We start from the raw sequence: 576,716 nt of genomic DNA on the forward strand, positions 1-576,716 counted from the left end.
TGGAAATGGGAACTAACCCGTGCTTGGGTCACCATCTCTCTAGAACATGCTGTGGTTTCTTTAAAACAAAGAAAAACAGATGGGGCACCTGGGTGGCTCAGTCAGTCGAGCGTCTGACTCTTGATTTCAGCTCGGGTCATGATCTCAGTTTGTGAGTTCGAACCCCACATCGGGCTTGTGCCGACAGTACGGAGCCTGCTTAGGATTCTCCTTCTCTCCCCTTTCTCTGTCTTTCCCCGACTCATTCTCTCTCTCTCTCTCTCTCTCTCTCTCACACACACACACACACACACACACACACACACACACACACAGGGGCAGTGGCAGTGGCAGTGGGAAGAGCTAGGAGAGTGAAGTTCCAGAAGGTTCAAGCCAGAGGATCAGACAAATGTCTGTAATAACTTCAAGTGGAGGCACTGGGGGACGTGAGGAAGCCAGAACTCACTGGAATTCTGAGAAGTCACCAGGAAGGTGACCAGGAAGTGAAATCTCACAGAGACAGCTGTAAAGCCATGCTGTCTATCACAGCCTCTTGAGAACAGTGACTTCTTTTTTTTTTTAAATGTGTATTTATTTGGGGGGGGGGGGATGGGCAGAAAGAGGGAGACAGAGAATCTGAAGCAGGATCTGCACTGTCAGCTCAGAGCCCGGCGCGGGGCTCGAACTCCTGAACCGTGAGATCAAGACCCGAGCTGAAGTCGGACGCTCAACCACCGGAGCCACCCGGGCGCCCCAAGAACAGCGACTTCTGCTTTATTCCCACCTTCCCAGTCTCCAGCAAGTTTGCCTCAGCCGCACACGCTAACCTAGAGGCACACAGGGAAGGGGCCTCTGGGAAACCTGGCTCCGGCCTCAGTCGGGAGTGGCAGTGGTAGCTGAGCCGAAAACCACCAGTGTAGCCCAGTGCCCCCAGAGGAAGCCCAAAGAATAACAGTGTGGGGTTGTGGATGTGCCTGGAGACTTCTCTCCCCTTGGCCTCAGTGCCGTAGCTCTCGCGACCGGTATGCTTTGTCACAGCTCTCACAGATGTCCCGTCCGCTAACACCAAAGCTAGAGCGTTACTCACGCACTAGGCACGGAGTCTTCCAGAATCCTGTGGCCCGTGCCAACCAGTGGCAAGACAGGGACCCGAGCCTTCTTGACTTCGTCAGCATCCGGCAGTGCAAGGTGCATAGACTTTTGCACCCGAGAGGCCTGGGTTCAAATCCTGCTAGCGCGAATCACTAGCCATGGGAACCAGAACAGGTGAATTGCTCTTTCTCGGTTCTTTTCCTTATTTGTAAATGAAGGGTGGCCATAGCTGGCTTTGGGGACAGTTGCGGGGATGAAATGACAGTTTCTGTAAAGTGCCGTCTGTGAATTTCCTCCTCTGTTTTTGGTCATTCGTCTCGCTGCGATGCCACTGCTTCCGGTGCCTGCCCGCCAAGAAGAGAAATGATGCGGCTCCCTCTTTCCTTCCACAGTGTGCGGGGACCCTCAGAGGGGCTCCTCTTGATGGCCTGGCAGCCGTGGAGCAAATCTCCCATCACGGATCTGAGATACTCTCTCCATAAGCCCACAGGAGAAAATCCCTGTGGGCTGGGTGATGTAAGGAGGAGGGGGGCTCTGTGTCACAAAGTGGGGTAAATATGGGGGGAAAGGCATAGGGAACAGTCGTGCTAGACCCTGGCGGTGGGAGAGGGCACGGGACGTTGTCCCGGCAGAAGTGGGAGACTGAGGAGGGCGGTCCGTCAGAGAAGACAGTTAGTTGCAGCGTGGCAGGTACAGTCACATGCACCGTCACAGGCACAGTCCCTCCAACCACGTGCCAGGCACATGTCCATTCTGTGCCGGGTCACGTCACACCAACTGGGTCACAAATCGTTTCCAGGGAAGGAAAGGGCAGGTGCAAGTGTCTCCTCATTAGAAACCCAGCTTGGCATTTGTTAACCGTCTGCAGGTTGCTCTCCTTTCCCTGAAGTGTTCACAGTTATTTACAGTCCCAGCTGGGGACCAGTGCTCTGCGGGGAGGTAGAAATCCAAGCCCCAAACCCTGGAGCTCCAAAGAAGGCTCCAGGCCACGTCCCAAGAAGATAGGGAAGTGGGAGGCAAAGGATCACTTAAACTGGCAGAGGAAGGGGAAGATGCTCAGAATCTCTCTGTCAAAAGCCTGGACGAAAAAAGACAGGGTTGGAGGGAAAAAGAGACCAGTCCCAGGCTGCCATCTCTGAAGCAGGTGACGTTTGTGACGGAAAATATTCATTAGGGGTCAGTGGCCGTGCAAGGAAGGCAGGAGGAGGCAGGGTTGGGCAGAGGGTAAAGATGAACCACAAAGCAGGCCCAGCAAAGCTTCGGCGGAGGAACTGGGTGGCTGGCACACGTCTGTCCCCGTCTACCACACAGACGGCAGGTGTTGACAGGAGATGAATGAAAGCCCAGTAGGGCCCCGAGATCTCTGCTCTTGCCGTCATGCTTGGCTTTCTCTTTGGGGAAATTTTAGAGGCACTAATTATTCCAGAGCATTTACAAAATACGCAGGGTCCTATGGTGGAAAGATGGGGGCTTTGGAAGCGGAAGGTGCTCCTCGCGTCTCAATCCTGCGTGTCCCTTTTCCCTGCAACCTTCACCTCTCTGAGCCGGTGTCCTCACCTGGAAAACGGAGATAATAACAGTCACTAACTCAGGGTCGCCTTGAGTATAGCGTGGCATCATGGGGATAAACGTTACCACAAAACAAGAAACCCAGTATTTAAAACCATGAGGCTATTTGAAAATCTTCTGGAAACTGACATGACCCGAAGTCTTTGGTGCGTTATTTGCTGGGAGGGATGATGGCTAGGTCTTCCGTTTCTGATGTAGAGATTTCTGATGTAGAGAACATCAAGGGCACCTGCCTCTCCTGACCCGGCAGATTCCACGTGCTATGGAATGCTAGAGATCCTGGGTGGAAAACCGATGCTGCCTGGTGATGTTCCTTCTTGGGGAGCCAGAGTGAATCCTTGAACAAGCAGTAGCTCATTGTTTCCTCCTTCGCTGGACGGGAAAGTGATAAAACATTTAAAGATGTTCATTCTTTTTTTTTTTTTTTTAAGTTTATTTACTTTTTTTTTGTTTAGTAATCTCTACATCTACCGTGGGGCTCAAACTCGAAACCTTGAGATCAAGAGTCGTGTGTTCTTCTGACTGAGCCAGCCGGGTGTCCCTTAAAGATGTTCATTCTTGAGTGGCATCCCAGTATTGCATCATAACGGTCCAAATGTTCGATTTCAAGAGAGGCAGAAAACCACATTTATGTAGATTGGAAAGGTCTTAGTATTAAGCTGTTTTTGGATAAATCATTGACCTCCCTCTGTCTTATAACTTTTACCCACTCTAAAAACCCATTCCAGTCTGTAAGAAAAACCAAGGAACGGAGACATGTTGGTCCCAAAATGGTTCTAGGATTTGCATGTCAGTGATCTATTTCTGTATGTAACGATTCACCCCAAAACTGAGTGGCTTAAAACAACCATTTTGCACGTAAATCTGTGGGTCAGGAATTTGGACAGGGTGCGGCAAGATGGCTCTTCGCTCCATGAAGTCTAGGGCCTCGTGGCTCAGAAGGCTGGAAGCTGGCTGGACTGGCTTGACTGGGGCCATATGTCTGGAGTTCTGTTCTCGCCATCGGCCAGGTTCCTCACGTCCCGTGACGTCTCCATATCACCCCCTTGGGCTTCCTCACATCAGAGGTCTCAGGGTATCTGCCTTCTTATGGTGCCTGGCTTCCCCCAGGGAAAAAGGAGAACCTGCCAGATCTTTGGCAGGCGAGGCCTTGAACTGGCACGGCATCACTTGGGCCACATTCTATGGGTAAAAACAAGTCACGAGGCCAGCCTGGATTCAAGGGGACTTCACCTCTAGAGGGTGGCGTGGCATAGGCCTACGGGATCAGGAGAAATTGTTGCTCGCTGTTTCTGTATAGCTTAATATCCTAAAACTTAGCAGCCAAGAACATCCATTTAATTTTGCTCAGAACTTTACGGGCTAGGAATTTGAGAAGGGCTCCACTGAAGAGTTCTCCGCCGAGGGGGTCTCTCACCAGGTTGCAATCAGATGTCGGCTGGGGCTGCAGTCACGTGGTGGTTTGGGCTGGACACCCAGGGTGGTTCTCTTGCTTGGCTGGTGATCAACGCTGGCTGTCAGCTAGCGGGGTCAACCGGTGAGCCCAGAGTAGGCAGATTTCATGCACGGTGGCTGGCTGGCTTTCCGCAGAACAGACGTCCCAAGAGGGCCCGGCAGAAACTGCATGGCCTTTGGTAATGTAGCCTAAGAGTAAGCACATCACGTCTGCCATACTCTATAGATCGAAGCAGCTACAAGCCTACCCAGGATCAAGGGGAGAGGTCATAGTGTCCAGTGACCGTGTTTTAAAACTGCCACAGTGACCGTCTTTGGAGATTCTTACCTAAGTCTTTCATCACAGAAATTCGAAACAAGATTCCGATTGGAAGCAATCTTTTTTTTTTTTTTAAGTTTGTTTGTTTGTTTGTTTGTTTGTTTTGAGTGAGAGAGAGAGCATAGGAGGGGCAGAGGGAGAGGGAGAGAGAGAATCCCAAGCAGGCTCCACTCTTTCAGCGCAGAGCCCGATGCTGGGCTTGAAATCACCAACTGTGAGATCATGACCTGAGCCAACGTCAAGAGTCTGATGCCCAACTGACTGAGCCACCCAGGCGCGCCCCCCCCCCCCCGATCAAAAGCAATCTTGAATGGTGATATAGATGAACACTGTAGGGTTTGAATCAGAAATGATATGCCTTTCAGAGCTCTAGTGAGCAAACCTGGAATCCAGAGGCCGGTGTCTTGAGGCATTTGGGGACTGGCACGAACCAGACACCAGAACGATGATAGGGCCAAAAGAATGAGACTCCCAGGACCTTTTCCACCTCCCTTCCAAAGACTCAAGCCTCTGCCCCTTACTCTGGAAAACACCCAGCCCTCTATAGAGGTGTAGCCACGTGGCATTTTGCTTTAGCGTATTGCTTTCATTCCAGGCCCAAGTTACTCAACTGCACCAGATAACCCCCGTGCGCCATGTTTTATCAGATCTATGGAGCTCTCTCTCATAGGATGGGCGGAAACAAGATGGACAGGACCACGCGACCATAGTGATAAGGCAGTGAGAAGGGATCAGGTCCTGCCAATTGCTAGGCTGAGAAGTGAAGGTACTTCTACCGTGGCGGGAAGGGGCAGAAGGATCTGGGTGGGGAAGAGAAAGTGTTAGCGACTAAGCCAGGGATTTGTTGAGATGCGTCAAGACCACTCCACGTGGTTGTGGGGAACAGACGACACCCTAAACACCCTCACACAGGTGGCAGATCGTCTTCCAGCTGACCAGCCCAGGTTACCAAGTAGCTTGGGGGCTGGCACTGGAGCGTGCCTTTCTGAGCCAATACCCACAACATTCTGTTAATATGAAACATCTCACAGGACTTTGAAAAGGGGAAAGCCCCCATGGCTTCTGCAAAAGAGCCTGGCTGTGACCTCCCTAGTAGGGTCTTTAGCTTTGTTTAGATGAGATTGCTTATCCTGGCACTTCGTAATCCTTGCTCTCTGGCATGAATGCATGCATTTACAATGTCCCTGATTTGCCCCCATATGGGCACACGTCACTATATGGTTCTTGCATGAGGTGTCTGTTTTCTTCTGATTATTTCTTTTGCAGGGTGGTTTATGGTGAAGAGACACTTTATTTTACCCGTTTGCGTCCGTGGGTAGACAGATTCCACCAACACTCTGAAACAGACATCTCTTCGACTCATCCGAGTCATATTAACTAACCTAGGTTTACTTATATGTTAACTCTTCGTGTCCTTCGAGGAACAGGGTGATATATCTGACTTTCAGGAACGTTACCTTTGCTGGAGGTGCCATTGGTGGATAGGGTTTGGAGGGGAAAGGGGAGGCCTTATCTGTGCAAAGACCTTTCCTGGAAATGTTAATATTGCAGGAAAGCTGAGATGCTCGGGATGGACATAAGTATCATGCTTAATATCTCCTAAGACAGAGACTGACCTTTCTCCCTAGAGAAGGTCTTGTTGCTTACTGGGGATATGTGGACAAAGAAAATGTTATGTGTACACAATAGGGGTGTGTGGGTGTGGGTGTGTGTGTGTGGGTGCGCGCGTTAAGAGAGTTTGAAGAGACTCGTCTGTTTCCTGTCTTGGCTCTTTGGTTTTGTTTTGTATTTTTTTTTTTTTTGGTCCAGACTTCATCACTTACCAGCTGTGTGACCTCCAGGCAAGTTTACTTAACCTGTCTGAGCCTCAGTGTTCTCATTTGTAAAATGGAAATAACAGTACCAACACTTCCTAGGGCTGTTGTGAAGACGAAGATAATGATGTAAAGCTTTTAGCCTGCAGCTTGGCCGCAAGATAGGCACTAAATCCATGGTAATGGACAGTTGGGTGTCCACGGTCTAAGGACTCTACCCGCATCCCCTGGACCTTTCCTCTGAACTCCCCCAAGTCTCCGCCCCCTTTGATTTCCGGTCATTTGAAGAGAAATTCCTCCTTTCCCCAAGTACTGGTATTAATTAATGGTCCAAGCTTGGGGTGGATAATCACATTGTGTCATCAGCCTCCAGATTATTAGATATAATTTACAGGAAAAACAGACCTGGAGTTCCTCCCAGCCCCAGGACTGAGGGCTGCAAATTGAGTTTCGAAGGTTGTCGACCTTTAGACCCAGGCAGGCTTGGGCCGCAGCCCACTCTCTTGGTCTTGAAAGCCACAGCAGGCTCTTGTAATTGAGTTACCGCTTGGGATTCAGTGGGACTAATCCATCTATATAATTTCTCTGCCTGGTTTAATGCCATTAACGAAACCGAATTAAGGATCGGGTGGAGTTGGGTGGGACCAGGGGAAACGGATTCTCTGCGTGGGAGTCGCTGCCGAGTCTCCTCCGCCAGGCTGGAGCCTCTGGTCTGATTAATGGACGGCTCTGAGGACCGGGTCGTGTTAGCTGGGCCACCCACCCCAGCCCCCGAACCTCAGGGTATCCGCGCGCCCGGACAGGGGCCATGAGTGGGGGAGGGGGCGGAAAGGGTTTCCCAGCTCGCCCTAGGGCTCGTTCCAGACTCCCGCCGTCTCTCCATCCCTTTCCTTGGGTCTTCCTCCCACCCCAATCGCCGCCTCTGGTGCAATTTCCGGGCAGTTTTCCCTTCTAGTTCAAATCTCCGGGGACCTTCCCCGCGTTTTGTCACCGGCGTGCCCCAGGCGACGTGCCACCCCACTCCTCCCTCTCCAGCACTCGCTCCCAGTTGCCACCTCACTCCGTTTGGTTGGGGCTGGCTCTCCTGCACGGTGGGCGCTCTTTTGCGCCCAGTTTGCCAACCAGAGCGCTCAGCCCTAGGAGGAGGGGCCTGCGTGTGGGGGTGGAGGTGGGGGTGGGAGGTGGCAGCCGCCGCGGTCAGTTTCACTCTCTGCCCCAGTGACACCCAGATCCCAGCGCGCCCTTCTCCCTGCCGGGGAGAGCCCGGCTGCCTCAACTTGGGCGGCCGGCCGGAGGCGAGGAGTCGCCGACTTCCCTCCCGGACTGAGATTCCACCGCTCGGTGCGGGCACTTGCCGACAGCCGGAGTCCCCAAAGTGTAGGTGGCGACTAGCGCGGGCCCGGGGAGCAGAGGGGCTAACCGGGGCGGCGGGTGGGGCGGGGGGCGCCGGGCTTCGATCTCCGCGGCCCCGGAGCGCGAGCCCGCTCCGGCGGCGCCCGCAGGCCCTGCCCGCCCGGGGCGGGGGGCCCGGGGACGCCCGGCCGCCACGCTCGCCCGCTCTCCGCCGGGCTCGCCGGGGTTTTGCCAACCGGCGGCTGACGTCGGCGCGCCCCTGCCGAGCTCTCCTTTTACTACAGCCGGCAGGCGGCTCCGTGCGGGCCCCGCCCTCGCCGGCCCCCGCCCCCCCGCGTGCCCACACCTTGCCGTTTATATAGAAGGCGCCGCGGGCTGAATTCGCGGCTCTCTGGGACCGGAGAGTTCTGGGGAAGGAGAGCGCGAGCGAGGGAGCGGGCGAGCTCCGAGGGGGTGTGGGTGGAGGGAGAGAGCAGGTAAGGGCCATCGGTTCCCGCTCCTCCGCCCGCGAGCCGCTCGGGTCCCCCCTGGGGGCAAAAGAATAGCAACCTGCAGACGGACGGAACAGAAAGAAAGGGGCGACCCTCCCCTCTCGGTTCCCCGCGGGCGACGAGCTGCGCGGCTCTGCGGTGTAACAGGCTCACACGTTGCTCATCACATGTTCAAACATTTCCCTTTCGGGGAGGCTCGTTATTTTTAAGTGAATATTTTCGTCTTCGTTTTGATTGTTTTCAGCCTTCCTCGGGTCTTTATTTTGATGGAGTTGGCGGCCCGCAGCGGATCGGGAGGTGGGGGGGAGGGGGCGGGGGAGAGCAGCCCGCCGGCGCGCGGGCAGCCCACCCGGGCGATTCCCCGCGCGGCCCGCGCCGGCCCGGCGAGCGGCCCGCGCGGAGCCCGGGGAGGCCGGCGGCGGAGCCGGGAGTCCCGGCCGCACCTCCCGGCGGCCCCGGGGGTTGCGAGCGCGGCCCTGGGCGGGCGCGGCGGGCGCGGGGCGCGGAGGGAGCGCCGCGCCGCTTTGTCTCTTCACTTCTGGAGCCAGGCGAGCGGCTCCTCCCGCGGCCGGCCGATCGGGCTCGCGGCGGCGGCGGCGGCGGCGGCGGCGGCGACGGCGGCTCCTCCTTCACCCCTCTCCTTTCCTCCCCACTCTCTCGTAGGCAGCGGCGGCGGCGGCGGCGGCGGCGGCGGCGGCAGCAGCGGTGGGGGAAAAGCGGATCCCGCCCCGAGCCACACCGAGGGGAGGCTGCGGTCGCGACTTGCCGCCCTAAGCACTCTCCGAAGTCCGGCCCGCTCGGCGAGGACTTCCGTCTCCTGGGCGACCCTTGTCAAGCAAGCTGGGATCTATGAGTGGAAAGGTGACCAAGCCCAAAGAGGAGAAAGATGCTTCTAAGGGTAAGCCAGCCCGCCCGCCGGCTTCCCTTCCCTTGGTTTCCCTCGCCCCTTCGCGTGCGCGCCGCCCTTCGGCGGCTCGCTGCCTCCCTGCCTCCGTGCCGGAGCCTAAGCTGCCCGTGACCTCTGCGACCCCGGGCGAGAAAGGGGGGCCGGGCCGCTGGGGGAGGGGGGCTGGGGTCGCACCACTTTCCCTCCTTCCTCGTGGAATTGTCGCCCCGCGAGTGCCTCCAGCCTCTTCCACTCCCCCTCTGGACGCACCGTGGTGGCGCTGCGGGCGGCCGGAGCTGCTGCAGCCCGGAGCGCCGGGAACAGCGCTGCCTGCTGCCGGCCGGCCGCCTATCCGTGCGAGTGCCTGTGTGTGTGTGTGCGTGTGCGCGAGTGTGCATTATGTGTGCTGCGCGGGTGCAACATGGTGACATACTCAGGAATCTGCCCCACTCTCACAGACCCAAGCTCCAATCCACCTCCAACCCCCTCTCCCCGCCCCCAATGCAAACAAAGAGCCTGGCCGAGACGCGAGACCCCTCCCCCCACGCTCCTTTCCCCCTCACACCCCCTACTCCCCAAGTCTCTACCCCCTCCCCAGAAGGCGGGAGCTTGCAACCTTCGACACGCCGCGTGCAAAAGTGAGCAATCCGGGTGCCCCGGCGCCGCCCGCGCTGCGCCTCGGCAGCGCAGCCTCGCCAAGCCCCGGGAGAACAAAGGCTGTTGTCCCCTCGCCACTAGTGCCCAGCGGGAGCGGGCCTCCGCGGGAGGGGGGAGTCCCCTCCCTCCGCTGTCTGGGGTTCAGCCACCTGGCCCGGGGCTCCCGGCCGCCGGTCCCCCGGAGTGTGCGTCTTGGCCTGGGGCCTCCCACCGGCGGGTTGGGGAGGCGCAGCAGAGAAGGGCTCACACTGGGGAGAACCCAGAAGGAAGGGGGGGGGTGGTCTCCCCCGCCCGCCCCGACCCCCGCCCCGACCCCCGCCAGCGTTAGCTGTTGCCTTGCTAAGGACCCGGCTTAGCTCAGGGACGTAAACTGGAGGTAGCATCCTTGGAGACCCGCGTGCAGGGAGAGGCGCAGAGAGGGGTGTGGTAAGAGCAGTTGGGAAAAGGCAGGTGCCTTGGACTCAAGTGTCCGGAATGGCTATAGAGGAGACACTGGAGCGGGTCGGACCGGCTCGGAGGGCCCCAGGCACGCTGAACCGCAGCGACCCACACCGAGTCCAGGGTCCACGCTGCGGAAGTGGGGCTGCAGCGAGGGAGCCCCACCTTTCGTTCACGGGGCCCTAATCCCTCCCTGCACCCTGGGGCCCCCTTCCCTCCCACTCCTGTCCCTATTCCTTTTTCTCATCTCCTCCTTCTCGCCTCTCCCCATCTCAGAGCTTGCTTTCCCGGGAGATTCTAGGGCAGCACCAGCCCTCCCCCGCTGAAAGTTGTCAAAGTCTTCAGCTCAGGGCCTTTATCCTTGTTTCTAAATGGAGTCGATCTCTTCCCACTAGGCGAAGCGTTGAAGAAAGGCCCGGAAGTTTGTAGGGAGTATAGATCCGTTGTCCTAAGGGTCTGTGTTGCCACTGGCCTGGCTCAAGGCTAGAGTTCAGCCCCTTCGGACCCGCTCATAGCTGCTGGCTGTTGGAGGTGCGCAGATGAATTGAAACAGTCACTTAGAAAGTGGAACTCTTGAGTGTGCATTTCCAGAGCTTTCCTAATTGTGGTTTGTCTTAAACAGGCATTTGTACCTTTAAGAGAAAATGACTTCAGAGTTGTTAAAAGGTTTTGTTTTGCGATGAGGACCCAGAGAGGTAACCAGGACCCAGAGAGGTAACCACAATGGAAGAAGATTGTAGCACCACATTGATCTAGGGAAGTGATTTCCTTTCTGAAGCTGGGAGTATTTCAGGTTTGTTTCTGGAACTTTGGTTCCTGATTTCCAGCAGGTGGTTACCTAAGGTTTATTTCAGGTGACCTTTGGGAGGACCCTGAATCCAAATTCACTCGTGGAAAGTGAGTTGGTGGTTTAGGAATGTAATTTCCAACCGTCCAGAATGGAGTAACAGGTCTGGAAACATTAGGACAGGTTTTTGTAACTCCATGGTGAAAATTTTTACTAGGCGTATGTCATAACATTTTCTCATGTTGACTCAACCACATTTGAAACCGAATACCTCTCTGCAGGAATTATGTAATTAGCATTTGGAATTATGGTTGTAATTAGAAGAAATTAAAGTAATTTGATAAGGCAACTTTTAAGAAGGGAGTTACCTTTCCCTAGGAGATGGGAATCTTATGGCTGCTGAGAGCCGAAGTCCCATTTTTGCCTCCGTTGGTTGTTGAATTTAGAGCATTTTGAAAATAGCCAGTGCGTAATACTCGTTAGTATTTTCTCCTTTCAAGTATGTTAAAAGCCTTACCCTACCAGATTTTGAAGACTACTTTTTCTGTTAGAGACGAAAGATACCAGCTCTATTTCTATTTTTAACCGAGAAAGTTTTCTGACCATCTTCATAAAGAGGTTTGGTTATTTACAAATTTCCTACGTATGGGCCATTTTTGATTTTTTTTAAGTTTAGGAAACTCACGTGCACACCCTTTGCAACATGGCGAGATGTAGGATTGAACATTTAACAGATACTTTGAATATACACACATTTGATTTCGAACAACAGTGTGACAGATGATGGAATCAAGTCAGTCATTTGAATGAATTTCATAATCTGTTTTCAGAGCCTACTGTTCATTTAAATTCAGCCTCCCACCCCATCATTTGGGGTTCATGCCCACAGCCTATCGTAACTACATAGAAGATTATAGTAGATTATAGTGTTTCCAGAGTTTTGAAAGCACAGATAGTAGGTAATCAGTAAGTTATTTTGTGCTGCTGAATGAAATAGGGCTTTCAGAGCACATAAATTGCCAATTGTCTTTAAATGATGTTTTTTTCAACTCGTTGGGGTTAAGACCAGTCTCAGCGATGGGCCATGATCTTTTCCATAATCTTTTCGGTAACGTAGCCAGACAAGATAGCCTGTCCTCTTTTGTGGGTGGTGGGGAGGGGGGGAATCTCGATTCTGTTCGAAACTGTTAAAATGGCCTCTTGTGTAGCATATCACCTCTCCTGCATTTATTTCGGCTTTGCATGAAGTTTTACGTTGGCAGATGTGTATATAGCTAGTAGCACTCAGCTTCTGAACAGGAGGACCTGTTTCCATTTCAGGGAAGAAGAAAGCATAACATTTGTTTGTGGAAGTGGATATTCACTTAGCTTTGACTCACCCTTCTCTACCCTGTCACATAAAATCTTTTCGGCAGTTCTCTGTTGGAAAAGCACTCGGTTGAGGCTGTGTCTGGTTTATTGCAACTGTGTTCTGTGGCATTCAGAAAACATGTAGCCTGCTACAGATAACACCAAATCATCCCTGGACTGAGTAAAAGTGCTAGCCAACTCTTGATTTCCAAAGTGCCATTTGGCTTGCAATTACCTGCCGGGAGTTGGGTGTGTTTTTTGAACCACCTTTCCCCCCTTGTGCTTATGGAGAGCCATCTCAGCCAGGCGAGTTTCAAGGCCACGGGACGTGGGCTGTGGATTCTCTTGGTGAGATGGTCTGGCGTCAGGCTGGTGATGGAGGACAATTCCACACATAGTCCAAGAAGCCACTTGCACAGCTGTTGCTATAATGGATTGTGGTGCCAGCGTGCATTTACAGGCACGGCTTATTTTCTCCTCCCTTCCTGGCCCTTTCCAATAGCGTCTCTAACCATTCCTAAGGACAGGGCATTGTGGTCAGGCAGCCAGCATGTCAAGTATTGAACCCCGAATGCCATTCCAAAAGATCATCTTGGTCTTGGTGGATTACTGTAATCACTTCTGTCAAGTGTCCTTCTCGGATGTGGGCCCAGCGAAGCAGGTGTTTAGAGGTATCTTACCCACAAGAAATCATGACGTTGGTGACCTCTTATTGAAAAACGAACAACCATAATCTACCTCTTGCTTGTGTAGGGACCTGTTTTTTCACCTTGTGAATAAATCATCACGGACCAGTGGTTTTATGGAGTGTCATAAACGCCATGTTTTCTTCTATGCCGAAAGTGATCACCGCCTCGGTGAGGGTGTGTGGCCAGGGAGATCTCGAATCAGGAACGTTCGTCTCTTCTTGGGGATAGGTGCAGAAGACACGTCACACTCCCCAGTGCTCTTCCTTAGCAGCTTCAAGTTGGGACATGGTCTCTTTGCAGCTGTGCTGCTTCATGTTCAAATCAACTCCTCATTCTGGGAATTACAATCAACACGGAATGACCGGAATGTGTTGGAGCTCCTCAAATATATCCAATAAAAAGGCTTTCTAGTGTCTGCTTCGTTATGGCTTATATTTTTGGAGTTGAGAAATTTGAAAGGAATAGAAAATAATTGCCACGATTAAACAATTCAGGGAGAGAAAAAAAAAAAAAAACCCATGAGTTAAAAATACTTCGGGTGGAGGGCATCCCCCACATCTCTTACCTTGCCAAAGCTAACACGCTCTTTGAAATGTAAAGATTCGGCACATACTGTGGTTTTAGTATTTAGTAGAGGAGACAGACGTCTGCATAAATCATTGTCGACAGTCACCAATTTCTGTTTGCCTCTCCAGAAGACACATTAGCCCCAGGATTTCTCAGCACAGGCTGAGGAGTGGATTTCACGTTTGTTGTACTGAGTAACGTGATTCACCTTAGTCCGCGCCAACTTCTCATGTAGCTTATCTGTTTGCGATATACTGGTTCTACAAACGCGCTTGAATCGGATTTCTGACATCTTTTTAATGCGGCATTCTTGTCACTTTGGTGAATGCCATATCTTGATGAAACATTCATCAGGGATGTGGATTTCTGGGTAAATGCGTTAATTTCCTGCAGAAGGTGAAATAGTATATAGCAATCATTATGACCGCCTCTCCGGCCTGCGGGTCTAATTTCGCCTTGAGTTGGCAGGTTGTTTATTTTTTCTCTAAAGCAGTGTTTTCCAGGGTATTAACTCTGAACATGGGAGTTTCCTCTTAGACAGGAGAGAAGTTCTTGATTCTCGGGGTATGATGGAAATGGGGACTATTCTATTAAGGACCTGGGTTTGTAACAGACATGAAGCACCAATTACGATGACCCCGTATGTTGGGATTACTGGAGGTAAAGGCAGTCCCCAGGCCCTACTCTGCCTCTGCCCTTCGAAATTGCTTTTAGTATTGATTTTCAAATGGAAATGGTATTCGTGCCACTGGCTAATGACCTCCATAGGCAAAGGGCAGAGGGTAGTAGGTGTCCCTGATTCTTTTAAACTCTGGCAGCACCCCCGGCTTCTGTTGGTGGAAGGTTTGGGTTGATATCCTAGGAGGTGCAGTTGGGCTGGAATGAGTCCGGTTGCTTGCCTGGCCCGCCTGCCCTCACCCTTCCGCACAGACCTCAGATTTGGTTTGCACAGTCCCTCTTTGGCCTAAAGGAATTCTCAGCATGTGTGTTCTTTCTGGATCCTGTCAGGAGGGCCGAGGAAGAAAGGAAAAAAAAAAAAAAATCTTCCGATGAAAGGCAGGCCTGGTCAGAGGCCAAACTGGAAAAGAGTTAATTTAAAAAAAAAAAAAAATTATGAACTCAATTTCCTTTTGTGTAATTGAAGATTATACACAGTACCATACACAGATCTTAAGTGTGCGTCTTGATTAACTTTGACAAATGTTTACACCCATGTAATGAGCATCAAAATCAAAATCTAGAAGGTTTTCAGCACCCCAGAGGGTTCTCGCGTGTTCTTTTCTCGTCATTGCCTCTTCAGAGGCAACTTCTCTTTTGATTTCGGTCACCCTGTTTTAGTTTTGCCTGTTATCGAATTTCATATAAATGGAATCAAGCAGTATGCAGTCTTTGTTTCTGCCACCTAGTCACCTCTCCTTTCAGGACCCACTTAACACCCTTTCTCTGGTTTCTTGGGAGCCCTCCTCCCCCCACCAGGGCACTCAACAGGGTCTTGGACTTGGCAGGCCCATGAGGAGTACTTGTGGAATGATTTTGGCCAGATGAGGATCTCCTTTAAGCAGGGGTAGGTTTGATTCAGCATTTAATAGCAGCGCCAGTACTGATCACAGTTGTGATTATAGTAGCTTCTAAATTATTGAGTGCTTATTTAGCAGCCATGTATTATTTTTACGTATGTCCCATTTAATCCTCACGACAGCCAAACAAAGTAGTGATTAGTGTTTGCGGACTCAGAGATGAGAAAGTGAAGCTTACAGATCGAACATAGCGTGACGAGGTCACATAGGTCGTGGGTGGGACCTAACACAGTGACTGGCGTTGTAGTGATTAGTGAATGAGGGTGCAATGTAGGTACCAAAACTCCTTGGTACTGTGCTATGTTCATTTCCAGTTTATTGTCAGATCAGAAAGCTGTGTGTCAGAGAAAGGCTCTGTCTCTGTCTCCCTGTGGCTTAATCCGATAGATGCCTGGGGATACTTACATCTTCATTAAGGATTGCCAGAGGCAGAGCTTAAGGAATTACCGTCTCTGGTTGACTTTCAGACACCTTGGTTGGTTGGAGACATAATTTTGGTTAGGGTCTTAACAGTTTTTCTAAGCACGAAGGGATTTGACGCGAAATCTCCTGCATTCTTCCTAACAGTCTATCCAGGATAAATATATGCCCTATAATCACTCCCATTTGACAGAAGAGAAAACTGAGCCTCAGAGACCGAGGCCCGCCTGAGGTCACTTAGCTAGCAAGACGGTAGAGGGTTTGAGCCAGGTCTGACCGACTTCAAATCCACCTCTTAAACCCTGCGTCATAGCGCTCCCTAGGCATCACAGGTGATTCTTTTCTAATCACAGGTTTGCACAGAGACAAAATGACTTCCTGTTGGCCAGTGTGGACATGATTAGGAAGAGTGTGCCTATACATGCACGCATGATTGCTCCAGGGCTGCGGTTTTTGTGCAGCTGCATGAATCTCTGAACATCTGCTGAGTGACTTTTCCCTACCAGGCACTGTGCTGGGCCCTGGGTGCACAGAGATGAGAGAAACCCCGCCCTGCCTTGCGGTTGCCCTTCATTCTCTTTGGCCTTGGACATCCTGCCTTTTTACTTTTCATTGTGTGTCTTCCTTCAGTTGGTCCTGACTGCGAGTTTTAAGACTTAAGCAGCCGTCAGTTTGAAAATAATGGTGCTTTGCTCCAGAGCTGCGTCTGGGAACTTGCTTCACCTATGTTCTAAAGATTACACTTCCTCTGAATTCGCTGCTGGGTAAAACTCGCAATTGTTTATTTTTTTCCCCCTGTTACATGGCATACGCTTTCAGTCTGTCTCTTGTCAGAATCCTGTCTCAGTTCCTTCTCTTTCTCACCCCTACCCTATTCCCTCTCCCTCCCTCCCTCTCCTCTTTTCTTCCCCCTCCTTTTCTTGTCAACAGATGTCAGTGGTTTCATTAACTGAATGAGGTTCCTTAGGGGATGCTGGGCGCATTGGAGGATTCTCATTTCTGGATTTTCTCCCTTGATAGCTATATTGACTTGAGTGAAGAAATCCACCCCTTAAAAGGGTAGCTCCGTGGAAGAGGCTTTTCACTACTTATTATGTAACTCATTTTAAACGGAAAAAATACAAAAAAAGTGTGAGCTTTACTTTTTATACTATTTATGCTGCCTTCAGTTAGATAATATTTCCAAAAATATATCTCGTTAATGGAGACACACGCCTTGAACGAGCATATTAATTATAGTTCTCAAAGTTCGGAAGCATGTAGTTGCTGTTCTGCGGAACCCGTGTTTAACAGCCGTAATTAACGGCGAGGGGTGTACTGCGTGGTTATAGGTAAGTTGAATAACAAACGTGAAACCCGCTTCTCAAAAATCCCTCCGAATTGTGGAGGTAGCATTTCTACTGCTCTTGAACCAGGGTGGGGGGGGGGGTGAGTAAACAGATCGAGTTCCTAAAATATTTAGCTTGCTGTTAAAAGTAGAAGTAAACAACCCAAAGAAGGCAGGCTGAGCGCAGTTCTTGAATATGCCTATAGATATTTTCAGAATCTCCTTTCAAGCATGACTTTGAAAGTATTGTGAATTGACCTGCTTATTTTGCCTTTGCCTTTGATTCTCTGTGCGTGTGCCTGCCTGTCCCCTGGCGGGGTGGGGGTGGGGGTGGGGTTGAACATTAAGACTTCCAAGAGCTCTGGGATTTGCGCGTGGTTTCCCGAGCGCAGGGAACGATGTGAGAGCCGTTCTGCTGGAAGCAGGGCCGGACGCTCCTCGATGCGGTCGGTCCGGGGAGTATTTGTTTTGCGACTAGCTGGGGGGGGGGCGGGGGGGGGAGCCCGGACCGTAGCCCTGACCGTTCTGGTTACCCGCGTCCCTCGGTCGCCGCGGACCTGGCCGGTGGCTTTATTACAGACCTCAGTGTGCTCATTAGCCTCGTGATGTGGCGGCTGCCTAAAAAAGAAACACGGAAAAGTTGTGTCACCGAAGGTGAAACTTGGCGAGGCGCTGCTCGGGCGCCGGGCATGACGAAGCTCCTTCCAGGCGGCGGCGGCGGCCGGCCGTGCCCCCCGGCCCGGGTGCCCGCGGCCCGGCCGGCTGGCGTCGGGACGCCGCGGAGCGAGCCGCGGCCGGGGCAGGGCTCCGGCTCCCGGGGCCGCGGCGGCGCGGGCGGCTGCAGGCGGGGGAAGGGCTCGGCCTCGCGTCCCGGCGGCGGCGGCGGCGGCGGCGGCGGGCGCGCTGCAGCCGGTGGGAGGCGGCCTTAAGATGGTGGCGGCCGGGCGGGGCCCGGGGAAGCGGGGCCGCGGGTCCCCCTCCGGCCGTCAGGGCCGTCCTCGCCCTCGCCGCGCGCGACCCACCGGCCGGACGCCCCGCGGGCGGACGCGGAAGGCAGATCCCAATCAAAGCCTTGAAGTCGGGGGCTCGGCCAACGCGAGAGCTTTGCTTTCTCCCTCCGGCTGATGGTCAATGCTAATTCGGTTTTAGCTGCTCAGAAACCCAGGATGCGTCTTGAGCAGTACGTTCGGGGCCCGATTTGAATTCATTTGTGTGCTCTTGCCTTGCCTATGTTTCATCGCACCGATTTTTTTCCCCCCCTCCGGATTACAAGAGAATGCACGTTTGCGGGGGACAGTTTGGAAAATCTTAAGAGCATAGATCAGAAAATCTCATCCAAGGGTTCCTCCTCCTAGGTTAGGCTTCTGAGATTTTCCTTCCAGTCTTTTTTCTCTGAATTGTAGCATGCATGCATATACGTGGGTAATTATCCTTAAGGATGTGTGGGATCATGCAGTATATACTATATAACCTGCTCTTTTCTCTCAACGACATACTAGAATGTTTTTCTGTGTTGTTCAATAATCGTCCACACCGTCTCTTTTAGTGTGTGCACTCTGGGTGTGGACTTGGGGGTGATGAAGGAGAGAAGGTGATTTTGTGCCCTGTGCGAGTGAACAGTCATTCTGCACCACCCAGAGAGCCGTCTCCCTGGGCTCCGCAAACCTTACTGGTATTTCATAAATGTGCATATATGAATGTGCATGTGTCAAGATACACATATGCATGTGTACATCTGTAAATATAAAATGAAATGCATGTACACCAATAGGCATATGTCTAAATAAATAGACACGCAGTATACTTAGAATAAATCCTGAAAGGATAGACACCAAAAGGAATCTCTGGGTGGTTGGCTTATAGAATATTTATAGTTTATTTTTATTTGTACTTTGTCTCTACAGTGAACATATGTGATGATACTAATCATATAATAAAAATAATATAAGCAACTTATTGCTCATATTCTTGTCTTCAAACTGCCTTTTCTGCCCCGGCTCCTACCGTTGCTTGCTCTAGAATGCTCTACCTATTATTTCTTCGTGTTACGATTCTTCACGTCCAAGCTTACGCCACAGCCTCCAGGAAGCCTCTCTTTCCCCCCCCCCCCCCCCCCCCCCCCGCAGGAACTGCTCACTCCCTACTCTGGGCTTCTGGCAGTGTTCTGTTCATGGGCTATTTTGGATAAATCTCATGATGAACTTTTCACCTGCTTGTGTTCTAGCTCCCCAACTAGATTGTAACCTCCTCAAGGGCCCTTTTCCCAAAACACTGGCTCAGTAAATGCGTTACTTAACCTCAGTGGGTCAGCATAGCTTCCTAGGTTTCTTTAAATGTTCCTTTACTTTGAAACTCCAAACCATACCAAAAGCCCTTAGAATGGCAGCATCATTCCATCTGGATTTAATATTGCTAGTTTAATTTGGGATATAATTTCTACTTTACAGCAGGCCATCTTCCATGTAAAAGTGGCTACACGGTTAAAAGCATGGATTTTAGGGATCTGGGTTCACATGTGAGTTCCTATACTTACTCATCGTGCGATCTTGGGCAAATAGTCTTTGTAAGCGTCTCGAAAACGGGAGACAGTTACATTTTTCTCACATGCCTATTTTATTTATTCTTTTGTTCAAAAATTTTTAACTTTATTTATTTATTTATTTATTTGTTGTGATAAGTGGGGTGGCGGGAGGGGCGGAGAGAGAATCCCAAGCAGGCTCTACACTGTCGGCACGGAGCCTTGATGTGGGGCTCGAACTCACGAACCATGAGATCATGACCGAGAGTAGGACGCTTGACTGACTGAGCCTGCCGGGCACTCCTCACATGCCTATTTTAAAGATGGAATGAGATGTGTGGAAGACATCAAAGACAGTGCCAGCTACATAGAGTTTGGTCGATGGGGATATTGATCCTACACGACTAAGATAGTAGCGATTTTCACATTGATTATTCGAGTTCAAGGGTTGTTATTAGCAGGCTTGTTGGCCGTAGAAACAAATCTATAGATTCACACATTTGACAGTCACACTCCAGTTTAATGGATTTTAGTTATACTAATTCATGTGTTAATATTTATTGGACTTCCTGTGTTATGCCATAGACACTGCGGATACAGTGGTGAGCAGAATAGATGACGGTCTGTGCCTTCGTGGAGCTGACATTTTGCAAGTTTGCTTTGAAGAAACCGAGCTATCCTTGTACCAGGTGCCCTGCTCCGTGTCGGTCCTATGTCAAACAGTGAAGGACCTGGTGCCTGTCGTGGCCACCGGGGCCCCGGGCAGGCCAGACTGCCAAGGGGGTAGCCTGCAGGGGGTCAGACACAGGTTACTCATCTTCAGTCCAGGGACCGCTAGACGAGAGCTTCCAGAACCTGCCTGGGCATCGGCCTCGCTTCCTGTCACATACGTCCCCCACCGTGAGAATTTGATTCAGGAGAAGCTTAGGAACCTACAGTTTTCAATAAATCTCCTCAGCTGAGTCTCAGGCACAGCCAGTTTAGGGGTTTACTGCTTCGGAGCACTGTTTCTCAAGCTTGCCTGAAGAATCACCTGTAGGGTTTGCTAGCAAAAAACAGGCTGCCTCCTTCCTCCTGATCTGCTAAATCAGAACCTTAGGAAGAGAGCTCGATAATCTAAATTGTAAACAAGTGTCTAGGACCCCTGGAAAGTCGGTGTAAATGCGCACTTGTTGGCCATTGGGGTCCATAGCTTTCAACTCCTTCTCAAAGGGCTCAGTATCTCCAGAACTTTCAAGTGAGTTGGAGCCCTAAGGTCTCGGCCCATCATTGTTCATGAACTGTGTGATGGGGTCGTCCGTTTCCTCCTGGGTTGAATTAAATAACCTCTCACTTCCCCACAGCCCTACTCACCTTGTGCATGCAAACGTTCTGTTTGAGAGCCTCCTTCTTTTTGTTCCGGGCTTCTCTGTCTTATTGGCGGTATCCATTCTTTTCCTCACTGCCTCCTTTGCAGGAGAAACTAAGGAAGGGAGAGAATTTCACAGCCCGGACCCTTCCAGAGAGGGCAGGGCTGGGAGGGAACTTTGGGGGTGCTATTAGAATGGCAGAAGTGAATACTCAAATATTTTGGCCGTTCTGGTGGCTTGAACCTCAGTGGATGTTCATGTGGTGGGCTAAAGGGGGTGAGAATAGGGTTTCTCAGATATCCTTTTGCCAGTCCAGAGCAGGGGGGCAAGAGAGCTCCCCTTCTTGGATGCCACTTTCCCGTCTATATCTGTCTGGCAAGAGGTGGGAGTGTGAGGGAGGAGTGTGAGGGTTGAGTCAGGGCTAGGTCCAAGCAGTGTCCCTGTGATTGGTTTATGACCAATCAAGTGCATTGACCTACCACTGTTGGCTACTTTGAGTTATAAATGGTTTTTATTTCCCCTGCTGGAATTGGGGGTTCGGGCTGTATAGAATGACCTGGTTTGTATCACAGGAGCCTTTGGGACTTTGACAGATTTCACCATTTCAGAAACACGCAGCTTTCTCCCTCCACCCCACTGGCCATAAAAGCAACCTTTGAATTTACAGAACAAAGAGCATGTCTTTAAAGGGCAGCATGCCCTAAAAGGGAGGAAAGGAAGTAAGAGAGCCCATCCTCTTTTCTGAGGCCATTGTCTCCAGACGAGCCACAAAACTGAATCCCTGGGAAAATCTTGTATTGATTCTCAGTGCACCGGAGATCTCCCTAGGATCTGAAATTCCTGACAGAAGATAATGAACTTGTTCCCCTGCTTGGAGCCCGAGGCTGAGTTGCTTCGTTTCCGTGGCTGGAGGAGATAAGAGTAGTTAGTCGCCTTACCAACCAAGAGTGAGATTTTCGCCAGGGCGCGGGGCTCCTGACCATACGGTATATAGGTGAATCTCCGTTCATGGAAGCTGTACATATGCAGATTGGACCCAGATGGCGAATGGGAGGTAGTTACAGTATTGAAGGAGCCCCTGTCTTATGAAAAGTTTTTCTTTTCATAGCACCATCTCCGGCGTATCTGAATGTTTCTTTGGGGACCAAGGATTACTTGATTCAAAATAAAGAAATAAAAGCTAAGCCTGGAGGCCTCTCGTTGAAGCATTTGGGTCTCCCACAGTTCTAAGTTATTGTCCAGAGTGGCCGTGTTTGTTTCCCCGGTTGTTTTTGACAAATTTTATTTCTCTTTATTTCTTTTTTACTGTGGTAGGAGAGCCAACATAAAATTTACCATTTTAATGATTTTTTATTTTTTATTTTTTTTTGGGGGGGGGAGTGCAAGTGAGCAAGGAGCAGAGAGAGAGGGGGGAGAGAGGGAATCCCACGCAGCCTCCACACTGACAGTGCTTGAGTTAACCCGAGGCGGGGCTCGGACTCACCAACCGTGAGATTATGACCAGAGCCAAAGTCAGATGCTTGAGGGACTGAGCCACCCAGGCGCCCCAGTGATCTTTAAGTGCAGTTCTAGCGCGGCGGTATGTTCTGCAGCCTTCAGTACCATTGCTTCACAGGTTCTTAATCAGGGATTATAGTGGCTGGAAGGCACCATAAAAGCCATGTGATCCAACTTTCCCATTGCAGAGAAGAGGGAATCAGGCTCACAGAGAGGCAGGGCCCAGGCCCAGGGTCATAGAGCAGGTTACTGGCAAGGTCGTAGCTTGGTGCATTTCCTCGTAACCACACCGATAGGCCCCGGGCAGGTGGCCTCCTTTACCCAACTGATAGCAGAATCAGGGATTGGCATACATAATTTAGGATGCTTGCTGACTTTTTTAAAATCAAGTAAGCAATCAATTGTTATGATTTAGAGCCAGAAGGCCCTTCAGACGCCCATCTAGTCCAGATTCCTAATTTAAAATATTGGCTCTATTTGCTATTTCTAAATCCAAATTGAACGACAAAAAAGATGCTAACATTCTAATTTTTAAAATCTGGGCAAATGCTCTCCTCTGAATTCTCTCTTCCAACGACTCCATGGCATCCATGGTTGAAACCAGGTCCTTTGTGGGTGGCTGTTATTAATAAGCTTTCCTTGGGATGTTTACAGTAACTACTGTGACCTAAATAAGATCGCTTGTATTGTTTTTCCCCCACGAAGGCAAGAACATTTTTAAAAAGCATGTTGATCTCCTCTCATTGGACTTACCGTGACCAAAAGAACTGAGGCATTGCATTTTTTTTTTTTTTTGTATTTATGCATTAAATGAAGAAACTTGCATTAGAAGGAATAGAGTATTTCTATACAAGTTAAACATTTGGGGCCTTTGTATACTGTAACCACTTTTTCTTAGAGTAGAGGTTCAGGACACTCTTCCAAGTATCATTATAGCGTGTTCCTTTTTTAGTATTTCATTTCCAGTTGTGAAATACACATAACGTAGAATTTACCATCTTGACAACCATTTTAAAGCCTAAGGTTCAGCTCTGTTAAGTATATTGACATTGTTGTGCAGCCTGTCTCTGGAACTTTCTCATCTCGCAAAACTGAAACTCTGTACTCATTAAACAACACCCCCCACCCCCAACCCTTCCCCCAGCCCCTGGCAGCTGGGGCTTTCTGGTTCTAAGAGTTTGACTAGATACCTCATATTAGCGGAGTCATACAGTGTTTGTCTTTTTGGGGCTGGCTTATTTCACTTGACATAATGTCCTCAAGGTTCGTCCATGTGGTAGTGTGTGTGCGTCAGAATTTCCTTCCTTTTAAAAGGCTGGATGTTTCAATGCATGTTGTATTAGGACTCTCCAGAGAAACCGAACCTACCTGTCTGCATCTATATATGTAGATAGATAGATAGATAAAGATATATATGAGTATTTTTTAAAATTTTTTTAACGTTTATTTATTGTTGAGAGATGGAGAGACACAGAGCATTAGCAGGGGAGGGGTAGAGAGAGGGGGAGACACAGAATCCGAAGCAGGCTCCAGGCTCTGAGCTGTCGGCACAGAGCCCGACGCGGGGCTCGAACTCACAAACTGCAAGATCGTGACCTGAGCCGCAGTCGGTTGCTCAACCAACTGAACCACCCAGGCGCCCCATATAAGAGAGTATTTATGACAGGAATTGGCTCACGTGGTTACTGAGGCTGAGAAGTCCCATGCTTTGCTGTCCGCAAGCTAGAGAACTGGGAAAGCCGGTGTCATAACTCAGTCCAAGTATGAAGGTGTGGGAACCAGGGGGAAGCCAATGGCGTAACTCCCAGTCTAAGGCCGAAGGCCCGAGGGAGGGGGCTGGCGGAAGTCCCAGAGTTGAAAGGCCTAAGAACTTGGAGCTCCAATATCTTGAGGGCAGGAGAGAGGTCAGGCATCCCAGCTCGAGAGGAGATAGGGAGAAATTGCCCTCCCCATACCTTTTTGTTCTAGCGGGAGCTCTCAACGTAGTGGATGATGCCTGCCCACGTTAGCGAGGGCCATCTTCTTTGCTTGGTCTATTGACTCAAATGGTAATATCCTCCAGAAAACACCATCACAGGCACACCCAGAAATAATGTTTTGCCAGCTCTCTGGGCATCCCTTAGCCCGGTCAGGATGATGCACAAAAGTAACCATCACATATGTGTATACCACGTTTTCTTTATCCAGTCAGCTATTAATGGGCATTGGGGTTGTTTCCAGCTTTTGGTTTTGTGAACAATGCTGCTGTGAACGTGAGGGTTGATTCTTTTATTTTTTTAGTTGATGGGTGAAGTTGTCTTGACATATTCAGTTTGGGGGGTGCCTGGGTGGCTCAGTCGGTTAAGCGTCCGACTTCAGCTCAGGTCATGATTTCATGATTTCATGGGTTCAAGCCCCGCGTCCGGCTCTGTGCCGACAGCTCAGAGCCTGGAGCCTGCTTCGGATCCTGTGTCTCCCTGTCTTTCTGCCCCTCCTCTGCTCACGTTATGTCTCTCTCTCTCTCTCTCTCTCTCTCAAGAATAAATCAACATTAAAAAAATTTTAAAAATTTAACATACTCAGTTTGTCTCTTCAGTCTTTAATCCTAGGTCATCAAGGTAACATGGGGAGTATAGAGAAGGAAGAGCCCAAACCCTCAGGGACCCAGAGAATTGAGGTCTTAATGCAATGATGTGCAGGTTTGAGAACAATGAGAAGAGTGAATAGGGCTTTTCTTGGTCCTCTTAGGTCTATTTATTGTTTATTGTGTTTTCTTGTACAGTGATTTTTTTTGTAGAAATAATTTAGTTCCTCTGTGATAGCCTCCAGACCCTTCACCCCTGCATTTGGAGTAGATCGTGTCTTCCTGCGCCCTTTGCAATTTGTTTCCATTTCCCTTTTGCTTTGTATGTCTCTCCCACTATACTGTAAACTTCCTGATGCTATCATTTGTCTCCGGATTCCCCGTCCCTGGGACAGAGCCTGGCCTGCAAAGCAAATGCAATAAATGCTGGTTTGAATAGAAATTTGACTCATTCTGTCATTTGGAAAAGTTTAACTTCCTAGTTGGTCTTGGAACAGTTTGACATTTTTATTTGTTTTCTCTGCTTCTTTTATGTGTGAGACGTGGCTTATGTTCAGGAGCACAAATTAGGTTTAAATATATGGCAATTAAGTTCTTTTCTCAATCCTTTTTGGGGAATGGGAGAAACACTTGCTGAGTACTTGGCATCAGATAGGGGAAATAGCCAAGCCCGGACTTCAGTTTTGATTTGTGTAGGCCCCTCTGATCACCATCGCTGTGCACTCTCCCTCCTCCCAGCCACCTCTGAAGACGGTGTGCGCAGGTGTGGTGTGAACCTTTGTGTTGTGCAGCTAGTGCTGTGAGCGCCGTATTTGTATCAGGGCACGGATTTCCCACGACACCTATTGGCTCCTCAGCCTTGGCTTTCATGCCCCCGCCCCCCACCTTCTGAACGCTTCCTAGCTTCCTAACATCTTTGTACGTTTCCAGAAATAGAAATCTCCCAAAGCGGACTCCGCTTTCTTACAAAGCCCCTAACGGTGTTTAATATGTTCTGTTTCCCGTCGGTGGGCAGAGAGTGTGCAGATGCGTTTACCTCAGGTGATAGGCAACGCTTTAGAAACACACGCCTGGGAACCTGGACACCGTTCATTCAAAGAGCACGAGCCATATGGCAGGCTCGGTGCCAGGCACCCGAGAAACCGATGAGGAAGAGAATCCCTGTTCGGCTCGCGCGGGGCTGATGGCAGGAGAAATAGACAAGGCAGTAGTACCCGGAGCGGGTCGATGGAGAGTTCGGGGAGCTCGCGGGAAAGGGAACTCGCCTCGTTCGGCTGGGAGTCGCCGTGGGAACGTTAACCCGGCACCCGAAGATGGGTAAGGGTTTGCCAGTTGATGAGAAGGTGGAAACGTGTCCCGGACGGCGGGAGCGGCACGCGCAGAGCACGCAGGTTACCTACGCACCCGAAGGAGGCTGAGTATTCGAGAGGAGCGAGCCACTGTGGTCCCAAGGGCAGCGCTTGCGTGTGCTGAATTGTGCCACTCTCACGTCAGCGGACTTTCCATTGATTCCAGTATTTAAGCAGGAATACCAAAAATACCAGTTCTCCATGCGGGTTCCCTCATTGGAAGCAATATGGGAAGAGACAAGCTACTCAGAATTGAAGCAGGTTCAGTGATAAGGTAGTAATGTACATGTGTTAAAAGTAGCTTTTTTTTAACGTTGATTTTTGAGAGAGAGAGACAGAGACAGAGCACAAGTGGGGGAGGGGCAGAGAGAGAGGGAGACACAGACTCCGAAGCAGGCTCCAGGCTCTGAGCTGTCAGCACAGAGCCCGACGCGGGGCTCAAACTCACGAACCGCGAGATCACGACCTGAGCCGAAGTCAGACACTTCACCGACCGAGCCACCCGGGCGCCCCAGTAATGTACATGTTTAAATGCCAGCTGGGAGCAAGAACCATGGGACACGATCTTCTTCAGTGAACAAAACTCATTAGATTTTAAGTGGAATCCTGCTTGTTGCTGATGTTCCTTTTTTTCACTGCTAGGACCAAAAAGACTCCTTAAGTCGAATTGATATTTTACAGATAATATCATTCTCGAGAGCTTGGGGTACAGTCAGGCAGGACACAACTCATTTCTGACTCCAGGTTACATCTGTCGGTTCTCATCTTTTTTTTTTTTAAAGTTTATTTATTTATTTGGAGAGAGACAGAGACAGTGGGAGTGGGAGAGGGGCAGAGAGAGCGAGGTAGAGAATCCCAGGCAGGCTCCACACTGTCAGCATGGAGTCTGATGCGGGGGCTCGAACTCACGAACCCGTGAGATCATGTCCCGAGCCAAAACCAAGAGCCCGATGCTTAACTGACTGAGCCACCCAGGTGCCCCTGTTGTCTCTCATCTTTGACTTTAGCAGTGGCATGGAAGTAAATGTGCTTTCACAAATGTTGCCCAGACGCTGCCACATAGAACTTTCAGGACGGTTCCATTCCTATCACTTGTTCGTGCACTGAACACGTCTTGGGCACCAGCTCCATGTCAGGCTTGATTCCAGCTGCCAGTGACACAGAGGCAAACAAACCATAGATGGTCCCCGCTCTCACGGGGCTCACAGTCTAGTGGGCAGGTCAGATCAGGAAATAGTCTGTTGGGATAAACACAGTGTGAGCCCTGCGGTAATAGAAGCTTAGGACCCTATGCGAGGCCACAGGAGGGCAGGGAACTCAGCTCTGAAGGGTCCGGGGAGGCTTCCGGAGGGAAGGGTATTTAACTGAGATCAGAAAAGTGAGTTCAGAGCTGGGCAAGCAAAGAGGAGGGGGAAGAGCATTTCTAGCATTTCCATAACACCACATTTGAAGACAAATGTGAGGAGTAGAAGGAAGAAGGAGCAAGGGAGAAGGAGAGAGATTGCAAATATAAGTCTAATTGTGGATAATTGAATCGCACTCGTTGTGATTGGAGACGCACGAGGCACGCCTCTGGTAGGCAGGGGCCGCCGCACCTGGGCATTGAGGGCTTTGTCAGGGTGAGGGGCTTGAATTTCATGTTACGTGCATTTGGGAAGCCTTTAGAGGGGGTTGTACGGTGGGGAGCCCCGTGCTCTGGTGTACATTTTACAAAGTCCTGTGTAGCAGGGATGAAGGTCGGCGTCTTCAGATTTGAGCGCACAGTTCAGGGGTTGGAGGATATTGAGTTCAATGCTAGTAATCACAGGAGTGGCGCGTTTATATCTCAATTAAGGGGGAGAGAAGAGCCGAGAATCATGACCGTCATGTTTCTGGAACTCCGTTCCACCTCTAGCACTTACACGCCGTGTGACCGGGCAGTACCTCCTCTCCTCTCCGCGTCTCCTTCTATGCATCTCCCAAGTCGCCCCGGTGTGATGGCAGACGGTTTCATTGCAGAAATGAGTATTAGGAGATATTAGGGTTATTATCATACCGGGGTGACTTAGGAGATTATCATTGGTGACTGATAATAACTCTGGTATCAGTCGCTTCTAAAGGATGCAACAGATCCTCAGTAAGTGTTGGTCAAACAAATGAAGTGACATGAGCCAGTCACCCCTCATATTTTACAGAAGTACCTTTCTTGGTTAGGTACATATAAGCATATGCAGCCTCCCTTATCCAGAGCTCACTGCTGGGGATATTATTTGTCAACGAGGGCTCAACCAGTCAAAAGTGGAAATCGAACCTTCGGTGAGTGCCTTACAACGGTCCTCATACTGGGGAACTCAGGTTTTGTGTCCCCCTTTGCTGTTATCTTGCCTTTATTTAGTGCAAGAGAAAATCACTTAAGAGGTTTACGTCGATATTCGTGTCTGCGAATATAGATGACCGTGCCGGATTCTGACTTGTGTTTTAAGGGGTGCTAGCGTTTATAATAGAGCGTTCTCCCAAGAACTTAAGGGTGGTTGTCACCGAGGGTGGGCTAAGGCAGAGAGTAGAAGCCCTGGGGCTCTTTTCCAGACAACAGACTGCCGTGGAGGAGTGGGCTGGATGCGCACAGCGGCTACTGCTGTCTGGGGGGAATCCCTCTGCTCGCTCCAGGGGAGAGGCCCGGCCGTGCACAGTCCTGTGCGGGGTGGGTCTTTTCTTGTTTCCGGAACACCAACTATAAAAGCCCACGGTACCACTGGGAAGAGCCCAATCCCAGTTAGGGGGAAATGTACAAGGATTGGTATTGCAATTAACGGAGGCTAGATTTTTAAGGGCAGCTTTGGAATCATTGCAGCCGGGGATTGGTGTCTTCTGAATGGTAGAAGAGGAAGCCGGCATTGCATAATGGGTTGCAAGAACTACTTTATTACGCACGAGCATGCATAGCAGCATGAACTTCTAGCTCGCAAAATTGTATAGATTTCAGGGATTTTGTGATGTTGCTGCAATGCGTAAATACATACCTTTAAAAGTTTTCTTATTGCTTTTAGAAAGTAGTCACTGCTAGGATGCTTGGCCAAATGTTGCAACGTGCTCAGAATATGCTCTCCTTGGAGGTCGCCCGAGGTTGGCCCCTGTGGGATTAGTGGATTCTGTTATCATTGAGTCTATTTTATTTTGTTTTTAATTTATTTTTTATCTTAGGGAGAGAGAGTGGGGAAGAGGGAGAGAGAGAGAGACAGAGAGAGACAGAGAGACAGAGAGAGAGAGAATCTTAAGTAGACTCCACACTCAGCGTGGAGCCCAGTGTGGGGCTCGATCCCACGACCCGGGGATCGTGACCTGAGCCAAAGTCAGGAGTCGGAAGCTCGACCCACCCGGCCACCCAGGCACCCCCCATTGGGTCTGTTTTAATGAGTTCCACTCTGATGCCAAACAAAGTTAATACAGGTAGTGCCTAGGGCTGGTTTCATCTGTGCGTGAGCTAGAACCAAATGGTTTGTATTTGAGGCTATAGGATAGTGGAAGTTGTCCTGATCAGGAATAGGCATTTGAGTGCTTTCTAACTGAAGAAGATAGTCATGTTAAGACAGAAGTGCATAACTAAATACAAACTGGAAAAGGTCGTTCATTCTGAAATTAGACAGAGTTCTTCTGGGAAAATTTGATTTCACTGTTGAATACAAGGCTTAAAAAATTGTCTTTAAAGTTTATTTATTTATTTTGAGAGAGGCAGAGAGAGCACGAGCAGGGGAGGGGCAGAGAGAGGGGGAGAGTTGAAAGTAGGCATCAGGCTATCAGCACAGAGCCCGACACAGGGCTCGAGTGCACGAAACCCTGAGCCGAAATCAAGAGTTGAGCACTCGACTGACTGAGCCACCCAGGCGCCCCAAGGATTTTTTCATATAACATTCCTTCAACTAATCTTTATTGAATATCTACTACGTGCCAGGCACTATTCTACATCTACTGATACAGCAATGAATAGCACTGAGATCCCCATCTTCCCGAGCTTACGTTTGTGTGTGTGTGTGTGTGTATGTGTGTATGTGGGCGGCATACGATGAAGCAAGATACATAGGTAAAAAGATACGTTATCTGCCTACAAGTGTTACAGAGAAAAATAGATCTAAGACAGTGTGGTAGCGGCGGTCATGGGCCGCGGTGTCGTGCATGTGGTCAGAGATGGACTCACCAAGATGGCATTTGAGCAAAAACCCGAGAGACAGCTGCGGGGATATCTGGGGAAGGCGCATTGCCAGCTTTTGCACGTTGCCTGGGGGAAAAAAAGCGTCCGAGAATTAAAAATGTATTACCCAGAAGTCAGGCAGTCAGAGCGTTTTTTTTTTTTTTTTAAAGCGAACAAGAGTGAAGTCGTCCTTTCTGCATTCCTGTATAAATTGTGCAAGGCAGAATTTCAAATGCAGTCTACAGTTATTTGAATCTTAAAAAATGCAGTTTTTTTTATTGCATTCCCTGAAATTTGTGTATATGCGTACACATAACATTTGCATGTACTAAATTGGTCTGTACCCATGTATGCACCTGCTTCGGTGTTGAAAACCGCTTGCCGATTTGCAAACGCAAGCATGCCAGATTTTCATTTATGCGAAAGAAAGCATGAACCATTCTGATATCTCGGAAGGATGAGCATCTCCCTGGTATGGGAGTTTCAGTTTGAGCTACTTTGGACCATTTGCCTTCTGAAACGAGGAGGGAGCATCGGTTTAGGTAGATGAGCTTGTCCTGAGGACGTGAAAGGTGCAGGTGAATGCAGTGTTGAGCAATGAGTGAGTCAAAGCCATGGGGAGGAGAGGTTCTTGTTCAGTATTTGTTGTGGATTAAGGCTAGAATTAGTAGATGCGGGTTCTTTTTCTCTGTCAACAGTGCTGTGCTTAACCCTTGCCGCTTGCACGTGGATAAGGTGGGAAGGCCCACTAGGTATGGAAATGCAGAGTTGATTGTATGCTGGGGAGACCACAGACCCAAAGTGAACAACGTGGCCTCCCTTGGACAGGATCTGGGCATGTGATGCTTTCTCTTTCTACAACCTGCCTGCTTCTTCAGTGCAAACAGCTGGAGTGTTGGAGTGGATGGGCCACATCCACAGATAGGTAGTTGGGTTGGAGCCACAGATAGACCTTCCCCTCTTGTCTTCACTTAAGTGCTCATTTGTTATATAAAGATTTGAATGAGCTGGGGGTGGGGAGGAGGGAATTGTGTGTATTTGTGGGAAGAGGACAGGAACAGGGTGCCCTTGGGTGAGCCTTTCTGTTTCAGTGGGTCTCAGTATCATGAACCTATATGATGAGAGAAATAAACATATATATGAAATATACGTATATTTCTTCTATAAGGTAGAAGAAATATACGTATATTTCTTCTATCTTATCTATATCTTATATCTTATTATATATATGTGTATATATATGTGTGTGTATATATACATAGATATGTATATCTCTGTATATATACACACACATATATGTGTATATGCACGTATATATACACATAGATATGTATATATACGTGTATATATACATACATATATATATATATATATATATATATATATATATATTTAGAGAGAGAGAGAGCACACATGCACGAGCAGGGGAGAGGGGCAGAGGGAGAGAGAGAGCATCTTAGGAGCTCTCTTAAGAGCTGATCAAGAGCAGGCTCCATGATCAGCACAGAGCCCGACATGGGGCTCGATCCCACGACCCTGTGATCATGTCCTGAGCCAAAATCAAGAGTCGGCCGCTAAACCGAGGGAGCCACCCAGCACCCCATGAGAGGAATATTTTTAAGCACTTACCGAGCTTGTTGGAGAATACAGTGAGATATGGCATGTGAAAGCACTTGGCATAGCATTATCCAGGTAAGGGGACTTTTACAAATGAATAGACGTGCTTTTCCAGAAGGCCCGTATTGGTGGAAAATTGTTACAAATGACACATGGCCTTTTATCAGGAAATTCCCCCAAATTCGCATTATTCACATTTGAATTTACATGTTGGTTCCTAAGATTTCATCACTTAGGTAATTTCCTTTTTCATACCTTCCCCACCCCACGCGAAGGGAACAAGTGGACAATTTACTATTGACAAATAAGGATAATGTACTGTGCAAGCGACAGGCCGAATCAGCAGGAGAACTTGCATTTCTGCTGCCTCGCTGTCATTCAGTGATGGAAATAGTGTAGAACGTTTAATACTCTATGTCCTAGAACAGTACACAATTTCGAAGAAGCAACCTTATGACCCTTCAATTGATTTAACATAAAAGACTGATGGTCCCATTGAAGTTCAAAGATTGGAAGGTTTTCAGTTTAAAAAATTTTCACTTTCAAATATTTAAAATATTTAGGATATGCCTTATGGTGTCCCCTTTTGGGCTTTACCCTTTGATATATTAAAAAAAAATTTAAGTGTTTGTTTCTTGGGGGGGGGCATGAGTGGGGGAGAGGTAGAGAGAGACAGGGGGACAGAGGATCCAAAGCAGGCTCTGTGCTGACAGCAGAGAACCTGATGTGGGCCTTGAACCCACTCGAGGTCATGACCTGAGCCAAAATCGGACGCTGAACCAACTGAGCCACCCGGGCGCCCCATGTACCCTTTGCTGTTTAAGCGAATGTACCCCTGAGCCTGCTCACTAATGTCGTTTTCGCTGTGTGGAGAGCTTCAGCATCTCGTTAACAAAGAGACAGCATGGTGTAGTGGTTAAGCACGCAGTTCGTGCCTTAGTTTTCCCATCTATAGAATGGGAATAACAACAGTGCCGACCTCAGTGGGTTGCCGTGTGGATTAAATCAGTTACCGTATATGATACTTAGAATAGGGTCAGACACACAGTGCGCATCGTATAAGCGTTTGCTCGTAGAGTTATCACTGAAGCCCTCATTGCCAAGATTATCGGCCCGGAGGATGTCTGTCTAAAGCCAAAGTCCGGGGTCTGTTAGAGAGGGAAAGGGGGCTGGTAAAGCAATTCTGTTCAGTGAATGACCAATAGTAGCTGCCACAAATGTTCTTCTCTACTTCCTCCACCTGGCAAAGCCCCTTCAAGTCTCTTCAAGGCCCGCTTCAAACATCCACCCTCCTTAACTTCCCCACCCTTGTCCCTAAACCTGGTGGATAATTCTTCCTGTAATCTCAACACTTTATCTGGATTACCTGGATTACCTCACTTAGCGCACAGCATTATATTCGGTGCTTGTGGGCCTGTCTCCCTCCCTAGACTGTGGGCTCCTTGTGGGCAGGGGCGGGTATAATTCGGGCACAGTGCTTTGGCACACAGTAGGTACTCAGTTGGTGCTTGTGGGATAGCAGAATAGCGCTGGGCAGGAGATTCCTCTTTCAGTGCCGACCTTCCTGGTGGTCACTGCCTTCCCCACAAGACTGGACTAGAGCCAGCCCCAGGGAGGCTCGATTCACCGCCTGGCCAGAGGCCTGCACCCTGCAGTGGGCAGCCGGGCAGCCGGAAGAGGTAGTCATCGCAGCCGAGGTGGGCGGTGGCGATTGCTCGGGCAGAAGGGAAAACAAGAGGCAGTTACAGGACAGTAAGGACATCTCTACCTTTCTGGGGTGGGGGGGCCGGGGGGTACTGCCCTCTCTGGACGTCACTCCAGCTAGACTGAGCGTCTCGAGGGCAGGGCCACTTCTACAGATCGGTAAGGCCTGGTCTTTGTCCCCAAAGAGTTGGCTTTGGTCTCAGAAGGGGTCATACCTGAAAGGGCAGCGAGCAACCTGGAAGGATATGAACGGTGACGCTGAGGTGTCTGCTTTGTGCCTGTGCCAGGTGTTCAGAGGGGGCATGCTGAGGACGGGTGAACCAGAGAGGACCGTGAAAAGGAGGGACTCTTTGGACGGCAGCAGTAAGGGGAGCGGAAAGTGCAGTCCAGGTGGCGGCAGTGGGGAGACAGGAATGTGCGTAAAACGATCATGGGTGTGAATGACGTGCCCGGCCTGGCAGCATCATTCACTCATTCATTCATTCATTCTTTAGGCGAAATTTACTTGATCAACGACGTTGAGCCATGTCCTGTGCTGGCTGCTTGGGAACAGAGATGCAGGGGACGTGGCTCCTGCTCTTGGTGCTGTGGGAACGCACAGGGGCTGTCTTTCTTCACTTATCACTCATTCTTGCCTTCATCATACACCAAATGTGTGTGTCATTTGAGTCTCAGTGCAGGATATTGGGCAGACGGGAATAAATCAGATCCATGCTCTAGGCAGATGCATCTACTGAAACCTGTGATCGGCCGTCGGCTATTTGCAAAATGCTTTTTCACGCACGAGGCAGGCCTGATCCTGTGGGGTTGTTCCCATTGTCATCCCCATCTGGCAGATTAGAAAACTAAGGCCCAGAGCAGTTAAGCGATTTGCCTGTGATCATGCCTCTAAGAAGCATCTGAGCCGGGACTCGAACCCAGTTCTTCCGTATGTCCTGGAATCATAAGACTACCCGACTCAGGAGCACATGAGCGGAAATAAAGCTTAAAATTGATCGTCTGTGGAAACAGATGCATCTCTGAAGGGGAAACTTTGCTGTCCACTCAGGGAAAGTTAAGGAAAGTTTGAAGACCTGTCACGGGAGGGTAACAGAAGTACAAAAAAGAAGAAGGGACCACATCTGGGTACATTGCTTCCCCATTCCGCGGTGAGATCCTCACCTTGGATTTGCCATGATCTGTGGTACATTCTGTGCTGTTCTTTTTGGGCTAGGAGCTCGGATGCAATTGTGGAATCCTTCCAGGCTGGCTCCTAAAGACTGAGGCAGTCTTAATATTTGGAGAGGACTTTGATTAAAAACTGAGCACTTACCAGACACGAGCCATTCCCATGTCAGAATTCTTCCCCTGCATACCACTCTTGGGGATGTTGTGATCTCTTCCTTTCCCGAGGAAGCAGTGGGAGGCAGCTGGCAGATGAATCGATTGGCATCATGGAATATTGACCGTAGAGTGAAATGTTCCGTAAAGTAAAACTATCGTTAAAAAGTCACTTGTGGTACCTCACCACCTGCAAGTGTCAGTTTTTGATCTTGGCTGGCTTGTAATTTATAAATGCATCTGTGTTTTAGAGAGTACGTGAGTGGGGAAGAGGGGAAGAGAGAGAGAGAGAGAGAGAGAGAGAATGAGAGAATCTTAAGCAGACTTCATGCTCAGCACATAGCCTGACACGGGGCTCGATCCCACGACCGTGGGCTGAATTAAGAGTTGGATGCTCACATGACTGAGCCACCCAGGCACCCCATAAATACAGTTTTTTAAAAGAAAGACTTTGTTAGGTAGGGTGATCTCTCTTTCTCTCCTTTTCTGGCTTTTCTCCCTCCGTTCCTTCCTTTCTCCTTTCTTTTGCTGAGTCCATAATTTTCAGATAAGGAAGGAGATCTAAAAAGGGTCTAGAACACTGATGTGCCGTTTAATCCCTTACTCTCTCTTGCAATCAGAAGGTAAAGTAGGGAGAAAAGAATGAAAGAAAGAAAGAACTTGACTGTGATGACAGACCTCACGCCAAAATTATGATTATAGACCTGACACCCGAATTGTACAGATTGGGGACCACCCGTTCTTTACAGCCCTTAGACATAGAGCTGACAGTTGAGAAATTCTGTCTCCGGCAATCACATTCCCGGCCTGCCCTGCCTCGAGAGCTTCATGGCGAGTGTCCAACTTTGCGGGAGTGCGACACTTCCTCATGTGACACGGTGTTGTGAAGTGTGAACTTGTGGCTTGAGGTTGGGACGGGATGGGATCGTTGCTGAAGGTGTTTTTAAAGTACGGCAACACACAGCTCCTGGAAATGCTTACTGTCACTTGATCTTTAGAACAATCGGATGAGCTAGGTGGGGCAGGTGGGTTTGTTCGTTGGTTCCATTGTATGGATGGGACAGTTGGGAGCCAGGGGAAGTTAAATTGCTGGTCCACGCTCCGAGAGATAGCCAGTGGCCGAGCCGGGACTAGCCCTTCTGATTTCTGGTAGGACACCGTAACGCGTCCGAACCCTTTTCTTGCCGAGCAGACGGTTCTTGAGTCGTGTTGAGTTCGTCAGAGCACCGCCTGTCATGTGTCTTGACACCATTATTCACTGGTGCTTGTAAACTGCCTTAGATTGTAATTAACTTTTTAAATTGGTTGATATTTTGTGTCTCTGTCTTAGTCCGTTCCAGCTGCCACGACACAATGCCGCAGACTGGGTGGCTTGTAAAACCAGATGTTTCCATGGCACGCTTTTGGAGGCTGGGACTCTAAGATCAGGGCACGGGCTTGGTTGTGGGAGGGTCCTCTTCTGGGGGCCCCGGGGGCTCTCCGTGACTGCTTACCTTCATGACCTGATCCCTTCCCAAAGGCCCCACCTAAAACCGGCCCCTGCAACATTCAGTTATCGACACGTGGGCTTTGGGGGGGGGGGGAGGACACAGGCATTCAGACCATCGCACTAACCATATTAGAAACTCTCTGAAGATTGGAGACAGGTGGGTTTTGCACAGTATTGGAATCCCCTGTGGTACCAGCCGCATAATATATGCTTGATGAATTCTTGTTGAATTCAACTGGGGGGATGGGCATATGTCTAACACAAATCTGAAAATTAAAGTGTCTTTTGGTTCTTGGCTCAGGGAAAAAAAAACAACAACAAACCACGGGTAATAGAATCTGCAAGTCTCTTAGCCTAATCAGGTGTTATGTAAAATTTGTATCTTGATTTGAGAAAATCTGTGTCTGCCAGCAGATTCTGACTGTTGGAACGTGAATATACAGATTAATTTGTGGTTGCAGAGTTCTGGCGTTGGGCTCGTGGAAGGAATACTGTCTAAATCATCCTCAGAGCTTTCTGGTATCTGCCAATAGATAAAACAAATTGATCTCGTTTCTCCTTTAAAGATGTCTGTGTTCAGAGCTTTGTGAGGAGACCTCGGAAACCTAAATGCCTGGTTTGTGCCAAGAGCCAAGAAAGAGGAAGGCAGGTTAGGCAAGGGCGGGGAACAGAGAGAGAGGAAGGAAGAAACGGAAAGTGTAAGTGATGTGAGCAGAGGTCTGGCTTAAGCCTACTCTGGCAGCAGGAAACCAGGCCCTTGGGGGACCTGCCTGGGTGACTGTCTTCTCCCCACATGACCGGCTGGCCAGCGTTTGTGTGTTCCTTCACCAAGGCTGGCCTTCGAGCCCTGCTGCAGAACTAGCCAAAAAACTATCCGATTAATCACATATAACTTTCTCTTCGAATTGGATTTGGGTCCTGATGTTAAGGAATAAAAAAATAACCACTTCAAATGTTTATGAAACTGTATGGGATTTTTACGGACCAGTGGGGAATGCACTACAAATAAAATAGAAACACAGAGTCACGTCTGAGTTTTTATGTTGGAATCTTGTCTTGACAAAGCTAATTTTAAACAACGATATTTATTGAGGACCCACTCGGGGCAAAACACAGTCCACGTATGCCTTTCGGTTTGCTTGTTTTTATTTTTTTCAGCAAGGAGACAGAACCAGTCGCACTGAAGTGACTTGAATGTTTATAAAGGAAAATAATAGAACAATGCATATTCTTTACTCTTGAAAAGTTTATGAATCAGCTGCATGTCAAAGCAATATCATAATCACAATGCAGAGAAGATAATCCATTGTTTTCTTGTATAAAGTCATTAACATTCTAACGTATTCGTTCATTTGGAAATCACACATTGAAAAGAAAACCATTAGCACGCCTGATAAGGCCTTCCTACTCAGGAAGCTGTTGACTAAAGGGCATGCTGATTTCTTATTAGTGCCTTGTGTATTTTAGAAAAAGCATCAGATTTAGATATGACCCTCAATGTTTTTCATTTTACAAAATACAAGTCAGTATGGGTGGCCAAAAGGAGACAAGCAGGGAGACAAACGAGGCAGTAAAGCAGGGCTCCGATTGGGGTGGAGGGTCTGTTCACTCCCCAGATCTGCAGAGAGGAGATTCTAGTCCACGAGCGTACGGTAAGGGGTTGGATTAGAACCTCAGATCAGAAGGTATTTATAGGCCTTCCCCACCCCCCTTACTCCCTTGCACTTGTTTCCTTAACAAGCTCTTTCAGTATTCTTTGGGTACTCTGTTGTCCAACCTACGAGAAATTAGGCATCTAATAATAGTTTTCTTAAGGAGGAAAAAGGAGCACAATCTAGAATTTGCATTTCACACGTTCCTAATAAGGATTCTTCTTTTAAAAATAGCCCCGAGAATGGATCCTTATTCTTTCACGAAGCTTGCATTGGGCACCCACTGTCCGCTCTGGGGACACAGAGATGAATGGGACACATGTCCTGCTTGCCGGGAGCCCACAGTCTAGTAGGTCCCAGGGGCTGAGACCCACATAAAGACGCCAGCAAGGGCGTCTGGGAATTCAGGGGAGGAAATTGGTTCCTGCTCCGGGGACTCACGGAAGAGGGCAATCAGAGCTGGTCCTTGACAGCTGGCTTAGATCCGGATCCACAAAGAGGGGGGAAGGCAGAGGGAGCAGTCGCCGGCTCGCGAGGGCATGTGACGTGGGGGCTAACGGCGAGAAGTATAGCGCTTGGGAGAGGGAGTGGATGGGGACTCGGGTTACTAACGTAAGTTGAAGCTCGGTTGGTAAGGACAGCCTCGAATGTCAGGCCAACAGCGTCTTTTGGACTTTATTTATAGGCAGTGCTAAGACTCATCCAGAGGATTAGCTAGACGGCATTACAGACAGATATTAACAGCATATTACGGCAAGAAGCGTGATACAAGCTGCCGAGGCGTGGAAGCTGTGGCACACTCAAGAAAGGCTTTACGTAAGGGACGATGCTCAGCTGGGTCTCGGAGGTGGGATGAGAAGTCTCCGGGGGATGAGGCGGGGAATAGCCTTCCAAGCAGAAGGAATAGTACCTGCAAAGGCCCAGAGGTCTGTGAGAGTTGTCAGGCAGGGGACCGGTGGTTACTTTGGTATAGACGGTGTAGGGATATAGGAAGAGGGCAGGGGCCAGATCACAGCAGGCCCGGCAGGCCTGGCTCAGCAGCTTGAACTTGAACTGGAAAGAGGCCCGATGAGACCTGTGCTTCAGGAACGGCGCTCCAGCTGAGGGAAGCAGGGCGTGTGAGCACAGATGAGAAAATTTCGGCTTGCTGGGTGGCTTAGAGTCTGGGGTAGATGGGGACGATGGACTGAAAGGATTTAAGGGAATGGTTTTTATACGATTTGTTAATACTATAGTTTAAGGGGCGCCGGGGTGGCTCAGTCGGTGAAGCGCCTGACTCTTGGTTTCAGCTCAGGTCATGATCTCATGGTTCGCGAGTTCCAGCCCCACGTGGGGCTCTGTGCTAGTAGGGCGGAGCCTGCTTGGGATTCGTTCTCTCTCCCTCTCTCTCTGCCCCTCCTCTGCTCTCTGTCTCAAAAAAGAAAATAAAATAAAACTTAAAAAAAATACTGTAGTTTTAGCAATAGGACCCTTTGTACAAAGGAAATCTTACATAAACTCTTTGGACGGTTTGGGCACCGAGAATGCCGGCTTATCTAGGGACAAATCAGCGTGGTCTCTTTTAGACACTCTCTGTCCCTGGTGGCTCCCCGGTGGGTTATCTGGGGTCTCCTTTGATCCCCAGGTCATCGTAGATGCCAAGGCACGCTGAACGATATTTGGTGCTCGGATCAGGCTGAATTTGTGCAGGGGTTTTTGGAGCCCTGGGTAGACAGCAGGGTGAAAGCCGTACCTCGGCCAGAGGTCAGCAAAGGGGACCAGATGGTAGGGTCACGGCACAAAGGCGCCTGGCTCTTGGGGTGAGTGGGGCTGAAATCCAGACAGCGCCTGGCAGCCTGGCAAGGGCTTGGGCTCTTCCAGAGAGGATGCCTTTTTCTAATTCCCCAGGACATGTTATGCTCGAGGCCTGGATATTTGGGAAGACAGTAGGAAGAGGTAGGAAAAGCAGGAGGGAATTTAGGAGTGAAGCTGGATCCAAATCTCCGCCCCACCGCTTACTAGCTGTGTGACCTTGTAGAACTTTCCTTACCTCTTAGGGCATCGACTTCGTTATCGAGCAAACACAAATAATACTAGTATCTCCTTCAGAGGGGCTTTATGAAGATAATTTGTAGAAAGTGCTTCACACAGGGCCTGCCACGTATTAAGTGTTGGATACATTTTGGCTATTGATATTCTTATATGTAATCAGAAGACTTTCCTCAATTACGCCAGTGGCTTCAGCCTTCATGCCTTGAGAAATTTCTCTTTACTAGGAAAGAACGCGTCTCAGCTCACCAATGTGAGCATCGTTTATTTTTAGTTATGTCCCATAAGGGGAATTCAAGGAATTAACACCAGCCCTGGTTTTTGAAAATTATTAGGAAGCGCTTCAGTTATAAAAACGGTATGAAGAATAATCTAGTGAACACAAATGTTACATCACGAAATATTACGGATACAGTTGAAGCCCCTTGTGTATCCCTCGCTGATCATATTGCCCTCCCTCCTGCCTGGAAGTTACCAAGATTCTGAGTTTGGCATACTTCCGTGCATGTTTTTATGTTGTGATTCCATTTGGAACTATCCAGAAAGAATATATCATTTGTTTTTCATTATTTTTTACTTTATGTAGAAGACTTCTTACTGCATTTATTCTTTCGCAGCTCACTTTTTTCCTCTTGACATTTATCCAGCAGAGATATTAATACAGTATGTATTTGTTGTAGGGACGCCTGGGTGGCTCAGTTGGTTAAGCGTCCGACTGTTGATTTCGGCTCCGGTCACGATCTCACAAATATATATATATTTGTAGTACATGGGGATGTTGCAAACATTCTGTCTGTAGCATGGGGGTTAGGGCTTACCTTTTTATTGTAAAAGAGGAAGGGTATTTGAAATTGGCTTTCTGCGTGTTCTAGGCAGCAAGAAACTCAGATTTTGGAATTTTAGCTGATATACCTGCAGGCCAATCATAAGTCCAGTGTGCCAACGCCTGCACCTTACGAAACCTTGATTAGATGGCTTTTTTGATGAAACTTCCGGAATTTTGTTTCTACGGTGCTCGCCTGGATTTAGAGACTTGCTGTTTTGACCGTTAAGAATAACACCTCCGTAAAAAATAATATGAAAAGCAGCTCGGTTCACAAGTGGTTATAACGAAATGCGATGCATCTGTAAACTGTGCTGTCACATTTCGTTATTTGAGCATGAAATAGTATCTTACTTTTCCGTTTGAATTCCAGCACCTTATATTTGTGAAGTATGATGCTTCCTCATTAAGCGTCGTCGTATAGTTTTCGAAGAGATCGCTATTTATAGTTTAAAGTCTGACAGCGCTGACATGCAGTATTTGCACTTTAGTGTTCGAGAGGCGATCTCTGCGCTGTTATTTAAAAAGCAGTAGATGGCACGGACAGTTTGACATTGATCCTCATTTTTGCTGCATGTTTACCTTCGGGACCAAACGTGTGGCTGAGGAATGCAGATGTTGCATATGTGTTCTGAGATTGCCAGCTGGGACTCCAGAGACACTGGCGATCAGAGTGTGCATTGCTATGTATAACACGTGGAAGGTCAGGGCCCCTGGAGGTTTTGACACCTGGCCGTGTGCTGTGGGATGGAACTCCTCTGGGAAACTGTTATTCCCCCGATCTTGAGTGAGGTGTCTTCCTTCTTGAGGTGTCACCACCATTCATATCTCAGATATTGGTAATAGAAAGTTGCCCAGCGTGAGTGGAGATGATTGACATTGACTGAGCTTCTAATTTGCTATAATTAATGCAGTGTTGATGTATTGGCTTGATGTCTGTGTGTATGCATGTGTGCACGCACGAATGTAATTGCTGAGTTGACTTTTGCTTGTCTTCATCTCTATAATTAGAATATATTTTGGCCCAATGTTTAGATTAGACCTGCCGTTTTCCCATAAACATTTTACTATATGCCAGCTACTATGCCAAGTGCAAGGTGTATAGAGATTATTTTACCCTCGACGAGCTCATAATCTAGGAAGGGTGTGCACTTCGGCAGGTTCTTCATTTGAGTTCTGTGCAGTGTGTTAGAGGAACACAAGAGGAAGGGGATGTTAATTTATAAAGGGTAATTGCCCAAGGGAGGCTTCTCAGGGGGGGTGATGTTTGGCATGAATCTGAGTGGAAGAATAGGAATTTGCCAAATTGAAACGCAAGGAGAATACTACTTGCAAAGGCGCGGAAGCACAAGAGGGTAATGAGTTTGGGAGGCATGTGTGGGGTAAGAGGGAGGCTGGAGATACAGGCACGGGACAGGTCCTAAACGACCCTTGTGTCATGCTAAGAGACTTGGACGTTGTCTCTTAGGTAGCTGGGCCTTGGGGGAGAGTTTTATGTGGGAAAGTGGCATGTTCACATTGGGTTTTAGGAAGAGCTCGCTGGTGGCAGCCGAGATCGCGGTGGTGGAAGGCAGGGCCCCCCGGTGATCTGGTCTGACGCCAAGAACCTGGGGCTAAGTCAGAACGACCTTGGTTTGAGTCTGCGCTCTCCCACTTACTAGCTGTGTGACCTTGGACAAACGATGTAACACATCAGCTTCAGTTGCCCATCAGTGAGGTGGTGAGGACAGTTCCTCCCTTGCAGGGCCGTCGTCAGGACTAAATGATACCAGGCGCGTACCACCTGTATCACATGCCTAGTATATGGTGGCTGCTCAGGAAATGCCACCTCCTTCCCTAGACGCTTCTGGTCTCTGCACTCCTACCCTTCAGATGATGCCCAGAGTAGTCAGTCTGTTTCGCTCTGATGCTTTCCCAGCAGTGTCTGTCTGGGTCTTGTTCTCCTCAAATGGCTTTGTGGTGTTAACTTTATTTCACTCGGCTTTTGACTCCTCACTTGCATTTGACGTAAATAGCAGCTTAAGGACCTGTTACTTTTTCGTCACCTTCATTTACTGTGGCCTGTGAAGCTCAAAGGCGTTGCCTTGCGGACTGAAGGGTATCTTGCCTTGCCTTCGATTTTAAGTATGTTCCTCATGGCGATGCCCAGTGATATTTGTAGTCTGGACATTTGTTTGACGGCACTGTTCTTCCTGTAAAGTGCTGAATTTACCTAGGGGTGGATGCCCCATTGGGTCCAAACCGTACTCCCCGGTTTCCAAAAGACATAATGATTTACATGCTGTAAATACCCTGTAAGTTTCACTTCCACATTCCTTTTATCGAGTGTGAGCAGAGATCCGACTCAGCATCATTCACCCGAGGGAAAACCACTGAAATTTTTGTTGAGTTTCTTTCCAGTGTTGAAGCGGGGATCGTGCGTGTTTCCCTCTATACTCCTTACATTTTTTCACCTGTCACGTTAACGTTTTCTGATGTGATTAAAACTTCCAAGGGTGTTTGTCATCACTGCGTACTGTCCAGTCATACGAGCGTATTACATTTTATCTGATCGTGCTTTTATTGTTGGGCGTTTTAGAAGTTTATAATTACGTACACGAGGGCTGTGACGAATGGCTTTATTAATCTTTGCGTTGTCAGTGAAGGTTTTCGAAGAAGGGCGTTGATATGATCCTGTTTCAGTTTAAGGACGATCATTCCGGAAAACCGAGATTCTTCTTGCCACCTGCTTACTGAATGGAGAAGAGGTGATGGGTGAGAAGGACTCCAGGCAGGAAAATGAACAGGAATTAGGATCCGTTGTTTGGCGAAGCATAGCATCAGAGTCTCTGTTTGGTAAAAGACGATTCAGAGTCTCGCGCCCTCTACTCCCCAACATCGCCGAGTAAGACCCCTGCGCATACTAAAGTTGGAGAGCCATTAGGCCTGTGGGTTGTCGGACTGAGGGCCTCAGTTTTCTGCTGGCTGCTGGCCGGAGACCACCTCAGTTCCTTGTCACACGGGCCTTCCCAACGTGGTTGCTTGCTTCCTCAAAGCCAGCAAGGGAGAGAGTCTCTTAGCAGGAGGGATGTCCACTCCAGTGCAGTGTGATCACGTACATGTAATCACGAACGTCCCGTCGCAAAGGCGGGGATCGTACGAGGGCAAGACACCAGGGGTCGGACCCCCACACGCCCCGTGAGAGGAGCGGGGCCGGTGGGGGGGGGGGATTCACACGTGACCTTGAAGGTACTTGTGGGCAAAGGTGGATTTATTGTGAATTTAAAGAAAGCCTCAGGGCCCTGTACTTGCTTGGCCCGTTACAAGGCCATAGGGCTAATTTGATAGCCATAATTTTGTATTCTTTCTTTTTTATTTTTTTATTTTTTTTTGAACGTGTATTTATTTTTGACACAGAGAGACAGAGCATGAACGGGGGAGGGGCAGAGAGCGAGGGAGACACAGAATCGGAAGCAGGCTCCAGGCTCTGAGCCATCAGCCCAGAGCCCGACGCGGGGCTCGAACTCACGGACCGCGAGATCGTGACCTGAGCTGAAGTCGGACGCTTAACCGACTGAGCCACCCAGGCACCCCTGTATTCTCTTTCTAAAAAGACTCTCAAATTGTGGAAGCTTTAGGCCTCACAAAACGTAGATGTGCCCCTGCCGGTGGGAGATATCAGGTAGGCAGTTACCTTCTTGGGTCTGCAGCTTAGCAGAAAGGTCAGTCAGCACCCACCCAGTGCACGGGTAGCCGATGGCAGTCATGGGAAAGCTGTCCCTTACCACCAAGCGTAGCACGTCGCTGGAGCCCAGCTCCGGGTGATTTCTTGGGTCTTGTCGGAGAGGTCTTGGCTGCCCAGAGCTCACTGTGACCAACAGCCCCTAGCTGTGGCTTGCGTCACCTTGGCCTAGCAGCTGTTCCGAGGAGGTGGTCATTAGCAGGGGGACGTCCCTCCATCATTATCCCCAGAAGGCTGTCCAGCATTCCTTGGGAGCTCACACTAAGCAGCGAAAAGAAAATCGAAGTCTCAGGCAAGCCTTTGCCACAGTTGTCTCTCCCTGCCCGTTAGGCACCATGTCTGCATCCCCAGGGCAAAGGTGCCTCTGGGCCCAGGTTCCTACGTGGTGGCCACAGAGCCTTTGAAGGTTTCGGCATGTCTTTCTGCATCCAGGGCCTCACCGGTTCCTACCCCGGGATGGTGAGTCAGTCTCCCGAACGTAAGTCAAGGAGGACAACCTTACGTGTCAAAGAAGTTGTGTCCCTGTACCTCCTGCCATCTGAGTGCCGGGGGATTTCTTTGCCTGAGGTGGGAGTTGAGGGGCTTTTCTTCTAGTTAGCTACTTGACCAGCACTGACCTGGCCGGGACCTCTGTGGAGACAGAGAGCTGGACCAGGCTTTCACGTATCTCCAGCAGAGTCCCAACCTGTGCGTCCCGGGCCCCGAGGATGGTGGGGGGGGGGGGGGTGACCTGAACGCTTCAGATGCTCTGCACAGCTAGGGTTAGCTCTAGACTAAACGATTAACATGCTCCATACGTGCGCCCCTGGTTTTCGCGTGTGCGTGCTTATGGCCGTGATGGCAGGTGAAGGAATCCGACCGCTTGGTTTGAGAGTCTCCACCTAGAACACACGCGCTGTGGGATGCGTGACAGTACTGGACAAATTGCTTAACTTCTCGGAGCCTCCGCGTTGCCGTCTGCAAAATGGGCCCAAGCGTAATATGTACCTCACAAGGTTGTCAGGCTTAAAGGGAGATATTCCAGAAAGGTGCTTAGAGCAGTGCCTGGTGCAAAGCATGTGCTGTATGTGCTAACCTTTGTTACCGCTGACATACACACGGAAAGAACTGCTCTAGTGCCTTCTGGCTATTCCTGGTTCATGCGTCCTCAATCAAAAGACGCGAAAAGTACGGCTGCTGTCATGTCCTTGAGTCAACACAGAGCTGGGGGTGGGATCCAGGGCTCCTGACGATAGTCACGACATCTTTTTTGCTGTGGCAGTCCCTACCTTTTGTCTCTTAGAGCCTTCGCTTAATGAAAAAAACAGAACTTTTTGTTGTTTTTGTTGTCGTTCAGGACCTCTTGCCATTTAGACTGCATTTTGATGCTGGGGACCTCTCTAACCGACAAGCAGCGATTGTCTGGGCGCTCTCCTCTCAGGTAGTAAGTGCAGGAGAGCCCCGGTTCATAACTGTTTCTTTCCGTGGTCGTGTTATATGTTCATCCAACCCGTTCCTGCCGATTTGGGGTTGGTCAATACATTGCTTTGTTGCTGCTCTTAAAATGGTGAGTGACTGCGTGCTTTGTGAGCAGCACAAAATGTTCTGAGTAGAAAACCTCATGGTAACTCTAAGTAGGGTGATGTTGAGCCCCCTCGTGCACGCCTGCACACATGCTTGCTTTCTGTATAGCCGGGACCCTGTTACTATCGGGACCCAAGGACCTGCCATCAGGACCCAAGGACGTGCCAGCCAGGGTTGGTCAAGGGGTATTAGGTCGTAGGTAAAACGAGAAGACCTTTCCTGGGTCTGTTTGTTTTTTTCCCCTCAAGATGGCACCCGTGTTAGTTCCCGAGGATTGATAGCAAAGTACCACAAATTTGGTAGCTGGAAACAACAGGAATTCATTCTCACAGTTCTGGAGGCTACACGTCGAGAATTCAAGGTGTCAGCGGGGCTGTGCTCCCTCCGAGGATTCTAAGGGGGACATCCTTCCTCACCTCTTCTAGCCTCTGGCATCGTTGGTCCAGTCTTGGCTCCCATCTTCCCAAGATGTGTGTGTGTGTGTGTGTGTGTGTGTGTGTCTCCTTTTCCTCTATGTCCAAATTTCTGTCTTCTTAGAAGGACGCCAGTCATTGGGTGTCCACCTTAATCCACCCCACGAATTCATCTTACCTTGTTTACATCTGCAAAGACTCTGTCCCCAAACAAGATCATGTTCACAGGTACTGAGATGTCTCAGATGGGGCTGCTCTGACAGAATACCATCTAGTGGGTGGCCTAAGTAACGTTTATTTCTCATAGTTCTGGAGGCTGGAAGTCTGAGATCAGGGCACCATCATGGTTAGGTTCTTGATAAGGGCCCTCTTTCTGGTTTATCGATGGCCGTCTTTTCACTGTATCCTCACATGGTGGAGAGGGAGTGAACTAGGGTCTCTCTAGGGTTCCCTAGAGGAACCTCCCTAGAGGTTCCCTTGTGAGGACACCACCACCATCACAGGGACTCCATTCCCATGAGCTCATCCCATCCAAATGACATCCAGATACCATCACATGGGGATTAAAGCTTCAACATATCAATTTGGGGATGTTGCAAACATTCTGTCTGTAGCATGGGGGTTAGGGCTTAAACACCTGTTTTTGGGGGGGACACAGTTTGACCCACAACAGTAGGCATCTATCTTTCTTTCTTTCTTTCTTTCTTTCTTTCTTTCTTTCTTTCTTTCTTCTCTGTCCCCTATTTCTTCTACTTAAAAAGAGGAAAGCTCCCCTCAACCCCAACTAGCTAATGGTACAGGAATAACTGGCTTTGTGAATTAGAATGAAAAGTCATAGACTGCTAGAGCAAGAGTAGAAACTACAAGATACGGTCCATTTCTTTTATTTTACCAACCGAGGCCTAGTGGGAGGAGAGTATTGGGTTAAGATCAGAAATCTGGTCAGGGGTAGAACCAGTCATCGAACTCCTCGGGTTTTCCAACTCCCAGGTCAGGTTTTTGTGTTTTGTGGTTTGTTTTTGTTTTTTTTTTTTGCATTACCTCTTGATAAAGATGTTCACAGTTGTGGTTGACAATCTTCACGTGGCAACGGTGCGCCGAGGCAAATTCCTGTAAAACCAGAAATAGCTGGGGAAGTGGAAGGCAAACTTGGTCCTGCCAGTAAGTTGGAGTTCTTGGCTGTCTGTTGGGGAGGGGGGAATTGACGGCCAAAAGCCCTGCCGGGCTCCCAGATCTCTCTCTTCTACCCATTTCAGCTCCACCCGTCGGTATTTTTATTGAGCTTTTCACCCGAACTGGGCCCTGGGGATTCACTGATAAGAAGAGTAGCTACTGTCCCTGCCCTCACACAACTCGCAGTCCAGTGAGGGCCGAAACGGTGCTAGACTCGACTGTCCACTCATGTATCTCAGGGGCTGTCAGACGAGAAGGACCTGACAGGGGCACCCGGGTCAACTGGGGGTGGGGGGAGCCGAGACCCAAAAGATGATTAGGAGTTATCGGGAAAAGGAAGAGTGGAGAAGGGTTGGAGGTGCGAGAGTGTTCCCGACGAAGGGAACGTGTGCTTGAGCGCTTGGAGGTGAGCAAAAAGAAGGCATGTTGGAAGAAGTGAATGGAATTCAGTTTGGGTGAAGCACAGGGTGTGTGTGTTGACGGGGGGGGGGGGGGGCATCACCAACAGCTTTGTAGACTTTATTTCAGACATTTGGTTTTTTTTCCCCTGAGGCAGTGGGAAGTCTTTTCAGGGGAGTCTGGGCGTGGAGGAAGCATTCCGGACGGGGACCCCAACCCCCAAATGAGGCCGAGCAGAGCTGTCTTCTGAATAAAGAAAGCATCGGGATAGCTCCCTTCTGGGTAGAGCCACCTTTCTGTGGTTCGGTTCTCTGTGTGTGGGCGTGTGTGTGTGTGTGTGTGTGTGTGTGTGTGTGTGTGTGCACCTTTCTGCTAGCCCACACTGGAACACTTAAAGCCTAGTACACATTGGCCTTGTTTTTTAGCTTAATTGCCTCGGTAATTGCCCCAGGGACTCTTTCGTCCTTTTGCAATAGTTCACTCTGAGCTTAGAGTTCCTCTGGATCTCCTCTTACCTTCCTGCACAGGAGTCGAGCTGTGGTTTCCTCTTTGCCTGTCGATCTGAGCCTATGTGCTTTCCATCTCCAGGGAATTCTTCAAATTCAAGTACGCGGAGCACCCCCGCGTCTCCCAACCATTCACGGGGTTGCAATTAGATCCTCTTGAGGCAACGGAGATGAGTTCACCGCCTTTGCAACCACTTATCGCTTCCCTAAAGTGCCCATGTAGCCACTTTTCCCCCTAAAGCCCCCTGTGAAATTTTAATATGGAGATACACTGTATTTCTCTTTATGTATTATGTGTATATCTGTGCTTCACACATAAAAAGCATAAGGCTTACTTACGTTTTTGTAACATGCAGGATTGAGTGACATTTTATTTTATTTATTTACTTTTTAAAGTTTATGTTTATTTCTTTTGAGAGAGCGAAAGCATGTGCGTTCGGGGAGGGAGGGGCAGAGAGAGAGGGAGAGAGAATCCCAAGCAGGCTCCTCACTGTCTGCGCAGAGCCCGGCATGGCGCTCGATCTCATGACGCGTGAGATCATCGCCTGAGTTGAAATCAAGAGTCAGATGCTTAACCCAGGCGCCCCCAAGAATGACATTTAAAAAAAATTTTTTTAATGTTTTATTTAGTTTTGAGACAGAGAGAGACAGAGCATGAGCAGGGGAGGGGCAGAGAGAGAGGGAGACACAGAATCCGAAGCAGGCTCCAGGCTCCGAGCTGTCAGCACAGAGCAGGAGGCGGGGCTCGAACTCAAACCGCGAGATCATGACCTGAGCTGAAGTCGGACGCTTAAACGACTGAGCCACCCAGGCGCCCCTAGAATGACATTTTAAAGATAAAAGTCAAGTTTAAGATAAAAAAGCTACTAACAATAAACATATTTGTTCATTTGTATTTGCAGAGTAACTTTTATTTACTTGAAAATTGCAATGGGTTAGATTGCATGTGCAGATTTCTAATTTATAGAAGTAGCAATGGGATCAATAATTATAATAGTAGCAATGGGATCAAATTGTAAAAATTCAAAACTGTTGTTTTTCTAGTGAAAGTGAATACATGGAAAAAACCAAATTAACTTCTTAAAAACACTTCTAGTGCACTGGTAACTATTGCTTGACCTGGGAAGATAACTTCTAGTTTAATTAGCTGCTAGATATTTATTCAGATCCTACCTACACTTTCTTTGCAGTTGATGTAATTAATGATGGTTGAATGATATTTTTAGAATAAAATAGTGTCATAAAATATAAATTGAGGACCAAATGTAAATAACATTCCCAAGGCAGCCAATGGCAGTTAATAGGCACACACGTGACCACTTGTCATATAATTTCTAGGATGAACACTCAATCCAAAGAAGTCTTCCAGTCAAGCTGTGTGTTGGTCATAGTTTTGTAGGACTGATCTTGGTCATTGTCAATGCTATTCATATGATGGCTAGAAGAACCCAACAGGAGAAACTAAATTCTAAGCACAAGATTTTGGTAGGTGGGGTGAGGTCTCGAGGACCACAAACCATTGTAATATGTAAGGTTTTCTTGCTTCCCTCCCCAGGAAACAATTTTCACCCTCTCAGAGCCTTTGTGGCCTCCAAGAGGCCGCACGGTGTATCTGACTGTATCCTCTTAGGAGTCTTTTTAAAAAAATATTAAATATAATTTATTGTCAAATTGGTTTCCCTACAACACCCAGTGCTCATCCCAACAGGTGCCCTCCTCCATGCCCATCACCCACTTTCCCCTCTCCCCCACCCCCCATCAACCCTCACGTTGTTCTCAGTATCCAAGAGTCTCTTGTGGTTTGCCTCCTTCCCTCTCTGTAACTTTTTTTTCCCCTTCCCCTCCCCCATGGTCTTCTGTTAAGTTTCTCAGGATCCACATAGGAGTGAAAACATATGTCTGTCTTTCTCTGCTTGACTTATTTCACTTAGAATAATACCCTCCAGTTCCATCCACATTGCTACAAATGGCCAGATTTCATTCTTTCTCATTGCCGAGTAGTATTCCATTGTGTATATAAACCACGTCTTCTCTATCCATTCGTCAGTTGGTGGACATTTAGGCTCTTTCTGCAATTTGGCTATTGTTGAAAGTGCTGCTCTAAACATTGGGGTACAAGTGCCCCTATGCATCAGCAAGGAGTCTTTTTTTAAAAACAATTTTAATGTTTATTTATTTTTGAGAGAGATAAACAGAGTGCAAGCAGGGGAGGAGCAGAGAGGGAGACACAGAATCTGAAGCAGGCTTCAGGCTCTGAGCTGTCAGCACGGAGCCCGATGTGGGGCTCAAACCCACCGACCACAAGATCATGACCTGAGCCCAAGTCACACACCCAACTGACTGAGCCATCCAGGTGCCCCAGGAGTCTTTTTTTTAAGTTTATTTATTTATTTTAAGAGAGAGAGATTGCACACGTGAGAGAGCGGGGAAAGGGCAAAGAGAGAGAGAGTCCCAAGTAGGCTCTGCACTGTCGGCAGAGAACCAGATACGAGGCTTGGTCTCACAAACCATGAGATCATGACCTGAGCCAGGATCACGAGCTAGACACTTAACCGACTGAGGCACCCAGGTACCCGTCCTCTTCGGAGTCTTAATTCCCTAACATTTAGGGCCCAGGAGAGCTGGATATTAAAAGGATATGGGGCAGAAGACGAGAAAAGATTCAGGGCAGGAACCATTGGTCTGGGAGGGCAGCGCAGGTAGGGTACTGAAACAGAGGGACTCCACCTCCTTCACGGGCAGATGAGGACGGGATCCAACAGGAACCCAGAGGACGCACCGTTGGCTAAGAATCCCAAGCCACCACCTCCAGACAAAGGCTTCTTTTCCACTTCACCTCATCTACCTGAGCCCAAGGGAGGAAGTGACTGGATAGCTGAGTTTGACTGTTTGCCCCTTACATACCCAAGTAGTTTTAAGGTGGAAAGCTTGAGTGGATACCTTTCTTTTTTTTTTTTTTTTTTAATTTTTTTTTTTTCAACGTTTATTTATTTTTGGGACAGAGAGAGACAGAGCATGAACGGGGGAGGGACAGAGAGAGAGGGAGACACAGAATCGGAAACAGGCTCCAGGCTCCGAGCCATCAGCCCAGATGCCTGACGCGGGGCTCGAACTCACGGACCGCGAGATCGTGACCTGGCTGAAGTCGGACGCTTAACCGACTGCGCCACCCAGGCGCCCCGAGTGGATACCTTTCTGAAATGTACTCAGTCACCACTTGAAGCAAATACTGCTGAATATAACTTAGCTTTTATTGGAGGCTTAAAATCTTCCCAAGAGGAATCAGTTCTTGAGGTACCAGGAGTTTTTGTTTGTGTCTCCTTCCCTGGCAGGCCAGTAGCTGTCACTTTGAGTTGTTGTGAGTGGCCTACTGGTAGCACTCTTTCTCCTCCCTGACATTTGATGGTTCTCAGATGTTCTCATGGCCGTCAGTCGCCAATCCTGTAAGAACTTTGTATAACGTAGGAGAAGGGAAGGTCTCAGTGAGGAGCTGTCCCGAGTTCTGGATCGGCAAAACGTGTAAGTTAGGGTTGTGCTGGATAAGCAAGCGATCGGTGTAATGTCTTCTCAGAAGAGCTTCTAGAAAGTGTACATATGAAGAAGTTTGTGTCAACGGGCCGTTCAAGACTACTTTTGAGAGAGTTCAGCCTTGAATCAGGGGCTGCAAGTTCCCAATTCCTAAAAAAGGTAACCCCTGGGAGAGCTAGGTTGTTCTGTATGTGGTCATATGTACCTGCTCAAGTCATCTAATCAAGTAGCACTATCCGATGGTGTTTTTAAGAAGTGCTAATTAACATTTGGTTGGGAAAATGTAATTACTTGAATGGGGATTTTTGATCCAGACACTCAGCTATTCTTAGGACATCTTAAACTTAAACACACTTTTCTTTCACTGAACACACTAAGACATAACGTTCGTAGCCCCTGTATGTGTGAGCACTTTAAATTTTCAGCATTTGTAAAGATCGAGTCCTTGTGTATTGACCTTGAGTCTGTTTAACAAAGTATTCTCAAGGTAACACAGTACGTGGTCCCTCTTGATGTCAATTCCATGGTTCTAGTTTAATTTTTAAACCTTTAATCTTATGTGTTACACCAGTATATATTACGTAGATAGGTCTTGAAATGGAAAACCTTTGAAATGGTGCAAAGTAATGATGCGTTAAGTATCACAGTTTGAAGACGGCAGTGAAAACATCCGGAAAGAATAGAGGAAGAGTAAAGAAAGGAAGACAGACAGAGAGAGAAAACGAATCCTCAAGGGGAGTAATAGGGTTTTGCAAATACATTGCCGCATCACCAAGACTGACAGCCGAAAAGGTCAAGGCCATTTGAACATTGCAGGAGATGAAGTCCAGGTTGCCTTTGAGAAGTAACGCCGTTCTTGAGTTACTCAAAATTGTTCTAAAGGGGGACAAAAGGGAATCGCAGCAGGACTTGCGGCCCGCTACCTCATGGTCTGACAGATTCTTGTGTTCTGGGCAAGGGGGTCAGCACCCTAGGGGAACTGTCCCCATGAATGTCAGAATACTTTCTAGGCATCCAAGCGTCTGGGGGCTGGCAAGCCCTGTTGTGAACTGATGGCCAAACTGCCATTAGGTACACGCTCGTTACTGCCAACAGTTCAATTACGGGTCCCCCAATGTGGGTGTGGTTGAACCTTCCTGGCCTTTCAGTGGTAAAGATGGACAAGCCATATTTATTTGTTTCTGTCTTTCAACAGATTTTTGTGGTGCTTTACTCTACTATTTCCTGCTTTGTTGTAACCAGTGGCCACTGACATTAGAGAGCCTGTTTGCATTGAAGCATTCTGGATTGGAGCTGATTTGGGAAGGCATGTTTAGGGTAATTGTATCCAGAGTCATTTTTCCCCCTTTTATTCATTCGAAAAAAGCTGGCCTTTAGGATTTATTGTGCAGCCTGCATACACGAGACCTATTCTCTCACTGGGAAATTCTATCCTTCTTGCTGAGAAATTTTGGCATGAAATTATGGTCCCTAAGTATGAGGAGGGGATTCCTGGATAGCATTTGAATAGGCAGGTGTGTACTCTGTATGGGACTGACCAGGGTGGGGTGGAATGGGGTGAGGGAATAAGGAAACAGGGAGCCAGAGCAGTTGTGGGAGGGAGGTAGGAGCCGAGAAGGAAAAACAGGCCACCGTTGTTTTCACTTCCACCAGCCTTTCACGTTTTGCAAGTAAGCGTGTCAGTAGAAAGCCTTCCGCAAGCCCAGGGCGTCCTCCTGTGACCGGAGGCACTTGGCTGCTTTTCTGCATTTGCAGAAGGACGGGAGGATGTTTACAAGAGCTGGGTACCTACCGTGTGCCAGGCGCTTCCACACGTGCTCTGTGTATTCTCCCTAGAATTTGCGTCTAATCAGAACCTCAGAAGGGGACTTTGTTTAGAAATAGAATCCTTGCAGATGTCCCCAAGTTAAGGTGAAGGTCATACAGCATTAGGGTGGGCCCTTTGTTCAGTGACAGGTGTCTTCAGAAGGGAAATGATTGGAGATCCACAGAGACCTACAGGGCCGTGTGAACATGGGCACAGAGACTGGAGTTCCGCAGCTACAGGGCAAGGAACCCTACAGATTGCTGGAAACCACCAGAAGCTGAAAGAAGCCTGAAGTGCCTTGGGAGGAAGCAAGGCCCTGCTGGCGCCTTGATCTCAGACTTCTGGCCTCCAGGAGAGAGAGAGAGAGAGAGAGAGAGAGAGAGAAAATTTCTCTTGTTATGTCAGCCCTAGGAAGCTAAGACACCCTGTAAATAAGGACTTCGGACAACCCGTGTGGGTAGATCCTCTCCGGTGCCTTTTGTAGACTGAGGAGCGGAGTCTGATTCGGGACGTTCTGCCTGGCTTGCAGCACAGATATTGCGTGAGCACCTATGACGGGCCGGGCACTTGGAGGGTTGCAGGTGGCCAAGTGTGGCCCTTGCCCCCAGGAAGCTCCCTGAGTGTGTATATGGAGTCATGACCACTTCTTCTGGGTTGGGGTGGGGGCCAGAAACGGAGATCAATATTCCTCAGAGACCTCGTGACCCTAGGCTGTTAGTCCTGGGCTGCCTTCGTTTGCCTCTAGGCTTCTGTGATGCCCCCCTTCCCCCCTTTTTGGGTGTCTCTTCTTGATTCAAAGAAGATGAATGGCAGATGAGCCAGTCTGAGGAAATCCTGATGGAGACGTGCCCCCTCTGCCCGCTGCTCTCACCTGATTCTTTCCTCACCCACAAGAATTGCGACGACAGCTTAATTTTCCTTGGAGAGGGTGTTGGGATCGAGGAACGTTTCTCAGGCTCGGGACGTCTGATGTGGATTTTGAGGACTGTCTCTAGTGGGAGAAGGGAGGGAGGCCCAGGATGCAGGCCTCGGTGGGGTAGGCATTTCAGGCCGAGGAAGGGGTGGGAAGAAAGGGGCCGGGCCGGCTGGGTGCCAGTACCGCGCCGCTGGCGTGTTGGTCGTGTGGCCTTGCGGGGTGGAGGGAGAGGAGGAAGAAAGGGAGGTTGACGCCGTGAGGAACCGTTATTTGTTTTTTTTTTCCTGTGTTTAACGGCCTTATGGAAATAAAGTATAATTGACGGGAAACAAACAGCATGTATTGTCACATGTGCGGTTTCGATGTGCGTGTGCACCTTGAAACCATCCCCACAGTCAAGATAGGGAGTCTGTGAAGTCCTGCGTTTTCTAATCACCTACCTGTGTAAGACGGACGTGTCTTGTCGTGGCGTCAGCTATAACAACCTGCCTCGACAAATCGCATGCAGAAGCAGGTAGGAAAATCCGGCTGTCCTCTATTAGACCAGACGTTCCAGAGATTTGCAAAATGACAGATCCTTGGTACTCTTGCCGCATTTCTGGTTGCTTTGGCAAATAGGGCTATTTTCGGTGAAGCGTGGTTGTTTTTCACACAGAGTGGCATTTATGTCGCCACGCAATTTTATTATTTACGTTAACGCATAGTTAGTCGGTTTATAATGGCTCACTTTAAACGCATCAGTACCTGAATAGTTTATAAACTTTCGGGTTTAATTTCTTTTTTAAGTGAAAAAAATGGTCAAGTTTGTTTGTTTGTTTGTTTGTTTATTTTGAGAGAGATGGAGACAGAGCGAGTGTGGGAGGAGCAGAGAGAGGGGCTCAAACCCACGAACTGGGAGATCGTGAGCTGAGTTGGAACCAAGAGTCGGGTGCTTGACCGACTGAGCCACCCAGGTGCCCCATAATTTCTTTCTTTCTTTCTTTCTTTTTTTTTTTTTTTCAGTTTTTAAGGTATCTATTCATTTAAGTCATCTCTACACCCAGCATGGGGCTGGAACTCACGAGCCTGAGATCAAGAGTCACACGCTCTTCTGTCTGAGCCCACCAGGTGCCCCTCAGTTTTAATTTCTACTACGATAAATATTGACAGATATAACCCACGTAAACAGAAACCCTCTGGGATCCTCAGTTATTTTTGGTTTCAAGAAATTGTCCTTTTTCCCCCTGCCCCCTCTCAGTTCTTGTTAAGGTTCTAAAATCAGAACTTTTGAGGATTGCTGGCTATAGAGGGCTTTGAATGGTGTGCTAAGGTTTGTGGGATTTTTACTTATTTTATTTTATTTTTTTACCTAAGTGGTGCAGACGTATTGAAGATCTTTCGAGCAGGGGAGTGACAGGCTCCACCTTGGTTTTAGAAGGATGCCTCGGGCAGCATAGAGAAGGGGGAAGACTGCGAGGATCCGGGCATAAAAGAAGGAGCACCTGCCAGAGGGGCGGGGCCGTGGGGGCTGGCCGGAAGTGCTCTGCCTTGAAGGGTCGTCAGGACAGAAGGTACAGTCCCGGGACGTTGTTCTCGGAGGACGCGGAAGTGAACTGGCCCCCCAGAGAGGGGAGGACCTCAGGTAGTCCTTCAGAGGAAAGCAGCTTCTTGTCTCCAAGGTTTCTGGCTGGACTGCGACAGCCTTTCTGAACTGGTAGGCCTGTTACTTGGACATGAGTAATGTGGCACCAGCAGCCAGACTAGCAAATACATATGCAAACATAAATGTGCTTAACGACCCCGGCTCCCTTATCAGAATCCTCATAGCACGGATCTCAGAGGCAAGAAGGCCCCCATCGGCCTTTTCATCTCCTGGCTCCCTTGTCTTGTTCGTCCGGCTTATCAAACTTAGGGGGAAGGTAGTGTTGGCATTGCTGCGTCCTACCTTTGGCAGTGTGTTGTTACCACATTTTTATGTCGACTGGCCTTCGATTGCTCTCCAAATGCTCATTCTTCTTTCCGCTGAAGGAAGCGTAACAGGACCTCTACTTGCCAATATCTCTTTAGCCGTTAGCCTTTAGTTCTGTGGGGATGATGGCAGCCCCCAGCACCATGATGAAAATAAGTAACGTTTTGATGAGCGCGCGTTCTGTTCTTTTCATAGATTACTGCATTTAATTCTCAGCAGACCCATGAAAATGAGGGAGGCATTATTTTGGTTCCTTGGTACATATGAAGAGGAAATCAGGCCTCACAGTGGTATCACCATGTGCCCGAAGCCCTGTGGCTTGCGAGTTGCCAAATCCTCTTTCTCACCCTCTGTCCTATACCTAAAAGCCAAAAATCACTTCTTTCCCCAAACTGCTAAGAATCAGTGGCAGATTTTGAAGATCCGTGCACTTCACGAAAGTTTTCTTGGAGAGAGGACTACGGTTATTCTCTGGAAGTTTACACCTTGTCTATTTTTATTGTGTGCCGTTCCATTTATGATGCTTTTATGTGGTGGTGTTTTTCTCTTCCCCTTTCTGTTAGCTGCCGGTTTTATCTAGAGAACCTACAGCTGATTATCTGCTCCAGTTTCGCAGATACGCGACAACTGAACTATCGACAGTAAACATCTCCGTCATCGCTTGCAGCTTCGACAAAAAAAAAAAAAAAAAAAAAAGGTGGTGAAGCACATTTATCATAACTGCGTTGTGGGTACTATCTGTCTTCATAGTCAGGTGACAGATACACTCGCGAAGAGCCGGTGTTTGCGGCACCGATTTCTATGTCACAGAAGGAATGCGGTGGTCTCGCTTAGCCTGTGCCCTCCTCAGCAGAGCCCGTACCTTGAGTGCTTGAGCCCTGCAAAGGCTCAGGTTGGCCTGCGCTCCCGGGACCTCGTGTTTGTGGCTCTCAGACTAATCACCGTGTCGGTCCCAGGGCGCACTAAACCCGGGACCTCGCATCTACAGAAGCGAACACGGTTGGCGTTGCATTATCAGGCACCTACTTTTCGCTGTCAGTTCACAGATAGTTACTGAGCACCTACTGTGTACGTATCAGGCACCAGCACACCGAATAAGATGGGGATGATCTCCATTTTCGTGGTTCATTAGGGGAAACAGAACACCAAGGAGCTAAAGAGAAATACGTAAGAGATGTGGGGAAAGGCTGCAGAGAAGACGCACAGGACTGGGAGAGCCGCCCCAGTCTAGGGAGTCTGAGAAGGCTTCCCCAAGAAAGTGACCTTGCAGCTGGCTTGGGAAGGCTGTGGTGGGGTTCATCTCTGATGAGAAGGGAGGAGAGCATTGCGGGGGGAGGGCTCAGCAGATGGGAAGGCCCGTCAGTGGAGGAAACAGCAGCGTGGTAGAGAGAGGAGGTCCAGCAGGGCTGGGGCAGGAGAGGGGAGGGAGGGTGGCCGGAGGTGATGCTGGCTTTGCACTTGTTTCCATGGCAGTGGGAAGTCATTAAAGGAGTGCCAGGCTGGGGTCACGTGGCCCGATTTGCATTTACCTGTGGAAAAGGCCAGTGCGGTTACTATTCGTTCCACAGATGATTAATGAGCATTTACTACATTCCAGGTTTTGTCCTGGGTTCTGGGCATAAGTCAGAGAAAAAAACAGAAGTAGTGAGTCCCTGCCCTTGTGGGATTTACGTGCGTGTGTTGGGGGTGGTGGTGGGGCTGGTAAAAAAAAAAAAAAGCAGCAAGTACATATAGAAGGGCAGTCGTGGTCCAGAAGTGCGGGGTGGCAGAAAGGGTGCCGATTTACATAGAGAGGTGATGGAAGACCTCAAGCAGAGGGCGGCGTTTCTGCAAAGGCCTGAAGGGAGGGACAGAAGGCATGAGGGAAAAGAGTGTTCTAGACGGACAAGAGCAAGGTAAACAGGTCCTAAGGAGGGAAGATAATGGGGGTGCTCAAGGCCCCGTGACAAGTCCAGTGTGGCTGGAATGGACTGAGCCAGGCAGGGTGGTGGGAGTCGAAATCCCCAAGGCAGTAGGGCCCCGGATGGTGGAAAGTCTTGCTGGCTGGCGTAAGGATTTCAGCTTTCCCGCTCGGTGAGAGGAAAGCCATCAGAGGAATGAGGAGAGGTGCGTGATCGCTTGACCAGGTCAGTCTGATTGCTGCCCTGGCCTCCCCGTCGTGGAAAGAAGGAGATGACCCCTTGGGCCAGGGATTTGGGTGGGTAGGAGGCTAGGTCAGAATGACTCAGTACGGAACTGATTTGTATAAGGGGAAGGAGGGAAGTGGGGAGACCCGGGAGCAGGGTGCCGCATGAGACTGGGAGAGAGCCAAGGTGTTCTGGCCCTGAATGGGGCCGCCGGGGATGGAGCGGGGCGGGCAGGTCTGAAAGAGAGTTAGAGTGCAGAGCTGACCTCAGGACTTGCTGCTGGGTGGGGAGTGGGGAGGGGTGAGACTCCCGGATTTCTCATTGCAGCCCCTGGATGATGTCATTTACTGGAAGCACTCACTAGACACAGAGCAGTGAGTGAGGTGGGGAATGATTCCAGTTTCGATTGGGGTTAAGTTGGAGATACCTGTGAAAACCTGAAAGGGGAGAAGAAGAGTAGCTCATTGGATGGGCAAGTCTGGATTTCAGATGCCTGACCCGCTCTGGAAACGTGGATTTGGAGGTTGACTGTGCAGAAGATACGAATGCGCCATTAAGCCATGGATTATGGATGAGCTTGTACAAGACTAGAGGGTCCGGAGGAAAGGGCATGACCCAAGTTGAGGAACACTATTTCTTTTAAAGTTTGGAGGAGTCAGGGGCGCCTGCGTGGCTCAGTCGGTTAAGCGTGCGACTCCTGATTTCGGCTCAGGTCACGATCTCGCGGTTCGTGAGTTCGAGCCCCGCATCGGGCCCTGCGCTGCCAGCGCAGAGCCTGCTTGGGATTCTCTCTCCCTCTCTCTCTGCCCCTGCCCTGCTCGTGGGCGCTCTCTCTCCCTCTCTCAAAATAAATAAAACTTAAAAAAAAAAAGTTGGAAGAGTAAAATCAGTAAGACAGATAGAAACGGAATGTCCGTGGGAGTGGAAGGAAAATCAGAGTGATGTTCTTCACGGAAGCCAGGTGTTTCAAGGAGGAGGGATTGGTCAACAGCCTCACTCCTGTTGTTCCAGTGCCTTTGTACATGCTGTTCCTAGTACCTTGACCCCCTCCCCCAGCCTGCTCTGCATATTTCTCCCACATTGTGCCCTATTTTACCTCTTGGGCCTAGGGACCGGTATAGTGCCTGGCATGTAGTCCCACTTAAGTGTTTGTTGAGAAAATGAATTGGTGAATCTGTAGAGGGCCCACGGCCATGACGGGTCTCACTGCATTTAGGTTGCCTCTTCCATTAAGGTGCACGCAGATCATTTTCAGAGGAGCAGAACGACCAATTTCTCCCCCTTCCAATCACCGTTGTACACTTCTGGAAGCCTGAACGTTCTTAGCACCTTTAATTGGCTACCCTCCTTTGTTTAGTCTACTTCTCAGGCCTGGAAGGGATTGGACAGTTTATTGAATACGCTCTTTAAAAACTATGCTAACATTTTGGGGTGATTTCAGCGATCTGACCATTCTCCACTGTCTCTGTATGCACACCCGGGCACATAGCTCATGCCCATTTTTGTGGATTCCTGGGTGTTTCTTACAGTTCTTTGTAGGCAGCGAGGCGCTCAGTAAATCTTTACCCACCTTGCGTGGTGGGATGGTGACGGCTCTATATTCATTAGTACCAAAGGCAATTTCATATGCACAAGCTCCAAATCTGGAACCAGAAGACCTAGGTCGGGGTCTGCTGTCTGCCTCCTAAGCAGCTCGATGTGGACCAGTCACTTGACATCCGTGAAACTCCGTGTCAGCTCTCTAATCAGCAGTGAGGGGATCAGGCCTCAGTCAGAAGGCTGCTGGGAGGCTCCAGGGAGGTCGTGCACGTGAAAGTGCTTTGGAACCTGGAAATCGGTCCCCTGTGGAAGGGGTGCTTATTATTGGAACCCCAGCCAGAGCATTCTGAGGCCTGAGGAGACAGGACCCTTACCGAGTGCACTTGGTCTGTATGAAGGGAGGTGTTCTTAGGAAAATGGATGGTGGGCCGCGGGTCACAGACCTTTTCTTTGGGCCCAGTGCGCACCTCCTGTGACCAGACCGTTTTATGCTTAGTGCAGAAAGAGCCCCTGGGTTGGGAGGGGCTGCTGTCCTTCTCCTTCAGCTGGCCTTCTCGACTTCCACACTGGCTCTTCTAAGGCAGCGAGCAATGTGGGTAGTGACTTGGGTTTTGTGGTCGAGTCGAAGCAGGTTTGAATCGCAGCTTTGCGACTTAGTGGGTGTTGGGGCTTGAGAAACCTACTTAACCCCTCTAAGCCTCAGTTTGCTCGTCTACAATGTGGGGCTGGCAGGACCCCCTACCTCACAGGGCTATTATGAGGAATAAAAGAAATGATGCATGTAATGTGCTCAGTAAGTGCTTAATAAATGCTGGTTGCCCCTGTCATTATTGTTGCTTTCGATTCCAGTGGGTCCTTTCAACTTTGCATCGACAAAGGACAGTCCCCAGAGTCAATCTTGGGAGAAGAGAGCAAGGACACTTCCACTTTTGAACCCTTATCTGTGACATAGTCTTCAAGGCCAGTGACTAGAACTCGTTCATCTCTGTATTCCCAAGGCCCAGGCTAGCGCTCTGGCCAGGGCAGGCGCTGAATACAAGGCAAAGAACTTGAACTAGAACCGGATGCGTACAGGTTGCTTCACAGTGGTTTTGAAAGGGTTTTCCTAAACACGCACACGCATCCCAGCTCGGTAGGTGAGTCATTGGATGGCGCTTGGCCTGCTGTTGTAGGCCTCAGAGCTGGCTCCGTCCGCGGATATGAGGGTTGTGTTTTTGTGAGGAGACTGGCAAAGCTGAATGCATGTTCCTGAAGTAGGGCCTGCTTTGGCTGCGGCCAGCTCCCCACCGCTGGGCCGGGTCCCAGGTGGACGCCTCTGGTGGGTTTCTGCCTGCTCAGCCTGACAGGCACTGCTCTCTTCCTGCCCTACTCCACTCGCTGCTGCTTGTATAATCCCCACCGCGTAGGCAGCTGTGGGGAAAGCACAAAAGGCATGAGGTCCGGACCAGGCAGCCAGAGGATCAGGTCCTAATCTTGGCATCTTCCCGGCCGTGTTGTTTAATCTCTCGGTCAGTTTCGGGTCGACAGTGAGAATCGTGACGCTTCCGTGGTGGAGCGATTGTGAAAAGTCAGGGGATTGCCGAGGGAAATTGACTACTTGTATGTCGGACATTTGTCCATTCTTCATACATGCCCTGAATGCCTCCTCCGGGCCAGGCTCACCGTGAGGTGTTCTAGATTATGCCAAGAAGAGGTAGCATAGCAAGCCTGACTGCTGTCCTTTGGAAGGCCTGCTTGCAAGGTTGGTTCCTGGCTAGCATCTGGTGATCTGAATTTCAGGAAGGTTGCCACCATTCCCTAAACGATAAGAGGGCTCACTGTGCCTAAACTGTTTGTACAAGCAGTGTTACTGATGCTGAATTTGGGGAGTCTGAATTGTTTTTAACTTTATTTTGAGAGAGACAGGGAGCACGAGTTGGGGAGGGGCAGAGAGAGAGGGGTGGGAAGGGAGAATCCCAAGCTGATGTGGGGCTTGATCTCATGACTGGGAGATCACGACTGAGCTACCCAGGTACCCCTAGAGAGTCTGAAATTTTGATAGGTGCTTGGCAGAGTGCCTATGTGAGCATCCCCGTAGAAAAACCTGGGACCTGGGGCGCCTGGGTGGCTTGGTCGGTTAAGCGTCCGACTTCGGCTCAGGTCATGATCTCACGGTCCGTGGGTTCGAGCACCGCATCGGGCTCTGTGCTGACAGCTCAGAGCCTGGAGCCTGTTTCAGATTCTGTGTCTCCCTCTCTCTGTGACCCTCCCCCGTTCATGCTCTGTCTCTGTCTCAAAAATAAATAAATGTTAAAAAAAAAAAATTAAAAAAAAAAAACAAAAAAACCTGGGACCTTTAGTCTAATGAGCGTCCCTGGTAGACAACCCTTCACCTGAGTGCCCACCACTCGCCGCTTGCGTGTGGTTTCCTCCGGACTTCGGCGCGTGTGCTTTTACCCTTTGCCGACTTTGCTTTGGATCCTTTTGTTGCAATACATGATAGCTGTGAGTGCAACAATTTGTTGAGACCTGCGAGTCCTTCGAGCCGGTCTTTGAACCTGAGGCGGGGGGGGGGGGGGCGGCGGTCTTGGGGACCTCTGACACATGGATGCAGATGTAAATGTTAGGCACACTCTTTGCCCTCGGAAGACTCACACTGTTAGATACAAAATGCATCACGTAAGTATTTAATGACAATATAGTGAGTGAGGTTAGTGCAGGGGACTGTGGTAGCCCTGAGGAGGGGCAGTGACTCTGGCCCCGGGGGCTAGAGAGCTTTCTGGAGGAGTTAACATGGGAGTTGAATCTTGAAGGGTGGTTAGAAGTTAGTTATGTGAAGCATGAGGAAAAGGCATTATACACCTTCAAAGTCCAACATGCTCTTCTAAATCACTTTAGATTTGATTCACCCCTTTCTTTAATAGTATCATTTAATGGCGCTATGCTCGCTCATTCATCAAACCTGGGGTGAGGACTGTCTTAGACTATGCTGTGCTGTGTACTAGCGGTCCAGGAATGAATAAGAATGGCTCCTGCTGTCACGGCAGGTCTGGCAATTTATGGGTCGAGATGGTTGAGTTTGGAGGAAATCTTGATGCAAGGTGATGCACGTGACGATGAGAACACGTAAGCTCGCCTGGGGGTAGGCAAAGCCTTCTGTGAGAGGCAGTGTCGAGATGGAAGGCTAGGGAAGCTTCAGCTAACACGGGAGAGGAAACAGCATGTGCAAAGTCCCAGTGGCAAGACAGACCATGATGTCTCCTGAGAACAATTAGTTGTTCAGTGTATCTGGGGAGAGGCAGATGAAAGGGTGGTAGGCGGGAGCTATATTAAAATTTTTTGTCATGTTTATTTTTGAGAGAGAGAGAGAGAGAGAGAGAGAGAAAGGGGGAGAGAGTGAGTGAGTCAGGGAGGGGCAGGGAGAGGGAGACACGGAATCCCAAGCAGGCTCCAGGCCCCGAGCTGTCAGCACAGAGCCCCGTGCGGGGCTCGGGCCCACAGTCTGTGAGATCGTGACCTGAGCTGAAGTCGGACGCTTAACCGACTGAGCCACCAAAGTGCCCCAGGCAGGAGCTATATTTTTACAGGTAGTAAGGTCAAGTGTAAGGAAATAGGTAGAAAGATGAAATGAGCTGTACTGAGGAATGGGAGAAAAACTGGAGCAGAACATCTAGAAAAGCTGTTGTCCAGGGTGAAGACTCAAGAAGGGTGGGACAGCATGAACATATGTTCTTGCCGTGCTGATCTGGAGTTAGGGCTTTGCCAGGTGGGAGAAATGGAAGGAAAAGGAGGTACAGAAGTTAAGGATGTTGGCAAAGAGTGATTGGAGTCAGGGACTCCCATACCTAAGATGGAACCAAGAGCGGCCTAATGGACTTCACGCAGGCTTCCTGGTCTTCTGACTTCTCTACTTTCTAGTGGCCAGAAGATCGGCTTAAGTTTGAACTTCAGATATAAGAGTTGAACTGTTCCGGGTGAGTACAAATTCTAGAGGTCAATATGGATAGACGGAAGTGACCTCTGGAGATGAGGAGAGCAAGACACCGAGAGGCCAGAGGTTGGCTGTGTTACCTCTATGCTCATTGAAGTCATTTGGGTGGGACTTAAGGGGGAGTGGGAGACCGGGAGCCCCCAGCCAATGCGAGGGAGTGCTCAGGAGGCCTGGGGTGACAGTGATGAGGAGTGGGAGAGGGCACTCTGACTGCATGGTTGGGAACCTCCAAGGAGAAGGGACCCGTTTCTCCTAGCACGAGGTTGCTCTTCCTCTGCTATCTAAAGCTCAGTTTGACTGGAGACAGTCTCTGCCTTGATCCTAAGGGACGGACACCCGTAGAACAGTCACCAATGCACTCTTTTCGCTACCTGCCCTCATATCCTCTGCATTTGTTTTGCCCCAGCTTCCTGGTGAGGAAATTTTCCTCCTAGTTCTGCCGAGAACTATCTATCCCCGGCTTGACCTCCCTGGGCCTCCTAGTGGGGCATTGGTGTTTGCCTGGGGAACTTGCTTCCCAAGGTCAGGCAAACCTCCCTTTGGAGAACTGCTTTTGTTACTCACCGATAATGTTTCCCAAAGTGTATTCCATGAAAAGACTAGTGCTTCAGACATGGTCGGCGATGACGGGTTTCATGGTCAAGTACTGGGGAACCTATATCCCTTTTTAAGAAATTTGTAATCTACATTAGTATATAAAGACCCTAAGAAATTTTGCAGTAAGGAAACCTCAGTGTAAACTAGCATTTCCCAAATGCGTTTGACCACTGAAGCCTTCTCCTCCACGAAGAGCCTGTGGATATACATTGGAAAGTTCCAGTCAACTGTCAGAAAAGAGTTATGTGGATTTCCCGCTCCCCCTCACTCCCCTCCCCCCCCCCCCAACCAACAGCTATTTATCTAGAAGAGGAGCACAGTTTCTACTAAAATGACATTTTACTGCGTTCCCAAGTTTAAATACCATGAATTACTACGTTTGGTTAGAATTAACACTTTAAAGTACTTTGTTTAGACTGTCATTCTTACGTTAAGTGGCAACATTAGGAAATGAACTAACAGCATTTCATTTTCCTTTGGAAGAATTCCCATAACTAAGATTAGAATCTACAGAAGAAAATGCACATTTTTCAGGGTCCTCTTGCTCTTACTTTAATTAAAAATGACAGCATAAATTTCAAACTAATCACATTATTTACTCTTAAGGGAGCGGTAACATTTCTTTGCAAATGCATGTGGATCATTCATAAAAACTAATGGTATGCCTAGATTTGGATGCATACTTTGAAAATATAAGAAGACAAAAGTACTAAAAAACACTTTATGAAGCCATAATGAAATGAGAAAAAAAAAATAAGGGAAATGAAGAACATAGTCTCTTAAATAACACCTCCTGGGGGAAGTGCAGAACCTAATAACCCAGACTTTTTAATAAGCAAAACAAACATAAATATGAATATATCAAAATACTGTGGGTTGTTGCCAAAGTGGTGCTTAGAGGAAGATACATTATTCTAGGTGTTTATGTTGCTAAGAAAGGAAAAGCAGAGCATAATGAATTAAGCTTGCATCCAGATGTTTTTGAATAAGAACAATGTCAGAAAGCCAGAAGGAGTGGGCAGAATTAATAAACTTAAAAGTAGAAATAAGCTGGAGAAAAAGCCGATAAACCCTGTAGCTGATTTTGGGAAAAAAAAATGAACAGTAGTTTCATCACAAATTTATTAAAAGAGAAATCACACATTCATTAAATTAGAAATGAGACAGGAGAGCTGACAACAAATGTAAAAGATTTAGAAATCTGCAGATAAAAAGTACTCTTTCCTGTCTGCTAATGAATCAGATCAATCAGACTGGGAATGAATGACGCCTCACAAAATTACAAAATATAAAAGCTCATGCAAGATGAACCAGAAAACATGACCAGACCAATTGCAGAGAAAGAAACAAGAAGTTATTAAAGTCTTACAATGAAACCCACACAAACCATGGGTATCTGGACCTACTACATACATAGGAAGATCCCAAAGGTTGAAAGCCATGGTACTTTTTGACCACCTGGACTAGATCATTTACACACACACACACACACACACACACACACACTTATAAGTTCTGACCCATACAATGATTATATATGGGAGCTATTGGTAACACCGATTTACAGCTCATATACTAGGCTCTGAAAAGTTCAATGACTTACCTGAGTGATACAGTATGTAACTGGTAGAGCTAGGATTCGAACTCAGATCTATCTGGCTAACAAGTTTATCATCTTTCCCCATATTGTCCTTTCTACAAGTGTAAAAAAATCCTGCCTCCCCTAAATTGTTTTTAAAGCCGAATTAATGCTGGTTTGCTCAATTCCCAAGTTACCTTTTGAGGAAATATGCTTGCAACCCCCAAGTTGGTAAAAAGAACAAAAAAGGAAAATTATAGGGCAACTTCTCTTATAGATAGCCATTATTTTCTCACAATTATAACATACTTTTTTTTTTAATGTTTTTATTTATTTTTGAGACAGAGAGAGACAGAACGTGAGCAGGGGAGGGGCAGAGAGAGAGGGAGACGCAGAATCGGAAGCAGGCTCCAGGCTCTGAGCTGTCAGCACAGAGCCCGACGCGGGGCTCGAACTCACGGAGTGTGAGATCATGACCCGAGCTGAAGTCGGACGCTTAACTGACTGAGCCACCCAAGCGCCCCATATTTTCTAACAATTATAAACAGGAAATAATTCCACTTAAAAATTTGTCTCTGACCAAGTGACATTTAATCCAGGAACACAGGATAGGCCGATAAAATTAATGTGACAGTTCTTCATATTAATATGAAAACACAGTTAAAGTAATATCTCAATAGGTGTTGAAAAGGCATCTAACAAATGGAGCAGTTATTCTTGGACAGTGGATTTAACAACGCAAAAAGGAGAGTTTTCATATATTTAAATATTATATCTAACTCATAGAGAAGAGAGTTCCATACAAATAGGAAAAATTACAGTTGATGAAGGTAGGACTCCTTTTTTTTTTTAAGTTTTTATTTATTTATTTAAGTAATCTCTATACTCCACGTGGGGCTTGACCTCACGAGCCCAGGTTCAAGAGTCGCATGCTCTTCTGACTGAGCCAGCCAGGTGCCCAAGGTAGGACTCTTACAGGTTTTTTCACACTGTGCTAGGAATATGAGCCATAGTCATTAGTAAGGAAAAAGGAATTAGATGAGCACCATCAGCAAAGAAAACCATACTTTTCTTCACTAGGCCTAGCAGTTATTGTATGCCAGGCATTGTGATAGGTACCAGGAGCATACCCCAGAAAAACTGCATTTCTAGAACATACAGGGTCATCACATACCAGTTGGTATAAATGAGGTTAACAACATCTTGAAATTCAAGGCCAATGAACACGAATAGTCATATTCCTGGTTGCAAAAACACTAAGGAGTATGATGAAGAAGAGAATTCATTTGCGATGGAGACAAAATACGCTAAATTCTTGGACGTTGATTGAGTTTGGGACATGAGATTTATTTAAATGAAATGATATCATCCTAAAGGGAGGAATGGAAGGCATTGGATAAATGAACGGAGAGATACCTTGCTCCAGTTGGAAAGACAAAACATGGGAACGATTACAGTATTCTCTGAGTTCATATGGCGTATCGGTACGTGTCAGTTAAAGACCTGGTGGGCTACTTCGTGAGATGGGACACATTGCTGGCAAAATTAGTTTAGAAAAACGAGCAGGAAGAAGTACTAAACAGTTTTCAAAATGATCATTGGATATCATACTTTCTGTGATGTATTTGTTCAATCTTGAGTTAGTCTCTCTTTCCATATCCATCCAGTTCCTAGCGCCGTGCCTGACTTATGAAAGGTCGTCCATAAACATTATTGGAAGAAGAGGGGGCAGGGTCCTTATTGTATACGGGCTTTGAAAATGAGTTAGAGACCAACTAGTGGCTTTCTCCAGGGTGTCAGAGAGCTGATGAGAAGGAACGTTAGTGACTTGGCCTCATCTTTAGGCAAGCAGGCAGGAGTGGTCCTAGTCAGAGAAGAGGAGAACGTGCCAGGATCTTGTAGCCTGCCCGCTGCCATTTTTCAAGCAGAAGAGGGATCTGCCTCCTAGCTCTCTGCCTGGGCTTTTCCTCGGCATGTGGAGTGTCCAGACTGTGCCACCGTGGCACTTGGGAGAGACCTCACTCATCAATCACCGTGTTCATAAAGAAACGTGAGAAGTTTGGACACGAGGACCAGTCTGCAGCTCATTGCTTCCTGCTGCTGCTGTGGGTCCGGTCCCTCCACTCTTCAGGTGTAAGAAATCCTCCTTCATTTTTTGAGGCCCGTCGCTGGTGTGAACCATCTTTCTCAGAAGCCCCCAACAAACATGCTCTATGCTTCTGCAATAGTTGACTTGGTCTGCGGAGAGCCTAAAGAGGGCCATGTTAACCCTCATCCCATCCAGGCATGCCTCCCCACCAGATTCCTTGAGGGTAGGATTTAGGCCCCCCTCTCTCTCTTTTCTCCATCACATCAATTCTGAAGTTGGGCTGGTTCTTAGAATCACCTGAGCCTTAACAGACACAGATATCCCTGATGTTGGCGATTCAGATTCAGTAGGTCTGGGGGTATAATAAATAGACGACGAATATATTGCATTATATTATATGTTCTGTTGCATTGCACATATACACGTATATACATACATATATGTAAAGTTCCCAGATTATTTTGCTTAAGAACCAGGTTTGGAAAGACTGATTCCATAGCCTCGGACAGAGTATCTCCACAGGGGAGGCCCCCCCCCCCCCACATTTATTGAATGAACGGAGTAAATTAGGTACAGTGTTCACGGTGGTTGTATTGTGTTGCTGTGCCCACATAGATGCTCCAGGTGCTGGAATGTACCTCAGGGGCTAGTCAGCACTGACCATGGGATGGCCTAACCAGCATTTTCCTTCCTATAGCTAACAATTACAGGGCATTTGCTAATTTCCTCTAGGATGTTAGCACTAGGTGGTCCCACTGTATCCCCCACTGGCTGACGAGCACAGTGTCTCACACATAGCGCTCAACTATTTAAGGAATGAAAGCAACTTTTTTTTTATATCAGTTCTCACAATGACCCTTTAAGGTGGTCATTCATAAATGAGGAAGTTGAAGTAGGCTGATGTGTTCAAGGCCATATGGCTGTGAGCAGTAGGGCTGCAGCTGTCACTCGTGTCTCTGCCATTCTGAAGCCCGAGCCCCTAGAAGTTATGCCACATGACAGGAGGAGCCTTTCCAGTCCGTGGACTAGGCAGGGGCCGGGCCAGGAAGCACAGGGACGCAGGTAGCAGTTACCCCAGGCGGGACCGCACGGGCACTGGGGAGAATAATTCGCAGCAAAGTGCTGGAGAAAATGTAGAGTATGGTACCTGGGGTGCCACCGTGGGGCTGGTGACTGGAAGTTGTGGCTGTAGGTAGTGATTGGGAGTCCCGGTCAGGACTGAGACTATTCATTCCAGGCCCTCAGAGATAGGGAAGGAACAAGACAGGAGCCCAGACCTGGAGGAGCTGGAGAACACCATCAGCCTTGAATGCAGTGGGACAAGACAAGAAACAGGTGACTGGATTTGGGGAACAAGGCAGGGTGTCACTCTCAGAAATAAGGCATCGCCCCAGCAGTGAGAACAGGAGCCGGGGCCCAGTCCTGAGGGTGGTGTTGGAGCTGAGCTTCTGACGTGCCTGCCCTGGGCGAATTGTGGTTCCCCAACTGAGAAGAGGCTGGGACCCCCGTGGAGGTAGAGAGGTGCCTGTAAGTCCAGGCTGAGGAGCTATCTAGAGGTAGAGAGAGAGGTGGACATGCCGTGACATGAAAAAGGTTGGGGAACATCACTGGAGCCCCCTTCTTTCTTGGCCTTCCCCTCGGCACCGACGGTCCTGTCCACTTCCGTCCGGCCACCACCAGAGACGTGGCATTCAGCCTTCTTCTGGCCCCGGGTCCTTGAGTCACGACCCCCTTGCAGGGGGCAAGGTGCTTCACCACAGCTCTGAATCTCAAGACAGGAAGGCCACGTTCTAGGTCCTCCCAGAGCTGGATATGGTTTGTGAGAGCCCCTCGGATGACTGAAAGGTCTTCCCGGGAGAGGGGCCATGTTCCTGTCCTTTGAGAATGATTAGTTCCTCCGATCTGGTAACATTATCGTCTCCAAATTACAGATAAGGAAGCTGAGGCCTGAGCTGCCCAGGGCTCTCACAGTTGGAAAGTGGGGGAACCAGTAGTAACACCTGGGTCTTCTGACTCCAAGTCCAGTGCTTTCCTTCTGTGGCACTGTGCCCCATCCCTGATATTAAGATGAGTTCCGAAGAAGAAAATGTCAAGGTCAAAAATCAGGCCCATGGACACGCCAGCATACCTCTCGAAGGCAGTACTCGAGACACGGTGGGTGTTGTGCCACCGGCGGGTGATTGGCCAAGGCAAGGTATGGCGAGCTGGAGTGAAGGAGGTAAGGCCTTTGGAGAGGCAAGCGGACCCAACAGCCTGGGATGTGCGTCGGCCCACAGGCCCCTGGGAAAGCTGTGCTCGGAGCCGAACATAGCTTTTGGGGCTGTGGGCCTGGTGGGCGAGCCTTCTCTGCCAGCAGCGGGGGCAGGTGGGACTCTCCTGGTGGTGTCTCTTCAGCCACACTTGGTTGTTGGAGAGTAGCGTCCTCCCGTGGTCGTTATTCTCACTGATGGGCTGTGACCTTGACTTCAACAAGTGCGATGGCAGTTGTTGAGCGGTGGGTGCTGTAGCTTCGTGTGACGTTACAAACCCAGCACGGCCGAGCCCGTTCATTCCATCAGGATTTATTCAGTACCACTCCTGGGTCAAGCCTCTGTGTCCTGGGTGTTCAGGGTCCACAGATGAATGAACCACAGTCCCTACCCCTGGGGAGGTCACTGTCTTGGGTTTCAGACAGAGAATTCTAACCAGTGTGATTAGCGCTTCAGAGGGGCATGAATTGAGTGCAGTTTGAAGGCTCAAATTGGAGTGCTGGTGGGGTGAAAGGTCTAGAAAGGTTTCTCGGAGAGGAGGACTCTTGAGTTGAAATTTAAAAGATGAATGGGATTTATTCAAGTAGGAGAAAGGGCAGGGCATTCTAGGGCAGGGATCTGCAAATTCTTCCTGTAAAGGGCCAGACAGTAAATATTTTGGGCTTTGTGGGCCATAAAGACTCTGTCTCAACTCTTCAGCTCTGCCCGGGAGTGCAAAAAGTGCCGTCGACAGTATGTAAGTGAACGGGCTCGGCCGCGTCGCAGCCATTGCCGACCGCCGAGTGCGTCCAGCCCTGTAAGGTATAGGTGCGCTTAGTGTCCCCGTTGCGAGTGTGGCGGAATGGAGGCTCCAAGGGGCGAAGTGACTTGCTCAAGGCCGACCGTCTGCCTGCGTGTTAAGCACCTCACGTGAGTGGAGGAGAGACCCCAGGCGCGGGTAGCAGGGGCCAGACGCTTACGTGAGATCCCAGGCGAATGAGCACGTGGACCTGTTGTGACTCTCTGCCCTTGTCCTTTCTCCCTACCGGACGACCCCTTTCCAAGGCCTTGGCTCTGTAGCAGCCGTGAGCCCGTCAGCCGCACAGCTTCATCCAAGCTCATCCAAGTTCGTCCCCAAACATAGGACCTGGCACTGAGCTGATACCCAGCCCGCATTTGGTTAATCGCTTTATTTAGGATTCGGTTAAGGGCTATGGGTTGTTCGAAGTGCTGTTTGGAATATGACTGGAACCAAACTCTCTGGCTCGTTTCATTTGTTTTAATTGATGCAGCTTACGGCTCATAAAAACGAAGACATTCAGCTCTGTGGAAGTCCGTCGTAAACATGGGATCTCTTCCAGATTATATTGGAGTTTCCCCAAAGGGGGAAAAAAATAGTTTTCATTCTTAACGAATTATTTTTTTTAAATGAATGGCAGGCGGAACACTACAAAATCCATAATTTTGCGAGCTGAAAATAGAACTGAACATCATTTTCTTGTCCCCCCAAAATTTACTGGTGTTAGTGACAACAAGTTTTTTTTTTTTTTCTGGATCAGATTGAAGACATTTATGAAATAATCAGTCCTAAATACGAATATTCCCACAGGGAGGCTGTTTCTAAGGAGACTTAAAAATACCCCTGAAGTCAGATGTGTGGCAATTTCTATTTCTGTGACTTCCCCCACCTCGCTCCCATAATGGATTTCAGTGGGTTGGGTCCTTGTTCCATGTCATGACCACCTTGGCTTCCCAATTTTGGAAAAAAAAACCAAAAAATGAAAAGGGTTTTTTGTTTTTTGTGTTTTTTTTTTCTGTCTCCTGGACCGAAGCATAAGACGTAATATTTGGTTTTTGGTCATTGAACTCTTCTTGTTTTGGAGCCTGAAGACGGTTCACTGTCCCGGCAGCCGGACTTAGCAGCAGCACCCTCTCCCCAGAGGGTTCGTTTGGAAGCCCAGGCCGGTTGTGTTCATCCTCAGCTCGCTCTCGCCCGACCTCCACCCCCAGCCTCTGCTCACTCCTGTGTGCCATTTGCCTCGTCGGGCTTGATGGTGCTCACGTTAGCAAAACAGCGAGCGTCTGATGAGTGCCCGTTGAGCCTCGCGAAAACCTGGTGAGGGTCCTGGTGTTGGTCCCATTTTCCAGATGAGCAAACCGAGACTCCGGGGGAGGAGGGGAACTGGCCAGGGCGAGTGCAAGCTGCAGAGTTCTGATCTGAGCCCAGACGTTTTGTCAACGTTGGAGCCCTGGTGTTCTCGTTTCAGTGGCCAGCCCGCGTGTGGCACCAAGCGCCTGTGCTGAGTTGTGGGCCCCGCGTCGCCGGGCAGAGCAGTGTGTGAGGGGGCACAGCCTCGAAGTCGAGGCCTGCGGGGGTGCTGCGGGCACCAAGCGGTGTTTATCCTGGGCAAGAGGGGACTCAGAGGCAAGCGATAGCTCGGGTCCCCTCTGATGGGCTTCGACACTGAAAAGATTTCTGTGTTCGTTTATATATTGTTTGAATTGTCTCCTAATTCACCCCACCGGTGAGGGAGAGGTTTGTGCCGTAGCGTGATGGGGGTGGCCCGGCACGTCATCTGCCACTGGGCACATGAGATGGACAACAGTTTATTAGTCACAGGTACCCACAGCCCAGGGCAGTAGGGTACTGCCCTCCGTGCGGTGGCACACAGGAGTTGCACCTGTGAGCAGAGCGAGCAGCCAGGGACTGTGGGACGCAGGCTGTGCAGCCTCAAGGGACTGGAGTGCTCAGGTTTTCTGGGAAGATGTGATTGCCTTGTTTGGATGACAACATAGGCTGGCAGGGAACTGAAACTCACTACGCACACATAACACAAGGCTCACTCGAACGGCGGGCGGTAATAAATGCCTCGAAGGGAAAGGGAAAGAAGGGGATGGTGACCAGGGTGCTGGGGAAAGCTGGGGAAAGGCCCCCCTCCCCCAGGAGGTGACATTTAAGCGGAGACCTACACGCAGTAAGTGAGGCCCCTGGCCAACCGCAGCAGAGCCTGTCTGCAGAGAGGAGAGTAGGTATAAAGGGTCTGTGCTCAGGAATCTACCTGTGTCTGAGAACCAGCAAGGGGGCCATGGTGTGGGAGAGAGTGGCAGGAGAGGTGGGCAAGGGCCAGGCCATGGAGGGCCTTATAAGCCATGATAAGGACATCAGCATTTAAAGAATGTTTTTTAAGTTGATTTATTTGTTTGGAGAGAGACAAAGCAGGAGTTGGAGAGAGAGAGAGAGAGAGAGAGAGAGAGAATCCCAAGCTGGCTCTACTCTGTCACTGCAGAGCCCGATTGCAGGGCTTGAACTCACGAACCGCAGGATCACGACCTAAGCTGAAGTAGGACACTTAATCAACTGAGCCACCCAGGAGTCCCAGGACATCGCCATTAAAAAAAAAAAAAATGTGAATGCCAGCCTTAAGGGGAAGGCAGGCGTGGGAACAGGGCTGTTGTCCTGTTCCAGGCGAAAGCTGACGGTGGCTCGGATTTAGGGCGAGGCGGTGAGAAGTGACTCCTTTAGGGCAGTGGTTCTCTCCTGGGGCAAGCTTGCCCCCCACAGGACCTTTGGAAATGTTTGGGAGACATCTTTGATTGTCACAATGCCAGTTTCCTACAGAAACAGAGAAGGTCCTACCAGCGGAGAACGATCTGCCTCGAAAGATCGGTAGTGTTCAGGTTGAGAAACCCCGCCCTGGAGATGCATTTTTGAAGACAGAACCGACGACATTTGCTGATGGGGTGGACAGGAGTGTGAGAGGAAGGGAAGAGTCCAGGGTTCGGGGCCGAGGGGCTGAGTGAATGGCGGTCCCTTTCACTAAGATGGGGAAGCCTGGGCGAGGAAAGTCATCAAGACGCTGGTGCGTGGGAGTCATCAGGAATTCAATTTGGAACGTGTTCATTGTGAGAAAAGGCCGTTATTTGTCTAAACGTTCTTTAGAGGAGCCTGAAGGGGGGCAGCCAGAGAGGAAGAGCAGGAGTCAAGAGAGTGCGGGTCACAGAAGCCGCGTGCGCAAGTGCGTCAAGTGTCACTGAGCGTGGCCTGTTGGATCCGGCTACGTGGAGATCGCTGGCGATCGTGACCAACGTGGTGCCCGTGGAGCGGCGGGGATGAACACGTGCCTGCAGCAGGTTCTGGAATCACAATCTGCCTTCCTGTGATTTCTGCGCAGCCGCTCCTCTTTTATGTGGCTTTGGAAGGCCACGGAGAAGCTTGAACTTACAGACAAGATAGCCACTCCTCATACCCACGCCACACAGCTGTTGCCGGCGCCCATTGTAGAGAAGGGACCTGAGGCCTTGTGTTAACCGTGCCTTCTATTTTCTGTATTCTGCTGCTTTGACATCTTGGGGCCTCGCTGACCCTGGAGGGGCTGCTCTTCCCAGGGTCACCGCTTGCTAGAAAGATAGCAAACGAACTGTCCCCCAGTGCGCCTTTCTTATGCAAACCCATCAGTCCAGAGCTCATCCCTCCCCCCCCCCCCCCCCCCCCCGCCAGCCACCTCCCTTATGGGACTGTCACATTCTGGGCAATTATGCACCTGCCCTAATTACTCCAGGGCCAGGTACCAGACAACTACAGGAGCCTTTCTGCTCCAGAGCCTGCCGAAATGATTCAAAGTAGCCGCTCCTAAACCTGCGTCCCCTGCGTGCCCCGTTCCTTCCCGAGAAGGAGACTCTGGCTCACATTTCCTTCTCATTCCATCTGCCTCCTGACTGGCCCGGTGCCTCCCCACGTGGGCCTGCCGGCCTGGCGCGTGTCCTGCTTCTAGATCTGCGCTCTTTATCTGACCTCCTAGAGGCGCTGGTTTCGCGAACAGCGCAGAAGTGTTCGTCCCAAGAAAACACCTTAAAACATTTCAGACCTGAAAACACCTTAAAACATTTCAAACCTGAAAACACCTTAAAACACTTAAAATCCGGTGCCATCTTTTGGCAGGGGATGAAAATTGGGAACTCCTTCTGGGACAGGCCGTATGGATGCGGAATAGAAGGAAACGCAATACGTTATAGTGACGTCAGAACGGTAACACTGGGAGCCCTGAGGGGCAGTAAAAACAACAATAAATGATTATACGCTTCTCCCCCTACCACTCGCTACTCTAAAATGGTGCTCTTGCCTACAGAGGCACCCTTGTCGGGAGCGCGCAACCTGAAATTATTAGTGAGTAAGGTTATAATTGTACGTTTGTGGTTTAAAAGGTGAGTAATGCGCTTGTCATTTTTCTCTGCCTCCTCTGCCTTCATTAGTCATCCGTGCTTCAATAGTGAACCTGGTTGTCAGCTTGGGCCTGACTTCAATCTGGGACTGGGAGGGCGGGCGGGGGGGGGGGGGGGGCGGTGGCGCTGGGGCGTAGGGCCTTCTGGGGTGGGAGGCCCAGGCTGTGCAGCTGCTCTTGGGGCTCACTCCGAAGGGAGGTCAGGGGCCTCGTAGACCTCCTGCTGGGAACCTCCTACAGCAATGTAGCTTGGAAAACCCTGACTACTTGTTCTCCGGCTAGAACCTGCTGTGTTTTGGGGTGGTTGAATAAAGTGATACAGCTGGAGAGACCCCAGACCGCTCATTAGGGCTCATCAGGGTTAGGGCTACAGAGTGGCGGTGGTTAAGAGCATGGACTGTGGAGCCGGACTGCTAGGATTCCGATCCCAGATCCTCTTGGTATTGGCTGTGTGACCTCGGGTGAGTTTCTTAACATCTCTGAAGCTCCATGTCCTCATCTATAAAAACAGGGATGATGGTCCCCGCCTCAGAGGGCTGCTTTGTAGATTAGAGGAGTTAGTATACAAGAGGTAAATACAGTGGTTAGGGAGACTATGTGGGACCTAAACTGCCTGAGTTCAAATCCTCACTTGACCACTTACTAGCCGCGTGGGGCCTTTGGCAAGCGTCTTCACCTCTTTGTGCCTTGTCTCATCTGTACGTCGGGGGCGCGGTGATAATAGGATTGAATGAGCTAACCTCTGTCAAGCGACTCAAAAGGGTTCCTGCCACACGGGAGGACTATTTCAATGTATTACCGGTGCTAATTTCTGTGCATCGTAGAGACAGCATGGACCACAAAAGCTGGAGACCCTGTATGCCTCAGAGTTCAGAGGAAGAAGGGAGCTCAGAGACTTGGGGCTCAAGGAAGGCATCCCAGAGCGGATCGGCCCTGGGGACCCCGCATAGGCTGGCAGAGAGCGGTCTGGCTGTGAGGACCCACCAGGACTAGCTTTGACTCCCTGCTCAGCCCCCTTGTTAGCGGAGCGACCTTGGGCAACCTACGTCACGTGTTTGGGTCTCAGTTTCTCCCGCCGCGAAATGGGGATGATGATGACCGTGCACCCCCAGACGGACTAAGTCAAGTGATACGTGTCGGGGCGCTGGCACGCGGTTAGCACTCAGTAAATGAAGATGCGGTTTACGAACTACTGCTCTTTCTGGTGCTTGCGGTGAGTGCGAGGAGTACCTCATGATTGCCAGGCCGAGGGCAAGCGGCCACTGTGGAGGGGAGGCAAGGACAGGGGTGCTCTGAGAGGGGGAGGTTTGGGTACTCGCAAAGGCTGGCGGGGGGGGGGGGAGGGAACGGGGGGGGAGGGGAAAGAGAGAAGCTCCCCGGGGAGCTCTGGTGGCGAGGAGCGGGCCACATGGGATCGCTCGGCAGCACCCTGTAGTGGGACACGTGGTGAAAACCAGGCAGTGAAGGACATCAGATGCCAAGGGAAGGAATTCGGCTTTTATTTTGCTGGCGGTAGAGGCTGTAAATCATTGAGTACGGAGTATGTTGGGGGTTCCCGGAAGATTCTTCTGTTTTGCCTCGATTTCAAAACTCTAAAACTAGAGTGGACGTCAGGCTCCGTTGCTGCCCGGCTCTTCCTCTGTGGCTTCTCCCGTTTCCCAGGACGTACGCTTCTGTCGAGAAACAGCTGCTTAACTCTGGCCACGCAGGATACCTCCTCCAGGAAGTCTTCTCTGATCCTCCCCGATGCCACACGTGCTCCTTTCCTCCTGTGGCCTCACAGCACTGTGTAGCCTCCAGAGACTCTTATCCTATCCCAGTTTACCGGGTAGAAAATGGTTCATTACCTTCCCCGTCCCCTGTGGACCTGGGGAGCCCCTAGAGGACCTGGACCGTGCCTTGTTTTTGCCTAGATTCCCTTGATCCCCTGCTCCCAGCTTAGCGTCTTGTCCCAAGGAGATGATCTGAAGAGGACTGGATGCACGAGAAAGCAGGAGAGGGGATGCTTCGTTGAGCGACCAAGTGGGCAGTGATTGAGGCAGGGCAGGGAGCTCACTGGGTCCTGGGCAGCGGGAAGATGTGACTTCAGGCATCCGTGGGATGCAGTGTGTGCGTTGGGGGCTGGGGGGGTGGCGCTCCCCCCTCTCATGGTTGTGCTGCTCATTTAAAAAAACGATCCTAAGAGGGCTTAACTCCGAGGATTGTATGTTTTTCTGGGTAGCAACGGGCTTCTTGGAAAAGGGGGACCACCCGCTTCAGTTTCTCTGAAAACACGTGGGGATGAGAGCAGTGGTTTTCACACTTTTCAGAGTCACAGGGCCCTCTAGTCACATGAAATTTTAAACTCTGGCCAATAGACAGAGGGATAGAAAGACAGGGACAGAGATCACAGATAAGAATGACTGTGGCCAAGACAGACTCCTTCTGGACCTTGATCTCCTCTGTACCATAAGGGGGTAGAGCTCAATTGGGATTTCTTCAACGTTGACTTTCTGGAGCGGATCATTCTTTGCTCTGTGGGACCATCCTGTGCGTCATCGGTTGGTCAGGGGCATCCCTGGCCTCTACCCCCTACACAGCAGTAGCATCCGCCCACCCCCTCCTCAGTTCTAACAACTAGAGATGTCTTCAGACCCTACCAGACGTCCCCAGGGGGCCCAAACTGTCCTCGGTTGAGAGCCACTGAGCTAAGTGGTCTCTGGTACCTCTTTTTTTTTTTTTTTATTAAAAAAAAAAAAAAAACATTGTAAGTGGTTATACCTATGAGGTTTTTAGCACAGCAGCCTCAGGCACATCTCCAGGCATCCATGAGTGGTCGCCTATTGTCACTGTTACGTGCGTGCTTCTCTTTCGTGGTCCTTATAGCTTGGCTATTCCTTGTCTCACTCGGTGGCTGATATTTTTAATGTCCAATCTGGTAGCGTAGCTCATCTTGGGGAGCAAAATCGTCTACTTTGCTCTCTCATTAGCGGTCCCCGGGGTGGCGTAGCCATCAGTAATCAGGAGGTTGCCATGGTGGAGGTGGAACGTGGTCACTCTGTACCAGTCTCCCTCCTGCTGGATGTTCTGCAGTTTGGCCTTTCCTGTCCTCCCTGACACGCCCCCTGGCGTTCTTTTCTCTCTTCCTGCTTAACTAGGCACAGTGCAAAGTGGAACTTCTCCCCCCTGCCCCCACCCGCCCCGTTCTCCTTTCTTTACCAACCAGACGTAAACAGGATCCAACCTCCAGAACAATTTCTAGTATTACTTTAGGTGGCTGCCACTGAGAGCTCGTTTCGGTCAGCTTTTGGGTTTGCAGTGAGCAGGGGCCTTGGCCATTTTTATATTAATATGCGTGTTGCGTTAAGATTCAGGAAAATGCCAAAGCAGTATTCACGGGAAGACTTCAACTACCAGAACAGGCAAATCCACAATGGAATTATTATAGTCTGTCATATATTAATTACCCACAACAAGTTGGTCTTTGGGGAGAAATGAGAAGTATTTGTTTCTGTGTTTTCTTGATCTAGGAGGAAAAGTACCAAATGGGAAAAAAATGCATGTTAGAAATGAGCGAAATAAATTAAGGGTATCAATCTTAATGCCATAACGTGAACAAGCAGCCCCCTGTTTTGGAACAGGTACATGTTTAATGAAAATTAGCAATAATCGCTCCTCACATATTCGTCGTTAAGGTTTCAGGGTCGCCCATGATCAGGGTCTGGCTGCTTTTGCTAACTTGCTATTGAGACAGAGAGTTTTGCGCAAAGTGCTGTGAAATGAGTGTTTGGGAACACTTCTCTTTGTCCTTGGCAAAGGGCCGGGTGCCTAGTAGGTGTGCAGTGAACTTTGGTTGAATGGTATTAACAGAAGTGATCCTGGCGATCTATACATTTACTCATTGAGTTAGAGGGCACCTCCTGAGTTTTCGAAATGGGAGTGACCTGGTGCCCCCACTGTATATCATTGCCATATTCGAGCTACTTGAATCGTTTATTTGAAAAACATTTATTGGGCTCCTTTTTATGTGTTAGGCATATGCTAGGAGATGGTAAAGCCAAACAGACGCCGTCTCTGTAGTCATCGAGCTGACATTCTAGTTCGGAAGACAGACAAGCGACAACAATGAAACCATAAAGAAGTTAAGAGTTTAATAAAAAAATGTTAAGAAATGTTGCGAAGGAAACAAAGCGACATTAGAGCTGAGACCTTCGCTCAGAAAAGTCATTCAACCCCAGATACCAGAAACCTCTCAAGATGATAGCTGACATAGGTTTCGCTCGCCCAGAAGAAATCTGGAGGTGAGCATTCCAGGGTAGATACAGTGGTTCCATGATGTCATGAGCTCACAGACACCTTCTAGCTTTGTGCTTTTAGAGGTCCTCTGGGCTTAGAATGGGGCTTCCATACTTAAGGTCATTTCTTAGTCCAAGAGGCTTGCTGGCCTTCCAGTCAGGAAGGAAGAGGAAAAGGATAGAGGCGGCACAAGGGTCTGCATGCTTCCTTCCTTCCTTCCTTCCTTCCTTCCTTTATTCCTTCCTTCCTTCCTTTATTCCTTCCTTCCTTTATTCCTTCCTTCCTTCCTTCCTTCCTTCCTTCCTCCCCTCCCTCCTTCCCTCCTTCCCTCCTTCCCTCCCTCCCGAACTATCTCGTGAGCACTTACTATAACTAAAACACTGTTCTAGGTACTGGTGATATATATTAGGAACACAACGAAGATCCCTGTCCTCATGTGGGGCATGCTAGTGGGGTGAGACAGACAAGAAATAACATAAAAACAAGCAGGTCGTGTAGGTCATGTTTTGCATAAGAGCGAGGAAACACCACGGGTACTGTCGCTATGGATTTTTATTGTCTTCAGTTTCTCTGCTGATTGCCTTGCTGACCCTCGCACATCGGTCATGTGAGGTAGACATCCTTGCCTCCATTGGACAGATGAGGAAACAGGCTCAGAGAGTTTGGGGAAGCAAGTTCCAGCTCTTGCTCAGGTGTCCCCTCCTCTAGGAAAGCTTCCTGTTTCAGTGTCTGTCTCACCCATGAGACAATGAGATCCTCACGGATAGGGACTGATTATCCTGAGTTTGATTGCCGGACTCCTGACCCAGGACCCGGCATTTACTCAGTGCCCAATAAACATCTGGTTGTTGAACAAACCTGGATCTGGCTCATGTGTCTCACATTTAATTGCCAGACCAGGGTTTGAATCGATCCAGGTCTGTTGGACTGCAAGCCCATTGTCTAGAGTGTGAGCAGTGGCCCCTGGTACATCTGTCTTGTACATCTAGATTTTGTTTTATATATTTATTTTTCCACACTGCCCTGGATTGGTTTTTAAAATTTCTTTTCAGTGTTTATTTTTCAGAGAGAGAGCGAGAGCGAGCGAGTGAGAGAGTGTAAACAGGGGGAGGGACAGAGAGAGAGGGAGACTCAGAATCAGAAGCAGGTTCCAGGCTCGGAGCTGTCAGCACAGAGCCCGACACGGGGCTTGAACCCATGAACCGTGAGATCGTGACCTGAGCTGAAGTCGGATGCCTAACTCCCCAAGCCACCCAGGCGCCCCTTCCCTGGATTGTTAGTAAAGTTTTACTGTACATCTAGATTTTAGATAATTGTGTTTTCTTTAAGCATTTTATTTTTAAGTAATCTCTACACTCAATGTGGGGCTCGAACTTACAATGCCAAGATCAAGAGTCACATGCTCCGCTGAATGAATTTTCCCTCATTCCCTTTAGTGAGCCAGCTTCCAGTGATCTGGGCCCTGAGGCCTTGGATGGAGACCTGAACTCTCTGCTCTTCTCTGAGGAGTTCATGATTAAGTCACTTGATGATTCTCCATTGAAGGCTGTAAAGACATTAATTATTTAAATTAAGTGGGTGTTAAGAGAATCTGAAGTCAGTTTTGCTTTGCCTGGAGACATCAGTGAGTTGGAGAATATTAGAGCCTGAAGGGCCCTTAGTCATCCCTGGTTCCATCCTCCTCATTTCCCGGGAACAGGAAATGGAGATTCAGAGCAGCAAAGGCACTAGGCCAAGATAAGCTCTTAGTGGCCTCCGCCATCTGACTCCCACACCAGCGCTCTTTCTACGCTGTCACACTGATGCTTGCGCAGCACATTAAAAGGGATTCTCACCAAGTGCAAGGAATTGTGAATGGACTCTTACTCGAGAGTAAAGAGGTGATTTGTTAAAATTTAACCATGTATTTCAAATAATAAGTCAAGTATAGTCAACCCCCAAGCTGGTTTGAAATAGCAACATCTACTATTAAATGTGTTTTTCTACAGTTGTGTTCCCTGCCACCATTGTAGAATGCACAAAAAAGGCAAGTACAGTAAAACCTCGGTTTGCGAGTATAATTTGTTCCGGAAACATGCTTTTATCCAAAGCACTTGTATATGAAAGCGAATTTCCCTGTAAGAATTAATGGAAACTCAGATGATTCATTCTACAACCCCAAAATATTCATATAAAATGATGATAATACTGTAATATAATACAAAATAATAAAAAACAAAATATAAAGGAAAATAAACAAATTCACCTGCACTTCCCTTTGAAAACTTTCGTGGCTGGTGTGAGGGAGACCAGAGAGAGGAGGGTTATCGTGTAGGACGACTTCCACTATCACGAATGGATGTTACCTACAGTAGAGTATTAATAAACTCTGGTCTTATACCGTATTTAATGTACGTGGCGATAAGGCAGCAGAGGAAAGGGTCTCTCTCTGCAGGCAGCCTGACCTCGAAAGAAGCAAAGCATCCTAAGCTTACTCTTGTCTGGAAAAGCAAAGGACTGTCCGTAGGTGCCTTGAAGGGACAAAAGATACACCAGGGCCAGCTGTGGGCACCTTCCAACGTTCTGAAAAATCATGGATCTCTGCCAAACACTGCACCTGAGACCAAGCATCTGAGCATGGGAGAAAATCACCCACAATCCCACAGAGAGACACACACACACAGACAGAGAGAGAAGAACCGTTGGCTCAGTTGTGATCATGTGACATCCAGTGTCATGCACTACTCGTTATTGTAAGACATCGCTCGTTTATCAAGTTGAAATTTATTAGAGATGTTTGCTCACCTCGGGGAACATTCACAGAGCAAGTTACTCGCAATCCAATGTTTTATTGTGTACTTTTCTTTTTTGATTCCTGAAAAAAACATGAATGATTCTAATAAGGAAGCAGTGTGAAGTAGCCAAAAGAGCATAGACTTTGGAGTCAGGAAGCCTGGCTTTGAATCATAGTTTCACAACCTACTAGCTTTGTGAGCCTTTGCTAAGAACCTTCTCGGAGCTGTTGGGGAATATGGCAGGTGTAGGTTCATACACTTGAACGATATGAGAAGGGCTTATCGGGAGGGAGATGACGACTTGTTCTGGATCTCTAGAATGTGAATTAATTCCACTTGGTCTCTGTGGCCGTATTCAGACAGTGATTATGATGATTTGGAACAGCATTGATAGACCACGGCTCTTGGAGAAATTTGCCTCTGGTTGGCATTGGATGTGAGCACATCCTTTTGCTTTCTTTCATACCATTTCTAATATTCAAGAAGCCAAGGGGTGCCTGGGTGGCTCGGTTGAGTGTCTGACTTTGGCTCAGATCATGATCTCACGGTTTGTGAGTTGGAGCCCCATGACAGGCTCTGTGCTGACAGCTCAGAGCCTAGAGCCTGCTTCAGATTCTGTGTCTCTTTCTCTCTCTGCCCCTCCCCCACCCATGCTCTGTCTCTGTCTAATATTTAATGAATAAATGTTAAAAAAATTTTAAAAAATTAGACTCTGGTGACAGTTGCCCAACTCTGTAAATTAATACAAAAAATTATTGCACACTTCAAATGTATATTATTATTGCAAAGCTATTATTATAAATAGGTTAAGTTGGGGGTTAATTCTAATTGAGAACTTACTATATGTTGTGCACTATGCTAAAAGTTTTATAAATATTATTTTGTTAAATTTCATAACTGCCCTGTGAAGTAGGTGTACCAAAATCCCCATTTTATGGATGAGGAAATCAAGGCTCAGATTGACTAAGACACTTGCCCAAGATCACACCCCTAATAAATATTGGAACCAGGACTCAACCCCATGATCATTTGACTCTAAAGCTTGTGCTTTGTGTCCCTAAAACAAAATAGAGCTTGGGCTTCTTTTTGGTATCAAAGAAATATGGCTTCAGTTTTTATTGGTCTTAGAATTTATAATCATTTCTACTACGAAAAGGTCATGGCATAAAACGTTGCAGTGTTTCTGTTCTGCCACATTACTACTCACATGTATTACTTGTTCATGTAGAAGAAGCTGGGAGATAGGGGCGCCTGGGTGGCTCAGCCGGCTAAGTGTCTGACTTCGGCTCAGGTCATGATCTCGCGGTCCGTGAGTTCGAGCCCCGCGTCGGGCTCTGTGCTGACAGCTCAGAGCCTGGAGCCTGCTTCCAATTCTGTGTCTCCCTCTCTCTCTTACACTCCCCTGTTCATGCTCTCTCTCTGTCTCAAAAATAAATAAACGTTAAAAAAGAAGAAGCAGCAGCAGCAGCTGGGAGGTGTGGGGTGTTGTTCATCCAGCAGTTTAGTGATTAAAGTCTAGTATGTTATGTATAAGCTGAAGATTGACAAATGCTCCATGTCTGAGGAATTTAGAGCGGGGGACATATACTAGCTATTTGTTGCGCTAACTTTTGGTAGTACTAAAGCATTTTATTTTCAATGTACTGCTCATTTTGGGGTGTTCTGTTTTGTTTCTCTTATGGAACCTTTCCCCATTTGTGACATGTAGCAGAATTTTTTTTCTAGAAATAGATAGCATTCATAAACTGAAACCGTTTCAGTTTTCTGTGGCACTGCGACAGAATCATCTTGGCAGAAATACTGGAATCCTATAAAATAGAGTTGATATTGATATACTTTGATCAAAAATTTCCGTTTAGAAGCAATAAAATTGCTCATTGTTAGGCGGCCTCAGTTGCATCCTTATCCTTCCTGGTACAAACATATTTAATCTTTGGAGTATGATGCCATAACTATAGATCTCCAGATAGTCCTAATAGAGCACTCTTTTTTTTAACTTTATTGAGGGATAGCTGAAATATAATCGTATATAATTAGAGTGAACAATGATTACCAAGATCAAGATAATTAGCACGTCTATTGCCTCACATAATTATATAGGTAACTGTGTGTGTGTGTGTGTGTGTGTGTGTGTGTGTGTGTGTGTGTGTGTGATGAAAATGTTCAAGATCTACTCTTAGCAACTTCTATGATAGGTATCACTAACTAGTCACCATGCTGTGCATTCAGGCTTCATAACTTCTTTTTTTAAAGCTTATTTATTTTGAGAGAGAGAGAGAGGCAGAGAGAGAAGAGAGAGAGAATCCCAAGCAGGTTCCACACTGTCAGTGCAGAGCCTGACATGGGGCTCGAACCCACGAACCGTGAGATCATGACCTGAGCCGAAGAGTCCGATGCTCACCCAACTGAGCCACCCAGGCATGCCACAACTCCTTCTTCTTATACCTGAAGAGTTGTATCCTTTGACCAGCATCATCCCGTGGTCCCAGCCCCTGGCAACCACCATCTGTTTCTACGAAATCTTTTTTTTTTTTTTTTAAAGAGGGTTCTTGAGGGTTGTGATGGCAGGAGAGTCACCCACCCTTGCCACGCAGTCGGGGTTGGGGGGGTTCATTTTGTTGCATCCCCAGAAAGCAAACCTTTGCCTTTGTCCGCTCTGGCGGAAGGCCCCCCCTCTCCCCCACGCTCACCAGACTGCATCCCGCACATTCCTGGCGCAGGCTGTTCCCACTGGCCGGGGTGGCGTTGACTTTCTCCACTCCATCTCTGCCTTTCCTTGAGATCTTACCCATTGTGGCAGTCAGCGCTGGCTCGTCGGAAGGCAACAAAAGGTACTCTTGCTGTTGTGGGCGGACGCGTATTTCGGTGCTATTAACTAGGTGCTTACAAAGTCACCGGGATGGGCGGCAGTGGGGGCTTCTAGGCTGGGTCTCCAGGAAGGGCACCCGGAACGCCACCCCTGAACTGGCCCACCAAAGGGAGCCACGACTGCTTTCGAATCCAGGGTGGTGGGGGATCAGGAAGCTTCCGCTGGAGCAGAAGCGCTTCCGGGCACATAGCTAGTGTTGTAGTTCAGGAGGACTGCCGCCGAAGCCAGTGCACTTGCCTCTCGACCACGTGGCAGGCACCTGCACCCTGAGCCGTTGCTGGAGTAGCCGTGTCTCCGCAACACCGCTTGCGGAGAATGAAAAAACGGGGCGCCTGGGTGGCTCCGTCGGTTAGGCGTCCGACTCTTGGTTTCAGCTCAGGTTATGATCTCACGGTTCGTGGGATCGAGCCCCGGGTTGGGCTCTGCCCTGACAGGGCGGAGCCTGCTTGGGATTCTCCCTCTGCCCCTCCCCCACGCGCACGCTTTCTTTCTCTCAAAAATAAATAAATAAACTTAAAAAAACCCCTCAGAACAACGGCAGATGTGGGGAGATGGCCTTTACCTCACTCTGGCCTTCCAAATATAATACATGCATACATACATACATACGTACATATATATGCACACGGATACATGTACACATATATTCCAAATTTAAAATATGCTAATACATTGAAAATAAATATATTTCGTACATTTCTATAAAAACGTATGTAGCTTATTGTGTTCCAGGCAGTGTTCTGAGCTTTTAGCTTTTTACATGCATTCACTCAGCCAACACTATGAAATAGGTACAGTTGTCGCCCCTGCCCTTTATAAGAGGAAACCGAGGCACAAAGGGATTAAGTAATCTACACAGATTGTAAGTGTTCTCACCTCTAAGACATATTCCATTACCCCCTTTACTACCCCCAGAATCGTGTTCTCTCACTGTCTTCTCCTCCTCTTCCCTTCCCGTGTATTCTTTCACCAGCTTTGCTTTTTATCGTCGTCATCCTCCAAAAACACTGCAGGTGCCCTGGTTTATATCTTAGGATTCTCCCCCTTTTTTTTTTTTTTTTTTTTTTTTTTTTTTAGTATCGGAGTGAAGAATACTTTGGTTGCTACTGAACATGTTTGACATGTGTTGACAGCTGGGCGCCTTTTCCTTGCTGGGTTGGTGGTTAATAAACACTAATGAGCTGGTCCCATCTCCCCGAGCGGGGACAGATACCACAGGACCTAGTGCTAACAGCTGTCAAGAGAATTAAAACCAGAAGACATTGTGGTTTCCGTACCATATTGTCCCATTTCTTCCTTGTGTTTATTACCTAATAGTCTTCTTCTTATGAAACCCATTTATTTTTGTAATAGAACGTCCTTACTTTACAGAAGACCCACCATGTGTCGTTGTAGCCTTAAAGATTCACGTTTATATGCGTGGAATAAGATCTGAAAATATATACTCAAAGGCCTTAGCCGTGGCTGTATGTAGGTGGTACAGCTAACGACGTTGTTTATTCTATTTTCTTACATCTATATTCTCATTTTTTTCTGTCATGAGTTTGTGTGACTTTTGTAAGAACAGAAGAATGACAAAAGCAGAATGTTGACTGTGGTCTGAATTGGCATGTTCTGAAAGCTGATCCCTCCCGTGTCTTTCCTCTGTGCCCTGTCTCTGCACCTGTCAGATATGACACTTTTCTATGGCAGCCGCCCAGGCAGAGCATGGGTTAGGCGACATCAGGGTCTCATCAGAAGCCCATCTAGGGCATTTACCAGACTCTCCATAGCTTAGAACTTCCAGTGTCCAGAACTCTGTGGGTCTGTGACTGTTGACCTGCGGAGTGTATTTTTAGGCATGGTTTTATCGCGCCTTATTTGATGTGGAAGCGAAACCGTACCTTTCTCAGATCCGTAGCTCACAAGGGACTTGAGAAGGTACGTTCTTTTCTGTCACAGTTAAACAGTGTTACCTGCTGGGAATAAAAATGGTAAAGGCGATAACTTAACATTTGTTCGGGACTTTAGAGTGTATATGGCCGATTCACTTCCGTCATCTCATTTCGTCTTCGCAGTCTTCTAGACGGTTAGGACAGGGATTGGTGGTTAATGTCACAGATAGGAAAACTGAGGCCTAGAGTGGCCAGCTGGGAAGTGGCAAAGCCAAAACTCGAATCCACGTTTCTTTACTCTTGCCACTTCGTTGCAGTGTTTTCGTTAAATGAGATAATACTACACGTTCAACACAATCATAGCTGTTGACGTGGCTGCCTCTGGTCCTCTTCCTTTTTATTACTGTCATCCTTATCTTCCTCTTCCTCCTTCCCTCCTCGCCTTCCTCCTCCTCCTCCTCCTCCTCCTCCCCCTCCTCCTCCCCCTCCTCCTCCTCCTCCCCCTCCCCCTCCTCCTCCTCCTTCTATTCAGTATCTTTATGGAGGTTTACATTTTATGTATTTTGAGATACCGAATATCTGCTCTTGAGTGAGCCCTCCTAATCCCCGTGGGCTAGAACGCCCAGAAGAAGAGAGATGTCATCAGAAGCACAAAATCATCCCTTTTGCGCCTCCTTCCTTCTCTTTCCTCCCTCCCCCTTCCTCTTTCCATCTTTCGTTTTTTAGTTCATTCTATAAATGTTTATTTTAAACTCTCCTTCCCCAGGATTCACTGGAGATTCAGACTTAGGCCTGGCAGATGGCCTGAGAGGCCAGCTTTCATAACCTGATCCTTCTCTTTTCCGCAGCGAAGGATAAATATTTCACAATCAGCATATTTTATCGACAGCCTAAGGCTTTCTGATTACTTTCCATCTGCGGGGCCTGGTTTATTTTGTTGCCTTGGCTTTTTACGAGGTTGCTTGTATGTGATGTATTCGTGACAATAACCAGTTGCTTTTATTTCAACGAAACTCCTCTTAGAGGAGCAAGTTACAATATGCTCTCCCCCCACAACCGTAATTTTATTTATTTATTTTTTAGTTTATTTATTTCTTTTGAGAGAGAGAGAGAGAGAGAGGGAAGGTGAGGAGGGGCAGAGAGAGAGACGGAGAGAGAGAAAAACCCAAACAGGCTCCACGCTGTCAGTGAGGAGCCTGACACGGGGCTCGATCTCATGAACCACAAGATCATGACCTGAGCCGAAATCGAGAGTCAAGAGCTGGATGCTTAACCGGCTGAGCCGCCCAGGTGCCCCCACAACTGTACTTTTAGATATTATAAAATACCATCTTTAAGCTCATAAGGAGCCCGGTGCCCCTTAGGTAATGCCTAGCCTGTGCCTCTGTAGACCATCCTGTGTTATACGTGTCAATATGCTCGTCCACACCCCTCCTCCTAGCTCTACCGTGTGCGCCTTAGGGGTGAGACTATGTCTTAATCACCTTCGTATCCCCAGGGTCTGATACATCATAAAAGTAAAATAACAATGAAAGAATAACATGGCCTCTGTACTACAGAGGATAATTTACAAGCCTCTGAAGCCTTCTGGAAATATCCCAGGGCTTGAGTTCTGCATCTGTTCAGCGGGTGCAGTAGTGATTTTACAGAGTAGCTCTCGGGGACTCTTGCTGTTCTCCCCTTGCTTCTTCTTAGTCTCTGCGGTCTCCTTCCTGTCCTTCAGGGCAGTGCCCGCGATAGCACATCCAGCCTCCTTCGTACTTGGCAGTGAAGAGTTTACAGTCTGTTTGTAAACTGAAGGCCCGTGTTAACTCTGTGTAGCAGCTTTCACATATTTTCACTGATAAATTGGGAGCCCTAACTGGATCTTAGAAGTTGGGTCTTTGTTCACATAGTCTGTGAGCCCAGCCCGAGAAAAGGATTCATTCAAATATGTAAATCAGCTTCCAGAAACAATAACGGGGGTCAGTACCCCGGAGGCCCAAATCGGTTATCTCATGCTTCCATTCCATCTGTGAAGGCTGGTTCTCCATCCGGCCCCTGAAAGTTTTTGTAAGTGCAAGGGCCATACGACCATAGCCAATAGGAAATTACAAAAGCCTGGGCTCCTATACACCAAGCCTCGCCTTTCCTTTAGGAGTTTATCGCACTGGGGGCACCTGGGTGGCTCAGTCTGTTAAGTGTCTGACTCCTGATTTCAGCTCAGGTCACGATCTCCCAGCATCGGGCTCCGCTGACAGTGTGGAACCTGCTTGGGATTCTGTCTCCCTCTCTTGCTGCCCCTCCCTCACTCAGGCAAGTGCCCATGCACTCACACGTTCTCTCTTCCTCTCTCTCTCTCTCTCTCTTTCTCTCTCTCTCTCTCTCTCTCTCAAGAATAACTAGATAAACCTAAAGAAAAAGAAGTTTATGGCACTGGGATTGAACAAATTCACGGCGAAGGGGTCTTGAGCCGTAGCACTGGAGTTTGAATACCACCTCTGTGGCGGACAGGCTGGGTGGCCATGGCTAAGTCCCTAAACTTCTCAGTAGAGTCACCTGACAAATGAAGGGTAATCAATCTTGAGTGCCTCTGTGGCGTCACCAGGACAGCTTTAGGGCGCCTCTGGGAGGCGCAGTCACACACCCGGGAGGGATTTGTCGTGAGATGGCTACTCGGCCACAGATCTTGCGTTAGGGGCATAGATTTGCTTTAGCTCCAGCTAACAAACATACAGGATTAGCATTTTGAAGAATTGAATGAAAGTCACGTGGTCGTACAGCAGCTCATGTTTACTTCAAGGACGTTGACGTCTTGCAGGAAACTTGCAGTGACACCTGATGGTGTGTAGAGGAAAAAGGCCTTTTGTAATGGAAGTGATCATCTTCTAATCTATCTTTTCTATAAATTTAGATTCTTTCACAAAATTTTTTCGCAGGCGTGCCAGCCTCTCATGTATTCTAAAGTATTCGCACGTAAAATCATGTGCTCTAATATATTCTAAAGAGTGGCGATGTGATTTAAATGTTTCGCTAATAAACAGCAAATATTTAGTTATTTCGATAGCGATTGCCCTTGGTTATTGAGTGCTTACTCTGGGCCCCACACTGTGCCAACTGCTTCACATGCTCAATCTTATCGGATGCTCACATTTTGACACACGTCCTGAAGGCGGACTGAGTAGTTGATACTGTATAGAGTTTGGAGCCTGAGTCATAGGGCTGGGAGGGACCGTAGGGTTCAGAGGAGGAGCCCGTGGTCCAAGAAAGGGAAAGCAGTTTTCCTTGGGTTACTCGGCAAGTCAGCGGCAAGGCCGGGATCAGATTGCAGGCTTCGCATGGTGACGGTCGCAGGTTAAAGAAAGAATGAATCACCAACACGTTTTAAAGTGTCTGTCTGGGGCGCCTGGGTGGCTCAGTCGGTTAAGCGTCCGGCTTCGGCTCAGGCCATGATCTCACGGTTCGTGGGTTCGAGCCCCGCGTCGGGCTCTGTGCTGACAGCTCGGAGCCTGGAGCCTGCTTCGGCTTCTGCGTCTCCCTCTCTTTCTGCGCCTCCCCTGCTCGCGCTCTGCCTCTCTCCAAAACAAATATTACAAAAAAATTAAAAAAGCCCCAGTGTTGATATTAATAATGGTCTTGGTGAATTGCAGTAAGGAATCTGAGACTTTAACCTAGAAAAAGTTGAAGGAAATAGAAAATCACACAGGACGCAGTAGCACACTCAATATAAGTGACCCCAGCGTTCGGCGAACTTTGCCCATAAAAGACCACATGGTGTATTTGAGGCTTTGTGGGCCGTATGGTCTGTGCTGCAGGTACTTAACTCTGCCGTTGTAGTATGAAGAAAGCCATAGGTCATACAGAAACACACGGCCATGTCTGTGTCACACTAAAACTTTATTTACAAAACAGGTGGCACGGCGGATTTGGTTTATGAGCTGTGAATTTGCCGACCTCTGAATGAAACGATCCTGGTCTCCTAACAAGGAATGTGCGTCGGTGTACTTGTGAGTGATTTGTAGTGTGTGTTCTCCTTTTGTAAGGCAGGCAGGAAATGGCCAAGCTCAGATTAGGGTTGACCAGCCCAGTGTTGCCCGATGTCCCTGGTTACCCTTGGGTGGGCCAAAGGCCACATGTCTCGGAGGGTATTCCTTACCGATAGATGGCCTATTAAGTTTCACTGTTCTTTTTGGAAACCCAGCTTAAGAGGTATTTTGAGCAGTGAAGTCACGGTGGCTAATATGTATCTCAAATGTAATGCCAAGAAGCTCTAGCCTTGGCCTCACCAAATACCAGGCCCTATAAACGGTTCCTCGGAACCTAACCCCCTCCTCCCCACATTGTTCTTCCTGTTGTTGTTGTTGTTCCTGTTTAGTCCGGTATTTCTGAATAATGGTAATGATGATTGATCATCGTGGTTGATATTTATCGATCTAGCCCTTGGCCAGGCTTTGAGTTGTGAAGTTTGTTCTTAGCTTCCTCCTTGGTAAACCCTGTACCCACTGGTGGCCATTGCCCACTTGACCTTCCATCTGGGTCCTGTGTCGGGCACATTCCTTCCCATCACAGACCTCAAGGAAGGTTCTCAGAAACTCCTGATATGAATGATATTTTCGTCGTTGGATTCTTATAACACTTGGAGGCAGATACTATTATTTCTTCCCTTTTTTTTTTTTTTGCTGAGAAAATTGAGGCTCAGAGAGGTTTGGTGACTTGCCCAAGGTTGAAGAGCAAGTAAGTGGGTGAAGCAGATGGCAAGCCTAGGCCGGTGATGATAACGTCTACACTCTTTACCAGTGTACCACACTTCCATCTCTGTGCCCGGTTCTCGAGGGCACAGTGGGCCTGCCTTTCAAAGTCGGCATAATCTTTATCTCCCCCTGAATGTGGGTCCGAGAATAGTTTCTCACTTCTTCCTGTCCCAAGTCCTTGACTCTTCCCACTTGGACTGTTGCAGTGGCTCCCAACTGGCCTCAGCTCCCCTGAGTTAGAATTCACATTCCGTGCAAGTTACCTATTGTCAATTTCAGAACATTTTTATCACCTTGAAAAGAAGCATCCAGCCCTCCAGCCATCATGCCTCTATCCCCCTGTCCCCCTTCCCTGCAGCCCTAAGCAATCACTAATCTTTCTGTCTCTATAGATTTCCCTGTTGTGGACTTTCATATAAATGGAATCACAGAGTATGTGGACTTTTTGTGATTGGCTTTTAGCATAATGATATCAAGGTTTCTGATGTCTTCAAGGTTCATTCCTGTTGGAGTATATACCAGTACATCATTGTTTTTATGGCTGGATAATATTCCACCGTACGGATAGACGGACCATATTTGTTTATCCCTTCATCCATTGATAGACATTTGGGTTATTTCCACCTTTCAGATAGCACGAACTAATGGGCCTGTTAAATGCATTCTGCACAGAACTCTCTGGTTGGTTTTCCTAAAGTGCAGCTCTGGTCATGTCACCTCTCTGATTCAAAGTCATCACTGATTTCCTGTACCCCCGTGCGCTTTGTTTAAACTCCGGAGTTTGGATTTTGTTGTGGGAAAGTGTGGCACAGAGCGGGTTCTTAGGCCAGCAGAAGGATGGCGAGGGACGTGTGCTTTCGTGGGCATGGGGCCTTCCCATGATGCAGCACGCACTGTGAGCTCTCCCTCCCTTTTCATCACCCAAGGCTGTCACCTGTGTGACTGCACATTTGGTCCCAGCGTGTGGGAGTACACATCGGGAGGGCGATGCTCCTCTCCGTATCTCATTTGCTTTTTGCTGGAGCGGGAAGCCCCGTGTCACTCCCACTTTGCAGATGAGGAAATTAAGGCTCAGACCAGTTAGGTGCCTTCTCTAGAGTTACATTCTTAGTAAAGGACGAAGCAGGGACTTTAAAATTAGAACCTCTGTCTCTAAGCACATTTCGGCTCTCCCCGACGGTACCATGGTATTAGCGTGCATTGGAGTCTCAGCGAGCTGTTTGATGATGATAATTATCATGTTATAAAACAGTGGGGAGGAGAAGATACGCATACGTAAACAAGTAGGACTGAAACGCTATAGAAATTTTAGACAAGTTATGAAGCTTTGGGGCTGAGGATGATAGACCTTGAGGGAGGCGCGAGTTTAGCGAGGCAGAGAGAGAGAAGAGAGAGAGTGGGGGCAGGGGGGAAGAGACTGACATCTGCCCGTGGGGCCGTGCTCCCAGGCCAGAACTCCACACTGACCCAAATTCTCTAACAGTCTGGGTGCCGGCCTTACCACCACTGGGACAGCTGTTAAGAAAGAAACAAATAGTTGCATAATATGGAGGTGGCCACGTGGCTCTGTAATACGCTTGTATTTCCCCGAGGGCAGGCCAAGGACATCGTACATTCGGAGGATGATCTGTCAGACTGACCTGAAGTTCTGTTTTAAATACGTTTGTGATGGCGAAGGTATCGACACCATTTTCGGCGGCTAGGACTTGTGGGGGAGTTTCACAAAGACAACCATCTCTGCCGCCGAGTGTGAGTCACGCGCAGATCCAGCCACGGCCGCGCTCGTGGCTATAACAAGTCGGCCCTGTCACTAAGGGCAGTGGCCCCAAGCCAAGGCCGTGGCCCGTGTGAGGTCCTCCTCTTGTGTCGGTTTTGTGTTGTGAAATACGACAGTGGGCAGCACAGGCCTGGACTGTGGAATCGATCCAGGCTCACAACAGGCCAGTGTGACAAGAAAGCGTAGATGGCCTCGTAGAGCGCTTTGGCTGCAGGCTGCCAAGAAGTCCCCCGGGAGACCCGAAGGAAGGAAAACAGCCCATGACGGACGCCTGGCCTCTAAGAGGGCGAGCCCGGGGCCGGGCTGGAAGCCTGCCATGGCTTTGGGCTTGCGTTTGCGTTTCTCTGAAAAGCCTTTGTCTGTCCACAGAACAATCCAGGTGTAAACTCTACTCGGTCTTGAAGACTTCGTCCTTTTCTAGTCTTTTGTGTCCGTGCTGAAGATTTTATACTTCCTCCCATCCTATTTTTTTATTCCTCAAGCATAATAGCGCTATCAGTTCTCTTGAAAGGCAGAGCAACACCCAATCCGCCGAATATTCTTTTTCACGATTGTAAACCTGTCCCTCACCTCAAAATATGATACCACGCCTGATGAAAAACCACACGTAATCGCACGTGTGCGAAACAAATGCTGTCGTTGGGCCGGCAGTGAAATAAATCGCTCCGGTCCGTGGGTATTTGCAGCAGACCATTCAACAGCTTTGGGCTTCAAGGATGAGTAAAAAGTACATTTATTGATCTCGAACCAAACTGCTATATTAATAATCTCTGGAGGCGTAGTGGACTATTGGCTTCTTGTCACAATGGCTTTGAGGAGAATATGGTTCCTCTCAGCAGAGGTCAGAGTTGGGTCTCTGGGTCCATTGCATTTCTGGTTTAGCGGCACATTCCCCCCCCGGTCTTGGTGGACTTGTTCGGTGCGAAGGGACCCGAGTCCCATTTGGGGACTGGGCAAAGTCCACGCCTCTCAGCTTTCCGAAAGATTGCTCCTCTTGTTCCGTCTTTGCTTTGTGTCTTCCTGACACGCAAAGTCACAGCAGCGACCTCTCCCAGCTCGTGGTATTGTGGGAAAAGAGCAGACGGTGACCGGTAGTACGTCTCTTCCCCGTGGCCCCGGGGAAGGCGGTCCCCACAGAAAGCTAGTGATGCCTCTTTCCCTTTCGGCACATGACAGATCACATCCCTGCACTGAGGCTTGGCCTCTGAGCTTTTACTTTTCAAGCAAGTGGGGATTAGGAAGCTTCCCGAAGGATCCTCAGCTTGGCTCTTGAGGTGCCAGGCTTCTAGGTGGTCTCGTGCCTTCCCAGTGTGTGTGTGTGTGTGTGTGTGTGTGTGTGTGTGTGTGTGTGTGTATTCACTTTCCCCAGTAAGGGACACGATGACCCACCTGGCTTTTGTATTCTGGGAATACGGATGGACCCAGCTCACACACGCGCCTCTCAGTTGCGGCCCGTTCTTTGGGTTAGGGTTCTGGGCTCGTTAGACCTACTCCTCTAGGAGTGAGCTGTTATTTTTCTGACCAGAAGTCTTCTAATATAGCGGTTTCCACGCATTTTTTTGTTTTTTGCTCTGTAGTCTTTTAACAGGATTTTTTTTTTTAACCCTCAGTGAAGTCTTATGCAAAGCCCAGTATGTTCAACAGGTCAAATTGGGGCACGTTCAACGTGTCTCGTCCTCCTCCGCCACCCCAGGGGCTCACCAGGGGATTCCGCAGAAGAGTGTTATGGGTCTTTGGGACAGTGTTTGATATGCTCCCGGGCTGGTCCCCTTTGCTTTCAATCCGTAGGCGAGATCCAGAGAGCAGAGCAGGGGAGAGGGCCTGGTATAGAAAGGCAGAAAGTTGTGTCGTGCCACTAGGAGCCCGGTCATTGGTCCTCAGTGAACCAAAACGGTAACCCTTGGTTCTCCATTTGTACCAGTATTCTGACAGCTGCGTGGCCAGGCTTGGGGCATAGGTTGTACAGTTACCGCCCTTCCTGAGGCAGAACAGATCCTGTCTGCCACCATCCCCCACAGCCAAGGCCCAGCACGGAACCAGCCATGGAGAGCAACTTGACCGGTTACCGTGCCTTTGGTAGAGATTAGTTAAGTGAGTAAGATTTCTTCCTATTTTATGACGGTGTTATTTCCTATTTTTATTCTAGGAAGACAGGCTGGGTCAGTGAGACCCAAGGAAATGCATAGTCACTGGATACATTTGGTTGTGTTCATCCAAGGCCAGGGCTAGGATGGGCTGTGCTCGTAGGGACAGAGTGGCTAGAGGTGGCAAGACAGGGAGCCGAGAGGAGACCACCAGTGGTGGCTGTAGGCGTCTCAGAGCTGCTCCACCGTCTAGCGGGTACAGACTGGGGCTGTCAGGAAAGGGGCTCTGGGGCAAGGGTTGCTCGGAGAGGGGTGGCCTCTTTTTTTTTAATATATGTATTTTTTAATTTATTTTTTAAAAATGTTTATTTCTTTATTTTTGAGAGGGGAGGGGTCGTAGAGAGAGGAAAAAATGAGCAAGCAGGGGAGGGGCAGAGAGAGAGAGGGAGACACAGAATCCGAAGCAGGCTCCAGGCTCTGAGCCGTCAGCACAGAGCCCGACACGGGGCTCGAACTCACGAGCCGTGAGATCATGACCTGAGCCGGAGTCAGACGCCCAACCGACCGAGCCACCCAGGCGCCCCAAGGGGTGGCCTCTTTGACAGGGAGGCGAGGGGTGGCCCTGTGGTCCGTTCAGACTCCTCTCTCGCTCCTTCCATCCGAGCTCTGCTGGCTGCGGTTGCAGTGGACTTCCTCAGCTGGCCGTCCCCACCGTCACAGCACTTTTTCAGGCCCTCCCGTCCCTCACCTAGACTACCAGGAGAGCACAGCACTCATCTTTCCCCCTCCGAACTTTTGCTTTGTTTCTTAATGCTTATAGTGAAATGTGTGTATAGAAGAGTGCTCTTACCACACGCGCGAAGAAACAAAACAATTATAATTAAAAAGGAAAATGAACCCCCACGTGTCTCCCATGTAGCCTGGGAAATAGAATAATGCTGCCCGTACGTTAGACGCCTGTATCTTGACAGCCTTGCTAAATTTGTTTAATAAAATTCTAATAAGTTATAAGGTTCGTTTGTTGTGTATAATCAAAGCATTTGCAAATAATGGCAGTTTTATTTCTTCCTCTCCAGGCCTTCGGCTGTCTTTTCCGTTGTTTTGCTGCACTGCACCAGTTAAGACCCGTAGTGCAACGTTGAATCAAAGCAGCGCCAGCCCAGGATTATATCTTGGACGTTCTTCTTTTGTTCCTGTTTTTAAAATGGAAAGCTTACAGTATTTTACCATTGAGTTACCATGCTTCCCAAATAGTTTGTACGGAGAGCTTGTATCAGGTTGGAGAGCTTACCACCTGGTTCCTTACGAGTTCCGTACTAGGAACCTAGCGCCTTGCTAGGTCCGCTTACCACCTGCAGTTGGCTAATAGATTTTATTGTGAACGGACGTTGATTTTTATCAAATAGGTTTTCCGTATCTTTGGGGATGTTCATTAGAGCATAGTTTCTTTCTGTTTGAGGCATTGCTAGATTTCATCTGCTGATATTTTGTTGAGCGTGTTTACAGGTCTTTTCACAAGTTGGGCTACTATGACTTTTTTCTTTCTCTATTATTCTTGTCTGGTTTTGGTGCCAAGGTGGAAATAGCCTCATAAAATGAGTTGAGAAATATTCCTTTATTCTGTTCTCTGGAAGTGTTTGGATACGATGGGAATGATCTGTTTCTTGAACATTTAGTAGACCTTGCTTGTAAATCCCCCCCCCCCCCTTTGGGTCTGGCATTTGTTTAAAATGATGCTTTAAGTTTTTTAAATGGTTGTAGGGCCATTCTTGAGTCAATTAAAAAATTTATCGTTTTCTAGTCACTTGGATATTTCATTGAGATTGCTAAATTTATCTTTTTTCCTCTGCTGCACCTACAGTTTATACCCCTTTTAATTCTTAGTATTGCTTATTTGCCCCTCTGCTTTCAGCACTACTCCTTTGTGTTTCAAAGTCCACATCGTCTAGCTCTCCCTTAAAAAATATTATTTTCGGGGCTCCTGGGTGGCATGGTCAATTCAGCTCTGGATCTCGGCTCAGGTCATGATCTCATGGTTCATGAGTTCAAGCCCCCCGTTGTTGGGTCTACACTGACAGCATGCAGCCTGCTTGGGATTCTCTTTCTCCCTCCCCTGCTAGCACTGCCTCTGTCTCTGTCTCTCTGTCTCTCTGTCTCTCTCTCAAAATAAATAAACATGACAAGACATTAAAAAAATTATTTTTGTTTTCATTACTTTGGGTTCCAGCCACACTGGACTACTGTATTTCTCCTGATGGATTCGTAATTTCCTTCAGCAGTACCTTCACGTATGGTCTCTCCCCCTCTTTGACCCCCCCCCATCTTCATCCTTTGGACTACTCGTATCTTGAGGCTCATCTCCAATTCCACCTGTTTTATGATGCTTTCTCCTCTTTTCCCTCAAACAGAATAGCTGTCTCCTCCTCCTGTGTTCTAGTCGCATATTCCCCTGACTTCTCCACAGCAAGTCGCACGGTCTGTTTTATATTTAATGAGTTGCTTCCATGTTTGCAAACTCTTGTAGGTTGTGAGCCTCTTGAAGGTGAGACCCTGTCATATGCCTGCCTGCGTTCCGAGAACCTAGCAGAGAGCAACTCTGAGTCTCTTAAGTTCAACCGGACTGAATTAAACGGAGAGGAATGGAGCAGACATCCATCCTTTGGCATAATGTAAAGTTAAAAAAGTGAATTCTAGGGGCGCGTGGGTGGCTCAGTTGGTTGAGTGCCCGACTCTGGATTTCGGCTCAGGTCATGATCTCATGGTTCGTGAGTTCGAACCCCGCATCAGTCAGGGAGACTGCTTGGGATCCAGTCTCCCCCTCTCTCTATCCCTCCCCTACTCGCTTGTGCTTGCTGTCTCTTTCTCTCGAAAAATAAATAAAAATAATCTTAAAAAGTGAATTCTAGGCCGCGTGATGCAATCCTGGCTAATGTGAAGATGCTCTTACCTCTGAAAACTCCCCTTTCCTCGACCGGCTGAGGTCTGCAAGGCCACCATTTGAGTTTCATTCCTTTGTCTTTATGTGTTTCCTGCTTGCTAAAAATGCTACCGGGTCTAAGGAAGCCCCGGAGGCCTTATCGGGCATCGATACCGCACCTCTCACAATTTTCCCTGCTTCCTTACAGGTGAGCGGATCTGCTAGATCCTTTCCTGAGAACAGATGTATTGAGGAGACGCGGACCGGGAAATCTCTTAGAGGGATTGAGGATGCAGAAAAGGATGGCTAGGCGTACTCCTAGTTGTTACGCTTTATTTAATGTCTCCTACGGTCCCAGCGTTGTGCCAGGCGGTACGCAACCTTTGTACCAACTCACCGAGGCAGGTACTGTTACCATCTCCAGTTTTAGCCACAAAGAGACTGAAGTTCAGAGGGATGAAGCAGTTTAGCCAAGGTCACTCAGCTAGTAAGTGGCAGAGCTGAGATTTGAAGCAAGGTCTGGCAGCCTCTGTTCTTCTGCTGCCCAGTCTGTCTGTTCTTTACGACCTCATCTCGACACCTCAGCAATGTTTCGATCACCTGTTACGTGAGTAGCCCCTGCCTGGCTCCCTCTATTCCAAGGCCAGTTTTTCAGGTATTTTAGTGGTCAAACGTGACCTTCCTTTTGCGGACTGATTTTGGAAGCTCCTGGAGTGAGGTTAGAATGTGTGCCACTGCTTGGGCTGTTCCTGTCCCAATAGCATCTCCCTCTACTCCCTGACATGGAGCTTCTGGGTTTCAGAAGGGTCTGGAACTTTCTTAGAAACAAACGTCTCTGCTTTCTCGTGCGATTTCTACCTCATCTACAGGCTGTTCCTGAAACCTTAGCATACACATCTGGATTTTGGAATCAGCAGCCTCCTTCACTGAAGGGGAGGGGGACAGCTGTTTCCAAGGAAGCTGGGAAATAGCTCAGAGGGCCAACCAGAGACCGTGAACGTTTGGGTACTATATATGTTTGCAAGTAATTTGTAGCTTAACTGTTTCCGAGGAGTTATCTGTTGGCTGGGAGGGCACTTTTTCCACTCCTTACCCCACCAATCCACAGAGCAAAGCCAGGGGCCTCCAGATCCAAACTCGTACAGGCCATCTGGTCCAAACCCATCACTGTGCAAATGAGGAGCGAGACGCAAAGAGAGGGCCAGTGTCTCACCCAGAGTCACGTAGAGTGGGAGTCAAGTCTGCGGTGAAGGCTTGGGGCTTTTGATGGAATGTCCCAGATTGGGAAACTTGATTGGCCCTCAGTGCAGACTAGCCTTTCTTATCAGTTATCTTTGCAAGGGAACATGCTGTCTATTTTCAGTCAGGCTGTAAGCGCCTTGAAGACACAAAGCACGTTTTCTGATTGATTTTGGGCCCCCTGCCATGACTCACACATAGTTGGCCCTCAGTGGGGGTTTGGTGGCTTGACTAGGTCAGCCTTCTCTTCTTCGGACCCTTATTCTGCAGGACCCCTGCTGTTTTTGGATGGCATTGCCCTCGGCAGGTGCAGTCCTCTGCCGTATGTGGATCCTCTCCCCCAGAGGCGGCCCCTTAGTACACCGAACCTCAATACTCCACATCCAGCCCCTCTGTTAGTCCTGGTTTCTTGAAGTCTATTCTAAATTTTGTTTCTAATTCGTGCAGATTCGTTTAAATGGTCCCGCCTTACATACATACGCTGTGTGATGTTTTTTTTTTTTTCAACTTTAGAGGTATATGGTGATTCTTCACAGAATTAAATACTTAATTATACTTTAAGTAATATGTATAATTATGTCCACCGTGTCCATAAGATGCAGAATAATTTGGGTGTGAATCCTGGTTTTCTGGGCCCTGCTACTTGAAGAAAGGAACCCTCCCTTGGGACATTATTCTTTTTTTAAAAAAAAAGTTTATGTATTTTGAGAGAGAGAGAGAGAGAGAGAGGGAGAAGGAGAGAGAGGATCCCAAGAAGGCTCCACGCTGTCAGCACAGAGCCCGACGCGGGGCTTGAACTCACAAACCGGGAGATCGTGGCCTGAGCCGAAGTCGTACGCTCAACGTACTGAGACACCCAGGCGCCCCGGGAGCTCGGGGTTTTCCGGAGGCAGTTCTGGCTGCCACTTGTTTCTCCAAGGTCCCCAGGCTCTCCTGGCCAGAGCAGGTGGTGCAAAGGATATGTGAGCATCTCCCACGGCAGCTGCCGAGGTGGAGCCGTCTGAAGGCTTGTGGGCATGCACAGGGCCATAAGTCGGAATCAGCAGGGGACAGCGTTGAAGGGAAGAAGTCCCGTGGATGTGCAAGCTGGGGGTCTGATTGTGACGACCGCGCTCCCTGGTCCGCCGGAGCCATCCCTCCTGCCCGGTGTGATGCAGAAGGCCGGTCGGCCCGTTAACGTCACATCTCCTTTCCCAGGGACGACTCTGCTTGCGGTAGGGCCTGGTAAATAGTCCTCCACAGGTGTCTGTGGAATGCTCCAGGGCTCACCTCTGGAAGACTTCATTATCTTTGTCCCTGCTGATCATTCCACGCCCCTTTGCTTGCTTGTGGATGGTCCGCTTTTAGCCTGGGTAAGAGTCGTGAGGCAGATTTTGTCGTGAGACGATTTTGTTACAGATTTCAGATGCGTTCCGCCGGGGCAGACGGGGCTCTATCGCGTGTTAGGGCCTGATCCGGAGATCAGGAACTCATCTGAGGGGAGAAAACCAAATCCAACTAGTTGATTTCCAGTGGATATCTTTGATGAACGTGGCCTGTGCCTCCCAGCCACTCTCGCCAGCTTTTAGGGGGTCAGTGCTGACTTTGGAATGGCCGCATTGGATTGCCAAGCGGCTTTTCCTGTTAGCGTTGATCCTGGGAGGCAGGTGCTTCTTGTCGAGGTTCGGCGCGGCCAGAAGCTCCGGCGAGAGCCAAGACCCCAGAAAGCGGTGGTCACAGACGATGGGGCGCGGTTGTCGATGTGAACACAGTGACAGGGCTGTTGTCTGGAGGTGGCCGGCTGCCGTGCTTCAGATCGCTCAAGTGCCACTCGGCAGTTAAGCGCAGAGCTGGCGGAAGGGAAGGAAAAGAATGCCTAGCAGCCCCGGCTCGTCTCCACTTCCCGGGCCGCTGCCTCACTTCAGGCAGGCTCTCGTTCCCCCCTTGTCTGCTGTTGCGACAGAAGGCCCCCTGACTGTCCTCCAACTTCCTGCGTCTCTTGTCTGGGGCCTCTTTCCCTCAGTTACCAGAAAGCGCTGTCACGTGCATCTTTCTGAGGCCGGTTGTAAGCGCCTTGGCCTTGCGCTCGGACTCCAGCAGCTAAGGAACAGTCCCCCGTCTTCAGCTTCCCGTCCAGGGGCTTCCCGACCAACCGAACAGCCCCACGTTCCTCGTGTCTCCCTTACCCGTACTCCTTTCCAGCCGAAGCGGATCCCTGCAGTGCTTCCTGAACGCGCCCGGAAGTCTTCTCCCTCTGCTGTTGCCTTTGCCCACACGTATTGCTCCTTGTAATTTTACCTGTCACTCGCTGCTATCACCGACTTCACGAAGCTGTCCTCGACGCCCTGCCCCCCGTTTATTAAACTGCCTAGCATGGCCATGGTGCTGGACACATCATAGCTCAAAAATGTAGTTCTTGTCACAGTGATCATGATTATGATGCACATGATAGTATAGTAGCTTGATAAATTCATCCAAAAGCCAATTTTAAGTGCCTACTCTATTCTGGGAGCTATGAAAAGCACCTGAATCGTAATAGTGACAAAGATGATCCTACTCTTACCCAGCACTAGTTAACTAGGCATTATTGAATGCTTTCTATGCTGTGAAAGAGAGATTGAAAGAGATCCCTGGATTGGAGACTCTGAGTGGGGCCATATCACTGACATTCCTTTTGAAGTCTGCTCCGCATCTACCCATGAATAGTGGTCAAGTTGAATGCTGGGAGTCCTTTGGCTCTTCGGGATTTTTCTTTCGAGTGATGATGAGTGAATCCAGCTGTCACTGGTTCTGTTGATTCTGCTTGGGAAAGCTCTGTAGCCTGTTCCCGTCGTGTCAAAAACCCCACCGTAAAATTGGTCCTGGTGCTCGATTGATGACGTGCGCAGATGGGGATATGTTAACCAGATAGGACTCCCTCCCCTCTCCTTCCTGCTCGAGTTACCACTTAACACATCATCATTGGCTCTCTGATAGACAGGAAACGAGTGGAGCTCCTTGGCCTCTTTCGGAAGTCGAGGGAGCGGAGTTGAATCAGTGTACAGGGCTGTTGAATCGGCATATAGGGCTGGGATCCAGATTCAGTTCAGATCGTCCCCTCCGGGTGTATCCAAGTTCCTCGGAATGATCAGAGCCGCCCAGATGTTTTCGGAAACCGCCATTTGCGGGAGCGGGCACCTTTCAGCTCAGACTCCAAATGGCTGAATGGAGGTGTCACAAAACCACAGATGGGTGACGCGCAAATTAACAACGGGGCCAGAAAATCTTTGCTGCCTCCGTCGTGCCAGTGCTCCCTGGATTCCAAATAGCAGATCGCTGGCAACTTTGCAGTCCAGCTGTGGAGAGGCACATTCAAGAGCCATTTGATCACAGGCCTTCTGAAAAATTAATCCGCACCAGGTACAAGTAAGGTATAATTTTCTTGGCTGTGGATGGAAAGCTTTTTTTGTCCCTCAGATAAACAATGCCGCTGGGTTATAGAGTTAGGGCAGTGTGAGAGGTGCAGATAGAGAAGCCGCTGCGTTAATGACAGTGTTTTTCAGACTCAGATGAAACCCAGATCTTTCACTTCCCCAGGGATAAAGTGGTAGGGCCAAGAAGGTGTGGAGCATTACTGAGTTAACCCACAACCATCACCTGCTTCTCACAACTGAAATAACTGTATTAAACGAGGATGAGTTTGCTGAATACAGCTATCAAAACACGTGGCCAATGTACAGCGTATCAGAGGACTTCGGGCGCACAAAGCAAATTCAGGAATAGGGAATGAGGCAGAGAATTGGACCAAACAATAGATATTTATTTAAGAGGCTCAGAAAATAAGTAAAATAAGAGACCAGCAGTGGACTATTGTGGAAAGAACGCAGCACCGAGACACCTGAATTCTAAATCCTGTCTTGTAGGTTATGTGTGCATTCAAGCTTTCTCTAGCCTCAGTTACTGATTCTGGAAAAGGAAGTGGCCCAACTCTCTTTCAGTTCTAACATCCTACAACTGTAGTGACATGATAAAAAACTACATATTCATTAGTAACATATATCCCCTTGAAGCAAAAGGAAAAGGCGTCTTTAAAAAGTTTTTTAAGTGTTTATTTATTTTTGAGAGAGAGAGAGAGAGAGAGAGTGAGTGGAGGAAGGCCAGAGAGAGAAGGAGACACAGAACCCGAAGCAGGCTCCAGGCTCTGAGCTGTCAGCCTGACGCGGGCTTGAACTTGGGAACAGCAAGATCGTGACCTGAGCCGAAGTTGGATGCTTGACCGACTGAGCCACCCAGGCGCCCCTGCTTCTTTTAAAATTTTAATCTAGGGGTGCCTGGGTGGCTCAGGCAGTTACACGTCCGACTCTCGATTTTGGCTCAGGTCATGATCTCATGGTTGGTGACTTCGGGGCCTGCATCGGGCTCTGTGCTGATAGCTCGGAGCCTGGAGCCTGCTTTGGATTCTGTGTCTCCCTCTCTCTCTGCCCCTCCCCCATTCACACTCAGTCTCTCTCTCTCAAAAATAAATAAAAATTGAAAAAAATACATATTTAAAAAAACAAACAATCCAGAAAGTTCAGCTCAGTCCAAAGAAGAAGCAAAATCACCTAAATCCCTAATATCCAGATTGTTACCATTTAGTGTAAAGTCTTTGAGAAAATTTCTATACATTTTAACATATATACTATATGTTTGCAAAAGTGAGATCATATGGCACACACTTTTTATTATTTTATTTCCTTTTAAATATGAAATGTATTGTCAAATTGGTTTCCCTACAACACCCAGTGCTCGTCCCAACAGGTGTCTCAATGCCCATCACCCACTTTCCCCTCCCTCCCAACCCCCATCAACCCTCAGTTTATCCTCAGTTTTTAAGAGTCTCTTATGGTTTGGCTCCCTCCCTCCCTAACTTTTGATTTCCTTCCCCTCCCCCATGGTCTTCTGTGAAGTTTCTCAGGATCCACATAAGAGTGAAAACATATGGCATCTGTCTTTCTCTGTATGACTTATTTCACTTAGCATAATACCCTCCAGTTCCATCCACATTGCTGCAAATGGCCAGATTTCATCCTTTCTCATTGCCACATAGTATTCCATTGTGTATATAAACCACAATTTCTTTATGCATTCATCAGTTGATGGACATTTAGGCTCTTTCCATCATTTGGCTGTTGTTGAGAGTGCTGCTATAAACATTGGGGTACAAGTGCCCCTCTGCATCAGCACTCTTGGATCCCTTGGGTAAATTCCTAGCAGTGCTGTTGCTGGATCATAGGGTCGGTCTATTTTTTAATTTTTTGAGGAACCTCCACACTGTTTTCCAGAGCGGCTGCCCCAGTTTGCATTTCCACCACCAGTGCAAGGGGGTTCCCGTTTCTCCACCTCCTCGCCAGCATCTAGAGTCTCCTGGTTTGTTCATTTTAGCCACTCTGACTGGCGTGAGGTGGTAGCTCGGTGTGGTTTTATTTCCAAGGTAAAATATGTTAAAATTCATACAAGACAGGTTTATAAATTATAAAATCGAACATCGGCGGTTCCTAACTTCCCCTTTTCCATTTGACAGTATATTTTGGACATATTTTCTTGTCAGTATACTTTGAGAGCATTGTTTTAATTGCTGCCCAGTAATCTATCGCGTGGATATGTTACAGTGCCCTCAACCTGGCTCCTTTTTTGGACATTTCGGTGGTTTCCGATTGTCCGCTGTCACAATGATGCTGCGGCCTGTGCCGAAATTTGTGCCCGTGTGTACGTCCTAGTTCCTTTGCGTACATGCGGATACATGCTTTTTGCTGCTGCTGAGGAGCCATGTCATGAAACCAAGGCAGAGATTTCGTCGCTCACATTCGAGTCAGCTATTTTGCACACGTACTTTGGGTGGCTCTGTTGATTTTACAAAGCGTGCCCATATCCACTATTTCATTTAATACTGCCAGTGGCTAATAGTTACACGTATGTGCTACACATTGTGCTACGTGCTGTAGACATAGGGATCTTACTCAGCCTTACTGCTTCTGCACTGTCGTCACCGCTGTCCGGGAGATGGGGAGAGTCAGGAGGCTAAGAGAGGCCGTGTAACTTGCCCAACTGGTGATAGCGGTAGAGCCCAAATATTTTGTCTTTTGGATTCTAGATCCAGTATTCTTTCCAGTATACCACAAAGCCTCTTTGAGTTACAAGGTATTCCAAGGCTACATTTGGGCAAGTGGGTTCAATTCCACACCAGTTAACTTGGAGAGATCTACGAATAAGGAAAGAACATGCGTTCATGGAGCGTGTCGCCTTCCTTCCCAGTCCTGGCTGGCTTCCTCAGGGGATGCCGTGAGGTCTGTAAGAACTGAAAGTGCGGTGCGTGCCATGCTGGATCTTTTCCCAAAGTAAGACTGGAGTGGCCGTGCCTGACGCAGTCAGGGATGATTTATGGACGTTTCTAAGGGGCCAGGCATAGACACTGGGGGAGGAGAGGCATCATTTACGTTAACAGTCATTGGGAATTAGGTTCTAGGGTCAAGGGCTCAAAGGAATTTATCATTAATGAGCCAGTAAACGGTATTGAAGGACAAATTGGCTGAATTCATTGGATTGTTTCATTCCATGCTGAGGAACGAATGCCAGTGTGTGCTGTGTATTTCTTCGGAAAAAAGCTGTAAAGTGAGACGTACATATCAGTAGTCCCCCAGGGACCGTGTCTTCCTGGAAAGAAAGTTGGGGTCCATGGGAAGGCAGCTAAGGCTCCATAGAGGAACCAAAATAATGTTGACACTGGGAGTCTCTGCCTGTGTTCAAGGACACCTGCTAAGGCTCCAAACTTGCTCTGGTTGGCCTTGGTGCCAGATCATGGAGGCCAAGCTGGTGACTATGAGGTTATGGATTTGCAGAGGCCAAAGCTGTGAGGGTCACTGTAGATCACGTTAAGGTACCGGCTTCCTGCATTGACTGGCGAAGAAACCAAGGGGCAGACGAGGAAAGGGGCTGGTGAAACGTGCCCAAAACGGTGATTTCCAGTGTCAGAGTTCAGCGGGCATGTTTGCGATCTTCAGTAAAAGTTGCGTTCACCAGTGACACGCAGAACTAAATCACCCTTCCTCCCTTGTTTTCCTCCTCCTCCTCCCCTCCCCCCTTGTCCATTTCTCCACCTCCCCCATCTCTTTCGTGTTCATTTTCTCCATCCTCCTATCCTGAACAACCTCTCTGGTGTGTCCTATGCACACTATCTAATGAACAAGCCACTTTTACATCGATTATGTCCTTTGATCCTTCATCCGTCTTGGCCACAGTGCTCAGACACGGAACGTTTTATGCATAGACAGAAAGTGCAAGCCCCCTCCCCATTCAGGCTAGCTGGCTTCCCGAGCCCAGTGCAGATGGTTTATACGAGCCACGGACTTCCTCCCTGGGATACTTTCTGTAGACATCTGAGGGTTGGACTTTCCCTGGCACAGCGTCAGGCTCGGTGACAAGGAAGGAAGGAAGGAAGTTAAGAAGCTTTCCTGTCATTGGATCCGGATCCTAAATAGACCTTTGCTTGGCAAGCATACTTCCCATATTCCCCGCTGGCCCGGTTCTGTGGGCCCGGCTCACTGGCACTCTTTAGCCAAGGACAAATTCCATGCAGACTTCATCACTCCCACGGATGCCCAGGATATGCCTCCCTGAAGAGCATCGCTTTTGAATAACCCAGACTCCTGGGACATTAGATTTCTATCCAAAAGATGAAGGGGTTGGGGAGGGAGGAAAGGGAATGGGCTGGGGCGGGGAGAGAGAGAGAGAGAGAGAGAGAGAGAGAGAGACCTATAAACATATTTTTCCTTCATTCATTTTTTTCATTCATTCCACAGATAATTGTTGAGTGCCTAATAAGGGCCCGAAACTACTTTTGGCTACAGAATACATTGTCCTCAAGGAGTTTATATTCTAATGGGGCAGGGAAGACAGGAAACAGATACACAAATAGACCTATACTATTTTATCAGGTCATTTCTATAATTCTGTAATACTGTGAAGAAAACGAAAGCAGGTGTAATCGTTTCTAAGTACGGGTGGAGGGTTGTCCTTAGGAAAAGGGACACTTCATCCGCAGTTAACAAAGAGCAGGCAGGGTTTATGGTACAGAGGCTAGTAGGTCGGTGGATATGGTAGCTGGAAGAGGTGGAATTTCTCCGAATTGCTTCTTTTTTCTCACAGAAACCAGAAGCCAAGTCATCAGCTGGAAGGGAGGAGGAAGAAAGAGAGGGGTGAGCAGAGAGGAGACGCTCTGAAATAGTCTCAAGATGAGCAATCGAATGAATGAGCTATGGGAACAGAGTAGGTTGGTAGGCAGCACTGAAGGGCCACACTTAACATCTAAGTTTAAGGTCTTAGCTTGAAGGACAACAGACAACGTGGTCGTGTGTTTTTCCAGCCACGTTAAGTTGCTCGGGAGCAGCCGTGGAATCGTTGTAAAGAGTTGGATTTGACCCGAGCTAGGGTTTCGTCAAGGGTGCACGAGAGAGGGGGCGAGGGGGAATTGAGGGCGTACGCCAGCCTCTTCTTGGGTTTGTCTCCCTCGGCCTCCTTAACGTTTCCTCATTACCTTTTTGTGTCCTCTTTCAATTTGTAACTTGGCGGGTAACTTTTCTGCGCGGGTCTTGAGATATGTCCTCCCAAGCTACGAACAGATATGGCGGAGCGAGTGAGAGAACGGCGGAGCTCCGGAAGAAGCACATGTACGAAAGGAAGAGAGGTTGGCACTGAGCTCGTAGAATGTGTGACGTTAAGGAACTTTCTAACAGGTCTTTTGGGAGAAAACTCCCTCTGATTCTGCTTTTGATGATCTTTTGAGGTTAGCGCCGCCTCTAGTTTGGTCAACGTAAAAGCCTCGTGGTCGTTTGTCGTCGTTGACATTTCTTGAGGACGTACCATGAGGAAGGCATTTCAGTAAGTGCTTTAGATGCCTTGACTCATTTAATCCTACGACGGCCATCGTAGGAGTTAAGTACTGTGACCCCCCCCCCCCCTTTTTAGAAGGGGTTAGTTAATTTATCCAACGACACAGCTAACAAATCTTCAGAGAAAGGTTTTGAACCGAGAACTTTATGATTACACAGCCCATATTCTCAATCACTCCTGCACTGCCCTTCAGCGCCCAACGTGTGGAAGTTGGTACACTCATCCATCTGTCTGTCCATCCAGTAGAGCTCTTCCTGTCCTATCTCTGGGCTAAGTCACTGTGTCAGTTGCCAGGTGGGGAGGGGGTGTGGGTGGGGCTCAGCCACCAATCCTTCATCCCTTCTGTGCTCACTTAGGGATTCTAAAAGAAGCCAGAGGGGGAGTTGCCTTTGTCCCGGGAAGCTCTTCGAGAAACATGAGTTTAAGGCTCTCGGTATATATTCTGATGACTCAGCCTGTGGGACCGTGCCTCTTTCGTCAACATAAAACCCCTAGAAGCAACGCATGCTGGGAACCGGACCTCCATATCAGAGCTGATCAGGATGGATCGGTGAATTCTGTAGATCGCATCTGTCCTAAGCAGCAAATTAGCTACGCTTGACTTCAGCTACCACATTTTGCCTGCTGAGAGCTTGCCCTACCCGGCTCTGAAATGTATTTTGTAACAGTGTGGGAGAAATACACGAGATTGATTAGAGCTGGCACACTTCTGCAGTTACTATTGTAGTTGCTGCTTTAAAAGACTCAAAAAATCCTTCAGCCAATTTTGTTCCTCTATAAAGTTTCATTTAAATTTTAGTGGGTATATTTATGTGTAAATCGGATCAACTTCCAATGGCAGCTCCTTATGGTGGCGTCTTGATGTTTTGTTTGCCTGAGCAGATTGATTTGCCATTATGGGAAAACGTTTGAACTAAAAAAGCCCTCTGAACTTTGTTCCACTAATCTTATCAAAGAAAATAGAAGCGGAACATGTAGACAGAAACCTGCAAATTAAATTGACTTTCCCAGCTGAAATGTATTTGATCTGCATTCATTATGGGGCCTGGGTGGTAGTTGCGTCTTGATTCTGCAAAAACATTGAGGTTCAGACTATTTTCCCAGGTCTTTAAAAATTCACCGGAGAGAAGAACAGGCACTGTGAACCGCTAATAACATCTTCTCTTTGGTATGAAGTTACGATGCCTCCTAGATGATGTCACTGTCCTTCCAGCCCCATCTGTCAAGCTTGGTGAACACCGTGCATTGGTGCTGTCTGTGGAAACAGCCGGGCCAGCCTTGCTATGTGGTGACAGATTGTTCAGGGCGAGCCAATAGCAGCAGAAGCATTAGAAGGCTTGCGAACGTGGTTCACAGCCACGCGAAGGTCCCGTTTCTTACACTTGGCTCACAGGGACGGGTTCGTCCGCGTAACTGTGTTCAGATTTGGAGCACCGTGCTAATGGCTTCAGCTGCTTGCTTCCTTCCTCTCTTGCATGTTTTCCATCATTCTCTAATTGACTCCTAACTAGGCATATGAATCAGAACCAGTGTGGGAACTGAAAAACAGAAAGAAAGAAATGTGCCAGCTTAAGCCCTAGCGATGTTGTTCAAGTAGGCTCAAGTCCAAGTAGCTCAAGTTGATGGAAGGTAGTAAGAAGGACGAGGTCACGCGGAATTCGGTCTGAATCCTGGTTCTTTCGCTTGGTAGTCACGTGCCCTTGGGCAAACCAAGTCTCGTTGTAAAATGTCAGCACTGCTTTCATATGGTTGTGGAGAGGGGTGGATGAGGGAACACACAGTGGGAAGTAAGTACACTGCACCGAAATACACTGTTTGGGTGCTTACTATTATTAGCTGAAAACACAAGTGCCTGCCTTAAGTCTGTGCTCGGGAGCTGGTTTACGTTCCCTGCTACGATGCCACTTTCTGTCTGTCTGTCTGTCTGTCTGTGTGTCTGTGGTGTTGATGCTGTGCCTGGCACTGTGCTAGGTACTGGGGACACAGAGACCATGAAATATGGCCCCTACCCTGAAGAACTGAGTCATCTAATACTATGCTCTGCTCTGTATGGAGTGGCATACACATTCCTTGTGACATCCCAGGGTGGGTTTTACTTCCAACACGCTGAAGCGTCTCCAAACCCAGTTGTCTTATGAACTGATCGGTAACCAACTTTCCGTTGGTAATCTTTATTTTAATTATCTTCCGGTGGCCTTTTTAACTGGAGGTACGTTTTTTTGGAGGCTCAGTCGGCATTTATCGAATACTGCTGTATGCCTGGCGTAATTTTTACTGATGTTCTCTCTTTCCATTGTCATGACAATCTGTGAAGTTGTCCTCATGACAACTTATGAGAAATAGAGGGCTCTGGGAAGTTTAGTGATTTGCTCAAGGTCACGTAGCTAGGAATCGGCAAGGTCAAGACTTGAATCTGGACCTGCCTGACCCCAGGTCACAGTTTCTGTCCATTCTTCTCCCATGCACAGAGGAGTTAAAGATGGGAGCTAAGTACTGAGCCAAGTTGAAGGGCCATCTTGGCTGATATATGCAAAGAAAGCTAGATAGATGAATGTGCTGAATGCATGGAAACGCTCAAGAAATATTAACTGTTGTGGTTAGAGATCCCTTTTAAGGCCAAGAACGGGCTGTGTGTTCTCTCTAGTTCTTTTTCCACTGGGTGGATCAAATTTTTTCACAGTTGGGCTTGATCTTTGGAATTACGAACCAAACGAATACTTTGTGGTTCTCGACTGTGTGGTCCTCAATACCACTGGTGTATATACATCTTTCAGCTAAACTAAGTCATCTCCATGACCCTCTACTTGAACTACATGTGTGAGTGTTCACGGAATTTACATGCAGCTGAATCGAATACTAAGAACAAAACAACACCGGTAGAACTATGTGTCTTATATTTTGGCCCTGAAATGTTCTATTAAGGTGCATATTAAAGTTTCAGAGATGCCTCCTGGTTTTTAAATGAGGACCGCCAATGGGTCTGGTGAGTAGGGAGCTGGAGCCCTAGTAGAGAACTGTGCCATCAGTGTTGAATCAGTGCCTGGAATCGAAGCTGTGTCCTCGCCGCCAGTCAGTGTCCACGCTACCCTGTCCTTTTGTGGACTAGCCAGTCGATCTCAGACACAAACCCCAAACTCTCCCTCCTCTGACAGTTCAAGGCAAACCTCAGAGGCGCACTTTGTTATGTGTGCCAAATGGCCTCACCACTTTCAAGGCACTGAATTCCCAGCGTTGCCCAAGGATCGGGGTGGTGGTGGGGGGGGGGGGGGCGGGGGGAGGGTTGGGCACTGAGAAACGAACGGCCCTTTTCCTTCTCCCTGGTTCCTGGGTAAGAATCCGATTCTTCCAGCCTCGATTAAGTGATTCTTTTCACCTTTGCAGTGTTCAGATTTCTGTGTGATCACATCTCATTAGAAACATTATGATCGCCTGGAGTTGCACTTTATTCATACTTACATTTAACGTTCTTATTTCACTGGACAAAGAGATGATGGCGAGAACACATGAAGTCATTCAAATAAAACAAATCGCTGCCCACTCGTGTTGATTGCTTTACAGCAAATTAATCTCTACGTGCAGAAGATGCTGTGGCTCCTCCCTTTCCTTTCTTTTTTACTTTTTAGGTTCTGGTGGACGTGAAAAACAGACACTGCTTCAAGTAAATCGTTAGCTGTCCAAATGAGTGCAAATTAGGCTTCCATACCAGTGCATTTATTCCAGTGATTGCCCTGATTGTATTTGACCATGTGATAATTAGGCCGCATTCAGATCACAGAGTCCCATTTTATACCTTTTGGGTTTCCTAATCCAGAATGCGCTAATGGCCTACAGAGTGCTTCGGTGTTAGGTGACCAGAGAAGCCATTTGTTATGATGTTCTTGCTAATGGGGAGGTCGAAATGTAGCGAAGGCTGTGTCCGCCCGCGGAGGCTCTAAATGGTCAGAGAAGTGCGCCGGTGTAATCATCGGAGAGCACTTTTTCTTCTGGGTAATGTTGTCTGATTGTTAGAGATTCAAACTCTATAAATGAAAGTAATTGCGGAAATACACGTACACACGCCATTCGCCGTTGGTTTAAAATCGGTAATTTAGTGCACAGGTTTAAATTAAATGACACATTAATGACATTAAATGACATTAAATGACACATTCCAAACTAATGGGAAAATAGGCCAGAATGCAAAGACAGATGTAGCCAGTGGCCAAAGTGAGAGCCTTTTCTTTCTCCCCCATTCCTTCTGCTTTCGGGGTTTTCTTCCGTTTAATTATTTGGGCAGCTCAGCCAACTCTGAACCGGGTGACGTGCATGGACTGAAACATGGAGACTGAGGGATGGATAAGGCAAGCGTTACCTTCCCCGCACTAGGCTGAGGGACAGTTTGAAAGAGAGCTACGTGGAGACAGCCATCCTTACTGGGGGAAAAAATAATATCCTGATAGTGGCACGTTAGGTATTAGCAGGTGAGTGCTGCTTCTCCCTGTCACAAAAGCTGTCCCTAGACAAGGAGCAGTTGCCAGTGAGTGTCTAGGTGGGACTGGGAACAGCCCCTTGAGCCACCAATGGAATTAGGCAATGCATGTTGTAAGGAGGCCACTGGGACAAAAGGTAGGGGGTGCTGGGGAACAGAGCTGTGGAGAAGGATGGAGTGGGAAGGTAGCATCTGGGGAATAGGAGGGAGTAGGGAGAGGTTGAGTCCCTGCGTCAAATCCTGGATCTACTACCTTTTTATCCATTTAAAAAAATGACACCAGCAATCCTCTTTTAAAAAATTTTTGAAATGTTTTAAATGTTTATTTATTTTGAGAGAGAGAGAGAAAGAGAGACAGAGAGTGAGCAGGGGAGGGGCGGGGGGGTGGGGTGGGGAGAAAGAACCCCAAGCAGACTCCGTGCCGTTAGCGCAGAGTCCGATGCAGGGCTTGAACTCACGAACCGTGAGATAGTGACCTGAGCCCACATCAAGAGTTGGATGCTTAACCCGACTGAACCGCCCGGGCGCCCCTGGCACTAGTGATCCTGTTAGGACTTGCTGTCTAGTCAAGAAGAGAGACCCCAATCAAATGATTCACGAATTCACCAAATTGGTAGTGAACTATGTTACAAACGTCGTAGGTGCTATGAAGAAACCTGGCCTTGTCTGGGGCGTCACGGAACTCCATGGCCCTAAGAAGTGAAACCTGAGGTGATAGGAAGAAGTGAAGAGTTGTTTAAGCAGTGGTGTGTAAAGGGAACATTCCTGAGCGAGGGAAGAACAGGCCTAAGAGAATGAGAATACAGTATGTCTGAATGCATTACCCGAAGGCCCGCCAATGAGGGAGAGAGTGGTAAGAGCTGAAGCTGAAGAGATAGCGAGCGGCCCGAGACTTCCAGGCCTACCTGTCCGTGGAAAAGTGAATTTTCCTGAGAACAGTGTGGAGGCGTCTGCAGGTTTTATGTAAGTTCATACTTCAGTTACACGACTCGGGCTGTAAGGACGTGGATGGTGGATTAAAGCAGGAGCCACGCAGGAGACAGGGAGACTGTTGTGGAGACTGTTAGAGTAGACTGAGCAAGGCACGGCGGTGGTCTCAACGGAGATGGAAGAGAAAAGTGGGTGGGTTGTGTGATCCTGGGTGAGTAGCTTCCCCTCTCCGAGGCTAATTAGGCTCATTTCTTTCAGGTTTGGACTGTCCTATCTAGTGACTGAGAGTGGGCTTTGCCTCTCAGATAATCTGCTACCGGTCACCTCCCTTTAGATGTCGAGTATTCAACAAAAACACCTGTGCACAATTGATAGGAAGGAAAAACAGAGCTAGCTTGGGAGTCTCTAGAATTGTGTTTATTGCAGTTCATTGGGGCTGGTGGTCTGTATGAGTTGTACATTTTTGTGATAAAAAATTGGCTTCGAAGTGAATGAAGGAACATTGACATAACACACACCTGTTATTCTTTTCACTCTAAAGTGCTAAGCAAAGTAGCCAACAGAAGTCTCAACCCCCCCCCCCCAACATTCTGCGGTAATTAAATACAACTACACTTATTTAGGAAACTGATAACAGTAAGTAGAAATTTAGTGCCAGCTCTCTGAGAAGAAACAGGCCAAGACTGCCATTTGTTCCCAGAGTTGCAAACAGTTCCAACCAAAATTAAGGGGGTACGTTTCTTGCCAGCTCATCATACTACGCTTCATAATAGGTTTGCTCAGTGTCCAGTAAGGAACAAATGACTCTGTGAGTGAAGATTTTGATTGTAGGTATTCAAACAACATTCCCAGGGAGGCTAGGCAGACACCGAATGGATGCCTAAGCCTTCCAAATGGTTTAGTTCCATTTGTTTGGTATCTGTTGTGGTGCAAGTGCTCTGGGCAATGCCCTGTGGGAGACATCTTCAGGGAAGGCAGTGGTGGGATTTTGGCAAGCAAACGAATATTGCTTAGAATATAGAAGAGTTGAATAACAAACCTGATCCATAGGATACGTATAGATGAGAGAATAGAATGATTGGAAGACAAAAATTATTTTCCAACAAATAGGGCATGTGTACAAAGATTGAACTTGTATTGAGCCTTTAAGGAAACCTCTCTAATCTGGTATCGTATAGACCAGGTTATCTGACAAAAATGCAATAGTGTGTGATATCCACAACTATGAGACAGATGAAAGGAAAAAAAAAAAAAGCCTTATTGTCCTCTCAGTAGGTACAGAAATCATTCAGGAGTCTCCAGCAAGCATGTATGATTAAGAACAAACAACAAAGCCACTTAACAAACGAGAAATAGACCCTTCATTGATGAAGGCTGTCTGCTAAAACTCTACAGCAAATATTATGTTTAATGGCAATGTATTAGATGTCCATATGTCTCTCGGAAGTCAGGAACAAGACTGACAAGAAACCCCTCAATCACCATTTTTATTCAGTATTATAAATGAAATCCTAACTAGCTCATTGGGAAAAGATAAAGATAAGGTTTCAAAGTATACTGTTATTTTCACAGATGACACGGTTGTCTGCCCAGATACTATAAGAGTACATGCAGACACTAATAGAACAAATACAGAGTTCAGCAAGTTTTCTGGATATGGGATCAATATATAAAAACGAGTCGTGCCCCTCTACAACAGTAAGAACCTAGGAGAACCTGTTATAAAAGACAAATGCTAAAAACCGACATGGCATCCCAAATTGTGCATTGGTATCTCTTTTCCCACCTCTTATTTTGTTTCAGGTCTTAAGTTGTTTTTCCAGAATTTTCCTTGCTTTCCCCCCCATTGAGCTTGGGCCATAAGGTTGGTTCTTCCTTTCAGCTGGGCCCTCAGAAAAGACATGAACCAATTTAAAACAAAGAACAAAGGGAGAGGGAACAGGGTCATTGGAAAGAACTTAGAGAATGGCCCCTTGCATTGGTTCCTCTCCCAAATTTGTAGTGATGTCGATGTAGCCACTGCTATGGAAATTGAAAACCCATTAGAGAATGTCTTCTCTCACTTGAGTGTATTCAAGCAAGAAGTTCACCAAAGTTACTTTCCTTTTCAACCAACCCCTTTGACTTTTAAAAGCTATTTTGGAAACGTTCAAGGAAAAGAAGTATTAAAAAAAAAAGAAGAAAAAGGAAGACCAAAAGTAAATGTAAACACTTAAAGACTTTCACAAATAAATAAACCATTTAAAGCCTCCAGTTCCTGTGATTAGAGTCATAGAATAGAGGGAAGGCATTCATCTGAAAAATGAACCTTTGAGAAATCATTGCAAGAGGAATCTTTGAAAGTTGTTGATGATTTAGTAAAAAGAGATCTTGACGATTATAGAAATGAATATTTAGATGGCCGTGGATCAATTTCACCTGGAGAATCCATTACAGAGGATACATGCTATCTTTAGTATGCAGATGAATGTGATATCAAGTTGGCGGAAGATAGTTCTTTCAGAATAAGTACTGAATTACTCAAAAGTATCAGCCTATCTCTAAAACGAGGAAATTGGTGAAGAAGCTGCTTTGTCTATCAAGCAGAGATCTTCAAAATGAAAGATGAAAAAAAATTAGTGACTCCTAATAAACCTTCCCTCTCAAAAAAAAAAAGATGAAAGAAGTAAGTAAGGGCAGAATGATTACAAGAGAACAGTTAGAAAGGAATATAGATACAGAACAAGGGAAACAGTATCAGGAAGAAACGCTTTATATATTGAAAAAAACAGATAAAGTGTGTTTGCATATGCAAGTGTGTGTGTATGTTTGTGTGCATACACATAGTATGTCCTCTAAACCCTTCTAAGGAGGAAAAAAAAAACATGACTTTGAACAAGTATCTACATGGAACAAAAAGAAAGGACCAACACAGATTCTGAAGAATAAGAAGAAAAACTTCGTATTTAGAACCATCACAATCGAAGGAGCCCTGTGTAGGAAAAGTAGAAGCTTTCATAGGAAAAAATCTTTTCTGAAGTATAGAAACAATGTCACGCTAACTCAAAAGCAGTCTGTGAACACAATGGGAACTGTTCTACTTTAATAAAAGGACAAAAAGTGACTCTAATTTGGTGAGCTCAGGATGTCAGCTACTTTCAAGCACATAAGCTCTATTTTCTTAGCTATTTATGTAATTCACGAATATATACTCGAATTAGAGTTTACTTGCAAGGCAAATCACTAAATTGGAAAGGAAAAAATTCCACAAATTAACTTGTAGATCAGTGCAGTTCCAATCAAACCCCACAGATACGTTTTATGGGACTCAACAAACTTATCCTAAAATTCTTACAGAAAGAGAAAAGGCAAAGACTGGCCAAGATTCTCTTAGAGAAGGAAAATGACACGAAGAGACTACCTCTGTCAGATATCAAGAATTGTTGTTAAGCCATATTAATAAAAAGTGTGACTCTGGAAAACAGTATGGAAGTTCCTCAAAAAATTAAAAATAGATCTACCCTAGGACCCAGCAATAGCACTGTTAGGAATTTACCCAAGGGATCCAAGAGTGCTGATGCATAGAGGCACTTGTACTCCAATGTTTATAGCAGTACTCTCAACAATAGCCAAATTATGGAAGGAGCCTAAATGTCCACCAACTGATGAATGGATAAAGAAATTGTGGTTTATATACACAATGGAATACTACGTGGCAATGAGAAAGAATGAAATATGGCCTTTTGTAGCAACATGGATGGAACTGGAGAGTGTTATGCTAAGTGAAATAAGTCATACAGAGAAAGACAGATACCATATGTTTTCACTCTTATGTGGATCCTGAGAAACTTAACAGAAGGTCATGGGGAAGGGGAAGGGAAAAAAAAGAGAGGGAGGGAGCCAAAGCATAAGAGACTCTTAAAAACTGAGAACAAACTGAGGGTTGATGGGGGGTGGGAGGGAGGGGAGGGTGGGTGATGGGCATGGAGGAGGGCACCTGTTGGGATGAGCACTGGGTGTTGTGTGGAAACCAATTTGACAATAAATTTCATATTCAAAAAAAATAAAATAAAATTATAAGTACAAAAAAATAAACTGAATGAAATTAATTTGCAAAAAAAGTGTGATATTGGTACAGGGATAGACAAATGTCGTAATAGAACAAAACTGAAATTCCAGAAGCAAACTCACATATATATATGAGAACTTGGTTTATTGACAGGGGACATTACAAATCAATAGAAAATTGACTACAACAAATCAATAGAAAATTGCTCAACAAATAGTACCGGGAGGGGTGCTTGGGTGGCTCAGTCGGTTAAGCATCTGACTCTTGATTTGGGCTCAGGTTGTGATCTCGTGGTTGCAGGACATTCAGCCTGCTTGAGATTTTCTCTCTCCCTCTGCCCCTCCTACACGTGTGCACACACACACACTCTCTCTCTCTCTTTCTCAAAAATAAATAAACAAACAAACAAATGAGTAAATAGTCCTGGGAGAGTTGGCTATTTAGATGGAAGAAAAGTAAAATTCTTTACCCCGTACCATACAGAAATGTAAATTCAAGGTGGATTAGAGACCTGAATGTTCAAAGCAAAAATTATTTGCTTCTGAAAGTTTTGGAGAATATCTTAATGGTCTCAAGGTGGGAAAAGATTTTTTTTTTAACCACAAAAGGGGAGCCTATAAAAAAATATTGATGAATTTGACTTCATTAAAAATAAAAACTGTAATGGGTGAAATATATACCACGAGGATGTTTAAAATAATGAGCCCCAGGCCGGTGAAATGTATTTTTAGCTCTTATAAACAAGGCAGGATTAATATCCAGAAGCTATAAAGTACTCTAACAATCATTGCGAAAAAGACCGTTCATTAGAAAAATGTACCAAGGATATGAGCTGCTGATTTACAGAAGGAAAAACCTGATTCACCTATAGACATATGAAGAAAGGCACTTAACCTTACTAGTAATGAAGGAAATATGAATTAACTTCAAAAGAAAGCAGCCCTCACAGCCATCAAATTGGCAAACATTCAAAAGCATGATAATGCCAAATGGGCGTTAGAAGGAAAGCTGGAAGCCCCTGGGCGCTCTGGGGGGAACATGAATGTATGCATCTGCTTTGGAGAACATTGTGGCAATGTCTGGCAAAGTGAAGATGTGCTTACCTTATTGTGATCCCGAAGTCTGTCCTTTATTTATTTTATTTTATTTTATTTTATTTTATTTTTTTTATTAATTCTTTTTTTCTTTCTTTTTTTTTATTATTTTTTTTTTATTTTTTAATATATGAAATTTACTGTCAAATTGGTTTCCATACAACACCCAGTGCTCATCCCAAAAGGTGCCCTCCTCAATACCCATCACCCACCCTGCCCTCCCTCCCACCCCCCATCAACCCTCAGTTTGTTCTCAGTTTTTAACAGTCTCTTATGCTTTGGCTCTCTCCCACTCTAACCTCTTTTTTTTTTTTTTTTCCTTCCCCTCCCCCATGGGTTTCTGTTATGTTTCTCAGGATCCACATAAGAGTGAAACCATATGGTATCTGTCTTTCTCTGTATGGCTTATTTCGCTTAGCATCACACTCTCCAGTTCCATCCATGTTGCTACAAAAGGCCATATTTCATTTTTTCTCATTGCCACGTAGTATTCCATTGTGTATATAAACCACAATTTCTTTATCCATTCATCAGTTGATGGACATTTAGGCTCTTTCCATAATTTGGCTATTGTTGAGAGTGCTGCTATCAACATTGGGGTACAAGTGCCCCTATGCATCAGTACTCCTGTATCCCTTGGATAAATTCCTAGCAGTGCTATTGCTGGGTCATAGGGTAGGTCTATTTTTAATTTTCTGAGGAACCTCCACACTGCTTTCCAGAGCGGCTGCACCAATTTGCATTCCCACCAACAGTGCAAGAGGGTTCCCGTTTCTCCACATCCTCTCCAGCATCTATAGTCTCCTGATTTGTTCATTTTGGCCACTCTGACTGGCGTGAGGTGGTATCTGAGTGTGGTTTTGATTTGTATTTCCCTGATAAGGAGCGACGTTGAACATCTTTTCCTGTGCCTGTTGGCCATCCGGATGTCTTCTTTAGAGAAGTGTCTATTCATGTTTTCTGCCCATTTCTTCACTGGGTTATTTGTTTTTCGGGTGTGGAGTTTGATGAGCTCTTTATAGATTTTGGATACTAGCCCTTTGTCCGATGTGTCATTTGCAAATATCTTTTCCCATTCCGTTGGTTGCCTTTTAGTTTTGTTGGTTGTTTCCTTTGCTGTGCAGAAGCTTTTTATCTTCATAAGGTCCCAGTAATTTTGCTTTTAATTCCCTTGCCTTTGGGGATGTGCCGAGTAAGAGATTGCTACGGCTGAGGTCAGAGAGGTCTTTTCCTGCTTTCTCCTCTAAGGTTTTGATGGTTTCCTGTCTCACATTCAGGTCCTTTATCCATTTTGAGTTTATTTTTGTGAATGGTGTGAGAAAGTGGTCTAGTTTCAACCTTCTGCATGTTGCTGTCCAGTTCTCCCAGCACCATTTGTTAAAGAGACTGTCTTTTTTCCATTGGATGTTCTTTCCTGCTTTGTCAAAGATGAGTTGGCCATACGTTTGTGGGTCTAGTTCTGGGGTTTCTATTCTATTCCATTGGTCTATGTGTCTGTTTTTATGCCAATACCATGCTGTCTTGATGATTGCAGCTTTGTAGTAGAGGCTAAAGTCTGGGATTGTGATGCCTCCTGCTTTGGTCTTCTTCTTCAAAATTACTTTGGCTATTCGGGGCCTTTTGTGGTTCCATATGAATTTTAGGATTGCTTGTTCTAGTTTTGAGAAGAATGCTGGTGCAATTTTGATTGGGATTGCATTGAATGTGTAGATAGCTTTGGGTAGTATTGACATTTTGACAATATTTATTCTTCCAATCCATGAGCAGGGAATGTCTTTCCATTTCTTTATATCTTCTTCAATTACCTGCATAAGCTTTCTATAGTTTTCAGCATACAGATCTTTTACATCTTTGGTTAGATTTCCTAGGTATTTTATGCTTCTTGGTGCAATTGTGAATGGGATCAGTTTCTTCATTTGTCTTTCTGTTGCTTCATTGTTAGTGTATAAGAATGCAACTGATTTCTGCACATTGATTTTGTATCCTGCAACTTTGCTGAATTCATGGATCAGTTCTAGCAGACTTTTCGTGGAGTCTATCGGATTTTCCATGTATAATATCATGTCATCTGCAAAAAGCGAAAGCTTGACTTCATCTTTGCCAATTTTGATGCCTTTGATTTCCTTTTGTTGTCTGATTGCTGATGCTAGAACTTCCAGCACTATATTAAACAACAGCGGTGACAGTGGGCATCCCTGTCGTGTTCCTGATCTCAGGGAAAAAGCTCTCAGTTTTTCCCCGTTGAGGATGATGTTAGCTGTGGGCTTTTCATAAATGGCCTTTATGATCTTTAAGTATGTTCCTTCTATCCCGACTTTCTCAAGGGTTTTTATTAAGAAAGGGTGCTGGATTTTGTCAAAGGCCTTTTCTGCATCGATTGACAGGATCATATGGTTCTTCTCTTTTTTTTTGTTAATGTGATGTATCACGTTGATCGATTTGCGAATGTTGAACCAGCCCTGCATCCCAGGAATGAATCCCACTTGATCATGGTGAATAATTCTTTTTATATGCTGTTGAATTCGATTTGCTAGTATCTTATTAAGAATTTTTGCATCCATATTCATCAGAGATATTGGCCTGTAGTTCTCTTTTTTTACTGGGTCTCTGTCTGGTTTAGGAATCAAAGTAATACTGGCTTCATAGAATGAGTCTGGAAGTTTTCCTTCCCTTTCTATTTCTTGGAATAGCTTGAGAAGGATAGGTATTATCTCTGCTTTAAACGTCTGGTAGAACTCCCCTGGGAAGCCATCTGGTCCTGGACTCTTATTTGTTGGGAGATTTTTGATAACCGATTCAATTTCTTCGCTGGTTATGGGTCTGTTCAAGCTTTCTATTTCCTCCTGATTGAGTTTTGGAAGAGTGTGGGTGTTTAGGAATTTGTCCATTTCTTCCAGGTTGTCCAATTTGTTGGCATATAATTTTTCATAGTATTCCCTGATAATTGTTTGTATCTCTGAGGGATTGGTTGTAATCATTCCATTTTCATTCATGATTTTATCTATTTGGGTCATCTCCCTTTTCTTTTTGAGAAGCCTGGCTAGAGGTTTGTCAATTTTGTTTATTTTTTCAAAAAACCAACTCTTGGTTTCGTTGATCTGCTCTACAGTTTTTTTAGATTCTATATTGTTTATTTCTGCTCTGATCTTTATTATTTCTCTTCTTCTGCTGGGTTTAGGCTGCCTTTGCTGTTCTGCTTCTATTTCCTTTAGGTGTGCTGTTAGATTTTGTATTTGGGATTTTTCTTGTTTCTTGAGATAGGCCTGGATTGCAATGTATTTTCCTCTCAGGACTGCCTTCGCTGCGTCCCAAAGCGTTTGGATTGTTGTATTTTCATTTTCATTTGTTTCCGTATATTTTTTAATTTCTTCTCTAATTGCCTGGTTGACCCACTCATTCGTTAGTAGGGTGTTCTTTAACCTCCATGCTTTTGGAGGTTTTCCAGACCGAAGTCTGTCCTTTAGATATTTACCGTGGAGTGACTCGGTCGGTTAAGCGTCTAACTCTTGATCTCAGCTCAGGTCATATCTCACGGTTCGTGGGTTTGAGTCCCACGCTGGCCTCCGTGCTGACCGCGCGGAGCCTGCATAGGATTCTCTCTCTCTCTCCCTCTATCTCTGCCCCTCCCCGTGCTTGTTGCTCTCTATCTCAAAATAAATAAATTTCAAAAATTAGAAAAACTTGGGGGCGCCTGGGTGGCTCAGTCAGTTGAGTGTCCGACTTCGGCTCAGGTCATGATCTCACGGTTTGTGGGTTCGAGCCCTGCGTCGGGCTCTGGGCTGATGGCTCGGAGCCCGGAGCCTGCTTCGGATTCTGTGTCTCCCTCTCTCTCTGCCTCTCCCCCGCTCATGCTCTGTCTCTCTCTGCCTCTCAAAAATAAAGAAACGTAATTAAAAAAAGTTAAAAAAAATAAAGAATTGGAAAAACGTTTGGATATTTACCATGGAGACATCCTCACACGTGTAAGAAGGCATAAACAAGAATGTTTACTGTCATATAAAAAATTCATGTCCAACAGTACTGGGAGTGGATTAATATTATAAATAGCAATGTGGAGAAGGATCGTATGGCACATTTGTGCAGAAGGACAGGAAAATAAAGAGTTGGTCATGCCCGGAGGGTCTCTCGGGGTCTTTGTGTAGCGAGCTATACAGACGCCATAAGGTTCCCTGAAGAGACATTTGGAAAAGTTTAGTCTTATCTCGTGGTGCCTGAGAAACCGGAAGCAGTGAAGCAGGGAGACCCTCCTGGACATTTTTACTTAAAGAATATTCTTCTCTTTACGCTTGACGAAAAGCCTGGTATAACACCCCCTGCTATTGTGGCGGTGACTCAGGGGAGTTGAGGGGTCAGATGACTCAAGATTCTAGATTACAAGGCTGAGTATACAAGCTGCAACAGAGGAACTTAAATTGTGGGGTTTTTCCCCTCCTTCTGCATCACTGAAAACGTTTCGGAAGATAAGGACCCAGTGGTTACTTTTTTAAAACTCATTTCACTTTTGCTTGGTTTTCAAAGATCAGAAAGTCCTTTCTCAGAAATTCAGCATTTTCAGGCTTTTGGCCTTCTTCATAATGAAAGTGATGCTCGAAGTTTTTCTTCTCTCCCTACATCTTTCTCCCTGTCTCCTTTTTTTTCAATCTCAGAACATGAAAGGTGAAGGCAGTTCTGAAAAGTACCTTTTTGGTTGATTAATCTCCTTGAACTCGGTGTAACTTTCCAAGAGAGAAGAAGGGAAGCCTAGCACAGATCAGAACCTCATCTCCTGCGGCTATCCAGGCTCCTGTCACCATATTTTTTTTTAGGTGGTAGGTTTCATGGGTCCTGGTGTTTCTGTCTGAAACCCTCTCTGCATACCTGAAAGAGCCTGGCTGAATTATGTATTCATTTGGAACTTTCTCCGTTCATGCTTGGGACCTGCAACTATTGTATACGTTTACTGATGGGCTGCTTTGTGCCAATTATAGAAACCATTGTGTTATCATTATTGATGTATGGACTTTCTGCAAATCTTATTGGTACATTTCTCACAGCATTATTTTGGGAATCGCTGTATAAGGACACTGTTTTACTATCACTGAATGAGTGGTCACAGCAGCAAGGAAGATAGGAAATTGGACCCCATCTACTCTCTGAGAAAAGACATTTTAGTCATCAAACGAGTAGACCTATGGCTGTGGAGGTTTAAAAGATTTTTGAGCTCAGATGCAATTTTAGAATTCTCCATCAGTCCTTTTGGTGACATTTTTTAGTAATCTCCATGAGGGCAGGGGCTTTGTCTGTCTTGCTCACTGTGGTGGGTCCTGGCACAGCGCCAGGCACATGGGAGGACCTCAGTATCTGTTCGGTGAATGGGGGTAGATGGACGGATGGACATATAGATGGGTGGATGGATGGATGGATGGTTGGAAGGAAGGGGAGGGAGGGAGGAAAGAGAGTCGGGAAAATTTGCTTTGAAAAGGGCTTTCATGAAGAGGGTACTCATTTTGCAGGAGCACTGCCTTTGATATTGAAAATGTCTGTCCTCTTACTTTGGATACCCAGGGTGCCAGCCACAGGATACTTGCTATTTATGATCTGGAAAATGCTCGAAGCCCATTCCAGGGAGTGAGGGAAGAAACGCTACACCGCTCCTTTTCTGCTTTTGAGTTCAAACATAGCATTCAAGATGATGCAGGTATTTGATTGTATAGAGTTGACATTCCCCGAGAAGATAGAAACAGCTGAATTATAAATAGCCTCTTGAAGTTTTTTAGAAAACTATTTTAGGAGAATGGCATTCGTACAACAGAGTGCACAAATCCTAAGTGTACAACTCATTACAGGTTTACAAATTGAACAAACCATTGTAACTAGCACCCAGATCAAGAAAGGTAACATTACCAGTACCCAAGAGACCCTTCTCCTGCCCGCTTCCAGAACTTACTCCTGACCACAAGGGTAATAAGTATAATTTCACACACTGATAGGTTAGATTCTTATTCGGGACATTTCTATAAATGGGATCATATCATATGTAGCTTTGTGAGTGGCTTTTTTTTTTTTCATTTAGCATCATAAAATCTTTAAGGTTCGTCCATAAAATCTTTAAGGTTGATCCATATCGTAGCATGTGTCGGCACCTATTCATTCTTGCCGCTGAATGATATTCTATTGTGTGGATAGACAGATGGAGGTTGTTGTTTTTTCTTCTTTAGCTATTGCGCATAATGTTGCCATGACCAATGATGGAGACGTTTTTGTGTGGACATACTATTTCAATTATTTTGGGTTTCTGTCTAGTGGAATTGCTGGGCCGTATGCTGACTCTGTGTTTGACTTTTCGATCAACAGCCACATTGTTTCCCAAAGTGGCCAGACCGCTTTCCATTACTATCAGTTGCTTGTAAGAGTCCTGGTTGCTCCACATCCTTGCCAACACTTGGTATGGTCTGTGTTTTACTTTTTTTAATGGCTTGAAAATATTTGTTTTTGAGAGTGTGCCTGTGGAGGAGGGACAGAGACAGGGGGACAGAGGATCCAAAGCACTGACAGCTGAGAGCCTGATGTGGGGCTCGAACTCATGAACTGCGAGGTCATGACCTGAGCCAAAGTCGGATGCTCAACTGACTGAGCCACCCAGGTGTCCCATTATGATCGGTATTTTAAATTTTAGCCATTCTGATGGGAAAAATGTTTTTTTCTCTATAGTGTTTTTTAAATGTCTTTTATTTACTCAGAAAATAACTCCAAAGCTGACTTCCATAAATTAGCTAATGTTAGGTCATTTCCAATCCAAGGCTCTAATTGGAGCAACCAGCATTTCCCTGCCTTTTCCAAAATATGTGGATGGGCCTCAAGTTTTAGCTCAGTTGCCACTCCTACTAGAAGACCTTCCTTGACTCATCTTTACCCGGGCTTCTCTCTGAAGACCCGTTTCTTTTCTGTGTCTTTTGGTGCATGCCTGATACAAAGTAGGTGTCCAAATGCACCTTTGCTGAGTGACCATATTTTACTGAAAGAATCTTTGCACCCAAGTTCTGGGAGGGCCCTCGAGGTTGCACACCCAATGCCATCATGTTACTGGCGAGAAGGTGGAAACTGAGAGAGAGAATGGGCCTCGCCAGACAACCTGGCCAGAGTGGGCAGGTATCCTGACTCCTCTCCTACCCACACAGTTTTCTCCACCCCTCATTGCTTCCCCTCTGCTGCTTATTTGCAGAAAATGAAATTAATCTTTAGCAGGGAAAAAAAAAACACACACACACACAGAAAAGGACAACCAGAACTGTACGTTCCCAGGGCTTAAATGCAAAGTCGAGAAGCAGCTCTCCTATCACGGAAAGTTCAGATGTTCCAGCACTGAGGACTCCCATCATTTAAACCAGGGAAAAGAAACGTAAAGTGACTTTTCAGCAAATACAGTTTTTTAATGATACACATATAATATCTTGTTCTGTTTTATACTCTGATCGTGATTAAGAATTTCAAAGAGCTCAGGAAGAATTAAGAAGATTTACACCCACATTATTACTCATAACCACTTAGAGCAGAGAAAGAAATCTTTTTAAAAGATGTTTATTGCTTTCATACCAAATGAGAATCTGAATTAAAATGATTCCCAGCAGTCTTTCGAGTTGAAAATACATTCAGCAGTTTTCAAAATCCCATGTAATAACAACAATGCTCTGTAATTTCATGGAGCTGATATTTCTTCCAAGGAGATTAGGGGAAATGCCGTAAACATGAACTTCGTAATCTGCCTCACGAAGTCACTACCCTGGTTCAATCTTGTTAACACCCGCTCCTCAGACGGAGGCGGTAGTGCTCTGACTGGCTGTCCAGGTTTCCAAGGTTTGACCCCTTGGTTCACTGTGAATTCACTTCACACAGAAGAACCTTAGTTCTTAAGTAATTATCTGACCCTTAATTCCTAGGCTGTAACATGGGATGATCTTATCCCCATTTCGAAGAAATAAGGTGCTTTGCACCCAGTACTTAGTAGATCTTCCTTGTATAGTAGCTACTGTTGGATTCTCTGCTGGAAAAGGCTATGGACTAGAAAAAAGATGGTTTTGCAGATTCTCCGAACCCCTCAAATATCTCAGGCTTGCCCATTTATGTATTGAGAATAGATTGCTTTCTAATCCTGTAAGCGTGGGGGGAGGGGGAGAGTGGCATGAAAACAGAGTTTCCATGTTCAAGCATGTCTCATTCTACTCTTTACTATTTTTAGCTTATGACTTTTATAAATAACCATTATTACCAGTCCCTAAGGTCTAGCCTACCGACACAGGGCCAACAGTGTTGCGAAGGATGATTCCATAGAAAATCGAATTTATCACATATCCTAGGCAGATGAGCTGAAGTAACTCCTCCCCTCTAAGTAAATGTTAGAAATAAAGCTGTAGAGACTTGTAATTTATACTGACTCCCGGATCTGGGATACCCCGTTGTTGGATTAATGGCCTAAGACAAGTGAAAAAAAAATGTAGCGTTTTTTTGGCCAGGCCAGTATGAACATGGCTGAAATCAGTCATACGCTTAACATGGAACTCTGAGAAACCGGTGCTAACTCCTATTTTCCAGAGCAAATACAGGGCAAGAGAAATTGCTAAAATTGCCAAAGAAGACTTCTAGGGTAGAAAATGTCCTTTGACCGGGTGTCGGGAGACTTGGCTTCTAGTGTCAGATCGGTCCCTGCTTTGTAATGTGACCCTGAGCACATCACTTTGATATTGTGGGCTTTAGTTTCCTAATCCAGCCAAAAGTCTTAATTATTAGCTCCATGCTGCAGATTCATAGGGTTCCACAGAGGCACCTCAGAGAGCACTGAAGGAGCCCTCGGAGACCTCAACCCCCAAACCCAACCCAAGTGGCAACAGGAAGTGTGTTGAATCAGACACTGAACAATTTGAATTTGGGGCAGCGTTTCTCGCACTTCTACAGAGGATGTCATGATGAAGAGCCAGAGAAGAGGCGTGTGTATTGAGTGTTGGTCGATTTTTATAGATATATAGTAAAGGCTGATTTATTTGAGGCATAGAGTTATTTCAGGCCATCTGAATGAACTCTGACTAGAAGTGGTTCTTCTGAGCTATTGCGTTTCCGAGCGACTAAAAAAAAAAAAAACAAAAAAACCCCCACACATGCACGAAAGGAGAAATACAGATTTTGTCAGGATACTACCAGCATCTCCAAGAAAATAAACGGGAGGCCTATTTGCACATTCTATTTTAAAACAGTGGTTTCCCTCTGAGTGACCGTGGTATCACGAATGTCGTGTTACATCAGGGAGAGAGTTTCGTGGCACCAGTGATATATCTGTGTGCATTTCTCCACGTGTTTTCAGCCTGTGTATCCATTTGCCTATTCACTCTTTCATTTTATTTATTTATTTATTTATTTATTTATTTATTTATTTGCTTTGCTTTCTTCCCCTATGCGTTCTAATGCTTTTGACGTTTGACTGCGTTCATGCACACATGCAATCCGGAACCCAGACGGGATAGTTGCTGATAAGCAGCAAGGTTCTGTGTTGGTGCTTCTCCTAGCACGTTCCTGCAGTTTGGAAGGTAGAGTTTTGAAGGGTGTCAGTCTGGTGAAGGCTCTTGTTCAAGACTAGTGAAAGCAAATCAATTATTATATCCAAAATGGAGGCCGAGGGGTAAGACTTGAAGGACGTGGCTTCTGTACATCCTTCTTTTATTACATCTTACCCTATTGTACAACATTAGTATGCTAACCTATGTCTCTTCTTTACGAGACTGCCTTGAGAGCAGGTTTTTAGACTCACGTGGGACACCGAGAGCCTAGCACACTGCTGGTAAGCTACACGCTTCGTATGCAATGAATGAGAAAAAGGGGCTGGGCTCTAACTTGGGAGGGAAGATGTGGTGAAGATATATTGCTGTGCATTGTTTGAAATTTTTATTGATATCAAGGATCGGGGACCTTTTAACCGCTTGGGCTTTGAACTATGGCGGGTAAACATTTAGGTCCCTCCCAAATGCCCATACCAGTCTTCTCCCAAAAGTAGTCCAAGTTGTTCTCCTGAATGCCCATTACACACATGCAGTGGTCCTAGAACTCAGAAGGAATGTCATGGGATCCCAAAACTTATTGCCATCTGTGCCGTGTGTGGCCGAACTCTGAAAAGCCACCCAGTCAGCAAGACAGAAATAACATCTGCATAAGCAGACGGCAAACTCGGACCACCTTCCCTCTGAAGCCCAGCCGACGTTGTGACTCATGGCAAGTTCCCAGCCTGAAAAAGCCAGCAACTGCCAAGCAGAGGCACCCTACCCAGAGCAGACACCAGAAAGGGCAGGAGCACTACGAAAGCCAGTTTTTTGGACACGCTTAACAAATAGGTTTCCATTAACTCATTCATTTCCATGGACTCGGGTTGGCAAGTGGGCAGATTAGAGGGCGAGGGAGAGGGGATCAGTGACAGAAATACGTTATCGAGTTGGGTTTATTCCAGGAATGCAAGGCTGGTTCAACAATTGGAAATCTATCAGGGTGATAGATATAAGGCAGCAAAGCCATATTATCAGGAGATATATAAAAAAATAAAATACAGAGTTTTTTTTTAAAAGGTGGTCAACTACACATAAAGTTTACCATTTTAACCATTTTGAAGTGCATAGTTCAGTGGCATTTAGCATGTTCATAATGTCATGCAGCTACCACTCCTAATTCCAGAACATTGTCATCACCCCAAAAGGAAATCCCCAAAGGAAATCTCACACCCACTAAGCAGTGTCCCCCATTACCTCCTCCTTCAACCCTGGCCACCCCCAATTTATTTTCTTTCTACGAATTTTTCTGTTCTGGCAAATTCATATGCACGGAATCCTACAACATGTAGCTTTCTGTGTCTTGCTTCTTTCACTTAGAATCATATTTCAAGGGTTCACCCATGTCGTAGTATGAATTGGTACTTCATTCCCTTCTATGGCTGAATAATATTTCCACTATATGAATATACCACATTTCATTTATCCATGTATTCGTTGATGGACATTTGGCTCGTTTCTACTTTTTGGCTGTTGTGAATAGTGCCGCTGTGACCCGTCATATTCAAGTATTTGAATACCTGCTTTCAATTCTCTTGGGTAGATATTTGGGAGTGGAATCTCTGGTAATATGGTAATTTTGCTTCACTGACTGAGAAACCATCAAAACTTTTTTTCCACACTTGTGGCCTTTTAAGATAGATTACCTCTCCCTGATTGAGATGCGTGACCCAGTGGATGTGCCTCACAGTTGGACAACTTACTCTTCCTTTTTGTCGTAGGGTAAGTCACAGGTGGATAACAAGCCAGGACTATTACTACAGCTGAAATCCATTCACATGCACATATAGGACAGGAAAATGGAGTAACCCCCCCAAAGGTGACGCACAGTTGGGACTGACATCCGTGTATTAAACATAAACTTACCGAGGACTTATAATATGCCAGGGAGTGTAACAAGCATTGTGGATACAGAAATAAGGAACATTTCTTGTTCTCCATAGGTTCACGTTCTGAAAGCTGAGCATCGATCTTTTAAAAAAAAGTGAAATAGGGGCGCCTGGGTGGCTCAGTCGGTTGAGCGTCCGACTTCGGCTCAGGTCACAATCTCGCGGTCTGTGAGTTCGAGCCCCGCGTCGGGCTCTGTGCTGACAGCTCAGAGCCTGGAGCCTGCTTCGGATTCTGCGTCTCCCTCTCTCTCTGTCCCTCCCCCACTCATGCTCTGTCTCACTCTGTCTCAGAAATAAATAAACATTAAAAAAAATTTTTTTAATGAAATAATGCAATAATAAGAATCCATGATACATTTAAAAATTCAATTCTTTCGATACAAATTTAACATTATATGGTGATGTCTTTCAATAATAAGTGACCTCACTTTCACGTTATGTCCATAAAATATTAATTATTAAAATATTAAAATATTTAAAGGACCGTGTCCAAAGAAATGACATATAATTCCGTTGAGATGAGCACTGCGCAAAATTGAATAAATTCCAGTGGCTCATCGGTCTTTTAAAAATAATATTTAAATTAAGAAACCAAACGGAATCATTAGTTGTACTTTATTATTAAAATCAAATATTTTTTACATAAGTGATGTTAATAGGCAGGCAATGTGCACTGTAGTAATTACTCTGTATTTGTCAGCTGAGAGGTTTTACCATAACCACGTAATCCGTGAATCTGTCTCTAAATTCCTAAGTGTGGGTACTACCTGTGAGCTGATTATATCTTCCTGTACTCAGCTAGACCATTGCCGGGCACTGCCCAGGATATTGTACTAGCACAGCAGCACTCCATGGTCCAAGTGATTCATTTCTTGGGGATCTGCCTCCACATACCCCAAACGCATGTTCTGCATGATTGGGTGCTACTTTAGCGTGGACCACAGAGAATACCCATCGCTTGCTAAAAATAAAAGCACTGTTCTATAGATAGAGCATAGCTTTGGCTTTTGAAATGGAAATAGACACCGGTAACAGTGCCTGCTTTACTGCTCTTTGTCAGTTTCATTTAAACTCTTAGGTAATGTAGACATACCCATTCTTCTACTTAATGGCTAAGTGCCCAGTTTGGGCAAGTACCATGATGCAGTATTCTGACAGGTCAGCAGTTTTGCTCATGTGATTGATTGTTCAGGCTATTTCCTCCCTAGGACAAACGACTACACACTGTAAATAACTTCTGAATGTTTTTGACGGAAGAATGAACATCAGTGTTGTTTGAGAGACAAAATCCTTTTGCAGTGTGGTATCTGAAACTGGGACAAATTCTCCTGGTGCATTTTCCCCATCGTTCTTCTACTCACCATCAGTAAGTGTTGTGATGTATTATTCAAATGCCTGCTTTTACAATTAAAATCCAAGTTGGTGTGGTTAACGTCATTCAAAAATACCCATTGGGGTTACCTGAGAAAAGTTAGGAACCATGATTGCAACGAGGGTACGGAATCAAAGTTATCCAAGCAGCTGAGTTCTACCTGGGTTTATGTGGAAAAGCGAACTAAGATGTAACCAAGCGCGGTGCTGAAGATACACTAAGGGCTTAGTCAATGCCAGTTAAATGGATGAACACATGTAATTAACCAAAAAGGAAAGTCATCCAGAATATAATTTTCGGTGTCGGTGGGAGAAGTCCATCCTGCGGAAGAGACTCAGATCGAAATTCGTGTTCCAACAAGCTCCCTGTATATGAGCCTTAGTGCTTTTGTATGCACGTTATAATCCTAGCTAATCCTCTCAAGAGTGCTATCCCATTCATTTAAATGTGTTATAATAGAAAATAGATCTGCTTATTCTATTCCCCATAATAGGAGATTTTTGGAAAACCTTTGTTGTGTCAGCAGACACATGGGTCTATGAAAGGCTGTCTGAGCTTGGGTTTTCTTCGGCAACTCTTGATCCCGCCCCCCCCCCCCCAACCCGTCCCCTCCAAGGACTTCGATTCTTAAATGTCCCTTGATGTTGCCAATGTAATCTGCATTCTATTCGTAGCTTCTGAGCATCTTTCTTGCCCTGCATCTCTAAGCTCCCGTCCCCTCACACAAGCAAGCCGTCAGTGAAACCACAGTCCTAATTTTGCCAGTCTTTTAGTTGACCTGTATGCCTGGCCAAGTGTCTCCAACTTCCTCGGCAGGTTTAGCTACTACAGGGGTGAGATGGGGCTACCAATGTGGCCAGGCGTTGGGCCAGGACAAGGTGCTCAACTTCCCTGTGTCTCACGTCCCTCCGCAGTGAAAAGAAAATAATGACGGTACTTACTTTATAGGGCTGCCACGAGGATGGAATGGGATAACACACTTGAAACACCCACGACAATCCCTGCATACGGTAAATGCTCAATTAGTGTCACTAAAGATGATGGGGAACACTCTGGTTCCTCATCGCAAAGTCCTCCCGAGCCACCCTGTTAAACAAACTGCTCTGAGGAAATAGCCTATTGATCTCATCTAATGTCTTTGAAAATGTAAAGATTCAACGTTTTTGAAAATTGTTTGCTCATCCCTAGTCCTCCGCCACACGTCACATTCTTCATCTTTCCTCATGTTACACAGGGTTACTGGGAAATCTAATCTTCAGATGCTGTCTTTGTTTGTAACATTATCTAAATGGGCAAGGGAATTGAGTAATTCATTCACAAAATAGTGAAGGGGTGTCTAGTATGGGACAGTTGCTGTTCTATGGATGCAGGGTGGCCAAAATAACATCCCTGCCTTCAAGAACCTTCTATCCCAGTCTCCTCACCAAGCTTTGCCCCATCCTGACCATCATTCTCTTATAAACTACCTTAGCTCTGCCTTTCCCGATTGTCAGCTCATTACGTTCGGTAGAGAATATAGAAGCAAAGTAGGAGTTGAAAATCTCTGCTTTCCATTTGCTTTGAGTACAGCATGCTGTTGTTCCCAAGAACAAGCCTAGCACTTTGTCTTTCTTCCTGTCTGGGAAATAATGGAATACGTCGTTTCTAGGTAAACCTTGCCTTATTCTTGGTGTCAGTGTTTCTGACTGTTCTCAGGGCTCTTAGACTCACTGATACAAAAGGACAGGGCTTTGGAGTCAGACACAACCGGACTCAAATCTTAATGCTTCCTAGACCCAACTGGATTCAAGTCTTTTTTTAATATATATAAACATTTCTTTAAAAAATTTTTTTAAACGTGTATTTATTTTTGAGAGAGAAACAGAGCATGAGTGGGGGAGGGGTAGAGACAGAGAGGGAGACACGGAATCCGAAGCAGGCTCCGGGCCCTGAGCTGTCAGTGCAGAGCCCAGCATGGGGCTCGAACTCATGAACCTCGAGATCATGACCTGAGCTGAAGTCAGACGCTGAACCAACTGAGCCACTCAGGCACCCCTGGATTCAAATCTTAATGCTTCCTGGCTGTGTGATCTCCGGCGAGTCATTTTGCCTCTCTGAGCCTTATTTTCCTCCTTGTTAATGAAGGATAACGATCACTGCTTTATAGGGTTTGTTGTGAGCATTAAAATGAGAAAATACCTATTAAGCACTTAGTACAGAACTGGCACACAGTAAGTGTGCAATAAACATTAGCTATTATTAGCAAGAGCTGCAGAGTGTAAAGGATCCCTGGTTTCAATCCTCTGTTCCAAGCTTAGTAGCTGATTAACATTTAGCAAATTACTTACTTTCACAGAGGATTGGTTTCCTTTTCTGGAAAATGAGATTTTGTATCTACTTCTCCACATGGTTGTTCTAAGGATTAAATGAGATAAAATTTTTATGACACTGCAGAACATGGTCTTTCGACTCCTACGTCTGTCTTCCACTCACAAATATTTGCTAAGGTCTTGTGCTTAGCCCTGGAGGTACAGTGGAGAGCAAGATAGACATGATCCCTTGCTCTCCTGGAGACAAATTAATTAATTAATTAAGCACAGATGGTGAAATGTTATGACGGAAACAAGCAGAGTTATGGAGAATTGTAGTTGTTGAAACCAAAGGATCAGGGAGGACTTCTTTTAAGAGACGATATCTAAACTGAGATCGATGTGATTAGAAAGAACTAGCAATGGGCAAAACAGTTCAGCTAGAGGGAACAGCATGTAGAAAGGTCCTGACATGGGAAGAGCTTGGCCTTTTCAAAGGGCTAAAAGAAGCCTGATGTCCTGGTTATTTTTAAAGAATGCACCTATCCTTTATTTAGAAAAGTAAGGAACAGCTGTTGACATCATCAAATATTCTAGAGCGGTCAAGAGGGTGAGGGCAGGTTAAAGAAGATTCTAAGAAGGTGGTCATGGTAAGCTTTCCAAAAGTAATTTTGGTATTTTTATCAGTTGCGTTCCCAGCAGAAAACAGATGGTGCTCCCAAGCATAATCAGAAGATAATTTAGTGAAGGGACTGTTTTCAAAGCTTTGGTCTGGGTTTAGAGCTAATGGTTAAAGGACACCAAGAAGGGAAGGCAAAGCGTTTTGGGGCAGGCAACAGCAGGGAGTTACTGTCGCCCCAGTTCTGGTGAAGCCGAGGGAGGGGTGGTTACAGGGTCTGAAGAGAGCAGCGGCTGTTTGGACAGAGCTGTGGCCCTTGGCTGAGGAACACATGTGTCACCAACCAGTAGCTCAGCACCAAGGAATGTGGTAGTGGGGACACATCCCCAACCCTTCATGCCCTCTCTCCACTGCCTCTTATTTGCTGAACCTAACTGGAAGCCAGAGGGGAACGGAGTTGATATAGACCAGAGAGGTCAGCCTTTCTGGAGCATCGACCGAGGGGAAGAGAGGTGGAATGGAGGTCTGGAGAGGCACGTGAAGGCTGTTGCACAGCACCTAATATATTACTTTGTGGGCTGAATAGTGCCTCCCTCCAGGCATGTCCACCGCCCAAGCCTGGGACGCATGAATATACTCCCTTACATGGCAAAAGGGACTTTGCAGATGTGATTCAGTAAAGGATTTGGAGATGGGAAGATTAGCCTGGATGATTTTCCAGGTGGGCCCAATGTCATCAGAATGGTGTTTATCAGGCAGTGAGGGGGGCAGAGGTCAGAGTGCCCTGCAGCCGTGAGTAGGCTGGACATTTTTTTTTTAACGTTTATTTATTTTTGAGACAGAGAGAGAGCATGAACAGGGGAGGGGCAGAGAGAGAGGGAGACACAGAATCGGAAGCAGGCTCCAGGCTCTGAGCCATCAGCCCAGAGCCCGACGCGGGGCTCGAACTCACGGACTCACAGACTCACAGACCGTGAGATCGTGACCTGAGCTGAAGTCGGACGCTTAACCGACTGAGCCACCCAGGCGCCCCGAGGCTGAACATTTTTAACGACGCTGTTCTCTAAGGGATGCTCCCTTAGAACTTTCAGAAGGAACACAGCCCTGCTGACACCTTCATTATAGCTCAGTGAGACCTATTTTGGAGCTAGAGGAGAATAAATTTGTGTTGTTTTAGACACTGAGTTTGTGGTCAGTCTTTGCAGCAACAGGAACCAAATATCATGATTTCTTACTTCTATAGCGCTCATCAGATCAACAAGCAGGTTCATGGACATCACCTCCTCTTAATGCTCACAGCAGCTCTTTAAGGAAGGAGCTCTTTCTTTTTCAGTGTCTAGAGAGGGGAAGTGAGGGCCAGAGATGTGAAAAGAGGCTTGCCCGGAGTCCGTAAAGGAGGCAGCTGGAGACAGAACCCAGCTGTTTGGATTTCAAGGCCAGTGTTCTTTCACTTGATACCATACCGACCACTGTAGAGAAGTGACCAAAAGATGCCAGGTTGCGGAGTTAAGGGACCAGTACATGGTGAGGAGGAGCTGTCTTCACTGGTGCTCACAGAGTCCGCCACTTGATCTGAGCCTACCTACCTTCAGCGTCATGGTGTCCGCCCTCATCCACACTTGTGCTTGTTGCACGGCGGTGCTTTTCAAGCTGAGCATCCCAGACACATAGGGCTTTTTACAAGAGGTGATGGGATGATGGGGTTCCTTCAACCAGAGAAGTTCTATGTTACCTGATTTTTTTAGAGAGAGAGCAAGTGGTAGAGAGGGACAGAGGGAAAGGGAGAGAGAGAATCTTAAGCAGGCTCCACGCTCAGCGTGGAGTCCAATGTGGGGCTCACTCCCACGACCCTGGGATCATGACCTGAGCCAAAATCAGGAGTCCGTTGCTCCACTGACTGAGCCACCCAGGCACCCCTGTGTATCTGTCTTTAAAATATTTGACTTCTAGGGGCACCTGGGTGGCTCAGTCAGTGGAGCATCTGACTCTGGATTTTGGCTCAGGTCACGATCACATGGTTCGTGAATTTGAGCCCCATGTAGGCTCTGTGCTGACAGCGCAGAGCCTGCTTGGGATTCTCTCTCTCCCTCTCTCTCTGCCCCTCCCCTGCACATGTGTGTGCTCTCTCTCTCTCTCTCTCTCTCTCTCTAAAATAAATATGCGTTAAAAAATATTTGACCTTGGGCCGCCTGGGTGGCTCAGTTGGTTGGGCGTCCGACTTCAGCTCAGGTCATGATCTCATGATTTGCGAGTTCTAGCCCTGCACCGGGCTCTATGCTGGCAGCTCAGAGCTTGGGGCCTGCTTTGAAATCTGTCTGTCTCTCTCTGCACCACCCCCGCTCATGCTCATGCTCATGCTCATGCTCATGCTCATGCTCATGCTCATGCTCTGTCTCTCTCTCTCAAAAATAAATAAACATTAAAAAAAATTAAAACAATATTTGACTTCTAGGTCAGATATAACTAAACAACAACAACAACAAGATACTGGGGCTAAATAAAGTTTGAAACTATTGGTGGACATTCTGCAAATGGTCACTATAGAAGATAAGCAGCAGCTTAGAAGCTCTGGGGTGACGGCTAATCAAACCCCATGGAGCTCAGAGAAAGGGAGGAAGAGCAGACTTTTTGGAGCCCCTCCCCCCTCCCCCTTCCCCAGAGGCCTGGCCTTCCAGCTTCCAAGCAGAGGACAGTATGAGAAGCAGCAGAATGTCATGCGTATGGCAGCATCTGGGCTGTTATTTGATTTTTAAAGTGGATTATAAAAGTTGGAGCTCCATCACCCACAAGACTTCAACACATTTGTGATGCCAGGGTGTTTCTGTTGCATTGGTAAAGGTCAAAATCAATAGAATTCTCAAATCTTCCCCTATTTTATAGGTCAGGTGTGCTATTATTCTGTAGATCACTAGTGAATTTCTCTGTGATCCTTAAGTATTTGCTTGACATAAAAATGACTTTTAAGGTTTACTTACTGGTCCCTTGGCAAATGAAGGACATTTCATATCTCTAATACCTTAAATATATCATCTGAAATGATTGCACATTGGGCTGTTGCTTTGCCTGGCTGCTGGTGGGTGAAGAAACTGTATTTTTCTGTCTGCTTTTCTAGAAATGCTCTTTCTCCGTGAAGTGAGCACACCAGAGAGCTATGTCCCAGAAATGCATCTCAGCCCTCCTAAGCCCATCTTCTCTGAATTGTACTTCAGCCCTAGACGCGGGACTTCCATAGAGTTCTCGAAGAGTGGTCTGTCAGAGACCTATCATTGTGTCAGTGGTAGGAACGGTGTTGGAAGCATTGTCCACTGTGTTCCGTTCTATACACCATAGAACAAACTATGGCAGGAGGCAGTTCTGTTTGTCCTCATCGCCAGGAAAGCCCTATTTCTCATGAGCGACTGATATGTTCTCTAAGATATGGGCATTTGGAATTTTGTTACTCAATGGTCAGACCCAGCGAGTAACAGAACCATAGCTCTATATTCGAAATATGAATGCATGGCCCCACTCTCAAGAATTTGGTTTTTCTAGAGTCAGGATCATTTTTAAAAGCCCTCCTCCCTCCCTCTAGTGATTCGAATGAGCAGTCAAGGTTGAGGGTCACTAGTGCTAAAACTGACTGGGTTTCTTTGCTTTGGCCACTGGAAAGCTCAAAATCAAGTTTGGGACGTTTTCTAACGCTCTGTAGGACTTCGTGGTCTGCAGTTCTGAGTGTGTTTCTGATCTGGAATCGATCTTATTGACCTATTTGGATTTACCCTTCGTCCTAATTTCTTTGCCTATTTTTTGTCACATTGTCATGTATTTTGGGGGCTTTTTTATTCTTATTTTATTGTAGAGAGAGAGTGTGAGTGCAAGCAGGGGAGACGGGTAGAGGGAGGGAGCGAGAATCTTAAGCAGGCTCCACACTCAGCCTGAAGCCCAATGCTGGGCTTGATCTCACAACCCTGGGATCATGACCTGAGCCAAGATCAAGAGTTGGACGCTCAACCAACTGAGCCACCCAGGCACCTCTACCGGGACTCTTTTGAATGATCTTTGACATGAGGCAGAAGATACGTTGGTGAGCGGAGTGAGGATAGATCAGTGCCATACAGTGTTTATAGTGGGTCTGTTCCCTGCCGTGGGATATTTTCACACATTGGATACTCCAGATGACATGTACTGGCCAGTCCCGCTGCAGAGAGAATAGAATACGTTGTCCTTTGTGACGCTATCATAAAAGCATTCCTATAGTTCTTTTACTTTTTAATTGAAAGGAGGAATATCAGCAGTCTTTTTAAAAATTGGAAAAAAAGGCAACTTAAAAAGTAACTCCTAATTCTCCCTCCCCCCATAATGAAAGCATTCGTTTTTTTCCGAACACCGATTTGTCATCAGAAGGCTTTAGTTTAAGCAAAATAAATAGGAGTAGGAAATTCGACAAAGCAAGCATGTAAGAAAAAGAGGGCCAGCATTCAAGACGCTCAAAATCTACATTTTCTACCTATGAATTGTGGAGACTGACACCATGGTATATAACCCCTCTTAAGATATAACCCCTTTAAGAATGGGCACCTGTTGGCTTGTTCAGCTCTCACACCACTCTCGACCAAACCCCCACCCTCACTTTAGTCATAATGTACTTCTTTCCATTTCTGGAACATGCTCTTTCTTGCCTCTGGGCCTTCACAGGTGCTGTTCCCTCTGTCAGGATCGTATTCTCTCCCTCCTCCCCATGTTCACCTAGCTAACTCCCCCTCATTATTTCCACATTTTAGCTTAGATGTCACTTCCTACTGGAGCTGCTTCTTGAGTTTCTAGACTTATTTCTCTGCCGTAGAGATGTTTCCTGTTGGGCTACTTCTCCCACTTGAATGGCGGCGACTGCCCGATTCATGTCTCCTAGGCTGTGGGCCTCTAGGACATTGGCTTTGTTTGTCACTGAATTTCCAGCAGTGGCCACAGTGGCCAATGCAGAGTTAAGTGCTCAATGAATGAAATTGGCTATTGTGATTAGCAAGTGTCTGTTTCCATGTTTGAAAGGCACTCGGGAAATGTTGATGATGCTGATAGAAGTCGTTTTTGGAGGAGGACAGCCATAATCGTTCATGAGAGAAGGCAGGAGGTCAAGGAGCATGTTCGACTCTGTAGCTAGACACTCCTTTTCCTGGCTTTTTAGACATTATGTTAGGGATAATAAGACATAGAGCAACGGAGAGGAATCAGCTCATTCCAAACTAATTTTCACTTTTAGTTAACACTTGCTTGCTCTGCAATGAAAGGTCATATTAGTTGGGAGCTTGAATGCTTCCAAGATGATTGCCTATTTCCACAACCCGAAGATGCTTCTGGAGCCTTGCCCTCAGCTTCAGTCATTTGTTCATGAAGTGGATGGCACCTGAAATATGACAGTTGGTGGTAGAAACACAGCGGTGAGTGTCATGAAATGTGTGCATTTACATGGCTTTTTTTTGGGGGGGGGGGCCAATAAGATTTTGTTTATTTCCCTGTAAGAACACAGCTCTGTATACTGGAAAGAGCTTTGAACCTGGAGTCAAACTGCTTACCTTTCTACTCCCTTAGCAACGTTACTTTGGGCAAGTTCATTATCACTGTGGGCCTTTATTTTTCTCATTTCGAAAATGGGGACAGTAATTTACCTCATGACCATCTGGGGAATATTTGTCATATACCCTGAGTAGGTGATTGATAAAGGCTTGCTGAATTCAGATGTCAGAAAAGATATACGCCACTGGGATGAGTAAGTGTGAACCTTCTGGTTTTTCTCTTTCTCAGAGCTAGTGGGTGAATTTAGACATTTTTATTGTTACTATTAACATTACTTATTTACATAGTGCCCTTCTGCAGAAAAAAAGATATAAAAATGTCATGTAACTTTACCTTTCCAAATAAAATGTATTTGTTTAAGAAAGCAGTAGCTGCCAGAAACTCTAATTTTGCTCTGCTTTGATACAATACAGATGCAAACTGGAAGTCTCCCTATAGAGCCGAGGGGATAAAGAAGGCCTCCAAATCTCTCCATATTAGCCCCTGAATGGCAACTGCATTCATTTTTGAGTATAATCAGATACGCTGCCCCTTGTCTTCTAATTATTGTGCCAGGCTGGAGAAGGAGAGCTGCCGAATGAGCCCGATTCTTCCTTGGCACCACAAAATTCAAAGAAGAACAGAAAGCCCATTGAAGTCCTCCTCTGCTCTTTTGAAATGCGTTCGCTCTGTCCCCGGAGATGGCAAGGTTGTACACTTGAAGCAGGGAGGTGGTAGGGAAACGAGTAAAGAAACATCCATCCATCTCAGTTGTTATGGCGCGTCTGTCCTTCAGATCCCACCAGAGCAGGAGGCAGTGAGCTGCGAAATGCCACCCCGGGCTCCCACGCGCTGCTCCTGATGGATCAAAGCTTCTTGGGTCCTCAGCACCTTGGCTGATGCCTTCCTTCCTCCCTGTGCTTCCCAGGGCCTAATCCAAGTCCTCTTTTTGTCTGTGGCTCTGAGGGCTCTGCTCTTTCCTTCTTGGGATGTCTTTCAGTCATTCACTCGCAGTCCCCAACAACTTCTTGGGTCACCTAGCTGGGAGTACATCCTGTGTACTGGGAGTACACTCGGGACTTTGGTACAATACAGACACTTAGAGCTGCTGGGAAGAGGGGAAGTGGGCTCTCGGGGAGTGTCCTAACAGCCGTACTTGGTGGTTTTCAAAGTCTCCTTCCAAGGTCCTATAGGTGTGCCCTGGAGGAGTATCAGGGCTTCAGAGAGAGGAAGTTGGTGGGGGAATGGGTGTCAAAGAAAGGCTGAATAGAAAAAGCTGTGGGCGACCTATCGTTGCTCTGACCACAGAACTTCTGTTTTTGTCTGCGTCTCACCTTTGACATCAGCATGAGATTTCATTTCAAGGAACGCTTCTCTAGCCAAAACAATTAGGGGAGCATCCGCTCAGTTCCGTTTCATGTCTATAGAAGCGTGGGGATCTGTTCGTTGTGAATTACATTATTTTGCACCTGGCGTGGTTGCATAGATGCGTTCTCTGTCTCACCAAATGGAATGTGAACCTGTGAAGGCCAAGGTCCCTATGTGCTATCTTTGCGAATAGACAACTAATCATCTCTCGTTGGGCACGGCTCGTAAGCTTTTCCGAGTCATCTTTTTCTGAGATTCGGATCAAAGTTGTCGATCAGCTTCTGTGACAAACACTTGTACATAGTATAATTTGCATATTCTTTCAAGGAATTTTGGTGCCATTGGAACCCAGCCACACACAGAGAGATTAAGAACTCCTGCAGGAAAGCCTTCTCGATTGACCACACAAACTAATGGGGTAAATGTACACTAAGGAAGCGTGTTGTTTTTTTTTATTTTTTTCCCGATCACTAGAACCACCTGGCGTTGGAATGGACTATTTCATGAGACAATGAATGCGTGATTACTTTACACGTACAGATGGCGGCCAGAGGGGCACTTATCTGAGCCTTAGTTTCCTTATCTGTAAAACGAGAATAATGACATTGCCTATTTTACGATGACCTCGGAGGGTGGTTGTGAGGGCTTAATGAGATAACGCATGCAAATCATTTATCACAGTATAGTGTACTTGGTCAAAATGTCAGTTCCCTAAAACTTATTATAGAAAGGGCACCTGCGTTATGTGGCAAATTGAAATAAAAACTTATTATAGAAAGGGCACCTGCATTGTGTGGCAAATTGAAACAGATACTCAGGTCCCTTGTGATTCTGAGAGCCCCTCTTGGTTTGTCTTTTCTGCCCTGTTTTGTTGAATAATCCAGAAACTGTTGCCTTGGATTTACTCTCAGGACAGGTTTGGTGACTAGAATCTTGGGCAATGATTGCTTTTCGCCTCAAAGGTCAGCTTTTAAAAAATGTCTTAAAAACATCCTCAGCTTCTTTGAGAGGTTCTGTGTCTTTATTTTAAAGTAGCCCTACGTGCCCCTTGGGACGGCAAGGAGGCTTTGACCAAAACTTTTCACATGTGGCACTCTGTAGCCAAATAGTATAGGGAAACACACATTTACGGGTAGATAGTGTCACTTTAGAGTTTGTGATCTGATTTGGCTTCGGGCTTGTAAATAATTCAACCCAGTAGGGTTCCAAACCCTTGATCTTCAGAATGGATACTTTTTGATGGGCCTGTGGTAGCTAGTATCCAAAGATGGCTTCCTTGTACTTGGGCCCTCCCTTTGAACCTGGACTGGCTTTTGGCCAATAGAATGCAGTGGAAGTGACACCACATGACACTCTAGGTGAGATCCTAAGATGCCTTGCAATTTCAGTCTGACTCTCTTGGAATATTCGTTCCGGGAGAAGCTAGACACCAGGTAGGAAGTCTGACTACCCTAGTTCCGCCGTGCTTGAGGAAGCTCAAATATTAAAGGGCCACATGGAGAGAGAGAGGTCTGACCAGCTCCCCACTGCTCTCGCCATCCCAACTGAGGTGCCAGATGTGGGTGAAAAGGCCATCTTGCGGAGCCAGCCCAGGTGAACTCTTACAGGACCCCCAGCTGCCATCTGACTGCAAGTGCAGGAGAGACCCAAGGGAAGAACTCTTAGCAGAGCCCAGTTCATCCACAGAGCTGGGAGATAATACAGTAAACTGTTGTTTGGAGCCACCAGTTTGGGGTGCTTTTTTGGCACAGGAATAGACCACTGAAAAGGATGCGTAAATCACACACGTACGGACAGACACCCACAGATGCAAACACTGGTGAACTGTGTGCAGTTGCCAGCAGAGTATCTGGTAGGATTGTTGGAGGGTCTGCAGCCTCCTGGGGAGAGGGGCTACGTCGGTTGCCATTGACTCCAGCTGCTTTGAGCCTTGACCCTCAAATCAAGAAAATCACTTGTAATTGGATTAAGACCACTGTGGCAAGAACACAGTTTATTTCTCTCCTACTAGACCACTTGGAATCCCAGTTCATACTACTTTCTTATTCTTAAGACGAGTTCTGTAGAAGGTTTTGTGGTACGGTTTCCCCAAATCACTTGCCAGGCTGACCTTACGAACTATTAAAACCAAAGTTGGCATAGTAGAGTCTGCGGGCAGACCACCTATTCTCTTGAATAAAGTTTCACTGGAACTTGCCCATTTGTTTAAATATGGTCTATCACTGCTTTTGCACTGCATTGGCAGACTTGAATAGTTGTGACAGATGGTTTGGTGTGCAAAGCCAAAAATACTTACTATTTGACCTTTACAGAAAAGTTTGTCAAGCCCTGGTTAAAAAAAAAAAAAAAACAAAACAAAAAAACCCAAACCATTGAGCTAACTGGTTGATGACATTTTAGACCGGGGACAGTGTTAGACTAGGTCTGAGAATCTGACTTCATGATGAAGTTCTTGTCATCTCATCTTTTCTTGGGATCACTAAGTAGGTAAATTCAGCTTCAGCCAATGTTTGTTAAAGATGTACTATGCACTTAGGTACCTCGTGTTTGGGTATGTGTTTTATGTTACTCATAACTGTGCGTAGTCACCCTGTGAAGCGAGTATTTTGTCTTTACTTTATAGATAAGGAAATTTGAGACTTTGAGAGAAAAAATGCTCTCATTGAAGTCATGTAGCTGCTAACATGATTGAGCTACGGTGTGAACCCAGTCCATTGCCTCCAAGTACTGGGTTCTTTCTCCTGCACCAGTGCTTCTCAGACGTCTGTGTTATTTTTTGCACGTACGTACGTGTACGTGCAGTTAAGTTTTTGGCAGCGAAACCTTTTTCTCAAAAAATGCTACCCACGAGGGGTGCCTGGGTGCCTCAGTGGGTTAAGCGTCTGCCTTCAGCTCAGGTCATGATCTTGAGGTTCATGAGTTCAGGCCCCTTGTCCACGCTGACATTGCAGAGCCTGTTTGGGATTCTCTCCCTCTCCTCTCTCACTGCCCTTCCCCCACTTGTGCTCGCACTCTCTTTCTGTCTCTCAAAATAAATAAATAAACTTAAAACAGTGCTACCCATGAGCCCCGTATGTAAAAAACAGGAGTAAACTTCTTTGGTCAAAGTACTCCATAATTATACCCCTCCTTATTGCAGTATGTGTGTGCGCGTGTGTGCGTGCACCCCCCCTCCCCCCCCCCCCCAAGCTTCAGCCTAAACCTAAACTTAGTGTGGATTTCTCAGGACCTATAACAAAAGATGGAATGACGTGAGGCTTGGGCCATCATTATTTGGTGAGAGCACAGATACCTGATTGCTCTTCTGCCTTAACGCTAGTGATGTTCAAGGCATTCCATAAAATTGCCACTCAAAAAAAGTCAAGGACTACTATTTCTGTTTGTGTGACTGCTTTAACCACTTCCGAGCTTCAAATTTCCTTATTCAGATCCAAAGCAATCTGAATAGTATTGTTCTGGGTTTTTTTTTTTTTAAATCTTATTTTTAATTTAGTACATCCGTATGATGGAGCTTTAGCGTATAAATATTAACAATTGTGTTTGTAATGATATTTAATAATGTGAGAAAATACAGTGTAATGCTGATAAAACCGGAAGAACTCTGTACACATGATGATCTCAGCTTTCACGATGGATTTGGGTGGGATGTGTATTAACTCACTCAGCCCTAGACAAATAAACTCGGAGAGCCCTGTGCCGAACTGTTGACAGTGACCTCCAGGTGGAGGGGTTCTGTGTGATTGTTGTTGTCTGCCTTAGACCTTTGTGTGTTGTCCATTCTTTTGGAAGCTGTAGAAACTGGTCAGTTTGCCAAATATATGTGTCTATATGTACTGCGTTGATACTTTCTGATGTTTCACACACTTGCGTAATGACTGGCCTGGAAGCGTAGAGGCGTGGCTTGTCTGTCTGCATTTGTATGCCTCCTTATTTACAGTGACATGAAAGAAAGGGTACAAAAGGCCCATGGCCTTTTATTTAGCACGTTTTAAAGATATATTGCTATTGATGGCCTATCGGTATTGAGTGAAAACTTGACTTGAAACGAACCCGTTTCTTAGACTGAAGAAGCATGGGTGTTAATTGGCGTTGCGTGTTTCAAATGTCACCATCGGTGTGTTCTTTGGGATGTAAACTGAATCCATGCTGTAACTGCAAACTATGAATGAGATTATACTTAGGCAGATGAATGGCTTGAGAAATTTAAAGACTTAAGGACCCATGGAAGATAGTACGTGACATGCTGTATTGCATTGGTTGGCAAGTTTCCTCCATCATAAAGTGTATTGACTATGGAGGTAGGTTTTGAAACATTAATATTTTTAGGAAAATGTTTTAAAAAAAGCTATATCCCGTTACGGAAAAGTGTTCTGTATTAATGCCACTCTTGAATTCAAAAAGATCGGTGTCACATTATGTAAACATCTCCGTATCGGTTAGATTGTAAGTGACAGTACGTTTTATAAGGTCTAAGGAAGCTTACATAAGAACAAATATTTTCCCAATACAATTAGATGCCACTTCGAATAAGGGCCACAGTAGAAGAGATGGAATGGATATGTGTAATGTGTGCTAAATTCGTGATTGCCTTGGGTGCTACTAAGGCCACACTGGGTAATTTCACTTGACAGCCAAAAAAGAGGAGCTAAAGAAATATGGCAGTTTCACCTCCTGTGTCTGTTCACAAACTCCCATGGTGACCTCATTAATCTTGGGGAGGAGAAGCATCAAAGACTGGCTGCAACATGCCAGAATGACTGCTTGCAAAAATCACAATCCAGTCCATCTGCCGATGGTTTTCTTTATGCTGGTGTTTGGCAACTTTCGAAAGGGGGTGTGCCAAGGTGTGCTGGGTCGCAGCTGGGGGAGGAGAATGTTGACTGAACACTGGTTGGAGTAGCAGCAAACGTTTCCCGTGCCCGCTGTGCCTGCCGACCATGGGAGCTCAGGTCCCGGCCCTCCGACCTCTTTGCTGCTCCTGGTTCTCGCCATATCGCCGGCAGGAATGGCAGAGAAAGGCATGGACGCCACCGTTGGGCATCCCACTGGAGACAGTGCACTGCCATGCCATCATCTGCATACTTTGGTACATATGCCAGGGGATGCTCACCTCTGGCCTTGGTCTTAGTACACCAGACAGTTTGTTGGACTGATAGGCTTTACTTGCCTTAACCAGCTTGGTGATATTTTCACCTGACCTATTGTTTAGTGGCCAGAGAGACTCAATGACTTTAGATTTGGATTCAGCAAACCTCTATCACGCAACGTGCTTTTCTGCCAGGCATTGTTCTGGTCACTCTGGCACCTGTGTCTTATTTAATCCTCGTAATATGTTTGCGGTGATGTTACTATTCCTATTTTTTTATTTGGAGTGAAGGGAGGAAGAGAGAGAATTTCTTTTTAAACTTTATTTTTGAGAAAGGGACAGAGTGCGAGCAGGGGAGGGGCAGAGAGAGAGGGAGACGCAGAACCCGAAGCAGGCTCCAGGCTCTGGGCTGTCAGCACAGAGCCCGACATGGGGCTCGAACTCACGAAACGTGAGTTCATGACCTGAGCTGAAGTCAGACGCTTAACCAACTGAGCCACCCAGGCGCCCCGAGAGAGAATCTGAAGCAGGCTGTACACTCAGCACAGAGCCCGATGCGGGGCTTGATCCTATGACCCTGGGCTCATGACCTGAGCCAAAATCAAGAGTGGGACGGTCCACCGACTGAGCCACCCAGGCACCTCTACTATTCCCATTTTTAAATGATTAAACCAGAGCCCTTTCTACTAACCCATGTTGTGGCTCTCCTTACTTTAGGGGGAATTAATATTAGGGGGAATATTAATAATTAATATTAATTACTAATTACTATTAACTTTAGGGAAGACATTAATATTTTCATTAAAAATTGCATAATGTGAGATAAAGATGATAAAGCCAGCATATTTTAAAAGACACATATATCGTTGCTGAAAATCTGAATTAGGCATCAAAAATTTTAACAAGGACATACTTCGCTGGTGAAGCAGCGTGAGCGTGCGAAGTTGGGACAGTGGGAATTGGAACATGATGAGTAATGCTGAGCTCACACATGTTGAGACCAGTCCTGAATCCTGTGGCAGACCTTACAAAGGGAGGCCACGAGAGGTGCCAAGTAGAGTGGGGAGCGTGCATTGTCACGGACACCAAAGAAGGGAAATTTCAAGATGGAAATGGTGTGGCTGGAAGAGAGGTCCAGAGTGATCAAGTCTGAAAAGAGCCACAGGATTTTGCATTTGGGAGGCCAATGCCAAGAACCCTTTCTGTGAAGTGAAAAGGGCAAGGAGCAGGTATCGTAGACTGAAGGGTGGGTAGGAAATGAAGGAACAGAAGGCTGGTAGTGAACAGTTTGGTACTCCCAGTTGTTTTGCTGGGGCGGGGAGGAGAGGAGTGTGATTTCTAGAGGGCACGTCCTTAAGGGAGGAACATTTTTAAAAATGTAAGGCAGTGAAGAGACTAGCATAACTATAGTTTGAAAGGAGAGGGCCTGTATGGAGGGAATGGTTTGAGATATAGGAAGGAACTTGGGAGCCAGTGTCCAAGAGGTGGCAGGAGGGGATGTGGGCCAGGGCACACAGGGGGAAGGATTGCCTTTGAACTGGGTGAGGGAACTCCCAGACTTCACGCTTGCGGGAAGAAAATGCGGAAAGATGTGATTTGTAAATGTTTATGTTGGAGATGTGGAAAATGAAGGAAATCATAGCCAAAGGCGCCAATTGTGTTAATGGTACAGGGGCGGAGGGCAAGCGAAATATTGAAATTGCGATAGGTAGGGTTGAGGAAGGGGCTTATGAATGAGGCAGTGAAGGCTTAACAAGGTCACCCGGGGAGAACCGAGTATGGACCGATGAAAAGTACAAAGAGGTGTTGCCGAGACTCCAGCTAAAGTTGGACATCAGTTAAGTTGTGATGATGCTAACCTGCCTGGTTTGAATGACTGTCTCTTACTGGGTAGGTTTGAAAGGTAGTCTGTAATATTTGACCAGGGTTTGGAATTTGGGATTGTGGCAGAGGGCCAGTGGTGGAAAGAAGATTAGGAGGCTGGAGGGCAAGTAGATTGGATTTGTAGCCATCGGATCCAGGCAGGGTAGGGAATGAAGACAGAAGTCTGGTTAGACTCCAGGGAAACGAAGGCATTGGTGGACTGCAGGACTCTTAGAGGACGATGTCAGGGCTCGGGGTAGAGAAGGAGGTGGTAATAATCATAAATCTAAATCTAATGTAAATAATCGAAAATCTTCCTATATAGATCGTAACTGTGGAAGAGTAACTAGAAGGCACGGAGAGGTACAGAGCTTGAAGACAAACATTTCAAGGGACCAGAGGTTTTTACATAAGGATTTCAGGAATAACGACCATGATGTTGGGTTAGTAGCCAACAGGGCCAGATCCCCAATATTCCAATATTGAGATATGAAGAGATATTAAAGAATAACCAGTCTCCACTTGAGCGCCTGCAGGGAGAGCAGTGCCATCAGAAGGTAGTTATGTTTCGGTAACGATAGGAGTTGGAGGAGTGTTCTGTCAGGTTTCGGGGAATAAGTGAATTCATCCAACACCATCTCTGAAGGAGCCAGAGCACAAACTGAGAAAGTTTAGGGACAAGGGCAGCAGTGGAAGCTTGAGGCAGAGAGAAGCAGCTCAGGGGGCTGAGAATGAGCCTATAGGTGAAGAAGGATAATGACCAAGGATGACAGGTGTGGAATATGGAAGAATCATTGAGATTTGCTGGCCTGAGGTTGGTGCATGAGGCCAGTGGGGAAGTTTGTGCAGTTTCTTTGCAACCTCGTGAGTTGTAGAGAAGTGCGTCATGGGTGAGAGCTCTTGGGGTCTGAAGCTTGAGTTTAGGAAAGGACCCTCAAACTTAAGGTAGTTGTGTCAATATTTCATACCTGGCTGACTGTGCTTGGATACAGCTGCTTTCTTTGACTAGTGATCTCCTGAGGACAGTATTTATTCAGTAATACACTATCTTCTGGTTGCTTTTGATATCTTTTATCTGTTTGTGCACCTGTCTTATTTTGGGGTATTGTGAGGTCCCTGGTGTGCAGCATTAATGGAATTGACTGGGAATGTATCATTAGTTAATTTGGGAAAGCTTTTGAGGGGGTTGAAACAGCCTTTTCCCCATCCAACGTTTGGATATTTTGTAGCCCGAAAAATATCCCCATAAGTTTATAGGGAGAGTGTAATATCCAAATTATTCACTTTGCAACAGTCTTTTCAGAATGTCTTCTAGTCGAAATGATGTTTAGGGAACTCTATGTGGGTTTCATGGATTACTGCTTTCATTGTAAATATTTAAACACAAAGAATATAGAGAAACAAAAAAGAAAAATCACTTTAAATCTTCCCAGCTAGAGATATCCATTGGGTGCTCCTGGTGGCCCAGTGAGGCTGAGTAGATTTCAGCTTCTGCTTGGGTTGGAGAAAGAGTGTATAAAGAAAGAAAAGAGGGACTTGATAGAGTAGAGGGAAGCAGCGAGAAGGGAAAATATTAGAGCGTGATGAGGTTGTTTTAAACTTTAACGGGATTTAGGCCAATCATTTAGAACATGGCCATGTATTATGTGCCCAAGAAAGAATACAGGAAAAAATATACAGAAAACATAGCCTTTTTAGCACATTACTAGAAATGACATCAGAACCCAAAGATTGCTGTGTAATCAAAGGTTGGTTATTGTTCTTTTTATATAACTGAAGGACTCCCTGTGCTTCTTCTCATGTCCAACATTTCATCTTGCCTCCCATCTTAGAATAAAACAGTCCCTCCTTTCTACCAAGACTAATCCATTGGTCCTGCCTCCCTTTTTCCTCTTGCTCCTGTCTGAACCGTGCCTGGTAAATCTCCCATCTTCCTCTTTAATTATCCCTTAATCTTCCAACATTCCTAGTGATATTTTCTGTAGGAATTTTGTCACTGGGTCCTCTTTGGTATTTGGAGGAACGCAGGGCAGGACGTTGAATATGGATGAAAGAGGCCAGTCACTGATGTCTCCTAACACAGTCAATTCTCAATCTTCCAGATCGATGGAATGCAAAGTTGATATGGCAGCTACTCTTTTTTTTAAGTATCCCCCTTTTAAGTATGTATCATGCTTACTCTATTCCAAATATTTAAAATCCCATTATAGTATTTTCTTTGATCTGTGAATCATTTACATTGCTATTTCAGTTTCCAAACACACAGCCTACTAAGTCTCTTTCTTTCCCTCCTTCCTTCTCTCCCTCCCTACTCCTTTGTTGCCAGTTGTCATTTGATGGGGATTTTGGAAAGAGCCTGTGTTCTTTTTGAAAGGATTTTCTTAGAATTTTTGAGAATGTCTCTCTGGCTAACATGTGATCGGATTTCCTTAATGTCCTATGTGTGCTTGAAAAGAATGTGGGTGCAGGGTTCTCTATGGTTCAGTGAGATCAAGCTTGTTAATTATGTAGTTCACATCTTCTATGACTATATTAATTTTTTGCCTGATTGATTTGTCACTTTGAGAGACGTTTGATAAAACTCTTCACTATGATTGTAGACTGATTTTTCCTTATAAGTATGCCATTTTTTGTGTCATTTATTTTTAGGTTATATTGGTATGTTTTATATATAATCATGATATAACAAATATCTTTATTTCTCATAAAACTAATAAAATCTTAAACAGGTACTTACCTTTTAGAAGTATTATGCTATTTAGGGGAAGGAGGCCTAATATTTACTTCCTGAAGTTTATTTTGTTTTATTTTTTAAGTGTTTATTTTTGAGAGTGGGGGAAGGGCAGAGAGAGGGAGACAGAGGATCCGAAGCGGCTTCACGCTGACGACAGAGAGCCCCGTGTGGGGCTCGAACTCACAAACCGAGAGACCTGAGCTGAAGTTGACTGCCCAACTGGCCGAGCCACCGAGGCAACCCCCCACCCAAAGTTTATTTTAATTTTTTAACTTATAAAAGCAGTCCCTGGTCATTGTGGGAATTAGAATTATTATTGATTTCGTTTATCTATATATGCATTTTAATTACAACCCCACCACCCAGTCATAATCACTGCCAAGATTTCACCATACAGTCTTCCACTCTTCTCTCTGCACACTTTTTTCTAGTTGAGATCAAATATAAAATGTAACATTGTATCTGGACTTGTTTGAACTTCACTTTACCATGTTATTACAACCTTTTTTTGGACACTGTATTTCCATATCCTTAACCACCAAGGGATTTAAGATGGGCTTTGGGGTACAATCAGATATGCCTACAATAGTGAACAGAACAGAGCCAAACTGTGAAGGACAGAAATTAAAGACTGTGACTTGAACATTTAGTACCACAGTTTGGAAAATTTGAATTGCAGAATTTGAATGATGGTTGAAGTCCTTGGGGGGAAAAGTTCATTGCAAAGGTGGAATTTAATAAGCTTCATGTTGCTCTCGTCCTCAGTGCTAAGTCACCCCCATTTAATGAAGGTGTTAGAGCAGGTATGGACCAGGCCCCAGATGGTCTGGATGATGGTGATCCACAGTGATGGAAGATAGAGAATGTAAACGGGTGATGGAAGATAGAGAATGTAAACGAAGACCCACGAACTGCAGTCTGGGGAGAAGAGGTGATATGGTTCACTAATCAGGACGGCACGAAATTCTAGAGGGCCTAGATGATCAAGACCTTTGCTCCTCTCTGGGCAAAAGACAGATGCTCGTAGCTGTGTCACTGCCACATTAAGAGGAAAGGAATTTTTATGGCTCCATTGGTCATGCTGTCTTAAGTACAAATCTCTACTGAAAAGGGGAGGACAGAGCAGACCACTTTAAGAAAGGAAAGTAAAAACCATTAAGCTGATTTTACCGGTGAATTTGTAATTCTGATGAAGTAAAAACCAGTACATTTTGTCCTTCTGACAAAGCTTTGAGAAAGTATTGTAATTATTCTGATATTGAAAGAGGAAATAGTCAAGGCGTAAGGAAGTTGAGTGATTTTTTTAGATGTCTATACCATTAGCCAGATCTCAGTGTGCCTAGTTTGATAGCTTTTCAATTACTCTGTACTGCTTCTCCAGGCTAACCACCATAGTTAAAAAAATTTTTTTGAATGTTTTATTTATTCTTTTTAAAAATTTTTTTTAAATGTTTATTTAATTTTGAGAGAGAGGGAGACAGAGCGCGAGCAGGGGAGGGGCAGAGAGAGAGAGGGAGACACAGAATCGGAAGTAGGCTCCAGGCTCCGAGCTGTCAGGACAGAGCCCGTTGCCGGGCTCAAACCCATGAACCGTGAGATCATGACCTGAGCCGAAGTTGGACGCTCGACTGACTAAGGCACCCAGGCACCCCTAACCAGCCTGCTATTTAGAACTGTTTTATAATTGACCTCTTTTTTCTAGACTGGATTCTTGGATTTTACACACACACACACACACACACACACACACACACACACACACACACCATATTTATCTAGGTGTGGGTCTCCTTTCACTGGTTTGCCTGGAATTTGAGGAACCCATTTTATCAGTGTGCTCAGTTGTTTTTCTTCAGCTCAAGAAAGTTATCCTCAGTTATATTTTAAACCATTGTCTGTCCTCCAGGTATTCTGGTTTCTTCCTTAAGAATGGCCTACGATGCAAAAAAAAAAAAAAAAAAAAGAAAGAAAGAAAGAATAAGTACAATGCATTTCTATTATCCTTTCTCTCTTCTTTGCCGTGTTTTAGTCTTTGTTACATTCCGGAGATCTTCAGAATGTGAATCTTTGCTTTTATTTTCTATGGCGTTAGTATGTCTCTTTACTTGGTGTGTGTCCCTCGGGACTTAACATTGCCCTCCAGTTGTACCCATTTCTGTGAGTGGGACTTTCATCCATCCAGTTGCTCAAGCGAGGGCCTCTCTGTCTCTGAATACCTACAGACAATTCATCACAGAGTCTTTTCTATCAACCGTCCAAAGTATGTGGTGAATTATTTCATTTCACAAAGCAAAACGGTGGCTAAGGCAAGGCTGGAATCCAGGTCTTCTGGAAGGTATAGGATGGAAAGATAAAAACAGCACTGGTTTTTCACCATGCTCCACCTGTGTGACCATGGGAAAATTATTTTTCTGAGCTCCCATTTACTTTTTTATAAGAAGTTAAAATAGCCACGTGTCAGAGTCAGATTTTGTTTTCAGTTGTATAATCCCATTCATTTGAAATGTCCAGAATCAGCAAATCTAGAGACAGAAAGTGTATTAGTGGTAGTTAACAACGGGAGGGTGTTGGTGGGGAAATGGGGAGTGGGTTAGCTCTTAAAGGGTCTGGGGTTTCTTCTTAGGATGATGAAAACTGTTCTAAAAGTGATTATGGTGATGGTTGGATAATTCTGTGAATATACTAATAAGAACCCCTGAAGTGCTCACTTAAAAGAATGGGTTACATGGTTTATGGATTCTATCTCCACCAAGCTGTTTAAAAAGTAAACAATATTAGTAAATAATATTAGTAATCGTTTCAAAATATTAGTCAATAATATTAGTAAATAAAGGAAAGGCAAGTACCGAGTACACGGTCTCGGGCCTGGATAAAGTCTCCTTGGCTGCATCATAGCGGCCACTGTGGAAGGGCTGCTTCCCTTTAGGAACTGCTGCTTGGAAATTTCTACCCCTTTATGGATTTTGGAAGTTGCTTTTTGCAGCTTCCTAAGGTAAGCGCGGTGCAAAAATAATTTGTCACCTGGGGCTTCATAGCAGATGGTGAACAAGTGGCCTCCCAAGGTCCCCATCTGAAAAAGAGTTGAGGGTATACCGTTAAAAAAATTTTTTTAATGTTTATTTTTGAGAGAAAGAGAGAGACAGGGCACGAGTGGGGGAGGGGCAGAGAGAGAGGAGGCAGAGAATCTGACGCAGGCTCCAGGCTCCCAGCTGTCAGCACAGAGCCCGACGTGGGGCTGGAACGCACGAACTGCAATATCATGACCTGAGCCGAAGTCGGAGGCTTAACTGACTGAGCCACCCAGGCGCCCTGAGGGTACACCTTTTAAGGAGTTTGATTTGCTTATCTCCACTGAGAAAGATCCTCCAAAGTGGAGCTACTTTGATGAAGTTTTACTAGAGACAGTTGATGTAATCTGAAAGCTTTAAGAGTTGGGGATACCACCTTGAGCCTTCATTTTGTAAGGGATCATATCGTCTGGTCTCCACAGGAAAACATGGTCAGGGAGGCTGAAAATCAGTGACACACCTTGGGCTTTGATTTTGTAAGGAGCGCAGTCTGCTTCTTTCTACTGGAAACCATCTCAAATTGTGTGTGTGTGTGTGTGTGTGTGTGTGTGTGTGTGTGTGTGTGTGTGTGTACATATATACATTGTAAATAATCTATCTTCTATTTTTTGTTATTTTATTTTTTTATTTTGAAAGAGAGAGAGAGAGAGAGAGAGAGAGAGAGCAAGTGGGTGAAAGGGGCAGAGGGTGAGGGGGAGAGACAGAGAGACAGAGACAGAGAGAGAGAGAGAGAATATCTTAAGCAGGCTCCATGCTCAGCCCCGAGCCCAGTGCGGGGCTCGACCCCAAGACCCTGGGATCATGACCTGAGTCGAAATCAAGAGTCGGACACTCAATTGACTGAGCCACCCAGGCGCCCCAGTCTATCTTCTAAAGTAAAATGAGTGGTTATTTCAGATTAAGTCACTTGAAAGAATACTGAGTTACTTACCCCAGAAGACAGTTTCGAGCATTTGCTACGAGAGAAGGAAACAAATATTTTGGAAAAACATGAAATAAAAGGTGACTCTGACTGAAAGAAATCAGTGCATTTGCATCTTTCTTAATAACACAGAAGGGAAAATTAAGAAATGAGCATATTTGTATGGTGTGGGAGAAAGCAACTGTCTCTTGAGTGGCCCATTTCTTTTTGGATCTCCATGCAAAAGGCAAGCTGGAGTCATGCTGGGACCAAGGAGGCTGGAGCAACCTAGATAGGACATCGGTAGGGAGGCCATGTGACTGGCCCTGAGGCACCTCACAGGTTGTCATCTCAAGTACTGTTGCAGAGCCAAATGCTGAAGCGAATAAAATATGTTCTAGTTATGCTTGGGAGACCTCCCAGGCCCAGCTGCCTTACTTTCCTCCTCCCTTTGCTTTCTTTTGCCAAGAAAATGCTAGAAGGGAAAGGCAAGAGGAGGGGAGAGGGCTGGGCTGACTCCATCGCTGAATTATATGCGTTACGCTTTTATTTGCGTTTGGACAAGCTTGGATTGCCTACCAGCTTAATGTTTACTTAGCAACTTCAGGATGCTAAGTCCCTACTAGGAAGATGCCAGAAGTCCTAATGTTTCACTGACCTTGGTCACATTGCTTTGACTCTGTCCATTAACTTTGTCATTTACAGAAACAGACAGATAATAATTATATTCCTACCTTTGCCAAGATTGCTTGTCTTCAGAATATAAAGCACCAAACTTACTTGTCATCACTTAGGTGATGTTTTAAAAACCGTTTCACAAGATCAAATAATTCACATTTAAAATGAGACTAGAGGCACCTGGGTGGCTCAGTAGGTCGATTTCGGCTCAGGTCATAATGTCACGGTTCCTGGGATAGAACCCCACGTCCAACTCTGCACTGACAGCGTGGAGCCTGCTTGGGATTCTCTCCCTCTCTCTCTCTCTCTCTCTCTCTCTCTCTCTCTCTCTCTCTCTGCCCCTCACCTGCTTGTGCACGCTTTCTCTCTCAAAAAAAAAATACAAAAAATTAAATAAAATTAATTAAAATGTTTAGCTCAACAAAAAGAAAAGTGAACGCAAGTGAAATCTTTTCTACATATTAAAAAAGCAGAGATTTTTTTTTTTTTCGGTTTGTTTTAAATATGACATATGTTGGTAAGGGTAGGGGGAAGTAGGATTTTCATAGCCTTCTAGAAGGTTGAAATAAATATGCCCTTTCTGAGGACAACTTGGCTCTGTGTATCAAAACTTGAAGAAGTTGTGAAGCGTTTGATTCAGTAACACCACCTCTTGGAGCGCATTTGAAATAAAGGATGAAAGATGTGCATAAAGTCATTTTTTTTTCGAGTTTGGTACAGGGTCACTTTTCACAGCAAAATGTTCGCTACAATTTCTCGTCCAATAACAGGCAGTTGGTTAAGTAAGTGGAACGCATGGTGAAATAGAATGCAGTTGTTAAAAAGCCTAACGTGAAGGAATGTTTATTGATATAGGGAAATGTTCCCAAAGGTATAGATCCTTGTCGATGCATCTTTCAGCACATTATAACATTGTTTATAAAAATGAGGATGAAGCCAACCAGGTAAATATGCCAGTAGGAGGGTGGTGAGGACTATAATACATGCTCTGATGAAACATTGAGCATGGTTAAAAACCTTAAGTTTTCTGGTCCCTAAATAAGTCTACAGGTATATTGATGCAAATGCTAAGTGCAAAAAATGTATGTAGAAGAAATGACGATATCTATATAGGGCACCTGGGTGGCTCAGTCAGTTGAGTGTCCGACTCTTGATTTCGGCTCAGGTCACGATCCTATTACTTATTTTTTTAATTAAATTTTAGTTAACATCCAGCGCAGGACTGGTTTCAAGAGTAGAAGTCGGTGATTCGTCGCTTACATACAACACCCGGTGCTCATCCCAACGGGTAATTTTTGTTCTCCTCAGCAAGCTTCGGGATATTCGTACGTACGTCATAGTGGCCAGAAAATGAAGTACAGAAATTCACTGGGACAGCAGCTACCATAGGAAAGGTGTCAGGAAACGTCTCAGAATGAGGCCGCTGATGTACAGTTTCCTCCTGTACCCCTTACTTAAGCCTCAAAACTCAGTTTATGCTAGTTCTAGCTCCTGCTGTTTGTAATTGTATTTTTATTTTATTTTTATTTTTTTAAGTTTATTTCTGTTTTTTTTTTTTTTTTTTTTTTGAGAGACAGAGAGAGAGAGAGAGAGAGCATGCATGAGCAGGGGAGAGGCAGAGAGAGGGGAAGAGAGAGAAATCCCAAGCAGGCTCCGAGCTGTTAGCACAGAGCCCAACACAGGGCTCGGACCCACGAACTGCGATATCCCGACCTGAGCCGAATCCAAGAGTCAGATGCTTAACCGACTGAGCCACCCAGGTGCCTTCGTGATTGTATTTTTAAACGATGCATCTGGATGGACTATCTGCCCCATTCACCTAAGTTTTGTTGTTTTTTTTTTAATTGTGGCGTGAACATGTAACATGAGATCTACCCCTTTAACACATTTTGAAGTGGACGATACCACGTCGTTAACCACAGGCACTATATTGTGCAGCAGATCTGTAGAACTCACTTTTCTTGCATAAACTGCAGCTGTTGGTTCCAGAAGTAGAGGGAGTTGGGGCTTCCTGTGCGATGTACATGATGTAGCAGCCGTATATACCAATGCTGCGTACTCCCTCAAGCATACGCCTTCTGCATGCTAATGACAGAGCAGAGCTGTTTGGAATGACAGTATTTACATTCAGAAACTGGAGCCTTTTAGAAAAATAGTAGCAGATCTTGGTACATTTCCAATCTGTGTGCTTCCCTACACATTTATGCAACAGGATTTGGAGATCCCAGCTGAGGAGGCTACGATAATAGCCCATCATTATATAATAGAGATCCATTCACTTATTCCTTCGTTCATTCAGCAAATATTTATGGGGGTCCTGGTACGTGCCTATTGAGCTGTGATGAGAATTATAAATCCGATTTGCTGACTTCATTGCCTTGTTAGTCTTACTACAGAAAATGAGGCCGTTCGAGGGTCGGTGGCAGATAGACAGTTGAAGCCAGAGAGCAGATGACATTCACGGCAGGAGAGAGAACCGAGGGAGAAGACAAAGGGGTTGATGAGGGAGGTTTTGGAACACCTAGATTTGAGAGAGGTGTGCAAGTAAAAAAGCCCACCAAAAGGACACACAGAATTAGGTGGAAGATGAGAACTAGGGAACTAGGGAGAATGAGTAGTGGCTGAGCTTTATAAATCAATTATTTTGATCTGTCACAATGAAACTGGATTCTTCTCGGGATGCCTGGGTGGCTCAGTCAGTTGAGTGTCTGACTTCGTCTCAGGTCACGATCTCACGGTTTGTGGGATCAAGCTCCCTGTCGGGCTCTGCGCTGACAGCTCGGAGCCTGCTTGGGATTCTCTCTCTCCCTTTCTCTCTGTGCCTCCCTCGCTTGCACACACACACACACACACACACACACACACTCTCTCTCTCTCTCTCTCAAAAATAAATAAACACTTTTTAAACACTGGCCTATTTTCATTACAATGAGAAGATTCTTTCCTATCCTTAAAGGTGTTATATGTTACTAACGAAATCACATAGATTATGTCTCTGGCCCCTCGTCAACATTGGAAGTGAACTCACAAATGAATAGCATAGGTTTGATATATACTTAGTTGATCACCAAAATGTTGTACATGTATTTTATAGCCAAAAATCTGAATAACAGCTATTACGAAAACAAATATGAACCTTACCCTCCACCCCTGAGAAATTTCCGATGTGGGTTCAAGATCTCATTTCCCCCTCCCACAACCCTGATGTATCTGAGTACAATGACCATCAGCTAATTTGCTGAGGTTAACATTTTTTTTGTTCACCCTTTGGACTGGCAGCATATCCACCATCCGAGCCAGGAAGAAGTCATTTTGGTCATTGCTGAGATTATTCAACTGTGTGAACACCAGCCAAATCTTTGCTCTAGCTGACGGTTGTCCAATTTTGAATTTCAAGATTGGATGAAATGAATTTAAGTCCTGAATTGCCTCTCTGGAGTCCCACATCCGGAGCTACCTGCGGGACTTGTGTCTTGCATTTTGCTGCTGCTGCTGGTTCCAGATGTCCTGGCCGGTATTCCCAAGAGCCCAGGGGGTTATTAGTAGATTAGGAACAGAGTCTAGGAGCGAACACTGTAGGGGAAGAAGAAGGATGGGGGGGGGGGGGCGCACACAGTGACCCTGGGCAGATCTGAATATGGGAAATAATGAGATCCTTAGAAAAACAGAGGTCACTTGCTTTCCCTCCTACTGAAAATGCTGCCTCCTTTGTGGCTGTATCACAACATTCCTGCTCTACCTTCCAGAAATCTTAATGAGCCCTTGTCTTTTGTAGGTTGCCTCCAGTCAGTTCCTTGGTATGTAGGGGTCAAATCTGCTGGCATGTGGCTGGGCCATTTAATTCAGTACATGCCTCCAGAAGGACACATGCATTTAAAAAGCTGTGTTTTCTCTTCTTTCCTTGGAAGGGTTTTGAGGTTTTGTTCATTTCCAATAGTTGTTGCACAAGCAACATTATAACGGTATTAAATATTTGGCTTGAAGAGATGGCAGGATAATGGGTGATTTAAAACAAATGTTCATTCTATTTCTGTTACTTTTCCACATTGCCTTCCTTAGACTCTTTATTTTGATATACTTTTCGTAGTATCATGTGGCAAGAAAATCGAAGGTGACATATTCCTATTTTTAAAATGGATTCGGTGGGAAAATTGGATGGCCTTACAGAAATTAACTCTAGAACGTATTTAGTCGGGATGCCAGCCTTCTCTTTAAAAATATTTCCATTACGTGGGAAAATGTGCCCTTCCCCCTTCCTATATGTAGCAGCCCATACTCCTGGTGACGTATTTACCTGGATTTGCTAACCCTGCATAGGGCACGTTCAGCTTCAAGTGCATGGTGTAGTGGAAGATAATCAGGCTGGGGTGATGTGGGGTCTTGACATGTCTGTGCCATTCACTTGTTTGATCTTGTACTTGGCTTGGGCCTCGATTTCCTTATGAGTAAAATTAGAGAAACTATGGTCGATGAGTTCAATGGGCTACTCTGGTTGTAATTACCATGCTGGCTCATGGGGCTGGGTTCTATTACTTGTATAGAGCAAAAACATAGAAAGGAATGATCCCACCATTGGTAAGTTTCCACTCACGCAGGCAGAAACACATAGTGGTCAGGGGCATGGACTCTGGAGCTCGTCTGTCTAGATTTGAATCGTATCTATCACTTATAAGCTGAGTCATCTTAGGTGGGTTCCTCAACCTCTCTATGCCTTAGTTTTCTCATCTGTCAAATGGGCATCATATAGTGCCTAGCTGTCTGGTTGTTTTAAGGAGAAAATCAGCTACTGTATGTAAAGCCTGCAGATTCAAGAGTCAGCTACAAACAAGGTGCTAATTTTTTTCAAGTAGTCAAGGTGTATGGTATCTATATAGATCACATAACGCAGCAGCCTTTTTATCTCTTAAGACACCTTGTAGGAAAAAAAATGCCATGTATAATTTTATAACCAGAGGGATTTTATTCATCAGCAGGATAATAGTTTCTCCTTATAAGATTATTCTAATGCTAATCATTTTATTGAGGAAATGGTATTCTAATTTACTACTGATTTATTTCCAAACCGAAATGATTGAGTAATAATTATTCCACTCTTTTAAGACCAGTGTTTGGTAAATTAGCAACAGCATTCAGTAATCACTCCTATTTGTAGACAGCTGTTTTCCCAGTGCTCAGGAAGAGTCAAGGTCCTTTTGATTGCTTTCTCTTCCTGTAGACTCTGAGCTGGAAGCCAGCGCCATGGGGGGTGGGGGGGGGGAGGCTGGGCGGCAAAGATCAGGTACAGGCTCCGCTCAGAGTCCCCACTTGTCCAGAGTGACCTTGGGCGAAGCCCGGTCGCACTTTCAAGCTCTTTTAACCTGTTTAGTCAGCGACACTTCTCATCTTCTAAGTTTTCTTTGAGAGGATAGTAGGGGATTTTGCTTAAGGGTCACTTTTATTTTTCATCTACATAGCAGACCAGAATGGCGGGGGGAGGTATTGTGGCAGTAAGCTCCGTCCTGTTTACCAGGTATGTTATATGGGAAAACCTTAGGCTGAGAGACAGCTGACATGAGTCGTGTTCCATCCCTGCCGCTATTCACTGTCCCCTCCCCTTTAGGTATCTTTGTAAAAGTCTGTGATTTTATGAGCCTTGTTAGCTTGGCTGGATAAACACACACACACACACACACACACACACACACACACACGCACACACAGCTGAAATAAAGTTACCTCACCACATGTTTGCTGGGATCTAGACTTGCCTTCAGTTTTCCCTTCCACGTAGTCCTAATGGACAATGCTAATGTTTTCCTTCCTTCCTTCCCAGTGGCATCGTGACAACAAGTGTGCTAAAAGTAGGGGTATGCCATTTGAGCTCTTTAGGAGGAAGCTACTGTGTGGCTAAAAGGCATTAGTATGAATACATGCGATGCCATTAATATTTCCCCAAGCTGCCTTGATCCTATTAGTGCTGTAGGTAATTTTTGTGGCTGGGGAACATCTCCAGTCGTGCTTTTATTCTAATGAGAACTGATAACAGTGTTACTTCATAGCTCTTAAAAGGAAAAAAAAAACGAAACAAAACAAAATAAAAAAAATCTACATGGTGAACTGACGCAGAAGCTTCGTACATTACCTTGCTTCTGGTTAAAAAAAAAAAAGGCCACAAGTAGATCAAATGCCGAGGCCCTTTCCAATGCTGGCCTTCATTGTCACCAGCTATTCAAAGCTCCTCATTTTATAGATGGAGAAGCTGGGGGTCCGAGAGAAATAGCTTTTTCCCGAAGACTGTCAGCTAGGCAGACCAGGGATGAGGACCGTAGTCTTCTGATTTCCGAGTCATGCTTTTCCCCACAGCAGTTTGTGCTGAGTTTTGCTCTGCCCCTGAAACCATGTATGTTACGGTTTCTCTTCTTCCAGTCTGGGAAGGCATGTATTTGATGATATTTGGCTAAAAGAATGATTTTTTCCCAACCTTTCTCGTACAGCTTCTTCGATGGCTTCTTTCCAGTTCCTTCCTGAGTTCCGTGCAGAAATCTGTTACTGAAATGCAGAATCCAGTACCCCCTACTTCCTTGTTGAAAAATATACATTCTGAGTTTGGGTTTTACCCTCTTTGGTTTTCCCTGGCATAGATGTGCTGTGACTACGTGGATGGGCTGGACAAGGATTGTGACATTCCGGAGTGGAAGGGCTAGAGATATTGGCAAAGCAGAGAGAACAAACTTGAAATAAGGGGAAGAAAAAAAAAAGGAAGGGTAATCATTCCATGCACAACTAACTCCCCTTACCTTAAGTACCCAACAGCTCAGATGGTTTCCCCCACACCTGTCCATACCGTATCTCTGGTCCCACCTGCACTCCTGACCTCAGGGACGTTCCCCCAACCCTGAATGAATCCTGCAGTCTGAAAGAGCTGCCTCCCCTGAGACCATTCTACCCCATTAGTCAAGTCCTTAGCTGTTGATTATACCTCCATCCTTGTGCTCCCCAAAGTGGCCACAGCCCAATATCACTGAACGTACTCATCCTGACTCTTCTTCTAAGACTTGCCAAACTACTCACCCTGATCACATGCCCAGTCTGAGCCCTGATCCTGACTGCCTACTACTGGTGGCTGATTCTGGAAGCCACTTCTAAAGTAGAGGTAGGAAGGAGCAAAGGAATTAACGGAATCAAGAGGCTGTGTGTGAGGGAAGGAGAAGGGGGGGGGGTGAGGAAAAGGGCGAGGCGTGCTGACCATGAGAGGAGCCTTAGGATGTGGTGCCTGAACCTAAAATTAATGCGCTGTGCTTTTGGATGGAGACTGAGGACGAGTTGAGTAAATGATGTAGACCGCTTCCCAATTTCTAACATCCTGGGTACTGTAGACCAAGTGGACTATTGGACATTATTAGCCGAACCCTAAAAGGCAGGAGTGATTGAAAACTGTGGGTGAACACTCAGGTTGAATTAGCGTAGATGGTAGATAGTGTAGATAATGTAGAATTGGTCTGTGGGCGCTTCATGGAATATGTCCTACTCACCTTCATGTCTCCCCCCCACCCTCACTCCTAGCATACTGGTGACACGCACACACACACACACACACACACACACACACACACACGAACACTTCCATTCCAACTGTGCTTTTCTGGGCCATATTCTTTTACATTCCCTTGCCTTTGCACCTGCACTTTCTCTGTCTAGAATTAGGCTTTCCCTGTCTGTTTCCTGAATGTGTTAATGTAAACCTTCCTACTTGTCTTGTCTGCTCTGTTTGACCCTTTTGTTCATCTCTTCTATAGTTTTTGTTTGTAAACTGAATACATAGATCATGAAGCTGCCAAAATTAATGGGCATTGACAAGCGAACCCTGTTCATTCTTATCATCTAGGAAACAAATGATACCTCTGTCTCTCCAAACGTGAATTTCTTCAATGCTTTCCCCCCATTCGGGCCAGAAAGTATGTCTGGAAGCATCTGTAGTGCTGACTATCATTACTATTCACTAGAGATTATTGGCATTTATCAACCAGCTGTTTCATGGGAAGAGCTTTAGCAATTGTTTTGCATTTTGTAGCTAATTGCAGGAACAAGGTGGCTACCGATGCAAAATTTGGTTTTTAAAAGAAAACATTCTCTCCCTAATCAAGTCCTCATGGTAAAGACAACCTGAAATTATTACTGATCAGCACTCATGAGCCAGGGAGAGATGAAGGGGTAAATTCTTTTTGATTTCTACTTAAGAAATTGAAAGGGAAGATGTCCTATGTTTCAAGGAAATTTGCGGAATCCAGTGATACAAATGCTGGAGACTTAAAATGAGGTAAGGTTTGGCTCGGGGATTAAAAGGAATGGGTAAGAAGTGCTTTTTGAACATTGCAGAAACCCATACTAACAGAGCTGGAAAAGCATTTCACATTTAGTCCGGTGATCTTTAATTGTTTTTTTTTTTTTTTTTTTTGCTCATATTCCCTCTAAGATGATAAAAGTATTTTGGAAAACTGCATAACTGTTCACGTCACTATTTTTTATGCATAAAAACCACAAGTTTAAATGGTCGCAAAGGACATAATTTTCAGCATATTGTGTATTTCTTACAGACTTTAAGTATATTTTTGGCCCAGCCTTGGAAATGGCTCAGTTAATTCGCTCTTTGTCAAACCAATCGGTCAAGTCAGATCGACATTCTATTCGAATCTGATTTTATTATTTTATCCTGTGACGGATGTCACGCTACCGAATTCTAACGTGAAGGTGGGTAGGTAAGGCATGGAGCCTTGCCATGGTTTGTCAACTGGTACTTCTTACCTGAACACTCTGTTTTGCTGTACCGGGATGCTCCTTTCAGAGCCTCTCTGCTCTTGAATCCTTCCTTTGTTGTTTGGTACCTGAGAAGATTTTACTCCCTCAGGCAATGCTCCATAATAAAATTCAGGAGGGTCGGGGGGTCTGTCTCTCTCTGGTCAAGTGGGAAAAGGGACACTGGCAGTGAGTATGGGGAAGGAGAATCTATAAATGATGGGCAGCTATCCCAGCCTCCTCACTTTCTAGAAAGTCACACGCCCAAATTTGAAAACTTCCGATCTTGTGTACTCTTTTCTCATTTTACCGATGGCTCAACTAAGACCTAGAAGGAAGCAAGACCGACTCAAAGTGGCAGTGCTTGATAATCAGTGGCAGAGCCATCCTGGGATATAGGTATTTTGATTTCCCAGCTGGTGCACGCTTCCTGCCCCGTGATGTCTCATTAATCTGTCCTACATTTCAGTGACTGTAGTCTCTTTAGGCAGTCACAGCAGAGTTTTCTCATAGAAGATAAGAGGTCTGACCTTGACATTTCTTCACAGGGAGGTGTGTGTACACAGCGACCTCAGGGATGGTAGTTATTTGTTTGTATCTGCTGTGACATTACTCGCAGGCTAAGCGGGTAGAGTTACCACATAGCAAGCCTTCGTTCAAATGCCTGTAACTTACCAAGCCTGTTCCATGTTAGTGGGAAAGGCACTTGAACATGGGACTAGAACCTTTTGGTGGTTATCAGTGTTTTGACTGGTTTACGATTTACCTCGTTTTGTTAGTCTTCCGGATTCAATTGTTAAGATTTCAAAAGTACGTAAACTCTGTCTTGTTTCTTTATTTCACAGTCCTCGGAAACACTCCATAACAAGGTGAGTAAATGTTTCTTGGGTCAGAGTGCCTAGGTTCAAATATTGGTCCTGCCGCCTGCCAGCAGTATGGCTTTGGACAAAATATTAACCTCTCGTTACCTCAGTTTCCCCTTCTGTAAAATGGGTAGTAAGGATTGCATATATGGTATAAATCAAGTGCTTGGAAGTATAATTATAATAAGTACTCAGTAAATGTTAGCTATTGTTATTATTGTTAAATGAAACCTTCAAGTAATCTAATCTTTTTTTCTTAAATTTTTTTTTAATGTGTATTTTTTTTTTTGAGAGAGAGAGAGAGGGAGGGAGGGGTAGAGAAAGAGGGAGACACAGAATCTGAAGCTGGCTCCAGGCTCTGAGCTGACAGCACAGAGCCCGATGTGGGGCTTGAACTCACGAACCGTGAGATCATGACCTGAGCTGAAGTCGGACGCTTAACCGACTGAGCCACCGAGGCACCCCTCAAGTAATCTAATCTTAAGAGAAGACTAAACAGGTCAGAAGGTACATGAAATTCACACCAGGGACTGAGCCACCGAGGCACCCCTCAAGTAATCTAATCTTAAGAGAAGACTAAACAGGTCAGAAGGTACATGAAATTCACACCAGGGCAAGCTCTGAGGGAGTGAGAGCAGGCCTGCAGAAAGGAAGGGGCTAGACAGTATTATGGAAGGTTCATCAAGCCACATAGGAAATCATGGTTTAAGACAATGCTGACCAATAGACCTTTTAAATACGATAGAAATGTTCTGTATGGTAACCACTAGTCACATGTGCCTGTCGGGCCCTTGAAGTGTGGCTAGTCCTCATGAGAAATTGAATTTTTCATCGTATTTAATATTAATTAATTTACAGTTATATTTGAATAACCACCTATGGCTCTTGACTACCATTTTGGCTAGTGCAAGTTTAGGACTTCAGCTTTGTTTTTGTCAGGTACCTTAAGTCTTTGAGTAGTGAGACAGCTTTAATAGAGCATGAGAACGGTGAAGGTAAACCTGACTCTAGGACAACAAGTACCATGTGGTTGGTAGCAGTCACCTGAAATTAGGGGCCAGTTCCAAGTGGTGTGCCATATGGCCCTCTTCCGGCTCTGTCTGTCCTTTTGTTACCTCCTTCCTCTCCCTCTAGACTGCCCCCTTTCTCGGCTTTGCTCTGTACTCCCCTCCATCCTTCTTCCTTATTTCCCTGTGGCCAGGCTTCTCCGCCAGATATTTTGCGACCTATGTCTTACCAGTTAAGTCCCAATTAATTAAGGTCAAGGAAGTATATTAAGATACCTGGGGTGCGATGGCCGACTTCTTAGGAATGGAAGCAGATTGCGAGGAAGTTGCAAAGGTGTGGCAAAAAGACACCTTTGCCCGCCCTGTTTTCATGTGAAGAAGTACCCTCTACCAATTTAGTATTAAGCGGTGGGTCCATTAAGTAGCTCACGGGCAAGATCATTTAAGATTTTGTGGACTGTCTGCAAAGGCTGCCGCTGTCGACCAGAGCGGCATACAGATGATATTTCAATGCCTTCCTCACCTCACAACGTATTATGTTTTGAAAGTTTAGTCCTTTAAGAGAAAGGAAAACGTTTGATTGAAGTCAGGAAAACGAATCGTCCTTACTGCACTTGAATGAGCTGAGAATCATGCGTACTGTCACCCGGGCAGTGTTTGGGGCTAGTGTTTGCCATGCGAACCAAGTTACAGACCTTCTGAAACCACGTCTTTGGGCATTTCTAATATCCAGGTTAAAATAGGTCATTGTTAGTATTTTGAATATCTTCAATGTGCACTGAGTCATAGTTAGTATCTTAAATGGCTTCAGCGTTTGCTATTGTAAAAGAAGCTATTTTGTAGAGCACCACAAAACCCCTTTTTATCTGTGGAACCTATCCATATTAAAATTATAACTTTAGCAGCTTTCTGCGAGGAAAATGGTGACTCTGACATTTTATTCCATTTGACCACGGAGAAGAGGACCATAATTTCAAGAATCAAATCCCCAAATGCATTATTGTGCCCATTTTCTTTATACAAAATGTCACTTCATCTGTCTGCTAATAACCCACCTTAATCCATTTTCAAGGGCCTCTTTTCTTTCTCCCTCCCCCCCCCCCGCCCCTCAGGTAATTCTGACAAGTACTTTTCATTTTCTTTAAAGTAGAGGTAACTGTTGTAACTTCTCACACATGTTCATGGAATAAATGTATTTATTAAGACTGTAATTCACTTGGGAAGTCATGAGAGAGTGGGCCTTTCTTTGGGGTGCCCCCCAGGGTCCAGGATCTCTTCTGAGTAATACAGTGGTTGGAAGCCAGTGTGACAGTGGCAGTTGCCAGCGAATGACCATCAGTGCAGGTCCAGATTTTTAAAAAAAAAAAGTTTTTTGTTTTCTCCAGTTGAGAGAGTGTGAGAAGTATCCAATGGACAGTGGCTCAAAAATCTAACACAGCAGGTCTCAGACAACTTTCTCAAATCCATTTTTCTATATAGGTCAAACTGCAGCATTTCTAGTATATTCTCTGTACTGCTGTGAGCTTAGGCTCCCTGAAGCATAGCATGGTGTTCTTGCCCTTTGCTATTCTCAAACCCGTGTACCACCTAAATGTCTTTTCCAGAGTGTAGATTCTTCACGATTGTGCTCTTACCCTCATTCTCAGCCTTTCTCACTGATCTGTTCCCCTGCAGCCCCAACGAACTGTTTTTGCTCCTCTTGTCATCTTGCGTCTTTTGCCATCCCCTCTTGCCCACAGCATTCTGCCTCCAGAGTACTTTTTCTCCTCTGGGTCTGTTAGCCAGAGAACTTTCCATTCTTCTAATCGTGGTTCATATGCTGCTCCCTCCAAGGAACCTTCCCAGAGTCCCCAAACATATGGAAGGGCTTTTGCTCTGTAGTTCTCTGTTACTTTCACATTATGGTATTGGGGAAGAGGTTGGAATCAGCAAGCCTGGGTTTGAATCCCAGCTCCAACATTTGGTAGGTGTATGATCTTGGGCAAGACATTGAACTTCACTTTCTGAGCCTTTGCCTTCATCTGGAGCATGGGGATGATAATTAATGCCTTCCCTGCTCATGTCCCAAGCTTGCCGTGAACCTCAAAGGAGATAGTGCGTGTGAAAGCTCTCGGTATTCAATGAAATGCCACAGACACGGGGCGTGTCTTTCCTTTTGTTATTGTTCTTCCGTTGAAAAACCAGCCAATGCTGCCATGAAACAGTCATTTCGAAAGGTTCAGAGAGAAGAAGAATATTTAGGGTTTGAAAATCAGACTGGCTGTAGGTCCAGCACTTGCTTGTACTCGTGAGTTCCATGAGAGTAGGGATTCCATCTGATTGAGCTCTGTGTCTTCTACACTGCCCAGCGCCGTGCTGATGCTGATACATACCATGTGCTTGTTCTCATAATCTCCCTTAGTGAGCTGTGATGAATGCCAGAAAGTTCTGATGGAATGCATATGGACGAAATCCTAGCTGTTAGATTCCAAAACCCATATTTTGTCAGTCCGTTGTACTGTTTGGCGTTTTTGTTTCCTTAGTTGTCTTACAGAGTTGGGAAGGAATGGGGTTTCCTTATCCTCATTCAATATTTAAGAGTTGAAGACTTCCAAGTAGAGAGGACGTGATGACTCAATGAAGAGGGAGTTGAGAGGTGAGGATGAGGCCCCAGAGTAGAGGCTTGGCAGAACTCTAGCTCAGTCCAATTTAGGTGTTCCGGCACTCAACTCCAGCATTGGCCCACGTGACAGGCTCTTTTGTCCCCCCACCGAGGCCAAGGCAGATGCTGTGAGGAAATTAGCATCCCCCTGGGTCTGGTGACCATTTAGGGGCTCTCTATCCTCAAGGCAATGAATGAGCTGCTCGCCTTATCCTCTCTCCCTTCAGTTGAAGTTCTGATCTCATGGGCCGTAGTAGGGTAGCTCTGGCCCACCATGCCAGCCTGAGACCAGGAATTACTTTCTGAACGAGCTTCATGGTAATAACCTCCATGCCTTAACTCTCTCAGAGTTTCTTCCAGTTTCGACATCAAACTTTTGTTCATTCAGTTACTCGCAGAATAAATATTAACTGACCATCTACCATTCAGGTGGCGTAATCCTGTGTGTCCCACGTATTTGTCTTATCTGTATAGCCAAAGTATAAGCTCTTTGAGGGAAGGCTCCTCTTTTCTTATTTTTAAATAACATGTGCCTATTTTTATTAAACAAAAAAAAGATGATTATATGTAAAGAGGTACCCAACTTTCACACAACCACACAACAGTGAAAATTGGGAAAGGAACCCCAAGGGACAGGGGAGTTCTGTGGTCAGCTTGAAGGAAGCAATCCTATGATTCTATTCAAAAACACCTAGCATTCATTCATCCTAACTGTACAGTGGGCTCTGTGTTAAGTGCTTTACATGGAACATTTTATTGAATTCTAAACACTCTCCCTAAGAGGTAGCACGGTTGTGAACATTTTACAGATGAGGAAGCTGAAGTCCTGAGAGGGTAAGTAACTGGCCAAAAGCTACACAGCGAATAGACACTAGAACCAGGAATTAAATGTATCTCTGTTTGACTTCAGGGCCCTTGGCAATACCCTGTCCTACCTTTCACCAGGGAACACTAGCCCAAATTTGCCTATACTGTGTTTCACGACTTTTCGAAGTAGTGTTCGATCTCCAGACTCGAGGACAATAAGTGCATGGTGAACCCACTGAAGGTTAATCGCTGAGGCCAGGGGTTTGAATTTTACTCTTCATCGGATTGCCAGTGAGTTTGCCAAAAGAGTAAAGGAATTAGTGGTAGTGTTATGTGGTCATCACTTGAGCATCTAAATGGAATATTGATGTGGAATGTCCAAGGGTATCTTTGTCCTTGCCATACTTGAAAGTAGGATTTGACTGCTGCAAAGGTATGGGTAGTGGGACGGAACTTAAAGGGCAAGGGTGAGTTTAGAAGTTATCTTCTGTCAGTCACCAAGTGGACTTGTGTGCTAGTCACTGGCAGATGTCGTAGGCCCATTTGGTGCATTGTAGGAACAGACGTTTCTCCTGAAGGTGCATTTGGTGTAAGTGGAAACACTCTTGAACTAGAAGGATCAAAGGCTTTCGGGGAAGGCTGTTGATGAGGTGTCTGAATTGGCACTGTTTCTGTAGCACACCTGTCTCTGGACAGAGGGACACATTGTTCTTCCTTTTTGTCCCCGACTCCATCTCGCTGCCCTCGTGACACCTAAAACGTAATGGATTGCACCTACCTTCCTGTCGTTCTTCTTCTTCTCTTCTCTTTATTTTTTGGCCTTGTAGTGTTAGGTGTACCAGACCTAGGCATGCACACGTGCACGGACACACATGCACTCAGTGCTCTGTGGCTTTCATTTATTTTAGCCCAAGACTGCTGCCATTCGCATGCATGGCCCTTCTGGCAAGTGAATCAGCCAGTCAAAAACAGGCTTGATTGATTTGCGTGAGTGATTTGCCCGCCAACAAAGTACGGATCTAGTCCTTGTGGTAGGTGGCTTTCGGGATTTTCACTGGTGTTAGGATTTCACATTTGGTTTCCTGCTGCTGGTTATACATGGGAGGCAATGACAAGCTATCAGCTCTCCAGTTTGTTGTAGTGATGTGCCAATTAAAAGGCATCCTTAATATGTTGCGTTGTGGGTTCAGAAGCCAGTGCTCTTATAAGAAAATGACACTGGTAATGAAGACTGCACCATGCTGTCCCATGACAAGTTTCACAAATATGACACCCCCTCCAACTCATTTGATTTTGCAGTCATTTTACAAGTTCCGTTGCTATATTGTGATTGCATGTGGCTAATGGGTCATCCTCTTCCACAAAGTGCTCTGCCCCGAACATTTCAAATCTCTGTGAGGGATGCTACCAAGTAAGTCAGAGACCTGGAAGTCAGCCTAGGTGTTTTGTTCTCTGCCCCCCACCCTCCCCGAATCTTTCCCTCCAGTCAGTCCTCCTCCTCCACCTTTCCCACCTGCGACCAGCCTTCCTTCAGAATATATTTTCTAACACCGCGTCCCTTTCCTGTTCCGCATCTTTCAATGGCTCCCTCTTGCCTGCACAGAATAAAGCCTGAACACCTTAGCGTGATGCACAAAACTCTGGCCCACTTTGCCAACTCTGTCCAGCTTCGGCCCTCATCATCCCTTCAGCCCATCACCATTCCCAGACATACCCAAATACTTCTGCTTCCAGGATGTGACGTCCATTCACTCAGCAGATATTTATGTCTGGACACTGAGTGTGTTGCCGTGAACAAAACAGACAAAAGTTCCTTTCCCTGTAGAGCTTACATTCTAGTGGGGAAACAAACAAACACATCATTTAGTTCTGCGACTTCTTTATCTTTCCATATACCCTTTCTGGTGGAAGAAAGTTTCCTGCCCTCTCTCTGTCTAGATGTTGCCTACTCCCCTTTCAGGAACCAGCTTCTAAGCCTTACATCTGAGGTAGGCTTGGGCCTGCTTTCTTCTTTTCTCTAGACTTTTGCACCCTTTCAGTAGAGCCTCTGCCGTGCTCTTGATTCTCATTGTTGACACGTCTTACCCAGCCCTCATGGCGTTCTCCATTTAATGGGACAATATCTGTTTTCACTTCGTTTTCACAATACCCAGAACTGTGCCAGCACCTGTAATCAGGACTCAGAGAAGGTGTTTCGGTGCATGAGAGAATGGAAGGAAGGAAGGAAGGAAGGAAGGAAGGAAGGAAGGAAGGAAGGAAGGAGGGGGGAAGGAAGAAAACAAATTGTTTCTCGTTTCTTCTTGCTTGGAAACGTTTTGGTTTTTTGTTTTTTTTTTTTTTTTTACGTTTATTTATTTATTTTTGAGAGAGAGAGAACACACAAGTGGGGTAGAGCCAGAGAGAGAGGGAGAACCCCAAGCAGGCTCTGCACTGTCAGTGTGGAGCCCCGCATGGCGCTCAAATGCATGAACCGTGAGATCAGTGACCTGAGCTGAAGTCAGACACTTAACCGACTGAGCCACCCAGGCACGCCTTGGCTTGGAAAAGTTTTAAGTAATTTTGAATTACGACCCAGTAGAATTGTATAGTCAAGAAAATGCCACTGGATTTTTAACCTGATCTTTCCTAAAAGTATGGAAGGCGGGGGGGCGCCTGGGTGGCTCAGTTGGTTGAACATCTGACTCTTGATTTGGGCTCAGGTCATGATCCCAGGGTCATGGGATCGAGCCCCCTATTGGGCTCCGCACTGAGCATGGAGCCTGCTTGAGAGTCTCTCTCCCCTGCTGCTACCCCTACCCCCACTTTGTGCGCTCTCTCTCTTTCTCAAAAAAAAAAAAAAAAAAAGGATGGAAGGAATGAGTATTCCCCCGTGATTTGGTTTATAAGACATCGTCTCAACAGCTTTATATGAAGCTCAGAAATTAAATGAACTCTTTCTCACACACAGGTAAATTGATCTTTGCCTTCACATCCTTTTTCTGCATAATAATTGTCAGAGTTTGCAAGAAGTTAGAAAACCAGAAATCACAAAGAAAATGATTGATACACTTGACCTATCAAAATAAAAAAAAAAAAAACCCTTCTTGCGTCATAATATCAAAAATAACAGCTCTTCTCCAACACTCCCTTTCATTGTCTGTAGACATTAAAAACACTTCCGGTCTTTAAGAGTATCTTCAGGACTGGCTTAATGGATGTGTGATCTGTGCTTGGTTTAATGCTCTTCTGTCACCGTCTTGAAATTCTTTTTGAACAAGGGACGCTCCACTGTTTCATTTTGTACTGGGCTCCACATATTGTGTACCCAGTGCCGAGTCTCTCGAATCATCCTCGAACGTCCCTACTCCCGGTGATCCTTCTTACATCAGGCCTGCACATGTGATGCTGGGCGAAAGCATGTAGGCAACCCTCCCGTTCAGTAAAGCTGGACTTAAAGGGGAGTCTGGAGGACCCCATACAGGTTCCGTAGCTTGGCAGTGGGCCACATTTCCTGGCATTCATTCGTTCGTGCCTTCGTTAGTTTAGCAAACGTTTTCCGATTCTACCCTTGGTGCCAAGGGCTGTATTACGCACTGTGGGAAAGCAGGAAGAGCGCTGTGAAGGAGGTGTACATACGAGTGAACAGAGGTTAAGTGCAGAGGACAGCCAGAGCACAGAGCCGAGGCCCCTAACACTGCTGGAAAGAGGATTTAAGGAAAGCTTCCAGAGGAAGACGCCATCCATGCTATGGCCTGAAGGAAGAAAAGAAGTAAAGTTGAGAAGCACAGCCTGGGAAGCGAGGTCAGGTCGAGGAAACAGCATTTTCCCACGTGGATGGAACAGCTGGCTGGCCTCTACTCGCGAGGTTTACCCCGCTCCCAGCTGTGTGCTGCTGTGCTTGCTTCCTTGGGTGGGTGGGACTGCATATGGTCTGATGTCTGGTAAAGTCAATGGCAGAAGAGACTGGAAATATCCACTGCCTCTCATACCTCTGAGGCACTTGATCACCCCTCTGAATATTTAGAGAGGCCCAGCCCTCGAAGAGCCAGACTCCATTCTTAACTTGCCAGACTCCATATGAATTTACAATGGGTGGTGGGCCAGATTCGGTCCACAGGCGATCACGGGCTGATTTCTGATCTGGAGTGAAGACTCCAGATCCTTTATTTGTATTTGCTTTTCCTTTGCCGAGGAGACTCTCCCTTCATCGCCCTTCTGTCATTGGTCTGTCCTCACTGTCGATGAAAGCTCCTTGCTCTCCAGAACAGGTTAGAACTCCGTGCACTATTGTATGTCTCTGCGGCATCCTTGCAACTTCTCTCTGAAGTCATACATCGTATTTCGAGGACACTATTTGTTTGACGTTTAACGCTCCTTATATCCTAGAAACTTACTGGAAACAGAGTCCGTAGCTGTCTTCTTTTTTTTCGCAGTTCACCCTATGCTCCAAAAGTATTTGTTGAGTGTATGTATGAACGAGTGGAGTACCACTGTCTCCCCATATTACAGATGATGAAACTGAGGCATAGCTAGTTGATCCTGACCGAAGTCAAAGAGCTGTTAGGTGGTGAAGTAGAAATAACTTTTCAGTTAGCTCCACTCCTTTTTAAAACATTTTAAGCATTCTGAGGGCATATTTGGAAGTGAGACAAAGAAAGCAAGTGAAATAGGGCTTTCTATAAGCACAGCATCGACTATGAAGATGTTATTTGATTTGTTTTCTCCTTGTTCCCATGGGGTATGCAGGGTATTAAGGGCGGGAGAGGGGTGCTAAGAGGTGCCCAGAAAGCTAGAGTAGGGATTTCATGGCTCACGAAAAAGGACTATAGGGCCTGAAAGGGTTTAATGTTCCTACGGTGAGTGATTTGGGAGAGTCTCTTAACCAGCGTTTGTTGAGTCAAATGGGGGTTCTATTTCTTGTGGCTGAACTTGTAGCTCCCTGGGTGGCCCTCACCCCTCCTCTCCCTCCAAGTGCTTCCTGAGGACGGTTCTGAGGAAACCCAGCCATCTAATCCAGTCCCTCCATTGCTGCACATGAGAGTATTGATCCAAAGAGAGCAGAAATGCCTAGCACAAGGTCATGCACCCCGTCAGTGGCAGAGCTGAGACTGGAGCCCGTGCCAGTGACCTCCAGGGCGGAGCCTCAGCCATCCCTCATTTCCCTTCGAATTGCAGACCTCCTACCACCCACACCACATCGGCTTCACAAAGAACCTGGACACAACACAGTTTAAGCCCACGATTATGTACAGCCACCACTATCTCAGCAGCAGGAGCTGGAGTTAAAGCTGACCTGTGTTGTTGCTCCATCAAGGCCTTCTTCATTCTGTCTTGTTTCTGCTGGTTCTCTTGTCTTGGTGACCTGCATCCATTTGACAGCATGGACTTTATTAGAATACCCATCACTATCACAAGCAACCCCTGTGTCCTCAACAAAGTGCCATCTCATTGGCTTTCCACAAACACTCCGCCATAATTCTTGAAGAAGCAGCAGCCGGCCGTGGTCCTGGCGTGGTGCCTGCTTGGCTGCAGGCCAGCCCAGCTAGACAACCCAAGCTATTATTGGGCTGGTCTTCACCCCCATCTTCCAACCTACTTTGTCACTGTCAAGAAACCTGACTGGGCCCCAGCTGTGGTCTCCAGACTCATTATGGACCATCGTCAATGGGCAAGCCAAGCCAAGTCCGTCTGGCTCTCCTTCGCCGTTTGTTAGGCCAAGGTGAGGACAACTGCTCTTGGGTTCCAGAGTGGAGAGAGAGAAACAAACAAACAAAATCAAGAAAGCAGGAAGGCAGATCACAGACACCTTTGTTGGGGTTTGGGGTGGGGGGTGAGCTGGTCTCTAGACTACCTGAGTTGAAGACCAATATTTCCCGGGGTAGAATTTCTTTGTGCCACTTCAGGAACAAAGATGGGTCATTTGCCAGACCAGGGATCCACTTACACATAGCTTCCGCCTATCCAGAGGTCTGAAAGCCTAGTGAAAGATGGTCAGGCCAGAGTTCCAAACCAGGATAGTGGCATGGTATACTACGTACACACTTTAGATCCAGTCAGATAGGAGTTTGAATCATGGCTCTGCCACTTACTACCTCTGTGTACTTGGCCAGGTTAACTTATCTTTGTTGGGCCTCCATGTTCCTTTATCTGCCAAAATGGAGAAAACAGTGTTCACAGTAAAAGAGTGTTTGGAGAAGTGAAGGAAAGACAGGACCAAACTTTTGTTCCCCTTGCTATCTTCATCAGAACCCCAAAATGGACCATATTCTGAGTGTTGTATTCACCACCCATCATCCATATCTCTGTTGCATTGAGACAACATGGGAACTGTGGCAGGGCGTGCGTATAAGAGCACTGGTTTAGCCACTAACCATTGCGTGAGCCATGATTTAGTTCCCTCTCCTCTGGCCTCAGTTTCCCCAATAGGAAAGGAGGGATTTGCACTGGAACAGTTGTTCTTTATGTGGATCCGGGACTTGAGAATTTCAAGATTATCTTAAGAGGTTTTTTTTTTTCCTTTTTCTAAGGACAGATGCGCACTGGACAGTCTGAGGGGATCTAGAGTGTGGTAATAGATCTCTAGATCTTTAAAGTCTTCAGATGATTCTGATGGGTGGTCAGGTGTGGGAACCCCTGATTTAGGAGAGTTCTCCAGATCCTCCCTTCCTTGACTTCCTTCAGCCTTAGAACTTCTTACTCTCAGGGCGCCTGGGTGGCTCGGTCAATTGAGCATCTGACTCTTGATTTTGGCTCAGGTCATGATCCCAGGGTCATGGGATGGAGCCTTGCACTTGGCTCTGTGCTGAATATGGAGTCTGCTTAAGATTCCCTCTCCCTCTCCCTCTCCTTCTCTCTCTCCCTCCCTTCTTCCTTCTCTCCCCCCTGCCAAAAAATATTTTTACTCTGACAAAATTCTCTCCCCGTTAATCAGGCCCACCCCTCAAACATGAACATATTTAACACAGAGAGTTTTTCCATTTCTTCTAGAGGACCTCAAAGATGAGATTCTTCCCCATGGAGAATTCCTTTTGTTCTTGCTTTAGTGGCTTGATATCAGATTTCAGGGGATATAATACTTAGAACAGGGTGAACTTGAACGGACCTGCTTCCTGTTGCCTTCCCTGGATGATCACGCACATCATTTTAAAACTGCATTTTCTCTATTTTATAACTGCCACTGAAGTAATGAAGTTTAACAATAAATGTAATGGAGTAGAAGTATCTCAGGGCAGATCATAATAATAGCTAATGAGCATCTTCTAAATGTCAGTTGCTAACTGTATTTCCTTAATCCTTACGATAATGCTTGAGATAGGCATTAATATTTTCCCAATTTTAAAACCAAGATAAAGCTCAGAGAGGTAAAGCGACTTATCTAAGGCCACAAAGCTGATAAGTGATCCTCACTTGCTGAGTGGGAGAGAATGATCTTTTGAAAACGAGAATCGGATCACTTTGCTCCCTCGGTCAATGTCTTCCAGTGAATTATTATTTACCCTTAGGAAAAGATCTGAACAACTTTGCGAGGACAGTGATTTTTGCCTGTTTTGTTCGCTGTTGTATTGCCAGCGATGAGAACAATGCTTGACATGTAACACAGGCTCAATAAATAACTACATGTGGAAGAAGTCTGACTGACTTCAAAGCTCACTTTTCAGTAATTCTTGTGCGTGTGCGCGTGCACACACACACACACACACACACACACCTTTGACTTAGGTGAAATTTACATGCAATAAAACGTACCAATATTTAATGTACAATTTTATGAACTTGGCAAATCCTTACACCTTTGTAACCTGCAACTCTATCAACATCTTGAACCTTTCGATCACCCTAGAAGGTTCCCCATCCCTTCCCAGTCAACTTCTCCACACACACAAGAGGCAAAAGCTTTCTGTTTTTATTTTCATCATATGTAAGTTTCATGTTTTCTAGAATTTTATATAAGTGGAATCATTTTGAAGCCCCTTGTATCTGTTATTTTTCACCCAGCATGCTCGTTTTAAGATCCGTCCACATCATTGGTGGATACGAGTAGTTCCTTTTTATTGGTAAGTAACATTCCAACGTATGAATATTCCACAGTTTATAGTTTTCCTGTTGACGAACATTTGGATTGTTTTCAGTTTGGGGCTATTACAGATAAAGTTGCCATGAACATTGGTGCTCAGGTCTTTTTGTAGACAGATATTTTCATTTCTCTTCAGTATTTCTCTAGATATGGATGTCCTTGGTGATAGGGAAAGAGTATTATTTCCAAACAGACTGCCATCGGTAACGTAAGAGATTTGTGGATGCCCCGCATCCTTGCCAGCGCTTTGATATTTGTAGTCTCTTTAATTTTAGCCCTTATAGTGGGTATGTTGTGGTATCATTATGGTTTTAATGTGTATTTCCCTGATGTGCCCCAGGTGAGCACCGTTCACGTCTTTGGCCATTCATATATCTTCCTTGTGAAATGTCTGTTTAAAAGTCTTTTGCCATTTTTTTATTAGCTTGTTTACATTCTGGGCATTAGTTCTCTATTAGGTCTTTGTTTTGTGAATATTTTCCCCCAAACTATGGTTTGCTTATTATTTTTCTGCTTGTTTGGTGTGCAGGACCTTTTCATCTTGATGATGCCTAATGTAACAGTTTTTTAATGGCTCATACTTTCTGTGTCCTAAGAAATATTTGCCAGCCCCCAAATCATGAAGATAGTGTCTTTTAAAGTATCCATTTGAACAACTATAACAAAGACCCTCTCTTTAGCCTTATCTTTTACAGTGGATACATTCATTCATCACATAATTTTTATCAGAATGAGCTGATGGGAGGCCGAATTCAACAGGATGGCTTTGAGGTTCGACAGACCTGACTTGACCATGGCACATTGATCTTTCTGTGCGTCAGTTCTTTCATTTGTAAAAAGGGATAATACCAACTGCTCAACTCACAGGGTAATTGCAAGTATTAAATGAACAGTTATACGATCACTTCTTAGCACAGGGCATAACACATAGTAAGCCCTCAACAAATGGCTCCTGCCGTAGATATAATAATTTTTATTCATATTCTACCATTCTTAACAAGAGCTCTTGCTAGAGGCAAATAAAGGAGGGTTGCCTTTTATGTCCTTCCCATACTTGAAACAGAATCATTGAACATAGAGATGACCCACCGTGAAGAGACAGGTTATAGTTCTGGACCTAGTTCTTTATATAAGAGATAGAATATAGTTCTGGACCTGGTTCTTTATATGTAAGGCTAAAATCACATCTTTAAACCTTTGCTTAATACTAATCACAGATTGTCCCCACACAGATATGACAGATATGATTACACCTCCCTGGTGTGGAGGATATTTTTTGAAAACTGAAATTATATGAAAAAACATATAACGTGTGAAGCTTTTGCAGAAATGTGATATGGTAGTTAAGTGTGGTTAAGTGCAGTTGTTGAGAAGGTTTTTACGTCCTTGCTATAGAGTGAAAAGAGCAGAGATTTGCAGATGAAGCAAACAAGGAGCTTGAATTCTTGGACATAGTACTTGATTTTTTGTGAGCCTCAGTTCTGTCTCTAAAATGGAGTGGAAGTAAGTACGGGTGAGTATTTTGTGAGTGTCCCATACAATATGAGTGCACAATCTGGTACATAGTAGGCCCTCAAAATGATACTTATTGGCCAGCCTCCTATTTTTAGTATCATTACTTTTATCCATAATAGCAAACAAAACTAAGATTGCATTTCAAATGAGTTATGTCCTAAGAGGAATATAGTATTGTTTTTGTACCAAACTTAAAACTTTATTAATCATTTTTTTTAATTTTATTTTTTATTTTTTAAAATTGACATCCAAATTAGTTAGCATCTAGTGCAACCATGATTTCAGGAGTAGATTCCTTAGTGCCCCTTCCCCATTCAGCCCATCCCCCCTCCCACAACCCTTCCCGTAACCCTCAGTTTGTTCTCCGTATTTATGAGTCTCTTCTGTGTTGTCCCCCTCCTTGTTTTCATATGATTTTTGTTTCCCTTCCCTTACGTTCATCTGTTTTGTCTCTTAAAGTCCTCATGAGTGACGTCCTATGATATTTGTCTTTCTCTGACTGACTAATTTTGCTTAGCATAACACCCTGTAGTTCCAGCCACGTAGTTGCAAATGGCAAGATTTCCTTCTTTTTGATTGCTGAGTAATACTCCCGTGTGTGTGTGTGTGTGTGTGTGTGTGTGTGTGTGTGTGTGTGTATCCATTCATCCATCGATGGACATTTGGGCTCTTTCCAGACTTTGGCTGTTGTCGATAGTGCTGCTATAAACATGGGGGTGCATGTGTCCCTTTGAAACAGCACACCTGTATCCCGTGGGTAAATACCTAGTAGGGCCATTGCTGGGTCATAGGGTAGTTCTAATTTTAGTGTTTTGAGGAACCTCCATCCTGTTTTCCAGAGTGGCTGCACCAGCTTGCGTTCCCAAGGAACATAGTATTTTTGATGGATTTCTTCTCTGCGTTTGGGAATATACTCACAAAATATATCTCTCTGTTTGATATGTGAAGCTGCTTGCAGATCACTCGTCGATTCAGTGCCTTCCTGAATCATAGGGGAGGCTCCTTGGCTCTTTGTCACATCTGAGTGTTGGAAACACATTCAAGTGGTTCTGTGTAATGGAGAAGAATGTGGTGTGGGCTCCATACATTTCCGCTTTTAACACCTTCCCTTTTAACATCTTCTTGTTGTGGTGGAGAGAGGAAAGGGAGGACAGTGCATGTAAATGGTGTTCTGCTGCTGCTACTGATTTCAGAATGAAGTGTGTACACACAGCCAGAGCATGGGATGCCCCTGGCTGAGCATTGTTTGTCTTTCGAAGGCAGCAAAGACTTTAAACCAGCCTTTAGAACTATATATGCTGATGTTCTCTCCGTGGGAATCACTCTGGGCCATTCATGCTCTGGTCTCAACCTATCTTCATAGCCTTACCTCTTTTCTTTTTCTTTTTTTTTTTGGCCAGAGGAAAGCCAATCACCAAATGATTCCCATGCTTTACTGTCTCTGAAGCCTTTCTTCTCATCATCAGTCTGCTGACAATACAGATGGCTGTGCTGAGTTGAATAGTGTTTCCCTGGGAGACACATCCACCCAGAACCTCAGAATGTGACCTGATTTGGAAATAGGTTCCTTGTTGGTGTCGTTAGTTACGATTAGGTCAGAGTCGATTAGGGTGGGCCCTAATCTAATGACGGGTGTCCTTGTAAGAAGTCATTGACAACACAGAGTCACAGACACACAGAGGAGAAGAGCATGTGATGACAGAGGTACATATTGGAGTGATGCAGTGGCAAGCCAAGGCATACCAAGGATTGTTGGCAACTGCCAGAGGCTAGGAAGGTTCTCCACTAGGGCCTTGAGAAGAAGAGTGACCCTCCCAACACTTTGATTTTGGATTTCTACCTTCCACAGCTGGGAAAGAATACATTTCTGTCGTTTCAAGCAACCCAGTTTGTGGCAATTTGTTATAGCTGCTACAGGAAACTAATACACCATGTTTCACGGTCAAGCTCAAATACAACAACTAGAAGCGTTTTCTCCAGTACTGCTAGCCCGGCTGCTGACCAGATTTCTTCATCTGTACAATGGGAGCAATAATGCCTACCTAATACTGTTGTTTTTTCATTGCACATGACTCTCCCTGTCCCTCTTAATTGATTCACCCACTCTGCCTCATGCTGCAACAGTTTTGTAATAAGAGCAGCAGTTCTGTTATTACTAGTTCAGGTGCTAGAGGGAGCATGGATGGGTGTGCAGTCAATTTTGGATGCTGTCAGACAGAATGAAGTACCTACCGGTGGTGGAGACAAGCAGTGTTCAAGGAGTCTACCTTTCCAAAATGGGGGTATCAAGACTCCAGGGTCTACACTGGGAGTTCCAGCCATAAGTTCATGAATGAAGTTCTAAAAGAAATGGGGAGATCCGCTTTTGGTCTTGGAGCTCCAGGGTTGTAAGATCTGGGGTGGATTTTGTCTCAGTTGCTAAATGTGGAGTGAGAACTTTGGGAATGTTAGAGCCCCGTACTGATCGCACAGCTCCAATGTATGGCGTCAGAACATCCTTACACTTGACGGCACGTGATAGGGTCAGTTCACCACCAGACGTTCTGGTCTGTCTTCCTCCAGAACACCCTCCTAAAGGCCTCATCCCTTAAGGATTTCTGGGTTTTTTTTCTTTTTTACTCTTGAACCTTCCTTGCCAGAGGTCTCTTTGACTCTCTGGACCCCTCAGTCCCCACCCTCACCAGTCTCTTCAAAAAAGGTCAAGAGCAGCATCATCCCTTTAAGACTTTTAGTCCATCATCTCCTTTTCCAGGGATATCATCACAATTATTTGAGAGCGTTTTTGTGGAATCACAATGAAGCACTGAAAAACATTGATCTGTACTCTGGGTAGCGTAGCAGAGTGGATAAGTACGGAACACCTGCCCCCTGTGTCTGAGTAAGCCCTTGTATCCATTTGCTAGGCTGCCATCACAGAATAGCACAGAGTGGGTGGCTCGAACAAGAGACATTTGTTTCTCACAGCTCAGGAGGCTGGGAAGTCCTAGATCAAGGCGCCAGAAGGCTTGGTCTCATTGTCAGGTCTCTTTGGCTGGTGGATGACGTCTTTTCCGTGAGTCTCCCCATGGTCCTTCTATTGTGCGAGTGCCTATCTGTGTCTAAATTCCCTCCTCTTATAAGGACACCAGTCATACTGGGTTAAGGCCTCACCCTAATGACCTCATTTTACCTTCATTACCTGTTTAAAGGCCTTATCTCCGAATGCAGTCACATTCTGCGGTACCGGGGTATAGGATTCCAACTTAAGAATTTTGAGAAGACACAATTCAGCCCGCACCAGGCCTGTAGGTTGTTTTATGATCAGGATCAAAAGGCTTTGAGATCACCTTGTGATGAATTTATTGTTTTGTCTTGTTTCTCCAGATATCACATCTTGTAAGGCCCGAGACCAGGCTCACGGCAGATGGGTAGAGACTACTCAAGCACAATAAGTGGGGTTTCCTCATTGGGAGAGGCAGACGAGTCACAGAAGTTAGCACTTGTTGAATACCTACCGTGTGCTGAGCACTGTAATGGGATTTTTTTTTTTATTTATTTATTCCTCACAGTCACTATATGAACAGTCACTCAGCCGGATAGATATTTATACCCTCATTTTTCGGATGTGGCGATTAAGATTCAGAGAGGCTAACGTGATTTGCTCAAAGGCACACAACTAGTAGGTACTGGAGTTGGGATTTGACTGTAAATCTGTCTGATTCTAAAGCTATGCCCTTTCCACACGCATCCCTTATCTGAAATTGAAAAACAAGGTGTTTTTTTTTTCTCATTTCAAGCTGTTGCATTAAAGTGGAAAAATGCTTTTATGAAAGTTTCTAGATATTTATAGCCATCATTTATTCATACTTCCATTTATCCTATACCCATACTTGACTGTGCGTTCTTTGTAGTATGGCCTCCCTTAGTGCCTCTGTTTTAGAGCTTGTCATGCAAATTGCACAACTGAAGAAGTAGGACGTGGTGACAGCAAAGTCGTTCATTTTAAATTGGAAAGAAAACGGGGGTGATAGTGCAATCCAGCTCTCGCTCACTTTGTCACAACACATGGCTTGCCGGACCAAAATGGTCTGTTTCTGTGCGTTGTTCCCTGTGCAGTGTTGTTCCCAAAGAGATTATTCAGTAACAGACAGGAGCATTCCAGCTCTCTGGACATTTTCTGTGATTGCAATCTATTTTGTGATAGTATTTCTACCCAGGGAATGATTCGGTTCCTAAGGATGGATTCTTTGTAGAGGAAGGAGCCATTGGCGATTCCGGTGGCAGATATAATAACATTTTAAGAGATTGGAGAGGCAGTTAAAAATGTACACTCTGCAGATGAAGGGGGAAGACAGGTCAGGGGGATGAAACTATCTATTCGTCAACAGCTTCCTTGTGTGGAATTCTTTACGGTCTACGTGGACCTTCTATGTCTCATTTGATTTTCACAAAAACATATTGAAGCGATCAGTTAGGGATTCTTATATCTACTTTCCAGATGTGGAAATTGAGGTTCAGAGAGGTTAAATGAAGGCCGCGCAGACTCCCAAGTCTTTTGATCGCCCCGCCTCTCTTGCTAAATTACTCTTTATAAGTCCAGCACACCAAGTTCATTCATTTTCAACCGTTGAGCATTTTGTCCTCTTGGAAAAATTTATAAGTGAATCGGGCTTACCGGTTTCAAATGCCCAGTGCGTGTCGATCAAGATACGGGGGCTCTTTTCTGCCTAGGCTGTGCGAAGCAGAACGTTTCGTGAATTCAGTCCATATACCATTCTTCCACCCAATGCTTTCCTCTCGCTGCTAATAATTCGTAACAAATAGCCACCATTTCTTTAACATTAGCCGTGTGTCAAGCGCTGTCTTCGCGTTATTTCTGATTCTCACAACAACCCTGAAAGAGAGGTATTGTAACCAAACGGATGTGAATTCACTCCTTAATTAGTTACGGGTAAAGACTATACCGGGTGAGGATGTCGCACAAAGGAAACTATTTGCGGCAAATAGGGAGATCACAGGGAATGACTTCCAGAGCCATGACTCCTCAAGCAACGGTGAATGGGTTCCTTTTATTTGGTGTTAGGATGATGATTTAGAAAGGAGAGCCTTGTCATGTATGTAGCGATGGACATAAGGTGGTGCATGGAACCTAAGGAAACATGCCCGTACATACATCGTAGGCTATGTAAGCACGGCTTGTGCTTCTCCTCGGGCAGAGATTTTAGTGTTATAATGAAGTAAGGTAACTGTTGGTCACTCCACGGTCCATCTGTGCAGGTGTGAGTTGGCGGTTGAGTTCAAGCTGGTCTGCGTGTTCTGGGCTGCCGGCACTCTTCGTCCAGGCAGTCGTTATTGCTTGAGGGGTAGTTTCAGTTCCCACCAGGGGATGCTGTGCCCCTCGAGTCTTTTGCCTGAGTCAGGAGGTAAGCTGGAAAGAAGGAAAAATGTGGGACAGAGGTCAGTGGGTAAAAGCAGATGAACAGTAGAGGTCAGGTCTTGGAATCTCGCTGGTGACATACCTACCTTACAAATGGGGAAACTGAAGCTTAGAGCTGTTAGTAACTTTCCCAAGGTCGCACAAAGAGTAAGTGGCAGAGCCAGAGCTTGAAATCATCCAATCTGCCTCCTGATCATTTCTCTTAATTACTCTGCCTCCTTGACTTAAAGGAGCCCATTCCAAAGAACAGATTGGCAAACATAAATAATAAGCTTGGAAAAGCGCACAGAATATGTACCTGGGAAAGAAAATTGTCAACTTAGCTACATCATCTAATTAGGTAATAGTCTTCTACAGTTGGGTTGAAAGCTTATGGTATAAGCCAAGCTTCTCTGGAAATAACCCACACTCACTGCGCGTGCACAGATGCCTTCGTTGCTTACTCCTGATGCAAAGCCATTTCTGACCTTCTATCGCTCCAACCCCCTGAATCTTTTTTCCATATACCTGTTACTTCTAGTTCACGTCTCCTCACTTAATTGAAACATGCTGACCCATTTAAGTCTCCGTTTCTGGATGCTTTCCTGGTGAAGGGTTAATCATTTTTGTAGGCAAGTGGTGTTAATATGCATCATAATAAAGGGCCCTGGGTAAGGAGAGCCTGGGCAGGTAGATCCTTTCCCCTAGGAATAGTCCCTTCTGTTCACACAGTAGGGCAGGAATAATGAACTAAACTCCTTCCTTCAGACTCCATTGCCTGAATGATCTGTAGACATCTGACTACCTCTTTGGTCGCTCTCTGTGACTTACCCTCATCATGCAGGACGGTGGAGGTCAGTATCTATGCTGGAGGAGCAGAGGAGCGATCCCTACCTAAATCACCTTGACGAGTTTCCATGCTCTTAAGACTTAGATTATTGCCTGGGAAGAGGACTGGTGCGTATCCATGAACTCTTCCTTACACGGCAGTGAAGAACACCATTTGGGGTATAAATAAATATGTAGGAAATGACAATCCAGCCCTCCATTACACAACAGGTCCGACATGGGACTGTGTTTCTAACTGCAGCAGCTACCTTTCCCTAGGCTGTTCCTTGCAGGTGCACTCTGACTTCTCCTCAGTGTAGGCCGCCTCTGTATACCTAACGCCTCACGCATCTCCCCACCACCAACGCAATCCTGAGAGCAATGGTGGCCGACGGCTTTTGTGGGAGGTCGCGTATGGGATAAATAGTAGCCATTTCAATACATTGGACCAGAAGGAGGGAAGGAAGGACAGAGGGTGATTTTCAAAATTAAAATGGCTTTATTAATCCTCTGGTGGTTGGGGGAGGGGTGGGAAGTCTTTATTCTTAAAATTTTAGATTACCTCCTTCCCGACTAGAATAATACTGGTGAGAAAATTGCCGCTGCTTTTCCGCTCCTAAAAAATTTAATATCTAAGCGTGTCTGAGGAACAGCAACACAGTAGACACAGTAGCTGCTTTTTAATCTTTCATCCTGAAATTAGCCTGCCTGGCTCTAAGATGTAGCCTATGATCTATTGGCTGCTCAGGAGTACTTTAGAGGATTTTCGAGCTGGAAGGGCCCTTGGAGATGATCCAGTCTAGTGGTTCCAAAAGTTTTCATCACCAAGGGCACCTTTAATTAATTTCCCCCTGCATTCCATGTTTTCAAATATCTGGCCTACTAAATAAATTACATTTCTCATATCATAATGCATTTTGCCATTGCTTGTTGCTCAGAGCCATTGATAACTGCCCATTAGGGCATCTGGTCAGCATGAAATAATCAATATGACCACAATAAGCTGATAGAATTCCTTCCCAAAGCAAAGGCACTCAATGGTTGAGTTAGCCTGGGGTCTACCAGACCTCAGGGATCCCTCCAATCCATCTCCCTTAGGCTTATCAAAAGGTTAAAAATAGCTCATAGAGCGCCCATCATGACCTTCTTATAATCCTCATGAAGAGCCATTTGTCTCCTCCCCCTATAAGGGCGGGCAGATGAGGAGACTAAGATTTCATAACCAAAGTGATTGGCCTGAGGTCACACAGCACCTCCGTGGCAAGGAGGAGCAGAACTCAGGTCTCCTGAGCCTCAGTCCACTTTCTCCACATCCTCAATTTTCACGTGCTGTAAGTCTAAGAGCTTAATTAGCATCGCCTTTTCCTCTTTGGTTGACAAGGGCTCTTTAATGAGTGGACGGGAACGGGAAAATGGCACATTGTATCTGGAGAACTTTGAGGATGATGTCAATGGAGTAGAGTTCCTGTAAAGCATCCAACGCATAGGAGATACAAAAACTAAAAATCCCTGGGGCGCCTCGGTGGCTCAGTCGGTTAAGCGTCCGACTCTTGATTTCAGCTCAGGTCATGATCTCACGGTTCGTGGGTTCAAAGCCCCAAGTCTGGCTCTGCACTGGCAGTGTGGAGACTGCTTAGGATTCTCTGTCTCCCTCTTTCTCTGCCCCCTCCCCCGCTCATGCTCTCTCTCTCTCTCTTACAAATGAATCAACTAAAAAAAGTTCACCATGAATTCATTAAATAACCTGTAAAATAATACTAACAGCCAACTCTGAGTCCTGAATTTGTACCCAGCCTCCTTTCTCTCTCCCTCTCTGTCCCTTTTTTCTTTTTTAAGTTTATTTATTTTGAGAAAGAGAAAGAGAGCAGGGGAGGAGCAGAGAGAGAGAGGGAGAGAGAAAGTCCCAAGCAGTCTCTGTGCTGCCAGCACAGAGCCTGGTGTGGGTGGGGCTCGAACTCAGGATCCGTGAGTGCTGTTGCTGTTGAAAAGATTCACTGGGGCAGTCAAATAGTGCCCACGTCATCGTCATCGTGTTAGAGTTTGTCCCCAGGGGCTGAAAAGGCACGGAGTTATTCTCAGCAGTCAAGTTTACTCTCTCTCCTCTTTTGCCTTCATCCCCTTGACCGCGATGACCTTTGCTAACATGATGAGAATTTGAATAAGAACACCTCAGGATGACTCACTCCGGGTCCTTGTAGGTGGAGTCCTAGTGAAGACCCACCTCACCTCCTGGGATTTCCTTCTCTCGGCCAGATGGCTCTGTTATTCTTCAGATGCCCTGTAGCACCCCGTATGGGACACATCCACTGGTCACTCTTAGTTAATGACATTTTTGACAGATACACCTGCTTCCTCATAGTTCAGGTAATAAAGTTTTAGCAGTGCGTACGTTATGTGATTTTCATTAGCGTTTATGTTGGGAGCCCCGGCAAGCTCATACTTTATTTCATGAGCAGAGTAGAGTCTTGGCTGGTCTAGTGCTTGCAGAAACTGTCAGGCTCGAATAAAATTTTTCAATCTTGTAAATGGCCTAGAGCAATCTGAAAGATGAGAAGTTATATGTTGAATGGCGAAAGAAACAAACAAAATACTTGAAGAGCGCAGTGTGCCAGTATAATGACAATTTCCCCAGTTTTGTTTTTCTTGCAGTATTGAGGGTTTGTTTTTTTCCCTTGTGAACTAAGGAGATGGAAAATACCTTGGAGTCTAGTTAAGAGTGGATTCTTAATTAGCTGTCCAGAGATTTGTTGTGTGAGGTGGGATTCTGAGCAGAGTTCTTTCGATGGACAGGAAGAAATTAGCTCTTTGGCAAAGAAACAAAGAGGTGCGCTTCTTCCCGGCTTTTCTGAGCAAGCCAGGGGAGGAGAGTAACACGAAGGAGAGAGCATTATCTCGTTGCTCAAGTGTACCTGGGCTCCGTAAAGGAGGCAGCTGGAGACAGAACCCAGCTGTTTGGATTTCAAGGCCAGTGTTCTTTCACGTGACACCATACTGACCACTGCTGTCCTAGGTCAAAGCTCGTAGGCCACCTTCACAAGGTCCCTTTCTTTGCCAAATTGTTAAGTAGAAGTATATGTGTATTAAAAATAGACTCTAGCTTTGGCTATTTGGGGGGCGTCCTTCGGGATGGAAATGGCACTGTGCTAATTGCCTCAGGCAGACGTTTTGTTCCAGAAGGGAGTGTGCGGGAGTGGGAGCATGGGCCCTGTGGTCTACGCTCTAATAGTTATTATATGTATTATATATATGGCTACCCTCTCTCAGCCTCAGTTTACTCACCTTACAAATGAGGAGAGGGGCACCTGGGTGGCTCAATCCGTTGAGCATCTGACCCTTGATTTCAGCTCAGGTCATGACCCAAGGGGCACGGGATCAAGCTCCAGGTTGGGCTCTGTGCTGAGCATGGAACCTGCTTAAGATTCTCTCTCTCTCTCTCTCTCTCTCTCTCTCTCTCTCTCTCTCTCCCCCCCCCCCCTTCCCTCCCTCCCTTCCTCTGCCCCTCCCCGGCTCATGCACACATGCTCTTTTTCTCTCTAAAATAAAAAAAAGAAATTGAAAAAATGAGGAGAATAATAATACCAATTGCCAACAGTTGTTTTATGGATCAAATGAGATGTTCCATGTAAAACTCCTTCTCTGCATTCCAGGCATAGAGTGAGTAGTTGCTTAATAAAAGGTAGATGGTAATGGCAGTGTTTTGCAGGATAAGGACTGTCTGGGCCTGTAGACTATTTATTTGAACATGACACTAATGAGAAGGCCTCATCCTTTGGGCCAGTAAGTCTCACTCAGGGAAGAATTCTGACACGCATCTACTGACTGACTGCACGTTTGAACTCTGGTGCTCTTTTAGATCGAGGACTTGGTGTCACGGGGCTCCAGGGGAAATTGAGTACACATGCAGTATACAGGGGACCTCAGACACCTGTAGATCAGCAGAAGTGCCACGTTTTCAGGAACAGGAACTGCCTACTTGAATGCTATTGTGTGATGTTTGAGGACTTTCTCGGTACCAGAAAGGACTTGTAATTTGTGAAAGCTGAAATGACGTCCATAGTTTTTCGTTCTTAGCGGAAGAATAAAGGGCAGATCGTTTGACTTAGGGCCTGTCCTGGACCACTTGACCTATGGCTTGGTTTTCAGAAATAAATTTTCACTAGCAGCATCGGCAGTGTCAACAGATACCAGGCTAGGCCCAGATTCATTATTTCCTGGCATTGCTTCAACCAAGCGTGAAAGTCTTTGGATAAATCAGATTTTTGTTTTGTTTTGTTTTGTTTTGTTTTGTTTTAGGAAATGACTTTAAATACCACTGTCCCTTCCACAAGCATTTGAAAAGCAGACTAAAATAAAATTGCACTTAAACCCAACCGAGGCAGGAAAACCTCAGCAAATGCCTCTCAAGGCTTAATGGGCAAGCTTCTCATCAGAGCTTTTCCGGCCCTCATGTTATTCTGCACCCCAGCCCCCGCAAAGAACTGGGTAGAAAAGACTGCATTGTGTTCTGCATGTACATCGAGCTCAGCCTCAAATCAGAACATCTCTTGGGGGAGAAATCTGTGTTTAGATGTTTCATTTAAAAATTCATCCTTGAATAACAAAGTATTTTGTTGCAACTCCTACTTGATGCATTCCAAATTCTCCCTAACTCTTTTTTGATTACAATGATGTCATTAATAATAGATGGCATGGGGAGGGTGAGAATGTGCCAGGGGCTAAGCAGCAAACGGAGGGCAGCACAGGCTGATAATTCATGGCTCTTTGGGGCTGCAGAATCCAGTGAATCTCAGGCCAAAAGCTTGCCACCCTGCCTCCCCTTTCTGGATGCCTGTTATTTGCATCCTAGAATTGCTCTAAGTTGGCCAGGATAGAAATGTCTTTTTAAGTAGTGGGCAGGAAATGAACTACTAAAAAGGTATTTGGCAAGCAGTTTAAATTTCCCCGAAGGTTGGAAGAAGGACTTACTTTTTGTGTCTGCACTGATAGCCTACTCTTCCTCTTCTCCCATTCCCTCATCCCATTCTAGCTATCCCTCCATTGTCAATGTCACCAGCGACCTCCTCTGTTACATAAGAGAATGGTCCTCTCTTGGGGTGCCTGAGTGGCTTGGTTGGTTGAGCGTCCAACTCTTGGTTTTATCTCAGGGTCGTGATCCAGGGTCGTGGGATCCTGGGGTCATGCTTGAGATTCTCTCTCTCTCTCTCTCTCTCTCTGCCCCCTCCCCCATGCTCTCTCTCTTCCTAAAAGCAAGCAAACAAATAGTCCTCTCTTTCCATATCTCATTTGATCTCTCAGTAGCACCCATCAGTTGACTGCTGTCTTTTTTTGCTTTATTTGGTTTCACGTTCTCTGAACGGTAGGGTTCCTGAGTGCTTGCCTTGGAGCTCTCTTCTCCCCTTCACGTGAACCCTGCCCCAGTAATCTCATCTACTCTCAGTGCTTTAATGTTTTACACAGTTGGCTTCCATATTTCCTTCTCCAGTCCTAATCCTTTCCCCCAATGTGTTGTGCCAAATACTTTCTCTCAAGCTGAAGACTGAACTTAAGAACGGTGAGGAATTCTAACTGTGAAGAACACTGATTGCTTAATGGCTTTCTCCTTTTTTCTCCATGGCCTTTCATTTCCCGTTTCTAGATCATTCTCCTACAGTTACTCTTTCAACAGATACTCACAGACAGTCTACGCTGGGTCAGACACAGGTCTAGCTGCTGCGGAGGTTGGGGGGGGTGGGGGATAGACAACAGCCATGTACTGGGATGTGGGACTTCATGGGATGGCAGAGAAGCTTATGTTTATTCATGCAGTCATCAATCCGAATACTCATTCAGCAAATCTTAACTGGGCAGCTACAGCGAGGGAGTCAGAAGGCAATTCATCTCTGTACACAAACCATCTCTGTGGAACACGTAGCATTGCCTTATGATTGTCGACTCCGTCCTCCAGCGTTGAGACCCATCCCCCACCCGTGGCCTCGCTCTTTGTTAGGATCGGTCCCTGGGGTCTTAGTACAGACGAGGGAAGGAGAGTGGTGGGCCGTTAGGGCGAGCTCCTCGTGGAGACCAGTGTCCGTGAGTATTCATGGAAGTTTTCCCACGGAAGGTGTGTTTTCGTAGGAATGAGCACATAAGAGGCGCTCAATTAGTATTTGTTAAATCAGTGACCGTATTACAGTGTGAGCGGGAGTTAGCCTGAATCTACCCTCGAGGAGCTCAGTTCACAGTTGCACGTAAGAGATTGAAATGTTAACAAGGAGATGCCACTTGGTGTTAGAATTATTATAGTAACTGCTAATTCTTACTGAGCCCTTACTACGACCAGGTAATGCTTCATATGATTATCTCTCTTAATCCTTACAATAACTCTCTGTGAGATGTTTTGTTAGTTCCCACTCTTCAGGCGAAGAATCGGTCACGATGAGTTTAATTTTTTTTTTTAACGTAACAAAGCCAGGATTCAAACCTGGCAGACGGGCTTCAAAACTTGGGCTCTTTTTTTTCTCTTCGTTTTTTAAGTGTTTTATTTATTTTTGAGAGAGAGACAGAGAGAGACAGAGCGTGAGCAGGGGAGGAGCAGTGAGAGAGGGAGACAGGTTCTGAAGCAGGCTCCAGGCTCTGAGCTGTCCGCACAGAGCCCGACGCGGGGCTTGAACTCACAGACCGGGAGATCATGACCTGAGCTGAAGTCGGACACTCAACCGACTGAGCCACCCAGGTGCCCCCAAAACCTGGGCTCTTAAGTGCTATTGACATTGCCAGTGGGTCTGGGGGAAAGCTTCAGGGAGTTTTGGCATGCCTACAGAGGACTTTTTTTTGTGCAAAGAGAGGCAACCCAGGGATGTAGTTTTAGGGAGAGGGAGCGGAACAGAGTCGACTTGGGGTCTGTGGCAGCACACCCTGCATAGACTGTGGGGCCTCCTCTCCAAAAGGTGACTGAGCCTTAGTGAGAGTTTTGAGATGATCCAGCTTTCCTCAGGTGCAGCTCTGGGGCCTTGGAATCGCCCAGTATGCCTGTCCCTGTCTGTGGCTGTCAGGGTGCATTTGGAGAAGGTCATCTTCACAAGTACTCCTTGAACCCTCAGCCCAGCAAGGCCACGCACTGAGTTCCTCCGTGCTTACACAAACAAAACCAGGGACACCTGGGTGGTGGCCGGTTGAGTGCCCGACTCTTGATTTGTGCTCAGGTCACGGTCCGAGGCTTGTGGGATCGAGCCCCGCACTGGGCTCTGCACTGAGCGTAGAGCCTGCTTGAGATTCTCTCTCTCACTCTGCCCACACGTGTGTGCACGCGCTCTCTCTCTCTCTTTCTCTCTCTCTCTCTCAAAACAAAATAAAACCTATAGTGATGTAGAACAGAGTGGTCAGGGCTGGAAGAAGGATAATAAGACAAAGATTGCCTAAACGTGGCACCTGATTCTTTGCAAGTCACGAGAAGCTAAATGATCCTTCCATGTGCCATCTCTGTCGTTAAGGTACTGAATGCCCTTATCTGCACATGGCCACGTGGGCGCCATGGGATGATGCGTCATGATACAAAACGCTCCAGGGACGTAGTATGAAGCCGAGTCAAAGGGCGCCTTGCCCAGGCTGCAGCCCACGATCCTCAAATGCTTGGCTTCCCAACTTTGCATCAGTATTTGTCATGATGTCAGCTGTCGTTTGTCCTTGCAGCACAGAGCAGGCGGACCTGGACTTACATGGACCCCGATCCATTGGAGGGGTCACCCACAATGTTTTCTGCAAAGACTAACGATTCTGGAAAAGTTGGTTCTGTTGGTCTAGGGCACAAGGACACGCATAACTATCCAGTTGTCCTTTCCCCCCTCTCCTTCTCGTTCCTCCTCCTGAAGTCTTGGGCATGCTAAAGTCCAGGACAGGAGGAGAAGAGAGGAAAAGAATCTTGGTCACAGTTATATTCCGCCTGGGCTGACTTTGGTAATATGCACAGTACTTCTTCAGACTTCTCCCCTTCCTTTGCCAAGGCACTTGAACCAGTGCCAAGGCACTGACCTTTGCCAAGGCACTTGAACTTCTTTGAGTCTTTCTTCATCTGGGACCTGTGGGTAGCCACACTTGCCTTGCTGAACTCAAGAAAGATCGTGAGGATCAAACGTCAAAGTGCTGGGCATATTTGTTTGATGATAAGGGTGAGTCCCATAGGATTTACGACGGACTAGTTTGGATACCTACCACTTCTTCCTGTGGGATCACGTGTTTTGATTTGCAGCCTCCTGAGCAACCAGATTCCAAGCGCATCTTTGCAACCTAGGGGACGTTACACCCAGTTTATGTTCAAAGCTGTGACCGGAGAGCCACGGTCCCCGAGAAAAAACACTTGCAAAAGAAAATACAAGTTCCCATCAAGGTAGTCTGACACGTTAGACAAGATGCCAAATTGTTGCCGCTCTGCAGAATAATTAGGCAAGATTGAAAAGCGGTTTTTATCCTGATGGCAATTCATTTGTGCTTGCCCACATTCAAACCAGGCGTCTTTGAGGTGTGGTCATGTGGGATGAGAACATTCCTGCTGCTTCGTCCACATCAGCTTTTTGAAGGGAAGGCATAGCCCCCTGCTTTTTGGCCGTGGGCCCACCCCCTCCTCTGAAATCCTATAACGTCGTGCTGGGACCACGCTTACAGCTGTTGCACCGTTTTGCCTTATGGCATCATTGTTCCTCTACTTGCCGCTTCCCCAATTAGTCTAGAAGCTCCTGCAGGGAAGCCAGGCCTCGCTCAGAGCACTATGAACAGTGTTTTGTGCATTGCTGATATTTGGGATTAAGCTCTTGAGTTGAAACTCAAAAGCAAAAGAGATTGCATTGAATTCTAAGAAAGCAGCCTATTTTTTTTTTCATTTAGAAAAAAAAAACCGGAATGTGTTGATTATAGAACCTTTTGAAATAGTGTTAGCAAGACCAAGAAAATTAAAATCATCTGTACTCTACGACTTAGGTAAAGAGGTTCATGACTTAATCCGGCTTAGTGTATATAGCTACCGTGGTTGATCAGTGGCCACAGTGACCTCAGACTGGAGGGGAAGGCAGATACGTGAACTTCGTCCTACGGGCAACTGAGAACCAGCACCAATTCTGAGCAGGACGCTGATAAGACAAAAATATTTAAGAAGTATTTGTCTGACAGCAGTTTGCAGGATTGTGTGAAGAAAATGAGGCCTGAAGCCTAGAGACCAGTGAGGAAGCCATTGCTAAGAGGCCACACATTTTACTATTTGGCCTTAAGATAAAGACAATATCATTCACCCATAGTGACCTCCTTCCGAAGTTACTCACCCTGGGGACTTTAGCGCTCGCTCTCTCTCTCCCCTCCTCCCCCCCCGCCGCCCCCCCCCCCCCCCCCCCCCCCCCGTCTGACTGAGCTCCCAGGCCACACTGCAGAACCTGAGTCCTAGGGGAAAGATCTTTAACCTGAGAGTCAGCCAGTGGGTGTCCATGTTAAGAAATGCCTTGGAGAATCTTCCCAGGTGTATCACCATTATCCTCAAAGAAAATTGGATTTTCTTAAAATCTGGATGCTTCTGGTCAGAAAGGCGTAGAACCAAAGACGTATTTTAAGATAGAAGAGACATCAAGATCTCTCATCTTATCGATGAAGGAAGGAGCCCTGGAGAGGTCATACTTGTCCAGGGTCTCCTGTAACGAGTAAGTGGCAGCGGCGAGCCTCAAATTTAGTTCCCAGCCTCTCCTACCACAGTCTGACCAGTAAGTGTAAGTTGCTTAGAGGCGGAAGGAAAAGGCTGAGCCTCTGCATACCAAGGCCAGTGGTGCTGGGGGACCAACAATGAAGCCCAGACTAAATGGATTCCTGTTGATTCTTGCAGACACAGACCAGCGATTTAAAAATGACCAAGAAGCAAACAAACCCAAACTTGAAACAGACAAAGACATTACACTCCTGGCGGACTTATTTCTTCCCCCTTCTATTTGTTGCTGGGATTATGTTTCAGTTCATTACAGGGAAGGGGTTTGGTCTGAATGGCTCAGTAAACTGTGATCTGGTAGGGAAGGATGGGATTAGTGGGCTGCTTTGTTGAAAAGGTCCTAAGCTCTTCTGACTCTACACTGGGTGCCTCTTATCTTCAGGTTTGAAAAAGACACACTGTTGGGAGGGACAAGTGCACCATTGGAACTAATCTCAGGGACAGTAAATGGCCATGAGCTCATTTCGAGAGGATACATCATTGGCTCAAGCCAGCCGTTCTGGAGGGGTGACCTACCCTAAACTGCATGGATGAATGGCCTTTATAATGTCGTGTGTGTTGGGGGGGGTGCTTAGATGGCAGCCGGCTTTTCATTCTGTGTGGCATGCACATGGGTAAACGCTACCTACAGGGTCACGGTACGTTCATTGGAAACTGAGCTGTGGTCGTTCCTTCCTATTTGATTGTTCTTATTTGAGCATGTCAACCTATTTTTGAATGCTGCAAGTCACCCTTTATTAGGCTCTTCTTACTAGACTCAGGCGTTCAGGGTCCAGCCGAGTAGAGTACGGGCAAGTTTTTGGAAGCAGCAAATTCTCCCATCTCTACGTCCTTGGCTAAAACTAGAAATACGCAGGCCTTCGTGTATCCGTTTACAGAAGTCGATGACTCTGTTAACATATAGCCACATCAAGTATGTTGGAGGCCTGGGGCAATTTGGCCACAGAGAACTGTTTTTAGGTTTAGAAGAAAACTCAGCCCCCAAAGTAGATAACGTGACATGTTCTCTTTTTAATGAGCGTATTTTCCTGTGTCAGCTTAGAGGTGTTGGTTCATCATTTTGGTTCTTGACAAAAGGATGCTGCTCGGAAGCTCACCTCCCTGGTGGGTTGGAGTTTCGCAAAAACATCTGTGCCGAAGCAGAGGGGATTCGTACTGTCCTAGACAGTGTTCGCTAGGAGATTTCCCATAACCATCTGTAGCTGGAAGAGTCCCTGTCAGTCCCCTCCCCAGCTAGAGATGGGCCTGCGGTCCTCGCTGCTGGCTGGGGAGACATCGCCAGTTATTAAAAAAGAGGATTCTTGTCTATCCACAAAGAACCAAGTCTGCTACCAGCAAATGGGCCGTATCCAATGCTCAGGTATTTCTTTGAGCATCTCCTATAGGCACGTACTCACTCTGGCTAAGCATTGTGGGTACTTAGGGAGTAAATAGCCCCAGAGATTGGCCTCGAGGGGGGGAAAAACATGATGGGAATCCTGATTATGGCAGAAAATCCTTTACAGCTTATCATTCATAAGAAATATACTCCAGAGAAGAATTGATTTGGGAGGTTTGTTTTTTTTTTCTTCACATTTCTACCGTCCTTTCTTTTCATTTTCCATTTCCCACAGACAACCAGTTATTAAATGGAGGATATGCACGTACTTCGGTGAGCCAAGTTGCTAGGGATGCACCGAGTGCTTCAGCCCGGAGCCACTGAGGGAGGTGTGGGGTGTCTCCATAGCCCTTGACTTTTCAACTTCAATTATAAGCCGGTTTGGTCAAGTTGTGGTTCATGCTGTGTGTGGTCCCAGCGATAGGCGATCTGGAAACAGCTGCAGTGCAGAAACAACTCGGGCTTGTTATCATCTCTCTGAAGCTGCCCAGGTAACTGCATGCGGAGGCTGATGTAGCGAGTGAAAGCAGGTAGAGTTTTCTCAAGTGTAGGCTCCTAGGTTCGTGAAGGAAAATGACGCTCGGCCAAACACTCTTTCAAAGAGAAAAAGATTAAAAGACTTTCACATCTGTCCTCCCAAATCGCAGTGGAGTGTTTTGTTCGCATCCCTTTGCTTCTGCCTTTTCTCTGAATTTGGAGGAGTCCTTTTTGCAGGGGGGCAATTTGCTCCATCCAGAAAGTAGTGGATCATTTTTTTCCATTCTATATGCACTTTACTAGCCGTCTCCCTTGTTTCTGTGGGGTATTTATTCTAAAATCAACAGAACTCTGCAACCTAAATTTTGCTCTTACTAAATAAGTGAATGCAGTAGTTATTAGTTGAATTCAAGCAGCTTTCAGATAGAAACATTATTCTATTATGGCATAAACACAGCAGAAAAAAAATCAGACGCCCTAGCACAGCACATGTTTCATTGGGAGCTTGACAAATACGTTGGCCTCAAAGTAAACAAGCTGTATTCTTTCCGACTCGCTGAAGCACATTAACTCTTTCAGGCCACTTGCTGCTAAGCACCCAGTACCCTGCTGGCTTGAGTCCACGACTTCGAAAACTATCAGTTTCCTGCCAAAGACTGGCTCAGAGACTGAAAAAGGCAAATTTAGACTCCCTGCCGCATTTCTTAGGCGAGGATTTATTTAGCGCCTGTTCTAGCCAAGATAGTGCTAAGGATTGGAAATCTACAGAGAGGTAGAAAACAGGGTAGCCCCTGCCTTCAAGAGCTTTGAAGCTGTTGAGAAGATTGAACACACACACACACACACACACACACACACACACACACACACATACACAGAGCTAGGGCAGGGAAATAATAGTTCATGACAGTAGATGCCTGAGGACCATCGTGAGTGGTGTGGACTACACAGTTGCTGTAGAGTAGTTTAGGGAAAGGAGGTCATCGCTGTGGTCACGGAGCCAGGGAAGGAGCTCTGGCAAAGTGGAGCTTGACCCGGACTAAGGAGAATGGGGAGAATAGTATAAATACGCAGGAAAGGGAATCACGGTATCGCCCAATTAAGGCAAATGGTTGTTGAAGGCTTCTTACTTGCTAAATGGTAGGGGCAGAGCAAAGAATAAGCCAGGCATTGTCTGGGCTACCAGGGGCTTATCCTTTAGTATGAAGACAATTATTGTAATTATGTTTTATTGGCTGAGTTACTACAAATACGCGAAGAGCTATACATAAGTTGAGAATCCATTTATAAACTGCTTAAATAAAAGAGGCGATCAGATTGGAGGAATCTGTGAGTACAGCCTGCCCCGGATCCTGCAGCAAGATCCAACCAGGATTATTTGCTCCACTATCTTGGGTCAAAGAGACACTCATCACTGCTTCCTTTTTTTTAGTATTTTACGTTTAAGTGATCTCCACACCCAACATGGGGCTCGAACTCACAACGCCGAGATCAAGAGTTGCACGCTCCATCAACTGAGCCAGCCAGGTGCCCCATAGGCACTCATCGCTGCTTCTAACAGCACTTTAAGTTTATCTCTTCTCCCCTCTTCCCCACACTAAACACATACACACACATGCACGCACACACACACACACACACATACACAACACAGATTTGTTTTGTTTTTTGTTTTTCTGCCTTCACATGCTTATGGCCACATCCATCTCAACTCTAAATCCACTCACTAGTTTAAGGATCCAGCAGAGATTGGCTAGAAGTCCTGTGTTCTAATATCAGAGTGGCTTCGCTTAGACCAGCTGTCCCAATCAGCTGTGCCTAGTGGGGCAAGTCCCATGGTCTTGAGAAGAGAGCAGGAAAAAATGGTTGCATTCCAGGCACAGGCAGTCACTGTTGGGGGAGAGAGAGCAGAAGCCCAAGCAGAGACTTAATATCCGACTGGGACATGGTATATTTGATAAACAGTGGGGAGACTGCTGTCCCTGAAAACCAGGCTCACCGGGGTGGGAAATGGTGAGGAGGTGGCCTGGAAAGAGAGGCAGAGTGGACCTGTGTTTTTCCAGATCGTTTTAACATGCAAGAGGCAAGTCTTCCTGTCTCATTGGTATTGAAGCATGTTCTGACTGCCCTGCAAACCCACAGAGAAATTGGAGAGAAGTCCCCGCCCTGGATGAGGGAGTGGTGGGCCTGGAGGAAGCATCTTCTGAGATTGCTTCCCAGCATACGCGTCTTTGACGTGAGGCTCTTACAGATTCCTCTCCGAGAGGAATTTTGGTGATTTTTCTCTCCCCACGGGGAGTGTGCTGTCTTCTGGGGATCGGGAGGCTCCTAGGAGGTGCGGGCACCCCTGAGTTGGGCCTTCTATCTTCTGAGAGCACTGTGCTAACACCTTCCCACAAGAGGACTGTGTCCTTCAAAGGCAGAAATGGAAGAGATTCCAAACGCTCCTCTGCCTGGCCTGTGTCTAGATGGAATGCTGTATGCCGATGTGATACATACAAGCCGTTTTTCTCAGAGACCCGCTCCCCTTCCCAAAATCAGGTCAGTTTTTGGCATTATGCCTCTTGCCTGCCTTAGAATATTTAAATTATTTATTTAATTTAAAAATTCATAAATTTTACACATAAAATTTTAATATAGAAATTAGAATGTTTGCTCATTATGGAAGATTCAGGAAAGAACACCAAGTGCCTGTAAGTCTAAACACCCAAAGACGATCAAGGTGGCATTTTGTTCTGTTCCTTTCTGTTATTTTATACATGTTGTGTGTATTATTTAAAATAAAATTATAACAATGTAGTACATACAATTTTTTACCCACTTTTTTCTTGGTAGTATATAATGAGCATTTGCCCATATCAGTACATATTCCTGGTGGTTATAGAGGGCTACAGAAACATATTTTAATATTTACTTATTTGGAAGCATTTAATTGTCAGCTCCCCCCCCCCCCCCCCCCCGCCTCAGGTATTAATGCAGATAAATATCTTTGTGTGTAAGCTTTGGACTCCATGCCTCTTTCCTTAGTCCAGCTTTCACGAGTGGAATTTACTAGGGGGAAGGAAGTGAAATGTGCAGGTCTTATTACATGGGTTCAGATTGCTTGCTAGAACGAGTGTACCAATTTCCACTTCTCCCAGCAGCTCCTGGGAACGGCTGACCTGCCCCATTCTTTCTGGTGCTAAGTAATAGCATGGCTTGTCATGTGTATCAGCTGGATAGCTGGACAGCTTCTCCAGAGATAGGTGCTGTGACATTAACTTCTCGAATGGCGCTCCTCACATACCGGGCACAACATGCATGGTTTTTTAAAAATATTTTTATATGTTTTTATTTATTTTTCAGAGAGAGAGAGAGAGAGAGAGAGAGAGAGAGAAAGCATGAGTGGGGGAGGGGCAGGGAGAGAGGGAGACACAGAATCGGAAGCAGGCTCCGGGCTCCAAGCTGTCAGCACAGAGCCCGAAGCGGGGCTCGAACTCACGGACCGCGAGGTCATGACCTGAGCCGAAGTCGGACGCTCAACCGACTGAGCCACCCGGGCGCCCCACAACGTGCATGTTTGATGAGTAAACCACAGTCAAAAGGGAGGGTGGTGAGGTCTGTTAGGACGACGTGTGATTTGCTCCAGGTGTGTGCGGAAGCCAAGGGAAGATTCCTTTAAGCCTGTGTCGGAAGAAGCAGTGGAGAGATGGGTCCGAGAGGTGAAGGACTGGTGAGCAATGGTTCGGTCAAATGCGTTGGAACTTAAATATAAGCAAACTAGGGTCAGGGAGAGAAACTCGTTAAAGATACAGTGTGCTCTAGTCCATGCAGCAAATCACAGGTGACTGCACAGTCGACTGTGAACTGTCTGGGTGTGAAAATCAGTAGATTGAACCCTTGGTCCCAGTTGGCTGGGTCTGAGGATCCCCAGGGCCTAGGACAACGCGAGACTGGATAGGCTACAGGGACCCTGATCAGTTGTAATAATAAAAGTCAGATTTTTATACTCATTCTTCTTTTTCATTCATCCATTTAACAAATAATTTTGAATCGGTGCTGTTTTCATAGTGGGGCTGCCTTCTCTGAATCATCTCATTGCTCTTCAGAAACGCTAGGTGCGTTCCCACCTTAGGGCCTTGGCACTGGGCCTTTGCTCCTTCCGTGCGGAGTGGGCTTTTCTCAGGCACCCACTAGACCAAATCCTTAATCTCCTTCAAGTATTTGCTCACCTCCGACACTGTCACCGAGGCCTGCACGGACCACCTTGTGGAAAGCCACAATCTATCTGAAACCCTCAGGCTCTGGCACTCGTGCTCCCCACCTCCTTAGTGCTCAGATTGTCCTCATTTCTTCAAATTACACTACTTGTTATACTGTGTAGTTTGCTTACGTATTATACCGATTGCTTATTGTCTGTTTTCTCTGGCATCTTCAGGAAAGCGAGGATCTTTGTCTGGGTTGGTCACGTCGTACCTCTGGAGTCTAAGCAGCGTCTCACACATAGTGGGGGATCGTGATATATTTGTGGGATGAATAACTGGTCGTGTGATTGGCAGGTGCCGCCCATCCCCTGGGCCTCGGCCTCCAGATCGAAGTCTCCTCTCTTTCCTGGGGGTGGTGGTAAGATCAAGAGGAGAAATAGGATGCAACTGGAGAGAATTTGGGGTTCTAGTGTTCTGGGCGGCTTTGTCATGGTAACAGGAGTTCCGGCTGGCATTTCGGGGGCCCTTTAAGTGAAGGGCCTCCTCCAAATGTGCAGATCGGATTTCCGGGGCTGTTGCTGCCACTTTGACTGCAATCCGAACCTTTGCTCGACCACCTCCCCCTCCGATCCGTGGTCTCAGCGGCAAACAGATGCTCACTGCCACTTCTCGTTTGCATGACACGTCCCATAGCCCAACTCTGCCCTGCCTTCAATGCCAGGATGCGAGAAGCATGGAAGAAAAAGATTGACTGGGGGTAGACTGTTTGGAAAGTGGTGCGGAAGCTTCAGCAAGGGGAATGGGGGGGGGGGCGCTTCCGGAGCAAGTGTTGAACACCTCAGTGAATCTTAGGGCTGTTACTCACCCCTTTTGGGGGTGCGGGTAACGGGATGCAGAGAGAGCCACAGCTGGTTTGTGCTGAGTCATACACTTGGATTTGTACGTCGCCCCGCGTGGAGGAATCCAAGGTTGCTTTACAATGACTTGGTTAAAATTAGCACTGTCAGAGAGCTCCTTAAAGAGTCTTGTGAAAAGTCTTCCCAAGTAAATCAACATGGGCTTTCGTCATCCCCCTTGCTTCTTCCTTCAACCGGAAAGGCTTTTAAAGTGAAGGTGAGCCTTGCAAGTACAGATAGAGGGTCACATGCTGGCTTGGTCACTAACGTCCCGGATGTTCGTGTGTCTCATAAGTAAAAACAATGGGGCTTACCAACCCCCACCTTGCTGAGAGGCGCTGGATGTGCCCTAAACAAATGGGAACAGAAATGATAACGATAACCGCTTTCCATATAGCCTGCAAACAAACGTGTCCCAAACCAAGCGCATTACTTCCTGCCCTGCTCTTCTCACTGAGAGCCGCCACTCCTTGAGTTCCCTGTGGCTCCCAGTGAACACCATTCTCTCTGACACCAAGATGGCTCATCACCTCCTTCCTATCACCACTGCCAGTGCCTCTCATCACTTCGTACATGGACTGGTTTACCAGTATTTCTTCTTGACTCCCCCTCCCTCAACCACTTGGAAGTTTACCTACTAGCATGGTCCATAGCCCTTGGTTTAGATGTTTCTTATGGTTTCCATCCTCTTCTGCTGGCTGGGTATTTGAGTTCTTTGGGAATAGCGTGCTACGTGCCTTTCAGGGACAGAGACTTGATAGTTACCTTCTGCTTCCCAGTCTTTTGACCCAGGCTGGCACAGAGCTGATACTCTGTAAAGACTGGCTAGAATTAAAATTTGGGGAAGCTGTGACCGATGTGTCCCGAGGGTGTGTTAAATATCGCTGTCGCCGTCAGAAGCGATCATATTCCTTTCTTTATCTTCTTGCTGCTTGCGTTGCTGCCTCTTTTACTCCTGTGTGACGTCAGACGGGAGAAGATGCCCATATAGCTCATCATTCCCTAAGAGAACAGGGACCATGTCTTTCTTATTCATTGCTGTGTCCCCAAGCAGAGAGCCTAGTGCTTCGGGGGGACCATCTTTTCCAAATGTGAAAAGATCCCTCCTGAAAATGAAGTCAACACAGAGAAAAGAAAAGCTGAGACATGGAGAAGAGAGGGAGAGAGCTGTTGCCATAACTCAAACCCTCAGATCCTGTCATGCCTGAAGCCAGCTTGAATATCCTGCTTAGATGTCCCTTTTGTGAGGCACTAAATTCCCACTGTTCCTAAAACTAATTCGAGTGACGTCTCTGCCGTTTGCAGTCAAAAGAGGACTGACTAATACACCCTCTCTCTACCTCATAAAGCTTTGGGAAAATCAAAAGGAACTTTTCATCAGCCAAAGGTTATAACTTCAGGTATTAAAGTTTCTACATGGTTATTTTTTTTTTTTTTTTGCCTTGATCAATTCAGGAATGCAGAGTCTTGGCAATGGGCCGAGGACATTTGAGCTGACATCTGAATGATGAAGAGCAGCCAGACATGTGCTTATGTAGAAGAGACAGCAAGTACAAAGGCCCAGAGACAGGAAAGGGCTCGGTGTGGGTTTGAGAACACTAGAGAAGGTCCATGTGGCTGGAGCTTTGTGAAAGGAGAGATGGTTGGGAATGGAGAAGGGACCACGGGCCCCATGCATCTTCCAGGAGAAGCCGTGATTTGGCGAAGGATGAGTATCCCGGGCATCTTCCCCGTCTCCCATGGGACACGAAAGGCCCGCGGTCACTCACTAGCAACAGCGGATGGCTTGCCTGGCTGGCACTGTGTTGCTCAGTGTAGCTGTGCAAGATGGTTTCTGCAAGGTTGTAGGAGCAAATCAGTTGCTGTACTACCAACCTAAAAAAGTCAGTGAATCATCCTTCTGTTTTGATCATAGAGTTAAATATATTCTGTTTGATCCTTGAGTAAGTTAGCAGAGCTGGGAATAAATGACTCAGGTTTGAGAAATAAATTAACCTCTCACATTCGCTAGGGCTTTAATTTAGTGATTGCCTCCTCACTGCCCTAGATGGGCCAGTAGTATACACCCTGTCTCGGGGTGAGCACCTTGACTTTCAGAATGTTTCTTGGTTTCCAAAGGGCAGTGCCATAAAATACGAACTCATAACATTAAAAAACTCATATTAAGAAGCTCATCATACTTCAAACATGCTGGCGATTTAATAAAACGTGCATATAATAGAAGCATGTTTTTCTTTTTTAAGACCTAGGACATTATGCTTACAAAATACCTGGAAATCATGTTTATTCTCCAGGGAAATCATCCCTAAATCATTCATGTGCAAATGTTCTGAATAAGGAGACTGACATTTGAGAAGTTTTGGTGCATTTGAATTCACCTCAGTTCGACAAACATATCTGAAGTGTTTGGTATGGATTTACAGTCTGGACAGAAGACTCTTTTCCCATTACGGAGAATGATTGGATGGGGGAGAGGGCAAAAAAATGAAGCAGGGAGTCCTGTTAAGAAACATTTCTAGTCCTCTGGGGAAGAGAAAATATTTGCATGAGCTACAAAAGTGATCATGGGGTTGGTTAGTGGGCAGATAGGGATATTTAGGGGCTATACTATCAGGGCTTAGTGACAGATTAGATGTGGGGAAGCAGGGAGAGTTGGGAATTGAACGTGTGTCTGTGGAGTCAACAGACCAAGGAAAATGATGGTACTTTGATAGACTTGGGAACATTTGAGGAAATCTCGTTGGGAAGCTGCTGCCCCCTGAAAGATGGTTGCTAAAGTCACAGAAATGGATGAGCTCATCCCTTAAGGAGATGAAGAGAGAGAAGAGAATTCCCACAGGTTGAGGCTTATAGAGTTCTGGGCTGCCCAACCCCCCAGTAATGCACCATGACTTTCCCCGTGAGGTGCTTACAGCCATAGGGTCCATCGTGACTTGGGATTCAAACCTTATACTATAGAAGAGGGAAATCTATGGGAACATTCCAGTTTTGCCACTGGAAGACTGTTTGAGGGCTGAATGATGCACCTTAAACACTGAGTATAAACATTGCTTCCACTGAAGATACAGTTAGGAATCTGTAATTTAACATTTAAGTAGTTTCAGAAATGGGAAGTGATTTCTCAGAGAGGTTCATCGGGAGGCATAGCCAGCTGCCAGATCAGCTGTTGACACCTTGAACTGCAGACCAAGATGAAGAACAATAATGCAGGGATTTTGTACCTTCTTTTTTAATTCCATGAGAAAGACCTGATTGGACGATTTCTCTGGTTATTTTATGTATATAGATTTGATCTCCCCGATGAATTTTCAGTTCTTTTGAAGTCTGGGTTCTACCTCATAATTGTGGGGTCTCCCCACAGTCCTTTCACACTGCAGGACGAGTATGGCAACATTCACACATCTCTTGTGGGGAAAACTACATCCCAACAAGTAGAATTATAAGGTTAGATGGAAAGATCCTTGAAACACGGTCAAATCTGTTCACATGCCTCTGTGCAGTATTGCAATCAAGCTGTCCCGTAAATATTGACTTTCTTCTTATAAATCACAAGGTATGTTTCTTAGGCTGAGGCAGGAAAAAGTCATGTGGAGAAACCATAGCTTCAAGGGCTCTTTATAGCTAGAAGTCAGAAATATCAAGGGAAGTAGCAATAATAGAGACGAGAAAGAATAATCGGAAGACTTACCTTAAGGAACTTGGTAATAGCATTTCTTATAATATATATCCCATCAACGTTGTCACTAAAGAGGCAGGGCAACTTCGGAGTTAGAATTAATACCATAAGATGAAATGATAAATTTCCAAAGCCCTTCCAAACTTGATAGCTTCACTACCTGAGTTCACAGTAAAATGAAGCCTTTATATACTTCGGAGTTCATATGACACAAGTTCTGTGTGGTCCAATGACGAGAGGGTGAATGTTCTGGACCAATTCATTTCTTACGACATATGCGTTACCTTTAGGAACTTCCGAGACATGATCCTGTGGTCCGTAGAGTTTGCTTTTGATAGAAGTCGTACTTAATGGTTGGGTAGATTGACATTAGCTAATTCTTCAGTGTTTACTATATGCCTGGCACCATGCTATATGTTCTGTGTAGATTATTTCATTTGGTCCTTCAAATAACCCTACGAAGTAGGTTTTATCATTTGTATGCCTATAGATAACTGAGGCTCAGAGAGGTAATTTGTCTGGGGGCATATGGGAAGAAAGTGGCAAAGCCAGTTCTCAAATCCAGGGCTAGATCTCAGATCCCTGCTCTTAAGAGCTAGGCTGGGGCACCTGGCTGGCTCGGTTGGTGGAGCCTGTGGCTCTTGATCTCAGGGTTGTGGGTTCGAGCCCCATGTTGGGAATAGAGGTTATTTAAAAATAAAATCTTTTTGGGGCGCCTGGGTGGCTCAGTCGGTTGAGCGCCGACTTCGGCTCAGGTCACGATCTCGTGGTCCGTGAGTTCGAGCCCCGCATCGGGCCCCTGTGCTGACAGCTCAGAGCCTGGAGCCTGTTTCAATTCTGTGTCTCCCTCTCTCTGACCCTCCCCCATTCATGCTCTGTCTCTCTCTGTCTCAAAAATAAATAAACGTTAAAAAAAAATTAAAAAAATAAAATCTTTTCTTCTTTTTAATGAGCTAGGCTATACAGCTTAGAGAATATATTAACTACATTAAAATCAGTGTCGGTTCTTTTGTACATCGATGGGTAGGGATACATCTGAGTTCATGGAGCCTTGCCACTCACTGTTGAAACCTCCGTCTGTGGATATGAGAGAGCGAGCATAGGGAAGACCAAGAGAGCTAGGCGTTCACAATGCACCTTGAGGCCAACCTCTCTCTGTGGTTAAGACATCGAGCAGCAGTCAGACAGTTCTGTGGCAGAGTCAATACCACGTCGGTTATCCTCATTTACCATCTATCTATGCTACAGTATTTTCTGGGATTAGCTAAAGGACAGTAGGATTTGATGTTGCTAAAATGGAGAAAACCACCAAAGGTAGACTTGTCCACAGAAGAAAACCTCCATGGGTTCAGTCGAATAATCTTTGGTTTACTTTTGGGGACGTATCAAATTAATTTTAGCTGAGGCCGTGCATGTTAAAAGGAACCTTATCATCATCATTGTCATCATTTCATATGAGCCATTAATCACATTCGTACTCAATACCAGACATGTTATATCCATTATTTTAATTAATCTTACAAAAAGGAATCTCTGAAAGCAGGGATTAGTGTGTTGGCTTTATAAAAGAGGAAACTGATATTCTGAGATTTTAAGTAATTTCATCATGGTCACACAGCTAGTAAGTGACAGATCTGTGATTTGAAATTAGATATGCTTTAGTCACTGTACACAGGGCTTCCTTGGGTTATCCTCTCCCTAATCTCTGGTAACAAACCTATTCCCTCTTTAACCTGTGTTTTTCTGTTACTGTTATTATTTATCATGATCACAAGGCAATTTAAACATACAATATTGGTACAGAAAATAACATCACCTGCTCTTACATGCCTGTCGAAAAGATAAAGTTAGCGTTTTGTCTACTTTGCCTCAGATCTACCCTCCCCCACTTTAAAAATGATTTTCAAATGTTTTATTTATTTAATGTATTATTTTTTAAATATAATTCATTATCAGATTGGTTTCCGTACAACACCCAGTGGTCATCCCAACAGGTGCCCTCCACCATGCCCATCACCTACTTTCCCCTCTCCCCAACCCCCCATCAACCCTCACTTTGTTCTCTGGATTTAAGAGTCTCTTATGGTTCCCCTCCCTCCCTCTCTGCTTGTAACTGTTTTTTTCCCCTTCCCCTCCTCCATGGTCCTCTGTTAAGTTTCTCCAGATCCACTTGTAGCCACGTGGATGGAACTGGAGGGTATTATGCTAAGTGAAATAAGACAGAGAAAGACAGATACCGTATGTTTTCACTCTGAAATGTTTTATTTTTAAATAATTAAAGATTCATATGAGGTTTTAAAAAAATGTTCAGGGAAGTCCTGTGCAATATCAAAGTCATTGGTACAATCCTTAGAGCTTATTCAGATTTCACTGGGTTTTACATGCATTAGTGTGTGTGTGTGTGTGTGTGTGTGTGTGTGTGTGTGTGTGTGTAGTTCTATGTAATTTCATCTTCTGTATTGTGTAACCACTACCATACTTAACATACTCCACTGTACACGAGACTTTCCTGTGTTACTCCTTTATAGAAGTGCCCATCTCCTCCATCCCCCGCCCCCCCCATCTCTGGCAACTAACCTGTTCTCCATATCTGTAATTATGTTACTTCACAAATGTGACATAAAAGGAATCATGGCGTATGTAACCTTTTGTGATTGGCTTTTTTCACTCAGCATAGTTTTCTTGAGGTTTATCCAAGCCGTTGCACGTAACATGCTGTCATATGGACGTACCACCATTTAAGTGCTTATCCATGGAAAGACATTTGGATGATTTGCAGTTTTTGAAAATAAGTCTTCATTTCTCTGGAATAAATGCCTGAGAGTGCAATTGCTCGGTTGTATGGTCTGGTGCATTTTCAGCTTTGAAAGGCACTGCCAAACTATTTTCTTGAGTGGCTATACTTTCTCCCTCTTGTTAATGTTCATTTTCAAGATTATATTGGAAGTGGAACATCTTTTTGTATGTTCCTTGGCCATTAGGGCTTTCTTTTCCTTGAAATTCCTATTCATATCATTTGCCCACTTTTTTCTGGTGAGCTTTTTGGCCCTTTTCCTACTGACTTGTTGCAGTTCTTTATATATCGTGAATAGTAATCCCTTTTTGGTTAAATGTATTACAAATGCTTTCCAATCTGTGATCTGTAGAGTTAATTTGAATGTTCATGGTGTCTTTTTTAGGTACACGTTTTACATTTTAATACAGTCATATTTATCATTCTTTACCTTTTACGGGTTGTGGTTTTTGTGGTCTTGAATAAGAAATCCTTTTGCACCTCATTCATAGGTAAGCCCCTTAGAGTCTCAAACAGTCTCTTGGCTCTTAATTTATACATAGTACTAATACTCCTGCTGAACTGATTTTGAAGCAACTCACACATTAGAAGCAGTACATTGCAAAGGGTATGGGAAATCCTATAGACAGGTACTCTGATGACAGCAAATAATAATTTTCAGCCCATCTCAATTGTACTATCTGTCAACCAGTCGTTCACTTTTATTCATCCTTCAGGACTTAAGTTAGATATCTCCTCCTCTGGGAAGACTCCCTTTGACACTTCTCAAGTCTTGTTCTGAGTTCTTCCTTTATGTTCCCATGTCACCCTCTGCTACCCTCATTATAGCATTTCTCATACTGCAGTGTAACTGCCCATCGACTCGTCTCTATCCCCCACATGGCTTTGGCCCCATGAGAGAAGAGACTGTGCCTGTGTGTCTAACAGATGTATCCCTCAGTACAGTGCCTCATCCCATGGTAAGTGACCAGTGACCTTTAGTGAATGTGGAGATGAGGGAGATTCATTTAAAGTACCCAAACATGAGACCTCACAAAGCATAGTGGCTTAGTTACGTCATGCAGAGGCATTTGCTTGTGATCTAGGCCTTCTTTTCTCCTGGGAGAAGCAGTCTGGCCAGACCTCTGTGGGCTGAGATGCTTAAGGTAGAGAACAGGGTCTGGAGGTCATAGGCTATGGTGGTGGCAGGGTTCATGCTCAAGGCAGTGGGGGGCCTTGGTAATGGATGGGCTCAGTTAAGTTAAACCATGAAGGAAAGCCACAGAGAACATGTATCAACAAGAAGCTTCAGTACCAAGAGCTGCATGAAAACACTATTGGAGAACAAATATACGGAGACTCTTCAGGATTTTTTGTGCTCTATTTAATGAGATGGAGAAGTGTATCTGTTGTTTCAGAAAGGTTTTGCTCCAAGATGTTTAAACTCTCTAGTAGTATGGTTCCCTTCCCCCATCAGATACATACCCAGAGACACAGACACGTGTTCTTTCCAAGGAAGACGGGTCAGACCTTAGAAAATTCCCAGCAGCTCCTTATTTCAGATGACGTGATCATGTACTTTCCTTTTGGGCTCGTTGTAGCTCATGAAAATTGTTCTGCTGGCAGGTGAGGAGAAAACAGGGCCTCTTTTGGTAGTTCCTGCTGCTCCGGGGCTTCAACTGCCATTGTGAAATGAGAAGACTCTAATTAGAGAAGCCGAAAGCCCGATCTTATGTCATGGCAACCTGTTGTGGATGAAATACACACTCCTGGATGCTGCCGGGAGCGGAATATGCCCATAGCAGGGCAACTTAAAAAGTGAAAACAGGAAAATAAGGAGCAAAGCTCAAGAAAACAGGACGTGATGAACACAATTGGATAATCTTTACTGAACTGGAAGCAGTTGTCCAGAAGTGAACTGTTATTGAGAATTTGTGGTAAATCACAGGAAAGTAAATTCACTTCAACAGGACTTGCTGCTCAAAGGCAAGGGTGCTGGAGGCTTGAAGCTAAACATGAATTTATTTATTTATTTATTTCTAACGTTTTAAAAAAAATTTTTTTTCATGTGTATTTTTGAGAGAGAGAAAGACAGAGTGTGAGCAGTAGAGGGGCAGAGAGAGAGGGAGACACAGAATCCGAAGCAGGCTCCGGGCTCCGAGCTGGCAGCACAGAGCCCGATGCGGGGCTTGAACCCATGCACCGTGAGGTCATGACGCGAGCTGAAGTCAGACGCCCAACTGACTGAGCCGCCCAGGCGGCCCTAAATTTTATTTTAGAGAGACAGAGAGAAAGAGAGGGTAAGCAGGGGAGAGGGGCAGAGGGACAAAGAGAGAGAGAATCTTAAGCAGGCTTTACGCTCGGTGCGGAGCCCCACACAGGACTCGATCCCACCTGGGATGGTGACCTGAGCTGATACCAAAAGTCAGACGCTCAACTGACTGAGCCACCCAGGCGCCCCTAAACATGCATTTATTTAAGTCTTAGGCCACTTGGTTATTTGGTATAACGATGTTCCTTTCTTCCCCTTCATTTCACTTTATTCTTGCATAATTAGCAGTGCTCTTCTGCTCTTCCTTTTTCTCTGCTTCACTCTTGTTCCCCCTCCCCCTTTTTTGTAAATTAGGAACTACCTGATTCAGTAAAAGAGCTTTAGTCCAGAAGCTAGAACATTCCTTCCCCTGTGTACAAAACAGTATTGCCACGTATACAGAGAGAGGGCTGGACGACTTGATCTCTAAAGTTCCCTCTGCTTCTGCTCATATTGGCCTCATTGAAATACGATCACCGCTCGACTGGGTATTGATGTGATGCCTGAACAAGCAGTAATATCGTTCTCCTGACTGAAACCGCTTTTTGAAAGCAATCAATTTGTCAAGAATGAGTTAATGTGTTCTGCCTGCTTCATATTAATATTTCTATTAGTGATATCTTTGTCCACATCGGAATTTATAATCAATGCGATGCGTTAGACTGCAAACTCGTCCTTCTCTGACTCATTGCTGCCCCCTTCTGATGGTGGTCTATTAGGATGTTGACCCTTTCTCTGCCGTGTAGTCCAAACACCCCTGCCAACTGCCTTGCATTATAAAGCCTGCTTTTCTGTGATCTCGTCTACTGAAATCAGAGATTTCAAATACGTTTACTTCACTTGCCACCTCTAGTCAGTTGGTGAAAGATGCCAGGAGTCTATGTTGAGAAGCATGGTGAGGACTGTTTGGCCACTACGGGCTTGGAGTTGTCAGAGTGGCAAGAATCCGCCATCCCAGACCTGGCGTGCGGTTTCCGAGTCACCTCTTGCTGTCTGATAATCGACTCACTACAATCAACAGGCCTCCCCAAACCCTGGAGGCACCTCTGGGCAACCCCAGCAGGGCCAATTGAGGAGAATGACGCAAACATTGTAGGGTTACCTGCGGTTCACACTCTGCAGCTTCTTGTGATTTAGGACGAAAACGAACGTAGAGACGCTTTTGCTGTCAAATGGGTAAGAAGTAGGTGTGGTCAGTGAGGGTGCTTGAACCAGAAAGAAACTGGAGAAACCAGAAGAGCCCACCATGTACGCGTATCCGTCCTTTGTCCTCTGCATGCTGTGTGCTGGGCATTTGGGAAGGCACTTGACTTTATGTCGAAGCCACCTGACAGTCTTCTGACTGAAGTGAGTTAAGTTTTAGGTGGTTTCCCAGAGTTTGCACAGCGAGTACGGAATACCTTTGCCCCGCTCAGAGTGTGCGGAAATTGATGACAGTGACGAAGAGAAGCCCATGAACTCAGCGACTTGAATCCTGAGGATCTGGGATTCCTCACCTGGAGATCCTTTCCGACAGTGCACGAGATGACAGGACACAAGCTCGCGTTCAGGCTTGAGTGGATCAATAAATAATAGCCCCTCCTTCTCCATCCAAGTTCTGAACAAAATGAGAAACAGTAGCGAGGCAGATGGAGATGGACGTATGACCTTGATTTCTGATAAAACTATTTAGAGATCGTGGCCCAGGTCCCTGGCCAAGCAGACCAGAATACATGCTCCTTCAAAGAAGAGAAAGGAGGGAGCTGAGCTGAATATACCCAGTTCCTTCTTCCAAACTTGTAACATAGACTAGTTGCTCCGTCCCCGGAGAGGGGTGAGTGAGCTAGTGGAAAGAGGCCAGGGGTGTTAGACTGCAAGCAACCCTTCCACATGGAATCACGAAGGTGGCAGAAGGTATTTGCCCTAATAGGTACAGAGTGCACAGTTGAATGGTGTGAAGTCACAGGGAAGCCTAGTCATCTAGACCAGAGCCAACAAGTATATAGTCCTGAGTTGGAGAGTCTTCTAGAGTGGCCAGTTGAGTGGACTAAGCAAGGAGTCTTGGCATATAACTCCTAATAAGTGATTCTGAGTAGCAGTTTTAATATGACATCCTTCAGTGAGCCTCTCTGGCTAGCTCACCAAGTGCCCCTCCTCGTCATAGACTGTAAAATCCTCGTGCTGCCTCAGAAATGCTCTAGGCCTCTCCCCCAGGGCAGAGACAGGCCTAGCAAGCCTCATAAGTACTGCTCTTGTGTATGTCAAGTGCACATACGAATAGTCCTTGGAAAGAGAGTTGACATTTACCCGTGGGCAAGAAGGCCGCTGTCCCCAGTACTGTTCCCAGACCCATTTTGCTTTGAAGCAGACATGGTCACGTAGGGATGGTGGCAGGGGTTGGAGAGAGGCAGTCACGGGACTGGGGATGGCAATGATAAGGATGGTAAGGATAGATCATAAGTCAACTTCTCCCTGAAGGAGACCCTGAGACAGGATTGGAGCTCAAATGGATTATTTGGGAGGTGATTCCAGGAGGCACCATTATTGGAATAAGGAGGTAAGACAGGGAAACAAGGAATGTAAGTCCAGTAAAGTACACTATTTAGCAAGTTCCGACTGTGGGCATCTGGGGTTCAGTAATCCCGGGGATCATAGGAGTTGTGCAGAACATGCCTCAGAGTTGAGGAAACTAGAGTGTTTATTCAGCAACCTCCTGGAAATTATTTACTCTCAAGCCGACCCCAAGCCCAGGCTGAGCAAGTTCCTGTGGTCAGAGAGTGCACTCTGGCTGGCAGAAATTGCAGATACGTGATGTGGAAAGCTGTCCTTGTGTACAGGAACTGGGATTGCCAAGGGGATATGGGTGGGATATGGTACACACAGCAAAGCATTTGCTATGGGACCCGACCGACCTGACCAGGTGGACTTTCAAAGAGGACCGGCCAAACCTTTGCTTAGAACAGCTTTCTCACTACTTCCTTTCCTCTGCAAGGAGTTCTCACCAGGACTGTCCCAACCTGAGCATGAGATTTGGTTCAGTGGCGGGGGCGGGGGTGGGGGGGGGAGGTCCAAATAAGAAAGATTATTTTTTCCCTCTTCCTTTTATTTTTTCTGTTGGTAAGGCAAGACAGGTCCAAGCAAGCTCAGAAACAGTAGCAGGGTCTTGGCTTTACAATAGCTTTGGAAACCATTAGTGAGTTCGGAAGCTGTCAACATGCTGTCAGGTAGATTGGTTTTAAAGAAAAAGGGCAGAAATAAATGTATACTTTCTAGGGAGGCTGAGGAGGAATGTGTAGCATGAGGGTCTAGGCTTTACTCTTTGAGCATGGGGAAAGGAACAGGCAGTAAGCCAGGAAGTTGGCCTACGTCAGTGTGGGGTACCTGCAAAATAATGGCGGGGGGGAAGATTCAAGGAAAGGAATGAAAGGCACTGGCTGCTCACGGAGCTGGAGCGGGTCCAACCGTCTGGTCCGGTGCCCCTTTACCTGGATCTTAATACTTGCTTGGCCATCAGGTGCTTGCTGTCCAGCCAAGTGGAGGAAGGTGAAGGTGGGGAGCTCTCTCAGGAAGAGCCCTAAGCGCAAGATCTCTGAGAGAGCTAATGACTGATCCGTAATTGGTGACTGAAGTTTGTCAAAACCACATGGAAAACTTCCATGGCTTTTTGTATTTTCTTTACTTTTAAGGCCTGGAAGGGGAGGAATTATCTCAGCGGTAGCCTTGCTCTCATTAATGGGGCATTAGCTCACCTCGTTCGAGCACAGACCAAATATTACTAACAGGATGGCAGTGACAGCCTTCCCTCGGGGTTGGCCTGGATTTAATCTTGGGTTGGAGGCATGTTGTTTCCATTAAGTTATTTCTTCCTGGAGTCTTATCTTTGTACCAAAATTTAAAAAAAAAAAACAAAAAAAAAAAAAAACCAAGCTATTGAATTCTTCCAGTCACTAAAGATTCACAAAACGGGTCAAATCATATTATTTTTTAAGAATAAATATAATGTTACTCATTCAATGTGGTAGTTGTCTTTCTGTTTGGTTGGTTGGGTTTTCTTTTTTCCTTCCCACCCTGTTTATTATTGTAATTCTGGGCAATTTCATTCGTTATATTTCCACAAGTCCAACAGTAACCCAACTATATAATTGGGGTTTCTAAGGAGTAAAGGCTTTTTCTGCTCAGGTGCAAGAGAAGAAAATCATAACAAGGTCCTGTCCCTAAAAGGAATGATGCTGTCTGGTTACAAATGGGTTTTGAGATGATGTAATGAAAACGGTGTTTGCAGTTTATTGCTATGGAAGCATAGCCTGGGTTTGAATGAGTTGTCTTTGCTAACAGCTTGTTTTCTCTTCGTACCAGGATGATACAAGAGTGACAAGCACATCCAGAGGACATGTCAGGGCCAAATAACAGGTGTAACCAGAGGAAGGGTCAGGACACTCTTCCACAGACTTGTAGAGGGCTCTTTAAGGAGTTCTTCTTCCCTGGGCACAGCCTGAGGACTAGCCCCACCTTCTCCCCACTGCCATTTTTTTAAAAAAAATGTTTTTCAATCTTTATTTATTTTTGAGAGAAAGAGACAGAGTGTTAGCAGGGGAGGGGCAGAGAGAGAAGGAGACACAGAACCCAAAACAGGCTCCAGGCCTGGCCTGAGCACAGAGCCTGACATGGGGCTCGAACCCAGGAATAGTGAGATCATGACCTGAGCCAAAGTCGGACACCCAACCAACTGAGCCACCCAGGCGCCCCTCCCTGCTGCCATTTTAAATGGGAACTTCAGGGCCAGGCAGAACAGAACCCGGATGGGACTTCAAATCTGAGCCTTTGTAGCATCGTAAACCCATGGGCTTAAACATAGTTGCAGGACAGAATCACCTGGAAGCCTATTAAAATGCAGATCCCTGAGCAGTGTTTCCAAGATTTTGATACAGTGGGTGTTGGGTCGGGTCTGGTAGCCTGTGTTCTTTCATCGGCTCCTTGGTTTGCCCATTTTTGGTCAATTTGTATCAATCCCTTACTCTGAGTCCATTAAATAATCGTATGTTGATAGAAGACGTTTTTAACTCTAATTCAGTTACATTTTTCTTCCTTTCCTTTGTATGGACAGCTGGCTTGTGGATTAATATGCCTTCAGAGCCCAAGTTTTGGATGTCAGTGTTCTGTTCTCAGATCTGCCTCTGATTTGAAGGGTGACCTTTAACATCTCCGTGGTTGAGTCTTTCCCTGCCTTCTGTGTGGACTTAACTACTCTGGTTTAGCATGTCGAACGCAAAATGAAAACGACTGTGAAAAGTTCAAAATGTAAACTTCCAGGGAAACATTATAGTGTCAGTAAAGCATGTACACTCTGCAGATGAAGGGGGAAGACAGGTCAGGGGGACGAAACTATCCATTCGTCAACGGCGGATTAATCAATCTCTCCTTGTCACCTTAAAGTGATGTAAGAGGAATTGCAGATTTGGGGACCAAACTTGCCTGCGTTATTATTTTTTTCGATCAACGTCGAACGTGTTTATAAAATGCGTCACGCTGCTTCTGGGATATACGCAAAGACCAGTCTCTAAGAGGGCAGGAAGCTGTTTGCTAAGGGACCTGGATGCGGGGGTGGGGTGGTCCCTATTCTTCCCTTCCCCGGGGAACAGAAGGAGCTGTTCTTTCGGAATCTGTGTTGGGCATTTATATATCCATTTAAGTCACAGAATTGTTTCTGAGTACCTTCTGGGGCCAGGGGTCTTTTTCTGGGCGTTGTCTTCAAAATCCACTGAAAGATTTTCAGGTTGTCCTAGAAAAGGGGGTAATTTCCCCCTTCCTGGCATAAGTTGGGGGTTCTTTTTAGTCATCCAAGGATTTGTCAGGGATCACAAGGCCTCTCTTGCATAAAAACAGCCTGGGATGTCAGGGCTTTTGTGTACTGCGGGAATGAACCAATAGCCTGCGGGCCTGGGGAACCAGCTGTCAGATACTGGTAAGGATCCAGCAATGGGACAAGTTACTGTGAGAGGGCAAGAGGTTTAGGAAAGCCAAGCGACCTGCCTGCCTCACAGTGTCCACAAAAAAACCCTAGGCTTTGGAATGAGATCCACCCGATCCTGGTTCTGCCAGGTACTTACCAGTGTTATCCTAGGCAAATGATTCAATAATTAAATCTAATGTACCTAGTGTAGCTAGGATAGCTGGTACCTTGTAAATTTCGACAGCTGAACTGCCGGCGCCATGTTTGTAGAGGCCAAGTTTCAAAGACGGATGCTAGATGCTCACTTGGGTTTCCATAGGGCCGCAGTCTATTTCTCTTGACGTATGCCTCCTTCCCATCTCAGCCCTTTGCTTGGCTTTAGGCAGAATCGGGATACACGGTGGAATGTTCCTGATATGACAGAAAGAAAGACCACCCCTTCCGAACTTGCAGTGGCCTTCTCATTTTTGGATTCTTTCAGGCGATGTTCCCATTTTGCTAGGCTTTGACCTCCTGGCCCCTATTTGAACTTTCTAATCTTGCTGGTTTTGCCCTATCTCTATGGGCGCCCCACCATGACCCTCCCAAGTTACCAGTGTTTTCTCCAGGCTAAGCTGCCTTAGCGTCTTCTTAAATGGACTCCATTCCTTGCATGTGGCAAATATCGCCAGCCGGTCTTCCTGATGGTGGTGAAAGGTGACGAACCTGGTCAGGACTGGGGGCCTTGGGAACTAGCTTGGAGCCAGCCTATGTGCTTGTTGACCTTGAGCTGGATTCCTCCGCCCTGGCAACTCCTGACATATGGTGCCTCTTGGGCAAAGGTAGGAAGATCTGTGGGTCATAGCTTGATCTTGTGTCGATATACTCCGAATACGTTGGTGGTCCGGAATGGCTCTCTTGGGCCAGCCTAACACTCTTGGCCAGCCTTGAGCTGTCCATGGAGCTTCTGAGCAGATTCTAGACTTCATGATAGACTGAGAAGTTGGTGGTGTGAGACTATAAACACAATAACTTCATTGTTTTCAAAAATCATTGGATGAGCACTCTTTCTGCCCACGGGTACCCTGATTCACATACGTAGCCATCAACTACCCATTAACATGGGGAGAGAATAGTTGCCCCATGCTTTACGAAAATGTCCTAATTTAATCTTCATAAACATGTTGCGGGATAGATTTATTGTCTTCATTTTACTGATGCAAAAAGTGAAGTTCAAAGAGATTATAGGACGGGTCCAGTGACGCTTACTGAGCAGGTTATAGAGTTGCTCGCACCAGTTGGAAATCCTGCTGTTTTTCGACCACCCTCACTGTCTCTGCTTGCACACGCCCTGCTGTCATTGGCCCTTGTGATAGGGATGTCATGTTAGCACAAGGCTGGGAAGCCATACCCTTCCACAGGCTGCCCTTGTTCATCAGAAGCCAGTGTTAATTTAATACCCTGGATCTTAAAACATCAATGGGCTGTACTTTGAATTTTTTAAAAAAAATTTTAGTGTTTATTTTTGAGAGAGACAGAGACAGAGACAGAGTGCGAGTAGGGGAGAGGCAGAGAGAGAGGGAGACACAGAATCTGAAGCAGGCTCCAGGCCCTGAGCTGTCAGCCCAGAGCCCGACGCGGGGCTCGAACCCACGAGACGTGAGATCATGTGTGAGCTGAGCCGAAGTTGGACGCGTAACCGACGGAGCCACCCAGGTGCCCGCGATTGGCTCTGCTTTGGGACTGAAATGAACCGGGACCATAAAACAAAGTCGGGAAGCCTCTTATGACATGTCATTAAACCTGGGGGCTTGCCATGGCGGCTTTTCACATCTTTCCTTCTCTCTTGGCTTAGAAGAATTCTCACCTGGGAGCAGCCCAGAGCACAGCATAATCACCGCCTGCTCTCATTGGGGATTCTCAGCTTCCTCCACACCCACCCCCAAGCTTCCCAGGCCTCTGGCTCTGGGTGGGAGTGATGGTGGAGGCTTTTACAGTGCTCATCATTATCTTCATGCCCCAGGGACTAAGGGAAAAGCACAACAACAAATCCTTCTTGCTGGAGGATCTGAGCGGAGGTAAACGGGATGGAGGGGGCTAGAAGCTCTGTGACCACCCCCTCCCCGCCCCCCCATCTCCCAGCAAACTCAGCTGCCCCCAGTTTTGTTTCAGTAATATTCGTAGAGTTGCATTTAGCGTGTGTGAGCAGACATGGGTTCAGATGCTGGTACCTCACCATGGGCTTCTCGGAGCCTGGAGCCTGTTTCATCATTCATGAAAAAGGGGCATAATGATACATATTCCTGTTTAATAGTGTGATTGTAAGGATTAAATGAGGTAATGGATGTGCTTTGTTTTGTATGTTTCCGACGAACGCTCCAAGGCAGGGTTTGAAATAAACAAATTGCTTCGGCTGAAGGCAGATGTTCTGAATAGTCTGTTATCAATCCCACACTTCAAGATCCAGGATCAGGATGACTGTGACTCACGAGCAAATAAGGATAATAGCAACACCTGCTAGCTCTCGGACTGAGTGGCAGAACCCTGTAGAAAGGATTAGCCCCTGCAGCACACGGCAACTCTGGTGACAGTGACTTGAAATAGTGGTAATGTCCCAGCTCTTCAAATTGCCTATATCTACTCATATTACCCCCCAAGATGTGTCAGCAACACAGGATGTTAGAATTGAAGTCTCCCCCTCCAGTTTCTGCCTCTCCCTTTATAAATGGGAAGGCTAAGGGTCCAAAGAAGGGACTGTACTGGGCTCCCAAGTGACACCTATCAGAAATGATTAAAATGAGATTCTAACCCCAATCTTTTATCTTATATGATGTCAGCGTTCTGATTTGACATGCTTATTAGATAAAATCTGAAAAATGTGGAAAATGATAAAGAAGAAAAAAGCCACGTGTGATGCCACTCCACAGATAAATCCACTATGATCATTTTGGCGTATTTTTCTTCCTTTCCGTCTTCTCTCAATGCATTTTCTTCCACCTGCTTGGAGACATATTAAAACCCAGGTCTCCCGACCTCACATGCTATGCTTTTCTCAACCATGTCAGGCTGCCTTTATTTGATCATTTTTCTTTCCTTCCTTCCTTCCTTCCTTCCTTCCTTCCTTCCTTCCTTCCTTTCTTTCTTTCTTTCTTTCCTTCTTTCTTTCTCTTTTCAAGTTAGCTAACATACAGTGTAGTCTTGGCTTTGGGAGTAGAACCCAGTGATTCATCTCTTACGTGTGGCATCCAGTGCTCATCCCAACAAGTGCCCTTCTTAATGCCTGTCGCCCATTTAGCCCATTCCCTCCCCCCACATCTCCTCCAGCAACCCTCAGTTTGCTTTTTAAAGTATGCTCTACAGGGGCGTCTGGGTGGCTGTTGGTTAAGCGTCTGACTTAGGCTCAGGTCATGCTCTCACTGCTCACGGGTTCGAGCCCCGTGTCAGGCTCTGTGCTGACAGCCTGGAGCCTGCTGTCTCCCTCTCTCTCTGCCCCTCCCCCGTCCACACTCTGTCTGTCTCTCTCTCTCTCTCTCAAAAATAAATAAACATTGAAAAAATTAAAGAAAGCTCTACACCCAATGTGGAGCTCAAACTCAAGACCCTGAGATCAAGAGTCCCATGCTCTACCCACTGAGCCAGCCAGCCACTGCTAGGCTGCTGCCTTTCTCATCAGCATCCTTATTTGATACTTGATGAACAATAGTTAGGTTTTTAATTCTCAAAACCAAGTAAAGGTGCCAATGACCCTCCCAATACCTGCCCTCTCCACCACCCACCCCCCCCCCCCGCCCCAGTATATGGCTCATTAAGAAAATAACTGTAATGATGAGATCAGGAACAAATTAGATCCCCAGAATGATCCCGAACAGAAAGCCAAGAAGGTGCTAGACTCTCAGGAGAATCCCAAAAAGCACCTACCAGCCGTGCCCTCTGGGAGCATGCTTGGGGTGGGGGGTGACCTCTATCTGAAGCTGGGCCTCTTTAAGTCTGCCCTCCTCAGAGCTGGAAACCGAGCCAAAAATGAAAAGTCCACCTGGGATGCTTCCTATAGTTGTATTAATGTCGGGAATGTAATGCCTAGGCTCTGGGGCATTTTGACTCAGCCTCTGTTCTCTGTCCCAAGGTTGAGTTACTGGAACTGTAGCTGCAACTTGTGCAGCTTTCCCAGCCCACAGTCTTGTTATCAGTGTGTTAGGGAAGGTGGGGGGAGGGGGGAAGGTAGTGGACATGTGACCAAGAGGGACTGAGACACATCGGAACGTCCTTCCCGTTGATTCTACCTTAATGGAGGTGATGCTGTACCGCTCTGGGCACTAGGAGAGTGTAGTTCCTGCTCCGTTAGATAAGCTAAAGTAAGAAAGCGCCACCCCCCGCCCCGGCCCCTGGCAAGGCTTTTCCTAACAGGCATCCGTGCGTCTGTGCACCTCACTCTTTCGTTGTGTGGCCACCATCCCTTGGGGAGGCAGGCGCCAAAGAGACTGCCCTCACCGACTTGAATAATTGGAAATAAATGTCATGAGAGCTGTGCAGCCTCTTTGTTACGCAGCACCTCACTGACGCAGCCATCTATTTTTAGAAGAGGAAAGAAAAGGCAGCAGCTTACTCTTTAGGGATCGCCAGGTGGAACCACAATCTGCCAAACTTTAAAATTCATTTTATTCTTTTAAGCCGGGCTACAAATGAGACTCTTCTGCCGGCCGCGGTGCGATGCTGTCTGCATCATCGCACATCCTTGGGCGACCAAAACGTGAATGCTGGGGAAAGGAGACACAGAGCACCAGGCTGAGGGAGCCTGTGCCACCAATTGCCTAAGCGATTAAATGGAGGGGGAAAAAATAGGTGACTTAGCCACTAGGAGGATGGAAACCTCAGGTCTCTGCTCGAACGTCACCCTCAGGGAGGTCTTCCCTGGCGCTGTGTTCGAAGTACCCCTGACCACTGACTGTGAGTAAATGGTAGAGCCGGGGTTTGATCACCGGCCTGGAGACAATCATTCCCAACATACCAGACGGAGGGTTCACTTGATAATAGTTTGAATTGGATTCTTTGGACTTTCTTTCCATGATTCTTACCCAACTCTTTCAAGCTCTTTCACAAAAATGACCCCACGAGGTAGGTGAGTTTCCTCTGTATCTATTTGACCTGTGTGACACCTGTGAACTTGGCATCATGAATCCAGACTAGCAGAGCAGAATATGGCCACACTGCTGCGTTGGCGGAAAGAGCCACATTCTTTGGCCCAGTTGTGGCTCATTGATGGAGCCATACTACCAGATAGACAATGAGAGTTCCTTTGGGAATAAAGATTTGGGAAGGTTGAAGATTTGGGAATGAAGACTAACGACCATCGTGACCTGCTCTAATGTTGACTTTCTCCTACGGGAGATGTGGCCTAGACAACCCGATTTACTGACAAAGTATTTCACAAAGCCAGAGCACGTTAGGGCCCCTTTGTCAATTTCTTAGTCACTTCTATTCATGACAGTGCAGTGTGTATATACTCCCCCTCCCCAAACAAAATGTGACTAAAATGCATCAGACCAAAATACCATGTGAATAAAAGCAGGCCACTGAGCTCCCCAAGGGCAGTGTATATTTGTATGTGCATTTGAAAGTCCCCAGGGCCCCTGCAGCGGCTCATTTCCTTCCGGGGGCCCCTAGGTTCTGTGAACGAGCTGGCTGGGGGAGTGCAGCGAGCCTCGTTTCCATCCTGAGCTTACTTATCCGTGCGGCAGCACCTGGCACAAGCCATTGTCAGAGTAGGCACCTCATTATCCTGTGTTTATGAAAATTAAAGTCTCTAACACGTGTTTGTATTCTAATTAGCCAGGTAAAGAGTTCTATTATTCCTTTCAGAGGAGACCTACATATGAGGGAGAGAGAGACTCTGTTTCCATGGAAGGATCCGAGGGGTCACCGCCCTGTTACCAAGGCACAAGCTTCCGCACCGTCTGTTCTGTGGATCCTGTGCTCGGTCCGCTCCCTGGCCCAGGAATCCCAGAGTTTAGCGGGATTCTCTGCCACCCAGCCCAGTCTGGATCTGGGCCCCTTCTCAGTGTTCAAACCACTAAGATTTCCTGAGCCATTCTTTCCTTCTGGTTGGGTTGTGTTTACATCTTTTATGAAGTCCCTGGGATTTCAGAGTACTCTTCTGTATTTCATATTGATTTGTAGATAATAAGTAAACCCCTAATAGAAGGAGCACAGACTCCTAACACTTGGATTCCTGTCACATTAGAGAAAAATGTATATATATATTTTTTTTTACCAAGTCTCACTTTTCAATATATTCTCTCAGCTCAAGTCCTAAATCGTCGAGGAAGAAAAGTAGCCCGTGTGGTTTGTTCTCTGGGGATGCACACGTCTCTTCCCCCAGCTCGCTTGGTAGTTCTCACCCTGGTATTAAAGTCGCTTGGGAGTGCTTCTAAACACGACCAAGTGGGCTGGCTCAACCATAGGTCACGTAAGCCAGAATGTCTGGGGGTAAGGCCAAGGGGATGTTAATGTGTATCTAAGATGAAGAACCCCTGAATTACAGAATTTTCAGTGCTCCCACCCGCAGTTTTATCGTGCAGCCAGTGCCGTTGAGAACCACCGCTCTAGAATGGAGGTAGCTTCTGGGCAGGCCCTACGTTTGAATGCCTCTGTTTCCCCAGTGCCTAGCGAAGAGCCTCGAGCCTGCCGGGTGCTCAGCACACATGTATGCAAAGGACCCTAGATGTTCTAGATGATTCAGTTTGCCCCAGTCACCTTGTGTCATTGTCAGAAATATTGGTGCTGTTCTGACCGCGTTTTCCTTTTGAACCCAACCACAGCCCCTCCACCCCCGCCCAGACACGCTGATGCAATTACTAGACCGCTGTCTTCCTGGGAATTGCAAAGGGCTTCTTTGAAACTTCAGTTGCACTGCTTCTATGCCCCCATGCCTAAGGTATCCTGACACAAGTCGGTGTCCTTTTGATCTACTAGTTTGGGGTCTGGGGACTCCTTGTTTGGAGCGAGCAATAATCGTGACACAGCCTGCGATCCACTTGGACCACACCTTCCTGTCTTATTAAACAATGGTACAAACCATGCGAATATAGGTGCTTTGACTACTTGAGAAAAATTCTCAGCCTGGTCTGCAGTGTGGGTGAGCTAGGGATCCTGCAGGCGACTTCTCTAACACTCCAGGGTGCCGGCTTCTGCCTCGCTTAATGGCTGCGGACCTCGCTACACCAGGAGAAACGGCTCCCCTAGACTAGGTGATGGCTTTTCAGCTGATAGAGTATAGTTTTATTGGTCCCTACTCATGTTACCGTTTTAATTTTTTATAGACTTGTCAGTTTTCTTGTCGTCTGTTCCACAATAACATTTTCCAGCAGTATATCAACCTTAAAATTTAACTGTTGGCATATTCAGTCATGGGAATTTGGAGAGGCATTTTTTATTGATGTCCTAGAAGCTTGTACGCAAGGGACAACCATCAGTGCCTGGTAAACCATTATTGGTTTTTTTTTTTTCCTGTTTTTAATTGTTAAGCTTCTTTTAAACTGGTAGAGATTGGAGACTGTTTCACTGGGAACCAGATCTTTTTGTTTCTCCTTTTTCTTTTTTTTTTCAAAAATAATCTCAGCAAAACTTAAAGGCAACCAACAGAATGGGAGAAGATATTTGCAAACCACATATCACTCCTTTCATTTGGATTCAGTTGACTTCCTTCTGAACCACAGTACCTTCTTGTTGTGAAGTTCTCTAAGCAATCAACTACGTCTCCCTGTGTCTGATGATGTTGAAATATTACTTCCACTCTTTGACCGATAGGTTAGCTGGGTAGAGATGTCTTAGCCCCCACTGCCAACCTCAGCACTTTGAAAACGCCATGCCTTCTGTTACTGTTGAGAAGTCAATCCGATTGTCTATCTTTTGTAGGCACTGTTACTGTTTTTCTTCATCTTGACATAGTTTCTGTTTTTCTTCAAGGTCCTATAATTTCACGACAGTATAGAGATTTCACGACAAAGGTACACATTTGGTTTTGTGTATCCTTCCTGGAACTTTGTAGGTTTTTTAAGTCTGAGGATTCACGTCTTTTTCCTCAGTTCTTGGAAACTGTTGTCATCATATCTTAAAATGTTTGCTCTCCTCCGTTCTCTCTGTTACCTCCTTCTGAAAATCCTGTTGAACTTCGGTTGGCATTCCTCACTTTGCCCTACATGTCTATTAACCTTGTCTTCAAAATTTCCATCGGTTCCTCTCTCTCTCTGCACCACAGTCTGGGTTTCTTTTCTCAGAAAGCTTCTGGTTTACTGATTCTTCAGATCTGCCTGGATTCAAAATGGCAAGAGATTCATTATTCAATTTTCATGATTTCTGACCCCGTTAAACTAACTGGAAATTCAACTAGAGTCACTATCAGTCACTGTGGCGTGCGTCATGGTGGAAAGAGCACTGGTCTTGGATCTTTTCCTGATTAGTAAGTGCTCGAGAAATGTCTCATGAGTGATTGAATTGATGAATGAATCAACGACCCCGTTCTGCTGTGTAAATGCAGAAACCCAGTCCCTGACCTCACGGAGCTTACACTTTAGAAGGGAAGTCACTGTATGATACGTGGTGGGAACCAGAGGAAGGAATGCAGAGTAGGGGAAATATTTGCAGATGTGGCGGTGTTTATACTGGAATTGGAAGGTTCTGTAGGAGTTTGGATGGAAGAGAGAAAGGGAGCCCCACGTGTCCAAAGCTCAGAGATTCACAAGAGTCCGGGATTCCTGGAGGTGGGCATATTGATGGCTCCTGACAAGGGGACCGCTATGGACATAAAGGGAACATGGAAGAGGTACAAAAAAAGAGGGGGGGGGCATGTAACCTTCTGCCGTGGCCCCTGCCACAGGCAGGTGTGCCTCCAGCATGCTAAGCTCCCCACTGTCCTGTGCAGGTGTCCTGGTGACGTATGACACAGAGTCGCGCACGGTGGCCACGGGGCTTAGAGCCTGTGGCAGAACGGCCAGGCCTGGGTAAGAGTCCGGCACGCAGCCCCACCCTCCGTGTCATAACGTAATCGACTACGTCAGTCCAGATGCTGAAGACTGAAACTGGGGAGGAGAGAGGAATTACCGACTCAAAAATAGATTCGAAGCAGATCTAGGAGACCTATCAGCAAATACTGATTATGTGCCAGATGATCTGCTAGGGATACAGCGGTACAAGAGACAGACCACATGCCTCGGGATCGAGATAATATCATCATGTCATAAATGCTCTGAAGAAAATACAGCGGGGGGGGGGGGGATGGGAGGAGGGTCACTGGGGGGAAGTCTTTTCAGCGAGGCAGGTCTGAGGCGGTAGGAAGGTCTTTCTTCTCAGTGAAGAAAGACCGGTCCAGGCAGAGAGGGCAGAGGAAGTGCCAAACGCCTGTAAGGCAGGAACAAGTGGCTTAGGTCCGAAGGACAGACAAGAGCAGCGACCCCCGGGGAGAGTCAGAGGAGATGAAGCCAGGAAGGCGGGCGGGGCCCGTGCCGTCTAAGGCCTTGTAGGCGACGCTGAGGAGTTTGGATTTCCTTCGAAGCCACATGAGATGCCGTCAGATGGTTTTGAGAGGCCACACGATGAGATTTTTTGGGGTTTGAAAGGGTCGCTCTGGGCATCGTGTGAATCATTAAGTGGAAGAGAGCAAAGCCGCAAGTGGAGATAAATTAGGAAGCCGGTGGAGGAGTCCAGCAGAGCGCTGGTGGGGTGAGGACGGTGAGCGTGATCGCCTTCGGGACCCGCCTTTGAGGTAGCGGCTGTTCGTGGCATTCAGGGCGTGGCAAAGAGAAACCCAGGTTCTGGACCGAGGTGCCAGACGGTGTGGATGTGGCAGGAGGAAGAGAGGTGACGGGATGAGAATCAAGAGGTCCAGCGTCTGCACGCCAGGGGATAGCGGACGACGGTGGTGATTCTGCCTGTCAGCATGCTCCGGGGGAGGCAGGACGGGGTTCCGTGTGGCACCCCGGGTTAGCGGAGGTGTGCACACTGCGGAGTCACACGGTCAGCTTAGGGAACTGGGAACGCAGCCGGGCCTCCAGTGGGAGCCCTGACGCGGTAGCAGACGCATCGCAAAATTGGCTTCGATTCATCTGAACAAAAAGAACGTTTCTGACTTCTGAGGCCTGGTAGGATCCGTGGTCACGTACAACTGGAGCCCTTCTTTTGCTCCTCTCCCGTGTTCTCTCGGTCAAACTTATCTCCTTCGGTGTTAATAAACCCAGGGCACAGACACACGTTGGCATCACACGCGTGAGAACACAGGCGCATCCGCACACACGCGTAGTTGTGTCATTTCCGATTTTCCGGCTGAGAGTGAGTGACCTCACTTAGGGAGCTGGCCTAGCTCCCCCGCTTCATGCCTCGAATCGCAGGCCGTCTCCTGGAAATGGGAGTTAGTTGTCTCGTTTATTACTAACCTTGGGAAAGGCTACAAACAGGCGTTGGGGGGTATCAATACACCGCGTGGAAGTTTCTTCTTGGGAGAAACCGAAGGTGAAGGATAGCCAAGTCTTTCTTGCCACGGCCTGCCACGCATACGGTGAATTATGCTGCTTTCTCGTGAGACGTACGGAACGCTTCTCCGGGCCTATGTCATTTGGGCCAGGAACATTGGTTTCTCATGAAGCATCACCACACTCGCCTAGAATGGCGGCGCCAGTGTTCCAGAAATGGAGAGAATAAAGCCAATGGGACTGGACTTTTGCCCTCAGGAACAGGCTGAAAAGATGGGAGGACAGTGCACAGCCCGGGCAGCGCGCTCTGGTTCACGTGGCGGGAGAATTGTAACCGGCTTGACAAACGCTTCCCTGCGTTTTCTCCTACTCACACACGTCAACGTCAACCCACGGCTGGCACAGCTTCAGTTTCTTCACGTTCCGATCAGCCCCCACCTCTCCAAACACACACACACACACACACACACACACACACACACACACACAAGGTTTTTCTTTTTCTGCATCTAAGCCCTTCCAATATGTAAGCCACAGCAACAACTGCCTTAGCCCGGAATAAAGAAGTAAATAAAGGCCAGAGGATCTGAGAGAAAACAAGGGAGGGCACTGAACGTGGCTTCTGACTTGGTGGACCTGACTGAATTGTGAAGGAGTGCAGAGGGGAGGCTGAACCCACCGGTGTGAAGGCAAGTGCCAGAAAGATCTTTCCTCGCTGAGAGGAAATGTTCCTACAATTTCACTCGGACAGTCTCCTCCTGAGCCCCTGGCTATCGGCCTAAGAGAGACAATAGGACTGAAGAGAGGGTGACAACAATAAATCACCAAATAGCTTCACTCCATCATTTCTCTCTCCGGCTGCCAGTTGAACACGGAGGGCAGGTGACGCAGATTCTCTCCTTCCTATCTACAAAATCATGTTTTATGAAGATGTTAAAAGAAATGACTCTCCTTTCAATTGGCTCTCTCATGAATCTCCCCTCCCCAGCGAACTTGGGGCATTTCATCATCTCTCAGTTAAAGGTTCTCAGGAGGTTCTCAGAAGCTGCTCAGGAACCTTCTGTTAAAAAAAAAAAAAAGTATGGATGGGGGTGCCTGAGTGGTTCAGTCGGTTAAGCGTCCAACTTCAGCTCAGGTTATTATCTCACGATTTGTGAGTTTGAGCCCCATGTCAGGCTATTGGCTGACGATTCAGAGCCTGGAGCCTGCTTCAGATTCTGCATCTCCCTCTCTCTTTGCCCCTCTCCCACTTTCACTCTCTCTCTCTCTCTCTCTCTCTCTCTCTCAAAAATAAATAAACATTAAAAAAAGTTTTTTTTAAAAGGGTATGGGTGCTTTCAAATAATAAGGAGGCACAGAGGAAAAGGGGAGTCTTGACATGTTGATCAAAGGTGAAACAGTCCCCGTGTCTCCGCCTCAGGAAACTGAGGCATGAAGTGGGTGTGGGGCCCTCCGGGGTCTGCCTCAGTGACGGCATAGAAGAAGCATGACAGTCGTCAATTCAGTCCACTACATATGTACCAAGCAACTACTTAGCGCCTAGTAAAGTGCCTGGCCTGGCCCCGAGTCGATGTTCGAAAACTATCTATGGACCACCTGCTTTTAGCTTGGACCCTGTACTACTCACTGATGACACAGGTAGTACTTGCCCTGAGACAACGTACAGATTTTAGGTAGCTAAAAGGCCTGCCGAGGAATAAAGGAGGGCTCTTCCTCCCTCCCTTTTGCCTTGTTTCCAGCGCCATTAGGAAATTTTAATTTGGGTTGTGATTGTTAATGGCAGAGGAGGCATTGTTTAAACAAGAGAGCGAATGTGCCTCTCGTAGCTGGAGAAAGATCCCATGGCATGTATGTAGGCAAGAGGGATTTAACTTCAGAAGCCGCCGATACTACGGCCAAGCTTCGTAAACGTGGAACAATTTGTCAGCAGTGTGCCCTCAAGCCTGAGAGGTGGTTCCCTGCTCCAGCAGGTGTTTGAGAGAGTCCTGCGAATGTTTGGCCTCATCAAGAAGAACAGAAGCGTGGGCTTCTAGGTTCCGTGATCACAGAGGGAATAATCCTGGTTCAGATCTGAATCTGGACCGCTGCCCTGGCCCATGCATTCACTTGCAAACTATTAGAGCCGATCCTGCGGGCCCTAGATGTGCGGTGAATACAGAGACCCATCAGCCCCACAGAAGTTTGGTGAGGTGTGCTCTTTCGGCATGTGTCCAGGTTAATCAGCAAGTGTGCCCAGACTCAGGTGGCCTCTTAAAAACTTTCTTGAACCAGCGCAGTGGAAATAGTGTTCGGAGTAGTTAGCGATCAGCGGAGCGTGAACCATTCCAAGCCTGGGATCCCTGTTCGCTTAGCCAAGCAAGGCAGGATTAAGCACCCTCCCTCCCCTGAACTTTTCACTGGATCAGGGATTTAGACCCTGACCGGCGTCTACCATCAGCTACATTATCTCTTTATTCTTCTATGTGATCTGCCATTCCTACTGAGGCGCTGGTTGAAGGATACGTGGGAGCCATTCAGACAGAGACGGCAAAGGAAGGGTTGGGGAAGGCATTCCAGGCCAGGGAGAACCATGGAAAAGTCCCAGATGCGGAAGAGCGATTGTTTCTTCCTTTGACAAGGAAGGTCAGTGAGGCTTGGAGGAGCTGAAGTGTCCATATCTCGCGAGTAGCAGAGCCCAGACTTAAATCCATATATCTAACCCCAAAGCCTGTGTGTTTGGGCATATGGTACCTCACGAAGGCCAGGCTGGGGACTTTGGCCATATCTCGTAAGAAGTGGGGAGCTGTTGAAAGGTTAGGTTAGGGATTTACGTGAAGAAAGCAATGTTTTAGGAAAATGAATTTGGTGGCCACGTGCAGGCTGGATTAGCAAAGCAAGGGGCTGGTCATAAATGATTTGCAACTCATTGCTGTGGGGCTGAACTATTGATACAGACTTCCCCCATCATAATATTGATCAGAGTTGTATTTTTTGAAGCAGATCTTTGCCCACTAGTCTGTAAGCTTGATGAGGATACAGACCGTGTCTCTCTTATTCACTGCTTTGGCCTTGGTGCCCACACACTTCCAGGCGCCGTAGCAAATGCACAATAGATACATGTTGGTTGGGGAAATTAATGCAAATGAAAGACACTGAAGGAAGATTTGAATGGTTTGGCTAAGGTCAAGTAGATACACATTTAAAACATTAGAGTCAGGGTGACAATGGCTACCATTTCATGAGTACCTGTTTTGAGCTAAGCACGTGCTGTAATTACATTTTCTCAATTCATCTTCATAGCCACCATGGAAAGGAAGCAGGTTCTGTTATCATCCCTAATTGAACGCTAAGGAAATTCCCCTTCAGAAAGAGTAGAATGGAGCACGGTACCTATAGTTAGTAATACTGTATTGTATACTTGAAAACTGCTAGCAGAGTAGATCTCAAATGTTGTCACCACCTATGCAAAAAAAGGTAACTATGTGAGATAACGGAAGTGTTAACTAACCTTATTGTGGTAATCATTTCACCCTATGTACAGCGTCAAATCATCATGTGCCTCCTAAATTTACACAACGTTATTTGTCAGCTGTATCTCAATAACGTCGGAAAAAGAGAAAGGGTAGAATGTTTGACCGCAATGCCGAGAAAAAGCTGAGCCAGCATTTGAATCCACGTCTGATTGACTCCAAAGCCTGTGATTATAAGCATTCTATTTGAGGGTCTGGGGGGAACTTGGGGCTGAAGGCTGAAGCTGGGAAGTAAGAAAAGAGAATATATCTCGGAGGTCCCTTTGGGCTTATTGATCTGTGAATTTGAAGATTTGGGTTTAATTGTGGTAGCAGGCCAGCCGAGTACAGATGAGATGCCCAGCTGATGATACGGAAATGGGGCTTAGTTGAGAAGTCCAGCTACGGGTAGAAATTTAGCCGCCATCAGCATGCGGGCAACCATTGACACCCAAAGAATGTAGTGTGAAGACCATGGGCCCAAAGCCTCCATCTGGCTGATATTTGTACTCAGCAGACTGAAGGAGGAAGAGGAGCTGTCAAAGGATTTGTCTTACACGAGGCCAGGCACCTAGAGTAGTGTAGACAGAGAACTCAAAGCATAAGCAGGAGAACCTGGAAAATGGACACTCATTCCTTCCTCTGGTTGGACATCTGGATAGGGCAAAGGCCCAACTGGTGGACTGTCTGGGCTGAAGCAGGGACCTCAGGTTCTTCCTAAATCATTCTGGGCAGTAATATGAATACCAAAGGTTTGTTCTGGAGGAAATTGCCGTGATAGAACACTAACACACCTCCAAAATAGGTGGCCAGGTAAGGAGGCCCAAGAGAAGTATCGAGCACACATACAGAGCCAAGTGGGGGTATTCTTTATTCGCAGTCTGAATGCGGAAGTGTGGACATATTGGGGCCCTTTAAGGGCAAGACAAAGCTCAGATGTGGGAGCTGAGAGAGGAGGAGTTGGAAGAGGGAACAATGATTATTAGCATTTTATGCTGACAAGAGGTCAAATGGCCAGTAAATGTACTGGGAAAAGCCCTGGAGAGAGAGAGTCTCTTTAATTGTCCTTGCTACCAGTAGGCATGTATGACAACCTGATGATATTACTGTCCAGAGAATCACCGAGTTACTACTTCTCTGGGGTCTTGTCTTTGCAGCTCTTAGAAATGGTCTTGCAATTATTTCTTGGATACTGTGGTTGCTGAAGCAGTAAGGGCAGCACTGATACCCACTTCCTCCCAATATGGCCCTGTGTGTTCGCTCTTGGCTCTTGCAAGTTTTTGGCTCTTTGTTTTGAGTAGTTCCTGGGCTTGGATTCTCATAATATTATTAAACTAAAAGGTATCTCTAGAAGGATCACTTCTTCAGCCTGTCTCCTTCAACCCACTTAGGACAAAAAATGTATCAAAGAAGCAGACAGTCATGCTAGCTGGACCATTCCATTCCATAGACTGAGACAGAAATAAATTCTTCCAACATTCTAACAGCTTACCAACTACGAACACAGCTGTTTTCATGGTGAGCCCTCCTTAACTGCAGCTGCCAGGAAGGAAGAGAAAAAAGGCCCAGGGGTCATGGAAACTCACAGTGTCCAAAATATTAGCATACTTCCACACAAATTGCCCTCTGCCTGCCAAGAACTGCCCAGTGTGTACCCACTGTCCCACTCTGCCCATTTCTGCTCTTGTGTGGTGGGCATCCCAAGGGAACGTACTCCACATACACCTTAGCCTCCAATGTTGGCCTAAAATTGGCCAACATCCTGGACACAGAATCATCCTGGACATAGGATGACAGCTTTGGCAAAGAGTTTGGCAAGACCTTTATTATCTGAGAGGCACATGAGCAGTCACTGTTTAATGTAAGTCAGTGTTTATCTTCCCAACTCCTTGTTGTTTTTCCATTGTGCGTAGAAAGGATACTGATACATAGATTCCCAAAGAGAGGCAGTCGTATGCTCTTTGTTCTCTATATCCTTTTCTGTTCTAGTTCTACCATCTTGTATGTGTGTAAAGGGTCATCGTCTTCTCTGAGGGATAACGATAACAAGTAGATCTAAGGTTGTTAAAAAGAAACATATGATATTGTACTAAACACACACACACACACACACACACACACACACACACACATCTCAGGAATCTCAGCAGTGGTTAGAGATACTCTAAAAATTTGAGGCAAAGGGACTCTGGCAGTGTTTCACACCCAGGGGCAGAATGGCTCTCTTCTATACAGGGCATTTGTCAAAGTGGTGGGGAGTGTTTCTGGGTTGTCACACTCACTGAAGGAACTATTGGCACAGGAAAGCACTGAAGAGGAGCCTGATGAGGAGGACACGGGAGAGTTCCTATGGGATTTCTGGGTTAGCCAAGATCTACGACAAGTGGTTAAAGTGGTGCTTCTCAAAGTGTGGTCTCTAGATCATCTTTATCAAAATTGCTTGGAGTGCTTGTTAAAATTTACTTTCTGGATCCTAATCAAGATATGCTTCATCAGAATCTCTAGGAGACAGACCAAGGAATCTGCATTTTAACCAGCACTCGAGTGATTTTTATGTAAAGTGTGGGAACCATTGGACCAGAAGATCTTAATTTTAAAGAAAAGGAAGCTGAAAGTTAAATTAATTGATCTGTATATATAAAGTCATAGCAAAAGCTGGCTACCCCCACTGAGGAAAGTTGGAAGTAGGCTTGGACAAGCGGTATTTAGGATAAACTTAGGGAGATAGAAGGAATCCTTATTTCTTCTTCTTTGAAAATATTTAGAATCTTATTGATTTAAACATGGCCCCAGTCTCAAAAGGCTTAAAAGAGTCAATTTACAACATACAAGCTACAAAGAGTCGATAAACCTATGAGAAAATGTGTAACTTCCTTTTCTAGTAATCAAGGAAATTAAAATTAATAAATCATCTATTTCTTAGATAAATATATTTTAAATAAATAAATATTTATAATATTGGCAGAAGGTGATTTCGTTTGTTTGTAATTTACTGACAGTGCACACTGTTGAAGAGCATTAACTTAAGGCTGCTATTCAAGTATACTGCAGTTGGAAAGGCACATTCAATCTTTCTGGAGATCACATTGACCGGATGTATCTAAAGCCTTAAAATGCATATATCCTTTGACCTTGCAATTCTACATCTAGAACAAAAACTAAAAAATTTCACTGTCATTTGTCTGCAGATCTGACGTAGATGTTCATTGCTGCCTTATTTATTCTAACAACAATGGGAACAACCTAAATATTCAACATCAGGGAATTATTTGGTAGCATATTATGTGGCCATTTAAAATGTAAGTGTATGATAAATTTTAATAACATGGACAATGCTATTATGTTGCGTTATGTGAAAAGATTGAGATATACAAGTAAGAGAGAAAAATTAACAATACGTGGAGAAAACTGGAAGAAAAAAATAAGCGAAGATACCGACGGAAGATTATCTCTAGTTGGTGGGCTTATGTGTAGCTATTAGCTTCTTTCTGCTTTTCCTAATTTCCAAATTTTCCACAGCAGGCATGTGCAACTTTAATTAGCAGAAATAAGTTAGTTTAAATATATCTGTGGCACAGACTAGAAGCATAGAAAGATGCAAAGTTCTTTAATTACATTTCAGTAATTTGAGGTGGGATGGGGATCCTAGATTTCATTTAACATAATACAATCAGTTATGTGCCCACTAGCTTATATCAATATAGCATTACCTAAAAGGGAAATTTGTGAATGCTTGCATTGCCCTTTCGGGTACATTCTATTACTGGTCTCATGTTGATTTAACACATGCCATTCCCAACGGAAAGGTGGTTGGAATGGAGTAGCCGCTTGGGTGGTAGTGGAAAGTTGAGCTTTATTTATTTTAATTTACATGTCATGAATATCAAATAAATTAGATTGACCAGTACGTTTCAGTAAGGCATCAGGAATTTTTGCAAATGAATGTCACCTTTTGTTTATTTTTTTCTGAATATGCTATTTGCATCCTATTCCCTTGAGCTATTTATTGTTTGTAGCTCTCATAGAGTTGCTGGATTAAATCTCTCTAGTGCTATTTATGAATACAGTACAGATGCAATGATATACTTACTGGGTCATTTTGGCAGAAGAACTTGACTTTTCAATAAATAAAATACAACGAAAAGTATTCATTAAATTCAAAACCGCCAAGACCATATCGATTCCATCTGAGGATTAAGCCTGAAGACGTGAGTCATTATCACAGATTACATTTAAAAGACATTGATTGTGCATGTATGCAGTATGACTTTACAGACTCCCGGGAAAATTAGAATGAGTTGCTGCAAATAACAAGAATTGACACACTAGAGACCTAGCAAACCAAACGGTCTGTAGATGCTATGTCACAACATGTAGTTTGTTTACTTCTTTTGATAAAGGGAGTTAGGTTCCAATTATTTGTAGAATTCTCACTGCATTCTTAGCAATAATAACATGGTCTTCATAACCAGATACCTCTTTGACTCTATCCTGTGAACATGGGGCTGCTAAGTAGGGTGTAGTAGCTCAGATGCTTCCTTCCTTCCTTCCTTCCTTCCTTCCTTCCTTCCTTCCTTCCTTCCTTCCTTTTTCTTTCTTTCTTTCTTTCTTTCTTCCTTTCTTTCTTTCTTTCTCTCTTTATTTCTTTCTTTCTTCCTTTTTTCTTTCTCTTTTCTTTTCTTTTCTTTTCTTTTCTTTTCTTTTCTTTTCTTTCCAATGAAACGTTGAGTCTAGGGACTAGTCAGAAATACCTGGAAGAAGATACTTCTAAATCAAATATGTGAAACTACTAAGATGCTTCTGTGCCACAGGAGATAGAATTTAGAGGCTAAGGGGACCACAAGGGAGCCAACTTCAGATACACCTCTGTCTCCTGATGCTGGTGGAGATGATACATACAATGGCCACTGGAGCCCTTGCATGGGGAAGTAAAATACACGGTTCAGGCTAAACGTGACTGAATCTTTGTCACAGAGTCAGTAGCTTGCCAACCCTCCTGGTGGATTGAACTGATAGTCTTTCATTTTGCAATAATGTGACAGTCATTGCCACCACTTAGATTGTTGCTGTTATAATACAAGCTCAGCCATGCCTGCAATTGTTAACCATATGATAATCATTTTGATTTTCACAGAGCCCCTTTTCTCATGAACTCCTGGAATATTTACACCAACTTACGTTACGTCCTTAGAAAAATTGTATACGATGAGCAGGGAAGGTAGCACGAGTCCCCCATCTATCCAAACCCATTGGGAACCCCTGCATTTTGGAATACAGAACTATCTTGGAATGAGAATGGTAAGAAATATTATGAAACAGAAACTGTTCCTGGCACCCTGACTCCCCTGGACACCTCTTGTGAGCTTCTGCTCACTCCTACACCTAGGCCCCTATATTAGCTCAGGTTGTTCCCTGGTCTGAAATGGCTTCCTCCTTCTTTTTCGCTTATTCTTATTTATTTATTTATTTATTTATTTATTTATTTATTTTGAGAGAGAGAGAGAGAGAGAGAGAATCATTGGGGTAGGGGGAGAGGGAGAGGGAGAGAGAATTCCAAGCAGGCTCTGTGATGTCAGCCCAGAGCTCAATGCAGGGCTCGAATTCACAAAACATGAGATCATGACCTGAGCTGAAAGCAAGGGTCGGACGCTTAACTGACTCAGCAACCTAAGTACCCCTTCCTTGCTTATTCTTAATCATCCTCCAGTGCTAACTCCTCCCTTAAGCCTTCTCTTACACCTGCTTTTTGTACTGATCCTCACTATGAGACCTCCTGCAACACTTGTCTTCAGTACCACAGATTCCCTACTTAATTATTCTCTGCTTTATATGATGTGCATATATGTTTCGTTAGTATGCATTGTTTGCTTTTGGTCAGACGCTGTATTTATTATTTTATATTGATCACATCATTTAATCCCTACTGCTCAGAATTGTCATTTTGACCATTTTAGAAGGTTCAGAGAGGTCAGGTAGCTTGCCCATGGCTACCTAGTTCAGTTAGTGATGAAACTGGGATTTGAACTCAGTTCTCATGAATTCAGAACCTATACCCTTAACCACTACATTATTGGGTATTAATTTATGCCATAAAAGAGCTCACACTATAACTGAGAAAATAAGAGTTTGACATCATGTATCTCATTGTTAAAGATGGGATATTTCCATTCCCCCCAAATTTATATGTTGAAGCCCTAAGTCCCAATGTGATGATATTAGAAAGTGAGGCCTTGGGGCGCTTGGGTGGCTCAGTTGGGTGAGCATTCGACTCTTGATTTCAACTCCGGTCATGATCTCACGGTTCATGGGTTCGAGCCCCGTATCGGGCTCTGCGCTGACAACACAGAGCCTGCTTGGTGTTTGTTTGAGACAAACAAAAATGGAAACACAACTTACCAAAACTTACAGTATGCAGCAAAAGCAGTTATAAGAGGAAAGTTTATAGCAATAGATGTCTACATTAAGAAAACAGGAAGATTTGGGGACATCTGGGTGGCTCGGTCAGTTAAGTGTCCAACTCTTGGTTTCAACTCAGGTCATGATCTCATGTGTTTGTGAGTATGAGCCCCGTGTCAGGCTCTGCACTGACAATATGGAGCCTGCTTGGGATTCTCTCCCTCTCTCTGCCCTTCTCTCATTCCCTCTCTCAAAATAAATAAACATTAAAAAAAGAAAATAGAAAGATTTCAAATGAACAGCCTAATTTCATACTTACGGAACTAGAAAAAGAACACACTAAGCCCAAAGCTGGTAGGAGGAAGGAGATCACAGAGATAAGGGCAGAAATAAATTAACTCGAGACCAGAAGGGCAATAGAAAAGATTAACGAAACTAAGAATTGGTTTTTTGGAAAGTTAAACAAAATTGACAAACCTTTAGCTGGACTAATTAAGAAAAAAAGAAGACTCAAATAAATAAAATCAGAAGTGAAAGAGGAGACATAACTGATGCCACAGAAATACAAAAAAAGATCTTAAGAGATGACTATGAACAATTATATGCCAACAAATTGGATAACCCAGAAGAAATGGATAAATTCCAAGAAACGTACAACCTAAGACTGAATCATGAATAAATAGAAAATCTGACCAGATCAATCATGAATAAGGAGATTAAATCTGTAATTAAAAATCTCCCAAGAAAGAGAATCCCAGGACCAGATAGATTCACTGGTGAATGTAGCAAAGATTTGAAGAAGAATTGATACTGATCCTTCTCAAACTCTTCCAAAAAACTGAATTGTAAGGAACACTTCCAACCTCATTTGGAGGCCCACATTACCTGAATACTAAAGCTGGGCAAAGCACTATGAGAAAAGAAAACTAGAAGCCAATATTTTGATGAACATAATTCTCAACATAATTCTTAACAAAATACTAGCAAAACAAATTTAATCCCAAGTGGGAGTTATCCCTGGGATGCAAGGATGCTTTCACGTATGCAAGTCAATTAATGTGACATGCCACATTAACAAAATGGGAGATAAAGTCACGTGATTATCTCAATAGATGCAAAAAAAGCATTTGACAAAATTCAAATCCTTTCATGATAAAAAACTGTCAACAATTTAGATATAGAAGGAATGTACCTCAGAATACTAAAGGCCATATATGATAGCCTCACAGCTGACATCATACTCAGTGGTGAAAAGCTGAAAGCTTTTCCTCAAAGACCAAGAACAGGACAAGGATACCCAGCTTTACCACTTCTATTCTAGTAGTGAAGGTCCTAGCCAGAACAATTAGGCAAGAAAAAGAAATAAAAGGCAAAAGCATTCAAATCATAAAGAAGTAAAAATGTCTTTGCTTGAAGATGACATGATCTTTTATAGAGAAAATCATAAAGACTCCACAAAAAAACAGTTCAAACTAATAAATTCAGTAAATTTTCAGGATGCAAAATCAATATACAAACACCAGTTGCTTTTCTATACACTAACAACAAACTATCCAAAAAAGAAATTAAAAACAACCCTATCTACAATAGTATAAAAAATAATAAAATATTTAGGAATAAATATAACCGAGGAGGTGAGAGATCAGTATACCAAAAACATTAATAAGAAATTGAAGAAGACACAAATAAATGGAAAGATATTCCACGTTAATGGATTGGAAGAATCAGTACTGTTAAAATGTCCACACTACCCAAAGCAATCCCCAGATTCAGTACAATCACTATGAAAAATCCAGTGGCATTTTTCACAGAAGTAGGAAAAACAATCCTAAAATTCATATGGAAGTACAAAAGATGCCTAGTAGCTAAAGTTATCTTGAGCAAGAAGTGCAAAGCTGGAGGCATCACCCTTCCTGATTTCAGACTGTATATTACAAAGCTACAATGATCAAAACAGTATGGTATTGGCATTCAAAATAGGCACATAAACCAATGGAACCGAATAGTAGTTCAGAAATAAACCCACGCATATATGGTCAGCTAATTTTTGACAAAGGGTGGTCAAGAATACATAATGGGGAAAGGATAACCTCTTGGTAAATGGTTCTGGTAAAACTGGATATCCACTTGAAAAAGAATGAAATTGGGCCTTTACCTTATACCATACTCAAAAATCAATTCAAAATAGATTAAAGACATAAATATAAGACCTGAAACTGTAAAACTCCTAGAAGAAAACGTAGGGGAAAAGCTGCTTGACAGTGATCTTGGCAATGATTTTTGGATCTGACACCCAAAGCACAGGCAAAAGTAAACAGGTGGACTACATCAAACCAAATAGTTTCTGCACAGCAAAGGGTACAATAAAATGAAAAGACAATAGGGGGTTAATATACAATGTAAATAATGCTTACAATTCAATTGAAAAAACAAATACAAAAAAAATAAACCCACTGACGCGTAGCCCCATTGCAAATGAATGAAGGACCTCAACAGACATTTTTCCAAAGAGAGCATACAGACAGCCAACAGGTAATGAAAAGATGCTTAACATCACTAATAAGGGAAATGAAAATCAAAATCACGATGAGATATCACGTCACACCTGTGAGAACAGCTATTTTCAAAAAGTCAGAAGATTACAAGTATTGGCAAAGATGTGGAGAAAAGGAAACCCTTAGGATGGGAATGTAAATTGGTACAGCCATTGTGGAGAACAGTATGGAGTTCCTTCAAAAATTACCCTTATCTCAGACTTCCAGCTTTCAGAACTTTGAAAAATACATTTCTGTTTCTTAAGCTGTCCACTCTGTGGTATCTTGTTATGGCAACCTGAGAAGGCTGAGTCACTTCCCATAGCGTGTTGAAACAGAGCCAAGAACCTCTCGGGTGGTCAATATTTGTATGTTGCTTGATTGCTTACTGTACCTCATTAGGGGCCAGCATGGCATATCTTAGTTTGGAACATGGAAAGCGTACTGGAAACATTTCTGGGATGATGTATTTCAACACCAGATTGTGTAATTATGCAAAAAAAAAAAATACTACAACTTGGTCAAGTTACTTGACCTCTGTGTGCCTTAATTTACTCATCTGTAAGATGGGAATAATCAAAGTACCTCCCTCAAGGGGTTGTTGTGAGTAATGAACGAATTAACATGTGCACAGTACTGAGAACAGTACCTGGCAAAGAGCCAGGCATGATATACAGTTATAAAAGCAAGGATGCCACAGTAATAACTCTGTTCTCTGGCATATGAATGGGGAGGAGTTTTCTTGGAGCTCTCCATGCCTGCTGCTTTGAGTTATTTGTCGTTTCCTTTATGGGCCTGTTGAAGAGAGCTGGGCTATGGGATGTGTCATGAAAGCCACAGGCATTGTCTTCTCTTAGACACCGGGGAGATTTGATGGGTTTTCTTTTTGTAGGATTCTAAGGAGATGCCCTTCTAATCTTGGAAAGACTGCCTGTTGTTACCCTTGAGGTTTGGCGTGGTGGCATTAAATCAAAAGACTTGTGTTCTGTTGGGAGGGAAAACCATCAAATATGCTTGTTTGGAGGCACCTTTGAGGCCATCTGGTTGAAATACCCATCTAAGGGCATGGGCCATGTTTGCTTTTTCATCCTCAGTGCATAGCATAGAGTACATATTTGATAGATATCTGTTGTTTAAATGAATATTTTGCAAGCTGAGGCCTGGAAATACTTTATATTGGCCTACTTGGACTTGGCCATTCTCATCTGTACTGTAGCAAACAAAGCCTTTTCTGTCCACCTGCACCCTCAGTCTATATTAACCAGGTCTCTTCTGTACCGCCCCCCCCCCCCCCACATCCTTAATTTCCTCTGTTACAGCACTTGCTGTACAGTGATGTCTGTCTCTCTGTCCCCATTCTAATCCCTACAGTTCTGTGTCTGTCTTGTCCCCTGCTGTATTCCCAGTGCTGAGCCAGTGGTTGGTGCTGAAAAAAATATTAGTTGGAGGAATGATTTTAATGCCTGGGGTTTACAGCAAAAACAATGACAATGCCACACATCATATTTATGTCACACAAAGGGCTTCTTGTGGACAAAGATAGCAGAAGAATGGTGGCATTCATGGGACAGCTACTAGGGGAATGATTGGTCACTGAGTTTCTTCATTTGTAACATAGGAACAAAAAAGGTTGTAGAGATTCAGTGGGAAGATTCTCTAAAGGGAGCGAGGTCATGACTTTTGTAATAGCAGGTAGAAGTGTGCTTTGCCCCTCACCTTCAGTTCTATGAGCAGGCAGACGGATTTGGAAGAAGCAAAAGGCAGTGCCTTGGGAAGTAAGCAAAGATGACCCCTCCTTCCTCTCCCCACCTCTTTCCCCTCCCCATCATCCTTGCTAAGCCAAAAGGAGTGGTAAATGCCAGCCATCAACCTTGGGGAGTCTGGGAAGCACCACCCCAGAGGTGGACCTGCTGGGCATGGGTCTTAGAGCCTCAGAGCAGTAGAGCACTAAGCTAGGTTCCAGGTAGGCTGGAGACATGGGAGCCTAGGGGCTCAAATGCTAGTGAACAAGAAAGTTCCTTTGTCGTTGTAATGAGCTAGATGAGTGTCCACAGAGACTGAGGTTGAGTGCTGGCTTTCTCGGTTTCAGTATCTGAGAATTTGTCTTGGCACATTTTTCCTGTTAAGGAGTACGGCTTGCAATGTGGTATTCTTAACAGCATTAGAATGGAATGACACCACACAATGGCAATCATCTAAACTGACAACCGGAGCGCTCAGTAAAAGGGCAAGGTAGCAAAGAGGATCATTTTCATTTCAGCTGCTTCTCATTCATTCATTGACTTGCCCATTCACTCATTCCTCTGAAAGCCATTTAATGAGCTGTCCTTGTAGGTTTAACAATTGGCCAGGAAGGAACAAGAAATATACTCGTGACCAAGATCAACATGAGGCTCTGCGCTGATGATATTTACAATCTAGCAGGAAGGATGAAATCACCACACAAATGTAATATAATGTGAGTTCCATGGAGGACATATGGGAAGCAGCTATAATAGCAGGAGGGGCTATTAAGAGTCCGGAAAGGGCCTTTTGAGCCGAGAATTGATGGATGAATAGACATTAACTAAGAAGCTGGTAGAAGGAGGAGGGAAATCTTAAGAGGCATTCTACTAAGCAGAGGGAACCAACATAAAAAGGCAGTCACAATTGAGTGAGATAAATGCTTGAGAGGGGAAGGAGTGGGTATTGCAAAAGCCACTGCCTAGTTTCCGAATGATCTTGAGAGACAGGTGGGGCAACTATTACTATCCCTTTGAATGCATGAGGAAGTTGAGACTCTGACATATTCATGTCTTTAAGTCATTTAATGAGTCATTATTGGTCACCTGTTAGGTTTAAGTCACGGTGCCAGGGCTGTCCGAACATGTTTAGATAGGGTCCCTGCTCTCCGGGAGCTCACTTTCTAGTAGGGAAGTAGAAGGGGTTAGCCTATGTCACAGAGATGAGAACAGGTAAGGCTGAAACTTGAAGTCTTCTGACTGCAAGTCCAATGTTCTTTCCATGTCGTCACATTATGGCTCAGCAAGCAAGAGGTCTTTATCAGACATCCATGATGGCTTGGCTGGATGAGGCAGCTTAGCTTTTGTTCTGGCCGCTGGTGAGGGCTTCCTAACGTTGACTGAGCACGTCAGGAATCTGGGACTGTGAAAGGTAAAGTGGAAACAAAAACAGCATTTGGGCAACGCAGCTCAACGGTGACAACGATAGCTTCCCCTTCTTGAAGTGTTTCTGGGGACTAGACGTTTTACACATACCACATATCTAATCCTAACGACAAGCCTATGAGTGAGGGACATAGCCATACTCATTCACCTGTTTTACAAATGAGGATGCTGAGGTTCAGTGAGGTTATGGAGGAGCATTGCTAAGCTTGCAATTCAGGGCTACAGAATGCAAACCCATAGAGTCTCCATAGCCCGTGCCCTTCACTGCCAGGCTACATTGCATCTGTCTCCCGGACTAGAATGAAGTAGATGACACTAGCCCAGAGACAAAGGGTTAGTCTGGGACAAAGGCCAAAGATTACTCTTTCTGGCAGGACTCCCATCGTTGTTTAATAGGTGAAAAAGCACAAGATTGGACCCAGAAGAGCAAATTGACCGCATCTGCTAATTTCAAATGTCAAGTGACTATTGACTTTTGGTTTCCTACCATTTTGTCCATTGTGGTCATAATTTATAAGGCCTTTCTATCCTCCCAGTGGGTATTTTTTCCAAGTAATCAAAGCTACAAAACATAACCTTTATACAAGCTGAATTTTAAAAGCTTGCCGAGAGGGCAGATTTACCTCAAACCTCATGTGTGTCTTTCACCTTTATGATCTCCTGGGATCCCTAGAACCACCCCCCAGTGAGGGTCTTTCTGTTTTATAGCTGAGGGAATATAAGGCTGGGGGAGTTCAAGGTCACGCAGCCAGTAAGGGTTTTAGAGTCATTGCCGGGCACCTTTGCTGTCGGAAATGGGTGAGAGCATATTCATTCCTCGGGAAGCTTATCGCAACTTGCAATTGTGTTTTTGTGCCCCCTCTGGAACGAACCCGTTAGCAAAACATTTGACTTTTCAAAACATGTGTTGTGCCTGTAGGTGTACAGTGATTTACTAAGATTTATTTCCCATTCCAGATTCAGAAAACTCATTCAGTAAGTATTGATTGTGTTCATGAACACCGTCTTATACGTTACCTAACTAATACGAAAAGCATGTATTATTTTCTAGGTTTCCTAATATAAGTAGCACATATGGATAGCTTTAGTTGATAGAAACCACGGGGATTTCTATTCAGATACAGCATATTTGGCTGAGGCCAGGGTGGGGGGCAGCTTTGGTCCCTTTTAGGGTATACCACATACTTAAACTGCATTTGGATTTTATCTGTCTACTGGTTAGTGTCAATGGATTCTTTCTTGCAGTGTCTTATCCCCCATGACTGGCAGGATTAGTTGCTTCAAACATTTTTACTTTCCAAACAAACATGACTCATAACCCATGTGGAGATGATGACTGTAGAATAAAGCAAGGAAGAGAGATGGGGTTGCTTGAGTGTGTGTGTGTGTGTGTGTGTGTGTGTGTGTGTGTGTGTGTGTAGGTGTGCAGAGCCAAGCTAGAGAAGGCTAACTAGAAAAGATGACATCCAAATAATGGCCAGAAGGAGGTTAAGGGAGAAATAATGCAGATACATGCACAGAAAGAGCTTCAGGTACAGAGAACAGCACGTTCAAAGACCTTAAGATGAGTTCATGTTCAGGGAGACCAGGGTGGCTGGAGCGGAGTGAGCGAGAGAGAGGAGATGAGGTTGGAGAGGTGGCCGGGAAGCTGACTCACCCATGGCAGTAAGTTTTGTTTTCAAGGCACCCGGTTGACAGTCAACCAGTGGAGTGGATACTGTTGGTGCCCTGCCCGCATTGCCTTTGCCAGCCGTGTGTACCTATCCCTTAGCTGCTGGGGGTATCGCTTCCTACGGCTCACAGTTGCCCCCTCTCTGGAGCAGGAGGTCTCTTGCCTGAGAGGTACTGCTTCCTCATCCCTCGGAGCAGCCCACAGCCGATGACTGGTCGGACCCTCCTGCCTCAAGGTGGGTCCAGCCACGTCCTGCAGTTTGTGCTCCAGAGCTCCTCCAGGGCTCCGGTGACAGCCAGACTCCAGCCGAGACCACCGCCTTGCTTGGTCAGCTCCCCTCCCCTGCCCTCTCCCTCCTTCTCCCGTTCTCCCCGAAGAATCTCCGGCTCAGGATCTGCTTCTAGGGAACCTAACCAAAGAAACCAGCTTTCAGCAACCTGATTTTAGAAAGCGAACGTGCTCCATTTTTCTCCTCAGAGGTCGACTTGGGGTTATATTTTATTGAACCAGGCACCCGGGAACCAGTCTCCGCTACCGTCCATTTAAGAAGCCGGGAAAGATATTTGTGAGCTAGATGGCACTTGAAGTGCCACTGTTGCCACCTGTGACGGCCTTTGACTGTCACAGGAGGGCACTTTGACTAGGGTCTTGGTGGTATTGTGTTACAGTGATGGATTTGTTTTTACATGGGTAAGTGAATCCACGGGGGGTGGGTCCCTTTAGATGCCTCATTTTAGTTACTTGAAATCCTAGTCAATACATATTGACTTCCTTCCTGCAGTCTTATAATTGTGTGTGAGTGAATACAGTATCTGTCCTTTTCTGAGAAACGCCAGTGTTTTACACACCTTTTGTCTAACCACAGCCTCTCATCCCTGCTCTCTCCTTTTGGAAGGGGAGATAAGCTGTGGCCAGAAAATCTGAACCCATTTCAGAAATACCAAGTGATATGTTGGGATGACCGCTGGGTGTTGTATGGAAACCAATTTGACAATAAATTATATTTTAAAAATAATACCAAGTGATAAATTTGCCTTTCCCCCACTTCTCACTATGTGGGCAGACTGACTTCGTTGTCAAGGACAAGGTTTTGAGAACAAACGCTTTGTGTTAACAAACATCTGGTTATAAATCTGACCTTTGGCCATTAGTGTGAGAAAACTCCAATTGAAGGCCCTCTACCTTGTGTGGGTTGTGAATGAGCAAAGCCAAGTTCCTGAAGGGCCTCTCCAACTCTCTCAGGTTCTCCGTTACCCACTGTTGACATGGGACTTGCCCATGGTCTTGAAGACGTTTGATTCACCTTTCCCAGAGCCACCATTAAGGTATCATACCAGGGCAACTCACACTGTATAAGATACTTTGCAGTTCTTTGGGATCACTGCAACATAATACCATCAAGATCATAGTTAAAATACCCTCCTTGGCTAAGGATCAGAATTAGGAGTGAGGAGAAAGTAGAGTGTATTAGTTTTCTAAAGTTGTGTTGTTGAAAGTTGGTTGTCTTAGGTTTGGTTCTCTAGAAGCCGATCCTGAGACAAAGGTTCTCCGTGGGGAGAATGGGAATAAGCAGGAGAGGGCAGGGGAAGGAGCTGACCAAGCAAGGCGGTGGTCTCAGCTGGAGTCTGGCTTCAACCTGACCCCATGCGTTCAGGCCCTTTTGCCCTGCTTTCTCTTCCCTCAACATGTTCATCTAGAGTAGTCCAGATGCTGTGCTGACTCACACCTCAATTAATACTACCCTGTGCAATTGTCCTCACTTTGCAAGTGATACAGTAAAGATTCAGAGACTTAAATGACTTGCCTAAGATCACAAAGCTAGTAAGTGGCAGGGTCCGGGATAGACCCCAGGCGTTTTGACCGTGACGCCCTTCCCGAGAAAAGTGTTTTCAGAGTGCGGTGACTTATTTGTAGCATTCTGCTTGTTAATAACAGTTATTCTGCTTCCTCTTGGTGTAGGGAAGCCAGTGCATCCCAATCTACTCAAGCCAAATCTTTGTTCTCTCCGAGTGATCTGTCTAGGTAGTGCTCTCCTCATTAAAGCCACTGACTGGCTGGCTGTGCTTCCCATGGATTGGTCCTTGTAAGCCTAGAGCTTCTGGATTGTGGCTGTGTTGTTCCTGTACTTCGTCTTGCATTCTTTTCCATCAGTTGCGCAGCCTCCCGCAGCCTTGTCCATCTCCAGCATCTGGCAACATGTTGGCCACTCCATTGTGTTGCTTTGGCTCCTAGTTGATTATTATTGAGAAATGTCATCAGTTAATGCCATGTAGATGCTGGTCTAGACTCCTGAGAACTGGTCTCAGTGCCTACGTACTGAAGCTCCAACGGTTCCCCCAGGATTTTCCGAAAGCAAACAGGCAAATAGTCAAACAAACTTACCAACCCACCTCAGTATGTTTACATCGGCTTGCTTCCAGTTCAACTGGAGGGTTAAAGTCGTAGAGAGCAGGGGAGCTGGTGGTGAGATATGGAGGAGAAGCAATGGGCAAAGAAATACTTGGTGTCTGATGGAGAAGTTGTTGGCTGTCTGTTTTATTTTTCTTTTTGCAGAGGAAAGTAGAACTCTCTCGATGGTTCAGAGCATCAAAGAGGGCTCTGATTTTTGCCATTGCTCTGCCATTATTTTAAAGGTGGCCAAAGGGAAGCAAAACAATGACAAATGTTGACATAGCCCCCATCCTGGGACTCCTAGGGAACTTTCTGGGGACCTAGAACTACAGGACCTTCATGGGCTGTCTTTGTGGCTGGTCATACCTAAGATAGGGCAGCTCCTTGGAATTTGATCCTTTGGGTAATTAATTGCTACGCTTTCACAGACACTGCATGCCCTCTGTTTCCATGTCGTCTCCACTCTGGCACTTTGTTCTCCTTATGCCCAAGGGTATGCATCAGTGACATGCCAGCCAGGGCAGGGCACAGGCTGAAACTCCCACCTTAAATTTGTCCATTCTGTGTATGAAGTGGCCAAGCTGAGTCGCGACAGACCCTGTGGTGAATGGGTACGTGAGAGAAGCCTCCCACACCTCTACACAAACGGCAGGGAACCTGCTAGGCTGGCACTATGCCCCATCCAGCAGGAGAGAGTAAGCCCGGTCTGGGAAAAACACCCTTTATAAAGCAACCACCTGGGCTAGGGTGGCTCTTGTTGGGCATTTGGCTAAGGAGGGCTGCTAACCACTCCCAAGTAAATGCTAAGTAACACGTATACCTTTAAATGACAGCGTTCACACACTGGGGTTATATACAGCCGACTGTATCCAGATTCATGCCAAACCCAGGGGGCACAGCTACTTATAATTTTCTTGCCAAAACATGGAAAAAATTAGGGGGTTGTTACCTTGTAATTCAATGAGGAAAAGCACTATCATCTCCAGCAGTGGCTAAGTATGTAGAGAGGTGCTGATTAAATCTTTGTGTTTCCCTCTGGAAGTACAGTTCCTCAGCCTGTTTTCTGGGACCACCCCCCACCGCCCGCCTTCAACTCTTTTTGTTGCTGCTGCTGTATTTAAATTCAAAAAGGAAAAAGATAAAGAGTTGTCTGCAGGAATTTTCTCTCAAGAGGCAATACTGACAGATCTTAATTGAATAATCCCTGTCTGATGGTGTTTTCCTTACCGGGGTTGCTTCTGAATTTGCTACTAGCCCTCAATTTGCCTAGCTCAGAAGGTTTTTAGGTTGTATGTGTTGTGCATGGTGTCAGTATGGTGTGTTAGATGCTGGATTTAGGATTTGGAGACCTGGTTCTGTTCCTACTTGTGGCGTGTATTTTCCCTCATGTAACAGTCAGAATAATACTTGCCTTGTTTATTTCACAGAATCGTTAGGAAGATCAAAGTCAAATCAAAATGAGGAACTCTATGGGAAAATGCTTCTTAAACTGAAATGCTAATAAAACACATTGAACGGGTTACCATAGTACTGGTCGCGCATGACATTGGGTTTGGGTCTCCTCTGTGTCATTATGATAGCAGCATTCAGTGTTTTTCACTCACTGCATCAAAACATTTTGATAGCATCCGATAGAAATGATGCTGATTACTGACAAATTTCAATTATGATAATTACCTCAGAGCAAGGAGAGCACGGGATTACATTGAAGTGTTGATTTTAATGTTTTCCACTGTGTGTCAACACAAATAAAAATTCACTCTGTCATCACACTGAAGGAGTTGGGGAGAAGATTCTAATTCTGCAGACCCCAGTATACTGCCCAGGGCACTTGGGACTCTTGCCGTGGGATGAGAAAGCACCGAAACCCACAGATACTAGATTTATGATTGGGATGGATCAGTCTCAAATCCGGAAAATGAGGGAGTAAAATGGTGGGGTATTGGAAGGAATGGGGACTGAGAGATGAAGATGGGAAGTTCATGTCCTGCAACATTTGAATAGGTCTGCCTCCCGATCTTCCCGTTGCTAAAACATCTACGGGCTTTTCCAAGTCTCGCATTCTGGCAAGAAGCCTGGGAAGATTCCTAAAAATCACATGGGAAGAGGGCCTGTGACCCAGTAAGCATTCAGTAAACAGTCGCTGCTACCATCATTGATATTTCATTATTATTCTTACTCTTTGTCATTACCATCAGCACCAATGTTAGAGAGGCTGAAGCTTATATAGTCTACACTTTGGCACGCTCACCCAATTTAGTGTTTGCTTTTGAGGCTATACTCCTACAGACTATAGGAGGAATCTCGTCTCCCAACTGTTTCATTTCACAGAGAAGGAGACTGGGACCCAGACAGGAAGCAACCTGTTCTAGGTCCCGCAGCAAGCGAGAGGCAGAGACACGACCAGAACTTGGAGCTCATTGCTTCACGCAACTCTGTGCATGTCACTGGCTGTCCCTTCTGGCTCTTCCGTCGCCATTGGAGACGTGGGGACTTTGCAGCCTGAATCCTGTGTTTCTCTTAACCGTATAGTCCTCTGATTTCTCTGGGCATTTCCACTTTAGAATAGTGCCTGGCTCATGGAGGCTGCTCAGTTAAAAAGGCAGAGTGAGTGGATGGTTGCTGAGTTTTCGTTCCCCGTAGCTGAAGTAACCGAGCTCACGGCCTCCTGTTGAATTCGCCTTTTTGTGACCCCTGCCTCCTAAAGCCTGACTCCCATAGGTCAGCTGAAGATACGGCTAGATCCAAATTATGGCTGATAGAGATGAAGTTGGGCTTTACCTCCGAACCGGAAGGGCTTCCTTTTGCAGTCTTCGGGAATTTTGTGTCTGAGAGAAAATGTTTGCCCCAGGCTGGTTTTATTTGCTTGGTGCTTATTGTGGAAGCCAGTGCCAGCCTCGGACAACTGATACTGAAGATGGCAGCACTTAATGGAGCCATATGTCTAGACTTCTTCTCCACACCCCATCTGCTTGTGTGCCTGACTTGGAACTCCAATTGCAGGTGGTGGCTGCCACTGTCCTAGAGAACGGAAATGTTTTCTGGGGCAGGCTTTTCTATCCTTTCTCCCAGCCTCAAAGCCTGTGATTGGGGGCAGTGGTTTTCATGGACAGTTTGAGGGAGGCGAGGCAGAGGAGGAAAGCCAGGAGGGCTGTGCTCCCTCGTGAAACCAGTTCGTGTGTTGGGTTTCATGCAAGTTTGTTTGAAACAAAGTTCTGCTACTGAAGGAAGTTTGAAAAATACTGATCTGGGATGCTAACTTCAAGTCTAGGTGTCAGAGGTCCCTCTGTTCTGAAATCAGTCCCGTTCAGGTATCCTGAAAAAATGAGAGCTGAGGCTAACCACCAGTCGATTTTGCGCGGCTTGGGTTGTCTGAGCCACAAAATGAAACGATGCTTTCACTGATGTAACACCTCACTTAGGGAGGAGCTAAAGGTTTTGCTGGTTGTCTATGAAAAATTTGGGGCTGCTTTGAGGATGGGTGAGAAGGAAGGAGAGTTAGGTTTTTCTAAAGTCATGTGATTCCGGGGCACCCGGGTGGCTCCGTTGGTTGAGCGTCTGAGTCTTGATTTCAGCTCAGGTCATGATCTCACAGTCGTGGGATCAAGCCCCCATCAGGCTCTGCGTTGGGCGTTGGAGCCTGCTTGAGATTCTCTCTCTCCCTCTCTCTCTCTTTTTCTCTCTCTCCTCTCTCTATGTCCCTCCCCCACTCATGCTGTGTCTCTCTTAAAATAAATAAAAACTGTAAAATTAAAAAAAAATACACACTCCTGGGATGCCTGGGTGACTCAGTCGGTTGAGCGTCCGACTTTGGTTCAGGTCATGATCTCACGGTTCATGAGTTCGAGCCCCACTTTGGGCTCTGTGCTGACAGCTCAGAGCCTGGAGCCTGCTTCAGATTCTGTCTCCCTCTCTCTCTGCCCCTCCCCCACTCACACTCTGTCTCTCTGTCTCAGAAATAAATAAACATTAAAAAAAACTTTAAAGAAAAAAATACACAGTCCTTTGGGGGAAAAAAAAGAAAGTTTCCTAGTCAGGGACATTACAAATTAAAAAAAAAAACAAAAAACTTCTCAACAAAGAAAAGTGCAGGACCAAATGGCTCCACTGGTGAATTCTCCCAAACATTTAAAGGGGAATTATCAACATTTCACAAATTCTTCCATAAAATAGAAGAAAACACTTTATAATTCATTTTATAAGGCCAGCATTACTCCGATATCAAAGACAGATGAAGACATCAGAAGAAAAGAAATTACCGCCCGATATACCTTATGAATACAGATGCAGAAATCTTCAATAAAAGATCAGCAAACCAAACCCAACAGCATATGAAAAGGATTATACATCATGACCAGCTGGGATCTATCCCAGTAATGTAAAGGTGGCTCAACATAAGAATATCAATCATGCAATGCATCATATTAATAGAATGAAGGGGGGCAACCCACATGATTATCCCAACAAATACAGAAAAGACATTTGATAAAATCCAACACCCTTTCATGGTAAAAACTCTCAGAAAAACTTAGGAATAGAAGGGAACCTCCTCAACATGAGAGAGGGCATTTCTGAAAAACCCACAGCTAACATCATACTCAAACTTAAAAGCTTTCTGCCTAAGATCAGGAACAAAACAAAGACGCTCACTCGCACTACTGCTATTCCACGTTGTACTGGAAGTTCTAGCCAGGGCATTCAGGCAAGGAAAAGAAATTAAAGGCATCCAAATTGGAAAGGAAGAAATAAAACTATCTCTTCACAGGTGACATGATATTATATGTAGGAAATCCCAAAGAATTCACAAGAAAGCTCCTGGAGCTAATGAACTAATTGAGGAAAGTTGCAGGGTACAAGGTCAACATGCAAAATTGGTTGTTTCTTTCCACCATCTATAAAGGAAAATAAGACAGAGATTCCATTTATAATAACACCTAAAATAATAAAATACTCAGGAATAAATTTAACCAAGAAAGTGAAAGCTTATACACTGAAAACTATAAAATATTGCCAAGAGAAATTAAGTAAGACCTAAATCTAAATCAAATCTAAATCCATCTTGTGTTCATGGATAGAAAGATTGAATATTGTTAAGTTATCAGTACTACCCAAAGTGACCTATAGAGTCAGTGTAATTTATATCAAAATCCTACAGATTTTTTTTGCAGAAATGAAAAAGCCAATCCTCCAATTCATATAGAATGACAAAGGGCCCCTATGTAAACAAAACTATTGTGAAAATGGAGAACAAAGTTCGAGAACTCATTCTTTCTGATTTCAGAACTTACCACAAAGCTAAAGTAATCAGAACAGTGTGGTACTGGCATAGTATAGACATATAGACCAATGGAATAGAAATGACAGTCCAGAAATACAGCCATACATCAATGTCCAATTGATTTTTTGACAAGGGTGACCAGTCCATTCAATGAAGAAACAGTTTTCTCTTCAATAGATGCTGCCAGGACAACTGGAATTTCCACCTGCGAAAGAATCACATTGGACCCCTACCTCACACCGTATTCAAAAATTAACTCAAATGGATTAGCAAACTAAATATAAGAGCTAAAACTATAAAATTCTTTAAAGAAAACATAAGGGTAGTTTGCCATGTATTTGGATTTGGCAACAGATTTTTAGATACGATGCCAAAAGCATGGACAAGAGAAGAAAAATGAGATGAACTGGACTTCATCAACATTAAAACGTTTGTGCAAAGGAGAGTAGCAGGAAAGTGAAAAGACAACCTACACAATGGGAGAAAATATTTGCAAATCACGTATCTGATATGTGTTTTTTAAATGTTTATTTTATTTGGGGGGAGGGGTACAGAGAGAGGGAGACACAGAATCAGAAGCAGGCTCCAGGCTCCTATTTGTCAGCACAGAGCCCGATGCAGGGCTTGAACCCATGAACTGCGAGAACCTGAGCTGAAGTCAGCTGCTTAACTGACTGAGCCACCCAGGCGCCCCTCTGATATGTGTTTTATATGTATAAAGAACTCTTAAAACTCAGCAACAAAAAGAGAAAAACTGGGCATAGCACTTAAATAGACATTTCTCCAAGGAAGATATATAATATCCAATAAGCACATGAGAAAGTGTTGAATAGCATTAGCCATTAGATTAATGCAAATCAAAACCACAATGAGCTACCAGTTCATATCCATTAGGAAAGCTATATTTTTTTTGAAGGAAAATAACAAGCATTTGTGAGGACGTGGAGAAATTGTAACCTTCGTATAGTGCTGGTATGAATATAAAATGGTGCAGCCTCTGCGGACAACCGTTTGACAGTTCCTCGAAAGGCTAAATGTAGACTTACCTTACGAACCAGCAATTACGCTCCTGGGTATATACTCCAAAGAATTGAAAACAGGAACACAAACAGATACTTGTATGCTAATGTTCATTTCAGCATTATTCCCAATAGTCAAAAACTGGAGACAACCCGAGTGTCCATCAACAGATGAATGGATAACAAAATGTATGTACATTTAGTGGAAGATGTGATTTATGCTACAACATTGATTAACCTTGAAAATACTATGTTAAGTGAAATAAGCCAGACACCAAAGAATAAACATTGTATCGTTTCACAGGCAAGTTCACAGAGACAGAAAGTAGATTAGAGGTTGAAGAAGGGATGGGGAAGAGGGGAATGAGGAATTATTGCTTAAGAGTTACAGAGTTTTGGGGCACCTGGGTGGCTCAATCAGTTAAGCGTCTGACTTTGGCTAAGGTCATGATCTCACAGTTCGTTGAGTTCAAGCCCTATGTTGGGCTGTGTGCTGACTGCTCAAAGCCCGGAGCCTGCTTCGGATCCTGTGTCTCCCTCTCTCTCTGCCCCTCCCCTACTTGCACTGTCTCTGTCTCTGTCTCTCTCTCCCCAAAATAAATCAACATTAAAAAAGGAGTTATAGAGTTTCTACTTGTGGTGATGAAAAATTTTTTGAAAGGGATAGTGGTGATGGTTGCACAGCATGGTGAACGTAATTAATGCCCTGAATTGTACACTTAAAAATGGTAGACATCGCAAATTTTTATGTTCTGTGTATTTTAGCACAATAAAAGATATAAAGAAAGAAAACCTTTTCTAATTCAAAATAAGGTTATTCAAAAGTGCTTATATTATTTAAAGGGAAGTGACAGTGTTTTCGAACAATCTTTTTCTCTGAAAGAAGAAATAAAGCTAACCACAAAGGAGTTTCTTCTAAAAATAGAAATTTTCTCATAAAAAAGAGGCTTTCGTATCTCATATTTAGAATGACTTTACTTCAAATGGAAGAAATATTACTGATACTTTACTCCTATGGAGAAATTTTTCTTTTGTTGTAACCTTTCTGAGATGACTAATGCTAAATATCCAGATGATAGTTTTTCTTAATCATGGTAATCTTTATGGAACACACAGAGATCCATCCTCATTATTCTGGTCCATCACCAGAGCCTGTTTCTTCGGTCTTAACAAGCAGAACCTGAAAATACAGCAAATTCATCGCTGATAAAGTCCCTGCCGATAAACGTGCAGAGGCCATGTCCTAGCTGGCTTCTCTGTTCAGGATCTCACAAGGCCATAATCAAGGTGTTGGTTGGACTATATTTCTTTCTGGAAGTCAGCACCTCTTCTAAACTCAGGTGATTTTTGGCAGAATTCACTTGTTTGTGACTGTAGGATTGAAGTCCCCATTTTCTTGCTGGCTGTCATCTGGGAACCATTCTCCGATCCTAGAGACTGCCCAGAGTTCCTTGCCACATGGCCGCCTCCGAAGCCTTCTCACATGGCCTGGTTTTTCCAGGCCAGCGGATGCATCCTCTCTTTTAATGTTTTCACTTGATTTAGTCAGGCCCACCCAGATTAATCTCTTTTGATCAACTTAAAATCAACTGATCCTAAAATCGTTTTCAACTTTGGATCTTCTATTGGCTGGAAGGACGTCACAGATTTCACTCACATTTTAAGGGAGGGAATTATACCAGAGTGGAACTCATTCAGATTCTCACGTAGCGTTGGTAACAAATGGGGAGAAGAAAGATGATTCTTACGATGAAAAACCAATGTAGCTAAGCCGAAGTTTGGTTGAAGAAATGGGCTAATGGTACTTTTATGTTTCCCAGATTCCCCGTGGTGTGTGTTTGCATTAGTCAGGGATCTCTAGAGAAACCAACAATAGGATTTATTTGTTAATTATAAAGAATTAGTTCACACAGTGATGGAGGCTGGCAAGTCCCAAGATCTGCAGAGTGAGTCAGGAAGCTGGATACCCAGGAGAGCTAATGGATTAGCTCCAATCTGTGTCGTAAGGCCCAAGAACCAGGAAAACTGGTGGTGTAGCACTAGTCCAAAGGCCAGCAGACTTGAGACTGAGGAAGAGCACCATGTTTCAGTTTGAGGTTAGAGGAAGGAATAAAACTTATGACTCACTTCAAACAGGCAGGAGTCCCCCATTCCTATGGGAAAGTCAGCCTTTTTAGTCTATTCAGTCCATCAACTGATTGGGTGAGGCCCACCCACATTAGGGAGAGCAATCTGCTTTACTCATTCTACCCATTCAGATGTTCATCTCATTTCAAAAACATCCTTACAGAAATACTCACAATAATATCTGACCAAATATCTGAGCATCCTGTGGCCCAATCCAGTTGACACATAAATGAACCATAATAGTATTCTTCAGTGATTGCATGCCCTTTGCTCTGACCAGTGAGACTAATCCAATTATCATGGCAATAGTATTCATCCAGTTACATATTTTCCCAGGCACCTGAGTTGAGGCGGAGGGGCTTCCCTCAGGCTGTTCCCCACACCCATTGCTGGGGCACTCTACAAGTCTGGTGACAGTATTTTCATCTGTGTGTCTTCAGGGAGCTTTTAGGAGAAGAGAAACAAGTGGCACTTGCTCAGGGGCAAAGAAGCAAAGATGAAGCCAGGAGCATAAGCAGGAGATCTTCCTTTCCTGGGGATTCCCAGCCAGGCATGCCTAATGCTTTTTCAACTTGCTTTTGCCACTTTGTCCACTCACTGTAACCACCCTCAATATGGATATCAAAAAGAGAACCACGTTCCCTTTTTGCCCACCAGAAACTGGTTTGGGACTCCCAAACTGTCCTAGAGAACAGAGGAAAGTGTAAAGAAATAGCCCACTGGGAAATGTTGGCAACCAAGAATAGCATGTGGGTCAGCCCACTATCATTCCCACTTCCTAAATCTGAGTGTGATCCACCCTGCTCTCAGCCCAAATGTTGTCCAGGTTTCCATGGCTTGACCTAAGGATCTCCTTGCCAACCAGAGACTGACCCAAGGGTGACGTCTCAAAGCCTCTGAGGACATCTCACATGCATTAAGGTCATCTTTGCAAGTTGTCGGTTAATCAAATGTTACACAGAGACCTTGGGAGACAAGAGAGGAAATAACTGCTCTGTAGACAGCTCTTTGATGTTGCTGGTTGTAAGTCTTCTGCATTTCATAGGAACTCTAAAGGTATGTCTTTCACCATTCAGCAATTAAATGCCTAATTGGGAGAGCTTTTATGTGGGACATTTTGTCCTGGCTTTGTTGTGTGCAATCTTGAATTCTACTTCACTCTACATTAAGGAGAAGGCAGAGGGCCACCTTTATGGGAAATGGTTCCACTCCCCCAGCTGACATTTTTCAAGCTTGTGAAGATCGGCATGTTTCAATTTTTTGCTGGTATCGATAGGCACTTCTCAAGTGACTACAGTTCTTGGTATGAGCCTAATTAATGCAAATATTAGAGGCATGTCAGAGGGGATTAAGTGGCAGAGGTTATCAGAAAAGAAACGGAAGTCAGATTTGGGAAGCTTGGGCTGCCTCCTAGTGTGGATAGTTTGCTCCAGTGCAGCCCAAGAAGAATGAATTCACAGTTGGCGTTTCCCCCTTGCACTGGTGTTTCTGTCCCCATGTATGACCTGCATTATCCCTTTTTGTCCCTTTCTTGCTGCTTTGAAACGGGACTTTCAACTGAGGCTCCTGTGGAACTATGATAACATCATCAATAGCTAGGGATTTCCATGGCGACAGCAGGTTTTTACTTTTTACATCTTTTTCTTTTTTAAGTTTATGTATTTATTTTGAGTGAAAGAGAGCATGAGTGAGGGAGGGGCAGAAAGAGAGGGAGAGAGAGAAGACAGCTCCATGCTGTCAGCACAGAGCCCGACATGGGGCTCAATCTCAAGAACCGTGAGATCGTGACCTGAGCCAAAATCAAGAGTCAGGCACTTAACCGACTGAGCCACCCAGGTGCCCCTTTAAGTCTTTTTCATAGGTATTCTTTTTTATTGAAGTATAGTTGACACACAGTGTTTCATTGGTTTTAGGTGTACAAAGTAGTGATTAAACAAGTCTCTATGTTATGTTGTGCTCCCCACAAGTGTAGCTCCCATTGTCCCCGTACAGCACTATGACAATGCCATCGACCATATTCCCTATGCTGTACCTTTCATCCCTGTGACTTATTCATTCCATAACTGGAAGTCTGCACCTCCCACCCACCCCCACTTCACTCATTTTGCCCATCCCTCCCACCATCATCAGTTTCTTCTCTGTATTTATGGGTCTGTTAGCAGAAGGTTTTGAAATTAACATGGCAGCCAGCTCCTTCCATCTGTGGAGGAGCAAGTCAGCGTTCATATCTCCCTTCCTTTCTGCCTCTTCTTTTCCTCATTCCTCCCTCCTGGTTTTCCTGGCCTGGGAGTACAGGTCCCCTGGTACTGATCCTGGCCATGAAAAACAGTGGTAACCATCGTGAGCTAGATTGGCCAACAGAGGGTTTAAGACTTGGCCAATACTCTAGAAGCCATGATTCTGACCATTCACAAATATTGATGGCATTTTGTGGGGCGGGGAGTGGGAATACTCTTTCTCTCTCTGTCCAAGTTGTGAACAAATTAAGAAACGAGTCAAAAGAGAAAGGTGTGTGGACAACAAAATATCGCCTTTTTTCTAAATAAGGCTAACACTGGGAGGTGAGGTTTTTGTCTCTGAAGAGGTGGACATTCTAATGGGGAACCCCATAGTTAGATGTATCTACTCAGCCACAGGCAGCTCTGGATCAGAGCAGACGCCCATCTTATTCTTCAGTCCTTCACCTGACACGGACCTCCACCTGCAAAACTTAAGGCAGAGCATAATGCATGCTTTCTGTGATGAGCTGGTTCCCAGGGAGAAAGGAAAAAGGAAGGTGCTAGGCTAGGGCTGTTAGTTTGTCTTTTAAAAACTCATCAGTACCCCATCCAGGAAACAGTGAATGATGGGGCAGAGAGAAGCCAACAGATGGGGCAGAGAGAAGCCAACAGTGTTATACTGGTGAGGTTCATATTGAAGAAACCATCAAGGAGAGGGAAGAACCTCCCACCTCCACCCTGAACTGAAACAGTGAAAAGACTTTAGAGATCATCTGGTCCATTCCATTTGAGGAAATCTGGGCTCACACAGATGGTGTGACTTATATAGCAAGGGGTAGGTTCTGAGGCTGGGCCAGGAGTCCAGGCACCTGAGTTCTACAGTTGTTTTCTCTCCATTTATTTCCTCCAGTAGCACTTGAAGTGTTAGATTCACTTGGTGGAATCTTTGACAAAACGACAGAGGGAAAATAGGTTTGTAGAAGAGAAACAAGAATGGTGTAAAGGGTCAGGAGAATTGATTTCTCAAGAATGTTGTTTTGCAAATTGCCCGTCGTCATCTCCATGGCCATCTCTGCCCATCCATCCCCATCATCTCCATCATCACCGCCGTTAATACTCTTCTGCAATGTTAATGTTTGCTGGGTATTTACTTGATCATATTCTGTACAGATGTGTGTAGTCCAGTGAGATACTGCAGGGGAGAGGTAACGGTGAGGTGATGTCTCTCCAATGTCTATAAAGAGGAGAATTAGCTAATCTACAGCGAATATTTTCCCTCTGGGAACTGTATAGACCACGGAATTACCATCAAAAGGTATCTGTTTGAAATAGTGTTGTTAGATGTTGCATACTGTTAGATAGAACTTTTTTTTTTCTTAAGTATAGTTGACATACCATGTTATCTTAGTTTCAGGTGTACAACAAAGGGATTCAACAATTCTGTGATAAGTGTCGTGCTTGCTGTGATAAGTGCCCTCACCCTTTGTCACCATACAATGTTATTAGAATATTATTGAATGTATTCCCTATGCTGTACTTTTCATGTCCCTGGCTTCTTTTATAACTGGACGTTTGTACCTCTTAATCCCCTTCACCTTTTTGCCCACCCTCCCAGCCACCTCCTTTCTGGCAATGACCAGTTTGTTTTCGGTATCGAAGAGTCTGGTTTTTGTTTGTGCATGTGTTTTGTTTCTTAGCTTCCACACATAAGTGAAATCATATGATATTTGTCCCTCTCTGACTTATTTCACTTCGCATTATACCCTCTAGGTCCATCCGTGTTGTTGTAAGTTACGAGATCTCATTCTCCTTTGTGGTTGTGTTAATATTCCATTACATGTCTACATCTCCACATACACACCACTTCTTTATCCATTCTAGATAGAACCTCTGTTCATAAGAGTCTGTGTTCCTAGAATATGCACCCAGAATCCTTTCTACCTACACTACTAAGTGCTATTATCATCTTGCCTGTATTGTAGCAGTAATCTCCCAACCGGTCTCTCTGCTTCCTCTCCCCTGAAATCTGTTCCATCGTAGCAGCAAGAGGGAGCCTTTGAGCACCTAAGCCAAATCACATCACTCTTCTGCCCAAAACCATGCCATGGCTGCCAGCCACTCAGAATTAAAGCCAGAGTTATTACCGTGGCCTATATGAGCAGGCTTCCCATTTCTTTTCTGCCCTCACCTCCCATCACTCTCCCCCTCACTCTCTCAATCCCGGCCACACTGGCCTCCTGCGTTTTCTACAAAAACACCAATTCCTACTCCTACCTCAGGGTCCTTGCATTTTTGATCCCTCTCCTGGGAACGCTTTTCTCCTAGATATCTCCATGGCTCACCTTCTCAGTGAGGCTGTCTGTATTATTTTGACTAGGCTAGGTTATGCTACAGTGACAGAAAGCTGACATGGCAAAGTCAGAGTAGCTGTCTTCCCACGAGTGACTCAGAGACCCTTGGAGGACTCATCTTACCGACGTGTTTCCTGTATGCCCTCCACCCCAGATGTGTAAACTCCAGGTGGGCAAGGGGTTCTTGTCTGCATTTTTAAGTGTTTATTTTTGTTTTGAGGGGGGAGGGGACAGAGAGTGACGAGAGAGAGAGAGAGAGAGAGAGAGAGAGAGAGAGAGAGAGAGAGAGAGAGAGAATCCCAAGCAGGCTCCCCATCCAACATGGACCCCGACACGGGGTTCAGTCTCACAACTGTGAGATCATGATCTGAGCCAAAATCAAGAGTCGGATGCTTCACCGACTGAACCACCCAGGCCCTCCTACATTTGCCCCCCATCTGCTGTGCACCGTATGCATTGACTAGTGAGTGCCTGGCATACAGTAGGTTCCCATTACATATTTGTTGGAAGAACATTGCAAGTTAATATGGTGGAGGGAACGGAAAATAGAAAGGCCAAAGGAAACCATCTTCGTGTGCATGTTTTCTTCTCGGGCTGAAGATTAAGATACATCAATTCCACATGAAATATTTGGTTGTTGTTATTAAAATAACTGTAGAAGGCTTATGAGCTATAAACCCGAGTTCGGTTTTCAGCATTGAACTTTGGATATTGTATTAGTTTTCTATTTCTGCCGTGGCAAACTGTCAACAGACTTTGTGACTTAAGCCATGTAAGTTTTTTACCTTGGAGTGCTGTATGTAGATCAGAAGCCAGACACACATCTGGAGGCTCTAGAGGAGGATCTGTCCCCTTGTTCGTTTGGGCTGTTAGCAGAATTCCGTTCCTGGTAGCATGGAGCTCCCTGTTTCCTTACTGGCTGGCAAGTGAGGGCCATTCCCAGCATCTCCAGACTACGTGTACTCCTTAGCTCAGGACCTCCTGCCTCAGTCTTAGAAGCCAGCAACAGTAGGTTGGGTCCTCTCATACTTTTAATCTGTCCTGCCTCTTTTTCTTTTTCATTTCTGTCACCCACTCGTCTGCCTCCCTCTTTGGATCTTAAGAGCTCGTATGATTACACTGGAACCATCTGGATAATCTAGGCTAATCCTCTCCATGCAAAGGTCAACTGATTAGCAACCTTAATTACATCTACTGCCTTAAGGTAACGTGTTCACAGATCCCAGGGATTTGGATGGGAACATCTCTGAGGGGCCATTATTCCGCCTACCACAGTTATACAAATGATTATCAGGTATGGCATTGTGAATAACAGTATAGACTGTAGAGGCCTGAGATTGAGTCCCACTCTGAATCTTGATAGCTGGGTTATTCTGACCAGGTTCCTTAACGTCCCGACATTGAGTTGCCTCTGTGCTGAGTGGGCACAATAACAATATTGTCCTTGTTGTGGATATTGGAAATGATAATGTGAAAGTGCATGGCCCACACCGGGCACTCTATTTTACTCCTTTCAAAAGTATAGGGGCGCCTGGGTGGCTCAGTCGGTTAAGCACCCGACCCTTGGTTTCGGCTCCGGTCATGATCTCACGGTTCGTGAGTTCGAGCCCCTTCATGGGACTCTGTACTGACAGCACGGAGTCTGCTTGGGATTCTCTGTCTCCTGCTCTCTCTGCCCCTCCCCCACTCACGCTGTCTCTGTGTCTCTCAAAATAAATAAACAGACTGAAAAATATATATACAACGTGGGCGCTCCTAATGCTTTAAATGTGAGCACTGGACCCAGCTTGGAGCCCACCTCCGAAGACCTTACCTTTAAAAGGACAGAGCACGCTGAGTGCTCTTTTGTTAAAACCTTACTTAACCAGCTGGGTTTGTAGGGAATGAGGAGGAAGTTTAATCTAAGTGTTTATGATTCATTTACACCTAAATCATTAAGTGCTATTTTAAGGAGATTTGATGGCTCGAGGCTTTTAAAATAATTGCAATGCCTCTTTCTTAAACAGAAATGTTGCCAAGAGTAAACAAACTCAAATACCATGTGCTTCGAAATTCTTCTCAAACAAATTTAGAGTGGGTTCTAACCTGGCACAATCTAGTCTCCCATCTGTAATTCCTGCAGGGCTGGAAGAAGAAACACCAGCCCCGCTCACTGAATGGGGAGTTAGGAACCGTGGCAGGCGTTGAGTGCAAAGAAAAGGCTTGATGAATTGGAATGTTTCTTTTTCAGAGCTATTTTCTGGATTTTGGCTATTGTAGTTGGGAATTTTGTTGGTAAGGCTTTCCATCAGCTAAAAATGCGCCTCTTTTCACTCCCTGAGGGGTAAGAATTCTTCCAGAGCATATAGGCGAGAGCTGCCTTTCCTGGAGGTTGTTGAGGCCCATTTGAGCTTGCAAGTTGATGAACATGATGTTGCAGCTGAAGCGGACTAACTGCCTTTCGATGAGCTTGCGTACGGTTTGTGGCTAACTAGGGAGAGAAGGATTTAACCGGCGCGTATCTTAAATCAGACAAGACCTGCCAGGACTCACGTCTTGATCAGTTAATTAGAAGAGCCTTCTCCCTCTTTTCCTGGCGCCTTCTTTCTCCTTTTACTACTTCTCAAGTCCCTGGCACAGCCGTGTTAAGTGGAGTGCCAGGTGCACAAGCCACGATGACATACACATTTTTTATTGTTTCCGAGAAATGGTTTTGATAGCTAGCCCACACGTTGGTATTTGCTTTAAGGTTCCTGCCAGAGGGTCAGTCATGACGGACTGCCGATGGACTTGAGTGAACTTTCTTCCGTGTCACCTTGGTGGAAGGCGCACCAGTAGGTGACAGAGGCACATGTGATCACAGAACCCTAGCAGAAAGGGGAAATAAAGGAACTCTATTTGCTTGAAAATAAGGGCAGTGTTTCCTGACTAATAAAGTACAATAAGTTTTCTATAGATGCCTTTTGGGGGGACATATGGAGAGGTAGAGGGGAGTCTGATGGCATTCATCACTCTTCCCGTCATCGTTTCCAAGCAGCATTACGATATTGCTTTCCAGCTACTGTCACTAGGACCAAGGAATCCCAGGCTGTCACAGAGCCCGTAAGGTGGGTTTTCCTGAGCTCTAAAGACATCCCGGGAGACCTGGAACAGCCAGGAGATTTAGATGAGAGATGAGCCTTCAAACCGTGAAATAGGAATATGAGGGAAATAGTGACAGTGAGTCGTGCGGGACTCTCTTAGCATGCCATGTGAAGAAGTATGGTGTCAACGACCACATTTGCTAGGGGGACGTGGGCGTAGTGCTGGAGTGTGCTCTCTGGTGTATTGGTGAGGAAACCTCAGTCCTCTGAGATTTAATGCTCGAAAAACAGAAGAGATTGACAGGAGAAAATAGGATTTCTGTAGCAATTTAGCCCATGATGTTGCCCAAGAAAGGTCTTAAGATCAAAGGCTGAGGTTTCAGACTGTTGCTATAATAGCTATGACATCATTTTGTGAACCTAACTGGAGTGCCTATACTAACTTTTATTAAAAGCAAAGGCATGTCTCTAGCCTCAGACACACACGCGCACACACACACACACACACACACACACACAAGGCTGGCTGAACAAACATGCATCAGGCAGTGGGTTATATGGGAACCCTCCCCTTAGCTGATTGTGTCTGGAAAAAAAAGGCCACTGATTGAATGATGCCACTGACGCCCTATTTATGCACGGAGGGAGACGCAGAATTTGATGCCAAAGCTATGCCTGGAGTCCGTCTTGCAGCCATCTTTAAAGGCTGCCTAGAATTTCAGTCTCGAAGGCACTATGGCCAAAAGCACTCTGCCTTCAAAGCAAAGCGAGTGAGGCCAAATAAAAGTTTTCGATGGAGCCGGTCGCGATGAAACATCTTCAAGAAATTGCAGGTGTCATTCTGACAGAAATACCATTTGTCAGTCAATTTACTACTCGGTGGGCGGCACGGCCATCTTTTCTTCTCCTGTGGGCCGTTCCCCCTACTTGGGTTCGAAAACCAAAATGAAGGTTGCGTGAAGCCTTGTGGAGGCCCACAAGACTTGTGGTGAACATGTTCTTGGGAAAGGCTCTTTCACCTTAACTTGGATTCAGCCTCAGGTAACACTGAGGGAGTGTACTTCACGCGTATGGAATACCTCTCCAGCGCTAGGTGTTGTGCCAGATGCTTCCACCCACATCGTCTCTTAATTCTTAAAACAGCCCCGCTAGGAGTTGAACACCGTGATTCGGTTAGGTCATCTGTAAAAGCTGGGAAATTGATATGCCCGAGGTCATGGTAGGTAGGGGTGGCCGGGGTCTCTCAAGTCCAGAAGTCTTTCTTCTATCCCGTGGCGGGGTTCCCACAAATGCCGCCCAGATAGTTGTTTGGCCTCAGGAGAGAAGGGAACGCACCCGTACTCAGTCCCAGTCACTGTTCTAGGTGCGTCCCAACTTTAAGGTGCGCAGCAGTCACCTCAGAATTTTCTGGAAAGACAGATTCTGATTCCGTTGGTCTGAACTCGGCGAGGCTAAGAGCCTGCATTTCTAACAAGCTCCCATGCGATATCTGTGCTGTGGGGGTCAGGGCCCTCCTTTAAGAACAGCTATCATCCCGTTTTGCGGGTGAACAAAGGGGATACACGGCTTGCCCACGGTCACGCTGTGGAGACCACTTAACGGTCTCAGAGTCAGGGTTGGAAAACGGGACAGATGGATTGTAAGGCCTTTGCCAATACACCTTCTTGCACTCCCTGAGGCTTTTGGAACCTTCTCCTTGAGAGACCCATTTGTATTCCTTACTTAATTAAGGGGTCTAGCCCTTGAAAGTCCTAGTTTCTTTACAGCCCTTCCTTCTTTGCTCAGGAAAGCATCTTTGCAGTTAATCGTGGTTGCACTTGGGCCTTTAATTTTTCTCTTGTTCCCTCAATCAGACACGTTGCTTTGCCACCCGAGCTGCACCTGAGAAACACCTGAGAAGCGTTTCAAGGCCTACCAAGACCCGTACCCCACTCTGACACCAATTGAGTGAGAATCTCTGGGGGCGAGAATGTTCTAAAAGCTACCCAGGTGATTCTAATTCCGCAGCTAGGGTGGAGAACCCCTGAATTACAGGGTGCAAGGAAGCAATTTCTGGGAGGTGTAGCCCAAGTCCCTTAACTGTGCGATGTCATGAAAGAAGGACCAACATATTTAGCCAATCAGCAACAAAGCTCCCGATGAATTCTGGGCACCATTTCTTTCTGTGACTATTTTGTTCTTAGCCTGCACTGCGGTTGAGAGTGTAGCATGTGTAAAGTTTGAAATAGCTGTGTGGCCCCTGAGGATGAGGAACCTATAGGAGAGAAGCTGATGACGAGGGACCAGGGTGCAAGATGGAGCATCAAGGACTAGATTCAGGCCAGATACACATGTTCTCACGAGCCCAAGACAGTGACCTTGAGGGGTGCTAATAAGGATAGAGCTTAGTTTGACTCGATTCAGCAAAACTGGCTAGTGAGGTAGTCACATTGAAAAATAATGAGGGCGCCTGGGTGGCTCGGTTGAGCATCCGACTCTTGATTTTGGCTCAGGTCATGATCTCAGGGTTCATGGGATCGAGTCCCGCATCAGGCTCTGTGCTGACAGCGTGGAACCTGCTTGGGATTCTCTCTCTCTCTCTCTCTCTCTCTCTCTCTCTCTCTCTGTCTCCCCCTCTCCCTCTCCCTCTCTCAAAATAAATACTTTTAAAAAAAGAATGAGGACACAGGGCAGGGGTGGATTCATGCTATGGCAGGGCTACGGACAAACCACCGTGTTGCTCAGGCCAGAGTGGAGCTGCTGTGTGGGGATGCCGTGTAGTTTTACACAGCGCATAGCCCACCCACACAGAGGTATGTGGCAACGCTGGGCTGAGATGTGGAACGAAATGGCAAGAGTAAGACGATCAGGGGCCAGAGACCTCCTTCCGGGGGGGGGGGGGGGAGGACTTTTCACTGAGCGTAGTGCGGAAAGGCTTAAAATAGTCGTTCCCAACCCTAACGGTGCAGTTGGACCAGCTGAGGAGCTCGGGGACCTACCAGTGCTCCGGCCCCAGCCTGGAGATTCTAGCTTAATCGACCTGGTGTGGCACCATGGGTTTCTTAGTCTTTGAAAGTTTCCCAGGTCACGCTAATGGCCAACCACCACCGAGAACCACTGGCTTAGATGGCGTTTGCACCGGGCCCGGGACAATGGAGACAGGCAGAGATGGCCGGGAGAGGCCCAACCAAGCAGCTGGGGCTGTCAGTCTCCACGTGTGATCCTCGCCCAGCAGCGTCAACAGCACGTAGGAACGGGTTAGGGGGTGGATACTCACGCTCCGGCCCAGACCGCCTCCATCAGGCTTGTCTTCACAAGCCTTCTGGGTGAGCGTGACAGGCGCTTCAGTTCTGCTGGGACTTCGGCGGGGTACATGGCAGGGCGGTGCAGTGGCACAAAGCTGGAGCACGGTCCTGCTCATACGCGCGCGCGTGCGCTTCGCATCGCAGCGGGGATCGAACGTGGGCATCCGTGCAGGTGTGCGGGACCTCTGACAGCACCCTCCGCTCCGCCGGTGCCGAACCCTTGCAGGATGCTGAGCGTCTCCAAGGGTCACAAAGGGACTTCCGGGATTGGCGCTCACTCTTTACAAAGAGGTTCGTAAACCAGAGGCGCTTTACCCATCATCATGTCCGGCGGCTCGCAGCTAAGGTTGATTTGGCCTTCATCCCCCTAGGGAGGGATGTTTGGCAGTATCTGAAGATCTTTTTGGTTGTCACCACTTGGCCGGGGGTGGGGGGATGCTACCGGCATGTAGCGGGTAGAGGCTAGGGATGCTGCTCAACATCCTTTGGTGCACAGAACAGCCTCTCAACACAGAGAATTTTCCAGCTGCAAATGACAAAAGTGCCGATGTTGAGAAACTCTGGCCTGGTCCACACCACTCATTTTTGAAATGGGAAAGTTGAGGCTCAGAGGCAAAGTGGCATTCCACAGGTCCCCCAGAGAGTCAGTGACCTTATGCGTGCAAAGCATCGTAGGCCATTAGGGAAAGCAAAGATGATGCCAAAAGACATGGTTCTTGCCCTCTGGGAATTTACAGTCAAGTAAGTTGTGGAGGAAAGACATATATATGAAAATAATTTTCTGGGGCGCCTGGGTGGCTCAGTCAGTTAAGCATCCGAGTTCAGCTCAGGTCGTGATCTCGCAGTCCGTGAGTTCGAGCCCCGCGTCGGGCTCTGGGCTGACAGCTCGGAGCCCGGAGCCTGCTTCGGATTCTGTGTCTCCCTCTCTCTCAGCCCCTCCCCTGCCTGTACTCTGTCTCTCTCCCTCTCAAAAATAAATAAACATTAAAAAATTTTTTTTTCAAGAAAATAATTACCAACCTACCTTTTCAGTAAAAGCCTATGATCATAACCAAAAAGCTGTCCCAAGACACAAGATAAATTTCCGACCAAGTAATACAGAAATCAAGAGTTAGAGTGAGCTGTTTACCGTAGCTTTGTGGGAAGCCTGCGTGAAGAAAGAGGGCATTCTCCATTTGATTAATGAGAATTCTTAAGCGTATGTATTACCAGTGAGGCGCTATGCTGGACCCCCCATATAGAGTGATAAATGAGACAAATAACGTGCCTGCTTCAGAGAGCTTGTCTTCTTGTGGGGAGAGTGAGACAAGACACACGCATCCATGCACACAGACACGCAGGCATACCTACGGGCATTTACAAATCGCAGATGTGACAAGTACAGACCTACCTAAGGCAGCGGAGAAGACATCTCCGAAGGGGTGACATTTAGGTAGAGCCCTGAAAGACATAAAGGGGGCGTCATAGTGAACGGCAAGGACAAGGCCTTGAGGCAGGAAAAAGCCTACCGTATCCTGGGTACTCGTGGAACAGCTAGCGTGAGTAAGAAGCGAAGAGGCAATAATGGAACTGAGGAGGTGGGAAGCCACGATGAGAGGGAGTCGGCATTTCGTTCTGCCGGGAAAAGAACAAATCGGCCTAAACATGCAGAGTTTGGAGGAAGTCCTAATGGCGGTTGAGGGGGCTGAATGGAGATGGGGGAGGTTGCCAAGAAGGCAACTGAAATTTCTAGAAGCATTTTAAGTTGTTCTTGCGTCAGTATTCAAATCCATTCAGTGAATTACTTACTTAAGTTACTCGTGTACATTTAAGCCTGCCATCTTGATCGTGTCCACTGTGGCGGTAAAGCTTGAATATCATATACAGATAAGTGCATGATAGTTATCTGGAAGGCGAAATGGAGGTCCTGAGCTAACTCAGCCTGTGGCTCCAATTACTCCATTTTCTCCTCACCTTCTTTCTCATTATGTGAGGGCATTTGCTAATGTGTATATTTGGCCACGCTTTCTGATTCATGGGGGTTTTTATGTATTTGCTTGTCGGAGTCACTAACATACGTGTAATGGCTTCGACGGGTAGCCCCAATCATTTCGTTTCCGTCGCCCTGGCGATCTCAGATCTGCTTTGATTTAAAATCATGTAGCATTAATTAAGTATGTTGAGTCATCTCTGGGAAGAGTTCACTTGAAAGCAAAACAACAACATCATCCAATAATTGAGGGCTTGTTAACGATTTCCAGCTTAAAGCCAGCAAGCCTTGTGAATTACAGTGGCCTGGTGAGGGGGCCAGGTGCCTGTGTGGCGTTGTCTAGTGTCCTAGGCTGTCTCTGGCGGCTTTCCCATCTTTGAATAAAGGAAGAAAAATTTGTTGGAGACAGGGGTAATCTTTTAAGCTAAGTCATACTAAAGATCCCAATCCCTTCTTAATATATCGCTAGTTATACAAAGCAGTCTTACTTTAGGTTTGCTGGTAAACACACTGGAATCCTGGCTTGTAGGCTGGGCTGTTCCAATGACTCTGCGACTTGTCTAGTTACTTCCCCTTCCTGAGTTTTATTTTCCTTATGTAATCGTCTCTAAAGAGATTTTGTTTGGAATAACATGGAGGATGACCTTGTAGTGTTTGTGATACTAGTAAATATTTGGGTAGTTGTTTCATGTAGCCAAAGTTGTATTTGTTGGTAAAAGTTATGGAGTAAAGCCACTGGATGTTTTGTCAACATAGGGATAAATGTTAACCTCTCCGATTAAAAACATATTTGAAAGGTGCATTGCATTGGGATCATTTTTTTTTATTTTATCAATAACTAAGTTTCGATATAGATTGCTGCTTTCTTTATGTCTAGTTTAAAATGGGAATACTGTATTTCTGTGAACATGAGTAGCTTAGGCCAGGTCATCAGGCTTAGACTTAAACTCCCTTCCCTTGCCGTGGCTGCCCCCCCGCACCCTCCCCCCCGTCCTTGATCTTGGTGATTGCTGAGAGACATAGAGAGTGGGGATGGTTTAGTGACAATCCAGTCCTGCTGCTGGGAAACCAATTCTAGATGCAGGCTTGCCCACCTGAATGGTTAGTCAACAGAACACCTTTTATGACAGGCCCTAGTTCTTCCATAAATTGTGCTCCTAACTATCATCTCACCCCTAAGGTCACTTATTCTTGTCCCTTCCATGTCTGAGTATGCCACCTGCCAGTGTCTGTGTGTCTGGATGTGTGGATTTGCGTGCGTGCGCTCGTCTTCTCCCAACTTTCGGCCAGTCCTGTGGGACTTTGGAATTCCCGAGTAGGTGGGCTGGATGATCAAGGCCAAGGGCACTGGCTGTGTGTGTGCAATTTCCCGGCAGAGGCCCGCCCCTCGGTAGCTATGGTCATGGGGCTCAGCAACCTTTCTCAGAGCGCGGGCCTCATGGTCCAGAGATCAACCAGGGGCCGCTCGTACCATCTTGAATTTCTGAAACTGGAGGAGGCTTTGTGTAAATCCGTTGTCTACCTCAGCACTGGAGTCATCTGTCTACCTCCAAGATTGGATAAATCTAACACTGGGGAGGGTAGCGGGAGTCATTGAATACATGTGGACAAATGGTTCAAATGAACAGAAGAAGTGGTTTTCAAAAGAGAGCGGTCATGTGCAAGAAGGAAATGCACTAGAAGGGGGAAAATAGCAGAAAACATTAGACTAAGCCAAGGAAAGAAGAATCGCATTCTTTTTTCCTGTTTTGATGAGCTGGCTTCTTCACGAGCCTCCTCTCCCTTTCATAGAGCTGATGCTCCATGGAAACTTTGCATCCTTACCCCTGTTTTAAGAGAAATACAGTTAAGGTGCCCACCTGCCCTAGTGCTGGGGTCCTGTGGCAAGTCCCCTGTCCATCCTGTTGCTGCCATTGCACATACAGCCACTGTCCTACTTGAGGGAGCCCTGGGAATAAATGGATTTGATGTAATAGTTTTAATTTTTATGCAGAATATCGTCAAGTTCAAAGATTTGATAGACCCGTGTGAGGTGTTGCCTGTACACCGTCACTTTTGCTAGATTGACTTTTTTTCTGTTTTGCCTGAATTGACTGATGTTTGGGGCATTGAGCAGAGACGGCCTGAGACCCAAAGCCGAGCCATTAACTCCCAGATGTTCACAATTTCCAAGGAAATGTTCTATGCCTGTGGTTATTACTCACATGGCTCCTTAAACTCTCTCATCTTGGCACCTTTTGCACTTGCTGAATTCAATCTGAAGGAAGAACAGGAGAGCGAGAATTTTGTGGAAAGCAATTATCTTGCACTTTTGTGACCTTCATGCTTTCCCATCGTGATGAATTTGGGGGCTGGTTCTTGTATCAGACAGCATGTCGCTTTTATTAGAATTTTGTTGTATGTTACAGATAACCAGTTGTATCTAATTAAACAATAATGATGGCAGCGCAAGGCATTTTCTGGGAATTAATGACCAGCTGGGAAAAGCTGATGGCTGGAGAGTCAGCGAAAGGCTATTAGCTTCAGTCTGCCATTAATCTCCGGAAATGCCCATTTGTGACGTCATTGTTGGTACTGAAACATGATCGTGGGAGACAATGTACTGATGTCTATCAAGTGCTTCTGAATGACAAGTTCCCCGTGTATTATCAAAAAGTTGTTGTCTTCTTCTCACTGCTCCAATTGTCTTTTGATCTTAAAACACGTCTCTTATGTACGGCGCATGAGAATGGAATTTCTCAGCTTCTGTATAATCATGGGAGTTTCTTTTTTTAAAGGGCTCCAAGTTTGGGAGGTTTCCTTTAAATATTTTGGGTGGTAAAACCAGAATCGGTCTTCAGCTGTGATGCTGGAATTTGATAAGTGTCTATATTATCATAACTATCTGCTCATAGCAGGAAATGGCTGCAAATGTTTTGAATAGCAGCTGTTGCTAGCAAAGATGTGCATTTCACAACGAGATTCTATGGAGTTATAGTCACATTCCTAGTAGATGAAGGGAACTCTCTGCCAGGAAAACTGTGAGGGTGTGCCTATACAATATTTTTGATTACTGCTGCTGAATGCTAGAGGAAAATAGAAAGAGAGCTAAAATATTCATCACCTTCGTGCATAATTCAATGACTTATAAAGGAAGACAACAGTTCCACACACAAGCCATCTATCAAGAACTTGTTCTAAACTCATAATGCTAATTTGACAGTTTTGTTGGTTTTGATACCATTTTTACCCGAACATGAAAGTAAGTTCTTAAAGGTCATTAAAATCCCAGCCGGTAACGAGCCGGGAGCGTTTTGCCAAACACAGACGCTTCAGGTCCCACCTAATGTCAACCGTAGGCTGTTTGTAGTTTACAAACACCGCAGCATGATTCTCCCGATAGGAAGCTTGCTGGTGATACGGGTCCTTCTAAATGCACGCTAAGTGTATGCATTTGGGGGAGTAGAATGAGTCAGCCTGCCATTAATCACAGCTTTAGAGGCACTGACTCACTCCTGGCAAAATGGAATGGCCTCACTGGGAAGGGTGTGAAAGAGGAAAAAAAATCCACTCTGGGGTCAGTTCCCTGTTTCTGCCAACGCGGATCAAATTTGCACCCCCTTGGGTGGGCGGTTTGGGGGCTCGAGAATGCTGCAGTAGACCCCGTAAAAGCGGACCCCGTGTTTTTTTTTTTTCCGGGAGAGGGCGCTAGACGTTCACGGTCTTGGCTTGGGAAATGCAGAAAGGGTCTGGAAAGAAAAGGGGAGCCGAGAGGGGCTTGGTGTAGATCTAAGGCCAAAATTAGTGAACCGGCTCCTGGCCTTCCGGCTCCTCAACCAGGTAGGTCTTTGATCCAGATCCACTGTTGGTTGTCGGGCTCGCAACTGGAACCCCTTGTGTTCGTGAAGGGGTTCTGAAGGTCTGAAGAGTATTTGCAACAGCCCCGGTTCTCTTTGCAAATCAAAGGTTAAATAAAGCAGCGCCCTCGAATCTTCTGCCCGACCCGGTGTATGTTGCACTTGAAGCCAGCCAGGTTCTCCGAGGAAGGAAGCATGAAGGAAGCATAAAGGAATGCGCTGATATTTGGTGGACATCACCTGCAAATGTCTATGTTGTATCTGAACTCGAAACAGAGGGATGGGTAGTCGAGTCAGGGCTTTGTTATTTTCAAGCCAGCCCCTAAAAAAGAGCCACTAGCGAGCTGTTACACGGTTTTCTTTGCAACTTTTCTCAGGAATGTTGTTTCTTTAGTCTTCCCTGGGAGTAGATGTGATTTAAGACGTTCGCTGCTTTCTTGAAGCTCTAACTTGAGTTCATTTTGTTATGTGGTGACCACAGTTCTGGATGACGCCCCCCCTGGCACACAGGAATACATTATGTTACGGCAAGATTCCATCCAATCTGCGGAATTAAAGAAAAAAGAGTCCCCCTTTCGTGCTAAGTGTCACGAAATCTTCTGCTGCCCGCTGAAGCAAGTACACCACAAAGAAAACACAGAGCCCGAAGGTTTGTGCACGACGGACGCGTGTTTTGCTTGTTTTCTCTCGTTCTTCTTTCTTTCTCTCTCTTTTCTTTGACTGTGCATTGCCCCCCTGGTGTGCTGTATGTTGTTCGGCCCCTGACATGGTTAGGAGGCCCCTGGCTCGCCGGTGACTGTGTTATGCAGGCTCAGATGGGACGCTGTATAACACAGTCATCCCTGGCACAGCGCGCGGGCAGCCCCCTGCTTCTCGTAGCCCAAAGCGTTTTCCGCTGCTGTCCTGACATTGCCCCATTTTGGCTGCTGAAGTCGCTTGCTCCTGTAGCCAACATCTGGCCACGTCTGTTCCCATCACCTTGCATTCCTGAAACAGCAGTCGGCTGAGGAATGATGCTTCCAAAATGAAACCGTGAGAGGATTGTCCCAAATTTTCTAAGCCTCCTCCACTCCATACGGCTTCTGCATTGCGCTCGAAGAATGCTCATCATCTACTTAGTTTGCCATCGTGAAATGCATGCCTCAAGGAAACTATGAGTAGTTTGTTTTTCCTTTCAGCTCGAGTACAGGTTTGGAAAAGTCCACTTGCCGTAACGTAAACTGAGGTCAATAGCGTGTTCACCGCAATCCGTGCTACAAATCTCTCTCTAAAGTACCTCGTCGGTCTAGAAAGAGCATTCGCACCTTCCCCCACCCCCCACCCCCACCCCAGGACATTTGAGAAGTGTCCTGTATGTTGCCAATTACTTACTGTGAAACAGCCTCTGTCCCCTGCACATCAGATACCAGTGATGCGGTGTCCGGGCGAACGACAACGAAAGTGACCAAAAAGTGCCCCTGTCCTTTGGCATACACTTGTGCGTAAATGGCTCTGGTGTGATTTCTAAAAGCGACTTTGTCCCTATTTCAAGTTGCCCTTTTGCAACATGGTGGGTCTCTCCCTTACAGCTGTCTTTCTGACCTAGAAAAAAAACACTGCCATGTGGTTCTGTTTAAAGTTTGGTGGGTAAAGGAAAGTACTCCAAATTGACTCGAGCCCACAGTTCTGGTACCAGTTCTTTACGCCTCAGAGTCTCCCTTCTCCTCGCTTCCAAATGGAGTTCTCCATGTTCATCGGCAAAAAAAGGAGAAGTGTACGTTTTTCTGTGTTCGTTTGTATTTCAGCAATAGACTAGAGCATTTACGTTTGTTACTGCCCATACTGTGGTATCCAAGCTGTCTCCTTTGGGTAGGAGTTCTGATGTCAGCCCTTGCTCATCTGGAGATGTAAATGGTGACCCCTTTACAGTGAGTAAACGAAATCTTTTGGTGGTTTAGTACAGAAGATGCCAACTTGATCTTATGCTTCGATGAAACAAAAGCTTTCAACCAGTGACAATTACTTTACTATATACGATGCACTGCAATATTTTCTGCTTTCTTTTCTCTAAAAGAAAGGAGTTTACAAGAGCCCGAAGGTTTGTGCACGACGGAGGCGTGTTTTGCTTGTTTTATCTTGTTCTTCTTTCTTTCTTTCTTTCTTTCTTTCTTTCTTTCTTTCTTTCTTTCTTTCTTTCAAGTGTGTGTTTACAAGTATAAAACCAGTATCCGTATGAGAGATCTACACCGTTTATTATATAATGATATACATTAAACATATATAATATAATGGAATATTCGTGTTACAGATGCTATACTGTTTTTCTAGTTGCACATCAGCCTGAAAAACCAATTTTGATTTGAGCAAGAAAAGAAGCAAATTTAAGAAGCACCTGGTTAAATTCAGTCAAACAAGCAGTTAGAAACTTACTTCAAATTGTTTTAACAATACTCAGATTTAAGGAAAATACAGTTGAATAACTAAATTTACACCCCCATCCCTTTTCTTATTACATACGATTTTTCAGGCTCTGTGAATTTGCAAAATATCTGGAGCGTTATTGTGTTTACCGTTACGAATGTTTTCAGACATGAAGAATCCTTTAGAGAACGGGTAGCAGTTAAACTCCTTAGACAAGGTTTGGACAATTTTTAATCTGTCGTTTCATCCACACATTCAGTGGCTGCCACCGTGCTTAATGTGACTGTCATTCTTTTACTTGTACGCTTTGATTTTCCTGATCTTGCCCTCCTCCAGGTCCCCTGGAATAGTGAAGCTAATATCTCCCTCCTCACTCCTGTGGGCGATGTGTAAATAGTATCAGACCCATTATAGGTTTTCTGGAATGACATTTGAATACTGTTTACAATTTCGCCGTACTCCCTTCAAACAAGGTCCCAGAAGTTAATGGCAGACCCAGACCTTGAAATGAAAACACTCCGTGCAAATTAGCAGGGTCCCGAAGACCTTAGACGGGGATGAAAGCGATCGTGCTGTGGAAGAGATCTAGGATAAATCAGGAAACTATGCCAACAAATGAGCATGCTTACTTCACGTAGGATACCAAAGCTCGTCATTTCCAGGAGGTGGAGTGACCGCGGGTTTGGAAGGGCTCGGTGGTCATTCTGGAAGGTGTTTGTTTTCGAGGCCGCAAAGTACAGTCATTAGTTTTCGCTTAAGGTTGCTATAACATGTTGTTACAGTTGGTAGAAACGAAAGGCCTCGTTAATACAAACAGAATCTCAGTTCCAAACTATATCCACACCTTGAAACATGTCAATATCGCGTGAAGCATTTTGAAGAGAGTTCCTCTCGTGGTATCTGTGCCAAAGCATGAGACCTTAATTGACCTTGGCTGTGGGTGCCCACCAGTCCCACCTCATGTGAAGGCAATGGACAGGATCTGTGCAATGCCAACCTTGGCAGTATGACCCCCTTCTAATGAGGTGGTTTTTCTATAAACCCTCAAGTGTGAAATGAAAACTTCTTTGAAACTTGAGAGGAAAATAAAAGTTTGAGTGGGGTAAGTTTTGGAAATGATGAAACTAGGTCAAAGAGCTTTATGTCCGTTGTGATAAAGTTGCCATTAATTTTCTTCTTACTGAATTGATAGAAACCGACCAACTCTTTTTATGTTATTATAGGCCAAGTCTTGGTGTTTCTTTTGATTGGTGATGTCTTTGTGAGGGCCAGATTATTCTCATAGTTTATGAGCGCTTGAGATTTGGTACAGATCGTTTATTTACGGTTCACGGTCTTCTCTCTTTTAAAGGTATTTTTGTATTGTGTCCAGGGACCTCAGAATGCACGTGAAATCATACATTGAAGGACGGAAATATCCCGCTGGCTTTTCAGGATACACTAAGGCCAAATTGCACTTTGCCAAAACCAGGTTTCTATTTCTGAACAGCCCGTTCCAAAATAAGTTCTTTAATCTATTCTGAATGCTTGTGATTTTCAGTGATGTGATTATTTCCATAAAAACCACTTATGATGTAATCTTATGTGAGTACCGGAATTTGGCCGAAGACACACATACAAGTGTCTGAGCGTCTATCGTGGCTCAGTACCAACAACGCTCTGTTGTAAGAAAGCCACATGGAGAGGGGAGGTTATTACCAAAATCTTGTTTTCTTACTGGTCCAGGAGCCTTTTGGCAAGAGAAAATACAAGCCTTGTAGCTTTCTTCTTTCTTTCGTTGTCGCGCGTGCCAAAATGAAATCACTGATTTAGAGTAACTTTTGAAAGCCAGTCTATTATCCTCATGGCTGCTGCTTCCTAAATGCCAGTCATAGGGCTTTTACTGATGTTTGAAGGTTGTTCAAAAGAATCACACCAAGCTACCCGGGCTTGCAAGGTGACACTGTTGAAAATCTACTGAGAAACATAAATCATGGATTTCCAGCCTTTGCTTTTGGGATTAACAATCCTGATTACAATAGTAAATTTGAAGGAGTTAACACAATACAGGAAGATGTTATGGAGCGCAGGGGTTTGTCACCCACCGTCTTTTAACCAAGCATTTGGCCTTTTTCTTACAGTCCTGCTTTCCTGTGATTTAAATATCTATATATTCCATCTCCCTCAGGACGTCTATAACCTTTTAATTCAGAGAGGCATCCAACCGTAGTGACTTTGGTTGGAGGAGAAGAGAATCTGTGCTCCAGAGTGGTGATGAGGTGCGGCAGATTTTACCAACCAAAAGAAAGCCAAATGTTAAGGGGCCATATTTGTAACTAGTGCCAATGACTGCTACTCTCATGTTGCCTTGGTTTCTTTACACCAGAAAGAGAACATGATCCCATGGATATCATCAGTCTGGCCTCAGTGGGAGGGGAGGAGGAAGGGAGAAGAATATTAAGGAAACAGGCGAAGGGAAATGTCTTTATTTCCATCCTTAGCTTTTCTTCGACGTTGTTGTCTCCTGTCTTCCTCATTTTAATAATAATTAACCTTTTGAGAGCAATGGGTCTAATAGCATTTGGCTCACTCGCTTGATAAAAAACCAAGCAACCCCTGATGCTCGATACCTTGAAAACGTCTTGACTTTCAGAACGGATGTAACTGGGTTCCATATCCATCCCCTTGAGGACGAGAATCGAAGGGATATTCCTCTTTTATTAGAGAAACATGGAGCCGTATGTTCGGGTGACTCTGAAGAGATACGAGACTTTATTCTTAATCTTTTCATTTCAAAATAACTATCACTTAGGGTCACCTTGCCTTTGATGTAGTACCTGCAGGATGACAAAACAGCAGCGGAGAGTTTTCTTTGCTCATTGAAGCAAATGGCAGCTTAATTGCAGAGGTCACAAGAAGGATTTCAAAACCGGTTCAAATTGAAGCCAAATTAAAGCCAGAAATCTGAAGGCCTTGGTGATTAGTAATGAATAAACACTATCCTCTCCCCAGAAAGTATTCAAATGTGTTCCTCTCTGTTGCATGTCAGCTAATTCTTTTAAAAAAAAAATTTTTTTTAACCTTTATCTATTATTGAGAGACAGAGACACACAGAGCATGAGCAGGGGAGAGGCCAAGAGATGGAAAGACCCAGAATCGGAAGCAGGCTCCAGGCTCCGAGCGGTCCGCGCAGAGCCCGACGCGGGGCTCGAACTCACGGACCCCGAGATCGTGACCCGAGCCGAAGTCGGACGCTTAACTGAGCTACCCGGGTGCCCCTCAGCTAATTCTTAATAGACAACTTATGTCCTAACGCATCAGGAAACTAGCAACGGCACATTGTCTCTTGGGTCCTATTTTCCACCTATGGCAGCAAACACGAAATCCAGTCATATTTGGGGAGATAGTCTCTTCTCTCTGGAAAACTCATAATTTGATCAAGGAAGTATACTTAACAGCCAGTAATTCAGTTTCAGGCCAGGATGGGCATTTATTATTCTCTTTTTAGTCATACGCATCTAAACTCCATCTCCAGGCTGGCCTTTACAGTAGAAACTAACAACCATTCATTTCTAGAAAAGATGACTCACTTTCTAAAGCAACAGGCCTCCTTTCTTACTTGAGCCTAGGTGTTTCCATCGAGCTGGCGGTGACGTTTTCCTGAGAAGAAGTGGTCTCTCCTTTACAATTCTCTTGGCTGAGGTTTTCCTTGGTTAATATTGAAGGCAAATATTTCCCATGCGAAGCCAACACTGATGACCCGTTTCAAGTTTTTTGTGGTTTTTTTTTTTTAATGTTTAAAATAACACCACCCTGGGAGAACGCTCTGAGTGGTTTATTGGCCGAATAACAGTGTATGGTGATGATTTTAATTAAAAAAAATAAAGTGAAAATCCAAGTGCCGATACTTGAAACCATTATCCGTCCATTGGGGATTGTTTCTGAGGGTCTGATCCCTCAGCGACTCCTCGTTGTTTTCTTTTTCTCTTCACAGCCAGTTGATAAGCCATGTAAGAAAATAATGCCATTCTGACCCAGCATGATAGGAGCCAGGTAGGCTGTGTTCCTTGTCCGAAAAGGCATGGCCTGAGTGACTTTTAGCTGTTTGCCCAAATCCAGCCCAACCCTAATGTGTGGAGGTCTCCCTGTATTAAGGGGACACACGGGAATGTGCCGCTGTCTCTGCTTCAATTGTCACCTCGTCTTTTGTTTTCAGTGATAACTTGATGGCCTGGTTGAAGAGAATGCGGGGACTAATTATACTCTCTTTCACATGTTCTTCAATAATTAGCCGATGGATATTTTCCAAATGATGTTTCCCGAAACACTGATCGTGCATCTCTGTGAAAAGACAGATTCTGTGGTCAAATACATATTTCCCAAATTCCATGCCACTCGTAGAGGGTCTGAATTTATCAGAAGAGAATGTGAAAGGTTTTGAGGAGTCTTACAGATCAGGAATCTTGCTTTGAGCGATTCAGTGGCGAACATCTTCCAGCTACCAAACACGGTTTGTTCGTAACATCTATCCATGTCCCCAAAACACACTTCGGGGAGCATCGTGCTGGGTATCAGTGTATCAAAGCTGGGCTTTGACGAGGAATACGCTTCAGAAAATGAATGGTGGCCCCCACCCACTGTCTTTAGGGAAGTGCTCCTCAAAGTGTGGTTCGTGGATCGGTGCTGGGTCTGAAATTATGCCTTCCAAGTCAGTGATGAGATAAGGAGCTTGTGCCAGAATGTAAATCCGCGCCCTTCTTTCTTCATCAAGAGAGCCTTACTGTCTTGCTGTGGAAAAACAGTGTCAGCTGAAGGAAAGAAAAAGTGTGCTTAGTGGCAGAGTTCACAGATCAGCGCTAAGTCTGCAGACCATACTTTGAGTGACGCTGCTTCAGATCACTTCGATGACTCTCAACCTTGCTACACACTGGAATCACCTGAGGACCTTTGAAATAATATTGATGCCTGAGTCCAACACCAGACCAAAACCAACCACCTGAGCAACAACTTGTCCAGACGAAAACCCTGCAAAATCTCTTGCGGCAGAGGTAGTGTTTCAAAAGCTCCCCAGGTGATTCTAATGTGCTAACAGCGTTGGGATCACTGCCTTGGGAAAAAATCACCTTGGCATAAGGTCTGGTGTGTGACGTCAACGTCAATTCGGCATTCTTATCATGCTGATTGCATGGGCCTCTTTAGGAGGTGCCCTGTGATGAGAGGGCAATGCTGGACAGGCAGCACTTATATGACCTTTAGAACTCATGGCCATGTAAGGTAGCCATCATTCCCAACACACACGCATGCACACACATGCGTACACACTCACACACACACACACACACACACACACACAGACACCCCTTTCCGTTGATTGTTTCCTTTGCTGTGCCTTTTGTTTTTATGAAGCCCCAAGAGTTTCTTTTTGCTTTTGTTTCCTTTGCCTCAGGAGACATACCTAGTAAGAAGTTGCTTCAGCTGATGTCAAAGAGATTACTGCCTGTGTCCTCCTCTAGGACGTTGACCGTGTCCCGTCTCACATCTAGATCTTTCATCCATTTTGAATTTATGTTTGTGCGTGGTGTAAGAAAGTGGTCCAGTTTCACTCTTTTGCACGTTGCCGCCCCGTCTTCCCAACACGTTTGTTGAAGAGACGGTCTTTTTTGTCCGCTGGATATTCTTTGTTACTTTGTCGAAGATTAGTTGACCATATGGTTGTGGGTTCATTTCTGGGTTTTCTGTGTGGTCTGTTGATCTATGTGTCTATTTTTGTGCCAGTACCATATTGTCTTGGTCACTAGAACTTTGCGATATAACTTGAAGTCTGGAATTGTGATGCCTCCAGCTTTGCTTTGCCTTTTCAAGGTTGCTCTGACTATCCGGGGTCTTTTGTGGTCCCATACAAATTTTAGGATTGTTTGTTCTAGCTCTGTGCAGAATGCTGGTGTTATTTTGATAGGGATTGCATTCAATGTGTAGATTGCTTTGGGTAGTGTAGACATTTTAACAACGTTTGTTCTTCCAATCCATGAGCATGGAATGCTTTTCCATTTCTTTGTGTCATCTTTAAATTACCTTCATCAGCGTTTTATAGTTTTCAGAGTACAGATCTTTCACCTCTTTGGTTAGGTTTATTCCTAGGTGTCTTATGGTTTTTAGTGCACTTGTACATGGGATTGATTCCTTGATTTCTTTATGCTGCTTCATTATTGGCACACACCCCTTCCTGAAGTTTTCCTGCCTCTGCTGCTCTGTGCTTTTAGAGAAATAATCAGCCTTCTCCATAGGAGCGTGGTAATCTGCCACCTTGTGACCAACCTCCTTTCTTGCAAGCAATTGCTGCAACACGTGTCTTCTCAAACTATGATCCAGCTTGCGAATGTGGGTGGAAGAGTTCCTCGGGACCACGTATGTGTGTACTTGAAGAAGAAGATGGAGAAGGAGAAGAGTGTGCAAACATGCCAGGAACGTACTACTGTTTCTTCGCTCGATTGCTCCCGCTCCAGGGTGAGATTGCAAAATTTGGCTCAAACTGCTCATGACCTGGGTGTCTGTCCCTGAGTTACACCCGAGGCTGTCGTGATTGTAGCATTGCCCTCTTATCACGTACACACCAGCTACCACGGCATCAAATTAGTACAGCAGCATGTATGGGAGACTGACTTTGATACGATTGGGACACTTTAATTGCTATCCATGATTCTAAATCGTTCCTAGCACCGTATATTACACTGGTCCAGGTATTCATTTATTATACTCTACAGCATTTCTTAGCGTGCTCGAGAATACACAGCTTGAATAATGCCCGCGGGAAAGTGTGGAACAAGAGGTATAACATCCTGCATTTTATCAACACTTACCCTTGTCTTGCTTCACAGCTGATATCCGCACTCACTCCAACACATCAAAATCACATGTCCACTTCCAGCCATGTGCTAGCATATTTCTACTTACGAGCCCCAGCTATTTTAAGATATATATTCTTGGAATGGCTCCAGGTCAATCTTCAAGTCCATCCAGCTTTGGAAGTGACAAGTGTACATTGGCTGAAAGTCCAGATCTCCCGCGGAGGAAGGGGAAGAACACGGATCCACGTAGCTGCCTCTCTCTACAGTGAGAACACTGTGCAAAGCAACCTTAGAGCCATGATCACAAAATCCCTGTAAGGTAGGGCTGCTACCAACATTTGACAGATGCCCAAACTAAGATACAGGAAGTTTAAGTCACTTCCCTAATAAATGACAGGACTTGATTTGAACCTGGTTTTTCTGGCCTCTGAGGCCCATGCTTTTTCCCTCCGTGGCCTCTCCATATACCCAGTTTCCCCCCTCTTGCCTTCTACATGAGTTTATTGTCTAACAGCAATTTTAGCGCAGAAGAGATCTGTTAGGTTGAAAGGAATGAAATGCTGTCCACACTCCATTCTCAATCTGTGCTATGAAAAGGAGCTGCCATAAGTAGAAGGGACTCAGGAGGTAGTTGTTAGTTCTGTGGGCCTGGAGTTGGATGTAGTGAAACACTCAAAGGTAGGAGGTGAAATGCCCCTTACCTTCGAGGGGGTGATGACTTTGTCTAGGACACACACACACACACACACACACACACACACACAAAACCAGTATAATGATTGGCGAATAGCTAAATTCAGTTAGAATGCAATAAAACTGTCCTTAGATAAAAAACATAAACAGGGTGGGGTGCCTAGGTGGCTCTGTCGGTTAAGTGTCTGGCTCTTGGTTTCGGCACAGGTCATGATCTCACAGTCTGTGAGTTTGAGCCCCGCATCAGGCTCTGCGCTGACAGCGTGGAGCCTGTGCTTGGGATTCTGTCTCTCTCCCTCTCTCTCTCTGCTCCCCCCCCCACTCTCTCTCTGTCTTTCTCAAAATAAAAAATAAACTTTAAAATATTTTTTGAAAAAACATAAACACATAAACAGGTTACTTGCCTAATCTCCTTTCTTTAAGCCAGGAGCCACTCCTCCCCTATAATGCTAGAACTGAGGAAAGATGTCATTTCTAATTACTAAAGAGCTGATTCTGCTGCTGAATGTTTTCTCGGCTCAAGAAAATTGCCACCAGTGACAGAAATGTTATTAAGACTTGCTCTGAGCATTTCCATAAGATTAGGTGTTACCTAGAGGTCCGGATATTAGCAATGAATTCTCTTTCATCACTTGCTGGAGCCCCACTTTCTAGCCTAAGGTAAAGGATAATAAAAATAGTAATTGACAATTAAGCAGAATTTACTACGTGCCAAGCATTTTTACCTAACGCTGCCTTAATTCTCGTAACAGTCCTTGGAGGCAAGTAGGTATTGTTTTCCCGCCACGTTATGGATGAGGACACTAAGAGTCAGATTAAGGGAAGTAACTTGTCCAGTGTCGCCTTGCGCCTGCTCTCAGAGGAACAATAGATTAAAAAGGTGGCATGTTCTCCAAAGAGGAACACCCAGATGTCACATGAAAATGTTGGCAGGGCAAATTCCCATCAAATTTGACTTGGTCAGAATGCTTTCCACGCTGTAGCATCAGAGTTGAGATTTATTCACTGTGCTGATATACATTTATTTAGCTGTGGGCCGGGTCTTCATCACCTCAGGCCACCTCATCTTCCACCTCAAGACATCGTCTCACAAAACAGCCGTTGACCCAAATCCCTGGATGATGAAACCTTCATTACAAAGCGAGAACCGACTTAAGGCGCGTGACCAAAAAGCCCCGCCAAACCGGGTTGGATCCCTGTCAAGATACTGTTCTGTGTGACCTTCACGAGGAGCCAGGTTGCGTGAAATGGCCCGTTGCCCTCCAGAAGCATGAAGAAGGAGGTCTCGGGAGTTCGTGTGGCGCATTCGGTGCGGGACGTTGTATATCGTGCTCTGGTTAGATGCTTAGCTATCAATGTTCAGCATCTTTTATGCACCAGGCACTTCAGGTTTATTATCGCTAATGTTCCCGACCCATGAGGTAGGCGTCATCCATCTTGAAGGACGCAGTGGGGAAACTGGAGTGTAAAGATACGAAATAACTTGCTCAAAGTCATACGACTAATAAGTGTCTTCATGGGGATTTGAAGCCAAGTCTGGTCTCTCTGGTCGCTCTCAAGCCTGGTTGGTCTCTTCTACGTTGTGCTACCTCAGCTTGTCCCATACCCTGACACCTGCCGCCCCCTTTCGGGTGCAAGGCGTGAGAGGAGAGCTCAGCACCGTCCTTTCCACTGCTGGTGACACGTGCTGTTTGGAAGAAAACTGTAGAACTGTCTTTAACCTCTCGGCAGCATTCACTTACCCAGTGCCTCAATCAGGAGAGTTCTCGTGCATTCCCCCACAGCCCGCTTTGAATGCTGGTACAAGCAGTAGGCCGAGGGCTAAACAAAGCAGCGTCCTCAAGATTTGTCATATGTTTCTTGTTCTTAATTCTTTTTTTTTTTTTTTTTTTTGGAAATGTCAATGCCGTTATTTCTTTGAATTTGGGTAATCTATGGCTATATTCCCTATGCTATGCTTTTCAACCCCATGACTTGTTTACTTATTTATTTTTATCGAAGTATAGTTGAGACACAATGTTACATTAGCTTCAGGTGTACAACATAGGGATGCGACCGCTCTGTGCGTTATGTTGTGCTCCCCACAAGTGTAGCTACCGTGTGTTAACCACGCAACGCTATTATACTACCATTGAATTTGTCGCACGCTTTTGTCCTTTGTTCCCTATATCGCTAACTGGAGGTCATTCTCCCTGTAGTCCTTCCTGACATAAAATAATACTTCAAAGCCATGGTTTTCCTCATGGAGCTGCTGGGCCTTAAAGCAGCCTTAACTGGCTCTGCCATGAGCCACCTCCCCAAGGAAAGAGAAGAGGTTCCATTCCGACGCTGGATTTTTGTGACCACCTGGGAGTGGAATGATCTCATGCACCAAAGTTGGCCCCCTTTTTAAGGTGGTCCGTCTGCAAATATAGGGCAGTGATAAGGGCAGATGTGTCTGTAATGGAGTGATTTGCTCCTGCTGTCCCTCTCCCCTGGTGTGGGCACAGGGGACTTCCCTGGATCAGACACCTGCCATTGTCCTTACGGTGGCACCTTGGGCTTTGCCCCTTCCGGAAACACAGCACACTGGGACAGGTGAAATGTGCCCCTCGTGGTTGCTAGTTGCCACGCAAAGGTGCGAACACACTCCGACGCGTGTATGCAGATCACTAGTTAAAATTGTTTCTTGAGAAAGACACAGACAAACAGGACAGTCCACATGGTCCCTCCGCTGGAGCCCCTTCTGGGAGCCAGCCAGCCAGCCCAGCTGTGCACAGCCTCATCACAGACTCAAGCGGCCCATTCAGACGGTGAGGTCGGCTGCCTAGCAAGCTGCCTCAGGCTGTGAACAAAATCTCCTTCTGTCCATGCAAGAAGGAAGGAACAAAGGGCATTTGAAAACATAGGGGTAATAGACACTGCCAACCAGTGGCTTTTCTCTTTTGTTCCCTCTTCTGGCACTTTTCCTCTATAATCACTTGATTTTTCTCTGAGAAGATAGCATTTCGGATCCGTGTTAGAAGGTTCATGAACTGAGTCAGTAAATTTCTCATTGACATGCATCGTTAGCTGTTCACTTAGGGGATAATTGGCTAAACATACCCAGAATATTTACTGAGGGAGGAAAACGGAGTCCCCCAAGCCAATCAGGATAGTTTGGGAACCTTTTATTCTGGTGCAGCTTTTTCTTTGGGAGCAGTTACTGGTGTTTTAAAAGAGATCTATCTCCCTTCCCGATTAGGACTCCATTTAAACATACATCTTGATTTCATCCCTACTGAATAGAGCTTTATTAAGTAGATGCCACAGGCATAAATACCCAATAAACATCTCTCATTAGCTACCTCGTCAAATAGCAAATTTTGATATCCTGAGTTCACCCAGCCATTTGCCTTAATTCTGGGCAGCAAGTGACTTATGGCACTTCTGGTCACCATTAGCAGAATTGATGTCTTTGCCAACAGAAACTTACTGTCTTACAGGGGCGCCTGGGTGGCTCAGTTGGTTAAGCGTCCGACTTCGGCTCAGATCAATGATCTCATGGCTCGTGAGTTTACGCCCCGCATCGGGCTCTCTGCTGTCAGTGCAGAGCCCGCTTTGGTTCCTGTCTCCCTCTCTCTCTGCACCTCCCCAGCTCGTGCTCTCTCTCATCTCAAAAAAAAAAAAAAATCAAAAAAATTTTAAAGAAACTTATTGTCCTGTAGAAGCTAGGCATTTAGCTGGTTTCTAGGCATGGCATTGAATAGGGGCGCTGCCTCTGCCCTCAAGGAGGAAAGACTGGAAGGAAGGGAAAGACTTTGAACTAGTCTATCAGTTTGGCTCTTTGTGTTTTAAGTCACCCTAAAATATAGTGGCTTCAAACCGGAACAGTTTTATTCTTTCTCGTAGTCTGTGGGTTGGCTAGATCTGCTGTAGGTCAGGTATAGGTTCTACTGACCTAGACTGAGTTTATTCATACGTTCGCTGGTGAGTCAGGATGGTTCTGACTGTTCTAGGATGGGCTTGCCGAGGACAACTCAGCTCTCCTCCACAGGTTTCCAAATGAAGTCCCATGAATCCATTTGTATGTTCCCTTCATGTATTCATTTAGCACTTAATGAGCAAGTGTTGCGTATCAGAAACGACAGGATCCTGCCTTCAAATTGCTCAGGAGTGAGTTCCAGGTGGGTGGCGCACATTTAAGACTCGCCAGCCTGTGGAGGGTATTAAAACCACAAGAGCAGAGGAGATCACCTAGGGCGGGACGAGAGGCAGAGAAGCGAGCCCTGGGGCACGCCAGTATTTTAAGGTGCTGTAGAAGAGAAGGGACTCGTCAGAAGCGAAAGAAGGAAAGCAAGGAGAATGAGGTGCTGAGGAAGCCAAGGCAGGACTGAGCTTTAGGGACTAGGGATAGATCAGTGGGCAGAATGCAGTGCGGACTTACTGATTTATTGCAAGCCTCTTACGTAGCCCTTTTAACACCTGCACTTTGTGGCGCAATTCATTTCAATATAGAACAGGTGTCTCTCCACTTCTCTCACTGGAATAAATGCTGGCCTAAATCACTGGAGCGCACTTGGTGAGAATGACCCCCGATAGGATGGAGTGATGAGGAATCACGTGGTACCTGTTATTCTTTAGTGGTAGGTCTTTGTAGAGACGTCATTGATTTTTCTTCTCCATAATGCATCTGAAGTTTTAAGTCTTTGCCAAGACTGATTTATTCTTTTCTTGTTTGTCCTTTTTAACATAGTTAAGCTCGCTCGATACTTTTTAATAGCCTAAAAATATTGGACCGCTGGGAATTCAAATTAAAAGTAATTGCCTCTTGAGTTCAGTATTTAAAAACGGACATACTTTGGAGTTGTATTAATATGCTGCAATCAAGGATGACATTACGTGAGTTTCCAATAAAGTAAGTTTTCTGCCAACTTTACAAATGTGTGCTTTTGCTAGACTATGGAAATTGATTCCTTGTCTAGCAGTGAAGGTTTCTGGCTGAATCAAAGAGGTAGTGTTTAAAAAGAACAAATACACCTAGGGTTTGCGAATTTGGATCCCAAGGAAATGTTAATTTTCCGTGCAAAACTGGATGGCGGTTTTCTGTACAGGGTGTCCCCTTGTCCAAGGTCAAATAACTCTTCCTTAGCGGCCTCCAGGGAGTCAAAAGAAGCTTCATGGTTTCAGGATGAGAAAATAAAAAAGTAAAGTAATTAGCTTTTTGTAGTGCAGGCTGGCCCGAAAGGTTTTTAGGGGAAAATTCTTGAAGGAAGCCTTGTACTTGGATCACCCCTGATGAAGACGACAGGAGGCTGCTGCTACCCATTTCTAAACTAAGACCAGAGCCTACAGCTGCCAGACCCTTTGTGTTTGGTACCCTTTTTACGAAGACCAGAAAATGTCATTGTAGAAAACACTGCATTCGTGCACATACCCCTGACAACATTCAATTTTGTCCTTCGCCTATCCAGTGCTGTTTTCCTTCCTGACCGTGTCTCAGTTGAATCTGTGCTGAGACAGCAACCTGTACCGTAAAATGTAGGTGGGGTCTCAGTAGTGGAACAAGGAGGCTAACCAAGGAGACTGTGTATTCCTGTGGCTTGTGAGGCCATTTGGTACCTGTCTTCCTTTTCTCACCTTCTGCTGGCCCCGAGAAAGGGCTTCGAAGAGGAAGGAGGTACATCTGTGCAGGTAGGGGGAAGAAGGTTCGATCTGACACATAATGTGAACTCGGTCTTCTCTCTTGTTTAGCACCATTCTTGCTGACTGTACAGGGGTGAACCCTGGGAAAATCAGAAACGGACCTGCACCCCTAAAGTCCTCTAAGTTGTGGTATTTATCATCCTTATGCAGTGGTACCTAGTTTTTCCTGTATGGAAGACCTAGACAAATCAGCCAACACATCCCAACACTTGGAAACAAATAACATTGGATTAAAAACGATACTAAATTAACATGGGAAACCACGTGAGGACTAAAACCCAGTGAGCGCATTTTTTAATACTTCTTTCCTGCTGTAAGAAGTAGTTGACCTATTTTTTTAATTCAGTCACCCCATCCCCGGCCCTGTGTTGAGCTAGAATAGAAGGATTCTCAACCTTAGCACTCTTGACCTTGGGGGCCAGATAATTCTTTGTCTTCAGGGGCTGTCCTATACATTGCGGTATGCTGAGCGGCATTCCCCAGGCTTGTGACAACAAAAAATGTCCCACCGGGAGAGAAACTGCCCTGTTAAGAACCACTTGGCTATGTAACAACTATGTAAATAAGAAAGATACAGTCTTCGAATTACTCCTCCTTTAAAAGCCAGTCCAAATGCTTCTGTTTAATCACAACCAAACCAATGTTCGCCTTCCTTGGAGAACTTAATTCAAATTCTGCCTTTCCCCTCCCAGTCATTCCCTGACCTCTCCAAAAGCATTTCAAGTTATCTGAAGTATTTGTAAGGCTTTCCAGTAAAATCCAGTGCTGTTATTTGGTATGAGAAAACCGAGGCCTCTGGTCCAATCAATCATTCCACAGTCATTTAATGAGAATCTACTTGGTTTTCCCCTGTGTCTCCTATAGGAGATCTAGAGCTCCTGCCTTCAATGAACCTAGAGTCAGAACTCTCACATGTGAAAAGTAATGTAAATCAATTTGTGTAAAGGACCCACGCTCAACTTAAGTAAGTTCTTTGTGTTGTGGTCCTTTCAGGATACTCTCTGTGGTCCTGTCCAGTCCACTTCAGCAGAGCCGATGATGAGCAGAGGTGACAGTATTCCTCAATATTTTTTCACAGGTTTGCATATCCAGTTGAAAATTCAAAAGTTTTGAACATCAAATCTAACCATTAAGACTCAACTGACATTGGCTACACTGGGCTATTTGCTTCCGTCCAGGTCCTTAAAACAACCCTAAAAATGTACCCATCAACTTTTCCCTTTATCCTCTTGGTTCCCTTTATAGCCACAAACACAAGATCAGGAAAAAAGGAATTTTGTGAAGTGTTACTTCATGTTTTAAGGGATATAGAGAAACTAAACGTATCAGCGTTCAGAAAAATTAATATTCTAAAGGACAATCAGAAATCAGAATTAAATTCACCTCTCAGCTAATTTAATATTTTTTTCCAAAAGCATTTGTGGTTTATCTGCTTCCTGTTTTTTAGCCTTGCTTTTATTCCCTTATCATACTAAAGTGCCCCTGGTGGGTTATGTAACTCTGGACAAGATCCATTCTTTCCTTGGGTCTCCATATGTCTTTCTGTCAAATGAAAACAAAAATGGATTGAATACCGAACTCTCTTTTTGTTTTAAATTTCTCAGATATATACAATAAGAATCAATATGTTGCCAGGCTTCCTAACAGAACTGCACATAGTCAGAACGGAAGTTGCTGCCTTCGGGTGGGCAGTTCAGTGATTCAGAGCTAGAGTGCTTTGTGCTCCATATGGTGACGGCCATGGGCTTCTCCTTTTCCAGATCCTTGCTGAAACTGCTAATCTTGCTTCTGGGCTAGCTTTGAGAAGAGTAAAGCCTAGGCATGAACTGGGGTGGGGATGGGGAAGAGTAACATTTTCTGAATCCCTGACTGTCTTCATTTCAAATTTTTTTAATGTTTATTATTTTTGAGAGAGAGAGAGAGAGAGAGAGAGATGGAGTGCGAGCAGGGGAGGGAAAGAGAAAGAGAGAGAGGGAGACACAGAATCCGAAGCAGGCTCCAGGCTCCGAGTGGTCAGCACAGAGCCCGACGCGGGGCTCGAACTCATGAACCGTGAGATCATGACCTGGGCCGAAGTCGGACGCTCAACTGACTGAGCCACCCAGGGGCCCCTTGATTGTCTTCATTTCAAAAATTAATTCAGGGGCCCCTGGGTGGCTCAGTTGGTTAGGCATCCAACTCTTGATTTCAAGCTCAGGTCATGATCTCACAGTTATGAGATTGAACCCTACATTGGGCTCTCACTGGGCATGGAGCCTGCTTGAGATTCTCTCTCTCCTTCTCCCTCTGGCCCTCCCCTGCTTGCTTGGGTGTGCATGCATGTGCTCCGTCTCTCTCTCTCTCAAAAAAAAAAAATTAATTCATATGATCAAATTAGCTAACTAACTTACCCAATATCACACCATTAGAAAATGGGGGAGTTGAGGTTCAAACCCAAGAGTCTTGCCTCAGGTACATTCTGCTTTCTCCTCAAGGGAGGCTTTCAGGACCCACCTGAGGAGGGTTAGAAGGTAAGCTTGCTTTACCTTTGGTGACCCTTTAATACCTCCCTTTCCTTCCTCCAAACTGGACCTCAGGGTCCTAATTGCTGTTAGGACCCTAATGTGAAGAACCTCCTGTTTGTACCCTTTGTGGAGAAGTGGTTTGGACCAAGGACGACCCCTTCACCACAGACAGTCAGAAGCTGGGAGTGAGAGAGAATGGTTGACTGGTTAGTTAGTTGGTTAGTAGGTTGGTTTGTAGACAAGCACAATACGCTGGCCACCAGACTTCACTCCTCTGTTTCCTGGCTCAAAATCACACATATCAGACTTCACATCAGTCCTCAGCTTACCGTCCCTCCTCTTGGGGCTGTCCTGGCGTTTATGCTCTCCTTCCTTCTTTTCCAGAAACATGGTGAGAGTGTGTAGGAGGTAGAAGAGAGGCTCTGTTCTGAAAGTAGCCAGATATGCTTTCATTTATCTTTCCTTTTTTTTTTCGTTTCAAAACCCATTGTTTCATTATAGTTCCCCTGTGGGGAAGTAGAAGCACGTGGAGGCAGGGGGACTTGGGCACATGGAAATGTAGCATTCATCTACTCCCACATTTGCCTGTTGCTGCTAGAAGTTAAATAGCAATCTATAGCCTCCCAGTGTGTAAACTAATTGTGGGTGAGCATTAGGGACAAAGGTGGGACATTTAATCATCTAACTAAATTTTCGAGTTTTCCAAATGACCCAGTTTTCTTGTAGACGACAGCCTATCATCCACAGAACCACCACCCCTCTTCTGTGAGCACCACACCTGTTCTGATATTCCTACAACTGCTCCAGATGCTGGTGGTTTAGGGGACAGAGAAGTTTAGGGAATGGTTAGAAAAACAGAGTGAAGGATGCCTGAGTGGCTCAGTCATTTGCGGGTCCGACTCTTGATTTGAGCTCAAGTCATGATCCCAAGGTCATGGGACCAAGCGCTGTGTTGGGTTCCACACTGAGTGTGGAGCCTACTTAGGATTCTCTCTCTCTCTCTCTCTCTCTCTCTCTCTCTCTGTCTCTCTGCTCATTGCCCTCTTTCTTGTTTGCATGTTTTCTCTCTCTGGAAAATAAAATAAGATAAAATAAAATAAGAGTGATATGCCAGTTTGATTGGAAATGAGAGAACCTTGCAGAGTATCACCTCAAGGCAGGCTCTCTATCTCATCTCTCCTCACCCCTGTCCCCAGCACCTTGTGTTGGCCCAGGAGCAGAAATAACCGTAGCCACCATTTATTTGAAGGCCCATGCAGGCCAAATACCATGTCAAGTTTCTCTAATCTCTATATCAATCCGTGAATGTAGGTATTTTATCCCGATTTCATACTTCGGGTAACTCAGAAAGTTTAGGTTAGGCGGAACCAGGGAAACTACTAGGTGCTTAAAAATACAATTGGATTTGAATTTTGAACTATAAGCGATCTAAACTGATCTCTTGATATATCAGCTCCTCCATCTGGGATATCACCTAGGTTGGTGGCTTGAACTATTAAGATGTGACTGAATTTAAATGTGTAGTTTCTATATACAAGATAATTTACTCGAGAATAATAGCTTTACCACTACTCTGGCAGATCTCCTTATGAGCTATAAAGATAGTAGCTGCATAAATATGCATTCAAATCTGTTTGTCCGTAAATAGCAGATCTGATTTGAGTATCTTCATTTCTGGACTTTTTTTTTTTTTTTTTTAACTTATGGTCTTTCGTCTTTCTTTTACTATGGACGACCCAGCTCATCCCTGTAAGTTCGAAGTGGGTCATGTTCAAAATTCTTAAACCCAACCTCAGCTTTTGCCTTCCCAGATCTATTCCAAACACTCCCACCCTGCGACCTTCTTGGAATCAGTCTCTCCTTATCAGCTTCCCTCCATATTAGATCTTATGGCCACCTGCCTAAGATTCAAGGGTTTTGTCTTCCCAAAGAGGGCAGGCCCTGTGCCTTCATCCTGGCGCACAGTAGGTGCCCAATACAAGCTTCTCCATCGAAGACTGCAGCCCTGCTATTTTAGAAACGAGGCCGCATGGCATATCAAGCAAATAGAACCTTCTGTCGCCTCTTGACGCACAAAAGAATTGGAAAATACTGTGTGTTACACATCGCTATTAAGGGCATGTGTGTCCTCTGGCAAGAGGCTATCACAGAATGTGTTGTACGATAACGTCTGTCTCTTGAGTGCTGTTTTACCTTAATGGAAAATTTAAAATGCAGAGTGAACAATAGATTGATTACTTCATCAAGGCAATTAGCCTCCACATAGAATTTGCTTGCAGGTTACTTCGGGTTAAAAACATTTGGGTTGCCGATTGTAATTTTTCTGTGTTTTTAATTCTCTGCCGTGAGAATCCATTCATATATATCATTTTCTCCTAGTTCTTTCTGCTGGGTACAATTAACTACAGCATAAACCACTGTACGTGGCATCCTACAGGTCCTTCTGAATTTGTCTTCACCGATGCGTTCACGAGAGACAGCTGTGGTGGAATGCGAGGAACACAGAACTCATTGTCCTGCAAACCTGGGTTTCAGCCTGACCTCTGACAGTCGTTGGGTGATTGGGACACATGAGGGGGAAATAGAGACAGTGATAGGATTGAAATTATGGGGCTGTCTTGAGGATTGATTGACCACGGTGCCTGAAACATAGCAAGTGACCAATAAAGGTGAACTGTTTTATTATCATCATTGTTAAAGCTCTTGAAGTTTCAGCTCTGGGTCGTTTAGCTCATCAGGCCATCCTTGAGCCAATCCAGCCATTGCCATGCACAAATGGACCTTCAGAGCCCTCATCAGCTTGTAGCCGCTGTCCTGAACTATGACATGGAAACCATCGTGCACTGTGCTTCTAGACTGGTTCCTGAGTTTCGCATATTCCGTTCTTGCACTTAATAAATGCTGCTTGCTGTTATTAAAATTGTCTTTAGCACGGCAGATGTGTTACCCACATGAAATGCTCCCCTAGGAAAGGTCCCAAGAGTAAAACTGAGGAACAGCTACTTGCCAGATCCCTGCCCCAGGGAGTTGCACTGCACATTAGAATATTGAAGACTCTGAAAAGTAAAAGAATATTAAAGACTCTGAGGGGTCCTGTATCGTCCTTAGTTTATGCGTATGAAATTGGCTTTTGCCATCACAAAGTACCTCATCGCAAGGAAGGCTCTTCTGTTCTTGCTGTCTTCGCTTTTGTATCAACAACCCTTACCATTCTTTCACTGTCTTTCCACTTCAGGGGAGTCCTTCAGTGCCAGGTGCTATGAAGTTGTAATCACTGCAGCCAGGCCACCATAGAACATGTCAGGACCGTAGAACCAGCCGGGACCATAGAACATGTCAGTCCGTTCATTGGAAGCGTCCAGGTGGTTGGTATTCAATGCCGCTTTCTAGCTTGTACACACGTTCTTCTAACGTCACGATGTGCTCTGATAGCTGGCAACTTCCTCTGAGATCCGCTGAGTTTTAAAGTGTAGCCAATTAAAACGGGAAGTATGATCTCACGTAGAGGAGGCTATCCATCACTTATACACCCCCATGCTGTGATTCCACGTGTCACAAGCTTATGGCTTGTCTTTCAGTTTGCTATGCATTAATATACCCGTGCACCAGTTTAGAGCCCTAATGGCCATCTTGGAATAAAAGTTGCTCGTGGTATATAGCTATTGAGCTAGGGTCTCCTGGGTCATAAGTAAATCCCGCTTTAAGTATTACTGTTTGAGCATTTGAATTTATAGAAGAGGTAAATGGGAAGAATGATTCATTTTGCTAATGGATCCGTTGCAAGATTGATTTGTAGGGCCCTGGCAAAATATATTTAAATAAGCATTGAATTATACACAACTTTCCAAGATCAAACCATTTTATTAGATAAAGAAGGGGATAGCTGCCTTGGGCTATGTGGTTTGATTCCTTCCCTTAGCAGCATTCTTTGGATCTGATATATTTTTGTTTGTTTGTTTCTGCATAGTTGGCATCTCCTGAAGAGGCTTTCGTGACTAGAATATTTTGTGAAATATTATCATTCAGGCCTCTCCTTTTACCGCTTGAGAAATCTGTGCTGTAGACCTGTGTTCTTAGGTTTTGTGTTCTGTGAAAAGGCACCATTCTTCGGTTTGGTTTTGGCTAGATTTTGTTTGAACACTGTAAATGTCTTGTAGGGAAATGAGTTAGTACATTATAGACATACGTTGTCTAATGATACTCATTCAGCCTAAAAGAGGGAAGAGATTGTCAGAAATAGCAAACTCATTCCCAAGAGCACCTAATGCATCGGGTGAATCATCCTGAAACTCTGAAGAGTTATAATACCGAGATCCTGGGGGAAATAGCACAGCCAAATATTTAAGAAAGGACAGATATCATGATCTTCTGGAAAGGATCTTTATAAATCAGAAAGCCGAACTAACTGACAGAGACTGGGAGGATGAATTGCTTTTCAGTCAGGCACAACTTTCTATTAGGTACGTTTCCGTCAATGCCCTCACCCGCACCGCGAGAACCACCGTTGGGGGTCGTGTTTTCTAGAATCCCTCACAGGTTGGTCCAGCACGGCCACATTCTGTCTTCATTCCCTGAGGAGTTAGAAACTGCCTGTCTAAGAAGCTAAACAATTAACCATCCTGATGTGAGATTGGCCTGCCAGCATGGAACCAAGTATAGCACGGGGCTTTTGGACACTATTGGGAAACCTAGAACTCATTTTTGTCAGACTGCCTCTGGAAAACGTCGCCTTTACTTCAGGAGCTAGGAGTGAGCCTACCCAACAGAATATCGATTGCCTACGTTTTTAGTGTAGCTATATGCCAGTCACCATGCTTTCCATATGTGACTTCATTTACAGGTGGGAAAACTGGAGCTTAGAAAGGTAGCTTGTAAGTAGCAGATCAGGGACTCAAACTTGACCCATAGAGTCCAGAGGTCAAGGTTGTTTTTTTTTTTTAATGTTATTTATTTTTGAGAGGGAGAGAGAGAGAGAGAGACAGCGCAAGCGGGGGAGGGTCAGAGAGAGAGGGAGACACAGAATCCGAAGCAGGCTCCAGGCTCCGAGCTGTCAGCACAGCCCGACGGGGGGCTCGAACCCATGAACCGTGAGATGATGACCTGAGCTGAAGTTGGCCGCTTAACCGACAGAGCCACCCAGGTGCCCCCAGAGGTCACGTTCTTAATCCTAGCAGTCCACTTTGAAAGGGCTTGTGTGCTTATCATGAGGGCATGGAAAGGTAAAGGACGAGTTAGTCTTCCTTCTGAAACAAAGGCAAGAGGAAGCACTGGGTTGCTGTCACTGAGCTTCACATCACGGAGTGCCACCGTGTGCCAGGTACCATGAGAAGGCTGTACATGCATTATCTTTTGTAATCCCCCCCAACGATATTGTGAGGTTGAGCTTATTATTTGCCCCCAATGTTGAGATAAGAAAATGGAGATTGGAGCGTAACACTTAAAGGAACACTTTACTTTAAAGGAACGCTTTACTCAAACTCTGTGGGCTGGGCTCCTGTCTGCACAAGACGTGGGTTGGGAGCTACCTGTGCGGTGGAGGAAATGCCCAAAAGAGAAACTGTTTGAGCACGAATACCGTTCTTAAGCACAAATCAAGTAGGGCGTATAATTCCTTTGCAGCAAAGATGGAACAGCCTGCTCACTGAAGCAGAAAGACAGCGTTCCTTTTCTTTAGGGATCGTGAAGCCAGAGGGTGAGTGAAGGAAGGGGTGTGAGTTTAGAGGGTTTTTCACATAGAAAGTCCTAACCCCTCCCGATTCCTTCTCTTTAAAGACCGAATGTTATCATAGTATGGGCTCTTTGAGTACAGTTAGAATAGAGGCAGCATTCTGTGAAACGTGACCTGTATTTATGGCCAGGGTCTTGACACAGCTTGCTTTAAGATGCGTTTTGTTTGTTTTTTTAACACTAAGAATAAGAAGTTATTATTATACGCTCTCACGTATCCCTTAACCTTTGACGTCTGTAAGGTCGGTTTGTACAAAAACTTTTGATCCTTTATGCTGGAAAGTGGGTAAACAAAAGGCGCCCAGGAAACAGAGCCTTGCCACCGAAGTCGTCGGGTCAGTTGTGTATCCTCTCGTCACCCCATTTCTTCTCCCACAGCAGATGCCCTAAACCCCTGCTGCTTGGCTCAAGCCTCTGCCCTGTCTGAAGCCCACCATATTACTCAGGATTCTCCAGAGAAACAGAGCTAATAGGGTATATATAGGAAGGGAGGGAGAAAGAGAGAGTTCGCCGATAAGCATTGGCTCGTGGGGTTATGGAGGGCAGGAAGCCCCACAGTTGACCGTCTACAAGCTGGAGAGTCAGGACGGCCAATGGTGTGGTTCGTTCCAAGTCCAAAGGTGTAAGAACCAGAGGAGCCAATGGGAGACGTTCCGGTCTGAGTCCAAAGGTCTGAAAATCAGTATGCGGGGTATGTCAGTCGTGTAAATCCTGGGTCAGAGCCATCAGACCGGAGAACCAGAAGCACCAACGTAGGAAGGCAGAAGGCAGACGTCCCAGCCTGTGCAGAGAACCCATTCCCTCTTCCTCCATGTTTTTGCTCTATTCAGGCCCTCAAGGGATTGGATGATGCCCGCTGCCATTGTGGAGGGTGATCTCCTTTGCACAGTCCACTGATTTCAAATACTCCGCTCTTCTGGAAACACCCTCCCAGACACACTCAGAAATAATGTTTTCCCAGCTATCTGGGAATCCCTCAGCCCAGTCAAGTTGCCATATAAAATTAACCATCACACCTTTTCGGTGGATATACTCTCAGTGTTGCAGAAAAAGGTCCAGGTGAGCCCGCATAGCTCCCCTCTTCTGCACCTTCAGACTGCTCGCGCTTGCCATCACCCTCTGGCCCATTTCCCTTGACACCGGAGATGTCTCTCTTCCTGCTCCGAGATCATCTTCCTGTACACGCACAGACTATTCTTCCAGACACTTCAGTGGCCTTGTTCTCAATCAGTCCTCTCTCCCTTAAAATTCTAGCATTTTCCTTCCCGCTGGCTATGCTGTCTTTTGGAATGCAAATATGCTCAGGTGGGGCACCCAGGTGGCTCAGTCGGTTAAGCGTCCGACTCTTGCTTTCCACTCAGGTCGTGATCTCACAGTGTGTGGGTTCGAGTCCCACATCGGGCTCTGCACTGACAGTGTGGAGTCTGCTTGGCATTCTCTCTTTCCCTCTCTCTCTGCCCCTCCCCCACTTGCATGTGTCCCCCCCCTCAAAATCAATAAATCAATAAACAAACAAACAAACATTTAAATATGCTCAGCTAAAGGAGTTCTGGAGACTGGACACCCTTTGGTGCTAATTTGTGGGGAAGAGAATAGAGGAAAATGAGTTATAGGTTCACTCCCATGTCCTGTCCCCTGTATAAAAATAATCCATTGGTGAAATGTTCTGGTCTCTTCAATGAGTATGATGATATAGACATGATAGGTCTCTTTTGAGGATCAAGTGAAATAATGCTTATCACTGAATAAATGTGGATCCTCAAATATAGAAACTAGAACCCAGTAAATATTCAAAAACGATGACAGCTGTGGTCATGGTATTATTTGTAGTACTTCTGGTAGTTGTAGGAATAATTATACGGGGGAATTGAGCTGCAATATTTGCAAGGCACCCTCTACCTGTCCACATACAAGTTTGGACCTTGTCATGGCCTGTCCAGTCCTTTTCACAGTGTTCAATACATTATAGCCGAATCCCAAGTCTCCCAGTTTCATTTCCTCTCCAAGAGACCCTTGTTGCAGGCATACTGGGCCACTTACCCTTCCCCAGTCATGCTGTGGAGTTGCGTGACTTACTACTTACGTTCATGCTGGTTCCTCTGCTTTCCCAATCTTTCTCCCTTCTTTACAAGACCTAGAATGGTACACCTTGATCACTGATATTTTTCTCACCGCCACACTCCTCAGGGCAGAATCCGTGATCCCACAGCCTTTATATGTACCGTTCCCACATTGGATGACCACTGTTGACTTGCTTTTCTATCTGCTACACTGCGAATTCCTGGAGGACTCAGATGAGTTACCCTTGGCCTCTCCAATGACTGGGCACTCAATAAAAGCCTAGCAATCGTGGTAATGAACCACTGACGGGGCCTCACGATACTGTCCCACCAGGTGAGAAACCCTGTGTTCGCTTTCACCAGATTTTTTACCACATGATTGGAAATTCTTCCTTTACTTTTAAAGCCATTAAATAGCAATGTTCCTTTCTTAGACATTCTGAAGATGGGAAGTTAATACAGTGTTCAGTTCCCTCCTTTCTACTCCAGTTGATGCTAAGAAATCGAACCTTTTAGCTTCTTGATGATAAGGGGGAGGTAGCCTCTTAAATATAATTGATTCCAATAAGCAGAATCCCTTCTCAGCCACTTTTCTCTTGTCTCTCTGTGAGAGCATGAATGATTTTAGTGATTTCTCATCAATGTGAAAGACAATTCTGCCATCTTCCCTGTTCAATGTGTATGAGGCCACTTAGCAAACTTGGAGGTGGTAATTATCATCAACTTACTCTTTCATCCAAGATGCAAAGCACGGCTTCAGCATTTAACGAAGAGTTGCAGGCAAGAAGAGAATCCGATTGGTTCGGCCTCAGTCTTATTGGCAGATTCGGAGGTATGATGCTGGTAGGCAAGAAATTGATGGAGGAGGAAGGGAGCATACAGGGCTCCCATAGCCAAGGGGCTGGATTGTTGCTTAATTTTGAGGTTGGCAACTTTGCCACAGCTAACAGCTTCTTTGCATTTTCGTAACTGGCTACAGATACCCTACAAACCTTATCACTTTGTTTTTCCTGCAGGGAGATCAAACCCTTTCCTCCAAAAGTGGATTTTCTACTTAGTTCTTCACTTGTTGGCAACCTCAGTTTTAGAAATGATCTAAAAAGTCAATGTCTTCAAATGTCCTCTTTTATTCTCTCTTTTTTTTTTTTTTTTTTTTGAGAGAGAGAGAGAGAGAGAGAGAGAAAGCAGGGGAGGGGCAGAGGGAGAGAGAGGGAGAAAGAATCTTAAATAGGCTCCACACTCAATGTGGAGCCTGACATGGGGTCTTGATCCCATGACCTGTGATCATGAGGTGAACCAAAATCAAGAGTCGGACTCTTAACTGACTGAACCATCCAGGTGCCCCAATAAATGTATTTTCTGTTAGAAAGTTAAATTATCAGGGTTTTTTTTTGAAGTTCTTTGGTTTGGCGTACTGAATCTGAATTTTTTTTACCTTCTTTTTTTCACATTCTCTCTTTCTTATTATTTTATTTCTTAAGTTTATTTATTTTGAGAGAGAGAGAGAGCATGGGAGGGGCAGAAAGAGAGGGAGAGAGAGAGAGAGAGAGAGAGAGAGAGAGAGAGAGAGAGAGAATCCTAAGCAGGCTCCACACTGTCAGCACAGAGCCAGCCATGGGGCTCGAACTCATAAACCTTGAGATCAAGACCTGAACTGAAATCAAGAATCAGATGCTTAGCCAACTGAGCCACCCAGGCGCCCCACATTCTCATCTTCTTAAATCAACTATAATACTTGCTTTTAAAACATAGTTTCTCAACATTATGGACAGATTGGGCCAGATAGCTTTGTTCTGGTTGATTGTCCTTTTCATCATAGGATGTTGAGCAGCGTCCCTGGCCTCCTACCCTTGACATACCAGCAGCACATCACCCCTGCCCTTGAGTTGTGACAACCAAAAAAGTCTCTAGAATACCATATGTGCACAGGGGTGGGGTGGGGTGGCAAAAACACCCCCAGTTGAGAACCACCAATTTAACATACTTTGTCCATTTTGAAGCCTCCGTGCCAGAACATGGAAAGAATTCTCTATTTTAGAAAGGAAAAGAGAAAGAAATGATGGGCAAGGCAGGTTTTCTCCAAAGAATAATGGAAGTCAATCTCATTCAGCTTCCAGATATTTCTGTAGTGTTTATCTGGTAGAAGGAACTGTATGTTCTTATTTTTATCCTTATTAATTGATTCCTCTTTTCATTAGGTTCATGATCTGGACATAGGTTATGCCTATGTTTTAATTTCTGCTGTAGATTTACAGATTATATACCTGGTCCGAAGAATGAATTTGGAAGGCAAATGTTCCCCATTTGCCCCTCTATATCCATTCTCTACATTTTTTTATACCTATTCTGACCACAGGGTGTGGGCTAAGTGAATCATCCAGAAACTTTTGCCCTCGGGCTTCAAGATGGTTCGGTTAGAACAGACCATTGGCTTCAGCTCATGATCTCATGATGGTGAGATTGAGCCTTGCATCAGGCTCTGGGCTGAGTGTGGAGCCTGCTTAAGATTCTCTCTCTCAGGGTGCCTGGGTGGCTCAGTTGGTTGAGTGTCTGATTCTTGACCTTGGCTCAGGTCATAATCTCATGGTTTGTGGGATCGTGCCCCACGTCTGGCTCTGCACTGACAGTGTGGAGCCTGCTTGGGATTCTCTCTCTCCCTCTCTTTGCCCCTCTCCTGCTCGCTCTTGCTTTTTCACACTCTCTCTTGCTCTCTCTCTCTCTCTCTCAAAAAAAAAAAAAAAAAAAAAGGACAGGTCACTGGGGATCACTGACAAGAGATAGGAGGATAGAAGGAGAGAAAGGTTGGGATTCCTCTGTCTTTGGCCACAGTTTTTTTCAGGTGGCCCTTCTTCCAAGGCTACAATTCTCTCTGGCTTCCAATAATAATTCTTCGCGTGTCCTCTCATGTTTTAGTGAGATAATGTCTTTCTACTCTTTTCGTCCCTGGGAACGTCGCTATTTCATAAAGGTCTTCTGAATGCTGGCCTTGTTTCTGAAAATGGTCCCTTTATTAGACACTCTTCAGTTACTCCCTGGAATATACTATCTGTTTCCTTCTAGAACACTGCCCATACAAGATGATCCTTCTTTTTTCAGTAAACCCAGGTAGCTTTTAGTAACTTGTTTCCATCAGGACCTTGACTGCCTTTGTGAAGTCTTGTAAATTTCCCATCCCACTACCTGTAACTCTGGTCCTGGAAGGTTACTGACAAACCTTGGCATTGCTATGTGTAACAAAGTGAAGGTATGGAATTATTTTGACTCTAATAAGATTATGGTGGTTACATCTGTCTTTATCTATGCAGAGAGATATAAAGGAAGCTTTCTGTTTGCTTTAGAGTGTTTCTCACCAAGCACAGACTCCAAGACAGAGAACTATCACATTTCTTGACTTGATCTGACTTTGAGGTTCCATGTATATTCATGATCATGTGATCTTTACCATCAATAATAGCCAATGATATCATGCACCCCTCATATATGAAGGCCTATACTAGGTGCTGGGTATAGGGGTGCAGAGTATATGAACCTTGGTCCTCCTGCCCAGATTGAAGAAACTTGGCTAAGCATGTAGACTATGAGAAGATCATTTGATTGTTTTTTCTTTTAGAAAGCATTAAAATCATCTTTCTTTCATATTCTTCCTCATATCATTCAATCTGGTCGCCATTGATACCCCCACTCAGTTCCATGTAGTCAGTAAATCATAGAAATCCTCCCTTTAAATTTGTGCTATACAACAGCAACATAACATGAGCCATATGTGTAATTTTATATTTTCTAGCAGCCACATTGAAAAAGCGAAAAGAAACTTAATTTTCTTTTAGGCGCACTTAAATTTAATAGTATATTTTATTTAGTCCAAAATATTACGAACATTTTCATTTCACACTTAACTATTACAGAAAAGTTTAGTAAGTATACTTTGTAAATACTAAGTCCTTAAAATCTGTATATTTTATACTTACAGCACATCTCACTGCAGATACCAAATATTCATTGGAAATATTTAGCCTGTATTTGGACTTCATCAAATTTACTGTTGAAAGAGTAGATCCATGTTACCCAAGTTGTTCCAAACATACTTGAATATTTGCAATAGCTGGATTGAGTACTGGTTTTTTTTTTTAATTTAAATGTTAATTAATTTAAATTTTAAACTAAATATTCAGTTCCTTGGTTGTGTTACCTCATTTCAAGTGCTCGTGGCTACCATATTGGACCACGCAGGTCTAAATTATCTCCAGAATGCATTTCCTCTTGTCATTCTCCAATCTGACCTCTTTGTCTTTCCACTTCTCCCATCTCACCTGAGCCCATCATCCTCACTGGTTCCAGAAGGATTTTGGTAAAAGATATATCTGATCACATCACTTTCACTGCTTAAGAGTTCTCCAGTGCCCACTGTTGGCATCAGGATAACGCCCAATTTCCTCAATATGGCCTGGGAGGCCCTCTCTGACCTGGTCCCTGTCAACTTCTCCAGCCTCTTCTGCTCGTTTCCCCGTGCTTCAAATACACTGGACTATTCCCTGTTCTCTAAGAGCATCATGCACAAATAACTGTCTACAAATTGACTTGCACTAGGTTCTCCCAAATCCTACTGTTTATCCAGGACCCAGATCAAATGTCATTCGCTATAAGAAGCCTTCCACTAGCCCTCTGCCGGCTAACAGTAATGTCCCTATTCATATCTCAAATGAAATGCTTTGCCCATTGCATTATCTTCCGACGTAGTTCATCTGGCTCCTGAAATAGTCTCAGAGCTCAGAACAGAGGCCACAAACTATAGACTGTAGGCTCAATCATGTGCCTTACTAAATATGCTCTTTCATTTACATAGTGTCTATTGCTGTGCTTATGCTCTGTGGCAGAACTGAATAGTCACACCAGAGACCAAATGACCCACAAAGGCAAAAACTCTTCATACTTGGCCATTGATGGGAAGTGTTTGCCTCCCTCAGTCCTAGAGTACCAGGCACATGACAGGTTCTCGATAAATGTTAGTGGAATTGGATAGTAGATGAACTCGATGAAGTTGCATTGATGAGTTGAATGAAAGTTGATGTTTTTGTCTGTAATCGCAAAGATTTTAGAGACTAGAACCCTTTTTGCTTCCTCTTTAGAATTCTTTAGGATGCCTACCTTATTGCCACTTTGTCACTGTTGGCCTGAATGAAACAAGTTTTGATTTACCACCTTCATTCTTTTTTTTTAATGTTATGTACCACCTGCCATTTGTCCTGTGATTTCTACGTGATTTCACTTGTTTCCCACAGACACAAATTGATCAGCTCCTGAGAATTTGAGTGCCTCCAACACACAGACGTGGCAGAAGCTGTGGATTCAAGTCTTGACTTGATCTTTGGCCTAATTGGTTACTTTGGAAAAGACAGTTGACCTAACTAGTTAGTGTTCTTTTCTGATTCTTTAGTGCAAATGACAATATCCCACCTTCGAGTTATTGCTTGTAGTGTGTGTGGAATACAATCGGCAGTTTTGCAAAATGAGTATTATTAACATAACAGATTTTCCTCAAGTAAAAAGCTATTTTTCTTCCACGGAGAATGGAAAAACAAGCTCAGAGTCAGCCTCCGTTATTAAAAGTTGCCCGTTTGGGGGGAGAAATTATTGGCCACCAATAATCCTATCATAATTGGGTACTCGCACCAAAAGACCACTTGGCCATGACTTCAAATGTTGCATTTAAAATCTAGAATTCTGAAAGCAGATGTTGGAGATGGCTCTCACCATTGAGCCTTATCTTTACGAACGAGGAACTTGAAGGATGCGAGGCTACAGATCATGTAGAAAGATCTGGAGGCTTTATGACACGAGGGCAAGAGATGGAGGGGCTGTCAGTGGGAAGTTTCGTTTCTAGCAGGATGTTCTACCTAATAGTGGCTAGAGGCATTCATTATCCACACCCACATACACACCAAGCCTTAGAGTTTACGTCTGTACCTCACGGTTTTTCTCAGAAATCTTGGGTTAGTGACAGATTCCACTTCTTGAACACTACGGTATGCCATTAATATATCTTGTTTCTATAACTCCTCTCTTGTCCTAACAATAACCCTGTGAGGTAGGTGCCATTATCTCCAGTTTGCAGATAAGGATACTGAACCCCCAGAAGACCAAATGCTCTGCACCCAGCTCATGAAACAAGCAAGTGGCAGACCTGGGATTCGAACCCAAGTCTCAGGAGCCCATGATCTTGACCACTACGGAAGCTATAATGTTTTCTGAGATGAAAGAAATTAGGCTTTGGCGGGGGCGGGGCAGTGCCCCTTCTGTGCTTTGGAATACTGTACTTTTTTCATTTGAAGGACTGAATCCTAGAACTAGGAAGGGCCAGAGAAATCACCTAATGTAACCCTCAGAGGTTGAACAACTTGCTCACACTACCTCAGCTAAGTTAGCCTAGTGATAAACACAATATGTTTTTGTTGACTCCTAGCCAACTCCTAGCCTGACTCCTAGCCCAGTGCTTGCCATAATCTACATCCCAATTCACATTCACGGCTGGATATAAATAAGCCTACACCCATTACACCCATTTCTTTTTATTTTAAGATTCATTTTAAGAAAAGTCTTTCTGCGGAAAGAAGAGGAGAAAAGAAAACAGTACTCCAGAAGTAAATGAAAGATGATTTATTTTTACCAAATCTGCAGGGAACCCAGTGAGGGATGCCAGCACACATCAAATTACCTACTTAAGAGTTTTGCTGCTGACAGTCGGGGCTACTGTGGGCAACTCTCTGGATCTCTTTGAGCCATAATTTCTTACCTGGAAAATGAAGAATCTGAGCCAGGTGAAATCTAAGGTCCTTTCTGGCCCTTAGTTTATGATTTCAGGAGTGTGATAAGGAGGTGCCAGGACCAATGAAAGGAGACCGTTTTGGGCTCAGTATTAAGAAATTCTTTCAAAAGGGCACAGCCTTCCTCAAATGAATCGGGTGCCTTAAGAGATGAAGAATTCCCATATGCAAGCAAAAATGGACAGCCCCTTGATGGGAATGTTGTAGGAGCTGTTCAGATGTTATATTGATGATTGGGTGACCATTCTGCCTGAGGTTATTTCTATACTTCACACCCTGAGAAATGAAATCCGTTGAACTTTTCAGGCATAACCACACCATCTGACCTGTGGTCACCTACATAGTCATTGAACAAGTAGTTATTGAGTACCCTTGAGGACTGCAGGCAAGGGGCTAGAACTGAGGATGTCAGGACACGCCCTCTGTCTTGAATGTCATAGATGAGGGATCAACAAATTATGGCCCTCAGGCCACATCCCGCCCACCGTCTTTCTTTCTAAATAAAATTTTACTGGCACACAGCACACCCATTTACTTTCATGTTGCCGATGGCTCCTTTTGCGCTACCGTACCAGAATTGAGTCATTGCAACGGGGACCGTGTGGCCCACAAAGCCGCAAATATTTGCTCTTTGATTCTTCGTGGCAAAAGTTTGCCAACCCTTGGTGTAGACGAACACGGACATCTTGACCTTCAATCTAGTGGCCTACGTACAGAACTGGAGGAAGAACAAAGGCAGCGCATGTAATTACTTCTTCTTCAAGAGGGATCAGAAAATGTTCAGAGGGATCAAACCGTGTAACCATGACGTCTCTGAGTGGGAAGAAACCTAGGCAGTTTTACCTGTCCCACTTTTTCAGCCATTCCTCTACATCTTGCCTCTACAGCACCCCTGATACCCTGAATTTCTTTCATGAGGAAAGTATACATGCTCCCTCCAGAGAAGTGGGAAAATTTTGGAAAATGTAGCCTGCCCGTGTCTGCAGAAGCGTAAGAGGTTCATAGGTGGCCTTTGCGTTCTAAAAGGGATGAAGAGCCACCCATCTTCAGGTTACTGTCTGAATTTCAGGTGAAGCAAGTTCATACTCTATAGCTGGCCCGTGCTGATGACGCTGACCTGCAGTAAATGAGGGACTAAGGGCTTGGGGCCAGTCCTCTCTCCCGTACACAGGGATGAAACCCCAGCTTCTGTGGCCATGTTTTTATCTCCCCGGCTATATACCTAAGTCCTACGAAGTAGGATTCCAAGATACTCAATAACCAGTTGTAGGGAGACGTGGAAGAATGATCCGGACCACCTCTGTCGCTTGCTTGTGCCCTAATGTCATATAGGACCTCCTGGGGTACACTCCTCACAGTAGGAATTCTCAAGATAAGTGGCATGGACTGGTTGACTGGCTTCTTCTACAATTTATTGCCAGTCCAAAGAGGACTACGACAGCGTGATTAATGATTTGTTGAATATCCCACTCACTTATATGTCAAAGCCTTTACGCTCTATTTTTAAGATTCCTCTGATAAACTCACGAAGGTCTCTCTAGAGGAAAAATTCCTTTTTTAAAAAAAAATTTAACTTTGACATGATTTCAGCCCTCGGAAAACTACAAGAACAGCACTCTGTGGTATACCACTGTGTCCCATATTTTCACAATCACAGTGCTGCAGTAAGTAACCTTGTGCTTATGTGTTTTCGTATTGTCGGAGATACGTGTTTAGGATAAATTCTGCCGAGTGGGATTGCTGAGTCAAGAGGTAAGTACACATATAATTTGGTTAAATACTGCCAAATTCCCTTCGGGAGAGTTCCACCAGTTTGCAGTCGCACCAGCAGCGTGTCTGCACCTGTTTCTCCTCAGCCTTACCTACGGAGTGTGTTATACTTTTTAATTTTGGCCAATATGGTACATGAGAAATGGATTCTTTTTTTTAATGTTTGTTTTATTTTTGAGAGAGAGAGAGCACGAGAGCCGGGTAGGGGCAGAGAGAGAGGGAGAGAAAGGATCCGAAGCGTGCTCTGCACTGACCGCCGAGAGCCCAACACGGGGCTCGGACTCATGAACCGTGAGATCGTGACTTGAGCTGAAGTCAGGCAATTAACTGACTGAGCCACTCAGATGACCCAAGAAATGGACTCTTAATGTAGTTTTAACTTGCATATCCTAACGTGCATATCACTTGAGTGAGAGTGAATGTGTTTTGTAAGCTTGAAGGACATTTTAATGTCTGTTTTGTGTGTGAATTACCCACATTTTTGTACATTTTTGTATCTGGGATTTGTTTTTTTTCCCCTCAGAATTTAAGAATTATTTATGTAGTGAAGATAACTTATCTGTAACTTATCTGTCACACATGGTGCAGTATTTCTCTTGGTTTGTCAGTTATCTTTTCTTTTTGTTTATGGTATTTATTGACATTCATTAGGGTTTTTCTATTTTTTTTTTTTTTTTTTTGGTGTTTATTATTTATTGAGAGAGACACAGGGTGTGACTGGGGCAGGAGCAGAGACAGAGGGAGACACAGAATCCGAAACAGGCTCCAGGCTGTGAGCTGTCAGCACAGAACCCGATGTGGGGCTCGAACTCACGGACCTTGAGACCATGACCTGAGCTGAAGTTGGACGCTAACCAACTGAGCCACCCAGGCGCCCCCATTAGGTTTTTTAAAGTATTGTTAGGTAGCGAGATTTAACTATCGTTTGTTTTATTGTATTTGCCTTTGGAGTTCTAGTTAAAAGACTTCTTACTAAACCTGGCTTACAGAGGAATTCACCCATGTTTTCTTCTAGTGCTTGTATGGTTTCACTTTGCATTAGATCCCTGACCCATTTGAAATTTATTCTTATGTATGGTGTGAGGTGTGGATCTAATTTATCTTTTTCCAAATGGCTAATCTTTGTCCCAGCACCATCTATCAAAAAAGTCTGTCTTTGCTGCAGTTATACAAGATATGACTTTTATTATATACTAAAGTTCTATATTTACTTGGGTCTATTTTTGAACTCACTGTTCTTTTTTAATGATCTCTACTGATGCACGAGTGCCATGTCTGTTCAATTACAGAGGCTTTATAATATGTTTTATGGTCTGGTAGGGATAGTATATACTCATAGTTTTTTTCTATCTTTGTGTTTTTCCATGACTGTGTTCATTTTTTCACATGAGGCTCCATGACCACTTGTCTAGCTCTCTAAAAGAGCTTGTTGATATTTTTGTTAGGATTATGGTAAATTTATAAATTAGCTTTATAAATTAAACCAATAAATGAAGCAACATCTTTATACTGTTGAGTCATCCCATTAGCAAACAAGTAATGTCCTTCCATTTCTCCAAAGCTGTTTTTCTGTCTTTTATGAGCAAAGAAACTTTAAGAAAATCAGATTTGTCTTTGGACTATTGGTGTTATTCAGAACATGAGAAATGTATTTCGTGATGATTCCATGGACATATCTAACAGTAGAAAAGGGAAGCACAAATCTGCTCCAAACCTATTCCAATTGTATTCCAAGATGAAATGTCCCAGTCCAGCACTTACTCATTCATTCATTCATTCTCATCAGTGACTTCACTGAAGCCAGAGAGAACAACTTTTCAAAACCCAAGAGAATAGTTGTAAAGGATGATAGTCATGACTGATAATAATGATTCAAAAATATTTTGACAGTCGGAAATGATCAGCCCAAACTCAACAAGTAGAGAAAAATCTACCCGGAGCTTTAAAAGTAGAATCACATATGTAAAATGCAAGAAAAAAAATCTGCATTAGCTGCAGTACTTTTGATATCTGGAGGAGGTATCTAGATTGACCCATAAACTTCATAGGGGCCAATGCTTCCTATTTAGCAGCTCTTAAACCTACATATTTATCCAAACTTCATTAAAACATGTGTGGTGACCAGATCAAGGTAAGCAGTGCACTGCTTTGGTCTGACCAACCTGTAGGGAACACTCTTTTCATTTGAGAAGAAGAATCCTAAATTAAGTAAATAATTACTTAATTACTTGTCTTTGATAAATGGGTGTCAGGAGCTCAGCACTGCTCTAGAGACCAGAACAAGAAAGTGGAACAAGGGGGAAGCTGTTGGTTCAACTTGGATTTCCTAGTCGAGTTTCAGTTTACCCAGAGTTTGTGGGAGAGAGGGGAAAGGTGGAGAAATGGGGCAGGCAAAGAGAATAAGAATGAATGTACTATAATGCAGCCACAAGCAGAAGCAGAGAGCTCAGTTAGGAGGATGTTGGTACAGTATAGACAAAAGGTGATGGTGGTTTGGTCTAGACTGCAAAGTGATAGTGGAGAAGATAAAAGGTGTTGGATTTGGCCTTTATTTTCTAGGTAGAAATAATGAGATTTACTAGTGGATTGGATGTGGGAGGTGAAGGAGAAAAAAGAATGAAGGATGAATTTTGGTTTGGGAGTTGAACAACTGGATGCATGGTGGTGCCATTTAATGAGATGGAGAATATTGGGGGGGGGGGTCGGGATGGACTAGTGGTGGGGTTGAAAATCTAGAGTTTTTTCTATGATCATGTCAATTTTGAGATGTGCACTAAACATCAGAGCACATTCGGTGTGCAGTTAGCTTTATGAATATGGAAATAAAGGGATAAATCAGGGCTGATGCCATTGTTTGTTCACAGCTCTCTCCTATATGGTTTGACCTTGAACTAAGTGGTTTATTACTATATATTACACAATGTTTATTCTAAAAGAGCCTCCAGTCCAGCTTAGGAGACAGAAAACCATCTTTTTTTTTTTCAGTTTTAGTTATTTGAGAGAGGAGGGGGTGGAGGGGCAGAGAGAGTGAGCAAGAGAGAGAGAGAGAGAGAGAGAGAGAGAGAGAGAGAATCCCAAGCAGGCTCCACACTGTCAGCACAGAGCCCAACATGGCGCTTGATCTCACGAACTGTGGGATCATGACCTGAGCAAAAATCAAGGGTCAGATGTTTGACTGAGCCTCTCGGACGCCCCAGGCCAAAAACCATCTTAGAACAATTTAGGAAGCAAAAGTAAGCAATTAAAAAGAGGTATGGTAGAAAGGGTAAGTGCAAATGAAAGCCTGAGAAGAGAGAGATTATTGAAGACTATAGTTGAAGAGGGCTTCCTGCAGGAGGTAACATTTGTTCTGCGCCTTGGAAGGCTAGGCCCAGGGCAAGAGAAAGGAAGTGAGCATTCAGAGTTCTGCTGAAATATAGCGTGGCCTTAGTTCTTATGTGCTTCCATATAACTTGCCGTGATGACTTTGACATTTACTAAGTGTGCTCTTGGTGCTGTGCTCCATTTTGCTTTGCGGTAGAAATGCCCCGATCTTGCTATAGCGTTCGCTCATGGTTAACGGATGTGACAGTGGAGTACAGCAGGGCACATGACTTTCAAAGAATCTCAAATATTTGTGCCCTATATGGCCTATCTCCAGCACCAGAGATCTCCAGCACTCCCCTCCTCCTGGGATTACACCCTGTGATTGGACCAGCACGCAGAGTGGTTTCCTCAAGTAGTGTCAACCCAGTCTCTCGGGTGGAGAATCTATGGAAAGAGATACAGATGTGTGAGTGCGAGAGCACATGGGGAGAAAGCGCCTCCCACACTTGGAAGTGTTGACAGGGGCTGCATCAATGCACGCTGAATATAGACAGCAGGTTGTGTGTTTCTGCTAAGGCAGCTGCCGCCAATGGCAGCACGGGCTGTGCTATTCTAGGAAGCTCACTTTACCTTGTGATGCATTCTTTCAAGTCAGTCCATGTTGTCCAGCTCCAGATTCACGTCCTCACATTCCCACCCTGAGATAGAACTCGCTGGGCTTTCCTTCTCTCCCCTTTCCAGAGGGAGTCGTAGAGCGCTAGTTTTCAAACTCTGCTTTGGGGAACCCCAGGCGTTCTGAGCTGTGGGATGCTAGGAGAGAAACGATGAAGTTCGAGCCCTGACTTCATCAGGGTAGGACTAGAGGCTGCCTCCCCCTGCATACCAGCTCCGCGTGGTCATTGTTTTGTATTTTGAGTTCTACCTACGGTTTCATTAACAATACGTTTGAAATGTACTGTTCTAAAAAGCAGAAGTAATAGATTCAAACTCTTAATTTGACGAGACCCTTTGGTTAAGTTGGGATCGATTTGCAAACTGGTTTTCATATTGTTGGTCCACATAAGAACATGTTTATTTCAACGATCTGGTAGGTCATCCAGCAAGAGAAAGAGGCTTAAGGGGAGAAAAATCCAGCAAGAATAACAACAGAAATGTTAAGGATGAGATGGGCATGGAGAGGTATATATATAACATTCGCCATTGAGTTATGTAATTAAAAGAGGATTTGGGAAAACAGTGTTATTATTTACAGATCTTTTTTCATTAATCTTATTCATTCATTGACAGCCATTTATTGAATACTCATTATGTTCCAAGCACTGTGCTCCATCCCGGACCCACAAAGATGGACATAGCTTGTAGACTCTTTTATTCAGGTAATCAGCCATCCCAGATATTTTAACAGTCCCCCCAACATTCCCCTTTTCCCTCTAGAATCAAAAGCGGCAGGGTCCTAACATTTACGGAATTCAACTGGCCTATATGTTTTTGAATCATGAAATTTTAATCTGTTTTCATTCAAACCACGTAGAAGAGAACTAATTAGATCGTAGAGCCTAACAGATTCCTCTACCCCCGCCCCCTACTTGGAGCACAGGTCCAATCAAATATTGCATTTAAAAAATACAGTCCATCTAGTCAATGTAATAAGAGCGTCAGCCATTATTATAGTTAGATTCCTTCCTCGGCATAGGTGTGCACTTATATTTATCCCGTATTTTATGCCGTTATCTCAGTTCACCTCATTTCAGGTATGATATATCAAGTATCAAAATATAGCAGAGGATTTTGAAAGATGGTAAGGACAGGAGACAATGAGATTTCCTCAGGTTTCAGTATCTGAAAATAACGTGGCATCTGATATTTCTTTGTACACTTATTTCCCCAAAGCCACCATAAGTAAATGGTTTTTGTTCTCCATATCCAAGTGTATTTACTTAAAGTTGAATGCGTAGGAGGCCATACATATGGTAATTTATGTAACATATATAAACCCATGTCAATTTGACATCTGATATTAATTTTGCACCTGCTTGAAATGTCTGCCTTTTCATTTGATGGGTATCATCAAATAGTTGTTATGAGTCTTTCTTTTTAATCTCAAGTGATTCGTGATTAGGTAGTCATCACTCATACATTAGGTGGTATGCAATAATATTATTAACCTTTGCCCTCCTATCAGGTGATTACGTTGATATTGCAATATTTCTTTCAAAAGTAATGTAGGGTGTTTTAATTCTCAGACTGAAATGCGCTTGTGAGACTTTGGAGAATCTGTCCTCAGAGTTAAAATTATTTGAATGTAGTTCAGTGGGAAAGACCGTCTCAGAAATTGAATATGCATCTGTTTCAAAACGTACCACAATATAGCACAAAGCAAGACCGAATTGAACTGTTCCGTCCGATATACTGACGCAACGTAGATTTGAAGCGCTGAGAAGCCTTTTAAAAATGGGATGTGCGCGTCCAAAAATAGCCTAAGTCAAACTGGTGAAGCAGAAACGCCCCCGAAGTGCATAGATGGAGTGATAGGTCATGTTAACGATCCTCCTTCTAATGAACGACGAAGATCCCAATTGTATATGAGGTTTCGGGTGTGCGCGTGTGCGTGCGCGTGTGCATGCACACCCCACAGATACGCATAGGATATTGGACTAATCGGTGACGAGGAATTCTGGTAGAAGACATCATTGGCTCCAGTGGATGGCCGTGTCCATCTGCCCTGGGCGCAGGTAGGTGCATACTGAAAATGAGAATCTGGGCTTCCGAGTGATGCTCTTAGGCCCGCGGTGCATTGCACCGGTCGGGAGCGTGTGACATGTGACAGGTAATGATGGTGGTGGCGAGGAGCGGTGACAGTGAGATCGATAGCCTCTTATGGGAAAATGTAAAGCCACGTGTGAAGAATCTAGCTGTCCACGAAGGGAAAGGGAATGGTACTAAGAAGCTAAGGAAAGGGGTTTGTGAGGACAAATTCGAAGCCGAGTGCTTGCCATTCAGCCTCCACGCGTTTTCCTTGTTAGAGAGCTGAGGCTATTTTAAGTGAATGGAGAGGAAAATTTAAATTCTGTGGGAGCAGAGTGTGTCAGGTTTTATAAAGCAGAATAAGTCTAAACGCGGTAACATGTGCCTCTCTTCAGAGGGGTTGCCTGGAGAGCAGACTCCTTTCTGGAACTCGGGCAGAAATAATGGCACCGACCGCGCCGAAGCGCGCGCTGTTTTTCAGGGTATGGATGTGGGTACTTAGTTCCTTCTTAGCCCCAAGCCGGACTCGGTGCTGCCACCCCATCTGGCATCAAATCTCAAAACCAGCTTGGCTGCCCGGGAAGTACATGTGGCTGCAAAATTGTACCGTTGTGAGGGCCGTGGCGTTGCCATTTTTCTGAGACAATGAGAGGCGGGCTTGAAGCCTGTTACGAGGCCAAAGCCTTGTCAGCCAGTCCAGGGGGACGCACAGCTTGATGCAGGTAGGTGGCAGGAGAGCCAACAGTGACAACTTCAGACAACCGAGGCACTGTCTTACCAGTTCCATAAATTCTTACCGTACAAATTGCGTTCTGGGGCTCAAGCGCCCTGCCTCTACTCGGCTTCCATAACAGATTCTACAGGTAGTGCTCATTTGGGTCTCACTCAGCCACTCAGTAGGCTGTGGGGTTGGGAATCCTGAAGGTTCAGTCTGAACTGCCAAGACCCCTGCCCAGGGCAAGAAGTGCATGCGAGAGACCAACCCATGTACAGATGAGTGACACAGAAGGGGCCCCCATAAATATGAAGTAACTCCTATTGCCAGCAGTCTACATGCTCATCCTGACTCATTTTCCAGACCCCTATCCCTTACCTGCGCCTAGCTATTTGAAGGGATCCTAGAGATTTCTACTCAAATTCTTTATCCAGTGCTTGGGTCACCTCTGAATCCCCCGACCTTCCCCCCCCCCCCCCCCCCGCCACACACACACACCCTTGCTTTTAGCAATAGCAATTACGCAGCTAAATGGGGTCATGCTTTGACATCTAAATAGAAGAAACTTCAGCTCCTAATGATTTGAATTGGGAAGCTAGAAATGAAGGCAGATAGGCTAATTAAAAGGCACATGGACTATAGCAAGAAAAAGACGTGGGCCAGAACCAAGGCAATTGCCATTAGAGTTGGACAGATTTTGTATTAATTGGATCACAAGGTCCAGGAGAACTTGGTGTTGTCCTGGATGTGTGACTTAGAGAGAGGGAAGACAAAATGACGGGCCTGGGGTGTCAAGCCTTGGTCCCTTGACAAATGGAGATACCCTTCACAGAAAGACATCAGAAGGAAGACTTGGTTTACGATGTTAAATTTTGCTTCAAATACCATGAGTCTGGGGTGCAAATGGACCACTGCGCTGCAGAACTGTTGCTGTGGAGGGAGGCCAAAATTTGAGAATCGTGTGAGTAGTACACAGAGCAGGTGAGACCACTAAGGGGATACAGGAAGAGAGGACAAGGAATTGAGGGTGGATTCCCCATGAATACCTGGCTTTATGGCAGAGGAAGAAAAGGGCAAAGAGGGACTAGGAAAGGGAGACAGGGAGCAGGGGTCACAAAAGTAAGAAGAGAACCAGGACAGCGCCATGTAATGGAAACCAAGGAAAGAGAGAGGTTGGCCAATATTCTTAGACACTTCGAAAGCTCAAGGAGTGTGTGAGCTGAGACCAAACCATTGGACGTGGTGGTTAGAACTCCGTTCTGTCCCTTTATTATGACCCCAGCGAGTCAAGACCATCACCACCACCAAGTCCTTAATAATGGTATACCAACCCCAGTGATCAGTGACTGAAAGAATTTGGAGAAGTGATACAATTTTACTTTATCCATTTCTTCCCTCCACAAACCTTTATTGAACTTTATTATGCGCCAGGCACTGAGCAAGACGTTACCTCTCTGATGCCAACGGGAGCTATAATATTAGCAGTACCCTTCCCCTGCCTTCCAGCTAGGTCTTGATGTAATTATCAGTAGCTCCCCATTTCAGCCTCAGAAATGTCCTGATTTGGCCGATATATTGTATTTATTGCTTACGGCTTCTCAGACTCCTATAATTCTTTTTCCCTGAGCAAGGGCTTCTGGACTCAATTGGAATAGGACCCCCCCTGTGCGCCAAGTTGTCTGTGAATCATCACCATCTCTGTTGTCTTTACAACATGGGTCATGTGTTCCCAAACGTATGTCTTACCACATAGGCTGTGTGTGTTTCTGAGGCTCACCTGCCCCAGACCTACCATTCACGTGTTACCTGCCGAGAACCCATGACAGCCGTTCGGTTTGGATTGATCTTGATGATTCAGAGTAGGTCTGTCACTTACCCGCAGGAATAACTCCTGGTACAAACCAGCCTAGATCCGTTGTGCTTATTTTAGGACCGTAGGCATCTTTGCCAAATCCTATGGTGCGAAGAGTAAGTGAGGATAGCAGAATTGACTTGGCTAAACCAAAATTTCTCATGGAGAAGTGAGGATTAGGGTATTTTTAGCTGGTCAATAAAGAGTTAATTGTGTTAGCCAGAGGCACTTGGGAATCCAGGCTGTGCTTATTCCTCGGGTTTATAAATAACTTAAACCTATATTGGAGTTAATTAATTTGGATCCTTTCCACCTATGGTTTAGCTTCTTGAGGGAATAACTTGACCCTTCTTATACCCTATGTTTGTAGTTATAAAGAGAACTCCCAACGGAATGCATAAAAGCTCTCTTGGATTGTCTGAGTTTGGCTTCCTATATACCTCTACGGAGAAGTTCTAAGATGTCAGGCACAGCAAAAAATGTCAAAATACCTCTTCAGTTAGGGACACACATCTGCATTGTAGTATCCCTGGCTGGAGTTAGTTACGATTCTGGGTTTTTTTTTTTTTGTTTTTTTTTTATTATTGTTATTATTCCTTTTAAATGACTGACTTTCTTTTACAAAAATTTTTTAATGTTTTTTTATTTATTTTTGAGACAGAGACAGAGCATGAACGGGGGAGGGTCAGAGAGAGAGGGAGACACAGAATCTGCAACAGGCTCCAGGCTCTGAGCTGTCAGTACAGAGCACGACGCGGGGCTCGAACTCACGGACCGCGAGATCATGACCTGAGCCGAAGTCGGACACTTAACCGACGGAGCCACCCAGGGGCCCCTTAAATGACTGACTTTCTAAAGCAAGATTTAACCTGTGACTTGGTCACAGAATAGAGACCCCAAATTTTGCTCTCTTTGTCTTTCCTTTCTTTTCCCTGGAGAATATTTTAAATTTAAAAAAAAATGTTTATTTTTGAGAGACAGAGAGAGGGGGGAGAGAGAGAGAGAGAGAGAGAGAGAGAGAGAAAACAGGTGAGGGAGGGGCAGAGAGGGAGAGAGAGAGAGAGAGAGAGAGAGCATCTGAAGCAGGCTCCAGGCTCTGAGCTGTCGACGCGGGGCTCGAACCCACAAACCACGAGATCATGATCTGAGATGAAGTCGGATGCTCAACCAACTGAGCCATCCAGGTGCCCCTCCCGGGAGAATGTTTTAAAGCAAAAGTATTGCACTGGGGACAAGAAGTCCGTTTCTCCACCTCTGAGGTTGTCCATGATTAAATAAGAAGTTGCAGGAGTTTTCTCGGTTGTCGGAATCCCAGAATGCAGGAACACTGAACAGTAGGAATACAAAAGCCCACCTGTCACGCTGACAGATCTTACTCGTAACACCTCTAAAAGGATCTGACAGCTTGGACTGCAGGTAAAGGCCTGTGAAGTGAGCGGAACAGACGAAAATGAATTGAGTCATTTGATGTCACAATGCAAATGAAGTGTGACTTCATAGAAAGTACTCCTTCCCAATGCCATGTCCCTTGCGTCATCCAGTCTTCCCAGCCACTCAAGTGGATGCCATCCCTGAATATCATGACAGAATCTAGCCTCTTAGCCAGGATGGTGGTTGGTAGTGTTTTGTGGACCTCGTTTAAAAAAAAATGCAATCCCCATGAATCATTCATATCGTACATGTGACTCCGTTTTATCCCGAGTTACGATAGAGCCATCCTGTCTTTTTCCAGAGCTACGAAATACATTGGATTTCACCATTTCTCCACGTTGGGAATTGGGTCCAGGACAGAGAGAAAGCTGTCGCTCTGAGCCATCTTCCACTTCGGTCACAGCAATTGAGCATGAGAATAAGCCCACGCCTTCCTCCCGCACCAGCTCCAGGAAAGGATCGCAGTAATAGAGCTGCATTCTAGGGGCTCAGGACCGAACAGAGCAACTGCCGTGTATCGTGAGCACTTACCTTGTGGCAGTGATAGGACGTGTAAGCTTACAATATTTAATTTAATCCTGGCACCATCTCGATGAGCTAGTTCCTGTCATTATCGCAATTTTGCACATGAGGACCCGGAGAGACTTTCTAGTTATGTCAGCTCAACGGCTGTGACCTTGGACAGGGCCAGGATTCAAACCCAGGGGTTCTAGGCCAAAGTCCATGCTCCTCTCTCCACATAACACAGCTTCAGATGAAGTCTCAGCGCAGGATGAATTGCCCTGACTGAAGGCTCGCTGAAGCCCACAGGTTTATAGGTCAGTACATCTCGTGTGGTATTGATTGCCAGTTCGTTGGAACCCTTACTTTCACACCTATCAAGGTTTTCCTGACACATGCATTAGCCCAGCTGTTTACAATCACAGGGATTTTGCTAGGCCCCCACCCGTACCCACTTACTCTCTGAGCCTTATACTCCGAGAAATGTGGCCTGCACCCTGAATTCTGAGCATCCGTTTGTCACGAGCCAACTCCTCAGCCCTACTGGTAGACAGAGCTCTCCTTTTGTGCGTTTGCAGATGGAGGCATCTCGATCTGTATTCAGGGCATGGAAGAGTTTCCAGTGGCAGCCAGAACAAATTGCCATGAACTCCGTGGCTTAAGGCAACAGAATTTCCTTCTCTTGTGTTTCCAGAGGCCAATAACCCTTGTTGGCCAGGATACGCTCCCTCCAGAGGCTCTAGGGGAGAATGCGTTCCTTGCCTCTTCTGCCTTTTGGTGGCTCCGGGCATTCCTTGGCTTGTAACCGTCGGTCTCAAATATCCGTCTGCCTTTCCTTTGTAAGGACATTTGTGACTGGATTTAGTGCCCACCCAGATAATTCGCGATGATCTCATCTCACGGTCCTTAATATAATTACATCTGCAAAGACCCTTTTTCCAAATATGGTAACATTCACAGGTTCAGGGATTAGGATGGGGACATATACTCTGAGGGGTCACCATTCAACTCGCTACAGGGGGGTCAGCATTCCCCCCCCACACACACACAGTGTCCTGAACCACAGGGAATCGGCTGTCTAGGGCCAAATTGAGTCACTAGGATCCTGAGGATAGGAGGGTGGCTGCTGTCCCCGCCCACCTTTCTAAATACTGCCCCTCCCCCACTCTGACTTGCAGTCTGCAGGCTTTTCTGACACCCCATGGGATCAGCCGCAGGCCGGCTAGGTCCATTTGTCACGGAAAGAGGGCAGTTGAAGAGAGCCCGGGAAATCTGGAATCTGACCCGGAATCTGGGTTACAAGTTACTCCAATACTTCCTGGTGATGTGACCTTGGACGAGTTACTTTAACCTCTCTCAGGCTCAGTTCACTCACCCGCAAGACAGAAATGAGATGAAATCCATGTTGGTCAGAGGCTCCTGTAAGGGGAAAAATACCTTGGCTTTGGAGACCCAGAGCCATCAGTTGGTTTCCCGGTTCTGCCACCCACTCGCCACGCAATTCGGGGCAAGACACTGAAACTGTCTACACCAAAGTTTCCTCATCCACGGTAGAGGGGTAATGCCTCTTAACCTACAGAGAAGTTAGGATTTAATAATAAAATGGACAGAAAATATAGTCGGTGTCAGCGCACGTTTATTAACCGTATTGTTGTTGTCATTAGCAACAACTTAGACTGCCGGACCTATGTCACACATCCTGCCCTGCAGCAACGCAGAGTGCCCCTTGGTCCCCCCGCAGAAATGGCTGACCTAGGATGGGGAATATGGTATCACTGGAAAAAACTACAAACACCACTCAACCTGTGCCCCTTTGAGTCAATTCCTTGGGATACAGTGAAGGCATCTTCACTCTTGGGTGAAATTGTATACATTTGCAGAGTTTAGAAAAGAACGGAGGAGGTGGGGGTGCCTCAACATTTTAAGGAGCACCCGTTTTAACTATGGTGAACATTGCAGCAAGACCACAGATCAAAGCCAATGTATTTCCTGTCAAAATTCGTAGATTTTAAATATGTCCCGGGGATAAGTTGAGAAATGTAGACGGCTAACAAACGAGCCCTTTTTAATTGCATTTCGATTTTCTAGCCCGATGCGCATGGAGCTCTTCCTGTTTTACTGGCAAATTCCAATTTGGGCCATTAGAGTGGCAAAACCAGCTTGACCGTTCATAAATATCTTGCTTCATACAGAAACTAAAGTGTCGCTGCAGACACGATCAGACCACCGAGGGAGCCTTCCAGGACAACAATCTAGAAGGCCACATTAGCCTTCCTCCTTTGATTACAGCTAAACACACAACCGCTGCTAAATCTGCCAATGTCAGTTCAAATGTGGTAGCATGACCAATGGTAGAGGAAAAGGCTTTCCCTAAATAGAACAGCCAATTAACAGTGTGACGCATAAAGGGAAGGTCTTGCCATCATACTAAGCATTGGGTTCGGGAAGTGCCACTTTGGTCTCCCGCATGGGCAGATCCAGGTTATGAGGACCCATTCTTACGCTCTTGTATTCAAGAGACAGCGACCAGGTGCTTTGAAAAGCAGAGATTTTACTAAAGGCGGAGGACAAAGCCACAGAGATGTGAAAGCGCGCACACACACACACACGCACACACACACAAGCATTAGGCGGGTCAAGGTGCAGGATGAAAGGGTTGGCTCTTTGGGTCTTGACCTATTTGGGAAATGGTTTTTTTTGAGGTAGATTCACCAGGACCAGGTGTTGGGTAGGATATACGGAGGGTATTGGGCGGGTGTGGAGGCAGGAAGGCTGTGAGGCTTCAGGCTTAGGAAACTGGTGTGGAGGCACAGTTTGGGTGTGCCCCAGCACACGTGGTCCGTGCGGCAAAATCTGGGCTGCCAGAGCCGATGTTCCTAAAGCTTCCACGACCCCATCTGGCTGATTAAGGGGTTCAAATATCGGTTCACCGTTCAAATATTCAAATATTCAAATTCCACGACCCCATCTGGCTGATTAAGGGATTCAAATATCGGTTCACCATTCCTCATTTAATTTCTTTTAAAACATTTTCACCACTTTAAAGAAACTAGTCAAAAATTGGGAAATTGTAAGCTAGTAAGCGAGCGGGGATTGGCAGTTTGGTTCAGGAGCTTCAGATTTCTGTCTCACAAAAGAAACATCAGATCCTTGGTTAATCATAAGGTTTTCCAAGAAAAAAGGGGAACGCCCAATCTTTTTTTTTTTCAAAACTGCCTATTTGTTTCCTGTCTCGGTGCTAGTAGAATTGACGATGTGTTGCGACTTGCAAACTAACAGTTGATTATGGAATCTTAGTGTTAAGGAGGACCATTTCGGCAACCTTAAGGCTCAGAGATCAGAGAGGTTACGTAGCTTGCCCAGGATCACACAGCTAGTCAGCGGCAGATCTAGCTGGGCCCAAACACAGAATGGTTCTTATTGCCTTTCTTTTGATCAGTGTTGCCTGCTGGCCTTGGTAGTGAATGGTGCTTGCCTGTGGCTAGGTGGTGAGGAGGGCAGTGGGAAGTGAGGCAAAGAGGGGGGCGGGGATTCTAACAAACTCTTGGAGGCGTGAAGTTCTCTGGAAAGCAGTCCCCCAGGGAGGTCCCGGATTGGTGGACAGATTGACCCCTTCTTGGGAAGAAGCTGCCAAAGCCTTTTAATTTTCTGCAAGTAAAATAGTCTCCTCCTCAGGTACAGATACCGGGTGCATGTTGTGTGTTCATTCCTTTACCCTCTTCCCCAGCAAGGTTGTGTTTTTGTTGTTTTTTTTTTTTTTCTGGAAGGCGGAGACTGAAATGCCTCCCTGACTTTTCCCAAAGGACTTGTTGGTAAGAGGTAGGAAAAGGAGTTTGGATTTTATTCTAAGTCCGCTGGGTAGTCCCAGGAAGATTTTAAGAAACGAAGTGAATGATTTGATTTCTTTTTTTAAAAAGGTTACTCTGGTGCTGAGCGGAGAATGGATGGCAAGGATTCGCGGAAGCTAAGAAAAACCATCAGAAGCAATTGCTTTAGGCCAAATGGGTATGATGGATCAGATCAGGATGGTAATATTGGTGATGGATAGAAGTAGACAGAATCAGGATACATTTTTTGGAGGCAGAATAAGAAGGATTTTTGGAAGAATCGAAAGTGAGGGGAGGAAAAGAATAATGGGTCTTAGAGTTGTTTTGAGAGCAACTGGGAGAACAATTTTGCGGGAAGAATCATGAGTTTGGGTCCGAACACATTAGTTTTCAGGTGCCTATTAGACATCCATGTAGAGACGCCGAGGGGGCACTTGGACGTATCAGTGGACGTGTAAGCTTGGGACACATCGGCACATAGGTTTCATTTAAAGCTATAGGACTGAATGAGGTCACTTAGGGTGAGAAGGATTAAAGGCTACCGAACAGACAGAGGAGAGGCCAGTGAGATAGAACTAAAACCGGGAGAGTGCAGCATCCTGGAAGCCCAGGGAAAAACAGGGTTGTTGTTATTTTTAAGTTTATTTATTTATTTTGAGAGAGAGTACGCGTGCGCAAGTAGGGCAGGGGCAGAGAGAAGCCCAAGCATTCTCTGCACCACCAGCACAGAGCCGGACACGGGGCTCAAACCCACGAACCGCGAGATCATGACCTGAGCCGAAACCAAGAGTTGCACGCCTAACCGACTGAGCCACCCAGGCGCTCCAAAGAGCAGACGCAAGAGTCAGCTGTGTCAAGACCTGCTTGCAGCCAAGCAAATCAAGAGCAGAGAAAGGACCACTGACTTTGATTACGCGAAGGTCACTGATGACTTTGGCAAAAGCGATGTTTCTAGAGTGGCAGAGGCGGAAACTGGATTAGAGTGAATTGAGGAGGAAACCAGAGGCGAAGAGTGCGAATGGTAACTATATACCACTTATGAAAGGGATCTTGTCGTGAACGGGAATGAAGGAATGCGGTGGCAGCATGAATGGAGCTGTAGGGTAAAAGGAATTTTTTCTTGACAGTAGGGGACAACTAGGACCTGCCTGTGTGCTGATGAGGAAGACCAGGTCGAAAGGGAGACACTGAAGATGCGAGAAAGAGAGGGACTAAATCAGAGGAGGGAGACCCCAGAGAAGGCTGGAAGAGACGGGATGGATACTGAGCACAAGTGGAGGAGTTAGCCACCGACAGAAACAGGAACATTTCGCCATAGTGCTCCTGCTTTATCAATGAAGTGAGGCCAGGACACCATCTGTGAGCGCAAGGTTGGATCTCGACGTGCGTGGGTCTGAGAAGGAAGAGAAAGCTGTGAGATAGTTGTTTCGGAGAGTGGGAATGTGAATAGGAAAGCGAGTGTGGTAGGATGTTCTGGCAACATAGAGGGCTCATTTGAAATTGATGACCATGATATTGACATGAAACCTGTCAACACAGCTGTGCGTTTTTTTCAGGCAGCATTTGGCTACTGAAATACAAGGGCGAAGTAGGCAGGGAGTAGAGTTGACTGAGGTTGGGACTTTACAAGGCACAGGTAATAGAGGGGGAGAGAAATTAGGGTGTAAAGCTTTTTCACAAGAGAGTGAGTATAATGACGGCTGGTTGAACCTAAGGTCTGGACACAGTGAGGCCATGAGGTAGATGATGAGCTGTGAGAAGGCGGTAAAGTCAGGAACTTGCAGGTCTTAACGAAGTTAATTATTAGAATGAGATTACACTTGACCCTTGAACAACATGGGGTGGGGTAGCGGTGCCACGCCCCCTCCGACGCAAGTGAAAATCCACATGTAACTTTTGACTCCCCCAAAACTTAACTACTGTTGACGGGAGGCCCTATCAATAACATAAACAGTCCATTAAGACACATTTTGTATGTTCTATGTATTGTATACTGCATTCTTATGATAAAGTAAGCTAGGGAAAAGAAAATGTTAAGAAAACCCTAAGGAAGAGAAAATACATTTATAGTACTGTACTGTATTTATTTTTTTTAATTTTTTTTTTACATTTATTTATTTTTGATAAAGAGAGAGAACAAGCGGGGGAGGGACAGAGAGAAGGAGACACAGAATCCGAAGCAGGCTCCAGGCTCCGAGCTGTCAGCACAGAGCCCGATGCGGGGCTTGAACTCACAAACTGGGAGATCATGTCCTGAGCCGAAGTCAGACGCTTAACCGACTGAGCCACCCGGGCGCCCCTGTACTGTATTTATTTTTAAAAATCCGTGTATAAGCGCACCTGAGCAGTTCAATCCCATGTTGGTCAAGGGTCAACTGTACTATGGTAGGTGAACTGGAAGGAAAAGAAATAGGCAGATAAAGAAGAACCCAAGGTGAGATTGAGGAGTAACCAGTGAGGTAGGAGGGGAAAGAGTGTTTCTGGAAGGAAGGAGCAGTCAACAGGTTGAAGCATCAAGTAAGACAGGGACAGAAATGTCAACGTAGAAGAACAAGACGTTACTGTTAACCTTGACAAGAGCCATTTTAGTGAAGTGATAGGATCCATTGTGGTGGGTTGAGAATTGATTGAACAATAGGGAAGTTGACACATAGAAGTCAGAGGACCTTTTCAAAATGTTTGGTTGTGTGAGGAAACTTAAAAAAAAAAAAAGGATGGTAGTTAAGAGAGGAGTATGGAGTCTTAAATGAAGATCCAAAGCTCGATTATGTTTTTTCACTGAAATTGCTATTGAGATCATTGTAGATTCACGTGCAGTTGCAAGAAATAATACAGAGATTTTTTTTTTCCCACAACCTGCCCAGCTTCCCCCATTGATAACATCCTACAGTAACACAGTACAGCATCCCAACCAGGACATGGACGCTGATATGAAACATCAATCCTACCCAGATTTCCCCAGCACCACTTACACTCATCTGTGTGTACATATATTAAATGCTGTGCAATTTTATCGCTTGTGTAAGTTATGTATGTGTCACCCCACGTGGTTCCAACGCCACGGGAATCATCCCTCTTGTTGCTTTTATAACCAGCCATGTCCGTCACCACCCTGCATCCTTCTTGCCACCACGCCTCAGTCCCTAACCACCTGTAACCACTCATCTGTTTCTTTCCATAATTCTGTCCCTTTATTAATGCCCTGTAAGTGGAATCCACAGTATGTAACCTTTTGAAATTGCCTTTTCTCATTCGCCCTACTCCCTGGAGATTCCCCCGGGTCTTGGGGGTATTGAATAGTTTATTCCTTTTCATCGCTGAGTTCCATGATACCACAGTTTGCTTACCCATTCACCCATCGGAGGTGTTACCAGCGTTTAGCTCTTGTCCTTATTCTTACGGATAAAGCTGCCGTAGACCTTCACGTGCAGGTTTTGTGTGCAAAGAGGTTTTCATTTCTGTGGGGTGAATTGCCCAGGAGTACAATTACGGCATCATATGGTAGCTGCATGTGTAACTTTTTAAGAAACTGCCCGACCACATTCCAGAGCCGCTCACTGCACCATTTTACATTCCCGCCAGCAATAGATGAGCAATCCAGTGTGTTGGCATAGTCACCAGAATTCTGTGTTGACGTTATTCATTTTAGCCCTTCTGCTTGGTGTTTAGTGGTATCTTGCTGTGGTTTTAATTTGCTTTTCCCGGATAGCTGATGATTTTGAGTATCTTTTCATGTGGTTGTCATCTGTGTGTCCTCCTTGGTGGAATGTCTGTTCATGGCTTTTGTCCATTGTTTTTCATTGGGTTGTTGGATTTTTTTTTTCCTGTTGAGGCTTGACAGTTTTGTATACATTCTAGATACTCTCGATCGTTTTTGTCAGATGACGTGGTTTACAAATATTTTCTCCCGGACCGTCGTTTGTCTTTTCATTCTCTCCGCATGGCCTTTCTCAGAGAAGAGGTTTCCTTTAGTCCTTGAAAAATGTTGCGTTACTTCCTGCTGTTCTCCATGGTTTCAGATGAGAACGCTGCCGTCATTCAAACTGGTGTTTCTCTCTGGGTGGATGCATTGCTTCTTTTTGGCTGCTTTCAAGATTTCGGTGGATGCATTGTTTCTTTTTCGCCGCTTTCAAGATTTCTTCTTTGTCTTTATTTGTCAGAAATTTGGTTACGATTGGTCTCGGCTTGCATTTCTTTGGGTGTGTCGGATTGGTAGTTCGCTCAGCTTCTGGAATCCGTAGGTCTCCATCATTCCCCAAACTTGGGATGTTTTTAGCCCTTATTTCTTTACATACTTCTTTTCAGCTCCACTTTTTCTCCTCTCCTTCTGGCATTTCCCATGTCGTCTGTCATCTTCACTCTACTGTTGATTCCATCCAACACGTTTTTTATTTATATTACTGTAGTTTTCCTTTCTATAGTGTCCATCTGGTGCTTCTTTATAATGTCTATTTCTTGTCAGAGCCTTTCTCTATTCTTCCATTTATTGCAAGAGGATTGGTATTTGCTGTTTAAGCATGTTTGTGGTGGCTGCTTCAAAATCCTTGTCACATAATTCCAACATCCAAGTCATCTCAGTATTGACGTTAGTTGATTATCTTTTGTCTTTCCCCCATTCAAGTTGTGATTTTCCTGGCTCTTGGTGTGACAGGTGTTTTTTTTGTTTTGTTTTGTTTTTGTTTTTGTTTTTGTTTTTGTTTTTGTTTTTTTATCGTGTCCTGGACATTTTGGCTAATATGGTAGGAGACTCTGGGTCCTATTTCAATCTGCTGGTGTTGCCGGAGGGGGTAGAGGTTTTTCCAGGCCCACAGGGTTGAAGAAGCTTCCTGGAAGTCTGCTTGTCATGACGGGATGCCCCCTGCAGCTCCACCCACCGGCCCCCACATCCCTTGGCAGGGGAAAGGACCTCAGGTCCCTCTGTCCCCTTTATGGTGACAAAAGCGCTGATGGCACATGGTACTTGTTGAGGTAGGATCGTCCTAGGCGGTGCTGCCTTGCCACCTGGTGTCTCTCAAAGTGGGAGGGAGTGGCAGGTGTGCGGGGACAAAGGGGCTTCTTGTGGCACGATGCCCCTTGCTGGCACTCTCTGGTGTTTCTCAGTGACGGAGGAGCGTGTTAGGGGAAGGAGAACGCTTCCTTTGCTGGTGCCACTGGGCTCCCTGGATGTTATCAGAAGGATTACCATTTGCTCTGGGGAAGAAAGAAGCCTACCCGAGACGCCTTCTGTTGTTCAGCCCGGGAGCAGGAAATGCCGGGTCCGGGTCAACCTTCAGTGGGGTAAGAGTGATCACGAGACACCGTGCACTGTGCCGTCCCTCCAGTCTTGGGATCCTAGTCCAGTTAGCCTTCCTTCTGTCACTTTTCGGAGTCCTCCTTTGCTCGCCTCTGGCATTATTCCCAAACTTTATAGTTGTACTTTGTACAGAGGAGCAGGGAGGGCTGGGTTTTAAATGCCAGCAAGGGGAAGCAGATCGAGAGAGACCAGTCCGTGGTGTGAGGTCCCACAAAAGGCTAAGAGAAAGGGATCAGAACGCAGATGAGAATGTCAGCATTAGCAAGAGGTGGGGAGGAGGAAAGGCGCAGATTCGGGTAAGTTTATACACTGGGTAGCGGGAATTTGAGGAATTCTGATCCGATGGTCCTAATTATTTCTCCATGAAACAGAGAGGCAGCATAAGGGCCCAGACTCCGGAGTTTGGCATCCATGGCCCTGAACCTCAGTTGTGCTTCTTACCAGCAGTGACACCTTTGCCAAGTCACTTAATCCCACTGTGCCTCGGTTTCTCGTAAAAGGGAGATAATAATAGCATGCCTCCTCATAGGAATATGATGGTGACTGATTGAAATGAATTAATATTTGCGAAGTCCTTAGAATCAGGTATTACCTATGTGTGTGGTACCTAAAAACACAGGGTTCTTGTGAGTATTAAATGAGAGAAGTTTGCTAAGCAAAGCATCCGATGAATGTTCCTGTGATTTCCATACCTCTTCTTTTCAGCCTGAGGCTGTTTCCTTGAAGTGAGACGTCATTGGCCGAAATTTGCCCAACTCCGCTCAGTCCCGTGCTTTCCGTAGAGAGGGACCAGGTGAGGGGAGGCGTAGGCCCGAGGGCCCAGTCTGGGTAGGAACAGTTCTGGGTGGGGGGCAACCGAACTTTGAGATTCAGTTGGAGCATTTCCCTGGGAAGCTTTAGATGGGTGCCGTTCGCCCTGCAGTGACATATGCAGCTCTCGGCCCTTCTTTTCCTTCAGCCTGAGTGTTCCTCCAGGGTAGGCACCAGCACCAGGCCCACATTCCAACCTCTTCGCGTCCCAACGTGCCCCCCCCCCCCGCCCCCCGTGTGGCAACAGAAATCCTCTCCGAAGTAGCGCTAGGAAGTCTCGGAGAAAACCATTGTTTTCAAGTGTCTAAAATCCGTTCGTAGGAGCAGTCGGCTACGTTAGTTGCGACACAAGGCATGGTTCTGTGTTTTCTGCCACCGTGGAGAATTAGGGCCTTTTCATCAGGATGAAGAAGGAAAACAAAGAAGAAACAGGAGTGCCATCTTGTGGAGCGATCTATCATTACCACTTGCGAGTCGCAAAGTGAGAGAAGGGGACAGGGGTGGAAGGGAGACTGGCTTTGGAAAAGTTCAGCCGGATGTCATGTCGATAAAACGTCCGACGCGCTGACCGTCGTTGGTTTGGAGACCTTTAGAGACAATGCTATAGATACCTCAAGGCACAATTACGTACCTGCCGTAGAGGAAAATGAAGAATAAAATATTTGCATGAGGAAATCCAGGACTTCCAACTTTGCCATGTTCTGGCCTTTCCAGTGGTAGGCGAGTAAAGTATCCGATGGTATTATTTTCTTCCTAGAAGTATCAACGTGCTTGCTACAAATTAATAAAGCATTTAAAGGGCATGAAGAATATGGTTAGCTCCAGAGCTGGTTGGTGTTGTCTGCGTTCTAGTGGGCCGAACTAAATGAAATTGACAGTCAACTATTTTGACAGAGACCAATGTTAATTTCATACGGATTGGCCTAATATTTCAAGTCGGTTTCCTTTCCAGTGCCTTCTGGACATCTGCTAGGTCCGGGTCCTGTGCTGGGCCCTGGAAGATACACAGACAAAACCTAGGCCTTGCCTACAAGTATCTCACCATTCAGGGGGGCAGGTGGACACTTAGGCAGCATGCCTCCTATTCCAGTCCTTTCTGTCCCATGCCGAGAGCGTTCGGTTAAGCCAAAATCTGTGGAGCTCTGGCACTAAGCTCTCTGGGTTTGAATGCTGGCTTTGCTCGTTAGTGGCTGGGTGACTGTGGGCAAGGTCCTAAACTTCCTTATACCTGTTTCCTCGTCTGTAAACGGGGCTCCTAGAACACCTACTTCGTATGACCGAAGTGACGACTACGTGACCTCATATGTACAAAGCACTTAGGAGAGCTCCTAGCACAGAGCAAGTGCTGTATAAGTTTCAGCTGCCAACATTACCTTCCGCTCTATTACCGCAGGGGAAGCAACGCAGGGGTGCTTGGTAGGGTAAGCTAAATGTCACTATTCCTTCTCCCATCTTTGTATTTAACAGGAATTTACTTATTGAGGTCCTACTTTTCCCAGTTTCTGGGACTAGCTGGGGGGAAGCTGAATACAATAAAGAGTTAAGGGACGCCTGGCTGGCTCGGTCGGTAGAGCACGTGACTCTTTTATTTCCGGGTCGTGAGTTCAAACCCCCCTTTAGGCACAGAGCTTACTTTAAAAAAATAATTTGAAAAAAGAAAGGTTACAGGTGCGTCCCGTTGCCAGCATACGGTACCTTAAGTGTCTCTATAGATACACGACTGCTGAATGCTCTGTGTCCTTAAGCTGTGGAATCATCCCTCCATGAAATATATTTTCTACTAAATTGCTTAATCCCCAACTACTTTCTGCACCACAGCAAAAGCATCCACAGCTAAGAAGTAAGGATATAAAAGTTAGCTGCTACGGAACATGGACAGTCAAAATCTTCCTTTGGTTGTAGTTCCTTAGCCACCTAACAATGTAGTGCGGCATGGCTTTGCAGAAAGTGAACGGGGTTCCTCATTTGATCGTTCAGTATTTCAAAGTTCTTAGGCTAGGGGGCATTTGTTCTTGATATTTAATATTTCATACAGTGTCCATTTGGTCACTGAAACTCATCACCACACACTGTGGGTAGCATGGGCCATATGGGTGCACTAATTTCATGGTTCTGTTTGAATTAACTTGCCTCTTGGAATACCAATCCTTCTCTTAATTTTATGGGGCAACTATCATTTGCCGGTACTGAGTCTCAGTCGATCACCTCTGTCATGTTTCGGGGAGACCAAGGAACTAACAATATGGGAAGTAACACCAGCTTAACACAGGATCTGTTTGGAATTAGAGTACTTCATGGAGTTTTACAAGTTTTCAGAGCCAGTGACGAGTTAAATAGGTCACAGAGGTGAAAGGGAAACTGGCTTGCCCGAAACCATAAATGGATCAATTTGTGGTAGAGCTTGAGTTTCTAATTTACAACCTGGCTATCAGAACACGCTTTTGAATAGAAAAGGAGACACAACCTCTACCCATCTTTCCTTCTCTGCCACTCACTAACAAAACTAGTAGGGTTTGCCCAGGGCCAGTGCGGAAACATGGTTGAAAACAGCATGGGCTTAAAGTATAGGATAAATAGCAATTGAAACTAAACAGCATCAGGGGCGCCTGGCTGGCTCAGTCGGTAGAGCACGTGACTCTTAATCTCACGGTCGTGAGTTCCAGCCCCGAGCTGGGCGTGGAACCTACTTAAAAATACACACACACACACACACACACACACACACACACACACAGCTACACAGCATCAAAATTCTTTCTGGGTAAAATATTTGCTATTGTTGTGGGTGCCGTAATTTGAGGGCGCAAATCCAGCCTTGAGGGTGAAATGTAAGCTCTGGAACCCCCCTTTTCTCTCCTTCCTTTTCTTGTGTTGTAGCCCTCCTTTTTATGTACTAGAAGGAAGGAAGCTCACAGTAGGTGGCTCCAGATTTAGAAATAATACCAACGATAGAGATGAGAATTCCAATTTCTGGAACGTTTACTCTGTGTAGGTGCTTTAACTGTGTTATCACATGTAGTTCCTGCTAAAGCCTTAAGACAGAGATATGTTTATTCTCTTCAGTGTAATATTCTAAAAAACTTCACTGTAAAGAAAACAAATACATTTATGTGTTCTCTAAAAGCAGAGAGAACAAAACAAAGTGAAGACACTCTCCACTTTAAACATGTCCTGTTCTCACAGCCTCATCAGAATTCAGCGACCAAACCTTGATTTTTTTTTTAATGTTTATTTATTTTTGAGAGACAGTGAGCGAGGGAGGGGCAGAGAGAGAGGGAAACAGAGGATCCAAAGCGGGCTCCACACTGTCAGCGCAGAGCCCGACGCGGGGCTCAAACCCACGACCCGTGAGAGCATGACCTGAACCAAGGTCAGATGCTTAACCACTTGCCCCTCCGAGGGGCCCCAGACCTTGATGTTCTAAATCCTTCCGAACTGACTTTGTTCCCTTCCTTTCTGAGAGAAAAGCTTCTTTCTCTTAAAGTATCATGGCAGTATCCTTTCCCCTTGTGTACTCCGTCCTGCATGTCAGGGAAGGCGTTCGGAGGGTGTTCTCATGTGTATACACTAATTACTGCCCCAAATACCCTGTACCTTTTCCGGGAGGTTCAGTACCAGGAAAATCTGACTTCTCTATTCTAGCTGTTAATACACAGAGGCATCATGTGTATGGTTGCCAGGTTTGGCAAATAAAAATAGAGAATGCCCAGTTAAATTTGAATTTCTGATTAACAGCAGCAACAGCAAAAAAAAATTTTTTTAGTATAAGTATGCCCCAAACAGTGCCTGGGACATACTTATACTTAAAAAAAAAAATTCATTGTTGTATGAAATTCACATTTAGCTGGGCAGCCCACGCTTTTCTCTGGCAATCCTGACTGCTATTTCTAATGTCCAAATTACATAAATGCAATCCGGCAGTAAGGCCAATTTTAACTTGTTTCTTTATAGTGGGAATCCTACGGAATGAGCTCCTCCTCCTGGGAGACAAATGAGCAGCAGACGTCCGATTTGGTGAATGGGCCATCAGCCGAGTACAACCAACTTCTGTAGCAATTGAAGCAAGCGAAAGGAAGCACGCTAATTCTATTCGGGCTTGCACGGAAATGTCTCTTTACTTACTTTACACTTGTAGCGTTTCAGGCCTGAAAGGGCAGTGGAGGTCAGTCTGTGCAACATTCCCTCCAAAAGCCCACACCCCAGCCTGGAACCCCGTTCTTTCGTTCCAGGGTTGCCGGCCAAAAGGCTTCCAGGACAGAGGGGCCACGTGGAGCTGAAGCGCCACCCAGACCCTGCTTCCCGAGCCTCGCACCTAGTGGAAAGGGCGCCCGCACCCACCCACACAGACACTCATGTGTGCCTCCCTCTTGGCAAATCATGCACCCCCAGGCGAAGCCTGCTAAGAGCAGGTGCCTTTTTAAAAAAATAATTTGCATGGAGACCCCAGACCGTGTGGGCCTGGTTCACACGCCCATTTCACACTTATTGGCAAAGCCGTCGCTGAGAGCCAGGCACTGTGCTAAGCTGGGAACACACAGATGAATTGGGCACGGTCCCTTCTAGGTCCTCCTTCATGCAGAGTCTGGCGGGGGGCGGACAAGTACTACAAAGATCACTACGAAATGTGCCGGGAAGCAGGGTGTGCACAGGGCACAACGAGAGCGCAGAGGAGAGGAAGCTGTTCCATCCCGGCGGTGTGAGCTAAGAGGCATCCTCAGAGAAGTTGGAGCTTGCACAGAATCTAGATGGAAGAACGGGGTTAGCGAGGCCGGAGTGGGTTGAGGGGAGAGGAGGCATTCCAGGCAGAGGCCGGGGTGGCACGAGTGAATTCGCGGAGGTGTGAAACTGAATGCCATGCTTTGGAAACCTCTGGATACTCATTGCAGCTGAGTGAGTGTGGGGAGATCAGGAAATGGCAAATCAGGAAGGGTCTTTATAGGGGCGGCTGGGTGGCTTGGTCGGTTGAGCGTCTGACTTCGGCTCAGGTCGTGATATCGTGGTTCACAGGTTGGAGCCCCACATTGAGCTCTGTGCTGACAGCTCAGAGCCTGGAGCCCGCTTTGGATTCTGTGTATTTGGATTCTCCCTCTCTCCCTGCCCCTCTCCTGCTCATGCTCTGTCTCTCTGTCTCTCTCTCTCAAAAATAGATAAACGTTAAAAAATTAAAAAGAAAAAAAGGAATGGTCTCTACAAAAAGAATGCATTTGGAAAGCTCTGGGTTAGGCAGTGCCCCGTGGGGTAGTTTCGTTCCCTGCTGTATTTCCCCCAGTGTCTAGAATAGTGACCGGCAAATGCTAAGCACTCAGTGTATGTATAATTAAGTGAACGAGTGAACAAGCAAGCAAGTGAATGGCAGGACTCTGTCAGGGCCTTTAACAGGCCAGTGTAAGTTACAGATCTCAAGAGGCAGACAGTTTGCCGAACCTCCACCTTATTTGACCACATAATTGTTTTCTTTCACTGAATAATACATTTTCAAAGACCACTGTTTTCTGGAACACGTTTGGGGAGGTCATGTTCTCCAGGAGAGATGCAAATGAATAACTCCGTGAATGAATAAGTAAGAGAAGTCCAGGCTGAGAGTTTCGGGATGACACTTGGGTAAAATGCTCGGCTCTCTCTGTATGCTCTTCCCGGAACTGAATGATTGTTGGCAGGTGGGCAGCATGGGAGGGCCAGACTCCGGGTTAGCTGGGCCCAGTCCCAGGGGGCTTTGCAAGACCTTTGTGGGGAAAATAATTTATAGTCACTTTGTCCTTTCTTTCCTTCATTTACAAGCCCAGATGGTCCCCCAACTAGTCAGGAAAATATTCAGCTTCCCTATGGGCCAGGATCGTTAAGGGGCATGATAACGCTCAAGATAATAACAGCATTCATCAACCGCTAACTTTTCATCTGGAATTGTCTGCATTTTTATCTCATTGATTTTCCAAGATCGTTAAGGGGCATGATAACGCTACAATAATAATGACTTATTGAGTGTTTACTCTGTGCCAGGCAGCGGGGTAAGTACACTTCATGTAACATTATCTTTATTAATACGCCTCACAACCTGATCCATTTCTAACAAAACCGAACCACGCCGAGGTTGAGGAACTTGTGCAAAGTCACGCAGCTAGTAAGCGGCAGAGCAAGGACTTGAACCGAAAAAAAGTTACTCCTCCCTGCGTCCGCACGCACGTACCTTCAAGAAAACACTCCTGACCCCAGCGATCGCTACACAATAGGGTCTACTTGTGACTACTTGCCAGGTAGTCAAGGACTGAGCGTGTATCATCGCTATGTAAGTGACAGATCGAGCCTGTTGCCGGTGTTGCTGGATGAGAACAGTCGGCTGAGTCGCGTTCAACACTGACTCGTAACTGGCAGCTGATACAGAGTGCTGACTACCGCAGCATGACACAGACACCCCCTGGCCCTAGGACGGAAGCAAACCTAAGAAGTCAGGACCATGCTCGGCCGGACCCCAAACTGCCCGGGCTTTCCTATGCTCTCCACGGGAATTCAAGGGTTCCATGATTCTGCTTCGTGCGCCTTCTCAAATACAGGAAGTAGTCTGGTCGGCAGAATTAACGAGATGTCACCTAGGCTGTTGGCACAGAGACTGGCCGCTTTTGAGGGCTTTTTAAAAGTTTATTTATTTTCTTTGAGAGAGAGAGAATCCCAAGCAGGCTCTGCACTGTCAGTACAGAACTCGATGCGGGGCTCGAACCTACGAACCATGGGGTCACGACCTAAGCCAAAGCCAGACACTTAATCGGCTGAGCCACCCAGGCGCCCCTTGAGGGATTTTTTAACTCTGCTACTCCCTCTTGCTTTTTGAACGTGTAAGCATTGATTCACGTCATGGCATAGTCTTTGTAGATGAGTTCGTATGAACTGCACGCTTTAAAATTCATTGTAAAGTGGGGCGCCCGGGGGGCTCAGTCAGTTGAGTGTCCGACTTCGGCTCAGGTCATGATCTCACGGTTCGTGAGTTCGAGCCCTGCATCAGTCTTCGTGCTGACAGCTCAGAGCCTGGAGCCCGCTTCGGGTTCTGTGTCTCCCTCGCTCTCTGCCCCTCCCCCACTCATGCTCTGTCTCTCCCTGTCTCTCAAAAATAAATACACGTTAAAAAAAAGTTTTAAAATTCGTTGTAAAGTCTAACATACATACAGAAGAGTGCACATATGATTGGTGAATGATGGTCGTGAACTAGACACCCCTAAATAAGGAACAGCCGGATGAAGAAGCAGAATACCACTAGCCCCCCGAGAAGAGCCGCTCTAGTCACTGATCCCTAAGGGTAACCTCCCTCCTGACTTTGAGCAGCACACAAGCTAAGAGAAGCGTGACAACGGCCTATGTACAAACTGTCAAACGTAAGATTTGGGCCATCTGACTCCAGAGCTTACCCATTAGATAGCACATGCCTAAAACTCTAGAACTTTCTCAATTCCACAGAGAGAAGACTGTTTGTAGATTTTTTTAAAAAACGTGTTGGGGCGCCTGGGTGGCTCAGTCGGTTAAGCGGCCGACTTCGGCTCAGGCCATGATCTCGCGGTCTGTGAGTTCGAGCCCCGCGTCGGGCTCTGTGCTGACAGCTCAGAGCCTGGAGCCTGTTTCAGATTCTGTGTCTCCCTCTCTCTGACCCTTCCCCGTTCATGCTATCTCTGTCTCAAAAATAAATGTTAAAAAAAAAAATTAAAAAAAAAATAAAAACGTGTTTGACAGTGTCTGAATATAAAATGATAGGCGCCTGAATAGCCAGGCCCGGAAGAGCGGTTGTGGCCGGAGAGAGGGGAATCCGGGATGATGGCTGTCCCTGGCGGGGCTGATGGCAGTACTGATCTCGAAGGGCTAAAGGCCAAGTCTTAAATCTCTGAAGCTTTCGATTACCTTTAGAGGGCTCGTCCCTGAGCAGGGATTCCCACTGAGGAGACTGCCAATGAGAAGCTTAGGCGGCCAGCTAGGGTGCGTCTTAGATGCAGCCAACTTTTACGGGGCCAAGATGACCCTTAGCTGTGCTGACTGATACAGTCACTGCCAGGCTCTGCCCCGTCTCTCTAGTCTCCAGTCTTCCAAACTCCCCTCTGCAATTGTTATCCCTTTTCACAGATGAGAAAACTGATGTTCAGAAAGGTGAAAAGCCCCGGCCAGGGCCACACCGCCGGTGAATGGCGGGGCCAAGATGCCCGTGTCTATTTTGACTGGCGCGTCTACTTAGAGTCGTCACACACCAATCTTGAAACGCCTCTTTGCTTCCCAGAGAGTTGCTTTATTGGGAAATTCTTGATCACCACCCCCAGAATGTCAAATCGGGGTCCTGCATCTCTGCTCTCTGGGGGATGGTTCAGAGGGCGTTGCCGGGCCTCTGGATGGTCACTGATCACGTCAGTTGCTACTGGTGATACCAGAGAAAGACTGGCGTCTCCACAGGGCCCCGCTTCTCCAAACATATTCCATGGAAACGCACGATCTCGGGCCCACCCGGGACCTCCTGAGTGGGAAGTTGCATTTCAACAGGGCTCCCAGGGGATTTGTCCGCACGTTAAAGTTGGCAAAGCCTGGTTGGATGCCAGAGAACAAAGTTCGTGTAGTCTTCTCAAAATGGGCTTATGTGCAATTTGTATCTATCTTTGGGAAAAAAGAGGAAGATACGAGTGAGATTGTTAGTCGGCTCATTTCAAGAAGAGGAATAGGAAGCTGCCTCTTTCTCACTGAGCCAATGGGAGGCCGTGAGAAGATTCTAATGGGAACAACCTTCCCCCTCCCTTTGTCGCCTCTGTGGACACCTGCTGTCGTTAGCATTAATTGGATTTGCAGTATTCACATACCTGCTGGGGAAAACAGACCCCTTAATTTGCTACAATGGAAGGGGACATCAGCCATTTCAGCCAGGCCTTTGTGGAAATCATGTGCAACGTCAAAAAGATACTTAAACTCCCTAAACACGGGCTGCATTGTATGGCCTCTAGCAGCATCTTGACTCGCAACGGCAAAGAGAAATAGGTCTGCGCCGAAATCATGTCAGCAGGGAGGTCGGAACGGCTCCCCGTTCTCCATGTCGTTTTGTCATCGGCGAACTGACCACTGTGCAGATGTTAGCCTTCTGGATCTTCTGTCTCCGTGAGATCTAAAGTGCGTGGCCTCTTAAAAAGCACGTCACAGTTCATTCATTCATTTATCCACTAAGGACTTTTTTAAGCATTTTTTAAATGTTTATTTATTTTTGAGAGAGACGGAGAAACAGAGCATGAGCTGGGGAGGGGCGGAGAGAGAGGGGGACACAGAATCCGAAGCAGGCTCCAGGCTCGGAGCCGTCAGCACAGAGCCTGACGTGGGGCTTGAACCCACAAACCGTGAGATCATGACCTGAGCCAAAGTCGGACGCTTAACCGACTGAGCCACCCAGGCACCCCTCCTTCTCCTTCTTTTGCCATTGGGAGGTTTAGTACGTGTTTATTGTGTTGAGTAGACCCTTGCTGTTATGAAAGAACTAATTGAAAAGAGGAAGGTAACAGCCATCTCTCAGAGAACCCCAGATTTTTCCAGCCTCTGTGTCCCCTCTCGAATCCCCAAGAAGGCACATTTATACGCATCATCTAATTTGATCCCTACAAAAGTCTGAAGATAAAAGGTACAGTTAACAATAGCATTTGCTAAAGGAGGCTGTTTGAACACGAAGAAAGGGGTTGGCAAACTTTTTCTACGAAGGGCGAGACAGTAGCTATTTTCGGCTTTGTAATCTCTGCTCGAACAATTCAGGTTTGCCACTATAGTTAGAAAGCAGCCACAGGGGGCGCCTGGGTGGCTCAGTCGGTTGAGCCTTCGACTTCAGCTCAGGTCATGACCTCGCGGTTCGTGAGTTCAAGCCCCACATGGGACTTACTGCTGTCAGCCTGTCAGCACAGAGCCCTTTTCGAATCCTGTCTCCCCCTCCCTGCCCCTCCCCCACTTGCGCTCTCTCAAAAACAAACATTTTCTTCTTTTAAAAAAAAGGAAAGCAACCACAGACAATACAGAAAGACGTGGGTATGGCTGTGTTCCAAGAAGACTTTGCCTAGGGACCGTGCAGTTTGTATTTCACGTAACTTTCATGTGTCATGAACTATTATTCTTTTGAATTTTTTCGACCATTAAAAAATGTAAAAACCACTCCTGTGGCTGTGCAGAAACAGATGGCAGTGCCCTGGATTTGACCTTGGGGCCATCGTTTGCCAAGCCCAGCACTCAGGGGTTAGGCAGCATGTGTGAGGGTGCAGACCTCGTAACAGCGGTACTATTTGTAAAAAGTTGGGTGTTTTCGTGAGCAAGAGTTAGAGGTTTGTTCCATACTCAAGTTTTATTTCAGGCAGAACAACAGAATTCGATTTTATTCAGCTACGCTATCGGGGGGGGGGGGGGGGTTAATTTCGCATGCTCTCATCTGGAAAAGCTGCCAAGAGACCGTTGGCCCAAGTTCAGGGTTGACATGCTGCCTGACTGTAGTTTGTTTCCGTGCTGCTGGACTGTTCTCACGGGGCCCCGGATCTGAGGCCCCGTGGGCAAAGAAAGGGGCGTCCCGGCTCAGGGTATAAGCCAGAAATGCTACCCACGCGGGGGGGAAGAAAAGAGTTTGGAAGCACTGGATGCCTAGAGTTGACAGTGACTCCCTTTCTGCTGTGCCTGAGACGCAGGGGAGGAAGCAAGGTATCTGGCTGATAACCACTTGCTTCTTTCTAAAGAGCAACCAGCTGACAGTGTGAGCACTCACTGTACTTCTGCTGTCCTGATTCAGCCACTTCCTCGGCTGTTTTCTCTGTGCCCGATGAATATAAGGGTGACGGTGCCGTCCCATCGCCGAGGATGTATTCTTAGCACCGGATGGAGCACATAACTGCAACTTACCGCGTGGAGAAAGAATGGAAGGCCGTGTTTGACAGCTGGTGAATTTAATGCAGGGAGGGGGCGGGGCACTAAGGGAAGGATGCCAACTTTCTCGTAGCCACTGAAGCAGCCCCCATGTTGAGGTTCATGATGTAAGGGAGGGTAATTCTATGAACGAAGGTGCTAATTCACCGGTACCAGAACATTCAATCCCAAAACAAATGTTGACTTTAAGGCCCGAGCATCCGATCATCTTACGCGCTATTCAAGAAATACGGCGTTTGCGGATACGAGGGCCACACTTCTGTGCACGGGCGAATTTAGTAGATGTGACATGGAAGGACTACAAATGCTTGTGGAGTGAGCCACGTGTCTGTCCCCAAACCGACAAGAACACGCAGGTCTCCCAACTACCGTTGTAGGTATTAAGGATTCACTCAAATAGGGAAAACCCCTCCATTCTTTAAGATATGTATGTATATATGAGATATATCTCATGTAACAAAGCACGTATGATCTGTAGAATATATCGCATACTTATATATCGGGATAGGCTATAACTAGTTGTGAGCTAAGCAAGGGGCCCCGATTATCTCCAGTTATAGTGCAGTATAATGGGAAAACTCAGCCATTTGGGGTGCTACCCTTTTATAAATCTAGAATATCTTCCAGAATTTTGAGGTTGGCTCCTAAAAATAATTCTGTTAAGTTGGGAGCAACCCCTATAAGGCTTGAAGTCCCGGGGGCTGAGAGTACTCCAAAAGTCAGTGTACAAGCCTGTGCCCACTAGACAGTTCCACTAAAGGATTTAGTATCTAGGATTTAGGCTCCTCCTTAAGGGGTCCTCATTTTTGGCCTGAGATCCAGAGCCCCTAGGCTTCCGAACGGATGACGCGTCTGAGCTAGATCTGGTGAACGCAAAGCTTGTGCCCCAGGTCAACATTAGCTATTATTATTATCGTTACCTTATGCCAGATGTTGCCCTAGGCCACCCAATGCTTGCCATCGGTCTAGGAAGTAAGTACTATTACTATCTCCGTTTCATAATAAGGAAACTGAGGCAGTCACTGAGAGGTTAAGAAACGTGCCCACATTTACATCACGTAAGTAAGGATTCATGCCCAGACACTTCGACTGCAGATATCAAGATCTTACCCCCGACACTCTGCAGCTCCCCGGAGGAGAGAATCTCAGCCCTTCAGGTCCTAAGTCTGGTGACGGAATGTAATAAATTTGGGGAAGAGCATAGGTTCTGTCTTTTAACAGGCCACGAACTGAGTGTTCTTTGAACCGTCTTGCCCTCAGTCCAAAAATCTAGTACTCACAACAGGGGGTGAAATTACAGCTCACTCACCGTCGTTGTGCACCCTCTCGTTTAACAAGCATTTCTTATACGTGCCGGGCCTAGAAGTAGAGATTTTCCTGGAGGTAGGATCCATGGCACTCTTGCACTTCCGGTTGGTTATCAAATCAGAAGGCACTGAGGAGCCCTAAACACGGAAGTGCCACCCGAAGCCACGCAAAGGGATCCGACTACCCCATGCGGGGGTCTAGAGCTGTGCTCTCCAGTAAGAGAGGCAGTGGCCGCATGTGGCTAATTAAGTCTAAATCAATTGTAATTAAATGAAATTTGAAAATCGGTGAGTTACACTAACCACCCTTAATTGCTCAATCGCCGCATGTAACTTGTGGCGACCACAGTGGACAGCAGAGGTACAGTTCCATCACTGTAGAAAGTTCTACTGAATGGCGCTGATCTCCGTGAGATGTTGACAGCCGCTTGGGCGCCACCTACAATTAGGAGTAAGGAAGTAGAAAATGGGGCAGCAAAGGAGACAAAGCGGGGAGATGGAGAAGTTGGAAAGATGACCAGGACGATGTGGGCGTCGGGAAAGCCAAGGGTGGGGGGGGGGGGTATCCGAGAGCAGGGTCTATTGAAGTTCAGAGTTAAGAAATCTGCTTCTGGATGTGATAAATGGGAGGACACTCGGTGCCACCTTGGTGGGCGTTGGTGATGGGACCGCTTCTATGACAGACACCATGCTGGCCAGCGGATGGCCCCAGCCCCGGCCCCTGCTGTGGGGCAGACATCATACAGCAGTGCGCTATCGATCTGCTTTTTGAGGGTGTGAGTTACCCTTGACTTTAAGGGCACGGATGGCAGCATGCCTCCTGACTAGCCCGCTGCCTCCGTGGCCCGTTCAGAGCCCTCGGCCTTGAACGCTTGCACAGCTGTTCCAAGGTCCGGACACGTGTTCCTAGAAGCTGGAAGCAAGTTTAGCCTCCGTTTGGACCTGTTCGTGTTCAGTGGTTCCAGATTTTCTTTTACTTATAGCTTTGTGGGCACCGCCGGTGCTGGAGTATTCGAGGGCCTGGCCACCACCGTTTAGATGTGGGCTCGGATCCAGCTCTGCTGTTGACTCAGTGGCCTGTTGATGAAGTCGCTATGGTGTATTCGCACGTGCACACACGCTCCTTCCAACCGTGGAGCAGCGCCCGTGCGCCTATTCAGCTTAGGGCGAACGCAGGGACTTTTGAAGGAGGGCGGATGTGCGAGGTGAGCCACAGTGTCAATAACTCTGATCCGGATTCACTGTGCCGTGTTTCCGGACTCTGACGTGAGCATCCGGCAGGTGCATAACGGTTGCTGGGGTTGGCAGGAGTTCAGGAATCAGCTTATTCCTGGAATTCCAGCCCGAACGCACCGTCGTCAGCCCCACTAAGGCACACGTAGCAGCCGGCACAGGCCCGGCCTAAGGCGAGGACTCATGAGAGGCTACTTTTCTTCACGAAATAACTGTGCTAATCGAAAGGTGAGATACAGGGTCCCGACCTTCCGTTAGCAGCGACCATGACCGTTTACTGAAAGCACGTTACGCGTCCGTTGCTTTGCTTGAAGTGTCTCCTCGTAGCCTCGCGACAAGCCCGCACAGCCCCGGTTCACAGACGATCAGAGAGGTTGCACAGTTGCCCAAGGCCACACAGCTCCTGAGCGGCCTTTGGCTCTGGAGACCGTGCCTGTCCACTTTTTCACGTGGCACTCAGGAAGTAGGACAGAGGAAGCGAGGAAACGCCCAGGGTTAGGCCACAGATGGAGGCAGACGGGACTTTGTTGAGCGAGGTTAAAGATCAGCCCGTCCCTCCTGTGCCCCACGCCCTGGGGTCAGCTGGCTGGGCCTTCGTAGCCACTCCACGCATTTCCTTTCTCTTCATTCTTCCCTTGTTTGCTTGTCTGCCGGCGCGCTGCCCTGCTTTGCTTACTATAAATAGCTTCCTCTCCGCCAGTTGCCATAAATGGCATTTTTACAGGGAAGGTGCCCAGTTTGAAATAAGCCCTAAGGAGATGTCAGGACACGGAGATTCGCTCGGTGTGTGCAGTGTTCGCAATCTGTGGTGGGAAGTTAGCAGTTGGCGCCCTTGAAGCAAAAGTGGTCTCATCTCATTCATGATATTATCCCAAGCCCTTGGTCTGGGGATCTACGATGCACCCAGAAATTTGCTTCTTACGAATGCAAAGCCAACGGTGACTTAGACTAACCTCTAGAGGAAATAGAGTGTGGGCCCCGGGGGGGCCGACCACATTTTTAGCCTCCTCGCCGGAGGTCTGCGATTCACTCTTTTCTGCCAGCTGGCCTTGAAGAGTTAATGCCGTGTGAACAGACCCGGAGTGTGAACACGTTTGTGTTAAAGTATGTGCAGACCGTCCCAGGACGATTAAAAAAGGGAGGGGGGCGCGGATGTATCCACATGAGCCACTTTCATTATTTTCCATTAGTAAATAGCCAAATAATTGATTGTGGATCTATTGTTTAATTAGCATGAATAAAATGACTGTTATATAAGACAGAATGCATGTATCGATTTTGGCCGCGTCCTTTAACAAGGATAAATGATTTTACTTCTGAGAGTTTTTGTAATCAAAACTTGCTGCAAAGCGGGAGAAGCTACAAGACCAGAATGCTTCGGGGCAGGCTTCGGGAAGCTGGCCACTTGGGAGAAGGAGGCGCGTTGTGTCCCAAGGGACTCGCATCTCCTCTGTTGACAGCAGAGAAGACCAGGCTCGTCTCAGCCACTAGACACTGGCACCCGACCAGAGGGGGTCTGAGAGCCAGAACAGGAAGGAGTTGAGCGCTTGGGGGCCGAGCATGGGGACCCAGGAGCTTTGTGTGTTTCCCCGGACCGGTTCGGGGGCCTGGTAACTGCGGTCTGGGCTGTCCGTTCCTCTTCCTCTTGGCTGTGTCTGGAAAAGACTGTGCACAGGAAGGTCTAGCTCTCGTTTAGAAAAGGCTGCGTGAGGAGCGCCTGAGGGGCTCGGTCGGTTGAGCGACCGACTTCGGCTCGGGTCACCATCTCACGGTCCGTGGGTTCGAGCCCCGCGTCGGGCGCTGTGCTGCCAGCTCAGAGCCCGGAGCCCGCTTCGGATTCTGTGTCTCCCTCTCTCTCTGCCCCTCCCCCGCTTGCGCTCTCTGTCTCTCAAAAACAACCAAATGTAAAAACGATCTTTTATGAAAGGCAAAGCTGTGTGAACCCGGAGCAGGAAATGGGTGTAGCGACAGTACCAGCTTCACAGGATTAGATGATCCACGTAAAGCAGCCGTCGCAGAACCTGCTCTAGAGTGGGTGCTGGGTGCCCATCCCTTGCCCTCCGCCCCCTGCCTGTCTTCTCACTGCCCCCACACCCCCTGGCTCCCCCCCTCGCTGCAGCGCTCGCTACATCATCTCCGTCACCCCCCTGAGCATTTCCAGGTCGGGGACCCTGTGGTAGGCGAGTTTTGGGTGCCCTCCAGCCTCACTCATCAGGGAAATGTCAAGTGCTTGAAGGAAGAACTGAAAATAATTGCAAGATAGTTATTTTTAGGTGTTCTCAGAAATGCACTGAGGTGCTGTGCTGGATTCAGATTCCCTTCGACATGTATGTTCAACACCTACTAAGTTTGGAGAACGGCGAGTGACTCGGGAAAACATCCGGTGGCACACGCCATGGGTGAAGCAGGAAGGATGGAGGGGGGGAGGCGAGGAGGGGGGTAGTGTTGGCAGGGGGGGCCTTGAGGGAGCAATGACCAACGCACGTAAAATGTATGGGATGATGGGGACTTCGCTCGGCCTGGAAGTAGCTGAAGGATGGGAATGAGGCGATGGGGAAGGGAGGCATCCCAGATGGAGCCTCCGGTGGGAACACAAGCCTGGAGCCAGAAACATGCGGCGTCCGTTGCCACGGGCTGTGGGGGGCAGGACTGTGAGGTCACCGGGATGACTGAAAGGGGGTATTTACGACCCCTACGGAGTGATGCGGTGACGTCAATGTCCCCCAGGCAGCCTGGCATTCATGGAGGATGTGCTCTGCCGAAGGGCTTGGGGGGGGGGGGGAGGGCGGGGGGGAGGGGGGTGTAAATTACCCAAAAGAAAGAGGTTCTTTCTATAAGCTTCGCCAAGGTCCGGGGCTCCTAGGACCTTTGACTGCCAACCGCTCTCTCTTTTCTCTGATCGGACAGGGAATGTGTAGCGAAGGTTGTCATCCGGAGGGTAAGAAACCCCTCGTATGAGTTTGCTGGGGCCGCCGTAACGAAATACCACTTTTTTTTTTTTCTCGCTGTGTCATCACATGGAAAGTGGATCTGTGTCCAAATTTGCTCTTACGTGAATACCTTTCTGTTCGGATTAGGGCTCACCCCAATGGCTTCCTGGTAATGTGATCATCTCTTCAAAGGCCTGGTCTCCAAATACAGTCACATTCTGAGTTATCGGGCAGTGGGGGGGGGGGGGGGGTTGGGACTTCAACGTGTGAATTAGGGGGGACCCAATGTAGTCCCTAACACCCCTCATCCGTTAAAGAGGGTACCCTGATTCCTTGGGACTTTGGGTCAGCTCTTTCCCCTCTCTGCACCTTTATTTCCTCATCATTACAACAAATGGATGGGAGCTAGAATCTTAGAGATCTTGTCCAAAAAAAAAAAAAAAATCAGCAATTCTACGAAATACAGACACGTGCTTCTCAAAAGAAGTGCAAATCTGGATTTTTCACAGCCCAGACTGATTTCTTGGTCCGAGCACAAACTAATGTAGCAATTTCATTATAGAGTTTGAACTTGATATATACCTTCATTAATTTGTTTATTAAATAACCGTATTTTAGTGCCTTCTATATGCCAGGCGCTAAATGCAAGAGAAAAAAGCTGAATGTATTCCACCAGAAATTGCTGGACCCTGAGGTGTAAAAATCAGAACCAATATTAAGTTTAACCATTCTTTTACCTTGAACGAGTTTGTAAAGCGTAGTCCTAAGGTGTTTTATTCCCCAAACGTAGTTCTCTACTTATTCTTTCATTGATTTGTACAATCTGAGTATTTTAAATATCCCCGGTTTTCCAGGCACACTGCTGGGTGCTGAGGATGCGTAGTGACTGAAACCTCACGGAGCTTACAGCCTATGGTGTAGCTGAGGCTAGTTTGTTTATGTCTTGAAATGTGACGAGTATAAATCATGTGGAAGATAGGTCGCGAGTGGCCAAGCCCTTCCCCAGCCTTGGTGATTCACTAGAAGGACTTCCGGGATTCAGAAGGTAGTCGTGCTCATAGCTAAGATTCATTATCGCAGAGGAATACAGAGCAAAGTCAGCAAAGGGGTAAAGTGCATGGGGAGAAATCTGGAGGAAACCAGGTCTAAGCTTCCAAGGGTCCGTTCTCATTGGAGTCCCATAGGATGTGGTGATGTCCCCCCAGCAACAAGGTGACCACACATGTGAAGTGTCTACCAAGAAGTTCATTGGAGACCCGGTGCCCAGAGTTTTTATGGAGGTTATATAGACACCATGGGCCTGGCACCTGCCAAAATTCCAGGTGCCCGGAAGGAAAACAGGTATTCAGCATAAACTACGTTGTTTGCAAGAAGTTGTTTGCCAAGGGCCTTTCTCTGCCAAGGGCAGTGTCCGGACAGTTAACTTGGTGGCGTAACGTATGAGGAGGCAAGGGGCTAATTTTCTGGAAGTGAACATTCCAGATAGCAGCAAGGAAAAGGGCAACATCCCAGTGAGAGAAGGAGCATAGAAATTTGGTCTGTCTGAGGGGAGAGGGGAGGGAACCAGGTTAATCAAGCGGACAGTCTTCCTGATACTTAACAGTCATTCGGGTATCCAAAAAATGTTTATTAAATGGCTACCATATGCCAAATAGTACATGAGACGCTGAGGACACGACAGGGGACCAAATAAATATTCCTGTCCTCACAGAGCGTACGTTTTAGCGCGTGTCGTATGCATATGCTGAATTATACTACGTTCATTTTCCTGGAAGTTCTCTCCAGTTTCACGCGGAACATCAACATTCGAATATATTTGTGGCGTGCTCCCTGATGAGAAGAAACACAAGAAGGTTTCACGTTCTGTCCATAACTCCGGCTAAGCCCGTGTGTTATAACCCGTTACACGTACATATTAAATGCCGACAAAGTCGAACTTAAGTGGAAGCCACTTAGTTGCTGCTACAATCAAAGACTGTGGCATTATTTCAGTTGTGGGTCTCACAATCTGGATGCCTTTCTGCGTTGGCAACGCGCTTTTCTCATGTGACGTGGGTGAGGAGTAATCCGTTAGCTATTCAGACAGCGGTAAAACACATTACCTGTCTAACGTAATCAGCTTCCGCAGTAGATCACTGGTAGTGGCTCTTAACTTGAGACCTTTCACCAAAGAAAAACTGACCTCCACAGAGTTAAGTCTCAGGCTCAAGTATGGCCCACATTTGGTCACACGACTAGAAAGATCAGAGTGAAAAAAACAAAAAGATCGGGGCGGGTATAGGATGCATACACTCATGTCAAGGAATCTTACAGTTTGGCGTGGTTTATTTTCAGCTGAATTAGGCTCTCCTGAAATTCCAGCCTCCCGAGAGGGGAGACGCTTGATAATTCAGACACAGTCTGGTGTTTGCGCTCCAAAAAATGACAAGTGTGGCTCACAGCCATCAAAAGGGAGACCACTGCTGGACCTGTGGCTTCATTTCTACCAATAAAATACATTCCTGCTTCATTTCCTATATTCTTATCTAACGACTGAAACTGAGGGACTGACAAAGAGCCTCCCTTTTTCCTGGAGGTGGCCAAGAAACTCAGAGCAAGGGGAAAACAACACTCCAGATAAGGAGAGCTTTGCCTACCGTGTAGCTCCTGGAAAAGACAAAAATTTGAGATATGCTGCCATAGGAGTTGAATGATTGCTTGAATTCCTTAGGACCTAGAAGAGAGCCTTGGAACCCAAAAGGCTCTCGGAAAATACCTGATGAGTGTATGAGCAAACGAGCGGATGCATTAAATATATAAAAGTAAAATCGTGCCTAGGGAATGCGTGAAAATTGAAGCTAACCTCTAACGTGGTCGGTTTTCTGGGTGCAGGCTTCGGAGTTGAAAATTCTTTTCCTGTTTCAACTGTAAAAACAAATCATCATCAATAAAAATGAGTCATGGGAGGTGCCGATTCAAACATGGATACCTTTGATTTTTTCCTGACAATGAGAAATAGCCTCAGAGGATAAATGTCTGGAAAACGAATTGTTCACAAAACGATGCTTTAAATTAGATCCACGGTCTGTGCTTTGGTCCAAACGACGCAAAGACTGGCGAGCCTTAGGAGCCCGGGCTCAGGGGAGCGGACAGTTCTGCGTGTGGCTTCTCGGAGGTCAGGGCTGGTGAGGTCTCCTTTGCCATTACTGCTACACCTCCTCTCGCTCTGCGAATCCCCCCTGGGACGTCTCATCTCACCTGCCCGCCCCCCCTCCCCCCGCCAGCCCCCATGACTGCAGTTACCATCGCTTTTGAGTGATGTCGGGCAAGGTTAGTCTCCTCACCTGTAACAACAGAAAATTGGGAAAACGAACTCCAAGAGGCCCGGTCTTGATGAAGGACAACACCCCAACCGTCCAGAAAACCCTAGAGTAGTCCTTGACAGCCGGCTGCCTCTTCCTCACCTTCCGGCTCCAGTCTACAGCCAGGTTCTACCGATGCTGCGACCACCGTGGCTCTGAAAGCTGTTGCCTTTTCCCCTCTTCACGGTGTTGTTGCCTTGATTTAGGCTATCAAGGTGCTCTCTGGACAACTGCCATCCTCCTCAAAGGTCGCCCTGTCTCTCGTCTTGCACTTAGAGCCACTGTGCTGGTCTTCACGCTGCAGCCACTGAGATCTTTCGGAAATGCCGATCACATCGGGTCTCTCCCTTGCTTAAAACCCTTGCACGTTTCCCTTCGGCATACAGGACTGTGTCCCATGGCTTTCCCCATCATGTGGGCCATGAGGCGCCCCGTGATCTGGCCCCTAGCAACCTCACAGCTGCGTGGCCCGTGCCATTCCCGGAAACCTGTGCTCCGAACATTCCAAACTGCCTGCGTTTCTTCCCTGGGTCAGACCTACTCAAGCCTGTACGTCTTTGTACTTGGTGCCTCGGCTTGGCATTCTCTTAGCCCGACGCGTGTTCTTACCTGCTCCCAACTGACTTGACCGATGAGCACTGGCCTTCAAAACCCAGATCCCACCACCGCCTGCCCTGAGAAAGGTTCCCCTGGCCACCCGGAAGCTGGGTTTGGTAGGTGCCCTGCCCCGTGCTTTCATATTTCATGATGCCTTGTGCCTCGTAAGGTGATGGCGCACGTCAGTCTGTCTCCTGGGCGCTAAGAGCTCCTTTAGGGCGGAGGCTTTGTATGATTCCTCTGGGTCCTGCCCATTTCTGGAGCAGTTACTCTCTTCATCGGATTGTCTCCTGCTCTCCTTCAAGTCTCAGCTTATTATCACCTCCCCTGGGATGCCTTCTGAGACCCCCACTTGCCAAATCCAAACAGGTGCGTTAGACGCCCCACCTCTGTGCCACAGAACTTCTCCTTTGCTTTTTAAATGCGCTTGCTCATCTCTCTCTGCCACGAAACACTGAATTCCTTGAAGGAAGGGACTAGATTTTATTCAGCCCCAGCCCAGCCCCTTACAGCCAACCGCCGAGCCAGGTACAGATTAGGCACTCGTTAAGTGTTCGCTGGTTTCACTTCTCATTTGGAGACTGCGATTTTGCCTCGTTTCTGTTTCATTAAAATTGCATTTCCGTTTTTAAACCGCTCCGGGTTGTGTCAGCTTGACCAAGCGTGATCTACTTGTACAAGTTTGGACTGCTGTTTTGTCCTCTCGGCGGGGTTGTTTGGAAAGGAAAGGGCAACGTTATATACGCTTTACGAGAAATAGTGCTAGGGCTGCAATAACAAAATATCAGAAACTGGGTCGCTTCAACCCCAGAAATGTGTTTCCTCACAGTTCTAGACGCTAGCAGTCTAAGGTTCAGGTGCTGTAATGAGTGGTTTCTGGTAAAGCCTCTCTTCCTGGCTTCGAGATGGCTACCTTCCCACAGTGCCCTCACAGAGCTTTCTTCTGTGTAGGCTGGGGATGGGGGCGAGAGAGGGAGAGAGAGAGAGAGAGAGAGAGAGAGAGAGAGAGAGAGCTCTAGCCTCTCTTCATCTTCTTACGAGCACAGGAGTCCTATCAGATTATGGCCCACCCTCGTGATCTCATTGAACTTTCATTACCTCCCTACAGGCCCTATCTCCAAATTGGGGGCCAGGAATTTGAGGGGACTCACAATTCAGTCCATAACAGGTGTGCGTCCCACGGTTAACAAAAACGTGTGCGGTTCAACGAAGCCCGGGATTTAAATTGTCTTGCGGCAAAAGTACCCGGGTACTTGTAACCCCAACCTATGACCCAGCTACCTGGGTTCCATCACCTCACGTGTCCGAGGAGGAAGCTCATGCCGCTGGAGCAGTGCAGGGACAAGTGGAAATCCCAGGGAACCCTTGGGCTGCCGAAATGATACTTGAATTCTTTCCCTTTCCATCCTTCTAGATCCGTCTAGAATCGCTGCGGTAGGCCCAGAAGCTCCATTCTGTCTAGGTCAAGTGGAATGCCTTCTTCGAGGGCTGTAGTGTGACCATTTTCTAGGTACCGGGCATTCAAAACCTCCCTGAGGGAGCCCCAGTTGGAAACCAGAAAATACCAGAAGCGGTGGAGTTGCTCACCCCATCCCTGTCACCACCTGATACGTGGGTTGAGAATACAATGCCAGCCTGGGATTTGGGCCCTTGGGAGGCCCCCAACAGCGGCCTAAGTGATTCTGTCTGTCAACCCTGGCTAAAGACTCCGGTGCCCAGGAGACATTAGCCGGGCGTGCACTCTACGTCTTGTTCACTGAGTGTTCAGGACTATCAGTAGTAGTTGTAAGAAATAAAGGTTTCTGGGGGCAAATTAGTATGTGTAACCCGAAGTTTCTCACAGTTCATGGGTTTCTGTACCGCAGGCTTTACTAGAACCTTCAGCAAGCCGAATGTATAATATGAGTCTCCGAGAGCCAGTGTGGTGAACGGCCTTTCCTTTTTTTTTTTTTTTTTTTTTTTTTTTTAATTTTTTTTTTTCCAACGTTTTTTATTTATTTTTGGGACAGAGAGAGACAGAGCATGAACGGGGGAGGGGCAGAGAGAGAGGGAGACACAGAATCGGAAACAGGCTCCAGGCTCCGAGCCATCAGCCCAGAGCCTGACGCGGGGCTCGAACTCACAGACCGCGAGATCGTGACCTGGCTGAAGTCGGACGCTTAACCGACTGCGCCACCCAGGCGCCCCTGAACGGCCTTTCCTAAACCGACTGGTCACAGGATCTTTTCAGTCAGAGGACCTTGGTCGGATTAGCGCTCGCAGGACTCACTGTTCCGACTGCTAAGTCTGGGACGATCCTGTAAAAAGCCATTGTGTTAGGCGCGCCTTGACTCAAGGAATTCGTCCACGCCTAGCCCTGCCGTCTCCCTCTCTGTAGCAGTCTACCCGTCCGTTCTCGGTAATGCCAAACCCACTTGGCCTCCCATCTTGGCCGGGCCTTTTCCTGTTCGCCGGTCTCGTTCTTGGCTAACTTAGAAATCCCACAGGATCCCGCTGCCAGCCTTGTTTCCAGGCTCCGAGCTTTCCAGTGAGAATTGGCAGCTACGAAGCCCAGGCCCTCTGGACCATGAGAACCTGGCTTGTTCTCAACTCTCATCTGTGGACCTTACACGCTGTTCCGGTTAGGAAGGAAACAAACTGCTGAGGCCACCTTGCAAATACAGGCCTGCCTTCCAGCGCCAGGTAGAGTACCCTGGAGAGGTCCTCCTATGGGACTTCGATGCCTGCCATCCCACAGACCTGTTTGCCTGGCCTCCCCGAACATGGAAGAGAAAGATGAAATGAACCAGCCCTCATCAACTGCTGACTGCGTGGTGGGCGTGGTGGGCGTTGCAGCGAGTGCCTTCTGCATTCCCTGATTGAGTTCTTATAACCACCCTAAAGATAGATACAATTATTGTATCCGTTTCACAGAGGAGGAAACCAAGGCTCAGAGAGTCAAGGCAACAGGCCCAAGGAGGCAGAGCTTACAATGGAGTAGAGCCATTGTACTCCCAAAGGAGTAGAGCCAGGGTTCAAGTACGTTGCTTCCTGGTGAGCCTACAGACCAGTGGAGCCCACGCGCACGGTGTGGGCCACAAGAGCAGCTCAGATGACTGCCTGAAAAATCACTGCCTGCCCCTCTCCCCAGCCCCAAACTCGATCGTTTTAGAGTCAGCCGAAGCAGGGTTTTTTTTTAAGGAGAGAATGATCTAGGCTTCAGTGGGGTCTTCAGGGGGAACCGACAAGTCCTGTTTCCACCCACGCAGTAAAATACAACCCTTGACAGAGCTCGGAGTCTGCAGGCTTACCCCTTCCCCTCCCGCCCTCCACTCGGCAGCCAAGTCACCTGTCTGAAAGCGGCCTTATCCCGGCTGTTATAAAACCCACTTGCCTGGGGCGCCCGGGCGGCTCAGTCGGTCGGGCGGGCGACTCTTGGTTTCGGCTCAGGTCACGATCCCACCGTCCGTGGGATCCAGCTCTTCATCGGTCTCTGCGCTGATGGCACAGAGAGCCTGCTTGGGATTCTCTCTCTCTCTCTCTCTCTCTCTCTCCCTCCCTCCCTCTCTTCCCGCTCTCTCTCAACAAAATGAAGCCTGTCTGGTTTCCATTCACCTCTGAGTCTTACCAGGCCCGGTTCGGCCTCTCAGCCTTGCGCTTTCGGAGATGGCTTTTCACGGTTACCTCTCAACTTTGGACAAGCTCCTCCCCAGCAGGGACCCAGGCTTATTTATTCCTGTGTCGCAAGCACCCAGAAAAGAGCTAGCACATCATAGGCACCCAGGAAATGTTTGCTGAATGAGTGAAAAGGCAGTTTCCCTAAAACAGGCAAGTACTTGACATTAATTTTTCAATCGGCCGAGAGGATCTTCAGAAGAAGTGAACAAAAGTGACTGTAATTGGATTCTCTGTTCCTGTGGTCATGAGCTATGAATCCAGAAAAATCAAAATATTTCATTTCTCCCTCCATAAAGCTCTTGAGAGGAAAATAAAAAGCACTGCGGGTGGGAGGATTAATTTGCGACTGAAATATGCTAGTTCTCCACCAGGGGGTGCTCCGAACACAAAGAGAAACCATTCTCCATTAATTTCTTCTTCCCTCAGAGAGAAACTGCAGAAACCAAGTAACTTTTTTATTTTCCCTGCATTGCGTACAGTTTCGCAAGAAGTGAATAACTCTCCCATCATGCTTGAAAATCATGCCTGCCTGGAACAAGTCTTTCTGCTAATAAGATGCGCGTGTGTGCGCGCGTGCATCCAAACGCGCGCGCGCACACACGCGCGCGCACACACACGCGCGCGCACACTTCTAGCACCTTTAAAGATCCAGGCATCAAGTTGAAAGGTGTGTGATTTGTTGTATATCTGAAATCTGTTTTTTGACAGGTGTAGGTGTTATTTACGATGCTGTCAGAAGCAGAATCGAGCAGAATAAAATGTGCCATGCTAATCTTAACCCTGACACTGAGTAGACTGTCACAGAAGACCCGTCCAAGTATCAGAGGTGGGATATCAGTCGGCTCTTGTTACTAAGAGCACACAGACACGTGGGTACTAGTTCAGCTTTGATTGGAGCCCATCCCGGCAGAACACACAGCACGGTCAATATTTGGGAAGTATAGTAGTTCGCGTAACCAGTGACTTAGGCAAATCAAATCTTGTTTTCAACATCATAGCTCTTATGAACTGTATTCAAGTCCTTCTAGACTCTGAGCTCTGTATATGTGTGTCCGTATCTTCTGCATGTGGGCAAATGTTCATTAGACAAAAGGTACATTGTAAGGACTCGGGGATCGTGGATTGCTTGCGTATTGATCAGTTTCCATAAAAATGCCGCCAGGAACGTCGGGAAGGATAACAACGAGATTACAGGGGAGGCAAGCAGATGGGCCAGAAGGGACTAAGGGGAAGAGAAGAGCACTCATTTCCACGGACTACTCACACTGTCCCGGGCCCTGCCCTAATAAGCACTTTGTGTGAATTTCTCATTTCATTCTTGTAATAGCCCAGGGAAGCCATGCTTCTCACCGGAGTCCGTCCACCGATCTTCTGGCACAGTTGTGGCCATCCGTTAAAATACTCAATGAGGCCGCGTTCCCAGGCGTGGCCAAGGTGTCGCCTGTGCCTCTTGTGCAGGAGAGCCACGGTGGCGCTGATAGGATTTGAGCCGTGGGGGAAAACAGCCAGGGGGCTGTTCCTGAAGCGGACTCCTGTGATCCTTGGAGTCGGGGGCACCGTGGATCTCCCCGGCTGCGTCTCGGCCCCTGCTACTCTCTGAGAAAATGAGAGGGGGGTGTGGCCCTTGGTAGCGGACAGCAGTCAAGTGGCTCCTGTCTTCCGACTGGGCTGGGGGCTGCCCGTACAGCATTGCCTTTCCTTCCGGGGAAACCCTCTATTGGGAGAGACCATAAAGGGTACCCAGTCTGACCACCAAGTAAGCTTTTGAAACCCTCGGCAGTATTCCAGCCAGTTACCAGCCATGTGACCTTGGGCAGGGACCCCCCCCCCCCAACTTAGCTTGAGTTTCCTCATCCACAAAAACAAAAAGCATAACAAAGAAAACTTGACAGCGTTGTCGTGAGAATTCAAGGAGAAAACATGTGCTCCTGGAACATATTAGGTACCCGGTACTTTTTTTTTTGAGAGACAGAGAGACAGAGGGTGAGCAGGGGAGGGGCAGAGAGCGAGGGAGACACAGAATCGGGAGCGGGCTCCAGGCTCCGAGCGCTCAGCACAGAGCCCGACGTGGGGCTCGAACTCCAGAACCGTGAGATCATGACCTGAGCCGCAGTCGGACGCTTAAATGATTGAGCCACCCAGGCGCCCCCTTATTTTTCTTTGTAGAGCAGTTTTAGATTCACAGCAAAATCGAGGGGAAGGTACAGAGATGTCCCATATGCCCCTGCTCCCTTCACACGCGCACACACACAGCCTCCCCCGTTATCCACACCCCCTCCAGAGCAATACATTTGTTACCGTTGATGAACCTGCATCATCACGTCATCATCACCCACAGTGTGTAGTTCACATTAGGATTCACCGTCTCCATTTTTTTTGGCTGTTGTTGCCTTTTCCAGAATGTCATTACAGTTGGAATCACACGTATACAGCTCCTCAGATTGGCCTCTTTGCTCTAGTAATACGCATTAAAAGGGCCTCCGTGTCTTTTCCTGGCTCAGTCACTCGTTTCTTTTTATCGTTGGACACTATTCCATTGACCGGATGGACCACAGTTCACTCATCCATTCACCTACGCGGGACATTTTGGTTGCTTCCCGGTTTGGGCAATGATGAGTAAAGCTGCTCCCAGCATCTGAGTGTTGCTTTCTGTGCAGACAAAAGTCCCATTCGTTGGTACTTCTTAATAAAAAACATCTGCCTTTCCTCTCATAAGCTCTTCCTTCCCGTAACTTCTTCCCACCAGGAGGAGGGATCGGTGCAGCCAAGACGCCCAGTTGCAGCCCAATGCCCTTATTAATTAGCCAAGAGGCTGTGGTAGCCGAGCAAGTGAACAATGCACTACAAATCTGTTTCCCTCGGCTTCTCCAGACGTTTGAAAACAATTAAAAGTGTCAAGGGGACCTGGAGACAGGGCTTTGCATTTTAATGGGAAATGATTAAATATCGGGCATTATTGCGTTTGATGTGTCTGGGCCCTAAGAGGAGGGCAGAGCATTGACTGGGGGCCTTCAGGACGGCAGGAAGCTTCCTCTGGCCACTTGACCACAATGCAGTGAGAGCTTGGAGATCCCTAGCTTCCTGGGCCGGGATGAAAGGCCACTCGCCCGGCGAGGTAACTAGCTCTGTCAGTTTCCGGTGGGTCACGTTCTGCCCGTGGGGGCAGATGATGGATGGTGACTCCGGCGGGGTGCACTTGGCTGATGGGTGGAGGGAGTCAGTCGCTGACGGTATCTGTTAGAAGAGGGTGAGCGACCCGGCACTGAGCGCTGACCCCCAGCATTGATTGCATCTGGATTAAAACGACTGTAAAGGAAGTGAAGGCCACCGGTGCCAAGCTGCACCCTGCAAGCTGCGAATATGCATGTGTCAATAATGTGTCAATACGCCACTCTCCCGCGACGCCCTTTATCCTGGGGTTTAGAATTGGGTGTTGATAAAGAAGCGATAAAGACATGGAAAAATGTCACCCCGGGAGGCCAAGTAGAACGGGCGAGCGCTACGACCGAGGTCAGGCACAGGGAGGACTAAGAGAACAGGTAGGGTAGAGACGGAATGCGAGAGAAGGTAGGGGCCCCCAGGGGGCTGCCGAGCGACCGGGGGTTACTCCTGTGGGGTAGGTACAGCAACTGGAGAGGAACAGGAGGGCCCTGAGCGGCCGAGAATTAGCTTGAGACACGGGATAGCAGACATAAATTTCACCTGCCTTGCAATTTGGCTCTTTGTTGGCCCTTACTTTGTTTATTTCTGCGCAGTCTAGACATCAGACGATTGAGTTGCTGTCATCCCAGGGGACCCCCTTCCGCGCTGCCCAGTGAGGCCCCCTGCAGGCCATGAGAGGCGACGGCACAGCTAAAAGACAGTCTCTTGATTAGACCTGAGACCACTCATCTTGGGATGACTTCATTTTGCCCCTTGGGAAATACTCTTTTTTTTTTTTGTAAGAGCTCTTATATTGGCCAAGAGACGCTGCCTCCATATTAGGGTTTTCTATTTTTGTTTGAAGGAAATTGGCATCTCTCCTGCGTAAGGAGCTCCCTGAAGCCTAAATTCTTCCATTAGCCATTTTGGTTTGCAAACAGGGATCTGAGCATATGCCACTGTCTGCCTAGTGGCTTGAGGACTAGCTCGGCTTCCTAGTCCAAGGGCAGCGGGGGAAGACCCTGTGGTCACCCTTGGAAGCTGATCGTCGGCCCCTCTAAGTTGAGCTGATTAGTTAACGAATGCCTTCTTAAGGGATGGGACTGGCTGCATAATTTGCAGGGCCCGGTGCAAAATGAATATGTTCAAAAGTTTTGCCCCGTGTTGAAAAATCGTTGAGAATTTAAAAACGGGGACAGGAAAGCATAAAAACCAAGCGCAGGGTCTCTCTCTGACAAACCACTCTTCGGCGCATTTGGGTTCCGGGGGCCCCTGATGTGCTGGCCCCTGGGCTGTGGGCGTCTGGAGGGAATGGGGGAGGGTGTTTGATTTCAGGGCAGAACAGATTTTCTCCATCCCCTGCCTACTGCTGAAATCCCGTCCTTACAGCTAAGCCAATTTCGCTTGAGGCTGGATCCCTTTGGGAAGGGCTTACGCTTGCAGCTGTTGTCTGTTACACTCCTCGTGTTGGATGGAAAAGTAGAGGCAGAGAAGCACAAGGCAACTCTGATTATGCAGAGAAGCTGAAGGGGAAAAAATTATGTAAGTTTATGGAATGCTTTTGGAGACACATAATCTCCCTTTCCCTATAGCGCTGAGTATGGGTGATGGGGCTCAATAAATATAGCTCCTTGTGGGTGTCAGTAACTCTTCAATATTCATTGATAGTGACGATATTCAGACCCCGAAACAGATTTCCTTTCTCTCTGACTCAAGGGAAGTTTTCCCAGAGCCACACAGAAGGAGAATCCAATGTGTTCAATAGGAAAGACTCATTTGCTCCCGGAATAACTAAATTTCCATTTTCATTTCCATTTTTAACCAAAATAGTGGATCTTCCATAAGGCAAAAATAAAAAGAATGGCAATTTGGTGTGGGGTTTCGCCTTTCCTTAAAATTTTCATTCCTATATTAACACTGTTGTTGAGTGCTTCAGTAACATGTATGGCTAGATGCTAAAATGGTCTGCGTTTCTTGCTTTTTTGTTGTAACTAGCTGAAAGCCTTGTCACAGGCTTTCATGGTAGAGTCTCTGAATTTTTAACAAAGGACTCCGATATGAAAATGTATTTTTTGGCAAGAAACTCAAAAGTCAGGTAGAATTTCAGCATTTTACAAGTAATTGTTACAGAGGATTGGGTAACTGTAATTCTTTTAAATGTCTGTTTTGCTTGTAGCATTTTCTATTCATCAATAATTCAATTTCAAAATAAAAGACACATTTTCTATATCCCAAAAGCTATTGGGGAGCCTTTCAGACTACACGATTCCTGACAGTGGGAGAAGCGTCTACCAAAGAAGACAGCCAGCTTCAGAAGTTCCTCTAATGTGCGGAGGGATCCTGTTACAGACCATTTTTCGTAATTCTAGAAGGCAAAATAAAAATTTATGCTTGGAAATAATAAGTTTAAGCAAATAGTATGGGCGAAGCTTATATCTGCGTCCAAGCAATGGTCTGATTATTGCCAGAAGAATACTGCTACATGATGAATCATTAATGATCTGTGAGAGTCATAATGGTCTGTCACTAATGCCCATTAATGATCTCTCTATACCGCGAGTATGGGCTTGATGTTTCTGGCCAGTACCTTGGAGAATACTTTAGATATGCCTTAAACTTTCTCCGATCTCCTTTCTCTGTGTCTGCTCCAAATGTAGACAGCAACTGTCTGGGTAGGACCAGCTTACAAAGAAGCATGGCTTTGTTAAGGAAGTCGTATTCAGGTAAGATTTATTTAAGCAATGTTTTTGAAGGGCGTAGATTTGAAAGCTTATCCTGGACATTAACGTCTTGATAGAAATTAACAAAATCATGCCGGGTCTCTTTCTGTTGAGATCTTTCCTTTCCGGATGGGACAAGGGCTGTTGACTTTCCCCCATACCCCATGATGTTTGGATATTGAGCAGACTCTTTGAAAAATGCTTCCTTTGTCTGTTGTTTTTTTTTTTTTTTTCTAAGAGAAATGTTAGATATTGTTATACAAGAGTGAATGTGTATATCTGTCTGTGTAAAGTCCTATTTATATTTAGAAAACTGTGACACTAGCGGATTCGAGAGAGATTTCCTCCCTCCAGATTTGCATTTGGTCTGCAGACAGCACAAAACATTAATTTGAATTTCTACAGGAAGAAAAAAACAATAAATAGAGTCAGCTTTAAATGCACTTTGCTTTTAGCTGAAGGAAAGGAAAGAAAGAGAAGGCAACATAGAGCAAAAGAAAGGTGGACACAATCACTTTAATTCGGAGAATTGTATTAGGTGTATCTGCAGGGAAATCACAGAAGATAGGCACTTCATAATGTCTGAGCGAAACCGGGGGACTATCTGTCCCTCCATGGCTGCGGCAGATAGGTAATAGAACCAACGCCCAAGAGCCTCGGGCTCACGGAGAAAAACAAGATGACAGAAGGTTGCCGGAGCGGCCAGCCTCGAGCCTCTGCAAATAGCAAGACAGGGATTCTTTGGGATGGTGGGAATCGGTCCACTGGATACTGTTTGATGAGAAATGTTAGCACGCAACGAAACGGAAAATGACCTCTTTTCCTGGGGAAACTTTCTGCCAGGTTTCGTATCCTCTGAGCGAAGTAGCCTCATCAAGCAATCGCTTTCATTGAAACCCTCTGCGCTTTCTTTATCATTGAACTCCAGCAGATCCCAGAGAATGCTGACCCCTCTGAACATTTAATTTTGCTAGAACGTCTCATTCAGATGAGTGGCTGCTCTTTGCAAGTTTTGTTTCTTCGGAATCCTTCCACCTGTCCTGAAACTGCTGGGTGGCTTGTGTTTGTTCATGGAATTAAAGACCATACATACCTTCAGGGATCATTTCTATGGTTCGTTCTGCATGGAATTAACTGGGATTCATAGACTTTCCCTTCTGAGTACTTTGCCGCAGCTCCTGAACTACTTGGGGTGATCCCAGAGCGTCCCCAAATGAAGGTTCAGATTGATCTGTCGTGTTGCCTGGGCATTGTTTATTTGCTTGTTTTCAATTGATTTCCCCATGAAAAGGAGAAAAACAAACAAACCAGCTCGTTTGAACGGTTAGGGCGTCAGGGGCCATATCAGTGATAAAACTCATAGAATTTGTGAGCTCGGTCCAGAATTTCATTTTTTTTTTATTATTCTCACAATTCATGCCTCTAATAAACCCACCAAATTTTCCTCCCGTCAGATGGGAGACACGTATAACCATCCTTAACCGCTGAGACTACAGACTCTGTGTCCCTTATCTCGGGATATGGTCCATGTGGCAGAAACATTTAAAGCCATCGCTCTGCTTATAAAATATTTGCTCCGTCAGCTCTGTGGCACCAGTCATTTTCACCAATTACTGCGTTGCCGTTGTATCCCGTGTATTCATCGGAAGCAATCAGATGGCCATCTAAGCTGTCTGGCGAGATAGAAGCGCGAGCCAACTTTATGCTTACAAAAGACTTCTAGATGGACTGGGGAAACGTTATAAATAGATGTGTCTGTTTTAAATAGAGGTACGTCCGTGGCACACAGGTCGTCTAGCCCTTTGCCTTTAGATAGGACACACGTCCCCCCCCCTCCTCCACAGGCGAGACGGGGTCCCAGGCCCGCTGAAGAACTCCTTTCAACAGCTCTCGGGGCAAGAACATTCCCCCCGAGCCCCCCATTCTCCAGTTAAGTCTGGTGCCTCTCATTTGGGCCTCCGGGGAGTTAAGAAGAGGCAGGAACCGTGCTCCGTGTGACCCTTCACAGCCCGCAGGCCCCCGTCATCGTGCTCACTGCGGTCGAGGAATCCGAATTTCTTTAGCCTACCCTCTGAGTCCTGTGTGTGAGCCACCCTGTGTTAGCTCAGCCATTTCTTTCTCTCAGCGTTTGTATCCTGGTTGTACCGCCTCCCGCTTGTCCGTGACTCCTCCTTCCGTTTCTCCAGGTCCCTTCGCGTGCTTTTCAGTTTCTGGCTCATTCTAGGCCTTCTCTCCAGTGGCTATGCCTACACCTGCCTACCAGTCCACACATCCTATCCTAAGTTTCCAAAACTTAGACCCGAGGGAGACAGATCTCCATCTCTCTGAGAACTAGGGGAAGCAATGTACATGTTAATGGGTTCTTACTGGTAGGTGCTTAGGAAACGATCTGTTTATTCATGGTTTTCTTATCAGTAGTTGCTCAGTCGGTATTTCAGGAGATGCAGCTGTGTACTCACAGCCCTTCCTTAGATCACTCACTGCAAACACTGCGGCCCCCTATCACCTGGGGCAGTCTCTCAGGCTGCCTTCTCACAGTAAGCAGTTCTGATGGCCCGCCCCCAGGCCTGGTGCTTAGTAGGTATTCAGTAGCTGTTGGGTGCATGAATATATCCACAACGGTTGCGTAGAACACTCAAAAACAGTTCAGCACATTTGCTCTGGGCAAACGATGAAACGATCTAAGCTGATCTTATAAAACTGACCGGAAAGACGGTCTTCACGTTGCGTCTTTAGAATGTACAGCGGAAGTCTGTATTTGCCTTGTGCCATTTGCTTTAGAAACGGGAGGTTCTGGAACTGAGAATGCTACCGCAAGCGAAGAGGTCTCTGGTGGTGGGACCACCGGTTCATCCTAGCAGCTCAGCTCTTGGGAACAAAGGAGAGTATCCACAGGAAGCCAGTACCTCTTGGGTAGGAAACGGCTGTTAAGGTCCCCTTGGGATGCCAGTTCCATCCAGTTCCATGGGTGGAAGATGAATATAGCATAACTTTCATTTTATCTCCAGCAGTGCCACTGGCCATGGCCTGAAAGTGAAAGCGTATCTCAATCAACAGGACAAGCATATCTTGCTTTATACGATTCAATTCGTTTCCGGAAAATTGTATGTAAATCAAGTCCCATTTGAGATCTGCATGAGGCGCGTTGTAAGGAAAGGAACTTTTTGTGAATGTTTTCGTAAAGGGAAGACTTCTCTAATAGTAGATATATTTAAAGGATTACTCTTTATCCATTTGAAAGCCTGAATTTTTTATACCAGAATGAAAACATGATATCTACATTCTATTCAGAAGGTGTTCTTTGGCCAGGGCTTGCTAAAGTATGTTTTTTTAAGTTTATTTATTTTGAGAGGGGGAGAGGGGCACAAGGACAGGGAGAGAGAGAGAGAATCCCAAGCAGGTTCCACACTGCCAGTGCAGAGCCCGATGTGAGGCTCGAACCCACGAACTGTGAGATCATGACCTGAGCCGAAGCCAAGAGCCAGAGGCTTAACCGACCGAGCCACCCAGGCGCCCCTAAAGTATGTTTTAATAGAACAATGCTTCGTTGGTAAGAATGTGAAAATGGTTACATTTAAGTCTCCTTTGTTTTGTAAGTTTCTGAATAACTCATTAGTGTTTCTTTTATGATTTAGCACATATTATCTGATATGACACCATTGCCTTCTAAAATAGAGTTTTTTTTAAAAACCTTACTCAAAAGGAGTTGTAAATAACAGGCGTGATTATTTACACATTTAAAGAGGGCATACACGTGCCTCCTGGACCCAAAACTCTTACTTTATTGCCCATGCCAATTCTCTATGTCTAGTTCAACATGTACCTGCAATGTCCAAATAATGAGTCATTCACAACATACTCCATCCTTTACTGTTTTTATTTTATTTTGTTTTTTGAGAGAGAGAGAGAGAGAGAGAGAGCAGGGGAGGGGCAGGGTGAGAGAGAGAGTCCTAATCAGGCTCCTCACCCAGTGCTGAGTCCGCTGGGGGGCTCAATCTCATGACCATGAGATCATGGCCTGAGCCGAAATCAAGAGTCAGATGCTCACCTGACTGAACCACCCAGATGCTCCTTTATTCTGTGTTTAAGGACTAAGAATTACAATCCACGATCCTTTCCTTGCATGACACGATGGGTGTTATTTAGGCATATACTAGGGCTCCAGACTGCCAAAACACTCCATCCTTCTTTCTAACATTCATTGTCCTGCTTAGGCCTAGCTGCATTGTTGATTAAGAAGGTATTTTTCCAGCTCTAATACCCGCTTATGTAATGGGGTATGGTAAGGTCTCCAGATGCCCTGTTCATCGTGCTCCTTCCCTATATCAAAACCTGTACTGGCTTCACTCTGAATACCAACCAGCTGGGGACAAGGGGTGGTAGACTTTATTCTGTAAGCATATCTCAGCTATCATTTCATGTTCATTAGATGTCATTTAACTCGAGACTTAAATGTGTGTGTCCCCTGAGATGCTTTTCCTGTCCCCTCCGCCAACCAAATAAGATGTTTTCCACCTCTACAACTCTCATGGTACCTGGTGGCTAAACCAATCGTGACACTCATTCGAAACTCCGTATTTTATTAAACTTTGTGCTCATTTTCCCCACTGGATTATAAATTCCTAGCGGGGCACGGCTCATGGTCAACACTTCTTTTTATCTCCCTAATCAAGATCACAGGGCTAATAACAGCAGTAACTAAAAGTGTTATTTATGTGGGGGGAGAAAAAAACCCCTATTGCTTGGGTGCTGAGACTTCCTTGACTTCCTAGTTAACCACCGCTACGGTAGCATGCCAAGATGGAGAACAAAACTAGTCAAGTTCACTACGACTGAGGTAGACTGGAGTGCGTACAAACTATGAAGATTTCCTTTTGCCCCCTTTCATTCATTCAACAAATATGCAATGAGAATGCCCTAAACCACATCACAACCCTGTCCTAGAGACCTTGATACTCCAAAAACAAGGAAAGGTGAGCCCATACAATTTCTTGCAGAATATTTCCTCCCCATAATATTTCGTTCTCTAAAGATGTGATCCACCTGACCCTTGTTCTTGGTCAACAGGTTCTTTGTTCCTCCTCATTGAGAAAAAGAGGCTTAAACAATCACCCTAATTGTTAGACTGGGTGACTGAGTAAAATCAACTGCCATTTGCTAAGCATCGACTAGGGGCTAGTCTCCAGCTTAAATACCATACGGGTATAACTCTCATGCTTACAACTCTGCAAAGCAGGTGAATACTTCGTCACTTTACTACTGAGGGAACCGAGAACTGAGGCCCAGACAGGTTAAACAATGAGACAGAGTTCCCCAGTTAATGAACATTGGAGCCAGTCTTTAAAACAGGTCCCTATAAATGCCATACAATCCCACATAGAATCGATTTTGAGCAAATATTAGTTTGCTGATTGGCCGATTATTAGTGTTCTGATTGCACTATCTTTATATGTTTAAAATTCCCGGGCACCTGGGTGGCTCAGTCAGTTGAGCATCCGACTCTTGATTTCAGCTCAGGTCTTGATGGAATCGAGTCCCGCGTTGAGCTCAGTGCTGAACGTGGAGCCTGCTTGGGATTCTCTCTCTGCCCCTCTCCCAGCTCGTGCTTTCTTTCTGTCTTTAAAATTAAAAAAAAAAAAAAAGTAAGTGAAAATAAAATTCCCGTGGAAGAGGTTGGTAGTCTTTGGTTACTCTCAATCCCAAGCGGGTGTCTTTATGTTCTGATAGCAAAGCTCTGAATGTTTGATGCTTAATAGAAGGAAAATTATTGTTTTGATACAACATAACTCACTTGCCTTAAACATTTTTACGTGAATGCATATTGACATTCATCTAAATAACAGGAAAATTTAGAATTCAGTTAAAGTTATAGTTCGTGTCAGATGCTTTAAAGTTTCAAGCACCCAGGGCGCCTGGGTGGCTCAGTGGGTTAAGCGTCTGACTTTGGCTCAGGTCATGATCTCGCAGTCTGTGAGTTCAAGCCCCGCGTCGGGCTCTGTGCTGACAGCTCGGAGCCTGGAGCCTGCTTCGGATTCTGTGTTCCTCTCTCACTCTGCTGCTCACCTGCTCCTGCTCTCTCTCTCTCTCAGGAATAAATAAGACATTAAAAAAATTTAAAGTTTCAAGCATCCAACTAAAAATGATGTCAACTCTTCTCAATAAAATAAAATAATCTGATTTTATAGACATATGAAAGCTGACTCATAACTTGTGAAAATATCCAAAATCACATTTCAAGCATTAGCTAAAGTGTTGTCTAACTACACTCGTTCTATATGGTAAAATTCTGCTTTCTGGACTGAACATTCTATAACCCAGCTGTTCCCAAACTTTAGTGTGTACCATCAGTTTCCTCTGTGAAACTGGTTAAAATTGGATATCCCTAGCTAATTTGGTTGGAACCCGAGAATCTACATTTTAGCAAGTACTGCATGAGATTCTGGAACAGGAAAACCACACATATGTCACTCAGAGAAATCCTCCTAGAAATATTCTTCTCCACTAATGACTGTGCTCCCAGTCCTTCCCTTACCAGTATATTACTTTCAAAGCTTTCTGCTATTTAGGTATAATTTACATACAGTTAGTAGACAGTTTGATGAGTTTGGAAAAATGCATACACTCACGTAATCTATATTTAAGATATAGAATTATTTTCATCACCCCAGAAAGTTCTCTATATGCCCGTTCCTAGTCAACACCCCTCTGTTGCCAGAAGCAGCCGCTGAGCTTATTTCTAGCCTCATCGGTTCATTTTCCCTCTGTTGGAACTTCACATAAATGGAAACGTTATAGTATAATTATGTTTGTGTGTGTGTGTCTGGCTTCTTTCACCCAGAGCAATGTTTTTGAAATTCACCCATGGATCTATATCCGTAAGTCACTCCACTTGTTTACCAGTCATTGACACACCCGAATTGTTTCCAGCTTTTGGCTACACTGAGTAAATCTATAAACAATTTTTACAAATACTTCTGTGGCCGTATGTTTTCATTTCTTTTGGACAAGCAGCTGGTAGTGAAATTGTTGGGTCGCAAGACTGATGTAAGTTTCATTTTTTTAAGCCTACTGCTAAACAAGTCCCGTATTCTTGCTGTGTTATGTGATGATACTACGTTTTGGTCTTAATTTGCATCTGCCTGATGACTAATGATGTTGAGTAGTTTTTCAGGTGCTTTGCGGCGATTTGTAGACCTTTATTGTGTCTGCTCAAGCATTTGGCCTATTTGCGCTGGGTTCTCTGTCTTACTGAGTTGGTCACAACAGCGTCTCACTGTCCTCTTAATGTCTGTAGCATCTCTAGTAATGTCCTCGGTTCCACTTCCTATATTAAGTTTCTAGTTTTCTCTCTTTTTGATGATCGTATTGCTAGTGGTTTCAAATTTTATTAATTTTTTTCAAAGCATCAACTTTTGGCTTTGCTGATTATCTGTACGTGTTGTCTGCCGTTGATTCCCTTTTTCACTTTATTACATCGTTCCTCCTACTTATTTGGCATTTGGTGAGTTCGTCACTTTCTAGTTTCGTAAGGCAGAAATAGGAGACGTTTATTTTGTAACTTTCTTCTTTTTTGAGTAAAGGCATTTAAAGCTATACATTTCCCTATAAGATAGCTTTGCATTGCTTTCATTTTTTTATGTATCATACTTTGTCATTCAATTCAAAGTATTTTCTAACTTCCTTTTGGATTTTTCTTTTACCCATGGCTTAGTTAACATTTTTTAATGTTTATTTATTTTTGAGGGGGGGAGGGGCAGGGAGAGGGAGAGGGAGACAGAGGATCCGAAGCAGATTCCGCCCTGTTAGCACAGAGCCCGACACGGGGCTCGATCTCAAGCACTGTGAGATCATAACCTAAGGCAAAGTCATACGGTCAACCGACCCAGCCACCCAGGCACCCCACCCATGACTTTTTAAAATGTGTGATATTCGGGGCGCCTGGTGGCTCAGTCGGTTGGGCTTCCGACTTCGGCCCAGGTCATGATCTCGTGGTCCGTGAGTTTGAGCCCTGCGTCAGGCTCTGTGCTGACAGCTCGGAGCCTGGAGCCTGCTTTGGATTCTGTGTCTCCCTCTCTCTCTGCCCCTCCCCTGTTCATGCCCTGTCTCTCTCTCTGTCTCGAAAATAAATAAAAATATTTAAAAATAAATAAATAAAATAAAATAAAATGTGTGATATTTGATTTCCAAATTTGGGGAGATGGTCTATTTATATTCTTGATGTTGATTTCATACTGGATATTTTTGCAGTCAGATAACATACTCTTTTTGACTTTGATCCTTAGAAACATATTTAAACTTATATCATGGCTGAGCCTAGAAGGCTCTTGGTGAACATTCCAGGTACCCTTGAGGAGAATGTGTTTTCTGCTATTTGGTTAGTGTAGCGTTCTGTAAATTTATATCAGGTCAAATTGACGGACAGTGTTGTTCAAGTCTATAGTCTGAATTTTTGTCTGCACATCCTGTCACTGCCTTAGAGGTGGGTATTGAAACCCCCTACCGTGACTGGGCATTTACCCCCCTCTCCTTTTATTAGGAAGTGTAAACATAGAGGAACTCATATTTTTTATAAATTGGGTCATATTTTTTATATTACACCATCTTTCTTAGCCTCAGCATTTGCGATATGTCTGTCTACTTCCCATCTTCTTTGTGTCTTTCTCTTTAAAGTGTGTTTCTGGTATGTATATAAGTGAGACTTGCCTTCCAAGTCTCCAGATTCCACCTTTCATTTAGAGTTTTTACACCATTTGTGTTTAAATCACAATCCTTGACATGTTTGCATTTAAATCTTCCATTTTGGCACTTGGTTTCTATTTGTGCAATATTCTCGGCATGCCCCTGTCCCTCTTTTCTAGCATTTTTGGGGGGAATCGAATATTTTTTTCGTGTTACATTGCTTGTATTGTTTTTAGCACTCTCCCAAGATTACCATATGCATCATTATCTTTGCTCTTTGGAATATATATTCTATTACTTCGCAAACAAGGTAAGAAATTTGCAGCATTATTCTTCCAACTGTCCCATTCACAACCTTTAGCATTGTTTTCTCATGTTTTTTTTTTCTGTACGTGCTATGAAACCCCCTTGTGACTTTATTATCAATTTTACTATGAACAGTCAGTAGTCTTCAATGTGATGTCTACATAAACACACACGTACTATTTTCTTAATTTCGTTCAATTCACCTTAGTTAACATACAGTGTAGTATTGCGTTAAGTATTGCTTTCACGCGCTTCTTCTGCTCATTTCTCTCTTTTTTCTCCTCTGGGGGCTCTGATTACTCATAGATCAGATGCTTTGCTGTTGTCTCACAGATACCACTCTGTTCTAGTTTTGGTTTGGTTTTGTTTTTTGACTCTTTTATTTCATTCTGTTTCTTTTTAGATGCTTTCTATTCATGCGTATGCAAGTCACAAATTCCATTCTGGGCTCTATCCAGCTGACTGATAATCCGTCCAAACAAATGCATCGTCTTTGGTATTCCACATTTCCTTCCTAGCTTTTCCAGTTTTCTCCGTTCGTAGTTTTCCACCTTGGTGCCAAAGTTCTTTGTCCACGCGTGCGTGGTATTCACCTTTTCCGCTAGAGCTTTGAAAATATTTATCAGAATCATTTTAGAGGCTCCATTTGATAATTCCCTCACCTAGGCCATCGCTGGAATTGGTTCTGTTGACTCTTTTATCTCCGAGGAATGTTTTCTCTTTTTGTCCTTTTTTGTAAGTCTTTTGTTTGTTTATAGAACTCCTGTTTGAATAAAAGTCACACCGTATAAAAGAACAGAAACTGAGGTAAATTATATTAATATCCCAAAATGGGAATACCTTTTCCTCTATGAGGCCACGAGTACTTTGTTTGGGGGTCAATCTATTATTAGACTGATCTGGAGCTCTGCTTCGTTGTTGCTTTAGTTATGTTTAATCCACGACAGGCTTCACTTTAAGAGCAGGATCATGCCTTTCCCTTTCACGGGGCTTTCAATCTGAGGGGATCATTTGTCTCTGTTCTCCTTCCTTAACCCCATCCTTGTATGGGTGTGGAACCTCCTGGAACCCTGGAGGGAGGGGGTGTTCTGTCCTTAATCTGTTGCCCATCACAGCAGTAGAGGGCCACTGGGTGCTAGCTGGTGTTCTCAGCACATTCGGCACGTGGGGTTCCTCTCAGTTATTATCTGTGCCCTCCCCGCACTGTGCCCCACAGCCTCCCTGCCCACCTCCAATGGCAGGTGACCACTCCTACTCATCGCACAGCCCAGAGCGGGAAAGGAGCTCTAACTCATGCTTTCTGAGCTTTGCTTTACCATCCTGTCTTTGATTGTAGAAGTAATAGAGCTCACCAGAGTAGTAAAATATCCATCGTGCACGCAATACTCCAAAATTCCGTGCATGCTTCGCTAAGCCATAAGGACACGTGTGGCCTGCTTCAACAGTCTCTAATTAGGAGGTGAGAGTTTTTTCATGGTAAATTTTCAGTGAAACGTCTTTGAAGAGTCAAGGGGCTATGGCTCGAGGGATGGAGTATTTGGGAATGGGAGAAGAGAAAAACACGGTCTCTGTCTACCCACATTTAAATGCGAGATGAGAGATTGACTCCTCTCTGAAATTCTGAAGAACCTGGAGTTATAACCCAGAGCACCAAAACAGGAAAGCTGCAAAACTTGTGTCACCCTAGAGTGAAGTGTAAGCAATAAGCCATCACATGATGGATTATTGTTCATAAAAGGCTTGTATTTCATATAAATGTGTTCGTATTTTACTGAATATAAGGTTCCTCAACAGAGTATGAATTCACACATTTTTCTTCAGTTTTTGCTACATGCAGCTTTGGAAAGGATAATATAATATTAAAATACTGGGTGAGTAAAAGTTACTGTTTATAGTTAAAATATACATTTTCCCATCTGTCTTCATTTCCTGTGTGGTGGTATGACCTTGTTGAACTTGAGAGACTTTTTTTATACAAAATTAAAATGAGGAGTTATATGCAAGTAATATCCAATGGCAAAAGCTTAAGAATCACAGAACTTGCCTATTTTCCCAATTCTTTGCTGTTCACCGTAATGCCTTCTGGAGCATTCTTTGTGGGCTGTACTTCCAAGCATCTAAAGACAAGGAGATATTCGTCATTGGCTTCATTTCACATCTTACTAGGTACATTTTCATAGTAGATCACCCCCCCCCCAAAAAAAAACGTATTGGCCTCCCTGATAGCCTATGTATTTATAGGGTAACCAAGAAGAATTGTTCTCCCATAGAACTAAATAGGGCGAATTTGCCCCACGGTTATTTCTTCCATGCGTCTCGTTGTGTTTCATCATGTAAAAAGCGATGTGATTATGGGCTCTAGTCAGAATGTTATTTTGTTCACTTAGGATTCATTCTCAGGAAGGTTGCGCAGATTTGAATTTCATATGAAAGCTTTCTTTATGTGCTTCAGTAACTCTTTCCCTTTACCTAAGAGAAAAATCTCCTCGTTGGAGGAATCTGCAGATCTCTCCAGTGCCTGTGGGACCTGCACCAGCGGCAGGGGACCTCACTGAAGGCTATTGCTTCCTGTCCCTCATTAACGAGAGGGCTGTACATCTTTCCCAGAGAGAACGTTGGTGTGGGAATTATCCAACTGCCCCACACATTTGACACTGAATAAAATTTGCCTTCCCCTCCCGCTAGAAAGCCTCCCAAGTTAAGAAACAAAACAAAGCGTGGATCTCGTTCTTGTGAAGAGGCAGCACAGTAGAGTGGACAGAACACAGATCGTGGAGACAGACGGTAGCCCTCCCTTGCCCTGTGAGGTTGGACAAAGTCCTTAGTCTTTCCGAACGTCACCGTGCCCGTTTGTAAAGCTTGAGGTAAGCAGAATACTTTCCTTGCAGGGTTGTCGTAAGAATTAGAGCTAAGGTTTGTTGATCGTCTGGCGCTTGGTAGGCCCTTAGCAAACACGAGTTATTATTATGGCAGCAGAATGAGCATAGTGTGAAAAGCAGGGACTCTGGAACCAGACTGCGTGGGTCCAAATCCCGCCTCTCGTGTGGACCAGTATAGTTTATTGTGTGTGTACGTACGCCAAGTACATGCTAAGCTCTTTATAAACATTAACTCATTTAGTTCTCACTATTACCGTAGGAGAGAGGTACCATGGTTATTTTCATCTTACGGTTGAGGAAACTAAGGAACAGAGAGGTTACTTGGCATTCTAAGGTCACACATCTCACATGCTATGGAATCAAGTTTTCCAGTTGCAGGGCCCATGCTGTTACCCACTCTGCCGCGTGGACCGCTGGCTTCCTGGGCCTTCTGACTCTTTCAGTTTGACAGAATAGCTGAATGCAGTGGACAAATGATTCTATGGCTGCGTGATAAACTCCCGTGACCATCGTTTTCTCGTTAGTTATGGATGAGTTAAATTCAAAGGGGTTTGGTGTGCGTAGGTCTCGTATTTTATAAATGAGGAAATAGAAGCCCAAAATATAGATAGAGTTTTCCTAAAGTCCCAAGATTAGTTAGTAGGAGAACCAAGACTCAAACCTAGGATTCTTGTTGCCATCAGCCCATTAAGCCCAGACTCGTGTGTGTGTGTGTGTGTGTGTGTGTGTGTGTGCGTTTCAGTGAACTCGATCCCCAATGTGGGGCTCGAACTCATGGCCCCGAGATCAATAGCTGTGTGCTCCACTGACTGAGCCAGCCAGGGACCCCTCAGGCCTATAGTTTGAAAAGTGGAAATGACCATTTACCTTGGACACAACTAAATACTGTTTTATTAAGTTTATTTATTTTTGAGAGAGAGAGAGAGAGAGCACAAGCAGGGGAGGGGCAGAGAGAGAGAGGAAGGCACAGAATCCAAAGCAGGCTCCAGGCTCTGGGCTGTCAGCACAGAGCCGGGACGTGGGGCTCGAACTCACGGACCCGTGAGATCGTGACCTGAGCCGAAGTCAGACGTTCAGCCGACTGAGCCACCCAGGCACGCCCAAATACCGGTTCTAATTACTATGTGCAAACCCATAACAAAAGTTACCTTAATACAATGCCCAGTCTTTGCTTTTGGAAATGCAAAGTCATGCTCTGTCCATTACTAATAATATCAATAGTTTTGCAGGGAGGAGAAAAGGAGCTTCAAGCTTCCTGGGCGTGTAAAAGTAAATATCAGTGGAAATGTTTGCCAAATATCCCTAGTTAGGGAAGAAGCCATTATATTATCAATATTCTTTGCCCTAAATGGCATTTCCTCTGCTGCAGTCACAAACGCCATCCAAGCTGGCTCCTCTGAAGAGGTAAAGACTTGAAATTCCTAAGGTCTGGTGCTGGCAGTCTTAAAGCTGAGAAATCTCACAGTACAGCTTAGGTAAGAACAAGGAAGACCCACATAAAGGAGCTGACCTTGACCTGTGTCAACGTCTTGTGCGCTGGTTGTTGGATTCAAAGAGCCGTATCTCCTGGTGAATGACCACATCGCGGGCTTCGCTAGTCTTCACCTGTCGCTTTGCTGTTAGCAGTGACAGAAGGTGGACACGACAGTGTCAGGACCATCCCCTGAAGTCAGGAAATTATAAAATCGGGACCAAAGAGTGAGCAGAAAACAGGTCTTATTTTCGACACATCTTTTCCACCCACGTCAGATTCCATTACTTACTATCCCATAGTTTAGGTTAAATGGAAAACTCTTTTCTGACCAGAAGGCCTCTGAGTCGATTTCCAGATGCAGGGGAGAAGCAAACCACACCACAAGGTTACAAAACATATTGAACCATTACTCACAAGTGCGAGAAACCAAAGCAAGACGTGATGGGCAAGACGAACGGAACTCACGCTATGTTTTAATAAACCTTACCGCTTTTGGAATGAGTTTGGGTTTACAGAAAAGCTGCAAAGGCAGTACAGGGAGTTCTCCTATATCCTTCATCCAGTTTTCTGTCATGTCAACATCTTATTACTGTCCAACCCTGGACTTTATTCGGATTTCACCCGTTTTTCCACTAATACTCTTGTTACCTTCCAGGGTCCCGTCCAGGATATCATATCTTACTCTCCTCTGGTCTGTGACAGTCTCGTGGTGCCTTAGTTTTTAGCTCGGACTGTTTTGACAGTAGCTCTGCGTAGCTCATGTGTCCCAAAGACGAGACCACTGACCGTTCTAGCAACTCACCTAGTTTACAAATTCTGGTCTGAATTTGGAAGGACCGTACTTACCAAGTGCTGCCTTAAAACGCTTGATGGGTTGAGGGTCCGACTCTTGGTTTGGGCTCAGGTCATGATCTCATGGTGCGTGGGATTGAGCCCCGCATTGGGGTCTGCTCTGCGCTGGCAGCATGGAGCCTGCTTAGGATTCTCTCTGTCTCTCTCTTTCTCTCTCCCTCTCCTGCTCATGCACACACGTTCTCTCTCTCTCTCTCAAAATAAATGAACATTTAAAAAAAACATTATGACCAACCCCAGCCCCTAGAACCCTGTAAGTGCTCTTTGCCAACTTTCCTCGTGCTCTTTGCCAACTTTCCTCGTTTGAGCCACCGCTGAGACTCTATCAAGGGGGTGCTTTCTCTTTTTTGAAGTTTATTTATTTACTTTGAGAGAAAAGAGAGAGTGGGAGTGGGGGAGGGGCAGAGAAAGACGGAGAGAGAAAATCCCAAGTAGGCTCCATGCTGTCAGTGCAGAGCCCAACGTGGGACTTGATCTCATGAACCATGAGATCATGACCTGAGCCGAAATCAAGAGTCGGACACTTAGACTGAGCCAAGGGCGTCGTTTCTTTCTCTAAGCATGTTTCACACACTCAGCTTTTAATGAGCAACATGTTTCTCTGATGGTCTTTGTGTTGAGTCTTTGACCGAGGGGTCCATAATGATTCAAATCACTCGCTTTATCCGAGAATCTCTTCTGTAACGTCCAATAAGTGTTTACCAGGTCGTTGTGAACCCCACAGCCCCCATATGAACACTTCTGATCACAGGGCACTGATTATCTCCCAAGATAATCCATCCTATCCATCTCTGGACAGCCCCTATTGTTAGCAATGGCTTCGTCAAACTGAGCCTTAATCCGTTTCCTTGCAGCTTGTCTTTATCAGCCCTGTTTCTGTCTTCTAGACGATCAAGATATTGGATGGGAAGTAAGGTCCAGCTACGGCCCCACTCCAGTGGTGTGGAAAGAGTCAGACACACTTGGGAGGTCCAGCTTTGTTGGGACAGTATCCCTTGATGTGTCTCAATTTGAGCCTGTGACTCACCCTCTCTTCTCCTGGCCTCCTAGGATTATTGTGAAAACAAGATGAAATAACACCTCCGAAAGTACCTGGCACCCTTCCAGGCGCAGAGAAGCCTCTTCATAAATGATAGTTGGTTGGAGTGCTCAACTCCTGAATACCCGGAACGAACCGTTCCATTTGTGTTGCTTTGTATCATCCTATTCTTTCCTCTTCCTCCCAGCAGTGCATTCTAACTTCCCTTGCTCATTAGCTAATTTCCCAAAAGATATAATTTTATTTTTCTGTTGACCTTTTCTTCCCCCCCTCAAGGTTTAATTAAGCTGTTACTGAACAGAACTGAAGTGTTAAATAACCTGAGAGGATCAGTTCCCAGCCTTCATGAATCCCATACATCGCCAACACATGAGATTAGTCATGGTAGTGGATGGGAGGGATTAGCAAGTACCCTCGCTAATGGACAGAATGTGCGAACTAGTCCCCAGCTCGTGGCATTGATCAAAATCTCTATGGCAACACCAGACCTAGCTATCTACTCGTGGAGAAATGATTTGAAAGTTGCAAAGTATGATAGAAATCATTGCAGTGAGCATCGGGGAGGGGGGGAGAACTAAGAAGTATTCCCTTCTTGAAGAAATTCATGGAACTTTCTCTAAGTTTAGTAGTATCTTTACTTTCCCCGAGCCTCTATCGCTGGAATGCTAATTGGCAATGATCTAAACAGCAAAAAAGCAACCGTGAGTATAGAAGACCAGAAATGATCCACAAAATATATAATCCATGTATTTGACGAAACAACTATAAATTTGGGATTGTTTGCATGTTTGTGCATAGCAGAATTCTCTAGATTAGTGTCCCAGTTCCACCACTCATTAGCTGTGTGACCTTAGGCAAACTATTAACCTCAGTATACCTCATTGTCCTCCTCCATAACCTGGGGATAATAATAGTCCCTATCTCATAGGTTTGTCGTAAGAATTGGATGAGTTAATATATGTAAAGTGTTTAAAACAGCGCCTGGCCCAGAGTAAATGCTCAAACCATGTTGGTTGTTATTATTCTCACTCTCTCATCATGGTTATTATTCCTGCTAGTTGGTCATGATTCTGCAATAGAGACTATCTTTCAATTTTATATCTTGTGAAGAAAATACAGGGCGAGAAAGGTTATATTTTCCATTTTCTAATTTTGTTTGTGCTGGGAAAGAGTCTTGGAAATGTCAGCAGTGGAGAGGCTTCACAGGCATTATCATTTTCAATTTCAGTAAAACACTTAGGAAAATGGTATCTGTGATTCTGGTTGAGGCACAGGCTCCCCAGTAAAGCCACATTATTATTTAAACTCTCATCAAAAAAATCTAGGAGCAGGTGGATGTCTATAAACCATGATGCGATCAAAATGGAATTCGCTTACCTCGGAAACCGAGTCACCTCTTGATCTAATTAATATTTTTTATGTATATACGTGGCTCTGAAAAACAAACCCAGGCCCCTGAACCTTCACGGACCAATTTTCTTTGTGGTCTCAGCTCATTTCACCTTGCCTCTGTCTGTTGCTTGATGTAGGTTTCCAGTCCAGGCAAAATAATTGCAGCAATTCAAGTTTGGTTTTAATTTTCGGTGCTGACATTTGATGGGAGAGTATTCCGATCGATACTAGGCCACTTGCTTTGTGAAGTCAAAATAGTTGCTGCTTTTTTTTTTTTTTTAATGCCAACAAAACTCCTGCCAATCACCACCCAGTGGTTCAAAAGCTCCTGGAGGCAGCCTAATGAGACCTTGGGCTTGAAACCCTGCTGGCCTTCTCTAGTGTCTGACTCTTCTCTCTTCAGGCCGATGCCCTCTTCCTTGCTTTCCAACCTTATTTTCCTGTACACCTTTTTGTAAGCAGCCACAATCCTTCTTTGGAACGAGGTAGGGGATAAACTGATCGGTACAGAAATTCGCCATGTGATGGGAGGCAAACCATGAGCTGTTGGTGAGATCTGCAAATCACAGAAGACAATGGCTATGAGAGGGTCCTGTCAAACCTTAAAGTGCTGTAGACCTCTAGGGAATTATTTTACTGACGAAACTAGGGGCCAATCTAATGACTAACCTGATGCAACTTTCCCTTTCTCCAGGATGCAGTAAGTCCCCCTGCTTCTAGTTCAGTGACCCAACTATTTGGTTCTGTTTGTAACTAAAACATGGCCGCACTCGACCATGAGTTGTACATGAACCTGCTCTTATCGAAATAGACTTGGCCTGCGTGTCTTTGCTCCAGGTGCCTACGATCTGCTTTCTAACCAGAGAAGGACGAGTTGGCCAACTCGTTTATCCACGAAGCCGTCGTTTATTGAGTCCCTCCTCTGTCTGCACGTGAGGATACAAAGATGAAGTCCCAGTCCCTGCCTCGGGGAGCTTACGTTTGGTTTGCGTGACAGACAAGCAGACAGAAGTAGATCTCATCGGCGCCATAGTAGCTATCTACATAGGATGCTGTGGAGCAGAGAAGTGGAAAGTGTCTTTACTCGGGGATGGTTGGGGAAGATTTCCCAGAGGAGATGATGCCACACATAGATCTTAAAGAGTTTGCCGAGCAAGAGGGAACAGAATTTTGACAGGTACGGTAGTTGGAGCGGCTAAAGGGCTGGATGGGGGTGCTTGGGGAAAGGTAAGTACTTTGGCACGTCTGAAATACGGTGTGTCTGAGGCAGGATGTAAGGGTGACAGGGAAGTCCAGGGCCGGGTAACGGAGGGCTTGTAAGTGGAGGGCCACTGAGACTTGTGAACAGGTCCTGGCAGGATCAGACTTGTCCGTTAGAATCGTCGCAGCGAGCACAGCAGTTTGATCACAGGCCACAGAGGAGGCTGTGGTAAAATTCAGGCAAGAAAGGAAATGGGCCTAGGTGAAAGTTTTAACAATAGGGATTAAGAAAACGCCATAGGAAGGTACTTGGTTACTCTTTGGAAGTAGCTGCGGTACTTGGTTACTCTTTGGAAGTGAGGTTGGGAAAGGAAGAATTCAGGCTAACACCCAAGTCTCTGGCTCGGGTGAGACGGTGAATGAATCCAGAAAGGGGTAGGATGTAAGCAACAAACTTAATGGCCACATGGAATAAGAGAGGAGGAATCCGTTTTGCGAGATGAGGTCTGTTTAGGACTGGCTCGGGATTCTGAGGTCCTGGGTGCCACTGGGGTGGAACTATCCATATATGGAGCTCAGAGGAGCTGTCTGAGCCCTTGAAAGGGTCGGGAAAGAAAAAGCTTCCTCATCCCTCCTAGGGTCCCTGGCTGGCTCTGAAAATTAGACAAAAGACAAATTAACAAGAAAGAACATGCAGAATCATTTCATGAAAAGTGTTACGTGACTGCCTTCAAAATGAAATGAAGGCCCAAGGAAACAATTAGACCCGAGTTATCTTCGCACTGGGTTTGACGAAGAAAGGGCTGTCGTGTAGACGTATGATAGGCCAAGGAGTATAAGGTAAGTGTGGGAAACCAGGGGAAGCTTAGCAAGGCCTGTCAGGATTCTTCTTGGTGTCCCTTTGTCTTCAGAGATACGATGCTTTTTTCCTGGGGGGGTACGAGGAGGTCGCTGCTCCCATGAAGGGTTCATAGCCTGTTTCAGGGGAGAAAGGAAGAGGAAAGGTCACCTTTCTGCTTCGGCCTTTTTCTCGAACTCCTTTAGTTTCAAATATTCATTATGCCCCAGGGCCATATTTTGGGGTCGCATGGCCTGAACCCCGTCAAAAGCAGTGGAGATTTTTAGAATTGTTAGAGTAGAAAAGGTAGTCATTTCCTGCACTATTCATCCCCTTTTAGAGGCCTTTCCCAACCTCCCTATCTCAAGTAGCTTCTTCCGTGTTACTCTTTTTTTTTTTAATGTTTATTTATTTATTTTGAGAGAGAGAGATTGGGGAAGGGGCAGAGAGAAGGAGAGAGAGAATCCCAAGCAGGCTCCGCACTGCCAGAACAGAGCCCGATGTGGGGCTTGATCCCACGAACAGTGAGATCACAACCTGAGCTGAGAAATCAAAAGTTGGACGCTTCACCAACTGAGTGACCCAGGTGCCCCTTCCATATTGCTCTTGAGTAGCATTCTGTCCTTTTGTTTTATAGCAGTGGTCACAATTTATGAGCCCATATTTATGTGTCAGTGTTTACTATCTGACTCTTCCTTAAATTGTAATTTCCACGTGAGCAGGATCATATCTGCCTTGTTCCCTGCTGAATACCTACAACTCAGTCTGGCACAGAGCAAATGATCAAAGAACATTTGTTGAATGGATGAATGAGGAGTCAATACCTACAAAAGGAAGAATAAGGGAGAAAATGAGAGGGCAAAGGGCAGAATCCTAAGAAGCTCAAATGGTCAGTAAGACGAAAAGAAGACCAAGAGAAGGTGCGGTCAAATATGGGTAGGAAGAAAATCAGAACATACTCTGGGAGAAGTCTGGAAAAGTGTCAAGAAGATAATGGTCAATAGTGTCAAATGCTAGGGCGCCTGGGTGGCTCAGTCAGTAAAGCCTCCGACTTCGGCTCAGGTCATGATCTCACTGCTTGTGAGTTCGAGCCCCGTGTTGGGCTCTGTGCTGATGGCTCATAGCCTGGAGCCTGCTTCCGATTCTGTGTCCCGCTCTTGCTCTGCCCCTCGCCTGCTCGTGCTCTGTCTGTCTGTCTGTCTCTCTCTCTGAAGAATACATGAAACATTAAAAAAATAGATTTAAAAAATTTTTTTAAATTGTCAAATGCTACTGAAAGGTTGTGTAATGACTGAGAAGGAATCACTTAATGTGACAATAAGGTTATTGATCATCTCAGTAAAAGCAATTTCCGTGTCATAGTGGAAGTAGGTTGAATAGGGACTTCTAGTCACTATGTTGAACTAAGGTACGGCAGAAACCACTATCCTTCCGTAAAAACATAGACATAGTGGATAAAATATTACCTTAAGTCGGACAATACACGCAAAGAAAACAAAAGCCAAAGAGGGAAATTTTCAGGTGATAGAGACGAAGCGCCTATTTAAAGCCAAAGCACAGTGCCACAGTTGGAACTACATAGCCCTCAAGAATATCAGAACCGGGGCGCCTGGGTGGCTGAGCCGGTTGAGCGTCCAATTCTTGATTTTGGCTCAAGTCGTGATCTCGGGGTCATGAGATCGAGCCCCATGTCAGACTCTGGGCTGGGTTTGGAGCCTGCTTGGGATTCTCTCTCTGCCCCTCCGCCCTCCACTCATCCCTCCCCCCTAGCATCCCAGATATAAGCACAGTGTTCATTCCTGGCCTAGAGCGCACCTGGAACCCCACATCTTAATTTGTGCTAAAAAGCTGGGAAATCAAAATAAAAAACTGACCTGCCTCCAGTGGGATGCCCGAGTGCTGGCAGAGAAAGAACATGGAACTATAGACATAGATAACTCTACTATCCAGTGTTCAAGTAGCACTTCTACAGAAGACAACTGTTAATGCTAAAGGTGAGCCCACAGTCAAGTTTACAGAGCAACAAGAGAAATAATCCACTGCAGGGGGAGTCAGCAGCGACAATCAACGTGGTAATCCACGTTCCAGAAAAGTAGTATCAGAAGGCAACATCAAAGAGACCTGCAAAACGTTCAGTAAGATAAAGGAAGAAATAGAGTCCATAAGGCATGAACAACACGTTGCAAAAAGAATAGCAGACCTATTAGAAAAGAAACAGAAATTGTAAAAATTATATATATGTATATACACACACATAGATGTATATAATTGTTTTCAACTAGTAACTTCTATTTTTCTTGTTTTTTTTTTAATTTTTATATAAATTCTAGTCAGTTAACAGACAGTGCAATATTGATTTCAGGAGCAAAATTCGGCGATTCGTCGCTTACGTGCAACACCGAGTGCCCCTCATAACAAGTGCCCTCCTTAATACCCGTCACCCATCTAGCCCATGCCCCACCCACCTCCCTCCATCAACCCTCAGTTTGTTCTCTATCATGGTTTGTTTCCCTCTCTCTTTTTTCCCCCCTCCCATGTGTTCATCTGTTTTCTTTCCTAAATTCCACATAGGAGTGAAATCATATAGTATTTGTCTTTCTCTATCGGACTTACTTTGCTTAGCATAACACATTCTAGCTCCATCCGTGTTGTTGCAAATGGCAAGATTTCATTCTTTTTGATGGTTGAGTAATATTCCATTCATATATATATATATATATATATATATATACATACATAAACACTATATATATACACACTATATATATATATATATATATACACTATATATATATTTATGGCAGCACTATCAATAATAGCCAAACTATGGAGAGAGCCCAAATGTCCATCAATTGATGAATGGATAAATAAGATGTGGTATATATATATATATATATATATATATATATATATATATACACACACACACATTTGGGCTCTCTCCGTAGTTTGGCTATTATTGATAGTGCTGCCATAAACATTGGGGTACATGTACCCCTTCAAATCTGTATTTGTGTATCCTTTGGGTAAATACCTAGTAGTGCAATTGCTGGGTTGTAGGGTAGTTCTATTTTTAGTTTTTTGAGGAACCTCCATACAGCTCTCCAGAGTAGCTGCACCAGTTGGCATTCCCAAAAACAGTGCAAGAGGGTTCCCCTTTCTCAGCATCCTCGCCAACACCTGTTATTTCTTGTGTTGTTGATTTTCGCCATTCTGACAGGTGTGAGGTGGTATCTCATCGTGGTTTTGATTTGCATTTCCCTGATGATGAGTGATGTCGAGCATTTTTTCATGTGTCGGTTGGCCACCTGAATGTCTTCTTTGGAAAAGTGTCTATTCATGTCTTCTGCGTGTCTATTCATGTCTTCTGCCCATTTCTTTACTGGATTATTTGGTGTTTGGGGGTCAAGTTTGAAAAGTTCTTTATAGATTTTGATAGTAACCCTTTATCAGACGTGTCATTTGCAAATGTCTTCTCCCATTCTGTAGGCTGCCTTTTAGTTTCGTTGATTATTTCCTTTGCTGTGCAGAAGCTCTTTATCATAGTGATGTTTCAGTAGTTCATTTTTGCTTTTGTTTCCCTTGCCTCCAGCAACATGTCTAGTAATATGTATGTAATTTTTAACATGTCATATAGAATATATATTACCGTACAATACCTAATGTAGTATATGTGTGTGTATCAATGAAATCAAACAAAATCAAACAGTAGACTAAGCCCAGAGTGGGGATCAGTGTAACACCCAGATTCTACACAGAAAGATAAAGAGAGGGACCTGGGGAAGAGAAGTAAGGAGTCATGAGGAGAGAAGGAGGTCTCTGGAACAGAAGTTTCAGAAAAAGAACAGAAAGAGCTTTAAGGAGAGGCCATGGATGAAGAGTTGATGGTAAACTTCTAGAACTGAAGAAAGGTAATTGAACAATGGAAGCAGTGCAACTGAAGAGGAATACAGTGAGTGGGACTATTTTTAATGTTTTAAATATATTCAAATACCAAGCAAATCCTGGTTTTCCATCTCTAAAAGGGATACTGAAATCTACATAGAGGAATTACTAGGGATATACACACATACATATAATATAATTTATAATAAAATCAGAGTGAATGGTGAATGGAAGTAAGGAAATGGGGTTGTTGGTAAAGACTTCCAAGAATCGTGGCCGTGAAGAGAAGGAAAGATTGACCAGGAGCTAAATGAGCATGTCTGGTATGTTAATTTATGCTATATGAATAGCAAAATCAGGGACGCCTGGGTGGCTCAGTCGGTTAAGCGTCTGACTTCAGCTAGAGTCATGACCTCACGGTTCGTGAGTTCTAGCCCCGCATCAGGCTCTCTGCTCTCAGCACAGAGCCCACTTTGGATCCTCTCTTTCTCTCTCTGCCCCTCCCCCGTTCATGTGCCCTCTCTTTCTCTCTCTCAAAAAGAAATAAATGTTTAAAAAAGAATAAAAATCAGCATGGCAACCTTATGTGCACACTTGTAACTTGCGATGTTCTCCAAAGCTCCTCCTTCCTAAAAGCTACTCCCGCAGCCTGTTCTTTCATTTAAAATGTCACTGTTAGAGGCTCTCTTTTGTAGTATAATATCGCCTCCATAAAATCCCTGTTAGAAGAAGCCAACTGGGGGGGAGGGGAGTGGGGTCATGAGGCTATATTAGTATTTAACCCAGAACTGATGAGAGTACCTGATTAACTAGCTGTCATCTTGGAAAGCAGTGACCCAGGGAAGGGATATAAGAAAGGACAATTTTAATGAAGAATTAGGACAACCTGGATCCCAGAGTCTTATCTGGAAGAGCGGTTTCCTGAGGGGCCTCATAAGGACAGTGGGCATCTGGGCTGAGGTGCTGGCTTTACAGCATTGCCTAAAAGCCTGCCTGCACACACACACACACACACGCACACACACGCACACACACACACACACTCTCTGTATTGGTTTGGTTCTTAAAAAAAATTTTTTTTAATGTTTGTTTATTTTTGAGAGAGAGAGAGAGAGAGAGAGAGAGAGACAGAGCATGAGCGGGGGAGGGGCAGAGAGAGAGGGAGATGCAGAATCGGAGGCAGGCTCCAGGCTCCCAGCCATCAGCACAGAGCCCGACGCGGGGCTCGAACTCGTCAACCGCAAGATCATGACCTGAGCCGAAGTCGGACGCTCAACCGACTGAGCCACCCAGGCGCCCCGGTTCTTCTTCTTTTTTTAATGTAGGTGACATAAATATTATATTAGCGTCGGGTATACAACATAGTGATGTGACACTTATATACATTATAAAATGCTCACCACGGTAAGCACGGTAAGCACAGCCACCATATCAAGTTATTACAATATTACTGACTCTATTCCCTATGCTGTATTTTTCATCCCTATGACCTATTTATCTTGTAACTGGAAGTTTGTAGCTCTTAATTCCCTTCACCTATTGTACTCATCCCCCAACCCCCTGCCCTCTGGCAACTACCAGTTTGTTCTCTGTATCTATGAGTGTGTTTCTGTTTGTTTGTTTTGTTTTTTAGATTTCACATATGAGTGAAAGCATGTGTATTTGTCTTCTCTGCTTAACATATTTCACTTAGCGTAATACCCGCTAGGTCCATCCATGTTGTCTCCAACGGAGCTATTTCATTCTTTTTTTTTTTTTATGGCTGAGTAGTAATCCATTGTACGTATATGCGACATCTTCTTTATCCATTCATCTATTGGTGGACGCTGGGTGGCTTCCACGTCTTGGCTATTGTACGTGATGCTGCAGTGATCCTTGGGCCAACACTTGTTGTTTCTTGTGTTACTGATTTCAGCCGTTCTGACAGGCATGAGGTGATACCGTATCATGGTTTTGATTTGCATTTCCCAGATGATGAGCGATCTGGAGCGTCTTTTCCATCCGTGCGTGTTGGCCATCTGTATGTCTTCTTTGGAAAAATGTCTATTCAGGTCCTCTGCCCATCTTTTGATTGGATTATTTGCTTTGGTTTTGGTTCTCCTGACGGGGAAGAGGGGCACTGTTGCCTCCCTCAATGATTCCGTTAAGTATGTATTTTTTTCCAGACCAAAGGATACTAAGATTCGGACAGAGACAATAGGCGTGGGCATTTTAGTGGCAGGAATGCAGTGAGTAGGGAGGTTTTTCAAATATGCTTTCAATATATTCAAATAGCAACCAAATCCTAGTCGTCTCATTTGTTAGCTTAAAGCTTTGTTGTCATCATCATAAACTTATTTAGTAACTGCCCACAGGCAAATCTCTGGTCTCCAAGCTCCCCCCTCCAAGCTCACTATGGCATACGTGCCAGTCGAATCTTCATTTTGATTGGTGTCTTTCCAAAGGGATTACTCCCACTAGACCCTGTGCTGACTGCAGTTGGAAATCGATCAACTCCCGTACACTTGAACATCGCCGGTGACCATACGTGCTGAACACAATCAGTGGGAAAGGGAAGACAACTGGTTTACAGGCATGAAATGAAAACTCGTTCATGCCCATCAGAATATCTGTGTAGCACGTTTTATTTCTCCCAACCCACAGAAGGCATCATGACCATACCAGTCATCAGTATTTCATGGAAAAGTACGTTCCTGGGGACCGGTTGCAATAGGAGATCAACTTGTTGCCAAGTGATTTAAAGTGTAGGGGCATAAAAATCCAAGGTTTCTTTGTAAGTTCTCTCGGCTACGGGGAAGTCATCTGCCCTGCTAAGAAGTCGGCACTGAACGTCCGTTTAACCCAGTTTGAAGTCTGGCTTTGCCTGAGTTCGTTCCCCAACTTCCTCGCTCTTCCTCACCCTCCAAACCCACAGAGTTAGCTGCGCCTTTTTTTTTTTAAGTGCCCCACAAGATCGCATTTGTATTTTAGTTATTTTATGTGCTTCTCTTTTCTCCTCCTCTTGGAGCCAGGGGCAGTAGAGTAGCTTTATGAAGTCAGAATGCACGGGCTCGGGTCGACTTAGTTCTATCACTTCCCACCTGAACGAACTCATTCATTAACCTCTCTTTGCCTCGGCGTCTTCATCTGCAGAATGGGGATGAGCTCAGAAGGCTGTTGTAAGCATTAAATGAGCAAACCAGGATAAAGTGCTTAGGGCCTGGGATCTAGTTAGTGCCCAATGCGTAAATTCAAGCTTTGCATTCTTTAGGGTATAGCTTGGTACATGGCAAATAATTCTCAGTAAGTTGTGACTAAGTGAATGAACAGTTTCGCCTAGGACAAATTCACTTAGCTTCCCCTGCCTCACATGTCTTTTTCTTTTTTTAATGTTTATTTGAGAGAGAGAGACAGAGAGAGAGAGAGCACGGGAGGGGCAGTGAGACAGGGAGAGAGAGAATCCTGACGCCCGAGTTCCCGTGAGCTCATGACCTGAGCCAAAACCCCGAGTCCGGTGCTAAACTGAGCCACCCGGGCACCCCCTCACATCTCTTCTCTAAAATGAGATTCTTAACTGACCATCAAGGTTGCTGTTAGGAAATCAGGTTCTAAAATTGCCACAGGTCTTCAGTGGCCGCAGGAGAAGCTATGAAACAATTTCCATCTGTTGATAATACTCCTAGCTATTTGTCGGAAGGGAAAAGCTTGGAGCAAATTAGTTAGAATGGATACTGGAGAAACCCCGGATCTCAGAAGGATAGTCCTGGGCTTCAGACCATGGACCCGAATACACTGTGTGCAATATTTTTCTGTCTTTTGGCTGAACTCGGGCTTCCCGTAGCCGAAAGCAGGTGGCACGAAAAAGCTTACTCTGGGGACAGCCAGTGTTACCAGTATGAAAAGAACTGGGAGAACTGGAATGCTTTACCTCCCTGCCTCTGCTGAATAGTGGTGAAGATACAGTCCACGAAGCATCCTGTGGGCCTCCGAGCACCCCCAAACCCCAGATGACCCGGCTCAGACCAGGTCCTGGTGTTAACGTACTCCTGGGGCTGAGAAACCCAGAATGGTTTTGAGCAGTGATTGAGAATCATTTCATTTAGTGAGAAAGGTGGTGATGTCTTCTTAAAATGTCACTCTAAGAAGTTATTGTTCAACATGGAGGAAGTATGCAAATGGCTGTGTAGAGATATCGTTTGTTTTACGATTCCTTTGTTCTAGAAAAAGGAAAAAAACATCCCTGAGTTGAAAAATCATGCCGTAGTCCCTCTTTTTCTGTTACCCAAGCCAAGAGATAGGCATAGCCAGGCACCACTGTCCAGAAACTCAAATTCCAGACCCAGTGCCAAGGAGGAAAATGTCGTATTTAAAGGGCTGGACTCGTACCCATCAATTCTTTTGGCCGAGGATCCTGAGTTTAAATACTGGCCACCTGTGGACACGCCAGGAAATCATAGAGCTAGATCACGTAGTCTCACGAGACTTCACCTCCCTCATCTGTGAAAGGGCAATAGTGATAACACTTACCTTATAGGTTGTTACAAGGATTATAGAAAATCATGTTACGGCGCTTAAGTCGCTTGCCCAATTATAACCACAGTATGTATTGACTTTTGTCTCCATTTGAAACCCCGGTTTTGGCAAAAAAAAGAAAAAAAAAGAAAAAGATATATATATATATATATATATATATATATATGAAAGCAGAGTGCAGAGTCTTGAAAACCACCCAGGATATCTGCAGGGTTCTCCGATGAATCACAGCCCTGTCCTTCATCCCCTCCTTGGAATCTAGAGGATACCATTTCTTCAGCAGGTTCTCCTGCCCCGATCCTGCGAGGTGTCTGAAAAGGAATGTGTTAGGATTCTTAATCCTGAGAGAGCCATGAAGTAGTTTCCGAGACCTCTCTGCTCCTTTAAAACAGGGCAGACCTTGATAGGAAATTGGTGGAAACAGCTCCACTGGCAAATAGGAAATGGATGCAGAGTTCCTTGTGCTGATTGCGAATCCCGCCCCGTATGCTAAGCAATAGTGAACGTTAGATCATTTGCAAACACTGCATTCCCTTCTTCAAATCTTGGGTTTAGGTCACCTTCCCCCACAAATCCTACTTCCTGAAACAGCTTAGATCCAGCAAAATTACTGATGGCCTGCTTTGGCCCCAAGTCCTCGCATCGTTTTTTCCCCTTAGCTTTGCGTTGAGCTGATTTCGTTCACCGGGCAAGAAATGAACCCAGTGTTACAGGTGTTTTGCCTCTGAGTCGGACACGTCTTGTAGTCGGCCGTAAATGTTTCATCGTAGACACACTTTGTGTACGTTTGTTAGCCACCAGTCAGCTCATACAATAGCAAGCGTCCCTTCAGAATCTTTGAATGTCATCAAAGAAAACTGAATAGAACTCAGAGAAGCCGGTGCTTGTGTTAGCTCTAGAAGTTCCCTCACCACTGAGGCAACTCATTTGGTTAAGAATACATTTACTGTCATCTGCAAAGTATTTCCCCCGCCTTGGGCCAGAGAAACTTCACAAAATGATTGTGACTGCCTTGACCCACAGGATCCGAGTTCGCCCAGTAGGATCTTCCAAAGGCAAAGGTGCGCGCTAGCTCCCGTGCCCCATCAGACAGGACCTTGAACTTTCTCAACACCGCTATCGCCGCCCCCTTTCCAAGTGACCGCTTCCAGGTTGCAGGTCACGGGCGTGTTTACTAAATCTAGTAGTCTTAAGGACCGAATGAGAGCCTCGAGGGGAACCAACCCACAGACCCACTGAGGTAGATGAGGTTTCTGTTGTATTCATAAAGCTTCCATAGAAGAACCAGTACGCCATTATGGTTTTGAACAGCCCTTATGGAAAAAAAATGTTTTCTCCTTGTACGAAACTTAAATCCCCACCTACGGAAGCTGAAGTTCATTTCCCCGTGTTCTCTTTTTATGATCAAGGGCGAACCCTCCACCCCGGAAGCCCATATTCCTCCCCAGGTTTTCTTGATTAAATGGCCAAGCAGGTAATCAGAGGCCTTGAACTCGATGTTGCAGCTGCTATGGCTAATTAAATGGCAAAGAGCTGAATTCGTAGATATGATTAATACCATCAGGGTGCTCTATGGTTTTTGATGTTCATAAATTATGACTGAACAATAAAATTTTTATATGGGTTATAGGATTTGTCCCTGACTTTTCCTTCTGAATGCAAATCAGAAGAGCCAATCCATTTCTTCAAAAAATTGGTTCTGGAGACCTTTGTTTCTGAAGCATAATTCCGCCAAATGATCTGACTAGGAGAGACTCTTTGCCAGCTAATAAATGTGTCGGGTTACGTTACAGAATACGGTTGTCACTCTTTCTGTCCCTGGTATTCCAGTGGGACATAGACAAGATTTCTCTAAGTTGCATTTTTCTTCCTGCTTGGAGTTAAGCAGCAAGAGCATTTGCTAATGGCTTTTCTCTAATCTCCTCATTTGTATTTCTAGCCAGTCGTTTCTCTGGGCTTTGGGACATAATTAGATGGCCACAAACGGTGGTACTGGCAGCCCAGTCTCTACAACACCCCCTCTGCTGTCCTACTCCGTTAACGGTGAGATGCCGGTACTGCTCGTCCTCCTTTTCTCCCTTTGCGCTCGTCAGTCTTTCACCTGGGAACGGGTCACGGAGAGGTTTTGAGGGACTGTTAGTGACGACGCAGAGCCAACTGGCAAGTGGCTCCCATGATGTTTACCTTCGCGAAGGACGGGTGTTTGAAATCTCTCATTTTCGGAGTTTCAGAAAGACGGCCAATTCCTTCCTGCGCAGAAGGTACTGAGGCTGCTCCTGATATAGGCTGTCTGAATTCTCTCATTTTTACTCATCACAGTCACATCTGTTTGGGTTTCTGTGTCTCTCTTGGAGATGCCTCTTGAGAGCAGATGCCCTCAGCTGCTTTACAGCTCATCTGAGGCCTGCCAAAAGAGATTGGCAGAGAACGATCAGCATCCTATGCTCTGATAACTCGCATAACTCTCCCTGAAAGGAACGCTAAAACCTGGTTCCCTTTAATATTGTCTAAAAGATGACTTTAAGGATGGGCAAACTGTAGCCTCAACAGGACAAATGACACATCCAGAGTCACACAGCCCATTCGTGGCGGAGGCAGGATTCAAACTCAGGCCTCCCGTCATCCAGGCTAGAACTTTTTGTGAGTTGAACTCGAGAAAGGAGCAAAGGATGCTTTTTCTTCCTCGAACATGATCAAGGAGCGAGCTGGGTGGACAGCACAATGGGAAGAGGAGGTCTGGGAGGAGCAAAGGCGAGCGATATTGGGAAATTGGGAGCCCTGGGGTTAAGCCGGGGACAGTGTGAACAGGTAGGAACAAAGGAAGGCAGGAGAAAAAGGCACTGTGGAAATAGGCGTCAAAGGAAAGCCCTTCATTCTTCCACTCAGATGCCATCCTGCTGGTGGGGTGGCAGTAAGACTGAAAGGAAAGGCAAAATAGCTTCTCTCGGCCTTGGGGGTGGGGAGCTGCAGTTCTTTCTTTCATCATGCCTTCCTAAAATGAACGGGGTCTTGGCACGGTTCTCCTTCGGGAAGTTGAGGCTTCTACTCACACTCATCTTGGAGTTCAGAAACATCTGAGAAATACACGAGAGCTAGGAAAGGGTGAAAATATCTGCTTGATTAATGGCTAAGCTGATTGCATAGTGATTTGGATCCAAAGTCAAAATGGCTTTCCTTCACTTTTCCCCTGGATGATTTCACCCCCCCCCCCCCACCCGGTCTGAGACCTCTGTGAGTTAAGGGAGGGACAGGAGACTTCTTATGATCTATAGGCAGTCAGATCACAGAGAGTTAGAGGCCCAGATGCTTAGCGGAAGGTAAAAGCAGGCCGGGAGGGAGTAGGAACCCCTTACCAGTCCCATTCCACACCCCAAATATTTGGCCCTGGCCAGATCTTCTTCTGAGGCCTCTCTTGGTGAGGTTATTTCCCTTTGGGGTAACTAGAATTCGAATCCCATACATTCTGGGCTAGGAATCCTCTTCCTACCCTTAAGAATCAATGCAAATCAGTCACTCATCAATTTTTTTCAACAAACGGTTTATTGAGCATCAACTATGTGACAGGCACCGTGCCAGGAGATGGGAATATACTGATGGCCAAGACCCAGTCCCGATTTTCGAGGCGTTCCAAGTCCAATGGGAGCTGAGCAGGGTACCCCCACCCTGACAAGCATTAATGTCTGTGTGTCGATTACCCTGCAGGGAATTTCAGCCCATTTGGCAGGACGATCCTGGGACCCTCCACCTCAGTGCCTGCAGCCTTCACCCCAGCCTGCCTTTGCAGACACAGAACAGTGCTTCTCACAGGGCAACAGACACTTCAAGACGGGGGTGGGGAGGAGCGGAAGCCCCTGGCGGGGTGGGGGGGTGGGGAGTGAAATCTGCCAAAGGCTCAGGTGATCCAGCTCTGATGGGCTAACAAGCCCGACAGAGTCTCCTGGCTGGGATCTCAGGCAAGAAAGAAGGACCGGGATCTGGGCATTTGGTTTTGCATCATATCCCGAAAAGATCTGGAAAGCAGGGAGGAAGGGAGGTCCAGCCAAGAATGTAGCGGCAGCGTTTCCCCAATACCGCTCACTGTACCCGACCCAAGCTCTCCGCTGGGATCCCGAACCCGAACGAACGACTTGGGGGCGGAGGAAAAGCGGGGTTCGGACCGCACAAATTGGCCTGAAATTGAAAAGTCAGCAAAAACCACTGGGTGGCAGCGTGGCGTGCGGGCGCAGCTCTGCAGTGCCCGCTGCCGCCGGTGCTGCCGCGGCCGCCGCCGCGAGGGCTGAACCCGTCTGCGAGCCCTGGCCTCGCTCCCGAAGGGCTACAAGTGTCGCCAAGCGAAACGCCTCGGCGGGGGAGTGTGTTTGGGGGAAGGGGCTGCTGGGAGTCGCAGACCCGGGCGGGGGCGGGGGGGGGCGGCGAACTTCCCAGGGGCTCCAGCCCGGGGCAGCGTGGCCGGCTCAGAGTCCGGCACTGAGGCAACGGTCCCTCCCCCGCCCGGCCCCCCGCGTCTCCAGGCCAGACCCCCTCCCCGCTCTCCCTCCCCCCCCCCCCCCCGCCCCCGCTCTTCCAGCCCCACCGCCTCCTCCCGGCGCCCCCTCCGCCACCGCCTCCTCCCGAGGCTCGGCTCGGGAAGAGGAGGGCAGGAGGCTCCGGGCGGTGGGGCGGCGCCAGAGCCCCTACAGGTGTTAGCGCGCGGCCCGCCGGGGCCTCGGGGGGCGGGGCGGCCGGGCGCCGGCGGGCTGGGCTCCGGGAGGGAGGGGCCGCCGGGGGAGGGGGCCTCGGGGAGGCCGCGGCGCTCTTCCGGAGGGTGCCGGCGGCGACCGGAATCCTATGCAGAGACTGTGCCGCGCCCAGAGCAGCAGCAGCCGCCGCCGCCGCCGCCGCCAACGCCGCCGCCGAGATGCGAGGCCGTTACCTGTTTGATCCCCGTCGGCCAGCTGGCACGGGCCAACTTTTCCCGGTGGCCAGGCCCCGAAGTTGCAAGGACTAGTCGGAGGCTCGGAGGGGCCAGGGCGAGGGCGCGCTCCCCCCGCGCGCTTCCTCCTTCCCCCCCCCCCCTCCCGCCGCCCGCGCTCGCGGCCTCTCTCCCGCCCGCGCCGCTCCCTCCGCCCGCCTCCCCGCTCCGGCCCCCTCCGCGCGGCACAGGGCGGGGGGTGCCGCGAAACTCCGACCCGAGCCGCTTGGACTCGCACAGTGTCCTCGGGGCGCAGGGGCCGAGCGCACGCAGCCGCGCCGCGCCGCCTCCGCCGCCAGTCTCTCGCCGCGATCCCGGCCCGGGGCCGTGGCGTCGGCTCGGACCCAGGCAGCCCGCAGCCCGCGCGGGAGCCGGCCCACCGCCCGAGGAGCCCGGACGGCATGCTGAGCCCCCTCCTCGGCTGACGGCCGAGCGCGGAGAAGCCCGGGCGAGCGCCGGCCGGGGAGACGAGGGCGGCCGCGGCGCCAGACCGAGCGGGGCGCGCCGCGGAGGAGCGGGAGGCGGAGGCGCAGGCGAAGCCGGAGAGGGGCCGCCAAAGAAGTGGTGGTGGTGGGCGTCGTGGCCATGGCGGCGGCTATCGCCAGCTCGCTGATCCGTCAGAAGAGACAAGCCCGCGAGCGCGAGAAATCCAACGCCTGCAAGTGTGTCAGCAGCCCCAGCAAAGGCAAGACCAGCTGCGACAAAAACAAGTTAAACGTCTTTTCCCGGGTCAAACTCTTCGGCTCCAAGAAGAGGCGCAGAAGGAGACCAGGTTGGAAGGGGCGCTTGGCCGGCTTTGGGTTTTGTTTTTTGTTTTTTTTGCTCCCCCACCCCCATACTGAACGAGCGTGGAGGGGGGCTGGAGGGCGTGTGTGGAAGCGTAGGTGAGTTTGTCGGGGGCCCATCTGGTGCGGATGTGGCCACCTAGCCGGTGTGCGTGCGTGGGAAGCGACTGCTTTCTCGCCGCCTTCGTAGCGGTAACTGGCTTGCTGCATTGCAACTGCCGTGGGACAGGCGCAGAGCCCGGGGCCGTCGCCGGCCCCGGGGGGGGGGGGGGGGGGGGGGGGGGGCGCCCGCGGCTTCAGACGTGCCACATGGGTGCATGCCCCGGGGGCTCTGCGGGCGTCACCCAGACGTGGCTGCCGTGTGTGTGGCGTGGAAATTGCGGGCGCCGAGCCGGGCGGACACCGCTGCCCGCCCTAGTGAGCCCGGGGAAACCCTCCTTTGCCTTTACCCCTGCAACTCTGACCCTTCCCCTCCGAGCTTCCACCCCCCCCCCCCCCCCCGAGGGCCGTGGGCTTCGGCGAGCGATCCAGGCGTTCCGTTTCTTTGCTCGCTTTCGAGCTCCTCGGCCCAGACTTGACTTGTGGTGCACCTTTGAAATATTTGCTGGGGAAGGGGGGAGTGGATTCCTAGAACCTTGTGGCGGAGAGCTTGGTGATCTGGCTAGACTAGTGAGACTGGTTACTCGCGACCAAAATGCAGGGTTGACGAGCGCATTTAAACTCCTAGCCAGATCGTAGGTCCTTTGGAACCTATTCCGTGAGAAGAGGAGCGCGATATTCCGGTGCCCGGGGCGGAGGGGGGGGGGGGGAAATTCACACAGCTCTAAGTGTCAGGTTGCGTCAAGGTAGCCCTTCAGGCGAGCATGCAGCGTATTTGGCCGATCTTCACCAAATGAATCCTTTACGCTCTTTTCTTACTTTTAACGAGACAAATAATACAGAATTTCAGACTTAGTCATCAGTTTGTTCTTTCTCTGTTTATGTGTTCCGCACGCTATGGGATGGAAACGCAGACATCCATTTTCTGTTTGCTCGAAGTTTTTAAGGCATTGGCTGTGCATTGGGCTTGTTTTCGAAAGGCGGAAGCGGTTGCAGAGCATGATTATGTGGCCTGAATCATCACACACACAATGTTTCAGTGCAGGGGACTGTGTTCAGTCAAAGCAAATTTGGGATAGCAGGGTTGTTCTTGGTGAATTAGGTGCTTCCTTAACCTGCGGTGATTCGTAACTGAAAATCCGTTCCATTGAGAAACCCGTGTGGTTAGACGATCATGTTTCTGGTATTAAATGTGAAGATAAGTATAAACTCATTTTCTTTCCTCCCCACCAACAAAAACCCTGCCCTTTTTGCACCCACTTTCCCTAAGCATAACTAACACGATAGGGTATGGTAGTAACGGTTGGTTTTTTTTTCCTCTCCTCCCCCCCCCCCCCCTTTTCTTGTATCACAGCTGGGTTTTCCAGATTATTTGTGCCTTTTCAACATTCTCAGAACGGAGGGGACTCCATTCCCTCCGTCTTCAAATAGCGATGATTCTGAGGGAAGTCTTTTTGTTAGCGTGGTTCCTGGTCCCTGGTGGGCAAACCACTCTAACTTACCTTCGTATTTCTCCTTTTCCTTCCACGTGAAAAGGGGCACGTTGTGAAAAGGCAGAGCCTGCCGTTTGCCAACCCATCCCGAACGCTCCATGAGCTAGAGTACCGCTCTGGAAACCGGGGCACACGCTGTCAGAAACCAGCCGCCGTCAGAAGCTTTAGGGCTTGGCCGAGTCACGAGGTAGAAAGCAGTCGTTTCTTCGGTTTGGACATTTCCTCGGAAACTTGGGGGTTTGCTTTGCGCGTTTTCTTTGCGAGGACTCTTTAAAGTTGTAGCGTGACCCTTGACAGCAACGTCGGCGTCGGCGAATGAAATCAGGATCTCGGATCCCGAGTCTCTCCCGCCGCCTGTGCACGACTTACCGATTGATGCAAATTCCCATTCTCTTTGCAGAGCCTCAGCTTAAGGGTATAGTCACCAAACTCTACAGCCGACAAGGCTACCACCTGCAGCTGCAGGCAGATGGAACCATCGACGGCACGAAAGACGAGGACAGCACTTACAGTAAGTGACTGCGAAATAAATAGTAGATCCCCAGCCCGTTGCTGACATGGCGCGTTTCCTTCATTTATTTATTTGTTAACGAACAACCCTTGCTAAATTCCGACCCGAGGGCAGAAAGGCCGCCAGCCCCGTACTCGTGTTTATGCGGGTCAACCTGAAGCCAGTTGAACGTGAAAAATGTCTAAAGTGGCGAACTGCAGCAAATGATGTGGACACCGTCTGGAGAACAATCCAAATGTCATCTCCATGGTAATCTGGATAGATTTATGGCTGGCCTTTGGATTTTTATTACTTTTTTCCCCCCACAGAAAATTTACTCACCCACACACCCGATCCCGAAATAGCATGTTATCTCTACTCTTAAGAACCGATCTCATCCCAAGAGAGAGGAGTGGTTTCGTGTCTAATTGGGATTTTAACAGTTGAGATACCTCCACAGGTGGGGAGAGGGATTTCTTGTAGAGTTTTATTTGTTTTTTTACCGTGCTCTGAAGGCCACGCTGGGACCATAATGGCGAACCTTAACCAAAAGGGAGCACGTCGAAACTAAAGTCAGTTTTGTTATTTCTGATGATTGAAGTAAGGTGAGTCTAAGCCGTGACATAACCTTTTGATGACATGTGCTTTATTTATTTGAAATAAGAGAAACAGACTCACAAATAGCGAAGCCCTCTCTTCACTTCACTTGCATGCTGCAGACTTCTGCAGACCCAGTGAAATATTCCGTGAGGCTGAAACACCTACTTCTCACAATTCGTTCTCTTGTTTTCCCTCATTTCTGTCGCATTTCCCTCAGGCTTTGGTAACTTCCCAGAAACCTCCCCATCGTCCCCTCAGAAAGCAGCCAAGGAAAGCCCATCAGAGTGGTAACGAGTCCTCAGCGGCATTTTTAGAGATGTTTGGCTGTAGACAGCAAGGCCATAGACAGGGGTCCCAATGTAAAGTGTCAAGACAGTTTCTCACCTTTTAAGAATGCTCCCCGGGCTGATGGCCAAGCTATGACCTCAAGAGGAAGTCACTTTTAATTACCCTTGAAGAAAGCCCTGGTGATACCTAGGATGAAAAACATCCACACTAAATGGTTCTCACTGTTCTTGCAAAATGCTGTGTTACCGCTGTGATACTAAAGTTCTACAGTGAGTATCCTAGACGATCTTTTGTGCCTACTCTTCTCCTTGACAAAATGAGTCCAGTGTAACTAGAAGGTTTTACCGTAATCATATACAGAATACAGACGTTCGTACGCAGGGATCAGTAGTAAAACATTCCCGTAAGTTTTATGTAGAATCAGCTCTTAGGGAAGGAATTGGGAGGGTGTGCATTGGTCTGGTTTTCAAAGCGCCTCGGCAGAATAGATCCGTTGGGCATTATCGAAAGGAAGTTATGATTAGCTGCTAATGAGCCCCACCCCGTCAAGTTTTCCCCCTTCTACTTCTGACTTCTTCTCCAGGTTACAATCGGAGAAAAAGTGATTTGGGAGCTAGTGTTCACACGTGTCACTTGAAAAGGAAAAATTAGTTCGTTTGTCGTGTTTTGTAAACAGCAGTATGTCAAACGTGTCAAGATCATACGGTATGTGGCCATTTTAAGAAACGTATAGACACATATACATACACACGTATATTCATATACCTTCGTACACATACATTATCTACCTACACACAGGCTTTAAATCATGGAGTAGATTTTCTACGTGTTCACAGCTCCTGCCTTCAGTTGTCATATGCCTCTGATACGAATGGCATTTCTGTGTGCTAATGATATTGTAAGACCTTGAAAGAGTGTGGCCTGATAACCAGAATCTGTGTTTAGGCAGAATGTAGTAATGAGAGGTAAGTCAAACAGTAGTGGTAAGTATTACCACAACATGAAGCCTACAAGTAGAAAGCATCTCAGAAGAGGTTCCAAGTCTGTGGGGCTTGACCCTACCCCGGATGCCAAGTGTGACCAGAAGCCGGGGGGACTAGGTCATCTTCCCAATTGAGGATATTGGAGGGCACAAGTCATCATGAAACAGGAACGTTTCATGATTGAAATGATTATTAAAATGATCATCGTTACAGTGCAAGTCCAGCCATATACATTTGTTCTTTTTTTTCCCCTAAAGCCAAGCGGTTTTCTTGGCATTCATTAGTTATTTTAAATGAGTAGAACAAGACTACAGTTGGTTTCTTATTCACCTGTAACTCCTTTGTTTATATAGTATTTCCTTAATGTGTATTCCTGGAATTGTGTTTTTATTTTTCTTATTTTTCAGCACCTCTCATCATTTTTGCACGTTTAGTTCAAATCGATTTTACGACCTTTTAATCCTGATGTGGTAAACAAAAGCAGGATAAAACGAATTAGTTCACATTTACCCAGATATATCGATGCCTAAAAACATGTGTTTGGTATAATACATTTAAGCTGACCTTAGATTTATTGCAGTGGTAAATGTCAGTTCAATAAAATCTCATCATGAGCATATCAGCCATTGTAAATTATGTATTTCCCCCTGAAAAGGAAAAGATGATAGACATTTCATGGCAGGAGTTTTATTATCTGCCTTGGGTGCAATGAGGGCTATTTTAAAAGAATAGGCAACTTTCCCTTTAAATGTCCGGGAGTGTTCCCAGTTCAAGGTGTCAGGTCTTCCCAATCTACATTAAGATGTACTTTGATTAATTGCTCCCTTTGAGAAGTTGACCTTAGCCCAACTAATGAAGAAGGATGACCTCAGTGTCCTATTCAGTAAACATTAAGTGCCAACTTGTGCACATCTCTGAGAAAATGGTCCCTTCAAGGTAGGAGTTTGTTTTTATGTAGACACAGCAGAGAACAAACAAGAAACAAAAGCCTCATTATTTGTTAAAAGTTTATTCAAGGGCACCTGGGTGGCCCGGTCAGTTAAGCATCCGACTCTTGATTTCAGCTCAGGTCATGATCTTGCGGGTTCATGGGATGGAGCCCCACGTCCAGCTCTGTGCTGACAGCAAGGAACCCGCTTGGGATTCTCTCCCCCTCTGTCTCTGCCCCTCCCCTGAAAGCACTCTCTCTTCCTCTCTCTCAAAGTAAATAAACTTTAAAAGAAAAAAAAGCTTATTCAAAACTTTGATGGAAATAGAAACGAGATTTTAGGTACTTAATGAATGTGTTTTAGATACACAAATGAAATCAGTCGTTTTCTTCTTCTATTTAGAATATGTTCATCCTAATTGAAGTAATCTCTTCTGTCCATGAGAAAGTACTCCAGATTTAGAGAAACACAGGCACATAGGAAAATAGTGATTCTGCCCAAGCTTACCCTTGATATAATTTCTTTGCATTAAAAAAAATTTTTTTTAATGTTTATTTTTGAGAGAGAGAGAGAGAGCAAGGGGGGGGGGGAGGAGAAGAGAGAGAGGGAGACACAGAATCAGAAGCAGGCTAAGCTCTGAGCTGTCAGCACAGAGCCGGAGGTGGGGCTTGAACCCGTGAACCGTGAGATCATGACCTGCGTCGAAGTCGGACGCTGGACTGACTGAGCCACCCAGGCGCCCCTCTTTGCATTTTTATTTGGAAAGGCTGACAACCCTTTAGACTTTCAGCCAACCCAGTTTGTTATCTATCATGAATGTCTAAAGAAAAGACTGGACTAGTTAGACGAGCCGCTGTCCGCTGCTGCTTTCTTCAATATTTGTGTTTTAGAGTGCTGAGTTTTTATCTTGAATCGGGTTTCATAGAAATTTATGGTACATAGTGAAAAATTCATGTTCTACTATATTGTTAATACCATTATTCAAGAATAGATAATCCTGGGCATGGATTGCTGATGGTCTTTGCTACTCTTCCACTTACTGCTCTCTGATGTTTGGAGTTTAAGCATTTTCTTGCTCATTAAAACCCACACCAGAGAGTAGTTGAGGCACATGGTGAAAAGCAAATCGTTTTCACTCTTTTTTTTTTTTTTTTGCTTGTTATAAGCTGCATTAAGAGAACTAAAGAGGTTCCAAATGTCGTAAACAATGAAGTTCTAGAAAGAATCCTGAATTTCATCTGTCATTCCCTGTCCCCTATTAGCATGACTAAGCTACGATTCAGACCCAGGCTGGTATTCCATTTGTCTGGTAGTACGTAGTGGTATGGCTTTTATACCAAACCCATATGGAAGTTTGTGTTTGGTTTTTTAGAACTCAGAATTTTTCAACTCTGAACTTCCACAAAATGGGAATGTGATGATCTCTCACATTCCAAAAATACAGCGTTGTCACGTTTTCACCATACGCATTGCTGTCAGTCCACAAATGTGTGGTGAGCACCTGCTGTGAGCGGGGCATCAACCACAGAAAGAGATATATACATGACATACTCAAAGGTATCAGACTTCGTTCCTATGCATTGCACTGTCAAAGACAGCATGAGATCCTGGCTCGCAATCTGTGCAGTTACTTTCCTTTACCTCACATAACAGAAGGGCACAGCTTTTAATATGATGAGCATTGAATGGGATGCCATCGGTAGCACGTGGTAGGAACACTTGGATTTTGAACTGTACGATGTCCTGCTCCTCTTTGCTAACACCCTGATTTTAAGGGAAATAGACATTGTAGGCTCCCCAAGGAATATTTAGTTCTTCATTACTGTTTCTCATCCATATTACCCCACCTATAGACATATATATAACGTATGTATATAACACATGTATATGTTATTCACACACACACACACACACACACACACACACTTACATACATCAAGGTAAGAGGTCTCAGAAAGTCCGCTCTTACCCACGTGGGGACTCTTTTACACTCTTGTTCAGAGAGATGATAGCAGCCTGATCCATCATCCTCCATGAACTTACACACCAAGGCAAAAATCATCAACGTTGGTCTAGGACTCTTGAGAGAAAGGTGCACAGGCTGGCTTCAAAAGATGTGTGTGGCAGGCACTACGTTTTAAAAATGTACTGTTTTATTTTTATTCACGGCGTAGGAGGGAGTAGACAGCTGGTAGGGGGAGGACGCCCACCGGTTTTCTCCAGTGAGTGGTGTGTAATTGTGGGGAGAGCATGGGTGTAAGTTTCACGCACTCAAACCTTCAAATGGAGAAACGGAGGCCTCTTTGGTACCAGCGGGCTGCCGCCTTACAACTATTTTGCTAAATAAACAAACAAACCTCTCGACTTCATTGTTTGTATTCCTTTCACCTTTGCTCCTAGAGACAAAAAGCTGGGCATACCCACCACCCTCCTCAACCCTGTCTTGGAACACGTTGGTTCTGTAAGAAATACTACTCTGGGAACCTAAGACTACAAAATGCCTTTTTTTTTCTTCCAAGGCCTGGATTCATTTTGGGGTTGTTCCATTGGAAATAATACAGATAATTTAGATGAGGGAGTTGCACTGGTATCTTTTCTAAGATTCTAGGAATCTCTCCCCAACTGGTAGATCATAACCATGTCTGTGAATTTCAGCAGTCATCTAGGGGAGCGGTTTAAAATAGTTCGTTGAGGATAGAGCTCTTTAATGTATAGACCGATTCCTGGAAGCGTATCGCTTCAAAAGCATCAGGATTCCCTACTTCCAACACTATACAAACCATAGAATTGTCTTCCAGTTTCCCCAGGGTGTTTGAGAATATGTAGCTATGGTCCCAGTTGTGTGACTGCCACCAGAAATCAAGGGTAGAATACTAAAGGCCCTATCTGTGGGTAAATGTATATGTCTGTCTATTTTTACCAAGCACCCGTTACTGTTAGAGGGCCAGACCTGCTGGAAGCCTTGAAAAGCTATGGAATTCCGAATGATGACCTTGTTTTCACATTCTTTGTTTATTTCAGCTCTGTTTAACCTCATCCCTGTGGGTCTTCGAGTGGTGGCTATTCAAGGAGTTCAAACTAAGCTGTATTTGGCAATGAACAGCGAGGGATACCTGTACACCTCGGTAGGACTTTCACTGTGTTCGTGTTTGGACTATTCTGGTTTTCATCTGATGTGAACTAAAATATGCTACATATGTGTAACCGTTGCAGATTTCTGGGATATGAGGAAGAATGTTCTTGATGGAAATGTCTCCTTTGAAAGGACAGATGAACTTCCTGTGAAAATTCTGTCTATTGCTAGTTAACTATTTGCAGCTAACAATGTTGGGTTCACATCAGAGATCCACGAAACGTTTTCGCACATGATGACGCCCGAGTTATTATTCTATGTGGCGTATAATAGAACGCTCTGGCTGGCTGGCTTGCGTTGCACCTGCGGGGAGCAAAGCCATTTCTGTAAGTCAGTTCAACATCTATTGATCCAGCTTCACCCTAAAGAACTCAAGGCGAGCTCTTCCTCCAGTTAATTCTAGGACATACAGGACAGTTCTGGAAGTTGCTCTCTTATCTGAAGTTCAGTTGGGGGCACATCTGTTGTCTGTTTTTCCATCAAGCACGTTTCGGCTTCTCTGTGTGTACAAATACCTGCTGTTCCCAAGAAATGTGTAAATAATGCAGACAAGACTTCAGCTTAGGAATATGAGGCCGAATTAAGCTTTTTAAAAACGTTTAACGTGTAGATATAGGCAGAGGCGGTGCAGTTACCAGGGTTAGGATTTCCGTCTTATCAGTAGGTCGAGTTACAGGTCGTAGGAGACCACTTAATACGTGAATTCTCTGTAGTCTTCGTTTTGAATTTCCTGTGTTTTAAGAAAAGGCTAGGATGTTGAAAATGGAGAAAATTGCTTGCCCAACCTCCCACTAGATAGCCTCGAAGGAGGCTATCCGCACGATTAGAGAAATGTATTCCTCTAAGCACCAAAGTGGTACTTTTTTGCTCTCGGCCATTCCCTGGATTTATTGCAAAGCCAGGCGTGTAGAAAGGCTGTTGGGAGATGTGGTGGAGACCGTGTCATAACCCTGTGTTTTCAGAGGCCAAGACGGGAAAGAGGTGAGAGACAAGTAAGACCACAAAGGACCCGTTCATTTGGCAAACCGGGTAGTTTGTTTCATATTACAACAGAATATTATTCTATTGTGGCATAATAATCCTCCAACCCTGGTCGCTATCAGCATTCCTGTCAGGCCATTTCAGCTGTCGTGTTTGATAAGTGCAGGGGTGTTATTATTTTTACAAATGATAAACTCGGATTTATTGTACTATTCATGACGTGTGTCACTAGTTAATACACTGACTGCTATTCCTGCAAACGATAGGAAAGGGGATTTGTTTTTCAGATTTGTGCGTTAAGGTAAGAGAATTTAATAAAGAAGGATTTTAATTAACCTCGTTTAGATCCACAGACTACCTCGACAGGGCCAGATACCAAGGTAGGTCGTTAATAAAATAAATGACTGTTTTCTGAAACTACTGTGCAGGCATGGGAAGGAAATGGAATATATCCGAGGCGTACTTTTGAGAAGGTAAATACCAGATGGCGTAGGAAAGAATTATTAGGCAATAATGACTGGTCAAGAATCCAGAAGGGTGAATTTTTTAAAAATCTTGCAGCAGTTAATTGCTTTTTTTTTTTTTTTTTAATTTTGGAAATAACATGTAAGTTAAAGACAAAGTCATGTACGTTAGGTAATATGTCAGGTCCCTCCACTCAAGAAAATCAGGGCATTCAGTATTACATTTAGGGAACTGAGGTCAAAAATGCATAGCCTAGCATTCAGATTGACCGTTATTTTAGCAGATCGGTAAATGCCAACATGAGCTCCTTTCTAAAGAAGACTTCCCGGGAGGAATTGGCCTTGTAGATCCATGGGCTTCCTTTCCATGATGGGCAAGCTGAGAGCAAAATGTGAGACACTCTGTATGGATTTCCCATTAAGGCAAAGCAACCTTAAGTTAAGCATTTCCTATTAAGGAAAAGAATCTATGCTTTCGTCAAGGAGGAAAGCTGTCTGATTGATAATCCTGGAGTTCGTACAGGGAAAGAGATCTAACTCCTCTGCTCCAGGAAAGAATCTGAATATTCTCCAGGATAAGTTGCCCAGTTCTTCTCATTGCTCCTCATGGAGTATGGTGTGGACTCCCTTTAGCACGTTGACTACCAACCTCAGCGCTCCATTTCATCATCATTTAAAGTATGGTGCCCAGGGGCGCCTGGGTGGCTCAGTCGGTTAAGCGTCCTGCTTCCGCTCAGGTCATGATCTCACGGCTCGTGAGTTTGAACCCCGTGTCGGGCTCTGGGCTGACAGCTCGGAGCCTGGAGCCCGCTTCGGATTCTGTGTCTCCCTCCCTCTGTCTGCCCCTCCGCTGCTTGCACTGTCTCTCGCATCGTCTCAAAAATAAATAGACATCAAAAAAGTTATTTTTTAACCTATTAGGACGTTATCGAAAATAATCTTGGTGAGGCATGACAAGGGTCTGCCTTAAGCCATCTGCACTGGCTAAAAGGACATGCGCTCTTCATGAGCTGTTTTAGACGCAGAATCATCTGGATTTGGAGGGAAAGCGCGACCACCACATATGGTCAAAAGTAAAGTAGCTTCAGGTAGAGATGCTTTTTAAAACTTGCACAATGGTGGGTTATCAGGGGCCCCGGGGGGGAAGGGAGAATTCTACCTTTGGCAACTGGTTTGATGGTGAAGCTGTTAACCAAGATGGCGACCAAAGGAAAAGGCAGAACTGGGAGGAAGATACCAGGGTATAGATCGCTATAGATCCTTGAAAATCTGAACGTAGAGTCTGAGAAAGATGTGAGCTAGAGATAAAAACGTGGGCATTCTCGCACGTAGGTGGTGGTTGATGCCACCAGAATAGTTGAGAGAATGTGTAGCATAAGAAGAAAAGAGGGTTTGTCAAATAATATTAGGGAATACCATCACGTAAGTGGCCAGCAGCAGAGAAGGAACTCATTGTGGCAGATAATCATGGTATTACAAAAGCTAAGAGGGGACTTGAGTTGAGGACAAGAGTTGGGGAGACTGATGGAATGGAATGTTGAGATTCACCTCGAGAAGAGGGATGCTGCTTCTGCGATACGAGGCCGGGATGAGGACAGACGGAGACCTAGGCGTACCAAGTCTGCAGGTGACGGACAAGAAAGTAGAGCGATTTCCAGCCGAAAGACCTGTATTTTTCCCGTGAAGTAGGCCGAGAGGTCCCCTGCTGAAAATCAGAGGCATTGGGGTGGCGTCCGTGGAGATTTGAAAGAGCTGTTTGGGAAAGGGTTAGCCGGCCGACCAGGGCCGGGTGAATTGCAGCTCGAGGGCCAAATCTAGCCCATCACCCGTTTTGGCAAATAAGTTTCATCGGAACACAGCCCCACCCCATTCATTTACTTCTTGTCTGCGACTGCTTTTGTGCCGGAACCTGCAGAGTTGAACAGTTGCAGCGGAGCCCTCAGGGCCCCGTGAAGCCTCCGTTATTTGCTGTCTTACCCTTTACCGAAAAAAGTTTGCTGACGCCTAGTTCAGACGGCGGTTCTCAACTTAGCTACCTATCAGAATCGCCTTCTGATGCTAGCGGGTAGCCTGGGTTGAAAACCGCCCATCTGGGGCCGAGAAAAAGGATTGCTGAGAACCACCCCCACCCCCGCCATGAAGTCAGAAACCGTGAACTCCTGTGCCCTTTGTCCTTTATTGGTTTGAAATTTCTGACGCTGGTCGTCGTCTTCTGCTCTTACAAGCAGATTGACTTCACCTTTCAGAAGGACTGTTTCTTGAGGTGAAGGAAGATGCTGATCCTTGGAAGCCGTTTCTTCCTTCCTCTTTTCTATCTTCTTTCGCATTTCTGCTTGGACATCCCTCAATTTCTTTGAAATTCACTTCTACATTTTTACTGTTTCTCCCCCCACCCCTTCGGTCCACCAAATGAAGAAACAATACTGCCACGTCGTTATTGGTTCAGAGATAGTCATTTGTTTTCCATGATTAATCTCGGGATTCTTGCACTGTGCCCTCCCCCCTCCTTTTTTTTTTTTCTTGTTGCCACGGGGGACAGACTTGATGTAGGCTCAAGTGGCAGGGAGAAACCATCTGTGGCACAGAGAATCATAATTAGCCATTATTTCATAACATATTTACTTTTGTCGATGATAGAACGAAGTCTTTCCGCAACTATAAGGAAATCATTATTCATTGTGCGTAGAAAACTTTGTTCATACCTTTGGTTTTTCTTTGCCAATAATAATGAGTTGTACGCAAGCTTTTGAGAGTTCCTCAAAACTTCATAGCATAAATATTTAATAGCATAAATCTGTTTGTAATCCATACTGCAGAGCCGGGTGAAATAAACATTAACTACAGAAAATCAAGAGTCTTAAATGAAAGTATCATTAATGTCCTAGCATCTATTTTAACAGAGGAGTAAGAACAGATATTAGAGACGGGGTAACACAAAGTCAAAGCTAAACCCAAAGCCTTTTGTTTTGATTTTGGAATATTTCAGAACCCCGTAGCAGCCTTTTTACCTGCCTGATTCCTTACCTCTCGTCCATGCTAGTTTTCCATTTCCAGAGCGCTTGGTGGTCGCTTGAGGTGTCGTCGGGGTCGGGGTTGCTAACATGTGGACGCAAGTAGAAATCCTTTGACGAGTAAACCTTTTCCGTCCGTGTATTTCTAGAGAGGACTTACAGGAGTGATTTTACTGCCCTGTCCTGGGGTCCTGGGACTGCCACAGCAAATGAGACGCGAGATCCAAAAGCAGGTCTCTCTGAGGATCAGGGGCCCAGTCTTGGAATCTGAAGTATGAGGACAGATTTCCCTTCTCTGCTGGATTCTTTCCGCGTACCTTAAATTCACCAAGTTTCTTCTCCCATCACAGATGTTCATGTTGATGGTCTGGTCAAGATGTTGCCTGATTTTCCAACCATATAGTTCTTGCTATTATTTTTTTTTTTCTTTTGCAACAGTGAACAATCCATTGGGAAAGGCATGGAGTAAATAGCCTGCTCCTGAAAGTTAGCCCAGTTTTTGACATTATATTTTCAGGAATCCCAAACCTCTGTAGAAAAATAAGATAATTCATCAAAAATTTGAGAAATGACCATTGATTCTTAGGCATGCCATCTAAGTTTACCACTGGCTAAACTGAGGTAGAGAAAAATGAACATGTTTTTCCCAAAGCGAGGAAACATAAAAAAAGAGGATCCAGCAGCAAAGGATTTTCTGGGTTTAGCATCCTAGTCCCTGGGCTTAAATACCATTATTTACTGGAAGGTTAGTTTATATTGTCTGGGTGAATTAAAATCAGTTCTGACACGTGTTTTAACTTCAGGCTGTGGGGGGCGGGGGTTGGTTTATGTTAAAAAGGCCTCAGATGCTCAGTACGCTTGTGCAGATTTGTTTTGTTTCTCTGATGCCACAATTTAAGGCCTAATTTTCAGTGCTACGACTTCTCAGGTGTAGCCCATATTCTTATATAGAAAGGATGTTAAAGTTTAGATGAACTCATTGATCAATTCAGTGTGATGAATGTCCTCTTAGCAAACATCTGTAACTTATAAAAATGTTCCAGTTATGTTAAATCTGCATATCAGCAAGTTCACACAATTTAACTTCTAGGGTTATTGTCATAGAGGCTTATAAATTTAATTAGAATTAGATGGAGGGCAGTGGTTTAAACATTACAGCTGTTGAGGGAAGTGGGATTGACTCAGTTATAAAAGGAAATAGATTTAAAATAAATATCAGCACTCTCATATCCAATATAGAAGAACATGATCATTATTAAATCAAAATTGATTTCTGGGATGGATTTTGCATATAGCCAGTAGCCATCATATATATAATAACCCTACAAAAGCAGTAGACACAAATTCTAACATCTAATTATAGCTTTAGCTTCTCTGTATACTTCAGTGAATTCGCAAATTGTTGAATTTGATTCGTTGCACATAAAACTAGGAAAGGGTTGACTGTGAAAACTTAGCTTCTCAATTTCGGTGCCTGCATCTGACAGACTTTTTGTTTCAAGTGGCTATGGAATTGAACATTTTTGATGGGCATTTCCGTTTCAGACGAAGGGAATGGCAAGGGCAATTATACACACACAAACATATTTCTGAGTGACATCACGAAGAATGGACTAGGAAGAAAATGAAATTATTTTACAGAAAGAAAAGCAGAGAAGACAGGCACATTTTATTTGTTAGTGAATGGCCCCGCCAGCTCAAGGAGCTCAATTTTATGTTTTAAAGAGGCTTCCAGTGTCGGTGCTATTGAGGTAGAAGTCATTATAATTATTGTATTGAAAAATATGCTGAAGGAGCTGTATTCACTTCGAGATTCCTTCAGAATACCAGTGAATCAGCATAATTTCCAAACCCAAAATACATTTCCCAAGTCCCAGATTATTTCACGTTTAGCTCCCTTTCCATTTCATGGAAGTTTCATTCAAATGTGAGAGAAAATATAGCTTGGCAGTGTTTGACTACGAAATTAGATAAATCTGGTTGTTTGTAACCTCACAGTCAAGTGCCTTCTCCGTATGGTCTCCGTGAAAACATAGCCCAAACTGGCAAATTACTCAGGGTGAAGGTATAGTTTCTTAGGTGGAAGAATGACCGAGGATGGCACTTTCTCAGAAATCAAAGAGACAATCGAAGTTGGAGCCAAATAGAGCAAGATTGGCCCCGTATTCTGTTTTTGAGGCCAAGTTGAAAAAACATTCAAATGAGAGGTCATGGGGCACCTATTTCAAAGAGCGTCTCATGGCTTTAAGTCAGAAGCTAAATTCACGTTTGTAGGAAAAAAGCCAGTCTCTTGGAACTAAAGAATAAAATAATTGGCAAGAACAAGGAAGAAGAATTTTCGCAAATGAAGCCAGATGTAGGGGGGCAATTCTTGCATGCGCGTGCACGCATGCACGTAATGTGCGCAAACACAGCACGCATATACAAAGACAAATGGAAGAAACCAGTCTTCTGTTCATTACTCTGTTGCTATTATGGGACTAGTTATTTTGGAATTCCCAGAATAAATCTGTTTTAAATATATATCCTACGCTGAACATGTAATACCTTTGGAGATTGCCCTAGCAACATATTTGGTAATGCTTACTAGCTTTATAGAACAGAGCAGATGAGATCTCTTAGCTACATTTTGTGTAAGTATCTAGTGAGTCTCATGTCTTGGTGCAGACAATGCTGTTAGTCCCTCCCTTCTTATTTATGTAATTTGAATCCACAATCTGATAGAGAAAACAGCCCATCGAGGCCTTTTTTCTTATTGCCCTTTCCCCGAAAGCCGTGTCTTAAAATAGTTTACCTACCAAACTCTATACTCGTTAAGTAGTAGCTGTGATTTTTCTCCACCCCCACTTAGAGAGCAGTGTCTCCCAAAAATTACCTTTTGGGCAAGTATTTATTAAACTGATTAATAAACGTGTATAATAATTAAAAAAAAAAAAAGACAAATCATATTATTTGTGCCAGGCCTCTTAAATATTTAAAGTAAGTTAAAGCGCCCAATTATATAACCTTCATGGATCCGCTCAAGTGTTAACATTTCCAGATTACATAAGAAAGTGAATTACTGACACACAAGAAAAAAAATTTGAAGGCAGCCGCGACTTCCCAATAGAGAAACTTTAAATGAAAGCATTCCTCTGATCGTTATAATAGCTGTAACCAAGGTTAATAACTGGCAAGCCCCTGACTAATGCATTTAATATGTTTTACCCAGGCTGAATGCGTGAATAGGTAACACGTCTGTGCTAAAATTCTGATTAAGTTATTCATCAGATACTCTGATGCTAACTGCTTTTGACAGTCCCGGAAGTGGAGCTGCTGGGAAAGTCAGTTGATTCCTTGGACGGATTTTGCAGACAGCCAGTAGCCATGATATTGAACGCCCCCTTCCATAAGGGCCCCAGATGTGGAGAGGAATTCTGGCTCAGCGTATAACAGGCGTAGCCGAACTTAGAGATGATGTCCGTTTTTACCCAAGGAAAAACAATCATTATAGATAGTTGGAAAAATCAAACGTAAATAACGACCCCAAGGTATTAACAACTTAGCGATAATACGGAGGATGAAAAAAGCTTAACGGCTGCGGGGGTGGGGGAGGATATGAATCATCCTGTAATACTTTCATAATTGACGAGACACCAGAAAATGACAGTGACAGCCTTCGGACAAGAGATTCCAACTGGTAAAAACTCCATTACATATATCAAACACTATATAACAAAAAAGCCTGTGCGTGACAAATCCGTTGCTATAATCTGGCCACAAAATCAGCAAGGCTACAACAACAAAAGTGTTTTGCTTGTTTGTCTGGGTAAAGGGTTCTCAGGAATGTCGTAGCAAGTATTTATCTGCAAAACCAGGGCTAATGAAAGAGCCTCTTTGCACTGAAGAAGTTGAGGGAGAGCCTATAGAAGATCTGGACGCTGAGAGCTTCTTTACTATATCATAACGTTTAAAGCAGAGATCTCCTGAACCACCCCCACCCCCGACCCCAGCACTCTTGGTCTCAGCCCAGTCACACGTGTCAACTCCCAGAGAACCGGAGGCGGGAGATAGTCTAGGAGCTTTGTCAACCAATCAATTGCCAGATCTCTGCGGAACATCCATCCGCAAGGTACTAGGCACCCCAGACAGTGATCGCACTGATCCGTTAGGATGGCTGGAGTTTGCAGTCTTTCGTCATGCGTTCGGAGCCCTGATTGTTAACAGTTGATCTACCACGGGAAGGATTGGCATAAACTGTTCCTCCCCAACTTCTGCGGGCTGGTGATGCTATTTTTAGTCCAGAACTCACTGTAAGAAAATGCCATATAGGGAAACAATTTGAATGTCCTTGGGGATGGGGGTGGGTTGAGGAGGGTGCCTCCTTATGGAAATTTACCAGTTGCGTTGAACAACGTATATCAGAAGGTGAGCACCACACTCTTCAGCAGATCCCATTAAGACCATGTTTGTATGTCCTGGGACGGTAAAATCGAATAGGGCGGAGAAGTGGTTTTCAGTTACATCAAGAAATGATGGAAGGCGAAGTGCTTTAAAAGTCTTGTAAGCGTGCGACTCCGCTTGCATAACACAAGCGGGTTCTAGTGGATTCGGCCAACCAAAGCTTTAAGGTATGCCAGAGTCCACCTCCCACGTTTGGACAATGCCGCCGGGAAGTCTCGCCTTCCGGTTTTCTTCAATTTCATGCCGCAGTAGTAGTCGTAGCAGAGAGGAACGGTGCGGACCCGCAGACCCAGATACCTACTTCTTAGGGCCATGATACGCAAGGTACATTAACACCTACGACTTTGAGGAGTGCAAAGTATTTATTTCTCCAGAACGGAATTATCATTTGCCGTCAGGGACTTTTCACGACTGCTGAGGAAAGGGGGTAAGGTTTGGACTCTACCGTCTCCTTTTCCTCTGAGGTCCCTGTTACTCGTGTTACTTCTCTTTGATGAGATGGGTGGCTACCTAGGTAGTCCACACCAGAGACGTTAGGTGGATAAAATTAGGTGGATTTGTTAACGCTGTTTACTACGTCTGCATTCCTAATATCCTTCCCAAGAAGGGAGGCCATCTAGCGAACTCCTCACGTTTTCCTTGCATTCCTCTGTTCCCAACTAGAATTATTGGCTCAAACAAAAAGTTCCTGCTCCCAGTACGGCTGTCAATAAGTCAAAGCATCCGTGTGCCACAAGGGAATTTGAATCTAACAGTTTTTAAATTTCACATAATAGGCTCAGGAAATGCTTTAACTGCTAGTGTCTCTGGTCTGGGCATGAGACTTTATTTAAGCCAGTAATTAACCTCGAGAGTAGAGCTCACCAGAAACGGGGATAGGCGGTTTTGCTCAGTTCATGCCTCGCTCGGACTCCTGTTCACACGGAGGGCGTGCAGTGCAGCATTTCATCTTACGTGGCTTGGGATCTCTCTGGGTCCACCTTCTCTCCAGATTTGGAACCTCTGGAGCCTTAGTGAGACTCGCGGAGCTTCGACGTCGAGGGAGGGTTTTTGTTGTGGCTGTGTTTGTTTTTCAGGATCTAGAATGCATTCTGGTGATGTTCATCCGTTTGCACGCACCACTGACAGTTCTTGCTTTCGGAGAGGTAAGGGCTTCGCCTCTTGGGGCTCCCCCGCCCCGGGTGTGGACACACAGAGGCCGTGGTTTCACAAGCCGCCGGATGGTAGCGTTGTTTTGGTGGCCGTGTGCCATCAGAACATGCCAAAGGAGCAAGCAGACAGGGGCGGAATAATAATAGTAAAGAGATGTAAGAATTCCAGATGTGCTTGGACCACTTCTGGACTAGATTGGGTTCAGACCTCCCCTCCTTCCCGCCCCCCCCGGCATTCGGGGCACATCAGTCTTGGCAGGTTTAGGGAGCTAACATGAAAATGAGATGCGGTTTCCTCCACAGCGTTACCGGTACTCTGAAGTTCTGAGTCACCTCTAAATGCTAGGTTCTACCCTCAGGGTTCAGCAGCGTGGGAGCCAGTGGCCCAGGAGCTTCCTAATCCCCGCCCCCACCTTCGTGGTGAAGATGTGCCCCAAGATTTCCGAAACTCAGTCCGTAGAGGAGATTATGTGATGACATGTATTTTCTCTTTTTTAAATATTGATTCATTTTTCGAGAGGGCGAGACAGAGCTTGAGCAGGGGAGGGGCAGAGAGAGAGGGGGACACAGAATCCGAAGCGGGCTCCAGGCTCCAAGCTGTCAGCACAGAGCCCGACGCGGGGCTCGAACCCATGAACCGTGAGATCATGACCCGAGCCGAAGTTGGACGCCTCACCGACTGAGCCACCCAGGGGCCCCGTGATGGCACGTATTTTCAAATAAGTTTACTGTCATGGCCTTTTTTTTTTATCCCATTTGCACTTATATTCGTACAAGTAGCTGTGCAAGCAGGTTTTAAATCGTTTGATACTCTCCCTGAAGGGCAGGTTTTCCTATTGTTTTACGTAGCATTTTCTGTCAGAATATTCGACAAAGGGTTTTTGTTTTTAGTAAATGTAGAAGCGTGTATGCAGTAGTCTTTTTATGTGGTTGCTCTCCCATTTTGGCGGGGGGGGGGGGGGTGCTTGCCATATTTGTCACAGTAAGTGTGGACTGCCTGAGTTTAAAACTTGGAACAGTGATGCGATTTGATTGGTGCTGTGGTGGGTTTTGTGCTGGCTAAAGCTGACATTAAAAAGTATGCTCAAAGAAGATGGACACTTAGTCGGTTTGGATTTTTACTTTGCTTTAACCACCAGTGCTTAATTGAGTGACACTACCTGAAGTATTGTTACGCATCGTGGAATGGTGACTTAAGTCAGTCTTTGAGAGGCTTTGCAAATGGACAGTCTAGCCTTTTTCTATGTGTAACCAATCCTTAAGTGTAGGTGTCAGTTACCCGATTTGTTTGAGCAGTCCCTTTAACGATAACGATTTTCTTAGCTGACATTACATAGACTTCATCAAGTCCAAAATGCAGTCATCCAGGAAATTCTACCAAGACATCGACATCATTTGTATAAAGGTAAAGGCATATTAAGATCGGTGTGAAACGTGTCATGAGAGTATGAGATATTCAACCCACTGATACCCCGAATAAATAGCATTTGTTAGTAGTCAGATCCTACTTTTCATACGGCTCAGCACTCCTCCACCTGAGGGATCTCAAACCTCATATGAAAGCAGGGCCCCCTGTGGAAAAACCTGGCAAATCTCTGCAGCAAGTTGCTCATTTCTGGCACATTAGTTAATTACTTCACAAATTGTTTACCGCGTTCCCATTTCACTTTTATAAGCACAATGACCCTTCCTTTTTCTGTTGCCAACACTTAATCTCTTAATGAATCGATGACTGTTTCATAGGTTATCAATTAGCATATGGAGTCACCCCGCCAAGTGGCCACACGACATTCTCAAACATTTGTTAGAGCATCAGGGAAAAGTCAAAGCCAACTAGTAGTACGTTTACGCCAGTCAGACATTTTCTCTTAGAAGTTAAGATTTGACCTTGTTCTTGAAAGTTAGCAGCTAGATGTTCAGAAACAATAATCCTCTTTTTCGTGGGGGAGTTTAAGTATTATAGTAATAGAAAAAGCATGTCTTTTTTATGGGATTTTATTAAACCTTTATTGGCTGTTACCGTTGCCCCCCCCCCCCAGCCTATTATCATTTCATCATGAACCAGTGTTCCATTCAATATATTGACCGTAGCTCCCAAGGCAATTATGTATCATTAGTGGTCATCCCGCTGAATTCAAGGGAAAATTGTCCCTCTAGACAGCTTTCTTGTATTTCCTCGTGGTTGCTAAAAGAGGCTTTCTTACCAACTGAGTTTTAATTCCTGCTTGTAATTGAAATTTTCTTTTATAAGAGTAGCTGGTAGTTCCTTTTTTCCCTTCAGGTTGTGACGCTCCGATTTCAAACGAGAGGATTTTGTGTGTGTGCTTTTGCATTATTGTTTGTTTTGTCTACAGTCATTTCCCTCTCCTGAATTGCTCCTGGAAGGACTCAGTGCCTTCACGTTTTTATTTGGCAAAAGTCCCCGGAGAGAAGCTAGGTTACACGTCCTTAAGGCCGTACTCTGGGCTTCATGGAGATCATTGTAAATACAGAGATTTAAGAAGTATCTGATAAAGGTGCCTGGGTGGCTCAGTCGGTTAAACATCCTACTCTGGATTTTGGCTCAGGTCATGATGTCACGGTTCGTGAGTTCGAGCCCCGCATCGGGCTCTGCCCTGACAGTGTGACGCCTGCTTGGGATTCTCTGTCTCCCTCCCTCCCTGCCCCTCCCCCACTCTCACTCTCTCTGTCTCTCTCAGAGTAAATAAATAAAAACTTAAAAAAAAGTATCTGATAATATCAGACTGTTGCCTGGTAACGTTACAACCTTAATAAAAGCCTGACCCCTCACTTCGTGTTCTCAGAGCACAATAAGTGTAATATTTTCGTGTACCTCTTTTATTGCCCAGATGCTGCTTGTGTTTGAATCCGGTATCCCCCAAATGATACTTTAAGCTATTTGTGGATAAGAGCAGTGCCCTCTCCTCCTTTTATATTCGCCACAGTCCCAAATTCATTACTAAAGACCCAGCAGATGCTCTGCTAACATTTAGTAAATAGATGACAGATGAATGTTTGACTCTGTAAGAGGCCGAAGACGGCAAGCAAATAAATGATTTCTCTGTTTCCCGTGGTAAGAGATGACTGGATCAGGAATGGGGCCGTTTAGGAAGGAACTGTTTAGAGACCCAGATTGCACGCGTGTGTCCGTGTGTGTGCACGTGGCCGTGTCTCTCTCCCTCTTCCTCGTGGAGGCATATGTGTCTATCAAGTCTTTGTCGCCATTCCTAAACAGTAGTGGATTAAAAACGCTATTTGAGCAATCGTGTCTTTTTTTTTTTTTTTTTTTTTTTTTTTTACATATACGTGAGACACGGTGGTTGAGCAAGTAGTGACGTCACGGTCGGCGCTGAGTGTCACAGTAGGGCCCCAGATAGTGAACCAGAAATCTGGGATGGCAACAGCCCCTAAACTGTGCTCAAATGAACGTACACGTTCGGGCAGCCCCTTTCCTTCGTCTGCCTCTCCGCCACCTCAGACGTTGATTGAGGGTATTAGATCTGATTCCTGTGGTCCCTAGAATCTGTTCTGCAAGGAAGAACTACCTCAGCTTTGCATCCGTCATTTAATTTTTAAGGAACTCCATAGTGATGGGGTTGACTAGAGTGCGGGTCCGGTGACTCCTTAGTACTCCTGGTGGGCCAGGGGACCATCTGTGACATAGACGGGTTCTCCCCGGGGAAGGGGACAGTTCTTTTCTATTCGTGATCAAAATAGTGGACCTGGGCATCTGATGAATCTTTCATGATGCCGTTCTTGTCTTTTCCGTTGCCTCGGATTATCTGGTTTACTTACATAAAAGTAACATTAGGATTCTACTGGGGACATAATTGGGCTTGACCAGTAAAGGATGACAGTTTATGTCTTCTAATTGCCTCCACTTAATGGCCCTGCTCTCCATCCCACTGAACTGTGGAAAATGTCACATTTCCATGGTCTATGAGTCATATAATAAATGAATGTGTGAACAGTGTCAAAATACAGCAATTTGCTGCGTGTGAAGTGAGGTAGACAGCTTTTGAAAATGGTAAGGTAGGTAACTAGATATTTCTAAAGTGAAAAATAGCTCGTTCGGACTTAAAAATATGCTTTTGGTAGTACATGTAGTTATTGTATCACCTAATGAGGGCTCATTTGCTCGCTCTGTATTCGTGCCCCACTGGTAATGACCCAGGAAGCAAATCAAGGAGACTTAAACCTCAGCTGTCATTACCCCATACGACAAGAGAAAAATACACGGTTTGCCTTCATCTGTTAATATCAGGTTTTCCTTTGCGCCGGTTTGTTTAGTTTCCCCCCTAGTGCAGTCTTCCAAACATTTGTTATTTCTCTTTTCATGCAATTTGAATTAATGTGGATAATTGTGGTAGTTAGAGGCTTTCCTCCCTCAGATGGTAATTATCCATTCTATAGTTTCATTCCACACCCAGTAAAACAGCGTTAGAAAAGTTGATGTTTATCAGAAGGGATCTCTGGCTATAACTCAGTATGCAAGATTTAACAAATATATACTCATAGGTCATATTTAAGTTAAATTAAGACAAATTTCCCCCCAAAGCTGCCCTAGTTAGGTACACGTTAACAGGCTTTACTAGCATTACTACAGAATATCAGCAGGCTTCTAAAATATTCATGGCAATCTTCTGTCTTCTATGAATTTATCAAGTCATGATTGCCCAGAATTTATATTGCTTTTTCTGGCAAGAAAACGTGCTTGAGATTTCTTTGGAGGAGTTGTTAGCAGATAAAATATCCAAGTGGTGGTGGTCTGAAGGGAGAGGAAGGGCTAATGTACCAGATTCACTTAGTTTTGCTTGTCTGTTCCTTTATATTTAATTTCATTGACAGTCAAAAATGCTGATGTTTGGGATTTCTGAAAATTAAACCCAAGGAGTTCTGTCCGATTCCCTTACAAATGAGCCAGGGAAAGCTGTTCCGTAGTATAATCTCCGTTCATCGATCTCGAAATGGCAGTGAAAATTAAAGATCACTTTTAGAGGGCGTTGAATCTGTCATAAAATTCCTATTTACGCACAAATTATTTCATTTTAGAGAAACATAGTGAGATCAGTGTTCCCAGGTTCCTCCTTTGAAAATATATTTGAAGATGCAGTTGCGTATACTTCTGTCAGGAACTATGAGGGTTCTGAGTACATTTAACTTGTAGGACAATGCCGAGGAGTTCACGGGGTAGCTTTCTAGTGTTGACGGGTTTTTTTGTCTTAGGGAGACAGCCCCCCGGCCTCCGTGGTACAACTTTTAGGGGCAGCGTGAATGCTCCTGAGCCGTGGCAATGCCTACGATTTGCTCTCGTAATATGTTTACAAACTGTAGCGGAAGGAATTACAGCGGTAACCACCACTGTAATAATAAGCCACAGCCTTATTTTCCATGTTCATAGGGTCACAGAAAAGAGGGGAATAGTGGGACCCACCTCTGAGACCCAATACGGGCATCATAAGCATATGCACCCCGTACTTTGATTTGCCAGCCATGTAGCCTTGGCAAAGTTATCTTACATTTCTGACCTTCAGGTTCCTCATCTTGAAACTGGGTATCCCATATTCCTGGGGTTCAATAAGATTGCCTGTGTGAATTGTCTGGCACCCATGGGTGCTCAAGTGAATGTTTGCGTCCCCATCACGGTGGTTGAATGAACATTGGACCAAGGTAGGCTTCTATGTAACAAAAGCTGGGGAAACATGTCTTGAGGCTCACGCAGTTGTAGAGTCTAGAATTTAATTTTAGGGGCGCCTGGGTGGCTCAGTCAGCGAAGCGTCCAGCTCCTGATTTCGGCTCAGGTCCTGATCTCACGGTTCGTGGGATCGAGCCCCTCATCGGGCTCTGTGCCGACAGGAAGGACCCTGCTTGGGATTCTGTCTCTCTCCAAAATAAATGAATAAGCTTTTTATTTTAATTTAAAAAATAAAATTTAAGTTTAGCTTATAAGGGTGGGTTATGGAAAACAATCAGGTTTTTAGAGCTTTTTCATTTCTTCGTGAAACATTTTGGTAAAGAAAAACATCTCCTGTGGGTGCTTTGTTACCCTGTTTCACTCGGTTGATAAAGCCATGTTGCTCATGCAAGTTCAGGTTAAAGCCTGGGATCATTTCTCGAAAACGTAAGGTCCAGTCATACGTGTGCCCAAATAGGTTGTGACAGGATCACAGCCCCCGACCGCCCTCTCCTTTCAAGCTCTGTTGTGGACCCAGGTTAGGTGTGAATGGGATGTGCCCCGTGTTAGAAATGAGCAGAGATCACGGGAAAGCTAGTAAAAGAAACACTGACGTGACTGAATCTAACAGCTTAGTTATCCATTTCAGGGGATAATTTATTTTGCAACACTGCTTTATTTCCTAAGATAGCATCCCATAGTTCATCGCCAGCCCTGCGATGCTGTTTTGCAGAGGTGTTCTAGCAATGCATGACTGTCGCAGGCAGTACAGGATACGAAAACAGGCGGTGAAATATGAAAAGCTCTCTGGGAGAGGATCAACTAAATTTGAAGGCAGTGCTGGTTTTAAATGTTAATCATATTCCCAACCTTTGCAGTTTCTCATTGGCTGATTTACGGGTAGGAGTTCATGGTCCTGCGAATTCCTTATAAGGAAATCATGGCAGTCTCCCCAAAGATGGTCCACTGGATTTCAGATCATCTACCTTTTTTCCCTTTATAGCCTACCTTTTTTATAGATCGGGAGGCAAAAGATCCAGGTAAGGCTTTCCGAATTCGGTGATGCACGGTGGGGAAGGAAACGTGTGTTCGTGGAAACAAACCGTTACTTAGACATTTAGTTGGGTTTTCCACGTGCATTGGTCCCATCCGTGTTTAAAAATGCCTTTGAACCCGGCATGGCCCCGTGAACCTCTCCCGTTTTCCTAAGGCTGCTGGGCTAGCAGACCTCATAGGGACCAGGTACCTGCGGGTCCACTGGAGTATGGGTTTTCCAGCTTTTTCTTCTTTATGTGTATTTCTGTTGTCTCTAACCTTTGGTCACCCCAGTACATCTATACTAGCCATGTGACTACACACGGAAGACGCTTCTGTTCATTTAAAACAAACATTTATTGTCTATGACAGAACCTTTCATGAGTAGTAATGATGCCTTAGCACCCAGCATGTATTTTCCCCATAATTTAACAGGAGCTTGAATTACTGCAAAATGCAAAGATTGAGAGGATACAACAACAACAGAAATGCCTCACAGAGCACTCAGGCCCCATCTCGTGGCTCTCCTTCCCCATAAAGGAGGCACATATCTCAAAATATTCAGAATGGTTATTGCCACACGACAGAATCATGTGATTCTTCTGTTTATGCCTTTATCAAAGTTTCTGAAATTAATTTTATTGTATTACCTTCCAAAAGATAAAAAAGCCTGGGGCACCTGGGTGGCTCAGTCGGTTAAGCGTCCAACTTCGGCTCAGGTCATGATCTCTCAGTTCGTGAGTTCGAGCCCCGTGTCGGGCGGGCCCTGTGCTGACAGCTCGGAGCCTGGAGCCTGCCTCGGGCTCTGTGTCTCCCTGTCTCTCTGCCCCTGCCCTGCTCACACTCTGTCTCTGTCTCTCAAAAAGTGAATAAACATTAAAAACAATAAATAAATAAAAGATAAAAAAGCCAGACAGTGGGCTCTTTAGACAGTGTCTGACTTGCCTCAGTTTTTCCACTCCCCTTTGTCTGTAGGTGTTGATTTAGTATGAGACATTGTCACGAAGATGCATAGTAGATGATCAGAATTGCTTCAGTGTGCAAAAAAGGGAGTAAAATAAATAATAAAATAGATTTAAAAACCACGAGAACTTTGCTTTTGCGGAACTACTTTTTGCATGTGGTATGCAATATCGAGCTGGAAGCACAGCGGATGACTATTACGATTTCTCAAGCTTTTTAGAGCAAAATCATGAATAGTTCAGAGTTAAAGAAGATTTAGATTGCATTTATCCTTTGCCTTGGCGTTCATTCAGTAAACCCCATTTCTTGGACTAGGTGACAAGGACTTTAAAATAAAAAAAACTTCGTATATCTAAGCAACATTTCTGTTTGGAGCTATTCACACGTGAGCTCTGCTTTCGCATCATACATACAAAGCGTAGCTTGCTTCATTGGAATAGAAAAGGACACGAAAGGGCATTCATAGAGTTGACAAGCTCCCGGCGGCAGAAGTTCGGCAAGTAGCAAGTTGATAGGAACGATGAACTGATTACTTAGGAAAGTGACAAGAGTTTGGGGCGCTCTTCAGAATCCGAAGCATGAGAACTCCCCAGGGTTTGTCCTCGTCTGTTAGGTTCCTTGACCTTTTCCTCTCCAGTGACCTTTTCCACCTTATCTCAGCCGTCCACAGTTAGGGAAAACTTAAAAAGTGACCTCTGCCCCCGCTTCTCGGTTTCAAGCATCCCACCCATGGACTATAACCTTCTACCTTTATGGTTCATTCCTTCTAGTCCCCTGCCTCTGACAATTTCTTTTGCCCGCTAGAACTATGTGTGTAGGCAGAAACCTTCTCCCCCATTTTCAGTGACTGGCAACATCCCAACCCTAGTTCATTTCGCATCTGTGTCCGTTCAATACCTATTCTAGTACTGCTGGAGGAAAATGGTTCTGCTGACTGATTTCACTTTAAACTCATGACCATGGGTGGACGGTAAGCGCTAAACCAGTAAGCCTGCTACACAGATCGGTTGTTGACTTTTGTTTTCTCATCTATCGTATGGGGGTACTCACAGAAAACCACATCATAGAATTGCTAGATTTAAGTCACAGGGGCGCCTGGGTGGCTCATTCAGTCAAGCGTCCGACTCTCTTTCGGCCCAGGTCGTGATCCCACAGTTCGTGAGATCCAGCCCTGAGTTGGGCTCTGCACTGGTGGCACAGAGCCTGCTTAGGATTCTCTCTCTCCCCCACTGTCTCTCTGCCCCTCCCCAGCACATGCACCTTCGCTCACTCGCTCACTCTCTTTAAATAAATAAATAAATTAATTAATTAATTCATACATAAGGCCCATAAAATAGCGCCCGGTACCTAGCAAGTGCTTAATTTCTCCTCTTCTTACCCCCCTCCTCCTCCGCCGCCTCCTTCTTATTAGGATTAGCATCATTGGAATTGCCCTAGGTGAATTACTTTGATGTCAACCGACTTGATTATTTCATACCTTCTTTCTCCTCAAGTCCTGAATGTCTCGTCCGCCTCCTCAGGCTAAGATTCTTGTGTCACAGAGAAAATAGAACGAAGAAAATCACCTTGTACTTGCACCGCCTGTCTACGTACCCACATAGTCTTTTTCCCCCCCGTTTTATGTGGATCTCTTTTCCTGGCTCCCACATAAGGCCAGCCCTTATCATTTTGCCCCAGATTCACCCCCATATTTCTTTCTTGAGATCATCACTCTAAAAATTGTCCCCCCACCTCCCACGTCATCAGTTGTCCCTCTCTTACATATAGTCCCCTTCAGCACAGGAACGTGCTCTTATTTTTCCCATTTAAATAAGAAAAATCTCCCTTCAGGGGCATGTGGGTGGCTGTCGGTTAAGCGTCCGACTCTTGATCTCAACTCGGGGTGTGATCTCATGTTTTGTGAGATCGAGCCCCACGTCAGGCTCTGTGCTGACAGTGCGGAGCCTGCTCGGGCTTCTGTCTCTCTCTCCCCCTCTCTCTGCCCTGCCCCCACTTGCACGTGCACATGCTCGCTCTCGCGCGCTCTCTCAAAATAAGGAAAAAACGTTAAAAAAATCTTTAAAAACACAAGAAAAAGAACACTCTGCCTTTATTAGGTATCCCTCACCAGCTACCAGTCCATTTATTAGTTTCCTATTGGAACAAAACCCCCGAAAGATGTGTGTACTTCTCTCCGCCTCATCTCCTCACATTCGTAAGCCTGTTCCAACCAGGCTCGGACCGTCTCCACCCCCTTGAATCTACCCAGTTACTCTTTGCAAAATCACCCAACGCCGCCATGTTTCCAAGTCCAGTATCCAGTTCTGTCCTCCTCTTATGTGACCTGTCAGTGGTGTTCGATGCCGTTCCCCACTCCTTCCTCCTGAAAACACTTGGCTTCACTTGGATTCCAGGACACCACACTCTCTTGGTTTTCCTCTGCCCCCCTTACTGGCCCATCCTTCTGTCTCCTTTGCCAGGTCTTTTTTTTTTAACCTTCTCAGCTTTAGACTTAGGCGGGTCACAGGGCTCAGTTCCTGGACCTATTCTTTTTCTCCGTTCGTTGACTCTCCTGGTGTGCCACTCTCATGACCTTAAATACTGTCGACATGTGGGTGACTCCCCAAATTCCCTGGCCCGGACCTCTTATCCACACTCCAGAAGCAGGTTTCCAGTTGCTTCCTTGACCCCTCCATTTGGATGCCTAATTAGCATCTTTCAGTTACCTTGTCCAGACAGAAATTGTCCTGTCCCTTCCCCAGATTTGCTCTCCCCACAATTTTCTCCGTCTCTCGGTAAATGGCAGCCCCACCCTTCCAGTGGCCAAGGTCAACGTCCTCGGGATTGCCCCGCCTCTGTTCTGCCTCTAACGTTACACACCATGCGCATCAGCAGGTGTTGGCTTTTCCTTCAAAATATACGCACTTGAGAACCAAACCACTTCTGTCCCCTTCGTTTCCACCTCTTAGGCCCGCCATGGCACACCTGGATTATGGCGACAGCCTCCTAATTAGTCTTCCTTCTTAGCATTCTGCGCCTCCCCACTCGATTCTCCACATAGCCATTCTTCTCAAGTAGAAGTCGGCTCATATAATAACTCCTCTGTTCACATTCCTCCAGTGGCTTGCCCCGAGTTAAATTCAATTCAGAGGCCTCACTATGGACTGTAAGACCCTCTGTGCCATGGTCCCCAGCTTTCTGTCTGACTGCACCCTCCGAACACTCACTGTGCTTCAGTCACGTTGGCTTCCGTGCCGTACCTTCGTCATATCATGACGAGCCCTCCCCTGCTTTAGAGCCTTTGCGCTGGCTGTTCCCTCTGCTGGACTCCTCCCTCTGCTGGACTCCTCTTCCCCAGATACCCCCACTGCTCACTCTGGCCACCTTCAAGTCTCTTTTGAGATACCACCTTGTCAAAGAGGCTCCCCTGACTAATTTAAAATAGCACTTTGCCCCCCTCATTCTGTCTCCCATTGGCCATCATTTATGGAGCGCATATGAATAGGTGAAGTCACGATAAATATGTTGAATGTATATTTGTTGACTAAAGTGTTGATTGGTAGATTTTATTTGTATGGTTTGTATCTATATACTAGAATATAAATTACTTGCAGCCAGGGGATTTTGTTGTGCTCACTGTTTCTGTGGAATGAGTGAATATATACACATTTATTTATTGTCGGGCTCTACTAGAATGTCAGCTCCTTGAGGGCAGGGTCTTTATTTTGTTCAGTCTTCTATCCCCGGTGCCCGGAACAGTGCCTGGCTTAAGTGCATGCTCACTACATGTATGTTGAAATATTCGACTAATTGGTTAATTTGTTCAGGCTTTCAAGCTGATTCACCTTGTTTCAACCATTTCCAAGAATAGTGCTCAAAGTCAAATCAATGTGACAGATAAATCCCCAAGTGTCGTATGAGGAAAATGTAATGATAACTATTGACTGTGTTTCTTAAGATTCAGAATCTTCTCCAACTCCTTGATTTGGAAATGTTGATTTATTTTAAAAACTTCTAAATATAAATATAAAATCCAAGGGTTTTTCTTGCTAGGAGTATTTCACTATATGAAGCAGAGATGTCATTCAGCCTAATTTATAACTGAACCTCTGTAGTCTAACCAGTGATTCCTTTCTCGTGTGTTTAGATTTGTTGCTAGGAAACAACTGTTTTAAGTATACGTTTATTTCCACTAAGAGTTATTGAATCCATTTTAATATTCTTTATGATGCTATAGATTCATAGATGGTGGTGGTGGTGATGTGTGCGTGTGTGTGCGCCACAGCTGAAGAACAACTTTGAGACTTGCCATCCAGTTCTCACACACACACACACACACACACACACAACCCACTCCCTACTAAAAAAGAATTACAAAGTGGGTCACTCTTATAAAGTATTTTTAAAGAGATGCAGTTATACCTATTCCCTAGATTAACTAAACTATCTAATTCCTTTCTTTAGTAAGGGTCGTGAAATGACCCGATTTAATGACAGGATGTGTAATTAACGCTTCAGTTATTTACATGTGAATTTAGGTTATTTGAGGACTCCAGAAGTTTGTTCACAGGTACTTTTTTTACTTCTAATTTTTATTTTACATGAAAATGAAGAGATGTTAAATATCACCCCAAAGTCACCATCCAGAGATTTTTGTGTCTGTCATCCATATGCCTCTTTGTGTGTGTGTGTGTGTGTGTGTGTGTGTGTGTGTGTGTGTGTATACACATATATGTACTTGATTGTACGCAAATGTGATAATTCTATATGTGCTGTGCTGTACCTGGCTTTTATCACATACATCTTGTACACGTATTTCTATGTCAATAAATCCGCATTCACATTTTTAAAAGGTAGATGATATTCTGTTGTGCGTTCGTACCATAATTTGCTTATCCGATCCTCTACTGGTGAAGGTTTAGGTTGTTTCCTTTTGTATTGTTGTTACAAAACATTTTGTGGTGAACATCCTTATGCATGCATTTTTAAAATTTGATTTACGAGTATTTTTAAAGTTTCTTCTTTAGTGTTGTGATTTTGTACTTTAGATAAATCGATTGTTAAACAAAAGTAAGTTTCTCCCTTGTTCTGTTTTTTAATTATTGTAAGTTTCAAGGTAGTGAAATTTGAAGAAAGGAGATTTTACTCTGTACTTGGCCCCAGAGCCCTCTCTTAAAATATATTCAAAGGGAATGAAAGGGCTCATTAACAGATAGAGCTATTTGAGTCAAAGATCAAATCTGTTGAACATTTTCACTTAAATATACCAATCTTATCTTCTTGACATTATGTGTTATGTTTGATGCTGACAATAAAAACTTTGGTATAAGCTATAATTTCTGCATCCATGCATATTCAGGTCTGAAAATGAAAGAATATGACAGGTTTGCATGTAGCAACTTCCCACCCACACATTTCTTTCCTTTCTGATTCTGACACTTCAGCCTTTGAAACAGTTCCCATGAGCAATACTGAGATTCAGACTATTTAGATCTAAAGGAAAAAAAAAAACACAGGATCTTCTGCTTGTATCTAGCACCTGGAAACCTCTTTGAAGAAGTGCTGAAATGTACATCATGCTGTTATTTGTTATGCACACAGGAGAAATCCTAAAGATATTTTAGGGAGAAGAAGGAAGGGCAATCTAGAGATAGTAGGGAGCGCATGAGGCCAGAGGTGAGGGAGGGAGCCCCAATTCACATGATTAAGCAACATATTTCCAATGTATTCTTGTCCACTTATATGGAGATTACATGTCACTTTAAGGCAAAGGTATCCCATTTCATCCTCGGCGTTTAGCAGAAACCAGGTGAAACAGGAAAAGAGAGACCTGTGTTGGAGAAAGTCTAGGTTTAGCATCCGGAGAAGGGGTTTATTGATAGCTGTCTGAAGTAGACTGGATCCTTGAAACATCACCTTGTTCTGTGCCTTACAGAGCCAGCCTAAGTCCAAGGGGGGGGGTACATTTCCCTCCTAGTTATCCAAAATTCACTACAATAGCTATAAGATTTTTTCATCCTTTATGGAAGAATACTGGTATCGTGAAGGGCCTTACAGATCATTCAGTTCAACCTCCCTCTCCCAAAAGAAGGCCTCCTCTTGCTTTTCAGAGTTGAGCTCACCAGTCTTTCCCTTGATCCTATCCTTTCCCCAAACCATGTAGACCCAGACCCATCAGTTGACCTTTTTTCCCATGCTTCCACTACCTCCTTGACTACTGGCTGTTTCCCATTGGCATACAGATCGTTCAAGGACTGCCTGTCCTAAAAAGTCCTTCCTGAGACTCTCTTTCTCCCTCAGACTGTTTGCCTGCCTATTTCCCTTGATAGCCAAGAGCCAACTTAATTTGTCCTGGCTTGCTTTATTTTCGCCATCTACAGCCTAAGTCCTCAGCCCTTCCCATTCTGTGTTCTGCCCTCATTCCCAACCTTAAACTCCTGTTGCTAAGGTCACCGGTGACCTCCAAATAAAACCCATTGTTCCCTTTGGCCCTTACCTCGGTTCTCTTTTCTGCAGCATTGGACTCTTGCTGATCACTTCCTCCTCCTCATTGAAACGAACTTTGGCTTTCCCGACAACGCTTTCTGTCTGTTCCACAGCACCACTATTGTCCTTTTGCCTCCTCTCTTTCTTTCACCTCTTCTTAATGTAGATGTCTTCCCTGCCCCCAGGTTCCAGCCTCAGTGGTGCCCGCTATTCGCTACGTTATTAAACGTGTTCTGTTGGCTTCAGTCACCATCCGTATGCATAAAGCTTTCCTCTTGAGAACCAGGCATGTATATCCAACTGAAGGCACATCTCCCTTTGTCCGTCACCGATGGCTCTTGAGACTGAAAGGAGCCAACAGTGGATCACTGCCTCTGTCTTCAAAATAGAACAGAAGACCCTACTTCTCACTCTGTGGTGTCCTAGGTTGAAGCATTCTCCAGCATCATTAACACATGATACCTAATATTTACCTTTAAGATGCTCGCAGTGGTTAAGAGGGAGGGCTCTGCCAGACTCTGTGGAGGCGAAACCCCCCTCAACTGCTCTTTTCTAAGGTTTGTCATTCCGTGCAAAGGAGTTCATCCTTCTGTCCTTTCCTTTCCCCGGTTGTAAATGGGGTAACAGTAGTGGAGACCGCATAGGGTCCCAAAGACGATTAAATGAGATGACACACCCACGGCGCGAGTTAATAAATGTGTGATTTTATTATTTGCTGACACAATCCGCATAGTGACATGCTGACTTCAGGCCGATACGTAAGCAGCCTAGAATTCCGGGGAAGACTACGGAGATCTCCTCGTGTGTTAAACTGTCATATTTTGCTTTTGTCTTTTCTGAGACTGAATTGAGAAGATTTACACAGAGCCCAAAAGTACAGTTACTCACAGGGGACAAACTGACCCACAAGGACACAGGATACCCTCATCCGCCAGTATGCGTCACCGCAGTGGGACAACTCAAAAGGAAAAGTAACGCACCGGGCCTTCCGTTGCTCACACACCATCACAGCCGAGGAGGGAGAAGCGCAAGTGGAACGTTGAACGAGCTGCTGTTGGGAGACCCTGGTCTGCACTCTATCTGTACGCTTACTGAAGGGAGCGCAGGGCAGGGTTTCCCATACAGAGGGCACGGGCTACCGCCGCCGTTTCACCTGGACTCTGCCCTTCCCGCCCGGTGCTTCGTGAAAATTCAGCCGGTCTGCTCATAAGAAGAAGCTCAACCTTGATAGGTCTCTTCAGTAGTTTGAAATGTCCTCGTAACTCTCTTACAGTCTTCGGATGAACAGGAATTCTTATTTTCTAACTGAATCCCCCCCACCCCCACCCCCCGGCTCTTTTCACCTCCCTGTCACTAAAGGAACGCTGATTTTGTTCACGTTTCTTTTCGGTTTATCAACGTCATGTATGTTCTTTGTAGAAAAATTGGAAAATAGAAAAATGTATGCATAAAAAAAACCCTAACCAGAGACAAGCATTATAACATTCTATTATAGATTCTTACAGTGGCTATTTCTCTCTCTCTCTCTCTCTCTCTCTCTCTCTCTCTCTCTTTCTCTCTCCCTTCCTCTCTCTCTCCCTCTCCCCCCCCCCACACACACATTTGATCCTTGAACAGTGTGGGGTGTTGGGTACCAACCCTCATATGGTTGGAACTCTGTGTCCAACTTTTGGTTCCCCCAAAACTTTACTTACAACACCCTGCTGACCAGAAGCCTTAATGATAACATAGTCAGTTGCCACATATTTTGTATGTTCTATGTATTTTATGTCGTATTCTTACAATAAAATAAGCTAGAGAAAAGAAAATGTTACTAAGGAAATCATACGGAGGACAAAATGTACAGTAATATACTGTATTTATTGAAAAAAATCCACATAGAAGTGGACCCACAGAGTTCAAACCTGTGTTGTTCATGAGTCAACTGTATATATAGATCTGTGTGTGTGTGTGTGTGTGTGTGTGTGTGTGTATCATATATATCGAGTGGGGTTCATATATGTGTGTATATACACAATATATAACACGTTTGAAACCTTTTGTCATTATTACGAATATTCCCTTATATATTAAAATATTCTTCCACATCATCATTTTAGTAGTCAAATAGTAATAGTCTATTTAAGTTGTTTTCTGATTCTTTGGTTTTGTTTTTGTGAAACACCTAAATGTGTGCAACCTCCATGTCTAGATCAGGGCACGTGAATCCCTGGAAAAGGGTGAGGAAATGGAATAGTTACTAATGATCTTGTACTTACAAATCATGTATCGTTCTGGCTCCTGCTCATCCATAACAATAGAAATTGCCATGTGTCTAACTAACACTTGAAAATGTATAGTGTTTTCATATTCATTTCTTCGTCTGATCCCGGCAGCCACGATGGGAAATAGACAGGGCAAGGGTTATGATCGTGTCCTCGTAGAGGAGGAAACTGACGGCCAGAGAGATGAAGCGATTTGCCGAAGGACACATGCTTCATGAATAATGTGGCGGAATTGGATTTTGAACTCCAGTCTTCTGACTCCAAACCAGTCCTCTCTCCAGTACGTTTTGCCATGTCCAGTGCCCCTATTTAAGTGCTTCTTTCTAACAGTTCTTACACTCTTTGGTCGTAAGTCAGAATAATGTAGCTTTCTCACCAATTTCATTTCTTCATTGGCAGAAAACGGGATGGGGGTAAATTCTAGCAATAAAAACACGTTTGTCCTTGCAGAAACGCAGACATGCTGTGTATCGTACCTGCAAAAAACTCTTCCGTGTGTAATTCTTACTGCTGATGTTTATGAGGTACCTCAGGCTTTCCTCAGGGACACGGATACCCATTCTTGTTCTCGAATAGCTTAGGGAGATGGACTGCAGTCATTCAGAGTTTGAACATCTTGGCTTCAAAATATGGATAACCAGGTTAAGAAATATAGCATAAATGCCAAGAAACTAAACCACAGGGCAAAAACTCCCTCTCAAAAGTTCTGGGGCACCGGGGTGGCTCAGGCTCAGCCGGTTGAGTGTCTGACTCGATCTCACCTTAGGTCATGATCTCACGGTTCATGAGTTTGAGCCCCGCGTTGGGATCCACGCTGTCGTGGAACTTGCTTGGAATCCTTTCTCTCTCTCTCTCTCTCTCTCTCTCCCCCCCCTTCCCCTCCCCCACTTATGCGCTCGCGCTCGCGCTCTCTCTCTCTCTCTCTCTCTCTCTCTCAAAAAAACTTTAAAAGTGGTCAGGCATGCACTTTTGCCACCTGTGGGTAAAGACTTTGCTTTTCTTTTTAGAATTAAGCCATCACATCTCAGCTGAATTGCCTGCATTTAATGAGCACTTACAGAATTCTAAAACTATCAACTGCCAAATAATCTGCGTGTTCTCTGTAAATAGGAATAAAGTACTTTTAATAGTATCCCTTTGCTCAGAATTCATGTTTGGGCATGAAGAACAGAATGCTAGGTGCTAATGCCCCATTTCCATTGGCCCAGCCGGAAGGCACCTTGCAGATACACGGAGCCCAAGGGCTTATGAAATCATCCAGAATTGTTTTCCCTAGAAGGCACAAGTATTGGCTCACCAAGTCTCCCCTCCAAGCAACCACGAACAGTTGCGGGAAGCACAATGGCTGGTCAGCGCAGCGGGATGGAACGATCTGGATTACATAGATCAAGAATAACTTGAAACCATAAGAGCCTCAGCTTGAACCGTACCCCAGAATCAACATGATTTCTGAAGGAGAAGTGACAGGTTCCCTGGCCTCACGGGACAAAAGGAGGACAGGAAGCCTGGCTCTGTCCCTCCAAATTAGTTGTGAACGAAGGCATTTAAGGCTTAAGTAAGGCCTGGATCTTGCCTTGAGATGATCTCTGGAAACAGAGCTAATGGGAACTCTCCAGGACTAGATGCCTGTGAAGGAACAAAAGGAACAGAATCCTGAACACTAAGAACCCCTTTCTTTCTTTCTTTCTTTTCTTTTTTTTTTTTTTTTTTTTTTTTTTTTTTTAGTGTTTATTTTAGGGAGAGAGACAGAGCGGGAGCAGGGGAGGGGCAGAGAGAGAGAGGGAGACACAGAATCCGAAGCAGGCTCCAGGCTCTGAGCTGTCAGCACAGAGCCCCTCGCGGGCCTCGAACCTCACAACTGTGAGATCATGACCTGAGCCAAAGTCGGACGCTTAACCAACTGAGCCACCCGGGGGGCCCCTAAGAACCCCTTTCATAGAGAGATCTTCACTGTCTTCCCTCACTTCCAAGGAGCTCATTGGATCTGCGTGTCCTTGAGTGTTGAGGTCGACGCACGGCCAAATGGAAAACAGCATGGGAGTAGAAGTGGGTGAGGCCGTGGTGAGGAAGGCAGAAAGGGTTGAGAAGGGAACTGACTTCTCATAGTTTGGTTTCTTTGGACTTTTCAGAACTGAGTTCGTTACTCTGTATTGCCTGACTTCTTGGAACCGGACCATTGTTGGATATTTGGTTCCGTTGTGTCACCTCTTTGTTTCTTCCCTGTTTCTTGGTCTTTCTGCCAGTGACTCTTTTCAAAAGAAGTAACATCATTTTTCTCCGCCCTACGTGGGAAACCCTCTTGGCATTTTCTAACTGCCAAGTGTTCTATAACCAGCCATCTGTGGAGGGATTTTTTTTTTCTTAACTTAATTTTTTATTAATTTATTTTCCTTTTCTCTCTTTTTCTCTCTCTCTCACACACACACACAACCTCAGATTAGTGTTTGAGGATTAATGAGCAACTGATCTCTCTCATAACAAGTTCCTTTTTTCAGCTGAACTCCAGTGCTTGCTCATCTGAGTATTTCCTCCTAAAATATCTTAAATGAGGCAATTTCACTGAAACAAAGGCATGATGCGTCTTTCAGAGCCCGTACAGGTATTGAGGGTAATATCTCAGAACTGACTCATCGTTTGGAATAACATTGAGCTTCATGAGAGCCTGAGCAACCCCTCCCCACCCCCCACCCCCAAAAAAGCAAGGTAGACTTTCACATCATTGTCCTTAACAGATTATGTTCGCCAAAGTTTCCTCCCAATCTGGATAGGGAGCTTCATGCCATAACAATTTTCAGACTTCAGTGCATCAATCAAACAGATTGTTCTTACGGTGGTTACTTCCTGGGGAATTCGCCAGCTGGGAGTTTGCACCATTGAGCCAAAACAGGCCACTGGAACAGCCATTCTCTTTACTTACTCATTTATGGAGCCATTTAAGAAATTGCTCTCCCAGCACCTGCCTGTTTGTAAGAGCGGCCGTGGGGGTGAGCTAAAGAAGCCCTAAATGAGCCTGGTGGACGATCGGATGACGAAAGCCGCCAAAGAGACAGGTGAATCACAGAAGATGATGTCGTGGGGCCTTCTGTAGCGCTTCCCCACCGTGACGCCAAAATAACTAAAGTTTCTGCTGCAACGATGCCGAGTGAAGTCTAAAGCATTCAAAGTGTAAACCAGAATGTGCGTGCCTCTCTCTTAGGCTTTCCCTCACCTCTCGTGTGTGTGTACACACACACACACACACACACACACACACACACACACAGAGCAGCCTTCTTATTTCTGAAATAGAATTGGATTTTAGATAGCTTTTTAATAAATGAAATGGACCTATTTATTTGAATTTCTGTGGCAAAGGTTGCCCGAGACCATATGTCCATTTGCTTGCTGTATGCTCACATTTTGGCAAGTAAGGGAGAGTAGTTGAGGATGACTCATTTGGGACTAGATACAGCATCGCATATAACTCAAATATTGCCGTTCTTAGGATTTTAATGGATGTCTGTACACAAGGCCTCGGTTTAGAAATGGCCATCCTGGTTTCTGGTGTGGGTTTAATGTTTACTTTTTCACGGGAGGGCAGCAGTTGCTTTGTAGATTTTGTTTCTTAAGACTCAGTCAGCGTTCAACCATCTGTGTATAAATAGTGAAGGTACCGTTACCTACTTTATGGGTTTGGTTGAGCATTTTGGCTCAGAATTGATTAAAGGCAATTAGGACCTGGAAATGGTGATCGGAATATGTACAGAATGTTAAATTCCAGGCCATTGCCGCCTCAGCTCACTTCCCAATTCTTCCACCTTATCTAAGGAGGCTCACAAGATACACAATCATGTTAATATCCACCGAAGCAAAATATGATTAGGGAGAGAAAAACTTCTGCCCTGGATTGCACAATCGAGAACTCCAGGAGAAACACATTTCCAGTCATCTGTTCTCTTGGATAACTTCTACTGATTTTGTTTCCTGTCTATTAGTCCAGAATCTAGCTTTTAGGAGTGAGGGAGGGGCTAGTCTTGTCCAAGCTGGAGCTCCTTACAAAGCACAGGTAGTTCAGAAATCCTGAGTAAAGCTTTGATCAGATAATAAGAAAGGAAGTGTGAACACTGAGAGCCTCTGGAACAAAGGGACACTCCAGCTATGCCGTCTGTCAGCCGGCTGGTGACAGCCCCCAGCCGTTACTCAGTCGGCATCAGAGCCTCCAAACCCCAGCTGATGCATTCTCTGGACCTCGAGAGAATGGGATCTAGACGAAAGCCATTCCCACCTTCTTAATGGTTATCCATTAGTACACTGTGGGTTGTTGTTGTTTTTTTTATCACAGAATAGATTAGAAACAATTAGCAAATGGAAAACTGAAGAGGCCCTTGCTGCCTTTAGTGTTTAGAAGCAACTTTTTTTTTAAGTTTATGTATTTATTTTGAGAGAGAGAGAATGAGCTGCTTTTAGTGTTTAGAAGCAACTATTTTTTAGGTTTATGTATTTATTTTGAGAGAGAGAGAGAGAGAGAGAGAGAGAGAATGAGCAGGGGGGGTGGGGGTGGCAGAGAGAGGGACAGAGAAAATCCCAATCAGGCTCTACACTGTCAGCTTGGAGTCCGATATGGGACTTGAACTCACGAACCTTGAGATCATGGCCTGAGCCAAAACCTAAGAGTCAGACGCTCAACTGACTGAGGCAACTTTTGAAAAGAATCAAGATGCTCTTTTCAGAGTCAGATGTGCCATATTACCCAAATTACATGTTATTCCTCTGTCACGGACACATGCTTTCTACCATCTGCAAATGGAAATTTTCCAGACATGGATTCAGTGTATGTATCGCTGATTGTGGCATTTATTTTCAGATGCGTTTTGGAAACATTATTTGGTAAGTTCATTTTCTCATGCTGAACAATATATGTACTAAAGTGATGGTTAAAGCACTTTCCAAAGGGATCTTTTAACTCACAGCAAGAATATGGAACCGTATTGACTGCCGCTTAGACAGTTTAATCCTTCGTTGTTAAGCGAGAACGTTTTCGATTTTATTGTACTTGTCATTACCAATCACTGCACTCTTGTAGAAAAAGAAACCTTTTTTTATAGGAAAAAATAGTAAAATTAAAGGAACAATGGATCTGATTTTGTCAGTGCTCAGGAAGCGAATCATTCAATGCCAGGCCTGTAGAAGTCAGGGGAATGTCATTGGGACCTCATGAAGTTCATCTTCAATAATGTGGAATTTTTTGTATTTCTCACAGACTTGGATGATACTTTATGTAGATGCAAATCCCCTCGTTTCTTATATTGAAGCTTTGTTCATTCTCTGTTATTCGACCTCCTCCAAAGAGAAGCAAAACTTGATTAATACGCAAGTTAGAATTTTTATTGAGGATTGTGTTTTATTTTTCCCAACAACTACGGTGATAAAGGTTAGTTAGAACACCTGATGAAATTTGTGTCGCATTTAAAGAAATCATGCTTAGCGAGTGAGGTTTTGTCATGAACATTTGCACAACTTGATTCTACTTCTCATTATATCCCAATTATTGAATCAAATAAAACCATTCCTATAAGGGGTGCCTGAGTGGCTCAGTTGGTTAAGCATCCAACTCTTGGATTTTGGCTCAGGTCTTGTTGGGCTCCAAGCTGAGCACGGGGCCTGCTTGGGATTCTCTCTCTCTCTCTCTCTCTCTCTCTCTCTCTCTCTCTCTGCTACTCCTCTGCACATGCCCCCCCACCCCACCTCTCTCTCTCAAAAAGAAAAAAAAAAATGATTAGGCTGCTGTCTCTTATTCACAGCCCAGAAGATTTTCAGGGAAGGCTACAGCATTTCACTTTTAAGGGCATGGTTTCCTTTTACGATTAAAGATTAAATCCTTTGAAGATTAAGTTGGGAATCCAGGGGCGCCCGGATGGCTCAGTCGGTTAAGCGTCCGACTTTGGCTGAGGTCATGATCTCGCGGTCTGTGAGTTTGAGCCCCGCGTCGGGCTCCGTGCTGACAGCTCAGAGCCTGGAGCCTGCTTCGGATTCTGTGTCTCCCTCTCTCTCTGCCCCTCCCCCACTCATGGTCTTTGTCTCTCTCTCAAAAAGAACAAAAAAAAAAAATTAAAAAAAATTAAAAAAAAAAAAGATTAAGTTGGAAATCCAGGTAAATTTCATGGCCCCTAACCAGTGTTTACTAACGTCTGGTGACAGAGCCAGAGGTCCTTCCCCACTACAAGTCCGTGATCAGACACAATGTAACTGGGCTTCTGTAAGCTTCTCTAGACAGAAGAATGCTCACAAACTGAAAAGTTAATTCCTGTAACACTTTTATAGGAACGATTATTCTTCTGTAGTGGTAAATTGAATTCAAATTTGTCATAATTTTAACTTTTGAAATTATCTACCTAGCCAAAATAAGTCAGAAAATTTAATTTAAAAAGCACAATTAGAATAATTGGATTAGCTCGTTGCTTTCATTTCAGCAGCCATACAAAAGGGAACAAGGCTTTAAGGATTAGTTTCCTGCATGTGTCGTGCAGCCAGCTGATAGCTATTGTAGCCAGGGCGATTTCTGGTAGAAATTGTTGCTTGTATTTGCTCATACCTTTCTTTTAAAGGAAACTCGTCTGTTTGGACAAGCTCACCGTTTGTGCTCATTCTGAAAATTACTTGGGAAAATTACTTGAGTGCAGAAACGTATTTTTCCTTCTCTTCTAGAAAAAAACGTCCCTCCCTCCTGAGCACAGACACTTTAGCCCTGGGAAAATCGACGCGCTCAGCTTCCGTAGTAGGCTTTGTCTCCTGGGATTTTGCCATCAGAAATGGGAGCTTAGTTTCGGTCGCCGTTTTCCCAACTAATCCTGAAGGCAGCAGCCAGTTAGGCCTAATAAATATTTTCCTACCAACTTGTACATGGTCACTCTCAAAATCCGAAGGAAGCAAGTCCGTCCGTCCGGGTCTTCATTAGAATCTTCTGTGGTCTTGTATGTATAGTCCTCGAAAAAGAAACAGAAAGAGAATCATCAAAGACCTGTTTTAATCACATATCTCAGGTTGTGATTTGTGCTGTCAGAGCAGTAATCATAGCGGGGGGGGGGGGGGGGGGGGGGTGGGAGGGTTGGTTGTTTCTTCCGGCAGGCAAAATGCTGGGAAATAAACAGTTTCTGTTGTGGATTACCAAAATCAGCCTTCATACAGCCCAGTCATCAGTGAAAGATTGGGTTTCTTTAAGCATCTCGCCACAGCTGGAAAGTAAAAAAAAATGAAGATAATAAAAAGTAGGCAGTGTAGTTCCAACATCACATGTGATACAGTTGTATAACACTGAGTCAACATTTTAAAATAATGTTTTCCAATAGATTATGTATACCCACGTGATTTGAGGGAAAAGCTGCTAATACGGGCTATTTAGGGGAAAAGGCGCGGGCCCATCTTTAAGTGATCGTGCTGGTATGAAGTCAGGGATTGCTAGAGAACCATCTGTGTCTGGTTCTAATAAGATCGTTGAAGAACCTGGAGTGATTAATGTTACTTTAATAGTAGATGCAGTCACGTAGGCACCTAATCTCTAAGTTAGTGGCTTTAATGGGTTGTGTTTATTCATGATAAATGAGACCCTAGGGGATCAAAAGTAAAACTAAAGATTCAACTGAATCTGTTCATTTGTTTCCAAGAATCTAGTACAGTACCCTGCCCATAGGCAGTCAATTAACATGCGCCAATTAATTAGCTTTGTTTTTGCTAAGATTGATTTCCTATAATTTCTAAAGAACAAGGCTTCGTTCAAGGAGAACAATATAAAGAAGTCATTTCACCGATAATTGGGAATTTGAGCTCAGGGTGTGGGGGGGGGGGGTGGTTTCTGTGAAATGCCATCGTGTCTGAAAAGCTTCAGTAGGGGTCATTAAATGCAAGGGATTATTCCATTCAACGCTGTCAGTCAGGTTGGGGAAATTAGGCCTTAACAATGCCTGCAGCCAGCACTTTATTCCTTTCTCTATATGGCCTTTCCATGGTTAAGATGCCTCACGATGTTCCCGAGCCAGGATTTCCCAGCCGTCTCTTGTTTTCCTGGACATCGTGCCTGTCTTCCAAGGTCCAGAAGAGTCTCTGTCATTGGTTTTACATTTTAGTAGTACCCACCTAGAGGATTGAAAAACAGGCTGTGTTTCTCCCCACCATTCCCCCCCCCCCTTTTACCCTCCAGCATTAACTCGGTGGTCTTCAGGATGAAATGGCTGTTAAACCCGGGTCCAGGATGCTCTTACCAGCTCCTTCCCGGACTAGATGGCCACGTGGTGCACTGTGATTACTCCTTCAGCAGCTTGCACGTTGCACAGCTCCCTCTCCTGCCCCTGTTTCTTTCACCAGCCCACAAACTCTGATGAACAAAACGGCTACGTCTCATCTACTGCCGTGGCCCTAGTGTGTAGCATAGTGTCTGAAATTCTCACGCGCGTAGTAGCTGTTCAGTAAACGTTTGCCGAACGCATGAATGGCATGTCCTGGAGCTGTCGCCCACACACATCAACCCTGGGAGCCCCTCCTTAGCACATTTTAACCCTCTCCCGCTTTCCCCTTTTTCCACCTGCTCCAGGTAATCCCGCCAAATTACACACCTAATCTCGGCTTCTCTTCGTTTTCCTTTAACTAGTTGGTAAGATCCCGAATAAATGTGTGTCGCTCCCATCTTCTCTCGACTCTTTTTCTGCTCCTTTCGTAATAGCTTTCTAAGATATGGATGTATACTTCCACCCATCCATCCAAGCAATAATCCACTGACTGCCCAGTAATTGGCAGACACGGCCCCTGCCTTCTCTGAGCTTACGATCAAATGAAAGAAACAGGCTTTGAGCTGCTGATTACACTCAGGTATCTACCCAAGGTCCCCTTTGTACCAACACGTGACCACTACCAGCTGAAGACCTCCGCGAACAGATTGCTGTGGCAGAGCAGCGTCGTGACATTACTGTGAAACGCGGATAGGAGCGAAGCAACGAGAAAGGCCTGGGAACTAGGATGCAGACGAGAAGGAGGTGCACTAGAATGAGACACATTTTTAGTAGTCACTACCCAAAGTTGAGCTCTTGCAACTCATTGCCTGGCAACAGGGAAGGCGGCTTCGCTCCTCAAAAGCTGAGAAAGAGCAGAGGAGGAGAAGAGCATCCCCAGAGAAATCCCCCAGGGATTTCTTAGCCAGATGTTTACAAACTATTGTTGAAATTCTTGAAGGTGAAGGATTGTAACCTGTGTGCGAAGGGTGATGAATGAAGGACAGAGGAAAAAAAACAAAACAAAACAGAATTTGCCCCGAAAACGAATTCACCTGCCACCACCCCATTTTAGGAACGAGACGCCTAGATCATCCACCCTGAAGCCGATTTGCTGCTGACTGCACGCACAAATCCATGGTCAGTCCCCCTGTGGTCTATACAATGGGAGTGATGTGGCTCCGTTAGCAGCCGTCACTGCCCCGGTATCTTACTCAGGCACATGGTAACTGTGTCCTACGTAAATGCAATTGTCCTACGCTACTGCCGTTTGTTCCCGAGTTTGTTTGTTTATTTTTTGAATATGAAATGTTTTGTCAAATTGGTTTCCATACAACACCCAGTGCTCATCCCAACAGGTGCCTCAATGCCCATCACCCACCCTCCCCTCCCTCCCACCTCCCATCAACCCTCAGTTTGTTCTTAGTTTTTAAGCGTCTCTTATGCTTTGGCTCTCTCCCACTCTAACCTCTTTTTTTTTTTTTTCTTCCCCTCCCCCATGGTCTTCTGTTCAGTTTCTCAGGATCCACAGAAGAGTGAAAACATATGGTATCTGTCTTTGTCCGAAGGACTTATTTCGCTTAGCACAACACTCTCCGGTCCCATCCACGTTGCTGCCCAAGGCCAGATTTCATTCTTCCTCATTGCCAAGTAGTATTCCGTTGTTCCCGAGTTTAAGACGTCTGCTTTAGAAAATTCTATACCTGATTATGAGCCCGGCAGCCCTTTACAAATTTGTGCCTATTTGATCCTCCCGACAACCCTATGAAGACAGGACTATTATTTTCCTCATTTTAAAGATGAGGAGACCTAGACCAGAAGTTCCAGTACACGCCCAAATTTCCCCAGTCAGACGTGAGTTCTAATCCCAGCTCTGCCACTTTCTGGCTTTAAGACCTGTTCTCTCAACCAGTACACAAAGTTGCCTTCGTATGGACCGTAAAACGGAGGAGCAGAGCGTGGGCAGCCACTTGCCACTAGCCTTAGGATCGTTTCTCCTCTTCTCCAGCGTCGCATTTGTTGCCGTTGACGGTATCAGATAAGTTTACGAATGTCGAACGTGATTCACAGGTTCAGCCATTCTGCTTTCTCCCGCATTGTGCTTCCTTGCACATTCATTATTCCTTTCTCCAAAGAATATTGGAAGCGTGGCACCCAAGTGCGTTTTCTATCCGTTGTCCTTAATGAGCGAGGTGTGGCATTTTGTTTCTCCCTTAACATCTCTCTTTCAAAAAAAAAGATGTCTCTCTCTGTTTTGGTGGGTTGAAAACAAAATGTGGTCCACGGCCACGAAATGTGAGGATGACGTATTCTACACTCCGGAAAACCATTCTGGACACAGATGTGTTGTTAGTAGCTGGAGATACCTGAGTTCTGCACGGAGCCATTTAGGCACAGACCATGTCAGGCTTTAAGCTTCCATGAAAAACATGTCGGAGTTAGACACTAGGTCCCTGGCTAAACTCCTCTTGATATTTTAGTGTTTTAATCTTTTGTTCATGTATTTTAATGAAATCATCAAAAATAATAGCATCCTCTTTGGAAATATGTATTCTTCGTTTATTCTTTTGTTCAGTACAATGAGCTGACATTTCTAATATGCTAAGAAGAAGATCGCACTTTCATATATTACCGAGATAAGCCCTTGAAATTTACTAGCCATCACGATTTGCCGCTTTCAATGATTAATTACCTGTTGGCACACTTTTCAGAGTTATTCTTTTTAGCTATTTCCTTTCATCGTGACCTACCCTTTTTTCTGAGTAACCTTTCGTGTACAGCTCAAAAGAGTATTAGTAAAGGTTTATTTTGTTTCTTGGGGCAGCGATGCTCGTGTATAATTACAATGCAGATCATAACCACAGTGAAAACGAAAGCCCCAATAGCAAGAGGAGGCTAAGTATCATCTTGTGACAGTTCTGATTCTTTAATACTTCTACAAAGACCTTAGTAATCTGGAATAATTCGTGCCTTTAATCTATCCGGCCACCAGGATTCATGCATCTATTCATCCAGCAAATTTTTATGGCACGAATACAGAACTTCACGTACTGTTCGAGATGCCAGAAGATAGTGTATAAAACATAATCCCCGCCCTTGTGGAGCTTATGTTCTAGACGAGGTAGACACGTGGTAGACAAATAAACGAATATATGATTTGCTTTAGCAAATAAACAAGCAGGATTAAGGGGATAGGGCATGCTGAGAGACAGGGACCACTTCCACGTAGGGGTGGTCAGGGAAAGCCTCTCTATGAAGGTGGCATTTGACGGACAAGAGGGGAGGGTTCAGGTGGAAATCTGAAAGAAAAACATTCCCGACAGAGACATCCTCAAATTCAAAGGCCCTGAGGTAAGAAGATGCTTGGCGCGTTCAAGGGACAAGCTAGGAAGCCAGTGTGCCTGGCCTAAAATGCGGCAGAGAGCAAATGATAGATGAGAACCGCGAAGTAGCCGGGATCGGATAGCGTGTGGTGTTGCCGTCCAAGGCCAGGACTTCGGCTCTGGCTCTGAGATGGGAAACCATCGCAAGGTGCGGCGTGGAGGAACCGCATGACTTGCCTTACATCGTAAATTAATGTTTACCTGCAAGGATGGCCTTTATGGCACCAGTGGCCGGCTGCCGCAGTCAGCGAATGCTGCCGGGGAGGCCACGATCTCCCCCAGCCCTCGCTGACTGTGCTTTGTTCCACAGCTGCAGGATGAACCTCAGACGTGAACCCAGCATCGTGGGCATTCGTGCTGTGGGTCACCGTGGGATTGGCAGGAATGTGTAATTAGTTCAGGCCATCCCATCCATACTGCAAGGAGGAAAAAAACTAGTACATTCATTGAACTCAGCCGTCAGCAATGCAGGAAAAACAACTCCCACTGAAGTGAGTCAATAGCATCTTTATAAACCAAAGCAAGCATATTATGCCTTAAGTGATGGCTCAGTGGCCTCCAGGAAGGAATGCACCTTCCTGAGCACCTAATTTACTACCAGGCTGTGACTCAGGCTCCGGGAAAATTGAACCTGTTATTGCTTACTCAATATACAGTAAGCAACCGTGGGTGAACATGGAGACTATTTAGAAGGACAGAGAGTTAATGTTGTTCCGAAATCAAATATGGAACCTGGAGAAGTTCTCACGCCGGCTTTGGATGTATGTTCGTCCTCCAGTGACCGGGTGCTGTTTGCACATCATCTCTTTGCTTGCTTTTTTTTTTTTTTTTTTTTTTAAGTGTTTATTTATTTATTTTGAGAGAGAGACCGCATGAGCGGGAGAGGGGAGGAGAGAGAGAGAGAGTCCCAAGCAGGCTCCGTGCTATCAAAGCAGAGCCCGATGTGGGACTCAAACCCACGAACCATGAGATCGTGACCTGAGCCGAAAGCAAGAGTCAGACGCTTAACCGACTGAGCCACTAGGCGCCCCTCTTTGCTCTCGTATTGGAGTTGTGCACATAATTTTGTGTTTGCGCAAAATGAAACACTACGCGAAATTAAACACTGCGGTTCTAATGGCTTCACACCTATTTAATTTGCCTTCTCTTATTTCCTTCTAATGCTAGAAAATTAGCAAAATCCCTGACAGCAGGGCATGGCCTATGGCACCACCGTCAAAGCTCTGAGGTTTGAAGCCCTCTTAGTGTTTACTCAGAATATTTGTACTGTCCTTTATTCTGCTCACTTAGCTTACAGCCTCCCTGTTCATTCCTTTCCCCTATGGTTTTCAGCAAATATCCAGCTTCTGTAAACATTCTCTCAGTAGATCAGAATGGCAGGAAATAGAACGGCAGTGACACCAAAGTGTATTTGAAGCGTATCACGTCGGGTGATTGGCGCGCTCGTGATCTCACCATGTAGGACGGCGATTTAAAAATGGAGCCTTATTATCTTATACAAGCATATAATGCACAGTGTCGCTTACAGTTCACTGAGATCAAATCGACTCACGTTCGGCTAGACATAGAATGGACAGCGTACATGTTCTTTTAGGTACTCTCACAGTGGCGACTTTGGTCGTCCTCTTGGGATTCCGAACAATCTGTTTTTAGGACTCAACATCAGCTATTTCTATTCCAGTCTATCCCTCGACCTAGGACGGCCACACTTTTTCCAAGACTGGTAAATGCTTAGCTGCCGCTGACACTAGAACACTTAATTATAACAGATGGAATTAGTGAATCGTTGGAATCAAATGATTCAAATGAATCGTTTTCCAATGGAAGAAATGCTCAGTCAGGTTATCCTAGTAGGAAGCTGTTTATGCATAGTAGGGCTCTGTCTGGCTGGGCTGCTGGGGACTACAGAAGTCAGTTTGGGTCTGTCGTCTCTCACTGTAAGAACACACTTTGGGGCACTGCACGAGCTCTGGAGGCAGCTTGGGAAGTGCTCTTTGGACAACCGTCTGGAGAAGGCAACTGCTGTTCCCAAAGCGCTCAGCATCTGGTTTAGGAAAAACAAAGCACATTGATAGGCCCTTAAGAAATCTTGGTTGACTTAAATGAGTATAATCCCCATAAAATGGTATCTAAAATAATCAGTCTCCGCAAGTCAGCCAGACATGATACTGCACATTCTGCAAAACAATAGCCATTATATAAAGATGTTGTTTCGAGAAGCTGTGACTCACCAAGCAGATCACGCACTGTGATTCTGTACATAAACTGACTCGTCTCTGCGGCCGGAACTCATACCCTGCTTTACCTGCGGAACAGTGTAGAATAGCAAGGCTCATCTGAAAATGCATCGTCCGATGTGAACCAGCGCATGTAAGCGAACGTCTCCTCTCCTCTCCTCTCCTGAACTTGAGTCTCACGTTGGCATTTGAGACTCAACCGCAGAACATCTCCGTGTCTCCTCTCTCCAACGGTGGGTTTCAGAGCAAAGGGAAAATGGATCTGTGACGGGGAGGGAGAGGGAAGCATTGGATGCCGGACCCACACGACCCCCTCCCTGGAGACAAAACTCGGGTAGAACAGGAAAAGGCTGTACGTCTGGCGCGCCCTGTCTCCCTTACAGTCGTCAGTCACCCTTCTGCCTGGAGCTAAGTGAGAGAGTTTAATTCCGAGGACGGTGATCTCCACCCAGGTCCGTGTCCTCTTTCTGTTGGAGAAGGAGTGTTGTTTGCACCCTCACAATGCTGAGGGATATAGTAGGCCCCGTCATGTGGCAACATCCCAGATTGATTCTATCCGAGAGGTTAAAGAAAGAGAAGCGGTCCAACCGCCGATATGAGTCATGAATAGACGATGCCTTAGTGATACAGCTTCTCATACACCAATCACATGCGTTTAGAAGAACCTTTGTATGGAATCAATATGAGCCGTAAAAGACCAAATATCGTGAACGTTTAAAGGTTTAGCCGCCCCCCCCCCCCGATTATCTTTAGAGTAATATATGCAGCATATTTGCCAGTGTAAATTTTTTCCATCACCAGCCACCTGGTAAAAATTAGTATGAGATGAGTGATTTAGCTTTCTTCTGTTCAGATATAATTTCATTATCCCCCTTTAAAAAAATTGGACGTTGTTTATTTGAAATTCAAATTTACCTGAGAATCCTGTATTTTTTAAAAATTTTTTTTTTTTACAGCTTATTTATTTTTTGACACAGAGAGCGAGCGTGAGCTAGGGAGGGTCAGAGAGAGAGAGGGAGACAGAATCCGAAGCAGGCTCCAGGCTCTGAGCTGTCGGCACAGAGCCCGACGTGGGGCCGGAACTCACGAACTGTGAGATCATGACCTGGGCCGAAGTCGGACGCTTAACCTTAAGACTGAGCCACCCAGGCGCCCCTCCCCCCATTTTTTTTTTTTTTTTGAGTCCTGTATTTTTTTAATGACGTGTGATACTTTTTCCTCTGTGTGCCGTGAAAAGAGGAGGTGCCGATCATTAGCTGGGAGCCACCAAAGATTTGCATACCTAGCACGCGGAATCATGACGGGAGGCTGCTCGGATGTTCGAGAAGTGCAAGTCATTTTTTTGAATGAAAAAAAAATCATAGCCACGCAGAACATAAGGAAGAAACTCAGGAGGAGATCAGTTACATATTCCCTGTGACCCAGTAATTCTCTGCAATCCCAGTGGCTCCCCCAGCCTCCGAAGCACAGTAATTGGTTCGGAGGAGACATTTTCCCATTCAGGAGACAGCTCTCTGCTACATTTGGCCCTGGCCTTATTTCTCCAATCTGGCTTAAGTTGAGGAACGTTCTTGCTAGATTCGTAGGGGAACGCGTGTGAGATTGTGAAAGGCCTTGGACACCAGGCCAGGCAGTTTGGATTTTACCCTGTAGGCAGCAGGCAGCCATTAAAAGATGTCGGACAGGAGCAATGATAATGATAAGAGATATTAAGGGAGTGTTATGGTTCTGTTCCCAGCATGAACATGACCGGAGAATTCATCTGTACTAGCTGTCTAGTTCAGCTTTTTCCAGCATGCAGATTTTCAGGGCCAGCTGTAAGAGCTCGATGGTAAGAGAACAAAAGTCAGAATTGGTAATGCGAATGTAATTGCAAAGAGAGGGATTTTCGTGATCCAGATCACCGGGAACAGAGAATAATAATCATTTTAAAGAGTGACTGTAGAATTATTTGTTATTTTGTTTGAGTTCTTTGAAACCGCTTCCATGCTATGTAATTACCTTAAGTTTTAAGTGTTCCCTGCAGGGATAATTTATGCATCTTACATTCTCATGCAAATGCTTTAACGGTCTACACTGTTGAAAATGAAAGCCGAAAATTATTCCAAATAGGTCATGGTTGTGCGAAGCTTATGAAGTATTAATCATTTTTACAGAGTCTCACAGTTTATATTCTATATTCTGGCATTGTGTTTTCACCTACGGTAATACTTAGGTAACAAATATTTGAAAATCTAAATTGCGTATTTTGATAAAGCAGTGTAATTTGCCGATTTCAACATGAAACGTCATCCAAACCCTTTAAAAAAAATTACTATAAAAATGTTATGGTATCTCAGGATATACAGAACAAACCACATTTAATTTAAGCGAAGCTACCGAAAGCTTATTTGTGAATCCTGGCTGGATACTTGGTTTAAACCCTCCCGAAATGAACGGCGTTTTTAGAATTCAGGCATCACTGCTGTGGTAATAAATGGATCGCTGGTGACGGCACTTTGGTCATAAATAGGGAGCCGGTTTTGTTTACCGCGACATAGCTACATGCCTAAGCGTGACATTTCTCTTACGAAATAGCCCGCTTGATGCTAGCAGCCTTCAGAGTGTCTTATTTTAATGAACTTTCACGCGACTTGTCCGCAGCAACCCCGAGTTTCTCAGGGAAACCGATCTCTTTGTTGTTTTCAGAGTTGGATGTGTGTTACACACAGGAAACTCCCCAGCAAGAAGTGGGTTTTTTCTTCCATCAGGCTCCTCTGGAGGTACCGACTTTGCAGGAGAACATAAGCTGCCCTGGGCAGGCAGCTTCTCCCCGAGCTCTGAGCACACCTGGGAGTTGGGACAGGAAACAGATTTTTCTCAGCAGAGGAAAGACAATTCACTTTCCCACCTTCCTTCCCCGTTCAACCTTGGTGGGGGTGCACGGATGGCAGGCATTTCGCAGAGGGTCACAGGACTACAGAATTAGGGAAAACAAATCTTCACACTGACTTTCTGTGTGTTCACTTTTTGTCTGTTTTTCCCCCCACCCCACCCCATCTCTCTCTCTCTCTCTCTCTCTCTCTCGGGCATGTGCTCGCTCCCTCTCTCCTCCCCTTCCCCTGCAACATACACGCATGCACACACACATCTTCCTAGATTGATCTCTGTGTCTCCTTACCCATCACCCACATCTGTACCTAGTCTCAGTAAACATGCTCTGGGGTCATCCCCGGAAACCTCCTAGGGTAGAGAACGAAAACAAAAATCGAATGTGTTGAAATTCAGTCATGAACATTTGGCAATAGAAGAATGAATTTTCCGGGGCGCCTGGGTGGCTCAGTCGGTTAAGCGTCCGGCTTCGGCTCAGGTCATGATCTCGCGGTCCGTGAGTTCGAGCCCCGCATCGGGCTCTGTGCTGCCAGCTCAGAGCCTGGAGCCTGCTTCAGCTTCTGTGTCTCCCTCTCTCTCTGACCTTCCCCCCACCCCCTCAAAAATAAATATTAAGAAGAAGAAGAATGAACTTTTCAGGGCATGATCTCGGAGAATGGTAAATGAACGCATTAATGGAAAGCTGTCTGGCGGTGTGGGGAAAGCGCGGCTGAGGCCGAGCTGTGTGTCAGGACTCTTCCTCCCCTCTCTGCAGCTCAGGAACAGATCAGGCTGCAGAGTCTTAAGTGTTTGTGCAGCCCTGAAAGCATCCTCAAAATAAGGACCTCTCACATGTCAACACCAGCCACCTTCAACAGATTCCGGCGTCCTCTGGAAGGAGGGCGTCCCTGCTCTGGAGTTTTTCTCTAAAAGAGAGTGTGAAAACCCAGTTCCCATATCTTAGCATCTCTGGTCCCATTTCTTCAGCGGTCAAAAGAGCCCTTTAGACAGAAGAAAAAAGTCTACCAGAATCCATTAGAATCATTCCCTTTGTCATCATCATCGCTATCAAACTGTCCCTTAGCTGTCAACTCGAATGCCATGACAATTTACGCAGTCAGAGAAAACTTTAAAAGTAGGCACAGCTTAAACATAAGGGACTATTAGATTTTTTCACGACCGTTGTTATTAGTAACCTACACTATGAAAGTAGAAGTAGCAAAACAGTGGTTTGGAACAAAAGAAGTGAGATAATAATGTTGTACTTTTGGCGGCATAGTAATTAAAACGAGACATGCAAATGCCGTCTGGCCCATTATTACTGGATTGTTGCACAGATCTCTTTACTATGATGTGCGTTCCACTGGTACACATTATAGTAATGCAAATTTTAGACTCTTAGGATATTTTAAGCCCCAAATTCAGAGCTCATGTATTGTTAGCCTTGAAAAGGAATCACTGCTGAAAGCGATTCTCATGCATACACTTTAATGTGTAACATGAACCCCCCCCCCCCCCCCCCACACACACACCAGAAGTGCAGATTAAGGCGAGGGAAGGGATCCCGGAGTCAGCGGGAACTCACATGCACGCTAGCTGCCTTCCACGCCCCCTGCGGTCCCCACTCTGAGGCACACACTACTGGTCTTCTCTCACGGGTGCAGGATGGGAGCTCAGGCTTTTGCCCACAGTCAGCCATCTGGAAAGCAGAAGAGGCGGGTTTGAACAGAGATCTTCAGGGTTCAGAGAGGCAGGACACACGAAGAGGAGGAAGGGCTGGACCTTCGGCAGATACCGGAACTGTCATTTAGAGGAGAATGGACATCGCAGCCTCTGTCTTACACAGCGATGATTTGTGGGAAAAGGCACACTTGCGACCAAATTTATAAAGAAAGAACTTGTTAAGGTCTTCTTTCCCATGGTTTTGTCCCTTGTGGGGAGGTGGGGGGACTCTTCTCCCAGGCCATCCCTCTGAAGTTATCACAGAGGGCTGCGACCGGGGTTAAATCAGATCATCGTATACACACAGGGGCCTCCCATTGTGCTTGGCACATGTCAGGTTCTCAGAAAGTCATAGCTCGGAACGAACTCTTCCGTTTGTGTCTTGAATTGATGAGCTGACTTCCCCCATTCGGATTCGTGGTCAGTAACTGTCGATAGCATCCTCTCGTGAGCTCTTTTCAAAGGGCAGATGGGAGTTAGAAATGCACGGTCTTCATAGAAAGAAGACTCTCTTTGCAACTTCCTATCCCCGGAAATAATTTGCAGGTGCCATGTGATGGGGCGGTCCAGTAGTCCTCTGTGACACCTTTCTCATTCTTGGTTTTATAGATTAGGCCTTCGCACCTTGCCCGGGGACTCCGGGTTTTATGGTTTGCGGTGGAAAGCACGCTCAGTGACTTCCATTTGAGCAGCCACTGTTGTCTAGCTTTGCTTCCCTACCTGTGCAAGAGAAGAGATTAGAAGTCTTTGAAGAAGTAGGCGCCTGCCTATTGTAAGTGACTCTGCTGCAGAGACAGACCCTATCAAATTTCATACACAACCGCTATCCAACGCAAACCAGAATGACGATCCTCGAAATCGCCTGAAGTCTCAGAACATCCTGCGCACCCATCTTGGTATGATTTCATTTTTAATAGGCCACCGACCTCGCGGGGGTTTTTTCTCTGATCCGCAGGGCAAGAACCTTTCTCCTTTGCATGCCAGTTTGCCGGATCTCTGGGAAAAGTTTTCCGAGTTCCCAGGCGTGTGAATTTTCAGACAGGAGTTTGCAACAGCTACTTCAAAAGATACAAGCTACAAAGTTGATTCTCTGGCTGTGCACAAATACTTCCCAGGCCCTTCTCTTGGCATTGGCTTTAGGGCCCTCTCTGAAGTTCTTACACAGAAGAGTACCACCACAAATGAGAAATCACCATAGTACCAGGCAAGCTTTGCCCAGTGGGCACGAATGAATGCTAGTAAGCAGCCAGAAGACCGGCAAGTTTATTTTTAGAAATCAGGTCTGATATTTGATTCCCCTCTCAATACACGTGGGTCAGCCATTCTGTAGGAAAAACCAACATCCAGAGTTAATGCACATCCTAGACCAAGAAAAAAAAAAAAGTTTTAGGGAGTTATTCAGTTAAGAGAAGTATTCTTCCCTTGGGAAGAAAATGCTTTGCCACAAACTTCTGTTAAACAGGAGGGTTAAACCCAGCAAGATTTGAAAACTCCTGTTGTGGTCACATTGTCTCTCCACAGTGTATCTTACAGAAAATGAAGTACGTCTTCTGCTACCTAACTGCGTCGCCTAAACAATCTGTGTTCTTCTGGAAGGTTTGGGTCACACTAACACCGTCTTGAGCCAATTATGCAGCCTTGAAGACATGTGGCCCATCCATCTGCTTCATCACAAATCGTAGCAAAGTTATTTATCGTACCAAACATATTTGCTTGACCAGGTTTGGAGCTGAGTGAGGCCTTTGGATCACATAACTTTTGAATCATGACAAAAACAGCCCCTCTTAGGTTCTGTAAGGGATGCATTGTTTTTGTTCTTTCTCCTGCTTTTTTTCTAGCTTACTTCAGTGTTTATAAAAATAAAATAAATTCCAGGCCACCTGGGTGACTCAGTCGGTTAAGCATTCAACTTCGGCTCAGGTCATGATCTCGCGGTCTGTAAGTTCAAGCCCCGCGTCAGGCGCTTTGCGGACAGCTCGGAGCCTGGAGCCTGCTTCGGATTCTGTGTCTCCCTTTCTCTCTGCCCCTGAACTCCAGGCCTCAAGTATGGCCATATCTGTGTCCTAATTCTGTTTTAAACAGGCCATCGGTTGACAAGCTCCTTGATATATTTTTGGTGGTTTTTATTTTGCGAAAAATTGGGGGAAAAAAAAAGCATTATGGCATGCTGGCATATTTTGTAGGGTCAACATAAGATTAATTAAAGGATCTATTAAATACCTTGGAATTTGAAAAATACTACTAAGAAATTTCATTGTAACCCTATGAGGAAAAATAGGCCCGTATCTGTCATCTTAATTATAATTTGCATTTCTTTACAAACGGTTGCTTAATCACACGTGCACTTTTAGGTCATTTTGTCGCCTGGTATTTCGTGAGGCCCATTCATAAGCACCTCATTTCTTTAGTGCTGTGGCTTGAAGCACTGCGGCCTTTTGGGTCCGCCACAGACAGAGATGAAAAATGGGGGAGAGCACGAAGCACAAGGTGTAATTCACGTGCAGTCCCAATTTGGGGGCCGAATTGATACTCTTCCGTATTAATAAAACACGTATAAGCAGACCCTTTATCAATGCCTGGTTTTCCGGGCACGTATTTTGAGAAGTCATCCCACGTCGCATGTTTATGGGGCCCTTTTCCACACGCCTTGCCTCCTTGGATCCTTGTACGACAATCCAGGAAGGGCAGCGGGACCCGCGGGGTTTGCACCCCACCCGCCCCCTGCCATTTTCACAGAGCTTGGGCGAACAGAACTTAATTGAAATGTTTAGCTCTTTGCAGACCCAGAGACCAAGAGTAGAAGTTTAGCGCCCCTCTCTTGGTTAACACGAAGTGTCTTCATTCTTGTAGCTGAAGCAGGATTTGGTCCCTGTTACTCCCTCTTGTCTTTCCCCCTCCCCGCCTCCTCTCCTTCCGGCCCTCATGCCTCCCTCCTCTCTCTTGCTCTCCTCCGTCTCCAGTTTCTGAAGTTGAATGTATCTGTAGGCCTCCTCCGTCCTTTTAGCCACTGCTCTCTCTGCCCTCGCGGGCAGGTTCTGACTCCTCAAGTGTCCACTGGGAAACAGCCCTCTCTTCCTGGGGTGCCACATAACCCTTCTCTGGATCTGGACCAGGGAGCTTCCGAGCTCCCTGCATATGTGACTGCATTCTTTCGTGTATTTCTTTCACCATGTGGGAAACTGATCATTGACTGTAAGCCAGGCCTTATGCTAGGAGCTGCCCTCAAGGATCTCACAGTCCAGAGGATATTTGAATGAGCAAACCATTGTCTGTTTATCATGAATTAGTAGCTGCGGTGCCCTGGGTGAGTACCGATTCCCCCTCTCCTCCAACCTCTCCCTTCCCATTCTTTGATCTTAATAATAATGAAGTTCATTCACATCGAATATACCCTGGGAGAGAACATCAAAGTCCTGAACATAATAATTAATCCTGGATTTCTAAATCACTGATCGAGGGGAGACCTATGTAGAGAATATAGGTATAGTTACAGCATCACCCCCCCCCCACGGGTATGATTTGTATTTTATGGTTCTATTTTTAAATTTTTTAACAGAGTTGGAAATCTAGTTTTAATTTGCATATTATTTTCGTTAGGCTGGGGAATAATTGAAACACACGAGTCAGACGTGCTTAAGTAACCTGCTAACTTTAAATCTAGAGAATTAATTGTCATCCGAACATGGCTCAGAATTAGAAGAGTGACCCTTGCTTTTGGCAGTAATTGTTAAATTAATTGGATTGTCAGGCTATGCAAATGTAGCCGGAAGACAGGAGGCCGGAAGTGAGAGGATTAAAGGGAGAGATGAATACTTTAAAAGGCCACCCATGTATCTGTAAACTGTTTTTGTCTCTGTGTTCTCTGGTGCCCGACGTACAAAACGTTATGTGTGAATAAAACAAAACGTATCGAGAGCTATTCACCTAGACCAGGTTGTGTGTAGTTAGTTAGCAATGGCACGTACATACGCGAAAGGCTGTACCGAACGTGCGACACTGTTACGCGAGCTGTGTTCAGTAATCCAAAGGCTCAGGGTGGCCATTTTATCGATGGACAAGCTCTGTAGACTCTGTTGCTCTCTTGAGATCCAAGGGAATCACTGCAGCCCATTTAAAAAATAGTTCTTTTGAAGGGTGCCTGGATGGCTCAGTTGGTTGAGCATCCGACTTCGGCTCAGGTCACGATCTCACGGTACGTGAGTTCGAGTCCTGCGTCGGGCTCTCTGCTGTCAGCACAGAGCCCGCTCTGAATCCCGTCCCCCCCTCTCTCTGCCCCTTCCCCGCTTGGAAGCGCACGCTCCCTCTCTTTCAAAAATAAATAACCATTTGATAAATAAATAAAAATACAAAATACTTCCCTCGAGAGAAAAGTGCTAAAGGGGAACATTTACGGTATGCCTGGCAATCCCCAAAGCTCCCCGTCGTACCGACGTGCGGACTCCAATGAAACACGGCCACCTTACCAGTGGTACCGTAGCTGCGAAAGGGGGACAGAGTATGAACAATCTGCTGTTAAGGCCTGTGTTTGCTGAGTGACTTAACCTTAATCAGGAAGGCATTGGTCTCGGCGTGCGTCTGTTGGTCCTGGAGATGTGTTTAGGGCACCGAGATGACATAAAGGATGTACGGATCTTTTTTAGCCCTCACCTTTTCGGTCATGGCCCCCAGGGAATGTAGGTCCACAGCACCTGCTGAGTGATACGGCCCCTCCGTGGCTGCCCTTGGGGAAACTGCCACCACAGCCCAAGGTGCTTCTGACCTGGCTTCAGCTCCAGGAGGCCAGAGAGGTATCGCGCCCTCTCCATACTTTACTCTCAGAGTCAGGGCAACCCAGGGCACTCCTGCTTCTTCTGACCCTAATAGAAAAGAGTGCTTTACACAGGCCAAAGCCTTTCCTTCCGGGGCAAAGGTGTTTTCCGGCACACCGTTGGCTCTGGGGGTGGTTTGCACATAACCAACGTTACCGATTGTGCTAATGGCTTCTTCTGTGCCTCTCGGAGTCTGTGTAGAGGTCTTGAGCCCCGATAAGGGTGGCTGACCATTACCGTTTGTGGCTAGAGGCGTTCTCCAGTGTGTTCTTGGAACGTGATGCAGAAGGCTTCAGATGTTTCCTTCTTGTCAGTGATATCTCAACCTCCAAGAAACGATTCCCCCCTTAACAGTGACTAAATTGGTAAAGAGAAATGGTCGATTTTGCTCCTGGATCTGCTCATTCTGCATAGATCCTTCTCCCTTACCCCAAATAGAGTCATTATCACTAACTGGTATGGATTCTTTAGGTAAAAAGGTTCGATATTCACTGAGAAAACACTAACCTCGGACTTCAAGGAGAATAGAGAGGATGGCACAGAGGAGATTTAAAGACAGATTGATTAGTTCATGAACCGAAAAGACGTTATGCCTCTGGAAAAAATAATACATAGATATGCGAGAGAAACAACTTTTAAGAGAAATCGATGCATAAAACGTTGTAAGATGCAAGAAAGCACCCTTTCTTTTGTACCCATGCCAGATAACTTCTTAGCGACTATGCAGGGAATGCTTGGCATCTCCTGAAAGCGTTCATTTATGATGATGGCAGACGTTTATCTCATGCGTGTGAAATACAGAAAAGTGATGCTCAAGGCCACTAGGGTACCTTTTTCTGTATTTTTTCCTCTTTTCAAATTTTTATCTAAATATCAGTCAACACCCAGTGCAGTGTTGGTTTCAGGAGTAGAGCCTGGTGGTTCGTCCCTTTCGTACAACCCCCAGTGCTCATCCCAACAAGTGCCCTCCTCAATGCCCATCCCCCGTCTAGCCCATCCCCCCACCCAACACCCCTCCATCAACCCTCAGTTTGTTCTCTATCGTTCAGAGCGTCTGGTTTGTTTCCCTCTCTTCTCTTACCTCCCCCCGCCATGCTCCCATATGTTTGTCTGTTCTGTTTCTTAGATTACAACGGTACCTTTTTCGAGAGCACTGCTAATCATCTCCCGATCAATCAGAGGATGTTGATTCCTTGCCCTGTGTCTTCCCGGCATCCCCCGAACAGGGCTTCCCTGATAGGGTCAAATCCAGTACGTGTTACTGAGGTGACTCACGGCTGAGACAGAGACGCGGCCGTACCCCTCTTCCCTTTGCGAGCCCTTCCTGTGTCGGGTGGGATGTTCACATTTTTCGGCACTGGATAAAAACGAAGCCTCTTCTGCCTACTCATTCCAACACTGGATGAAATGACAGTGACACACACACAGAACAGAACAGTCCCTTGGTTGCTTCCACATTCTTTTTTTGGCCTCATTTCCCGCTCTACTGAGTTTTTGAGTCCAAATTTAGTGGTGATGACTAAGAAATTGCCAGGATGTGACAGAGCATCCAGCTCATTGAGTCCTTCCTTGCCATTTTCCAATAGTTGTAACAATCGCCAAGTTTTGCCTCCTAACGTCGTAGGTGCCAGCATCTGTGTAGTATCTGTTATTCTTAACAGATGCTAAATCGCACGTGCAGGATCTGTCCGTGCAATGACAGCCTCCTTCTGCAGACAGCTGATTCCATATGGTATTAAGGAAGTTCCCTGCCGACTTTTTACTGGTTGATACTTCTGAATCCTGGAATTTCCAAGACTTAAATCGGAATCTCTGAAATCCGAATCCCGTGAGCGATAGGTAAGCGGTCTGCTGTGTGCGAGGCAGCCCGACCGGTCGGCCGTGAGGGTAGAAGATGGGTTCAGAAAATACGACGAGTTCCCTGCCATCTGGAGCCGCTCATGCATGTGCCTGAGTCACGGGGCCCGCTAGAGGTGTAGGGAGGGCTTAAGGGAGCACCAATTCGCGTGTCATCAGCTCTGAGGATCTCTCTTAAGAGATCCTCTGTGATTCCGGAGGCAGTCATAGCTGAGCTAGGCCTTGAAGGATGAGAGGAAAGCCAGTAGGTAAAGACAGAAGAATGACATCCCAAGCGAAGGAAACGAGCGGCATCTGGAAAGGCACAAAGGCACACGTGAGTCTGAATGGGGGGGAATTTTATTTTATTTGTATTTTTTATTTCTTTTAGCTTTTATTTAGTTTTGAGAGAGAGAGGGAGAGGGAGAATGTGAGCGGGAGAGGGTCAGAGAGCGAGAGGGAGAGACAATCCCAGGCAGGCTCCATGCTGTCCGCGCAGAGCCCGACGCGGGGCTCGATCTCGTGAAGCTTGAGATCATGACCTGAGCCGAAATCAAGAGTCGGAAGCTTCGCCGACAGAGCCACCCAGGCACCCCACGATTTGTGGGAAATCTTAAATTTTTAAAAAATTTTTTAATGTTTTTTATTTTATTTCTGAGAGAGAGAGAGAGAGAGAGAGAGACAGGGCACGAGCAGGGGAGGGGCAGAGAAAGAGGGAGACACGGACCCAAAGCAGGCTCCAGGTTCTGAGCCGTCAGCACAGAGCCCGACCCGGGGGCTCGAACCCACCAACTGTGAGATCATGACCTGAGCCGAAGTCGTCTCTCAACCGACTGAGCCACCCAGGTGCCCCTGGGGAATTTTAGATGCCATGTCAAGTCGCTCGTTTTACTGTAAGGCAGGTGACACCATCAACAGTTCCCAAGGAAGGGAACTTTGCTTTGGGGTGGGGGGGAATCTGCTAGCAGAAGAGGAGAGACCAGTTCGGAGGTTAGGACAGCAGGCCAGTGGAGAGGTCAGAGGGCGCCAGCTCGATCAGTCGCAGTGAAAACGGAAGGTGAAGCTCGTGGACGGGAGAGATTGTGCATGAACTTGAAGGTCCCCCGGAGTTTTAAGTCCTTCCCCTTTTCCTGGTCTGAATTCCTGCCCATCCTTCAAAGGTCAGCTAAAATAACACCCTCTCTGTGAACGCTGCCCCTCTGCAGCCCCCAGTGAGGGCGAAAGCGGGCTTCCTCTGTTGTCCTAAAAACCCCGCCTGCGAATACACTGCAAGTTTCCTGAGGCCCCTGCTTATTTACCTGTGAACTCTTTGTGTCACCCAAGCATACAGCGGGGTCGTCGGAAAACCGTGTATACGTGAATGAATGAATGCGACCATCACACAAGACGTTAAACGCAGCCCTTTTGCGGGACCTGCCTGAGCACATCGCGTCCCACCGTTGGGAGAATCCTCCAGAGGGGGGGTTTCACAGCCCGTAAACAGAACGCTTCGGCTCCTACATGCAGTAGTTGCCTTGGAAATACATTTTTCTTGACCAGGTTGAATTTGTGTGAACCTTCAGAGGACCTGTCAAGTGTGCCCCTAGGCTGAAATAACCCCCAGAGAGGACTCTCTAATCCATGCACTGGGTGAGAATCGGTGAGATGACGGAGTGACCCAGATTTCGTGGATTCCCAGAAGAGAAGAGAACGTTCTGTTGTTTCACTTTCAGAGAAAGGCCGCCTCATTTGAGGAATCTGTCCCTCTTTGCTGAAGTGACTGTCTCAGAGCACTTCAGGTTCTGTCCCTCGGACAGCGTGCGTTGCTTAGACTGATATCTAATCTGAAAATGAACGAAGGTAGGACCGTGGAGGCATTGTGCGGAAAAGGCTGGTGTCCAGAAAGCACACGATTTTTTTTTTTTTTTTTTTTTTTTAAATTTTTTTTTTTCAACGTTTTTTATTTATTTTTGGGACAGAGAGAGACAGAGCATGAACGGGGGAGGGGCAGAGAGAGAGGGAGACACAGAATCGGAAACAGGCTCCAGGCTCCGAGCCATCAGCCCAGAGCCTGACGCGGGGCTCGAACTCACGGACCGCGAGATCGTGACCTGGCTGAAGTCGGACGCTTAACCGACTGCGCCATCCAGGCGCCCCATACACGATTTTTTTTAATGTGTTTTCATGTTTATTTATTTTTGAGAGAGAGAGAGAGAGAGACAGAGCGTGAGCAGGGGAGGGGCAGAGAGAGAGGGAGACACAGAATCCGAAGCAGGCTCCGGGCCCCGAGCTGGCAGCACAGAGCCCGACGCGGGGCTCGAGCCCACGAATCGTGAGACCATGACCTGAGCCGAAGTCGGACGCCCAACTGACTGAGCCACCCAGGTGCTCTAGTGCATGATTTTTTTACAAGGTTTAAAAGGCAGGGTTTTATCAGAAGTTATTGCTGAGAACATCTCAGCAAATTCCCATTGTTTTCTATGTCTACCACTCTGTGGATTACTGAGAGATGAGAATCTGATGCTCATTTCATTTGGCTTACAAATGGCTGTTTTTAATGGCTGTTTATGGCACACGCCCACATCTGCAAAACGTGAATGAAGGTTTTCAGGTTGTTTTTTTTTTTTTTTCTTTTCTGACACAGTCCGTTTTCATTTGTGGGGGCAAATCCAAAGAAAACATGGCCAGGTACACGGCAGAAATCACATTCCAGGGTTCACAGCCCCCTGGGCTGCTCTCTCGTGCCTGCTTGTAGAATTACTGTAAATTCCTGCTTCCCTATTGATTTGCTTGTAAATGTTACTGTAAGGCAAGGACGGGGGGGGGGGGGGGAATTTTCTTTTCATTTTTAAGTCAAGGTCCAGTGATTAAGAGACAAATCAATTTGGTTTACCTAACAGCCAACCAAAGGTAGCCTTTCTGTGTAGCATCCCTCTAGAAATATAGGCAGCCAGTAATAAAACACTGTAACACAGCTCTTAGCCTCAGGCAGTTGACAGTGATAGTACAGAATAAGTGGACAGTCTCTGAAAATTAAGTAGAAGGACCAAATGTTTATTTTCTCATATTCAGTCCCGACGACGGCCAGGAACAAAGCCTCGTGTGACAGCTTTATACTTGTCTTTTCGATCTTTAGCTCTTGTATTTGTCCAGTGTCTTCCAGTTACGTGGCTGGTTCTAATTTTTCCATTATCTTAGTACAAAGAGAGCGAATCATTGATCAGTAGCACTTACACTTGGGGCTTTTTGCAAAGCATCACGTGAACTGTTATATATAGTCTGGGTTTCCAGTGGTAATAGTCTATGCTATTAAAATAGAGCACCGGTCGTACAAGCTTGAACAAAGTATGTCCGAAACTCCTGAAGGGCAATACCACAGGGTTCTCCGTGAAATCCACAGCTATAAATACTGAGCTTTGGTTTATTTACTTTTCTCGCAGGAACACTTTACACCTGAGTGCAAATTCAAAGAGTCGGTGTTTGAAAATTATTACGTGACCTATTCGTCGATGATCTATCGTCAGCAGCAGTCAGGCCGAGGGTGGTATCTGGGTCTGAACAAAGAAGGAGAGATCATGAAAGGAAACCACGTGAAGAAGAACAAGCCTGCAGCCCACTTTCTGCCCAAACCACTCAAAGGTAAACCTGATATGATAGGAGCTGTGTACGAGGCAGTCCTTCATCATGCTTGTCTAAGTGGAACGTCATTCTTCCCCATGAAGGCAACTATACAGAAATGGACTGACCTTCTGTAACACTTAAAAACATGAAAAAAGCGCTGACAATAGCACCTGATCTTCTGATTTTAATTTTCCCGTAGTACATCTATAGATAGTAGCACCTTAACTTACGTGGGAGTAGCTGATCGCTAACTCAGGACCGCCAGGAGCCCCAAATGACGCCAGAACGGTTCCTGGACAGAAACGCAGATGCTAAAATGTACGCGCACTTACCGGAAAGCTCCTTGGGCCCTCTGCCGGGCCCGGCAATATCGTCCCGGCAGTTTTCATTCGTGGGGTTTGTCTCGCAGCCATTAGTAGGAGGTTAGCAGCAGATTGGACAGAACGAGGGATAGAAATGGGGTGCGGAAGATGAGGCTGTTAGAAGCAGCAGAGACGTGGGAGGGAAGGGATAGGGAACGGGGGGCAAAGCAGAGCAAGACCTCCCAGAGGCCACCGGCCTGGGGTTAGAACCGAGGTGAGCGTAGCGGCGGCCCGTCCCCTCGGGTGAGCTCAGCGCTGCTTAGCAGCGTACGTTCCGTAGCCACACGACTTGGATTCAAATCCCAGTGCCCCTCTTCACTAACTGGATGGTCGTGTATGTAACCATACGGCACAACAACAATAATAACACGTAGCGTTTCTTGCATTTAAGAATTGGGCTAATATTTAGACTCTCGGAGAGTATCATCTCGAGTATGATAGAAATCGGTGTTTTAAAATGTGTTCGATTTTAATATTTGGCTCGCACAGCGTGCTGTAGGTTATATTTAACCTTCGAAGAGCTTTATTAAATGCAGTTTTCGTTAATCCTCTCATGTATATAACCATCAGGGATGGAAATGAGGCATTAGACTTCCTTGCACACTGTGCCAACGCTAGATTTTGCTTAAGCTGAGCCAGTCCGTTCTCGGCTGAGTCCCTGGTGGCAGCGTTTTCCGTGTTGGGCTGAAAGCACGGAAGCCTAGTGACCAGGAGAGAAGCTGAGGGCCAGTGCGGGGTGCGCGTTCGAAGGCCTTTGACTCCCATCTGTCTGCTTTCCAGTGGCCATGTACAAGGAGCCGTCACTGCACGATCTCACGGAGTTCTCCCGGTCCGGAAGCGGAACCCCAACCAAGAGCAGAAGTGTCTCCGGCGTGCTGAACGGAGGCAAATCCATGAGCCACAACGAATCAACGTAGCCAGTGAGGGCAAAACAAGGGCTCTGTAACAGAACCTTACCTCCAGGTGCTGTTGAATTCTAGCAGGTCCTTCGCCCAAAAGTTCACTTTTGTCAATGACGTTTACCAAACAAACAGGCAGAGTTCACTAGTCTATCTGCCATTAAACCTTTCGATCATCCATACTGAAGCCCCCTAATTTCGATTGAGCTTGTGCAAAAGAATGCCAAGCATGATCAGTGAACTAAATCCTGGAGAGAAGGGCCTGCCCAATTTTCTCATGATCTCACCTGTGCTTTGGGGATGAAAAGCCAAAAACATTTCACAGCACTAATGCTGATAAAAATTTGCTCTCCAACCAAGACAATGTAAAAGACCACAATTGCTCTCCAAAAACAAAAACAAAGCAAAACAAAATTAAGCGCTTAAATGTTTCGTAGGGGCAAACAAAACTTCTTGTGACCTGTGTTGTTTTCTTGGCTTCATGTTTTCCATCTACGCTTGATTCAGACGTATTCTTTACTTGGTAATATTGTGACTCCATGATTTCTGAAATTCAATGGTTCTACTGACTCTGTCACTTAATCCCAATCAACCAAATTCAGGGTTGAATCTGAATTGGCATCTCAGGCTCAAGGTAACAGTGTTCTTGTGATTCTACCATTTTTTTTTTTTTTTTTTTAGATTTGTAGTGTATTCTGGTCAAGTTCTTGTGCTGTATTCTGTGCATAGAAATTGAGTTGTATTGTCAACCCCAGTCAGTAAAGGTTACTTAAAAAAAAAGATTATCCTCAAGTGTAGATTTCTCTTGATTCCATTTGTGTTATCATGTCAAACTATCGTTGTGGCTTCTCGTACAAAGACACGAACTGTGGAACTGTGATGTCGTCTTTTGTGTTGTTACAATAAGAAGCGTCCTATCTGTATATGTACGAGTCCTGCTGTTGTTGTATTTGGCATGTGAATATTGTGTACAAGGAAATGTTAAGACTGGTTACCCCTAACCAACATATACTTATACTTGCTTCTGGAAAAGTGTTTAAGACTTAGCTAGGTTTCCATTTAGATCTTCATATCTGTTGCATGGAAGAAAGTTGGAATCTTGGCATAGAGTTGCATGTTAAAATCCGTGTTCCTAAAGTGGACATAGCATGTGCAGGCAGTTTTCTGTCCTGTGCACAAAAAAAAAAGTGAAAAAAAAAAGTTGTTTAATATTTGTTGTTGTATACCCAAATACGCACCGAATAAACTCTTTATATTCATTCAAAGAAAAATCCCTCAGGGTACCTTTATTGTCTGTTGTGTGCCATTAGCTGTCACAGAAACCGGAGCTGAACATTCAGTTCTGTATATAAGGTCACTGCCCCCTGATCGTCTACAGTCTAGAGATTCACATTAACACGAACGCTCCTTGAAGTGTGTCTGTCGTACTGGTTATTGTACTTAGACTTCAGATTGGAACAGAGAATTCTCATTCCCACTCAGTGATGGGATTGTACAGACGAGACCTGTGTTCTGGTATCTTCTCTGCCGTTCACGCTGTCAGTTCCCCTCTCCGTTGCCCACTTCTCTCGGTGGAGGGAAGGCACACGACTAAATCTCTGCAGTCCTTTCCTACCTCTGAAGGCTGAGGGAAAACGGGAGCGTCTTTAACGTCTGTGACTTCACACTGGCTCCCCAAAGCTGTCGTTGCCTGACAATGCATGCTTCGGGGACAGTCGATACATGAAGGAAAGCGTGGAGGAACAGGTAAAACCATAACTGCCTGGGACGTGCCAGGACATCCGTCAAAATAGAGTTACTGGGTCCCCAGGCGGCGAGCTTTCGCACAGATGGGTGGCTACCCGTTCCTGAGATGTCTGGGCCAGATTCAGCAGGAGCCCCTAGCCCAGCCCGGTCCGGTCACCCTGTGACTGCCTCTTAAGCCCTCATCCTGCGTGAGCTCTGAAGTCCCACCCGCGGGAAGCGAGGCTGCCCGCCCGCCTAGCTGGGACCCAGGAGCCTTCTTATGTACCACGAGTAGAATCACGCCAATTCTACTCAACCCTCGCCCCTTATTAAATCTTAACTAATTCTCAATCCTAGAGCAGAGTAACACCGTCTCTGGCCATAACCAAATCAGGACACTGGTGCCTCGGGGGAAGCCCGGTGTAAATAAACCGTGGCCGAAATACCCAGGAAGCGTCAGAGCCATAGTCTCACAGGGCACATGCTGACCCTGAGAAGAGTGGCCCCGCTCAAGCCTGTCACGGGCACCTGAGTCACCTGTGCTGTGAGTCTGCTTCCGTGGTTTTAGGCCGGGCCTGGGAATCTTGAATCTGATGCCCACCCCAGTTTGAGGACCCCTGCTCTATGGCACAGCACTCAATTTCATACTGTCCCCCCGCCCTCCCGCCATCTGTATGTATCCAATCCCTGCATTGTACTGAGCCCAGGGGACAATACGGAAAATAACACTTTCTTCAAGTTACTTGTAACTATTGCAAAGCCAAACAGAGGCGCCCGGGTGGTTCAGTCGGTCGAGCGTCTGACTTGGGCTCAGATCGTGATCTTGCGGTTCGTGAGTTCGAGTCCCAGTCCCGCACCGGGCTCTGTGCGGGCAGGGGAGCCCGCTTGCGTCTCCTCTCTGCCCCTCCCCTGCGTGCGCTCTCTCTCACAAATAAACAGACATTAAAAAGCAAATAAATAACAGCAAAACACACGGCACCATTTCCCCTCCAGGAGTTGGCGTTTGTATCTGGAGGGAGCACGGGCTCACTGCCATGGAACCCTCATACAGTTGGGAGCAGTGACCCCTTCCCACCTCCCTCGGCAGTATGTTGCCCCGGGCCTAAGCCACTCAAGTTCACAGAAGAATCTGTTACAGACTCTGGCTCCTTGATGCCAAATTTTTCAAGCGTCCGTTGTCCGAATGAACACACGGCGGGGAGAAATGAGTATCTATCAGGATCATCTGTCCATCTGAACGAGCTGGTTATAACCATTCTGTGGATGAGAGGTGGCAAAACAGAACAGTGGAGAACCGTAGCCGGGGCAGGTCACTAGTACCCAAAGTATTAGCCGTATTTACAATGACAGGTTGGCATACCTTTCACCAGCTTATTCTGTCACCTTGCCTTGTGACTTTTGCCCCGGAGGGTTGAGAATGCCACACGCTATAGTACATGCACCAGGATCTGTCTCTAATTCTGGGCTGCTTTTTAGCTCTAAGTGACCAAGAAAGAAAAATCCAAACTTAAGAGAAACAGCATTTGGGTGTTACTCTTTCATAGACCATCCTGGACCTTTCTATGTATTTATTTTTTTAAGTTTTGTTTATTCAAGTAATCTCTCCACCCCGTGTGGGGCTCGAACTCGCCACCCCGAGATCAAGAGTCACATGCTCTTCTGACTGAGCCAGCCGGGCGCCCCCTATGCTGGACCTTTTTAATCTCCTCCACGCTCTGCTGCTTTTTAAATGTTAGTTTGAATTTGTTGCACAGAGAACAATAATCTTTGCCAAATCAACCAGCCCTTTTGCTAATATCACATGAGTACAAGTGTCTGGTATTTTCTTCATCACATTTACTCTAATGAAAAACACAGAAAAGTACATGGCATCATTTTGGGAGTATTCCAGTTTCTACGTGGGCATTCTTAAAGAGGGTTGTAACAGCTGCAATTCTGTCATTGTGCAGGAAGTCTTTCTAGAACACTCAACATGGATGGTTTTCAGTATTAGAATTCTAAACCAACCAAATAGTAACCCTATTTCTCCTTTTCTATTTGTGCTTCAAATGCTGCCTCTCTCTCTCTTTCTCTCTCTCTCTCTCTCATACGGTCACTTCACACATGCACACAACGTGCAGATGTGTGTCCTGAAAGCTCTCAGAGATGCCGTATCCTCTGAGAGGACGAACATAGGTCTATCCAGCAGGGAGACTGGGACAGACATTGAAACGCCAGGCCTCCCTGGCCTCTGAAGCTGTCCTACCAGCTACGACACTTAACATACGCTGAGGAGTATCGCCCAGGCCTGTCCCCTCAACACGTTCACGTCTGCGCATTTTGCCCCCTAAGTAATTCTGCCTGCTCTTGCAATGATTTGTTTGCAATTGTGTAAAGTTAACAATTAGAGTAAGAGAATTATACAAGGGCGATGAATGAGTAAACGATCAGCTCCTTTAAGTCAATGGCTCAGCCTGTTGGCTCAGTGGATGGATATTTATTACCTTCTAAGCTGTCAGTGCTGGAGAGCAAGTGACTGAGGCCTGGAATAAAGCATTCACGCAGGGACAAATGGGTTGAGACTGAGTCAGTCTTGCACAAAAAGAGATATTCTGGGGTTTAGCAACAGGGAAATTTTATTTACTTACTGGAATTAATAAAGCGGTACTCCAGCTGGAAAGAACTCTTCATTTCTACGTTCCTTCCATACGTAAACCTCTCCGTCACTAATACCCTTGTACGAACTGGATGCTTACTACACAAGTGTTTTTTTTCCTTCTTTCAAAATTGCAAAAGCAGAAAGAATCCATTCTCAAAGGCTGGCTATATACTACAGCTTGATCAGTGCTTGAGTTTCATGGGTTCATGGGCTTTGGGGACATTTCAAAATACATAATGATTATGTTCACCAACATACTGAATGCCAAATACACACAAAACACTGCCCTATGGGGTGTGTGTGTGCGTGCGTGTGTGTGTGTGTGTGTGTGTTTTGGAGCAGGACGCTGAATAGTCTTGCTACCTGCTCTCAGGGAGGTTTCAGTAAAGAGATCTTCACATTTCCTTGGAGTCACATGCTTTAAGTATAAAATCACGCGACTATAATCTGTACTAGAAACCAAATACACAGGTTCTCCCTTCTAGAAACTCTCAGGCTAGCATACTAAACAGATACCAAACGTAGTCAGGTTTTGATAAACGCTATAGTATAATCAAGGTGCCAGGAGAACACAATGGAGGGAGACCAAGTTGATTTGGGAAACCGAAAACGTTTCAAAGAGGAGTTATTTTTTTTAGTTGAGTCTTACAAATTGACTAGCGATTCAACAGCCAGAAAGGTAGTGTAGACAGCCCTAGGCCAGAGTCCATTCTAGGGAAAGACACAGAATGAAAGACACATAGCACAAAATGTCCAGAAAACATCGATGAGCCTTGCGAAGCCTGACAATGGAAGGCACGGTCCCTGTTACGTGAACAATGTTTGGGAAAAGAACAGTCCCCACCGTGTTTCGTTCTGTTATTGTCTCATTGCCTGAAAGAGACTGTGAGCCGCGTAGGTCTGGATTCTTGGAGTGTCTTCGAAACCTAGTTGCTCTCTCTTCTGTAGAAGCCAAGTGATGTACATTGGTCTCTTCGGTAGACAAAAGCCCAAGGAAATAGTCTATGAGCAAAGTGTGATTCACAGCCTTGTGCGTTGGACTAGGGTGGACTGGCCTCCTGATTCTTCCTTCTCTGCTGTGGAACAGCGGGTTCTTTGCCTGCTCCAAAAAGCATTTGTCAAGTATTATGGGTTGTTTGGCCAGTGCAATCATACAGAAAAAGAAAAACAGGCAGCGGGATGATGAAAGGGAAACTTGCTTCAAACAAATTCTCTCTATGCAAAATGTGAAGTTTAATGATTTGTATTCCTTTGAGTTCAGTTTATTTGGAGTTTCCAGACTTCCAAAATGATTTAAATAGCCCCTCTCGCTCCCTCCGTCTCTCTTTCTCTCTCTCTCTCTCTTACACACACACACACACACACACACACACACACACATGCATGCACACGCGATATTTGTACATTTCTTGTCAGGGGAGCTACAGTTTTCAAGTAAGGTAATGTAAAATCCTCTTAAGTGTATCAATTCATTTGGCCAAATGCATACACAATGGAACGAACCCAAGCCCCTATCAAGATGTAGAACATTTCCGTCACCACAGAAAATTGCCTTTAGCCCTTTGCCACCCAATACCCACAGGCAACCAGTGTTGTAGTTATTTTCAAAGTAGATTGCTCGTTTCTGTTTTAGTACTTATTACAAATATTATCATGCCACGTTGTGCTCTTTGCGGAAGTCTTCTTTCGCTCAGGAAAATGTTTTTGAGATCCATCCATGTTGCTACAAAGTCTGTCCCTTTTTCTTGCTGAGTAGTATTCCGCAACATGAAGGTATATCCTTGCTTCCTTATCCGTTTTCTGGTTGACAACACCTGAGCTGTTTCCAGATTTGAGCTGTCGTGGGTAGAGAGCTGCTATAAACAGTCTTAGGCAAGGTTTTCGTGGAACTAGAGTCACGTTTGTCTGAGGTGAATACTGAGGAGGAGGTTTTCTGTGCCCTAGGGTAGGTGTAAGGTTCATTTTATAAGTTACTGTTCGTGCAGCAGCTGGGTGGCTCAGTCGGTTAAGCAGCGACTTCAGCTCAGGTCATGATCTCGCGGTCCGTGAGTTCGAGCCCCGCGTCGGGCTCTGTGCTGACGGCTCGGAGCCTGGAGCCTGCTTCGGGTTCTGTGTCTCCCTCTCTCTCTGCCCCTTGCCTGCTCACGCTCTCTGTCTCTCAAGAATAAATAAACGTTAAATTTTTTTTTTTTTAAAAGCTACTGTTCGAAGTTTTCCCAAAGTAGTAATACTAGGGACTGTATGAAAGTTCCAGTTGTTCCAAATCCTTGTCAACATTCGGAGTAGCCAGTCCCTCTGATTTTAGTTATTCTGGTATGCGTGTTGTGGTATCACATGTGCTTTTAATCTCCAGTTCCCCAATAATTGGTTATGGCAAGCACATTTTCGTGCGCTTATTGGCCATTCGTGTATCTTCCGTTGTGATGTGTCTGGCTCCCCTGATTTGCCCACTTATAGTGCATTGTCTTTTTATTGTTGATTTCTAGGGATCCTTTGTATAATCTCGATACCCATTTCTTTGTCGGATATATGATTTGTGAATCTTTTCTCCCAGTTTGAATTCAGTTTATCATTGTGATAAAGTCAAAAGTTCCAACTTCTTTTCTTCTATGACTCTTGATTTTTCTGCCCCGTCCGTAGCGTTTATGTTTATAGCCGTGATCCAGCGCAGATTAAGTTCTGTGTATGATGCGAGGCGGTAGTTGAGGTTGTGTGGTTTTTCTTTTCACATCAGGTTGCTTTGGTGTCTTTGTCAGAAACCAAATCACCGTGTGTGTGTGAATCTATTGCTAGACTCTGGAATCCGTCCTCTTGGTGTACTTCTTGATTCTTATGCCAATACCACCTGTCTAAATTACCGTAACTTTGGAGTAGGGCTTGGAGTCGGGTAATACTTCCTTGGGCTTTGTTCTTCTTTCCCAGATCGCTTTGGAAAATTCGAGGTCCTCTGCTGGTAGCTGGAGGTGTCCCTCAAGGCTCCCTCTCTAGCCTTCTGCCCTTCTACTTTTCCACCCCCTCCAAAGGCTCACCTCACCTCATGTTTACACTAATCATTGCTAATAAATGAATCTCCAGATCATTCCCAGCCGAGTCTGATCCGAACCCAAACCCATGTACACATTCCCCTGAAGTTTAGACGTTTCTCCACCTCAGTAAATGATTGCACTCATTAGGCTTTCCTCCAAGCTGGGCCAAATCAGGAGTAAGATCATTCTTACCAGGTTCACGTTCAGACAAACAAGGTCTTTGAATTGCCTCTTTGTCTCCCATACTCAGCCAATCACTGAAGGTTGCCAAGTATTTATTTGCTCTTGCTTTTCCTCTTTTTTTTTGGCCGGTCTTACTGCTACCTTCTCTGGAATATTCTACCTGGATTAATGCTACTGTTTCCCACTATTTCCCCTTCATATCCTGGGCAGATAATCTTTCTAACAGTCCTTCAGGCCATATCATTACCTTCTTTAATAACATCTGATCAATTCTTTTTTTTTTTTAAGTGTATTCATTTGGGGTACCTTGGTGGCTCAGTCGGTGAAGCGTCCAACTGTAGATTTCAGCTCAGGTCATGATCTCACGGTTCGTGAGTTCAAGCCCCGCATTGGGCTCCTTGCTGGCAGTGTGGGGCCTGCTTAGGATTCTCTCTCTTTCCCTTTGTGTGCCCCTCCCCAGCTTGCTCTCTCTCTCTCTCTCTCAAAAACAAATAAATTTTATTTAATAAACTTCATGAGGCTTGAACTCATGAACCGTGAGATCATAACCTGAGCTGAGATCAAGAGGCAGACACTTAACCCACTGAGCCCCCAGGTGCCCTATACGATCAATTCTAAACCTCTGGGTTTCGACTTGGAGGCTTGTCTACATGTGGTCTTTCTCCAACTCTCCCACCTCACCTCCTAGCCATCTTTATAAATAAACGTGTGATCCAGTAGGTATTTGAGCCTGTTGACAATGTCATTCTGACATAAAATTCAACCTTTCCAGATATTACAAGGTGTAACTTTAAAGTGTTACCTCAGATCAGAAGTAAAACCCATTCCTATTATTTAACAGCTGTGCTACGTTAACATTTCTCGCCTTTCAGTAACCATTTCGGCTCAGACTTCGATTATTTAACTGATAGGTCCTATCTTTTCCAAGTATTCTTGGGGCTGTTGATTGATCAAGCTCCCAGAGCCACTTCGGTCCCCTTCGTTATCCTGTGACTTGCGATTCGGCGCTGAGCAAGTAGCGGGTCACAGCTTCAGATCCTCCATAACTTGGGCAATGATGCCGATCCGTAATTTTCTCTTGACTTTACTCATCAAAATGGACATCAGAGGGGAGCCTGGGTGGCTCAGTCGACCGAGGGCTCAGTGAAGCGTCCGACTCTGTGTTTTGGCTCAGGTCATGACCTCACGGTTTTGTGAATTCGAGCCGTGCGTCGGGCTCTGGGCTGATGGTGTGGAGCCTGCTTGGAACTCTCTCTCTCCCTCTCTCTCTCTCTCTGCCCCTCCCCGCTCATGCTGTCTCTGCCTGTCCCACACATAAATTAAAAAAAAAAAAAAAAACTTAAAAAATTCTTTTAAAAAAAGACTGGGGACCAAGGAATAAATATCTTACAAGACTGATGAGCTCATCTGCCACACTCAGTCATTTGCTTATCAAACATTTATTGGGTTCTTACTAAGGTCATGTAGACACTCAGAATATAGGGATGAAATTAATATATCCTTGTCCTGGAAAATAATATAGTCTAATGAGGAAGACAGGATGTCTACAAATAAATTACCCTACTGACTGGAAGTTAATATAATATTTACAATGTGTTGGACCACATTCTGATAAGTTAGCAGCATCATAGCAAATAGTAGGGTTTCTGCCGCCAATTACAGAAACTGAGTCAGTTCAGACCCTTGGGCAGTAGGGTTTTTTAAGGAAAACTCATCTGCCCCTTCTTTCCTGGCTTTGCTAGCATAAGAATACATCAAAGATTTTACATTTTCTCAGAACCAGAAATGTTCACGCAGAATAAAATAGAAACACAGTGGGAGACTGTCCTAGATCTAAAACTACCCTTAGAGAGGTTGAAAGACTATCATTTTGAAATTCACTATTAGACATTGACAGGGTAAAGATCTAATAACAAACACACGTACACATACACACACACACAAATAAGCAAACCTATACTCTTTCAATTCTCCCCATTATTGCATTATCCTTCTTCTTTATTCTGTGGTACCGGAAGATAATGCTTCACAACCTGTCTCCCTGCCATGATGGTCACTCAAATGGGTGTGCTGTGGTTCTTTTCAATTTCCTGATTACTAGTTCTGACTTCTTCTCACCTCTTCTCTCTACAGGAAGAAAGCTATCACAATGTAGCTAAGTGCATCGCGCTCTCTCTCTTTTTTTCCCTTCCCCTATGTTCTCACACCTGTCAGAATGGCTAAAATTAACAACACAAGAAACAACAGGTGTTGGTGAGGATGTGGGGAAAGGGGAACCTTTTTACACCGTTGTTGGGAATGCAAACTGGTGCACTCTGGAAAACAGTATGTAGATTCCTCAAAAAGTTAAAAAGAACTACTCTATGATCCAGCAATTGCACTACGAGGTATTTACCCAAGGGATACAAAGTACAAATTCGAAGGGGCACATGCAGCCCAATGTTTACAGCAGCAGCATCAACAATAGCCAAACTGGAGAGAGCCCAAATGTCCATTGACTGATAAAGAAGATGTGGTATAGCTATACAATGGAATATTACTCAGCCATCAAAAAGAATGAAACCTTGCCATTTGCCATGATGTGGCTGGACCTAGAGTGTATTGTGTTAAGTGAAATAAGTCAGTCAGAGAAAGACAAATACCATATGATTGCATTCATATGTGGAATTTAAGAAACAAAACAGATGAGCTTATGGGAAGAGAAAAAAAGAGAGGGAAGCAAACCGGAAGAGACTCTGAGCTATGGAGAACAAATGGAGGGTTGATGGAGGGGGATGGGTGGGGAATGGGCTAAATGGGTGATGGGCACTTTGGAGGGCAGTTGTGATGAGCGCTGGGTGTTGTATGTAAGTGTTGAATCACTGAATTCTACTCCTGAAACCAAGTTTACCAGACACGTTAACTAACTGGAATTTAAATAAAAAATTGAAATATAAAAAAGAACGCAGTTGAGTGCAATACCACGATCGTAAGAATAAGCGCCATCTTCTCTGATTGCTTCGTACTTTTATCTTGAAATAATTATAGATTCATAGAAGATGCAAAGAGTACAGAGAAGTCATATGTGCTCTTTACCTCGTTCATAGTAACACCTTACAGAGCTAGAGGACAATATTAACATGTGTATATAACTATAGTACAATGTTAAAACAAGGAAAATGACGTTGGTACAATCCACAGCTCATATTCAGATTTCATCCATTTTATAACGTGCTCACGGGTGCGTGTGGTTCCATGTAGTTTTATCACATGCGCAGATTTGTGTAACTACCACAATGGTCATGATGGGGAGCTGTTAATAATTTTGTTATTTCGAGGATGTTACACAAATGCCATCACACAGCGTGTGACACTCTCAGATCGGCTTTCCTCCTTCTGTCAAATTCCCTTGAGATCCATCCAAGTTGCTGTATGTATCAATAAGGATAATAATAATAATAATCAATCAATCACTGAAATCACCCCATAATTATTGAAATCAGTGAATCCAGGTTTTTGCATGTATCGAGTGCATTCCTTTTTATCGCCGCACCGTATTCCCTAGCGTAGGAGTGCCACGGTGTCTTTAATCACCTACTTGGTGAACAACCCTTGTGTCGTTTCCACTTTTCGCCTATTACCAATAAAGTTGCTAAGAACATTCATGTACAAGATTTTGTGTGGACGCTAGTCTTCATTTCTCTGGGATAAATGCACAAGAATGCAATTGCCACGTCACGTCATAATCACGTTTAGTTTGGTAAGAGATGCGCAAACTTCTGTCACGGCTGCGTTACCTCAGCTTCTACCGTCAGTGCACCGTCATCCAATTTCGCTGCAGCCTCACCAGCTTTGGGTGTCGCCACTGTTTTATTTTGTTTTAACCATTCTCACGGGGGCATGTGATATATGATTGTGGTTTTCATTGCGTTTCTCTAGTTCTAATGACGTTGCACATTTTTCGTGTTTTAATTTTCCATTAGTACATCCTGTTTTGTGAAATATCCTTTCACGACTTTTGTCTATGTTCTATTGGGTTTTTACAAATTTTACCATTGGGTTTGGAGCGCCTGGGTGGCTCGGTGGATTGTGTCCAACTTCGGCTCAGGTCACGATCTCATGGTTTATCAGTTCGAGCCCCACGTGGGGCTCTGTGCTGCACGGACCCTGCTGCAGATCCTCTGTCTCCCTCTCTCTCTGCCCTGCTCTCGAGTTCATTCTCTCTCTGTCTCTCTAAAGTAAATAAACATTAAAAAAAAAAAAAAAACTCCCCTGGGAGAGGAATTCATTTTAAAAAAAATTTCCCACTGTGTTTTAAAAGTTTGTTATAGGGGCGCCTGGGTGGCGCAGTCGGTTAAGCGTCCGACTTCAGCCAGGTCACGATCTCGCGGTCCGTGAGTTCGAGCCCCGCGTCGGGCTCTGGGCTGATGGCCCGGAGCCTGGAGCCTGTTTCCAATTCTGTGTCTCCCTCTCTCTCTGCCCCTCCCCCGTTCATGCTGTGTCTCTCTCTGTCCCAAAAATAAATAAAAAACGTTGAAAAAAAAAATTAAAAAAAAAAATAAAATAAAAAAAATAAAAGTTTGTTATATATTCTAGGTATGAATCTTTTGGGAGATGCATGGTTTGCAAATTTTCTTCCGGCGACTGATTATTCAAAGTATGTACTCAGGGGAGACCCTTGGGATGATAGAGTAAGGACCCGTGAAAATATTTTCCTCCATAAAAGCAATGAGAACACTGGCAAAAATTGTAAATCAGCTTTTTAAGAACTCTGGGAACTAACCAGAAAACATAAATTACTGTCCCAACTTAACAATAAAGACAATAACCCACTCAAAAATGGCCACATGATTTGGATAGACATTTCTCTAAAGAGTACATAAAAATTACCAATAAGTACATGAAAAGATGCTCAGCTTTGTTAGTCATTTGGATAATGGAAATCGCAACCACAATGAAATTATAATAAATACACCCACCAAGACGGCTCAGACAGACGAAAGATAACGATACACATTGGTGTTGGTAAAGCAACCGGAACCCTCGTACAACTGATGGGGGAATGGGAGGGGGTGCGGCCACTTTGGAAGACAGTCTGGCCATTCCTGAAAAACGGAGACATAAAGTTAGCATAGGACACAACAGCTCCATGCCTAGGTACTCACTAAAAAGAAATGAAAACATCTGGTACGTGAATGTTCACAGCAGCGTTAGTCACAATAACTACAAAGTAAGAACAACCCAGCTTAACCAACTGAGCCAACAAACAAACAATCGAACAAACAGCAAAAACAAAAACAAAAACAAAAAGACAATTCAAATGTCCACCAACTGATAAAATAGACCTGATAAAATGTGGTCTATGTATACAATGGAATATGAACCTGAACCTTGAAAACAGACTGAGTGAAAGAAGCCAGACACAAAAGGCCACATATTATAGGATTCCATTTATATGAAATGTCCAGAATGGACAAATCCTTAGAGACAGAATGTAGACTAATAGTTGCCATGGGCTGGGGGAAAGGGGGAGATTGGGGAGTGACTTTTAATGGGTTTGGGGTTTCCTTTTGGGGTGGTAAGATGTTCTAGAATTAGCAGTGTTGTTCGTGCCATGTTGTGAATCTAATAAAAACTGAAGCAGACTGATGATTGCTAGACGGGAGGGGGCGTGGCAGAATGGGTGAAATGGATGAAGTGAGGTGAAGAGACAACCTTCCAGTTACAGAATGAATGAGTCACGGGAGTAAAAGGCACAGCATAAGATATACACAGTGAATGATATTGTAATAAGGATGTAAAGGGACAGACTAATAGAAACTACACTTGTGAACATAGCATAATATACAAACCTGCCAAATCACTAAATTGAACACCTGAAAGTAATGTAACAGTGTGGGTCGACTCTACTCATGTATAAAGAATAAATAAACACCCAGGCCTGTGCAATTGTACACTTTAAAACTTTCAAAAACTTAGGGCGCCTGGCTGGCTCACGGTGGAGCGTGTACATGACTCTTGACCTTGGGGTTGTAAGTTCCAGCCCCACGCTGGATGTAGAGATTACTAAAAAAAAAAATACAATCTTTTTTTTTTTTTTTTCAACGATCTGTTTCAAGTTTATTTATTTATTTTGAGAGAAAGAGAGCACGCGAGCAGGGGTAGGGGCAGAGAGAGAGGAGAGAGAGAGAAAGACCCAGAATCTGAAACAGAGAGGAAGTCGGACACTCAACCGACTCAGTCCCCCCGGCACCCCAAACTAGTATTAGTAACAAAATATGCCTGACGTCGTTCACAATTTATGTATCGATTCAACCCAATTACGACTCACGGCTCCAGGGAAGGAAGAGGGAAAGCACTTTCTAAATGCTCTGTCACCAGAGAGCTGGAGCTCTTGGGTTGATGTGGTCCCCCCTCTGCTCTTTCATATGTACTCTTTAGTACAACGGGGATAATAACAGTCCCTTTGTTAGAGTTTTCTTACGAAGGTTAAGGCCAAGGGCTTAGAACGGGCACTGGCACGTAGCAAACAAGAAGTTTCCGCTACGTTACAGAAGACCAAAATGCAGGTAACGGAACGAAAACGGGGCTCAAATAAGAGGTTAATGTTTTCTATCGTTACCATTGCTGCTGCGGCTGTTCTAATATCCCTTTTGGAAACTAATAGGGGTGTATTGTGTAGCCCGTCGGTCCTTGTTAGACAACCCGCCCTCCAAATGGGTCGTCGCCGTGGAGAAAGAATGATCATTTTTCTTTGTTTATTATTAACCATGTAACATGTTGGCTGTGACCTGTGATTTATAGGAAACAGCTACTTGGTCATCTAGATGACCCTGTGTTTCGTTTTTGGCCAGGTTCCCGGCTGGAAGCTCCTTAAAACGCTTGAAATTTCCCGTGATCGGGGTGAAAAAGGTGTCTTTGGTTACGTGGAGGAGATGTTCTGGACCCCACCCGAGGGCAGGGGCTGGTTGCCAGGAAGGCCTACTTAACGATTAGAGGAACTTTTAGTCCCACCCCCCACCCCCACCTGAGGGGCGGGGAGAGGGGCGGGACGTTGAGTTACCCAACGACCAATGACTTTCTCACGATTATGCAATGAAGCCTCTGTTAAAAGCCCCAAAAGGAGAGGGTTCCGAGAGCGTCTTGGTTGGCGAACGCCTGGAGGTTGGGGAGAGTGGCGCAACTGGTGTGGCGTGGCCGCCCCCCCCCCCCCCCCCCCTGCACCTTTCCCCACACCTCGCCCTCTGCAGCTCTTCAGTCTGGCTGTCGACTGGCGTCCTGTGTCATCACTTTCACTGGCCAAGGTAAGTGTTCCCCTGAGCTCCGGGAGTCGCTCTAGCAAATGAAAAGAACCTGAGTTGGGGGTGGTGGGACCCGCTCGCTGCAGCCTGTGGGTCAGAAGCACAGGTAGGAGCCTGAGGCCCGTGGCTGGTGTCTGACGTTGGGGGGGGGGGCGAGGGCAGTCGTGGGGGACTGAACCCTTAACCTGCGGAATCTGATGTAGCTCTGGGTGGATAGTGTCAGAACTGAGGTGTGGGAGGAACTACCCCCCCCCCCACCACCACCATGTTGGAATTGGGTGTGGCAACCCCCAAAGAATGGCCCTGTAGAAAATTCGAAAAATGTAGAATAAGAAATGTATTTAAAATTCAAAAATCGCCAGATTAAAAATCAATAACCAATATGTATGTGTGTGTGCAAATGATATGTGTATATAAGCAGTTGCATATGTATTAAATGCATGTATTTCTGGGGAACGCAGAAGGCCATTTTGTATGAGAGTGGTAATTTCAAGACATGGCTTATCACACGTTGAAACAGATGATATAGTAGAATATCAGAGCTAGAAAGAATCTTCGTTTATTATCTGCTATCTCAGGCCTTGAAAACATGCCCTCTAGGGGTACCTGGCTGGTGCAGTCGGTGCGGCAGGTGACTCTTGATCTCGGATTCATGAGTTCAAGCCCCACTTAGGGTGTAGAGCTTCCTTTAAAAAAACTGGCGGCACCTGGGTGGTTTAGTTGGTTGAAGAGTCAGACTCTTGATTTCGGCTCAGGTCACAATTTCACGGTTCCCGAGATCGAGCCCTGCGTATGGAGCCTGCTTGGGATCCTCTCTCTCCCTCTCGCTCTGCCCACCCCCCATTGGCGTACGCACACATGCACCCTCTCAAGATAAATAAAGAAACTTAAAAAAAAAAAAAGCAAACAAAAACATGCCCTCTTCTGTTCGTTTAATCCTGAAGTTCATAGTACGGACATTGGATAGTTTACTCTTCTGTATCGTTTCGGTTAACTATATTCTCCTCCAAACGTTTATTTTTGCACACCAAAAAAAAAAAAAAATGGAGAAATTGAAATTTTCATTCCCTTGCCCTTGGTCGCAAACTTCATAAGTGAGCCTCCAGGCCCCTTCGTAGTGTATTACATCACTGATTGGACTGACATGCACTTGATTCAATGTCAAGTGCCATTTAGCAGGACATTTGCATTTAGTGCTGAGATATTTAATTTGCTTCTGAATGTTTATGTATCTTCATATGTCTAAAGTGAATTTCTGGAACTCTACATAAGATGGGGCATGACTAGAAGTGTCTGCCTCCTCCCAGATATCCACCCGCGGAATGAGCAAAGGAATTCAAAGGATGGCTGGGTACCTGTTTTCATCTCTGGGCAGCAGGTAGGAGTGCTATTTCCATACAAGAAATTTCAAGGGATTTCTTCTAAATATAACGAACACGGCAGCCCATTGAAGAAAGGCGCAGATCCCAGTCTCCCCTCTCTTGTGAAAAGGCATCAGAAAATGATGGCGCTAATCACCGCCTCATTGGGAAGGGCCAGGGATGCAGGCAGGGATGAGCCACCCTTAGGGCAAGATGGGAAAGGAGCCTTCCGGAGCCCCTTGTGCAAATAAAGAGCCATAATATCAACAAGCAGCTCCCGCGGAAGGCCCCAGGATGCACAGAGCTCCCAGAAGCAGAGCGCCAGCTGTACAGATGGCCCCCGGGAAGGAGGCCAGACCGAACCATCAAAGAGCTGTAATGGAGGCTCAGCTAAGAGACATCTAAATACAAAAAGCCATCCCGTAGCTCAGTGGCTTTACCAAACCAAACAGAAGGAAGTTATCAGAGACAGACAGACACACACACACACACACACACACGGTACTCTCTTTCTGGAACCTTCCAAAGCACCAACTTCCTTTCCATACCCTGCTCCATCACCAGCGGGTACCTTGAATAGATGTATCTGCCCATTCTCTTGAATTGCACACTGGTAGTAAGTGTACAGAAGGACAGTCTACTCACATTTGTCTGTGGGTCTGAGAAAGACTTATCAAAACCCCCTTTTTTCATGTAATAATAATAATCTGTAATCTACATTCCCAAAATGTGTTTTGGGAAATGGTGTTGAGGGAGATGTTGTAAGCTAAATAGTATCTGCTCAGGTAGGGTATTATGGATGTGTTTTCTGAGGCTTTGCATAACTGGGAGAATGACCAAAATATCTTTTCTGTTATATATATGTATGCATATATAAATATATTCAATGACATTCATCAGCCAAAAGTCCTATATATGAAAATGAAGAACCCAAAAATGGAACGTGTGACTTCTGAAACCAGTTAAATGCAGATTTAACTTGAAATAACTTGAGTCTCCTGCGGCTGATTGTTTAATGAGACACGTCCTGCAGTATCCAGATGTTTGCAAGAACTCCAAAGGCTGAGAGTAATCGGGGGTCGTGAAACCTCTGCACCCTAAAGGGAGGAGCTAAGCCACCTATTAGGACATGCAAAAGGTGCGTCCCCCAACTGGATCTGCCACCGTGTGTCCATCATTCATCTCCAAGTAATATACGCAAAGGCCAAGAATTCTTTGAGAAGTTGAAGACTGTGACCCATTTAGAGTTTTGGTGTGATGTATATAATCCCTCATGGGGACTCCTGGGGGTGGAGAGGAAGCTATTTCCCCCCACCCGAAGCCACGTCAGGGCCACTTCAAGAGAATTGTTGGGAGAACGTGACGTGTGACGTCGATATTATACTGAACTGTACTCTTCGTTACCTGAGAGTCACTGGACGACTTTTCTGTTGCCTGAAGATGAACAGAAGAGATCGAGAACATGCCCAATATTTTATCTAAGGAGACAGAGTCATACACCGAGAGAGCAAGTTTAATAGGAGGTGGCAAGAAACAGGCCAAGAGCAGGGCGCCTGGGTGGCTCAGTCGGTTAAGTCGGGCGCCTGGGTGGCTCAGTCATGACCGACTTCGGCTCAGGTCATGATCTCGCAGTTCACGGGTTTGAGCCCCGCGTCGGGCTCTGTGCTGACAACGCAGAGCCTGGAACCTGCTTCGGTTTCTGTGTCTCCCATTCTCTGCGCCCCACCCCCCTCACTCTCTCTACTCTCTCTCAAAAATAAATGAACGTTAAAAAAAATTAAAAAAAAAAAAAAAAGAAACAGGCAAAGAGCTGCTTCTGGTCGCTACGGAGCCCAGGTCATTCAATAAGCAGGTTACATAAAGTTGTAAAAGATCATCTCCATGTAAATAATTCTCAGAAAAGAAACACCTCTAACTCGATAGTAATGAACTTGATCTCTGATACCAGACTGTGAAAAACCACCAGGGAGTAAAAGGGCGAGAGAGGTAAGAAGCACAAGTGTACTTGGAAGATTGTGTAATTTCTACGGTGTTGGAGTTCTTAGCACATTTCCCACCCCCCCATCCCCCTTTTTCTGGTAACAGAACCATTTGTTCCATTTGGGAGCCTATTTTATGTGCTTCTAATGGGATTGAGCTTTCCTTGGACCACTACACGAGTGAGCATGTGGCTCAGGCCCGGACCTGGCATACCATTTTCTGGCCCAATACAATTGGTTTAAGGATGGGCACATGTCCCATGCCGAGGCAATCACAATCTTCCATGGGACTTTTCCTGAAGTCGTACGGCAATAAATGCTCATTTGCTGGGATCAGTAGCTATGACGATGTGTAGCTAGAAGTTCTGGGGGCCATCTTGGTCACCAAATGGATCAGCCTGAAGGTAAGCCAACCAAAAGTAAAGTAGAATTAAGAACAACAGAAAATTGATGACATCGTTTGTATCTCTGACTACCGTATTGCCTAAAACTGGTATCATTGCACTTTCCAGTTATGTAAACCAGTAAAGGTGTATTCTTAGCATGAGACTGTTCTAAAAATGCTTCCAACTCTATTCACAGTGTACTGACCATGACATTAAGATCCAGCAAATAAGAGGAAACCCAAATCACTGACCAATTTTATGAAAATAGATGCAAATACCTTGAATGCAACCCTACACACTGAAATCTAGCAAGATAGGCAATGAATAATATGTCAATATGAAGTGTGTTTTACTTCAGAAATGCAAGGAAGTTAAATATTAGGAAATGTATTAATAAATTTCTTACATTGATAATTGAGAGGAAAAGCCATAAGATTACCACCATGGATGACAAAACATTTTGTCTTATGTACGTATGTATGTATGTATGTTTATTTACTTAGAGGGAGACAGAATCCCAAGCAGGCTTGGCATTGTTAGCACAGAGCCCGACATAGGGCTTGATCCCATGACCTCCAAGACCACGACCTGAGCTGAAATCGAGAGTTGGAAGCTTACCTGACTGAGCCACCCAGGCGCCCCTTGTTGTCTTTTTTATAAACCTACAATAGAATACAACTTTAAGCATGCGATTTTTTTTTTCGAGTTTTGACAAATTGATACACTCCTGTAACCACCACCACAATCAAGATAAAGAACTTTTCTATTATCCCCAAAGGTGTCTTTGTGTCCTCAAGGTCCCGTCATGGTCCCATCACTGTCAACCCTCCTCAGCCCATATGTGTAGCAATAGCTCCAGGTACCTTCCGATCTGTTCTGTCACCGTCGATTATGCTGTCGTTTCTATAGTCTTATATAAATGGAATAATCCACTATATGTTCTTTGGGTCTGGCCCGAGGTTTTTGAGGTTCATCTATGATATATCATAGGTCAGTAGTTTATTCCTTTTTATTGCTAATAGTATTCCATTGCATTGATGAGTTGACGGACATTTGAGTTGCTTATATAGTTCTTAGCTATTACTGACAAAGCTGCTATGGGACATTCACACGTGGTTTTATTTCTCTTGGATACAAATGGAGGTGTGTGATTGCTGGGACATGATAAGTCATGATTCAGTCTTATTGCTTAATAAGAAATTCCTAAATTCTCTTCCAAAGTGGTTATAGCACTTTATGTCCACACCAAAAATGTGTGCTTTTCCAGTCATCATTGACTATCTTTTTGTAAATGTTGGCCATTCTAAGGGTACATGGTACTATCTCCTTGTGGTTTTTATTGCCCTTTTCTTGATGACTGATGATGCTGAGCATCTTTTCGTGTCCTTACCGGCCATCCGCATACCTTCTTTTGTGAAGGGTCGGATCGCCTCTTTTGTTCATTTTTATTTGGCTGTGTACCTCACTGTAGGGCTGCCTTGTAGAGCTGTAAGTGACAGAGTTCTTTGAAGATTGTGTATGTAAGATTTTTATCAGTATGTTTTACAACCATTTCTCCAGATCTGAGGATTACGTGTTCATTTTATTAACCGTGTATTTGGAAGGGCAATACTTTTTCATTTTGAAATCCAGTTTTCCAAATTCTCTTTTCATGCCCTTTGTGTCCCCTTTAAGAGATCTTTACCAAACCTAAGGTCGGAATGATTTTCTCCTCTGTCTTACTCTGTACGTTTTATAGTTTTAGATCTTAGATTTAGGTCTACGGTGTGGTTCAAGTTAATTTTTGTGTACGGTACGAAAAAAGCATCAGGTTCTTTTGCATCCAACTGTTTCAGTATAAATGGTTTAAAAGACTATCCTTCCTCTGGATTGCCTTTGCACCTTTGTCAAAAATCAACTGATCGTAGATGTATAGGTCTGTTTCTGGATTGTTTTATCCCATTGACCTAAATGTCTATATCCTTATCCCAATACCACACTGTCTTGATGAGTGTAGCTTTACAGTAAGTCTTAAAATCTGATGAAGTTCTCTAACTTCATTCTCTTTGAAAATTGTTTCTTATTCTAGGTCCTTTGAATTTCCATATACATTTTAAAATAATCTGGTCAAGGGGCGCCTGGGTAGCTCAGTCGGTTAAGCGTCCGACTTCAGCTCAGGTCACGATCTCGCGGTCCGTGAGTTCGAGCCCCGCGTCGGGCTCTGGGCTGATGGCTCAGAGCCTGGAGCCTGCTTCCGATTCTGTGTCTCCCTCTCTCTCTGCCCCTCCCCCGTTCATGCTCTGTCTCTCTCTGTCTCAAAAATAAATAAACGTTAAAAAAAATTAAAAAAAAATAATCTGGTCAATATTTATTCCCAAAGGCCCCGAATCGGTTTTTAAAAATTTCAGCATTTATTCCTAACAAAACTTCTTACTATAAATTAGAAGTGGGCCATTTTCTTACATTTTCATAGCATGGTTATGTCAATATGTCTGTCTACCTCTCTATCATCTAATCTATGAATGTGCCGACAGCCAGTATCATACTCAGTGCATAAATGTAAAAGGTATTTCAAAGCCAATAATGATTATTAACATCACTAATAATCGGGGCGCCTGGTGGCTCAGTTGGTTAAGCGTCGGACTTCAGCTCAGGTCGTGATCTCACAGTTCATGGGTTCCAGCCCCTCATCAGGCTCCTTGCTCTCAGCGCAGAGCCTGCTTCCGATCCTTTGTCTCCCTCTGTCTCTGCCTCTCCTCTACACTCACTCTCTCTCTCTCAAAAATAAATAAACATTAAAAAAATCACTAACAATTAACACTACTTTGGCAAAATGGCATGGTGTTTAAGAACACAGATTTTGACTTCTGACTTCCTGGGTTCAAATACAAATCCAAGACTTACAAGCTGTGAAACTTGAAGCAAGCAAACTGGCCCTCAGATTTGCATTCGAAAATGAGGATGAGGGGTGCCTGGGTGGCTCAGTCCTTAAGTGTCTGACTTCTCTCTCTCAAAAATAAACATTAAGAAAAAGAAGAAGAAAATGAGGATGATAATTTATGCCTCCTCCTATGATTAATATAGGAAATACATTGTCTAATGCATGTAAAGTGCTTAATGTGTGTCTAATTCTTACTAAGTATTTAATGGATTTTATTTTATTTTATTTTATTATTTTTTTTTAAATTTTTAATGTTTATTTATTTTTGAGAGAGAGAGAGGCAGAGGGAGACGGAGACACAGAATCCGAAGCAGGCTCCAGGCTCCAGGCTGTCAGCACAGAGCCTGACGTGGGACCTGAACCCACAAACCACAAGATCATGACCAGAGTCGAAGTCAGCCGCTCTACCGACCGAGCCACCCAGGCGCCCCAGTACTTAATGGATTTGAACTCTTAATATTATTAGTGTTGGAATTTCTAGACAATGCAATAATAAATAAATGAGATATGAATTTTAGAACGTTGCCAATCCCTCCTGGAAATCCTCTCTTAGTGTGGCTCCCGTGACACCAGTGGGTTGTCTTTCTTGGTCGTCACGGGCCACTCCTTTCTGTCTCCATTCCTGGGTCTTCCCCATTTTTCTTGACACACACGTTGAAGCATGCCCCAGAGCTCAGATCTTGTCTTCATATTCAAAACTGTTTGGTGATCTCCTCCGACCCAATGGCTTTAAATTACAGCTACAAACAGAGGAATCCCAAACTGTCCTCTCTAGTCCAGACATGCCCCTGAACTTATTATTCGTAGTTTCAACTGGCAACATGCATCTCCACTTGGCTGTTTACTTGAAAACTCAAGCTTAATGTGTACAAGGGAGAACTCTCCATTCCTTTTCCACCCCAAATCCGATCTTTTCCCCAAATTCCCCATCTGCATTAACCTAGCCATTCAGTCCCCAAACAGAGAAATACTTCACCCTACTGTCGAGACCCTTTTTCTCATAATTTAAACCCCGCCCAGGACGCCTGGGTGGCTCAGTCGGTGAAGCGTCTGACTTGGGCTCAGGTCACGATCTCACGGTTCGTGGGTTCGAGCCCCACGTTGGGTTCTGTACTGACAGCTCGGAGCCTGGAGCCTGCTTCGGATTCTGTGTCTCCCTCTCTCTCTCTCTCTCTCTCTCTCTCTCTCTGCTCCTCCCCCACTCATACTCTGTCTCTCTCTCTCTCTCTCTCAAAAATAAATAAACATTAAAAAAAAATTTTTTTTAAATCCTGCCCATGAGTAACTATTATTTTTCTCTGCTAGTTTCCAGGCTTCCATCCCCTCCCCCATCAGCCTATTCTTCATCTAGGAGCCCAAGTGATCACTACAAAATTTAAGTCGGATCATGTCACCCTTTTCATTAAAATTATTCTATGGTTTCCCACCTTGCTCAGAGGGAAAGTGCAAATCTGACAAGGTCATATACACCTCCTACCCCCTCACCACGTCTCTGACCTCACCTAATCCTCCCTCATGCTCACTCCATACCAGGTACACTGGCCTTCTAATTGTTTCTTGAAAATTCCACTCATTTCTGACGCAGGGCAACGCTTTTCATGTGCTGTTCTCTCTGTCTGGAACATTGTTTACCCAGATGAAAATCTTTTCATGGCTTACCCCCTAACTTCTTTCGAGTCTCTTCTTTTTTTTTTTAAATGTTTATTTTGAAAGAGAGAGAAAAAGAGAGAGAGAGAGAGAGAGGTGGGGGGGGGGGAGGGAGAGAGAGGGAGAGACAGAATCCCAAGCAGTTTCCACGCTGCCAACGTGGAGCCTGATGCGGGGCTCCACGCAGGGCTTGAATTCACGAACCTGAGCCGAAAGCAAGAGTCAGACATTTGATCGACTGAGCCACCCACGTGCCCATTTTCACGTCTTTCGGTAAATGTTGCTTTATCAGACCATCCTCCCTGAAACCACCCTGCTTAAAATTGCAACCCCTCCCTGCCATCATCGCTCAATATCCTCTTGCCCTGCTTGATTTTCCTTCATAACACTTATCACCACCTGATGCATTGTAGAAGGTTTTGTTTGATCATCATCTCTTTTCTGCCGTAAGGGTAGGGTTATCGTCTGGCTTGTTCTGTAGTTGGGGACATATCCCCAATGTGAGGGACCGTGTCTGGCATAGATTAAGTACCGAATAAAGGTGTGTTGGATGAAGGAATAAATGAATCATCATTTTTTTTTTTTTTATGAATCATTATTTTTAAGGGACATCACAATCTACAGGGAGAGAAAGAGAACAAACTAACAAATAGTTTAGAAAAGTAAAGGTGGATTGATTTTAAGAGTGACAGCCAACATGAGGAAGAACTTGAAATAAGTGACAGTTCAAGAAAAAATGGGAGTGGAGAGAGGCAGAAAACAGAACAGTGATGGTGAGAAAATATTAGAAAGGAAAGAAACAGCATTGGGCAAACCATTAGTGAAGGGTATATGGTGATTATATTTTTGCAAGATAAGAATGTGAGTTTTATGTGTTGGCCAGGAATAGAGTAGCTACAGATTTGGAGGAGGGGGAGTATTTTCAACCCAGAGCTGTTACAGTTGCTTTTAGTAAATGTTGCAGCCAGAACTTGCCATCTTCAGAAAAGTACACGGGCCGTCTGGCAAATACTCTGTATTTCCTTTAATGACATGCTCGTTGTGACCGTATTATAGTTTGGGACTCTGCCTGGGAGACAGATCCATCACTGATGGGCTATGTTCTGCTGCTTACTTTTTCCGTAATGAGTGTTTTTATATTTCCTTAGCTTTTCCTCTTTTTTCTTTTGTTTTTTTTTTAGAGTTTATTTATTTTGGAGAGAAAGAGTGAGAGCAGGGGAGGGGCCGAGAGAGAGGGAGACACAGAATCCGAAGCAGGCTCCAGGCTCCCAGCTGTCAGCACAGAGCCCTATGCGGGGCTCGAACCCACGGACCGTGAGATCATGACCTGAGCCGAAGTCGGACGCTTAACCGACCGAGCCACCCAGCCGCCGTCCCTCCTTAGCTTCTCTTAAACAGACGTCAGAAATAATGCCCTCTAGAATAAAGAAGTAGATTTCCTAAAATTAAATATCAAAGCCTTTTTTTAATATACCAATATTATTATTTCAAAAATATAAAGAACAAAAATCCTATTCACAATAGCCAGAAAATATCAATAATTAAACACAGGTAACATTTCATTTTTACACAAATAAAATTGTGGCATTTGGCAGCATTAGAAATAAAAACATTAGGGGCACTTGGGTGGCTTAGTCGGTTAAGCTTCTGACTTCAGCTCAGGTCATGATCTCACAGTTGGTGGGTTCAAGCCCCGGGTTGGGCTCTGTGCTGACAGCTCAGAGCCTGGAGCCTGCTTCAGATTCTGTGTCTCCCTCTCTCTCTGCCCCTGCTCCCCACCCCCACCCCCGCCTCTCAAAAATAATAAAAATGTTAAAAAAATTAAAAAAATAAAAACATTAAAATTTACATTGAAATAGAAAGGAGGAAAACAAAATACAAAGGAGGAGACAAGAGCTTACATATTCAATAATGTATGCTTAATAGAGTACTCCCTTATCAATAAGGAAAATGTGAATAATAAAAAAGGATTAAAAGTCAAAGGGTGAGTAACCATAAATTCAAAATGAACATTTTCAATAAACATCGAAAACTGCACAGCTTTATTAGTGTTTGAAGAAATGGATATTAAGATAAAACATTGCTTTTTATTGGCCTAAGAAATGACAAAGTAAATATAAAAGTATTCAAGGTTAGAAAGCTCTGAGGGAGGGGTGTTTGGCTGGCTCAGTTGGTAGAGTATGTGACTCTTGATCTTGGGGTTGTGAGTTTGAGCCTCACTGAGGTTGGCTGTGGAGATTACTTTAAAATAAAAAATCTTTAAAAGAAAGAAAGAAAGAAAGCAAGCTGTGAGGGGATAGGAAAGCCCCAACACTGCTGATCAGGGTATAAGTTAACAAAATCATGTCTTGAGGGAAATTTAGTAACACGTATAAAAATTATTTGCCATTTTGTCTATTCCATGACCAGAAACTGTATTTATTTGTTTAAAAGCTCTAACTATGCTCAGTGTGGGGCTTGAACTCATGACCCTGACATCAATAGTTGCACGCTCTCCTGACAGAACGAGCCAGGTACCCCTCTATGACCAGAAAATTTAATTGTAGGATGAATCTTAGGAAACAGACCGAAAAATGAAAAACTTTCTACAAAGGTGTTCATCACACTTAAAAAAAAAATCAGAGGCAACTTCAATGTCCATCAATTAAAAAAAAATGGTTAAATTATGGTTCATTCACATATAGATATGGGTTCAGGTAAAAAAAAAATCTCATTCTGGAAAAGAAATTGGTATGATATATAACAAAATGTCCATAAGAATATCTATGCGTAATTATTATTTTCTTTCTATATGTTTCTAGATTTTCCGTATTTTAATTAGTATTTGCTACATTAACATTTATACAAAACAATGAATATTTATTAAACATAGAGTATGTTGAGGCAGATATTTTGCTTTATTTTTAATGTTTCATTCATTTATTTTGAGAGAGTGTGTGCACTAGTGGGGGAGGGGCAGAGAGAGAAAGAGAGCGAGAATCCCAAGCAGGCTCCGCACTGTCAGCACAGAGCCCAACGCGGGGCTCGAACCCGCAAACCCTGAGATCATGACCTGAGCCAAAACCAAGAGTCAGACGCTTAACCTACTGAGTCACCCAGGGTGCCCCAAGCCAGATATTTTATTTTACGGAGCAATTAAAGAAATAGCTCAATTTATTTATTTGTTCCACAATTATTAAGCTTATACTATGTGCCAAAAAGTGCCATATGAAGGAGTTAAAAGTGTAAACCAACTTTACAAAGTCCACATTCTTCCTGAGTGACTCTCTAGAGGGAAAGACAATGATTAAATATATAGCATAATGCCAGGTGCTGTGAGGACATTGTAACTGGGTAAGGCTGATGGGGGTGTTTTAGAAAGAGTGGGTGAAAAAAGGTCACCCTGAGGAGTTGCACTGTTAGCAAAGATCTGACTGAAGTGAGGTAGCCAGCTATGCAAAGATTCACAGAAGGAACATTCTAGTCAAAATAACAGCGATTCGGTGACATCGCCGGGAATAGTGAAGGAAAGAACTTTGAGACCCCTCTCTTCCATAAACGCAATGAAAACACCGGCAAAAATTGTCAGAATCCATTTTTTCAGACCTCTGGACATTCACCGAAGGTTTGGAACAATCTGGGAACGTTTATTCAAGAAAAATAACTGAATCTTGGTGAGGACGGAGAGTTTTGTGGCGGTTCGATTTGCCCTGTTCCTCAATCCCGCTTCCCTGCTCTACAGTAGCCTGAAAAGCCGACACAACCTGCCGCCATTGAGGAGGACAGCCCCATTCCCGTCATGGTTTAATCTGGGGTTCTCTGTAGAGGGCAAGCCCTGACACTTGTGGGGTTTTTTTGTTTTCTATTTTTTTTCTGTTTTGTTAACGCAAGTGGTTGACTTAAGCTTTGATTGCCTCGGCATCCACTTCCAAGATGGCTATCTGGGATAGACACGTTGTCGGCCAAGTGACTAGGTAAAGACCCAGGCCACCTCCCTGCACTGAGGCTCCTTTGGTTTAGGGCTCTTGGTTGATTTCAATACCGGACCATTTGGGCCACTTGTCCCCCCCACACACACCCCCGCTCTTTAAATTCCTGCTCTTATGTTTTAAATGCACCAGTAAGAAATGAGCCCGTGAAACCCTACGCTTTCACCTCTGACCCCAATAAAAACAGAGCCCCAGCCCATTTGTTCCCTCAGTCTCTTTCTCTCCCCCTGCCCCCATCTGGCTATGTGGCCTCAGGTGTGCTGTGTGATTTCCTACTCTTCTAAGCAATAAACCTCTATATTTCAAAGTTTCCTGATGGTTGTTGTTGAAGGGACTCTTGTAATAGTAAGAACCACAAGGGTCAGTCCTGACACTGATTTGGAAGGAGATGTCTGTTGGAAGGGTCAAGGGTTTGTAGCCCATGGCATTACCGTCCGTAGGCTGAGACCAGCATAAAACACCCTGGAAGATGCCATTCCTGAGGCCTGTGTTTATGTGACCTAACACAAAAATCCCCCAATGCTATCTTTTCTTGAAGGGATTTGTTGAAAACAATTATAGCAGTTGTTTAAAATTATAGCTGTTTGGGGCAGTTGGTGACAGAGCAAACAACAGGCCGACCAAAAAGCTTGGGAATAAGATGTCCTTCGGGGACTTTGAAGAACTCTGACATATTCCTGAAAATCTGGAAGCCCGTGCACGTGTGTAGGGAAGTGTGCGTTCCTATGCTTTTGTGAATACTCAGGACAGACCTGAGAGCGCCCTGAGCTGTCGCCTTGAGTTGAACTTCAGGCGTCTTGAGTGCATGAACAGGAAAGCAGAGACCCTTGGCTAACCCTGGGAGACTTTTAGTTCCAGCGTTTAGGAAGTCTCTGTGGTAGTCGTTAGTTGACCAATAATCTCAGCAGAGACTTCGGTGGCCACACACAACAAAGAATTTACCAATAATGGACACAAACCTTCAGAGAATTGGTTTGGGAAAGTGACTAAAAAAGTAGACGACAGACAGCAAAAATAAGGAGGAATCTGATTTCTGGCATCGACACGTTATCTTATATAAAATGCCCAGATGTCAACACAAAGTCATGAGCTCTGCAAAGAAACAAGAAAATATGCTTCGCAAGTAGGCGGGGAAGTAGTCAATGGAAACTTCCCCTGAAGAAGCAGAGATGTTGCAGTTCAGGGGATTTTAAATCCACTATCTTAAATATGATCTGAAAGCAAGTGTGGACAAAGAACACCAGGAAGCCGGGAGACCCATGTATCACCAGATGGAGAATATCCACACAGAGAAACTAGGCGTTTATAGCCATAAATTTCATCCCAAGCACTGCTTGAATTTCACGGGTTTCGCTCTGTTGCACCAAAATGCTAGCAGTGCGGCTGCTCAGTAGGGCTTGAGTTTGGGATACATTTGAAGGTGGGGCACACTGAATCTGGCTGTGAAGCAAGAGATCAACCACGAAGACGCTTAGGATCTTTACCTAAGCGATACGGCTTCGGGTGGCGCCCTTCAGTGGGACGAGGAACGTTGGGGAAATCGGTCATGTGGGTAGAAATCCGGGGTTTTGTTCGGGCCGTTTTAATATCTTAGATATTTAGATATTTAGATATTTAGATATTTAGATGCTTACGAGACAAGAGTCTGGATGATGCAATCTGAAGGAGAAAGCCTCGGACCAAATCCCCTGTGGGCTTCCTTGTTTAGAGATTAAAGAGGAGGCGAAACCAACAAAGGAGGTTGGAAAGGAAACAAGCCAGTGGGGTATCCGGAGATCCAAGGGACTATGGAGTCCTAAAAGCCAAGTGGAGAAAGTGTTTCAAGAAGGAGGATGTGATTAACTGTGAAATGTTGATAAAGCCTTAACAGTAAGGACTGAGAACGGATCCTCAGATTTGGCAAGGTGACTGTTGCTTCAACTGGGCGGAGGAGATAGAAGCCTTCTAGGTGTGGGAAGTGAGCAAATGAAGATAGTAAGTCTAGGCTACACCTTTGAGGGGAGTGTGCTAGTCAGTCTCCCCTTGAATTCCGGCTGGATTTAGTGACTCACTCCTAAGAATAGAATGCGGCAGAAGTGATAGGGTGTCACTTCTGGAAGATTAATTTACATAAAGACTCGCTTCTTTCCGGGCTTTTTCTCTTTCTCTGTCTCTCTGAACACTGGCGCTGGGAGAAGCAAGCTGCCATTGCAACCCCGGAGCGGACCTAAGTGGCGTGGCAAGGCACGAAGGACCGCGGTCCAATAGCCCACGAGAAGCGAAGGCCTACCACCAACTTGGCGAGCAAACTTGGAAGTGAAGCCTTCAGCTCCATTGGCGATGGGACCGCAGCCCTGGCCGGCAGCTGGACTGCAGCCCGAGGAGGGAGTCTGAGCTGCGGCCACCAACCAAGTTGTCCCGACTTCCTGATCCAGGTGAACCGTGAGATAATGTGTGTTGTTTCCGGCTGCCAAGTTTCGGGGAATTTGTCACGCAGCAATGGATAACTAATACAGGGGTGGAGGAGTGTGGAGGGTGGCTGTATAGTCTAAGAAGGGTTGTTTGTTTTTAAACAGGGAGATTTTATAGCGTGTTTGTTTTTTCTGTTTGTCATAGATCACTCTCTGCATTTAGTGACACCGTGGAGAGGGATGCCAGTTGTAACCCTTGCACGGGGACCTGGTGCTAAGTTGGAAAGGGTGCTGTTAGAAAGGACGAGGCACAGTGTGTGTACCATGGGTCTGGGTTAGCAGATCTGATGGTAGGAGGATGTGTAAATTTCTTCTGATGGCTTCTGTTTGCTCAGTCAAAGAAGGGAGGTCGCCAACGAAGAATGAGTGGAGAAAATGAAACCACAGTAGTGCTAATTTTAATTTTCTATAACCATTAACCCATGGTATAAAGGCGGTTCATGGAATTGGAGAACAACAAAACTGTTGCCAGTGCAAAGTAATTACGATTTCTCTCAGCTGTCCCCAGCATGCTCCTTTACGCCTTTAAATCTCTTCTCACTTTCTCTAAATTACATAAAGATCTAATAAACAGCAGCTTTCCCACAGCCAAATAGAATGGCTGTAGAAATTCCTAGGAAGTCTTCTTGGAGCATCTCTCTGTGAGGACCGTATGCACAGACAAATAGTACTGAGAAGAATATGCATTCGAGAGTGTCACAGGCGAACCTGGGCACGTAGAGCTCACATTACGGAGGCAGACACTGGGACTGGGCATTCCAGGGGCTGCGAACCCCAGGCACACTCAAGTCTGGTCGGGGTCATTTGAACGAAGTAAACTGGTCTCAATCAGAACTGGGGAGCAGGACTTGGCTGGGAGCTCAGCTAAGGATTATCAAGGGTTACACGATAATGAAAGAATTATACATCCACAGATACAAAAGCAAAACCATCTAAGAAGCTACACGTATAATGAGGCTTGGAATTGACATTCTAATAGCCCCATCATTGATAAATGAATAAATAAAACATGCCATAATTCCAATCCACTGAGAAGTTCTCAGAGCATGATTAATAGAAGTTGAGCAGTAATTCAGCGAACTTGTACTGCAAATAGAAAGCTTCAAAGTGTAATCAGTTTTGATGCTCAAGGTCTAACGACCATCCCTGAAAAGTTTACAGTGAGGGTCACTTTCACTTTGTCGGTGTTGGTAGGAAACATTTCAGATATGAGTCCACATCTTTGGAAGAAAATTTGAAATAGATGGAGACTCCAAAAAACCATCACAGTAACGGCAGTTGAATATATATCCTAGATTGAGCCCAATGGCTCATGAATCTTGTAACCCCATCTCACGTTTATTTTTACCTTGTCTATACAGCGTACCTGGAAATCTTTGGGCTTGTGTACAGTGTGAGGCATCTGAAGTTCGTATCTAGATAACGGATGTGGTCCCCATCACGATTCGTTTGGTCCCACAAAGTGGAAGTTAAAGGGAATATCTTTATAGAAGGGAATGATGTGCTCTTAGGCCACCATGGCCAAATAGATCTCTTCATCCTCTAAAGTCCCACAGTACTTTCTTGCATCTCTCTTTGGCATTTATTACGTTCTGCCTGTTTGCAGTTATTTGTGGGTAGGAGTAATGAACTTAGGGCTCATGGAAGGTATATATTATCTCCTATTCATCGTCAAATAGGGTAGTCCTTACAGCTGTTGGCCAAAATATTTCTGATTCTTTCTACCAGAAGTGGTATAGGAGGTGGTCGACCCTTCCCACCTTGAAGTTAAGTCCAGCCTGTCATTTACAGAGGAAGTAGAGGAGAATTCCCAAGCCATCAGAACTAGCTGAAGAGCTCAAAAAGGTTGCTTAACACAAGTCAACATCAAAATCAATAGCATTTCTCTAGATCAATAATAACCAATTAGAAAATACAATGGAAAATAAGATGCAATTTTTAATAGTAGGCACCACTGTAAAGTACCCCTAACTTAATCTAATCACAAAAGCAAAAAATCTAATGAAGAAAGTTTAAATGTTTACAAAGGACTTTGAAGAATACTTGAATACATAGAAATACGTAACACATTTTCATGTGTGTTTCTACCCAAAATGAGCTACAGCTTTAAGGCAATTGTAACAAAAGTCTTGCTGTATTCTGGGGAGTGATTGGGCATACAGACTCCAAAATGTATAGGAAAAAGTGGAAGTCCAAAATAGCGAAGGTGATTTTAAAAAAGAAGACCAAGGAAGAGCCTTGCCTACCATATTGTATCGTATTGTATTGTATTTTTTTAATTTATTTTCTTAAGTTTTATTTATTTGAGAGAGAGAGCAAGAGTGGGGTAGGGGCAGGCGGAGAGGGGAGAGAGATCATCCCAGACAGGCTCCATACCATCAGAGCAGAGCCCGATGAGGGGCTCAAACTCATGAGCCATGAAGTCATCACATGAGCCCAAACCCAAGAGTCAGACGCTTAACCAACTGAGCCACCCAGGTGCCCCTCTAATGTCCTCTTTTAAAAAATTGTTTGTCACCACCTTATATTCCCCTGAAATAAAATGCACAGATAAGATTATCTATAATGTCTAATATCTATAATATATAATATCTGTCTATATTATACACAAAATTATTACGGTGTCCCAATTGCCCTATCAGAAGAAATAAAATGATAATCGTTATGTGTTTCAAAATGTAAATAATAAGGCCAAGTACATTCGAAGACATAAGGAAGAAGAGAGATACTTGCACATAGAGAATCACTAGGAATGAATCGGCTATACACGTAAATAAAGGCATATTTTATTGGAGTCACAAATTCTCGAGCCTTGTTGCCATTGGTTACCTGCTTTTCCACGATGATGAGCAAACCTAGGCGATCATATGCATAAAAGGGACTCGCATTCCCGAAGAAAGTTCAGGACTACTTTGTGCTTAAAATGTGCTCACTGAAGCCCAGTGATGCCCTCCGACCACTGGGACGACTAAACGTGCCTCCACCATTGTCCAAACTGCCCTCTTGGGAGGAGCGCTGTCTTCACTGGGAATACTGGGTCTAGGTACATATGAAGCTTGGGCAAGTCAGCAAGACGAATAGACTCTGCAGAATAGAAAACCGGGTAAAGATTATAAAACGGTAGTTCACAGAAAGGCAGCAGGAATGAGTTAAAAATGTATGAGGAGATGATCGATTTCATTAGTAATTAGAAATACGCAGGATGAGCCAGCGACATAATGTGACTTTATGCTCACAGCCCAAACTTTTAAAAATGGATAATGCCCAGTGCTGGAAAGGATATACATAATCAAGAATCCTCAGGTAGGGGCGCCTGGGTGGCTCGGTGCGTTAAGTGGCCAACTTTGTCTCAGGTCAGGATCTCGTGGTTTGGGGGCTCAAGCCCCCCCTGCCCCCCCCCTCGTTGGGCTCTTTGCTGTCAGCCTGGAGCCGGGTATGGATCCTTCGTCTCCCTCTCTCTCTCTCTGTCCCTCTGTCTCTCTCTCTCTGAGAACGCGTGCGTTCTCTCTCTCAAAAATTAAAAAAAAAAAAAGGATCCTCAGGTATGTTTGATAAAAGTATAAACTGATGCAGCTATTATGAAAGGTCATTCGGAAGTTCTTATGAAAACAGAAACGTGAATTTCCCGGGACCCGGCAATTCCACTCCCGAGTATTGAGCCCAGAGAAATTACTGTACAGGCACCCAAACGTTGTAGGGGTGGGGCGCCTCGGTGGCTCAGTCAGTTAAGTGGCTGACTCTTGATTTCAGCTCAGGTCATGATTTGTGGGTTCGAGCCCCACTTTGGGCTCTGCACAGACAGCGGAGCCTGCTTGGGATTCTCGGTCTCCCTCTCTCTCTGCCCCTCCCCTGCCTTCTCTCTCTCTGTCTGTCTCTGTCTCTGTCTCAAAGATAAATAGTAAGAAAAATATTAAGAAAAAAACCACGGAGGAGTATATTCACTGCAGCAGTGTTAGTAAAATTAAAATACTGGATGCCGCCTAAATGTTTGCACAAAGTAAGGTACCTACAAAGGATGAATAGCCTATGGCAGTAAAAACAAAATGAAATTGATTGGTGTAGACTTCAATAACACAAGGTCGAGTGAAAAGAAAAGGAAATGAAAAGAATACGATGTAGAGCCCGATATTATTTGTATAAATGAAACACCAAAATTATACATTCTTGTGAAGACTTCCCACTGTATGTGCATAACGGGCTGGAGGGTCCATTGAAAAGAGCCATGTGCATTCAAGATGAACTCAAATGGAACTACATGCTGGTTTTAAGTCACTGTTGCATTTTGAGGTTGAGAGCGAGGGGAGGAAATGGGGGGAGGGGCAGGGCTTGTAGAATTGGAGGCAACAAGCACATTCTGGAAAGCAGAGGTTGTATGGGAAAACGAGTCCCCATGAGACAATCGTAGCATTCCCAGGGAAGTCTGTTCGTAACCGTTCTCCAGAAGCCCGCAAAGAGACAGCGAGAGGGGTCCACGTCGGATGACGATAGTATATTCACGTCATTTTGCGGGAAATCATGACGGGGCCTGAAATCCATGGTCTTTTTCTTTGGTTTCATCTCCATTAGAGACAAAGCCAAACACTCAGGTTTTATGAAGCAGGGATTTTATCTGGTGCTCAGGTGCCTAACAGGACAGTTGATGCGAGGAGATTTTTGTGAAAGAATGACAAAATCATTTTTAGTTTCTGCTAGATACTGTCAAAGCTTAGGAAGTATAGGACCTAGGGAGTTTGAGGGATTGACAGGTCTCCGGTGGTGGCACAGGGGCCGAGGGGGGCCGTTTCCTTACAAACTGCCTTATTAGGGGAAGTTAGGGGAAGTACCCCTACCCTTCTAACTTGACCGTGTATTTGTATTAGCTGATATCATGGCTCATACTCCGTCCATTATCCTTGATTAGCATCAATTAATCTCAGTAAAAATTTGCTTGTGTGTAAAGTGACTCATCCCTAAGGGTAGTGACTGTATGCAATTATCGGGTAGACTTTTGAAAAAAGAAAAAAAAGATCGGAGCTAAACTTATAGCTAAGGGACAGCCGAAGTAGTCACTACTCCGATTCCTCTCATTTCACAAAAAGAAAATAGTCCACAAATGAGTACAGGATTTTGTTATGATTGGCCCACCGCAACGCTGTCCTCCGCAGGCCGTGTACCGTGCCTTTAATTATCTCATAAGAGCACTGGAAGGAGTGATTTTAAGACCCTGCTGTGTGATCCCGGGTTACATATTTAATTTTAATGAATCGTAGTTTTCTTTTCTGTAAAATAAGAAACTCAGTTTAGATGATCTCTAAGCTTTCTTCAAACCAAAAAAAAAAAAAAAAAAAAAAAATTCCGAATCTGGCTTTCGAGATTTTCCAGGTTTGTTACTTTGGCTGAGAATAATTCAAAGACGCACACAAAACTGAATCCTAACCCCTCTCTAGCGCTACATCATTATTTTTGAATGATAATTTTCACATTTTTAAATTTGGTCCATTTTTAACGCGAAGCTGCATGACTTAATGACGCATATGCAGAGTAACATATATGAGGTATTGAAATTAAAAGCAAATATGCAATTCAAAAGAAGTTTTATTTTGAGGTGTGAAAGCAAATTATAGGGGTGCCTGGCTGGCTCAGTCGGTGGGGCATTTGGCTTTTGATCTTGGGGTTGTGAGTTTGAGCGCCACATTGGGTGTAGATATTACTTAAAAATAAAATCTCAAGGGGCGCCTGGGTGGCTCAGTCGGTTGAGCTTCCGACTTTGGCTCAGGTCATGATCTCACGGTTCATGAGTTCGAGCGCCACGTTGGGCTCTTTGCTGACAGCTCGGGGCCTGGAGCCTGCTCCAGATTCTGTGTCTCCCTCTCTCTCTGCCCCTCCCCCGTTCATGCTCTGTCTCTCTGTGTCTCAAAAATAAACAAACATTAAAAAAAAAATCTCAAAAGCATGGGGTGTCTGGGTGGCTCAATCGGTTAAATGTCTGACTCGATCTCAGCTCAGGTCTTGATCTCAAGGTTGTGAGTTCAAGCCCTGCATTGAGCTCCACGCTAGGCATGAAGCCTACCTAAAAAAAACTGGTTATATTAGGAGAAAAGTGCAGGGACCTTCTAAGAGAGCCTTTCTTCCTAATCCCTAGAAAAGCTACATGTAAGTAGATGTGTCGGTCCATCTATTTTAATGCTGCGTTAGAAAAATTTAAAGACTGGTTTTGTCGACACATGATATGTTGGAAATGGGATCTACGTACGGTTGTGGGTTTGTTTTTTTTTTTTTTTCACTGACCTTAATTTCTATATGGGTGTAATCAAACTTTCAGGGTGATTTGGTAAAATCATGTTAACAGCTACAAACTGTCTGAAATTCCTGCAGACCAAGAGGGCAGAACTGATTCCAGGGCCTTCTATTTGGGCTGTTAGTAATACTCCCTTTCCAAAAAAGACCTCAGGGTCACAATTTGGAAAACCAGGGCCAAAGTAGTCTCTGCCCGTCCACATTCCTTCCTTCTGCATCGGGGGGGTCGGGTTACGTGTCCTCTGTTTCAGAGATCCGAGAGAAATACAAAACACAAAACGGTCTCCCCCAATCTGTTAGAAATCCTTGCCCGGTTTCCTGGAGTGAAAATGACTAGTTGAGATACCCTCATGTATGACAGCAGAACTGTAGATCCACAGAAATAATTTTTCCAGTGCAGTCGATTTTAAATGGACTTTAGACTCCGGAAGGAATTTCTGCTTATTGTAAGACTGATGGAACACTGGAAAATAGCGATCAGAACCCCATCAGTGCTCTCCCTCATGCAGCAGAACAGCCAAGTTGGTCAGCAAGAAGACGAGAAGAGAGAAAACTTGGGTCCCCTGATTAAATCCCAGGGTCTTCCGAGGGCGGAAAGATTGAATAAATTACCACCCGCTCTGACCTGGCATACCAAAGGGTTATATCCTCAGGGTAATGTTGAAGGAGAAGTAAAAAGAAGTAAAACAGACCGCAGGTGATCTTGGGTTGTCTAGACAAGACGCCCTGTGAGAAGGGCTGCAGACTATATATATATAGGGACTGAGAGCGCCCCCCTCCCCCAGCTGACCGTCAACAAGGAAACCATGAACTCAATGCCACAAACAGGGTTGACTTGGAAGACTGTCAGAGGCAGGTGAGAACGCAGCCGGCCTCAAACTTGGATCTTAGCCTAGAAACCCCAAGCACGGAACTGTGCCTGAATTTCTGACCGAACTGTGAGCTAATAATGGGTTGTTGCTTTAAGGTGACCGAATTTGTAGTCACTTGTTAGGCAACAATAGAAAAATAATAAAGACGCCTGAGAAATTGGAATGATCTGCAATCGACCGTAAAACAGATATGTTTACTATGCCTAGAGAAATCAAAGAAGAGCTTGAAAAGATCAGCCGGAAACAAGAACCCATGAAATTTGTCACAGATTGCCGTAGCCATCCATGATAGGGTAATAAGGATCAGATTTACTCTCCTGACTTTAAGCAACTAGAAACCTTGGTAAAATACATGACTCAGTTGCTTTCAGACTGGACAGCAAGGCAGCACAGGACTGTTATCACAAAGAGAAGAGAAATAAACGAGATGATCCCTCCAATCCCCTCAACTTATTGCCAGGAGGCGTTTCCAAGCTACCCCGCGGAGGGAGGGGGACCTGAACTGAAAAGTCAAAGATCGAAATTGAGGGAGGCCAGTGCAGCTGGTAATCATGGAGGAGAGCGCCAGAGAGGAGAAAACCGCAGGCAGAAAGCTCCAGAGATCTGCAGAGGTGTTCCCTTGAGTCTTTGGCGTATTACTCCTGTGCATGCATGAGAGGAAACTGCCAGACGCAGGAAAGAGAATCACTGTAAAGCACCAGGCTGAACAATTTCCAGAGGTCCCATCGGGCTGAGAATATTTTGTGTTCCTACCAGCCAGAGTGGAAAGACATCACACACCGTGCATAGGGTAGAGTTGTCACGATAGCACCATGGTAGAGGAGATACATTCGTTCTTGAGAAAAGAAGACTCTAAGAAGGCTCAGAGTCTCCCAAACATTGGTCTTAGCAAAGCTTTTTTGGCTATGACACCAAAAGAGCAGGCAACAAATGCAACAATAAACAAGTGGGACTAGAGCAAACTAAGAAGCTTCTGTACAACAGAAGAAACAATCAGCAAAATGAGGCAACCTAGGGAATGGGAGAAAATGTTTGCAAACTATCTCCCTGATAAGGGGTTAATGTCCAAAATATGTAAGGAACTGCTACAACTCAATAGTAAGAAAACAATCAGATTTAAAAATGGGCAAAGAGGACACCTGGGTGGCTCAGTCGGTTGAGCACCTGACTTCGGTTCAGGTGGTGACCTCACAGTTCATGAGTTTGAGCCCTGCACGGGGCTCGCTGCTCTCAGCACCGAGCCCGCTTCAGATCCTCTGTCTTCCTTGCTCTCTGCCCCTCCCCTGCTCATGCTGTCTCTCAAAAATAAAAATAAAACATTAAAGAAAAGTGGACAAAGGAGTTGAATAGACATTTTTCTGAAGAAGAGATCCAGGTGGCCAACAGGTACGTGGTTGCTCACCGTTACTAATTATCTGGGAAAAGTAAATCAGAACCACAATGGAGCTATCACCTCATGCCTGTTCGAATGGTGAGCATCAAAAAAGACAAATTCAACTGTTGGCAATGCTCTGGAGAAAAAGGAACCATTATGCACTGTAGGTTGGAATGTAAATCGGTGTGGTCATTATGGAAAACAGTACAGAGGTTCCTTAAAAAATTAAAAACAGAGGGGCACCTGGGTGGCTCAGTCGGTGAAGCATCCGACTTCGGCTCAGGTCACGATCTCACAGTCCGTGACTTCGAGCCCCACGTCGGGCTCTGTGCTGACAGCTCGGAGCCTGGAGCCTGCTTCAGATTCTGTGTCTCCTTCTCTCTGACCCTCCCCCGTTCATGCTCTGTCTCTCTCTGTCTCAAAAATAAACATAATTTTTTTTTTAATTGAAAATATAACTACCATAAGATCCGGCAATCCCACTTCTGGGTATATATCCAAAAGAGATGAAAACACCCCCCAACGTGCATTGCAGCATTATTCACATGGAAAGAACCTGTGTCCATCAATGGGTGAATGGATAAAGAGAATGTGATATAGATATCTCCATTATCTATTATCTGTGTACACACTATCATCTACCTATCTATCCGCTACATATATATATATATATATATATATACACTATATATACACCATATATAGAATTTACACACAATCTATATAAATGGTAATGAAATGTTATTTAGCCAAGAAAAAGCAGGATATCCTGCCCTTTGCAACAACATGGACAGACCTACCTTGAGGGCATTATGCTAAGTGAAATAAGTTAGACAAATACTGGGGCACCTGGCTGGCTCAGTTGGTAGAGCATGTGACTCTTGATCTTGGGGTCGTTGAGTTCAAGCCCCACGTTGGGGGTAGAGATTACTTTAAAAACCTTTTTAAAAAAGACAAATACTGTGTGTTCTTATTTATGGATGGAGTCTAAAAAAAGCTGAAGTCATAGAAATAAAGAGTAGAATGGTAGTTGCTAGAGGCTGGGATATTGGGGAAATGAGAAGATGTTGGCCAAAGGGTATAAACTCCCAGCTAAAATATGGATAAGTTCTGCGGATCTAATACACAGCATGGTGAGTATAATGGACAATATTATATACTTGAAAATTGTTAAGAGAGTAGATCTTAATTTTTTTTTCAACGTTTTTTATTTATTTTTGGGACAGAGAGAGACAGAGCATGAACGGGGGAGGGGCAGAGAGAGAGGGAGACACAGAATCGGAAACAGGCTCCAGGCTCTGAGCTGTCAGCACAGAGCCCGACGCGGGGCTCGAACTCACAGACTGCGAGATCGTGACCTGGCTGAAGTCGGACACTTAACCGACTGTGCCACCCAGGCGCCCCAAGAGAGTAGACCTTAAATGTTCTCACCACACACACAAAAAATGGTAATTACGTGAGGGGGTGGAGGTGTTTGTTACCTTGTTGTGACAATCATTTTGTAATACATACCTGTATCAACTCCTATTTTATTTTTTAATATTTTAAACCTTAAACTTATATATGTTGTAGGTCAATAGTATCTCAATAAAGCTGAGGGAAAATGTAAAAAACCAGATTAAACGAACAAAACAAGTTGTACCTACCTTTTGTAGATGCTGTCTACAAAAGATGAACTTTAGTTTTCTTTAATGTTCATTTATTTTGAGAAAGAGCGAGAACGTGTGCAGAGCACGAGCACTGTCTGGGCTCAGATTCACAAACCATGAGATCAGGACCTGAGCCGAAATCAAGAGTTGGATGCTTGGTTGACTGAGCCACCCAGGCGCCCCTACAAACGATGAACTTTTAAATGAACATTCACAAGTCAAAAGCTAAAGATGGAAAATAATGTAGAAATAATACTGTCGGACAATCTGGAGTGACTGACTATACAAAATACAATTCAAGACAAATAGTTTTACTAGAGAGAAAGAAGGGCATTTCTTAAAATAAACAAGGGGCACCTGGGTGGCTCAGTCAGTTGGGTGTCCGACTTCGGCTCAGGTCGTGATCTCATGGTCCATGAGTTTGAGCCCCGCGTCGGGCTCTGTGCTGATGTCTCGGAGCCTGCAGCCTGCTTCCGCTTTTGTGTTTCCCTCTCTCTCTGCCCCTCCCCTGCATGTGCTCTGTCTCTCAAAAATAAATAAAGGTTAAACTTAAAAAAAAATAAATTAAATAAACAATACATCAAGAGGACATAAAAATGCCAACTCTGTATGTGCCTAAAAGACAGCCAAAAAGGAAATGAAACAAATCTGACTATATTAAAGAGAGAAAAAGATAAACCCACAAGCATCATCAGAGATTTTTTAAACATCTTTTCTCAATAACTGATCGAACTAGATAGAAATGAGGCAAGTATAAGGAAGATCTGGAGAACACCGTCAACCGCCTTTACCTAATTGGCATTTCTAGAATTAAACACCAAACAACTGCAAAATATATATTCTCTTTACATGTACATGGAATGTATATCAAGATAGGCCATATACAGGGATATCAATCAACTTTCAATACATTTCCAAAGTTTGAAATCTTAGCATGTTTATGATTAAAATGAAACTATTAGGTATCAATTACAACCAGAAGCCTAGAAAAGTCCTGATTATTTGGAAATAAAAAACATTTCTAAATAACTCACGGGACAAGTAAGAAATCAAAAGGTGAGACACACAATATTTCAAACGGAAAGAAAATGAAAGTACAACATAGCAAACTTCGAGATTGGCAGCCGAAGCATGTTTGGAAAAAAAAATTATAACTAAAATGCTTCGATTACAGAAGAAGAATGGGTAAAAAGAATTGCTAAGTTTCTATCTTATGATCCTAGAAAAACAATACCAAATTGAAATCAAAAATAAGTAGAGCAAAAGGAAATTATAAAGATAAGACATCAATGAAACAAAACAAAACAACAGAACGTGTACGAAGTCAAATGCTGGGTTTTGAAGAGGCTAATAAAATTGATAAAAGCGTGGCAAGACTAAGACAAAAAGAAAAACCAAGTAACCAGTGTTAAGAATGAAGGAACAGATATCACAATGGATTCTACGGATATTCAAAGGGAAATATTATGCTAATACGTTAGACAAGATAAAATGTTGAAATACAAAACATCTTACAAAAGATGACATAGAAAATGTGAATAGCCTAATATTTGTGAAATTAATTGAAATTATTATTAGAAACATCTACACAAACAAAACCCCAGGCTCAGATGATTTCACTGGTAGATTCTTCAGACATTTGAAAAAGAAATAACAATTTTATACAAGCTCTTTCAGAAAATGGAATAACCCTGATTTCAAAACTTGGCAAAGGCATTCCAACAAGAGAGATACAAATCGAAAAATAATTGCATCAAATACAAGCAAGTTGTATGTAGTAATACCTAAAATAGAAAATACGTATGATTGAACGGAATTATCCTCGCAATGTAAGGTAAAAAAAATATATTCCGTGTAATCCCCCATTTCACGTAAGATTAAATATTGAAGGATTATATTTCATAAAAATTAAAAACTTCTCAGAGGATATCATTAAGAAAACAAATAGGCAAATGATAGGTCAGATGCTGTTTTCCATGGTCCCCGTGGTTGGTGTAAAAATCACAAGGACAGCTGAAGCATGGTAGTTTTTTTTTAATGTTTTTATGTAGTTTTGAGCGAGACTGAGCGCAAGCAGGGGAAGGGCAGAGAGGGAGGGAGACACAGCATCCGAAGCGGGCTCCGGGCTCCGAGCTGCCGGCGCAGAGCCCGACGTGGGGCTTGAACTTGGGAACCGCGAGGCCGTGACCTGAGCCGAAGCTGGACACTTAACCAGCTGAGCCACCCGGGCGCCCCTGAAGCATGGTAGTGTTAAAGGCACAGTCGTATCTCTCTGCGTGATTGTCCCACATCTGTGTGACTCCCCAGAGGGCTTGGCAACATAGGTTCCTAAATGCTCAGCCTTCAAACTTGAGAGGTCAAGGAGCGTCTGACAGAGTCTCAGAAGCCTGTCTCTTTACAAGAGTTGAAACTATTACCGGCCGCTGCGGGAACTAGAAAGTCTGAGAACCTGGCCACGGGGAAGGCTAACCCCGACATGGTTCACCCGCCTATTACCACTTCTTGATACATTTAATGAGTTATTCTGTTGTGTTGTCCAGTGAATTACCCAGGAGACTACGTTTTGTGCTATGAACAACAGCTGTGAATCCAAAAAAAAAGCTTTTTTCCCCAAACATTTCATTTTTTTTTCAGCTTATTTTGAGAAAGAGAAAGGGCGAGCGAGGGAGGGGCAGAGAGGGGGAGAGAGAGAGAATCCCACGAAGGGCAGAGGGAGAGAGAGGGAGAGAGTGTGGAACCCAAAGCGGGGCTCACTCAAAGTGGGGTTTGAGCTCCCCTGAAGCGGGGCCCATGCTCACTCGAATCAGGGCTCGCGCGCCCCCATAGCCGGACTTGAACTCACAAACCGGGAGATCAGGACTGAGAGGAGGTTCGATGTTTCACCTGCACCACCCAGGCGCCCCAAGAGTTAAAATTTCTTTTCTCACTTGAAACGCAATTTACGAAGAATATACCTTCACCTTTTATTTTGTCTCATTTTTTTAATGTTTATTTTTGGCAGAGAAAGCATGAGTGGGGGAGGGCAGAGAGAGAGAGGGAGGGAGAGAACCCCAAGCGGGCTCTGCGTTGTCCGTGCAGCTGTGAGGTCAGGATCTGAGCTGAAGTTGGACACTCAACCGACTGAGCCACCCAGATACCCTTACCTTCACCTTTTAAAACCCTCATTCAGCCACTTTCAAGTCTGGTGGGGGGTTTTTACTAATGTTCATTTACTTAGAGAGAGAGCGAGAGAGAGCGGGGGAAGGGCAGAGAGAGAGGGAGAGAGAATCCCAAGCAGGCCCCCCACTCAGTGTAGAGCCTGATGCGGGGTTGATCTCATGAACTGTGAGATCGTGACCCGAGCTGAAATCAAGAGTCTGACCCTTAACCCGCTGAGCCACCTAGGTGTCCCAACTGTAGTGTTCTCTCAAACATATAAGTAGACTCATTGGTGTTTCATCGGAGAAGGAGATTGATAATTGTATTTACGACGGAATGCATTAACGAGTCCATTCGTTAATATTTAATAACCATTGAGAACTGCTTGCTTTACATGTCTTAGGCCAGAGAGTAGCCTGTATGTAATATTCCTATTTATGTGTCCACAAGAGAGGACAGAAGGATATATTCCCCTGGAAAAATCACAGTGCTATCGAAGAATCCCTGCTTCCAGTCCTTGTCTGGAACGAGACAGGGTATAAATAAGTAATAAATAAAATTAACATACCCATGATTTCTTTGTATATCTGTTTTCTGTTTCCTTCATCACTCCTCCTCAATCTTCATGTAAAATCTCTGTGCCATTAAGTTCAAGCCCGTTGCTGTACAACCCTCTCCCCTCACCTCCGTTGCTGTCACCTTCGTTCTAGGAATTCAACAAGCCTAGGAGGCCCCCCCACCCCACCCCACCCCACCCTGCCGTCCACTTTCTGGCCTCGGAAGGCCTTACTTCCTGAGGCCCAATATGGACGCCTTCATTCCCCCACTACCTCAGCCGGGCACTCCCGCCATGCCCCCCCACACTGCTACCATTAGCAACTGCTCCTCTGAACCCACTAATTCGAGGACCCCCCACTGACCACATCCCCTACCCGCCCCCCCCCAACTCTCTGTGGAACTTATTCTCTCGGATAACTCACAGACGACTTCAACTTAGTATGACTAACATTGAAGGGAGCCAGAAGCATGCCCACAGATTTCAATTCTTTCATGGCGTGTGCGGGTGTTAACCTCATGGGGCTCCTGTGAGAGGTGTCAGTGCTTGACGAGGTTGCCGGGACTTCTCTCAGGCTCTGGGACCCAGGCGTCCCAGGCTGGATTAGAACATGTCGGCAACCTGAGAATTGGTGTCATCCTCGAAGAGGGGGCTGCGTTGCAGGTTGTTGTTCATGGCCCCCTGAAGCCCGCAGTTGCTGGGCACCTCGTTGGCCACCAGATCCAGAATGTTGGTGGCTCCGTGTTCCAGAATGGCCGAGAGGCAAACCTGGGTAGACAAGCTCAGGGGTTGAGGGGGTTGGTTCTCCCTCAGGAGAGGTTCCTCGTGGCTCACGTTTTTGTGGGGGCAGGGGAAGGTCTGCTTCCTAAGTGCGTAGGCGTTCTGACCACTTCTTTTTCCAGACGTGGTGACTGGCCTACCTTGAATGTCCAGCCGGCCTGAGCCTCTCAAGACACCAGTCGCCAGTGCTCACTGCTGCCCACTCTCCCCACCCTCCAGCCACTCACTGAGGTGTCGCTGGGGTTCACCGGGCCCTGATCAGGCCCCAGCCTAGATACGCGTGTGCTAGGCACTCGCTCATCCTGATGACCAGAGCAGAATGGCTGAGAACACCTGATGTGGACGAGGGTGTAGGGCACCTAGAACTCTCGTACGTTGTTGGCAGAGTGACAACAGGGTACAGCCACCAGGGAGAAAAGTCTGACAGTTTCTTATAAGACTGAGCATACAACTACCCTGTGACCCAGCCATTTTTCTTCTGGGTATTCAACAAATGTAAAAATCTATTTACACACACACACACACACACACACACCCCCACACACACTATGCACCAGAATGTCTTCATCACTTTCAGTCACAATAGCCCAAACAGGAAAGAGCTGAGGTGTTCATCAACAGAAAAATGGATAAAGAAACCGTAGCATACTCATAAATTCAGCGATAAACAAATGAACTACGGATACAATAACAAGGGTGGATCTCACAGGTACCATGCTGAGTAAAAGAGCCAGACACGAGAGAGTATATACTGTATATGTATGGGCGTACGAAGTTCTAGAAGAGTCAGAATTCTGGTTGCCTCCAAGGTAGAGGAGGGGCAGGACTGACGAGGAAGGAAACTTTCTGGATATAGGTGTGCGGTACACGGATGTATCCATCTTTTAAAATCGTGCGACTGAAATGCGCGCACGTTAACGTAGGCCATTTTTGCTTACAAAACAAGTGTATGAGGGTAATAAGTAGCTTGGCAAGTGGGGGGACAGCTGTAGAATGTTGGTAGTTGAAGCTAGGTGGTGAGTACATGGGGTTTCATTGCATCATTTTGTTTATTTCATGGTTGAATTGTTTACAATAAAAAGTTACGAAAAAGAAACAAAGGATGAAACAATGGAAGAAAGAAGGCAGACATTAGTAATCCATCATAGGATCCTGGTCTAAGAATCCCCATCAGTCCATCATTGTCTCTAATAACCAGAAGAGCATGTGAGAGACCACCAATTTTCCATCCCCGGTCTGAGGCATATACTCCCGAATTTGTCACACACACACACACACACACACACAGCAAAAAATAAGTAGAACTTACTGCAATGTATTAAAGTGCTTAGCTTCAGGTGGTAGGATTATGAGTGATTTTTACCCTCTCTATATTTTGCGGCACCTTCCAAATGTGTAATTATGAATATACATTTCTTTGATAATCAGAAAAGTAAACCATACGAAATTTTGAAATATCATTTTCATTGAGTTTCTCCTGTATTGTTACTATGGTTTCAAAAAATTCAACAGGCTTCACCACATTATCGCTCTCAGGAAAAGCAATGCTACTAATCGTATTATTTGTTAGCAAAAAAGCTTTTGCCAAGGTATGAGCCTCCAGGGTACTTTTTTTGTAAAGATAAAAATGCAATACCGCACAGGAGATCTGCTTATTAGACATTGGGCACGCTCTCTGTAGAACCAAAATAACTCTTCAGAAATTTCGTGCCAAATTCACAGCTAAACTGTTATGCAAATGTAACTACATCTAAATTAAAAGTGCTGAGACGATACAGCCAACAGACTTTGAAGTTTGATTGCTTTTGGTGGTGTAGGCAGAAAGGTTGGGATATCTTAAAGTAAACAAGACGCATCACACTTTATTTTGTTTCCTGTTTGGGGGTTCACAGGACACAGGAAAACCAAAATGATCAATGAAAACAAGGTAGAGCGAAGGAGAAAGGAAAGGATGGGCTTATATGTTTGAGGTAAGAGCCTTTGAGCCCTCAGAGAACAACACCGGACATGAACTTAATTGCAGGCAGAGTCTGTAAACCTTAGAACTACAAGCGAAAAAGGGATTGACCACCTTTGAATTCTGTATGTTAGAAAGTCTCATTATTTAACTTCCTTGCATGTATGCCTTGCCTTCTCAACTCGATTTTAAAAATAGCTGTGTCCCGGGGCGCCGGGGTGGCTCTGTTGGTTCAGCCTCCGATTCTTGATTTCGGCTCGGGGCGTGATCTCACAGCGCGTGGGTTCGAGCCCCATGTCAGGCTCCGTGCTGACAGTGAGGAGCCTGCTTGGGATGCTCTCTCTCCCTCTCCCTCTGCCCCTCCCCTGCTCATGCGTGCACAGACACACTCTCTCTCTCAAAATAAAATAAAATGGCTCCCAAGAGCAGAGAATCTATCTTTTACTTCTGGCTACTTGTCATTGAGCTACAGGCTCTACGAGGCCACCCTAAATTCTCCATAGTCAGACCCGTAGAACCTAGCTCAGTGCCTGAGACATAGTAGGCACTCAATATGTGTTGAATAAAAGAACGACTATTTCCGAGAGCATGCTACCTGGTGCCTGGCTCACAGTAGAAACTCGGTAGATATGTGTTGAAGCGGTTATCCATTAATCCATTTATTCAACCCACGAATATCATTGAGTGTCTGCTATGTGTCAGGCACTCTTCTAGGTGCTGGCGACGTGGCATCGGGCAAAGCGACATCCCTGCTTCCACGGCACTTACACTCTAGGGAAAAGATCGCCATCTAGACACCATAACAGAATGTGATTTTGAGTTTTCATTGACATTACGACAACTACCCCCCGTTTTAAACGTTATAATACGAAGCAACTCCTGGGCGCCGGCGTTTGACTTTCGTGGCACTTGACGTTGGTAGGTGAATGTGATTGAGAGCGGTTTCAGGTGACAAGTAGCAGCATACGTAATTATCGCGACCGGAGGGCTTTCCAAGACAGCACATGAAAACTGCTGCGGAATATCCAGTTCTCAAAGACTACATCCTATGAACCAGGAGAGAGATGGTTTCCAATAGAAACGGAGATTCCTTGTATTGACCAAGATGAATGGTTCCACTCTGACTCTGCTCTTTCTAATTTCCTGGCTAGTAGAGATCAATCAATACTCCTTAGACAGTACCCATTTAAGGCTCTGACAAGTGTTATTTTTTAGAGGCCATTCTTTAAGCTTCTCATTAATGAAAAGCGGTACCGTAGCAATTCGTCGCTGGTTCCACTCTGTTTCCTGGCCTTGCTCCGTCTGGTCCTGATATTACAAACAGCTGAAATCAGTACATTGCGATATTATGCAAATGTGCTCTGGCAGATTGAGCTAAGAATAGTGTGCATCGGGCTATTTCAATTTATTGGGCGTATCGATGAATTTGGCAGTTTTTGATGAAGGAACTTTACGGACGTTTAAACATGTCTCTGCATTAGAAACGTTTTTCCTTATGAAGGTTAAGTAAACACCAGTCCGTGGAAGAACTTTAAGCCTGCTGAGGTTAAACGTAGGAATTCAGAGAGGAAGGAGGAAGCAGGCATCGGGCACGCAGATATTAGTGTTTTTTTCATGATGTCCTTTTGGATGAGCTGTGGAAGCCTGGGCTGGATGCCCAGTAAAGCTTGGAGGATTCAGCCCTGGTCGATTTACTGTAGCCAAAAGGTGCTGATGATGGCTCAACTGCAATCCTGGAGGGAACTTTCTAGTGTCATACTGCAGAGCTGAAAATTTGGGCTTGTCTTGTTCAACAATTTTTTAATGACTTGGAGGAGGACATTCATAACATATACATAAAGTCTGCTTATCACAAGAATCTGGGAGGGACAGTAAATGCATGGTTATGACAAAATCGGGGGCCTCCGAGATCTCTCCAAGCCAGACTCTTCATCTGAATCTGGAAGATGACCCTGGATTGATGTAAACAAACATAAACATTTCATATTTATGTTGAGAAAAAGCCAGCTTCTTATTTCAGGGGAATTCTTAGTCAAAGATCAAGGGACACTTCTTTTCAGCCCCTAAATTAATTAATTGGTTATTTTCATAAGGCAGCAATTGGAAGATTTTGGAGTCAAAAAGAAAGTTGAAAGTTTCCCCACAAAAGACAATAAAGATAATAGTGAAGAACAATTAGTTTTTACATGTAATGGTCTTAAAACCCAACCCTGGTAATAGGTTTTTCTCTTTCAAAAAAAGTCTGGGGGGCACCTGGGTGGCTCAGTCGGTTAAGTGTCTGACTTCGGCTCAGGTCACGATCTTGAGGTTTGTGAGTTTGAGCCCTGCGTCGGGCTCTGTGCTGACGGCTCAGAGCCTGGAGCCTGCTTCTGATTCTGTGTCTCCCTCTCTCTCTGCTCCTCCCCCGCTCATGCTGTCTCTCTCTCAAAAATAAATAAATGTTAAAAAAATAATTAAAAGTCTGGAAGGTGTAAACCCCACCCCCTCCTGTCTGCCTTCTGAGGAGAACCAGGCTCCTTGAACATTATTTATTGCATCTTAGGGGAGAGCACACTTAACTCCTATAACCAAGATGATAGTCGTTGTCTAATTACCTGTTTCCCTTTCCCGTTTGGGACACTGAGAAGTGGGCTTCTTCTGTACTTAAAAAAAATTACAAAGTCACCAACATACCTATTGTCTCAGGACAGAAAGCAAGATAGAACACTTTTGCAGAGCATCTCGTGTTTTGTTCTTTCCCTTGTAAAGCATGTGATGCCTAAATTATCATTTGGAAATTGGATGGCTAGGTAGTGGTGATGCCACTTTCTAGGGATATGAATGAGACTTTATTAAGCTCATTTCAGTTTTTTTTTTAATAAAGGATTGTCACATGGAAAGTGACAAAAAAAAAAAAAAAAAAACACCTCCTAGATTGAAAGGACAGGATTTTTCAAGTATGTCCTGGCATAGTACTAAAAGGAACATACTTGAAAAAAAAAAAAAAAAAAAAAACCACACACATAGAGTTTTCATTTACTGAAAGTAGATAGGAATAAAGTACGGAACGCAACTTCCAAAAAAGCTGGTGTAGGCGTGGTTCTATTTTTTTTCTTAAGTTTACTTATTTATTTTGAGAGAGAGACCGTGTGAGCAGGGGGAGGGGCAGAGAGAGAGAGAGGGAGAGAGAGATCACGTGGTGACACGGAGAAGCTCAGCCTTTTCAGCTGGAGCAGTCCTTACAGCCAGAGCCCTGATGGGGTAGGGAGGACATCTAGGACCAACCAGCTCGCCAGCCAACCCATTAGCCGAGGGAAAATGCATAAGTGGGTCCAACTGGCGGAATGTAGAACAGAGCTGAGCCCTGCCCAGATTGCCAACCCACAAGATCATGAATAGATGACTTTTGTTTTATAGGGCGGTTTGTCATGCAACAGTCGAAACTGATACATGCTCTTATCTGGCAAATTTTGCTTCTAAAAATGATCCTGTGCAAGACCTGTGGATACATGTGGCCCCTACAGTATTTCTTTAAAAAAATTTTGTATAAATGTTTATTTATTTTGAGAGAACGAGACAGCGAGCAGGGCAGGGGCAGAGAGAGGGAGTGAGAGAAAATACCAAGCAGGCTCCACACTGGTATCGCAGAACCTGATGTGGGGCTTGAACTCATGAACCGTGGGATTATGACCTGAGCCGAGACCAAGAGTTGGGTGCTTAGGCCGACGGAGCCACCCAGGCGCCCCGCTATTAGGGCATTTCTAGAAGAATCGAAATGGAAAAAAAGGTGACCGGTTAAAAAATTATGGCGTATCCAGGTAATAGGACACTCAGCCCTGGAGAGGAGTCAGGTGGTTCTACATTTATAAACGTAGAAAGATGTCTAAGGTATGTTGTTAGTGGAAAAGCAACGTTTGGCAGGAACAGCTCGCCACATTGATGCAAACGCACAAGCAGAGGTGAACGCGTAGGCGCCGGAGACACACAGAAACTATCCAGAAGCGCAGCAGTCCTGAGCTAAGGCGCTGGGCCGGAAGTTGAGGACAGGAGGGGGACTTTGTCCATTTCATTCCTTTCAATAGTTTCCTTTGGGCGCATATTCCCTAGATACACTAACTAAAAATTAAACGGAGATAAAAACAAACACAACCTCCACGTCCTCGCCCTGCCTGCAGTCGCTCCTCGTCCTTGCAACGCAGGCTTTGCGGTATCACTACGTGCATCTAATGCTCATATCCTTTGCCATCTCCTGCTCGGCGGGTGTTGGGAGCTCTCCACCTCTTAGCAATGGTCTTCAAAATGAGGGATGTCCGATCCGTACGTTCTAGCTCGGATAGTAAGAAAAAGAGCTCTATTTGTGTTGTATACGTGGATGCACGCGGGCACCCTCGCTCGGTATTTATGCGACCATCTATTGCGTAAGGGAGGCGAGGCATTTTAGGGAAAGAGCTGGAGGTCTGCCACACACGGGGGTTTCCGGAGGTGCCCTTGGACTTTCCCCTGATCACAATTAATTACAGTTTGTGTGGGCCCAGCTAATTCGACCTTTGGATGTTCAAACACCCCGCTTGAAATAAAGCAACTTGTACAAAACCCACGAGTAACTTAAAAGAAAAAGAAAAAAAAAGATTCCTTCCAAGAAACTCAGCTTCCAGGCTAACACAAATAACCTAAGTGCAAATTAATGACAAGCAAATGACAGATGTGACACATTTCCCGCTCCTGGTACAAGCGCTCAGTCAGCCAGATTACAGGGTAAAAGCAGTGCCTAATAGATCCTACAGAGTTCGCCAAAAGGAAAAAAAAAAAAAAGAAAGAAGAAGAAAGTTGACTCCAGAGGTCCAAGTGTATAAAATCACACGAGACTCAGTCCAGTACTTTCCCTGAGTTCATTTAACAATGATGACAGTTTTGAAGCCTCTGCCGAGGATTCCTGCTCCTTAACAAACTACAAAATTTCACACACCACTTGGAGCACATTTGCTTATTCGGCACGAAAACATGATTGAAATAATACACGGGAAAATATGATGATAAAACAGAAATGCATTCCTCGTCAGAAAATGCTGTCGGAGGAGGCACACAAATTACTGTGGCAACACAGTTACATGAAGGGTTTTCAAAATCATGCCGAATGAGAGCAGCTAGGTACTGTGTAATTCCACGTATACGAAACTCCAAAAATTCTAGAAAATGAAAATTTGTAGAAATTCCAGGACACGCGGACAAAAACGAGCGGTTGCCTGAGGCCAGGGTCAGAGAGAGGGATGGATTGCCAAGGGGCTCAAGGGGACTTTTTGGGGTGATGGAAATGGTCCGTATCTTGGTCGTGGTGGTGGTTCCGTGGCCGTACGTATCTATCAGAACTTGTACATTTCAATGTATTCAGTGTATTTGTATGTAAATCATATCTAAAGTTAATTGAAAAGAGGGCGCCTGGGTGGCTCGGTCGTTAAGCATCTGACTTCGGCTCAGGTCATGATCTCACCGTTTGTGAGTTAGAGGCCTGTATTAGGTGAGTCTTGTCCCTCTCTCTATCTCTCTCTCCCCCCCGTCTCTGCCCCCCCTCCCCCGCCCCTCCTGGGGTTCTCTCTCTCTCTCTGCCCCTTGCTCACTAGTGCCCTCTCTCTCTCTCTCTCTCTCTCGAAAAATACACACATACATACATACATAAAGTTAATTTAAAGCTATTAGAAAGTATACTAAATGGAAAACACAAGAGGGATGGTAAGCACTCTCCTAGGTGCTGGAGATAACAGTGGTGAGCAGAAAAATGGTCGTCGGTCTTTCCCACTGATGACAGCTTATACAGCGGAGGTGACCAACCACAAAGCAGATTATCACGGAGGGTTGCAGACTCCAGAAAAGGAGTAGCAAGGAAAGCGCAGGTTTTAGGAGAGCCGACACTGAAAGAACTTGCCCTAGCTTGTGAAGTCAGGGGACGAAGGTAGAAATTGGCCCCGACCGATGGGGAATCATGAGCTCCCCTAACCTGTATAAGCTCTACCTCTCATTTGGCACGTGGCACAAACTTTCAGTGTCGGATTGTCGCGCGTCGGTATCTTCACTCCCTAACTAGACGGTCCGCAATTGGAGTCTGGAGTCTGGAGCCCAGGCCACACAGTTCTGTCTCCCTCTTACTGTACCCAGAGAGGAGTGGACACAGGAGGCACTTCAGATTTACCAACTCCGCAGGCCAGAGAGACTAGAGGCAGCCAGGGTCGCCTCCTGCGGGGGCTGGTGGCTGTGGGCCGAAACGGGAGATCCGGCCAGTCACTCTCAACTCCCCGTCCCTTCCTGAGGCCGTGTGCACCGTGGCTCTCGCTGCCCCTTGCTGCTGGCTTTCCCAGTGACTGCTTTCTGGACACGGCATTTGGGAAAACTTTCCGGGTACCTCGGCCTCGTTGGCCTGGACGTTTTCGTTTTAGGTTTTCACTTCACAAGCTTTGAAGCTCGTCGTTTGCCTTCTAACTCAGCCAGACAGTGCAGTCACTTTGGCAGCCGTCGACGCGCGGCAAGGGCTCGAGAAATTTCTGGCTAAAAATAGAGAATTGACTCTTCTGTAGATACACGACTTTAGGGGCATAGGGATATGAAAATGGTTGATGTTCTGGAACGAAGAGACTATCTCCCAGACTTGGAGAAAGAATCTCCCGGGAAGTGCCGGGGGATTTTTGTTTTGTTTTGTTTTAAAGCTACAACTGAGGCGACGAGCCATAAATGGGATTGGCCTCGGCATGACCATTGATTACTGTACAGACTGGTCATTCAATTAACAGTCTCTTGGTGGTGGCTCTTCTAACTCAGCCTTGCTCTCTCAAAACGAAAATGAAGAAAAGAAACGGAATACTCTGTAGAACCAGGAATTATGTAAATTGTACCGCAACGGTTATTTCTTATGTAAAGAAGGGCATGAAAACTCAGACAGGGATTGAATGCGGCTACAAACCAGAGTTCTGTACTAAACTGAACGTCAGGCGGTCCTTGGCCCTCCCTCAAAATATAGCACCGCTTCGGTCCAAAGCCACCGGGCTTTAGAATACTGACAGGACAGGGGCGCCTGGGGGGCTCAGTCAGTTAAGCGTCCAGCTCTCGGTTTCTGCTCAGGTCGCGATCTCCCGGGTTCGTGGGTTCGAGCCCCGCGTCAGGCTCCACACTGACAGCTCGGAGCCTGCTTGGGATTCTCTCGCTCTCGCTCTCCCTTTCTCTCTGCCCCTCCCCTGATTGCGTTCTCTCTCTCTCAAAATAAATAAACTTAAAAAAAAAAAAAAAAGAGTACTGACAGGACATGTTCCCAGTTAATATAAAGGGAAGCCGTAGACTTCCAGAACTTCAAATCAAGGCACCCGGCACTACCAAAGCCACATGGATGAATCATACTATGAGGTGTAGTATATGCTGTGGCGGATGGGCTATTATTCACGTCACTGTGCTATATGACTCTCGCTATTGGAAACGAGACATGAAATACAAAGGCAGCCACTTCTGCACGTAAAAAATCAGAGTGATGGGGGTGACGGGAGGTATTGCAAGTAAAATATGGCAACAGCCAGTTAATGAACTTTGCTAGGAGGCCCCGGGAGCCACAGGAAACTGGGGTTTGGCAGAATGCCTTTATATTTTAGATAATTATTTTCTCAACCACTTTGTAAAGCGGCAGAGGCTCCGGTTCCTTTCAAAAATGTTACTTATTTGTCCTTACTGTTCCAAGAAGGACAGATTTCCTTTGCCCGAAACGTGTTTTTGTTCCTGCTCTCCTGTTTCCTTCTCACAACAGCGCCAGGAAATTGGCAAGAAACGTGTTGTCCTAGTTTATGCATGGGGAATTGGAAGCCCCTAGAAATTAAGGACCTGCTCAGTGCCATCAGCCAGTGTGTGGCTGAGCTTGGCCCCGCGGACACCTTGGTTTCAGCTCAGCGAGACTGACTGGCGACCTCTGGCTTCTAGAACTTACAGTTCAGAGGACACGTCTGTGTCGTTCTCGGCCTTGAAGTTTGTGGCAATCTGTTATTGCAATAGGAAATTATTACAGGGAGATACAAAACCAGATAATAAAGTGAAGTGTGAGGGCCCGCTTTGTCAGCATATATGCTAAACCCGGAGCGGTAAAGAGAGGCGTGGGCTGAAGCAGAAACATGAAGGGTTTCACTGTAGGAAAAGAACAGTTCACACAGTTGTTCTAGAAAAATTGGCTACCCGTGTGAAAATTAAGTGCATGTGGATTTCTACTCCACACGACATACAAAACTCACTTTCAGGTGGCTTGAAGGTCTAATATGAAAAGCAACACTTGTGAAGCTTCTAGAAGAAAATCCAGGAAAATATCCTTATGACTTTAGGGAGACAGCTAAGAAGACAAAGGAAACCCAGACTGTGAAAGCAACAACCTGATAACTAGAAGCGCTGTCATTTTTAAACATTTTAATACAAAAAATAAGTTTTTAAGTGAAAAGACACACCACACGCTGGGAGAAAATATTTGCCATGCACGTCCCCCCCGCCCCCGAAAAGACCAGAATATGTACAGCATGCCCACAAATCAGTAAGTAAAAGGTCATTCCAATAACAGTGAAGGCATGATTCTAGCTCGTGCTGTGATGGCCTCACAGAGAAGGGACTGAAGGCACGACAATTCTGCCCTCCATTCAATTTCCTTCTGATGCTCCCCACGTGAAACCAAATAGAAGCGGCACCAGACCCACCAGACTTTGGAAAAATTTTTACTGTTTCTCTATTTTTGAGAGAGAGACCCAGCACGAGTGTGGGAGGGGCAGAAGGAGACGCAGAATCCGAAACGGGCTCCAGGCTCTGAGCCGTCAGCCCAGAGCCCGACGCGGGGCCCAAACTCGCGAACCGCGAGATCGGGACCCGAGCCGAAGTTGGGCGCTCAACCGACTGAGCCGCCCAGGCGCCCCAAGACCCACCCGATTTTAAATCCAACCATCCCAAGTGTTGGAGAGTATGTAGACCAAGGGCAGATCCCACACAATTATGATGGGAGTGTAAATCCCTACGACTGCTTTGGAGAGCAGTTTGGCAATATTTATTAAAGCTTAGCTCAATCATACTTTATGCCCCAGTGATTGTACCTCTACGTGCTCTGCTAGTGCAGCGAAAGTACAAGAAGGTTCGTGGCATAATTATCTCAAAACATGGCTTGAAAAAAATGTGTCAATGAGAAGAATCTACGGTAGATTCAAGCCTGAATATGTCGTATACGCAAGGAGACAACATGGGGGCCATCTCACAAACGTTGAGTATCAGTGCACATCACAGAAGGGTATTTTCAGCATCATTCCATATAATGTTTTAAAAACATACCCAATCATGGCACAGGCCGTATAGCTGTACATCTGTGTGCAGCTAATTGATACAGAATCGCACGGAATAATGGACATCAACTCAGAATAGTAGCTACCTCTGCGAGCAAATGTTTTTATTCAGTGTTATGCCATATATGTGTTAGGGTGCCCTTTAAAACATGAAGTGTGACAGGTGCTGGAAGAGAAATATGCCCAGGGGCCTCTGAGAGCACAGAGTAGGGGCCCAATGACCTAGACCTGGTCAGGGCGGTCAGGGAAGTCTCGTTAGAGGAGCTAGCACTGATCAAATGGCTTAGACCATCGTACACTCTCCGGGACATCAGTGTAGGGAGAAATCGGTGTGGTGTGGACACAGCATTGAGGAGCTCGACTTTACATGGGCCTGAAAGAATGGGCAAACATCGCATGGAGGGAGCAGTAGGTGGAAAGAAGCAGCTAAGCCAGAGAGAGAGGACAGAGGCACCCTTCCAGAGAGAGCATGTTTCCATGCGAGAGACAAGTTTTAGCCAGTAGGGCTTTACATTTCACTCATTTGGAAACTAGAATTGCCCCCGGGAAAACATGGCCACTCCAAAAAGAAAAGGTCAAGGGAGGGGAATTTGTTTGGGTACGGTATAGCTCTCATCCCTTAAATGTGTATGGCTCTCTCTTGCCGAAAAGGCTTGTATATACTCGCAGAGCGAGAGGTAAGAGGACGGGAGCGCTACCCACCCCCACCCCCCACCCCCGCCATTGTACAGGACACAGGTCAAAGCCTTGGAGAGATACGATGGTTTGCCCGAGGCCACCTGACTACTAAGTGATGGGGTCAGGCCTAAAACCAGTCCTTCGGTTGCAAGTTCAAAATTTCTTCTGCGACCGTCTGCCTGTTGCTTCGCCTTTTCACAGCCGAAGTTAGATGGACAGTTGAGCGCTTTCCCTTGCAGAAGCACAAATCAACTGAAGAGCTTTTTAGCAAATTTGAATGGAAAGAGAGTGTTCACAGACACGTTGCTGACAATTTCTTTGTACGAGGCAGTGATGTATTGCATTGGCGTGAAGGGCCCGATCCCTTGGGAAGGGTGGGCTGGTAAGTAATTGGGATATTCCAATCTGCATAACCTTTTTTAAAGCACACAACCTGATTAAAAGTGCAGTCTCCCAGTAATAAATGGTTCAGAGGTTACATTTCTTCTATTAGACCAGAAATTCCATAAATGAAATCAATGAAATAAAGCTGATGAGGTCTTTTAATAGAGTGGTTATGAAAAATCGTCCTTTGGCAGATCAGTGAGCCTGCCTAAGAGCCCAGAGAGGGTTATGAAGCACGATCTCAGCGTAGGTGACCAATTGGGTTAAAAAGATTAATTTTACTGGGTTTTATACTCGGAGAGAGCCATACGGCACAAATGCTGGTAGCCGATGCATTGAAGGAGCAATCGCACTGAAACATAACCATGACTTTACCTTTGGAGACCCACTCGGACTTTAACGTTCCACCTGATATTACGGGGGCAAGCGAAGGCACGATACACGTTTTCTGCCTTCAAGAAGTCTACAGTTACATCGGGGAACTATAAAACATTGCAACACAGTAAATTAGGACATGTAGATTACAAGAACTGTTTGGAAGGAACTAATTACGACGCCTAGCAGATAGTTATTGCTCCATAAAAACGGGTACAGTGGGGCGCCTGGGACGGCTCAGTTGGTTGAGCATCCGACTTCACATCACGGGAGGATCTCACGGTTTGTGAGCTGGAGCCCCGCGTCGGGCTCTCTGCTGTCTGCACAGAGCCTGCTTTGGATCCTCTGTCCCCTTCTCTCTCTCTCTGCCCCTCCCCCACTCATTCTCTCTCTCTCTCTCTCTCTCTCTCTTTCAAAAATGAATAAACATTTAAAAAAGTAGGTACAGAGGCATCATACTGAGGCATGTTGCGCCAGTGGTTGGTTTCTTTCTAAAATATTTAACAAATGTGGTGAAACCACTGTGCCTCTCAGCCGGTTGGAGCCCCACACCATGTGAAAGGCGAGAAACTACAAAACGGCTCCTGGACTGATTATTGAGTCAACAGAGGGGGTTGCTTTTGGAGCCGCTGATTTGCCAAGAAGATGAAATTTTGTCTAAATCGCATATACCTTGAAGTGAGAATAGTTTACCGAGACAAAAATGGTCTGTTAAGAAAAACCCTCAAAACAACATTTTGTAACTCGCGTTATTCCCCAGGTCGCCGAGAGATGATACTTTATCCGCTCTTTCAACGCGTTCCAAAATACGCAGCATTAACCATGGTTTTAAATACAACTGGAAATACTTTACAATGAGGACAGGACCGAAGAAGAATCTCATAAGGAAAACAAAAAAACAAAAAAACAGTAACAAAACCAGCGGTTAGGGCGAAGAAAACAAAAGCGGTGTGCGGTAATTGGATGGGCTCAAAGAAAGAGAACAAAGAATAAGCAATACCATATTAAATTATTGTTAATTGGAAAAGCCGAGATGTTCCTTCAGGCAGAAACCAGTAATTAGAATGTGGCGAAGCTCCTTATCGTCCTGTGGGTTGGAAATAAAAAGCGGATTGCCTCTCCTCGACTCGGGTTTCTCCCAGTCAACCGTAGTTAGGTGTTTCCACTGGTGAGAAACAGCAGATCGCGAAATAAAATGTGCCACCCCAACCCTTTTTTTCCTTAGAGAAGGAGCATATAAGCCCTTGCCTTCCAGTCAACACCTAGGTGCTCAAGGCCACCCCGACCCAGCAGGAAGCGTACAGATAGGCGGAGGGGACGCGGCGGCCGGAACAGCGTCCGACTAGACCCGTGGCCTACACCACCCTCCCTCCAGCCCTGATGCGCAAACCTGCGTGATTCCACCTGGCCTGTCTGTCCCCTTGCCAACCCCTGCCTCCGGAATGACAAGATTCCAGGGATCCTTTCTCTAGCCCCCGCCCCCCCAGCTCTGGATTCCCCAACCCGTTTTGGGTCTCGGTATGCAAATCCATCCCACACACCAAGAAGCAGGCCCCGGATCCGCGTTTCCGAAAATAGGGTTCGTAGACCACCAGAGTCAGAAAGGCCTTGGGGTGAGCGTGAGGCTTTGCTAAAACAAAGATCCGGGGGCTCAACTCAGACTTCCTGAACCAGAAGAGTGGCGTCGGAGCCCAGAAATTGTCATCGAAGTCAGTACTCTGGGAGAGTTTAACATGCGTGAATATTTAAGAACCGGCCCCCCACCTCGCTGGCGCTCGCTCCTTGTCGTTTCTTCCCTGGGAAGTGTCCTGCCCCCAATCCACGCAGCTTTTCCTCCTCATTCAGCTGTCAGCTCCTAGGGCACCCCCTCCTGAAGGCTTTCCCGGGGCAAGATACCCCGTCCCCCACTTTCAGTCACCGTCACATCGGCTTCTTGCCTCTTCCCCGCGGTGGTTAACACTATCTAACCAGTGATCTTGCTGTGTGTCTGTTGACTGGCGTAGTGTCTCTTCCCCAGGGAGAAGGCAGACGCCCCCAAAGCAAGACCCAGATCTTTCCCAGCGCTTCCCTCCCTGGGCCCAGGATAGCGTCTGACAGGTGATAGGTAGGTTGTCAATAAAACTTGCTGAGGGGCACAGGGGTGGCTCAGTCGGTTAAGCTTCAGCCTTGAGCTCAGGTCATGGTTTCACGGTTTCAAGGTCTGTGAGTTTGAGCCCCGCGGGGGGGGGGCTCTGCACTGACAGTGCGGAGCCTGCTTGGGATTCTCTGTCTCCCCTCCCCTCCCCACCCTCCCCTGCTTGCGCTCCCTTTCCGCTCTCAAAATAAAGAAAGAAACGTCTTTAAAAAAACAAACAACCCCCCCACACTAAAACCTTTGAAAAGTAGTTGTTAGGAAAAACGATTTTTCTAGATGGATTGAAGATGCACCCTTAAGTTTAATGGAATTCTTTCTATAATGCTTTACACATTTGCAGTATTAGGATTTATAAGAAATGGATCTGAATGACCAAAATATATTCCTCATATATATTTGGTCTTTGCCCGTGGTTTCGGGCTCACAGTTCCCCAAAACTTTAGAATTGCCTAAGTGATGAGGGCTTCAAGGTGTCTTTTGTTATGTTAATCGGGCTGCTTCGGGAAAGCTCTTCAGTGTGGGGGCTGGTTGCTTCTGGAGCCCATCAAGCGATTAGAGGGTTGACACTCTAAGTCCCACCCTGCCCCCCACCCCCGACCCCGGAGGGAGAGAGGGGCTGGAGATTGAGTTCGGTCACGAATGGTCAATGATTTAATCGATCACACATATGTAATGAGGCCTCCATAAAAACCCCCAAAGAGAGGCCGGGGCTGGGAGAGTTTTTTGCTCGGTGAGCACGTGGAGATTCCGGGAGACGGGCGTCCTGGAGAGGGCAGGGGAGCTGTGCGCCCTTTCTCCAGACCTCGCCCTATGGATCTCTTCTTTCTGGCAGTTCCTGAGTTACATCCTTCTATAATTAGCCGGTGATCTACTAAGTAATATGTTTCTCTGAGTTCTGGGAGCCTCTAGCAAATTAACTGAACCCAAGGAAGGGCTCTCAGGAACCTCTGATTTAGAGCCAGGGGGTCTGAAGTACAGGGAACAGCCTGGGCTTGGCCATCGGTGTCTGAAGTCGGGGTGGGGGGCAGTCTTTTGAGGCAGACTCGGGGATCTGATGCTAGCTCCAGGTACAGTGTCTCGACTGAGGTGAAGTTCGGGACACCCTACCGGTGTCCCAAACTTGTTTGTTGGTGTTGGGTGGGGGCAACCTCCTCCCCAACACGCATGTTGGAAATTGATTTTCAGCACATCAAAAGAGCACGGCCTGGCCTTAACAAATGTATTAAAGGGCAGGGAGCTTGGCATATGACTTGGGATCACCTGCGCACAGATTCCCAGGCATTCGGATATCAGGGGTTCCTGAAGGATGAACTGAAGCCCCGTTATCGGCATGTGTAGAGTGCAGAAATCCCTCGAGTTAATACATTTATTCGGGCACTTGATCGGTGGTTTCCTGAGCATCTGGGCACCTCTGGCGGCTCTTTTGAAGAAATGCACCTTGTTGTACTGAAAGCCAGCAGCTCCAAGGATGTTCACTCCGCTGTTCTTACCACTCCGTTTTGGGGTTTCTCATCGCGGGGCCTAAGACCTTGGAGTAGACCTTGCTTCATCCATGTATTTGCAGATGCCATTTAATTAAAAGCTGCAGCCTCCTAGCATTTTCTCTATTTTACAGAGGAGCCACAAAGGCTCAGAAAATTTAAATAACTGGCCTAGAGTCCACGCTGGTGTACGACCAGGTGCACACTGGCCTTCCAAGAATTGATTACTCGGCTTCCCAGATGAGTAGCAAGGCCTTGTCGGGTTCCCCAGTTCTAGTCTTGCCCCGTGAGCTTGGTTGGCCCATTGGTGGCTCATGAAATGCAGATGAGAAGATGCCTGGATTAGTATTTTATCATTGTCCTTGTTTTTAGGTTTTTACATAGGCCCTTTTTGAGAAAAGAGTACATGCTCATAATAAATTCCACACAGCACAGAATGGTATACCGTGAGATGTACCTGAGGCAGACCCAGTGCAACCACCATTAATGGCCTCTTGTCCATCCTTCCAAAATATTTTATGCATAGAATACAAGAAACTATCCACACACACAAACACACACACATTATATATATATATATATATATATATATATATATATATACACAAATGGAAGCATCTGCACCTTGACTTTTTTCACTTGATGATACATCTTAGAGGGGCACCTGGGTGGAGTAGACTTTGGCTCAGGTCATGATCTTCTGGTTCCTGCGTTCAAACCCCGCATTGGGCTTGCTATTGTCAGTGCAGAGCCTGCTTTGGATCCTCTGTCCTCCTTCTCTCTCTGCCCCTCCCCTGCTCAAGTGAGCTCCCTCTCTCTCTCTCTCTCTCTCTCTCTCTCTCAGATAAACATTAAAAGAATGATATATCTTAGATACAATTCCTTTTCATTGTTAAACCTAAACATCTACTCCTGTCTGATTTTTGCCAACATTTGACAATTAAGTCTTTGAAGCACACGTAATTGAAAGAATGAGACAGTGAGTACCAAAATACACATTATGTAGATTTGAAAATTAACAGTTTACAGTATCTGTTCTATCACCTACCTATCTACTGATCAGTTCATCTTCTTTTCTTTAATGCCTTTCAAAAGAAATGGCAGGCATCCATTCACTTCTGCGGGGAACACAGAATGTCTGTCATGAGCCAGCGTTAAATGTTTGTTTACAGTTCTTAAAGTAAAATTTACACAAAATGAAAGGTAGAAATCATAAATATAGCCTTCAATGAGTGTTGATAAAGGAGTACGCCATGTAATCCCAAACTCTATCAAAACTGTAGAACATTCCGTCACTCCGGAAATTTCCCTAGTGCCTCATTCCCTGTCAGACTCCACCTACACCCTCACCAGAGGTCACGTTTTGATTTTTGTTTTCCCCCAGTGGATTAGTGTGGTCTGTTCTAGAACTTCATATAAGTGGAATCATAATGTCCTGTCTTGTGGAAGGCTTTTACTTGACATCCTATTCGTTCATACTGTGTGTATCAATCATTTGTTTCTTGTAAAAACTAAAACGTATTCCATGGTATAAATATACAATATATGTTATTTTACATTTATGTCCACGATCCATCTCAAATTCGTTGTTTGTGTGTGATGCGAGGGAGGAGTTGAGCTGTATTTATTACCTTCCCATATGGAGAGCCAGTCGGTCATTCCACCGCCATTTGTTGATAAGCTATTCCTCTCAACATTGGATTGCTTTAGTGAGTTTTTCCAAAAATTAAATGACTGTTGTAAGTGTGGGTCTTTCTCTGGACTCTGTTGCATTAACCTTTATGCCAGTACTGTACCGCCTTAGTAATGGAACTTGACAGTAATCCTGGAAATAAGGTAGTGTGTCTTTCCAAATTTGCCCTTTTTCTAACTCCCTTTACCGTTCTAGATCCTTTTAATGCCGTATACGTTGAGGGAATTAGGTTGTCAGTTTCTACAAAAAAGCATGGTGGGATTACGTTGGAGATTGCATTGCACCTATAGATCAATTCGAGGATTGATAACTGACATCTTAGAAGTATTAAGCCCTCCAGTTCATGAACATAGCAAACTTTTCCATTTATTTAGGTGTTAATTACCTCCAGTAAAGTGCCGTATAGATAGGGTGAAAGTAGCCATTCTTCCCTTGTTCTGAGGAGAAAAATAGTCAACGCGCGGCACCATTAAATGTGATGTTGACTCTAGTTTTGTTTTGTTTTGTAAATGCCTTTTGTCTAAATAAAGAAATTTCCTTCCATACCTAGTTTGCTGAAAGTCCTTATGATGAGTGGGTGTTGAATTCTGCCTTATGTGGTTTTTCCTTTATTCAATAAATACAGCAAATTACATTGTTTCATGTTTTGAAGTATACCAGTCTTACATTCCTGAGATAAATGTTGCATGGTTATGATCTGTCGTTCTGTATTTTTGACTTTTATTTGCTCAAATTGCGTTAAGTGTTTTGTGCCTGCCTCTGAGGGATACTGGTCTCCTGGTGTGTTTTTTTTTTTTAAGTTTTATTTCTTTATTTTTAAGTAATCTCTATACCCAACTCAGGACCCCGAGATCAAGAGCCCGATGCTCCCGCAGCTGAGCCAGCCAGGCACCCCTGTGTTTTTTGTTTTTTATTTTGGAATGAGTTTCTCACATTGTAAACTTATGTTTTTGCTTTGTCTCAGAAAAGAAGCTGTGAATTGATCCCTCTTCCTCTATTATTTGAAAGAGTTTAAGATTCATGTTATTTCCTCCTTAAATATTTGATACAGTTCACCAGTGAAGCTACGAGAGCCTGAAGTTTTCTTTTTGCACGGTTAAAAAAGTAAAAAAATCAACTTCTTGGAGATTTATTGTGTGATTTAGATTTTCTGTTTTGTTTCTTGTCCGTTTTGGGAGGTTGTATTTCTCAATAAGTTAGCACACTTCATCTAAGTTGTCTGCTTTGTGGTTCCAAAATTATCCATAATATTTCTTTATTATACTTTAACATCTGTAAGATTTGTGGTGATAACCACTCTTTCATTACTTTTATTGCTAATTTGTATCCTGCCTCTTTTTTACTTAAAAAAAAATTTTTTTAACGTTTATTCAGTTTTTGAGAGACAGAGAGAGAGAGAGAGAGAGAGCATGAGCAGAGGAGGGGCAGAGAGAGAGGGAGACATAGAATCCGAAGCAGGCTCCAGGCTCCGAGCTGTCAGCACAGAGCCCGACGCGGGGCTCGAACCCACGAACCATGAGATCATGACCTGAGCCGAAGTCAGATGCTTCACCGACGGAGCCACCCAGGCACCGCAGTTGTTGTTTTCTATTGCAAGGAAATCTGCTCTTCAGGATTTATTTCCTTCTACTTATTTAGGATTAAAGGTTATCTTTGCATTTCTTTTTCTAGCTTTTTGGAGTGGAGTTTTTTTTCTATTATAAGTGTTTACAACTACAAAGTTTTCTCTAAGCACTGCTTTAGCTACATTCCATAATTCATATATGTTATATTTTTATTTATTTTGATATATTATTATTATCATTCCATTCAAAACATTTTCTAATTCCCCCTGTGATTATTTCCTCTCCTGATCATTTAGTAGCAAGCTATTTAGTTCCCAAATATTTATTTCCTTTTCTAGATATATGTTATTGTTACGCGTTTATAATTTAACTCCCTTTGATCAGAGAACCTATTTTGTATGATTTCAGTCTGATTAAGTACACGGGGCTTTTTCTTTTGGTGCAGGCAGTGGTCTTTCTACACTCAGATAGGAATGTGCACTCTACAACTGTAAGGTGCGGTGTTCCATAAATACAAACCAACTCGAAGTGCTTGATAGAAGTTGTTCAAATTTTCTGTATCGTTACTGATTTTCGTTTTATTCTATGGTTACTGAAAAAGGTATGTTAAATGTTTTAAAATATTTTTATTTATTTTTGCGAGAGAGAGAGAGAGAGAGAGAGACTGTGAGTGGGATAGGGGCGGGGGGGGTGGCGATAAAGAATTTGAAGCAGGCTCCAGGCTCTGAGCTGTCAGCGCAGAGCCCGACGTGGGGTTCGAACTCCCGGAGTGAGAGATCATGACGTGAGCTGGACGCTTAATGGACTGAGCCACCCAGGCACCCCTGAAAAAGGTATGTTAAAATCTCCAGCTGGGAGTGCAGAAGTGTCCAGTTTTTCTTTTGCCTTTGTCAAATTTATTATTCTGAAGATCTGTCATAAGACCTTCACACATAAGGCACATTTATTATTGCTACGTCTTCCTGATGAGTTGATCCCCCCGTTTTTAAGTAAAAATTTAAAGTTTATTTTATTTTTATTTTTGAGAGAGAGAGGAAAGGGGAGAGAGAGAGTGAGCAGGGGAGGGGCAGAGAGAGGGATGGGGAGAGAGAATCCCAATCAGGATCCACGCTGTCAATGCAGAGCCCGACATGGGGCTCAATCCCACAAACTGTGAGATCATGACCTGAGCCGAAATCAAGAGTTGGATTCTTAACTGACTGAGCCACCCAGGTGCCCCGATCCCTACCCCCCTTTTTAATTATGAAATGCCCCCCTTTATCTCTGGTAATATACTTTTATTGAAGTCTCCCTTATCTGATATTAATATAGTGACCCATGACTTCCTAGGCATACTTTGATATCACATATCATTGTTTCCCATCAATATTTTTTAAAATAAATTTGTTTCTGTACATGTTAAAGTGTATCTCCAGTCAATAGCACATACTTGGGTCTTGGTTTTTATCCATTCTGACAACTTCTGCATTGTAATTGGAGTGTTTGTTTATCAACATTTACCGTACAATTTGACATAGTTGGATTTGGGTTTACCATTTTACTATTTATTTTCTGATGTCTCCTTTGCTGTTTATTCCACTAATGCTCCTTGCCTTCCCCCATTGGGTTAATAGAATATGTATTTCTAGAAATCCATTTTATTTTATCTTTTGACTTGGTAGCTGTAGCTCTTTCCTATTTTGACTTTAGTATTTACTCTGGAGATTATAATACACTTCTTTAACTCTTCAACAGTCTACTTAAAGTTAATGTTTTATTGCTTCACAGAATATATAGAAACCTTGGGCTGTATAGGTCCCTTTTCTCCCTTTCTCATTTTTTAATGCTATTTTTTTGTCAGAGTCTGTGTATATGTCTACCCAGGACAATTTATGGGCTGTGAGAAAAGTGGAAACTTCATATCCCATCCAAAAGAAAAATCATTTGAAAGTGATTTTATGGGTTCCAGGTGTTAGTAGTTTACATATTAACATAGCGAATTGGAAAGAGACAGTATCGCAGGGTCACAAAATGTCAGAGCTGGAAAGGATCTTAAAACTCAGCCAGTCCAGTGTTTCCCTAGAGGGACACTGCTGGCATTTTGAGGGAGACCATTCTTGATTGTGGACTGTCGGGCACATTGTAGGACTTTCCGTGTCACTGGCACCTGCCTTCTAAATGCCAAAAATGCCTCCATACGTTTCCAAAGTCCCAACTGGGGGTATTCGAACAGCCCTCAGTTAAGAATCATTAAGTTATTAATGATTAAGTTATTGATGATTAATCATTAAGTTATTAAGTCCCCTCATTGTCCAGGTGGAGAAACAGATTCAGAGAGCATACATAGGTAACTTGCTCAAAGTTGAACGCCAACTTTTTCTTTCCTTTTTTTTTTTTTAAAGGAACCGTGACTAAACCCTTCTTCTCATTTTAGTTCTCTTAACTGTATTGTGCTCTGAGATTGGTCATGAAAATATCCCAACCAGAACTAAAATGTAAAGCTAGGAGACGTTTTTATTTCTTGTGTCCGAAATTAATACCATCCGTTGGAAAGATCGCCCTGCGGAAGTTAAGAGGTGGGGGTTCTGAACCCGACTGTAGTCTGTGTTTCACGGACCTTCCGTAGCAGGAGAGTTGCATTGGCTGTTCTCTGCTGGGCTGATTTAACGATGTTTATAAAATGCTCCATGCAAAACCTTCACAAGGAAAAGCCTCAGTATAATCTCAGCAGAATAATTAGTGCTTTATTTTGGTTCCGTATAAATATGTATACATTTCTATTTTTAAATTCCGAGAAGCTCAGTTCTTAGTATTTTTTTTCTTCTGGAGTTTAATGGGCACGAATACAATCTCAGGCTGCTTACTGTCATAAGCAGAGCTACTCAGACGGCTCCTAAAACGGCTTGAAACCTAGTTCCCGCAATTGTACTGCCCACACACGACTCAGCTCGTCCCTACGTCCCCAGGATGAGGCAGGTATTGAACTTAGTCTGTACAAGATCTGCACCTGCGTCAGGTCAGCAAGGCGATGAGGGGGGCTGGCGGATAACCGCCGAGGAGAGGGGGCTGTGGTGCAGAATGGCTAGGATAAGAAATAACACCAGGTCTTGAACAGGAAAAGGCTAAATATGACCAGACACTGAGATTCTGCGTCTTCCTTTGGACGAGAAAAAGTTTAGATGGGACTAAAAGCAAAGCTGCAAGGCAGATACACGAATAGCAACATTTAGCAGATGGAAAGGGCAAAGGGGGTTCTGAGTGGGTGTTGACAGAGATCGTCATAGTTCTTGGATTCTGTCCAACCAGATTGATGCCGCTGAAGTGTGGAAGGACTTTCTTCGTAGCGTTCGTTAGTAATTAATAGGAAGAATATCATTGGGTTGCATTGGATTACTTATTCAGTTTCTTCATATAACAAATACTTATCGTGAGCACCTACTGAAAGTCTGGCATTGTTCTAAAATGCTGTAGTGAGGGGGCGCCTGGCTGGCTCAGGTGGTGGAGCATGCGACTCATGCTCTCGGGGTGGTGAATTTGAGCCCCCCGTTGGGTGCAGAGATTGCCGAAAGATCATTTAAAAATCTTAAAAAAATAAAATGATGTCATGAAAAAGACAAAGACTGCTTTCTTTCCCTTATGTGTGGAATCTTAAAAAAAAAAACAACAACAACAACCCAAAAAACAAAAAAATAAACTCTTAGTTACAAAGAACAGATTGGTGGTTACTAGGGGGGGTGGTTAGGGAATGGGCAAAATGGGTGAAGGGAGTTGAGAAGTACAAGCTTCCAGCTACGAAATAAGTAAGTCCTGGGGATGTACTATACAGCATGGTAACTACAGTTAATCACGCTGTATTGCAGGTTTGAAAGCTGCTAAGAGAGTAGATTTTTTTTTAATAGAATTTCATGCTGGAGGTGACTGTTTTTTTTTTTTTTTATTTTTTTTCCAACGTTTTTTATTTATTTTTGGGACAGAGAGAGACAGAGCATGAACGGGGGAGGGGCAGAGAGAGAGGGAGACACAGAATCGGAAACAGGCTCCAGGCTCCGAGCCATCAGCCCAGAGCCTGACGCGGGGCTCAAACTCACGGACCGCGAGATCGTGACCTGGCTGAAGTCGGACGCTTAACCGACTGCACCACCCAGGCGCCCCTGGAGGTGACTGTTTTTAAGTTTATTTTTTGAGAGCGAGAAGGAGTGCTTGCAGGGAAGGGGCAGAGAGAGAAGGAGAGGGAGAGAATCCCAAGCAGACTCCATACTGTGAGCACAGAGCCAGATGCAGGGCTCGGGCTCACAAACCGTGAGATCGTGACCTGAGCTGAAATCCAGAGTCAGACGCTTAACTGACTGAGCCACCCAGGCGCCCCAAGAGAGTAGATCTCAAAAGCTCTCCTCACAAGAGACGAATTCTGTAACTTTGTGTGGTGGCCCATGTTAACTAGACTCACTGTGATCATTTCATGATATATGCAAATAGGAAGTCGTTATGTCTAATTACCAATGTATGATGACACAGATTTTGTGATTTTTGCAAAGAGAAAGAGGTAGCTATGGGTGAAGCACGTTCTCGTGGTTTCAGATCACCTTATGTGCCCTTCTTTTCCGGTACTGAACCTCTGTTCCCTTTATCCCTGTCTTTATCCACATCTCTCTGTTTATCCTCTTCCTCTCTATCCTGCGAGAGAATTGAAATTAGCAGACAGATTTGAAGAAACCCAGGAACGAGAGCAGGCAGTTGTGGAACACAAATGTGAGTTCCGAGCACTGTTTTTTAAGATGGCCGAGTGGTAGCCTCAAAGGCGGGTTCAGGATGGCCCTACGGGTCATGGGTGCAAGCTAACTTCTCCCCGGGAAAGGAATCCAGGCCTCTCAGCTCCTGAATCCTACCTCCTATGGTCTCTATTAATATTTTCCTGTCAACTGTGACCTTAGACTGTTCCGCAGAGAGCTGCGTGTCTTTTGCAATAGTCTTCTGAAAGATGAGCATCTCTTCTTCTGCAGTTCCGGTAACAGATTGATTTTACTCCTGATCACCTCCTCTCCAGTGGCTTGACAACTGCTGATTTGAGCAACTCCTCAGGGCCCTGTTAAGTTATATTCTATGTCTGCTGTGTGGAAAGTAGCCCATAGTAGTCCAGATACGATAGGGTTGCGGCTTAGACTAAGGGGAAAGCTGTAGAAAGGGAGAAAGATGGACAGATTCGAGAAATACTTAGCTGGGGCTATTGCCAGGACTTTGGGATGGATTAGGGAACAGATGCTGAGGGAGGAGGCGATGTTACAGCTGACTCTTAGGTTTCTGACTCACCAGACTGAGTGGAAAGTGGAACTCTTCACTGAGGCATGGCATGTTAGAAGGGGACCCCGCTGGTGGGGGAAGATTATAGGGGAAAATTGCATTTAAAATGCCTTGGAGGGGTGCCTGGGTGGCTCGGTTGGTTAAATGTCCGACTCTTGGTCTCGGCTTGGGTCATGATCTTACAGTTTGTGGGATCGAGTCCCGCACTGGGCTCTGTGCTGACAGCATGGAGCCTGCTTGGGATTCTCTCTTCCTCTCTCTCTCTGCCCCTATCTCATTTGTACGCGTGCATTCTCTCTCTCTCTCTCTCTCTCTCTCTCTCTCTCTCTCAAAGTAAATAACTTAAAAAAATTTAAAATTTAGGGGCGCCTGGGTGGCTCAGTCATTTAAGCATCCGACTTTGGCTCAGGTCATGATCTCACAGTTCGTGAGTTTGAGCCCTCCCGTGTCTGTGCTGGCGGTTCAGAGCCTGGAGCCTGCTTCGGATTCTGTGTCTCCCTCTCTCTGTCTCTCTCTTTCTCTCAAAAATAAACGTTAGAACATTGAAAAAAATTAAAATTAAAAAAGTTTAAAAAATGCCTTTGAAAAATCAAATCTCAAGTAGACGAAGAGATACGTTTCTGTGGAACAGAGGTGAGAGTTGCCTTGGAAGTCTAAATTTTGGACTATCAGCATATAGGTAGGAAATGGACCTTTGGACACCTTCCAAGGGGAGTCTGTCTAAAACAGTATAGAATGAGAGGGGATGCCCCCTTGCCTGAATCCCAGAGGGTGCCATCATTTCCAAGTCAGGTTGTGGTGGAAGGGCCAAGCAAAGGACAACTGAGGGTTGCTGGGGGTGGGGTAGAGGGGAAAGTGGGTGACGGGCATGGAGGAGGGCACTTGTTGGGACGAGCACTGGGTGCTGTATGGAAACCAATTTTTCAATTAATTATATTAAAAACAAACAAAGGACACTGAGTGGGATGGAAGGAAAACCAGGAGAATATGTGGTCACGCTCGGTCCCTTCCGTTCTGAGTTGCTTTCCTGAATGAAAAGAGAAGGGTATCCGTTGTGACCGGCGTTCTGGGGCTTTCTCACGGGAGCTTCACATTCCGTGTGCCGTGGGAGAGTCGAGTTGACTACTGCTGCCTTGAGTCGTGCAATCTTTCCATTTACTGTAGCCAGGTAAACATGGAGTCTTTGTAAGAAGATCTCTTTTTGACACCAGCCGGGGAAATTTAAGACAAAATTATCTTCGCAAGCCAACGAGGAGGCGTTTTGGAGAATGAGTTGGTGTTGGGAGGGGCTAGAGGACTGAGAGGGATGGGCCATGCAGTGTTTTAACGATACTGGTGAAATGCTTGGAAAACAAACGGGTTGTGAACAACTGGGTCCCTTAATTCCTGGGAATATTCTAGCCCACAGAGCAAAACTACTCCGCGCTTCAGTCTCAGCCAAAACTGGCCGAGGCGTGTGTCATGGAGAGTCTGCAGGTAACAGCTTGTGGGGAGGACAATACGACTGCACCAAAAGCCGTAGTGAGGTTGGAGGCAGTGAAGATACTCCTGCAGTTGACACGAAGTGGGGAGAAGTGGCTGACACCATAACAAAAATGCTGAGAATGCATTTCTCTTGTGCTTCTGGCTGCTGATCAGCCAGGGCAGCCGATGACCTTTGATATATAGTCACGCTGGTCTCTGTGGTAGCCGTGACTAGAGACACTTTGCAATGAAGAAAGCTACCACTTTCTGTTCCTAAGGACAAAGGAGTGCCGGGGATGGCAGTCTTGTCTTGTGTCCAAGAAAGGAGGGTGGAGGGGCGCCTGGGTGGCGCAGTCGGTTAAGCGTCCGACTTCAGCCAGGTCACGATCTCGCGGTCCGTGAGTTCGAGCCCCGCGTCAGGCTCTGGGCTGATGGCTCGGAGCCTGGAGCCTGTTTCCGATTCTGTGTCTCCCTCTCTCTCTGCCCCTCCCCCGTTCATGCTCTGTCTCTCTCTGTCCCAAAAATAAATAAAAAAAAAAAAAAAAAAAAAAAAAAAAAAAAGAAAGGAGGGTGGAATTGGGGGTGAGAGGAGGAGGGAGAGAGATGGGTTTCCCGGTGCACGGCCAAGAAATAGTTCACTCCTGACATCATCTACAGAGATTGTCTGGGATAGTGTCTGGCTCCCAACGAATGCTTAGAAAACGTTTGTTGGAGCTGATCTTTAACTATTTCTCTCACATAGAGTAATGGTAAGTGACTCATTCTTTTTAAAAAATGTTTACTTATTTTGAGAGAGAGAGAGAGCGTGCATACACGAGTGGGGTAGGGACTGAGAGAGAGGGAGAGAGAGAATCCCAAGCAGGCTCCATGCTTACCGGGGAGCCCAGCGTGGGGCTCAATCTCATAAACATGAGATCATGACCTGAGCGGAAATCAAGAGCCAAACGCTTAACCGACTGAACCACCCAGGCGCCCCTCATTGTTCAGATCATTAAATGAAAGCAGCACCAACTGAAGGAATGGTTAAATATTAACATTTACGCCCAGTATCCTGCATTACGTTGTGTGTTTGTGGTTTATCATCTACCGATAGCCCAGTTCCTCACAAGGCTGACAATTCTTCAATACTTCTTAGTAGGCAGTTGAGTAGGAATGCTCTGCAAGTAAAGGAATATTGACCTGGTGGTGCTGAGCGGCTGTTTATCTTTACTGAGACAAGGACGAGAGAAAATGGATTTCAGTGGTATAAATTAAACACCTCCTGTGACATCAGATAAAACTTAACCTGTATAGATTATTTGCAACTGACACAATACAGCCAGAGTAAACTTCCAAAAGCATAGCTCTGATCTAATAATTCCCTAGTCAAAGATCTTTAATGGTTCCCCATTGGTTGGGGAATAAAATTAATCCCTTAATCTGGCTCTACGATTGGGTCTACCTTTCAAGGTTATAGCTTGCTCTTCCCCTTCTCAGACCCTGAAACTTGACCTATTCTTTCTATGTTCCCTTGTGTTTCCTCCTGCTATGCCTTCTAATGTACATGAACTTTCTCACATTCAGGTCTATTCACATCCTATCCATCCTTTAGTTGCACCGGGTTCAAAAGTTACCTGTTTTCATTAAATTGTGCTTGATCCCTTCGGAATCATCCCATTCTCCTTTCCCCAGACATTTTGAAGCGTTTTTCTGGTGGTAACGCAGGTCAACCGTCTCCTTGTAACTCTCACATCCCCAGAGCTATGAAAATAGAAAAAAAAAATGTCACAATTCATTAAAGAATCAGAGCTGACCTGAACCTGTTCGGTAGTAAAATCATACTTGAAGTGATCTGAGACTCTCTAGTCTTTACTGAGCTCACTTTAGTGTTAATGGTTCTACATTTGAGTTCAGAGATATAAATGTGTTTGACAAAGGGCTACTGCCCTAAATCCCACTCAGTGTGTTATTTAATATGAAGTATCTGGATCTTATAACTGCTCTAAGTCTGAGAATTTATGAATTCTGAAATCATGTTTCCAAGGTTTTTAGATAGGGATTGTAAACTTGATTACATTTATATACAATTGTCTTTTTTTTTTTCTGCCTAAAATCTAAACAACCATTCTATTCTGAGAGAATCGGCCACTGTGTGAGCCTCGGGGAGGGCCTTAGTGTTCCATTTCCATCCTGGATTTTGAAGGGGCCATGTACCTGTTCCTCCCTGGTGCCTAGTCATGGAGACATGACCTAGGCTTTTAGTAGAGCCCAGGTCATGCTCCTGCCTGGGACTTTGAATTCTGAGGGACTACTATAAAGAAACAGGAAAAGTTAGAGATGATTAATTGCGGTGGTGTAGTCAAGTGGCCAGCGACAGTGGTGCCCACACCCCACTCTTCCTGTGGAGTGACATGGGCTATAGTTCTTGCTTCCTAGTCACCTTGGGTTCTTGACGATTTCTGAACCTCCGTTGCCAGACTTCCAGTTCTGTGAACTCTCCAATGTTCTTTCAAGAAATGTTTCCCTTAAGTTAGCCGGAGTTTAGTTTCTGTTATGTGTATCCCCAAACCTTAACTTACAGACTATATTGTCTTTCCATCTTTGCCTGACTTGGTCAATTTGGGCTTCTCTAACCAAGTACCAGAGACTGGGTAGCTTATAAACGTGACAGAAATTTCTCTCTCGCAGGTCTGGAGACTGGAAGTTTGACATCAGGGTGGCGGCATCGTTGGTTTCTGCTGCAGACTCTCTCTCCTCCAGGGTGTAGACTGCTGACTTCTTGCTGTATGGTCACATGGTAAAACGAGCTAGCTAGCTCTCTGGCCTCTCCTTTTAAGGGCAGTAATCCTATTCATGAGGGCTCCATGATCATGACCTAATCACCTCCCAAGGCCCCGTCTTCTGATATCATCTCATTGGGATTAGGTTTTCAACATATGAATTTTGGGGGGACATAAACATTCAGTCCATAGCACCACCCTCATCTAGATTTGAAACTCGTTAAAAGTGAATCACATATCTTTTCATCTTTGTATACTCAAAGCCCTTAGTAACAACAGATAATTGATTAATTTTATATATGATAGTGACAAGATCATACTGGTATTTTGGAAATCTCACTCTCTTTCATGTATGAAAAATGGGGTAGAAGAGGAAAGGTCGGAGTAAAGACTGGAATACTGGGAGGCGATTTTTGTGATAGGTAGTGGGAATGGAGATGGAGAAAAATTTTATGGATTTGAGAGATGTTTAAGGAAACAGGTCAGGATTTTGGTGACTGATTGATCATGGTCGATGATGGATAGGGAGGAAGAAACACGACTCCCAAATATCTGACTTCAGTTACTAGTTGGATAATGGTGCCATTCAAAGAGCTAGGAACATAGGAACATTAGGAGTTGGGGGGGGGGTGGTGCTGAAGGAGATAATTGGGTCAACTGGAAATGTGTTGAGTTTCTGGACCATTGGAGAGGTCCCATATACCATGAGTGATGGGTCTAAAGCTCATTCAGGGTCAGAGATTAGGTATCCTCACAATATCGATAAGTGACTGAAAGTCACTTGTTGGCTTGCTCTTGGCCCTTGAGGTTGTTTCTCTTCAGAAGAAATATGTTAGAGCCCAAAGAACTCAGGAGTGAAAAGAGGCATCCTGGTTTCTAATTCCGCCTATGTGGCTAGTTAAATTTGTAATCTTAGAAAAGTCACTTTTGCCCTCTGGGCCTTGGTTGTTACATCCTTACAAGGGAGCTGCTGTCTGCCTCGGAGACCTCACAGGATAGTTGTGGGAATCAAGTGAGAACCTGATGTAAATAAAATTGCTTGGATAACATAAATGTGCTTGTGAAAGACAGTGCTCTTGCATTTTCCATATGCTCCCCTACAGATCCCGGGATCTTTTGAGTTATGTTGGGACCATGTGAATACTCTGGCTAGTGAGCTGTGAGTAGATGTGACAGGTGTCACTGCTAAGTCAAAGCATGAAGAGTTCGTGCGCCATCTCCAACGTCTCTGTTCCTCTTCTTTAGTAACCATGGATGCGATATGTTGAGATGGAAGCATTGCAAAATAGAAGGAACATCAGTCTCTGAGTCATAAAATGGAGGAAAGAAAACCCCACCTGTCTCATGACCCCCAATTGACTTTATGTGAGTGAGAAATAAATTTTTGTGTCTTTAAGTCTCTGAGATTTGGGGACTATAGGTTCCTAAAACATATCTAAGCTTCTTCTGGTTAACATAGTGTTGCAAGCATAAGGCATTGTTCCTGGAGGTTTTTGTGGAAGTCGGTGGGAAACTGGAGACACGGGGCTCTAAAAAGCTTTTGGAGATAGACAGGGAAAGCAATGAAGATAATTTGGGGTAAGGGAGAAGTTGGAACCTGGGGGGCTTGACTAGGAGGCTGGGGCAGTAACTCAAAGGTGAGGGGATAAATATTTGGAAATGGGAATAGAGAAGGGAAATCATACGGATGCAAATGGCAGTCATTTTGAAAGAAAGTGGGTGGAGTCTGTGGCTAATTGGAATGGGAGCTATGTCAGTAGAAATTGCCAAAGACGATTCAAACTTTGAAGCCTGGATAGCTTAAGAGAATAAAAGTGTTGTTAATGGGGACCAGGTTTTTTTGGAATCGAGCAGAATTTGATTGGAAGAGGTAGCCGTGGAAAAGGAAGTTCATTATGGATATAATTTGTTTGGGTGGAAAGAGCTCACAAATTCAAGAAAATGTCTGGTATCCAGGCAGAGCTATTAGCGCTGGAACCCAAATGAAAAGATCAAACTGGAAGCGTAAATGATACGCAGAGCCACAGTAGGGCGCATTGGTTAATCCTGCCAACGTGGGAGGTTGGGTCGGAGGATAAGGAGTCCATGAGAACCACTGGTAAAAACCAAGTGGGGATGTTCGTTCATTCGTTCAGCAGACGTGTACTGAGCGCACATTATGTGTCCTGTATTTACTCCAACGTACTCATTCCTCAACAAACTGGTAACTGTAATTTGGGTGAGTTTTATTATCTCAGCACTTCCAACGTGGAAGGCAGGCACACTGGGAACGTCGGTACACATATTTGAAAAGTTGTTTTGTAGACCTTCTTCCCAGAGCCTACCTAATAAAAGACAGCTAATACAATGAAGGAGCCTGCTGAGACCATAGCTGTGACTTTAATGTCATTAGATTAATGCAGAAATAGGACTTAGCATGCCACCTACGTACTTAGTGTTTATGACCGTGGCATAGCAGTCTGGGCGATCTCCGACATCCTCACGGTTTTCCTCCTCCAGCAACAGAGAGGGAAGACCGTTTCAGTTGCATAATAAAAGTCACAGAGCCTAGATGTAGAAGATTGTTTTATTTCAGGTTCCATTAAGTACCTTACAGATACAGAAGGTCTTTCGAAGAAAAACAGGCATGTTAGCTAAATGTAATTTGACCTTAAAATATAGATTAGCAGGGAACTGAGAGAGAGATTTCAAATCAAGCCATCTCTGAACTTCACTTTATTGACAGGAGAGGAAAGCCCTTACCATCCATAAAATAGGAGGATGGTCTCTTGGATCACTAACGCAGCTCTTGCTCTGGTTTTCGATAAATATGGAGCCAAGCCTAGAATCGTGGGATATCTCGAAGTTACAAAACACCGCTGCTAGTTTGTAAGCACTCCCACACAGCTTTTAGTGATAGCCACTTTAAAAAGACCATCCAGTATTTTAATTGCCTTGACCACAGATCTGAGGCAGTTTTTCGCTAAAAAAAAATTATGAGGTCATTTTAGAAATCAACCAGATGACTCCATGGGGCCATAAAGCTTACTTTCAGCAGAATGGTGACCAGAATGTAGAAGACAGAAGGGCGTAGAGCATGTCAACAGAAATAAGAAAGGGGTGGGTTTTCATAAACCGAGGTTCTCACCATAGCCCCCAAAGATTCCAGCGGGGAGAACCCTGGCCTGGCAAATCACCACGTTTAGCCCTAGGTTGAGATACAGTCTTTTGAAGAATCTTCCGTATTGCCTAATTTGCATACACTTCCGTCCTTTCCTGGGGTGTCCTTGGAAATTCTGGGTGTCCTTTTCTCCAAGGGTGGGTGCGGAAATGTGCTGATTCTTTCATTTCTGCATCACCATGCAGCTACCTGGGATCGAGTGGAATACTGAAGCCGACCAGAAGCCTTGACTTGGTGAGTGCAATTTTTAACCAATCAAGTCAGCTGCTCATGGATCACCTAAGGATTGGTTGTCCGACACAAGAGATGTCTTCTAGGAAACCTGCAGGGCGTCCGATATTTTCTAAATTTTTCGGGACCGCTCTAGATAAGGATGGAGGCAAGACATTTGCCAGATTGAATTCATTGCAGCCGTGAATGTGTTTGTGATGAGATCCATGAGATACTTCTGCTGTTTACCGTTGACTAAAGCTTAGCTTCTTTATTTAATAGCGCTTTATTGATTTTTATGGTTATTTTTGAAACAGTACATGTTTCATACCAGCATTTGATGTATTTCCACAAAATGCGAAGTTTACCTTGAGAAGAAATTTTACCGTGTTTAAATGTTAGCTAAAATAGCACAAGCCAAATATCCCTGTGCTAAGAAAATAACCCGGGGACGGAGGGGAGGCTTTGCTCCTCAGCCAGTAAATCCTGCTTCCTAAGCTCTAGTGTGCATAAGGCTTTCCCACGGATCTCCTGTTGCTACGGAAACCTCTCTCAGTGTCTGGGCTCTAAACAGCTGACTCATTTCAAAGTCTGGCTCTCAAACTCTCAGCTCACAGCTTAGAGAGACAAATGGAAACAAAGAACAGCACAGAAACAATGAAATACCAATATATACCATTCCATTACAAAGTGAATAAATTATGTGTCTTGAATAAAGGGACAGGGTAAGGTCGTGCAGATCGCCGGTGGCTACAGACTGCAGTCCAGGTGCCCTAGAAACGCAACGGAGGCCAAGGTCAGTAAGAAGAGATGTCCGTCCTTTGGACTTCGTGACCCAGAATAAAACCAAAGCTTAAAGAGATTCTCCGTAACTCCCTCATATCAAAATAGGCTAACCAGCTACGTATGTAAACACAAGCAAAGAGCGTGAGCAGCAGGTTAGCTAGCGTGGGATGGGGTGCGGGGAGAGGTGGGGGAGGGTAGGGGTATCTTAGAAAAGCCCAAAGCCGGCTCGGGCAGTGTCCAAACAAAGCTCGAAGGTCTCTCTTCCAAGCGTGTTCTAAAGGGGCCTTCCTGTTTTAGCGCCTTTGGGCCCTATTAAGTCAACATGTTCCATGAATACACGGAGCCGTGTTTGGAATCTCAGAATGAGGGAATAAGTGTCCCAGAACTCTCATCCCTGTCAACTGGCCCGGAAGGTACGGTGGGATTTTCTGTTTTTCCATTTACAACTGATAATGATGATAGGCAGCAATGGAACTTTGAATCCGAACTCCTGAAAAAGTGATTTACTTAAAAAAATTTTTAAAAAATATTTGCTTATTTTTGAGAGAGAGAGAGAGAGAGAGAGAGAGAGAGAGAGAGAGAGAACGAACCTGAGTAGGGGAGGGGCAGAGAGCGAATGAGACACAGAATGCGAAGCAGGCTCCAGGCTCTGAGCTGTCAGCCCCGAACCCGACGTGGGGCTCGAACCCATGAACCGTGAGATCGTGACCTGAACTGAAGTCGGCCGCTCAACCACCTGAGTCACCCAGGCGCCCTGTGATTTACTTTTATGTATTGAGGATCAACTTTAGTTTGGTAGTGAGAAACTTCCTTTTGAGGGCCTAACATGGTAGGGATTAGGAAAAAATGCTGCCATGTGGATGTTTCAGATTTACATTTTTTTTTTTTTTAATTTTGAGAGAGAGAGGGCGTGTGCGTGAGCGGGGAAGGGACAGGGAGAGAGAGTCCCCAAGCCCCATTCGACGTGGGGCTCAAACTCACAAACCTGTGCCTTCACATTTTAATGTGGGAAATTATGTACATAATAATATATAAATTACATATAAAAATTATGTAATCATTTGTATTTTATATATATTTAGAATTGTTTAGCTTTCGTGAGATTCTATTGTCTCTGTTATCTTGTGCCTCTGAAAGCACTGGCCGTAGTGTAGCTCAAATGAATATTTAAGCATCATTTTGTTCTATTTACCAATACAAATTCCTTGTGACTTTCCGCTGGGAAGGTCCAAGTCGGTAATACATGCCAGCAAAATAGTATCGGTGAAAAGATGTGGAAAGGATCATTAACCAATGCATATTGAGTCTGCAAAATATCCCAAGCACTGCTCCCAAACAGGCAGAGTGTTAACGGCAGTAAGCAAGGCTTGTCCTTTAATAAAAGTTGTAACTCTAGAGAAGTCGTGTTGTGTGTGTCCAGACTTTGGTGAAGGATAATTGGCACGTCCAGTTTATTGTGGAACTTTCCACTCGATTCATTCTGTGCATTGCGGCTAAATTAATGGGTTCTGCTGATGATCCTTGAGAGGCTAACTAAGCTGGTAAATCAAGGGAACGCTCTTGAACCAATATGTCTGGAATTTAGCAAAAAATACTGTGGGAAGCTGAATAATGGCCCATGAAATATGTTCACATTCAGAACCCTAGTATCTGTGAATACGTTAATTTACACAGCAAAAGGGACTTTGTAGATGTGATTATATTAGGGAACTGAGATGGGGAGATCATGTGAAATATCCCGGTGGGCCCAATGTAATCTGTCTTATAAAGGGGAGACGGGGTGGCTCAGTTAGTTGGGCGTCCGCCTCTTGATCTCTGCTCGGGTCATGGTGCCAGGGCCATGGGATCAAGCCTCGAGAACTCTAAAAGCAGAATTAGTGTCAGAGAGAGGGGGGCTGTGATAATGGAAGCAGAGGTTGGAATGATGCTTTGAAGATTGTTGAAGGGGCGGGAGGCAGGGAATGTGGGCATTCTCTGACACCTGGAAAGGACAAGGAGATATATTCTCCCCTGGGGTTTCCAAAAGGCACACAGGCCTTGGTTCTAACCAAGTCAAGGCCGCTCCAGACTTCTGACCTTCAGAATCGTAAGATAGTAAGTTTGTGTTGTTTTAAGCCTCTAAGTTTGTAGTGGTTCCATACAGCAGCGGTAGTCACTAATACAGCTGATACAGATGCTCATTAAATTCAGCAAAGAATTTCACTATAGCCTTAGAAACAAGAGGGAGAAACATGGGACTAGATGATAGGATTGGTAAGTGGCCTCACATCCGGTGGAAATGTATACAATATGAATGGAGCAGTGTTAACGTGGGTAGAGAATGCCCCTGACATGCTAGCTGGCTTTGTGCTTGGCTTTGGCCCTTTCATCAGTTTCTCTGAAGACACAGAAGGCAGATGGCTTGGATTGCTCTCAAGGGAATTATGCTGAATGAAAACAACTCATCTCACAAGGTTAGATGCTGTATGATTGCGTTTAGATGGCTTTCATTTTTTTATCGCGGTGAAATTCACATAACATAAAATTAACCATTTTAAAGTGTACGTGTCAGTGGCCTTTAGGGCATCCATAAGCTGTTCAGCCACCACCTATATCAAGTTCAAATCATTTTTATCACCTCAAAGGGAAGCTCTGTACCCAGTAGGTGGTCACTCCCTATTCAACCCTCCTCCCAGCCCTTGGGCAAAACCAATTTGATTGTCTCTATAGGTTTGACAAGTCTGGATCGTTCATACAAATGGAATTGTGCAACATATGACCCTTTGTGTCTGGTTTCTTTCACTTAGCATAATCTTTTTGAGGTTTATCCACATTGTAGCATGTATCCATACTGCATTCCTTTTCATGGCTGAATAATATCCTATTGTATGGACATACTACATTTGTGTATTCACTCACCCAGTGATGGAAGTTTCAGTTGTTTCCACATTATTTTTTTTAAGTTTTATTTAAGTAATCTCTACACCCCACGTGGGGCTCAAACTCACGATCCTGAGGTCGAGAGTCACGTGCTCTACTGAGCCAGCCAGGTGCCCCTTGCTGTTTCCACATCCTGGGTGTTGTGAGTAGTGCTGCTGAGAACATTTGTGTGCCAGTTTTTGTTTGAATGTTTTCAAATCTCTTGGGTGTGTTCATTCCCAGAGTGGAATTTCTGGGTCATATGGTAATTCTCTGCTTAACTTGAGGAACCACCAAAATGTTTTCCATAGTAGCTGCACCATTTTCCATTCCCACCAGCAATTTTTCACCATCCTTGCCAACACTTGTTATTTTGTATTATTATTTTTTTAATTATAGACATCCGAGTGGGTGTGAAGTGATATGTCGTTCTGGATTTGATCTGCATTTCCCTAATGACTAATGATGTTGAGCATCTTTCCAAGTGCTTGTTTGTCATTTGGATATCTTTTAGGATAAATGGCTGTTCGAGTCCTTTATCCATTTTTTAATTGGGTTGTTTGGGGCTTTTTGTTACTATTGTTGAGTTGTCAAAGTTTTCCTATGTTCTGGACGAGATCCTAATCAGAGATGTACTTTTCATTAAGTTTCTCCTATTCTGTATTTTGTCTTTTCCCTGTCATGGTCATGTCCTCTGCACACAACTTTTTAAATTTTGATGAAGTTCAGTGTATCTATTTTTTTTTCTTTTGTTGCTTGTGTTTTTGATGAATCCATTGCCAAATCCAGGGTCATGAAGATTTACACCTATGTTTTCTTCTATGAGTTATACTACTTTCATTTAGGGTGTTGGTCCATTTTGTGTTGATTTTTGTATGTGGTGTGAGATAGGGGTCCAAATTTATGTTTTTGTATATGGATATACAATTGTGTAAAAACCATTAGTTGAAGAGACTGTCTTTCTCCCATTGATCAGTCTTGGGATCCCTGTTGAAAATCAATTGGCCATAGATGCTTGGATTTATTTCTGGACTCTCAATTCTATTCCATCGGTCCATGTGTCTATCCTTATGCAGCACCACACCATTTTAATCATGGCAGATTTGTAGGAAGTTTGAAATTGGAAAGTGTTTAAGTTTAACTTTGTTCTTTTTTCTAAAATGGTTTGGCCATTTGGGGTCCCTGGTAAATTTATATCAATTTTAGTATCAGCCTTTCCATATCTCCAAAAAAGGATGTGGAATTTTAATAGGGTAACATCAAATCTGTAGATTGATTTTGGTAGTGTTTGAATATTATCTTAACAATATTATGTCTCCAATCCATAAACATGGCATTTGTTTCCATTTATTTATTTTGTTTCTTTCAGCAATACTTTATGGTTTTCAGTGTATAAAATGTTTACCTCTTTGGTTAAATTTGCACATAGATATTTTATTCTTTTGGATGAAATCGTAAATGGGATTTTCTTTTTCTTTCTTTTTAAAATTGTTTTTTAATGTTTATTTTCGAGATAGAGACAGAGCATGAGCAGGGGAGGGGCAGAGGGTGAGGGAGACATAGAGTCCGAAGCAGGCTCCGGGCTCTAGCTGTCAGCACAGAGCCCGACATGGGGCTCGAACTCACAGGCCGTGCTGAAGTCGGACGCTCAACCGACTGAGCCACCCAGGTGCCCCTGGGATTTTCTTAATTTACTTTTCAGGTTGGTCATTGCTGGGATGTAGAATTACAAATGAATTTTGTGTGTTGATCTCATATCCTGAACTTCTGCTGAATTTCTTTTAATAACATCAATATTTTGTGTGTGTGTCTGTGTATTCTTTAGGATTTTCCATGTAAAAGGGGGCACCTGGGTGGCTCAGTCGGTTGAGCATCCAACTCTTGATTTTGGCTCTGGCTCTGATCCCAGGGACGTGGGATTGAGCCTTGCATTGGGCTGCACTCTGTAGAGTCAGACAAAAATTATAAAGTATGGAAGAGTCAGAAAAAATATTTTAAAAAATGATCTGAGTAGACATTTGTTCCAAGAAGTCCTGTAGGTGACCAACAAGTACATGAAAAGGTGCTTAACATAACCAACCATCAGGGAAATGCAGACCAAAACCGCAGTGAGATATCACCTCACTCCCGTCAGAGTGGCTAGAATAAAAAAGATAAGACATAATAAGTGTTGGTGAGGATGTGGAGTAAAGGGATATTTCAGCAGGGATATTTCAGCAGGGACTAAAAAACTATGTCAAGGATGTCAAAGAGGGATTCCCACACAGAAAGGGAGTTGAACTTGATCAACTTTGTTTTATTTCATTTTTCTTTTGAGAGAGCGAGAGAGTGTGCACAGGGGCGGGTGTGCTAGTGGAGGAGAGGCAGAGGAAGAGGGAGGGAGAATCTCAAGCAGGCTCTATGCTCAGCATGGAGCCCGATGCAGGGCTCAATCCCACCACGGTGAGACCGTGACCTGAGCCACAATTAAGAGTTGGACGCTTAACTGACTGAGCCACCCAGGTGCCTGGGCTTCATAAACTTTAAAATAGTTTTCAACACTGAGATTCTATGGCTCAAATCTAGGAAGGTGAATTGACCTATGGCAAAGTGGGTGATTGTCTCCCATGCTTGGATGCTTGGTCTCTGGCCATGGTGTTTAGCAGAAATCAGTGAGTTTTTAGAACGTTAGAAGGTGCCCACAACTGGCACTGGTGTATTTTTTGTCACTTGAAGGCACCTGTGGACGGTCCTATACTTTTCCAGACAAGAGTAAGCTCAGGAATGCTTCGCTTCATTCATTCAGGCTGCCTGCAGATAGAGACCCTTTCCTCTGCTGCCTTATTGCCAGTTACATTAAATACAGTCTATGACCAGAGTTGATTAATACTGTACTGTAGTCAACATCCGTGCGAGCATATACAATGGCCCCCGTGCAGAAAAAGATTCCATTGAGCTAACAGATAGCAGTGATTCCGTGAGTGACAGTGAAAGTCGTCCTACACCATAACCCTCCTCTCTCGTCTCCCTCACACTAGCCACAAAGATTTTCAAAGGTAAGTGAAGGTTAATTTGTTTAGTTTTCTTTATATTTTGTATTTATTATTTTGTATTACAATATTGTAATCATTTTGATAAGAATATTTTGGGGTTGTGGAACGAATCATCTGAGTTTCCATTATTTCTTATTGGGAAATTTGCTTTGATATACAAATTATGTTATATATTGTATTATATATTATAAGCATGTTTCTGGGATGAGTTATGCTTGGAAACCATGGTTTTACTGTATATATGAAATTCTTAAGTGCAGACTTAGAAACGATTGTGTCTCTGTAAATGTTAAACAGTTTTGAGTTTCAGTTTTCTCAATGATAAAATGAAAGTGACCATATATCTAGTTCATAGGATTTCTATGAAAACTATATGAGATGATATGTTTATTTAGTTCTATGCCTGGCACATCAGGCTCCCAGTAATTCTCCTATATGCTTACTATTATATATATTTTTTTATGTTAGAGAAGGAGAGAGAGCGCGCCAAGTTGGGGAGGGGGCAGAGAGGGGGAGAGAGAGAATCTTAAGCAGGCTCCACGCTTAGTGTGGAGCCTGACATGGGGCTTGATCTCAACAACTCTGGGATCATGACCTGAGCTGAAATCAAGAATCAGACACTCACCCGACTGAGCCACCCAGGCACCCCCATGCTTATTATTGATGTACATACGTTAGAGCCTTGATAGGCGGTGAAAGACTCCATTTGATCTAACATACAAATGTTCTTTCTCCAGGTTAAACTGCTCTTCTATGAACCTCACACACGCCCACATTTCACCCACATTATTCCACACATTGGCATTTGCTTGAACAAACTCCTTTGCTACCTAAGGCTGCAACTGATGTTACTATATAGAAATTGCAAGCTGGATTAAAGACCAGAAATTCAATTTTATATATGCCCACATTGGCCCAGATAAGTCATCTTGATCTTGTTTGGTTAGTTATATCCCTTGTGATGAGGATAATATATGCGTTCTACAAAAATATTGGTTGTTAGCTTTTTCCACAAGTTGGTCTTTTCCTAGCTGCAATCTCTCACTTTACATTCAGGTATATTAATTATGAGATGGTTCCACAAATAAGATAAACAGCAACTCCACCACATTCATTGTACTGGATCTTTTTATGGGATATTGACGAGCAAAGGTTAAAACTACATTGAGCGGCAATTTTCCTTCAATAAGATTTTCAATTCTGTCAACTGCAAGAATGAGTGCCCTTTATTGGTTCCCTGGCTTTCATCGTTTTAATTCTATCCCGATGATTCCCAAATGTCTATAGGCAACTTCGAATGCCCCCCTGATACCTTTTGGTCATTTCCATTTGGCTGGCCCACTGGCACTACCAATATGCCCAAAATATCATTTGTCATCTTCCCTAAAAATCTTACCCCTTCTTCATTGCTTCCCATGTCATCTATCTAGTCACTAGGATAGGACATTTGGAGTTACCCCAGACTCCCTCTCTCTCTAATCACCCCATCTAGTCAACCACTCAGACTTCTGGATTTTACTCCTACAAGTTTCTCCTGTGCCCTTATCTCCATCTCTCCGAACTACTGCGCTCGTTTAAACTAACATCATCTCTCCTGGATTCACCTAACGTTAGTCTGTTTAGTAATTTCCCTGTCTCTACTCTTATGTACTGGAATGTATGCTTCATGTGTTTTCAGAACAACCCATCTAAAAGAGAAGTCTGATTGTATCACTCTTTTGCCAAAAACTCTTCAATGGCTCACTGCTGTTCTCAAAACAGTACAAGGAGGGGTGCCTGGGTAGCTCCGTCGGGTGGGCGTCCGAATCTTGATTTCCGCTCGGGTCATGATCCCAGGGTTGAGCTCCTTGCTGAGCATGGATCCTGTTTAAGATTCGCTCTCTCTCCCTCTGCCTCTCTCCACCCACCCCTCTCTCAAATAAAAATAAATAAAGCAAAACAAAAACCTAAGTACAAGCTGCCTGACTTGGGAAACATAGTTTTTCATGATCTGACATCTGCCTACCTTTCCAGCTCTGTCTCTCATAATCTCTAAAGTGCACTTGACATTCCAACAACCCAGAAATATGTTCAGTTCTCTACATAGAGACTTGCCAGGTATAGAAAAGATAAATATAGGACATCCAGTTAAATTTGAATTTCAAATAAACAACGAATTTTTTTTAGGAGAAGTATATCCCATGTAACACGTTGTGTCTTACGTGTGTTTTTGTTCCCACTATCACATCTCCCTGGAATGCACTTGCTAATGTTAAGATTCAGCAGAATTACTGTCTCTTGTAGGGCACCCGTCCTCCACACTCCCTCCCTCGAACCCTGAGTGAATTAGAGGACTCCTGTCATCACATACTGTAATTGTTATTTTTTTGTATCTTTTCCTATCAGTGAGACTCCCTGAGGGCAGGGACCGTTTGTCTCTGTATTGGCATCGTCCAGAAGGGTGCCTGATATGTGGTAGACACTTTACAAATATTTGATGAATAAATGGTTCTCCTGACATTAATATTAATATTTTCTCCTTAAACCCAACATGAAGAATATTTTTGCCAGCACACGTGACAAAATTAGGAGAAAGCTCGTCTTAAAACAGGGCTCCAAACTCAAAGCTGAGAGGACAGTATGTTTTCCCCTAGAGATTAAAAAATTAAAATAAATTTAATGGCGACAATTAAACTTTTTAACCTTGTGAAACCTATCCTATTGCATGAATTTTTAACAGCATCTTTGACCTCAAAACAATACGATGCAGTGGCTCATATTGTTTGATTTTCTATGTCTGTGCCTGCACATCTTTAAACTCCTATGTTTTCCATATTTCGAAGATGTGTCGGCATGGGAGAGTGCTATAAATCCCAGCTAACAACCTGAGAAGGAACTCACGCTAACGCTTTAGTCGGTACAAATTTATTTGCCCGTTGCCTGCATTTTCTTTCACTAAAAATACATTTTTTTACTTAGCCCTGGAAAAAGAGTGCGTTTGAATATCCATTAAAAAGTGAGTCAGCTGCAAATTTGATATTCAACTCTATGCTCGTAGGGAGGACAGGTAAACACATTCATCAGTGAGTAAGCAAAGATTAGTCAGATGGAGAATCTGAACGCTGCAGTGAAATTTCTGCTACCAGCCTATCCTGTTTTCAAAGCACACTCTGTAGTAGTTTATTAAACTAGTTCTTCAAAGGTATAGTATTTTGTAGTCTTAGACATAGAGGTTGCAGCAAAATTTGCTTTATACTCTCCTCAAGGTACCTTGGGTCTGGCTGCTGAACAAGTACCTGAAAACGGAAGGATCCTGGCTTTCATAGCTTGCTGCAAAATATTTTTAATAACAGATGGGACTTGAGAGGGTATTAGTTTGCTAGGACTGCAGAAACAAACTGCGTGGCAGGAAACAACAGAAATTTACTGTTTCACGATTCTGGGGGCCGGAAGTCTGAAATCAAGATGTCAGCATTGTTGGTTCCTTCCGTGTGTTCTGAGGGGGAATCTGTTCCATGCCTATATTCTGGCTTCTGGTGACAGCTTACAATCTTTGGTGTCCCTTGGGTTATGGGGACATCGCTCCGATCTGTCTTCGTCTTCATATGGCGTTCTCCCTGTGTGTCTGTGTCTTCACATTGTTTTCCCTCTTTCTGTAAGGGCGCCAATCATACTGGGTTCTGGCCCACCCCTAATGTCTTGAGTACATCTAGAAAGGCCCTCTTTCCAAAGACGGTCACATTCACAGGTATTGGGCGTCAGGACTTCCATAATTCAACTCACAACAGGGAGGAATCTATCAATCTCTGAAATTGTAGACAAAATCAGGAGTTTTATGCACAAATGAGAGCATTTTCTTGGCAAGAGTTTCCATCTCCCTTACTTTCATCAAATTCTGAAGGAGATCCGTACCCTGAAACCTTAAGAGCCACACTCTGAATAAAAGCAGCATTGATGGGAATGGCAGAAAGGGTGTCCTTCACAAAGTTTTGGAGTATTCTTTGAAAGCTGCTAGGTAACTTCAGGATGAGTGTTGTATATCCAGTTCATGATTCAAGAGTCTCTCTTATGCTTACTGTCCGTGACGGGCCGGGTAAGGGAAAAGTGAAAGCCCTACCAGATCCTTCCATTTTTTTTCATTACATTTTTTTCAAGTTTATTTATTTATTTTGAGAGAGAGAGAACAGGGGAGGGGCAGGGAGAGAGGGAGAGAGGGAATCTCAAGCAGCCTGATGCAGGGCTCGAACTCACAAACCTTGAGATCATGGCCTGAGCCAAAATCGAGAGTCGGATGCTTAACCAACTGAGCCACCCAGGCACCCCTAAGCCCTCCCAGGTTCTTTTAAGTCCAGAGCATGGCTTCAAACGCTTTGCCTTTCGCCCATTCGTGATGGGATTATCCCTATTTCCTTATATAGATATTCAAAAGAACATTCCAACTTCCTGCCTGTGTGATATGGATGTCGTCATGCTTAGCTGTATTGAAAATGTAACAAAAGCCTTTAAAACTGCAGAATCTTTGCTGACTAGATGTAATGTTGTTTTATGAGGCCAGCTCAGCACTAGTCTTGCTTACTTTTTAAGTCACACGTGTTGGTGATGATTGTTCTATTTCCGTGGTAGTTGTAAGCTCCAAGAGATTTGTTGAAAGAAATGTTTTGATTTAAAACAGCATGGATAGCTTGTGAAAATATATAGCGGCCAGGCTTTCAGGTATATGATTCAGAATAATCAGGCAGAGATTTATAAGATGCTGATTTCATACTAATTATGTCTCATGACAATGATGTTTTAGGTTCTAAGTAGCTAAGTAGCGATTACTTATAGTTTGAAATGCATATGTTAAATGTAAGTATCTACTCCACTGACAACGATTTTACCCCAGCTTGAGCAATTTCACTGGCTTAGCTGTGATAATGGGGAGGCCAGTTGTTCATGTAGATAGTTAAAGTGTGTGCTAATTAGGTTTGCAGATGATTCTAACTAGTGAATTTGCTGGTACATTTAAAATGGGATTTAAATTCAAAGTGACCTATGTAGAGACCCGGTCTTTCAGAAACAGAAATTTAGTAGTTGTAAGTGCATCGTCTGGCATTGTTGGATAGAATGAGTAGCTGACTCCTAGCTACCTCCCTACTTCTTGCCTCCAATCCATTGCACCCCTCAAAAATGTTTTTTTATCAAACATAACTCTGATCATGTCCGCATACTTCTCAAAAACCATCAGTGGCTCCCCATTGCTCAACACATTAGGTACAGAATCCTCACTCTGGCGTTTAAGGCCTCAATATTTATTTATTTATTTATTTGTTTGTTTGTTTGTTTATTTATTTATTTTTGTCGGCAGGATCCCTAGATATTTGGAAATGAAATAATACATTTTTGCTAACCTGTGCTTCAAAGGGAAAACTGAAGGAAATTAGAAAATATTTTGAGCTGAATGAAAACCTAAATACAGATCGGAATTTATGGCACTTCACTAAAGCAGTGCTAAGTGGGAAATTTATGTCATTAAATGCTTATATTAGAAAGGAAGATAGGACTCAGTTTAATAATATCAGCTGCCACCTTAAACTATAAAAAGTAAATTAAATCTAATGCAAATATAAGAAGAGTAACAATATATATAAAGGCAGAAATCAATGAAATTGAAATTAGAAAATGATAAATAATTATCAATGAAACAAAAACTTTTTTTTTTAAAGGTCAGAGAAGCTGAAATAGCCAAGATTTTTCTTTTTTAAAGACTGTTATAAACCAAAAGCTTTGGACATTGTCTTAGCTTAGATATGTTAGGCTCCCATAACATAGAGCCATAAACTGGGTGGCTTATCAACAATAGAATTTTATTTCTCACAGTTATGAAGGCTGGAATTGTGAGATGACGCCGGCATGGCTGGGTTCTGGTGAGAGCTCTCCTCCAAGTTCTTGACTGCCGACTTCTTGGTATCCTAACGCAACAGAAAGAGAGCTAACTGGTTCTCCGGCCTCTTAAGAGGGTACAGCCCCATTCACAAGGGCTCCACCTTTGTGAACTAAATACTTCCCAAAGGCCCCACCTCCAAACACATGAACTTGGGCAAGACACAAATATTCCGTCTATTGTAGACCTAGCTTAAAGTATATGACTCTGAGCACATAGAGAAAAAGATTTACAGCAGTTTGCAAAAAGGGCAAAAATGATAGGACACTTAGAATCATAAATGACGTATTAGTCATTTGTAATTGTTGGGCTATAGTCATCAAATTATTTGGATTTACGGCAAATGCATATAAAGGCAACAAGTTAATGTGGGAAAATAAGGCCCAGTTTTAATTTTGCAGGGGGGAAATGCTAGCTCAGTATTACATGGTGTTGGGACAAAAGTGGTATTGACAGATACTGGTAATTAATTCACTTGCATCTTTCTTTAGAGAAGGTGAACCTATATTCTTTTTTTTTTTAATTTTTTTTTAATGTTGGTTTATTTTTGGGAGAGAAAGAGACACGGAGGGCGAGTGGGAGAGAGGCAGACAGAGAGGGAGACACAGAATCCGAAGCAGGCTCCAGGCTCCGAGCTGTCAGCACAGAGCCCGAGGCGGGGCTCGAACCCACGCATCGTGAGATCATGACCTGAGCCGAAGTCGGACACTTAACAAGAACCTATATTCTAAAGGGGGGGGGGGGGCGGGGAACAACAAAAGTATTATGAGATGGTTCCATTGCAAAGAAGTAAACAACACGGGCGGATTTTACAAGTTAAAATCTATACGAACACCTTTGGATCCAAATCACTGGGTAAAACTCTGGGATTCTGATAGGTTTCAGAAGGAGTGCCATGATCGAAAAAATAAAGAGAAAATGCTCGCTTGAGGAGAGCGGCTGTGTAGTTGTTCTAAAGTAGGAGAACAGGTAATCCAGTAAAATCCTAGGGTACACAAATAATATGGAATGGCACGGATGACCATTAATGGCTTCGTTCGGGTAGGGTGTGGATGAAATCATTAAAATGGCAGAATTGTTGAGTGCAGAATGTGAGCCTGTGGGAGCTAAAAACAAAGCATGTAACATGTATCAAAGCGAATGGTATCAAAATGATGACCCAGCACTTTTCACATGGTATTTACTTTGTAAAAGATACTGTGTGTTAAGAAGCTGGTGATGGTGGTGCTGGTCTAGGAAGGAAGGATAAACATTCTTGTGAAAATGTTGCATCAATCAGGAAAATAAAAGTGCATTTCAGGCCCGACTGGAAGTATTGCGGTAATGACTGAAGAATCTGTTTTTAAAATAGCGTGATTTATTTATTATGAGCTTTGACAAGAGGCATAAACAACCCTCCTAGTAATGAATGTGATCATTGTAACTCCTTCTCCTAGAATTGTCTGTATGCTATGCCTCCTGTAAATATTGGATTCAATCAAATCACGGAGAATATGATTTAGATGTAAATATAATTCCCTCATTTAAAATATGTGAATACTTTTTCTGGAGAGAGGGCTTCAAAAAGAAGACCGATTCTTACCTGTGTAGCGTTGTCTTTGAAAGCGTGAGGAAAGTCGCTGGGCTACACACAGCTAATGAAATGGATTGCATTGTGTTTTCTTTCTAGTCGGACAAGCAGGAGGCATGCCGGAGGTGGGTGCAATCCGGCAAGAGGTTGATCACTGTTGTGAACAAATCGTCCAGAGAATGTGTGCATTTATTTTCAGGAGTCAAGGTCACATTTTAAAATATTTGTATTTGTATTTTTGTAATGTTTATTTTGAGAGAGAGAGACAGACAGTGCACGAGGAGGGGAGGGGCCGGAGGACAGAGAGGGAGACACGGAATCGGAAGCAGGCTCCAGGCTCTGAGCTGTCAGCACAGAGCCTGACGCGGGGCTCGAACTCACAAACCATGAGCTCATGGCCTGAGCTGAAGTCAGATGCTCAACCGACTGAGCCACCCAGGTGTCCTGAAAATATTTATATTTGTAATTATAAAGGTAATTCATGTGTTTCATAAGTGTTGGAAGTTTTTGAAACCATACGTAAGAAAATAAAGGGATCGCTTAATACTTCTGCTAGCAGAGAATAACCTGTGAGTATTTTGCTGTTATTCTCCCAGCTGTAGGTTAGTATGTCTGTTAACATAAATGTGTCTCACAGCCCCTCAGTCCTGATTTTTAACTTGAATAAGATTGAAATTTGGGGGCATCAATCATGCCTAATTGAGATTTTAAATTTGGACTATGGGACTTCTAGCCACGGTGAAATAACAGGAACCCAACTCCTACCTGATAGACCTAAAAATACGAATGAAAACTATGAAACAATTTTCAGTTTATTAGACATCTGGGCCGTGAAGGACAGCGACCTCTATAAGATGGAAAACAAAGGAGGTAAGTTCTAGGGCACCCTAGTTTATTTGCCTAGGAGGATAATGCATGTGTGCAAGGAGGGGGGGGGCCTGGACAGTCTCCTTGAGTTCAGATGGAGCCGGGAGTCCAGGAAGGCCAGGGTAGCTAAAATTGGCAGGACAGGATACTAAGAGGAGATTGCTGTACAGAAAGAGAACTCTGGAAATCACACAGGGCTGGGAGTAATTCCTGTTCCCATTAGAGTAGAAACCCTCATAATTTGTGTGGCATTAGGGTACTTGACAGGGTTCTGCCTTTGCAGTGAAAATATGGGTACCACGTCAGGGAAGGCCCTCTGTGTTATTTATTGTCTTTTTGTGTTTTTATTTTTTAATATTTTTTAAATGTTTATTTTGGAGAGCGAGCATGAGTGGGGGAGTGACACAGAGAGAGAGGGAGACACAGAATCCGAAGCAGGCTCCAGGCTCCGAGCTGTCAGCACAGAGCCCGACATGGGGCTCAAACTCACAAACCGTGAGATCGTGACCTGAGCCGAATTTGGACACTTAACTGAGCCACCCAAGCACCCCTATTGTTTTTGTTTTTGTTTTTTAGAGAGAGAGCACATGAATGTGAGTGCGAGTGGGGGTCAGGGGCAGAGGGAGAAAGAGAATCCTAAGTAGGCTCTACACTCAGCACTGAGCCCGATGTGGGGCTCGATCCCATGAACCTGGGATTGTGACCTGAGCCGAAATCAAGAGTCAGACGCTCCAGTGACTGAGTGACCCGGGCACCCCGACTTTTGTTTTTTTAAACCAGAGCTAACATGTCCACCAAAGAAACCACTGTTCACCTCCTAGGACTCAGGGGTTTTAGGAATTCAGCCCCTGTAGTTGTTTGCTTACACGGTGGTTTCCGTGGTGTTTCCTCATCCACTACCTAGGAGAGATGTTTTGGTGTTTGACCATCTAGGTGAGCTTGTTCATCTGCTGATGTCATCAGTGGCCTGTTTCAAATAATATGTCTTATTAGACTCTTACCTGCAAATATCAGTGTGGTTTCAAGAACCATCCCTAACGTCAGGGTTATAGCCTAAGAACCAGATTATGAGCAAATCAGACTCTATTTGCCAGCTCATTTGAAAGTGTGTTGCAGATGCCAGGAGGGGCGCTCAGGCATCTGACCATCCTCCAAAGTACACTTTTGCTGCTAAGGGGCTGTTGCTATCAGGGTTCCGGAAAGAGGGATGGCCAGCCAGCGGGACAGCCTTCTGCAGAGAGTCTGGGGGAAGACAGGCGATTGGGGCTGTTCATTGGGAGCACAGGTCTCCAAAGGAAGAAAAAGTGATGAGCGGTCAGCAGGCCGGATTCTAGAGCTGGACAGGGAGGCAGACAGAGGGAGATCAGGGGAAGGGTGCGGTCACGCAGGAAAGTGCTGGGATTGAGACACACACCAGCACGTGGGCAGTCGCCTCCCCAGGAGCTCTGGGGCTCAGGCAGGCCGGACGGTAGGGAAATAAAGCCCGGACAGTCCACAGACAGTGTTTGATTCTCATTGTCCCCTTCCTTCTTTGGGCCTACTTTGGACACAGGGAACTTCTCTTTGTTGCCTGAAAGACATTGGAAAGAAATGAGCCAGAAGACAGAAAGGTGAGCCTCAGGCTGGGAGGAGGGAGAACAGCCTGGGTTTAGACGAATTCAGACCAGGCATCTAGTCCCAGCCCTGTCACGTAGGAGACATGTGACCTTGGGCAAACTGCCAAGTGCTGTGAGCATTAGGTTCTTTACCTGTGAAGTGGGCTTGATGAGTCCTGTCTTGTAGGACCTGCTAGAATGATATATTGGCACGGTGCTTGGCTTTTATGGGATCTTTAATAGCTGTGACTTCTTTTTTTTTTTAATGTTTATTTTTGACAGAGCATAAGCGGGGGAGGGGGAGAGAGGGGGACAAGAGGATCGGAAGCTGGCTCTGAGCTGTCAGCACAGAGCCCGATGCAGGGCTTGAACTCACGAGCCGTGAGATCATGACCTGAGCTGCAGTCAGTTGCTCGACCAACTGACCCACCCAGGTGCCCCAAATAGCAGTAATTTCTATATGATTTTGACCCCAAACTCTATCATGGTCTCATCGGGGATTGACTCTGTGTGTGTGTGTGTGTGTGTGTGTTTTCCACATCTCAGAGAATGAGCAGCTCCAGGGAGCAAACCACCAAGTGAGCCCAAAATGCTGCTTTGTAAATAGAACTAAAATGTCCCTGTTAGTGGATATATTATTTAATTTGGATATGGGGAAGTCTTCCCCAACAGAACGCAACTCATAGCTCCTAGAATTGGAGTCAAGGACTAACTGTTCCTCCTTCCCAGCTTCTCTTGCATCCAAACCACAATTTTCACTCATTTCACCCCCACCGAAAGTCTAGCCCTTGCTTAGAGGTGACCACATCACGCTCAAGATAACCTAATTAAAATGCCCTTTCAAAGGCGTGGGGCCTCGGCTTTCCCAGGCCAAGGAAAAAGCGCCAGCTCCCCCGCACCACTTCAAAGGACTGTCACCCTATTCTCAGGAACTCTTGTAGACAATGCATACAGAACACTTATCTGTGCACTGCATTCAGTGGCATGGGGACAGGGGTGCCGTGTGTCTTCCATACGTGCCCCAGGTGGAGACTTCTCTCTGGTTTACCCATGATCCCCAAGGAATTGATTGCTAAGAGCAGTTTTCTATTCTAGACTTTTCTCTTACTTGTAAAACACTTGCAAGAATAAATGAGCCAGTGACCCAGGGCTTTCATTTATTAAGATTTAATTTCTCATGCACACTTTAGCCGAACAAATCCAGGTACAGATCTTTAATTTTACTAGCCAGCAGACTAAACGGGATTCAGGAATCCTAGCATGACCATCTTGTACATTTCCCCCTCTATTTCTCCATCCCATCGATTTTATTGCCGGACTCTTGCGTATTTCTAAGGAAATTCCACTATCTGTGCCATGCTATCTTCTTCCAGATCAGAAAATAAGATCGAAAGTTTCCCAATATGTTTTCCAGAAGAGCAAAATTCTTATTCTTAAGCCTAATGAACAGCAGTAAAGATGTGACCAGGGTCATCCATGAACCTAGACCATGAAGCTAACCTTTTAGAAGCAAGAGCATTTGAAAAATACCAAAACGAAAAAAAAAAAAAAAAGATAAAATCTGCAATTCAGTCCTCCACTGTTTAGAACTTCGACTGCCCTCTTCAAACACAGAGTGGAGGATCTTCCTCAGGCTTCACTCAGGGCGAGAGAAGCTGCTGGACGGGACACTGGAACTTTCACTGGCTGTGACAGTAGTACCATCGGTGGTGGCCACTGTGGCCCGGGCTCGCTCTCTCTCGTCTCGCAAAGCTTCTCCATACCAGTACGGGAAGGAAGTGGGGTCAGTGCCAGTGACCTTGGAAAAAAACTGCAGGACTTTCATCTTGCTGGTTTCAGCGTGGGCCCTGGGGCCCCACAGGAGTTCGTATCGCGGAGGATCGCTGTGGGGCACCTGCCGGTATACCAGGTACTTTTCCTGCACTAAATCTTCGGTGATGAGCTTCCTGGGTTCCCCATAGATGAAATCCTTCCTCCCAGCATACACTCCGATCTCGCTCAGCACCCTCCAGATCCTATCCTCAGGGGCATGGTCGCCCTCCATAAAGATCACACCCAGGATAAGGATCAGGAGGCCGGTCTTGGGCATGCCCTGGTCGTCACTCAGCATCCCATCATAGGTGAGGTCTAGGGTTTTGATAAGCACGTAGGAGTGGTTGATGGGGTCCACTTCCTTCACTTCGAGGCCAAAGACAACCTCCATGCACTCACAGGCTTTCTTGAAGATCACGGGGAAGTGGTTCTTGTGCTCTTTGATACTCTTCAGCATTTCCGCCTTTGTGATGGGCTTCTTTGCTACATACTTGCCACTCAGAAACTGTAGCAATTTACCTACCATCTTGTCTAGGACATCGCCAGGCAAGATCGCCGGGTCTGGTGGAGCCTGGGAGGCGCCTGCATCCCGTCTTGGGCGGCCGGAGCCCTCATTTGATTTGCTCAATAGAGTGGCTTCCCCAGACTGCTGGAGAACACCTGGGTTTCCAGCAGCAGGCACCGCCTCTGGGGCGCCCTGGATCAAAGGAGAGAGAGGAGAAGAGGCAGTTTCCTTCTCAGTTGCAGGAACCTGTGCAGCTACCAGGCCCTGAGCCTCTCTTTGGGCCTTAAGGCCTACTTCAAGCTCGTGGCTCTGACTCTCACTGTGAGACATGATGACCGGTGTCGGGGGCAGCAGGCAGAGGTATGGGCAGCAGGTGGGTGACGGCAACCAACTGGCCTGAGGGAGAGAGGAACAGCGTGAAGGACTCAAGTGTGTCAGCTCCGACAAAGGCCATCATAGCAGGTCTTCCCTTCCTTAGTACTCTAGGCATCTCCTGTCTTCCTGATTGGAGAAGGGCTGGACAGACTCTGGGGATCTCTCTTCTGGAACAGGGGGTCACCTGTCCTTACCTTGATGCCTGCCAGGGTCTGGGACTCCTCCCTCTGTTGACCTGAGGTCGCCTTCCTTAACCCAAGGCCTCACCGCCGTGAGACAAGAGAGGAGGAAGCGAACGGGGTGCCACATTCAGACGCCATGCCCTGGGTCCTATCTTGTCTGACGGCAGGGGCAGGGGCAGCCGGGCCCCATCTGTTCTTGAGTAGGGGTCCACCGCATCCTCCATCCTCACATTAACTCCTGGCAGAACCTTAGACTCATGCCTCTGCTAACTGCCTCCAGCTCCTTGAGACCACCAGGTAGTTCAAGTAGCAGTGAGGGTGCATTACCTCTGGACACTGTGTACCAGGGTTTCCCTAGGCAGAAGCAGGGGGGAGAAGGGGACTTATCTCTCCAAGGGCCAGAGGTGGGGAGAGCCCCCAATCCTTATTCAGGGTCCTCATTTTAACTCCTGGGAGAGCCTGGGGTTCCTCTCTCGATGGCCTGACATGACTCCCTCTGCTGGTGTGAGGCTGTCCTGTCAGACCAAGGCCTTCACTTCCTTGAGACCAATGAGACAAGTGAAGAGGTGTCACATCCACCCATCCCTGCCCAAGATCTTCCAGGGCTGACAGCAGGGGTTAAGACCCAGGATGTTCTGGGATGGTGGCTCGATTTCGTCATCCCTCCTGGTACTTAACTCAGTGGCCAGCAGGAGCTGAGATGCCTACCCCTGGTGACCTGAGTGGCCTTTCCAGACAAAGATCCCTACGTCCCTGAGATCCACCCCCCGCCATGCCAGCTGGAAACGAGGGGGGACTCAGGTAGACTGACATGCTCGTGGGCTACCAGGGGCGGGGCAGGTTTCTGTGGGGACCTCTTTGTCTGAAGTGGAAATTACCCTTAGCCTTCCATTAGCAATTCGTGTTGGGCCTGCTTTCCTTCCTTTCTGCAGACCTGAGGCTGCATCCCTCACCCCGAGGCTCTGTCTCCTGGAGAGGCCAAGTAAGTGAGGGGGTGACAGGGGGTTGCAGGAAGATGCTTCTGCCCTACAGCTCTACTTGGAGCCTCGCAGGGCTGACGGCAGGAGCAGGACAGGGCTGGAGACCCCTGTATCCATGGCTGAAGGTCCTCTGGTCCCACATCAGAGTCCTCACCTTGACTCCTGCAGGGCTGGGGCTCCTCCCCCTGTACTTGAGGTTGCACCTCTCAGACCAAGGCTGTCCCCTCCCTAATGCCACCGAGAAGGGACTGAAGCTGGGCTTCGGCCTCCCGGGCCTGCCTGGTATATACTAGGGCTGATGGCCTGGGGTTGTGTGGGTCTCTGCGCAATTCCCTCCGTGTTCTGGCAGCTCTCTTCAGGGTATCCCTCTTTATTCCTGGGAGGGCCTGAAGCCACATTTTGTTGACCTAAGAATGTTGCCCTCAGGGAAACGCCCCCATCTTCCAAAGACACTAGGCAAGGAGGTGAGCAGGGCGGACGGGGCATCTGTATCTGACAGCCCTGGCTGGGGCCCCTCACGGCTGAAAGACAAGACAGGTTTCTGTGGGGCCCGCCCTATCCTCTCGGCCCTAAAGATCCTCACCCTTGTACCTGGCAGGGTCTGAAACTCCTCTTCGATCACCAGATATTGGGTCCTTCTGACCAAGGCTCTCACCTCCCTGAGACCCCCGGTTCGGAAACAGGAGGAGGTTCCGCCTGACGCTATCTTCCGGGGTCCCCGGGGGCTGACAGAAGGGGTCACGAGAAACTTCTGGAGAGGTTCCTTAGGGTTGGGGGGGGGGGGGGCGGGGCAGAGCCACAGTCCTTCCCGAGGACTCCCCGCCGACTCTCGACGGGGCCTGCGCCCTCTCCCTTTGGCGAACCCGAGAACGAGGCCCGCAGGCCCAGAAACCCATCTCCCAGAAACCACCCACAAGGAAGTACAGAGGGTTGGGGGAGGCGCCTCGGCCCAAGCGCCCTGCTCCGGGCCACCCAAGGCCGACGACCAGGAAGGGTATCTGCGTGCCCCCCCCCCCCCCTTATCCGGAAAGAGGTCCCCTCGGCCCTCCATAAGGGTCTTCACCTTGAGGCCTGGCAGAGCCCGGGCCTCCTCCCTCTGAGGACTTGAGTTCACGCCCCTCAGACAAAAGCCTTTTTTCCCCTCAGGCTCTCAAAATGGAGGCCCGGATTCGGCCCGTCTGGGGCCCTGCGCAGGGGCCTGTAAGGCAGACGACGAGCGAGGTGGGGGTGGAGAGCGAGAGCTCCCCCTCAGCCCTCATTCTGGGTCCTCACCTTAACCTGGCCCCCCCCCAGCCGGCGGCACGTCCCTCCGACCACCGGGGCCCGCTTCCCGTCAGAGAAAGCGAGGCCCTCGGGCTCCCAAGATGGACGTTGGGATCAACCACATCCGGGACCCCGCGGGGGTCCTTCCGGGCAGACCACAGGGGGCGGGGGAGGGGCGTCGGGGCACCCGCTCCGGCGAAAGCTACCGCCAGCCCTCCCTCTGAGTCCTCACCTGACGGGTGCTGGAGCCGGCCCCGTCCCTCAGGTGCCAGAGCTGAGCCCACGCCCGGGACTCCTCCCTCTGGCGACCTGAATCCACGCCCCAAGTGATAAAGACAGCCTCGCGGCCCCCCGGACCGCCCTCAGGCGGAAGTCAGGTACGTCACTTCCGGGAACTCTGCCTGGGGCCTTCCAGGGACGATTGTGGGGGCAGGGAAGAACTCAGGGCCGTTTGTGTCTGGGGAGAGGACCCCTGGCTCCTCCTCCTGGTTCTTTACCTTGAACTCCCTCTTCTGACGGGAGTCCAGCCCGCTCAGAGGGAACCTCGCTTCCCTCAGATTCCGAAAGGCAGGACGCAACACATCCCTGTCCTCAGCCTGGTGTTAGTTGATAGTCGGGGCGGGTCCCGATCTACTTGGGATGGGAAAACCCCTGACCCTTACCTTGACTTATTGCACTGGCCGAGTCCCCCGCCCCCTGTTGAACTGAGGCCTCATCCCTCAGGTCAAGGCCTTGATCTCACCAAAAGAGGAGGCAGGCTCGGTCTTGGCATGACGGGCCCGAGTGGGGTCTGTCCAAGCTGACAGTAAGGGCAGGCTTGCGGCTCCCTATATATTGTGGGATACTCCACAAGTATTTATATTTCTTCCTGATAGGGCCTCTACCCCCTGCCTTTATAAGGCCCCCTGAGATGCCCACTGCACAAATGCAGACGATGTGAGTGGTAAGTGATAATTGTTCCTGGGGCCTCCCCGGGGCTGAAAGCAGGTGTGCATGCCTGTGGGGCCCCTCTGTTTGGGGTGGGTGGCTAATTCAGCTCTCCATAAGGGCCCTCACCTTAATACCTGGCAGGGCCTGGGATTCCTCCCTCTGCTAGCCTGAGTCCTGCCCCCTCAGATCAAAGCCCTTACGTCCCTGAAAATGTACCCCTTCTCTAGTAGAAATCAGGCTCTGCCACATCTGGTCATCACGTGCCAGGGTCTCTCATGGCTAACAGCTGGGGTAGGATGGGTGTGGGGACCTATCTTTAGTGTGGTGGGAGTTCTGGGTTCTCCCTCAGGGTAACTACCTTGACTTCCAGCACTGAGTTGGCCTTCGCCTTCCATGGACTTAAGCCCGACCGCTTTGAACCAAGAGTGGAACACAACCCCCCAGGTTTGTTGTCTTGGCACATACAGGTAAGGCGATAATAAATCCGTAAAAAACTTAAGGACAGTTAACAGATTTCCAGCATTCTGAATCTGTCAGGAACATTTTATAGTTGTCTCCATGAAGGTCTTGAACATTTTTGTGAAGCTTTTTCTTAGCTGATCTTCGGATTTTCATGCCGTGGTGAATGGGATACGTAAACGATTTTCACAATGCACTTATCATCCTCCACTTCTTTACGTTTTCCCAGAGACAAATCAATAAAAGGTTGCAGCGTCAATGAGACAGAGGGTAGTGTCTTTTTACAAAATTTGTTTTTTCCAGCTTTATTGAACTGTACTTGACAAATAAAAATCACATGCCTTTAAGGTATATAATATGATGTTTCGATACGTATTGTGAAATGACTATGGCAGTTGAGCTAATTAACATATCCGTTACCTCCCATAGTTACCACTGTGTGTGTGTGTGTGTGTGTAGTGAGAACACATGAGGTCAACCCTCTTAGCAAATTTTAAGTATATAGTGGAGTATAGTCAACTATAGTCACCATGCTGTGTATTAGATCTCCAGGACTTATTCAGCCCAGGTAACTGAACCTTTATACCCATTTCCCGCACACCTCAGCCCCTGGCAACCACCATCCCACTTGGCTTTTATGAATTTGACTTTTCTAGACTCCATATGTAATTGAGATCATGCATCCTTTTCTGTCTGACTTACTACACTTAGAACAATGGCCTCCAGGTTCATCGATATTGTCACAAATAGCAATTATTTCCTTCTTCTTAAAAGCTGAGTAGCATTACAATGGAGTAATGCTAATGGAGTAATATTAGAAGGGAGTATATGCTAATGAACAATATACAATATTATATATTAATAATATATAATGATATATTAATATAGATCACATTTTCATATATATCTCCCATTTTTATATATATTTCACATTTGCTTTATCCATCCATCCATTAATTGACACTGGGTCATTTCCTTATCGTGACTTTTGCATATAACGCTACAATGAACATGGAGTGCAGATAGCTCTTTCAGATACTGATTTCATTTTCCTTTGGCTACATAACCAGAAGTGGGATCGCTGGATCATACGGGAGTTCTATGTTTTAAAGATGTTTATTTATTTTTGAGGGAGGGAGGGAGAGAGAGAGAGAAAGAGAGGCAGAGAGAGAGAGAGGAGGACAGAGGATCCAAAGCAGGCTGTGAGCTGACAGCAGAGAGCCTGACGCGGGGCTCGAACTCACTCACCGCGAGATCATGACCTGAGCCAAAGTCGGACCCTTAACCAACTGAGACACCCAGGTGCCCCGGGAGCCCTGTGTTTAATTTTTTGAAAAAGCTTCCTGCTGTCTTCTGTGACGGTTGTACCAATTTACATTCCCACTGACAATGTACAAGGATACCCTTTTCTTCACTCCCTTGCCAGCCCTTGTTATTTCATCTTTTTGGTAACAGCCGTCCTCGCAGGCGTAAGGTGATGGCTCACCGCAGTTTTGATTTACATTTCCCTGCTGATGAGTGATGCTGAGCACCTTTTCATATAGCTGTTGGCCGTTTGTATGTCTTTGGAGAAATGTCTGTTCCGGTCCTTAGCCCATTTTTTAAAATTCAGGTTATGTATTTTTTGCTATTGGGTTGGTCAAGTTCCCTATATATTTTGGACATTAACCCTCATCAGATATGATTGGCAAATGCTTTCTCCCATTCAGTACGCTGCCTTTTCACGCTGTTGATTGTTTCCTTTGCTGTACAGACACTCTTCAGTTTGATGCAATCCCCCTGGTCTACTGTTGCTTTTGCTGTCTGTGCTTTTGGTGTCCTGGCCAAAAAATCTGAGACCAATGTCTGGTTTTTTCCCCTGTAGTTTTACAGTCTCAGGTCTTCCATTTAAGTCTTTAATCCATTTGGAGTTGATGTTTGTGTGTTGTGGGAGAGACAGAGGTCCAATTTCAGTATTCTGCATGAGTATATCCAGTTTTCCCAATCATTTACTGAAGACGCTATCCTTTCCCCATCGTGTACTCTGGGCACTCTTGGCCAAGGTCACTTGACTCTAGATGTGTGGATGTATTTCTGATCTTGTTATTCTGTGTCATTGGTCTGTGTGTCTGTTTTATGCCAGTACCATACTATTTGATTACTGTAGCTTTCTAATATATTTTGAAATCAAGGAGTGTAATGCCTTCAGCTTTGTTCTTCTTGCTTATGCTTTGGCTATTCATGGTCTCTTGTGTGTTTTCATATGAAAATTTGGGACTGGTTTTTCTATTTCTATAAAGAACGCTATTGGAATTTTGATAGGGATTGCATTGAATCTGGAGACCACTTTGGGTGGACATTTTAACAATATTAATTCTTAAAATCCACGAACACAGGAGTCTTCCCGATTATCTCTGTGTTCTTTAATTTCCTTCTTTGATGTTTTATAATTTTCAGTATGTAAGTATTTCACCTTTTTGGGTATGTTTATTCTTAAATATTTTATTCTTTTTGCTGCTATTGTGAATGGGGTTGTTCTCTTAGTTTCCACTTTCAATTGTTCATTGTTTATGCATAGAAACACCACTGAGTTTTGTATGTTAATTTTGTAACCCAAAACTTTACTGAATTTGTTTATCATTACTAATAGTTTTTTGTTCTTGAGAGTTTTCTGTTTATATGATCTTTGTCATTTCAACTGGAACAACTGTGTAGCATTTATTGTAAGGCAGGTCTAGTGATGAACTCCCTCAGCTTCTGTTTGAGAAAGTCTTCATTGCTTCTTCATTTCTGAAGGACAGCTTTGAGTAGTGATGATCCCTGTTTCATTTCTGATATTGATAATTCTGTCTTCTTTTACCCTGGTTAGCCTGACTAGAAGTTTATCAATTTTATTGATCTTTCCAAAGAACCAGCTTTGTGTTTCATTGATTGTCTTTATTGTATTCCTGTTTCAATTTCATTGATTTTTTTAGTGCTTATTTATTTTGAGAGAGAAAGAGAGCACGAGAGAGAGAGTGCACACACACACCAGGGACAGGCAGAGAGAGAGAGGGAGAGAGAGAATCCCAGGTAGGCTCTGCACTGTCATCGCAGAACCCGATGTGGGGTTTGAACCCACGAACCGTGAGATCATGACCTGAGCCAAAACCAAGAGTTGGACACTTAACCACTGAGCCATCCAGGGCCTCCCAATTTCATTGAGTTTTACTCTGTTTTTCTCTCTGCTTTCTCTACAATTTAAGTTGTACTTTTATTGTCACTTAGCTCAAAATATATATTTTAAGCCTCTGGGCTTTTTTCTTTGACCCGTGAATTATTTAGAAGTGTGTTATTTAATTTCTAAAGATTTGGAGCAATCTTGCTATTGCTTTTTAGTTTAATTGCGCTGCGGCTTGTGAACATACTTTGTATGATTTCTTCTGAATTTGTTAAGGTGTGTTTAATGGCTCTGAATTTTTTTTTATCTTGATAAATATTTTATGTCACTTGAGAATAATATGTATTCTGTTGTTGTTGGATGGAGTATTTTATAAATGTCAAGTAGATCAAGTTGATTGATAGTACTGTTCAGGTCACCCGTATCCTTACTGATTTTCTGCCTGCTTGATCTATCAACTACTGACAGAGTAGTATTGAAGTCTCCAAATAGAATAGTGGATTTGTCTGTTTCTCCTTTCATCTCTATCAGATTTTGCTTCACATATTCTGACGTTTTGTTTTTAGTTGCATATGCATTTAATATCTTCTTGGAGAATTGACTCCTTTTTCATTATGTAATGCCTTTCTGTATCCCTGATGGTTTCCCTTGCTCTAAAGTCTGCTTCTCTGAAATTAATATAGCCACAACAGCTTTCCTTAGGTTATTGTTAGTATGGTATGATTCTTTACATCCCTTTACTTTTGGCCTATCTGAATCTTTATATTTAGCATTAATTTCTTATAGACAAAATATGACTGGATATTATTTTCTGTTCCTTTGGCTATCTGTGTCTTTTAACTTGTGTATTTAGGTCATTCACATTTAAAGTGATTGTTGATATAGTTAATATGTATCATATTTGTAACTGTTCTCTATTTATTTCATTTATTTTACATTTCCTTTTTTTCTCCTTTTTCTGCCTTCTTTGATTTTGAGCACTTGACTATGATTCCATTTTATTTCCTCTCTCATTTTGTCCCTTACTATATCAAATATATTTTTTACTATATTGAGACATAATTGCCATGTCACCTTGTGTAGGTTTAAGTATGCAACATGACAACTTGTTATACAAACGTATTGCAAAATGGTTACCCAGTAAGGTTAGTTTAATATGTCCATCACCTTATACAGTTATAATTTTTGGTGTGTGTGGTGAGAACTTTTAAAATCTATTCTCTTAGCCACTTTCCAGTATGCAATCCAGGATTGTAAAACTGTAGTAACCATGCTGTGTATTACATCCCTAGAACTTAATTCATCTAATAACTGGAAATTTGTACCCTTTGTGCATTCTTACCCATTTCAGTGCCCCACCTCCATTCCTGGCAACCAGCAATCTGTTTCTATGAGTTTGGTTTTTCGTATTCCTCATATAAGTGAGATCATATGGTATTAGTCTTTTCTTTCTGAGCTATCAAATATATGTCTTTAAAATTTTTTAATCGTTTCCCTAGTTTACAATATACATTTTTAATTTGTATAAGTCTACTTTCAAATGATACTTAACTGCTTCACATGTATTATATATTTTATTAAAGAGTAGTCCCAATTTTTTCCTGTTATTCAGTTTTCTTATGCATATACCATAATCATCCAGTACATTGCTACTAGGCAGTTATCAGATCAATTAAGAATAAGAAAAATAAATCATTTTATTTTTTCTTCATTTATTCCTTCTCTAAGGTATTTCCTTTATGTAGATCCAAGGTTTTGATCTACGTAGTGTCCCTTCTGCCTAAATAACTTCTTTTTAACATTTCTTTCAAGGGATATGTATAGGCAATGAATTCCCTCAGTTTTTGCTTGTTTGAGAAATTCCTTATTTTCTCTTCCATTTTTGAAGAACAATTTTGCTGGATATGGAATTCTAGGCTGGTGGCTTAAAATTTTGTTTTAAGTTTATTTATTTACTTTGAGAGAGAGAGAATGAGCGGGAAAGAGGCAGAGAAAGAGGGCGTGAGAGAGAATCCCAAGCAGGCTGTGTGCCGACAGCACGGAGCCCGATGCGGGACTCGAACCCACAAACTGTGAGATCGTGACCTCAGCCCAAACCAAGAGTTGGATGCTTAACTGACTTTTCTTTCAACACTTAACATTTTTTTTTTAACATTTATTTATTTTTGAGACAGAGAGAGACAGAGCATGAACAGGGGAGGGGCAGAGAGAGAGGGAGACACAGAATCAGAAGCAGGCTCCAGGCTCTGAGCCGTCAGCCCAGAGCCCGACGCGGGGCTCGAACTCACGGACGGCGAGATCGTGACCTGGGCTGGAGTCGGACGTCTAACTGACTGAGCCACCCAGGCGCCCCTCTTTCAACACTTTAGATACTTCACCTCACACTTTCTGCCTAGTTTGTATAATCCCACTGTCCACTGTAATTCTTACATGTGTGTATTAGTTTCCTAGTATTAGTTTCCTGTAACAGATGACCACAACCTGGGGATTTTAGAACAGAAGTGTATTCTTTCACCGCTCTGGAGGCCCAAAGTCTGAAATCAAGGTGTTGGCTGGACTGAACTTCTTCCCAAGACTCTAGGGAAGAATCCTTCCTTGCTTTTTCCATCTTCTGGTGGCTCCAGGCGTTCCTTGACTTAGGGCTGCATAATTCGAATCTCTGCCCCCGTCTTCTCATGACCTTCTCCCCTGTGTCTCTCCTTTGTGTATGCTGTATCTTTCCCTGTTCTCATAAGGATATTTGTCATTGGATTTAGGGCCCATCCAGATAACCCAGGATGATCTCATCTTGGTATTCTTTACTTCATTACATTTGCAAATAATTTTTTTCTGTCCTATTCTTAGGTACTGGGGGTTAGGACTTCCACATTTTCGGGGGGACCATTATTTAATCTATTAAAACCTCTTTCTCTATAGATAAGGTACTCCCCCCATATTATCCTTTATTTAGGTCTTCATTAGTTTAAATCTACAATGATTTGTATTTTTTGGTGTACAGTTTCCCTACATCTTTTGTCAGATTTATCCCTATGTATTTCATACTTTCTTTTTTTAGAAGTTTGTTTATTTTGAGAGAGAGAGAGAGAGAGAGAGAGAGAGGAAGAGAGAGAATCGTGAGCAGGCTCTGCACTGTCTGCACAGAGCCTGACGCAGGGCTTGAACTCTTGAACCATGAGATCATGACCTGAGCCGAAACCAAGAGTCAGAGGCTTAACCAATTGAGCCATCCAGGCACCCCTGTATTTCGTATTTTCTGATGCTATTTTAAAAGCACTGTTTCAGGAGCACCTGGGAGGCTCAGTGGGTTAAGTATCTAACTCTTGATTTTGGCTCAGGTCATGATCTCAAGGTGGTGCGATCAAGCCCCGCATCGGGCTCTGCACTGGGCATGGGGCCTGCTTGAGATCCTCTCTCCTCCTCTCCCTCTGCCCCTCCCCTGCTTGCATGCAGACACGCACAATTATTATATATACATCCTGTGTACTCCAGCCTTGCTAAACTTCATTATTAGTCTTTCTCTCATGTTGCACTGAATAGAATCTTCAACCCCCTCCCTGTCCAGGTGAGCTCATCAGTTTTAGATTGTAGTTTCTTGAACGCAAATACCCGGACAACTTTCAGCATGTGAATATCTGCCCCTTCTCCATCTATGCTGCAAAAAGACCTAAGTCTGGGTAATATACTTTCTGAGATGGACATAACCTCTCAGGTTTATTGTGTTTTTATATTTATTTTTTGATGTTTGAGAGAGAGAGAGACCGAGAACGTGAGTGTGGGAGGGGCAGAGAGAAAGGGAGAGAGAATCCCAAGCAGGCTCCCCGTGGTTAGCACAGAGCCCGAGGTGGGGCCCAGTCCCACCCAAAAACCGTGAGATCATGACCTGAGCCGAAATCAAGAGTCAGTCGTTCAGCCCACTAAACCACCCAGGCGCCCCAACCCCTCCGCTTTAAAACAATGCTAGGATACCCAGTAGGGCAAGTTTAATTCACTAAAGCTTTGACAGAAGTGATTCTGCCTTGAAGTCTTGAAGGCAGTGATTTCGGGCTGGAAATGGAAATCTGAGAAGTGCTACGTGGACATTGGGAAAATGAGGAGGGATGGAAGTTACCTAGAAGTATCCAAGAAGTGAATGGTCTTCAAGGCACATGAGGGGACATTGTAGGAAAGAAGTGAGATGATTCACGTATCTACCAAGACTTAAATATTAAATGTCCCAGTACTTTAGAGGGATCTTAGGTAAGAGATCCAAAATACTAGGTCAGGCTTGCTGAAAGATGGACGAGAACAGAATGAACCACTGAATGGGATGGCTGTGGTCAAAGGCTTGGAGGAAACATCCTCTCTGCCACGTGGGCAGTCAGAATTGAACACGAGATGAGGAAAGGCGGAAGGTCATTTTGGGAAGGCTGTATAGGGTTGCTAATGCTCTCTTTCTTGGGGCGCCTGGATGGCTCCATCGGTTAAGTATCTGACTCTTGATCAGACTCAGGTCATGATCTCACAGTTCCTGAGATGCAGCCCTGGGTGGGGCTCTGCACTGTCAGCATAGAGCCTGCTTGGGATTCTCTTTCTCCCTCTCTTTCCCTCTCTCTCTTTCCCCTCCCCTGCTTGCATGCCCATGTGCGCCTGTGCGCATGCTCGCTCTCTCTCTCTCAAAGTAAGTAAATAAACATTTAAAAAATGTTTTAAATGCTCTCATTCTCCAATTAGAGAATCTTGTCTTTCAGGATCCCCTTACACTGCACCCTGACTTCCCGAGGTATCGGGAGTGGTGCTTTTTAATGTCTAAGTCACCCAAGAGTTACCATTGCTGGGGAAATTCCTTGGTGACCACACAAAGCCTAAGGGTATGGTTCCTCACCATCCTGGAGAAGGATATATAGAGGGAATGACAAAAATGATTTAGACATCCAGAGAACTGAAACCCTTGTCATTTGGCTGTGGTGAAATATACTGTGTGTGTGTGTGTGTGTGTGTGTGTGTGTGTGTGTGTGTAGTCAGTTTTAGCACGCACCTGAAAAGGTAGAACTAAAACCTAAATGAATCATTATTCCAAAGTTTTCATGTTTAAAAACTAAACATTCTATCCTACTTAATTGGGGAAATCTTTAGTATTTCTTCAAATAATTCAAGACAGATGTTTTTATATATATATATATATATATATGTATATATATATATATATATATATATATATATAGTATACTTAACAGTGGGAAGCATGTTAAATATGCTTAGCAAAAGTATATCTCTTTTATCATAAATAATGCACTCACCTTGTAATAGTTTCAGACAATTGAGACATGCTTAAAATAGATAATAAAAGCAACATGCATTTCTTTTCCACTTAAACCCCCAGAATTTACCACTGTGAACAAATTCTGTATTTTCTTCCAGAGGATTTTTATATGTATGCTAACATTTATATCAAAAATGGTTAATTATGATACCTTCTTGGACTTACTGTTTTGCATCTTGTCTTTCAGTAAACATTGGATCTTGGACGTTTTTCCATGTTAATCCGTGTCTGTCTATCTCTTTATTTTCATTGACTGGATAATATGGTCTTTAGGAGTTTGCCAGTTTCTTATATTACAAACAATATGACAGTGAACGTTCTTCTATCTTAGTGTATTTACGTGACAGTTTTTGGAGGATAAATTCCCATAAATGGAATCGCTCGATCAAAAATACATGCACATTTTATAATTTGTTAGTTACTGTCACATTTTCCTGCAAAATTGTGCCAATTTATACTCTCACAGTGTTCGAAAACACTTGTTTCTCATACATTCTTGCCAACACGTTTTAATCTTTGCCAATATGATTGGGGAAATGATATCTTAGAGTTTTAATTTGCCTTTTACAATTATTAGTAAAGATGGCATTAAATGCATATTGGGCAGTTTTGTTCTGTGAATTCATTTTTGTTTGCTTGCCTGTTTTAGGGTTTCTGTTTCTTTTCTTTATGGATCTGTAGTTCTTAATATAACAACAACAATGATAGGTAACATTGTTGGAGCACCTAACTGTGTTCCAGAAATATTTTAAGTACTTTATATTTATTACTTTATTTATTCTTCACAAGAATCCAAAGGGGAAAAGAATATATTCTCTCTATTTATCTGACAACAAAACTAAAGTACAGAATTGGTGAAGTAACTTGTCCAAGGTCATATGGTAAGTAGCTGCATTGGAATTTGGACCCTAGGATTTTTATATCTATAGCTTACTGTCCTAATTGGAGTGACAATGAATTTATACATTAATTTGGCAAGAATTGATAGTTTTACTCTATTAAGACTTCCCATGACTGCTTCTCCATTTATTTAGATTTAAAAAAAAAAATTTCAATGTTTATTGAGCACAAGTGGGGGAGGGGCAGAGAGATTGGGAGACTCAGAATCCGAAGCAGGCTCCAGGCTCTGAGCTGTCAGCACAGAGTCCGAAGCAGGGCTGGAACTCATGAGCCCTGAGATCATGGCCTGAGCTGAAGTCGGACGCTCAACTGACTGAGTCACCCAGGCGCCCCTATTTAGGTTTTTAAAATACATTTCAATTAAAATTTTATAATTTTTTTTTAATTTTTTTTTCAACGTTTTTTATTTATTTTTGGGACAGAGAGAGACAGAGCATGAACGGGGGAGGGACAGAGAGAGAGGGAGACACAGAATCGGAAACAGGCTCCAGGCTCCGAGCCATCAGCCCAGAGCCTGACGCGGGGCTCGAACTCACGGACCGCGAGATCGTGACCTGGCTGAAGTCGGACGCTTAACCGACTGCGCCACCCAGGCGCCCCTAAAATTTTATAATTTTATATATAATATTCTTGCACATCTTTCACTGGATTTATTTCTAGGTACCTAGTATTTTTGTGGCTAATATAAATGATACTAAATTTTTCTTAAAAAAATTTTTTTAATGTCTGTATATTTTTGAGAGGGAGAGAGAGAGAAAGAGCACAAACAGGGGGAGGGCAGAGAGAGAGGGAGACACAGAATCTGAAGCAGGCTCCAGGCTCTGAGCTGTCAGCACAGCTTGAACTCGCGAGTTGTGAGATCATGACCTAACCTGGAGTCGGATGCTTGACTGAGCCACCCAGGCATCCTAAAATTTTTTCTTTTTTTAAGGTTTTATTTTTTAAATAATCTCTATACCCAAAGTGGGGCTCGAACTCACAACCCTGAGATCAAGAGTCACATGCTCCACAGACTGAGCCAGCCAGGCACCCTGATACTAAACATTTCCAACTGCAATTTCTAACTCTTTGTTGCTAGCGCATAGAAATGAAATTGATTTTTGTATGCTCATATCACTTTCAGCAAGGTAACTGAACCGTCTCCTTAGTTGCAAAAAATTTGTCTGTATGTTCTCTTGGTCTTCTATGTAGACAAAGTTGTATGTGCTTAATATCAGTCTTGTTTTCTTCCTTTCTAATCCTAACACCTTTGTTTCTTTTTCTTGTCTTATAGTGCTAGGAATTCTACGGTGTTGAATAGATAGGATTCTAGTCCATTTCTTAGCAGCTAGGACCTTACAGATTCACAATGGACATAACCAGAGTAAAGGTATTATGAAGCCTGCAGTTACTCAGCTGCTACCAGTTATGCAGTATTAATCTGTGTCAGGTACTAAGAGGACAAATATTATCTTTATTTTACAATTGAGGGATTTAAGTCACAGGGAGAATATGTTACTTGTTCCATATCACATGGCTGGTAAGACTGAGTCCACGTGGTGTGGTTCTGGAGTCCATTCTTTTAACTACTCTGCCAGACAGAATTAAAACCAGACCCTAATGCATTTACTTTTTTTTTTTTTTTAAGATTTTATTCTTGAGTAATCTTAAAAAAATTTTTTTTAATGTTTATTTATTTTTGAGAGAGTGAGAGAGGCACAGCACGAGCAGAGGAGGGGCAGAGAGAGAGGGAGACACAGATTCTGAAGCAGGCTCCAGGCTCTGAGCTGGCAGCACAGAGCCCGACACTGGGCTTGAACTCACGATCTGTGAGATCATGACCTGAGCCAAAGTTGGACGCTTAACCGACTGAGCCACCCAAGCGCCGCTCCTTTTCTTAAGTAATCTTTACCCCCAATGTGGGGCTCAAACCTACAACCCTGAGATCAAGAGACGTGTGCTTTACCATCCGAGCCAGCTAGGCGCCCCCTCTAATGCATTTACTTTAAATAGTAGACGGCACTGTAATGTCACTTGCCTATATTAAAACAACAGTGAGTATGGATTACATTTATCTTGAGGTTGTGGGGAAGATGCACACCATTTTAAATCATATGTGTATGGAAATATAAAAAGAGGTCTCCTCTAGCCAGTTAATGCCTTCGTCTTCCTTGCCTATATGATCACATGCAGACCATGTGAGCTGGGTTCTCCAATAAGGTGAGTCATTAAATACCAAATGGCCATTAAGTAGAACAGTGAGGGGCATCTGGGTGGCTCAGTCAATTAAGTGTCCAACTCTTGATTTCAGCTCAGGTCATGATCTCACAGTTCATGAGATTGAGTCCCGTGTTGGGGTTGAGCTCTGCACTGAAGGCACAGAACCTGCTTGGGATTCTCTCTCTCTCTCTCTCTCTCTCTCTCTCTCTCTCTCCCCCTCCCCCGCTCAGGCTTGCACTCCCTCAGAATAAGCAAACAAACAAACAAACATTAAAAAAAAAGGTAGAGCAGAAAAAAAAATGTAGAACAATGATCAAAACATAATGAGTAGACTGCTTAGGTGTGTGTAATAGTGAATAGTGTATTTTTCCCTAAAGCGTTTATAATCTGGACGTTTATATACAGACTCCGGTTAATTTAAGAAGACTCACTGGTGTTTCCAAATTGGTGTGATATCACTGGCAGATCTCTTTGTTCATGTATATTTATACTTGGGTAGTACTTCTAAGGTAGAGAGGAACCTTATCCTACCCAGAGCCAGTCAGAAGCAAAATGCCAGTGCCACTCATGTGGCCTGAGTCCATATTGGTGCTTCTGTAATGGAATGATGGGTTGACAGCTTACAGCGTGAACTGGCTTATAGGAGCTCTGAGCCATATGAATCACTTATTTATAACTTATGAGTGACAATGAGTGGGTGAAAGTCTTGCAGGTTTTGTTTGGATTACATTTCCTTTGTAAACACAAATGAGATTTAAAAAAATTTTTTTTTTGATTACGTTTCTTTATTTTTGAGAGGCAGGGAGAAACAGAGCACGAGTGGGGCAGGGGCAGAGAGAGAGAGGGAGACTCAGAATCCGAAGCAGGCCCCAGGCTCCGAGCCGTCAGCCCAGAGCCTGACGCGGGGCTCGAACCCACGAACTGTGAGATCATGACCTGAGCCGAAGTCAGACACCTAACCGACTGAGCCACCCAGGCAACCCAAGTGCAGGTTATTTTTTAAGTCAAGGGCATGGTTGCTTTCACCTCTTAGTGCTCAGCATTAAATCATCCTTCCATTACTGACTTCTTTCTTGGCGTATTCCACTGTGCTTTAGGAATCTTTATCCCATGGGAGATAACATCCCTCTATATCCAGAACTTCTACACAGACTACTTTGCTCTCGAGGCATGCAGAAATGTGAGAAGCCATGGCGTACTGTCTCCCAACACTTGTCATCTGAACTGTAGACTGATACCTATTCGACTGAATACTGGACATTTTTATCTGGGTGTTCCAAAAGAAACTTCAAATGAAACGTGTTCAAAATTGAAATCTTTCTCTCCCAAACATCTGCATAAACCTTTTCTTGTATGTTCACTTCTTACCCAATGACAAACCTGTGGGTCACATACAGAGCCCTGTAGAAGCAAAGAAGAGGGAGGACCCTAACTCTGCCTTTGGTGTCTTGAGGGTGGGCATCAGGAAAAGTTCTACAGAGGACACGACACTGAGAAGAAAACTAGTGGATAAAAAAAGAAGGTGTTGAAGAAAGATAAAACAGTGTACCCCAAATACATGCATTTGGGAAAGTATAGTAGATACAGGGTATGGTCAGGCAAGGTGGGTAGGAGCAGAATCAGACTCAGGAGGAGGGCAGGCCGCTGTACAGAGGGTCAATCTATTACAGGCACTAAAACACTGACGTGTTCAACAGTAAACGACACCAGTTCATTCACGTTCCTTTCTACACTTCATTATATAACTGGCAAAAACCGAAATCAGACCCCCTCTGACTGACATGTTCAGCACCTCGAGTAGAAATAAAAATGTTCAGGGGTGCCTGGGTGGCTCGGTCGGTTGAGCGTCCAACTTGGGCCCAGGTCACGATCTTGCGGTTCGTGGGTTCGAGCCCCGTGTCGGGCTCTGGGCTGACGGCTCGGAGCCTGGAGCCTGCTTCCGATTCTGTGTCTCCTTCTCTCTCTGCCCCTCCCCCGTCATGCTCTGTCTCTCTCTGTCTCTCAAAAATAAATGAACACTGAAACAAAATTTTACGAAAAGAAATAAAAATGTTCCTAGTGGTGCTGACTTCTCACTGTCGAATGGTTTTCGCAACAGACCCGTGCAGGTTGTAGGTTCCAGCTACATGTGACACAACTAAACCCAAGACCAGTTTTATAGGACTGCCACCTAAATGCAGCAGTAAAGTATAGGACTATTTATTTGGGGTAAGAAATTTCATCTGGTGGCTACATTTTAAACGTTTCACTATGCCTCCCAAGAAGTTGTCAGGATTTGGCAATTGTGTGGAATAAATTAATGTCATAACTCCTTCACCTTAGACATAAGGAAGAATAAAATCTTATTATCAGGAAATTCACTTCTTCCCATCCTCATTTTTAAAAATGGCTGAAGAAGTACTTAAAGAATATTGTTTTGAGGGATGCCTGGGTGGCTCAGTTGGTTAAGTGTCCAACTTCAGCTCAGGTCATGATCTCGTGGTTCGTAGGTTCAAGCCCCACATCGGGCTCTGTGCTGACAGCTCAGAGCCTGGAGCCTGCTTTGGATTCTGGGTCTCCTTTCTCTATGCCCCTCCCCCGCTTGGACTTACTCTCTCTCTCAAAAATAAATAAACACTAAAAAAAATTAAGAGTATTGATTGGATTGGGTGCCAAATTAATAGTCATCCTGGGAGTGCTACTTTCTATCCTTCATGCTCTGAATAGAGGGGAGCAATGAGATAGGCTGCAGAGATCAGTGGGGGACAGATAACTAGCAGGCCATATAAGCAACATAAAATATGAAATGTGTCTTCTGTGTCATTGGGATCCATGGAAAAGATTAAGAGATTGGTGTAATCTCATTTCCATTTCAGAGGAGTCACTCCACTAGTCATGCAGAAGATGGCCAGAGCAGGGAGAGGAGGGAGTGCCATTAAAGGCCAGAAAAGCACCTAGGAGGCTGTTGACATAGTCTAGGGACAAAATGATGAATCTCTTTTCAGAGGCAGATGCGGCAAGACTTGGTGACTCGTTGGGTGTGGGGGAGGAAGTGAAGGGATGAGTCCAGAAAGATGTATTCACCCGTTCATTCCAAACATATATTGATCTCCTTATTTGTGCCAGAAGGTGCTAGAGCCTGGAAACCCAAATACAAGTAAAACACAATTCCTGTGTTCAGGTAAAAGAAATAGATATGCGTGTAAATAATTATAAGGCCGCATGATAGGTCTGTAGTAAAATTGCGTATAAGCTACATTGGGGGATCAAGAGGAGGAAGTCAATTACGCTACCTGGGAAATTTGAGGAAGACTGCAGAGAGGAGGTACCCTTGAGCCTGGTCTTCAGGAACATATGGCAGTTCCTGTAAAATTCCTGGAAGAGGGAGCTATGTGTACAAAGCAAAGTAAGTTTAAAGCAATGTAACCTTATTTGGGTAATGAAGCTTCAAGTTGTTCAACCTGACCGTGTGGGTGAATGAGGGGCTGAGGGTTGAGAGAGGCCATCTTTCATGAGAATAGCTCATGAAGTGCTTTGGAAAACCCCATGCTGATGAGTTTGATCTTGTCCTAAAAGTGATGAGTAGTCCCTGAAGGCTTTAAAAACAGGGAAGGGACGTGGTCTGGATTGTGTTTTCGGAAAAATCCCGGTTTTTGAGACGGAGTTCTGCAAGCAAAGTTGATGATGCTTTTCTTGTTTTGTTTTGTTCTGTTCATTTGTTTCTACGGTACTTGCTGTTTTATCACTTATCACACTTGAGTCAGACTGAAAAGGGTTTGAATCCTGGATCCATCAGCCACTTACCATTGGACCTTGGGCAAGTCAGTTTCCCATTGATTCTTTTTCCTCTTCTTTTGAATGAGGTATTAATAGCACCACCCCACTGGGTTTTGGTGGGGATTAAAAGAGGTTGTGCCTTAAATACCACAGGCACAAAACAAAGAACACTGTTGTTTTTGTTTGCATGTTTCCAAGACAATGTACCCTACCAGACTTTGACATTTCCAAGGGTAAGAATCGTGCCTGTATTTGTTTCCAGGCTCTAGTGCAGTGCATAGCTATGGTGGACAAGATGATGTGCCAGCCAGATCCCCCATTAGTGAAGGAATTGCCCTAGTTGTTGGGATGATTGTCAGCAGAAGGTCTTCAGGTAGCCCCTTCAGGGATCACCTCAGCTACACAGAGTTGCCTTGCTCAAGGTCACATCCCTTCCCAAGGTGCCTCAGACACAGTGAGGAGTTGATTTAGACATATACAGGCCTGGTGATATCTACCCACGGAGAAGGCAGTTCTGAAGGGCAGCTATGGCTTTAGAGAGCACTATTGGGTTAGAAAAGGCTATCACTGGGCTGCATCGTAACTTGACTTCTCCCACTGCCCGCTCGACTTCCTTTCTTCTCCCTTCCATGGATGTTTATGTCAAGGGCAACCCTTAGTAAACATCTTGCACATTGAAGTCCATCTCTGAACTGGCTTCCTAGGGAATGCAAACCACAATTGTGGCATTTAGTAGGTGGTCAAGAAGCTAGTTGAATGAATGAATGAATGAATGAGTTCTCAGCCAATTTATGCTGCTGAATGTGAAAATTATGGGCTTTCTGTGTTATTTAACCTTTCCTCCTTTCATCTTTATGGGGATGTAGTAAACAATGTGCTCTGAAAGGAGAACATACTCTTAGGTATGTGAATCCAGGAATAAATTATACTCTGGCAGAGTGCAAACTTTCTGTGCCAAAAGTATTTCTGGTGGCTTCTCTCCTTATAATTAGACCATGTTCATCCTTGAGGATGTCTTAAAAAGAAATGCTTAGGTTTTAAGAGAATGCAGTATGAAAGGAGGCTGTGTTGATAATGTCTTCCTTAAGAGATATCTAGTGCAAGAAACTTTAAAAATATTACATAAAATAAATCAACTCAGTACACCATAAGAAAATGTAGTCTTTTGTTTCTTAGTGTTCTTCTTGATAGGGAATGGATTTTGATTTCTTTCTTCATCATGCTGTCATATATAACAAGGTGTTTTATACATATATATGTGTGTATATATATATATATATATGTGTGTGTGTGTGTGTGTGTGTATATATATATATATATATATATATATATATATATATACACGCATAAGATCTGATGTCACACACAACTCAGTTCGGCTTTCCTGTAGGGAGAGAGACATTCAGGTTCAGGTTGGAAAATTCCCTCTTGCATTTTGTCACAATTTTGAAGGCACAGGTCTAACAACACTGGTCATGTCTATAGCTATTCTAATTCAGATTTTTCTCCCCTGAGGAAGGTGTAAATGAAACCAGAGTTAGGGATGGGGAGAAATAGGTAGGTGCACACCATAAAATTATGTGTCTGAATGAAACTTCTGGACTGTGTAAGTTGAAAGCTGACCTGATAAGAGGCAATGATTTCAATAAAATGTGACTGTACATCTAAATTCTGGTTTCCAAATGAAGAAATGAAATTATGAAGATATGATACATTTGGAAAATAAAATGCAATTTAAGAAGGAGTAATCAAGTTAATCACTTAATCATGGATATCACTGGGCATACCAGAACCAAATGAAGCTTTACAAATGGTCAGGCATGGGGCACCTGGGTGGCTCAATTGGCTAAGCGTCTGACTCTTGATTGATTTCAGCTCGGGTCATGATCTCATGGTTCATGGGATCGCGCCCCGAATTAGGTTCTGCAATGGCAGCATGGACCCTGCTTGGGATTCTCTCTCTCCCTCTCTCTCTGCCCGTCCCCCGTTCGCAGGTGCATGAGCTCTCTCCTTCTTTCTGTCTCTCAAAATAAGTAAATAGAAACATTTAAGAAAATGGTCAAGCAGATGAACTTGCTAATTTAACAAATATGTCTTAAGCCACTGCTGTGTACAGTCATTACTAGATTGTGGAGGAAGGAATCATGCTAGTGGCCTAAGCATGCTCACGGCCTAACAGCGTAGCGTGGGCCTACAGGACCTACATATTTCAACCGTGACCTAAACTCATCAGTATAGATAAGAGCTTCACTCCCGTAACGAGAGGAGTTTTGAGCCCTAAGTTCCTCCAAGAGGAAGAAAAATCCCTCTGAAATTTCATATAAGGGAGACATGTTACGGAAGAGACACACATTCCATATTCAAGAGTTCTAGATTGCACGGATGCTTTGTGAGGTATAGTAGGCACATATATCAAGGGTAAAACCAGTTACTAGAAAGGTTTACGGAGTCAGGAAAAGAACTTGAAGTTGTTTTTATTTTTACGAACTCTATCAAAGGAGAAAAATTGAGATTTGTTTTTGAATTTCATAATACTCAAATTCAGCAGACAGAAGTGATCAAATCAGAGAAAGAGCCGGGTGCCAACTTGTACTTACAAGAGGCTTTTCGTGATCTTCCTACAGTACTTTTGATGTGACTGCAAAGCCAGTAGTTCAAACACATATCAAAAGATTCATTTCAATCAGTTGAAAGCAGAGAACATATCCCGTGTCTTGGTCCCAACACAGGGAATGTCCAAAATTTAATAGTAAAAGAAATCAAAACTAAAGAACAAATGCAAAAACCCCAGACGTGTGGCAACCTTTCCTTGGGTTTGGTGTGTTGACGGACTATAATACTTCAGGTTGGTTGGGGTTGTTCATTTCTGGCCTATCCTCTGAATGTCTTTATGGTCATTCTCAGAGTAAGGGCTGTTCCCAGGAGTTCAGTTTCACCCAATTTTTACCTTCCACACTTGTTTTGCTTTGTAAATACATGGCCATTACGTAAAAGTAAACATTCATTGAAAAGAAATAGGCTATCTCACCTCATTTTATAGCATGTAAGATTAAAATATGGCTCTTAAGCTAACTGCTTCTCCAGAGGTATTAGCTGTGCAGTTACATATGCATTCATCCATTCAGCAAACTTTTAAAACAGTTGTATTATCATTGGCACATAAAAATCGTATATATTGGGTCACATGGGTGGCTCAGTCGGTTAAGTGTCTGACTCTTCATTTTGGATCAGGGCATGAGCCCAGGGTCATGAGATCGAGCCCCACTTTGGGCTCTGCACTGAGAGTAGAGCCTGCTTGAGATTCTTTCTCTCCCTCTGCCTCTCCCCTGCTCACTCTCTCTCTCTTTCAAAAAAAAAAAAACAAGTATATGTTTAAAAAAATGTATATATTTAAGGTATGCAGCTTGAAGTTCTGATATATATACATATATATACACATATACGCACATATATACATATATACACATATATGTACCTATATATACACATATACACATATATGTACATATATACATATATGTGTGTATACATATATATATATACATATATATACACATATATGTATATACACGTATATATGTATATATACGTATATATATGGCGAAATTATCACCAGAATCCAGCTAGTTAACATATCCATCACTTCTGCATGGTTACCATTGTGTGTATATGTGTGTACTGAAGAGATTTAATTTAAGGTATATCCTCTTAGCAAATTTCAAGTATGCAATACAGTATTAACTATAGTCACCATACTCTATGTTATATCTCCAGAACTTACTCGTCTTGTGTAACTGAAAGTTAGTATGCTTTCACCAGCATTGCCCCATTTCCCTTGCGCACCGCCCCCCCCCCCAAGCCCTGGCAACCACTGTCCTCCTACTGTCTGCTTCTATGACTTTGACTATTTTAGATTCCACATAGAAGTGAGATCATGCAGTACTTGTCTTTTTGCATCTGGCTTAATTTAACATAATGTTCTTCAGGTTCACCTATGTTGTTGGAAATGTCAGGATTTCCTTCTTTTTAAAAAAATTTTTTTTTGATGTTTTTATTTATTTTTGAGAGACACGGAGAGCATGACCAGGGGAGGGGCAGAGACACACACACACACACACACACACACACACACACACAGAATTCGAAGCAGGTTCCAGGCTCCGAGCTGTCAGCACAGAGCCCGACGTGGGGCTCGAACCCATGAACCGCGAGATCAGGATCTGAGCTGAAGCCAGATGCCCAACCGACTGGGCCACCCAGGCGCCCCAGTATTTCCTTCTTTTTAATGGATGACTAATATCCCATTGTGTGTGTATGTGTGTGCATGTGTGTGTGTGTATGTGTGTGTGTGTGTGTGTGTGTGTGTGTATATATATATATATATATATATATATATATATGTTATATACCATATTTCTTTATTCATTCATTTGCCAAAGGATATTTAGGTTGTTTCCATATCTTGGCTATTGTGAATAATGCTGCAGTGAACATGGGGGTGTAGATATCTCTTCACCATCCTGTTTTCAGTTCCTTTGGATCTATACCCAGAAGTGGGAATGTTGGATCATATGGTAGTTCTATTTTTAGTTTTTTGAGGAATCTTCATGCTGTTTTCCATAATGACTGTACAAATTTACATTCCAACAAACAATGTACAAGGATTCCCTTTTCTTTACATCCTCACCAACACTTGTTATCTTTTGTCTTTTTAACAAGTCATCCTAATATGACTATGAGTATATATATATGTGTGTGAAGATACATACATATATACACGTACATACATATATATTAATAGTCATCCTAATAGATGTGAGGTGATATTGTGGTTTTGATTTGCATTTCCCTGATGACTAGAGATGTTGAACATCTCTTCATATACCTGTTGGTCATATGAATTTTGTTTTTAAACAAGTGTCAATTTAGGTCCTTTGCCTATTTAAAAAAATTTTTTTTACATTTATTTATTTTTGAGAGACAGAGAGAGGCAGAGTATGAGCAGGGGAGGGGCAGAGAGAGAGGGAGACACAGAATTCGAAGCAGGCTGCAGGCTCTGAGCTGTCAGCACAGAACCCGATGCGGGGCCCGAACTCACAAACCGTGAGATCATGACCTGAGCCCAAGTGGGGCGCTCAACCGACTGAGCCACCCAGGCGCCCCTGCCTATTTTTTAATTGGGTTATTTGTATTTTTGGTATTAAGTTACACGAGTTCCTTATATCTTTTCAATATTAATCCCTTATCAAATATATGGTTCGCAAATATTTTTTCCCATTCTATAGATTGCCTTTTTTATTTTGTTGATTGTTTCCTTTGCTATGCAGAAGGTTTGTAGTTTGATATAATCCTGCTTATTTATTTTTGCTTTCGCTGCCTGTGCTTTTTTTTTTTTTTTTTTTTAATTTTTTTTTTTTCAACGTTTTTTATTTATTTTTGCGACAGAGAGAGACAGAGCATGAACGGGGGAGGGGCAGAGAGAGAGGGAGACACAGAATCGGAAACAGGCTCCAGGCTCCGAGCCATCAGCCCAGAGCCCGACGCGGGGCTCGAACTCACGGACCGCGAGATCGTGACCTGGCTGAAGTCGGACGCTTAACCGACTGCGCCACCCAGGCGCCCCTGCCTGTGCTTTTTGAGTTATATTCAAAAGAATCTTTGCCAAGACTGATGTCAGGAAGGGTTTTCTCTGTTTTCTTCCAGGAGTTTTATGATTTCAAGCTTTATGTTTAAGTCCTTAATCCATTTTTAAATGTTTGTTTGTTTGTTTATTTATTTATTTAGAGAGAGAAAGAGAGCAAGCGAGCGAGCATGCACATGAGATCGGCGGGGGGGGGGGGGGGGTGGGCATAGAGAAAGGGAGAGAGAATCCGAAGCAGGCTCCATGCTGTCAGTGCAGAGCCCGATGTGGGGCTCAAACCCATGAACCATGAGATCATGACCTGAGCCCAAATCAAGAGTTGGACTATTAACCGACTGAGTCACACAGACACCCGAGTCTTTAATCTATTTTGAGTTGATTGTTGTGTATTGTGTGAAATAGGGGCTCACTTTCATTTTTTTACATGCAGATACCAGATTTTCCCAGCACCATTTGCTGAAGAGACCATTGTTTCCCC

General features: G+C 45.3%; 2 protein-coding genes across 6 annotated transcripts; one reads left to right on the forward strand and one right to left on the reverse strand.

Moving 5' to 3' along the window:
• Positions 1–8,735: 8,735 nt before the first annotated feature.
• On the forward strand, positions 8,736–456,764 carry FGF13 (fibroblast growth factor 13). Of its 4 annotated transcripts, XM_081793722.1 has the most exons (6): positions 8,736–8,970; positions 274,019–274,186; positions 393,084–393,194; positions 398,995–399,098; positions 454,050–454,248; positions 455,373–456,764. In XM_081793722.1, the coding sequence occupies exons 1-6, from the start codon at positions 8,922–8,924 to the stop codon at positions 455,507–455,509; spliced, it is 768 nt and encodes a 255-aa protein (XP_081649848.1). In that variant the 5' UTR covers positions 8,736–8,921; the 3' UTR covers positions 455,510–456,764. The 4 variants fall into 4 exon arrangements, with proteins under 4 accessions (XP_081649848.1, XP_081649851.1, XP_081649849.1 ...); XM_081793725.1 differs by lacking the exon at positions 274,019–274,186; XM_081793723.1 differs by lacking the exons at positions 8,736–8,970; positions 274,019–274,186 and adding an exon at positions 390,494–391,078.
• Positions 456,765–549,949: 93,185 nt separating this feature from the next.
• On the reverse strand, positions 549,950–554,283 carry LOC145714482 (putative MAGE domain-containing protein MAGEA13P). 2 transcript variants are annotated; one of them, XM_081794001.1, is made up of 2 exons: positions 554,148–554,283; positions 549,950–551,511 (listed from the first exon to the last, which is right to left on the reverse strand). In XM_081794001.1, the coding sequence occupies exon 2, from the start codon at positions 551,443–551,445 to the stop codon at positions 550,435–550,437; it is 1,011 nt and encodes a 336-aa protein (XP_081650127.1). In that variant the 5' UTR covers positions 551,446–551,511; positions 554,148–554,283; the 3' UTR covers positions 549,950–550,434. The 2 variants fall into 2 exon arrangements, with proteins under 2 accessions (XP_081650127.1, XP_081650126.1); XM_081794000.1 differs by lacking the exon at positions 554,148–554,283 and adding an exon at positions 553,925–554,021.
• Between the last annotated feature and the right edge of the window lie 22,433 nt (positions 554,284–576,716).

The sequence above is a fragment of the Panthera onca genome, chromosome X (assembly GCF_046562875.1).
Source record: "Panthera onca isolate mPanOnc1 chromosome X, mPanOnc1 haplotype 2, whole genome shotgun sequence".
NCBI lineage: Eukaryota > Metazoa > Chordata > Mammalia > Carnivora > Felidae > Panthera > Panthera onca.

What these genes read in the sequence shown, in the direction of transcription:
- LOC145714482 (XM_081794001.1), bottom strand. Translation starts at nt 551,445, where the DNA reads ATGTCTCACAGTGAGAGTCAGAGCCACGAGCTTGAAGTAGGCCTTAAG.
- FGF13 (XM_081793722.1), top strand. Translation starts at nt 8,922, where the DNA reads ATGAGTGGAAAGGTGACCAAGCCCAAAGAGGAGAAAGATGCTTCTAAG. An exon ending in GGAGAAAGATGCTTCTAAGG is followed by an intron (nt 8,971 to 274,018) that starts GTAAGCCAGCCC and finishes TGGTGACCACAG; the next exon opens with TTCTGGATGACGCCCCCCCT. An exon ending in TCTGCCCAAACCACTCAAAG is followed by an intron (nt 454,249 to 455,372) that starts GTAAACCTGATA and finishes TCTGCTTTCCAG; the next exon opens with TGGCCATGTACAAGGAGCCG.